This window comes from Megalobrama amblycephala, linkage group LG4 (genome assembly GCF_018812025.1).
Source record: "Megalobrama amblycephala isolate DHTTF-2021 linkage group LG4, ASM1881202v1, whole genome shotgun sequence".
Classification (NCBI taxonomy): Eukaryota; Metazoa; Chordata; class Actinopteri; order Cypriniformes; family Xenocyprididae; genus Megalobrama; species Megalobrama amblycephala.
This window is the reverse complement of record NC_063047.1, coordinates 19680080-20256795: the sequence shown is the minus strand read 5'-3', so window position 1 is coordinate 20256795 and position 576716 is coordinate 19680080. Positions and strand designations below refer to the sequence as shown.

At 37.3% G+C, this 576716-nt stretch overlaps 11 protein-coding genes, 7 long non-coding RNA genes and 1 pseudogene across 46 annotated transcripts; 7 read left to right on the top strand and 12 right to left on the bottom strand.

Annotated features, from left to right (window-relative positions):
* Positions 1–6942: 6942 nt before the first annotated feature.
* On the top strand, positions 6943–57881 carry antxr2a (ANTXR cell adhesion molecule 2a). The gene is made up of 17 exons (XM_048188179.1): positions 6943–7583; positions 9502–9573; positions 11528–11599; positions 11781–11862; positions 12328–12432; positions 12526–12594; positions 12829–12909; positions 16377–16437; positions 16585–16680; positions 18489–18558; positions 22578–22656; positions 22951–23046; positions 25822–25869; positions 26331–26426; positions 27887–28054; positions 28737–28817; positions 55648–57881. Exons 1-17 carry the CDS (start codon positions 7456–7458, stop codon positions 55684–55686), a joined length of 1443 nt encoding a protein of 480 aa, XP_048044136.1. The 5' UTR covers positions 6943–7455; the 3' UTR covers positions 55687–57881.
* Positions 57882–185790: 127909 nt separating this feature from the next.
* LOC125266092 lies at positions 185791–187346 on the bottom strand. The gene is made up of 2 exons (XR_007184432.1): positions 186428–187346; positions 185791–186334 (listed from the first exon to the last, which is right to left on the bottom strand). It is a non-coding gene; the product is annotated as an uncharacterized LOC125266092 (long non-coding RNA).
* Positions 187347–189914: 2568 nt separating this feature from the next.
* Positions 189915–198075, top strand: paqr3a (progestin and adipoQ receptor family member IIIa). 4 transcript variants are annotated; one of them, XM_048188176.1, is made up of 8 exons: positions 190584–190817; positions 190942–191086; positions 192070–192291; positions 192442–192604; positions 194194–194349; positions 196178–196375; positions 196551–196641; positions 196847–198075. In XM_048188176.1, the coding sequence occupies exons 3-8, from the start codon at positions 192104–192106 to the stop codon at positions 196987–196989; spliced, it is 939 nt and encodes a 312-aa protein (XP_048044133.1). In that variant the 5' UTR covers positions 190584–190817; positions 190942–191086; positions 192070–192103; the 3' UTR covers positions 196990–198075. The 4 variants fall into 4 exon arrangements, with proteins under 4 accessions (XP_048044135.1, XP_048044134.1, XP_048044133.1 ...); XM_048188178.1 differs by lacking the exons at positions 190584–190817; positions 190942–191086 and adding an exon at positions 189915–189934; XM_048188177.1 differs by lacking the exons at positions 190584–190817; positions 190942–191086 and adding an exon at positions 190345–190482.
* A 66-nt stretch (positions 198076–198141) lies between these two features.
* Positions 198142–239631, bottom strand: bmp2k (BMP2 inducible kinase). Of its 5 annotated transcripts, none has more exons than XM_048188173.1 (16): positions 238708–239631; positions 224161–224279; positions 223981–224086; positions 219525–219667; positions 218068–218189; positions 217013–217094; positions 215909–216041; positions 215264–215367; positions 213159–213238; positions 212916–213064; positions 212620–212810; positions 210949–211077; positions 209696–209853; positions 206789–206943; positions 206446–206565; positions 198142–200764 (listed from the first exon to the last, which is right to left on the bottom strand). In XM_048188173.1, exons 1-16 carry the CDS (start codon positions 238850–238852, stop codon positions 199380–199382), a joined length of 3321 nt encoding a protein of 1106 aa, XP_048044130.1. In that variant the 5' UTR covers positions 238853–239631; the 3' UTR covers positions 198142–199379. The 5 variants fall into 5 exon arrangements, with proteins under 5 accessions (XP_048044130.1, XP_048044131.1, XP_048044126.1 ...); XM_048188174.1 differs by having other exon boundaries at positions 198142–200767; positions 206789–206946; positions 212940–213064; XM_048188169.1 differs by having other exon boundaries at positions 198142–200767; positions 206789–206946; positions 238708–239630.
* A 129-nt stretch (positions 239632–239760) lies between these two features.
* LOC125266989 lies at positions 239761–242417 on the top strand. The gene is made up of 3 exons (XR_007184597.1): positions 239761–239930; positions 240874–240982; positions 241432–242417. It is a non-coding gene; the product is annotated as an uncharacterized LOC125266989 (long non-coding RNA).
* Positions 242418–244223: 1806 nt separating this feature from the next.
* Positions 244224–249194, bottom strand: LOC125266986 (annexin A3-like). The gene is made up of 15 exons (XM_048188168.1): positions 249136–249194; positions 248760–248903; positions 248363–248394; positions 248228–248278; positions 247991–248078; positions 247734–247828; positions 246752–246865; positions 246374–246464; positions 246210–246289; positions 246063–246119; positions 245593–245686; positions 245411–245506; positions 245244–245302; positions 245023–245145; positions 244224–244611 (listed from the first exon to the last, which is right to left on the bottom strand). Exons 3-15 carry the CDS (start codon positions 248375–248377, stop codon positions 244552–244554), a joined length of 1023 nt encoding a protein of 340 aa, XP_048044125.1. The 5' UTR covers positions 248378–248394; positions 248760–248903; positions 249136–249194; the 3' UTR covers positions 244224–244551.
* Positions 249195–251065: 1871 nt separating this feature from the next.
* LOC125266985 (annexin A3-like) lies at positions 251066–255181 on the bottom strand. Its single transcript, XM_048188167.1, has 14 exons — positions 255054–255181; positions 254627–254658; positions 254498–254545; positions 254121–254208; positions 253730–253824; positions 253518–253631; positions 253281–253371; positions 253117–253196; positions 252970–253026; positions 252747–252840; positions 252565–252660; positions 252398–252456; positions 252177–252299; positions 251066–251794 (listed from the first exon to the last, which is right to left on the bottom strand). The coding sequence occupies exons 2-14, from the start codon at positions 254639–254641 to the stop codon at positions 251735–251737; spliced, it is 1020 nt and encodes a 339-aa protein (XP_048044124.1). The 5' UTR covers positions 254642–254658; positions 255054–255181; the 3' UTR covers positions 251066–251734.
* Positions 255182–255465: 284 nt separating this feature from the next.
* Positions 255466–387038, bottom strand: fras1 (Fraser extracellular matrix complex subunit 1). 2 transcript variants are annotated; one of them, XM_048188165.1, is made up of 74 exons: positions 386537–387038; positions 385603–385634; positions 350874–350981; positions 350265–350357; positions 349702–349861; positions 347727–347860; positions 347421–347504; positions 344679–344780; positions 343730–343921; positions 340782–340871; positions 338689–338727; positions 338421–338568; positions 335074–335220; positions 334380–334514; positions 323751–323894; positions 322675–322815; positions 321980–322120; positions 319518–319685; positions 315249–315389; positions 314979–315122; positions 313605–313760; positions 311949–312095; positions 309251–309397; positions 306514–306654; positions 305249–305389; positions 304943–305083; positions 302406–302676; positions 301136–301220; positions 295973–296293; positions 291737–291896; positions 291423–291598; positions 289495–289611; positions 288568–288682; positions 287012–287149; positions 286271–286303; positions 284611–284742; positions 283034–283162; positions 282685–282932; positions 282439–282590; positions 281448–281610; positions 281239–281371; positions 280452–280636; positions 278980–279136; positions 278243–278506; positions 276926–277114; positions 276707–276826; positions 276430–276609; positions 274115–274239; positions 271314–271454; positions 270660–270887; positions 268853–268966; positions 268521–268671; positions 267903–268062; positions 267624–267792; positions 267268–267514; positions 265864–266208; positions 265598–265758; positions 265338–265485; positions 265055–265260; positions 264715–264871; positions 264370–264570; positions 264097–264284; positions 262885–263160; positions 262456–262688; positions 261967–262127; positions 261241–261455; positions 260960–261110; positions 260709–260816; positions 259694–259853; positions 259490–259606; positions 259088–259254; positions 258802–259007; positions 257531–257677; positions 255466–257279 (listed from the first exon to the last, which is right to left on the bottom strand). In XM_048188165.1, exons 1-74 carry the CDS (start codon positions 386601–386603, stop codon positions 256704–256706), a joined length of 12009 nt encoding a protein of 4002 aa, XP_048044122.1. In that variant the 5' UTR covers positions 386604–387038; the 3' UTR covers positions 255466–256703. The 2 variants fall into 2 exon arrangements, with proteins under 2 accessions (XP_048044122.1, XP_048044123.1); XM_048188166.1 differs by lacking the exon at positions 286271–286303.
* LOC125266984 lies at positions 318175–319748 on the top strand. Its single transcript, XR_007184596.1, has 3 exons — positions 318175–318642; positions 319211–319459; positions 319543–319748. It is a non-coding gene; the product is annotated as an uncharacterized LOC125266984 (long non-coding RNA).
* A 1119-nt stretch (positions 387039–388157) lies between the features above and the next one.
* On the bottom strand, positions 388158–394723 carry mrpl1 (mitochondrial ribosomal protein L1). Its single transcript, XM_048188162.1, has 9 exons — positions 394567–394723; positions 393963–394059; positions 393566–393830; positions 391387–391470; positions 391175–391246; positions 390866–390977; positions 390677–390774; positions 388542–388623; positions 388158–388322 (listed from the first exon to the last, which is right to left on the bottom strand). The coding sequence occupies exons 1-9, from the start codon at positions 394595–394597 to the stop codon at positions 388225–388227; spliced, it is 939 nt and encodes a 312-aa protein (XP_048044119.1). The 5' UTR covers positions 394598–394723; the 3' UTR covers positions 388158–388224.
* Positions 394724–395513: 790 nt separating this feature from the next.
* Positions 395514–419846, top strand: cnot6l (CCR4-NOT transcription complex, subunit 6-like). 2 transcript variants are annotated; one of them, XM_048188161.1, is made up of 13 exons: positions 395514–395665; positions 398046–398167; positions 398816–399002; positions 399346–399431; positions 402867–402956; positions 403060–403128; positions 403211–403368; positions 404167–404321; positions 404403–404554; positions 408388–408615; positions 409640–409842; positions 410702–410907; positions 419058–419846. In XM_048188161.1, the coding sequence occupies exons 2-13, from the start codon at positions 398056–398058 to the stop codon at positions 419089–419091; spliced, it is 1680 nt and encodes a 559-aa protein (XP_048044118.1). In that variant the 5' UTR covers positions 395514–395665; positions 398046–398055; the 3' UTR covers positions 419092–419846. The 2 variants fall into 2 exon arrangements, with proteins under 2 accessions (XP_048044118.1, XP_048044117.1); XM_048188160.1 differs by having other exon boundaries at positions 419055–419846.
* On the bottom strand, positions 419837–421051 carry LOC125266982 (interleukin-8). Its single transcript, XM_048188164.1, has 4 exons — positions 420919–421051; positions 420482–420617; positions 420157–420240; positions 419837–420061 (listed from the first exon to the last, which is right to left on the bottom strand). The coding sequence occupies exons 1-4, from the start codon at positions 420980–420982 to the stop codon at positions 420019–420021; spliced, it is 327 nt and encodes a 108-aa protein (XP_048044121.1). The 5' UTR covers positions 420983–421051; the 3' UTR covers positions 419837–420018.
* Positions 421052–439680: 18629 nt separating this feature from the next.
* Positions 439681–441008, bottom strand: LOC125266978 (C-X-C motif chemokine 11). The gene is made up of 3 exons (XM_048188159.1): positions 440887–441008; positions 440505–440628; positions 439681–440328 (listed from the first exon to the last, which is right to left on the bottom strand). The coding sequence occupies exons 1-3, from the start codon at positions 440945–440947 to the stop codon at positions 440250–440252; spliced, it is 264 nt and encodes an 87-aa protein (XP_048044116.1). The 5' UTR covers positions 440948–441008; the 3' UTR covers positions 439681–440249.
* Positions 441009–445292: 4284 nt separating this feature from the next.
* LOC125266972 lies at positions 445293–550885 on the bottom strand. Of its 20 annotated transcripts, none has more exons than XM_048188140.1 (27): positions 550760–550885; positions 550549–550667; positions 537821–537931; positions 537299–537388; positions 536962–537162; positions 536666–536856; positions 536073–536100; positions 531005–531088; positions 530665–530865; positions 530368–530558; positions 529963–530098; positions 527777–527848; positions 527437–527637; positions 527140–527330; positions 526652–526687; positions 526547–526574; positions 523309–523419; positions 457832–458032; positions 457542–457732; positions 457137–457272; positions 450126–450236; positions 449789–449989; positions 449494–449684; positions 449151–449186; positions 449034–449073; positions 447447–447476; positions 445293–445622 (listed from the first exon to the last, which is right to left on the bottom strand). In XM_048188140.1, the coding sequence occupies exons 2-27, from the start codon at positions 550589–550591 to the stop codon at positions 445555–445557; spliced, it is 3120 nt and encodes a 1039-aa protein (XP_048044097.1). In that variant the 5' UTR covers positions 550592–550667; positions 550760–550885; the 3' UTR covers positions 445293–445554. The 20 variants fall into 20 exon arrangements, with proteins under 20 accessions (XP_048044097.1, XP_048044096.1, XP_048044104.1 ...); XM_048188139.1 differs by having other exon boundaries at positions 550549–550670; positions 550760–550884; XM_048188147.1 differs by lacking the exon at positions 537821–537931 and having other exon boundaries at positions 550549–550670; positions 550760–550884.
* LOC125266976 lies at positions 449193–530292 on the top strand. Its single transcript, XR_007184594.1, has 3 exons — positions 449193–449420; positions 469337–469343; positions 530145–530292. It is a non-coding gene; the product is annotated as an uncharacterized LOC125266976 (long non-coding RNA).
* LOC125266977 lies at positions 458161–459349 on the bottom strand. Its single transcript, XR_007184595.1, has 2 exons — positions 459114–459349; positions 458161–458272 (listed from the first exon to the last, which is right to left on the bottom strand). It is a non-coding gene; the product is annotated as an uncharacterized LOC125266977 (long non-coding RNA).
* LOC125268044 lies at positions 509134–509250 on the top strand (annotated as a pseudogene).
* A 300-nt stretch (positions 550886–551185) lies between the features above and the next one.
* On the bottom strand, positions 551186–554147 carry LOC125266975. Its single transcript, XR_007184593.1, has 2 exons — positions 552070–554147; positions 551186–551284 (listed from the first exon to the last, which is right to left on the bottom strand). It is a non-coding gene; the product is annotated as an uncharacterized LOC125266975 (long non-coding RNA).
* Positions 554148–566541: 12394 nt separating this feature from the next.
* Positions 566542–569222, bottom strand: LOC125266971. Its single transcript, XR_007184589.1, has 2 exons — positions 569151–569222; positions 566542–567141 (listed from the first exon to the last, which is right to left on the bottom strand). It is a non-coding gene; the product is annotated as an uncharacterized LOC125266971 (long non-coding RNA).
* Positions 569223–576716: the final 7494 nt, after the last annotated feature.

The window sequence follows — 576716 nt, the reverse complement described above, 5'->3', positions numbered from 1 at the left end:
CCTTCATGTCGTTCCACACCCATAAGACATTTGTTCATCTTTGGAACACAAATTAAGACGTTTTTTGATAATATCCGATGGCTCAGTGAGGCCTCCATTGACAGCAATTTAATTTGCACTTTTAGATGCCCAGAAAGCTAAAAGACGTATTTAAAACTGTTCATGTGACTACAGTGGTTCAACCTTAATGTTATGAAGCGAAGAGAATACTTTTTATGTGCCAAAAAAAACAAAATAACGACTTTATTCAACAATTGCTTGTGATGGGCGATTTCAAAACACTGCTTCATGAAGCTTTGAAGCTTTACAAATCTTTTCGAATCAGTGGTTCGGAGCATGTATCAAACTGCTAAAGTCACGTGATTTCAGTAAACGAGGCTTTGTTACTTCTTAAAGGTGCCCTAGAATTAAAAATTGAATTTACCTTGGCATAGTTAAATAACAAGAGTTCAGTACAAGGAAATGACATACAGTGAGTCTCAAACTCCATTGTTTCCTCCTTCTTATATAAATCTCATTTGTTTAAAAGACCTCCGAAGAACAGGCGAATCTCAACATAACACCGACTGTTACGTAACAGTCGGGATCATTAATATGTACGCCCCCAATATTTGCATATGCCAGCTCATGTTCAAGGCATTACACAAGGGCAGGCAGTATTAACGTCTGGATCTGTGCACAGCTGAATCAACAGACTAGAGGCATCTTTACACAGCCGATTTATGGCTGTTCTGAAGCGGGTCTGTACCTGCTCAGAATTCAGTGTAAAGACGCAATGCCGTGTTAAAGAAGACCTAAAATACACCGGGTCTGACCCACCTCAGCCCCTAGTATCAAAGGCGAGTCTGATACTGTTCTGGTTCAGTGTAAATGAACGTGAAATATAGCCGCTCTAAACTACGTCATTGTCATGACAACCAAAAGCATTCCAGTCAGCTCAGGCAGCGCGAGATTCAAGAAGCAGGAGACGAAACATATAACCTAGGGCAAATAATAAAAATAATGTCTTCCAACAAGGGGCATTGAAGTAAAAGAGTCCTGTACTCACATCGTGAAGCAAAACCACCAAAATAACAGCAGAGAATCGTCGTGGGTCATCAATTGGCTTTCGCCGTTTGTAATCTTCCCATGAAGAGACTGTCAGATCAATGCGCTGCTACATTTTTCTCAGATAAGGTAAATGCTTAACACAATCGGCGTCACTGTGATTGTGTACTGTTATATTATATTCCAAAAATCATCTCCTTTAGGGACGATATTTCACCCACACACGACGGTCTATCTGGTGATCTGCTGCTGCCTGATACGCGCAAATGCTAGCATCATTTGTTGTTTCTGTCTCTTTGAAAAAAAATAATAATAAAATGTTCGACCTCTTTTAATCCTGTTGTGAACTACCCGGTGTAACAATGTATAATTTTTTGTTGCATCGTTCAATTTTTATTATGACAAACATCAAAGCGTGAGATATAGCACGCAGTTTACTACTTTACATTTTCGTATTTTTTTATTTCGAGTTATATTTCATTGTTTATTATTTAATTATTTTTAAATTAATTTGGTCAAAACTGTTAGTTTTGAAATACTTATGTTCAAAGCATTGTTTCCCGCGATTTTAATTCCTGTGTAAATGCATTTATGCCGCTTCAGAGGAGCATTAAACAATCTGTGTAAATGCACATTTTTGTGAATTTATGCCGCTTCAGAGTTGGTTTCTGTGCCGCTTTTTCTGTGTAAAGATGCCTTATGTAAGCAAGCAAGAACAACAGCGAAAAATGGCAGATGGAGCAATAATAACTGACATGATCCATGATATCATGATATTTTTTGTGATATTTGTAAACTGTCTTTCTAAATGTTTCGTTAGCATGTTGCTAATGGACTGTTAAATGTGGTTAAAGTTACCATCGTTTCTTACTGTATTCACGGAGACAAGAGAGCCGTCATTATTTTCATTATTAAACACTTGCAGTCTGTATAATTCATAAACACAACTTCATTCTTTATAAATCTCTCCAACAGTGTAGCATTAGCCGTTAGCCACGGAGCATAGCTTCAAACTCATTCAGAATCAAATGTAAACATCCAAATAAATACAATACTCACATAATCTGATGTATGCATCCAGCATGCATGACGAACACTTTGTAAAGATCCATTTTGAGGGTTATGTTAGCTGTGTGAACTTTATTTATGCAATGATAGAGTCGAGAGCTCGGGAGGGGGCGCAGAGTGCAAGCATTTAAAGGGGCCGCAGCCTGAATTGGCGCATTTCTAATTATGCCCCAAAATAGGCAGTTAAAAAAATTAATTTAAAAAAATCTATGGGGTATTTTGAGCTGAAACTTCACAGACACATTCAGGGGACAGACTTATATTACATCTTGTAAAAAAACATTCGATGGCACCTTTAAGTGTTTCGAAACATTTTGAAATTTCAATGGTTCACCACTGGGGGCCGATGATCTCTTTGAACTAGTGATGGGCAGAGCGAGGCTTTGTGAAACACTGAAACAGTTGAAGCAAATGTTTTGATTGCTTCGAAACAATCCGACATCCGTCTCCATGGTGACACTTATTGGTCACTTGCACGTGTTGCACTTGCACAGACAAGCCTTGACGAATTTTAACGTAGGCTGCATGTTGTTTGTGCTAAACAAGGAAGTGTGTGGGGGAGTGAAGTGTTCTCGATTGGGTTCGAATCCTGGTCAGAACAGTGTTTTGCTATAAAAACTCATGCAAATAAACACATTTTACAAACCCATTGCAAATGTTTTATTGAAAGTAAAATCTATAAATCATATAATAACATTGAATATCGAGTGTCTTCTTTTATAAATTTTTTGTTTGTTCCATGGATGGCTCAGCTAAACAGGGTATTAACTACTATTATTCTTTTTAATTATAGGCTGTCTAATTAAAATGTCTACAAATGTATAAAACTGATCAGAGATCAGGTAAAACCTAATTGATTTATGGGTTCACAGAGATCATAGCCCCCCAGTGGTGAACCATTGAAAAAAAGTTTTCTTTTTTTTTTTTTTTTTTGGGTGCACAAAAAGTATTCTCGCCGCTTCATAACATTAAGGTTGAAGCACTGTAGTCACATGAACTGTTTTAAATATGCCTAGCTTTCTGGGCATTGAAAGTGCAAATTAACTTGCTGTCAATTGAGGCCTCACTGAGCCATCGGATTTTATCAAAAATATCTTAATTTGTGTTTCGAAGATGAACGAAGGTCTTGTGAGTGTGGAACGACATGAGGGTGAGTAATTAATGACAGAATTTTCATTTTTGAGTGAACTAACCCATTAATTACTTACCCTCATGTCATACCAAACCCATAAGACCTTCGTTCATCTTCGGAACACTAAAAATAAGATATTTTTGATGAAATCCAAGATGTATCTGAACCACACATAGGCAGTAATGTCACTGCACATTTCAAGGCACAGAAAGATACTAAAGACATTGTTAAAATAGTCCACGTGACTGCAGTGGTTCAACCTTAATTTTCGGAAGCGACGCGAATATTTTTTGTGCACTAAAACAAAACAAAAATAATGACTTTATTCAACAATTTCTTCTATTCCCTGTCATTCTCCTACACTGTTTAAATTGTAGGCACACTGCAGCGCTGCCAGGTTCTACGTCAGAACGCTGGTTTAGAACAACCGACGCTGTTCACGTGAGCAGCACAACAAATGTGTGTGATGCTGACACAGGAGCAGGCCAATACTGAGCCGGAGTTTTTTTTTCCAGAAACAACTGAAAACCATATTATATAAATAATTTCTTTTTACACTGCAATTTATCTAGCCATTTAACAGAGAAAATGCAATAGCCAGATCAGGATGTGTTGTAGTATCTCACTCTTGCCACGCACGTCCAAGCGCTCTCCTATTCCGACATCTTTTACCTGCTCTGATTGAGTCCTTTTTACAGGTCAATCCTCATGAACCCAGCCCTGTCTGCTTTGATTTTCCCCTGTTCAGTCCTACTTGGGCACGTTCACGGACGCCTGCTCCACGTAGAAGAGGAAGGACGAGCAGGCACTCTGCAGAATCCTCTCATTAAGATGACAGGCCCAACCATGGCAACAATTAACTCCATTCAGCCACAATTCATCCCCCTTTTCAGGGTGCTGTGAATAGATGAGAGGAGACATGCAGGTCAGACTTAACTGAGTGTTAGCCTCACAGATAATCTGAGGTACTGACGGGACGAATGACACTGATGGAGGTCTGTCTGCAGCATACCCAACAGGATATCCCATTTCTGGGATGATCTGGCCATGGGGTGCACTGGGACTTCCTGGTGATCCGTTCAACTTATGTGCTGTCAAAACAAATTTGATATGAAGTAATTATAGATTTAAAGATTTGTCCCATGCAGTACGGGCCAAGTTTATCAAATAAAATGAAAACTCCTAATTATGAATTATTTGAACTTATGATCATATTGCAATACACTGCACTATACACTTAACTGTGTAAACATTTAAAATTACATTAACATTATTAATAAATATTAATATGTTCACAGATCCATCCTGCACATAGCAAAGAATCAGGGGGTTTGATACCAAAAAGATGTTTCTTTGCATGCATGTGTGAATCTACAGTATATACCTTTGTTTTTGGCTGTTGTTTACTGTTTCACAGGAGAAGAAATGTTGCCTGAAATTATGGATACCTTTGTTTTTTTTTGTTATGGACTCCTCTGATAATGAGTTTCAACACCTCAGTGCATTTCACAATTAGTTGAATTGTTTTCCCTGTCATTTCCAATTATTCTTACCACTAAAATGTCCATGACAAACCAACGGAATAGAACTTCCAACATTCCGATGAAATTTTCAGTACATCACCATAATCAAGCATGTAAAACACAAAGAGTGTTTACACTACCATACCACTTCAGATCCATCATCTGGATATATAACAATTATTGATATAATTCAAGTTAATTAGGAAGATTTGACTGTGTTTGATTCACGGCCTTATTAAAAATTCATGGTAGTTTATGATGGTTTCTGCAACTCAAAGCATGATATTATATATTTTTGCATAACTTTGCATAACTCCATCATTTAATTACATTTGTTTTCAAAAGTTGTAATCAAAGTAAATGCAAAAAAAAAATGGTATGTTGGTAATTATGGCAAAAGTGAATGAAACTTAAATAGTTGTGTCTTGTCATGGTGGTGCAGTAGAAAAGCAGACTTTTCTCTACCCTGCTAACAGACCTCCAAATAAATATTCCCAGAGGCTTATTATTTTTAATAATATTATTATTATTATAATAACATTTATTGACTTAGCTGACACTTTCATTCAAAGCAATTTGCAAATGAGGAATACATAAACAGATAATCTAAAGAATTATTATTATTACTATTATTATTATAACAAGAAGAAGAAGAAGAAGAAACACCTCTCCTTGCTAAAAAAGCTTTTCTGACCTGGAGACTTTCTGAATCAAACACCATAGCAAAGTCAGTAGCGTGTTTACCCACCACGCAAAACACGCAGTTGTTTGGGGCCCCGCGGGCCTGGTGGGCCCCCACGACTTCTCTTCTCGCTGTAGCACCTAATTTCAAAAGAAGCGGCAGCCTGAAGTGCACGTGAACTGATCCTCTCCTCCGTTTTAATACCAGTTACAGCGCGAAATAAACAAGAATGAATATACAGAGATACAGTACAATTTACCGAAATCTGTATCGTGTCTCGTGTAATCACTCAATCTGTGTTTTAAGCGCGGAAAGATGTTAATAAAACAGCTTGTAATAAGCAAACAAACATAACGTCACATTTACCTCAGAACAAACATATTCAGTGACCTTAAACTCATTAGTCAGCTAAAAAAATTAACTCTAGAGAAGAGCATTTAGCTAAATATATGCACAATATTACATATTAATAATAATTTTTTATGTTCTTTAATAATGCATGTTTGAATAAATCCATCAAGTTGACAGCCACCATTTAAATGTTTATATTTCAAAAAACTAATTGGAAAAGAAATCATTTTAAAGTTAGTAGGCTTATTATAACTTTATTATTATAAAAATGTTTGTATACAAATCAGTTCATTTTAACCTTCAATATTAATGTAGTACCAACTGATCCCTATGTATATTTTACAGAATTAGTTGAGTTTTTTTTTTCTTGAGAAAATTTGCCATCTACTGAACCTGATATACAGTGTATCCAAAATAACTGATATCAAATCTTGTGAATCGAAATGCATAACTATGATGACAGCCTGGCAGGAAATGATGCAAAACAGAAAACAAAGTCCAAACAGGATGATATTGTGACATACCGATAATAAGCCTCATTACATGTAGCCTAGATCAGATGCATACTATATGCATTAGTGAGTGTGGTGTGGACGGGTGAGTATGAGGCTGGGAGGGAAAAATCAATGAATACTCTCTACAAAAAACTAGACCTCCTCTCCTGAACGTGGAGGAGATTTGCTTAGGGCCCCCAATACCTAAACATTCCCCTGAGCGAAGTTATATTAATAATAGTTAATACCAAGTTAATAACAGAAATACAGTTATAGAGAAACAAAGACATTTTTTTTTTTACACAAGGAAACATATATTTATATATATAGATATAAAGCCACAGATCATGTTGTGAAGCAAAATCATATAGATTGTCATAAAACAGGAAGTGACATATGGTTTATATAAATTAGCTTATCTCTGCTTGGTGTCTTCAAGCTCAATCTCTCTTGATAATTTAACAAATTTGGAGTGAATGTATTGCCATCAGGGCTCATTTAACACACATAAAAATTTCCTCACGCAGATCACACAAAACATGACTCAAGGCCATATCTTGCCACATACAGGAGTTACACAGGGCTTGTCTGTTTACTGTCTGCAATCAAAATGCAATCACTGTAAAACAGAGCGTCGTTACTACTAAATGCAATCAGTATCCCACAGAAAAGAAAGCCGTCTAGCTTTTATAGTTCTGTTCAAATATACATCCTGTTTGAGGATCATTTGGGTGTGTGCGCTCGAGCCAAACGGCATTTTGACCTCAAAACGCTGTTGAACATCTGGGCGGACGCACATGCGCACCATAAACTAGGTGAACTAACGTTACCCGAACTCTCAAGCAACTTTTCAAACAATCCTACTCTGCCTTTTTCCTGCCATTAGTCGCAAACAGTGACACCGGCCAGTTTGTTTTAGGGGTGGCGTAAAACGGATAAGTGAAGAAATCAGATGTAGTGACGTTGCTATGTTTCACAGGAAGAAGTTGAACTTTTCTGCAACGCTATAAAGTGGAGTATGTTGCACCAGACCGGAGGATACAGCGCTGTTGTTTTGAAATTGACATCGATTTTATGTCACTTCATATAAGAAAACGCCATTCAAGTCGGTTATAGGACCATTCTTATGATTTTTATCCCGCGGATGCATAACTCATCATGACAAAGGAAACTCTCTGGACCGTGGCAACCACGGCGACGCTTTTCTTCTGTTTATGTTTTTCATCTTTCAAAGCTGAAAGCCCTTCTTGTCACGGCGCCTACGACCTTTACTTTGTTTTAGACCGGTAAGTACTTGGAAATTTAAATGTTGTTCTGAAAGTCCTCAAGACAAAATATATCATCTATGTATAACGCATAGAGTTATTGTTAATTGGGTTGTGTATTGTTTACACAATACAGTATAGCCTCGTTTGTAGTTAAAGGTGTGAATAAGGTCCAAAAACTGTCGGTGTCAGCCATTCCACAGTTTGACCTGATTTTACATGTGTGTCAGGCAGACAATACTGGCGACCAGCATCATCCAGGGGCCACACAGCAAGACACTTGGCAGGAATAAAGACTTTTTTGTGTATTACACTATTTACATGTCTTTTTGTATATGTAATAGATGCACACGAGTTCAAGAAGACTATCTAATGTCTTTCTGTATTTCTAATAGATGGATGCAAGTTCAAGATGACTATCTCTCTCTCTGTCTGCCTGTCATCTGTACTGTATCTGTAATGTTTCATATTAAATTACACCCCTTTGAGAATAGCACCATCATCCTGTGCAGTCCACAGGATGATGGTGCAGATATGCTCTTTTCAAAGCACTGAGAGCAGCACAGAACTAGCCAGGCATAATGTCCGGTCAAGACCAGCAGATCCGGCCTTCCTTGAGTGTCTGTGGCCGGAATGAAACTTCCCATCACGCCTCCAGATCGTTCCTTATATTAGTTGTGGTTTGATGTTCTCCGATGGTCCCACTAAAGCTTATCTAGAGTCTTTGACCTTGGCTTGAGACAAGGAAGAAGACAATGCATAAAAAATGATTTTCTAATTACCTATCGCTTGTGTTTTATGTTCTCAGCACATGCAGTGCACTATAATTATTAGTTCAATTACCTTGTAGCTATTACATCAAGGGCACATTTTACACACTTTTCTCATTAAAGACACTGCATTGCATTGAGGTTAATGTCGCAGAAGTCCACTTCCACTGGAACTGATTCATGGATTTTATGTTGTGAGATGTACAGATTTCTCAATAATAATCAATATCATTATGAAATCGTCTCAGTTTCAGTATATCTACAGTTGCATACTGGCTATGCATTTATTGATAGCTCCGTTTGATTTTATGTTTATTTGTGTGTGTGGTGTTCACTGTATTTGCTATAACAACTGACTTCTCTCTGGCTTTTGAGTCCTAGCTTGGCAAAAGTTGTGTGTTCATTGTTACCCATGCATCCCTTTGCTTGGGAGTTAACGTAATATAGTAACCTCCAGCTAAATGTCTTAAAATGCAAAAATTGTTTGTTGTACTCATCAGCCAGGCTGTTATTTGACCCTTTTTGAGGCTATCAGCAATGGTTAATAACCAAGTTCTCTTGGCCAGTTAACATGTGCTAGTTCCATTATCTACCAACATCCTTGTCAATAGACACTTAACAATTTCTATTTTGAAATTACACTACCATTCAAAAGCTTGGGGGTCAGTAAGATTTTTTTTGTTTTTGCTTCTATTTAGCAAGGATGAATTACATTGATTATTTTGTACTTTCTATTCATCCAAATGTTGCACAAATATTAAGCAGCACAACCGTTTTCAACAATGCTAATAATAAGAAATGTTTCTTAAGCACCTATATCAGCATGGACATTAGCCATTGACCAGTAGTTTTATGTTTGGCGTTGGAATGATGCAATGTTTTCAGGACTGAGTGCTGCTGGGAATTGAAGTGGTCAGCAGTTATAATGAAGTGTCTTGACTCAGTTTGTTGTGTGTTGTATATGACTCCATCATTTATCTGAGATAGTGTTAACACTGAAGTGTAGCTGACTCAGCCTCTTTGCCACAGTGTAATCAAGAGCACAACTCTTACAATAACCACATGAAGGCATTGAGTTAAAGATTTATGTATAATTGTCTCAAGCTGTTTTTTTTTTGGAGTTTGGTTCTTTTTAGTGCTGACATTGTTTTTCATGTGCTTTGTTACAGATCTGGAAGTGTTTCAACCGACTGGGGTCAGATCTATGACTTCGTCAAAAATCTTACAGAGAGATTTGTGAGGTAAATATCCTTGGGTTTTTTTCTATTATTGTTTAATGTTGAGTTTGTGTGGTTCATGCTACCAAACAAGTCAGCTGTACAATAATGGTTCTAATTGTAACTCCCAATCCACCACATCAAAGGCAGTTATCCATAACAACTTGAATCAAAGCTAACTTGGCTACTCAGCAGCTACACATCCGGTTCCTAGATGGCCCTACATTTGGGGGAAAAAACGAAACGTATAAAAAAAAAAAATCGCCAGATGAATGTGAACTTATGTAACGTTGACTCAATGTATGTGCCAGTACAGACGGTAGCGACCTAGCCAGAAGAAAGCAGTCTGCTTGAGAAAATAGCAAAGGGAGCAGGTGGGAGTGGGTGGCAAAGAGGCTCAGTCTTCTGGGCTGTGAGAATGGCCATTTGCACTGCAACCATCCAACAGCACACTTATCCCTCACACATGAAAGGAGAAGACGCAGCCAATGTACTTTAAGTCATGAGTGCAGGAAGACCAGTGCAGTCTGCCATAGACTTTGATGGTCTTCTGTTGTGCCATGTGGTCTGCACTGGCTCTTTTAAGGTCCTTTTTTATGCATTGAATGGACCTGCTGTATGAATATATATTTTAGGAATTATCTTGAAGAGCTGTGTGAAGGGTTCCTGTGTTGTTTTATGGTGTAATAAGGGACCAGACCAAAAGATGACACAAGTAGTTTACAACACGTCTTTATATCTTCAGGAACATTCAAGGTCATTTCCTTTTCAGGACAATTATTCATTCACGCAGGGTATTGTAATACACCATTTGGCAATTCATTGGCATATTTATCACTCTTTTAGCTTGTGAAATATTCAGTCCCCCTGCCTGTTCTACATTTGATTTTTGTTACCAAAATTTGGCTGCTTGAACACATTTGGATGTTCTCCCTGAGTATCTCATGTGGGGGATGGTTGTGGATTGGATGTCATTCTGAGTGAGAAAAAGCAGCACCTCTCCTTATGCTTAGTCCTGAGACCTGACTCCAAATGTGTAGAGGAACCCAACATGTTCCTCTGCTGTATCAGCTTTCGTGACAGAAGGTTGTGAAAAAGACCAACTGCTTCACTGAAATGTACTTGTCATAATCAGCTATATATTTGTTGTCAAATTATGTGTCAGTTCTCTCTGAGAAAAAGAAAATGCTGTTCCAATATCACTAAGACATAAATTCCCTGGTTTTTGTAAACCAGCAGTTTTGTAAATGCATGACAGAATTAGTGTCGTTATTGTTAAAACTAAAAGCATTGAGATAATTGAAGTAAAACTGCAATAAAATAAATGTTATATGAAAAACTTCTTTAGTGGTACTATAAGTAATACTGGATAGCATGAACAAAGAAACATACAGTACCAGTAATGTCATTGTTGCACTATTTGAACTTGACATAGGTCCAAATGCACATCTTTATTGCATCAGTGTTTTCCAGAAAAGTTGTGTTGTTGCATGTTTGTCCTATTCATATTGCGAAAGGTAGGAGGAATAAATATAGGAAGTGACAGGTATAAATATAATCACCAACAGGATGTCTGCATGAATCACTCATGGCAACCTGTTTCCTGTCTGTATATCAATTAATCACTTCCTTGGTCCAAGCAGAAGGGTTTTTTTCCAAGTCACAAGCTTTTATTAGCTAATCACATTGGCTATCTTACTCATAAACCAACTCTGATGATTGCGTGAGGAACATGAGGATGGCAAGACTTTCAACATCACAGGATTTCTCTGACAGCATCATTTGCACCAATGCTTGTATTTAGTATTATTATTAAAGTATAATGTAAGAAGTATTAGTCACTTCTGAAGAGCTTTTTTTTTTTTGCTGTGGTAAAAAAAAGAGATGTGTATAACTAGAATTTGCAGCTGTACTCGATTTTCCATTTGTCACTCATCCACAACGTTTTTCCATTTTTCCCATATTTTTTTAATTCCAGTCCAAATATGCGAGTGTCCTTCATAGTGTTTTCATCAAGAGCAGAGATTGTGTTACCGCTCACTGGAGACAGGTATGAATTCATGTTCGCATGAAGTATTTACAGTCCCTATAGTGTAATACACCATGTGTTTGTGTTGTATAGTACATTAAAAATGAGTAAAGGTTTATGGTGTAAAGGTTTCCATCATATGTAGATTGGGTTCAATGACTCACTTACACTGATCAGAATATTCCTTGCTTTTCACTATCAGGGGAAAAATTAATAATGGCTTGAAGATTTTAAGTGAGGTCAGACCAGCAGGAGAAACCTACATGCATGAAGGAATCAAACTGGTAATATTTATTTATTTATTTATTTATTTATTTATTTTACTTTACATGAACAGTGGAATTGAATGTGCATTTTTAAAATTAATTTATAAAAAACACAAAAGGATTTTTTATGTTGTGAGGAGGACACAGAAGTGTATGAAACACTCAACACTAAAGTCTGCTTGACTGACTGTATTTCCTGTACTTTAGTCTTGTACTAGAATAAACAAAATAAAATGGTAAACTTTTTGGTTCCCCTCATGACCATGATAAGGCATAATTACATCTTTCTAAATAAACACACCACATTCGGTGTCCTGAATCTGGGCTCAAGATGAGTTCTGTGTAAGTCTTTATTACAATGATCATCAAATTATATATATATTTATATATACTGTGCATTTTTATCAATGTAGTTTTTGAGAAAATAGATACGTTTCTATTGACACATCATTCAACAACATTATAACACTTCCTTCTTTCCAGGCTTCTGAACAAATGAAAGAACAGATAAAAAAGTCCTCTAGTATTATTGTGGCCTTGACTGATGGAAAGCTTGAAAAATATATCCATCAACTCACTAAGGATGAGGTGAGCTGGTAGCTACATGTAAGACTTTACATATTTTTATACTTTCATGGTAACAAAGGATTACATTTTTATGACTGTATGTTGTGTATATAGGCTGATATTGCAAGGAAGTATGGGGCTCGTGTGTACTGTGTTGGCGTAAAGGACTTTGATGAAGATCAGGTAATATTGGCATTCGTAGTGTGTATACTACATGTATGCACAGAATCCATGTGCAATTAACACTTAAAATGCTAGGGGTTTTGCAGAGTGGCCTGTAATTGCAGGACTGCTGCTCTTTTCCTGTTTCTGTAGCGATGACAAACTGAGTTAAAGGAGAGGAAATGTCAGCACATTTTTTTTTCTTGCTTGGCTATCAGCCCTGTTATTATTATCTTTCTATTTGCCTGCCAACAGCTCGCCGATGTGGCTGATACCAAGGAGCAAGTGTTCCCAGTCAAAGGAGGCTTTCAAGCTCTCAAAGGCATCGTTAACTCGGTAAGTTCTCCATGCCAGGGGTACCCATCCCAAAAGGTGTGATACATGCCTCTGTGGTTTAGTCCAGGGGTTCTCAAAGTGAGCTAAATAAATGTAGGTCCCTATGATTTCCACAATGTGGAAAATGTGTACGGAATCACGGAATCCAGTCATATAAATGGATTTTATAGTATAACGCGGAATGTCACAGAATTTGACCAATTTTGGATTAATAAATCAGAAGTAGGACTGAACACTTAATGAAATTGCAATATTCACTAGCATCTAAGAATATTAAAGGTGCTACAGAGGATGTTTTGTTTTATACATTTTTGCAATATTACTTGAAACTGTCTTTACTAACTGATAAAAGACTATTTATAGGTGCACTGAAAGGAATAATATTAATATACATCATCTGTGCACGAGGTAGGGCCTTAATAACATCAGCCAATCGTTTACGCGATCATCGTGTAAACGATTGGCCCTCTGGCCTGTCAATCACTGCCATGACGTTCCTTGTGAGAGACGTGCGTGCTCCAGTAACTTTCCACAGGCGCCGCATGCAATGTTTTTGTCAGGAGTAACAACTGCAGATTATGAGTTACCTGCGGTGAGTCCGACATGATGAATCCACTAACACGACACAGCGAATGCCGGTGGTAAACAAACACTCGTGTTACAATACTCGTGCATGAGTTTTGGGAGGCGTTCCCTCGAAAGGAGGGGGGGTTGTTCTTACGCATGCGCTCATTTCAAAAACTCACTAACAGTCTTTTGTTTCTCAGTCGTCGAAAACATCCTCTATAGCACCTTTAAAGCTCAAAAAGACTGCTATTTCAATATGAAATCTGCATGTTCTGGGCATCTCTGTATGAATGAGTGCCACAGGTGAGCAGTTTCACGTACTCAAGCACACAAGATGCTCTTTGTGTTTTCAGCGTGTGCTGTCTCACTATATAAGAACATTAAAACATTGAACTAGAGTATACCAATTTATGGGTATCTTGTGTTCTTTTAAAATTGACATATTTTTGCAATTTAAAATTGGCTTCAGACAGATGCTTGATGCTAAAACAATCCAGATCTGTTATTTGACTAAAGTAAAGTTTTTAAAAATGCTGTTTTGTAAAGCAACTTTATAAAATATAGCTTTTGAAATCAAACATAACTTGGTTGTAAATTGTTCATAAAGGACTCTGTGAAACATTTTTTTTATGAACATGCCAAAGTGTTTTTTTTTTTTTTTTATCTTTCACAAGTCTGTTGACAATTCATTTGTGATACTTTCCAATTGCTTCATGATGCTCCTTGTCAAGTATTTTTCATTGCATGTTTGCCCCTTTATGTGCATAGAATTTACCGATGATGCGGTTTAAGATTGTAAACATGTTACGAATACTGGACATCTTCTGCCATCAGTAAACCATCAACAGCTGAGTCCAGTGTTGTTGTACATGGGTGTGTTGTTTTGTGACCACAGGAATCAGTTTCTGGGATATTTTTCAGGTTTAGTCATGCAAGACAAAAGACAGGACCTCCTTGAAATTGATTTTGTCCAGAAAAGAGGTATAAAAAAACCCCCCAAAAAACTCTCATCATCTCTTTACTTAGTTAGCTTGTTTGGCCAAATAGAGTTTCAGGCCCAGCAAAACACAAGCATTCTCTAGTGATTAGTAATCTTGGAGGCTGGGCTAGTTGGCCTCATGTTGCTCTCTGCTCAGATTTCCAGGATTTGAGATCATCTGTGCAGCTTTGCAGTCCGGGGCTAAAGTAGACTTAACAGAGATTTTGCAAAAAGCAAAAGCCCAAAGAATAGATTTAGCCAGGCCTATTTTAATATTCCAAGAATGTTTTGATTGATGGCACAGAAAGTTTTTTTTTATATTTTGTGGACATATCATAATATTGCATGATATGGTTTACTGGTGCATATCTACAGTACTGTTCAAATGTTTGGGATCAGTAAGATTTTTTTTTTTTTTTTTTTTTTTAAACCTGAAAACTATCAAAAGTGACAGTAAAGACCTTTTATAATGTTACAAAAAATCTCTATTTCAAACAAAAGCTGTTCAATTGAACTTTATATTCATCAAAAAGGATAATATTGTCCACAAAATTTTAAGCAGCACAACTGTTTTCAACATTGATAATAATAAATGTTTCTTGAGCACCAAATCAGCATATTAGAATGATCATGTGCTACTGTATATTATAATAAAATAGAAAACAGTTATTTTAAATTGTAATATTATTTCACAGTATTACTGTTTTTCCTGTATTTTTTTTATCAAATAAATGCAGCCTTGTTGAGCAAAAGAGATAAAAAATCATACCGACCCCACACTTTTGAATGGTGGAGCATATAATGAACAGTAGTGTATATAACTCACATAACATTGACCTGTCCTGTACTGTAGGCAATTGCTATTGCTCAAACAGACAGAAAGAACTAAGCATGGTTTTCTGATTAAAAGCATAATATTGACCTAGTTGTGACGTGAAAGGGAACCATTTTGCAGTCAGATGAGGTCAAGAACATTTTCAGCCAAATTTGGAAGCAGTATTTGTAGTGCTAATTCTCACACCACTGACACCTCGTATACATCATACAGTGAAGTCATGGCAGTATCATGCTGTGGAGCTGTTAGAGAAGAATGTCAGAGCAAAATACTGGAGAATACTGAAGCTTTAAAAAACTCTTTCAGCAGGATGGTGATCCAAACACAAGTCCAAGGGAAAAAGGGTCAGTCCATTTGAGAATTTGTGGCACTTCAAGAATGTCATGATTAATCAGTCAGAATCAAGTTTTCTAGAGAGCTGTCTGATAATAATAGATGGATGGATGGATAATCTAAAGCTTTAAGTCTATTCCCGTGTATAGACAACTGTCAGAGAAAATACGTTGAAACGTCTTGCGATGAACCTCCCTTGTATCGTGCCAACTCATTAAAGAGCCATAAAGACCATCCTGAGTATTTTTCAGCCCTGACATTTAGTCAGTGTTCCTTCTCCTCTTTAATGATAGCAGAGTTTATCAGGTGTCATATTCAATCAGCCCATTTTATGCGTGTCCTCCACTTCAGTCTGAAGCCTCATCTCCGCTGCAGGTGATTCGGAGGACCATATCTTTTTGTTAATGTTGTCTTTTTGCCCATTGTGTACAGAGATTTGCATAGTTTGTCCTCAGTTGATTTATGTGGATGATGGGAGAGGCGATGGTGGCCTCTCACAGGCCTGTTTATATGATAATGTCAGCCTGCGGTCTCTAATAGAGCTGAAGAGGAAAAATGGCACCGCATAATTTCCCCATAACGGCTGACACGGGTCTATCCCACACCGCACTGTATGTGATGCTCGTCTCATTGAGCTTGATTTGGCATAGCAAACATCCCCGGCGTGAATGCTAAAGACCCGGACACTGTGATAGCTGATATAGTGATTCAGCAGTGACAAATACTGATTTGAATACATTTTTTATCATACAGATCCTCAAGCAATCATGCACTGAGATCCTAACAGTGGAGCCGTCCAGCGTCTGCGTGAACCGTAAGCATTTCAAGGGCTTTTACAGTTATCAGGGTGGATGAAATTGCCTTTTTGTGTGTGTGTGTGTGCGCGTGTACGTGGTCGTTGATTTGGGTGAACGCCCAGGAGTGCTTCTCATTATGTCCTCATCTGGTTTACATACCACAGAGTCCTTTGACATTGTTTTAAGAGGGAACGGGTTCACGCTGGGGAAACAAACAGAAGGAGTTATCTGCAGTTTCATAGTGGATGGAGTTACTTACAGTAAGTATGATTATTCCACATATATTGACCTCAGTCTCCCCCTAAGCTTGATTTGATGTTGCATAGATAAAGCCAAATGATGAAAGACAGATTTTGTGTCTGTGAAAGTCAGTTGTATCATACAGGAAGTGACAAGCTGGTCACACCTAGGATGCAGTGCACCTAAGTTGCAAGACGTTTTGTGGCTAAACTGTCACTTTAGGTTACTAAAGACAGAAAAAGATACTCAACTAGACCAACGAATATCTAAAGCAGTGGTTCTTATTAACCAGGGGTCCACTGGGGACCTCAGCAAACTTCCAAAAAAAGCTGCAGGATGACATGAAATTATTTAAAGGTGCTCTGTGTAAGTTTTTGACTGTACTAAAGCGTAAAATACCATAATATGCTTACAGATATTTATTAAACATGCTGAGTTCACGTATTTGTTTCTCTGAAAACCATTGCTACAGCCAGTAATTTAAATTTGAAATTTGCATTCCGTGTCGGAACTTATGTTTTTGTTTTGGTCTGTGCCAATTTACCCAATAGTATTTCGCCACCCCGGGTTGCCAGTTGGCGGAAAACGCATGCAGCGAATTGCAGCCGTGGAAGCCAGCGAACAAACTGGGTCAGATATCGCAGATTGTACCCGACCTAAAAAACCTCAGCATCTATCTAAAAATCTCTATGGACGGGAGCGTATTAAAATGCGATATCAACTCATCATAAATCAATAAATCAACTAATTATCTTACAGTGTGTAAGTCTCCTCACCTTGCAATGTCAATTGATCTCGTTCCTGTTGCGTGTCTTCAAACTGGCAACCCGTGAGAGCATTGAGTCTGAGGAGGAGGGGGCGGGGCAAACAATATTTTGAATTTGGCCTGCAGTACCCATTTCAACCACTAGCTGTCATTCTTACAAAGAGCACCTTTAAATTAATATATTAATATAATTGCTATTATTAATACATTAAAACAATCTAACTTAACTAAAATACTCTGTTTATCCATTGCTTAACTTATGGAAAGACAAAATCATCGACACTCCCAGTTTCTGTTAATATATTATAGTTTTATATTATAAATCAAAAACATTGAGAACCTCTCATCTAAAGCAACAATATTTTTGTGCTAAATTTTCTTAAAGGGATAGTTTCAAAAATTCTGTCATTGACTCATCCTCATGTTGCTCCAAAGCTTATTCTATGAAACACAAATGAAGATGTTTTGAAAAATGTTTCTTTGCTTCATTTTTTTGTCCATACAGTGAAAGCCAAGGGGGTCCAAAACTATATTTGACACCACTGACTTTCATTGTGTGAAGACATTTTTCAAAATCTTCATTTGTGTTTCACAGAATAAAGAAACAACATGAGGGTAAGTAAATTGTCTTCATTTTTTGTGTGAACTATTCCTTTTACTGTGTATAACAATTATATATGTATGGATTTTCATGAGCAGTCACATGCTGTATAGTGCTGTCCCTATCAGACACTGAATGGTGTTTCCTTTATGAGTGCAAAATCATTAGAAGACAGATCCACATATGGGATCCACATGTCACTGCTTTTGTAACCAGACAGGAAATACATGAATGTTGAATTCTGGGTGCCTTCGGCAGTGATGCGGCAAAGAAATCATTTTCAAATGGGATGAAAAAAATGGCACTCTTCCCTAAACTTGACTGCACACGTCAGCAGTTCTAGTAAGCCTCTACGCCATAACGAATGGCCTGGCGGTACACATCTTGGGGGGAGTTTGTTCTCCAGCTAGTTTGGCAGCGGATCATAACACAATCAACTTTCTATTCATTTTTCTTTTCAGAGCAAAAGCCTAGCAAGGTGATGGATAACTATGTCCTGTGTCCTGCTCCAGTGCTGTATTCAGTGGGACAGTGAGTATTTATGTTTCATAAAGCAGCAAGTGTCATTACGATCTCCAGATGTACAGAAATCATGCACTGAAATCAATTCAGTTTCAACCTCACTTGAACATACTTTGAGCTGCAACATTGTGACCTATTAAATTATCATGTGATATGCCAGCCTAAAATGTCATATTACAGCATTATGTTATTGAATTGACTGAGAGATGCAGCGCCCTGTGTGGATCTGGGATTAGCTTTGAGCAGCTTGTGTGAAATTACGGTCCGACTTACCCGGGACGTTTGATCCCCTATACGTGGTCGCCATTCAAAAGGCTTGCTTAATTAACTCTTGGCTGGCAACTGTGACCCATTAAGTAGTTTGCTGCTATGAACGGCTAGTAAACACATCTGGTGGAGGGCTTTAAAAGGATGTGCGACAGATGCACCGATTCCCTTTTCCACGCTCCCATTTAAATAATTCACGATGCATTGACAATAGGCAACCACATAACACCTGCATCATGTCTGAGCGCTAGAAATTTCTCTCACTGTCTTTTTCTTGCACTCTCTGTCCGTTTCTACCTATCTGCCCAGCTTGCATTCAGAAAACTGCCAATTTTTAGGTATTACACCTAGAAAACCAGTAGTTCATGTCATTTCATATTTGCAGACCTACTGTATGTGAGTTATCCTGAACAATCCTTGCTGGAACAGACCACTAGGAAATATCAAATAGTGTCTTTTTGGAGGCTTTTTGTAATTCAAAGGGTCTTTGTGGTTCAGTGACGTATCACCAGATATCAGGGTCTCATCTGCAACGACAGCTGTTGGTTCGTCAGACCAGGATCTAGGGCATCTGTCAGCCTGCCCATTAGCGCTGGCCGGCCCCGTCCCTTTGAGTGTTTGGCTGGAGGGGGTGAGGAACTTTTGTCTGGCAGCAGCATGTCCTCACCTGCGTTTTCACAACAACAGCGGAGTGAGAAAAATAACTGAGGGACAGACCTGACACCTGCCTGCAGTGCGAGTGGTGGAACGTGCCTCATCAATAATCAATCTGATCTGTCAGGCCGCCATTTTAGTTCCATCTGCGTAGGGGGTGGGAAATATACCCAGTTAACATGGCAGCGCTGCCTCCACAAGAACTCCTCCTCTCACTCTGCTAGATGATTAAAAGATGGTTACTCTTTCCAAAATGAAAGGCAACGATGTACTGAATGGCTTATTTATTTTTGAATCAAAGTGTGATGTTTTTCATATTTGGATATGTCACATTGGATGTTTTTACCAGTGCTGGAAAGCTACTTGCCAAGCTTCAAGCCAATCATAATTTGAATTAGCTAATCTACAGTCAGTTTATTCTTGTGGAAAAGTAATTATACTACCGTTCAAAGTTTGGGGTCAGTAAGATTTTGTAATGTTTTTCAAAGAAGTCTGACAAGGCTGAATTTATTTGATAAAAAAAATACTGTAAAACAGTAATATTATGAAAAATCACTGTTTAAAATGTTCTATTTGTATATAGTTTAAAATTTAATTTATTCTGGTGATGGCAAAGCTGAATTTTCAGCATCATTACTCCAGTCTTCAGTGTAAATGATCCTTCAGCAATTCAGAAATGTTGATTTAGTGCTCAAATAACATTTATTTTTATTATCAATTTTCAAAACATTTGTGCAGCTTAATATTTTTTGTGGAAACTGTGATACTGCAGGATCCTTTGATGAATATAAAGTTCAAAAGAGCAACTTTTGTTTGCAATAGAAATTATTTGTAACATTATACATGTCTTTACTGTCGCTTTTGATCAATTTACTGCATTCTTGCTGAATAAAAATATGAAATAATATGAAATAATATATGAAATATATTAATATTAATAATATATGAATAATATATAAAATATGCAAGTCTTACTGACCCCAAACTTTGGATTGGTATTGCATGCTACAAGCTACTAACAAATGGCTTACCAAATTGAAGCTATTTAAGGTGGCAATATGTTTTTAATTAATGTAACTGATATCAGATTGTATAATGTGTATTTTGTAATCAGAGTAGTTTTAATCTGGCACAAAAACAATTAGAAAATGAAATGAAAATTAGTAGTAGAAAATGTAGTACAGTAACCGCACACAGCCTGATTTCATTAAGAAAACTATATGTGAATAAGATTTACAGATTTAACTTCTGAAAGTTACGTCAGACATGCATGCCATTGTGCAACAGTCTGTCGGGGCTGATGCATATGTTAGGCCTTCAATAATGCAGGGTGTTCACTTTTATTTGAAAGGGAAGTTAGAAAGCCCTTAGTGACACCCGTGTCATCCCATTCAGCTAGCTACGTCACTTTCAGTCTCCATCAGCATGTGCTTTGTGACAAGGAATCAACCTCACACACCACTCTCAGTCTCTTGTGGTGCTATGAGGGGCCTTCTGTGATGGCAAGAGCAATTGTGTCCATGTGCTTGAGTTATTCTGCTGAACTTCTGTCACATTTTCTTCTACTCTGCATTTCTAGTCAAAAGAAAACCATACAATGAGGCAATCAGTTTCAGGAACAGCTTTGTATGTTTAGCACGGGATTCACCTGTTTTTCAGTATAAATGTAATCGGGAGGCTTTTGGGAATGCCTTTTAGAGTTTACCACTAAGTTTCCTCCTTTGATATGGGTTTTTTTTTGCCACTCATTCTGGTTTCAGAGTACCTCTGAAGATAAATAATTCAGCCTTCATTGTTTGTGATGTTTGTTGCTGATTGCAATGTCCAAGAATACCAATTGAATGTCTCACAGAGCATCACATAATCCGCTTTTTGTCCAACTAAAAACTGAATCAGGTGATCCAAGGAATTTTAGACCTTCCAGTCAAGTGCAAGAAAATACAATCATTTGTTGGATCACTTTTCATCCCTTCACCAAACATACATATATCCAGCTTGATTATCAACCTGCCTCCCATTTGCATGTATTGAGTATGTCAGCTGAATTAGCCTCTCCTCTCATCCATTCAGCACACGGACCTAGTTAACATGCAAAAAACCCTTTACAAGCTTCCTGCAGCCTCAGGACTAGATTTTTTTAAAGGCAATGACAGTTCAAGCTAATATAATCTAAAAGTCTTCAAGAGTCAAAAAACAAAAAAAAAACAAAAAACTAGAGTGCAGTACTGTAAGAGATTATGGTTTATGCTGTAATGAGAAAAACCCTTTAGAAAGTTAGTTCTTCAGTTGGTGTTGTTTGAGAAGCAACCTTGCCGGTCTCATTAGGAAAGCTTTACGCAAGACCCAAACGTTAGCGGAATCGTCGTTGTTTTCTGTAGGCAACTTTTTCTCTCCTATGTCTCTACTGCATTATTATTGGCTTCTCAGACAGTGGCCTGTCTTTTACATATTCTCTCATTTTGGGAGGGATCTCAGGCGTTCAGTCAGTCGATTTCCTGCTTGAGGATTCTCATTAGCCCCATGGTAATTGTCTCCTGCATAATAGACATATGGAAATTACAATGCCGTTCATCATTAGCGCCTTAATTGCGAGCCACCTTCAACTCCCTCCACAGTAAATAAGAGAGAATTTCCAACAAATTCTGTAGGAATTAAACTTCAAATAATTCTCATGACACCAGTGAGCATTACTGGTATGATTTTGTTTTTAATTTTCAATTCAGTTTAGCTTCTCATTTAGCTTTTGGTAGTTTTAATTTTGCTTTAATTAAATTTCATTTCATTTCTGTTTTTGGAAAAGAACTATTCTAGTTACTAGTTTCGTTCCCTTTTTTCATTAATTTTCTTCCCTTTTTTGCATAAAAATGATTCAACACTGCCTATTTTGACACTTGTTTTTATCAGAAATCATACTGTAAATCATCCCCAACTAGACTCTTCCCTATGTTTGCTTCCCCATTGCTGCTGCAACTACCATCACGTTTCTGTATTCTCTTCAAATAAAGCTAATTTTGATGTTGTTGGGGTTTTTTCACCATTTATACAAAAGCCGGTGTGTAATGACTCTAAACACACCGTCCCATTGTGTTTTTGTTCTCTTCCTACAGACAAATGGAGGTCCTGATCAGTTTGAACAGTGGCACATCATACATCACCAGTGCTTTCATCATAACTGCCTCCTCATGTGTAAGTCAAACATGAGATCAGAAAGAAAACAGCCATAAATGTCTCTTCATCCTATAAAAGAATGTAGTACTAAAAAATTGAATAAAATAACTGGATTTGGAATAGGATTTATATTACATTCAGTATTTTCTTTCTTTCTTTCTTTCTTTCTTTCTTTCTTTCTTTCTTTCTTTCTTTCTTTCTTTCTTTCTTTCTTTCTTTCTTTCTTTCTTTCTTTCTTTCTTTCTTTCTGTTTTCATAACATTTTGTTATTATGCTATTTTTAAGCTAATTGTAAATATTCCCTCTCATTAGTCGGACGGCACAGTGGTGGCCATTGTGTTCTTGGTGCTCTTTCTCCTGTTGGCTTTGGCTCTGATGTGGTGGTTCTGGCCTCTCTGCTGCACTGTCGTAAGTGTCACAGGTCTTCCTGCTCTCAGTTTTCAAGTTTTTGTCTCACACAGAATCTTGATTGAGATAAACATGTTTGTCTTCCATATTTTTATTTTCCTATTACATTTTCTCTGTAAATTCTCTTGTGGTTTACATCATCCGGTTACAGTAAAATAAGGAATCAACAGTAGGAGCTATATTGCTGTAATATCCTTGTCTAAGCTGTATTTTTTAAAGACGCCTTCTAAGGAAGCACAGTTTACGGAAACAGACTTTACCACATCCTGATTATTCATCTGATATGTGCAACCAGAACAGCTGCCACAGATATAGACTTATTTGAGCTCTTCTCCTATTGGTTCTGTGATTTTTATTTTTATTTTATTATTTATTTTTTTTTTTTTGGTTTTTTAAGTTTCTCTGCAGACTAATAATCAAACAAAGTGAAAAGTTCACTCTCCTCAACTTAAAAAACAATAATTTAAATAAAAAAGCAGCAACACTTCTCAGGCTCTGATGCGCTTGTATATACAGATGGTGCACTTACAAAATATCTAGAATTTGTGAAGCTGGCGAGTATTGCTATGGCAATCAGCGTTACTGCACAACCAAATGATATGCGCCACCTCTCTTTGAGAACCTGGTGGGAGCCATTCCAGGATGAGATGGAAGCATATTTTGGAAAACCAACAAAGGCATTAAAATGTAAACCCCCCGCAGCATGTCTGGACTCGGCCCTGTTTGTCTTGGTGGAGGAGCTGCTGTTCCTCTCCATCAGGGACCCCGGCACAAGAGAAGGGCCATGTGTGCTTTGTTAATATTTAAACTCAGCCTTGCCAGTTTTCAGCAATCAGAGAAATACAGAAGCACCTCATCCCCCCCGAAACACACACATTAGTATCCATAGCCACACCAAGATGTCCTCTGCAAATATACCAAATATGAGTCGAATTAAATGCGGATGTTTGGAATTCATTTGTAGGGTCAAGTATGAAAGTATGTGTTTTTTGCGCCTTCAAACCGGTCAGTCCAAGACTGAACTGACTACAGTGGACAATCGAAAAACGTATATCACACAACACTTAAATGTTATATATTTTATATAGAATTTGAGTGTCATAAATATATATCATTACCTTTGGATAAAGGCATCTGTTTAATTATGTTTTGATAACATTCTTAGGTCGTTAATTTGTTGTGTTACTGCAAACAGGTTAATTTTATGTTAATGGAAATGCACCATTTTAATTTGCAAATATGCTACCTGCTACTTGTCCATGATCATGTTAAGCCTGGAAAACAGCTTGACACAACAGTGTGTTCAGAGGGGTGAAATGGACAGATTATAAACTCCAATTGGACAATTATCCCGAAAGCCATATGGGGACGTTGCACCGCTGGACTGTGATTGGTTGATTCCACAGCTGTGCCACTAGTTCTTAGCCCCTCGTGCGAGTGTCAGATGGCTAAGTACACTGACATTTTGGATTTAATTATCAGCTCTTCATTGCCTGAACCACATTTAAAGGGTTGTCCCGGCTTCACATCTGTCCGTCAGGTAGTTTGAGAACCTAACAGCCCAGCATGTCATTTGTGTAATGCCTTATTTATCCCACAATATGTCTGGCAAATATAAATCTGCTCTTTAATTACTCTGTAAAAAAAAAAGCTAATCCTTTAGCACAAGGTTCTGTCCAAAGTTATGTTAATCATCACACACTGGGGCACCACGGACAGATAGGACTAGATTTTCCAACAGTCAGTTATGAGTCAAAGAGCAATTAATTAACTCTAATTGATCATTTTCCATCATTATAATGATAACAATGGCGAAATGGTATCAGTACGCTTTAATGTGAATAAAACAGCTGTTCTGCTCATGATATGTGATGATTAAAAGGCATTTTTTCCTGAAAACTAATTTAGTAAATGCTTAACCTGCAATGGCACTGTATGCATCTTTCATGTTTAATGAGACAAGGCTTGCTTCCATTTTGGAAAGCATCTGCAATGGAAGAGTTACATGGTTGACAGGTGAAACATGGTCACATCCAAGGCGTTTTATCTAGATTGTTGGAGCCTATTCTGTGTGTTACAGAGGTTCAAGGCTCAGGCTTTTCAAATTACATATGTAGCCATTACATTGAAGTATTTTGCCCTTTTAACATGACCCAGACTCACTTTTGTCTATGAACACATTTACCCATCACATCCAAGAGTGGTTAGACGTGTCAGTTCAGTTGATAAGTAGTTTGCTGAGCAATCGCTAATCTGACAACACCAAAGCCAGAGGATGCCACTAATATTTCCAGTGAGGAAGACATCTTGTCTATGAGGGAAGTCACCTGCTGAATCCAGCGTAGTGTTTCTCATGACAGATAAGCTGTCACAGAAAGTGCTACAGGAAGACATCTCATCCTGTTAACGCTCCTCTCCTTTGCACTGGGGATCGACCTGGAGTGAAGCCCAAGTTTCCCTTCTGCATTTCATTGCAGCTAATTAATTCCTCAGGACTTTATGATTGGGGGATTGCAGGGGAGCGTTGAACCTCATCCAATTAATTAAGAGATAAACGGACCACCATGCTCACCCCAAAGACTTCCCTGTCAACAAGTTGATTTTTGGGCTTTCTTTATTTTGCACCAGGGGCCTACAGCGTTAGTTTACATGCAGACCCCTGTAATCAGTTGTGTTGGTGCCAGGCTCCAGTTGTTCAATTGTGAATCACATCCTTAGACGGCGATAACTAACTTTGCGTAATTTAATTTACATTTTTTTTCTCTCTCATCTCAGGTTATTAAAGACCCACCCCCTCAAAGACCTCCTCCACCACCACCTCCAGTAAGATTCTTTTTTGTGTAAAATATAAATATAATTTTTAATCAGTGTTTTTGAATATATATATAAAATATGTGTTTTAAATTTGGAAAATATACACGAAAGTTCAAAAGTTTTGGGTCAGTACTTTTTTTTAATTCATCAAGGAATCCTGAAAAAAATGTATCATGGTTTCCACAAAAATATTAAACAGCACAACCGTTTTTAACATTGATAATAATGAGAAATGTTTCTAGAACAGCAATGATTTAAAATCATGTGACACTGAAGACTGGAGTAATGACTCCTGAAGATTCAGTATAAGAGACTTCTTTTAATAACATTAAAAATCTTACAGACCCCAAACTTTTGAACAGCAGTGTACATAAAATTCACAATTCTGCTTTTGTATTTGCAATGCACATATATTTTATTGAGGCTTGAAGTCTCGATTTTATTTATTTTCTGTCCATTTATTTCTTCAGATACCAGAGCCAGACCCACTACCCAAGAAGAAGTGGCCAACCGTGGATGCATCTTACTATGGGGGAAGAGGAGCTGGTGGAATCAAACGCATGGAGGTGAACTTTACATTTTAATGACGCCTATAATGATGTGCAGCCCCCTGATGACAAAAAAGGTTTTGATGTCTTTGGGCATTTTCCAGTTGTCTGCCACCACCACTCTCTATCTCAGGAGTGTTCATGACCTGCCTGACATTATTAACACTTTGTTTGTTTATAAAGTCATGTATTGATACATCAACATGTTTCTTTTTTTGGACAGTTTGCATAATACTAGTACTTACATTATATAATTCTATTTTATACAACAGTTAGTGGAGTCCGGTTTGAACTGGAGCAAGTGGGTTTTAGGAAACTTGGACCATTCTTGTTTTCTTTTGGCTTTCTCTTACCAGTGACTGTGGAGAGAGTAGAAAATGGAAAATCTGGAGTTAACATGATGCAGAGTGATTTTAAAGGGCTTTGATTGGGGTCACATGCACATTATATTGATACCGTATCAGTTATCGACTGACATTAGAGATTTCTGTCATTTATTCACGGGTTATTGGATATAACACGACGCATCCCTAGTCACGTTTCAGTCTTTGCATCGCTTGGATTCATAGGTGTAGAAAGAAATATTGAACTAACAGGCAAAATTTAGTCTGAAATGTTTAAAAGAAAGCATATTGTTTTCTTTTGATCCACACAAGAGCATTTGCTCTTCTTTTCTGTATGAAAGCCATTGTGTCTGTGATGTCAAGCTCAGCACACCTCAAAGTTTCTGATAGAAATCTCCTTAAATGTAGCATAGCCCCTGACTGATGGTTTTGACGTGACAGGGCCCTGCCAGTTCGGCCTCCATGATGTCTCACTGTCTTAAGTCATGTTGACGCTAAAGGATTGAGAAAGAGTTGTGACGAGATGAATTCCTCTTGCTGACTTCCATTCTGTCATTCGGCTTTTGTTCAGCTGAAATGTGCTACTTAGCACTGTATCCATCTCAAAGCTGGTTTTAAAAAAGGGATATTTGTTTCATGCTCTGCCACCCCTCCTCCAGTCTCCCATGTAAAAAAGACATCACTGAATTTCCTTCTGAAATCTTTGTAAACCTTTTCTACTAACTTTTCCCATGAGTAGGCAAGGGAATGATAGGGCTCAGGGCTTACCGAGGCACAAGTACCTTTAATGTTTTCGAAAGCTTTCATTCATCCAGACAACCTATCTCCATTTCTGAAGCTATCTCTGGACCTGGGGAGGAGGTTTACCTAAGTATGCCTACTTCCTCTTTACTTTAAACACATGCTGACATGTGTAGAGGGGAACATGGGATGCAAAGAATGTTTTATTAATTGAGAGTTGTTGCAGATTGGAATGTCCAGGGACGCTATAGAAAAGCTGTTCTATATTGATGTGACTTAACCTACAGCTTGAGGAGTTCAGATTTAATTAAGCCTTTTTCAGTGAGGGACAGACTATATATACATATATAATATAATATAATATGACCTTTTCTTGTTCTAATATCTGTGTAGGTCCGTTGGGGAGAGAAAGGATCCACAGAGGAGGGCGCACGACTTGAGAAAGCCAAGAATGCAGTGATATCAATTGAAGAGGAGGCCGAAGAACCCATGATCAAAAAGCCAACTGCACCCCCACCTACTTACCATCAAACTGAATCCAAGTGGTACACTCCAATCAGGGTGAGTAACTTCCTTTTGCAATTGACCCTTCGCAAAGGTCCGCCCCCTTAGTTACTGTTGCTTTGTCCGACAAGCCGTGGCGCAGTCACGCCACACGCAATGAAAAATGCATCGCGGAGCAAAGAGGATACTGACAACACGTCGACAGACAAGACAGAGCAGGTTACTTATGATATTAAACAAAGTCCCAGCTTTCTAACTGTGCAGTTTTTTAAGAACTTCAAACAATAAAAGCAATTTTGTGGCTCTTTAATGTGTCGTGACAGATTGCTGTAGCACCTCAGCTCAAGAGGCTCGTAAACCGAACATCTCTTCCTACTAGTTCATTTATAGCATCCAATTTACATGAATGAACATGAGAAGGAATGTTGTTTCAAACGCGGAAAGACGTCAATACACACCATTTTTAAGTCTACCGAGGTTAATCTTCTAACTCTTGACTGCTTTGTCGGACAAAATGGCAGATTCGGCATTCTGATTGTTTAGATCGCTTGTCAATCAAACTCCCTGCGAAGGGTCAATTGGCCATAACCATTTCTCCTTCGCCTCCCTTTCCTTATATTGAGTTTCATTCTAAGTCCATCTGAACGTGCCACTTTATAATGTCAGATGCCTTTACTTGAGATGAGTGAAAAAGAAACCAAGCTAAGACCACATCTTGATATTACTTGTTTCATCTTAGGGTCGACTTGAGGCACTGTGGGCTCTTCTGCGGCGGCAATATGATCGAGTTTCGCTCATGCGCCCAACTTCCGCAGAGAAGGTAAGCCACAGATGGTTTGGTTTACACCAATACAAAATGCATATATGATTTATCACCCTTAATACCACAGTAGAGCCAGTCCTTGTACATAAAACTTGGGGTGTCAGTGTGTTGTGTAATAGTTCAGGGGCTATTTCCTTTATTGTGTGAGTGAGTGTGTGTTTGTGTGTGTATTAAAAACATGCATGTTTCACAAACCTCAGCTTCAGAGGCTCATAACAGGATGTGACTGTCATGAGCTTGTATTGCAGAGACTTCCTCTTTTGTAACTTTTGCAACTTTTGTAAAGCAATAATATATGTGCACAAAAAGTCATATAAATGTGCAAAAACAACATTCAGAGGCAATCAATTTAAGAACAGAATGTGCCGTTTTGTTTACATTGTTGAATAGAATACACCACCATTGAAAATTTTGGGGTCTGTAAGATGTTTTTTTAATGTTTTTTAAAGAAGTCTCTTTAGCTCACCAAGGCTGCATTTATATATATATATATATATATATATATATATATATATATATATATATATATATATATATATATATATATATATATATATAATTATTCCTGTGATGGCAAAGCTGAATTTTCAGCTTTTTTCAGCTGCATTTTTATTGTGGAAAACAGTAGTACAGCTTAATATTTCTGAGTAATATTTTTCTGAATATTTTGATGAATACAAAGTTCAAAAGTCTTGCGTTTATTTGAAATAGAAATCTTATACAGCATATTATAAATGTCTTTATTGTCGTCCTTGCTGAATAAAAGTATGAATTAACCCCAATATTTTGAACGGTGGTGCATATTAAAAATGAAGTGAACTTGTGGATCATCCTCTTATGAGACAAAATTTGCACGGAAGTAAACAGGGTTCACAAGTCTGTGCTGACTACGTGCGCGCTGCAGTTGAACAATTTTCCAAAGTAGGGCACAGTTTGAAGCATTTGTTTGGGTTTGTTTCATCTTGAAGAAGTCCTCACCGCATCCATGGAGATAATGCTCTCATTAGCTGAAATATCCCAGTCACGCTTGAGCCACTTGTTCTGTTTTACTTTCTTCAAAAGAACTGTTAAAACCTTTGTAACTCTCAATACATCCGAGATGAGGGTCTGGAGCCTCCAAGCGGGACCCTGGCACACTTCAGTCAGGCCACAGCTCGATCGTGCAGACTTTCAAGCCCTTGATCAAGTGCACTGGGTGCAGGCATGAGCTATCAAAGCCCGAGGAGTCCCTCGCCAGAGCCAAGGTGGGCCGCGTACGCTCGGCTAGAGATAGGGGGGCTTTGATGCCCGACAGGAACCCTCCGGGGTCATGAATTTTTCAGCTTTGGATCCGTGGGGTTACGAGGACTCATACAGGTGTAAGGAAGCAGGTTGTCCCAGACATCTGTTCAGCTTGGAGACCCCTCCCGGTCCCTCCCCCCACTCCGCCCACAGACAGACTGCTGGATTGTCAGCAGATGTAGTTTTTTCAAGACAGCCTGAACACTTTCTGCTCTCCCATTTACCGCCTGAGGGGCTCCAACACCAAAGGTAGAGCGGAGGGTGGACACAGCTGCACTGCCGAACTTGCCTGGGGCACAAATAAAGAGATCTAATGTGGTTTGACTGTGTTGTTAGGGAGACCGGGGAGCCAGAGAGGCACTTCAGAGCCAGCTTAGCGCTGCAACATCTGCCGTCAAGTTTCCGGAAAGAGCGGCAGGGGACAGCAGGTAGAGAAGGTGGCAGCGCGTCAAGGGCTGGCCTATTACTGGCGGGGGCTCTTTTGAACGCACACCCGCCCGCCTCTGTGTTTCGCTCTCTTTCTCGCTCCCACCTCTAACTAACGGTCTCGCCAGGGCTCGGCATTGTTTTACAAAGCAGCAGTCTGCAAAACACACTAATAAGCACCTTTATAAATGATACATTAACATACATTAACCCCAGAGAGCTGCCACACAAAGGCAAAATCAAGATGGGACCCGCAGAAAAGGCTTTTGATTCTCCTGCTGCTGTGGGTCTTAAAGGGATAGTTCATCCAAAAATTCTCTACAACTCTACAATTCAAACATTTGGGGTAGGTAAAAATTGTAATGTCTTTGAAAGCAGTCTCTTGTGCCCACCATAATAGAAAACATTTCTATTTGAAAATGTAATGTATAAATGTGATGGCAAAACTCATTTTCAGCAGTCATTTATTCAGTTTTTAGTTTCACATGATTCATCAGAAATCATTCTAATATGCTGATTTGGTGCTCAAGAAACATTTCTTATTATCAATGTAGAATTTTACATAGATAACATTGAATTTTACAACATTAATAATTTTTTTTCAGGATTCTTTGATGAATAGAAAGTTCAAAAAACAGAATTTATTTGAAATAAAATGTTATATTTATCATTATAAATGCCACTTTGGTAAATTTAATTTTAATTTTCTTAAAAAATAAAAAATAAAAAAACCTTATTGACCCCAAACTTTTGAACTGTAGTGCATATTAAATGGGTAAATATGAAGTGAACTTTAGTCAGGTGCATCATCCTACGATTCACATGTCCATGCTGACAATGTACGCACTATTATTTAACATTTTTTCCAAAGTAGGGCACCATTTGAAGCATTTGTATGGGGTTGTTTTAATTTTGGTGATAGTTCACCCAAAAATGACAGTTCTATCATCATTTGCTTATGCCTTTCCAAACACAAAAGTAGGTAGCTTAAAAAATGTCTCTGTGCAATGAAAGTTGTAGTTGATTTGTACTTCATTGACTTATACTTCATTATATGGCAAACAAAAATAAATAAATAAAGTTAAAATATCATCTTTTGTGTTTCACAAAAGAAAGAAAATCATACAGATACTCACCGTGAAGGTGAGTAAACCATGACAGAATTTCTTTTTTATTGCATTTGTTTCCTCACTAGAGGCTTCGGGGGTGGTATGGGAGTAATGACGATAACTGATGGTGATTATAGATAGGGTGGTTTTACAATATTTATTTTTAAGACGTCGTTCAGCAGGATATTTTGAATTTTTTTTTTTGAGGAAATCAATCCTCATCCTCCCACACTCTCTTACTCTCTGAGCAGATACTGTCAGATGTTTTGGAGCCAAGGAAAGCTCAATGTGTAATACAGGCATGGTGCACACACAAGATTTGCAGATTGCAGCCCCCACACCCCCAGAAAGCATTGTTCAAGACGTATAATGTCACTTTAGCGTAGCCTCTGCATACATTAAACCCTATTAAAATCATTCTCTGTATAACACATACCTTATTAGCCCATGCCGACTGCTTGCCTCCTTAGGGCAGTGCTGTAATGAGGTGGAGTGTATTTTTAAATGGTGTAAATTCCGACCTCAGACAAAGAAAACATGTCAGCTCACAGTCTCGAGGCCTGGTGCTCGTGGCAGAACTTTCCCCAGCAAAAATAAATAAATAAAAATGTACTGTTGCGGCCCAGTGTGACAGCATCTTAATTTAACAGTCATCGGTCACATAAACAGAGCGGTGGGAGCATTTTAATTAAGAGACTGCAAGCGGGCGGCACGGCGGGGCCAGCTCTTGAAGAATGCCATTATAGAGGCAGGAGAGAGGAAGAGAGGGAGGCAACGCTGGCATGGAGAAATAGCGATGGGGTAGCGGACGAAGGAGAGAGTGAGAACGAGGGAGAGAGCGGGGGAAAATTAAGGCTCTAGGCTGGCGGGCCGGGTCCCTCAGGTCGGAGGCACACATGGCTAGGCTTAGCCGCAATAGTGTTTAAGAGCCCAGTCTCATGACTGGATTAGGGCACAGAGCGGCAGACCGCGAACTGTTTGTGTTTTACCCCGGGAGCCAAGAGAGTGAACAGTGTCCTAATGAACTAGCAAGGCCAGTATGAAGTGGGTCTGGCTGCTGTAGTGAGGGACAACTGCCTAATGAGCAGAAGTGAGCTGCGCTGAACAACAACCGTCAGAAAATGTGGTTTGCTTGGCACAAGGTAGAAGCAGCATCATTTAGATATGCACTATCTGTGTTGCCTTTCAAGCTCCTTTATGAGATTTCGTGCAGTGTTGAAATACTTTCGCTTATTGTAGAGACTAAGCCGTTTGTAGGCTGGTGTCCCTAAAATGAGTAAATACTGTTGCTCTTCTTTGGTAATCAAAATATCATTGCAAAAAAAAAAAGAAGCATTTTGTTAGTCAGATTTATTTTGCTATCTTTTAAAAGATTATTTTTTAATAAGCAAGTCTGTGTATGATATTAAGACTTGTTTTCTGAGAATATATCTTGAATTAACAACAAATTGTTGTTTTTGTGTTTTAAGCATATAAATCTAACAACGTTCAGCAAGGTTTATGTTTAAAACAAGAAAAGCAAGAATGAAGGGAGAAAAACATTTTTACATCTCAGAAACAGATTTTTACATCTTTTTATTTTGTATTTTTGCAGTGATTGCACTTATTTTTTTCAGCGATTACTATGATTTTTTTAAGCATCCCAACCAGCTCAACACAACAATATCGTCTCAACCAGTGGTGTGAGTTTGGGTCAGGAGAATCTGTTTAATATGATTTAACGCTTATTGCAATTCCAGTTAGTGATGCTGTGTGCAGAAATTATGCGCTTCGGCTTTAAGGCAAAATTGTTTTTTGGTTGCATTTAAATGACTTAATTTTTCACCCCCCCCCCCCCCCCAAAAAAAATCCTTTTGTGTTGTATCCCATTGATATGCAGATTTCGTATAATCAATGTGCTGATTGAACAAGAACACAAATTGTGCACTGACATCTCAAGAAAAATGACAGGAGATAAGAGTGCTTAATAGTATTTAATGATTTAATCTATCTCTGATTGTGTTATCACATGATGTTATGTGACAAATACACCGCAAATACAGATTTTTTATTTTTTTTGGCTCTAGGGAAAAAAAACACTTTCTGTTCTGTGAACAGATACAAGCAAGCGCAGGTTTCCGTGGACAAATAAAACCTGGCAAATGTTATTAAGTTGAAACATACCCTAGATCAGAGGGCACAAGATTTCTAATTAATGGTGTAATTGGAATTAAATCAGAGCGTCACAAATAATAAAGCAGAGGAAAGCACTTGTTTATGCAAGCGGAGAGCTGACCGTGTAACAAAGCATTAACATATTTATAGAAGTATGAGTCTTTCACCATCTGCTGTAAATCTTCACATCTTTAAAATTTCACTGAGTGGCTGATTTTTGTAGCCATTACGGCACCATTGTGTTTGTTATGACAATCGGTGTGCATCCTTTAAACATGCTTGTGTCTTTTTTTCTGGTCCTCATTAGTGCTATCAGCAGACTGGCCTGTTACCCTTAACAAGCATTAAGTAGAAGGCTGACAGTTCAGTTAAAGCGCACCGGCCCCAGAGGAGAAATGACAGCTTTAACAATGACTTGCTTGGCGATTTCATGAAATGGCCCCTTGCTCTTTGAACCAGGTCTCTCTCTCTCTTTTTTTTTTTTTTTTTTTTGTGTTGGGGGGTGGTCTGTAACGTAGGGGTTATGTGTAACGCAGAAAGTAGGGCAGATGTCCATGTGGCTGGTTGTAAATTCGACAATGTCTGCCGTGTTAATCTATGAGCCTCCTCAAACAGCCAGACCTCCTGGTAACAGGATTAGGTTGGGGACCCCAATGAGCTGGTTTGGAGGGTGGCACTGGGAACTAGAAAGTGGGGGGTGGGGGGGGAATGCCAAAAAGGATGACAGAGCTATTGGGTCGGAGTAGTGTACACACTAGATGGGTTTGGAAAGGAACTAACATGTCCACAAATGTAGATAGATAGCGTTTTCCTTATTTGATGGGGCTCTAGCCATTGTCTCCAGTACATTAAGCACTATTAAATTGCCATTAGCGTCATCTTTTAATCCTCAACAGTGCAAATAAATTTCCATTTACTTCAAAATATTTGAATTAAATAAAAAAACACATGGTTTAAACTAGAAAATTTAAATTGATTTAATATTAAACATTAAACATTTTTTTTTTTTTGTCATTGTTATTATTTCTCTTTATGCTTTCAATCCTTTTTATAAGCTTTCAGCATGGCTTAATTTGACTTAAAACTTTCTTTCTGGATTGAAGGCTTGATCTGAGTATAACAAAATGCAATCCATTAACAATCATATTTTTTCCCCTCCTTTTTGTTTGCATTGTAATTTATTTCCATATTGAGGTCAAGCGTTTTAGCCTACAGAGGTTTTTATATTAGTGATGTATGTGACAGAGGCATGTGCTCAGAAATCCCTTTCCTCCTGTATCGGAGCACATTCTGCTGATTAGCTGGGTGGGCTGGTACCTGCCCCCTTTAGCAGACTGTTTAACACAGGCGCAAGCTTCTGTGTACTTCCCCTTAACCCCCTGATTCAATCCGAGTTGATGTCCTGCCGCGCTTGTGTGTGTGTGTGTGTGTGTGTGTGTGTGTGTGTGTGTGTGTTCTTTTTCCCTTGGCCAGACTGGCTACAAATGTGCTCGCGTCAATGTGCTGGCCATTTCTTCATCGTCTATTAAAATCAAAGCCCCGTTGCAATGAGAGCTGGAATCTTGGCTTTAATTAAGCAGCATTACTGTTAGTGTCAGACATTCCCTAGGCTGCTTTGTCGCATTGATTTTTTTCCTTAAGTGTGACAGACCTATGGAAATCATACAGGGAATCGGTAATGTATTGTAATTCACTCCTTCCCTCGTCTGATCAATTTGAATATTTAAAGTGATGAATACAGCGCATGACTGTTTGAAAGGCAATTTGTTTTAGTGGTTTGTTTTTAAAATATTTAAATATGCACATTTTGCAACAATGGTAGAAGAGTAATTGAGAATGGTCGCATTCAAATGTATAATTCAATAAATCCACTTATTAAAATGAAAAAAGACACTTAGAACATTTTTACACAAATGTAAATTAAATTAATTGAATTAAATATTAAAATTAAATTAAATATTTTGATTTTGTAGGTATACCAGTAGTACAAATCCTGTATATTTTATAAACTGTATATTTAAGGTGTATAATACATAATGGATCATTTAAGCTTGTGCTGCACATTTTCAGCTCTCTGAATACCGTGCATAGGATTTCAGCGGCTTGATTATGCTAATTAGTTTTAATATGCAAATTTGGGAGGCCTCCTTATTTTAAACCGATGGCCCAAGCAATATTAAATGCAATCTTTATTAGACAGTAATTAATTGTGCTCATAAAAGCACGACTTTAATAGTGTTGAAACGCAAGACTTTAAACGGTATGGCTCGATTTTTGTCACCACTGAAACTCAGTGTTTGGCTAGATGCTGTGAAACGGCAGCCCGGGATCTCCCCCTAGATCTTGTATCACATCGTATTTTAGATAAGACTCACGCTCCCTCAATTTGGGCAGAAAGTCACTTTCTTACAGGTCTGATGCAATGCAGCATGTAATTTTGAGCAGATGTATTTTTTAAGATGGCAAGTTTGGCATCCCTATATCACTTTGCATTTGGAGTGTCTTTAACATTTCATCACTAGAGCCTGAATTGGCCATAAATAAATTACAACTTGTGGTACATAATTGATTGGAAGAAAGGACACAGATGTGACAATTATCGTGCAGCTGTTGAAAAAATTGGTTTATTCATTTATGTATTTGTTCCGTCCTGTCAGTCAAACATTCTCCCAGAGGAGGAAAGCTAGTGCCCTCAAAAAACTAAATCAAAAAGTCATGCTTATGTTTTCTAGTGTAACTCCAAAACTTCTGTTCGCAGATCTCACGCTTTATCAAAATTAAAGAGATGTGAATCACAATCCATATGACATTCATCATCATAATACATCATCATAACAGTTTATAATCTAACATAGTAAGTTTAATGATGATGTCAACCTTAATGAGTTATAGGTCATTCTGTCCCAAACATCATATCATATATCATCAAATCAAGTAGAAACTAAGGACTCTGGGATTGTTGCGGCAGAGAGATTTTGACATAAAGACATCAGATCTATGGGAAATGGCATTGTTTACTTTCCTTTGTTTTGATCACAGTAATCTGGATATGTATCTGCGGGTCTCAAAACAAATGCATTTAAGTAGTTCTGAATCCCGATTTTTGTGTGCACAGATGCAGAACTGCTCTTGTGGTCTTAATAGTTTTAACCCATCAGATGGCCCAAACCCTTCCGAAGTGGCAGCCGCATAAATTTCCTACCCCAAGAAGTTTTGGATATTTTACCCATCTATCTGTCTAACACGAATGCTTTACACAGTAGAAATCTCAGTACACTGCTCATTTTGTTCCCGTGCATACAATTTTATCTGATTACATTTAAAAATATGCTATAGAATCGCTACAAAGAAGGAATTCACAAGCTGTCTTATTTATTTTTTAGTAGCAACAGTGTCACTAATTAAGACATAAACTGTGGTCAGCAGGATGGTTGGGGAAGTGATGAACTATCAAGCCACTGATGACATGTGATGATCTCTTGAGGCCTGATGTGAAGATCAAATGAAAGGCAGGGACTCAGAAAAGGAACTGCGTGTATGTGTGTGTTTGGCAATACTTGTGAGGGCCAAATGTCCTCACTTTTATGAAGTGAAATATTATGACAACCGACTAGTGTGTGATGTTTTTTGAAAATGTAAAAATGTAGAAAGTTTGTGATGGGTAGGTTTAGGGTTAGGGGATAGACAACACACGATCATTGGAAAAACTTACATGTGTCAACATTTTTGCAAAACGCAAAATATGTAGCAATACATGCATATCACTGCAGTTTCTACCAGAAATGAACACTAAAGGCAGTAAAACAGCAAGCACTTTTAAACGTTTTCACACACAATTATGATTAATAAAGACTTGTTTTCACACAGCTACTTGCACAATTATGTTATGACCTCAAAACACTTTTTACCATAGTGCATGATTTGTAAATGATTATATTTTGGAGTTTGCATTACTTACCCAGCTCCAGTTGTTCAGTTTTACTGATGTAACAAGCTTGCTCGGTAGCTCAGCTGGTACAGAGTTGTACTTGTGATGCACAAAGCTCGGGTAAGAATCCCGTGTCACAGTAAAAGAGATGAGTCACGGTTAAAGTGCTCAAAGACAAGCTAAAATACCATGGTTTCAATTGTGTTTTCATGTCACATTTGCTTTTGTTAACACGGGTAGGTTTAGGGTTTAGTGTAGATGTACGTTATTAAACGTGATGGAGCATTAAGCTTTATCGCCACTCACCGGACATTTCAATTCAGAACTGCGGTGATGTACAAACTCCAACGTAATAAAACGTTGCCATATTCATGTTCATCTGTTCCGGGAAAAAAAACACACGCTTTTAGCGCCACTCACTGGACATTTCGCTCTGAAACTGTCGCGAAACGTGCACGACGCAACTTATTTAGCGTTTCGCAAAAATTTTGACACAGGTACATTTTTCTAATGAGCCTGGGCTGGGGATAGAGTATACAGTTTGTACAGTATGAAAATCATTATGTCTCCATAAAACATGAAAACCCAACATGTGTGTGTTTGCGTGTGTGTTTGACCTCCACTGGTTGTCCTGATGAGAAGCAGAAGGCCTTGTGAGTTTCTGGTTTTGGGCCCAGTGGAATGATGTGGCACAATTTGTGTGGTATAATGGATGTTCACTTTGGTCTTCATGTGAGTAATAACTTCATTGTGTCATATTGACACTTTTGTCTTAGGACATTTAAAGACTGAGGGATTTTCCCAAGATGTTTAATAATACATTGTGCAACAACCCTGACTCATATACAGGAAGTCTGACTATTAGTTTATTAGGTTTGTACTTGTTATTTGTTGGTGAATTTATGTGAAGTGGTTCTCAACTGGTTTTGCTTCAGTATTTAGTTTTTACATTGGACAAAACAAGTGGTGACAATGAAGCAGAATTATTTAATGTATAAAAGTAAACAAAAATATCCTTAAAATTAAGCATTCGTATTTCGTGTAATCTGTTCTTGTTGGGATCTATAGAGTTTGACTGGACTGACAACAACAAAAACAGAGAGGCCTATGACCCATTTTTTTGGGTCACGACTGACCAGCTGAGAAGCCCTGCATCTGACTCTGAAAACTGAAAACAGAACGGGAATTTTCTTGAATGGTTTTTGTGGATTTTTCTAACACAAAATGGTTTAAAAATAAAAAAATACTGTGCAGAAGATCCTTCTTTCAAAACATTTGACTTAACATTGATAAGTTCAAAATAAAAAAATATGGAGAAGAGCAGAAGCATTAACATTTCCTGTGAACATTTCAGCTTCTGTTTTCGTCTCTGTCCGTGGGATGTTGCGATCTCATTTTGGTTAGGTTAACACTGTTTTGTCTTCGTAGGTCTTTTATGTGAACTTTGCTCTGAGGTACATATGCACAGACTCATGACTTTTCATAAGTAAGGCCATCGGGTATGGGTTGATATGATCCTCTGTAACGTAACGATATGGAAAGTTCTGCTTTTTGTTATGGTTGCATATATTAGCAGTAATTCTGCCTTTGCTGTCCAAGGCTTGGCTCGGGGGCACCGATTCTCCAGAATCAGAACAGATGCAAATAAAATATATATAAATATTATATATGTAGCATAGCATCTTACACCACAGGAAGTCAATTTTCCAGTCTGTGACAACCAACAAAACAGCAAGAAAAATTATATATATACTATATATCACAGACTGGAAAACTGACTTCCTGTGGTATGAGATGCTATGCTACATCTAAAACCATTTTAAACAGCATTTTGATTGTTTTAAATGATTATGCTGGCAGCTTTTATTACTTCATTTACAGTAGTAGCTGAGAAAAAGCATTTTGTTTCCTTTTTTCCATGAATATGCAAATTAGTTCCCGCTTCCACTCAATTACACCTGCTCAGACTACCGGATCCACTCGGTTAACTGTAGTAAAGGCGACACAATAGCAAGTGGAAATATTGGATTAATTCAGCCATATATGTTTGAACCAGAAACTGTTTCAGAAGAAGAGGAAGAGTGAATTATTCAGATTCATCTACAAGTGGATGTATCAGAATAGTAGCCTAAATTCGTTTTATGTATCACTCTCTATGTCGGACACGTAATGGTAATTGATATGATTTGCCTTTTTTTTTTTTTTTTTTTGGCTATGTTATCAAACAGCTAATAATATGTTGCTAATGTTACACCATCTCAGAGTCAGACAGCTGCCTTCTAACAATCAGTACCTGATTCTTCATATCAACAGAAAAATATACCAGGTTAAATTGGCTTTTCTTGAGACTCCCCTGCTTTGCAGAAGCCCACCCCGCACATCGACAGGATTGGTTACAACATGTTTGTGATGTAGAGAACAGGGGAGATTTCAAAAATTTTTTAGTTTGTCTTTGGTACACTGCAGTTTTAAAGAGAAAATACTCAGCAATTGTTTTGACTGATGAATATGCACATGGTTTGTCTTAAAGGTGCCCTAGATTCAAAAATTGAATTTACCTCGGCATAGTTAAATAACAAGAGTTCAGTACATGGAAAAAACATACAGTGAGTCTCAAACCCCATTGTTTCCTCCTTCTTATATAAATCTCATTTGTTTAAAAGACCTCCGAAGAACAGGCGAATCTCAACATAACATCGACTGTTACGTAACAGTCGGGGTGTACGCCCCCAATATTTGCATATGCCAGCCCATGTTCCCAACATTATGAAAGGCATTAGACAAGAGCAGAACGTCTGGATGTGCACAGCCGAATCAACAGACTAGGTAAGCAAGCAAGGACAATAGCAAAAAATGGCAGATGGAGCAATAATAACTGACATGATCCATGAAAACATGATATTTTTAGTGATATTTGTAAACTGTCTTTCTAAATGTTTTGTTAGCATGTTGCTAATGTACTGTTAAATGTGGTTAAAGTTTCCATCGTTTCTTACTGTATTCACGGAGACAAGAGCCGTCGCTATTTTCATTTTTTAAACACTTGCAGTCTGTATAATTCATAAACACAACTTCATTCTTTATAAATCTCTCCAACAGTGTAGCATTAGCCGTTAACCACGGAGCACAGCCTCAAATTCATTCAGAATCAAATGTAAACATCCAAATAAATACTATACTTACGCGATTAGACATGCTGCATGACGAACACTTTGTAAAGATCCATTTTGAGGGTTATAGTAGCTGTTTGAACTTTTTTTATGTTGTTTAAGGCAAGCGCGAGCTCCGTGGGCGTGGAGCACGAGATTTAAAGGGCCACACACCCTGAATCGGCTCATTTGTAATTATGCCCCAAAATAGGCAGTTAAAAAAATGAATTAAAAAAAATCTATGGGGTATTTTGAGCTGAAACTTCACAGACACATTCAGGGGACACCTTAGACTTATATTACATCTTTTAAAAAAAGTTCTAGGGCACCTTTAAAGCATACTAGAAACACCACATAGACAGATAAACAACATTAAAAACTTGATTTTCACCACACAGGGTCTTTAAACAGCACTTTAAATAGCACTGCATTTGAAGTATTTATATTAAGTCAAAATAACCTACATTAATTAGGCTTATTATAGGCTGCACCTTATTTATAAAACACAGTGCTATTTGCCTGAGGCAGTTGTTTCCTTATTACTGACTGCAAAATGTAGGTGGTAAATTGAAGAAAATTATATGTTTGTGTGCATTTTCTAGCAATCATGATGGCAGTGATTTATCATATGATCAAATTACAAAGAATAGTGTTATAATCAGACTTATATCCAGACATGCGGTGGAGTCCTTACTCCTTAACCTAGCACTTGGTCTTCAAACTGGGGAACTGCACTGTGCAAATTGCTTTTTTTTTTTTTTTTTTTCACTGAAAATTTACTGAAACAGACACAAAAGACAGCATGTGCAAATGAATGCTGCTATCATCCTTGATGAATTCCCTCATTAATTTGACTTACATTTTGGGGGTTTTGTTCTGCTGTCTTCTTCTCTGGGATATGGGATGACTTATTCCATGTCCGTTTGGCAAAACAACAAAAATTAATAATTCATTTTTTGAATTATTTTTTGTCTTGTTGACCTGCTAGGAATTGAAATTCTTTCTGCTAATGTTTTTCCTCTCTGGAAAAACAGAAAGTTAGAGACAGAAAGTTAAGAGACAGAAAGTTAACGAGTGTTAGGGCAGTAAAATTAAAGAGGTTGTGTTCATTAGCCAGGATACAACATAGCTGCTACCAGGACTGGGCTAACCGGTTCTAGAGGCACCCTGATGGTGGCCGGTTAGCACGGTGGCAGCGGTGTGGGTCAGCCCACCTGGGAGGGAGACAGCTGTCTCGTCGCTATCCAGCGCATGTCAGGCCTAATGACTCGCAGCTGACACCTTAACCCAGCCACACTGCAAAGTAGCGCATTAGAATAATTACTCCCTGTCATCCTCCATTTAATAGCCATTCCCACCCCCCTCCAAATATACTCACACTCATCCACAGGGCCTGTCCTTTGCTAACACACATAGTCAGCCTTAAATGCTGTCACTGGTTGGACCATCAAAGTTAAGAGCGCACACACTCCCCCAAACCCCTTGTCATTTGCTTTTAGCCGATTCAATAGAATTTGCAAACCTCATTTAAGAGAATGACTGAGAAACAGGCCGACGCCACTGCCCAAAGACAGTGTTTGGTTTTAATGGGAGAAAAACATGCTCTCACACACAAATAGAGACGTGCAGTCACAATACCTCCAGCCTGAGCGTGCAGCTCATTATCGTGACATCCGCATAGCTGAAAAGACACACCTCCTGATACAGTGGGAATAGAGCTGTGCTACAGCCTCTTTGGGTGCGTTCACACTTGTCATGTTTGGTTCGATTAAAACGAACCCTGGTGCGATTGCTCGGTTAGTGCGGTTCATTTGAACATATGTGAACGCTGCCATCCGAACCCTGGTGCGCACCAAACAAGTGGCCCGAGACCGCTGAAAAGTTTTTCTCGTCATAGTCGCGAGTTTGCCCATCACAGGCATCAGACGCGCTTCTCCACGCAGCAGATCATTTGTGTGTGTGACGGATGGATTCCCGACACTGTTTTGACTACTTTACACATTTTATAAGCTCTTCCCAGCTGGCCAAAATACCATCACATGCAGGCTACGCACCGCTATGCACACACAACGAGCGCATTTACCTCAGCACACAGCATTTTGGATGTTCGGTAAGTTCCGTCTCAAAATAGGCAATACGTCATAAAATCCGACCAATCACGTTGTGAATGTGTCCCTATGCCTTAAGGTTCGGTGATCAAATTGCCAATCTGAACGCTAATCGGACCAGGACTAAATGTTTTTTTTTTCTTCTTTGGTCCGGACCAAATGAACCAAACAAACCGAACTAGTGTGAACGCACCCTTTCTCTCAGGGCACAAGACCCAAGACATCTCACTTGTTGGTTATGATTTGTTATGATGCATGGTCCATTTTGCTGCAGAAAACAATCTTGCAGTTGTTTCTGAAATTATACATAATTTATACTGTTATATATTGATTTTAGCAGAAAATTAAGGCAATTCACATCCTTGAGTTAGTGTTTATTTTGAAGCTTATCTTAACTTCTGCACTTAAAGTTTATACAATACCATTCAAACATGTGGGGTAAGTACAGCACAAGAAAACTCGGCCAGATAAAGGCTTATGAAAGAAAGGTTTTAATTGTATTAAAAGGACAGCTATAAAAAGTCACGGTTGAGCAGAAAACAGGTATTTGAAGCTGCTGGAGTCTTAAGAACCTCTCCATGCAGGCCGGCAGTTGTGTATAAAGTTGCATTTCAGCCACCTCTAACCAAAGCTCACAAAGAGAAATGTTTACAGCTCTGTAAATATATCAAGATTTCCTGCAATAGAAATGCAGCTGTGAGTTAATGGAACCTGATGAGGAGATGTCAAAAAATGTCTGCAGAGAAGTAGATGTAAGGTGTGACATGGTCGTCTCCATGGGTGGCTGGGGCAAACGCTAGAGGAAAGGTCATGGGTTGTCTCGTGTGGAGTACTGAACAATAGTGATCAAGAGGCTGACGCAATGGGATTATTTCTAGCTATTCGTTGTGATAATTGGCTTGAATCATTTTGTTACACATGTACTGCAATTGTCTTGTCTTTGAGTAAGTGCTTGCACTGTGGAATCTGCAGTGTTTCAAAATTTTAAATGGGTGTATGTGTATCTGAAGAATGATCTTCTGTTAAAGTATAGTGTTAAGCTTTAATGTGTGTGTGTGCGTGCATTTTTGTGATTTATGAGGACACAAATTTGTATAATGACATGGGTATTACACTGGTATTATTACGTAAACATGAAATATGAGGACATTTCATGAGCCCTCATGTTTAAAATAGCTTTAAAATCATACTAAACAATGTTTTATTAAAAATGTAAATATGCAGAATGTTTTCTGTGATGGGTAGATTTATGGGTAGTTTGGGGGATAGAATGTACAAACCTGTGTGTGTGTGTGTGTGTGTGTGTGTGTGTGTGTGTGTGTGTGTGTGTGTGTGTGTTCTCCTCCTGACCAGTTGTTGTCTGACCAACTCAGGTCACATTAACCCAGTTCTCACAGTTGTGGTCTAGGAAGAAAAAAAAAAACACGAACACACAGCTCTCCTTAGTAATGTAGTGTGGCCTGAAGCTGCTTCATGCTGTTAGATTTCCACTGTTGCTGTGCAATGATCAAGTTATTTACTGCTTACATTACCATGCGGCTTGATAAGCATATTTTCCCCAGTAGACATAACAAGATGGTTTATCACCAGGGTTACTACTGAATATAGCAGGGTGTGCAACCAGTGTGTATTTACACTCCTGTGCTTTATAGCACCACATAAATAAACCTTTTCTCTACTGTAATTTAAAGCTGAATTTTTTGCATTAAATAATGAGGGGAACTTGCTCGTAAAAGCATCATGAGGTTTTAAATCAAAATAAAAGAGAATATGTGCAGACTCAACTCTTTGGAAACTTTTTTTTTAGTAAATGATTAAGTGTATACAAACTTTTTTATTTTAATATTATTATTTTTTATTTTATTTTAATTTCTTAACACCCAGGATGTAGAAATTTCATGAAGACTATGCTGTATTTAAAAAAAACACTTACCAGTATATCAGTTTAGTTATTTTTTCTCCTTATTCAAAAGAATAGTATATACAGATATGTGATTATTATAAACATATAAATAGTCATTGATCATATTTTTTTATCACTGGCAAGAAAAAAAAATAATATGTGCTACATTAATGGAGTTAGTTAGATTGTAACAGTCCCAGACACCTTAAAATTTAGTATTTTAAATAGTTGAATACGTTCCTTTACATTACAGTTTCTCTAACAGGTCACCCATTGACCCCTTTGTGGGCTGGGTGCCAGAAGCGATTCCACACACATTAGCCTCATCACTAGCTTTAATGCATGCCACCCCACGGGATGGTAGGCGCCCTGGCACGTGTGTGTGGTCCTATCCAAATGGCAGGAATCTCACATGGACGCAACACTGCTCCATCCTGACAGCTCCCTCCAATTACCGGCACTCCTGTCGCATACCTCCCATCTCTCTTTGGCCCAGATCGCATGTGACCCAGCCCGCCTCTACGCTGGTGGAAGCAAAAGGGGAGACAGAGGAGTCCAAGGGGAAAGGGAGGTTCACACAAACATGCATTCAGATACTTATTCTGCTTTTTGCACATTCTTCTTCTCAGCAACTCTGTAGATTTTTTTTTTCCTTTGGTAGGGTTGTTAATCCATTAAAATATTTAATCACGATTAATTTCTTTTGAAGTTAATGTGTCGTTAACACATTTAGTTTTTAAAGGCTTAATGTCAAGTAAGAAGGTTTTTAAATAAATAAATAAAAAAATTTCTTTCATATTTGCCAAAATTGATAATATTACCTTTTCATATACATATACTGTATACATCTTGGAATTATAAGGTTCTGTATGACATTTTTGTCAAAATTGAGTTATTTACATATTTTTATTCTGTGACAACTTATTTACATTTATTATTTAAATTTTTTTTTTAGAAAACAAAAAGGTTCTATCTACAAAGGAGTATGGAATGAAAAAACTTTGAAGCTCAATATCTCAAAACTGCTCAGAATGCAGATAGAACCTTATAATTCCAAGGTGGCAATGAAAGCGTTTGCTCTGCTGGGGGCACGTAATTTGCGGCATGTAAATTAACTGGCACTTTGCAGCTTGTGCTGCACAGAGCATAGCAGACGCTTTCAGTATATAGTTGTAGCGTCCGTTGTCCACCTAAATGAAATGGTTTTTATATCTATAAAGCAAAACGACAGTGGGGGCTGTGCAATGGCAATAGTGTATATAATTTATATCTAGGGGTGAATTGGGATTATTGCTATTGAGGTGACTTGGAATGTACCAAGTATCCTGAATTAACCCTATATATAAGTATATATAGTGTTTATGGTTAACAAAAAACAACAGTTATAGTGTCAGACTGAAGATATGAATTAACAGTTGTTGTTTTTTTTTAAATTAGTAGTGTTAAACGTGTCAACATGCTAATTTTGACAGCCCTACTTTTAAATTGTAGTTAGTATGTTTTCTCTTGGAGTGTGAGCCTGTATGCAAGCTTATGGTTTTTGTGCAGCTGAATGTTTATCATGTCTAGGGGCCTGACTGCAGGCCAGCTGAAGCTCCACAGAAAGGCCAGAAATGAAAAAGTACAGATGAGCCCAACAGCTTTGTTTGGATGCTCATTTGCAGTGTCGTGAGATTTCTCTGAGGAGGGGAAGAAGGGAAATAGTCACATACAAGCATAGAAGTGAGGAAGTGGAGTTTTCAGTGGCTTGAGGGGTTTCGGTGATTAAACACAAGAACTACAAGCACATTACAGCACTCATAATTTGCATCTGTCTCTTGTGTAAAGTGCAGTTTAAAAAAAACAAACAAACGTTCATTTACTTTGCTGCATACATTTCCAAAACAACTGTTAGAGGAAAGAGAGCTTTCACAATGAGGACGTGTTTTATTTTCTAATATATAACCAATTTTTATTTTATTTTATCACTATTTTTACTGGCGAAAACATGAAGGGTTTTTTTACATCATATAAACAATATCATATTTTGCAGACTTTCATTTTTTAGGTTGCCTAAAAATGATCATGAACAGTATGTTAATCACTAAAATGAACATAATTTTAAGCATGCGACCTCAAGAGCATAAAACATTTATTGATTTACAACATTCACAAAAAACAATTTCTGCTCCTCAACTGGCAAGCTGAAGCAGGTACCTGCTGTTTTGCTATACTGAAACATGTATTTAACTAAGAACAGTCTCCTCCCATCTGATCCGCTGGCATCCGGCCAAACTGATTTCTCCACCCTTATGATTATTTTATCACTTTAAATTCTTTATGATGAAACGCTGCAGTGGTAACCTTGCTAAAGCTGAGCAGGGCCTGGCTTTCACTGCTGCTATTTGGAATAGCTCTCCTCGGTGGCTCGTTCCTGCTCCCTCTGTTGGATTCTGCTTGTCCATTAGTGCCATCTGTGCCCGCCTGTGCCGTCTGTGAGCGCCTGCGCTCCGCCAAAATGACTGGCATTTTCTCTCAAACAACCAGGGGATGGTGCCCAGAGCTGTTAGCTGGCAATGATGTGCACTTTTTCTGACAAACCCGGGGAAAGAAAGACAGGATGGGGAGCAGAAAACATCTGCACATGTAGTGCAGCTTTGCTTAAGCTACTTTCACAGGAAAAGACATTTCTGGTGACCATGCAGCTAAGCTGAGCTTTGTAAACTTGATCTCTTCCAACACATTGGTTCCTCAGAGAAAGTCCTCTCCAAATATGATCAGCAACCTTTGCAAGTCTTCATTGGTACTGAATTGACATTGAATTCAGGTAGTTTTGGGAATCGAGAACAAGTGAAAGATACACATTTGAAAAATAGTTTGAAAAACAGAAATTAGTTCTTAATTAGAAAAGTTCTGTCATCATTTACTTACCCTCATGCTGTTTAAAATGTAAATATCTTCTTTGGAGGTCTACAGAAGAAATAAAGGCATACAGGTTTGGAACGAAATTAGGGTGAGCATACAACATAAGGAGTGGTGGGACACAATTTCATTTTTTGGTGAACTATCATCAGTATTCAATAACAAATAAAAAGCGATAGCTACGTCTTAAGTCATGATAGCATTTTATTATGTTCTTCTGTTTTGCGACCGGCAACGGAGGCAAACAATCTACTAGCATTTGTCTTTAAAATGTTATTGTATAGAACCAGCCCTGTAAATAGACCTACAGTAAACATAAGTAAACATAACTAGATTCAGCTACATGTAATATACAGTAATATATAGTATACACTGATGAGCCAAACAATTATGATCAGTCACAGGTGAAGCAACTATTGTCGATTATCTGCTAACAAGGCCACATATTAAGGTCTGGGTAGATTAGACGGTAAGCAAACAATCACATCTCGCAATCAACATGTTGGATTCAGAAGAAATGGGCAGGAATTAAGATCTGAGCAACTTTGACAAGGGCCGAATTGTTACAGCAAGACGACTGGGTCAGAGTATCTCTGAAAAGGCAAGGCTTGTGAGTTGCTCTTGTTTAGCAGTGGTGAGAATTTACCAACAAACCACAAACTGGCAACAAGGTGTTGGGCATCCAAGGCTCATTGATGCATGAAGGCAATGAAGGATATCCTATCTAGTCCAAGGCAACAGAAGGTCTACTGTGGCACAAGTCACACAACATTTTAATGATGGTTATGGGAGGAATGTGTCACAACACACAGTGCATCTCACTCTGCTGCGTATTGGGCTCCATATCTGCAGAGCAATCAGAGTGCCTATGATGACCCTTGTCCAACATAAATAGTGCCTAAAATAGGTACACGAGCATCAGAACTAGACCTTGGATCAGTGGATGAAGGTTGCCTGGTCCGATGAGTCTCATTTTCTTTTACATCGGCTATGGACGGCTATGTATGTGTGCGCCGTTTACCTGGGGAAGTGATGGCACTAGGATGCTTGTTGAAGACCAGGTACACCCCTTCATGACAGGTATTTCCTAATGCCAGTGACCTCTTTCAGCACGATAAGGCACCCTGCCACACTGCACACATTTTTTAGGAATGGTTTGAGGAACATGATGAAAAGTTCAAGGTGTTACCCTGGCCTCCAAGTTCTCAAACTGGTTGAGCATCTGTTGGATGAGCTGAAACAACAAGTCCGATCCGCTGCAGTTCTACCTCACAACCTACAGGACTTGAAGGATCTGTTGCTAACGTCTTGGTGCTAGATACCACATGACACCTTTAGGGGTCTTGAAGGCACGTCCTGATTTTGCTGAGTTAGACGCGTTCCTGGGTCAACATATTTTTTGATCCTGGAACAACGTTCCTGTCTGAAAATTTCAATACGGGCTCATTGGAAAAATGTACCTTTGTCAACATTTTTGCAAAATGCAAAATACGTACCAATACGTACATATCACTGCAGTTTCTAACAGAAATGAACACTAGAGGCAGTAAATCAGCAAGCACTTTTAATCGTTTTCACACACAATTATGATTACAGGGCCAGATTCTGGATTAATAAAGACTTGTTTTCACGCGGCTCCTTGCAAAATTATGTTATGACCTCAAAACACTTTTTTACCATAGTGCATGATTTGTAAACGAATTTTGGAGTTTGCATCACTTACCCATTTCCATATGTTCAGTTTCACTGACTAGGGCTGGGCGATATATCGCATGAGATTGTCACGCGCATTTCGTCAGTAAAGCCGGTTCCCTGATTACCGCTAAATCGCCATCACCTGCTTTCAAATGGAGTGGCATTTAATAGACAGAGCCGTAGATCACTGAAAAGCCACGCAATATCGCGTTCATTATCGAAGGCGATTCATCTGCGATATGAACGCGATATTGCGTGGCTTTTCAGTGATCTACGGTTCTGTCTATTAAATGCTGCTGTTCAACTAAACATGTTTTAGCACCACTCACTGGACATTTTACTTTGAAACTTTTGCACATTTTTCTAATGAGCCTGGGCTGGAAAATTTAATCATACCCATATCCATACCCCTAAACCTAACCCTCCTCCAAATTAATCCCTAAAATCAGAGGGAAATGATAGGTGAATAACACTGACGTAGAAACACCTAACCCTGGTTGTAAACCTAAATGACATAAACTGTAAACTTGTCTCTCAAATCTGATTGGTTGATTGGAAAGTTGTTCCAGGATCAACAAAGATGTTGTACTTTGTGAAATCAGGTTCTACTTCTTGAAGAGTCCATGCCTTGGTGGTGCGGAGGTGCGCACTGTATATCACTTCTATATATAAAGAGCAAAACTGATTATGAGCGCACTTCTCAACTTCGTAGTCACGTTGTCAATTAATAAGTCCAATATATACTGTATATACAGTTGAGAACCACTCATATACTGTATAGTTTATATGGAATGCACTGCATTTTCTGGAACTGTAAATGTAAAGACTGACCTGAGGCAGATAGCCCCACATGGAAAGAACCTATATGTGGATATATGCGCATATATGAAACCTATATGCAGTGTATATGTACATATATGCTGCATATATGCACATATATGATAATATATATGCTGCATATATGCGCATATATACTGCATATATGCTATATATATGCTGCATATATGCGTATATATACTGCATATATGTGTATATATGCCACATATAGGCAAAATTGAGGTGCATATATGTGCATATACAGGAAATATAGGTCTCCTGTATTGCTTCTTCATATCCATATATATGCCCTATACATACAAGATATGTCTTCTATATAGCTAATGGCAGGATCTGGTCATTTTGTAGCTCATATCTCATTTTTGACTGTCATACATGATGCCTAGCTCATATTTTCTATTATCAAGGCAAAAACTAAGAATTAACGAAAAAAATTATGCAAGAACTTATGTATGTGTGAATGTAGCAGTTATGTATTTAGACAATTATTTTGTGATTCCACTTGCCATGACCATATTTGGGGTTTCCTGCCGCCATGCTGACTTGGGGTGTTGACGCACTTTGCTGCTTCCCAGTCTGCATGAGACATCACAGCGGTAGGTCGCACAAAGTTTTTGCGGTGATTCAATTAAGGCCATGTTTCATGTAACAGCTGAATTCACATGATATATTTGTATGATTGTAATCCAAAACCCCTCTGTGATGTACATTCAGATGTTTCGTTGATTATTTTTCTTTACTTAAGTTACTTTTAATATCTCTCTTTCTCAGCGTTGTGCGTTGCTGCCGCATGCTGTTTGTATGCTGCACAAGTCCTCATATATTGCCATTTGTGTTATACAGAATAAAGTGAGGACCTGATGGCAAGATTTTTCGCAGTCTGTCTTTGATTATGACACAACGCAGAAAACACACCGCTACACGAACACGTGAAATTGGTCCCACATGGAAAAAACCTATATAAACATATATGTTTCAATATAGGTTTGATATAGGTTTTTAATATATGTGACATATATAAAATTGGCCGTTTTCCTATATTATGTGTACATATATGTACATATATGTGTATATATATATATATATATATGTGTACATATATGTGTGCATATATGTGTACATATATGTGTGCATATATGTGTACATATATGTGTGCATATATGTACATATATGTACATATAATATAGGAAAACGGCCAATTTTATATATGTCACATATATGTAAAACCTATATCAAAACCTATATTGAAACATATATGTTTATATAGGTTTTTTCCATGTGGGAGTAGAGGTTAATGACTTAGAGGGTCTTTTTTCGTTTACTGTCAACTTTGCATTTAATGTTATGCTAAAAATGTGAGCGAGTAATGACCAATTTGTAAACATCATGACACCTAATGTCAGCGTTGGATTTTTTACCGGCGTCTCGAGATTAAAAACCATCATTCTCCCTCTGTCTCGTGGGTCAATCCGGTAGTCATCAGCTCTTGATTGCTGATCATATGCCACTTTATTTACCCAGAAGACTTGATTTGAGCTAGCAGGACTTGCTGTAAATATTGTGTCAGCGGGCGAGGATATTTTATACCCTTGTAATTTATGATGTCTATGCGCCTCCAAAAGACATTGTGGCTCATTGTGGCTGTGGACTTAAATTACAGGGATCACCACCATGCTGTCAACTCTCACTTTCAAAGCAAGCTGCGGGTAGAGCATTATTAGGTCCTCCAGAGCCTGTGAGACTCATACTGACATGCTTTTTTTTTTTTTCAAAATGTAATGCTTGTCAGAGGATCCGTTTTGATTCACCCGTGGCAGCTACAGTTTCAGAACCGTAAAACTGAGAGCTTCTTCACTGTTTCTGATGGCTCAAACTGTCCTTTTCTTGAGGCTTTTAATGTATTCACTGTTTCAGTGCCTATATCACTTTTTAATGACTGTAAAATTTATCCAAGTTGTCAGCAGGCGTTAGATTTTAGGCTCTCTTGGCTTAGTTCTGAATCTCCACCAGACCAGATGGCGGTGCTATGTGGGCCGTATGTGGACCATGGGTGTGGAGATAGTGGGGGCCAGCTCTAGAGTGCAGGATTGCTCACATTCTGGCATTTTCCCTAGGCCTGTTTGCAGCTGCACTTCCTGTCCCATTTTGATCTTCTAAAATGTTCAATATGTGGAAAGGGTTTAGAAGACAGTCCTTATTCTGTGTAATGCCACAGTAGTTTTTACAAGTAAGGCATAGACGAAAGAAAGGTTGTTTGAAAGAAAAAAAATGTGGTTAAGAAATGTTTTTGAAAGAACTCTCTTATGCAAAGTCTCTAAATGTCTCTAAATGAGATAAATTGAATATATTTGAAAATGTAATTTATTCTTGTAATAGCAAAGCTGAATTTTCAGCATCCAGTCTTCAGTGTCACATACTTCAGAAATCATTCTAATATGCTGATTGCATGAAGTGTTAATGTATGTATGTATATTATTTAAATTTTACCATTTAAATTATACATATTTCTTTATTTATTTGTAATATAATTTTGCTTTTATTTTTAATGGAATCAGCTATATGAACAAGTAATGTGAAGGCCATTTTGAAAAATAGCCATTGATCAATGTCTGTACATAGTATTATATATATATATATATATATATATATATATATATATATATATATATATATATATATATATATATATATATATATATCTTTGGGAGGAATATGGGATGAAATGGGATGGTCCTGAGAAGTACATGGGCTACTTTCCAAGTTCCACCTTTCTCAATTCCTGGATCTCACTCCTTTTAAAGAACAGAAAGTGCAAGACGACTCCTCTGGGAGTTCCAGGGTTGGGGGAATCAAGCTGTTCCAGATAGTGGCTAGCAGAAGATGAAATGCAAAAACACATGCAGACTCTTTTGGACAGGTGCCCAAGCACACGGCTAATCAGAGCAGCAGACATCTTTCTGTAAAGTCTGGTGGCCGTCAGAATGGTGCGGCTCGAAGAGCGCTCCAAAGAGCAGAGATGGAGGGGTAATGATGACCCCCCCAACAGGCTGCCTCTGTTTGACTGATCTGTATAGGTGTAGCATATGTGTGGGGTCACAGAGGTGAAGCTCTTGATGAACTGAGCCTTGTGTGATCTCGTAAAGATGGCATGAAACCATGAGAAATCTCTGATCAGTCCAATCAAGTGCCTTTCCAATTTTTAATAAACACTGTGTGGTGTAATTATTCATGCTTTTATGCATTCAAGAACTTTCAACTGATGTCGTTTGATATTTGTCTCTTCATGGAACCATACGTGATAATTGAGCTGCATATTGACCAATTTAGCACAAAGACTACACACCGAGACTCTGATATTTGGTTTATCTTTACAAAATGATCCTGACTGCAAGTATTAAAGTGGTTTGTATAAAATACAATATTATTTATACAATATACAAGTTTAAAACACAAGGGGAATGTTACATTTTGCATGTAACACTTAAAAATGTCTCTTTAGCATACTCTTTTACCCACAACACTCTATCCAGTAATATCACCTTGATATCTAGCCCATGGTCCGTCTATTCTCATGGCACAGGTGGGCTCTGTCTGTCTCAGTGTAACATTGCTTAGATATAGTATCCAACGCCAAGTGCTCTTGCCCGGGAGCGATAGAGTTAAAATGGGTCTGACCGTGGGTTTGGATATGACCGTATTGCTCTGCACCTGGTCGAATCTTACGGCAGAGCCCCATCTCGGCTATAGTAGTGGAGGCGGACAGCTTTTCAGAGTTTCTGCTTCAAAGCCTGCAAAATCCAGTAAACTTAGCCACACAATCAGTGGTGGCCAAAACAGCATCTGATGTGCCTTATTTGTTGACGGAGTGAGATCTATCGCAGAGGGTGCGCCTCACTTGGCTTACAATGCAGGGACAACATAAAGCCCTTTATTCGTGGTTAGTCTATGAAGACGCTGGGTTTCTTCCAATATCTAATGCCAATTGCGACTTGAAACTAGGGCAGGCGACTGTGATGTTAGTTTTTCATTGTTGGTTGTTACACACTAGTTATCAATCATACATGTTTGGGAAAATATATTAACTCTCAATGATAAAAGTGCTTGGGTTCAGTAGAGCATTAATGAATCCTGCACCACAGATAATTGTGTGTGTGTTTGTGTGTGTGGGAGTGTGGGAGTGAGTGTGTATGGTGGTTATACGCTAGACGAGAGCTCCCTCTTGGTGCCATTGCACCCAGTTTCTGCAGCTGATGAAACACAAACTATAGAGCAGTGGGTGATACACTGACACTTTGTGCTAGAATGAAAGCAGGAGCAACAACCACATTTTTATGATTAATTTAATCATAGATATATATACTTATATCAAGATATATACTTTTGGGAAGTTTTATTCTGAAGTTTGTTGTTTTTATGTTTGTTTGTATCAGGGTACAGGGTATGATACACTGGAAAATTTGATCAGTAATTTCATTAAGAAAATTCTCTTCATATTTTTGTTATTTATGTAATTTAATATGATATACATTTCAATTTTATTATTATTTCAAACAAGGCTTAAGTCTAGTCCCAGACTAAAGTGCATGTTTGAGCTGTTTTAACTGAAAGTAACTTGCTCTGACATTCCTTAAAAGAAATATATTGTTTTGTCTCAAGATGCACACCAGTAATATATATATATTTTTTTTTTTAGGCATGCTTAAATGTCCTAATTGATCTAAGGCCTTGTCCTGGCTTAGTCTAATCCCTGTCTGTGAAACAGGGCCCATATGTATTATAATATTTCACTTTTTAAGAGAATCAGATATGAACAAGTAATATAAGGGCCATTGTGACAAAAAGCCACGATGATTCATGTCTGTACATACAGTTTTACATCTTTTGGGAGTAAGAAAGATTTTCACTCCATGGTGTAAGATGGACCTGAGAAGGAACTAGAATACTTTCCAAGTTACACCTTTTTTAAATTCCTTGGTCTATATATATATATATATATATATATATATATATATATATATATATATATATATATATATATATATATATATATATATAATATTTTTATTTCCATATTTTATTAAATATATATATTTTTTTATATTTTATTTTATTATATTTTACCACCCAGACATCATGTCTTAAATAGGCACAAAACATGTTAATAATAATAATAATAATTATTATTATTATTATTTATATTATTATTATTATTAGTGTTGTTGTTACCAATCATTTAATAAATGTAATAATACTAAAACATGAATTACTAAAAATAAATGAATTAATCATTCAGTTAATTAATTAAATCTTCTCCTGACCTTTTCTTTTTCTTCTAGGGACGCTGTATAAATTTCAATCGGGTGCAGCACCAATAGACGGCAGTCTCCAGGCTCCGAAAATCTTTGACTTCCAAGTATATCAGATGGGACAACAGAAAAAAGCATAATTTCCTCGAGATGACATAGCTTGTCTTTGGCCACTTTAGAGTATCTTGATTCAACGCTTGCGTATTGCCTTTCCAAAACTTATAATTCTGGTATCTTTCAAGCTACTGAATGGCAAGCAGATGACTAAATAGATTAACCAAAAAAAAAAAAAAAAAGTGTCTGATTTTGCTGCCGATCTGGTTAGCTTTAATGCACAGCAAAGGCTTTTTCATGTTCTGACCATATTGTGCCTTCTGAGGGAAAAAACTAATCTTATGGACACAGACGGAGGCTATTTCAAAAAAAAAAAAAAAAAAAACGAAAAAAAAAAAGCAGAATGAGATGAGGCTCTTTGCCGTTGGCTGGGAAGTAGAACTAATCCCAGTAGGCTCATGGAGTGCAGAAGTACTTTGCCTCTTGGCAATGTCTCTTCACAAAAATCTCTCCAAGCCCACTATCGTCGGATGCCTAGCGGGGCTTCTTTGACTGGAGATCTTGTCATTTTAACACTGAGAAGTGCACACGCATGACAAATTGTAGACAGAATGCCCTAAGGTATTGGACGCAGTAAGACTTTGCCCTTTAGTTTGTGAAGACACCTTTCTATCAATGCGAGGACAGCGCAGAGAAATTAATAGAGCGTTATTGCACCGCAAGACACCCTGTGACCAAAGCTCTCCGGCAAGGTTTTGAGGGACAGATTTATCTTTGGTGGTTGGTGCTTCCTCCCCACTTATTTGGCAGTCTGTTCTGTGCTCACTAACGCATAGACCGTCACAATTCAGAAACATGCCCTTCAGTTAAAGGTTCTAGTGCATCAATACAACTGTCCACTCAACTGATCTCCAAAAATGTTGTGCTCAAGTTCACTTGGGACAGGAATATCAAACTTTAATTGATCTAAAGGCAACTTTAGAGATTTTGTATTTTATATTATTTTTTTGTATAGATTTTGGTCTGACCACTTTTTGTAAAATTAAGGAGTTCCTCAGCTGTGCTAAAGTGACGCCCTCATCCAATAAACTCGGAAGATCAAACCGAAAGGGGCGACGAACGGATGAGTATTGTTCATTTCCAGAAATTATCCACGTCGCACTCCCCCCTCCACTTGCGCACAGAAAAGCGAGCAATATAAATTTATTTTAGATTTCTTTAACGCGCTGTCATGACGACGATCGTGAATGATGTCAGTGTCAGTGGAAACACTGTGGGGGAGGAAGGGGGCGGCAGCTGAAGAAAAAGGCTCGAACGATCCAGTCACTTTCGATACGCTACTTCAGATGCAAAATGGATATTCGAGTCGAAATCTGACAAAGCGTGCCGGCTTTGACGGGAAGTGGTATAGACAATGACCAGTGGCTGGGTCAGTGGGATGTCTCAGTGCAAGCAGGGAAGCTTATCAAATGACACTAAAAATAAGTTCAACAACCATCAAGTTTGAGGGGGGAACAGAATGGGGTGCAGTGGCTCACATTCGGTGGGCATGCAAGTGTGCAAGATGGCAGGACCATTGGGGGAAAAAAGCCCTCGTTTAATTATTTCTTTGTTTCTGTCGTCATAGTTGTAGGGACATTAATTACTGTTCCCCTCCACCCCCTCCCCAAAAAAAGAAACAACAGAATACATACGTACAGAAGTTAAAACATTCATTCTCAGACTGGCACTTACAAGTTAAGCTTATGCACTTCATGGATAGATAGGTGAGTGTATTTTTCAGACTTATTTTACATATATATTTCCTTTTATATGTCACAGATCACAGAATTTCAATTAAGTGTTAATTAGGTATGCAACATGGCTTAATATCTTTACCAGCTGCTTACATGCTATTTATCCACTTCGACCACACCAGAGCACATCTGCTTTGCTTTCTCTTTATTATTGTTTTTGCTTGTTTTATTTACCTTTTATTTTGATGTTTTATTTTAAAGATGCATTTTACATTCCTATATTTATATTTTCATATTGATTGTGGTTCCTGTGTGTTTTTATATGTCTTAGGGCCCATAAATGCGTGTGGAGAGAAACTGATTGTAAACTTTTCGTATTTGTGTCGCAAATTGGAATTATTCTTTGTAATATTGAATTAAGCGCACCAGCTATTAAAAAATAATATTAGTAATTTTTGTAAAAAAAAAAAGAAAGAAAAAAAAAAAAAAGAATAATATAAAATAGGATAACTACACCTGTTTTAGGTGCAAAAAAAATCACAAAGTTTTGATTTTTAGAATTTGGATATAAAAAAAGATTTTGTTTTTAAGCAACTCAGTGATGATGACTGTGCACTATTAAAAGGTAAAGAAACAATGTATTAGTCATGATAATTTGTTAATTTAATTAAAAAACAAGGTCAGGTTTAGTCTTTTTTTTTTTTTTTTTTACATTAGCACTTGCAGCCCTTATGATTTTAGTGCGTCATGTCTCGCTGCAGTCCGGCCAATGAATGTAATTTCAATAGTAACTTATTTTTTTCTTATTATACACAAGGCTAATTATAATTATGTTTTTGTATGAGATCCTTTTTTTTTTTTTGACAATATAATATAATTTCATGATATTTTCCCCCCCTGAAAATAATGGGTCTGCAGATGTAAACTTCATTAGTGCACTGGTTAAAATGTAAACAGTAGTAGCGCACAGAAATCATTTGAAAAAATGCACAAAAAAAAAAAAAGAACAGACAATGAAAAGGAGTTGGCAATAAATTTGCCCTCACAGTAAGCAGAACTCTCTACACACACTGCATTTTACATTCTTTTTTAAAAATTCACATTGACTTGCTGATTTATATCAATACTTTGATCTGTTGCAGAAAGCTGGAGACACTCAGATCCACCTTAAGCAATTAGACTATGGTCACCATGTTAGTCATCTGTTTTTCTGCAGTTGTTGTCTTACGCTGAAGTAATGACACCATACACACAAAAGTATTTAGCACTTCTCATGATCTCACATGACACATTTCAGAAGATTTTCATTTAATCTCATCTTCACATTTTCCTTATTCAGCCATTATTGAAGTTTCAAACATTTTTGTATCTTTTGTATTTTCATTTTGTATCAAATAAATGGCACTTTTTTTAAATGAACCTGTGTCCATTCTAAGCACTTGTCAGTGTCACTGAACTTTAATGATTTATTTAAGCAGATTACTCACTGTAAATGATTCTGCACAGCTTACACTCAGCAACAGTGAATTATAAACAGCCATATTTTCATATGATAAACTGCTTTGAACCAAAACATCTGCTTATCTGACTATTAGCGGACTGACTTGATGTGTTAAACTCTTTTAAATACACCTCTTCTGTAGCTAACAGTATTTTGAATGCATATTTTACTTTTATTTATTTATTGCTTGCTTGCTGACCATTTGTTTTAGATAAAACACATTTCTCTTTTTAGGACATATCCATGTACATTCATGTAGATTATTTAGAAATGCATACCATAATATAACATATTATAATGTAAATATTTTTTTTATTTATTACACCTGCTCTCATGTAGGTATATCTCCCAATTCCAATCTCTAGTAGGTTATACATACACATAAGTCATTGTTCTCCATCCAGCCAGCCACACTCAACCGTCATTAAACCTACAGCATTCCCACCTAACCCTGCTCTCAAGCTGTGCCTCGCACCCCAGCAATGCGTGACCAAAAGCTACATAGTGTTCGGTGCTGCTCATAATTTCCCCTTGAAATGAGGCGTAAGAGACGTTTCATGCACCTGGTTATGACCATAAAACCACTTCTTTTAGAGTCAAAACTTGTGCCTTTAACACAAAATTAGGTCTCAAAAGGAGATTTTCCACTTAATCTGAGAAAACGCTTTGAGTTGAGTGGCATGGCTCATTATCACAGGTTCACACTGTCTGAAAGATGTTTTATGGGCTGTAAATGGTGAATTATAACATTTTTAATTCTTCTTCCAAGTTTGATGAAGTGGAACTTCAAACTTCCTTCAAAGACTTGTTCGGAATTATGATTCATTTTTTTCTTATTTATTCCCCCAGCAGAGGTTTACTGGGTTTTTTTTTTTCCCTTCCTTTTTTTGACAAATAATTTGTTTTTTGTTTTTTATTAAACATTTTTATTGTATTACATTAATGTATTTATTTCTGAAAAATGTCAAATATAGAAATATAAAGTTTATATTGTTCTAAAAAAGCAGGATGTGCTTTGTGAACAAAATCAGACAGGATTTCCTCACCTAATGTTGGCCATAAAACAGAATCCTCACTTCCTCAATTTTTTCTTTCTTCCTCTCTTCCATGGAAAAGGCAGATTAATGCAGCTGTTCTCTGTTTAAGCTGCTCTGGGTTTACAGGTTAAACCAGTTTTCACAGTTATCCAAGAATCGTGGGTTACGGTGATTAAACTCTGCAGAAATACTAACCTTTCCACAAGAGGCGGCTGGAATCAGCTGGTTTCTTTAAAGACAGTCTTGTTAGACTTGACACTTGATTTTATGCAGTGCATTTCAAAGTGAATAAAACCTAATCCTGCTCAAGCAAGATGTGGAAAGTGCAGGTGGGGGATTACAGTATTATGGTGTGTTTTTTTAGTACTTAGAACTATTACATGGAGTTTTAGTGATTTCCCCCCTTATAAATGATGTTATGCAGCATGAGGCAAACCAACCATGAGGCATTTGCTGACACTGACGCCTGCACACTCACCTCACTGCTGGGAGGGTTAGGGGTGGGCGAATCGCTCCGTCTGTTAATGCTAAAAACCAACATACGAGTGTCACTTCACTTTTGACTCCAGCATGAGAGCGAAAATATTGCTCTCTGCACAGCTTGCTACAAGAAATGAATGACGTGTCTCTCAGCCAATCCAAAAGGAGAAACGACAAGCCACCACAAATGAGGGCGGAGCCTGCAGCAGCTAACAGAAGTCACCTTGCCACTGGTCAGAAAAGTTCAGTTAATAGACATGGAAAGAAACAATGACCGGAGGTGATTTTTCCGCTGTTTTCAGAACCTTTGTGTCATCTAAAGCCCAGAACAGATTTTAGAATTTTACAGCAGATGTTTGCGCAATTTGCACTAATATTTCAGGCTGCAACAGAAAAATGCTAGAGTATAGGTAAAGATTTCCTTTTATTTCTCATTGCAGAATATTTCTAAACATTAACAGAGTGTGAGTGATCAAAAGGTGATTCGCTTTCAAATCAGCTGTAAAGCGGTCAGCGACACATGTCGGGCAATGCTCTAATTGTCATTTATGAGGGCCGTTGGAAGAACGCAGACTATTCCAGTTGGGCCCAGCTCAGCCAACACCGCCCATAATCCAGCCTGCCCACCGCAGAGATGCACTGAGAGGAGGCGCTTTACTACCTCAGATGCTCCAAGTTCTCTAAGCACAAACACGGGCCGCCCACGCTCCCAGCAGCACCTCTCCCAGTCGCTGGCATCATTTAACATTACGATATTTTCCCTGTGTTTTTTGACGGATGATGGGGCCTCATTGCTATGCAAGTGCCAGATGAATCATAAACCTATACCATATGCCATCGCAATTTGCTGATGGGACCAAGCTGTTTTGGTGGATATAAAATCCAGGGATTATAAATGCCTGATCCTCAGTGAATGGTAGAGGCACAAGGTGGGGTGAACGCAAGCCGTCTTATCTAATGAATTGGGTCAGTGAGCAGCGGAAAAATGCAAAGATCTAGCAGTATCAACCTGCTACCTTTACTTTGGTTAATCCTCAAAACAGCAATGTTGTGGAGACTCACATTGTTTAGAAAAAAATGAAAGCGAACAAACAGTTCAGTGATAACATGTTTATCACCTTCAGTCAATGTCAAAGCTTTAGGATAAACAAACAAAATAAAAGGATAATCTGAATTATATGAATTCATTTTAGGATTGTTATTTCTGTGTGGATATATGCTATAGCCTAGGTGTGCTGTATACATACAGTGTGTGCATCATTTTGTTTTTGCATAATTTTAATTTTAGTCCATCTCCTATCCTGAAAAGTCTGTCTTGCAGATATGGACTAAAAATGATCTTCCAAAACTTACTGCCAAGTTCTGGAAGTTAAATTCTTCAAATAGTGGTACAAGAGGATGTGGTGCTGGTACTTCAAGAGTCCTTCTCAATCTGTCTGTCTATAAAGCCTATATATAAAAAAATCAATTTTCATGTTTTTTGTTTGCTTGTTTGTTTGTTTTTATTACACTTCAGCTTGTGATTCTTATTAAGTGATTTTTTTAGGATTCTTTAGCTAAGTCTCTGAGATCCTGACACCTTGCACTTCTGGAGACTCCAGGTAGGTTGCAGTTCTGGAAAATGGTGGCGCTGGAGACTGAAGGGTTCCTGATGGTTTCACACTTAATTCTTCACCTTAATTCTTAATTCTTTTGCAGTTAAAATGTGTCTTTTCTTCTCCACCTGTTTTTGTTTGACCCTGCTGACCCAATGAGCATTTTTCCTGTCCAATGGTCATGCTTTAACTTTGCAATTTCTAGTATTGCATTAATATTGCATCCTTCTCTTGGGCATTTAATAATTTTGTCAGTCTGAGTTAAATCTCTTTTTTGGCTCATTTTATCTGTAAAAGAAAACCTGCTTAATAATTATGCATACCTGAATATAAGGCGTTTTTCACTTCCAGCCTTTATGAACAATTATATATCACTTATGAATGATTAAATACAAAATCAATATTAGTTAATAAGATTGATGTGATTTGGAATTAGTAAAATGTGCTTGGAAAAAAATATGTTCAGAAAATCAACCTGCATAATAATTATGCACACACTGTATAGCACACCTATAGTGTGTGTCCACAGAAGTAATAATACTGCTTAAGTGAGATTATACAATTATACATGTAAGAAATTACTTATTCAGCAAGGATACATTGAATTGTCAAAACTGTCAAAAAAAAAAATCAAAACACATGCCAAAAATGCTGACAAAAATGTATGATGGTTTCCAGAAAAAGCTGCACAAATGTTTTCAACTTTGATAATAAAATGTTTCTTGAGCAGCAAATCAGCAAACTGTATTAGAATGATTTCTGAAGAATCATGTGACACTGAAGACTGGAGTAATGATGCTGAAAATTCAACTTTGCCATCACAATAAAATTAATTTAAGACACCAGGTGAATAGGGTAAAACTAATTGATATCACCATACTTCCCCAGCTGATTGATTACATTAAAAATTGCAAACATTTTTTGTATTACATGTTTTCTAAAATGTTATGTTTAAATATGCAAATGAGGCATTATCTAATTAAATATGCACTAATTTGCATACATTTCTAGATCTGAATTTTGGATGACGTCAGGTGGACATATTAAATTCAAAGGTTTTTACAGAAGGAATTTTGGATATCTCTTTTTATCACTCCATAAATCAGAAAATACTATCAACAGCCAGAAAAAATAAATATTGACACCTTTTTTTAGGAATAAAATGTTGTATAAAATTATATATCAATAAATCCCTCTGTAAAAACCAGAATATAGATAGGAATAAAACTGTAAAGTTCTGCTGAAGTGGAGATTTCTGACTCAGAGCAGGAGAAAAACTTATTTTGAGAAAACGGCCTTTATAAAGATACAAACCCGATTCCAAAAAAGTTGGGACACTGTACAAATTGTGAATAAAAAAAGGAATGCAATAATTTACAAAACTCATAAACTTATATTTTATTCACAATAGAATATAGATAACATATCAAATGTTGAAAGTGAGACATTTTGAAATGACATGCCAAATATTGGCTCATTTTGGATTTCATGAGAGCTACACATTCCAAAAAAGTTGGGACAGGTAGCAATAAGAGGCCGGAAAGGTTAAATGTACATATAAAGAACAGCTGGAGGACCAATCTGCAACTTATTAGGTCAATTGGCAACATGACTGGGTATAAAAAGAGCCTCTCAGAGTGGCAGTGTCTCTCAGAAGTCAAGATGGGCAGAAGATCACCAATTCCCCCAATGCTGCAGCGAAAAATAGTGGAGCAATATCAGAAAGGAGTTTCTCAGAGAAAAACTGCAAAGAGTTTGAAGTTATCATCATCTACAGTGCATAATATCATCCAAAGATTCAGAGAATCTGGAACAATCTCTGTGCGTAAGGGTCAAGGCCGGAAAACCATACTGGATGCCCGTGATCTTCGGGTCCTTAGACGGCACTACATCACATACAGGAATGCTACTGTAATGGAAATCACAACATGGGCTCAGGAATACTTCCAGAAAACATTGTCGGTGAACACAATCCGCCGTGCCATTCGCCGTTGCCGGCTAAAACTCTATAGGTCAAAAAAGAAGCCATATCTAAACATGATCCAGAAGCACAGGCGTTTTCTCTGGGCCAAGGCTCATTTAAAATGTACTGTGGCAAAGTGGAAAACTGTTCTGTGGTCAGACGAATCAAAATTTGAAGTTCTATTTGGAAAACTGGGACGCCATGTCATCCGGACTAAAGAGGACAAGGACAACCCAAGTTGTTATCAGCGCTCAGTTCAGAAGCCTGCATCTCTGATGGCATGGGGTTGCATGAGTGCGTGTGGCATGGGCAGCTTACACATCTGGAAAGGCACCATCAATGCTGAAAGGTATATCCAAGTTCTAGAACAACATATGCTCCCATCCAGATGTCGTCTCTTTCAGGGAAGACCTTTCATTTTCCAACATGACAATGCCAGACAACATACTGCATCAATTACAACATCATGGCTGCGTAGAAGAAGGATCCGGGTACTGAAATGGCTAGCCTGCAGTCCAGATCTTTCACCCATAGAAAACATTTGGTGCATCATAAAGAGGAAGAAGCAACAAAGAAGACCTAAGACAGTTGAGCAACTAGAAGCCTGTATTAGACAAGAATGGGACAACATTCCTATTGCTAAACTTGAGCAACTTGTCTCCTCAGTCCCCAGATGTTTGCAGACTGTTATAAAAAGAAGAGGGGATGCCACACAGTGGTAAACATGGCCTTGTCCCAACTTTTTTGAGATGTGTTGATGCCATGAAATTTAAAATCAACTTATTTTTCCCTTAAAATGCTACATTTTCTCAGTTTAAACATTTGATATGTCATCAATGTTGTATTCTGAATAAAATATTGAAATTTGAAACTTCCACATCATTGCATTCTGTTTTTATTCACAATTTGTACAGTGTCCCAACTTTTTTGGAATCTGGTTTGTATTTACTGTAATTGAAATCTATAGATGCAAATAGATAAAGTGCAATAAAAGATACACTTAAAAGTGTATTTTGTATGTTTTCTTTCCACCAGTCTGAAAAAAAAAAAAACACTTTATGAAAAGCCAAAAAGTGCAAAATCTGATAATCTGACATCAGATGCCTGAAAAAACAGTGTTTTTGCCTGTAGTGTCCCCCCTTAAAATATTAATGATATGATTGTTGTTTTTACTGATTTTTATCAAATGGGTGAGCCTAAGAGAAGGGAAAACCTTATAATCAAATGTTGAGTATAAGTGACTATTTTCACAAACATTTAAAAATCTCTTGAATGTGAATCTCCAAAAAAGGGAAAGGACACTACTGTAACAGTAATCTATATGACACTTGCTCTGTATACCAAGTCTTCTGACACCATACAATAGTTTTTTTCTCACACAAAGCTGTCAAATTGCTCTAGAAGACTGAGTCATATGGACAAATTTTATGGTGCTTTTGTCTCTTTCGGGGCTTTTGACAGCCTATTGTCACCATTCACCTTTATTGTAGGCTGAGCAATATGAAATATGTAAAAGAGCAATATGAAGAAATGACCAATTACTGTAGGAATATTTTCAAAATGGTGCCTTAACCAATCCATTAATCTGTTATTTAGTCACAAGCATTACTGAAGAAATCCTAAACCACTGTATAAACCTAACAATGATTTATTTACCCTACAAAATCGCTTCATTTATTATGACACAAACGCTAATCCCCCGGCTAACGTCACCTTCGCCATAATCCTTAACAGCCAACAGCTGCAATGTGTTATGTGATTATGATGTTCACAAAAACAGCCTTTGAAGCAGCCGCACCAGCAAACTGTTTGTTTGTGTGTGTGGATTAGTCATACCCCAGGTGGTCAGTGTTTCTCCAAACTAGGCGAGATAAGCTTGCTACATAACATATTCAGTATAGCCACAGCATCATAGCATCTCCCTTTTCGCTATGTGTTTCTTTATCTAACTTGAATCTGTTAAAGCAGCACTCCACTAGATTAAACATCTTTCACCGTAACATTTAGGTAGGTAATAACTAAGTATACATACATATACAAGTTTGAGCGTAAAGAACTTGTTGCCTTCATTGATCTGGTTTCCTGAACTCCTACAAAGCTGCACTGGCATCCATAACTCACGTCCTGAGCAGCAGAAGGCTGACCACCACCCTCCCAGTTTTAATTGAGCAGGTCTGAAGCAGACTTTATGTCTTACCTTTTACGAGCCAAAGATCCATTAAAGGCTGAACTGCTGTAATTCAATCATTTTCATTGTGGAAAATGTTCACAATCAATGTGATAGATTTCTTCATCAATCAGTATTACATACTGTAGGTTCACAGACTCCAAGCACTGAATAGAAGTGATCAAGCCATGAATTTCAGTTTTATGAACCACATCTCTTCTAAAAGTTCATTAGTAAAGCCAGCTATGCGCTGATCTATGGCCGCATCAGGAAAATTAAATTAAAAACTGGACAGACAGCTTTTAACATCTCTATTTGTCACTATATCATTTTAAACCACTACATTTATTTTTACTAAACCTGTTTTTAATGTGTCAGCTTTTCAACAATAAAGCACACCTGTCATTTTCAGTGTCACCTTCATCTCATGTGATAATACATTTAATAAATCCTTTTGTTATTTGCAATTAGATTCTTTTTTTCAGAATCAAATAATCTGTTGTTTTTAAATCTAGTCTAAGCCTATCCATATTATCTTCAATAATTCAATATTAATCAAAAGCTGTAAACACCTGCAGTATATATTATTATTAAACCACAATCATACTTCCCTTGAATATGATTATTAAATAATCAAACAAACAGAGCGAAGACGGACGGACGGACGGACGGACAGACGGACGGACGGACAGATAGATAGATAGATAGATAGATAGATAGATAGATAGATAGATAGATAGATACTGTAAAATAATACTAAGTTTTCTGATTATTCTGAGATTGCACTCATAACATAAGACAAGATTAGAAAACATGTATTTTTTAAATCCTCAGATATATAAAATGAGATTATATCAACGATAATATCCTACAGACTTTATGTGAAGCAGAGAGAATCCCTTGATACCTGTAGTTTCAAGCTGTTGTATGTTCTTATAGTACAGAGTCCAGTATGTTGTGTTTTTTAGTCACTCTGTTGTTTGCTGTTGAAGATAGACAGGGGCTGGAGGTTGGGGGTAGAGATCACTGACGGTCGCTCTCACCCCCTACCCCAGGGCACACCAGGTGAGAGGTGGAGAGAAACAGAGAGTGAAAAGAGAGAAAGAGAGACACACAGCTGTGGAGTTCTTTACAGGCAGGCGAGAGGGCCCTGCAGGCACATCTCATTATTTGAAGGTCATCCTTTTTCATACGACGAAAACCCAGTGACATGTTAAAGTCTGTCCCAACCAATCTGCTGGACCCCATTTGATGGTCAAGAGGAGTAAACAGCGGTCAGGAAACTGAAAGAGAATTACATGATGGCATTATTATTGTGTTGATCAACATTTCCATGTATATTTAAACAATGGGTCTAAAAACAGAAGAAAAGGCACACAATGTGTTTATGGAAAGGAATGAAATGTAAACTTTTCCCCATTTTTTCAACTGAATGACACAATAAACAGAATATATAAATATTATAAATTAAATAAATAAATTATATGTGTATATATATATTTATAATATTAGCCAGTTCATTGTCTGTAATATTTTTTTACATAAATAAATATATATATATATATATATATATATATATATATATATATATATATATATATATATATATATATATAATTTATAAATTATTTTTTTAAATAAAAAAGTATATTTTTATTATTTTTATTTTATATTAAATAAATACATTTTATATTATATATATTATATATTATTATTATTTAGTTAATAATTTGTTATTTATTTAATAATTTAATTATACATATATTTATAATATTAGCCAGTTTATTGTCTGTAATATTTTGTCACATAAATTTTCACATAAATAAATTATATATATATATATATATATATATATATATATATATATATATATATATATATATATATATATATATATATATAATTTATACATAAATTATTTTTTAAAATAAAAAATATATATTTTTATTATTTTTATTTTATATTAAATAAATACATTTTATATTATATATATTATATATTATTATTATTTAGCCAGTTCCTTGTCTGTTATATTGGTAAAGTATTCTGGATATGCATATCAATTGTCATTACTTTTTCAATGATGTTCAAACATCCAATGTAAACTATAACTGATGGCAACATGCAGCATCTGTACATCATAAACACAAATAAACTAAAGCAGAGGACACTGGTATCTTTATTCTTCAATGGCTGCTCCTCGGGGTCTAGGCATGTAACCTAATTACCTTATAATTGATGCACTTTGAAAATTAATTAACTTTAAAACCAAGGGCTGCTTATAATTAACTGTCTACATACTGCATTTAGAACAAGAGCACTGTTATTGATTGTGACTGAAGCACTATCACTGTTCACTACTGCCAGCAGTGAATGTCAGCATTGTACACTGCTAATTTACATCTGTGTTTTTACCAGGTCATTATATGCTGCATAATTTGCACATGATGACCAAAAATATCAGAAACTCCCCAGATTGTGCAATTCACTTCAAGTATTTATCCTGCTTTTAAGAAGACAGAACTGCACAAGTAACAAGTTCATGTTTTAGAAAAATCAACAGCTGTATTTTACATTATCCACTTTTACAAGTTCCAGAATAACAAGGTGTATATTGACTTTTCTATTATAACTCAGACTGCCCAATACTGGCAATGATTGTTTTATTGGCAGCCACTATGTGATGCATAATTTAAAGTCATAATTTTGAATATGCTGTTTTCTGCCTCAGCATGTATATTTCATCCTCGTGTCTCTCAGGCCATAAAACGCATCCACCAGATCTGCGTTGGGTCAGCGTGGATCTCTGCAAACAGATGCTCAGAATTAGCAATGAAACAAATGTAGGCCTTACATTTACTGCAAAAGACTTCAAAAGATATATTCATACTTGTGAAATGTGTAGAATCAAGAGGCTGATATTACAAATCTCCATGCCATATACATTTCTACTATGTACAAATCTGAAGATATTTTAGATAGATTGATATACAGTAGTTGTATATACAGTACAGTTAGCTCAAACAATCTGAACTAAGATTTTTTTTCTATATTTTTTCTAATTATTATTTTTATCATTACAAATAGGCCTATGATTGCATTAACTAAATCTTAAATAGTCAACATATAATTAGATGCCTAATGAGCATCTACTGTAGAAACACATGAAGAGTACATGAAGAATTAGTTAGCTGTCTAACATCAGCCAATGTTTTTTTTGTTTGTTTGTTTTTTAAAAAACTCTTTTTAGTGTTCAAATACAGTCAAACCAAAAATTATTCAGACATTTTTTATATTTTTGATATATTTTTACTAGAGGGTGCAGGACACTATAGTTCATTTATGTAAGTGAGGATAGCAAAATAAAGTAAACTGTGACATATTATACCCAAAAATTCTTCATACAGTGGACTACTAGTAAAATTGATAAAAATTTGGAACCAAAAATTATTCAGACACTTTGACCTGACCATGTTTTGCTTAAGTGTTATCTGACATAATTTTAAGATTTTTTTCTGACAAAGTTTAACTCTGATTTATTGTCATATTTTATTACCATTTTTTTAACTATAGTTAATAAACTGTAATAATGAATGAAATGTTCAAGGTGTCTGAATACATTTTGGTTTGACTGTATATACACAACAATTTACCATGCTAAGAAATATTTTTCTCTGATTTCTCATATTTTGCTTTATGTGTTTTTTTCTACTGTCCTAATATTTTCACACAAGCTTTTTCATTTGTTATATAAGCAAAACATGATACAGGCAATGGAGAAAGATTTTAGGGATTATGTTTTTAGATTTTTAGGAATTGTTCTTACTAAATTATACTTAAACTGTACTTACTAAAATGCTTCTATGGTATTATTTTACATTGCTGAACTGAATCGGCAAAATTGGAAACAGTAAAAAAAATTACAATATTTAGAGTAAACCTGTATAATAAAAAGCATTCATATTTTGCTGCTTTCAAATTAAAAAATGCTGTTAAATGACAAGTATTTAAAAAAGTCATTAATGATGTCTTAATTAATAAATCTCTAATATATTAACATAATGAATCATGCTGACGTATACATTGCTTCACTTTACATTATTATATATATAATACCTGATGACATTTATTTTAGGTTATAAAAATGCATTCATTCGTAGATGATAAATCTTTTGACACTTTTGATATGCTGCTAATAGTGCGGAGAGAGGAATAAATGAGTGCTTGACGTTGCCGGACAGGAAACTAGCAGTGAAAGAAGTGTTTCTCCTTGAGAATGGCCATATGGGGCATGCAGCGGGAAGACATTCCCACACAAGACAAATTGTTCTCTGAAACACAACGACCGTCTGGCTTTGCAAAAAATGAGAGAAAAGCAATAATTTATGCACGGTGAAACCACAGAGCCTATTGTACAAGCTGCTTGAAGTCATCTTTAATAGAAATTCATTGTGTTAGTGGAGAAAAAACATTGCTGACTTACTTTTGGTTTGGACTCTTAGAGACTGAGATGATATACATTGATTTGTGAGTTTGGCAGTGTTTTGGGTGTTCATATTTGAATTTATATGACTTGTAAAGTACGAAAGGTAAGTATTATTTGTAACAATACTGTCAAGATTCCCTATAAAAAATGTTGTCCCTTATTTAGTCAGTTTGTATTTTTTTTATCATAACACATCTGTAGAAATACAAAGCAATATTTATCCTGACAAACAAACATCCTGTATTTCTCATCACAACATCTGAATGACAAACACAACAGCTTCTGATGCCTGGCAACGGCCATAGCACAGTGTGTGTGTGTGTGTGTGTGTGTGTGTGTATGCGGTGGCGTTGTGTGTCCGTGCCATCTTACAGATGTCTTTGTCAAAGCGTCGCTGTGGTGACTCTACAGGCTGAGATGGCTACTCTCTTTCCCCCTGATAGATAGCATGAGACACACAGGGTGTTTGGGAGAGTTCAGCATCTGTTTTTCTTATGCAGCTGCACCAACGTGGATGGAACACTTCCAGATACACACACCCACCCACTGTGTGTATGTTTGTGTGTATACACATGCTTGAAGTGGTAGGACAAAACATTATTAAATACATCAAACAGAAAAATAAGAAATATAAATATAAAATTGAACCATTTAATATATACTACCGTTCAAGTTAGTAATATATATATATACAGTCAAACCAAAATTTATTCAGACACCTTGAACATTTCATTCATTAATACAGTTTATTCACTATAGTTAAAAAAAATGGTAATAAAATATGACAAGATCTCAGAGTCAAACTGTGTCCGAAAATCTTTTCTTGTGTTTCTCTTTCCTTGATTCTGCTTGTTAACAGCAGGTGTTCATCACTAATGCTCAATCATCACTTAATTAATCACTTATTATTATCTAATTAACTTCAGCACTGATTCAGTGTTACCTTTTCACACTCTGAGTGTGGACTCATATAAACCCCAGCAGTGTTCATTTAACACTGAGGATTTTGCTGTGAGCACTGCATTACAACAAAATAGAGCAAGTTTAGAATGTTAGATTTCATCATGTAACATATTTAAATGGTATGTTTTTCATATCGATGAGCATGTGCAACCATAACTGGTTTAATTGTCCAACAGACCAGCAATGTTCACTGCATGCAAACATATTGCAGATCACAGTAGAAATGATCTTCTATTCACATAGTACTGCCTCTAATAGTGCCTACTCCATACTTTTACCAAGTGCCATTGTGGCACAGCTGTTTGTTGTGTGGCGCATCAAGCCAGAAGGCACATTTCACTTCACACAAACACTGAATCTGACCAGTAGATGCAAAGAAGCCTATGTCAGCAGTCTGCATATTTTCAGGGCCTATTCTTTTTCTTCTTCTGGAGGACAACATTCACACTCACTCTGTCTCCCAGACCAGATCGGAGAGGACAGACGGACTCCTTGACTGTCTCCCAGAGATGGAGGGAGAGAGAGAGAGGGAGAGAAGTGTCCTCTCAGCCAGTGTCATAGGGAGAGGGGCTGACACTCAGTGTATGTGACAAGGCCAGTCCGGAGTGGAAGGGCCCCCCTGCAATATTAACTCTCATTTGGAGCAGCTGTGGCTGAGAGCATGAAACATTGAACAAAACAGCTGCCATGGATCCACTGCCGTCCTGCCAGCTTGCACTGTCTGTTAGTGCAGAGCGAAAACACACACATACACAAACAGACACACACACACACACACCACTGACCTTTTCCAATTCAGCTTTCTAAGTGAACTTGGTCCAGTGTCACAGTCTAGAATACTGAAAGGTCTAGAAGGTTCCAATAATGCCTTCTGACTCTGCAGAAAGGTCTACGATGGCATGGCTTTTAAATCTGAGAGATGACATACAATAAAAGTGCATTCAGTGGAGATATGGTTTATGGAATATCTCCACTTTGTTACAGTATATACTATGATATTTTAGTATCATTAATATACTGTTATAGTTTTGTTAATACTTTGAATGTGCTTTTATTTTTATATTTTCTGGGGTTTTTTATATTTTATTTTTTTCAGTTAATATTTATTTTATTTTAAACAATGGAAATATTTTTTATGGTTTTAGTTTTAGTGAATGATAATAACTCAGTATGGCACAAAAATAAATAAACCTGCAGAAAGCAAGAAACACTACTGGAGCACTTTGACCAATGATCAAATCTGTTTCTAAGCTTGAAACTTAGATTAAATTAATTTGGTGATTAAATCAGGGCTTTTCTTTTTGATGCTAATGACCCTAAATATGATGATCCCCTTCCTGATCTATACAGGCAGCTACTGTATATAATCTATACAGAACCATTTATACTGTGAAAAAAGTTTTAAGATAATGTGTTGTTAGCTTTTTTAATTCTATTTGATTGTATTGAAGCCACTATAATAAATGTAGAAACCTGTAGAAAAATGTAGAAATTAAGAAATTCTTTCTTTATTTTTCCCCTCCTCCTCATCATAGGACAAGTTGTGAGTTGTTTTGACTTGGGCTAGTAAGTAACCATCTTCCAACCACCAAGAACACCAAGAACAGCAAACACAGCAAAAACTAAAAACTACTCAGATCACCTTTCTAACTGGATACAAACAACATCCCATCTGAACTGAAATAATAATATGTATATATATATATATATATATATATATATATATTTACAGTATCTCACAAAAGTGAGTACACCCCTCACATTTCAGCAACCATTTTAGTATATCTTCTCAAGCGACAATACTATACATGGGTTTCATGTGACGTCACTGTATTCTATCGCCGCCATATTTGGGACCGGTCACAGCTGCGCGCCCTGTTAAAGTCTATGGTGACAGCAGCTACAATTACCAGAGGAAGGCCAACGAAACACTCTCAGAAGGTTCACAACAAGTTTATAATATATCTTGGATATGTGGTGCTGTTAGCCGTTTCAACAGTCGTCAGAACTACAAATTTATTTGATCCCAAAGTAGTTAGATCGGCAGAATTATTGGCTTCATTTAGAAGGGACCACACCACTGGCAGCCAAACAGCAATGCACAACATTAATAACTGCTGGGACTGTCATTTACATAACATTATAACGAGAACACTATTGTAATAAAATGTTGTGAATTCTCTGTGTTGTTGTTTCAGCGTGTTGTTGTGGTAAGAGCGCGTCGACTGAGTTTGATTACATTGATTACATAACTTGTTCAAACTTCACTTGTGCATTCGCGTCATTTTGTACAGATAAAACTTATTAATTTTATTAAGTATAAATATCTGATTATTCTCATAAAGGATGTGTTTCGTTGAGGTAAATAACCCACAGAGCTGATGATCATCTATAGCTTCAGCGCGAGCGCTCAAAAAGTAAGACAAAACATTAATATGATTGGGACTGTCTTCTTCTTATACATGATATTATAATCGTATATATTTGTAAAATAACGTTGTGAATTATTTGGGCTTATTTGCTGTGTTTCGGGGTTTCAATGACGTTACTTCAAGTTCATCTGTGCGTGATTTTGTGCAAATGCTAGTTGTAATATTTTTATTTTGTATTAATATCTGGATTATTTTATATAGGATGTGTTCCGATGAGTTAATTAACTTTCAGTTTATGGGTTTTTTATTATCTTCAGCTTCAGCGTGCGCAGCTCAAACAGCAATGATTAAGTCATTAAAATGTTTAACGTTACTACACAGTAATATTAAAACTTTAATATTTCTTTTAGAAAATGAATGCATTATTTTTAATAACTAGCTCTTATATTGTTCTAGTATTATTTTCATCAACACATAGTTTGATTAATAATAAGGATCATGAACAATAACAGATTTTTTTTCTCAAATCATCTCATTTTGATAACAGTATTATTTGAGCTGCGCGCACTGAATGAACACCCGTAAACTGAAGCGCTTTGCTAGAAGGTTAAATAACTCAACGGGACACATCCTATATATGGTAATTCATATATATTTATACAAGATATACATAAAATTACAACTTATATTTGCACAAAATCATGCACGCATACTTGAACTAAGTAATGTAGTCAGCTGGTGTCGTGAATTTGTTCATCCTGTAACAACACGCCGAAACACAGCAACTAGAATTCACAATATTTTCAAATAAATCAAATAAATTTGTAGTTCTGACGACTGTTGAAACGGCTAACAGCACCACATATCCCAGATATATTGTAAACTTGTTGTGAACCTTCTGAGAGCGTTTTGTTGGCCTTCCTCTGGTATTTGTAGCTGCTGTCACCATAGACTTAAACAGGACGCGCAGCTGTGACTGGTCCCAAATATGGCGGCGGGCATAGCGGAAGTGACGTCTTTGAAACCCATGTATAGACATGAAAATTGTATATACTTTCAATATGTAATCAATGTGCAGATTGTATAGTAGTACAGATTTACTGTCCTCTAAAGATAACTCAACATACAGCCATTATTGTCTAAATAACTGGCAACAAAAATGAGTACACCCTAAGTGAACATGTCAAAACTGTGTCCAAAGTGTCAATATTTTGTGCAAGCACCATTGTTATCTAGCACTGCCTAAATCCTCCTGGGCATGGAATTCACCAGAGCTGCACAGGTTGTTGCTGGGATCCTCTTCCACTCCTCTATAATTACATCATGGAGCTGCTGGATGTTAGACACATGGCGTTTCTCCACCTTCCGCTTGAGGATGCTCCACAGGTGCTCAATAGGGTTCAGGTCTGGAGAAATACTTGGCCACTTCACCTTCAGCTTCCTCAGCAAGGCAGTTGTCATCTTGGCGGTGTGTTTGGGGTCATTATCATGACTTTCAGCCCAGTCTCTGAAGGGAGGGCATCATGTTCTGCTTCATAATGTCACTGTCCATGTTGGAATCCATGTTTCCCTCAATGAAGCGCAGCTCGCCAGTACCAGCAGCACTCATGCAGCCCCAGACCATGATGCTACCAACACCATGCTTGACTGTAGGCAAGACACAAGTTTCTTGGTACTGCTCACCAGGGCATCACCACACTTGCTGGACACCATCTGAGTCAAACAAGTTTATCTTTGTCTCATCAGACCACAGGACATGGTTCCAGTAATTCATGCTCTTGGACATGTTGTCTTCAGCAAACCGTTTGTGGGCTTTATTGTGAGCCAGCTTCAGAAGAGGTTTCTTTCTGGGATGATAGCCATGCAAACTGACTTTTTGCAGTGTGCGGTGTATGGTCTGAGCACTGACAAGCTGACCTTCTGCTTCTGCAATCTCTAAAGCAATGCTGGCAGCACTCATGCGTCTGTTTTTTGAAGCCAGCTTCTGCACCTGACGCACAGCACAAGGACTCAACTTCTTTGATCGACCCTTGTGAGGGCTGTTCCGAGTGGAACCTGTCTTGGAAAACCTCTGTATGACCCTGGCCACTGTACTGTAACTCAGTTTCAGGGTGTTACCGATCATCTTATAGCCGAGGCCATCTTTGTGGAGAGCAACAATTCTAATTCTCAAATCCTCAGAGAGTTCTTTGCCATGAGGTGCCATGTTGAACATTCAGTGGTCAGTATGAGAGAACTGTACTCAAAGCACCAAATTTTAAGATAAACTGCTCTAAAACAAGATACGCAAATTTGAAGCAGACAAATCAAGCAGACAAAAACATGAACTTGATGAATAGGACATGTGGCTTTGCATGGTTAAAAGATGTAGAGCTGTTATCACTTAGTGTGTACTCACCTTTGTTGCCAGCTATTTAGACAATAATGGCTGTATGTTACATTATTTTCAGTGACAAAAATTCTGAACCTTTACAGAACATTCGGGACGTTCCTAAAACATCCTCTTTTGGTAGTGAAAGTGCTGCAGTTCATGTTTCCTTATTTGATTTTAGGGGGACATTCCATTTTGGTTATTTTATGGTAAAAAAAAAAAACGTTACAAAGAGGACATTTGGGAAGTTAACAGAACGTCCTATAGTAATAGTCCCCTAAACATTCCCAGAACATCCTGAATGCTTCCTGAAGGTCCACCAAATAACGTTCCCCAAACCTTCCCCAAACCCGAACTCCACATCGTGACCGTCTCTGAACGTTCAGGGAACGTTACTAGGTGACAGGTTACCAGGCTAGAAATTTTACGTTCCCAGAACATTCTCAGAATGTCCACTGGTATTAAGGATGCACAAGTTGCACAAGGTCATAAGAATGTCGCCTTCTACGTGGGTGTTTTATAGAAAATAATAAAGTTTGAAGTCATTGTTATGGAGGTGAGCGTTTGCTTTAGATGACATTAGATTTTCTCTGCTGCTTTAACTGTGTTTTCAAGACATGTTTGTTATAGCACAAAACATAAGAGAGATTTTGATCAGATGAATTGGGTTGTTTAGTGCTGATAATTCAACCATCATGGAGTGTCCTGATCATGAGTGTATTATGTTATTTTTGCATTAATTAATGCTTAGTTTTTGTTTTCTTTTTGTTTTTTAAATTCATTATACAGACAAAGTTTTGAGCAGTGTCTAATAAACTCACACTGACATCATGAATCAGCGTATGATCCTCAACAATGGTGACAATAAACAAAAATCTTTTTTGTGACTTTAGTAGCTTATTTTGTGATGTTCAGATTTGATCTGTTTATCAGAAAATTTTGTTACCATTGTTGAGGATCATATGCTGAATCTTGATGTCTGTGTGAGTTTACCTGCTGCTGCCTGAATACTTTTTGCACGATAAAAACTTTGAAAACATCAAAGCAGGACAGAATTTTATGCATTATCATAGGACTATAGCAACATGAAATAAAATACAATATTCAGAGATCAGTGAATAAGACCACTGTGTGATGATAAAATCATCAACAATTTTTTTTTTTTTTTTTTTTTTTTTTTTGTAACAAATGCTTTAGAAATACACAGTTACAACAATTGGAGAAAAAATAGTCAAAATGTCAAGGGTCATGAGCCCAACTAAAGCAAATGCTTACCTCAGTAACGGTGACACTTATAAATTTTGATAAAACATCAACACCTCATTAAGAAGATTTGTATGAAAGAAACAGTCAGATAAGTGTAAAGTAATAAATGAAGATGCTGAGATCTAGAGAGATCTGTTAGTGTTTAATGTTGTTTCTGTTATCTGAGTTTTGTGAGGTCACCATTGTGCTGAAGAGTAGCGCCTGTGCTTCAGTCAGTGATGATCCAGAAACACTGATGTTCTGCTGCATGTTGCTTTCTTTAAAGGCTGCAGTAACTGTGTAGTTGCTGATGCAGTGATACAGCAGTTACATTAGCTCATGCATGTGCTGTTATCAGCTAATGACTTACTGCAATAGATTTGCATTTTAAAGAAAAGGTTTTGTAATATTAATCCAGGAATTACCTGTAAAAAGCTTTTTTTGTAAGACATTTAAGACAAATTAGTTTTTGTTTGAACAGCTACTTTTGTTAGTCAATTCAGCTCTAATTTTCAATTCAATTTTTTGACAAGGGCAGCAGGGACGTTCTGAGAACATTTCCAAATAAAGTATGGTTCCATAAATATTCCCAGAACGTCCTGAATGTTCCCTGAAGGTCCACCAAATAACCTTCCCCAAACCTTAAAAGAACTCCACATCGTGACCATCTCTGAACGTACTGGGAACGTTACTAGGCAACGTCCTTAACACCAGTGGGGACGTTCTGAGAATGTTCTGGGAATGTAAAATTTCTAGTGGGGATAGCACATTGACTACTCTAAAATATATACAAGTTTCATTTCTATATTATGGTCCCTTGAGAAGATATACTAAAATAGTTACTGAAATGTGAATATGTGTATATATATATATATATATATATATATATATATATATATATATATATATGATTTATCTTATTGATACGATACTTCAACTCAGTTGAAACTCCTGGATTCAATTGTCATTTATGCTTGTGTTTTAAATAATTAATTTTGATACGAGAAGGACAGTTAAAAAGAGGATTGTAAAGCACTTGCTCAAAGGCACAATGGCGACAGCTCAGGACTGGTAAATGGTTGCTGGATCAAACCAGTCCTGAGCTTTAACCAGTATGCCACACACCACCCTCAAAAGAGCTGTAAAATGTTCTATATTCAGAGCTGGTCAGAAAAGGTCAACAAAAAAACAAAAACAAAACTTGACTGGCACCTACAGATCAAATATTTGCCAGGATTCTCTCCTAACTCATGACATTTTTCTGTTTATGAGATTTTTATGCAAAGTTAATTATTTAGTTGCTAAATAGCACTGTCGGAGGTGCGGCAGGCAGAAATGCCTTGCAGGTATTCCTACCTGTGCTTACAACTACTGGTAAAAGTTACTTGACATCCATATATATCATAGAATAGAGTATATACTAAATTTTGTGTGGTTATCAGTGTTTCTCAATTAGATAGTTCACCCCAAAATAAAATTCTATCATCATTTACTAACCTTAATGTCATTCCAAAACCTGTATGTCTTTCTTTCTTCTGCAGAACACAAAAGAAGTTTGAAGAATGTTAGTAAAGTTTTGCTGATCATGCATTCTATTGAAAAAAATCACACTGACACATTTCTCAAAATATCTTCTTCTATGTTCCACAGAGGAAAGAAAGACATACAGGTTTGGAATGACATTAGGCTGAGTAAATGTGTAACAGAATTGTCATTTTTGGATGATCTAACCATTTAATACTTTATATTAACTTGGTCTGCATTTCTTAAAAGCATTGTAAGCATAAGTAGATCCAGGGCCGTAAGCACCCTAGACATTGAGAGGGCCAAGTCAAGATATTCTTGATGCTACACTGCTGCACTCCATTGCGCACCACTCTGTTTGTTGATAAAAACAGTTAAAAGTTACATTTTAGGCTGGTTTGCATTAGCAGTCTAACAGCGCTCGTCAATGTCCTAATGCAGGGGTAGGCAAGTTCGGTCCTAGAGAGCCGCTGTCCTGCAGAGTTTAGCTCCAACCCTGAAAAAAACTTTCAGCTGCCTATAGCCTTAGTAATCCTGAAGAGCTTGATTAGCTTGTTCAGGTGTGTTTGATTACTGTAAGGTTGGAGCTAAACTCTGCAGGACAGCGGCTCTCTAGGACCGAACTTGCCTACCCCTGCTCTAGTTTAATTTGATGCTTTGCATTCATGCTAACTTCAAACCCACATCCTAAAACAGTTAGCTATGTTATGGCTTTTTGGGGAGGGGACAGTTGTAACAGTTTATTAAAAATGTTACAACCAACCCCTATGATGATTCCAGTCCAGTTATCAACCACACTCTTTTTTAAGCCAAAGTCATGTGAGTTATTTGTTCCGTATTGAGGGATTTATTCAGTAAATGTGTCTTACCAGATAAAAAAATGATCTGCCTCAATTGAACATACAAGTTTTATGTGCACATTATTAAAATTCATGTGCATCTTGATGTTTCTATACAGTGATTTTTATACCTCAAAATTACCATAAAAATAGGTGGATCTTGGAAACATAGCTTGTGACTGAACCCTTATGTAACAGTACACTCAAACATGAGCAGACAAATGTGGCTAGTACCATGTATCAAAATTTGAGACATCTAGCAAACACTCACAAGTTACTGATGCTCAAACAAAAAGTGTTACAACCACCCCTGGGGCCCGTTTTAGAAAGGAGGTCAAGTGAAAACTCGGAGTATGTTAACCCTGAAATGAGGGAAACTCTGGGTTTTCCGTTTCAGAATGGGAGGTATGTCAAACCCGAGAAAACAGGTTAAGTCAAGCCCGTTTCTGAAAGAGAGGTAGCGTATACTCAGTTACCATGGTAACTTACTCTGTGAACCTAACCTGGTCGAGAGCAGGGGCATGTACCATGAAGCTGGATTAGCTGGCTAGCCAGGTAAATTTCAGATTAGTTTGCGCCAATCCTGGGTTTTAGGTCTCATGAAAGTAACTTGACTTTTAGCGGTGTTCATCGCCATAGTAATTTACGCTCCACGGCTAACCTGCTCCGGGGCAGGTTATGTTCTGTGTTAGAGATTTCAAACTGAAATTGGACCAGTCAGATGTAAACTAAGTGACACTGACACACTCAACACAATAAAGTCACTCCCCCAGTTTCTCTTCCTCCAAATTAAAGGTCATTATATAGTAAAAACAAATATTTAACGATGAAATTGTCTGGTTTTAATGATAATATAATTTATATGATTTGTATAATTATATGATCTATATTTTTATTAATCCATTACACACATGCAAGTTTAGTGTAACAGTAGTTATTAAGCACTTAGTTTCAGTGAATATAAATATATATAGATCATATGTAATATAGGCCTAAACTTCACAACTTTCACTTGCACTGATAGAGAAAGATCATTTTGTTTTATATGCCCTCTTTCACAGACAAGTATTTTCCATGAGTGTAAATGCATTTAAATTCTTCATTTTCAGCGAAAGAGTTTCGAATCACACTGGCTCTCTCGCGAGAAGTGAATCAGTTTATTTCTGTTGCAAGGCATGTGATTGGCTGTTTGCCACTGATGTCACAGATTCATGTGCACGCGCTCCACAAGCTCAGGATCAAAGCCTGGGTTGACAGAGAAAGTTGATGATCAGCATCATGGTACCAACAAAGCTGGGGTGAGTTTCCCGAAAGCATCGTTGGTGAACCATGGTCGTAAGTCCCATTGAACTCTATTGGTAACGACGGAACTTGCGACCATAGTTCGCTTTGGGAAACGCACCCCTGGATTGGAGTGGTTTGGTTTTGTCAACTCGAAAATGAAGCTCTAGCGCAAGTTCTGCCGGGAAGACTCAAATGTCACGTCACTATTAATTCAGATCTAACCAATCATTATCTAACACTTGGAGTATAAAAGATTGGTACTTACACTTGTCTGAGTTCGCAGATGCTGACGCGAACTTTCACGTCGGTGCGGGATATAGCTCGTTTAAAATTCAGCCTGTCTCGTCGTTATCCATTAAATCACTGATATTTCAATCTAAAACCCAAGCTTCAGTGAACCACTGTAAAACAATATTCCTCTCTCGATGCATGCACAGACTATTATAGTGATTATCTAAATAATCAAACAGCTTACAAAATGTTTGCGTATATTGATTTACTACTCCATGTAAAAATGTTAATTTTAGACGGGGTAGCTGCAGTGTCATTTGAGTTCATGTCAGCCTATCATTTCGAATGTTTGAGCTGTTACGGCAATAGGAGAAAGATTCCCGTTTAATTTCAGAAGCATGCAGGTTCTCCCTAAACGGATTTCTTTTGTTTTCGAATTTCGTCTCGGCAATATCATCAAAGGGTTAGTCACGGCTGCAATCTTCACCATCCTCGCCTCTTCACTACGGATTAGCCATTTCATCTCAGTGATAAGTATTTTCATCGTGTTATGCACCTTGGTGTTTATCGGGTGAAGAATCGTCTTCTGCTCTCTTTTCACATTCATAATCAATATTATGCAAGCGCACGCATTTGTTAGTCAGAGCGCTCGTTAAACGTTGCTTGTAGTGCTTGTTCGTATTGTATAGCCTTTAGCACGTTGTAATGATCATCCACATATTTCAAGTACCATTCGTTTAGGACAAAACAAAGAATGGCATACCATATCCGGATATCGTTGCAAGGCTTGGAAAACCCCATTGCGGTTTAAACCTTAAAGCAACACACCCACATCATTACATTGTAACGTAGTCTAGATCTTTCTAATGAGACATTGTATTATATATCGAGACATTGTATTATCGAATATTGCAGTTCGTCATAAAATCATCAGTTTACTCAAATAATTCTTTGGAATTTAATAGTAATTCTAGAACGATTGGGCTGATCTGATGTATGGCATGTAAGAATCTTGGGACATGTGGTCTCCACCTTAACGGTCGGTGCATAAGAATAGGGATAGGACTCAGGAAGAATTATGTTCATGGATGTGAATATTAACGTCATTGTAGTATGAAGCAGAGCAGGACCGAATGTTGTGGGAACTGAACGAGGCCGCTGGGGCGATTGCGCAACACACGCCTCACGAGCAGCGGGACTTTTATTATGACAGAGTCGCCGGCGCTGCTTCCGCTTTTCCGGTCATGAGTATGAGGTAACATAGCTGTTTATTATAATTTTAGTGTGTTGAAAACAGTGCCCAAGGAAGTCGACCGGAAGTTGAAGTCGGCCGCGTGCCGCCATCTTGTAGCAGAACTTCACTTGCGTTAGCCATCCCATTGACTCCCATTCATTTTGGCGTCACTTTGACAGCAAATAACTTTACATCTGAGGCGTTTAAAGACTCAATTTGTCCATTATTTATTTCTAAAGATACACGACAATGTATAAAGGGCTCCATTACCTTCTATGTTACATTATGGCCCCGTAGAAACAGTTTTTGTAAAAATAGGCTAACGATTGCGTCATAACCACTCGACTCTCTGTCGCACAGTAGAGAAATTACCGTACAGACAGGAGGAGAAGCTCGCAGGCAATAGTATGCATTAACTTAATATGGCGTACTGGCGTTACATTTTAAAATACTATACAAAATAATTAATCAGAATAATTACTCCTGCTCACTCACGCCAAAGAACTCCCCGCTCAAGCTCGCCGTCTCTGCAAGATTAACGATGGCAGTTTGCACGCACAGCTACTAAGATTTACATCTGTCAGACAGGTTGCTGACGTCATCAAGCTTAGTTTGAGTCTGCGCGTCAGAAACGGAAGTGCTAAAAATCGCTAAAAATGGGCTTCACTTGTCTCAATTGAGTTCCAATGGGGTCGCTGTGTCCATTTCTTTTACTGTCTATGGTTGAAAATGATGTTATAACATTACTGTGTGCGTTCACTCGGCGGCTGCTATGAGACACTTGTTACACACTGCAGTAAGATAGATCGATTTTATTGAATATCATTTCTGGATGTTTCGTGTTGATAAATGATAAATTTATGCATGATAAATTCATTTTAAAACGTATTGTATGATGGAGAAAATGCTGTATTACTGTTAATAAAAATAAAGCTGCATTTGATTATGCTATGTTAGCTACTTGACAAAAGTGTTTTTCTCTGAGGCATAGTACTCACCAAAATCAAGGATATTAGATTTAAACAATGACTAATCATGTTGAGCTATTTATCATCAATTGTTTTTTGTCTATAGATATATCAAAACAGTTGTTCCCTTGTCTATTAAAATGTGTAATATTTTAAAGCGTCTCGGTGTTTCCATGGTTACTACAAATCAAAACCGGAAACCGAAGTTAATGCAGGTATGACGCCATTGACAGGCGACTCCTCACACGTCCCGGAGCCTTGGTTAAAATTGTAATTTTTTCGCAATTTAAATATAGTTGGAAACATTGGGATATTGTAAGTACTCAAGTAAACAAAAAATATAACACTGGACTCGTGGTTTTCCGATATTTACAGCAAAAAATATTACTTATTGCACCTTTAAATGTAATAATAGTGTTTATATTTTCAGGTAAGTATTTAAGTTAAGGAAATGGATAAATTAAATGTAAATAACACTGCATTGTCTAAACCGCATAAAACTAAAATCTATTTCAGTGTGAAATTGTGGGTGTGATCGTAATGAGAGACGGATATCAGTGCCAAGCGAATCCCAGGGTATAGCTATAAAGGATAAGATGATTCATTCTACCAAATACTTCCAGTGCTGAAATATTACTCATACTAAATTAATCGTCAAATTAAAATCGTGAGATAAAGCAGATATGTTTTACTTGTCTCAGCATCATACTAATCTGCATTTGAGCGTGTTTAAAGTTTATGCAGTTCTGTGTATTAGTCTGTCGACTGTAAGCTAGATCAAATTATAATATCCTGACGATATTCGAACATTTCATCAATTAGATTTTCTGTGTTCGTTACCTAAGCAATAAGCGCTGTATGCACAAGGACTTTTGATATAACCCACGCGTGCCCATCCAAACACAAATAGATGGTACACACATTTTGGTGTTCACAGAAAATAGTGTGCTCATCTTCAGGACCTGAACGCATGCAACTTGGTCTAATCACTGCAATTTCTGTGACGTGACTATTGTGGATGTGTTCATCGCGATCGTGCTGCCTACCACATTTCAAACATCTGGATTTATTGCGTTCAGTACTCTGCCTCTGCTGGTTATAGGCATTTTGCTTGTGCTTATCGCGCCCCATCTCCTGTGCAGGGAAGTTTTTCTCTTCACCGAGGTACTGAACAACAATTATCGCATTATCCTTTTGCCAAGGTTTGCTAGCTTTTGCAGAGTTCAATAGCTAGCTAAGGTTAGCTAATATAGCATTACCAAGTATGCGTTTTCCTTTCTTCAATAGCATTATGACAAGGTTTTCTCAGTCTTCATCTGTATCTATGTAATTTAGTATTCTCATACCTATCTGTTATGCTATCTAGTTAACTTTCTTTTGGGGGTTCTCTCGGCAGGTTCTGACTGCTAGATGGAGTCCTGTTGGCTAAGTTCCATCAAGCCACTAGCATGGTTTAGAAATTTTCCTAACAGCAGATGAAGAGGACTGCTGTGTGCTCAATGCTCAACTCAAATGCTCATTACAATCAGTAATTTTCTGCAAATACTGGTGGGGGTGGTATGTTTCTCGTTTTCATCATTGCTTCCGTATTTTTAGCTTCTATAGACCTTATGTAGCCCCGCCCCTTTTCAGCGTTGCGCTCGTTGTCTTTTGACTTCCGGTTTGTATTTCCACAGCGATATTACATTTATGAATGAACTGCTCGTTTTAAAATCTTCCCGATCTACTGACATTTGTTAAGACATCTGCTTTAAACATAACAATGCTCATGATAACTTTCATTAACTCTACAACAAGTAAATCCACTTAACCAACTAATTATTCTTTGACAGCGATGCCATAGAAATGTACAGAGCTACCGCAAAACGGAAGTTCAAAGACAATTTTATAAAGATGGCGGCGCGCTTGTTTCTCTGGTAAATAAGGTCTATAGCTTTAACGTATTTCTAACGCGGCCTTGTCTTTATGTGGCCTATCGTGGCCTTGTCTCCGTGTGGCCTATCGTGGCCTTGTCTCCATGTGGCCTATTGTGGCCTTGTCTCTGTCGCTTTTTATCTCCCTTTCTTGTTCTTTATCCTTCTCTCATCACGTGTTAAGTAATTTCATGCAAATACTGGTGGTGGTATGTTTTCGTATTTTCATCATGCCATTTTCAGCTTCTATAGCCTTATGATTTTCTGAGGCTCATCACAGCCTTGTCTCCATGTTATCTCCTTTTCTTGTTCTTTCTCCTTCTCTTAGTAATTTCATGCAAATACTTGTGGTGGTGTATGTTGGCTGCATTTCTTCATACTATTTTCAGCTTCTATAACCTTATGAATTTTCTGTGGCCTATCGTGGCTTTGTCTCTATGTGGCCTATCGTGGCCTTGTCTCTATGTGGCCTATCGTGGCTTTGTCTTCATGTGGCCTATCGTGGCTTTGTCTTCATGTGGCCTATCGTGGCTTTGTCTTCATGTGGCCTATCGTGGCCTCGTCTCTATGTGGCCTATCGTGGTTGTGTGGCCGGTCGCGGCCTTGTCTCTGTGTGGCCTATCGTGGTCGTGTGGCCGATCGCGGCCTTGTCTCTGTGTGGCCTATCGTGGTCGTGTGGCCGATCGCGGCCTTGTCTCTGTGTGACCTATCGTGGTCGTGTGGCCGATCGCGGCCTTGTCTCTGTGTGGCCTATCGTGGTCGTGTGGCCGATCGCGGCCTTGTCTCTGTGTGGCCTATCGTGGTTGTGTGGCCGATCGCGGCCTTGTCTCTGTGTGACCTATCGTGGTCGTGTGGCCGATCGCGGCCTTGTCTCTGTGTGACCTATCGTGGTCGTGTGGCCGATCGCGGCCTTGTCTCTGTGTGGCCTATCGTGGTCGTGTGGCCGATCGCGGCCTTGTCTCTGTGTGGCCTATCGTGGTCGTGTGGCCGATCGCGGCCTTGTCTCTGTGTGGCCTATCGTGGTCGTGTGGCCGATTGCGGCCTTGTCTCTGTGTGGCCTATCATGGTCGTGTGGCCGATCGCGGCCTTGTCTCTGTGTGGCCTATCGTGGTCGTGTGGCCGATCGCGGCCTTGTCTCTGTGTGGCCTATCGTGGTCGTGTGGCCGATTGCGGCCTTGTCTCTATGTTGCTTTTTTTTCCCCCTGTTCTTTCTCCTTCTCTTATTATGTTTTAATTTGTTTTTTCTCTGTTTCAGGAATTGCAAGATTCTTCTCTGGTGGGTATACATTCCCTCTCACAGTTTTTGGGGGGAGAGTGGGCTCCGTCCTGACGGTCACGTCTCGTCACCATTTTTGGGGGTTGGCTACGCCCCTGCCTTCAGCTTCAGGCAGGAAATGCAAAGTCTGCAACCCTCAGGACGTGAGCTACGGACGGGGCCTACGCCAAAGATCATTAACTTTTTATATATATATATATATAATATCATATTCTGCTTGCTGTTTGGTAATAAATATCAGTGTTTCATTATCTTGCCTCCCGAGTCTTTCTGGTAAAACTAATCCTATAACCCTGAGTTTGTTCATCCACCATCATGGTACAGGCCCCAGGTTTTCTTCAGTAAACCCAGAGTTTCGTTCGGTCTCCTCCTCCCCCTTTTTAAAGCGCAAGGGATGTTTAAATACTTCATTCATTCATTCACGCTGCAAAAATGCTTTTCTTACTAATAATTTTTTGTATTATTTCTATTTTAATTTTCAGTGGTGTAGGTAGTAGCGTGTGACGACGTAACTGGTACCACTAACTTGTGACGCGATTAACCGGGTTCGAATCCGCCTTTTGCCAAGCTCACACTTCTCCCTTTCCCATCACATATCACATCAGAAAGGCATTTATCTTCAATAAAAATGAAGAAAATGTTCTAAAGGTGGAAGTAAATTGCATAACGAGTGTTTAATAATGATAAAATCATTTACACTCTGTTATCATTGCATCCTGTCAATGTACAACAATACTGAGGTGCAAATAGTATCTGCCAGTATAAAATATAAATAGCATCTAATTACTATTTACACTTATTGCAAAGAACTGCTACTTTTAGCCTACATGGTTAATAGAACATAATTTGCAAAATAAAAATTATTTAAAAATTATTTTTCTTTTCTTTTTAGCATGTGGGATAGCATGAAAATGAATATTAGTTCAATAACTTACTGTTCTGCCAGTTTTTCACCTGTGATATTATAACAGTGATAAGAATTAAACTTGCATTGACTTGGAAATATGTGGACGTCTTTTTGTTGGGTGATGTTGCAATGGTGAATCGTAATATCGGAGCTCCATTGATCAAGGCTTTCCATAGTTGATTGAACTAACACAATTCAGCTTTTCTGAAACATAAAACCTAGAGTTTTCCATCTCAGATTAAGTCAACTCAGAGTTCAAGTTTTAACTCAGAGTTGGTTGAACCTCCTTATTGAAACAGACCCCTGGTCTCCCCCTTCATAACTATATATATAAAGCAAACAAAAAACAACAACTTTGGTCCCCCCCAATGTTAAAGACATGGTTACGGCATTGAGTAGATTGTAGAGCCGTCTCTCTCTACGATCACCTTAGCTCATGATGCTTTTCAGAAACACAGCCCAGGCCAATTATGGGTACACAATATTTAAAATGTGCTTGTTTATGCTAGAAAACATCTCAAGTGATAAACAGATGAAAAATGGTTTCCCTGGTTTTCCCTGAAAAAAAAAAAAAAAAGATGTAACCTGCTCAAATTTAGTTAAAAAACACAGACCTTTCTGTTTCTTAGGATTGATTCACAGGCAGCTATAGTGTGTCACTAATCCCTCTCTGAACTGCTTTTGTATTTCACATGCCTGCTGCATTCAGAAAAAAATGTATTTTAAAAGACCTGTGGGTGTAATATGGTTTCAACAGATATGTCTTTATTTATTTAAGACAAGGGAACATGGACTCGCAGAAGAGGTTCCTCCTGATTTTAAGTGACATGTCAAAAGTAGCGCTGTACAGGAAATAGGCTTCTTGAAAGTAGCTCTCTCAGGGGGGCCGCCCCTGTCTACCATGTATCCAAGTGCTGCTACAAGCTAGCGCTCACAACGTAAAGTGTCAGTGACAGATTCAAAGGCAAATGGGCCTGAATAATTGATCGGGTGGGGGCTAGCGTTATAGCGGTAGTGCAGCGACTTGCTAATGATGGTGAGTGCATCAATTTTACAAGAACAATTAGCAACAGGAGTAATTACACTTATCACCATTTTATAAAATCACCTCCCCTGCACACCCCCACACACTCATCATGTAAAGGAGTTTAATCAGAGGAGTCAGGCTTAAAATGGATATAGAGGGTTTCATCAGAATGGGATTCATTGAAGGGGATCGCCAGCAAATGACGGTCACACCACATACAATAGCTTTTATTTTCGTGGCTATGAGCTGGATTTATCAAAGCCTTCAGAACATATTAACAAGTCTTGGCATATTATGATTGACAATTACCTCAATTAGCCTTTGACCTGCTAGTTCATTTAGCTTCTTTTGTTCCAGGAGTTTTGTTGTTAAAAATCAGTACATTGAGTTTATAAGGACCCTCAAATAATTGAGCATCAGCTATGATAATGTATACGGCATTTAAAATAAATCAACCTCAATTTAGATGTCCACGATAGGAACAGTCATCTTGAAATTTGAATCTTTTCACTAAATGTTGAATAAGTATCCCACAAACAACAACTTCATCACCAGAAGGGTCAATCACGTTCATGTGACTTAATAGATCTCTTGAAAAGTTTCAACGTTGTTGCATTCTGTGTGTATGAGCCCTTCCGATGCTAAGAGAGGAAATCAAGACCTCTCTCGCAGTCAGATTGGACACTGGAAAGTGGTCAAAGGCAGCAATTTGCATCTATCATCAGCAATTTGAAACCAGTCCATCACATCTGCTGTTTGCCCAGCCTATGGCCACCACTAAAAGACTCCAGAAATGAACTATTAGTTCACTCCTTCTCTCCAGCTCGCTCGAATGACTGGATATTTAAACGATTCAGAAATAGTGTCGCAAACAAAGAATTGAACTTGGCATCACCTAAATTGTGTTAATTTGTAAACACTGACTGTGGTTTACCAGTGGAGACACTTGTTAGGTGAAGGTTAAAAAGCTTTAGGTCTCATGCTGCCTTCACAATTTTGATATATATTGAAGTTACATTTTCAAAGAAAATTATGCATTTATGATTATTTGATTTAACAACATTCCATTAATGTCTAATGTTTTGTTGTGTTTTTTAAACACCTGACTTCCCAAACACCTCTATTATAAGAATATTAGCCAAGAAGACACTGGAACCCGAGTGGCTTCTGTGAGGGCCGAGTGAATACAAGTTTACTATATTAGCTATTCGTGAGCTTAGACAGCATTTACAATTACAATCAATAGATTGTCAGATGAGCAGTGTTGGTGGTAACGCATTACAAGTAACTTGAGTTACGTAATCAGATTACTTTTTTTTAAGTAACTAGTAAAGTAACGTATTATTTTGAAATTTATAACAAAATATCTTACTTTTTCAAATAAAGTTAAAGGTGCCCTAGAACACTTTTTCACAAGATGTAATATAAGTCTAAGGTGTCCCCTGAATGTGTCTGTGAAGTTTCAGCTCAAAATACCCCATAGATTTTTTTAATTCATTTTTTTAACTGCCTATTTTGGGGCATCATTAAATATGCGCCAATTCAGCACGCTTCCCCTTTAAATGCTCGCGCTCCCCGCCCCCAAGCTCACAACTCTATAATACATTGCATAAACAAAGTTCACACAGCTAATATAACCCTCAAAATGGATCTTTACAAAGTGTTCGTCATGCAGCATGTCTAATCGTGCAAGTATTGTATTTATTTGGATGTTTACATTTGATTCTGAATGAGTTTGATAGTATGCTCTGTGGCTAATGCTAACATTACACACTGTTGGAGAGATTTATAAAGAATGAAGTTGTGTTTATGAATTATACAGACTGCAAGTGTTTAATAATGAAAATAACGACATGACTCTGATCTCCGTGAATACAGTAAGAAACGATGGTAACTTTAACCACATTTAACAGTACATTAGCAACATGCTTATGAAACATTTAGAAAGACAATTTACAAATATCACTAAAAATATCATGATATCATGGATCATGTAAGTTATTATTGCCCCATCTGCCATATTTCACTATTGTCCTTTGCTTGCTTACCTGCATAAAGTCTGATGATTCAGCTGTGCACAGATCCAGACGTTAATATTGCCTTGTGTAATGCCTTGAACATGGGCTGGCATATGCAAATATTGGGGGCGTAAATATTAATGATCCCGACTGTTACGTAATAGTCGGTGTTATGTTGAGATTTGCCTGTTCTTCGGAGGTCTTTTAAACAAATGAGATTTACATAAGAAGGAGGAAACAATGGTGTTTGAGACTCATTGTATGTCATTTCCATGTACTGAACTCTTGTTATTCAACTATGCCAAGGTAAATTCAATTTTCAATTCTATGGCACCTTTAAGTTACTTTGTTTTCCCATTTATTGACTTGTGTTGTCCCCATGTTGAGAGAAATCATGAGTAAGTGCAGAGGCGCTGTGTGCATTGCGTGTAAACATGACGGTTATTGTAGTAAGTATCGCAAATTAGTTTTTTATTTTCAGAATTGCACACCTGCTGTTTCAGTTTTGAGCATGTATAGCTACAGTTTTATACATGTGTCAGTCACTTTAAAATGTGAACACAAACACAAACATTCCCCCAAGAAACGCAAATATTTTGTGAGTGAATGCAAAGTTTCATGAAGAAACGCAAAACATTTGCCAGAGAACCCAAAACCATTGACTTATGTGACCCTGGACCACAAAACCAGTCGTAAGTCACACGGGTGTATTTGTAGCAATAGCCAATACATTGTATGGGTCACAATTATCAATTTTTCTTTTATGCTAAAAAATTGTTAGGATATTATGTAAATATCATGTTCTATGAAGATATTTTGTAAATGTATAAATCAATTAAAAAATGTATCCTTATGACTGGTTTTGTGGTCCAGGGTCACTTATTATTTTTCCTCCCAACTGCTATTTTTTTCCCACCACCATGGCCCTTTAGGGGCTCCGTAATATTGAAAGCATTCCACTTAAGTTAAGAATATTTTAATAAGACCATAAATATGATTTTAAATAATAAATGCTTGTAGTGTGCCCTGGCCTTCTGATTAACATTCATTTTTTTTTCATCACTTTTTCTTTCCACTGTCACCTTTTGCTTCCTTGCTGTGGATTTTGAAGCACTACAGTCAGAAAAAAAGGTACGGTGCTGTCACTGGGGCTGTACCCTAAGGTATAAAGGTAAAAAAAAAAAAAAAAAAGGTACTAAAAATTTACCTTTAAGGTACAAATATGCAGTTTTAAAGTACTAATATGTACCTTTAAGGTACTAATATGCATTTAGGGGTAAGTAAGGTACAAAGATGTACCTTTTCACTTTTGTACAGCCCCAGTGACAGCACCATACCTTTTTTTCTGACAGTGTAGCTCAAAATGAAGCTCGTTTGGAATGATTTGTACTGTTAAAAATGTATAAAAACCTGAATTGAATGACCTGATGGCTCAAAACCCTAGGGGAAATGTATACTTCTTTGTCAGACTCTATGTAAATCACTTAAATAAGCATCTTAGCAGTCATGTTTGGACTGGTCAGGTGCTGTGTGTGATGCCTGTTATCAGCGATTTTGCAATTCGTGCCAGAATAAGGCAACCCGGCCTGTGTTTCATACTCAACTGGGCAGCTTGCTGACATCCTGATGCAATTCTTTGTAAGGCCTAAAGGTATGATAATGCTAGGTATTATCTAATAACTCAGTTAAAATCATCTTATTATTAATATTAAATAATTATTGGGATTGTGGCCTAATATAATTAGCTAAATCTTCTTATTCGACTCATTTGACAACAAATGGTGCCTAAGATGGCTTTTGTAATTCCATTCTATACCAATGTCACAGTAAAAACTACTTGCTGCTAACCAGTTAAGCTACTTCACTAATCCATTGTTGTTCAGACTGTGGGGAAACATGGAGCTCAGGGAAATGTACCAGTGCTCTTCTTTCTTACTTTGTTTCAAAGTTCTAGCCTATCCTTCCTCGTGTTCACGACTAGGATCTTCCCTTCCGACAATTAGCATGATGTTTCACAGAACAATGACTTGTTCCCCCTCATCCCATCCAAGCCCAGCATTTCTAGGCCACATCTTTAACCCCATTGTCATAGGCTGACAGCATAACATTTAGCTTGCCTGACATGTCCAGTTAGCTACAAGCAGGGAGTTTACCTGACACAGGGTGGCATTACTAATCACTCTCCACTTCAGCCCGTTCTCCGCTTCTCCCTGCCCTTTATCGTTCTTCTCATCCCCACACATCTTATTTGAGAGAATTAGGAAGGAATCAATCATTTGTCACGTCTATGTGTTGTTGCGGGACTCTCCGCCCGGATTTTTGTCTCCAGGCTAGCGGGGAATGGGGAGGATCATGTAGCGTGTGGAGGAATCCAAAGTGACGCAGGTTGAGGCTCTGGTACTTTCTCTGACAAACAGACTCCCGTTTCCCCTCAAGGCTTTTTTCTTCCAGCCTTCACTACTCTGATGAACAGCAATATTTCTTGAGCAGACTCAAAGGAGTACTGAGGTCCTGTTAAGAGCATGCAAAGAGAGTTTCAACTCTGATTGCACAATACAGGAGAAAGTATAAGACATCCATTCAACTCTAAGTTAAGTGAGCTAGAATCTTCATGGGTACAAGGATGATGGATAAGATTCACAAGTTGCTGTGGCATTTGTTTGAAAAGTCATTGTTTATGCTATTAAGTCATGATTTATTAAAGTCCCTGTATTTTATGATTTTCAATTCGTATTACATAAAAATGTTTCATATAAAATATGGAAATATTTCTTTAGCATGAATACGTGATAAACTGATATGTGCATGTATGAAAATTGTATGGCAGTGAATACTGAACAAGTAGACAACTAAACAATCTGCTTAGAATTGTATTATGCATCATATTTGCAGACAACCCTACCTTTAAAACTAAATTTCATACCAGGTTTACATAAAACGTGTTGGTTTAGAATTAGCTTTACTTTCATTCTGAAATTCTGTGAAGGAAATTGTCACGTTCAGAAAAGAATCAGTTTGCTTGTGATTGCTGTGTTTGTTAAACTTTTATTTGATTAAAAATACTTTAATTACTTTGTTTCAGGGGAGGAATATTTCACCAGAATTGGCCTAAAAATCAAACGATGTGAGAGAATGATTAAACTGACACAATAAATAAATAATTGATAGAATAAAATGCATTTATTAATATGAAAGAAAAAGCACAAGTTACCTGTGTTACTCTTATGTGAATATCGTAACTTTATATTGTTTTATGTAATGTAAGAGAACATTTTCAAATATTTTCAATTATATATATATATATATATATTGTTTTATATATATTCAGTAGTAGCAGTTCTTGAAACATATACATGTGCTAAATGTATTATAATGCCACTGCCTTCACATCTTCTAAACACAAATATTTAAGACCGGCAACGGTTTTCAGTCTTTTTTATAATCATTCAAAACATTAAGTCCACAATATTCCTGTGTCCCTCTGCATAAAGATGGGCCTCTCAAAGGAATATGATCCACTTCTTACCATCATGACCTCAATATAGTAATTGCTCCATTTTCATTCATCTGCCTGTATGAAAGCAGCTTAAAGAAGAGGTTCATATTCATCCTCTTTAGGTGTTTTTTTTTAGATTATGAAGGGAATATGTTGCAGATTATAATGCATGTTATTCCAAGAGCTCTTGTTAATACAAGTGGGAACTATACAGGGTAGAGAACAACAGTCAAATGAAAAAAAAAAAAAAAAAAAAAAAAAAAATATATATATATATATATACTGGTGTAATACCAACTCCAAACAGTAGATGGCTTCATAAACTACAGCAGTCTGAGGGAGGCACAAACAACTGGGAGTCATTCAGTGGAAGGGTGGCACGGATACATTCACAGTTGGCACACAGTGAAATATGATGAATGTAGTGCCTTTGTTGTCAGTGTAAACTCTTTGACTTGCTGATTATTTCCCTTGCAGACATAACATCAATTTAGGATAAGACTGACTACAAGATCTCAAGATCAATTCAAATTACTCAAAAGAGCAACATTTAACATGCTTTTTTACTGCTCATTAATATTTAGTAAGGTAGTTGTTAAATTTAGGTATTGGGTAGGATTAAGGATGTAGAATATTGTCATGTAGAATAAGGCATTAATATGTGCTTAAGTACTAATAAACAGCCAATATTATAGTAATATGCAAGCTAATAAGCAACTAGTTAAAATACCCTAAAATAAAGTGTTACCGTTAAATCTGGATTTAACCCTCTTGCAGATTAGCATTGTTAAGATAATGGTGGCCATTTATTCCTCGTAAAAAAACAACTAAAAACTAATAAAACAACTTTAAAAAAACCCTTTACTAACTAGCATGCCACATTGATAGTGTTATTCAGCATTTTCTCAGCCCACAGTTCTCAGGTTTTCTGCTTGTTAAAATGTTTACATGCACATTTAGGTTCATCAGGGGATGGCTAATGCATTTTATGAGGAGTTATTTTTCGTTTTCTGGGTGTTTCATCCAAAACAATGTACTCAAGTTACTCCTCACAACATGCACTCAAGAGATGTTTCATTTTGTGCATATAATCCTTATTTTTCATATAAACACATTAAACTTACATCTAAATCCATATTTTACATATAAATGTGTTTTAGCAAAGAAAAACACAACATTTGCATATAAATATAAACTTATGAATACTGGAAGACTTGCATATAACACTATGGGCTTTCTTTCTTTTGGTATCTCAATTTGATTATTGTCATTTTGCTGATATTTAGTATTATTCTCATTTTGTGCACTCTGTGTAGTTAAAGCTGTTGCCCAATAACATGAGTCTTCTTCAATTTCAGTTATTCATTTATTTTCTCTGGAGCAAGGACCAAATTTCAGTAAATCATACTCAGATTTCCACACATTCAAATGTCTACAACCTCAACAAATTTACAAATGCTACAAATATTAGTGGAAAGATCTTAACTTACATTACTTTACTTTAGCAGAGAAAATGTATTTGCTAAATACACAGCTGTGGTCATGCTATTCATGGAGTGAAATTTAAATGTCTGCTATATGAGCTGTTTTTGATGTAACTTGAATATTTCATTAAAAAAAAACATCAATATAAGCATAAGATTGTCATTTAATTAACTGGAACAGACATATAGCCTACTGATACAAGTTTTCCTCCAACAGATTTACAGAGGCTGCTTTTGCCGTTTCCTAAAACATTTTCTAAATGTTTTTGATTATTATTATTTAAACGAATAACCTTCAGTATCAGGTTGTTTGACCCAGCACTATGTCAAAACAACCCAGCAAATGGGTTAATGTACAGTATAAAACCCAACAAGCTCAGTCAAAAATAACCCAGCATGTGTTCTGTCCAATATTTACCCAGCACTGGATTGCCAAATAACCCTGCAATGGTTGTTTTTAACCCAGAAATTTTTAGAGTGTAATATTACAAATTGTACTGATCCACTTAATGGATATAGCTCTTTTATAATCTACATGCACCTCTAAGTAGAGATCTAGCTGTCTAACAATAATGTGAATTAAAACTACAGGCTTAGGGTTCACTTTTGTAATCTCCATAATAGCAAATGTTAGCGTTTGCTCTGTTAGTCAATGAGAGGATATTGGGGCTGTTTCCATTATCAGAGTGGGAAGCTTGGACACGGCTCATGCTAGAGCGCCGCTGAAAGCATGCAAGGCTTCAAAGCGTATCGGCCACAGTGCGATATCAGAGCTGTGTGGCAATCTGTGACACCAAAGCTTCTTTGCCAGATCTGAACGCTACATAAGTCCATTGTCACTCAGCATGCTAAGAAGTGTAAGCCTCAGCCCGGCACAATAGACTAGCATTACAGTGAGATATCGGGTTAAAAAGGATCCTTAAGGCCCTACACATTTCAGGCAGGATTAAAAGGGGAAATATAGGTTATCCCTCAATTTATGTGACAAATGCTTTTCATTGTCACCTCTTATAAGTCTTACACGTTTGCTCTGCATGTAGCTGGTTAAATACAAAACACTTTTGTTTCTGTTTGTTTGTTTGGGGACAAATTTGCATATGCCCTTGTTCTCACAAATATCTTGTAATGGGACCAATTAAAATTGTCATGTGCATCATCCATTACATTATAAAATATACCTGTTATTTTTAGAAGATATAGTAAAATACATACTTTGTAAAATGTGTTTATTCATTTTTGTACAAAACAGATGAATTCCTCCTGTTCTGTATCAAAATGAAGAAAACAAAATCCTGCAAATAGATAAAACTGAAGTCTGAAAAATATTCAGATTTGCAACTGTGATGAGATAATTAAGATATTCATCATTCAAATGGGAAGTCATAAACGCCTAACAAGCATTTGTTTTGATGACAGTTAAACGTAAGCAGCACCTATTTATATTTGTTAGCGCTTATGGGTCATTATGCTGCTGTCATTTGTCAGCACGGGGTGTTTACTCCTCAGCATCTCCAGAGAGGCAATGCTCACTACAACAGGGCACAGATCTGTGTCTCCATTATGAACAACCATCTATTCTGCTTAAGCACTTGTCTTTGGCCTCCTTATGAATTGCCAAGTCTAAAAAAAAAAAAAAACTACAAAAATGCCCCCAAAAGTCTGGAAATTAAAAGTTTGATCCTTAACACCTTAATATCAGAGTTGAAAAAATAAATGGTAACAAATGGTAAGGAAATATGACACTTTATACTTGTTTTAATGAAGATTTTGTCTTACATGATGTCAGATCCTAATGCAAGACACCACAGGTAAATATTAAACAATTCTTCCCCAGTTGATTACTTTAACACTGTTTTGTTTTGTAAGTTTTCTGAACAGTTATTTAACTATGCGAAGAGGCACTATCTAAATATTAAATGTCCACTTATTTGCATATTTATCAAAATCAAGTTAAAGGTTGATTTAACATAATACAGTTAAAGGTTTTCATTGTGATTGCTTGTAAGAAGTGACAAGATTCAACCGACAGTATTCATTTCATTTACAGTATATGTTTGAATTCTGTTGGCTGTAAAGGGAGTAAGAAATTTATCTTATCACAGTTGAATTACTTTCATACCTGAGAATTTCCCCTCTCTGCAACAGACGTCTTATCAAACGTGACTGATTACCGTAATCTGTACTCTGGGCAGCCATTAAGCAAATTACCTGAATCATTGCAAGGATTAGTCTCATTAACACATGATTAGCATCAAATTAAAATAATGAGTGTTTAACTTGTGATGTCTTCCAGTTGTTAGAACGGCTTGATCAGCCACACTGGGCTTCACTGAGAGACGATTTGAGAAGCAATAGAGCAGCAGTGATGGAACACACACCGAATGATACTTCAAGCAATGTGGATGACTTTTTGTAATGTAAAGTACTGTCATCACAACTCTCAGGGTGTTTGGCATGGTAATGGGTATTATGATGATATGTTTGGTCTTGGTGGAATAGATCTACTACGCTGCTGCTGTAGGTTATTGCTGCTGCTGCAGAGCAAGTACGAGACTTGCTACTGCCAATACATACACAACACACTGCTGTGAGCAAGTAAGACATGCTGCTGCTGTACAATATAGCATACATGAATTACCCGTAGCAGATCTATACAGGTGGAACTGGGGAAGGTGGAGGGTTTCTGAAAGCGCGCTGCACTGCTAAGACAAATGCGACCCAAGTATTTTGAAGGTTGAGCATGCAAGCTCATTAGCTACTGATATCAACTGTGCCCTATAGATAATAAGGGCTTTCACACCGAATAGTACTAGAAACGTAGTTCTAGGAACTAGCCACTAGGATAGTTCCCTGAGAACTAATTTCTCCCCCGGGCCATGTTCCTGGTTGCATTCGCACCTGGAATAGGAACTGTGAAGCAGCTGACAGCGACGTCTTTAAGCGCTGCATTTACAAACGCTAAAACCCAGTGGATGGAAGCCGCCGTGATTGGAGCTGTGTTTGTTGTGTGTAGTGGGTTTTGTTATAATGGAGATGGAATGTAAACACAAAATTTACGCGACTGAAAGAGCAAAAAGTGGGTCTAAGAGACGAAATCTCCTATGACAATTTTCAGTAATACATATCATTGAGGCGGAGAAAAGAACACAAACCTGCAGACAACAGGTATAAACCGGTATCTCTGTTTTCCATGTTCGTGAAGTAAATATGTTTACACAGCTTTTTAAAAATGCCGGGTGCCGGTGTTTGACATGTGTTTGACCAATCAACGTACATTCACGTCACTGATACTGGTTTAGACCCTACTCTGAAGTAGGAGCTAATTTAGTTCCCCCAAAAGGAGTTCCTAGAACTAAAACCGTTACTAGTTCCTGCAGTGCAAACACGGCAAAGGACCTATTAGCCTGCGCCATCTAGAGTTTCATGACAGAAATGTTATGCTGTTCAACCCTTGTGCTAGCTACTTCCAGGGTTGCATTTAGATGTTTTTTTTTTCTTTCATTTAGAAGTTCTTGAAACTTTAATTTCAGAATATCACTTTTTGCAGGTTTTACAGGTCATTACATTACATTATATGATATAAACTATGGAGCGAGTAAGGTCATGTTCTGAATTAATACATTTATTAAATAAAACATAACCAAAAGCTAAATTTTATCTTAGTAGTTGGAGACATAATCTTGATAATCTTGAAATTCTAATGAGAACTATTGTCTTCCTCTTTTAACATTGTTTTAATTTCACAAAATGCATTTTTTGACAGCTGCAAACATCACTCAGTGGCATTACTTTTAAATAAAAGCAACTGCAATTTAACAGAAGAGTCTTAGTCAAAGTAATAAATAAAAGTTATTCCATTATCATAGTTAGAGCTGACAAATTGCGGTTATGTGTTATGAGTGTTATGTGTAATGCTCCTTCTGCTTTTAGATTAATGTAACAGAAGCTTTATTTTAATACCAAAAATGCATATTTTTCCACCATTAAGTGAAGTGTAGTTAAAAATCATAATACTAACATGTTGTTGAGAGATTAAAGCTGGAATAAAATTGCATTTCAGCGAGAGGCTGTGGATGACAACAGTCTCGTTCGGTATTATGAGGCGGGGAACAATATCTTTAGTGCTGTTGAAAACAATAGCTTGAGATAAATACTCAGAGCTTACATTTAATTTAATCTACAAGGGATTATGGGTCTCCTAATGTCAGTGAGTAGGATCCCCACTGAATATTAAATACATTTCTCTGCAGATGGTTCTACAACATTATCGGGTAATGTTCACAGATTTTTTTCCCCATTCCTAATACTGCCATGTGGTTCGAGCATCTTGGTATCAGCATTAGTGGGGAAGGTTTTCTTGCTGAGTGATGCACTTGTGTGCAGAGCCATGACAGAAAACATATAGGGTTTTCCCGTGCAAGCTGTGTCAGTGGATGAAACACAGTATGCTGGGGACAAAGCCTTATTTAATACGTTACTTTATGAGGATTTGACACAGAAGCACAGTTGCGATATTATTCAGTTGGTCACTAAAGACTTAAATATGGGTTACTTGGAGGATTATGATGGTTATTCACACTAACGCCCATATTGTACATTCAACCTTTATTATAATAAACAATAAATTGACTGGTCCAAAAAGTAAATAAATAAAATAACTGATGAGTCCCGCATTTAGCTGTACTGTTCTTTATCCTGTAGTAAGGAATGTAATCTTCAGGAGCAGAATTCCAGAAGAGACCGTTGTCCCGGAATTAAAATTGTTCAGGTTTGATGAGTTAATGAACTTTAGATAGGAGGACGAAAAAGGTCCCTCTCCTACTACAGCAAATAGCCAAGGGCAATAGCCGATAACTAATGTGAATAATATTGCAATTAGCATAGCAAAGTACTTACAGGGAGCAAATTAAAAAATTCATTAACGCACGTACTTAATTAAGAAACAGTTTTCGGTTTACGTGATAAATTATGACACCTATTAAATCTTCCACTACATGCTGTAATGGCTTCTTTGCTCCTGGGCAAAGTACTGTTTCCTTTTGGTTTCCAAGACGCCCCAGAGGACCTGCGGTATATGTCACAGCATTGTTAGGAAAGATGTCCCTGCTGTTTTCTGCACCAAACTCAACCATTCTGTCTTGAACTACAGCAAAACACAGAAATGGATTGTCATTTGAGTGAATGGAGGATTTCAAATGGATGCTGACTTCAAAATTAGGTCTAATTATGTGGGCTGAATGAATTACTTGTCACAAGGAATTTTTTTAATGTCTGACAATCTAGTTGCATTTCATTAATGGAAATGGAAAGTCAGCATTTCATGCTGTGTGCAACACTATTCTGTATGTGTGCAAGTACTGTTTGACAAACATAGCTATGTGTCAGAAATGACAACCCACCACCACCAAAAAAAAAAAAATGGTCCAGCTAATGCAATAACCAGGGATGCATCAATCAAAAAAGCCATATTGACTGTTGCATTGTCATGTGGAATGAGAAAGTTTTCAGTTGCAAGCAAACAAATAAGGACATGGTTCGCAATCCAGATGCAACTTCACAGGTGATAGAAATTGACCCCAGGTTGCATCATGTGACATGACTTAAGTCACTTCCATTGCCTGAACTACTACTAACTTAGCTGCAGCTTGAGACCTACTCCATTTCAGTGCTGCTGCTATCAGATCTGCTGTTTGCATCATAATATTTACCAGACATGACCTCCTAGATCTGTTTAACTAAGTAATAAAATAGCCGGAAGAGCCAATAACACTGAACATTGAGGTTAATTCAGGCATCAAGATGGGCACCTTCACTCATTTCATATTCTTTAAACAAGTGGCCAGAGTCGGAAGCATGACTGAATTATTAACTGTGTATTTCATAACGTTAGTGACAATATGTTAACGTGTTTTTTTCTCCCTGTACCCCTGCTGGGAACAGATGGCTCCTTTTACTTTATTTTCCACATCAAGTATGATTATTTCTTTGTGCCAAAAGCCACCTGCCGTTCCTTGGTCTCTGCACTAATTATTTATGTTGGTAACACGCAGCAGGACTTGTTATCAGTTGGATGGTGTCTTAATAAAGGCAGGCACATCAACATATTGACATCATGTTCAAGGGGAAAATTTATCATGGGCCGGAGCGATGGCCGCTGTAACGGTGCTCGGGTGTGGGCTGCTTGCCAACACTGCCAAAGATGACCTCCTTTTGTGTCTCCTCTCTCTACCCCTGCTCTGGACCATGTGATGATAATTAGGTAAAAGCCTATTAAAAAGTCAAATAAGGGGGAATACATTAACATTGAGACCAAAACCGGATGATTCTCCCGGTTGCGGCGTGACAGAGAAGGACGGAGAGTCCAACTGCTCAGTGCGACATGCAATACCAAACGTGAATGCAGCTGAAAAGGGGTCCTTCTGTCAAAAGCAGGCTAAATGTTACATCATTCCTCTCCGACTCTCCGCATTCGTACGGACATGCGCGCGCAGCCGAGCGACAAGGGCCAGAAAACACAAGTACCAATTAACTTAAGTATTCACTGAATTTCAAAGCAATTTGTCTGAGGGATAGGTCAGTTTTAATCACAGATACAGCCCTGCTCAAAATGTAGAGCACTTAATAATTACATATCCTCAGTACTTTAATCCTCCAGGGGTGCAAAGCGACTATCCAGTAATTAAAGCCTCATATACACATATTCTACATTTTGACTTTCTATAACTGGAGACAGGTTCACAGATATGTCATTTGCTATAGATGCTAAGTATTGTGAATAATTACACTCTTCAGTATGGAGCGATAAGCTCTATCCTCTCTGGACCGAATACAAAACCGAAGGCCGACACCTAAGCTCTCATCTATTTAAAACTCTTTATCCACCCATTTAACTGCAAAAAGAGGTTTGTCGTGAGCATGGAGAGAATAAAAAAAAATGCTATTGTAGGGTCAGACAATGTCCCAGCCTAAGTAAATCTATAATAGCCTTTAGGATTAGAAATATGCTGCCTGAGTTTAATTACATATTGCTGTAGAGAGGTTTAACGTTATGCTACTGAGAAACATGCAGTTGCAGATATTCTGTCGCAGGAAGGAGCAGGAGGCTTGAACCATGAACAGATGTATTCCTCATATTAAACAAGAAGATTGCTGGTTCACTTAAGACGGTGCATCTGCTACAATCAAAGGACATTTTTGTCTTGCTTTTTTTTTTTTTCCTTGGTTGTTTCCACATCATCCTGACAGTCTTATCAGATAAATACTCCAGATAACATAAGCTACACTGACCATCTGAAGTGGCTTGCACAAGATTCAGGACTCGAAGTCTTGGTGGTGACACTTTACTGTACTTTACATCATTATTGGGCAGGTTTTGAGTTTTATTTAGTGGCATGTCATGGCAATATTATTTTCATTATCATTAAGTCAAGAAAAAGATGAAGAATGCACAACGTCTTACGCAAGCTCTGATTAAAAGTTAATGCATCGTTCCACAAAATTAGTGCAGAATGAAGTGCCTGAGCTCCACATTAAAGTGAGTTATGAAGCACAATTCAGCACAACTTTAAAAGTCAAAAAGTACTTTGCTGAAAACATGTGAAAATGTGTGCATGTTAACATCAAACTGCACAGTCCTGGCTAAATCATTCTTCAATAAATTAACACAATGCCTTTTCTTAGACATGTTTAAAGAATATTGGCAAGTGTATTACACTGGGTTAATTAGTATGCAAATGTCTCCTTTTATGATCACCTTCTTCATTATATTTAATCTCTCTATTTATCTGATAGATTGAATCCATGTACAAGTGTGATGTAATTTATCGCCAGTCAATTAATTTCATATGCATTTCTGGTTAATTGTACAGTTCTGTACAGTTGTATATGACTCTACTTTTTAATCAAGTGCCACATAATCACAAATACATTGGTTTTAATGTACTAATGCGTGCACCTCTCACAATGTATTTTTATATAATGGCATAAAAATTAATCAGGAACTTCTTTAACCTTGAAATCGACGATTCAGAAAAAGATTGCAGCCTATCTGTGTCAGATGGCCACCAGTGAATGTAGGCCACCGCCTCTCTTAGGCTCCATGACACCTTGATATGCCGTGGACCGCTGCCTGTGGAGCTGGGGGGTTTCCCTCTCGTCCAAAAGAGTCATTATTGAGAGGGATCAGTAGACTCTTAATCCTGGACTATCTGTCTATGCATGGCCTCTGCTATCACTATTATCATCTAGATACTGTCTAATGCTCATAATCCTGTATGGAAGCCCTCCTCTGAATTAATGTAAGCCCCTAACTCTTACTGAAGGCCTAACCAGCTAACAAAACCCACCTGGGTTGTTGTCGGAGAAAATTTATGCCAGCACATTACATATAAAACAATGATCGAAATTCCAGACACCGCTTCCCACCACGTCAGACACCAAAGCTTCATCTTTAATCACACCCCGTCTAATAAGACCCCAGAGAGTAATCTTGCCGCAATTTCCGCCTATAAACAAGATCATATTGTGGCGGGTCACCTGCGCTAACCTTCTGTCGAATTACGGCCCAGCGATCCACTCTGATTGCTTCAATCACGGCAGCAGATTTGAATAGCCACAAGAACTTTCCAGTAAAACCCTTAGCCTCCTGATTTATCCCCACATTGAGGAAATTACATTCACTCGCTGTCCTCTCTGTTTGGAATCCATTATAGTTTATTATTATCCCTGCCACACACGCACACACACAGCCAGCCACACAAAAATAAAGGCAAAGAAAAGCAGAAGTTCCAGCCGAGATTGAGGCATAAATTATGGCCACCATGCTGTTGCAAAACAGTGATCTGAATTTGATTAGGCTTGCCTTTACTCTGAGCATGTGTGTACGGTCTCTCATATTTAATCATGATCCACTTGATGATTATCAGTTGTCTTGTTAAAACAATAGTATTTTAGTATTATTTTTGCACCATTGTAGTTTTTATTCATACTTTGAATTATTAGCTTTTATTTTTCTTTTACTTTTTTTTTTGTTGCTATTTTTTAATGTGATTTTAACATTTTTTTGTTATTTTTTATTTTATTTTATTTTTTAAATATTGCTATTTAGGTGTAATTTATTTTTGCAGTTTTCATTTTAGTTCAGTTTTAGTTAGTTATTTCATAACATAATATTAGTGCTTCCACTTCAGAAACAAATTTAATTTTTGTTTAAAGTTTTTATGTAATATTTTATAAATGTTCAAGTAAAAAGTATTTTTAATTGTTCATCAATTTTCAATATAACATAAAAATCAAAACTATAAAGATAAACTACATTTAAATGTATCAGAGAAAATATACACCTATGAAAACATATGTGACCCTGGACCTCAAAACCAGTCATAAGTCGCATGGGTATTTGTAGCAATAGCCAACAATAAATTGTATAGGTCAAAATTATTGATTTTTCTTTTATGCCAAAAATCATTAGGATATTAAGTAAAGATCATGTTTCATGAAGATATTTTGTAAATTTCCTACCGTAAATATATCAAAAATTTATATTTGTGAGTGGAAATGCATTGCTAAGGACTTCATTTGGACAATTTTTTTTTTTTTGTACCTTCAGATTCCAGATTTTCAAATAGTTGTATCTCAGCCAAATATTGTCCTAACAAACCATTCATCAAAAGCTTATTTATTCAGCTTTCAGATGATGTGTAAATCTCAATTTTAAAAAAAAATGACCCTTATGACTGGTTTTGTGGTCCAGGGTCACATATACATCATAAGATCCAGTTTATATAATAACAAATTAAAATTAAAATAACAGTACATAGGTGGTCAGTGTGATAACAGATTATAATGATTTCATGACATGTCTCCAGAATCCAGATCTCTAAAAAAGACATGAGTTTTATTTTTTAAGCTGTATGTTAAATGTTTTTAATAGTTTTAGTTAACGATAATAACCATGCTAAACAACTGAAGTTGCATAAAGTCACCCAGTCAGATTAGAGCTTGCCAGATCGAGAAAGTGCTGTATATATTATTGGTGGTTCTGAGGCTGGAACTACCGATTCATTCGACCGTCTTCAGTACTTTCTGCACTCGATTCACACCTCTATTCATTCATCACAGACACACACACACACACACACACACACACATACAACAAGGCTCCCTTCAACATCTGTCCCATATTTCTCTGAAACCTTAAGCCACTCTGTTCCCAGTAATCAGGTGGTCCTCCAGATCAAATAAAAGCAGAGGTAGTGCCATTGTAATATGAATTAAACCCTTTAAGCCCTATGTAATGCCTGTGGTTAGACAGAAGTGCAATCCTTGCACAGTCCTCTCTCTCTCTCCGTGCTGCCGCATGGCCATTCCCTTAAGGGACAGATACTAAACGTGTGTTTGGGGTCATCTGCCTCAGACAAACATCTGTGTCTCAGGGAGCAGGTGAAGACAGGAGGCCGTGAAGGAGAGGTGACACTCCCCCAGCCACCAGGGGGAGAGGGAGGTCTTCATAAATAATCTTCAAACAATCTGCCTCTCTTGACTCCCCTTATTAATTACTTTTACAGCCAAAATCAAACATCTGTCACTGCGGAATATACAAATTAATTATGCAGCTTCTTCCCTCTAGAATGATAGCGCTCAGTCTGTGAGTTTTTGGCTAGTGGGACAAAAGTGGCATGAGACAGCCTGATAAAGATTGTGGATTTTATACTGAGAGAATAATATGATATTCTCATTCAGGCAAACAAAATTTTAAAGCTTTGAAATGTACAGTAATTTATGTACCTGCTTTGCTTTGATGTCTAGCTATTACAGAATAGTTTCATAATTTTATTCAACCCAGAAACCTGTACAAATGTAACAAGTCTTAACCTCCCACAAGATCGAGAAAGGAGAAACACAATCACTAATGGATTAAAAAAGGATGAGGGGAACCTTTCAACATGTTCATAAAAGTTTGTCTGGGTCTTGAACAAAGTCAAAACCCCCCTTTTTCCTGAAAGTTTCCTCACTGTTGGCAGGGTGGTGGGGGATCTTCAGCTGGAGCAGGCTGACAGAAGACAGCTGTCTGCCTGTCCTCCAGCTCTGCAGTGAGGTGCCCTGGGACTTTGCCTGCTCAAGGGTCAACACCTTTGTTAGAAGGCAACATTTGGTACCAGTTATTGAGCGGCAGGGGTTCGCCTCGCCCTCTCCCACCATCTTTCAAGGCAGAGAGGCCAGGCTGAGGCAGACTCTGGGCTTACCCATCATCCTTCAAAGCTGAAGGAGGAAGTGACCTTGAGATGGTGTGGGGTGGTGCTGCGTGCTGGGTGTAGCTGTGCTCTGCTTCAAGAATGATGGTGAGCCGAATTGACTGAGTATAGAGGGCTACACTTTGTCTTATGAGAAAAAAGGGGTGTACAAGCTGTCTGAACTGGACAGTTCAGTCATGTGAGCTGCTTGGATTGCTATTTAAAAGGACTACCATGAATCTACATTTAATACAGCTCAAATGACCGAATTACATTGCTGAAGCTCAAACAGTAGAGCATTGCATTGGATCATGAGTTTGATTCCCAAGGAATGAATGAACTAACAATGGATAGCCTACCTTAAACACAATGTAACATTTCTGGCAAGTACAAAATTCATGCAAAAGGGTTACAGAACTCGAATCTCATACAGCACTAGACGTGGCACAAAATCTGACTCATTCAGAGATTGCTGAGAAATTCAAATTCACGGTTCTGAAGTTCTTCTGAAAGTTGCTAATGTAAACAGCCAATAACTGCTAAGCATGGCATGGCATATTATGACAAACAACACATGCTCCATTATGCCAGCTGGTGTAATGATGTGATAATGTCAGACTCATTAACTTCAGCACACAGTTTACGGTGGCCTTTTACGACACAATTAATTGACTCACAGATACATTAAAACAAAAATAACTTGACTGAAATGCAGTTGCAGGCTCACATCTGATCTGTCATAAACACTTCTGATGGTACGTTGAAGTTGAGATCATTCACCCTATGTAAGCAGGGGGACAAAGCATAAACTATTCCAAAACAAGCATGCAACTGTTAACTTCTCATCTTCAGCAAATTAGTTTTCACATGTGGTAGTAGGCCTACATCTGGAATGTATTCTTTTACACAACTCAGATGTTTAGGCTACTCTGCAGGCTTGAACTTTTTTTTTGTTCTTTATGGATATTTTAAGTCTCGTACTATATGAGCTCTTAAACATAAATAATGTTAAGAGTAAAATTTAAGGCAATATGATTGTATCTGCTGTTTAAATTGGTATTTCAAATATTCTTTGTTTTAATGGGTATTTGTATTACTGGTGCCTTCTGTTTTAGTGATATTTGTTTGCAAAAAAAAAAAAAAGTGGCAGTAAAGTCAACATGACGTCTTTTACGGATGATGGTTTTCGCTTTCAGATCAACTGTCATGGTGGAGAGTCTTAAGAAGCAGGTTAGTTTAAGTCGATGGCAGAGTCCGAAAACTGGAAAATGCTGCCTTCTGAGGACACATTTCAAGGTAGGAAGGCATCAAGGCACGTCCGAATCCAATGTTAGCTTCACTTCCTGTTTCGTGAAATAACTTCATCTTCTGAAGGCAGCATAGATGTATCCTTCACTGCCTTTGATATCCCACAATCCCGTGCTTTCCATTCTGTGACTGTTGAGCTAGAAAATTAAAGATGGCGTCCGAAGTTTGCTGGTCAGTTTGTGTGTAAATGTATGATTTTGAGCAACATTTTTTCCACTTTTGATGTCATTTCTAGAGAGAAATTACTACTGTAGTAATTAAATATTTGTTTAGTTCTCACCAAAGCTCACTCTATTTTGCGGTAGATCATTAAACTGTTACGCTGCCTCAGAAGTCCAAAATGGTTTCGTGAGATACCTTCATGCACAAATGCTGCCTTACAAGTCATTGCCTGATAGGGCAGCGAGGCAACAAGTCAGCTGTCTAGGTTTTCGGATGCAGCCAGTATGTTTCCTGGGGGGACTTTAAAATATACATTTATATAAAATAGCATCATTTTATGTAAAATCTACTTTAAAGAAGATCTAAATTTCTCAATGTCATTCATGGTGAAAACAACAAAAGTTTTATGATTTAGTGGAAGATTGCTGCATCTACTGAAAAAAAAAAAAACACTTTTTAAATTAAAATAATGTGAAATTTCAACTATAGCCACTAGATGGCTGCAGAGGACTACTCAATGGCTCAATTGCCATTTCCATATAGCTACAGTATACATCTTTTCAAAAGTCTTTCATTTAGATGTATGCTTAGACATTATAAAATCATTGTTGCAACAATAAATAAAATGATATGATATGATACTGATATTTCACTTTGTCAAATTTTAGCTTTTTTATATACTGAAGTATCATTTTTTGCAATTACTTCACAATATTACAGTCAAACCTGAACATATTGTCGTGTGTATATGTGTGTTTTTGCATTTATTCTCCATCCTTATAAGTATTGTGCCTTATTTTAAAAAAAAATTTTTTTGACAAATTATGTAACACAGAGAAACTGTAGTCTGTAGAAATATGCGTAATCTCACCTATTCATTTTTGTGTGTGATTTTGGGGGTTTGTGCTCAAGCACGAGCATTCCACATTGTGAATGGGCTATAGTATTGCCACTTCATTGATGTTCTTAAAAATTGAACATAAATATGCCTCCCCTCCCCCCATTCATTTCCTATGCAGGGTCTACAGAGACCCCGAACATACTGAAAGGAATTTATTTTTTTTATTTTTTTGGTCACACTAACATACAACCAGATATCATTCCAATTTATTTTTTGTTTGTAGAGATGGAAAGTGTCCACAAAGTCTCCAAGTCTCATGCCATTTAGATGAAGGGATTTTTTAATTTTTACTTAAAGGATTAGTTCACTTTTAAATAAACTTTTGCTGATAATTTACTCACCCCCATGTCATCCAAGATGTCCATGTCTTTCTTTCTTCAGTCGAAAAGAAATGAAGGTTTTTGATGTAAACATTCTAGGATTTTTCTCCATATCATTCATTTCAATGGGCACCAAACGGTTGAAGGTCCAAATGGCAGCTTCAATGCTGCTTCAAAGGGCTTTAAACGACACCAGACGATGAATAAGGGTCTTATCTAGCGAAACGATTGGTCATTTAAAAAAAAAAAATTAAAAATTAAAAAGTTTAAGTTTTATAAGCACAAATGCTGGCTTTGCTCTTTTCTCCGATGCGCGTTCGTGACGTCACGTAATACGCAATTACGTTGAAAAGGTCACGGTTGACGTAGGCGTAGCAACCACAGTTTCATTCGCGCAGGATTGTGTATAGGAAATCTCTGAAAAGTCACAAATTTCTGTCCTGACAAAAATTTTCTTTTAGGCTTTCTAATATTAAAACACCCAGGATACCCACACCTTTCAAGCGTGAGTTTAAAATATTCTAACTGACCGCCAGAGTGAGTTTTTTTTAAGGCGACCCTTATTTTAGAACGTTTGCCCTTATTGTTTCCATGGCGACGCGTGCGTGTCACGAGCGCTGAACGTAGCCACAATAACACTGTATGAGAGATGGATCACTATTATTTTGTTTTTCCTTTTTTATTTAAAATATTCGCAAACTTGCTTACATGTCTTCAACTATATGATATTCCGATTCTCAAATATGTGTGAGTGAGTGTGTTTTGTCTTTAAAAACCTTTATAAATGATCTTTATCTTGATCTATAATAATGCGAGATGGGCGCCGCCATCTTAGTTTGCACTGCAGTTCACAGAGTTCTGTCAGTCTGATTTACACAGGATTTACAGCAGGTGAATACATCAGTTTCTCCTGAAATATATGCAAGTAAGTGGCTGGTGAACTGGAAGAATAAGAGAGTAAACTTTATAGTTACTTAGACCCATTATGTGTGTCTGATATGAATAAATGTCGGCAAATTATATTTGAATTCACTGTTTATTGATGCTTCCACTGACGTCTGACATCAGTGTGTATTTTATGAACTCCAAATGTATTGTTTAATGGTGCTTATGCGTATTTAAATGTCTGAAACCTTAAAAGAAACATTATGTGGCTGAAAACACTGCATAGCTGTGATGACAAGAGAGCGCGTCCGTCTCGCAGCCAGAGCGCGAAAGCACAGTTTGAATCTAGCAGTTATGTGACGTCGCTGAACATTCTAAATCCCATATGTGGAACCGTACGCCCAGGGGCACAGAAATAAACATCCCATATGTGGGAACGTACCGCTCAAAGGGTTAAACAATAAACTGACACAAAGACATTTGAATATGTGTATACGATCCTCCTTCCGCACATTTGTAATGTAAACACTGACTCGATACTTCCGCCTACGTCAACCGTGACCTTTTCAACGTAATTGCGTATTACGTGACGTCACGAATGCGCATCGGAGAAAAGAGCAAGGCCAGCATTTGTGCTTATAAAACTTAAACTTTTTTATTTATTTTTTAAATGACCAATCGTTTCGCTAGATAAGACCCTTATTCATCGTCTGGTATCGTCTGGTGTCGTTTAAAGCCCTTTGAAGCTGCACTGAAACTGCCATTTGGACCTTCAACCGTTTGGTGCCCGTTGAAATGAATGATATGGAGAAAAATCCTAGAATGTTTACATCAAAAACCTTTATTTCTTTTCGACTGAAGAAAGAAAGACATGGACATCTTGGATGACATAGGGGTGAGTAAATTATAAGCAAAAGTTTATTTAAAAGTGGAGTAATCCTTTAAGCAAACTTCATTTGGGGTCAGGGTCACTCATGACCACAACAGCGCATAAGGGTTAACCTTAAACATTGAACATCAAATGTACCACTGTACTGTATGTTCAGAATTAAATACCATTATTGTGTGCATATTTATATCATGTATCATGTTTATATTTATATCATGTTCTACTATTACGATGCAATATGACACATTTAACAATAAAGAATGCAGTTTATCATGTGATTGTGTTATAATCTTCAATCTAAATGAAAGGAATACATTATGTAGTCTCAAAGGGGCAGATTTGTATTATTTTCATAAGTTTGAGCTTCATTAAAAGAAATTCCCAAGGGGCTCTGTTCTTTCCTCAAACACAGGATTGTAAAAATCTGACATTTAATCATGTATGAAGACAGCTTGAAAAGAAAAGGAAAAAAAGAAAAGAAAAATGATGCAAGCTGGTGTGTTAATCTGAATGACTTATGTTACCAGGTTATTGCCAGTAATTTATGGCCATATGTTTAAGCATTTTGTTCAGATCTCTAAGATGAAATGAAGAAAGGATTTAGCTAAGAGATAATACTGTATCTGAGCCTCTCAGATGAAGGTTGAATCAAAGTATTCCAGCGTTTCATATTTCTTTCTTTTTTTTTCTTTCTTTCTTTCTTTTTTTTTTTTTTTACCTCCTAGCCTGATTGATCCGTAATTGTATACAATCTGTCCACTGCTGCAAAGCTGTAATGAATTTTCTTAATCCCAAACTGGCTGTTATGAGCTATGTAGTTATATCCTGAAATAAATAATCCATCTTGTGAGACCTCATTGATAATGGCTTTAGTAAAGGATAACATGTACAAACAAACAGCTTATGACAGTTCATGCTAGAAAAAGGTCTTATTGACAACTGCATCAGATTAGCTCTATTACATTTATCATCATGACAGGTCAACCGCATAATCAAACTTAATTGTCTTTTACAGAAAATAATAAAGAATGGATACTGTTCACAATGCCATTTCTACAGTATGCTTGGAATGAAGCTGAGACTTTGTAGAAAACATAAATGCAGATTTATAAATAAAATAAATCTGTTTTGTGATTCAAGCCTTGGTCATCATGTGTTTGCAGGCCACAGACAGATGTCAGCAAAATCAGTGACAGACGATCATGCTGATCCTTCTGTAATTATGTCCAATGATCCTGCCGTGACAGTGCATGGAATAAATTCGTCAGTGTTCATATGAGCCCTCTTAAGTCCCGTCTCCATTTCCACCTGTCTTTTGTTGGCACATTCTCCTGCTTAAGGGGCGATCACACTACACGTTTTGTACCTTTGACTTTCATTCAAACACAAGCATATATGGCAGCTGTTGTGAAGAAGTTTTCACTGCGTTCCAAAGTTCAGGTTTAGTGAACTTTGACCTATACAAATTTGCACCATGTGAAGATGTGTGACCAATAGAAAACTGATATGTCATAATGTGACCTCTTAGCTGAATTAAAGGAACTCTTTAGGTTTGCAGCATTGCAGGAAAGTGGTGTAGATTGTATATTTTTAAATGTTGGATTTATTATTTTTAAAAAAAGGTGTTGCAGAGCATGACGTCATATCTCATCCTTTGCAAGAAATTTTGTGTGCTCCAAGTCTAGTGTGACCGCGGCCTTTTGGGTAACACATAAGGGTAACACTTTATTTTAGGATTTTATTAACTAGTTGCTTATTAGCATGCATATTATATATACAATATTGGCTATTTATTAGTACTTTATAAGCACATATTAAAGGTGCCATCGAATTGAAAATTGAATTTACCTCGGCATAGTTGAATAACAAGAGTTCAGTACATGGAAATGACATACAGTGAGTCTCAAACTCCATTGTTTCCTCCTTCTTATATAAATCTCATTTGTTTAAAAGACCTCCAAAGAACAGGCGAATCTCAACATAACACCGACTGTTACGTAACAGTCGGGATCATTAATATGTACGCTCCCAATATTTGCATATACCAGCCCATGATCGAGGCATTACACAAGGGCAGCCAGTATTAACGTCTGGATCTGTGCACAGCTGAATCATCAGACTAGGTAAGCAAGCAAGGACAATAGTGAAAAATGGCAGATGGGGCAATAATAACTGACATGATCCATGATAACATGATATTTTTAGTGATATTTGTAAATTGTCTTTCTAAATGTTTCGTTAGCATGTTGCTAATGTACTGTTAAATGTGGTTAAAGTTACCATCGTTTCTTACTGTATTCACAGAGACAAGAGCCGTCGCTATTTTCATTTTTAAACACTTGCAGTCTGTATAATGCATAAACACAACTTCATTTTTTATAAATCTCTCCAACAGTGTGTAATTAGCCCGTTATCCACGGAACACTATCAAACTCATTCAGAATCGAATGTAAACATCCAAATAAACACTGTACTTATGCGATTAGACATGCTGCATGACAAACACTTTGTAAAGATCCATTTTGAGGGTTATATTAGCTGTGTGAACTTTGTTTATGCAGTGATAGAGTCGAGAGCTCGGGGGGCGGAGAGCGCAAGCATTTAAAGGGGCCGCAGCCTGAAATCGGCGCATTTCTAATTATGCCCCAAAATAGGCAGTTAAAAAAATCAATAAAAAAAAATCTATGGGGTATTTTGAGCTGAAACTTCACAGACACATTCAGGGGACACCTTAGACTTATATTACATCTTGTGAAAAAACGTTCGATGGCACCTTTAATGCCTTATTCTGACCTTATTCTACATTCTTAATCTTACCAAATACCTACTTACTTATTAACTATTAATAAGCAGTAAATTAGGAGTTTACTGAGGGAAAAGTCATAGTTAATATAGTTTATATGTGTTACCTCTATAAGTTTCACATTTTGTTTTGAGGCAAAATCAGTACTAATATGTCTTGCAATAGTTACAGTACATTTTACATATAGTTACAAGAATTATGTCATTGATACAATGCTGGCAATAAAAAAGAGAGAAAAAAAATTTCATCGATTTTTTTTTCGGTGTATCCATCCAATTGGCATTGTTGTAATATCTTTTAGTATCAGGCAATATCAAAGGCATGTGGACTATGAGTCACAGATGATTCTGTTTTGCACTGCTGTTCGTTTTTCTTTGTCCTCAATGACATCACTATAAAAGGACACTATAAACAATACTGTTCTGCATATTTTGCATATTTTGGCATATGCTCCACTAAAACAGAGGCATCAAACATTTTTGCAAAGCTAAGCAGTCTGCGACACTGCCCAGCGATGCCCCTAAGAGGCGAAAGGTTTTCAAACAATTTCCTGTTTTTGTTTTGAAAGCCTGCATGAAGAACAAGAGAGCTTTGCATATTCACAGCTCAGTGCTGGCGGGCGAAACACTGTTTGCAGTTTGCTGCTAGTTTTTTCCTCACTGCCAGCAAAGCCCTTGACTAAGGTCACAAACTCTTTGTCCAATTCTATTATTCAAATATAGATGGGAAGTCATGATGATCACTGTGCCCAGCAGCTACCTCCATCATCTGTAGCTATTTCAGCATATGCTCACAAGATAATAAAAAATGTAGCATTAAATATGGTGGCGAACTGAATTTTGTTCCAGGGTACATGCAGCAAACTAACCCGTTTTTCACAGAACCTGTTAAGCGAAGACTGTTAATGCCATCCCTGATGATGATGTTTTTTGCATAATATAATTTATAGTGGATGGAGGTCCATAAAGGGGAAGCATTGTAAAATATTTCCATTATGCCAGAATGTCAGTAGGTAGTAAATGCTTTATACTGCTTTTATGAGTCTCAATCTGTTGTTGTTCACGGCAATTTTGGAATCTGTTAAAATTTCACCGATTACTTTAATGCCTCTCTTCAGAATGCCGGTAGCTTCTTCTTTTTTTTCTGAGGATGTGCGCTTATACCTTTGACCCAACATAAAAGTAGTGGCAAGCCAGCCAAAGAAAAGTTACGCGATTTATGTTATCATAGAAGGTCTTTCTTTTATAGAAGTTATATATCTTTCTTTAACAGGGCTGTAAAGGTTACACAGTCGTTTAAGCAGCAGTTGAGACAGATTGATGTTTATGTCATTATAGTTACAAATGAAATGTGCCTGACTTGCTGGCCCCCACATAAAGCAGAAATGAGCTTCATCTATCATTAATGCTGCTGATAAACTTACTGTTTGCTTTGCCCTTTGTTTATAGTTTACTGCTATGGGATTTCAGAAAGAATGAACTTATTTTAGCAATGTTAAACCCCCGTCAGCCAGCAGTTTGTTCATTAATATTCATCAATATTCACTTTTGAAGATGAGTGATCACAGCTGCTGAGATTTGGTCTTCTGACTTTCTGTTGTTGTTCACATACAAATTACTGTGTAAGTTAAGCTCGGTCCACAACATTGGTGGCATAATGTTGAATATTGGGGGAGGTATAATAATATAATAATAAAGTGTATACTTCTAATAATAAAGGAGTTAAATAATTAAATGATTAACAAATTTATTAGAAAGTAATTTTGTAATTTGCAAATAATATTTATTTTAAAAATATGCACACATTCACTCTTAATCATATGCCAAATAGGCGGAAAATAGCTCTGTTCATGTTTCCTTCAATCAGGCTTCCTAATATTGTGTTGGTCCCCCAAAACAGCCCTGACCCGTCGAGGCATGGACTCCACTAGACCCCTGAAGATATCTGTGGTATCTGGCACCAAGATGTTAGCACCAGATCCTTTAATCAGATCGGACTTGTTTGTTCAACACATCCCACAGATGCTCGATTGGATTGAGATCTGGGGAATTTGGAGGCCAAGTCAACAACTCAAACTCATCGTTGTGCTCCTCAAACCATTCCTGGATCATTTTTGCTTTGTGGCAGGGTGCATTATCCTGCTGAAAAACATCCATGTCAAAGTAACATCCAAATGTATGGCAGGACCCAATGTTTCCCAGTAGAACATTGCCTAAAGCATCACACTGCCTCCGCCGGCTTGCTGCTTTCCCATATCCTGGTGCCATGTGTTCCTCAGGTAAGTGACGCACATGCACTGGGCCATCCAAGAAAATGTGATTCATCAGACCAGGCCACCTTCTTTCATTGCTCAGTGGTCCAGTTCTGATGCTCACATGCCCACTGTTGGCGCTTTCTGCGGTGGTCAGCATGGGCACCCTGACTGGTCTGCAGCTATGCAGCCCCATACGCAACAAACTGTGATTCTCTGTGTATTCTGACACCTTTCTATCAGAATCAGTATTAACTTCTTGAGCAATTTGAGCTACAGTAGCTCGTCTGTTGGATCGGACCACACGGGCCAACCTTCGCTCCCCACGTGCATCAGTGAGCCTTGGCTGCCCATGACCCTGTCGCTGGTTCACCACTGTTCCTTCCTTGGACCACTTTTGATAGATACTGACCACTGCAGACCAGGAACACAAGAAATGCAGTTTTGGAGATGCTCTGACCCAGTCGTCTAGCCATCACAATCTGGCCCTTGTTAAACTCACTCAAATCCTTACGCTTGCCTGTTTTTCCTGCTTCTAACACATCAACTTTGAGGACAAAATGTTCACTTGCTGCCTAATATATCCCACTTACTAACAGGTGCCGTGATGAAGAGAAAATCAGTGTTATTCACTTCACCTGTCAGTGGTCATAATGTTATGCCTGATCGGTGTACATGAATCACTTTAAAAAGTCACTTTTTTATTCAAAACAACATATTTGACAAAAAGTTAAGTAGTTTGCATCACTGAATATTACCGTTGGTCATTTAATGTTTCTATCGTGAAACATTTGTCCAATATTACATGTTTAGCTATTTACATATTTCCTCACACTCTTTCAATGTTAAAGGCTAAGCATCACAGCTTCTGAGAACAGTAAAGCCCACCTTCTTTGATTTGATTGATCATCTTTAACATTTGACACTGACGAGTGCTAAAAACCATCCTAATAATGTTACTTTTGAAAATGTGCCCATAAGTGACTATTGGTAGGTGGGGAAGCTTGACCCTCTGAATATTTATGGTGGTTACGGCCCTGACAAAGATGTAAAATTGGATATAACATTACTTGTTGATTGAGCTTCACTTGCACTGAACCAGGAATATTCCTTTAATGTAATATGACTTGAACTATACATATATTATGCCGCCAAAATAGGGCCATTATAACACCATATTGCAACAGGCTTTAAAGTAGATATACATACTCAATCCTTGTTTGAATTTGCTGACATCTGCCAGAGCAGAATATTCCACACCCCTGTATTTAAAAGCCCATTCTGTGAATAGGGGAAAGTTAACCCAAATAAATATTTTTACATAAGGAAAAGATGAGAGCTTAAACAGTAGTGGTTAAATGAAGCACCACACATTGTGCTTAATACCAAGCTTCCGCAGGGAATATCCTAAAGCGCCCTGCACCATATGCTGCAGAAATAATGCTGCCCCAAGATGCACCTTATCTGATTATGCATAATTCAGAAAGTCTATCTCATATATTTTCACTCGATTATCATACACGTAAACTTGCTGATGAGGCCTCTCCTCTCCTGCGATCTAATCTCCCTTTCAGCGACAGCCTCAGGGCCCTTCAGGAAAATCCCCCATTACCACACACCATGTGTCGGTCTGTTTATTTATATATTTTCTAAATATTATGAAGCCCTGTAAACATCTGTCTACTCTGTGTATAATCTGTCCAATGAAAATGTTCGTGTTTTCTTGAGCCCCTTTTCAATATGTCGCACTCTTATGAGCTTAATGTCGGAACAGTGGAGAGTCAAAGCCCGTGAGGACGTCCTCTCCGAATCATATTGTTCTCAGTTAGTCTTCACTGACCTCCTCATCATGCTCCCGATGTGGGAGAGAACAGACATGACAGATTGGGAGACTAGGAGAGCTGTTGTGGTTCTTTACTCTGGTCAGATCAGGGAACAGATGATTGAACAAAATGGTATCCACATTTGTGATCACTTCAGGTTCATGTATGACCTAGTCCTAGACATGTGGATTACCAGTTACGGTCTGTCGGTTTATGGTTTTATTAAAACAAAATCATTGTTGACTGTCATCTAAATTTGCAAGCAATAAACAATGGAGATTGATATTCATTTGTAACCGAATTTAACTGTAAATTGGAAAGTAGATTATAACAGGTGTGGTTTTCGTCACTCTATTTTGTGCTGATAATTAAAAAATATATTGGGTAATTAACGCAATCATCCATACTAAATAATTGTACTGTATGTTTCTCTGTAGGTACTGTAAGCTGTGCTAGTGCATTTTCACAGATTATTCCTAATTATGAAAATATAAGATAAAAATAAATACAAAACTGCTGATTTATATATGGTATCATGTGCTTTTAGAATTTATTTTAGTGTCACTGTGAGTCAAATTAATTTAGATATCTTAAAGATCAAGACATTAGTTTTGACTCACAAAATTGATGAAAGGAGTAGCATAAAATAATACTTCATGCCAACCTTCTTAATGTATTTTTATTTTTGTGTGAGATGTAAAGAAAAACTAAAATATTTTTGGCCTGTTATGATCAGCATTTTTGTTTTGCACCAGAATCAGAACAAAAATATGTTATTGAACAAACCAGCCAGATATAAGATCAGCAGAAGTCCTGTAGATTGACATGATTGAAGCAAGGAACATGATTTAATCCAATCTAAACGCCACTTCAGATCAGGACTAGATTGAAACAGAATTGAACTGAAAGAAGATTGAAGAAATCTGGGGGGAATTATGACGTGCTTACTTAAACACCAGCATGAACATATTTCTAAAATACATGATAGGGATTATTATGCTGTGATTCCTCAGAACTGTAAATACATTTAGAAGAAGGATTTTGTGAGGTCAATTCCACAGGCTTAAAGTCAGTGTCCTGAAACTATTGTATATGGATTTAATTCCAGCTAAATGGATATGGAATGTCTTAAGTTTGACAGAGGCATAAAGAATCTTGAAGCCCGTCAACAACAAAGACCTGCCAAACAAAACCCATATACAGTTTTGTAACGTGGCAAAATTGGACATCTGGGACGTGTTTGAATCCAAAAGAGGCTCATTTTAGCTTTGCAGTCAGCACTGTCCTTTTCACTTTGCTATTAGCGATAACTTAGCAGGCTATTTCTCCATTTGGGACTGCGGTTTCTGCCAGGCTATTTTCAGACTCAGCTTTTTGCCATTGGTCCACAGATCAGCATGGACCACAGCCAGAGCACATGCTACTGTTTCAGGCCTCCCAACTTTAGTCTATAAAGGGAAATCAGGTACAGCAAGAAATGTGGTATTTTACTCCAACTACTTTTGCTGTTGTAATTATACACCAATTTATTTACTGTAAAACTAAAAGGCAATCACACAATGGGTTCAGAAAATGTCTTCTCTCCACGTAAAGTTCCAAAGGCTTGGAGCAATTTTAATACATTCTGTATGATAAGAATCCAGTTGGGTAATTAAAATATCTGTAAGATTTATATCAGCAGACAGTGAAGGTCTAAAGCTCAGAGTGCCTTGTGATCCGTCTTTCCATCAAAGAGTGAGAGAATGACTGTGCGTAAAGCTATTGAAATGAAAGAGAAGGCCATGTTATCTTTTCTAAGGATGATTTAATGCCCTGCTTCCTTGACTTTGCCCTAAGCTACACAAGGTTTTCATTTACCTGCTTAGTATATATTTTATTATATATTTGGTTTCTTGGATAATTGAAAGCCATGATTCTGATCTGTCTGTCTGTTGTCTTTTCCTCTATCTATCTATCTATCTATCTATCTATCTATCTATCTATCTATCTATCTAGGTAGCTAGCTAGCTATCCATCTATCTATCTTATCCTCTGTCCATTTATTGATCAGTCTATCTGACTATCTTATCCTCTCCCGTCTGTCTGTTTGTCCATATCTCCATCAGCCTGTCTGTCTATCTGTCTGTCCATCTGTATCTATTAAGCTTCAAATTTTGACATTGACATACTTTGACTTTTTTTTTTAATGTAACAATAACGGTTATACATTTTAAAAAATTCTATTCAATTCTGCTTCCTTGTTACATTTGAATTTTTATTGAAGTTCTACATTCTATATCTTCAATTCAAATTCAGGTATTAAATGTATAAAAGGTATTACAGTTTTTCTCATTTGCTTTGGTACATTTCTCAAATCCTTACAATTTGCAAAACTGTATGTTCATTTCTCGAAATAATTTGTATAAACAGCACAACATATTGGATTACCTGCAAAAGCCTGGAACTTGCTCAGATCATTAGTTCATCTCTCAAAAGCAAGTATTTATGTCAATAAACATATCAGTGCCATCAGAATGACAAGTCCTTGTGTCATTGTCAAAATGCTTCACCATGTTGTCAATATAACAGTGATGAATATTTCAGATGTAGCCTAAACTATGGCTATGGTTTTTATGACAGTGCACAAATTACTGTAAAATGTCCTTGTGATAAATAAAAAAGACAAGACTATATATATATAGACTGTATATATGTATTCATGTGTATGTGTGTGATATAGTATGTATCTGTATAAAGTTAATTTTGCCTACTATACTGTAAGTGTAAAAATGCCACTGTAATATTAAGATTATAGCATGCATACCATATTAGATTACAGTGCACATTGCTGAAATACATACCTGTTATGTCTACGAAATGCTTGAATGATTGAGGAAAAGGTTTTTCTCCAAACGTTCAGCTGCACATTTAGACCCGCACAAGCCATTGTAAGGTCATGATTGAGAACATAGCTCACAACAGTGGTCCTTAATTCACCAGAAATGTGTCTGCTCCCTTTGCCTTATCCACCTCTTCCTCTGTTTTGCCTCCCTACCCTTCTACCCCACATCCTTGCTCCTCTTCTTCTTCCCAGCTGTTGACCCTGTTCTTCCATTATCAGAAATTGAAACTCTTGTGGTGTGCTCTGTCTATATATGCTTTCTAGTTGAAGATTCATGACATGCATCTTTTAGCTGCTTTAGAGAACTGGTTGTGTCATTGGTTGATCTAATGCTTTACATTCCCCTGAATACATTAGTGAAATTCAGGATTCACCTGCAAAATTCATCAATTCAGGACACATTTACAAAAGTCTAATAGAAATGTATAGATAATATACTTGACATTATGATAACTAGGTCAACCATTACTATGACTATGAACTAATGACTAGATGTTTTGAGGGGTAAGATTATTCAACAGAGAACCATATAACACATTTTGAGCAACATGACATTAGCAATTGATAATATAGGAAATAGTAGACAATTGTACATAATCAATTGCCTGAATGTACTAAAGCATTTGCAGTTTGTTCAAAAGAATGAGAAACCGCTTTTACGATGTGCAAAAGTGACTTGATGATGTGGTGGTTGAACAAGTAGTTTTGAGAATTTCAAAAACTGTAAGTCAGTGTATGTAAAATCTATTTGTCACCTCTTTGTTCTTTATTATATACAGTGGTTTGTGGTAAACGTGCACACCAAACTTAAACCCTGGAGACTAGCCTACTTCTTCAGCCTTTGTTTCTTTTTAGTAGAGATTGCACTTTGTCATAATATTTCATTTAGTCAAGCAGAGAACATCACATTAAACTGCATTAAGACAAACTGGATATTGTTTAGACTGCTCATTTTGACAGCGAAGAAATGTGCAGTGAACTTTTCCCTCACAGCAGGCAAATCTTTTTAGGGACATGCAAGATGTCACTGATATAGACATGTTGTACATGAGCTATTAGTTTATCCATTAATGTCCCTCGTAGTGTTCAAAAGACAAGAGCATTAATTAAATCAGCGCTAAGCGAGGCTACAGTCGCCATAAGGACCTCTGTGTTGTGTGTTTCGCTAGTAGTCATGCCACTAAATTACACATAGCAAAAGAGTTGCAGGGCATATTTTCACATTAGTCTTGGGGAGAGAAACATCTCTTGCTCTTCACAAGGGATCTGGCTCTTATGCGTGTGATTTGCTTTGAGAGGTCAAGCCCGGAGATGCCTGTTTTTTTGTTGCTCTGTTGAGGCTGTGCTAGTTGGGCATTGCATGGCAGTATTCCCTGTAGACTCAGGTGCCAGATACTGGGTAATGGGAGGCCGGTGGGTGAGGGTGAGGGGGAGACAGGGAGGACCATCTGCCAAGTTTGAGGAAATCACAACATGCAGGTGCTGCAATATTTTGCACAGCACGCAAGGTAAAAGGAGATTTGCTAGTTGGCTAAACCTAGTAGACAATAGGCTTACATATTTATAAAGCACGCACACACACACACACACACACACACACACACACACACACAAACGCACACACACCCACTACCAGTCTACCATTCAAAAGTTTGGATTCAGTATTTTTTAAACTAATACTTTTATTCAGCAGGAAGATTTAAATTGATCAAAAGTGACAGTAAAGACTTGTGCATTGTTACAAAAAATATCTAATTCAAAGAAATGCTGTTCATTTTGTAGCCTTAAATTTGTTAGTTCATTTTTTTTCACTATTTGTTAATTGATTGTTTTATTTGGGGAAAAAAGAATACAGATGTTAAACATTAATAATCTATTTAGAAGTGTTCTTCATACATTTTCAATTTACTTGTGCAAAGTTTAATATATATTAATGAGAAGGTTATTTTATGTCCCTGCCCCTTTAAGGAAGTAAGTTGTGAGTGAGACGGCTGTTCATGCTGTTATGCAGATGCTTCCGATTAAAGAAAGAAATGTGAATTATCACCATTGTAACCCATATTCTATTTATGTTCACGGTGAAGAAACTGGAGAGTTTGCTGATACAGCATAAAGAAATAAGGGTTATAATTTGAACTTTCTATTTATTAAAGAACCCTGAAATGATCCTGAATCATGGTTTCTACAAAACAAATTAAGCACAACTGTTTTCAACATTGATAATAATAAGATAATAATAAGAATCTATCTATCTATCTATCTATTGTCTGTCTGTCTGTCTGTGATGCTGGTCAGTTTGTGAAAAGTACAAAATGGATATGTTGGACACAGCATGTATCCTTGGATTAAATTTTCATTCCGATGGACATGCAGGCCTGATTTTGTAACATATTACATCTACCTGACTCACATATGGACTAAACAGTGTGTGCTCACAAAAATAAATGTATGATGTTCAAACATAATATTACATCTAATGCAGATGTTTGGCTGTATGTCTGCTTTGTCAATCAACTGTTTCTGAGTAATCCTGTGATCAAAGAGAATGAAATTAAACAGATATGCTTATCTAACGTATTTATGAGAAAGACGGAGGCCAGAACTATAAAATCTAAGCTGTAATCCTAATATGTTATCAAGGGGTAGGGATTGTGATGCAGTTGTTCAGGTGTACCAGACCCAAAGTCAGGGGATTAGTGGAAAGGTTATTGTAATTTTTTAAATAACACAGAAGCAGATTTTATTATTAAAAGGCTGAATGTACCATCTGTGCTAGAATACTTTTTTTTGCTTGTAATGCATTACATCCCAACAACTCGCAATTCTGCTTTTCATCAAGTCAGATGTTCTGCTACAGGGGAATTGCGAAGTGGTCAAATGAGTTATGTCTGATACACTCTGAACATGTGTATGAAAAGATAAACGGGAGCCTCAAGTAATTACATCAGGCCATTGAAATTAAAGTCATTTTATTTGTGTGTAACTCTGAGAAAAAACTGAACGTGCACTTACTTTCTGCCTTTTTCCGCCTCCTGCTTTCCACAATGAAAAACAGTACAGGATGTTCTGAATCTATAGATAGATATATACACTTTAATCTACATGACCTGATGCCCCCACTTTACATCTACTATGTCACAAACAAAGAGATGAAAAGCTGACCTAGACCTAGACATTCAAAACTATCCTCCTCCTGTGTGTGTGTGTGTGTGTGTGTGTGTGTGTGTGTGTGTGTGTGTGCGCTCCTCGCCATGTCACCATATGGCCTCATGTGGCACTAGCCTCCTCATTTTTGAACTGCAGTTGCAACTTTCCATGACAGGTATGCCAGCCAAAATCAACACATCTAGCTCGGGTGTCTCATCAGGCTTCCTCTGGACTCATCTATCCTGACAGACATTTTCTGCTTGTTGCCTGAGGGATTACAGTGTGGATAGAACAAATAACAAGCATAATGTTTAGTGCTACAACAGTTTGTATCTCCTGTCCAAAGGTATAGAGAGGTAGAATATATAATGATGTTTCTACTTTCATAGAGACAATGGACTTGCCATTGCACTACAGTAAAGCATTTTTGGGTTGAATCTTTGCTAATTCTTTGTTAGATGTCACAGGATAGTCAGCATTTACTTATTCTTCACATAAAAGTTCATAAAACTTTTTTTTGTGCTTGTCAACAGTACATACACTAGATACTGTTCAAAAGTTTGGGGTCATTAAGGTTTCTGAATGTTTTTGAAAGTTTAGAATAACTGTTTTCTAATATATTTTAAATTGCAATATGTTCTTGTGATGGCAAAGCTGAATTTTCAGCATCATTTCTCAAGTCTTCAGTGTCACATGATCCTTCAGAAATCATTCTAATATGCTGATTTGGTGCTCAAGAAAAATTCCTTATTATTATCGATGTTGAAAACAGTTGTGCTGCTTAATATTTTTGTGGAAACCATGATACATTTTTTTTTCAGGATTCTATGATGACTGGAAAGTTCAAAAGAACCACCTAAATTAAATACATTTATAATATTACAAAATTTTTTTAAATTTAACGTGTCCTTGCTGAATAAAAAGTATTAATTTCTTGAAAAAAAAAACTTACAGTACAGTGTATGTATAAGGAAATGTGGCAGCCTGCACAAAATTCATTTCAAAACATGTATAACCAGGCAAACTCTCTCACCCTCCCTGTTCAAATACCCAGATCATGAAAAGCAAGCAGACGTTTCCCTGTTACCAAAACAGCCGTGTCTGTGTCTGCTGAACTGTGACCCTCCAGAACGCCGTCTTCTGGCTCTCTCCAGGGTGGCAGAGACTGATGGTATTTACAGCTGAGGAGAGCTCTCACCGGGGGGCTGCTGAAATATCCTGGGGAAGCCACAAGCATGCATCGGTAAGAGTAATTCAACAGACTTCACGCAGTGGGGTCCTCCTATCACTGAGGTGAGGGGGCTGTGTGTAAAGGTCAAAAACACAGCCCTCCCTTACCTGAGCTTAAAGAACAGAAAAGGTATTTATTAAAGTGGAGGCTGAGACAAGAAAGACACAAAGAAAGATTTGAGATTCCTTTAAAATTCCATAATATCTCAAAGGAGAATTTCATCCAAAAAACAACAAAAAAAAAGGCTGTGACCATTTATCCACCCTGATATTATTTCAACCAGATCTTTGATTCATTGAGAGTGAGTCTGATTAATTAAAGAATCAATTTGATTTTTAGAACCAGAGCAACCAATTCATTCAAAAAATCTGACTCAAATAAATGATTCATTTCAAAATTTCTTTATTTCTCACAAATGTGCCAAAGAAGTGCAAGGGCAAGATTTTAAGTGAATAATCTGGACATTATATTATATGGACTACTTTTATGATACATTTATGGTGTTTTTGCCTTATTTCTTTAAAAGCCTTAGTCCCCAATCACTAAAACGAATTTCTCATTTTGTGCTCCAAAGAAGAAAGTCATTATGTACAGCGTCCTTGGGTTCTTGAAAGGCGCTATATAAATATTATTATATAAACGTATTATTATTATTAATATTATTATAAGGTTTGGGGTGACATGAGTGAGATTAAATAATGCCAGTCACAGAATTTTAAGTTTGTATTAAGTACTAAGAAAAATATTATTAAATTGCATTACTGTAAAATATATGAACAATTGCAATTGTAAACACAGTTATATTAAATAAATGTTTGACTGAAGTGCACTGCTAATATCAGTGAAGGAAGGGGAGCTGAATTTGTGACTGTCCTCTTCTCTGCCTTTCTTCTGTACTCTTTTAGCAGGGGAGGGGCTGCATTCGTGTTCTTCACAGATCAGTACCAGTCCTAGAGGCCCGGTGCTGTTCTGATGATGTAATTATTTCCCAGTGGCACCTGGGAACAGGGCAGCTTAGGAAGGCATCGCTCACCGCCAAGTGTGCAGATGTTTCTAATTGCTTTCCATTACCAAGAATAACAGCTGTTTATATCTATCAGCAAATAATTCAGCGGAGTTCCAGACTGTTAGGATAACATATCCCACCTGGTGACCATCACCAGTTGTCAGCTTTAGGAGAAGGACACTTTGCCATGCCTTTGTTAGAAAGTGCTCCTGATGAGCTATTGGTAATGTCACCTTCAGCCATTTTATTCCAGTTATTTCGAAATGTTTTTATGTTGTAGCAGCTCTTAAAGGGACATTTCATTCAAAACTGAAAATTCTGTCATCATTTACACACCCTTGTGTAGTTATAAAGCTTTATGGCTGATTTCTTAAGTGAAACACAAATTAAGGTATTTGGAAGAATGTATTAGTTTCCATCCAACTATATAACGAAAGGTGACTGGAGATTTAAAGGTGCAGTAAGCGATTTTTGAAAAACGTTGTTGAAAGTGGATTGGACCGAGAACCACAAACTTGTAGCCAATCAGCAGTAGGGGGCGGAGATTTGAAGAAACACTTTAGAAAGAGAACTTTAAATTAATGTTAGAATAATGTTATACAAACCAAAAACTAACGTTCTGGGAATGTTAGATTAACGTTAGAATAACGTTATGAGAACGTTATATTAACTTTAGAATATTGTTATACAAACCAAAAACTTACGTTTTGGGAACATTAGATTAACGTTAGAATAATGTTCTGGAAATGTTAGATTAATGTTAGAATAATGTTATACAAACCAAAAACTAACGTTCTGGGAACGTTAGATTAAAGTTAGAATAACGTTCTGGGAAAGTTAGATTAATGTTAGAATAACGTTATACAAACCAAAAAATAACGTTAGAATAATGTTCTGGAAACCAAAAACTAATGTTCTGGAAATGTTAGAATAACATTCTGGGAACATTAGATTAATGTTAGAATAACGTTATACAAACCAAAAACTAACATTTTGGGAACGTTAGAATAACGTTCTGTGAGCCAAACACTAACATTTTGGTAACATTAAAGCTGCAATTCCTAACTTTTTTTGGTTAAAAATGATCCAAAATCAATTTTTGAGCAAGTACATAACCAGACAGTGTTCAAAACTATCTCCTTATAAAATTCCTACTTTGGTCATACTACAAGACTACAATCTGTGATTCTGAAGTACAGTATCCACCGATGTGTTGACTGACAGCAAACATTAGATTCATCTGCGCTGAGGAGCTATGCCGAAACACAACCCACGTAAAGATAATAATTCCGCATATAACTGCAATTGCAAGTTTCAAACAGAGATGGCGACAAAGAGGCAAAACTTACAGACAGCAGCTTTAAGAAAACTTTCCTGGCTAATGAAAAAAACAAACCATAAATTAAAGCTGCAAGCAGCGATGAAAGGGCCCTTGCACCTGGGCTTACCGCCACCCGCTGTCCTTAGGAAAAATAAACAGTGGGCGATATTCATTTAAGAGGATAAATAGAGGATAAATATGACAAAGACATTTTGATGCACCAGCAGGTGGCGCTTTGATTATTGCTGAATATTGCCATGTAGATGTCTTCAGGCCAGGACTATTATCAAACATGTGAAGTCTGGAACAGATCGGACATTGTATGAGTTACAACAACTTCCTGTTTCGTGGCATCCCCGCTAGAAATTTTATGTTCCCAGAACATTCTCAGAACGTCCCCACTGGTGTTAAGGACGTTGCCTAGTAACGTTCCCAGTACGTTCAGAGACAGTCACGACGTGTTCTTTTAAGGTTTGGGGGAAGTTATTTGGCAGACCTTCACAGAACATTCAGGACGTTCTGGGAATGTTTAGGAAACCATACTTTATTTGGAAATGTTCTCAGAACATCCCTGCTGCCCTTATAAAAAAAAAATGAATTGAAAATTAGAGCTGAACTGACTAACAAAAGTAGCTGTTCAAACAAAAACTAATTTTTCTTAAATGTCTTACAAAAAAAGCAGATAATTCCTGGAGTAATATTATGAAACCTTTTCTTTAAAATGCAAATCTATTGCAGTAAGTCATTAGCTGATAACAGCACATGCATGAGCTAATGTAACTGCTGCATTACTGCATCAGCAGCTACACAGTTACTGCAGCCTTTAAAGAAAGCAACATGCAGCAGAACATCAGTGTTTCTGGATCATCACTGACTGAAGCACAGGCTCTACTCTCCAGCACAATGGTGACCTCACAAAACTCAAATAACAGAAACAGAACATTAAACACTAACAGATCTCTCTAGATCTCAGCATCTTCATTTATTACTTTACACTTATCTGACTGTTTCTTTCATACAAATCTTCTTAATGAGGTGTTGATGTTTTATCAAAATTTATAAATGTCACCGTTACTGAGGTAAGCACTTCCTTTAGTTGGGCTCCTGATCCTTGACGTTTAGACTTTTTTTCAGTTATTATAACCGTGTGTTTCTAAAGAATTTGTTGTAAAAAAAAATCTGATCAAATGTATTTGGTTGCTCATTGTTGGTGAAAATATCATCATACAGTGATCACTGATCCCTGGGTATTGTAGTTTCTTTCATGTTGTTGTAATCCTATGATAATGCATAAAATCTTGTCCTGCTTTAACATTTTGAAAGTTTTTATCATTTTTCAGACAACATTGTGTAGACTCACACAGACATCAAGATTCTGCATATGAACCTCAACAATGGTGACAAAATATTCAGATAAACAGATTCTGAACTCTGAACATCACAAAACAAGCTACTAAAGTCACAACAAAGATTTTTGTTTATTGTCACCATTGTTGAGGATCATACGCTGATTCATGATGTCAGTGTGAGCCTAAAAGACACTGTTCAAAACTTTGTCTGTATAATGAACTTAAAAAAAAAAAAAAAAAAAAAAAAAAAAAAACACTAACCATTAATAAATGGAAAGCTAACATATAGTACACTCATAGTTTAGACTCTGGGGATGGTCAGTGAATCAGGACACTGCATGATGGTTGAATCACCAGCACTAAACAACCCAATTCATCTGATCAGAATTTCTCTAATGATTCTTGCTATAACAAACTTGTATTGAAAACAAAGTTAAATCTGCCAAAGAAACAATATTGCTAAAAGGGCAAGAATCCAGAGCCAAAGCAAACGCTCACCTCCATAACGGTGACTTCAAACTTTATTATTTTCTATAAAACACCCACGTAGAAGGCGACGTTCTCGTGACCTTGTGCAACTTTGCCTAAAAGTTCTCTAAAAGTGACGAAAATTCTGACATTTTACAGAACATTTGGGACATAAAACATCCTCTTTTGGTAATGAAAGTGCTGCAGTTCAAGGTTCCTGATATGAGTTTAGGGGGACATTCCAATTTGGTTATTTTATGGTCACGCGAGAACGTTACAAAGAAGACATTTGGGAAGTTAACAGAACGTCCTATAGTAATAGTCCCCAAATTGGAATGTCCCCCTAGACTCATATCAGGAACGTTATTAAATGACCAACAGAGGACCAATTGGGAACGTTCAGTTAATGTCCCAAATATCCTCTTTGTAACATTCTTATGTGACCATAAAATAACCAAATTGGAATATCCCCCTAAAATCATATAAGGAACCTTAAACTGCAGCACATTCACTAACAAAAGAGGACATTTTAGAAACATCCCGAATGTTCTGTAAAGGTTCAGAATTTTCGTCACTTTTAGGCAAAGTTGTGCAAGGTCACGAGAACGTCGCCTTCTGCGTGGGTGTTTTATAGGAAATAATAACTTTTGAAGTCACCGTTATAGAGGTGAGCGTTTGCTTTAGATGGTCTCTGATTCTTCACATTAGATTTTTTTTCTGGCTGCTTTAACTGTGATTCCAAAGCATGAATGTTAAAGCAAAAAATGCAAGGGAAAGTCTGATCAGATGAAAATCCTTTTAAATAGGTGAATTCTATATATAATAATCATGATTATTAATGCTTTTGTTTTGTCCTTTACATAGCAACAAACTAAATGTAACTATTTATAAAAGTGATAATTGGTGTAGGCAATCCTGAAATGATAATGGTATGATCCAAAGCTCTATCATAGAGATTGCTTCATTATACAAAAAAAAAAAAACAATTCTGTTTAGCAGGTCCTCAACCCAAGCACAAGCTCTACCCTTCACCACAACGGTAATCTCCAAAAAACATTATCATAACAAAAACTTTTACATAATAGAACATTAAACAGTAAGAAGTCTCTCCATATTCTCATCTTTCTAAAAAATGCATAAAATAATTCAACATTTACTCTCCCAATTCAGCCTGGTGCAAAGCATGATGGGAAGTGAAAGTCTTGTTTGATTGGGTTACTTGACTAAAACATGTTATTTCAAAATGAAAACATCAAGTGAGTTCTAGTAACTATTTCAAGTCAATTTAACATGAAGCAATCACATTTGAACCAAAAACAATGGTGTTAAATCAAAATAAATTGTTTAAATAAAATGAACAGCACCAAATATATATATATATATATATATATATATATATATATATATATATATACATACACACACACACATACAGTGTATATCAATAATGTCGATATATATCCAAGTAATGCATGTGTCTTCTTTGAAACACAATGTTAATCTGAAGTTAAACCTGCCTCTTGGTAGGTTTAATTTAAACCTCAATTTAGTCCTGGAGTAGCTCTAGTCTTTCTACAGAAAATCAGCTTATTAAACTCTGGACTAAACTAAGTCTAGAACTATTTTAAACCATGACAGAGAAAGCAAATTTCTGTTATTCTATGATTAGATTTAATCTCTGTCTGGGAAACCACCCCTGCTAGTTTTTTTTTTTTTTGACTCGCACAGACATCATGAATCAGCGTATGAAACTCAGCAATGGTGACAATAAACAAAAATCTTAGTGGCTTGTTTTGTGCTCAGAGGTAGTCTGTTTATCTGAAAATTTTGTCACCATTGTTGAGGATCATACACAGAATCTTGATGTCTGTGTGAGAGATGCTTCTGTTATATGATGCTAATAAAAAAGTCAGAACATCAAGGGTCAGGAGCCCAACTAAAGCAAGCACTTATCTCTGTAATGGTGACATTTATAAATTTTAATAAAACATCAACACCTTATTTATGAAAATTTGAATAAAACAAAGTCAGAGTGGTTTGTAATAAGTGAAGATGCTGAGATCTAGAGAGATCTGTTAGTGTTTAATGTTGTTTCTGTTATCTGAGATTTGTGAGGTCACCATTGTGCTGAAGAGTAGAGCCTGTGCTTCAGTCAGTGATGATCCAGAAACACTGATGTTCTACTGCATGTTGCTTTCTTTAAAGGCTGCAGTAACTGTGTAGTTGCTGATGCAGTGATACAGCAGTTACATTAGTTCATGCATGTGCTGTTGTCAGAGAGATTTGCATTTTAAAGAAAAGGTTTCATAATATTAATCCAGGAATTGTTTTTCTTTTGTAAGACAATTCAATTTTTTGATAAGGGCAGCGGGGACGTTCTGAGAACATTTTCAAATAATATATGGTTTCCTAAACATTCAGAGAATGTCTTGAATGTTCTGTGAAGGTCAGTCAAATAATGTCCCCCAAACCTTAAAATAACACATCATGACCGTCTCTGAACGTACTGGGAACGTTACTAGGCAATGTCCTTAATACCAGTGGGGATGTTCTGAGAATGTTCTGGGAACATAAAATTTCATACTTTAGCAATTAGCCAAGTGTTGCATGATTTAACGTGTTTCTAGTATGTTTGGTTCTTTGTGGCATATACAAATGTGTTTCTGGGAGTGAATTACAGTGCAAAGCATCCCATTTCCTGTTGTCAGCAGGTGGCACTATGACTGAATATTGGCATATAGATGTCTTCAGGCCAGGACTCTTATGACACATGTGAAGTTTGGGGCAGGTCAGACACTGAATGCCTGAGTTACAAAACCTTCCTTCTTCGTGGCGAAACATCAGACTTTGTCAGGCCGCCACAGACACACCCTTCATTGAAAACTCAAGATCTTTGCAATGTAACATTTCTAAGGCCTTAATATTAGACTGACCAAATATGATTTTGATCTGGTTAAATCTCTATGAGGAGTTAATCACAGTGTAAAACATGTCATTTCCTGTTGCCCGCAGGTGCCGCTATGACTGTAACTGAATATTGGCAAGTAGACGTCTTCAAGCCAGAACTGTAATGAATCATGTGAAGTTTGGGGCAGATTGGACACTGCATGCCTGAGTTATAACAACATCTTGTTTCATGGCGAAACATTGAACTTTGTCAGGCCGCCACGGACACAAGCTTCAGCAAAAACTCTAGATCTTCGCAATTTAACGCCTCAAAGGCCTTTAGATTAGACCAGTGTTTCCCAACCCTGTACCCTGCACACCAACAATGCACATTTTGGATGTCTCCCTTATCTGGCCCATATATTTCTGGTCTTGGAGTCTCTAATAATGAGCTGATGAGTTGAATCAGGTGTGTTTGATTAGGAAGAGTTGGAAAATGTGTAGTGTTGGTGTGCCTCCAGGAACAGGGTTGGGAAACACTGGATTAGACTGACCAGATATGATGTTGATCTGATTAAAGCTGTAGGAGTTTATTAAAGTACAACATCTGGAGAAGGCAAAAATAGCAAAAATTTTGCAGAGAAAATTCAAAATATCTCACTTCCTGTTGGGTTTACAGATTTTGCATCAAGGGACTTTTTTGTAGGTATTAGGATGTTACACGTGTCTACCGAATTTCATACTTGTACGTGAAACGTAGCGTGGAAGGCTCTTAATTGAAATTTTGTAGGTGGTGCTATCGAGCCATTTTGCCACACCTAATTCAGAAACCCATATCAGATGTCAATTTTCACCACTTTTGACGAGTGTGCAAAGTTTCATGAGTTTTCGAGCATTTTTAGGCCCTCAAAAATGTGTTTCATTTCAGAGAAGAAGAAGAATTGACTGAGCAATCACTATAGGGTCCTCACACCACCGGTGCTCGGGTCCTAATAACCGTTCAGATGGCTGGTGGACCATGCATAACTGTTTTTTTTATTATTGTTCAAATCATCCCCCGGGCCGGATTGGACACCTTTGTGCGGGGCCATATGTTTGACACCTGTGCTCTAGCTCTTCTTGTTGTGTGCATGAAAATGCCTATATATAAAACTTTTCAGTCAAGATATTTATTATCACGCCCATTCTTTATCATTTCTTGATTAAGACCAACTACTGTAAATCTGAAAATCTTAACATACTGTATTAGATAATACTTTTAAAGGCATGAAACCTCCTTCAGAGGATAAAGCCCTGATAGCAGGCAGCTGGTCAAGTTCCTTGCAAGTAAGGACCATGTTCTGCTGAGCTAGGCAGGAGTGGACAGGACAGACTTACAGTGTCCACAGACTGTTTTATTTCACAGTGAATGACTCTGTCCTACAGCCTTTTGGAAGTTATTGGCTTCGCTCTTCCTCATACATTCCTTTTCATGGGGCATCAACCTTAATTTCTTCCATCGCTGACAGCCTGATGCTTATGAAGCTGTTTTTCCTCACTATCGCTTTTTTCTTCCACAGAGATGAAGTCAGTTCTCCTACTTCATGTTCACAATACTGCAGTGAGATGTCTTCTTCCATTACTGTAACTGTGCAGCCGAGGCCTTAGGCTTAATGCTGAGCGTGCTGCAATGCCACCGACTGATCCACAGTGGGTGCGAACACATCTGTGCTGTGTGGTGCTAACAATGCATTGTGGGCGCATAACATAATATTTAAAAATTCGTACCTAAAACTAAGTTCCCATATTAAAACAAATTCTTCAATAATAATAATAATAATAATAGAAATATTAATAATAAAATTATCCATTTTCCCCTCAATAAAAAGTTCCCAAATTAAAGTATTATTGTTGTTGTTAAGTAAATATTTTAATTTTGGCACTTTTATTGAAAGGTAAATTAATCCGATAGGAAGGGAAGAGTGGTGCAGGTTCTACCATTGCCCATACGAGCACCACGGTGTACAAATCACTTAGGACACAGCTGTGACTACAATATTATTATTTTCCCTCTAATAACAGTAATACATGGGTAGCATTGCAGCACTAGAAAAATGTTAATAACTTACTCTTTCCCGTTTTACAGACAAATAAGCTCTTCACTGTATTCAGTGGTGCATTGTCTGTCACTCAGATGGTTTAGAGTGAGCTATCTGCACAGGAGTCCTGCCAGAGAGAGCAGAATGTCATTATGTGTGCAGGCTGCAGCGAACTGTGCCACCATCACGGGGAATTCATCACCAGAAGTGATGATGATAATGGACTTTGCTGCAAATGACTTTGGATGAGCTGCGCTTCTGGCAAGCTCTGCAGAATCGGCAGCAATATTTATGAATAAAAAAAGATGGAGGGAGGGATTTTTTTTTTTTTGTCTCTTTTTCTTTTGGCTGGATCAGAGATGAACCACTTATTGGACCTGAAGTGGGTAGAGAAGTGATGAAGGCCTAGAATTTTTTGAGATGAAGATGACAAACAGCTTTAAAGGTGCCCTCGAATGAAAAATTGAATTTACCTCGGCATAGTTAAATAACAAGAGTTCAGTACATGGAAATGACATACAGTGAGTCTCAAACTCCATTGTTTCCTCCTTCTTATATAAATCTCATTTGTTTAATAGACCTCTGAAGAACAGGCAAATCTCAACATAACACCAACTGTTACGTAACAGTCGGGGTGTACGCCCCCAATATTTGCATATGCCAGCCCATGTTCCCAACATTATGAAAGGCATTAGACAAGGGCAGCCAGTATTTACGTCTGGATGTGCACAACCAAATCATCAGACTAGGTAAGCAAGCAAGAACAATAGCGAAAAATGGCAGATGGAACAATAATAACTGACATGATCCATGATAACATGATATTTTTAGTGATATTTGTAAATTGTCTTTCTAAATGTTTCGTTAGCATGTTGCTAATGTACTGTTAAATGTGGTTAAAGTTACCATCGGTTATTACTGTATTCATGGAGACAAGAGAGCCGTCGCTATTTTCATTTTTAAACACTTGCAGTCTGTATAATGCATAAACACAACTTCATTCTTTATAAATCTCTCCAACAGAGTAGCATTACCCGTTAGCCACGGATCACTATCAAACTCATTCAAAATTAGAAGTAAACAATGTAACAGTATACAATACTCACATAATCCGACACATGCATGCCGCATGCATGACGAACACTTTGTAAAGATCCATTTTGAGGGTTATATTAGTTGTGTAAACTTTGTTTATGCACTGTTCAAGGCAAGCGCGAGCTCTGTGGGCGGATAGCACGGGATTTAAAGGGGCCGCAGCATAAAATCGGCGCGTTTATAATGATGCCCCAAAATAGGCAGTTAAAAAAATTAATTTAAAAAAATCTATGGGGTATTTTGAGCTGAAACTTCACAGACACATTCAGGGGACACCTTAGACTTATATTACATCTTTTAAAAACATAATCTAGGGCACCTTTAACAACATTTGTGATTCTGTTTATATTAGAAAAGTGTTTTTACACAGTGATTTTTTTTTTTTTTTTTTTTTTTGCGGGGGTGATTTATGTATTTATGGTCTATATATGTCCTATAAGCAGGTGAAGTCAAGTAAAATGTGGGTAAATTGCAACCATTTTACTTTCACAATTGAGTCTAATTCCAGTCAACAAGTAAAAAGGCTATTTTGTCTTGAGTGAATTGAATTGGTTTGTAATAAGAGGCTGTTACGTAGCAGAATAGACCCAGGTTGAATTGCTAAAACAAGGCCTAAAGAGCTATTTGGCTGTTGGTAAGCATTAGCACGCTTGGCCTAAGTGATGTCAACAGAAAAGAAAAGTTGTTTCAATGGAAGATATTAGATTTAATTTTTGGTATTTTACACTTCAGCAGATAAACTCCTGCATTTAAATGTTTTTCAGTGTTCACTCATTTGAAATAATTGGTAAAAAAAAAAAAAAAAAAAAATCAGAAGCATGCTAGAAGCCATATCATTATATAATAAAAAATTAAAATAGGAATTGCACATAAGATAACATGGCTATGGGGTGATAGCAAAACAATAATGACCTACTCAATTAATAGAAATATAGAAATAAAGGCATGTTAGTTTGCTCATTATTAAAGAATGACAAATAATGCTGAAAAAATGGTGCTGTGTAAATTCCCCAATGTGCGTCTAGCCCAGAGAACAACTCCAAATGTTCTGTGCCTCATTAAAACAATGCACTTGAAAGCCTTAGGTTTTCACTGCGAGATCAAAAACGCATGTTGCCATCATAAAGGCGAGGTTTTATGTGCAAATTAAACGGAAGGTACAATGGCATTATGGCAGACTGTTGACCACATAATTAGCCGTAGTATTTTCCCCCTCCTAATCTGCCATTCTGTCATGCATATTAAAATATGCACTCTGCTCTGCCATTTTAATTGGTTAAAGAGTTCAAACAGACAACAGAATGCCGATTTGTCCCCCCACCCCCCCACCACCTCTCAGTCCTGGCCTCGCCTGAAAGCGTTAGCGATTTTCTGTCATGCAAAACATCTTTCGGCTTGCTAGATATTTTCTTCCTTTTATTTCCTCCAATTTGTGTTTACAGCTCAGAGCTGTGGAACACATTTCCTTGGCTTGTAATGTGACAGTTGCACTCTGGCGCTCATTTGAGTGGAGATGTTGTTTTGGAAAGATAGCAGGAGGATGCTGCCCAACTTATCCGATTACCACCGATGTACATCACACGTCCCGGAGTGCAACTTTCAAAGAGACACATATCAGTGGGATCAGAAAGAGGGGAGAGCGCAGGAAGGTCGTAGAGAAGGGAAGATCCGCGTTTTGGAGTAAACAAGACTGTTGGTGAATGACAGCAGACCATACGATGCGTGAGGCCTAGCTGAAGATCCGTGCCAAACACATCCCACTGTCCATGCAAGGAAATCAGAGAGGACGTGAACATGCAGTGAGCAAACCTTCTTGGACAATCATCACTTGGGTAACACTCTCTGTTTTTGTGCCTCTAAACTACAAGCAACTGTGCCCCAAATCCCACACTTGGCATTGCTTCCTTTCTCTTTTTGTCTTAATATAATATAACTAATACACATTAATTATATGTTAATTAAATTAATTAATTAGTTAATTAAATGGAGTTTATTTGCAAAAAACGATAAACGCCAATTTTTTTTAAAAATGAACTGACTGCTGTGCGTTATTATCCACAAACAGCATGTTCTGAACCCTAAATACGTTTTGTCAAAAAAGCTGGTATTGTCCACTGTCAAGGCATTGCGAGTTCAAGTTTTACAGCAGAAACCGACAAGCACCCTAGTTGTTTGCAGAAACTGATAAGTCCTTTTTTTGAATCAGCGCAAACTAAAATATTTGGTTTGGTTTAACATGAAATGTGGAGGTATCTGCTTTTGTCAAAAAATGATTGTTGGAGTTATCTGCTTTTGCTAAAAAACAAACGCTTAATATATAAAAAACATACTTTAAATGAATTTTAATTTTGTAAGTTACGTTTTTGGAGTTATTATTACTTAATCAAAACAACCCAACTGCAGTTCCATCGATATTACTTGGAATGCACAATAAAAAAAATAAAAAAAAAACAGTTATCTGTTTTTGCAAATGAACTCTTCAAATATACATTAATAATTAATATAGTGCAAATAGCCTGCCTTTTTGGCAGAGGCTATTTACACTAGCTCCGCCCACCGTTGTCTGATTGTGGCATGGAGACTAAGGCAGGTGGCTTTAGTTTTTGACATGATCGACCCAAGTTTGAATCCACCTTTTACCAAACTCACTCTTCTGCCTTTTCTCATTGCATATTAACTCGGATTTGGGTTTATTTAAAAAATTACAAAAATATTCAAAATAAAGTGGAAATAAAGTGCCTAGGCCATAGCAATGCCACATGTCAGCCAAGAGAAAAGGAAATAAACCAGAACTGGACCTTATCTGAGCCACAAAATCTTTAAATATTATTTATAGAATCATCTTAGCATTAGCAACCCTATTAACAAACAAAATCACTGAAGGAAAGAAGAGAACAGAGAAAAGAGACAAACAGAAACACAAGAGCTACAACTGACTTCAGCCATAGCCTTAGATGAAATCAACTGAAGATAAAAGACATTAAGGGCCTCATTTATAAAACGTGCATATGCACAGATTTGGTCTTAGAGTGTGCGTATGCTTAAAGGGTTAGTTCACCCAAAAATGAAAATAATGTAATTTATTACTTACCCTCATGCCGTTCCACAATGTTTTGAAATCAGCCATCACTAAAGTCATTATTTAGTTTTTTTTTTTAGTGCACCAAAAATATTCTCGTCACTTTATAATGGTAATATTGAACCACTGTACTCACATGAACCGATTTAAATATGTTTTTAGTACCTTTATGGATCTTGAGAGAGGAAATGTCATTGCTCCCTATGGAGGCCTCACTGAGCCATCGGATTTCAACTAAAATATCTTAATTTGTGTTCCATAGATTAACGAAGGTCTTACGGGTGTGGAACGGCGTGAGGGTGAGTAATAAATGACAGAATTTTCAGTTTTGGGTGAACTAACCCTTTAAATCCACGGCAACACTCATATTTATAAAAACGGTCTTTGACGTGGAAAAGTGCTTAGCGCCACGTCAGGGTCTGAGCAGACATACACACTTTTCCTTGTCAGTACTGCAGGTTTTTGGAAATCTAAGCTATTCTTGCAGCTCGCCACTCTAAATTAAAGGATTTGGATGATGACTGGTGATCTTTTATATGTAAATGACATTAATTAGGTTTCGTTTACAATGCAGAGAACTGAAACCATTCAGCTGCGCACAAGTTCAAGATCATTTGCGATTTATTGATTTCACACCTGAAAGAGAGGCGTAAGCTCATTTTCGGTGTGTACGTTCATTCTATGAATCACAAGTACGCACATCTAAAAATTGATCGCAAGATCAAATTTAGGATGGTTTCTGCACAACATTTTATAAATGAGGCCCCAGATCTCTCCAGATCTCAGCAGAGGAGGATTAAACAACTCCACAAACAGCATTCCAGTTTCACATATTACTAACAAGACTGACTTTATTTCTTATAATATATCTTATAATAGTCATCCAGCTACAGAACTTCTTATTGAGAATTAACAAAAGTTTAATGTTCATGTTTGTTTCATTTGTAGTCACCATAATGGTGATTGGTATTTCCATTTCTCTTATAATAATTATTGTAAGATAGCATGAATTACTGATGTCATTTGAAACATCATAATTGTGTTTTGCCCTTAATACATTTAAATTACAAATCCTGTTTTACTGAAACATGAGATCACACTATATTGCAGGAATCAGGAACAACCATCATTGAAAGGAATCTGATCGATGGATAAACCGTGTGCTCTTATATGTTGTGGATATTTCAGCAAAAAGTTTACTTCATTTAATAATCAAGTATACAATAAATAAATAAATATAGGATAATCAATCACTGTTCAATTAATCTACGCTAAACATTAAAATTATCAACAGAGCATTCAACACATTCAACACCTCAAGCGCAGACAGAGTGCCCTCAGAAGGATGCCAGATTATTCTAGAACTATTCTAAAAACTTTTAGAGCTGCTTGTATTCAACCCGCTTTATTTTCCTAATAAGAAACAACATTTATGGGACAGTTCATTGTAGATTTTGTTGCTGATTTGAAATATGTTATTTAATTGTGAGTTCGCCAAGCAGTTCTTGAGATTTCGGGATTCCCCCATTCAGATAGATAGGACTTGGTCTTGGATGCCCGCAATAGCTGCCCGGAGGCGTTGCAAATATGGCCGCCGAGTGAACAGACTTTCCTTGAAAGGGACTTTGGCTTGAATCAGAGCTCTGGCGAGACTGTGTGCAGGGCATTACAAAACTGAGTTCTAATTGGTCAATCGCTGTTATGGTTTATCATACAGGGAATTTTAACATTTCATTTACATGGTAAGATTTACATAATACATAACGCTGTTAATCTAAAGGGGATGGTAAGGGGGGATGGTGGCTTTACAGAGGGGATGCTTTTTGTCAGGTTTTTTTTTTCAACAAAGGGGATGTCATCTCCCCACATCACCTTGTGGTTTTCAAATATGTGGAATCATATACACAAGCATCCACTAAAAATTACTGAAGAAACCAAATGGTTAAAAGACATTACAAAAATTGCACTGAAAAAGTGAGTCAGGTGGAGTGTGGGGCCAGTTTTTCCAAAATGATCATCAAACAAATGCTTCCCTCTTCACACCTATGTAATTCATTAATTCATGGTTATTTCTTTACTATTCAACCATCTGGACCTATATTTAGGCACTAGCCTAGGAATGCTACAGGTACCTAGCACTAATCTCAATTTACAATGCATATGTTTTTAGAGCCAGTCCACAGTTAATTCATTCCAAGCCTCTAGGGCCATAATTCAGGGGATAGCCTCCTGTGATGGTGTGTGCAAGAGAGGAAAAGGCCCATTAATATGCATGGCTTTGCTAAAAGCTTCAAACTGACCTACATGACAAGGTTCGGTATACACTCATACTGTGTGCCAGCTCTTGAGGGACTCTGTCATCCATGTTCCCCACCCTAATTAGTGCCTTCTTTCAACCGGCCAGCTTTTCGGAGTGGCTGTTGAACTTAGCTGAGCACTCATGTGTTGGGGTAGATGTAGGCCACAGAGGTCACTCCATGAGTCCCAGCCCTTCACAGCCCGGGCGGCTCTCAAGCGCTTTGTGATAGATGCATTAAGTGGCTGAAGAAGACTGTGGATTGGCTATGCACAGCACTTTCGACTCTCAGAAGGTGTCCCGGTGCCTGTCGATGACTCTCCAGGCCCTTTCAGATAATCCTCCCAGCCCTTTTTAGCCAGGATGTATAAATTAACAGATTTATTTTCTTTTCTCTCCTCCTGCCTCATCTGCATCGTTTCCCACTCTCAAGATCAAGAGGAATATTGATGCAGATGAAAAAAATCTCTATTAGCATACATATGAGTGCACCGTGGCTTTTGTTGATTTAAAGTATCAGCCTGAAGTGGTCGGGGATATGAAAAGTTAGAAGATGTTAGCCATGGCTGTTGGTAAATCGTTGTTGACACTGATGATCCTGTTTTGTTTTTGTCAAAAGGGAAGTTAGCATCTATGATGCTAAAGGACAGCTGTTGCTAGAGGGATTAGCCTGATGGCTCAGACTAAACAGTAAGAGGGAATGTAAGCTGTCAGTGCTGGCTAGCCTAGCCTCAATCTGAGTCTTTGGGTGACTGGGGAATGTGTAGCTCTGGGCACTACGCATAGTAATGAGACTAAACAGATGTAGAGCTCCAGAGTGTGCCGGTCACTGGCTAGCTCATAGCGTTTGTCAGAAAATATATGCTGGGTGCAGGATTACACAGGGAAAATATATATATACAATATGAATCGGTCTCTTTTGACATTAAAAATACATAAGCAACATTGGAGGAGGAGCTCACTGTACCTGTGGTTTGTCACGGTATGAAAATACTGTATAGATTTGAGAGAAAGAATCTGGTGAACAATGCATTTATTTCAATAACAAAATATCATAGACCTCCATAGATAAATAACATGTTGATTCTTAATACATTTATCTTTTGTCTCAAAATTATTTGGCTGAAAATATTTTCTGACATAACTGACAGCATTTGTGTTGTGTAAGTAGAGTAATAGAATAGTTTGACGCTGGACCTGTGTAGACAGACTTGACTATACGTAAAGGAGCATATTGCGTTTTATTATGGCCAAGAACCGCCCACTTAGGAAGAGACCATCTGCTTAACATGTGAAATGACCAGCCAGAGTCCGGTTTGTTTTTCGACGGTCAATGAATGGTTTGTGGGTATGTTGTCTGAGACTGAGACCAGGAATTGGCATGTTAGCACGCCCTTAGCCCCTGATGGTTGATATTGGAACTACACCATTTTGACAGCAAAAAGTGTTAACTATAAGTAGCCATGAATTCATTTTTTTTCCCCCCAAGCAAATTATTTTATCCTATTGTAGATGTTTTACCTGTGACAGTTTTTATAGAGCTCTTAAAAGCAAGAAAATAATTTTGTATCATCTGCTGCAGCTTTTAGATGAGATCAGTCACATTATAAAAATAACTGACAACACGAGCAAAGAATTCTTACACTTCTTATACTTCTAAACAAGAATAAGCTTGCTAGCTTTAACAGGTTTCGTTGTGAAAACATGGTGCCATTTTGAAATGTTTTAAACAAAATCTACATCCTTGATTCACAGGCACTCTTTTGATGATCAGTTCTTTTAAGATAATAATAGCCATGCTTTTTAATTTAATGTGCTCACTTTTTTTTTGCTGAAAGCTTTTTGTTTTTCCTCACATTGTCACTTACCATATAAGAGAGAGTGAAAGCAAAATGATTTGCTTTAAGCTAAACAAGAATTATTTTCATGGCAAAAGAAAAACTGACATCAATGTGGCAAAAACACAGAAGACATGCAACATAAATGTGATGTAAATAGTACTATAATCAAAATATTTTATGAGTATAATTTTTATGACATTTATCAGCATGAGTGCTCCAAACTAAATTGCTCAAAAAGGGCTTTCGAGTAGTTCTGTTGTTGATATGCTTCATTACTATAGTAAGCAAAAATGTTACTTTAAATAAAAAACAATGGTGCCTTCAAGCCATGTGCTGTTGCATGAAAATTGCTAAAACAGCAAGTTTTCTAACACCCCCTTTAAAGTGGTGAGATGTCAGTTTAGATTATTACTATATTGTCCACATTTTATAGTTTCAGAAATGTAGTGCAGCATTGTTTATTTATTTATATTTTAATTCTATCTTTTGACATCTACACTGTTGTTTAATTTTCTAGGAGTATAATTTTCAATACTAAACATTCAAAAAGTGAACAAACACTATAGTTTCTGAACTTCACACCAACGACCTTCTCCATGTTCAGTCTTCCTCAGTTTCCTTAGACCATCCATCTCAAACAAAGACAGAGCGCATTGGCAGAGCCGCCAGTCGCACAAAGCCCACTCATTCTCCACTGAACTCATCTCCATCTGCTGATGTGTGACCATGTCCACACATCCGTATTGCCTCTACTCGAGCTTATAACGAGCACATGAGCTGTGACTTATGAACCAGAAGCCTGTAGGTTGAAGAACATTTATAACATGCGTAACGCTAACAGGAGCCTCTTTGACAGTCCCATGTGTTTAGCATGTTGACATTGCCCTAGTAATTGATGAAAAATGTAAGGCCAGAACAACTAAAGTACTGCTTTAGTTTGATTTTTCTTTTGAGTATAATCATACAGTGCGTGATCAATAGTATGAACTGTGGTTTGGAATGTGTGAATGTCACAAAATGGTCTCTTCCATTGCTGTTATGTCTTGTTTTGAACCATACTATCTATCTATCTATATTAGAATAATAATGCTCTATAAGAATAATTACAATTATTATTATAGGCATAGTCCTTCAAATATTAAGTGTTTGAAAAAAAAAAAAACTGTACACTGTTAATTTGACGCACTTTAATTCAACTGGACTTTTATCCTATTAAAGCGTTTCCTATTGTTGTAGTATATCAAAACGGTAGCAGACAAACAATGATGTACCTTTAAATGTTGGCCGCCTTTTTTCCTTAATATGATTCCCTCTAAACCTAATGAGCCAGCAGAATGAAGTGGTTTGTTGTCTCAACAATGTAGGCAATGATTAGGAGCAATTTCTTCGCCTCTAGAACTAAATAACTCTCTGTCATTAATGTACATATTTTACACCTCATTAGAACTAACATGATTGGATGGGGAGGGGAAACACATTTGCATTTCAAATGAACAATATGTTTCCTACAAAAAAAAAAGAATTAAATGGAAAAGAAATGCAGCAAGTGAGTTTTCCACAGACAGAGAAAGAAGACAGAAATCTAGAGAGTGGGTTAAATAATTCTGGACCACATCTGTGCTTACTGAATTAGCTTTAGGAGGCAACACATGATTTCTCCTAATTAACGATACACATTCTCGCGCTACGTTTTTGTAATGTAAATGGCAGCTGCAATCAGTTCTTGCACACTGAAATGTGCATCGCAGGGTGAAACGGGCAAGATGTTAACTAATTTTATTTTTAATCTTCCTCTTTTTGCCGCCGAGCGTGTCGTTCGGGTAAGCGTTGTGTCTTCTGAAAATTCCTCGCCTCTTTCATAGAAACATATTGGGGCAGCATTTGCCAGATGTCCGCTTCCTCTGCCTTCTGCTGCCATTATCCTCAGGCACCACCCCACCTTATGGCTGGCCAGCCTGCCAGGAGAATGGGAGAAAGGGAGGGCAAGAGAACAAGAGAGAAAGAGAGAGAAAAAGAGTGAAGGAGGATGAGCAAGAGAGATAAAGGGTCCTTCCAAAATAAGAGGGTGTCTCTTCAAACGAGGCCATCCTGGAGGAGTACATTTCATCTCGGTTGTATTGCGATTGGAAAGAGTGCTCATAGTTGTCACATCTGTGTAATGTCAACTTTAGTGCCTGGAAAACTAACGTCACTGCCAGGTTTATGCCTTGGTTTTTGCTAAATATTTAAAATTGATTTTATGAACATGTATTCACACCTACACTGGATGCTGAATCCTTTGCAAAAGCCCATTTTAAATCCCAGTTTAATATACATAAGCTTTGCTTAGGATTGTCATTTCTGGTATTTTTCTGCAGCTTCCTGTTGATCTTATTGGCTTCCAAAACTGCCTATTAAATTTATTACCTTATGTACCAGCCATTTAATATGATAGTTCTCCCAAAAATGAAAATTCTGTCATCATAATTCCTAACCTGTATGACTTTGTTCTATGGAACCTGAAAGAAACAATTTAGAAAAATGTCTCTTCGGTTTTTGTCCATACAATAGCCTCTTTCACACATACAGTCTTTACTGGTAAATTAAACCAGTAAGAGATCATGTGTGAACAGGACCTTTTCAAAAATACCGGAAAATTGGTTCTGGCAATTTACCAGTAAGAGAAGTTGTAACATTACTAGTAAATTACCGGTAATGTGCTCTGTGTGAACACAGAATGAAGATTACCAGTATGAGCATGTACAAATTCAGAAGGCGCTGACGTAAGAAGTCTGCTTTGGGCCAATCATAAAGTTACTATGGAGATGACGTGATTACTCCACACTGTTTAGAGTAAGCTTTTTAATAGTTTTTCTATGTAAGTATGCCCTAGTTGATCATTTTTGACCATTGCGCCACAATTTTTCAAAGTGTCGCACTCAAGACCCAGCCTTCTTTTCCATTCATCAGCCCTGCAGCTGGTTTCCTGTTTTTTACTGTTTTTTTCCTGTCACTCACATGTCAAAAAATATTGTCAAATTGAACAGATAGTGAAACTATAACGCTTCTCCTCATGCGAGCAGATGAAGACAACGGCGCAGCGTTTAAAGATCATTTCATGATGACTGGCATCACAAAAATTACCGGTATTTTGTTAATGGTCTCTTACCGGTAAAAGGCCAGAACACTATTGCTTGTGTGAACAGCATATATGTGTATTTACCGGTAAATTCATTCTGGTAATTTTATGAGAATTTAGGGGGACTGCTGTGTAAAAGGGGCTAATGAAAGTCAGTGGGGTTCCAGTGTTATTTTGGACCCCACTGACATTCATTGTATGGACAAAAACAACTAAAATATACTTTACAATATCATTTGTGTTCCAGAAGAAAGTCATACAAGCTTGGAATGACATGAGGCTGAGTAAATTTCCTTGTTCCTACACTCTAAAAATGCTGGGTTAAAAACAACCCAAGTTGGGTTGAAAATGGACAAACCCAGCAATTGGGTTGTTTTAACCCAGCAGTAGGGTTAAATGTTTGCCCAACCTGCTGGGTAGTTTTATTTAACTCAACTATTGTTTAAAAATTACTGTATTGCTTAATTAAAATTAACCCAAAGTATGTTGGAAATGAACATTTATTAATGTTCAATGAATAATTATTAAACAATAAACATTTATTAAATTGCTTATTAATAAATTTATATTAATAAACTATTAAACCATTACATTTATATTAATAAAATATTAAAGCTTATTAATAAACATTCACCTTTTGTCTATTATTGTTGCCTCTAATTGCATCTGGTTTTTAATTTCCCAACTATTTTGGGTTCATTTTAAGCTAGCCATATAGCAATTTTTAAACAATAGTTGGTTTAAATAAAACTACCCAGCAGGTTGGGCAAACATTTAACCCAACCGCTGGGTTAAAACAACCCAATCGCTGGATTTGTCCATTTTCAACCCAACTTGGGTTGTTTTTAACCCAGCATTTTTGAGAGTGTATGTACTGTCGGAAAATTCTGTCATCATTTACTCACCCTCTCCAGCATCCCTATGACCCTGGGTCATAGAGATGCTGGAGAGGGTGAGTAAATGATGACAGAATTTTTCATTTTGGGTCACTTTCACTTTCATTTTTGGGTTTGTTGGATTATTCACAACCTCACACCCTTCTGTGATGAAAACCGACTGAACAGCTCTGTGTACAGAGTCCCATTAAATGGATTATTGCAGATGGGAGGGCACATGTACCCTCTCAGCACACACATGCACAAATGGAGGTGTGTTGCTGGCACATCCTCATTAGACTGTTTGTTAGCCTCATTTCGCCACTGTCACAGGCAATCTCGGCTCTTCTACTCCATAAACAAACACAGATAGAGTCACGTCAGAGCATCTGGGGGGAGAGGTCCCAGCTGCTTTACCCCTGAAACGTGACCAAGCTCAGGGGACCAGTTAAAGGAGCACAACACACATTTTTCAGAGTTTTTTGTCAGTATATGGATTGCACTGAACTGTGTATACTGAAAAGAATATGTGTAGTAACATTTTTTTACTCGGAAATTGCTAGAAAAAGTAACACATTGAAGTAAACATGAAATTTTTAAGCAAAAAAAAAAAAAACTGAAATAGTATTTTCTAAAACATACTCCAATAATCTTAATTACAATAGTTTTGATTACAAAATTTTGTAAAAAAAAAAGAAAATGTCAAAGTGAAACAACGTTGCATGTTACTACTGTAACCACGGTTCCCTGAGAAGGGTCGTTCTAAGGTGCTGCATCTGATGTAGATGCTATGGGAACACCTCTGCATGACTGCATCTTGAAACACATGTGAAATCAGTCCAATGGGATGGCAAGACGTCATCCCGTAGCATGTGACATCATGACCAAGCTATAAATCGCACCCGGACCAAACAATGTCAGCTTCTGATTGGCTTCAAATGTGTATGCGCGCTTTGGCTGGCGCTAAACCAGAGACGGCCGCGCACAGCGCTTTTCATATATCACAAATATGCAGTGTTTTCAACAAAATAATGTTTATTTTAGGTTTCAGACATTTAAATATACATAAGTACTAACAAAACAATATATTTCAAGGTTGTACAACACAGACTGATATCTATAGAAGCTGCATAAACAATCCTTTTCATAATAATTATACAACACCTTTTATTCATGTAAGATACACATTGTGTAAGTAACTTTAAGGTTTACTCTTTTCTTCTCCCAGTTCACCGGCTCACTTTCTTTCATGTATTTCGGGAGAAGTGGATGAATTTGTGTGTTTTAAATCCAACAGATCCGATTCTCTGTGTGGCGCAAACTAACATGGCAGTGCCCATCGCGCATATTGCTCAACTAGCTTGATCGTTATAAAGGTGTTTAAACAGCAAAACACATCCACTTGCACATATGTGACAATCGGAATATCAGATAGTTCATGCTATAGTTAACAAATTTGTGAATATTTTGAATAAAAAATGAAAAATGAAATAAAGGCAGATCATCAGTCATACAGCGCTGTTGTGGCTGCGGTGCATCACGTGACAAGCAATGACGCGTCAACATGGAAACAATAAAGTGATATATGTTCTAAATAACGGTCGCCTTGAAAAACTCACGCTGGGGGCTCAGCCAGAATATTTTAAACTTACGTGTGAAAGGATTAACCTGAGGCGTTCCCTTTCGAGGGAACTCCATGCTGCATATGACGTAGACGCTATGGCAAAAAGGATAGACTCGGCACACTACACTCAAAAAAATGATTTTTTGATGTTGTTCAGCTTATTTAAACAATTTATTTTGATTCAACACCATTGTATCAGGTTTCTGGTTTAAATGTAATTGATTCATGTTAAATTGACTTGAAACGATTACTCTTTGACTTAACTTGATGTTTTCATATTGGAATAACATGTTTCAATCAAGTAAACCCAACCAGGACTCAATCAAACAGGATTTTCACTTCCCATCATGCATTGCAAAGGGGCTGAACTAGGAGTGTAAATGTTGAAATAAAGTGTTATTTTAAGCAGTTTTTAGGAAGATGAGAAAATGGAAAGACTTTTTAATGTTTACTGTTCTATTATGTTGGTATTTAAAATAGAGCTGCACGATTAATCATATCGCAATCGCAATCGCGATGTCAAGCTTGTGCGATTATATGACGCAAAATGCTGCGATTTTATGAAATAAAATAATAATAAGTTAATAAATAAATAAATAAAATAAATAAAAAAATACATGTGTGGACACAACAACCCATTATCTGAGAGCTGTTTGCCCATTTTATACACCGCTAATAAAAAGAAGACCAGTCAGTTTCAGTTTAGGCAGTGGCATGTGTGGCGCGCGCGGTCATGACTTTTCCGGTGTGCAGCGCAGAGAACGGGTAAAGATGGATGCGGAGCAAACGGTCACTGAACTGGTGGCAAGAAAAAACGCTACCTCTGTTATATGGCGATATTTTGGCTATAAGATTATAAACCCAGATTAGTAGTGGTTGAAGAGGAAAGAGGATTTAATTCGGTATCGCACACAGCGCTGTTATAGGTGCGTACATGACGCACATACATACAAGGCTCGCGCGCGCACAGAGAGAGAGAGAGGCGCGTTATAGCTCGCGAACTCCAAATTGATTTCTCTTTCGCGTCCTCAATGCACTTGGATGGTCACATACACGCATTATGTCAGTCAAAATACCTCTCTCAGCAAGTATTCATTTAACACATTCAGTTATGTCTTAATTGCACGGGGTGAGAATTCGGATGTGTATCTATCTGATGTGTGCGTGCATGTCTTACTCTTAAAGTGACAGCAACCTATAAATACCTGCTGTAGTCTGTCATGTAAATCAAACAACAAAACACAGCTTTAACAAAGATTAATCTATATTAAATTTATACAATGAAGTGTCATTTTACATTTAATTATTACATTTCTGTGCATGAAAATTAATACTACAGTTAGACCTTATACTTTATTTGTAACTTTATGTAGTATTTATCTATGCTTATTGTAATTGGTGTACAGTATTTGTTCTTTTTACAGTCTGTTCACTTGCCTTTAATAATGTATTATTTAGGCTAGCAGTTTATGCTATGGTATCAGAATAGTTTAAGTGGGCTAAGTAATAAATGCAAAGTTAAGTTACCCCCATCCAATTTAAAAAAATTTTTTTTGTGCTAATCCGAAAAATGATCCTATCTGTGACGTCATAACCTTGATGTGATCCGAACCATGAGTTTTGTGATCCGTTGAACCACTACAGATTAGTAAAGAAACAAATATCTTAAATGGGATTATAACAAGTTTGCAGTAATGCAAAGATGTTATTTAATTTCATAAAAATATTTTAATTTGAAAACGCTGTGCATTTGTTTGCTGTTGTTGCTAGTTTGAGTTGAGAAATACACATTTCAGCATTATCAGTAATCTGTGTGTGTATTTTCATTGAGAACCAAGCAAGATGACTCATGATACTATTTGTTTATTATATCGCTATCGCAAATCGCAATCGCAATATTGACCTCAATAATCGCAATATGACATTTTCCCCAAATCGTGCAGCCCTAATTTAAAAGTTTCTGTTAATTAATAGTTTTAGGATTACCATTGTGGTGAATTGTTGCACTTGTGCTTGGGTTGAGGACCTGCTAACAAACTTTCAAATTACTTTAATAAGAAAGTAATCACTGTGGTAGTGCTTTGGGTTGCATTTCCCAAAAGCGTTGTAAGCCTATGTTGATTGTAAAACCATTGCCACCAATGGACTTATGATAAATTTAGGCTTTACAATGTTTTTGGTCAAGGCAATTTAGGATGAATCTAGTATCACATCTAGATTTCTAACACAGAACATCACAAAAGTTATACAAATCACAAAATTAAACAAGAAGAATTAATTGTAAAAATCAATGTATATGAAAATAATTTATTATTTATTTATTGCTTTTTATTTATTTTCCAAAACATTGCAAATTAGTTGGGCTGACACTATTAAATTAATCTGTAAATTGGAATAACAGAATTGCATAATGCTGAAATAAAGCAACTTAATCATTTTTATGTTCGTTCAAAAAGTTATTTTTTTGAGTGTGCCCTTAAAAAAGTGGTTTTCTGTAATGGAGAAAGCACACTCTTCCAGGACGACATCTCTATGCTGAATCGCAATTTGCTCTGAGCTAAAATCACCTAATCATCAATGTAATGGAGTATGTGAATGCCCTGGAGCCGCAGAGAAGCCAGAGCTGCATCTACGCACTTTGTGAAGGTGTGGGGCGACAAGACTATGCTGAAAGAAAGAACCCGATACTGATAAGCTTCGCCCCCAAAAGCAAACCTGAGGAACTTTCTGTTGAAGAAGGATGGATATGTGGAAATATGCATCTTTGAGATCTATTATGCCAAACCAGTCCTCAGATCTGATTTGAGTCACAATTAACTTCAGAGTTCACATTTTATATCTGTACCTACTCAGAATGATTCAACTGGAGTAAATCTGATATTGGACGCAACCCCCTGTCCTTTTTTGGAAAAAATATAAAATATAAAAATGCTGTCATAATTTTCCTACCCTCATGTCATTTTAAAACGGTATGCATTTCTTTATTCTGCAGAACAAAAAAAAAAAATATTTCAAAGAAGGCTGGTAAGCAAACAGTTATACAGGTTTAGAATGATATGAGAGTGAATAAATGATGATAGCACTTTTGGCATTTTGGCCTTTAAGACAGTAATTCAGAAAAAAGCAGTTTAAATTAGTTTAGCAGGATATTTCAGTTATTCAGTTTTTTTACTTTTACTTTTGTAGATTTCAAAAAGGAAGATTTACAGTTTACAGAATTAGACACATTATATGATTATATTACTATAATGTGAACAGCGTTTCACATTATATTTATGAAATAGATGGAACAAAACTTCCTTTTCTTCCTAGATAATAAATGGTGTGGGTGCTGTATTGACTTGGGGGGTGTGGGTCTTTGTGTAATGCAGCTAATTTTGACTAAAGCAAAGGGCTCGTTAGTCGTAATCAGTCGTCTAACTGTGCCCCGTTCTGTCAGAGCTTGACCTTTCCTCGTGCACTGCCTGTAAAATCTCCTGCTAGGGTTTCACCGTTTCATGCCTCGCTTAATTGGATATGATTTGCGTTTTGTGCTTCTGCTTTTGTTCGTTTGTCCAATTCAGCATGGAGCTAATGGCTAAATGTCACTGCGAATCGCGAGCTACGTTAGCCTGGAGAGAGCTTAATTTTCCTGACAATGTACACAACTAACAAGACCCAACGTCAACATCTCCTCATTACCGATGTTGTCGCAAGCAACAGCAACAGTTGTGAACATGCAGCAGGAAAAAAAGCAAAGGAGAAGACAAACAATATTATTCAGGCCTCGGTGGTTGCTGTCATTAACCTATGGCCCCAACATCTTAAACTTGGCTAATGAACAGCAGTGATGGTGTGCGCGATTGGCACGCAAAGATGAGATGCCGGCAAAACTGTGGCGTTTAATTATGCTTGTACACCTCAAACTGCGTGGCATTTGATGGAAAGGTCAAGAGAACTCCCTCGACTTAATCTGTGGAACCTGTGTCTTCAAGCCCTCTGGTGACGGCTGAGAAGATACATGGACACAACAAAGCTACATACAACAACAATTTTAAACCAAAATTAGGGTTTTAGATTAATATGTTATAGAATTATTATTTTAAAACAGTAAACTGTCTTTTGAATTATTTTCTAGCTACTTTATTTTTTATACTCAAGCTTTAAAGTTTAATTTGTAATGCTAAATTTATATCAAATAAATCAGTTTGCAGCCAAAAGGCAAGGAAACTAGCAATGAGGTGTTCTTTTTGTATTCCAACCAATTCCTCTAAAAACTAATTCAGGGGACCTTTAGTCATTACTTAAATATATATATATTGTTGTGAAATAAAAAAAATCAAGTTCTGAAATGCTGTTAGACTTTTTACTTGTAATTGTTATTTTATTGAACTTGGATGACACACAAATTATGCCTATTGATTCGATATACTATCATGACTTGTCATAGTTTAACATTTTCAGTTAATCAAAAATGTATTTAATTTTAAGTTATGTTAATGTAAAATACAATCTGATGACATGTAAACGTGTTTCATTGTTTTGAGTTGTATGAACACTTCTTTTAGACAAACTTAAGTTAAGTGAAACTGGGCTGGGATTTATATTTCCCATCATGCTTTGCCCATGGCACTTGAAAGGGAGAGTAAATGCTAAAATTAAGTGTTATATAATGTTTTTTGCACAAGATTAATGGTAAGGGAGATTTAGCAGTAATTAGTGTTTTGTTATGCTAATTTAGAAGAGTTTCTGTTAATGTGGGTTTTTGGAGATTTACCATCATGGTGACAAGTGGTGCTTGGTAAGTTCATGTTACAAATGTGTTTTATTGTGTCCTAAAAGTGTCTTCACCTTACTTAAAACATTATGTTGGATCAACTTAAATAGTTGCATTCATGTTGACAATTATTAGGTTCATGTTATTTAGAAATGTGTTTTTATTGTGGCAAAAAACGTCTTCACCTTACTTAAAACATTATGTTGGATCAACTCAAAATATTGCTTTGAATTAATGTAATTCTCCCAATTGGCTTAAGTTAAAAATTCTAGAGGAAAACGTTAACATTTTTTTTGTTGTTGTTGTTGAACCAATGTTTTATTTTTGTAGATTTGTTGAACCAATGTTAGATTTTTATAGAGTGTAGATTTTTGGCTGCATCCCTTAGCAGTCACAATAATTGTTTCCCTTAATATCCTGTGGCCTGAATCTGAGAACTTTAATTGGGTCAGTTAAAAAACACATATTCTTTATTTGATTTGTAAGCTATGCTCATTTGTACACAAAACACAATGTAGCCAAGCATATGATGTTACCAAAAATTCACTGAGCTGGAGCCTTTTGCTGGAGAAAAAATTCATATCACTCGATTTACTGCTCAAGCAGCACTCTCAATAAAGACATAGAGTATGCGTATTACGCTCAGAGAGCAGAAATCTTGCATTAAACGATTCCTTGGTTTCCCCTCATGAGAGCATCTTACTGTTTTAACACATATTGAAAACCTCTCACTAAGAGCTTTTTACACGGTCTATTGAGTTTTGCTTTGAATGCTCAATTTTTCAAATATCTACCTAACCCATCACCCATAAAGTATATAATCTGTCAGAAAACTGATTATATTTCTGCAGTTAATTTGAGTTGTAGGGAAAAACAGAGCGAGCGTTGCTGAGATGAGGAGGATGGGGTGGGAGAATGGAAAGGACGTTCTTGATTAAAGTAAGATGCATGTGCCTCTGTGAGTGGGAGAGTGCTCACTAAATCAAAAGTCAGTGTGGTGCTGTGAACATCTGTAAGACAAGAGTAAACAGATCATTAAATTTCCTCATTCATATCATCATGCTTTGAGCTTTTTTCAAAATGTGCTTTTAAATTTATAATTGCTTTACAGACTTTGTTGCATTGTACATGCAATCTACTTAAATTTGTAAACTGAAACTGGGCAGGGGAATTATAGTTCCCAGCATGCTTTGCATGGGACTTGATGGAAAAGGTAAATGTTAAAAATTGTTATTTATGAGTTTTTGAGCAAGCTGAGAAAAGGGAGAGACTTGATGTTTAATATCCAGTTATCTTGTGATTTTGAACAGTTTTTATTTTGCTTACAGATTTTGCTTAGGTTGAGGTTGCTATAATCAGTAAGCTATTGCTGTTTAGCAAGTAATTGTGTGTGTCATTCTTATGTAGTAGTTACACTGCAAAAAATGCTGTTCTTACTTAGAATTTTTGTCTTGTTTTTAGTCAAAATATCTTAAAGTTCTTAAATCAAGAAGCATTTTCTTGACAAGTACAAATTATTTTCTTGTTTTCAGGAAAAATAAATCAAAATTAAGCACGTTTTTCCTTAAAACAAGCAAAATAATCTGCCAATGGGGTAAGCAAAATAATCTTAGTCCAAACTGAAAACAAGATTATATATCTTATTCTTGGTTTGAAATAAGATTATTTTGCTTACCCCATTGGCAGATTATTTTGCTTGTTTTAAGGAAAAACTTATTTAATTTTGACTTATTTTTCCTGAAAACAAGAAAATAATTTTTACTTATTTTACTTAAATGCTTCTTGATTTAAGAACTTTAAGATATTTTGACTAGAAACAAGACAAAAACTCTAAGAACAGCATTTTTTGCAGTATACAGTGTAGAGGCATACAACGTAGTTGCATAATGAAATTCAAAAAGGTTATGTAAATATGAAGAAATGAATCATGTTGTGTATATATATTACTGTATGTATATATATATATATATATATATATATATATATATATATATATATATATATAAATACACACACACAGAGGTTTGTTTTTGTGAATTGTGGGGACATTCCATAGGCGTAATGGTTTTTACTGTACAAACCGTATTTTCTATCCCCCTACACTACCCCTACCCCTAAACCTAACTATCACAGGAAACTGTGCACACTTTTACTTTCTCACAAAAACTCATTCTGTATGATTTATAAGCTTTTTGAAAAGTGGGGACATGGGGTAATGTCCTCATAAGTCACCCTCTCCTTGTAATACCTATGCCATACACATGTCATTATACACATTTGTGTCCTGATATGTCACAAAAACGTGCACATATATATATATATATATATACATATATATATATATATATATATACATATATATATATATATATATATATATATATATATATATATACATATATATATATATATATACATATATATATATATACACATATATATATATATATATATATATATATATATATATATATATATATATATATATATATATATATATATATATATATATATATATATACAGGGTTTCCCCTACCATTATATAAGGGGGGCGCCCCGCCCTCCTAACGGCTCGCCCCGCCCCCCTTGAAGGTCAAGTAAATTTGATTTGATTTTCTTTATAGCGCCAGATTACAATTTCTTATTTTATTAAACATAATTATTATTTTATTAAACATAAACTAATTAGCCCTTAAGTAATATGTTATTTATCTTATTTCCACGATGGCATGTCTTTTCTGTCTGTGTTTGCGCGTTTACAATTATCCCAATGAGTGCGCACCCGCGCACACTCACACACAAACAAACACTTGCGTCACATACAGATAAGCACTAGCGGACAGAGAGCGCGCGGCGGGAAATATGTCGTGGCCGGGTTCACACCGCACGCGTCAGCAGAGTAAGCAGCGCGTATTTTTTTTGGCGCACATGTCAACAGATGAGAGCATTCACACCGCACGCAGAGGCTGCGCAGCTGCGCGTTGCAGAGCAGAAGCAGCAGTGCCGCGATCGTTTCGGCGCTGGGTCTATTTTTTGCTGTGCTGCTGACGCTCAATTAAAGTGAAAGTACACCTTTGATGGACAAAATAAATATGATTTCACACAAAAAGTGCTCAAAATGCACAGAATAAGCATATCTAGTGTGTTTTAACAAGAAGTGGAGTATGTCAGGAAAGAAATTAATATTAAAAAATATTTATAGAATATTTACTCATTTAAACTAATTATTCCGTTTGGTTATAACGTATGGTATATTATAAAAAACTAAACTAAACTAGCCAGAAAATATGATATATAAAAATTATTTTAGTTATTACACAGCAATAGGCTCTTGCATACCCAAATCAAACCCGAGTTTGCTGTCTTTTCTCACCGAGTTTGCTGTGTTGTAAACATGTTCACGCGTCAGATAATGTAAAACACAAAGGCCTACCTCATTCGTGTGCAGTAATGGATGAAACGAGGCTTTTATTTATTTATTTTTATTTATTTATGTATTTACGTTTATATTTAGTCTGCGATTTTATCATAATTATTGTTTTAACGATGCACAATTGATCTGACATTCCTGTATGTGGTGTCTTGCAATAGTGTCGGTGCGCATAAAGTGCACGCTTTCACTCTGTGACTTTAATATAGTTAATAAATATCACATGAAGAGTGCCGTTTTATCAGCATGATAACAATTGTTATATACATTTTATTCATGTTTACATTTAAGACACCATTGCCTGTTTTTGCTCAATTTCGCCAACGAATATAGTTCAAATCAAATCCACAGCACTGTAATTGCGTCCCTGAGCAACAAATGGCGCTGTTTCTTTACTGAATGAATCAGCTTTTAATTTGAACGAATAAGTTGAATCTTATTGTTGAATCTTAAGTTGAAATGAAAATTGGAAAAGATAGGCTACAAGTGATGACGAGGGAGCTTCAGTTGAACAACAGTGAACTGCGGTCAGATGAGATGTTGTCAGACTATGCCAGTAAAATTCAGAAAAATTAACATGACTGTCCAATCAGCCGTTATACTGTGCTCGCGGCGCGCACTCAAGAATTGCATGCGCAAATGCGCCGGCGCGCGCTGCATAATTACTTTATTATAGCTTAAATAAAGCGCAAAAGAAACTACGAGCAATGACCGTCGTTGTTCTGTTGTAAGTTAAGTCATGAAATTACCACACATGCGATTACAGCTGCCTCAAAACTGTGCATGCATATATTTGTTGACATTGTTTTAAAGCTATTGTTATCCAATTTGTTGGCCTTAAAACGTCTTAAAAATGCACATATGTACACCGGGGAAATATAAATTTTCTCGGGGGAGCATGCCCCCGTACCCCCCTAGGAAACTTCTGACCTCGGTAATTAATGTGTGTGCAAATAAATGGGACCAAACACGACTGAATGTAAAGGTTTGTGTCTCATTATTCTATTAATAACTACCGATTGATTTTGCATGCATGTGTGTGTATATACAGCTATGGAAAAAATTAAGAGACCACTCCAAGTTCAGAAATCAATGTTAAGTGGTCTCTTATTTTTTTTTCCATAGCTGTATATATAGGCCTGTGTGTGTGTGTGTGTGTGTGTGTGTGTGTGTGTGTGTGTGTGTGTGTGTATATATATATATATATATATATATATATATATATATATATATATATATATATATATAGTTATATAAAATATTGCCACCCCAAGATTACCCCCCCCCCCAAAGCTGTTAACCTAGGGAAAACACTGTATATATATATATATATATATATATATATATATATATATAATTTTATATTAATTATATTTCATTATGTTGGTTATGTTGACATTATCTATGTGGATAAATTATGGTTTCTCACAAAGAATTATTAAACAAACTAAGAAGGACAAAAATGATTCATGTTGAATTTAAAACTCTTTTTTCAGTGTGGATAATGTAACCAAATTACCGTATATGACAACTAAATCCGGTTCCTCATAACAAAGAGAAAATTAGCTCCTACACATAACAGAATGAGTAATAAGGGAAAGAAAGCAGGAAAGTGTTCAATACCTCAACTTCAGTCTTCTGATTGTCTCTGCTACGGTGGCCAAAGATCTTACATTGAGAGTTTGCCTCAGCAAGACACAGTTCTCTAGCTTCAGGTCTGACATCACCAGAGGACTCAAGTCACTCAGGATCTCGTTACTGCGCTGACAAGACAGATCCCAGTCTGAGACAGATCTTGTAGGCTGAGCCAAGCCCTGAGGATCAAAGCTACAGTTTCTCGCTAGCTATCTTCATCATCATCATGGCAAGAGGTGCCATGATCCCTAGGTGTTTCCAGGAGGCTGAAGTGTCAATCACAGCTGGTCAGAACAGTCAGGTGTGAGACCTACGCAAGGCCGATGGATGGGAAGAAAATCATCTTGACAGCTTTACAGTGTCAGCAGTCACATTTTGCCAAAAGCAACATTCATAGAGCATGTTCTTGTGTGGCGTTTAGAAATGGTTTGTGGTGGTGGGTAGTGTAGTGTAGGACTAGTTCTGATGACAGATGTTTAATAGAACTATTAAAACTCATAAAACATGCAGATCAAGCTTATTCAGGGCTAAATCCCCACTCTTCTCTATCTTCGCATAAGTAGTATTTCTGCAGCTTTCTATCTGCAAATAAACAGAACTGACCAGGGGTAGCACCTAATGCACTCATTATATTTTAGAGGTTTATTTCACTGAAGGAAAAAATAATGTAGTTGGCCATGTATGACGTCAACCGCCATCAAAAGTTTCTGCTAACCAGTTGCGTTGCCAGTGTGCAAAATGAACACTTAAGCAGTGAGCAACCTACCAATGTCTGCCTATCAGCAGATCATTTAGGACGAATGCCATATAGTATATTTAATTATATTCATAACCCAAACCACAAATGGCACAATAGTTGTGACTGCCTAGTCAGTCAATAATTCAATAGTGTTTTTGGTCCAGACAGGCTTTAAGGCATCAACATCATGTTATTCTAATGAGTAATTGCACCTGTTTACCTTTTATTTATGTTTTCATACCTGATACATTTATCTGCCTTTTAACATTTAAAGAACTGATAAAATGTGTACTTTGAAGCAATGTAACTCACTTGGGATAAGAGCATCTTCCAAATGCATAAATGCAAATCATAAGAAAAGGAAGGTCTTCTGATATGATTCTCCTCAAATCAATCTTTTGGAAAAGAGGCCTGAATTCCTATTAACTCTAACTGTAACATGTTCTGCAAGACTGACAGCAGTACATGTGGTGCTGACTACTAATTAAAGAGGGCGCCAGACAAATGGACAGAAATAGAGAAGGGAGGAAAAAAGTGATGAGAACTGTAGATGGAAAAAGAGAGAAGGTTATAGAGATGTCAACAGATCCAGAGTCAAGAAAGAAAAAAAAAAAACTGTGAAAGAGAGATAATACACTGTAACCAGCTGTGTGCTCAGACCAACAGCATGACTGAGTGTGATACTACTATATGTTTTTTATGTTTGTTTTTTTGCATGTAGCCTACTTAATAATAATATGAATAATAATACATACAGCATTTTATTTATTAAAAACAAAGAGAGTCTTGTATAGCCAAAAGGCCTACAATTATCTTTTATAACAAGATTATGTCTAAATGTAAACCTATTAAACAAAAGAAAAAACTAGGCTATCATCGGTTTATAAATTTAAGTATTTTTTCAAGATATATTAAAATGTTTGCTGCATGGTTAAAAATACCGATGCTATTCCTGAGAGGAAAAAAGATAGCCCAAGTCGCCTATACTTTGCATTTTATTATTACATTCAGAAATCATGTAAATTGCTGGTAAATAAAGTAAAATGTTTACAATAGCCTAGTCTAGCTTTGTTTATAATGTTTGTAAACATAAATTATGAACAAAACTGCCCTATTTTACTTCCCCTTATGCACTCCACAACAAATCCTCTAAAGTTACATAGGCCTATTCAGGCTATATAGGCTACATCAAGCCAAAACGAATAAAAAAAAATTATCTTTTCTTTTTTAAAGGCATTAGCTTCTATTGCTATATTCAAAGCGAGAAAAATGTTTATTTATTAGAAATAAAACTAAATAAGATGCAAAACGAATTTATTTAAAGTGAATCTGAGGCATACCTTTCTCATTCTCAACGGTTGGATCTCTCACTAATCCATCTTTTTCGCGACGTATGTTAAACTCTAAGTTTGTACTTCACTCGCATTTTCGACGTAAAACACCATGGGTGGTACACCGCAGATTGTGTTAGGTTTACTGTATTTTATTTTAATATTTAACAGGCTGCGAGCGATATCAAGTAAGCAATGCAAGAATTTGTGTGCGCGCGAGGCGCCGGCGCAACCACTGAAACTTTTTTTTTCCTTCGACAGTAAACTGTGGGCTACTTCGTAATTTATGGTCATACAGGTAAAAGCAAGACATCAGTCATACAAAAGACACTCAAATTCCGAAAACAAGAAGAATGTCTGTTTCCTCTATTTGGAGTACGACGAACATGCACGTTTCTTTCATTTTGTAGACCAAATTATTTAAGTGAAATATATTTCATGTAGCCTATAGGCCTAAATATTCCCTTTTATTTTATATATGTTATGTAGCCTATAGATTTATTCTGTTTTCTCCGTTCACAGCACTGCAGAAGCACTGCAGATGATCGACACCGTGACGTGGCGTGAACTAATTTTCTACTATCCTGCAATTTTCGCTGGTTTCAAAACACATAACAAGCATTCATTTTCACTTAAAGCCTGTTGCTTGACAGTTGGTCAACAAAAACTAATGCCAGGGCATTGCCATTGTGACTTACCTCACTTATGATGATTTGACAGCTGAGCCTAAGCACCCCAGCACGGATATTTCATTTTAGAACCTGAGCGCGGGCATTTCACTCACGTGGTTCAGCGTCACAATTACATAGGCTGTACTATTTGAATTTGTGAATGGTTGACTGCCAAATCAAAATATTAAACAGAACGATAAAATAACGTTATTAACCGGTTAATTGCCATTTCAAATTAGCGTTTCTGTTTAGAACGATTAAATTTGATTTAGTTTCTGTTTCTGGTTATCTTCTGGTCAAATTTCGTTCGTTTCCGGTTCAGACAAAGAATATACACTAACAAGAAGCGACACTTACCCTGCGTTCCATTCGGAAGGGCTCATCCCTATGCCCTAATCCCTTCAAAGGGTTTACCCTCCGGAGTGAGAGCTTCGAAGGGATGAAGGGTGTAGGGGTCAAAAAAACTCTTTTTTTTGGAACGCACTTCTGCGTCATCTTAACGAGACAATCAAGGAGGAGTAGATTGTGCAAGCTGCGCCCTTTATTTAACGTTAGTTTATTTATTTATTTATTTTAGGTTTATCGCATGTAGGCTATATTGTATATATGTATTTTAAACATTTGAATGGACTGATAAAGGGAGCTGTAAAGTTTTTTTGTTGAAGTACAATGTCGTTTTGACCATATTAATGTACCAAATCTAACTCGTATAAATATTACAGTAGTACATAAAAATATTATACATACCTTTATAGTTAAAATCGAACTCCTAGCCTCCTTTACCCATTCTGTGACGTCAAACTTCCCTGTGCAAAGGATCATGGGGGCCCGAAGTGTCCATCAGTTGTTCCCTTCGTAATCCTTCATTCCAAAGGGCCCTTTGAAGTGGCCAGTTTTGAGCACTTCGGTTTGGAACGACCCTTCAATATGGCGGCCATGATTATTTTCACTCCGAAGTGCCCTTCGGAGGGCGATATATCCCGTTTGGAACGCACCGACAATAGAACGTTCCATTGCAACACCGGCACTCAGCAGCAGCCCTGCGTTTCCGCCATTTTGGGGTGAAAGCGAGTCGGCAGCCCACCAGTTTCTATGGCAATATCAGCTGCTTTGTTAAAAAAAAAAAATTACATTAAAGCTGAAATCCAACCTGAATGATGACAACACAGAATAAAATACTATCACTAGTGATCATCAAATCCTTTTAACAGTTTATTTTACACACTTTGTGTTTAAGTCTTCCACTTTTTTCACAAAACTTTTGCTCTCTAGAAACCCAGTCAGTTTGGGTTAAAATTCTTTAAAAGGCTTATAAACACTGAATTATTACCAACATAATGAAATTAAATTAAGGACATGCATCAGAAAAATTGGGAATGTTGGACAATAAATATATGAATATAACAGCTTGATTTTGCAGTGTTGTCTAATGTCCGTTAAAGCAAAAGTGTCCAAAAGTGGGAATTATGTGATAACGGACACAGCAATGCATCATGTTTTATAAGATCATTATGTTTGTAGCGTGATCCTGTCTAAAACGTACAATAGTCTATTTCAGTTCAGACCTAGATATTATTACTATTACTCCACTAGGTCTAAAATATACTGATCACTGTAAACATGATGATCTTAAATTTATTCATTATTAATTTACTATTAATACATGTGTAAAGTTGCATAAAATGGAAATACTCAATAAAGTAGGCTAAGTAGGCTATGTTACACTCTAAAAAAATGCTGGGTTACATATGGACAAACCCAGGGATTGGGTTGTTTTCACCCAGCCATTTATTTTCATCCAAATATAGTAATATAGTAAAAGGCATGTTTTTGCTCACCCCCAAATAGGGGCAAATTTGTGGGGTATTTTAAGCTGAAACTTGACCATACCAGAGACTTGAGACACATCTTGTAAAAGAGGGCATAATAGGTGCCCTTTAACCCAACCTGCTGGGTTTGTCCATATTTGACTCAACTTAGGATGTTTTTAACCCAGCATTTTTTTAGAGTACCTCAGATGGATGAATGGTTGGATTCCACAACTGGTAAAATAAAACATATATAAGACAATACAACATTTACTGTAGGAGCCATACAATTTCATGGTGACATAATTTTAAAAAACTGTTCTATTGCGCTTCTGATTTGGCAGTGAAATTTGCCGATTTTGGGTGCGTAAGATGTGAAGGATTCTATGGTCCAGTTAGTATTTTCACCCCATAATGGCGGCCGGGCTACCGGAGCGCCATCTAGTGGCTGTTACCCAAAAAGTATCAAAGTGTCGCCTCTTGGGTTCTGATCTCTTTGGTTCAGAGCCCTGCACCTGTGTCTATTAAACCTTTTACAAAATCACACCAGAGCATTCAAACCTGTGTTTACCCAGAGATAGCAGTTGTCATGTATAATTAAGAAACAGCTTTACAAAATCTTTTTAACCACACAGTTATTTCTGTGTTACAAATAGCCTATTTATATTATCACAGAAGTACAAGGATAAAAGTTTATAGTTCAGATATAAACACTGATTTCTATGGTAGAGATTAAAATAAGATTAAAATTACATCGTTACGCCACAAGGTGGCAACAAGTGACTTAAACTGTATATCATTGAATCATTCATTCAAGAGATTGGTTCAAAAATGCTGATTCATCAACTAATGACACAACAAGTGAAGTGTTTATGAGTGAGTCATTGAATCATTAATTAAAGCAGGTTGTTTTTAAACAATTAATTCAGATTAATTAAACATCTTAAATATAGTGCAGCAATTAACAGTTTGGCAGAACCTCTAGTAAATTTCATGTTATTTTTTTTTTGTTGCTATTCAGAATCATGGGAGAATCGTGATCGCTGTTTGAAAAAAAAAAAAAATGTGATTCTCAATTTAACCAGAATCATGCAGCTCTCTAGTGCTTACGATGGACAGGAACAATCCCATGATGCCACAGGAGAGGATCTGTGAATGGCAGTGAAGCGATGTAACTTACTAATAAGTAATTACTCATTCAAAATAAGTATCTACTCAAGAGCGTATGCAATTTCGGACACAGCCAATGTCACTTGTTTCATTCCTCAATGCATCACTGTTTTTGAACAAATCAGTAGAGTGAATGAATTAATGCCTCATTTATAAAGACATTTGTTGCCACCTACTGGCTAATCGATGTAACCTGAAGAAAGAGTTACTGAAGAGTCCTCACCACTAATGCACAGACTAACAATCTGTCTGGATTGCACAAACACAGACAAATGGAGTGATACAAACAGTCCCAGTGCTACCTGATTAAATAGCAGCTCTCTTGGAACACTGCTCAGCCAATCAAATTACAGAAACTGAACTTTTGTATGACATTAAGCACATGTCAAGTGAGTGAAGTTTACCACCAAGCCTTTATCAAGTGACTAGTCTTTGTGTTTCAGAGCTATAGCTTTATGTGGATGCTTATCCCTTGGGTGGGTTTCCGAGTAGCTGGGTCCCATCACTTCTCAATGTGGGCCTCGGAGAGACGGAGCTGACAGAGTGATGCAGAGAGCCTGTCCCTGCTAATGGCTGCTCCATTCTCCATCATTATCCCCGTCATTAGGAAATTAGGGGGACAGAAGGTATTTACTGTAAACCTGCCACCTCCCCAGAAGAGATAAATAGAAACTGATAAATGTGACTCTACTGACGTCGCCCGTCGATTAACCTTCCAATTACCCAACTCCAACATATGCACATTTAAAAATCATTAATACTCGATTATTGGTACTGATCTCTGAATGTCGCTGGTGGGTGTACGTGTACAGTTTTGCTTTAAGGCATGATACAATTCATCTTTTTGTGTTGCTCTCTGTTTTTTCATCTGGAAGATTCGGTGAGGCTGGTGTGTGATGGTTTACGAAAAGTGGCGATTCAGTACAAGGGCAAAGATCTTCCCTGCACCCAGAGACCTTGTCAGTTTTAGTGGGAGCATTACACCGATGTGCAGTCTCAGCATTTGTTTTACCTTAGTACTTTATATTTGACCTCTTAATGAGACAGAGCTGTGGGCAATGAGAAACACTGGCCACACACACATATGCATACAGAAATCACACTGACGTGTCCTTGAATGAATGGATTTATGTATAGCGCTAGATATTCAATCATACCCACGTCGTTTAACATATCGCAACGATGCTAAAATAATTAGAAGTTTCATTGCACGTGAGAATTTGATGATTACGCCTCTTGAGTCTGCAATCGAATAATCAGTAAACAGATAAAGATGCTCTCAATGGATCCATTTGATTGATGCAAATTTGCAAACAAACACTTTAAGATGCATAATCACTGCACCTGTTTAATGAAATAAATGCTTAGCGGTGATTTTGTTCATATTATGGCTATGATTCAGAAAGCGGTCCCTGTCTGGATTTATACAAGGAAGGCCAAATCCGAATTCTAATTCGTTCCTGTATCAAAGGAAGGGAAGATCTGCCCAAACAAATTAGATAACAGAAGAGTCATTTTATAATAACAAACAAAAACATGCTTTGCATGGGATGCCGCAATTAGGAGAACCCTAATGATGGTAATTTAAGTTTTCGTTCTGATCCCTCTAGTGACAGACAGAGTCTATCAATTACTGCATTAAACCACAGAGCAGCTGCAGCTGCAGTCACACAAATTGTTGTCTAAACTGCTGTCGTCTCCTTCCCTTCCGTCTGCCTTAATTGCAGTTCAAGCAGTTCATCATAATCTATTTGCACACAGCCAGTTATTCCTCTTTCTAGCAAGGGGAGGTTGGAGGTTTCAGTCATTAGCGTGCTAGCCGTCAGGTAGCAATGCTGCAAATGAGGTAGTAGAGGGATGAGTCAAAGTAAGCATGACACTTCCTGGGACAGTTAATGTGCGCATCTCTACACAAAGAAGCTGAAATAAAAGTCAAAAAGATTTGCTTTGCTGTTTAGCATTAGCCTGCGTACTGCGGTTTGTTTACAGTTGCATTAACATCTTGCCGTGGCCACGGTCACCATGCCGACTGGGGCTAAATTGCGTGCTATCTCCAACCTCGGTCTGACTGCGACAGACAAAAAAAAAAAAAACAGGCGCTAACTGCCAAACACTGCTTAAACGTGGCCTTTTCCCTCATTTCAAGCCACAGCTTCTGCCTTTTGTACAAGCACTGATCTGTTGTAGCAGGGTTATCAAGTAACAGATTTCTGAAGCCTGTATTTGACTCAAGGGCTTTCTCCCCACGACTTCCTTCCCGAAATGCTCCGGCCCAGTAGACCATGAAGCTCTCAAAATTCATGCATGTCCAAAAGTTTCCAAAGGAGCAGATGAAGGTAGCCGGGGAGAGGATCAGCTGGCCTGCGGTTTTCTTCGGCGTGCCAGACCGTGGGATTGGCTGCAGGGCTAGGGGGCCATCTTGACTGGCTGGCAGGCAAGAGGCTCGAACAGTTTGCTTGTGAAGAGCTGTGGAAAAAGAGGGAGAAGTGTGTGGGTGTTTATATGTGCAGATCGGCTGGACTGGCGAGCCGCAAAACGAGACAAAGCAAATGTTTGCATGTGTGTTTGACAGTGCTTATGATACTTTGAATATAGCTGAATTCATTTTGAAATGAACGATGTTCTGTGCAGTATGGAGTATCTTATAATGCTATGAGAATGTCTGATCTGATTCTAATCTCATTTCTTGTTTTGTCTCCATTTATTGTAATATTAAAGCTGAACAATTATGTTAACAAATATCAGTTAATTCACCACAACACAACAACTATCAATTAAAGCATGAATGAATATAATCCCCTGTGAGAACGTGTATGTGTGTGTACGTGTTTTTGTGATTTATGAGGACGCAAATTTGTAGAATGACAAATAGCTTTAAAACATACTAAACAATGTTTTATTAAAAATGTAAAAATGCAGAATGTTTTCTGTGATGGGTAGGTTTAGGGGTAGTGTGGGGGATAGAGTGTACAGTTTGTACCGTATAAAAATCATTACGCCTATGGAATGTCCTCACTTTGATAGCAAAACAAACCTGTGTGTGTGTGTGTGTGTGTGTGTGAGCGTGTGCGTGTGTGTGTGTGTGTGTGCGCGCTAGTGAGCTTGAGTCTCAGATGGTCAAGCACTGCCGGAGGAGAGATTGTCAGTCTGTGGACTGAAGCAGCTTGCCAGAATAGCAAGTGCAAGCTTTAGGCTGTAAGTGGGGACATGGCTTGGGCGAAATGTTAAACCAAGGTCCTTTGTGTTATTGCTGACACTGAATTTCATCCCTCCCCCTGGAGGCGCAGGCTATGATTGGTAAAACATGGTCCAAACATCCCAGCAATATGTAACACAGACACTCAAGAAAGAGTCATTTTGTTCAGCTTTATAAAACAGCTATATATCTTCACATAGCACATCTTGTGTTAAAATTGTCTTTGAATACTTTTTTTGCATTTCACTTCTGAAGAGTTTTGTTTCATTTCTTTAAAGTGCATAAGACATGTCCTTACTTGACCTCTAGTAACCCCCGAAGTCATAACTCCTATCAAAACAGGAAATGTTTAGATGAAGGCAAGGTATTTCTTACAAGCAGTAACTTGAAATAGTTTCCTTATTTCATATTCAACTCTATCTGATCTGACATCTTTTGTTTAGGTACAAATAATATGTTTCAGGAGCCACCATGTTCACGACACCACCTAAACTATGTAAATCTTAACATTTGCTTGTAGAAGAACTCATTAAATAACAGTGGTTTATGCATTTTGGACTAGGTCCTTTGTCTAAAGGCTATTTATGCAGTGAAAACTCTGTTATGTGTGATTGTTCTTCTTGCCCTTGTGGAAGCTCTGCAGACTGAGAACCTACTAGCTGCTGGGGCCCAAGATGTTTTCAAATCTCCTCTGTTCATGTCTTGCTGAGGGTGGCCATCTGTTTTTTCATCTCCTGGTGAAACTGAATCTGTACGCTCTCTCACAGTGTTTGTGTCTCTCTTTTTAATTTCTCACTGTCTTTCAGGTTACGAGGACATTGTTAGCACACAGCTTCTCATTTTCATTAGCTATTGTTTTTATTTTTTGGTCTTTCTTGCCTTTTTACATGGGACAGTTTAGAAATACATACATAAAACACATGAATGCTTGAACTACAACACTGACAAAATGCTACATATGTCACTACTATATTTTCAATAGTTTAAATGCATTTCCTTTTTAATCAGGATCGTCTCAAATATTTACTTACAAGAAAATATTGTTTCAAATGTTCGGATGTGTTATTAGTTTTAATCATTTTTAAATAATATTATAATCCGATTCTGTATTCTCTGGCCTAATAAATCAGCATATATTAGATTTCTGATGAACCTGAAAACATTATGAGCATGTCATCCCTCACAAAACACCTTTTTCCACATGAGAAGATTAAGCGTCAGGGGTTGTCCACTTGAAATGTCCGACCTGGAAAGTCAATTAATTACTATTCAAATTAATCAGGACATTAAAAAGCAAAAAGCAGGGTCACAGTCAGGTGCTTCTTTCAGTAAATGTGCTGATTCCAATACTAATACATGAAAGGGTGACTTCAGCCATAGATCAAGGTAATTGCTGTATTAGGCAGCAAATTGGAGCTAGAATAACCAGATGCAAAGGAGATGGCCATATCCCACTTGTGTGATGGTTATTCCAAGTTCAAGGAGAGTTCAAGCATAGAGGAGATAATCACAGAGGGTCAAGTGCATTGAGACACAGAAGAAATTATCTTCTGCAAATACATGATTTTCCAAAGGGAATAATTTTCTTTGTGCTTATGGCAGTTCATACCTCATTTGATTTTCCATAAGTCTTTATTTTCCCTTCCCTATTACAGGCGACTTTCTATAGCGTGGGTTAATGTGTTTCCATTTCAGCATGTGGAATTCATCGCATATGTGAGCTGTAATATAAATATATATGCATTGAGAGCATGCTTGTGTCTGCAATAAAGGCTGGTGTCACTTTACTAGAAACACATTAAACAAAATATCGTCCGTTATATCGTCAACAGTCATGATCTTCAGTGCAAGTGTCTGAATATTATCTCATCTAATAAATAAGATACATAAGGTATTACAATCCAAAAATATTTGACACCATATGTATTACTATAGGAAAAGTTATATGGATTATCTGCAGAAATCAATGAATTGGGTGGAAAAGGGTATTTGAGCTTTGACTAATACACATTATATCTACATATATCTACATGTGTGTGTGTGTGTGTGTGTGTGTGTGTGTGTGTGTGTCGCAATGAAAAATAATCAGAAAACTGACATTTTGACAAACACAGACACACTAGATCTTATTTCATATCACTTCATCTTATATCCAGAGAGTATGAAGTCAAGCTTGACAAAAGCCACTTGGAGGAGAATTCCTGCTGTGAGGTGCAACTAAACACAATCAACCTCTCCGCATCCTCCCACATCAGCATGCCCTTCAGTCTCCTACTAATTAAAGTGATACAACATCTCACAGGCCACTGCACACATCTAATGGTCTGTGTGACACACTGAAGTCCCTCTTCCTCACATTTTGAATTTTCTCTGTTTAGATTTCTGTTACTCTTTCATCTCTATTGGTGATGGTTCAGGGTATCTGCATGAAGTTTTCTAGTTTAGAACAAATTATATAAATGACACTTGACCATGATTTGAGTACACTTTTGTCTCTCATCACTTTATATTTTTTTAAACAACATTTTATGTGTTTTGGTGTGAGATTATTAAATACAATGTTTGTTAAAATTTTTTAGTAAATTTAATATAATTTTCTCAATTGTGTACACAAATTCTAATGTTGAAAACATTTGTAAAGTTCTACTAACTATTTAACCCTGTTATCCAAGTTATGGCATATATGTAAGGAATAATTGACGACGGGCTGTTGAATTATTAGAAAAATAATGCACACTAGGCTAAGTTGTAATTTACACACAACTGGTGCAACCGGCCTCCTGGTGTGCTTTATTTTTCAATATTTCAATGGCCTGCGGAGTCAATTATTCCTCTTATACTATGGTTACCACACATCAAAACATCGTTTAGATGTTGTATTTCAAGACATTTGTCAGGTTTTTGTCCTTAAAATGCTCTTGTGTGTAGGACTAATTTCTTACACATCTAATCCCAAAATTTGCATGAGTTTCATTATTATTGGTTCCTGATTTGTGGAAACTGCCAAATATGAAATTACAGCATAAAAGCTGTATATAGTGAAATGGTTGAAATTTGTTAAGTTAATTCTTATATTCCCAAGGTACATATCAGTTAACCAGGTGTTGCTCTTACCTGGGCATCCAGTCAAATCTACCTGCTCAGATTTGAAAGATTTAAAAAAGTACCAGCTCAGCTACAGTGTAAGCTACACTGAACAGAGTGACCTACTGTATATGTAATGTGTCCCTGACTCACCATTAACTTTGCTGAGATAACAGTTTTGATTGTATGACTAAATTGGGCCTCAGATTAGAGCAAGTACCGGCTACAATGTTTTATACCCTCCGTCAGTGAGGTTCCACCACATCAGCCTCAAACAAAGGGACGGTGATTTATCCACCATTTAAAAAAGCCAACTAGGAATTATCTGGAAAGGTCATCCTCAATTTCAGTATAGAAATGATCTTTTCCCACAATGTAATAAACATTTATCTGATCTTTTTATTAGCTTGATTAGAGCTGACAGCTTAGTTAAGCGGTTTTGCCTGGCCGTGCAGGGTCATGACAGTTAACGTTGCGAAAAGTTTCACTGGCCAGGTTTGGTATTCATTGAGATTGGAGAGAGAGTGAAAAAGGCAAGGACAGAAGCCCGACTCTATATTATTACTGATCTGGGCTGAAGGCGCTGCCTGACCTGGTCATATTCATTTAGATCCCAATAAATATAGCCTTTCATCTTCACCTGATGCTTGCTCTCGTCTACAGCTGTGTGTGTCTGTGTTCTTGTATATATGGTTTATGAGGACACAAATGTGTATAATGACATGGGTATTACAATGTAAAGACATCTTCTGTGTCCTCGTAAACCAAATGGCTTAAAAAAACACACTAAATTGTGTTTTTTTGGAATTCAAAAAGTTTCCTGCAATAGGTAGGTTTAGGGGTAGGGTAAGTGTAGGGGGATAGAATATACAGTATGTACAGTATAAAAATCATTACGCCTATGGAGAGTCCCCTGTGCATGTGTGTGTTAACAGGATGTCGCCATTTACTTGTATTAGTTCAAGGTTTTATTACATGAAAAACTCTAATAAGCATCTTGAATAGCAAACAATGTTCAATGTAAAATCAATAATAGGATTCTGCTATGTAGTTAGATTCAGTCTTAAGCATGTTATTTCTGTGGCATTAGCATTACGAAACAGAGCTGCCAAAAAATAGGTGTCCCGGACACGGTCTCTATCTTCCATTGGTCGGACGAAGAGATGATCCCACCCATAAATCACAATCACACACATTGATGGTGCCGGTGTTTCTTTGTCAGGCTATTGTCTGTTTTGCTTGATTCAACAGAGCAAACTTGAAAAAGATATGCAAAGTTACTAAGCACAAAGTCTACTCCAAAGGCAATTATTCTCCATATGAACATAAAAAAGACAAGACTTTGTAAACAAGCCTATATGGCCTCTCTAAGCAAGAGAAAGGTTTGTAACATCAGAAAGAAATTACACACTTCAGCTTTAAATTAATGAATTGCATTTTATGCTGTGGTAAAGTAGCTTTATGCAATTAGGTAAACTCGGAATACAGCAATGCTAACAAATAAAGTTTTGGAAAAACTTTAAAAAATAGATTGAAACAAACTAAAAATAATTACACCTATTATGTACTTCCGAGATAGCCCCCTTAACATTACTGTTATCGTTTGAGAAGATGTAATGGCACGGCACAGCTTTCAGTCAAAATCAGTGGCTCACAGGGGAGAGGAGCAGTGACGCGGGATCATTTACCTTGGAAATAGATTAAATAAACCTTTCATCTCTTTTCATGGCTCTATCCTCAAGGACGTCTCCCTCGCCTCTCAGATTAAATGCATTCTGTCTCCTTTTCTATCATTTGCACAGATGAATGTCAAGAAGCCTTTGAGAAGAGCCATTATTTGTCTGTTTTAATGTTGCAGTATATTTATTCAGCTGTCAGGCACGGAGTCAAATGATGAGCCCGTTTTCACGGATGTGCTGATAATCAGAGTGCATATTTTAAAAACCTATAGCACAAATAACATAAAAGCACAAGTGAATCTGCGTCTGGCCTCGGTGTTCGTATTTGAAAAAGAGCCACTTAATGAGATTTATTGCAGACCTTGCCACGGTTGTAGTGGGTGAGGTGTCAGAATTAGTCATTGCCCTACAAGGTTAATTAGGTGATCATGTCTTTAAATAGCAAGATCACATTGCTCTTCATCATAGCTCCTTTCTCCCTCTCTCACTCTTCTCCTTCTCTCTCCTCCATTCTTATTCCTTCCCTTGGCCAATGCCAGAGCTCGGGGAGCCCCCACTCAGAGAACCTGTCAGCCACTTTAAGAATGCTTGGCGCCCAACGCGGGGCAAACGGGTAAGTTAGTGCGAAAGTGAAGTTGTCACTCAGCGACAGCAGAGGTGCAGTGTGGGACGAAGGAGCTAACGGCTCCTGTGCTGCTCTGAATCCAGACCATCTGTGGCCCCAGCTGGAGCTCCGGCAATGGTCTGGCACTTGTTCCGTGCCATATTTACAGATCTAAACACAAATGGCTACTGCCTGATTGTTTCACGATTCATTAGTCAGACAAGCTCCAGTCTCTCGCCAGCCCAGCTGTTACAGAGTGAACCTTTGTCACTTAATAGGGCTGATTATAACTTTCCATCAAAAGTATTGATCTGTGGCTCCGGACCTTGATAATAGCTCACAGGAATTGTCAAAAGGTGAAAACAGGTGAAATTATATATATATATATATATATATTACTTATAAACTTGTATTTTACCAAAATGCCTGTGGCTTATGATGCTCCTCCACCTAAAATAGCGAAGGGAGCAAGAAAGCATATCTTCAGGTCAAGCGTTTTATTCCACAGGGGCCTATTGATTTCACATTAAGGAACAATAATGGCCCACGGTAAAATAACTCACCGATCTGGGACTCCAGACATGAGTTTGTATTGGCTTTCTGCCATTCTTGATCCTGCTCAACACTTTGTGTTTAGATCTCTATGTCAAAAAGGAGCAGGAAGCATATGGTGGTTTAAATGCCCATCTGCAGGACTGATCACATCTTCATTTATTACCACTTTGCTTTGCTAACACATTGTGATTGATCAGAGCTGGGGAAATCAGGCAACACACTTCAAAGGAAGGAAGGCCGTGTTTAAAATTACGGGAATGAGAGGAAGAGTATACTTCAAAAAAATCTCCTCCTCTCTCGTACTATACTTAGACAACAGCAAGAATGCCTTTACACTGCCTGAAGACTGAGGCTTGCATGCTAGACTAAGCATTTCATGCCTCAGAACCTTAAATAAGAGATTTAATTAACATGTTATCAGCTAATTAGTTCATATTGATTAATGCACTATTAATTTTCTCCAGACTCAAATGAGTCTTTAATGACTACTGGACATCAAAGTACCGGTTGTATAATTAGTGACACAAGACTTTTTCAGTCGTTCGAAATGTTGGACATAAAATAGCATTAAAAATTCAATTATATTTTATACACAAGGGAAAAGAAAGCAAAAAAGACAGATATTAATCTAAACTAAAGTTTCTTAAAGTAGAAAATAAATTACCAATAAATTGTTTTGTTTTTTGAAATGGAGGTCATTTTAGTCGTATCTGAAAAGCACAATTAGTTTTCAATCTGTCTTCATTCAGTAATCATTAAATCATTTATTTGTCCACATATACCTTCACAGTTAAAGAACAGGGCTATCAGTCATCCGGTTCTAGATTTGCTCTTCAGGGACAGATGCATGTGACAAAGTTAATCCAGTTCTGTCCACTGCCTTTCCACACTTGAACTTGGCTCTTGTCCCCCATGTGACCCCAGAGATGCTGGACTTAATGGACGCTCTCTGTGTGCATATACACAGCTGCGGGAATCAAAAATACAGACGTGCAAAATTACCACTCTGACCTCTTTTTCTCTTATGCTGAGATCAAAAATGCATATATTTGAAGACATTCTGCATCTGTCCAGAGTTTTGCACTGTCAAGCTTGAAGGGGCATCACTTCAGGATGACATCCTCATCCTTTTCTTTTCTCATCCTGCATAAGTGCCATGTCTCAAATGGTCCAAAGTGCATTCTACAGGGACCCTTCTGCCTCCAGTGCATCTGTCATGATAGTGACAGTTCCGGCCCCTCACACTGTTCTAAGTGATGTCTTCAGTATGGCTGCTTAGGAAATAATTGATGGGGTGCTTGGGATTTTAAGGCGAGGAGCCGTTAAGCATCCACTGAAGGAGCAGTTCTAATGTGACGCGTGATTCACTCTTTAGTGAGTCATAAAGGCCATGACAGAATAACAGAGATCCCTCGCTAATCAGCCACTGATGCATTCCCTCAAATTTAGCCTAAAAAAGGAATGATGTTGTGAGCGTCTGTACATGATAATGAGTTTGTTTCAATGTGTTGCTCCGTGCCACATGAAGAGAATAATAACGATAATTATTCATATCTGGAGCTCAGTTAGACCTTTTTAAATTGACTGATACACTTTTTGACGTCAGGTTATATATTAATGTGAAGTATATAAAGCTGTTTCATAAATAACTTCTGGATATCATTCGAAAATTTTACAGTGCTACTAATGAAAAATTTGATGTAAGAATAAAGCGTAACCCACAATACACAATGCAGCTTATATTAATACACATATAAATATAAACACTGAAATTCATAATATTGCAGTAAAATATGAGACATGCAAGACATGCAATTAGCACAAAATAATATGACTGACTGAAAAAAAAAATAACACAAATGAACGGATGAACAAATGAATGAATGAACGAATGGGGCAGAAATAGGCAAATAAAAGAACATTTTGCTCTATCACACCAATCAGCCCCCACAGCACCCGCAACACTACATCCTGGCCCAGTGAAAACATGTTCCAGTGCAGAGGTGTAGCCTACTGGCACTGAATCTCATTGCCTTCCATTGGTGTTATTGTCCATCAGGCCGAATGGAAAGGAGGAAAGGCTGCAGTACCTTCCCAGCAGATGGACACCAAATATGTGCATGATTTATCTGCCCAGTGATTAACTGTGAGAAACAACACCCCACCACATGGGTGAGATATATTCATGAAAATGCATTTATTAAAAAAAGAGCAGAAGATGAAAAAAAAAGAGAACGATTATTGTGTTTGAAGCCGAACTCAACAGATGAGTCAATAAAACAGCTTAAATTGACAAGCGCTTGTTATATGGACAGCATTAACGCTAGCAGATGGAGCTACAACAACTCTGCATCATGCTGATGGACTGTGGAAAGAAGAGTGGGAGTCCCTGAAATGTGTTGTATTGCATTTGAAATATCACAAATGCATCTTAATCAAGTCAGTCAACTCAGAAAGTATTTCATTCTAATTATTATTTCTTATTCTACTACTTGAGTTATTTTTAAGTTTTATTTATGCAACCAGTTGACATTGAGTGGGACAGAAAGAAACATTTCACCACCTGAGGCGTTTTTAAGCCACTGACAGGTTGTAACTGGGATTTGGCTACTGCTGAAACACAGATAAATATCCACCATTATTTCCACCAGTGTGTCTGGCTTTTGGACGTGAGATGCTTTGGTCTTTGGCAAAGTATTGGGGAACATCAGCTCAAAATGCAAATTAATTATTCACTAACAATATCCAACTAAAAATGAGAGGATTAGGGTTTTTTTCGCTGTTGCTATTTGGAGAAGTTTTGCAGGGTTTAAATTAATGAGATGGAAAACAAAAGGCACTGTCTGAGGAAGTGATGTCATTGAGGCCCTGCATGATTTTTAACCTGGTGTGATCAGTGCTGGGTAGTAACTGATTATAAGCAATCTAGATAACGTAATATAGATTACAAAAATTAAATACTTGTATAGATTAAATTACTTTTTAAAATACTCATAATCAGAATACAGTTGTTTTTATTGATTACATGATTACTTAATGTTCATAAAATGGCAGTAAATGATCCAGAATTCATTGATTCTCCCTAATGCTTCTTTTTTATTCTTTAAATGTTTGAAAATTGATAGGTCGCACAGCAAAAAAAAAAAAAAAAAAAAAAAAAGTTAGTGCCTTATTTTTAATGTTTTTATTTTAAAATGATTCATTAATTAATCAATTCATAATTTTTAACTTTTCATAAATCATTTCCTTCCCAAACCCTAAACCCTGACGTAATGTCATGTTTAATGCACTTCATGTTGTTGATAACAAAAAATGTAATGTAATCATTTTTTTTCTTTTTGTATTTTTTATCAATGTGGTAGAAAATTATACTAGACTGTAACAAAATATGGACGACGCACCTTCACTCTCTTGCATTGTAGTAACTGAAGCCGCCAGTGTGTCCATAGACATATAATAATTTTATAATGTTTATTATATGTCTGTGAGTGTGTCTATATGGCGCTGACATCTTGAGTCTCGAGTCTGCGCAGTAGAGCACGAAGTGGAGCCGCGATATCAAGGTCCCGTCCAAACTCAGAACAACTCATTATTTAATTGTGAAATAAACAGTTATGAAAATTAAAGTTAAAGCTCCAGTCACCTCGCGAAGATGGAGGAAAAAGTCAGTTGGCGCCTAAGTGACTACTTCACTTTGAGAAGCTGTCAATCTCAGCTGTAAATCATGACGTCTCACCCCCGTTTTTATAGCATAACTAACTAAAAACAAACTTATTTAAAGAAGGAACACTTGAACTAACACCAGCGTGATAAAAACTGCATAAAAAAGTGTAAAATGATTGTTTAGTTTGTCTCACGTCCAATTACATTTCGTGGAGGGGGCGGGGTTTATGACCAATAGAGGGTATGCACGTGACGTCACCGTCGACCGTTACGACTGCGGTCACGCCCACTGAGTGGCACAAAGACTGAGCAGCAGCATTGGTTTTCAGCGTGAATGCCGCGAAAAACACACAAACACATCCAAAACGGGAAAGAGCTTTGCGACTGACTGTACAAATAGTGCTGACACAAAACCTGAGGTATATATTTAAAGACTGCTGAAACCAACAGAAAAAAAAGCAAATGGATCACTGCAATTCACAGAAACAGCTGGACTCCAGCAGAGAAACATGGATTTGCAGTTATCATTTTGTGTCAAATTGTTGGATTTTGAGGTAAAATCATACCGTATATTTTGTATTGTTATATATTATGTTGACAACTCATCAATTAAATATTATCCATCTTATATTCGGCATAATTGGGTGTTTTTCAATAAACAACACTGACAAAAACATACTATAAAACTATATATGTTTTAAGGCTTAACAATATGACGATATAACATTGATATAAGTGATTACGCTGATTTAAACCTACCTATATTGTAGTTATATAAAGCATTCACAGGCAGATTTGCTTTATGTATTTCCCTGGCGTCAAATCAGACACATATAAATGTCAGGAAACACGACTCCTGGCTGCATGTCAATATCCATGGATTAGGTTTATTTGACAAGTTGTAAGGAACACTTTCCAGTCCAACCTTCAGTGTAATCATTTGTTTTACCTGCGTTTTCGCAGTTTCCTTAAATCCAGTCACACAGCAGGTTCTTTTGCCACTCAGTCCAGCTGAGGGAGCTTCGGCTTTCGGCGGGAAAGTGACGTCGATGCATACCCTCTATACTGCTTCCAGCCATCTGGGGGCGATCGAGGCGCTTTAGCTTCACTTTTCAGGACTCGTGTGGCACGCTAGAGTAATCTAAAAGTAATCAAAAAGTAGTCCGATTATATTACCTCAAATGTAATAGATTGCGTTACTAACTACAATTTTTATCATGTAATTTGTATTCAGTAATTACTGCAATTTGTAAGTAATCTACCCAGTACGGAGTATGATATTTTCTCTATATGCCCTACCCATCATGCGAGCCCTTACCTGGACACAGCAGCAAAATCCAGAGTGTCTTTTGTGTATGTGTGTTAGTATGTTTATTATTTTTCTCAAAACCTAATCTCATCACTGTTTGATAATTTACTTTTTTTAAATTACTAATTAATTGAAATAGTTTGTTAAATTAATTAAATTAAATTAAATTAAATTGATTAATTAGTTTGTTTATATATATATATATATATATATATATATATATATATATATATATATATATATTCATAAGTAGGCTATATATATATATATATATATATATATATATATATATATATATAGCCTATATAGCCTACTTATGAAAGTATTCATACCCTTTCAATTTTTCACATTTGCATGTTGCAATCTTATGCCAAACTCAATTATGACAAAGCAAAACCCAGATTTGTGATAACTTGTACAATATATATTTCCTCTCCTTTTTTCTCAGTTATTACAACAGGAAACCGATTTATTTTTCCCCTGCCACCACCACCATCGTGCTCCTCTCAAAATATCCATTGGATATTGGCTGCTAAAATGAGGGCGAGAGAGAAAGCATTATACCTAATGGTGCTTCCCTCAGAGTTGCTGAGTGTGAGACCTGGCGTGAAACAGAGATATATGACCAGCGTGTCTGTGTTACTGAGACGATGCATGAACTCAAGTGTGAAGATGGACCACCGCATGAAGGTCAGTGCTCAACCCTGGAGGTCCTGTAGTACTGCAGACATGCCACCCTCCTGCCCGGTCCAAAAGTCATTTGGAAGGAGACACCTGCTATTCGCAATCATATTACAAGCACGCGGTGAGAATATGAATATTTCATATCTTAGAGTTGGTGTCAATTATTCAGATAACCCCCACTTTCAGGCTAAATTAATTATGTTGATAGAACGAGAATAGATTTTTGGAGGTTAATATGATAATGTTTATATTGAGTGTGGCATGATAGATACAAGTCATTACTATTAATTGAATTAATGACAGAACAGAGACATGAGGGTCATTTATACATTGTCTTTGTATGTTATAATGTAGCTTACTATGTTGTACTGTATGTCAGTATTGTATTACACAGCAAACCAAATAAATAAATAAATATGTGGACTTTATTTGAGCTGAAATTATTTTTCTATTATCTTAAATCTTAAAATCTGCATAAAATGACACTATTTAGTTTATAAACTCATATTACTAGTCAATCAATGAGCAAATAATCTGTAATTAATCCACATTTGTCTTCATAATATTTCATCAAAATCAGAAAATGTGCTTCCCCTTTTCTGATGACGTCAGTTTAACAGCTTTGGAAGAATATCCTTAACCATTCACCTCTCTCACTGCTGTGAGTTAAAGATGGTGAAGAGGTGCGCGAAAATCAAATCTACAGATTTACTTAGAAATTCATAAGAACTTCCATGCACCTTAAGTCCTGAGGTAACTGGGCAAAAAGTCATTGAGTCCTGGGCAAAAGTCAGTGACCAGTGTATTCCAGACATTAGATCAATGTTTTTCTGCTGTAGTTGTGGACCCACCTACCAGAATGTTTTAGATGTCTCACAAATTAAAACACCTGATTCAACTTATCAGCTTCTTAGTGTGTAAAATGGGGAGATATTTGAGGGGCCATTTATTTTCAATTAAAAACAGAAAACTTTTTATGCATTTTGGCAGTTCATTTACCCAACAGCATTTTGTAGTCCTGAAAACGCAAACTTTTGACAATGGGTTTCAAAGTTTTTTGAAAACGATAGTGCCAGGGTTGCCAGGTTTTCACAACAAAACCTGCCCAATAGCTACTTAAAACTAGCCCAATCGTGTTCCGGGGGGTAAAATCCACTTTTTTGGTGGGGATCCCTTGGTAAAATTTGCATTCCGGCTAAATATCATGTTATTTGGGGTCGTTATAAGCCGCAGACATAAAAAAAAAACAACCCGCGGCAACAGTGTATATTTTTGATAACGTTGTCACCTGTACAAAGAAAAAACCTTTCCTGTATTTAGTACATTGTTGTCATGTAAACGTACCCTAAAACATTCTGGAAAGAGGGCCCCAAGAACTGAAGTTGAGAAAGAATGTCTAAAGCACTGCCATGGACAATGGACCATTTTCAGAAAATTTGACATCTTTCTCTCTTCTGACTGCTGATCTCTCTACATTGTTCCCCCTTTCTTGCAAAGTTGTGGAAACACAATAGTGATCTTTTCTTTTGCTGTTGGAGCAAAGGGGAACACAAATTATGTTTGCTATAATCTCCAATTTCTTTGTAGAAGTTTATCCTGTTTCATTTCACATTCCAAACACGTAAATGTGAAAAGGATGCCTCTATATAATATCTGAGCTCAGAATGCCATGATTGGGCAATCAGAATCCAGTATTCCAGAGAGACCTGAAAAAATAGAATAACTGCAGTTTGATCAATGGCCTGGCTCAACTATTGTGATAGCAACACTAAGAACAATCACTGCACTAAGAGCTGAGCAAGGCCATTTATCAAATACTTGTAGAGAAGAACTAAATTCAGCCTTATACTATGCAGTAGGACTGAATGTTTAACCTGCTGGGTGGGAGTTTCTGTCCCAGAAAAGCTTAATTAGCTAATTAAAGCTCTTCTTCATTAAACAAAATGAGAAAGGAATAGAGATAGAGTGGTTGGTGTTACACAGATGTCCGCCGACCTTATTAACTGCAGTAATCCCTCATGTAGATGCTGAACAAGGAACTATCTGGGGCGCAGGAGCATCCGGCCACTTGTAAAGGCTTATACTTTAAGGGTCTATGTAGTGCATGGAGGGAAGATTTTTGTACGACCCCTAAGCCAACATGTCAGATCTTTAAAATCCTATTCACCAGCCAGGTCCTGCATATGAATTTCCTCTCTGTCTCATCACAGCGCTATGCGGTACAGCCTCCTCTGACTCATATTAGCTCATCATACTTAATCTTGAGTAAAATTTCCTAGTCTGTGCTAAATGACTTGCAGCCTTCATAGAGAAGAGATATTTATTTTTCTCAGGGCTAATGACCTGTCCCTTGGACCCACCCTCTGATGGTTATTTACTAGGGCCCAGATGCTTGGGCTCAAAATGAGTGGTTATGTCAGCAGGGGCCATCCGTCATGGCTGCTTCCTGATTGAATCTGAGAGATCCCATTGACATTGACTCTGTGACTTTTAAGGCCATTACCTACCGCCACTGCAAAATGATCGCCTCATCATCACTTGTGAGCTGACAGCTGATTAGCAACAAATTACCATCAGGACAGCGCTCTGACATCCAGGGGGGAACAAAGCAGAAGAGAACTAAACAGTCTGAAGTAATAGGCCGCGTCTGGGTTGCAGTGGTGGGTGTTGTATGCGTCATGAATCTTTCGATAATATTGTTTGTTTACAAAAAAAGAGCTTGCAAGCAATGTTGCTGCTGTTAAAGTGTATGTATTACAGGTTGCTGGTGAAAGACAATTTACAAAAAGTATAAAATGAAGACAATCAAGAAAAGGTAAAAAATCGTCAGTGTTCTGTCTCACTCTGTTGAAAGGTTCATCAGGGGACAGGTTCAATAAATCGTTATCCATCTAGTATGTTTGGGTCTTTGTTGAAATACATAAAAATTCTACATGAAGTAAAGACAGACTTCTGCATTCATATGCTTATGTCTGTATTTATACTCAAGTGTATTAGTGAAGTCTTTTCTTAACAGCTGTCACAGTTTTCCTTTAGGAGCCGTATGATCTCTGATGAGTGGAGATAGTCCATTTAGTGGCTGGGATTCATTTTTAATGCCTCTGGTGATCTGAAACTCTTTTAATTGCACAAAGCTCCCATTGCACCTAGAGTGGAGAAGCGCATTTCACTTTTCATCTTGATTTCAGAATCTGAGCTGAAGTGCTGGAAGCACCTTGATGTTGATTTTCTGTCCTATTTGAAGCCCATGAAGACACTTGTATACCCACCAAGCAACTGCTTTATCCGTAAAAGCAAAATCCCTTGATTTGAGCTCCCTGTTATCAATAACTTGTATATGAAGATATGTAGCTCAAATAAAGACAAATATAGACTAATATGAACTCTATGTTAACTTAGAACTACACTATATTGCCAAAAGTTTTGGGATGCCTGCCTTTACGTGCACATGAACTTTAATGACATCCCATTCTTAATCCGTAGGGTTTAATATGGAGTTGCCCCACCCTTTGCAGCTATAACAGCTTCAGCTCTTCTGGGAAGGCTTTCCACAAGGTTTAGGAGTGTGTTTATGGGAATTTTTGACCATTCTTCTAGAAGCGCATTTGTGAGGTCAGGCAGTGATGTTGGCGATAAGGCCTGGCTCACAGTCTCCGCTCTAATTCATCCCAAAGGTGTTCTGTCAGGTTGAGGTCAGGACTCTGTGCAGGCCAAGTTCTTCCACACCAAACTCGCTCATCCGTGTCTTTACGGACCTTGCTTTGTGCACTGGTGCGCAGTCATGTTGGAACAGGAAGGGGCCATCTCCAAACTGTTCCCACGAAGTTGGGAGCATGAAATTGTACAAAATGTCTTGGTATGCTGAAGCATTGAGACTTCCTTTCACTGGAACTAAGGGGCCCAACCCAACCCCTGAAAAACAATCCCACACCATAATCCCTCTCCACCAAACTTTACACTTGGCACAATGCAGTCAGGCAAGTACCGTTCTCCTGGCAACCGCCAAACCCAGACTCGTCCATCAGATTGCCAGACAGAGAAGCGTGATTCGTCACTCCAGAGAACACGTCTCCACTGCTCTAGAGTCCAGTGGCGGCGCGCTTTACACCACTGCATCCGACACTTTGCATTGCACTTGGTGATGTAAGGCTTGTATGCAGCTGCTCGGCCACGGAAACCCAAGCTCTCTACGCACTGTTCTGGAGCTAATCTGAAGGCCACATGAAGTTTGGAGGTCTGTAGCTATTGACTCTGCAGAAAGTTGGCAACTTCTGTGTACTGTGCGCCACAGCATGCGCTGACCCCGCTCTGTGATTTTACGTGGCTTACTTTGTGGTTGAGTTGCTGTTGTTCCCAATTGTTTCCACTTTGTTATGATACCACTAACAGTTGACCCTAGAATATTTAGCAGTGAGGAAATTTCACGAATGGACTTATTGCACAGATGGCAACCTATCATGGTACCACACTTGAATTCACTGAGCTCCTGAGAGGGACCCATTCTTTCACAAATGTTTGTAGAAGCAGTCTGCATGCCTCGGTGCTTGATTTTATACACCTTTTGTCCATGGAAGTGATTGGAACATCTGAATTCAATGATTTGGAGGGGTGTCCCAATGCCTTTGGCAATATAGTGTATATGAACTTGAATATTTTTTATTCTTTCTCACCATCATTTAAACAACTTAACTTTATTAGGTCTTGTTCTTGCAGAAAAATTGTTTATTTATTATTTTTATGTTAAGATTTTTTTTCTGAATAGAGAGAAAAATTAGTTTTTACACCTTTGTACAGTTTGTGCTTTAAAATTCTCTAACTGTAGCCCAAACAGTAGAGTATATCACTAACAATGCCAAAGGTCATAGGTTCAATTCCCATGCCATGGATGCATTGAAAAAACTTTTTGAATGCAATGTAAGCCACTTTGTATAAAAAAGTAATCTTCAACCTTCATAAAATGAAGGTTGAACCACTGCAGTCACGTCGATTTTTTTAACAATGTCTTTAGTACCTTTCTGGACCTTGAAAGCGTTGATTATATTGCTGTCTATGGACGAGTCATATACCCTCAGATTTCATTAAAAATATCTTAATTTGTGTTCCAAAGATACACAGGATGCATTTCAGATCATTTCCTATTCACTGTGGCTCCTCAAGCACTGCTCTGCATCTGCTGCCTGTTCAATAATTGTTGGCCCTTCGTGGATGGGCTTAGAGAGGCTTAGGGACGAGGGTCTGTCTCAGGGCCCCTTGACACCAGTCAGTAGTTGGAACAGTGATGGAGTTCCCCATAGCGTACAGTACACTGGCATGTCTGACACTCCATCAGGGCTATGCTTGCCTTAGTAAAGCTGACAATGTGGCCGCCCTGGGACTAGCCGTGCACATGCTAAATTTCCATTTGTTTCTCTCAGTGGAGATCCTGGGCTGTATTTCAAAACATAGCATCGCTGTCACACCGAGATGCTACCAACAACACGAGGCCCCTCATAAAACATCATATCCGAAGGAGCGCCGTAGATACGGCCGAGGAGGCCTTGTCAATCCAAACGGCCTTCTTTTAAGTGACTACTCTGTCAGAGACTGGACAGCCACCACATAAACACATTTCAGGGTGAAATGATAGGTTGCCCTCTTGAAAACACAACATGGACCTTTATACAAGCTGCACAGAGGGTAATAGAGCTGTAAATGCAGTCTTACATTATGGTTCATTTCAAGTTGTCCTTGTGGCCAAAGGCCATTACTAAACATTTAAAATGTGTCTAAAGATATGTGTGGCCTAAGCTCATGTTGTAAGGTAAAAAGAAGTCGGCATGAACTAAATTGCAATCGTCTTTTTTTCCTTTTTTCTGGGTACACGTCATCAGAGAAGAGATGTCGCTGCGAGAAGTGGATATCAGTGTTTTTGATTAAAGATTACGAGGGTACATGATTTTGTGCATGCACTGTAAAAATATAGAAGATCAATAAGTCGTGACAACATGTTTTTACATATTTTAACTCATCAAAATAATTAAGTAATTTTCAATATTCAACTCATTATTTTTAAGTCAGTTTAATATAATTTAAGTTGAAATTACTTAAACAGCCATGTTGATTGTAGCTACTTAAAAATCTAAGGCAGCAAGTTCATTTTAATTTCATGTGATTTTAACAAAAAATGCTGGGTTGTTTCAACCCAATTTTGGGTCAAATATGGACAAACCCAACTGTTGGGTTAAAAAATTAATTTAGAGATTTAACCCAATGGTTGGGTTTGTCCATAATTGACCCAAAATTGGGTTGAAACAACCCAGCATTTTTTAGAGTGATATTGAGGCTTTCATGTTTCACATCTATTTGATCCATTAATCTGTTAATTTTGCACCCCAAAAATGATATAGCCTATACTGAATATTAAAAGCATATATGCATGTTCTATATTTAACATTTATTTAGACAGTCTGATATATTTAGATACATCTACATAGATTTATACATAATATAATCTATATAGAACAATCCACAAACATTTTGAATTTTGATGTTTAATGTTATGATAAAACCCTAATTAGATTTCAGTTGCATTTTATTTTTTTTCAATGATGCATCAGCTAGCGTTCCTAGATATTATCTCAATCCTTGTGCGTAGCCATTGTGTTTTTGTTAATATGGAAATGAAGGTCCCAATTCGAATGCCTGGTGAGGTCTGGGACAGGATCCTTCCCATCATTTCAACCCCAACAGAGAGAGAGAGAGAGAGAGAGAGAGAGAGAGAGAGAGAGAGAGTACTCTGTATGCGTTATGTCCACATTGACGTGTCAAGTGTTAGATTAACTGCCCTCTCAAGCTCCTTTTATTTCCCTGTTCCAGGGCAACGCTCATTTACATAAACAGATAATCCCTGATAAAAATTTCCATTAGACAAAGGTGAAATGGATCAATTTTGTCTGCCAAGATAAATCTTACATTTTACACCGACAGGGTCATTACCCAGGCCACATTTCAGAAATAATGTATTTAAAAATCAGCCGATAGCAGCCATTTCCAGGTTTCCAATTACCTTTAAGAAAAGCTTATTCTGTGGACAATAAAGCACATTACGGCACAATATGATACAGTCCATAAAGATCACACTGTTTGATGAGAGGTGAGAGAAAGCTCAGCATATTTAGGGGGAATGTCACAACCCTGCGTTCCCGCAGACGGCTCTCTGCAGGTGCCAGGCAAATGTTCTATTACCCCAGTCCAAATAGATTAACAGTCCTGTTAAAAAATAAACAGTACTTTTCCTCCGTTTTTTTCCGCCTACACCCCTCTGTCCTTCTCAGCTGATGAAAGGTGGTAGATTGACAGGGGGTTGCAAGGTGATGCCACCAGCGCTGGAGAGAAAGAGAAAATGAAAATCTCATTAGTCTCTCCTTCCACCCCAATTCCCAGACCCCCCTAACTGACCTTGAGACACCCCCACCTACCCAGCCGTCCCTCCCCTCCCCAGTTGAGGTGAATCCCTCGAATCGCCTTGGGTCTTCTCGGAGCTCGGAGCGCCGCTGCCGCTGAGGTCAGACGCTGGCGCTGCTGAATTAGTGCCAATCCCGCAAACAAGCCTGGGCGTGAGGTAGTCCTGTGGCGGGAGGAGATACAGGGCCGTGGAGGGCAGACGGCCCTCCCTCCTCTGCACCGTACTCTCTTGCTCTCCCGACCATATCAGGGAAAAGCAGCAGGTCCTAGACAATCTACCTCAATCACGGCCGTCGACGTGCAAGGATGCATCAAAACATCAGCGTAGTTCAGTCGCTCAAGAGAAGGCTGTAATTTTCATTGGCATCTGTGCTAGATGGAGTTATCGTCCACAAATGAAAAAAGAATCATCATTTATGCCCCGTGATGGGAGAAATCCATTACTGTGGGTTTGTCGGCTAATGCTAATCTGTGCAATGAACTGACCCCTAGAATAAAAACAATAATTCAGTCGTGGTGTTGGAGGCCAGAATGACAAAACGCATCTCTGTGATAAGGGTCAAAGCTCTCAAATAAGAAATGTATTTCTATTCATAAGTATTAAATGCCATAAAATGTGTTTGACAATTGACTCTCAATTGCATTGAGCTTGTCTGAGCTTGTTCTTACTCGCATTTGTTTTATCTCATTTACAAACTAATTAATACGTTTAGTTTCTGATTCCCCATGCTGTTTGATAATGCTTCAACAGGACTGTGATAGAATGAAATATTCTGTTCAAAAGTGAAGGGAAGATTTTAGGCCATTTCGAAGCGCTGACTGTAAATAGAAACAAAATGAGTTACCACAGTACCATCTAGTGGATATTCCTAGAACAACAGATCCCAATTATCACTAGACTTCAGCTCGGACACACGAGAACCGTCATTCTTTTGAAGACACCTTTTTTAAATCACTGTTTTACGTTTTTTTTTTTTTTTTTTTTTTTTTTTTTTCTCTCGCGCAGAAATGTGTTAATTAATTGTATAAAATTGTATTGAATAATAATTTAAAGTGATTCAAATATTAAATGTCAAAAATTCATTCAGATTTGTATGCTTTATTAGCTTTATATCTTGGGATTAATGCATGCTTAAATGCATTTTATGTTCAACGTGATTTTCTTTTTTTTTTAGAAATACAAAATGCATTGTACATTGAATAGCAATTTTAGAGGATGAGTTCTGGTAAAAACTGTTGTGTAACAGAAAATAGATACAGGGTGACATCTACAGGAGGAAATATAATTTCACTCAGTGTATTCTCTTTGAATTCTAGCATTTTGCGGTACAATAGGCCTAACAGTTTTTATTAAATTAAAAATGTACATTAAACAAAGAAATGTAGCATTTGTCAAGCATTTTTAGTGAAAAAAAAATTATTGATAATCATATTGTATAAGGTGATGTTTTTATTTTTATTTTGTTTTTCCTTTTTTTTCAGTATAATATCATGGTTCATGTCAAAATACATTTCTAATAATAAATGTAAATAAAAAACACAGAACTTTATAGCGAACAAATTTCCCCTAAAACAGCTGGTCTTTAAATCCCTGAGTATTCGATTTATTTTACATCATCAAAAAAAAAAAAAAAAGGGCTTTGTAAAGGCAATATGCAATAATAATCATTTTTATAACAAAGTGCGTATTTGGCATTGTTAGAGGGGTTAAAAAAAAAACTAATAATAAGTACCCAGTGCCAAAAAGCTTAGCATGTCTGCTTGGGTCCCATAGCCAGGCTTAAGATTTTCCCCATAAATGAGGATTTAGAGTATTTTATGCTGACAGAAAAAGTGACACACGGCAAACAGTCATTAATATCACAAGATATTAATCTCGTTCCAGCAAATGCTAAATGCGGAAGAACAATTGCATTGTCTGACCTAATCTCTTGCTTATTTTGGAAATTGTTTTCCCTTTCTTTTGGCCTCTAAGGAATTATAGTCTTGGGGCCAGATGTACATCTTATTGAAGAGATAATTGTCAGTGAAAAAAGAGGATGTCTTTATATTAAAGCTCAATTCCTCCCAATATTGTTATGCAGATGGAACTTTCACTAAGCTTAAATCTCCAATCATTGCCTCAACTGAACTTCTGTGAAGCAGAAAAAAAAAAAGATTTAACACAATAAAAGGCCGTTAAAATGTATTTCATATGGTAACATCCAAATTAACTGGTTTTGTTAAAGTCGGAATTATTATTTAATATGACTGACTGAGTACATAAATCAAATTTTAAATTCAATTTTAAATTGTAAATAATTCAGGTAGAAATTGTTGCAATGTCCTTGTTACACGTTACATGTAGTTATAGTAATAACTATAAATTATGCATAATTACATTCAACTAACCCTAAACCAACAGCTATTCCTAACCCTACATTAATTATTATTATTCAGTACTTAATGTATAGCTGTAAGCAAACTGTTTCTTAGGTAACAACGCACATATTAACTTACAATGAAAGTCAGTTCACTAATAATATTAGTCATTTAGCTGCATTGTTATAAAGATTTATGTTCATGTGAAATCTAGATCTGGATAAGGGCCTTTTTTTATTTTATTTAATGAAATTATGACAATATTTCTCTTCCACTACATGCACACATATAGCTAAGTGAATAGCATATGTAATCTTAGGATAGGTAAAAAAAAAATTAGTCTAGTTATTCCTTTGAGGAAAAGCATGGCAAGTGGCATTTGAAACTGCATGTGGTCTTCTTTTTGCTCAAAAACACAAAACTGCCTGTGCCATTTTGCATCAAGGCCGGTGCAGTGGCCTGCTTGACTTCCCACTGTTCAGGAACTGGCGGCAAACTAGGCCTCGTCAGATGGCTCCAGAGCTCTCTCAAAGTGTCAGCTCCCCAAAATAGTCTTGTGACCAGACTACAGACACCAAACAAACAAAGGCACTCTGATCGTGTAAGTATCAGTCTGAGTGCTCCCGAAGCCTCCCTCCGTTCCCCGTATCGTGTTAATCAGTCTCCAGGGAGCGGAATCGGACACGACACACATCCTATTGGAGCAAAGTGTGGTGTCTCCCGCCTGCGAGCTGGACTTCGGTGCAGGTTGCGGTGGAAACGTTGATGTGCACCCTCTGTGTGGACGGCAAGGACAGAGGCACGGCGGCAGCAGATGTCTCGTGGCGGAGATTATAAATAAAAGCGACCAGAGCAGGGGAGCACTGACGGGCTTTAGCGAGGCCGCTGTCAGGGTGGCAATGTCTTTTACTCGCTGGATAGTTTCTCAGCAAGACACTTGGCCAACCTCTTCTAACAATGAATGTGTCCTTGTTATTGGACTTGATGCCTGCTCTTGGTTGGGGGCCATATCATGGGCACCAGTGGAGAACCGTGTGTGGCGTTTGGCTTGCTAAAAGAAACATGAGGTTGAGAGGGCGAGTCGTAATGGAAAAATGATTGAGTGGAGAGAGGCTGAAGAAGGTCCAGCTGTATGCAGAGTGGTGTCTCCTCAGTGACAGGTAAAGTTAATTATAAATCCAGTCAGTAAGGTCGAGATGGATATGGAACCTGTTTTTAAGATCAAATCAGACTATTTCTGTCACATAAGAAAAACAAATCATGTTTTTGTAAATCTTAATTATGACATAATAAGATTATAAATCATAAGATTTGAGATGTGAGATTAAAAATTTAAATTATGCCTTAAAAAATCATAATGACATAGGCATAGGCATAGGCATAGTCAAATTTTGACCTAACTTGATTAATTATGACAAAACTAAATTGAAATTATGGCATTTATATCATAATTTTGACATGATTTTTCTGAAACGTGCCCCCATACAAATGGATTGAGGAGCAAACCCAGAACTAGTTATCATTTAATACAAATATTTTAGATAAAAGACACCAGATCCACAAACGTGATGGCACTCTTTTCCTGACATGGTGCATTTGCTGCAGTCAGGCAAATTGTCTTGGCAATGCTGTTGACAGCCTGTTTGAAACTGAAGTGCTGAAAGGTGAATTAGGAGTGCTAATGAAGAACACACTCCCACTTGAGAAGGTAATTATCTTGGGTGTAATAGCTGAGGGAAGATTAAGTGTGATTCTAGCCCCAGAGGAGTATCACACAAGATTACACCTGAGATGTTTATGAAAAGAGAAAGTCTTCTTCAAAACGTGTTGACAGCAGTCTGCCACCTACAGGTCTCAGTTCAGTCGACGAAATGAATGCTATGAAAAAAGGGTGGCTATTGTGGCTGGTATTTTCAGTGGATAAACACTTCCAGTGATTAAACGTTCAGCAGGAAGGAATCGTCTCGGAAGATAAACAGAGAACAAAGAACAAGAGTGTGACAAACCTTTCTTAGATTGTATTTTAAGGTCAAAATTTAAAATGTAATTACAATTTAAAACGTTATTTATTTAAATGTGATAGAATTGATAAAAAATACTCACTGGATAGAAGACAGGGATTAATGCCTGAGGTTACATGTGACATGAAATAATCTCTCTGTATTAGCCTGTTAGCAGCAGCTAGTAAGTACAACTTCCTGCTGCTGCCCTCACCGGGCTAACATGAGTCTGAACATGGGATATTAATATTACTCATGAGCCTTATAAACACAAACGCGGATTCTTCAATGCAGACATTTATCTGATCAATGGTAAGTAGGATTAAGCGAACACTTTAATCCGTTTCTGAAATAAACTCACTAGATACAGTAGGTGTGATTAGCATTTAGCCGTTTACCCATTTTAGAAACCGTGCTGTGAGTTTGACAGCTAATTTAGTCATAAAGGTAATTGTTTGGCCAGTTAAGGTATTGATTTTATGTAAATAAATAGTTTGATAGCTCAGCAGATTTAGACGCTGTTTGTAACTGAGTATTTTGCCATAAGCTTTGGCAACTTGTTGGACAGGGGCGTCTGTTTCTGTAGCTCAATTTAAAGCTTCGTTTCATGTTATTTCACAACAGTTTTCCTTCTAAATAAATTGTGACATTTGTATTATATTCAGTCCCGATGCTTTGTTTTTCAAAGCGGGCTAACAGTGTAACGTTAGCCATGAACACGATCAATACTTCCACAGGACAAAACATAGCCCACAATTTTTCCTTACCATTGCTTTTTAATATATTTACTTTGAAATGAATCAGAAATAAATCACTACAATGGTCTTTCTTTACACAAATGTACTCTGACCTTTTATTTTACCAGTGCTATTTTAGTATTCTTTATTATAGTATTTATTTTATATATTTAAAAAAATATATATATTTTGAATTGTTTAATTTTTTTTATATTTTCGGTTTTAGTTCTAATATTTTAGTTTAAATTTTAGCCATTTTGTTATGTGCATTTGTCATTTATTATTTATTTTTTTTAAATTCTATTTATTTTTTGTTAATGTTAATACTTCAGCTTATTTTATTTCATTTAGTTGCCAAGACAGCATTTCAAAGTTTAAGTTTTTCATCTAATTTTTATATTTATTTTGGCTTTATTTCAATTATTGAAAACATTTTTTAATAGTTTTAGTTAACAATAACAACACATTATTTCATTGCATTATCATATTTTATAAAATTTCACAGTTGTGTCCATTTTTTGTGAAAACATATATCCATTAAACTTTGTGTGTCTGTAGGACTCTGAGTGTGAGACTGGGTGACATTATCATCATGCCGTCAGCGAAGGTGCTGAAGAATACCCAGTACATTGAATTGGGCAGTTACCAGTACTGGCCTGTTCTGGTGCCCAGAGGAATCCGCCTGTACACTTACGAGCAGGTTCCGGGATTCCTAAGGGAAAATCCTTATATCACTGATGGATACAGAGCCTATCTGACCTCTAGACTGTGCATTAAAAGGTAAGAGCAGATCCACCTTCTAACTGTGTATTTATGCAAGATTTTTATGTAATTTTAAGCATTGCTCAGCCTGTTGAGAGAATAACAGGACCTTAGCTATTGGAAGAAATGGTGATATAGACGCCTTATATAATCTCACCTGTTTTATAGCCTTTTCATTTTGTCCAATGAGACGGTAAACATCTGGAGTCATCTGTTGGGGTTCTTCCTGTTCTTCATGCTGGGAGTTTATGACTTGGTGGTGGTGTTGCCGATGTTAGGAGCTTCCAGAGAAGACTATGTCATCTATTCCATAGTCCTCTTTTGCTTCCAGGTATGTCTATGCTGCTTGCATCATGCCCTCACAATATCAATTTTAGGTAGAAAGCTCAAAATGAGGAAAAATATAAGCAGTTCAGAGGTGCATTTAAAGGGATAGTTCACCCAAAAATGAAAATTGCCCCATGATTTACTCACCCTCAAGCCATCCAAGGTTTATATGACTTTCTTCTTTCAGATGAATACAATCGGAGATATATTTAAAAATATCCTGGCTCTTCCAAGCTATATAATGGCAGTGAATGGAGGGCCTGAGTTTGAAGCCAAAAAAAGTACATCCATCCATCATAAAAGTACTCCACACTGCCCGGAGGGTTAATAAAGGCCTTCTGAAGGGAAGCGATGGTTTTTTTGTAAGAAAAATATCCATATTTAAAACTTCATAATCTGAAATAACTAGCTTCCGGCAGACGACCGTATGCATACTGCGCATTAGGGCTGGGCGATATATTGCATGCAATTGTCACGCGCATTTCGTCAGTAAAGCCGGTTCCCTGATTACCGCTAAAGCACCATCACCTGCTTTCAAATGGAGCGGCATTTAATAGGCAGAGCCGTAGTTCACTGATAAGCCACGCAATATCGCGTTCATATCGCAGATGAATCGCCTTCGATAATGAACGCGATATTGCGTAGCTTATCAGTGAACTACGGCTCTGTTTATTAAATGCCGCTCCATTTGAAAGCAGGTGATGGTGATTTAGCGGTAATCAGGGAACCGGCTTTACTGACGAAATGTGCGTGACAATCGCATGCGATGTATCGCCCAGCCCTACTGCGCATGTCAACTTGCGCCACAAGAGTAACCCGTGACGCGCTGTATGACTTGGATGTAGGAATAGCGTAAGCTTAGACGCCGCTCAGGATTTAAACAAATAGGGCTGGGCAACAAACTCAAGCTCCTCTTCTCTTATATCAAAATCTTATGACATTTCTCTTTAAAATTTCTCAGTTTAGACTTCTAATTTGTGACCAGTGTTTTGTTTTTCCATTTTTGGGTGAACTAACCCTTTATTAGTCTCTGTTTGAACTTGAATAGTTAACAGTAGTTAGCAGTGAATAAAGTGTTTCTCTTTTTTTGGCACGACAAACAAATCATCTCTAACCATGGCTGCTTTTTTGGATCAGCTCCATCCTTTTTAATAAAAACTGATCTCAGATCCGCACTCTCAATCAAAAAGTCTTCATATGATCTTTGGACTGTTGAAGGCCTTTGATAGCAGGCTTTTTGCATTCACTGTTGCCAGGGATTAGAGTTAAAACTTATGATTTTATCACCTAAACTCAGGCCCGTCTAATTCTAGATCTGTTATCGGTTGCTCTCGTGCCATCGGTAATAGACAGAAATGGCAGCTTCGCTCCTTGGCAGCTATTCTCTAAAGCATCAGGATTAGGCAAAGTGCCTCTACACCACCCTTGCATATTCTCTCATGAAGACATAATTATAGCATCTTTGTTTGGCTGTATAGGTTCATCATGTGAGTTTGAGCTTTTGTATTGTGTTGTGAAAACTTTGCATATGTCTCTCTGCAAATATGGCCTACAAAATCATCTGTATCTGAACACTTCATGTCTTCTGCTTAGGTGTGCATGCTGTGTTCTGTGGGCTATCACCTGTTCTGCTGCCACCGATCCGAAAAAAATAGCCGCCGATGGATGGCGCTGGACTACGCTGGGATCTCCATCGGAATCATAGGCTGCTACGTTCCAGGAGTGTTCTACGCATTCTACTGCAATAACGTACGCTGCTTCGGTCGAATGCTATCTGATCCTTCATATAATTGTACCTGCACACATGTAACCTATATTGTTTTCCAGAGGGCAATCAGTTTAAGAAATCATTTATACCTACCTCAGTCAGAATACAAATTTTTTTGGATGTCTAACTTTTTTGGATGTATTTTTATGAGGTTGCATTGTCTAATAATGCAATAGGCTTGAGTTTTTTACCATCTGTTGTCTGCTTGCTTACTGATGAAAAAGTCATTGTGTACTAGCCATTGTGTATGTATTGTGGAATGGAAATGAATGGTCACTGGTCAGTGTGTATGTGAGTGCCATTGGTCAAGACAAATTTCCCTTTGGGCACAATGAAGCGTACTGAACTGAACGAAACCATTCTGGCTCGGGGAGGTAGAGGCAATACTGGAGGTAAGCTTCCCATAACTTCATAAATGAAGTAATAAGCGTTTATTGGTGGAGTCTGATCCAAGTAGGACACATAGGGTTCCATAAGAATGACATGGAGAGTCTCTACACTGCGTGCGATAGGTGGTCATGGCCAATGTGGACAGGGGTAGATTAATTAGGTGGCTTGAGGTGCATCGTCCCACAGTGGTCTCTAGCAGCAGATGGTTGGCCTGCTTTTGTTGTGGGCATATGTTACCTGTGCAACAGATACAGAGCAAGAGTTCACCTATTCCTGGGGAAAACAGTCTGGTGTGTGTGTGCTATGAATACGGCATGGAGTGACTGCTTATATGCGTTTAGTAAAGAAAAATCACCATTATTTTATTGGAGTACACATTAACATTTATTCTTTTAGCAGATGCTTTTATATAAAGTGACTGAAAGGAATCATTCAACCTAAAATGACACTTGTCATCATCATTTACTCACCTTCATGTCCTTTCTAAACATGTATGACTTTCTCTTTTCTTCAAAAGAGGATATTTTGAAGAACATTGGAAATTAAACAACATCAGATCCCACTGACTTTCATTATACAAAAAAAAAAAAAAAAATTCACAGAAGAATGAAAGTCAGGTAAATGACTCATTTTGGGGTGAACTATTCCTTTAAAAACAAGGAATAGTATGAACGATTTAATAGAAAAGTTGGAAGTGCACACTCTGAGAGCTGTCGCATGTTGACATTTCCCGTGAGATTACTGTAGCACTGTGGTAGAGTATCTTTGATTATATTGTACCATAGTTTATTTCTCCCTTCCTGTTAGTTTGCACAATGGACCCCCTGTGGAGCGGCTTTGTACTGCCTGTATAAAAACGATGAGGTGCCGCTTGGCGTGAAATCTTCTTTGTTTCAAGATTTTGGTGCAGTTTTCTGAAAGCTTGGATCTTGGATATCCTGAGTAAGCTGCTTGCTCTCGTCCCCTCTACTCCCACTTGCTATTTGCCGAGCACCAGCGCTTTTGGCCACGCTGCTCCACATGGTTCTCCCCACATATTGGAAGTGCTGGCTTATTGTGCCCCAGAATGCGGCAGAAATCTGCTCCAGCCCAAAGCAGATGGCCGTGTTCGTGGACCCACTCCGTCACTCCTGTTCCCCACCATATGACATTCACACGTGGGTGAGCCATCTCCACTCTCCCCCTGCCAAGTGTTTAGCTTTGCTTTTTGGATGACTACTCAATCAGCCAAGCGCCCCAAGAGAAAGAGAGACTGATTTCTCCACTCCTTTTTTTTTTTTTTTTTCACTGGCTTTTTTTCCTACAGAACAAGTGATTTTTGTGTGTGTGTGTGTGTGTGTGCCTGTGTTGTGCACATTAAGATGGCTTCTTGTGTTTGTGGTTCAAATTGTTTTGTCTGGTTTGTGTAACTGTCTGCAGTACTGGCGGCAGGTGTACCTGGTAACCGTTCTGGCCATGATGCTGGCAGTGTTCTTTGCCCAGATACACCCTCATTACTTGACCAAGAAGTGGCAGAAGCTTCGCTCTGTTATATTCTGTGCTGTAGCGGGATACGGCCTAATCCCCACCTTTCATTGGATCTGGCTCAGTGGGGGTTTCAGCTCAGACATAGTCCAGGTAAGAGTCCTCACAATAGAGGGTTTTCCTGTGCTGCTTCTTGCTTTGAGTATTTATAAGCCAGTAATATATGGTGATAATAATATATACAAATGCTAATATTACATTTCCCCCTTTTAAATAAATATATTATACATTCATGAATAACATTTTTTTTTTTTTTTTTTTTTTTTAGGAATTTGTTCCCAGAGTGCTGATAATGTATGTACTTGCTGTAGCTGCTATCATCTTCTACATGTCCAAAGTTCCAGAGCGTTATTTTCCAGGTACTGGAAAATTTAATATTTCTTAGTGAGCTCAGTGTGGCATCCTGACATGAAAGCAGGACTGCATTTCACTTGTCAAATTTGATCAAAGAAAGAAGTTGTTCAAAGTGAAGGACTAAACCAAAGACCACACCTGCCTTAATTAAATGAGGACCAACCTCAGACAAGATAATTAATGATTTAATGCTCTTTGTGTAATCTTTAGGTCAGCTGAACTACTTGGGCTCCAGCCATCAGGTCTGGCACATATTGGTGGTGCTCATGTTCTACTGGTGGCATCAGTCTGCACTTTTCATAACCAACTACCGCCACTCTCACCCTTGCCCAGACTACCATCTTCATTCCTAGAGGAATGTGGGATCGGAGGAGCGCCACTGAAGACTGTTGTATTTTAAATGATCTTCAAGCTTGAACACATTCAGTGTTTATGAAATATGATTGCGAGGTGTTTTTTTTTTTTTTTTTCTTCATTGTAAGCTATTTTGACACACTTTTTTTTTTATATACATTTTGTATAAGTGCCTAGATGTCAGTCTAAATACAAATTATAGGCACTTGATAAGGTAAGCAGTGTTAGGCTTTTAAAAGCACTTTTAAAAATCAAGGTGAAGCACTATTTTACATCATCTGCATGCGTGGGTTTCTACATCTCTAAAAATGTAGTACATGGGTCACATGCAAGCTGTGGGGTAAAGCATATTCACTGAAGCAGTCAGTGTTATATCTGTTCAATAGTATGTTGTTTACGGTTTGTATTTTAACCTAAAATTCAACGATTCACAAGCTTAATAGTACCATGTTTCGATTTGTTTTGTGTTTGTGTGAACATGAATTTTTAAAAAATGAATACAACATTCAGTCTAAATGAGACTTTTAGTTAGTCTTATTTTCAACATTGAATAAACCAAAGAGATTTGTTCAGAATTAGTGAAATAAGCAAATTTCTTAAAATGGTGAAAATCATATTTTGCAGGTTGCCGCACAAGCATCTCCATGTTGTAAACGCATCAGGATTATTTGTATCGATGTAGGCTGGTGACTTTTTATTTACCTTTTGTTTAGTTTATCACTACTAATGGCAATTTAAAAATTCTCCCATGCTATTAATGCATTTAATACTACTCTGTATATTGCATTTCAGAAGTTTGTAATCTCAGTTTAACTATCACGTCACTAAGTTAGGACTGTAATGTGAAATACAGCTACATGTTTTCAGTACATTTTCTGCCTTACATCCGTGAATTGTACAGCCATGCAATTTTTTCAGTGCTTTTTATGGTAGAGTGACGTGCTGTTGTCATTTTTGTTAGCTGTTGTTGATTCATGAGGCTTCATAATGTAACACTTTTAACTTATTTTTTTACCATGTTGGTAATTTTTTGGGATATGCGTTTCTATAGTACAGCTGAATAAACTTTCACTTGTCCTTTTCAACTGAAGTTGTAATGACAATTCTTTTAATGACATTGAGCAAAAAAACAAACACATGGACTCAAGACCTCCAAAAGAAGCTTTTATTGCATTGTTAGAGTGTAGTACTATGTAAGAAAAAATAACAAATCTTGCAATGAGTAAAAAAAAAATGCTTTTTTGGTCTTGAATGTTCTAACTGCAGATATTCAATGACAATGTAAATGTTTCTAAATGGCCCTTTTCATCAGTTAAACTGTGATACCCTTCATGCGTCATACCTTTTCTGTCTAAAAATGAATTTAAAAATTTGCTTCAAAGGACTGGTATATAAATACACAAAACTGCATTTAGCACATTCTTTCATTCTTTTTCCTTTCTACCAGAGCTCTAATTGTTCATGATTGTAGGTTACCAGTAAGTACATACAGACAATAGTGGAACATCTGATTATTGAAAACATCAAAGATGTTAAGTTCAGCTTGGGGAATTATTTCTACAAAATCATGTTTAATACAAACGACAACAGTTATAACAATATTGTTCAATAAACTCCAACTTCTCTAGTGTGGTCAATTTACTAATGGGAAAATAATATTAAATCCCTTTTAATGCATGTAGAAAGGACATTGTCACAATATAAGCACATTGGATGCACTTAAAAATGTAAAAATATGCATTAAATTGTCTATATGAATGACTTTTTAAATGGAGAATGCCTACACTCAGATGATTCCATTGACACAAACAGGCTACAGCCATTGTGTATTCGAGGTACTGTTAAGCAGGGCGGGGAATACCCAGATAAGGCTTCATGGTGTTCATGTTGGTAGATTGGAGTTTTACCAACACAGTGGTCAACAATGGAGTACAAACTTAATCAAAATGCAGTACTAAATTGGCATTTTTCCTCTTAATCCTATTCAAATGAAGGATCATACACACATCTCTGATGTTTTTTCTTTCTGTTTTTTTTTACTGAGCACAGCGCTTATTGTAATGCAGCATAGAAGGCTTTCAAGCGCGTAAAGGCTAAAGAATATGCTTCAAAAGCCTATTCAAAAGCATCCATAAACCACAGGTTTAAGTCGCCAAAAGTAAAAGAGGTGTTATAGCTGTCCAGTTAGGTATTAAAATACTTGAAAAACTACAAAAGTTGAATGTTATCTAATTTAAAGGCCTGCGTCCCAATGGGCTGCACATACACAGAGATCACAGCACAAAGCTGCCGTCCATTAAAGACATTTCAAAAGGCTGCTAGGACTTTGCATAATGTGGCGCTGTGTGTGCGTGTAGCATTTCTGTGTGTGTGCCGGAAGACAAGACATTCACTGCTTTGAGGGGAAAGGTGCTGCTCCGAAAGGGTCGAGATCCATTTGTGGGGTTTGAGGAGCTCCGCTTTGGACCACCAGTTCTGTGAAAGGTACAGCTCCAAAGTCATCAATTTTATTTCCGTCAAACACGCTGTGCAGGGAGCTGGCCCTCTGCCTGCCATTGGTTGAGTTGATCTCACTTTTGTTGTCTCCCAAGCTCTGGTGCTGACCGTGTCGACTGCCATCTTGAGGGTGGAAAGGCTTGGCTCCGAACGGATCCAACAATACCTCCTCTGGGGGCAGCGCAGCTCCTTTTTCCATCACCTCGCCCAGGGAAATACTGATGTTCTCTTTGGAGTCGGACGTGCTGAGGAACTCGTTGCTGCTCTGCGAGTCCCGTCTGCCTACCTTTTTGTGCCTTCGCACCCGTTCGGGGGTACGGAAACTGGGCTTGTTGCTCTTCCTACCGCTTGTGGGTGTGCTATGGTGTCGCTTTCCGTTGCTGCCACTGGCCTCTTGCTTGGTGCGCCTCTGCCGCAAGGAGAGTTTTTGAAGGCTGCGCAGCTTCTGCCTCTGCTGGGGACTAGCTGCTTCATCAAAAGGTGTTTGGCCAAAAAAGTCCTCCTGGTTCCCGGAGGTGGGTATTACGTGGCTGGGCTGGAAAGGCGAGAATCCGAATACATCCACGCTGTCGGGGGAAACGGGTGGCGTCTGGCCGCTGGGTCCATCACCACTCCTGCTTGACCTGGATAGGTTTCTGTTGAAAGGAGCTTTGGTGAATACGTCAGTGTCCTCCGCATCGTTCTCCTGGCTCGCCTGCCTAAAAGGGGCTTTGGCAAAAATATCTGAACTCTCTGGTGACCCTCTGGGCTGACCACTGCCAACAAAAGGAACAGCACCAAACACGTCCACAATGCTCGCGGCAGGCATTGCGACACTTGGCGAATTGGGAGGAGTGGTCTCACTGGTTCCAGATTCAGCTTTCACAGTTCCCGGAGGAAAAACTACAGCCTTCTCCTCCGACAACCCAAGTTTTGCTTTCCTAGACTCACAATCTGAGTCTGAGCTGTGTTTGTCTTCCTCTTCCTCTATCTCTTCCTCAGAGTCCATGAGTAACGGCCTCTGACCCAGGTTCTCAGGTTCGGTGTCTTCATGTTCGCTGTTGAGACCTTCCTCCTCTTCCACCTCCTCGTCTTCACTACTTTTGGGAGAGGGTGGGTCAGACTCAAAATCACTGTCTGATTCCTCGCCTGCTTTCTGAGGCAGCGAACTAGTAGAGCTACTTTTTTTTGTCGTTTTGTGTTCCTTGACAGATGGCAGGGTTGTGTCTTGCAAGGCTAGAACAGCCACACCAACACTGGGCTTCTCAACTGGATGCTCCGCTGTCAGCACACCAGCTCCTGCTAAATGAACACACAAGTTGACAGTGAATGTCTGATGTACACAACATGTGAATTTAATATGCTCTCATCGGGAATAGTGCCTATACTGTAGTTCTCCTAAAGAAACTGCATATACTTTATTCCACCCTTAAAGAAAAGTGACACATAAAATCACTGAGAGCTTTTCAAAGAAAGACCTACAAACCTACAATATAACAGTTTAAATATAACAGTAAATGAAATGTGTTTTTGTTAAAAGCTGAATCTAAGTGAAACGTTTTCATTGAAAACTGAAAAATAACTGGGAAAACTGAAATAAAACAAATACCTTTTTGTGACTACCAAAATGGTAATGTATATAACAAAATTTGAAATCTTTACAACTTGAAAATATATTAAACGTGCCACTAGATAGCAATAACACCATTAACACAATAATAAGTGCATTAAATTTGGCAGCCCTAAAATACAAAAACTAAAAAAAAAAAGTAAATAAAGAGAAACTTAGTCTGTTTCAGTTGCTTTTAGTTCTCTTTATTTTTCCTTCTATCATTGTCAAAAAAAAAAAAAAAAAAAAAAAAAAAAAAAAAAAATCTAACCTAATACCCTGTCCTAAAAGACAAGAGGCATCCTTATATGATACATTTAAAGCTATAATTATATTCTGATTTTGTTTGTGTAATGATGTTTCACATCCTTTACATATCAAGTAATTTTACAATTACAAATTTTAGGATAAAGCACATTTCAGCTAATTTGATTTAAGAAAAACTTTATTTAAATCACAAATCTGTCCTTCACCTGCAAAGTCTCACCTGACTCGGTGTTCAGTGCTCCAAAGATGTATTCTTACCCTCAGGAAAGATTTTTGAAATTGCACAAAAAATGTATTTGTTTCTTATTTGGTTAAAAAAAAATGTCAAGAGACATTGGAACTGAAATAGACTAGCTATTTGTTCCTTATTAAATTAGTTTAAGCTAGTATATCTTGCTACAGCGCATCACAATATTTGTCAACATGTATAATTATTGAGATATTTGTCTAATTTCAAAAGACTGAAATTCTCAACATGGTTAGGCATTGCCATCCTCCCCCTGCTGAGCAGGCAGAGCTGCGGATCTGTTATCATCAAATCCATCCAAACTGGCAGAGCAAGACGCAGGATTAGCCAAACCCAGTTCTACGTATAAGTTTAAAAATATATAAATAAAACTAAGTTAAATAACTAATTAAATAACTACTTCTACTACAATTATAATAGTTAATAGTAGCTGGGGGAAGGGGTAAAGAGAAGCGCAAGAACAGCACAGGAGGAAAGAAACTGTGGTGCTTTTCGAAGAAATCTGAAGCTTAGAGAAAAGAAAAAAAAAAAAATATGCGAGCAGACTGTTTAGGCTGTCCGGATTACAACACAACACATCTAATCACGCCTACCTCCTGGAATACAACAATCCATAGTGCAGCATAATGGAACATCCTTAATCATATAAGAAGATCGTAAGCAGAAGAAGAATATTGAGTGTTCTTTTCCAGGCCCATCCGATTACACGCTGATGACAGCTCTAGTAAAAACGGCCAGTAATGTCTAAGCATGTGGACATCCAGATCTCTCCCTGCTTTGCTTGAATAAGGAACATCATGGAAATATCCTATTGCTCTGAAAGCCACATAGCCATCCAGTGGATTACCCAGACCTCCCTTCAGACAGCTCAGCAGATGCTAAGCTGATTGTCTTCACAATATATGCAAATGATTTACGGACACCGTCAGATATGCTTCAATGGTTCATTGTCTCTTACCTCATTATGTCCAAATGCATCTGTTCTACATGTAACTTTACCAGGCAAACACAATATATGAATTGAGCTCATAAAGAGAGATTGTTTGTTCTATTGTTTAAAGGTGCTAAAGAGGATGTTTTGTTTTATACATTTTTGCAATATTACTTGAAACTGTCTTTACTAACTGATAAAAGACTATTTATTAGGTGCACTGAAAGTAATAATATTAATATACATAATCTGTGCACGAGGTAGGGCCTTAAAAACATCAGCCAATCGTTTACGCGATCATCGCGTAAACGATTGGCCCTCTGGCTTGTTGATCACTGCCGTGACGTTCCTTGTGAGAGACGAGCGCGGCTGCGCTCTCCAGTAACTTTCCACACTCCACAGGCGCCACATGCAATGTTTTTGTCAGGAGACAGGAGTAACAACAGCAGATTATGAGTTACCTGCGGTGAGTCTGACATAATGAATCCAAAAAACACGACACAGCGAATGCCGGTGGTAAACACTCGTGTTCCAATACTTTGGGAGGCGTTCCTTGTTCTTACACATGCGCTCATTTCAAAAACTCACTAACAGTCTTTGGTTTCTCAGTCAATGAAAAAATCCTCTCTATCACCTTTAAGAGCCATTTTAATGTTTCCCCCTCCGAAGACCAGTTACCTGCTTAATCAAGGTTTAAGGGATAAAGCTTACAAATGAACAAGACAGCCATAGCACATAATTGGTCCTCATACATAATCGTATACTTAGCATATATTAGACTTGAGGGTGTTTTGCAAAATCAAATTTAAAACAAGAGGTACTCCAATAGGGTCCCATTCAACTAACGTTCCAGAAAGACTTCAGTGCATGTAAGCTTTGTTTTACCGTTAAAAGGGGGTTGTGAAGTCTTGCAAAAGATTTATTATTCAGACCAGCAACCTTATGCTGCTGTCCAAGAGAGCATTTTACATATTCTGAACACATTTTATATTAAATTATATATCATTTATATTAATGTATATTTGACATTAGCATTAAAGTTTAAATTAAAACCTGTGATTGGCTGGAGATACTGTTGACCCCCCCAAAAAGGGAAGGCATGTTGAAGTCACTTAATTTATTGAGTAGCACAGTCTTTATCCCATATATATATATATATATATATATATATATATATATATAAATAATTTTAGAATGAAGAAGGTTAACATTATGCTTTTCCTAAATAAATGAAATATATCAATGTTATTCAGTTTAGAATAAAACTGTTAGACAAAGACAGCCATGCTTTTATATAACAGGAGGAACATCTTGCTCTTGTGGTATAAAGGTGGAAACTTCTTATACTCAAAGCATTAGTCAAATGTTCCTGATACGAGCTTCTATAACAAAAAACAAATATAACATTGCTTTTAAATAAGCTTTATTTATAATTAGCATTGTATAAAGAAACATACATTATGATACATGATATGATAGTATGATAGTATTTACATCAGTTTGTCAACTGGAGACTGAACATTAACAGCTTATGCAACTGATGCTGTACGTATGCAAGTATGTACAGATGAGAAGTCACTGAGGAATGGTGGGGCTATGAACTTTTGTCATCTACAGGAACATATTCAACAAAACAAACAATGTGTTACACAGCTCTGACACCTGTACCATGATCTCTGGGGCAACATAAGGCATGGATTAAAAGCTGTTATAGGAGAAACTTTGTGTATTAGCGTCAACAAAACTAATAAGAAATACTAAAAACAAAAGTAACCTACAACTCCAATATGCAAGAGGATTTAGTCATTTTCAACAGATGTTCTGCTTACACTCGCTCATTAGTTTACAATATGGCTCAATAGACTTTTAATACAAGTTATGTGTTCACAAGTCTGTCAGTTTTAACTGTCCACCAATATCCCACTCCATCAAGATGCCTCTGAAAATGGCTGTCTTTATCTAATACAAAATGGTAAAACACATTAAACTTTAAAAATAAACATTTAAAAATGAACAAAAAAAAACAATGTTACCAAACATGTTCGGAAAAAGCAAAGTAACTTGAGTGGGTGATGAGATGAGTGAGTACATAAAATTAGGAATCCAGAACATGGATTCGCTAAACATTATGGTCAACTTACCGTTGGGAAAATAAAGGTTCAGTAAACAATATGGTAAGCCCTTATGTAAACTATTACTAAATGCAGTGAATAAGTACCTCTAAATGCATGTGCTGACAAGGAATACATGTGACATTCGCCATTAATTAAGGCTCAATGCTGCCAATATGAGTGAGACAGCAACAAATGGCATGTGATATGTCTGTACTGTGGTTACCAGTGCTAACAAGTAAAAAGGCTCGTACATTATTAGACATGCCGTTTTCTAAGGAAAACATCATCTGTGACCAGAAAAGAGTTCTAGCATAGGCTACATAATAATAAGACATCACATTATGCAAAAGAATGAAAAAAAAGGGCTGCCAACTCTTAGTTGCTTCTGTAGATGCAACAGTTTCTGATTATTCGGCTAACCTCCCTCAAGTTAACCTGCCAATGTTCCCTAAATTGGCAACTTAAAGTATCTTCACAGTAAATTACAGAAAGGAAAAACAAGTCTCAATGAGGAATTTAAAGCCAACTCTAACACTGGAAGAGAGAGACTTGTGTTCAAATCCATGAAAAACTGGCATGTTTACAAGTAAACAAAGTGAATATGAGGATCGCTGGAAATTTTCTACGGTCTGAGGTCCATAGAAATTGTACCTGAGAACTTTTGGCATTCACTGCTGCTAATAACAACTTGTTATCAAGCACATAATGTAGCTAACTGGTCGAAAAAAAAAAAAAAAAAAAAAAAGTAAGTGGAAAATTAGGTTGCTCAAGAATCAGAAAATCTATTCCATCATGCCAACCTGATGCCTAAATGCCAATATTAGAAAAAATAAAGAAAATTCCCTTAAACTTGTACATTTTCTTTTCCCAACTAAAGGAAAACCATTTGTTCTGCTCTGTTCAATATAAAAATATTAACATAAAAATGTGGGTCCTGAGAGAGAAAAAAAATCTAAAACTGACAAAGCAAATAAAGTCGACACACTGAACACACTGATAATGAGATTAGACTTGTACATACATACCACAGTGGTATGCATGTACATACATACATACATACATACATACTTGTACATACATACCACTATATAAGAGTTAGCCCAAACTATTAAAAGTAAATCTATTATAATGTAAAAAAAAAGATGCAGATGTGAAAAGAAAGAGCATAGCACAAATTTACAACTATAATATTGCAAGTGCATAGACAAACAAAAGTTAAAGCTTAAAAAAAAAAAAATACAAGGCATCAGCAACAAGCATTGAGGTGCTATAAAGCTATGGTTTTGTGTATATAAATAATTCCCTAGATGAAAAGTCTATTTTTCTTATCTCTTATAGTTCTTATAGTGTATTATTTGCATTATTTTATAATCTGCAAATTCTCTCTATTTCTATGCTTGCATTTTACTATGCACTACTTCCAGCCTGACTTATCTATATATAATATCTAAATCTATGTATGTACCAGATATATAGTGTTTAATTGAATTCTTATCTTATGAACAGTGAGAAATAGAATCGAAAACAGACATATAGGGTTTGCTGAAATGACAATATTGTAACTGTCTAAATGTATATTTTTAAAGTGGTTAAAGGAATAAATGGTAACATTGATTCTGTTTGTCTCCCGGCTCCAGATGTGACAGTGATATGTGGTGTAGAGGCGCCACATCCAGTGAGCAGAGAGACAGAAAGGGGTTCGGGAAGAGTAGGAATAGGGGAGCACATATAGGAGGAGAGAGGAGGAGGAGGAGGACGGTAAAACAGGGAACTTTGGTGAGGGTCCTTTGAGAGCCGGCTGCTAGAACTTGCCTGCGTTGGCCAGGAAGGGCACAGAGCCAAATGGATCCTCAGGGAGTGAGGGCTGCAGTACCGGCTGCTGTCTGTCTATGCTGCTGGCCTCCATGCTGACAGATCGCTCTACTGGCTTTTCTGTGGGGAAGAAGGGTAGCAGACACATAGAAAGTGTTAATGTAGCAATAATGCAGGATGCGTATGCCCTCTGCTGGAGAGGGTGTAGAATACTAGAAGAGGATAGATGTATGGATGCAATTCTAAAACAGACTCAAAGAAAGAGACGGAGAGAACTGCACTGAAAGCCACTGTGATATTTACAATGGTCAGGATCTACAAAAAGACACACAGAGACACTTGCTTGCTCTTAGAAGGTCAAACTCTCGATCAAGAAGCTCCTCTTCTGTGAGTTTGGAGAAATTGTCTTCTCCAAATGGGTTCCATCCAGACATATCAGGAGGGTTATTGACAGTCTGAGGAGAAGGACTCATGACCTCCACAGTGGACACTGGGTTTCTACTACAACAGAAAAAGGAAAAATGCCAAACATTTAAATACTTAAACAGTACTATAATGGGTCTCTCTCTCTCTCTATATATTATATATATATAGTCCAAAAGTTTGGAACCACTAAGATTTTTAATGTTTTTAAAAGAACTTTCGTCTGCTCACCAAGGCTACATTTATTTAATTAAAAATACAGTAAAAAACAGTAATATTGTGAAATATTATTACAATTTAAAATAACTGTTTTCTATTTGAATATATTTCACAAAGTAATTTATTCCTGTGATGCAAAGCTGAATTTTCAGCATCATTACTCCAGTCTTCAGTGTCACATGATCCTTCAGAAATCATTCTAATATAATGATCTGCTGCTCAATAAACATTTAATGTGTACAATTGTACAAAATATTTGTGTACAATATTTTTTTTCAGGATTATTTGATGAATAGACAGTTCAAAAGAACAGTGTTTATCTGAAATCTAATCTTTTGTAACATTATAAATGTCTTTACTGCCACTTTTGATTGATTTAATGCATCCTTGCTGAATAAAAGTATTCATTTCTTTAATTTCTTTTCAAAAAAAATAAAAATAAAAATTCTTACTGACCCCAAACTTTTGAACGGTACTGTATAATGCTACAGAAGCTTTGTATTTCAGATAAATGCTGTTCTTTTGAACTTTCTATTCATCAAGGATGTTTTCAACATTGAAAATAATCATAAATGTTTATTGAGCAGCAAATCAGCATATTAGAATGATTTCTGAAGGATCATGTGACACTGAAGACTGGAGTAACGATGCTGAAAATTCAGCTTTGCAGCACAGGAATAAATTACTTTGTCAAATATATTTAAATGGTACACAGTTATTTTAAATTGTAATAATATTTCACAATATTACTGTTTTTTACTGTTTTTTGTAATTAAATAAATGTAGCCTTGGTGAGCAGACGAAACTTCTTTTAAAAACATTAAAAATCTTAGTGGTTCCAAACTTTTGGACTGGACTGGACTGGACTGTGTGTGTGTGTGTGTGTGTGTGTGTGTGTGTGTGTATATATATATATATATATATATATATATATATATATATATATATACATACATACATACATACATACATACATACATACATACATACATACATGCATGCATACATGCATGCATACATACACACACACACACACACACACACACATATCTATCTATATCTATATCTATCTATATTTATATCTATATCTATATATATATTTATATTTTAGTGCTGATTAATTTTTTTTCCAGTTTAACGCATTAAAAATATTAACGCAGCATCCTTTTTTTGTCATCCTTTGGCTAGCATTACGATATATGATCACGCTCTTATTCATGCAAATGCTTTTAAACCATTTAAGCATGCCAAAAGAGAAAAAGAGAATGCGCTGTCTGTGAATGTCTTGTCACACACGATGCACAGACAGACAAGTGCCATTGTGCATGGACGGCGCGCCAGAATCGAGTCCTCTGTCACGCTTGAACAATAACACGCACAATAATGCCAAAAATATCCGTTTTGTCGAGTATCCTCATAAGAGCAGCCTTGAATTAGTTAAATAAAGTCTTAAAAGGAAAGTAAAGAGCTGTGAGAAAGTGGGACGCGTGTGAGATCTGCGTCATGTGCAGCAGCGGCAGCTCTTAAAGAGACAGCAACCAATAATGCTGTCTGTCATTGAAGATAATGAAAGAACAAAGGTAACAGAGAAAATCAATCACTGATGTTGACTAAAGAATTTTTGTAGCTTTAATAATGATTATCCATATTTAATTTAGACTATAAATTATGCAGTGCAGACTGTTTGGTAACTTTATTCAATTTCTGTATTTTTCCTATCTGTTAGACAGGTAGGAAAGACACGTAAATATGATATTTATTATGAGTTTATGTGAGGATTGTTCCAAGTTCACTTAAATTAAAAGTTGTTATATTTTTCAAGCCTAATAAATGTAAAAAAATGATATAGCTTTCAATTACACTGTAATGTTGAATGGCTATAATTCATGTTTAAAATTGGGGGAAGATTTTATGGAGACATCAGTAGCTGTAGGCTATTAGTATCACTAATACTTCATTCATAAAATGATGCCATTATATTTAAAGTGTAAATTTAAAATATACTGTCTCCATGTTGTTTTAATTTGGAGATTAACTGTGAAATTATTACATTATAAAATATATTAAAAGCATATAAAAACGTAAGTGTTTTTAATTGCGATTAATCACAGAAAAAAAATTGTGATTAATCAAGTTAATTTTTTTAATCGATTGACAGCACTAATTTATATTTATATTTTTATACATACATATATATATATATATATATATATATATATATATATATATATATATACATACTTACATACATACATACATATATATATATATATATATATATATATATATATATATATATATATATATATATATATATATATATATATATATATATATATATATATATATATAGAGAGAGAGAGAGAGAGAGAGAGAGAGAGAGAGAGAGAGAGAGAGAGAGAGATTCCCCCAACATTAATGTTGTGAGAAAATAAAAATAAAAAAAACTTTCCCACTCCAAAACATTTGAATGGTAGTGTAATATATATTAATTCTGCTGTGAAATTCTATGACAGCAAACTGGCAAAATGGCAAACAAAGACTCATTCATTCAGTAGTGTGACCGTTAAACTGACTCTACATCAGTAATAACGTCCAAGGTTCTTGCCTGATGTTAGTGAAGGGGGTCTCAACTGGAGAAGCTCCGGCAGGGTTATAGGAGCCCAGCGGGGCCTGGAACTCCAGCGGGGAGATATAGGGCACCTGCTGGACCGGAGCACATTGCTGCTGCTGCTGCTGAACAAAGGCTTGCTGGTACTGATGCATCTATAAGTGACAAGCAAAAGAACTTAGTCAAATTAGTAATCTAGTAATCCCAATTTTTATAGGCCTGCTGTTGTGTGCTAGTGCTCAGAACCTCACTTTGACAATTCACAAGAGACATGAAAGTAGCCCCAGTATCACATCGCAGTTTTAATATTATTGCAGCATTTGTTGTGTTGCTAGGATAATTGTTGCAATGAACTATACTAGAAGAAGCTTTAAGATAAACTGCAACAAGTAACTCAAATCGATTCCACGTTTATTGGTTTATTTGGCAAGTAGTTGTGTAATAAATAGGACATAATATGCATAATCGCAAAATAAAACTCTTAGGGGAATTCAAGACCTGGTCATCCTGGATATTTTGAGATAATGACTAGAAAGATAACTGTCCATTATCCCTTACTTAACTTTCCACTTAATATAAAAGTGTGCTTTCTCCATACAAAATGACCATGAGAACACAGGGAGATAGAAAGAGACACAGACAGAAAGAGCGCCACAGAGGCCTCTGAATTTCCCTACAGTGTAATTGCCTCATATGTTACAATTTAACACAGAGAATCGGTCGATTTCACCACCCCATTCAATCCCCTGATGGTTTTGCATGGAGCAGATTGCATCTGAAATTAAACAGATGGTAACCATTCGGTGGAAAATGAGCTAAAAATTGCTCCGCCTTAACATTATGTATTTAGCGAAAGTCAGTTAGCAACATTTCCTCTTTTAGCGTAAACACAATTCAAAGGAATTATTGACGGTTATGACTGGGCGACATTCACTTGGAAGGAGAAACAGTTTGGCATTGCTTCAGTGAGTGAATGGGGCCAAATGAGTATTTAAAGGAAAGACAGTCTAATTTCAGACTTCTAGGAAAATATACAACATAACCTACAGACATATGCATAGTAGATAAATTTACATTCTAAAAAGCACCACCATTCTTCTCAATGCATTTTACATTCCTTCACAACATTCATTTATAAATATATCTATCCTGTATTAAAACTGCATCTACTTAAAATCTGGCAAAATTCCTTTTTAAAACGTGAACAAATGGCCCTGCCACTAATGTTCAGGGTGTATGAGGCATCTCACCAGGGCAGTGTAGTGAGCCTGCTGTTGCTGCTGGGAGTGATATATGGGCTGCTGCTGCATCATCATCTGCTGCTGGAGCATATGCTGCTGCTGCTGCATCTGAAGACTCTGTTGCATGGCCTGATGATACTGCGAAAGAGAGAGAGAGAGATGTCAGTGGACAGTCGTGATGAGCGTGGGAGTTTAATTTATGCTTCTCAATATGTTCAGTAACACGGTGCTGTCATAGGGTTTATACCATCACATGGTATAATCCTACAACATCATACATTTAAAATTCAGAGCAGCAGGCTTGAACTCGAGACAACAGGACTTTTAACAGTGATCACAACACTGCAGTGTATAACAACACTGCCAATTTCATTGCAATTTGAATGAGCACTGGACTAACAGAAAGTGACTCAAAATGCAATTTTGTGTGTGTGTGTGAAGCACAAAAAAACAAGAGCATTCTGCAGTGAATAATGCATTGTTTAATTTAATAACTAAAGGTGAAATTCACTGGTGGCAAGATGGAATTTTAATAAACTTGTTTGTCTATGCAGTGGAAATGTGAAAAAATAAAATAAATTAATCCATGCTACATGACTAGGAAAAAAAAAAAAAATCTATGGCCAAAACACCCATAATGCACTTGATTCTGCAGCCATCATCCTGTCTATCTGAAATTAGGAAGCTCGACCTGTAGTAACAAAAGACCTAAAACTATCAAAAGTCCACCGAATGACACAAAACGACGCACTTTGCTGACAAATAAACCTTTACATATATTACCGACATTGTAACAATGCTGGTTGAGAATTGGCTACCTTATCTTTTAAGATTGCTTGTAGTTTCAGAATAGGCCAATGTCCATCTGACCCATTAAAGTCAGCATGAAATAAATTCAAAATTTTCTAAATACATTTTATTGATCTTTTTTTCAATTCCTTTTTTTCAATTCTTAATCAAAATTGAGTAACTTGAAACAGTGAAATGATAGACTTCCATCTGGTAACATGCTGGACTTCTCCAATAATTTAACCCACTTAAACACTGCCCATTTCCTACAATCGACTGTAAGATCTCATTCAACCAACAACCGATGGACAGAACCAATCGACATGGGCTTTCTTGATAATATTTTTCTCGAATGTATGTTATAATAGGAAAGAAAAGATTTGTCGCTACTTGTAACATTGTGACTTAGAAAGATGCATGATTAACCAGAGAACCAGCAACTGTGCATAGATAGTCAAATTAAAAACAAACAGCGCCACCAGTGTGTGTAGCACTGCAATACCAAGAAACAATACTTATTGTGGATTTTGTGTATATTATAGATAACAGATTTGAGCAGTTTCTGAATGTAGTACCAATCAAATTCATGTTCTCAAACTAGGAAGTCATTCCTTAAAAAAAAAATCAAAAAAATCAAAACATGATAATGTGTATCAGAACTGTCGAATGTAAACAGTTCCACCATATTCTTGGTTGTTTATTATGTGTAAACAAAGTAGTCATCATGTGATCATCTGATGCAGATATGAACCCTTGAAATTGCAGTTGTGCCTAAATAGAGTCATTTTAGATAAGGATATGCAGGAAAATGGTTTAATCATAAGATCCAAAATCTACAGAGAATCTTCAGTAAGCCCCAAAACCTGCAGCACATCCTGAGCCACTCATTACCTGTTGCATGTACTGTAGCTGCTGTGCAGTGACTTGCTGTTGGTGGTGGATATTGTGCTGTTGCTGCTGTTGTTGTTGTTGATGATGTAGCTGTTGTAGTCGAAGGTCTCCAGGCTGCAGTTGCTGTAACACTCTGTTCTGCTGACTGTTGCTCGGCATCTGCGCAGCCGACTGCTGCCCATTCCCAGGAGCTGAAACAGGAACACACACTGTATAGTCAAAGCTAATTTCTCCAGAGGAAAAATAAAATACAGAACATAAACCATATTTAAGAAAATATTAATTATATTGTTCACCTTTCTGGCCGTTGCTAACCGTACCTGAGGATACAGTCATTTTCACAGGAGTTACAGAGCTGGACAAGGGCAAAACATTACTATTTGCAGCTTTGGGTCTTTGCCTGGGTGCGATTGATGTTTCTGTTGGTCCAACTGAATCTGTTATTCTAATGAAAAAAGAAATAAGGTGAAAACAGGCTCAACTTAAATGGTTTGTTGAATTTAAACAATCTGAAAGTAACACAAACTCTAATATGTTACCTGGCTTTTGTCAGGCTCTTCTTAGCAGCAATATCACTAGCAGTAAGGGGCTCTGGCAATGAAGTGGGAAGGGGAGAGTTCTGTGTGGCCAAAAAAAAAAAAAAAAAAAAAAAATCATTAAATAGTAATAATTCTGAATCATACTAGGAGATTAGCAAAAAATAACTATCAATTCAATTAACTCCCCATAATCTATGACTACATTCATGCTGTCTGTCCAAATCCGACTATTTGTGTATTAATTTAGAATCTGATCTGTATGATTGATTATCCTTGTTGTGATTATCCAATTCATGTGTTTCTCATGGTGCTCTTTGTTTTTTTGAATATCTGTTGGTCTCTATGGCAATGATGATGTGTAGGTATGCCTATGCCAAAAAAAAAACAACAGCAATGCAGTTTGCAATGCAGATGTTGTCTTATGTCACCATGCTATCTCTTGTTTTAAGTCTTATGAGGCAGTGGCATAAATGTAGGAGGCTTGAATGTGCAGCTTTATTCACTGCTACCATCTCCAGCTGTCTTTTCAAAGTGTCACGTAGACCAGGCTGACTAGCAATATATTGTAATTTTCCACTCAACCTGCATTTCGCACACAACCTTGTTTCTGCAACAACTTTCAGCATGTTTCCCACAACAACATCTGACATATTTACATGTGGCATGAGAAAGTGACAGGCAGAAAAGCCTGTAAAATCTGATCGGAGCAGTCAGAATAGGAATAGGATTTCAAAACACATATGATTGTACTCGTTTCCACTGCCTCATCAACGCTCATGTCAAAGGGCATCTCGGGAACCGCACTCCAGTGGTTCAAGTCTTACCTCTCAGGTAGGTCCTTCAGGGTATCTTGGAGAGGTGAGGTGTCCAAGTCACATCACCTCAGGGCTCCGTGCTTGGACCACTTCTCTTCTCCATCTACTAGGATCTGTCATTCAGGATCATGGTTTCTCCTATCACTGTTATGCTGATGACACACAACTCTACCTCTCATTCCAACCAGATGATCTGACGGTTGCTGGTCGCATCGCAGCCTGCCTGACAGCCATTTCTGCCTGGATGAAGGACCACCACCTTCAACTCAACCTTGCAAAGACGGAACTGCTTGTGGTCGGTGCCAACCCAACACTGCATCATAACCTTTAAATTCACTTGGGTCGTCAACCATTACTCCTTCCAGGACAGCCAGGAACCTTGGAGTGGTGATGGATGATTGTTTAAGCTTCACAGATCATGTTGCTACAACGGCCCGGTCCTGCAGATTTGCCTTGTACAACATCGGGAAGATTAGACCCTTCCTATTGGAGCATTCCACACAAATTCTTGTCCAACCTCTTGTTCTATCCAGACTGGACTATTGTAATGATCTCTTGGCTGGCCTTCCAGCATGCACTGTCAAGCCTCTACAACTGATCCAGAATGCTGCAGCAAGACTGGTCTTTAACGAACCGAAGAGAGCGCATGTCACTCCTCTCTTCATCAGTCTTCATTGGCTGCCAGTAGCTGCTCGCATCCAATTCAAGGCTCTGATGTTTGCCTACAGAACGACCACTGGCTCTGCACCGCTATACCTTAACTCACTACCTCAGACTAATGCGCTCTCCAGAAACCTGCGTTCTGCAAGTGAATGGCGCCTTGTGGTGCCATCACAAAGGGGCACAAAATCACTCTCACTGACCTTCTCCGGGTCTGTTCCTGGCTGGTGGAATGACCTGCCACGCTCTATCCGAGCAGCTGAGTCTCTAGCCATTTTCAAAAAAATGCTAAAGACGCATCTTTTTCGTCAGCATTTGACCCAGTAATAGTAGCACTTACCTTGATTTCTATTCTTCCATCTATTTGTGTATTTATTAAAAAAAAAAAAAAAATCCTTGCTACGAGCACGTTACTGTCAAAACTGTGACTTCTCACTGCACTTACGTACTGTTGTTCTCATGTTGTTTTGATTGATTCTACAGTTCTCATTTGTAAGTCGCTTTGGATAAAAGCATCTGCTAAATGACTAAATGTAAATGTAATGTAAATGTAAAACTTAAAAATTGTGTTTCATGTCATTTTTAACTTAATTTTGGGCTGACAGTCTGTACTATGTGTGAGCAACTCACAAAAAGATTTGGCACTGGACACTCCTTTCCAGTTAACCGAAAGGCAAAGTAAGAAACTTGATAGATGTCAGGTCTCCTTTCTTGATCAGGCTCCAACATGTATCCTGAGAGAATGAAAGAAAAATGGCAGTTATCAGTTAACAGAGGCTTATATTCAATCTAAATGAACGTTCAAGAAAAGATCACCCAAAAAAAAGAAAATTCAGTCATTCATATCGAATGGAAAACAGCACACACGTAATATGAACCACTTACAATACTTACATGGTGCCTGGAAAATGATGACAGAATTGTTATTTTTGGATGAACTACCCCTTAATTTAGAAATATATAAACAATCATAGACATTCAGATTCTAACCAGCCCAATCATATTTCAAGTAATGGGAACATTTCTCAAAATATCTTCTTTTATGTTTCAAGAAAGTCATACAACTTTGGAATGACCTAAGAATGACATTTTGGGGTGAATTCTCTCATTAAGGGGAGCTGGGACACAAGTGTGCAGTACCTCTATACTACCAGAGGGTGGAGCTATTGCTTAGCTTAATTTCAAAATCCCACCACAGCCTGTGTACCCACCCACATTAAACCATCTTACCCAAAATCATTTCAAATCTCTTGGGAATATTTGAAAGCTGCTTACTTATTAAACAGTGCAACTTAGAGGAGAATTTTGAACCGTCCGGAACAGCAAAGGTTCCGTCACATATGGCAACTTGACTCTCCCCAAATGGAAGTGTGAAGAAACACAGCTTGTACAACAAGCATCCAAGCGCCTGGGAAAGAGAGAGAAAACAAGAAACTGTAATTCCACACAAAGACATTCAATACATCAGGTTTCACTGCTCTAATAAGTAAATACTGCACTGTGACAACACTTAAAATGGCTGACAGCTGCTCTGTGTCGTACGAGATGAATTCTGAGAATTTTTTCTATTTTCAGACGGAGCAAACGGGCAGGAAGTATTGTCATACATTTCCTCTTCCTACCCAGGCAAGTTCTGACACGATGACCATGAACTGCTACCATCTGCACTGGTGAAATTTATCACAATGTGAGCTTTCCACTGAAGGACCTTCATGGAACTAAGGGCAGACCATTTATTTTCTATTCAGTCCTGCATTTGTTTAGTAGGAAGAGCTGTGAAATGAGGTTAGGCTACCTACCTTTTACAGCATGTCAAGTTAAAGAGGAAGTTTGCCTTCATGAGGCCCTCATTCCTGTCTTTACAACACTGCCAGAAATCAGGAAACTCTTTTCTTTACTGCTTTCCATCAGGCCTACATGCACATTACACCACTCCTCAGCTCTAGTAAACATGTCTGAAATTTCTGATTGCATCTCGTTACAGTATAACTTAAACATTTCTACACCATTGCACCTTGATACATGCCTCAATTTTTTATGACGCAACAGAACAAAAAAAACTAAAACAAAAAAAAGGATAAACTTTGAAACAAAGCCAGGATTTCAAGGATAGCTGGTAAGCACACCCCTGAGAGCCCTCATTTACAGAGGAAACCGGTTTCTCATCTGTGTCTGCTTTGTCAGTCTGACCAAACCAGTTCTCCAGCTTGTTTATGTGTTGGAGATTGACATGGGAGGGAATGAAAGAGAAGAGAGTGGGTGGAGGAGAGAGAGAGCGAGAATGAATATGTGTGTGTTCTTGTATACATGGTTTATGAGGACACAAGTGTGTGTGTGTGTGTGTGTGTGTGTGTCTGTCAGTTTGAGTTTAGTGCCTACCCAAATATCAGCCTTTGTGGTGATGGCTTTCCCTTGGTACAAGTTAATCATCTCTGGGGCGCGGTATGACAGAGTTGTGTACCTAAGCAGAGAAGAATGAAAACAATGGAAGGTTTAAAAGCACTAACTTCCTTGCATCAGAACTAGTGACAAGAAATTACATCATCTAAACAAGTTTAACACATTTTGTAAATTCCTTTATATTACATGGACAAAATGTAAATTTGCCGCACATACAAGCTTCGAGACAGAGCAAATCAACTAATGCTCTGAGTCAACACCCATATTCTGTTATTCTGTCCACTACAATATGCACAAGTGTGACACTCTCTAGAACTACAATGCTCATTATTCACACACACATACTGCCGTTGAAAAGTTTTGGGGTCAATTTTTTTTAAAGAACATGTTTTAAAGACATTTATAATGTTGCAGATGATTTTTATTTCAAATGAATGCTGTGTTTTAACTTCCTATTCATCAAAGAATCCTGAAAAAAATGTTATCACAGTTCACACAAAAATATTAGGCAAAACCACCGTTTTCAACATTGATAATAGTTAGAAATGTTTCTTGAGTAGCTAATCAACATACTAGAATCATTTCTGAAAGATCATGTGACAACAAAGACTGGAGTAATGATGCTGGAAATTCAGCTTTGCCACCACGGGAATAAAGTACATTTTAAAATAATTTAAATTGTAACATTTCACAATATTACTGTTTTACTGTATTTCTGTTCTAATAAACGCAGCCTTGGTGAGCTTAAGAGGCTTCTTACAGAACCTTCTTAACATCCCCAAACTTTTGAATGGTAGCGTAAAATCACTTGCACAATACCCCATTTCTGGACAGGGAAGGAAAGGGTTTCAATTTATTTGTCATTAAATGAACTATAAAGTAATGTTACTTAATTGTTACATTTACACCCTAATATCAGAGTTACTGTTTAACACATTACTTTAATAGATACTAGTTGAATAGTACTAGTGAAAGTACTAGTTGTAAATGCCACAGTAATTCAGAACTCCTCACTGTACTGCAGAAAGTCTTACTTCTTGATCTCATCCTCCACGGCAGTTATACCATCTTTATGTGGAAGCAGAACTTTGTGTGTGGCACTTCCAAAATCACACAAGACGTAGTTTCCCTGGTCATTCAAGAGGAGGTTTTCTACCTGTGAACATACACAATTGTTAGTGATTTTTTTTTAAAAGGTCCAAACACTGTAAATTCCAACAGTCAAGAGACAAAGGCAGGAGAGGAAGGAGGAAGTACTAAATAGTGTTAATATTGGTAATGATGTTTTTCCAAGCACAATAATATTCTCTGCATATTGAATATGCATACCAATATTCAACAGATGTCAATGACTTTTTGCCAGCTGTGACAGACATTATTTTTAAAGGAGCAATCTTTAATTAAACCGCTCTAATCACGTGGCTACTTGCACCACCGCAATGTTCACATTAAATTATGACAGTCTGCACTTTTTATAATTGACAACTCTGTGTAAAATACATCAATTCCTGTCAGACCCTTGAAACTAAATTAGTCACAAATGTAACACATGAGATTAAATGGGTTAATACTTAAAATACACAAAAAGAGGAAGTAAACCAGTTTCATCTTGAGAATGTATTCAGTAATCAAAAAAACATAAATGCAGCTTGGAGTGGACAATCATGAGATCCTGCTTTATAGTTGTATTTTTTAACGTGGTTATACTACAGAAGAAAATTATATTAACCAAAACATCAACCTAAGTGTATCACACAAATCATATGTCTTGAATGGACTATTCTTATAGTACTTTAATGTCTTTTTTTGGAGCTTGGCCACCAGTGTTTCTCATCCCCTTATGTTACATAAAAAACAACAGCCCCGCATGAGGAAGCCCCTCTAATACAAATGAGTACACAAACAAATTTCTTCCGCTTGAGTGTTCAATAATTTCCCAATTATTTTAGACTGTGATTGGTTTTGACTGGTGGGAAAAAGTGTTCGTTTGAATGGCACCATTGGCCTGTTCCCACACTTGTCTGCCAAAAGGGTGGCCTTGTTTCTTTCGAGGACTGGTGTTTTTCACAGAGACAGCATAGCATGCCCATCTTTTCCTGGGTTTTACTAATGCTTGCCACTAATAATGTTTGTGAGCAGAGTAATTGCTTTGGGAGACCATGTCTGGTATCAATGTGTTGAACTGGTATGGTCAGAACATGGTTCTCTAAATTGACAAGGAGTGTCCTAAATTAAATCTTCCAGCTAGTCAAACAGAGTCAGACAAAAGAGAACCAGTGATCAGCCAGAGTGTCTTATACTTGCTTTCCAACATTTATGAAATCACATAGATGAAAGTTCAGACACGCCAGTGCTCGTGTCTACAGCTTCACACCTGCAGTGAACTAATTTAAACGGCTGCAAATAAACTGTATGCAAATAATTTATATCCACCTGGAATTGCTTAGAAATATCCTGTAGTTGTCTTACTAAAGTGGTTTCTGTACTGTACCTTCAGGTCTCTGTGGATGATTGGAGTTTTACACTGGTGGAGTCTGGCAACAGCTTCACAGGCATCACAGAATATGTTGAGCACCTCCTCTTCAGTGAATCCTACGTGCAGCCGTTGATTCATCTGCTTCACCACCTGACCAGCTAGATGACACACATTAATTCAGTCAACAAATTAGGATCAGATTAGGAATATCATGGGGGGTTAAGGAAAAACAAGGCCTTGCTATCCATTAAATCCAGATTTGTTCAGTGTTATTTTAGTTTTATTTATATACTATTATGGTATTTATCAATATTTGAATAATAAATGCTTTTATTTTTCATAATTTTCATTTTTATTTTAGGTTAAGTTTATGTAATTTTGTTATGTGCTTTTGTCATTTTTATTTTTTTTATATATTTCTATTTAGCTTTATTTTTTAGTTTTAGTCATTTTAATTTAACTTATTTTATTTGTTAGTTGCCAAGGCAACATTTCTAATTTTCAGGTTTTTTTAGTTTAAGTTTCTCATCAAACATTTATATTTTATTTTTAAGTTTTATTTCAAATCAACAAAAAAACAATTTCATAGTTTTAGTTTTTACTAACAAAAACAACAATGGATTTGTTGTCCAACTTCAGTTGCCTGCAGAAACCAGTTGTAGTCTTCTAGATTAGAACAACTTTGTGTTACTAAAATTGGGAACCAAGAACGGTCTCTTATTAAGAAAAAAAGGAAATTTCAGAACGTTTAGTTCTGTTAACAGTTCTCTAAAATAGGTGCCTCTAAAACAGTATGTGAAAATCAGAAAAAGTAAACAAATTTAAACTAGTGGCCAAACTAACTGACAGACCATTTAGGCCAAAGTAGGTGTGGGTGAAGTTGCAATTACAATATAATACACAGATGAAATAAACAGTGCCTTATTTTTTTCACACTAGGTGTATTTAACATTAACCTAGTATTCATGTAAAAAAAAAAAAAACACTACATAGACTTCACTGTATAAATTATATATACACTGACACTTGTTAAAGACACTGAAGTTATTCAGACGAGCAGTAAGTGATTTTCTCTTTGTCTTTTGTTGTTTGATTAACATTTATGACCAGCAGCAGCAGGTTTATTATTAGGCTGCTGTCATTTTAAGGCCTCATGCACAGATCTAATGTACAGACATGCATCCAGTTTTCTCCCAACTGTTTACGTTCACTTATATGTGCCCTAGAACTTTTTTTTAAAAGATGTAATATAAGTCTAAGGTGTCCCCTGAATATGTCTGTGAAGTTTCAGCTCAAAATACCCCATAGATTTTTTTTAATTCATTTTTTTAACTGCCTATTTTGGGGCATAATTAGAAATGAGCCGCTTCAGGGTGTGTGGCCCTTTAAATCTTGTGCTCCACGCCCTAAGAGCTCGCGCTTGCCTTAACATAAAAAAAGTTCAAACAGCTAATATAACCCTCAAAATGGATCTTTACAAAGTGTTCGTCATGCAGCATGTCTAATCGCGTAAGTACAGTGTTTATTTTGATGTTTACATTTGATTCTGAATGAGTTTGAGGCTGTGCTCCATGGCTAACGGCTAATGCTACGCTGTTGAGAGATTTATAAAGAATGAAGTTGTGTTTATGAATTATACAGACTGCAAGTGTTTAAAATTGAAAATAGCGACGGCTCTTGTCTCCGTGAATACAGTAAGAAACGATGGTAACTTTAACCACATTTAACAGTACATTAGCAACATGCTAACGAAACATTTAGAAAGACAATGTACAAATATCACTAAAAATATCATGTTATCATGAATCATGTCAGTTATTATTGCTCCATCTGCCATTTTTTGCTATTGTCCTTGCTTGCTTACCTAGTCTGTTGATTCAGCTGTGCACAGATCCAGACGTTACTGGCTGCCCTTGTCTAATGCCTTTCATAATGTTGGGAACATGGGCTGGCATATGCAAATATTGGGGGCGTACACCCCGACTGTTACGTAACAGTTGGTGTTATGTTGAGATTTGCCTGTTCTTCGGAGGTCTTTTAAACAAATGAGATTTATATAAGAAGGAGGAAACAATGGAGTTTGAAACTCAGTGTATGTCTTTTCAATTTACTGAACTCTTGTTATTTAACTATGCCGAGGTAAATTCAATTTTTGAATCTAGGGCACCTTTAAGGCATAACTGACTATGGTTATGTAAACCTTGTGTGTATTTGAGCGTTTAAGTGCAATAAGATGCGAAAGATAACTCACTTTAGTACTTGCGCATTGAATGACAGGCTTTTAGGATGCACACGCTTCGGCTGTGCGTGCACAGAAAAGCGCATGTCAGAACAGCTTGCAAATAAAATGTTTAACCAACAAGGCTTTAAAACACATGCAAATAATAAACTTTCATGACTGTGAATAGCTGCAGTGTCACGTGAGTGTAACCCTATCTCACAGTATGTTGAGACAGAGACGCCAGAACAGCAACTGATAGAATGCACTGTAGCTACGATATTTCTTCAAAAGCAGATCTTGGAGAAAATGCATTCGTTCACGATCAAAATTTGTGATATTGCACAACCCTAATTTAAACATTTATTTATTTGTTCATATTACAGTTGCACTGTTTAAGTCAGTGGTTCTCAACCTTTTTTCCCAGTGAGCCACACAATGGTCCAACTGCATGTGTCACGGGCCGCATATAATTTACATATGACATCACCAATGTAAACCAATCAGATTTAATGTTATGGTATTAGCAGATAATATTATTATTATTATACCTAGATATTGCAAACAATGTATTCCACCAAATAAAGACTAACTTACTGACATTAGCTTTACAGTAATCAGATAATAATTCTCCATGAACATACACAAACTGTATAGTCACTATTTAAGTCATTATTTAAGTAGCTATTTAACTCTGTATGACTGTAAACTCTCTTCAGCAGCATTTGTAATGGTCACCAAACAATCCCACAAACACCTTAATAAGTAAATGTTACTCAGCTCTTTTTATAAACAACACTGAGTGCATTGTAATTACAATCTCTGACGATATCAAGCATTCTGTCACGTCGCATTCCCTCGTTGGATCCGCAAGTGCGTGGCCGAGTTGGCCTCATTTCAGCCGCGGTGCGCTGATGCGGTTATTTTTATTGATTTAAAATACAAGTACATCAAACAAACGCATCGAATTCACAATTCACATGTCTTTTGAAATTGTAGGTTTTGCAAATGTCAAGTAGGCTACTTAACTACAGAGCAAACAGGAAGGCTGCCCATCTCGCTCATTGACAGCAAACTGATTCTTCCATTCTTCTTACCTTCACTGCTGATGCTACGACTCTTCTTGTTTGCATGTGTTCCTTCATTGTATGTTCATTTCGTTTTTCTCTTCTAATAACAAATTTGACCATTTTGAGCCCTAAATTTATAAAAAATAATGGCTACTGTTGGAATTCTGCCAAAGCGCGCTTGTAAGTGTTTGTTAACTGCGTAATTGCGTCAGTACATATAGAGACAGAGCGACACGCGCCATAATCTGAAAACCACGCCCACCGGGGGGGGGAAACAATCCAACAGTCCCCATTGACTTTATATAGCATGAGGCTGCCTCTTTGTCATTTCTGACTAGTAACAAAAAACAGAACAATGTCTAAAAGCTGCCAAGTGACATTGTGTACAGCAAACAAGCTAAAAAACCTAGAACTAAGTTTTTATAAGCTGTCGACCCCCAAAAAACGAATATTTAAGGACACAAAAGTAGATACAGGCAGTGAGACGGAGCACAACGGGTCATATTACTATAAGAACTACACTGGAGGGGAACGTAATCGCAGACAGGTGAAATAATTCTTTGACATGGTTAAAAATAATGAATGGTTTGTTTTTGTTTGTTTGTTTAGCATATGTTGTCGCCGAATATGTTCCCCTCCAGTGTATTTCTTAGAGTAATATGACCCGTTGTGCTCTGTCTCACTGCCTGTATCCACTTTTGTGTCCTTAAACATTCGTTTTTTGGGGTCGACAGCTTATAAAACTTGTGGTCTAAATGCGCTCTGTCTCTATTGGTCGGCGCGTCTAAAAACAATAAATGCCCACCAAAATTATTTTATATGACAATTAAATGAAACATTATAGCTCAAATTTATATTTGTTTAATCCATTTTAATTTAAATTTAAAAACAAAAATAAATTGTAAAACTATAATTTATTTTTTAAAATTGTGGTCGGCATATCGCGGGCTGCATTTGCATTCGTGACGGGCCGCAGGTTGAGAACCACTGGTTTAAGTTATTTTACTTTGTAAAGGTATTTCACTTTAAGATTATAATGAAAGTCAAACAACAGTCAGAGGGACGTACTGTTATGCAAGTATGAGCTTGTATTTCAGGATCTTTAAATCACACAAGGACACACAGAGATAACTTTAGCTTGCATATTTATACCATAGTTTTGTTTGCATCAAAGCTGTATTACCCTTGCAATACTCCATCAGAATCAGAACCTCCCATACACTGTCTCCCACGGCATTAGTGGTTGAGTCCAGATACCGAACAATGTTCTTGTGGCCCGACAACTCTTTCTATGGGGACATAAAAAAGATTTTATATATACGTCTGATGTACTCGTGCAAAAACACATCTTAGCATGACTCACCATGATTGTGATCTCCCGCTTGAAGATGTTCAGATCGTGGATATTGTTCACGTACATCCTTTTCAGGGCACATCTTACTCCACTGTGCGTACGTGCCAAAAACACCATGGAGAAACCTCCTGGATACACAAACACACATACACAGAAGGTTAGATGTTGTTTATCTGGTCAGCGATCTCGACACATCTTAATAAGCAGTTTGACCAGTGATAGACATTAAGCAGAACTGTTTACATTCACTTAACAATAGACAGTTGTACACAAATAAATGTGGGGGTTTCCCAACAAAAGGAATTCAAAGAGGAATTTCAGGGGAATTCTGACATTAAATAACTTACAAAGTAAACAATCAAAATATAAAGCTTCATGCTGATATAATGATGAGAAAAAAATATTTTTTTTAAAACGTTTCATCATTACTTCATTAATCTCAAGTGAAACAAGACACTGCATGAAAATTCTCTCATTTAATTTAATAAAAATTAAATTATTAAACATAATAATTAACTAAAGAACTAAATATTAAATAAAAATAAATACAATTATTAATTAAATAAATAATTAATGAAACCTCTTGATGTCGCCAATAGCTGATGCTTCTGACCATATCTCTTGCTATCATCAATACGCGTTATCATTGTCTATCAGCACAACCCTATTATTTATGCTTTTCTATTTAAAAAAAATTATAATTAAAATAAAACTATAAACTGCTGAAATGTGTTTGGAAATGACTGAATGCTGAAATGTCTTTGGTTTGAAGGGTGAGGGTTTGGAGAGATGGTGTGTGGCGGAAATAAGCAAAATGGCTGACATCATGGCAGCAACTACAATGCCATTTAAACAGAGGCAGTTGTGGGTAGCACACTGTGCACCAGAAATGAGAGTCGGAACTGAACAATTTAAAACCCATTACAACAGCCCATGTCTCATTTTTGAAGAACATGGCAGAATTGTAATGGAGATCTTTCATTCTGCTTTAGTTTTTTTCTCTCATCTAAAACTGGATGACCTGTGCTTCCTGCTGAATGAGTGGACAGAAGGACAGAAAAGCTGAACTTTTTATATCAACCCAAGATGAGTTCAGACAGAGATCATTGTGACCTTCTGCGACTCTGGTTCATGTTTAATGCAGGTATGAGACAGAGAGCTCAAGATGTTCTCCCAGTGCAAGTCCTCTAATATTGCTACTTAGTTGCTCAAATAAAATGTATTTTCAGGAGGAAAATATAATGGAGAGAAAGGCAGTCTTAAGCCAAGTTAGGGATGGGCTCACTGTTGGCAGTAGCTTGTGAACAAAGTTAGCCTTAGGAGAAAGACAACCTTATAAGGTTGGTTCACCTGAAATTGAAATGTCACATTTATTCAGCTTCATATTGTTCCACACTCGTATGACTGGATTTCTTCTGTGAAACAAAAAAGATGACAGTGCTTTTTTTCCATAACAGGGCTGTCAAGCCTCAAAAATAAAGTGAAAAAAGCACCTTACAACTTCCATAAAAGTAATTCATACAACTTGTGTGCTAAATTCCAACTCTTCTGAAGCAAAACAGTATCTTTGTATGGGGAAAACACAGTCAAGTTCTAGTAAAGGTCACAGAGATACTAAAACTGCAGTAAACTGTAAAAAGCAATGAAGGTTAATAAACTGATCCCATATGGAACGACGACAAAAGTGTGAATTTAAAATGTTCATTAAAAATCAAAACGGCAATAAGTTAAAAAAATGCAATATCTAGCAACCTTGCTTAAGCCTCTGTGCTTCAGTGAAACTCGTTGAATATGCGTATTGATCGCCTACACAGTGGCGAAGGCAGGGGCTCTGAAACAACATGCAGCAAAGAGGGGCGCCATGCCTCCGCAACACTTCTCCCATCAGTTCCAGGGTGAATGAATCCTGGCAACGTATGACTGGTGAGCATTTTCTCATTAACAGCATGCTGAGTCACGGAGCGGTCCACAGAAAGAGAGTGCCCTGACACAAAGGAGGACCCACAATGCCGCACTTGTTGCCTAACAAACTCATGCTTGTTTAGCCGCCCTGAACTGAAAAAGTATTGGTATGGAGAACCACTAATCAGGACCTTTAAAAAAAAAGGTAAAGAAAAACAGTTTGCAGAGAACTCTCAACACAAAAACTTGGAATATGTTTAAAGACTACAAAATAATTAAATTTGACAAAATTGAAATTCAAAACTGAAATTTATTTATTACGTAAATGCACCTTGAATGACTTACAGTGAAATATTCATCCATGCAAACATTTTATTTTATTTGACCTTGTAATTTAACACCATAACTCTTCTGGTGAAAAGACAGACTTCAGTTATTTAGTCTGCTTAAACCCTGCCCTTTTCTTACAACCACCCACAGAGCTCACCTTCAGATCCGCCTCCATTAAATCAACAACCAATGGATAGAACAGGGTCTCCGCCCTACATTTTTTTTTACTCTGATATACATCACAATTAGGAAGAAATGCCCTGAAGCTATTCCCGTTACATTGCTAATTTAAACATGTTGCACAGGTGTACAACAGTGATTTTTACGGTTGGGATTACTGAAGGATTTTTAAAATTCTTTTTGATCATAGTGACTGCAATCACAAAGAGCAATCTCTCCTTGAAAAGCATTTTAGAGCTGAGCGTAACTGGAACGATAGCTATATATATATATATATATATATATATATATATATATATATATATATATATATATATATATATATATATATATATATATATATATATATATATATATATATATATATATATATATATATATTATATTATATTATATTATATTATATATATATAAAGTCAGAAAAAATTCTTTGTTGAATAGTGTCACACTTGTAAAAATAACAATTTTAAAACCATCCAGGTTTTCCATAACCTTAGAACCCAAGTTGTAGTAATGCCCTTTTGGCACTTAAAGAAAACTAACTTTCAGGAAGTATTTTACAGTGCTCAAGCCTGTAACACTGGAGGGGCAAGTGCAATGCTATATAGCCCCATCGCCTAGCACAATCACTGACCACGTTCGGAGACGTGTCCCAATTTGCATACTTATGTACTATTCTAAGCCATTTTGTAGCATAAAGTGCAAGTAGTGTGTTCACACTAAAAACTCCAACAAGAAAAAGTGCATTTTAAATACCCGAAAAAAGGAAGTGTGGCATGTTGGAAACTTCATGCACTCAACTGTCACAGCTTTCCTGTTGCAGGGGCTATATATAAATAACCTAACCCCCATACACTAGATGGATGAGTACATACTATAGAGCAGAGTATAAGTGCACAGTGTATAGTACGTTATTTGGAACACAAAAAAGGTTTATGACAGTGTGGGTAGCAAAGAGGAGGGGCATAACAAAACCTTCTTGGCAACACATGATAAGCATCTAATCTGTATTGTACTCCACATCTAGATACAAAAACACTCAGCCAGGCTGCTACTAAAAAGATAACTGCCTGGCGTTCTCTGCCAAATATCTCCTTTGCACAGGCCCACCTTCACTTCCGCTACAGAGCTTTGAGTGAAATCTCTCATTCTTCAATTTAAAAAAGGGCTGAGGTCATCTCAGGCAGCTACATGAATGTAAAGAAACAGCTTAAACTAATCGCTGCCTGTTCACAATAAATTGCAGATACAGCATGACATCCCACGACAGTTCCAGTAACCATGTGGAAGCACAAAGAATGAACAAAGTGCACAGAATAGAGATCTCAGAAAGTGTGTCAGGGTTCACCCTGTCATTGAGCAAGGAAAGCAGTTGCATGCTGCTGATGACTAATACAGACAAAGAGCAGTTCAGTCTAACAATAACATCACTAAACCTAAGTACTTCCAGAGGTGCAGAAATGCACACACAAACATCGTTTAATTGAGTCTTCACCCAAAAAATGACAATTCTGTCATCTTTCACTCACCCCATGTCGATCAAAACCTATATGACTTTCTTCTGTAGAACAACACACATGTAAAACTAATGTTTTGAAACATGTTTTTAGTATATAATGAAAGTCAGTGGGGTCAATGTTGTTTTGGACACAACTGATTTTCAATGTATTGACAAAAACAGTTATCCAAAATATCTTCTTTTGTGTCGTTCAGAACGACATGAGGTTGAGTAAACAATTACATTACAACTACAGACCCATACACAGCTATCTTATGTGTAAGCTGTACAATTAGGTAAAAAAAAAAAAAAAATCACTGGCACTGACAGAAAGTGTCTTGAATCACAAGACATGTTGTGTAAGCAGTTTTTTTTTTTTTTTTATGAGAAACAGGAAGTGTAGTCAGGCCATAAAATCATATTCATAACACTGAACACTGGCCTAAATTACACTGGATTATTACTGATATAGGTCAGGTGCTATTCTGACATACTTGTCATTTATTTCTTCCTGTGATCTAGAACAGTAGCAAGAGTCTGATTACACATCATTCTGTAAACCTAAGGGACATCAGACAAACACACACTCACATCGCAGCTGTCACCTGCATGAATGAAGGTGATCTCTGATTCCTCACACAAGGGCTCATAGTAAGGCAACTGATTTAAGAAATCCAAAATGTTGGAGGTGTCAGTGGTGTTGATGTCTGCTGATGGTGCCCATATGGTGCAGTCTCAAGTTCTTAAATCAGGCCAGAGGTTTAGCTTCCTCTCTTTTAGTGGGATGTCAGCATTAGCTTCACATCAAGGCTAAAAATCTGTCAGAGAAGGTCAAGATTCTGGGCTTGATGGGTTATTGCTTTGTGCAAATGTTCTTGTGCTATTTTCACCCAAAAATGAAAATTGTAAAAACTTAAGCAGTTTTGGTGACAACTGTATAGTTTTCAAACACTGAGACATTTCTCAAAATAACTTATTTTATGTTCCACAGAAGAAAAAAAAATATATATAATAATAATAAATAATAGTAATAATTTTATATATATATATATATATATATATATATGAGGGTGAGTAAATTATGCCAAGCTTCATTTTATCCCTTTGAGTAACAATATCCCTGAAGTAATAATATCTGATGGCAATAGCAGGTGAAATCACTTAGGAAGTTTGTATATTGTAGTTCCTTTTGAGCACTGTAACTTTTGAACACTGTAATACTGTAAAAAAAACAAAAAAACAAAAAACAGGCATATTTAAGCATTTCCATACAAAGGTATACCAGACTTTGAGAAATATGCTCTGGTGAAGCTCAGGCACTTTAATTATATGGTTGGCAAGAAAATGAACAGGATGAAACTTAACAGAATGGAAATGAAGAAAAGAACAGGATGCTGAACAGGATGAAACCCAACAGGATGCAAATAAAAAGCTAAACTTTCCATGGCTCTGTGAGGGTTTGAGAGTTAGTGTAAGTGTGAGGGTGTCAACTTAAACACTATCTTTTGAAATGTTGACAATATTATATTGTGTAGATCTGTTATTTTATGCATGAAACATTTTAGAGCAAGACAAAACACATGACAATGAAATGTCTCACTTCACTACATTAACGGCATGCTGAATCTCCAAGAAACATTACTTTTACTATTTCTTACTTCTCTGCATGCCATCCTCTTAGAATAATTTAGGCCTAGATGATTTACAAATCTGGAGGAATGACAAGTACCCTAGCAAATGGCATTGTCCACAGGGATGTTCATGCAGATCTAGCCCAAGTTTAGACCTTCTCCTCTGCAGTAATGGAGCCAGAAATGGAATCCCTCCGCCAGCGGCCTGATGTGCTGACGATCACAAATGTTGATTCTGCTGTGTATAAGAGGGCAAACAGAGGACATTTGCCTGACTGTTCTGGGTCATTCCTACAGCTCTGAAAATACTGATGATTCCAAATTAGAGCTGGACAATAAAGCTTTAAAAAAAAAAAAAAAAAAAAAAAAAAAAAATTATATTTTCAGGCCACGTTCACACTGTCAGTTTTTGGGATTGACAACCGCATTTACTTACAGGTGTGAGTCTTGAAATGTCTTGTTCACACAACAACTTACAGTAGCGTTTGGAACACTGTCTGTATGGACGTGCAACGAGAGTCAAGCCCCTATTCTCTTACTAGTAACCATAACGACAGTGACCAACGTAATATTAAAGATGGCGACGTCCATAAAACTGAAAAGTATTATCACTTTCGACATGACAAGAGAGACTAATTAAACCGCGAGTTCATCCATCAAAACTTCATTAACCAAGAGCAGCATGTAAACATGCGCTAGCCTGAGTCTTTAACCGGCACACAATCGTGTCACGTCCTTTGCGACGTCCCGCGCATGAAACAGCATTTGAATTTGGAAAAGAAACAAAACTGACGGGAACCGCTCCGGTAGAGAACAGTGACTGGATCTAACACCTTAAAATGATGCACAGCTCATATCTCTGTCGCTGTAAGTTACCAAAAGCGAAACCACATGCAAAACACCGGCTCTCTCGCTCTGTATGATGTTACAGACAACTAACGTTAGTTGCCCAGTGCGGTTCCGTTCACACAGCGCAAATATTCAGAGAATGCGGTTGTGAGTCCTGAAAATGTACGGGTGTGAGTTCGGTTATAAAATGCGGTTGTCACTCCCATAAATAACCGTACTGTGTGTGAACGTAACCGTATTAAGGACTCCAATACAGGACTGACAACCGCATTCTGCTGCTGTGTGAACGTGGCCTCAGTTTGACAAAATGTGATAAAGATCTTGATCTGGTCTGAAATCTGTCTTTTCCATTAGATGAGCCATCATTTATATCAAACAGCCACTGAAAAAAAGAAGATTCTAATTGCTCAGAGCAAATAAATATGCATTTATTTTAGAATATTAATTTAAGCTACTGAAATGCAGCAATTCTCACAATCAACCTTGCATGTCTCAGTTAACTTTTTTTCCCTTTTCACATCTGCCTGGCATCCCACAGGTCTGGAAGTTGCATCTTATTTTAACAGAGGAATCTTTCATAAACATTAATGACCCACATGCAGCTCACAAATATCTAAGGATGCACCAAAATTTCAGCTACTGAAAGTTTTCAGCCAAAATCAGTGACCAAAACAGAGGTTATATTAGCAGTTCTTTGACTGCACTGTATTTTGTGGGGTTTTTTTAGTCTGTGCTGTTTTAGTCTGTGCAGTGCTCTGCTCTGTTGATACGTGAACAAAATTTATTACAGTTTATTGTCATTTAAACTTTTATATTTCACCAACAAACTGGAGTAGAAGCAATTCTGTTATTAAAAATTTGACATAAACTGCCTTATGCACAATTTAAATGTTTGTACAACTCAGTTCTAGTTAGTGTTGATTATTAAATAAGTTTGATTAATTAATTTATTATTTATTTTCGGTTTTCAGCCAAGTGCATCCTGAATTTTTGGTTTCGGCCCAGAATTTTAATTTCGGTGCATCCCTAACATATATCTGTTAAAGAACACCGCCTTATCAGTTTCCCTTGAGTTCTGCAAGTTAAACCACAATGATGCTCACAAATTTATCTCTGGTACAGGCTGACCCTCTAAAAATAGAGACACGTCTGCTTTGGAGAGGAGCTTAGAGATTCTGCACTTTGCGACAACCTCCTTGATGGCAACATGAGGTTGACTTCTCATTCTTTTTTTGGAACTTTACAGATGGTCTTCATTTTCTTTCTCACAGACTTGATAAATACAACAAAACATTCACTTTCTGCATATTTTTAGCAAAAGCTTACCTCCAGAGAAATGTCATTCAGCTAAATTTATCCATTACAACCATTAAACCAGTATGACGCTGAGCATTTTATGAGACTCTTAACTTAACCTTGTACTTTAACAAAAATATATTTGGGTCTAATGTGGAGAAACTAAATCTAAAATACTAATTAAACAGAATAATTATTCACTGTCAATAAAAACATGAACATAACAACTGTAAAAGACCTCTTTTTACAAATTAGCATTTATTAAACAAAAAATTTTGTAGCCCTAATCATAGCCTTGGCCTCTAGTCTGAGCTCAACTATTTCTTATTCGTGTGATTTACTTAAAGCTGCAGTCCGTAACTTGTTTTGGTTAAAAATTATCCAAAATCAATTTGAGCAAGTACATAACCAGCCAGTGTTCAAAACTATCTCCTTACCTTAGCCCGATTCACAACAGTAAGCTTGTAATAATGTTTTATAATAAATTGATACTGGTGGATTTCCGCAGGAAATTCGAGCATGCAGCCATTCGTCTTTGCGTCATTACGTCACGTCTGTAAACAGAAAGAAATGCGTCCCTGCATATAGGATGCTGCTGGTAGCGGATCATTTATAACCTTTTCTCACAGCAGCTGAAATAATGAAACTTATTTTGATGGCGGATTGTAATCCAGAAAGGTCCAAATGACAATCTTCAGTGGCAACTGGAGATTCAGCCGTGGTCAAAAAGCAAAAGACTTCAGACTGCTGAGTGGCTACAGAAATCTACAGGTAAGGCTAACACACACTAAATACACAGTCATGCAACGCTTATGTGGTTAACATTAACAATTTGAGAAAGTATAACAACAATAATAATTTGCACGGTTTGATACGATATGAGCCAAGCGATCGTTAGATTTAAATCGCCATTGGCAGCGTGATTTATTGTAGGCTAAATGCTTTTTCCCCTCAGTTAGTCAGAACAAAAGTGGCAGACATGTTACTTGTTCAGATGACATTTTCCAGTGAAAATTCCCACTTTGGTCATACTACAAGACTACTATCTGTGATTCCGAAGTACAGTATCCACACCGGTGTGGTGACTGACAGTAAACATTAGATTCATCCGCGCTGAGGAGCTGTGCCAATGCACAATGCATGTAAAGATAATAATTCCGCATATAACTGCAAATGCAGGTTTCAAACAGAGATGGCGACTAAGAGGCAAATCTTAAGGACAGCAGCTTTAAAGCAGAACTAAGTAACTTTTTACCTTCATAAATAGTCCTTACGATGGTTAATTGAATTGTAGTGGTGTGTTTGAGGCGTGCACTAACCCCCTCTGGCACGTCTACGCCAGAAAACAGCACTTGCAAGTTGAGCTGCGCCAACCTGACACAATCTCACCTCATGTTCACGCGAGAGTGACAAAATGCTTTACGGTAATTCAAAAACAATGTATATATTATGACTTTATAAGACAATTTCAAAAATTACCCACCTCCATCGAGATTTCTTGTACTGTATTTGCAAAACTAATGCGCTGGTGAGCGTTGTAGTCGTTGAGTATTTACGACGGTGTGATTCACTGAAGGAACCTGTAGGGGGAGTTTCGCAAATCTTACTGAGTTCCGCTTTAAGTCATCGTAAGTACATTTTTTTAAATTTTATAAAATCGGTCTGTCACTCTTTCTTCCTTTAGGAATGTGTAATCATTTGCCTCTGCATTCTAGAGCAGAGCTTCACAATCATGACATTAACAAGTACACACACACACACACACACACACACACACACAGCAATGCACAACACGAGCATGCATCCACTACTTTTAAAACCACTTGTCCATCTGTGGAAATTTTGCAATAAACATACCAGAAAAAAAGAATAACTGTCTGATGTTTAATAAAATTTGAAGTGCATGGTATTAATTTCTTTACTTGAAGGTAGGACACTTGTCTGCTACAACTCCCCGTCAATTTTTAAAATGTAAAAGACATCTAATATATTAAGTCTTATTCTGCCATCTAAACAATCTGCATTGTTCAGGATGGCAAGTGGATCTGGTCAGATGCCAGACAAAACACAAAACAGTTGCCAAAGACCATTCACCACATGCAACCAGCAACATACTGATTTAGACAAAGGGATTAGAGCTAAATCACAGTTAGATAATCTTAGAGTACTAGTGTTTTGACAGAGAATTGCTTAAGGAACTCTTTTGAGCCAACACACTGTGTGAGATGCCAACCCCACTCTGGCTCACAAAGCTTGAGTGACCCATTTTCTCAGAGCAGCGTAAGAAATGTGTGTGTGAGGTACAGCTGAAATGTTAAAGGCAGAAATGGGTCCTCACAGAAGAGTGAGGAAAACCTGACTAGCATGTCTTTGCCATTTCTCACAAGTGCCACTGACAGAATGTTGGCTTAGGTCAATGCAGCCAGACCACAAAGAAGTTTCAACCATTTCAACTTAAGTGAACATAAACAGTTGTGAAATAAGTTGCATGTGTAACAGTATATTGGATCCGTGCTTAATTTACCTGCTGCCACCTTGTGTTCAATGTAAATCAAAAAACAAAAGAGAAAAAAAAAAAAGAAAAAAAAAAAACCTCACTGCTCTTTAGTAAATTTAGTAGGATTAATCCATTTAATTTATAGAGTGAAGTCTGTCTATCTAATGCTGTTTTACATTTGATTACTCTGTTGATACTGTTCTGTTTTTGTTGTCGTTATTATTATTTATTTCAGAGGAATGCTATATTTGTTAAGCTCTAAGTTGTTCCTTATCACCTTTAAGAGAGCAAAATATGTTGCACGTGTTGCTTGCAAATAAAAAAAAAGTTGTAAATTCATGATACGTTCTCATCTTTTAATTTTTTTATTCTTAAAATACACATTGTTAAGAATAGCTACATGGTGAATAGGAGGCTTCAAACAGACCCACGGTATATTTGAAGCCTTCTATTTATCATGTTGCATTATTTATTTCGATAAATGGTATCGGCAAATATTGCTTCCAGTGTTTGGCAATCAGGCCCAAAAATCTTGATCAGAGCACCCTTATTTCCAGTAGATTAGTAAAATTAATCAAAGGTTGGTTTAATAGGTAAAGAGGCCACACTACTGGTTCAAACTGTTACCTTGGCAGGTTCCTCTGAATGACTGTGATGGCATACCGCCACTTGAATACTGTGCTAATTGTTATGTCATCTGAAGATGACACAGATATAACAAATGGGAGGTGACACACCAAAGAGAAACCATAACATAACATTCAGCTGTTGAAAGAGACCAGTAATAATGACAAACAGCACAGGGATGAGGCCTGGAAAGAGGTGATTGTACAATCAAGTGCTGATTAAACTTAATTAAGGCATTTTTCTAGGAGTAAATAATTTGTTTGTTACTATAAAGACTTTTACACAAGACTAGGCTTGCATGGAAGTCAGTGATACTGATGTTACACGGACGTGCATAACTACATTACATATAATTTGGTTATCTATAGAAAAGATTCTTAGATTCAGCCTTGCATGTCTGCCTGTGCCCCAAACTGAGATGTACTAGTAGCAGCCAAAAAAAACAATTTCTTTTTTATATATATATATATATATATATATATATATATATATATATACACACACATTTTAAATAATGTAATTTTTTTCTACAACTGGAATACCTCATTTTAGTTGTTTCCTATAATTTGCACTAGATTTTACACATTGCACATTTTAGCACAGAAGCCTATAAGACTTTGACTGTTGTCATGTTATAAGCTGTCATCAGATTACTGATCTCATGTGTGATTGATTCTGGCTCGATATCAGATAGCATGGTGCTGAACCATCCGATTTATACCTCTAGTCACAATATGTAATAAGATCGCTACTTCTGTTTTATCACAACTTTACCTTATTCAAGGAAATCAATTTCATAGTGGGCCGGAACACTGTCAGAACAGGGTGGACATTGGTTAAAATGCACAAATATTATCCTATTTGACCATTAACAAGTTTTTTTGGCCTACTGTTTAATTGGAAAAACTGACTTTGACACAAGCTGTAAAATTAATTCACATTTAAAGGCATTCGGTTTTATTTAATCTCATCTCAATCTGTAGCTGTGACGTCTTTTGTGCAAAGAATGAAACCCCAAGGGCTTCGTTCCTCATGCAGTATGGCAATAAGATCAAAACAAGTTACCATTTTTTGCAGTTCTATCAAACCAATGAGAAAGAGATAAGGTCATATTGCCAGTGCACATGTGACAAGTGAAACAAGGCCAGAAAAGTAAAACTGCCAGGGACTGTTAAGACCTGTATTGATACTGAAAGATACCTTTCCATGTGACAAAACAGGCATTTGACGCTGGGAAACTAAAAGGACACTTTCCAATAACTAAATATAATAGAGGCCATAACTTCAACAAATGTCAAGGGACCAAAGCTGAAGTAACTGGTTGACAAAATGACTGAACTCTCCTTCACACATACACGTACGCACGCCTTCAACTGTCAATAGGACACACAGGCCATATAGCAGAGTAGCAAAGGAGATAAGGAAATCAGAGTGGCTCTTAGAACAGCAATTCTGCCAGCACATGCTCAGTGAGTGGGGCAACACCTCTGTACACGACTCATTCAAGGTCAGTCCAGTAACGTTCCTATCGAAAGTGCAGTAGAATGTTACTGCACCTTACATTAGGAACCACTCTGAACCGGTTTGGTGTCGAATGACAGTTATTGTTTTAGTAAAAGATCAAAGACCAAAGCGGATTCTGCCAGTCACATATTGAAGAAGTGAAACAGGGGAAAACACTGAAGTCATGAGAGGTCTGTTGACAAAAGAAAGCAGTCCTAACAGGGCTTGTTGACAGAAAGGTGAGCAGGTGGCCAGCCATTAAGTGACCACACAAATCTTGTTGACGAATTTTTCAATTTAATAAAAATGAAAACCACGAAGTTTTACAAATTACTCTGACAATTTTCAGACACAAAAGATTTGTTATTCTAGTCCCAACAGGTAAAAATCAGCTGTTTTACTGCATTACGGTCTTCATTTCAGCTGAAGCCTCATAAATCATCTCATTACACTACAATCACATGAACAGGCTCTTTGAGAGCTACTGTAAAGGGAGCAAATGACAGAATTAAGCACCCATCCAGAATCGTAGTCCCTTGCCCAAATGCCAACCCATCCTTTGCCAACTCCCCAGCTGTCTCTAATGAGTTGCTTGAAATAATTTATTGGAATAATAAAGACGGAGCATAGTGGTCATTCAAGAGGGACAAACAGTCAGGCTCAATAGGCAAACACAAAAGAAGCAACTTCCATCACAGGATGGTGTTCTGCATTGTGCCAACACACTTTTAACAGGTGGTCAAACACAAAACAAAAGGGCCACAAACCACCTGTCCATCACTCGAACAGCATGCAGATAATGTGGATGCGATTTTCCAAAAAATACAAATTCTGTCATTTCCAGAAGCACATGATTTGCGCAGAATGTCTCAGTTCTCAATCATTTTCCATGTAATAAAAGTGAAAAGTGACTCAGACCATCATCATCTCCTGTAGTGTTCCATAGAAGAAAGTCATATAGGCTTAAGCTTGAGTAAATAAGAGAATTTTCATTTTTGGGTAAACTATGCCTTAAAGACAGTCTAATTAACAGTATGCATTCAAAAGCTGAACAAATTCTCATGACTGTCTTTTCTCAGGTTTATAGAAAAAAAATTTACTGATGGGATATTGAGAAGACACTTCTAGAGGGGGGGTGGTAGTTATTTTTTATTTATTTATTTTTTTACAAATGGACAAATTCAATTTCAAGGGGCACCTTAAAATAACAAGAGTATTTAGGGGGGAAAAAAAAAGAGGATAAAACGCAAGTTTACAAAAAAAAATGCTACATTAAATAAAACAATCGAGCGAGAAAGCAAGAATAAAAGCACTTCAAACTCAACAGTTGTTCAAAACTAACTGCCAGTTGTTTGTGAGGCTGAACTTTTGCACTAATGGCAAATTATATAATTGTGTCCAGTCAGCAAGTTCAGGGCTGCCAAGTTGCTGTTCAGTGAAACTCACAGAACTGACAACATCTACATGGGAAACAAACACCCTAGCACTTGTATTAGTCACATTACATTACATGAGACAGAACTGTGTGAACAAAGTATTTTAGATGACGCAGAGCAAAAATACTGAACTTAACAGCTGAACATGCTATTAAATAACATGCAACAACTGAGAAAGATAAGAGTGCCACTCTACAATGTTTCTAACTGTCCAGGAGGAGATTATCATCAAACTACTTAACTCTTACTCTTAAGAACTCTAAAAAGGTGTGCCCTGTAGAGGGAGGGTAAAATGACACACAGTATATGATAAACTTTGTTTTACTATCTTACTATCTTTTTGTGCCATGGCAAAGTGTAGTAATTGTGTGGCAATAAACTGAATGTTTGGTCCTGAGCTTTCACTAAACTCTTGTGCTTAAAGTTTAACAAAGACCAGATGAAAGACACCGACCATTTCTTTTTGTTTGCTTTGCAGTGACAAACATTAGGTCACGATTTGGGTCAGCCCAGACCTCCTGATCAAAAGCCATGTGATCAGTAACTGTGGTTATATGGAAGCATCCTCTCTATCAATTTATGGGAAGGACAAGCATCAAGCTAGTTCCTCTTTTCATGGCAAGGAGCTACATTACTGTTAAAATTAAACCGTTGATATGGCGAGGTACAACCTGCAGTAAACAGCCAGTTTATCCTTCCTGAACTGCTTATTGATCTATAAAACAGATGTATGTGGGGTTTGGGGGGCTCTTATACACTTCACCGGTAGGTTTTGCCATTTCTTTTTTATTGGCCTAAACAAATTACCTTCAGCGATCAGCTCCTCCACCGTCACTTGGTATCGACCGACAGCAAACACCTTCCCGATGTAGTTGCTGCTTCCAGTACCAGATCCAGACCCACCCCCGAGACTTCCGCTCTCTGACTTCGGCATACGCGAAAACTTCTTCATTCTTGCCTCTTGTGTTCCCGCCTTCCCCAAACAAACAGTTCCAAACAAGCCAAAGACGATTAAAACGCCAATCTGCTCATCTCCGCTCTTTTGTCCAGCATGCTGAGAGATCTGCTCTCCCGAGATGCGCCAGGCACTTCAGTGCTCGAGGGACGCAGAGAGGCGTAGCTGAATGCTTCCTTATTTCCCGCAAAGCCCGATGAAGCAACTGCATAGAAGTCAACCGTCAGGGCAAGCGTTTTGTCGTTAATGAGTGACAACAGCACGAGTGATAACCTCCACGCTGCTGTATTTTCAGGCCGACTCCAGTTTTGGCTGGCTAGCGAGCCTGTGCTGGTGCTGGAGCTGGAGAGACCATTCGCCTCGCTAGCTGGCTAACAACGGCGAAGCGCTCTGTTTAGCCAAAGCATGCTTTTGTGTTCAGCCGAAAGCTTAAGTTGGTTGAAGTCCAGGTTATTTGAAACCAATGTGAACAACAAACAGACAGAAAGTGGGTGTGTTAGGCGGAAGCTACGCTAGCGAAACTCTTAAACGATGACTGCTGCCACTTCCCCTTTGGATAGTTTAGTTAGCCAGCTCGCTAGCTGATTGGCTTCCTCTATCTGCTTGAAGAGGACACCGTGTATCATGATAAAAAAGTATTAGCCTACTACAAAATAATCCTTGAAATCCTCCGAGCGGCCGACCGTTTGTTTGTGTTGAGAGCAGCGTCTGTTGATTTTTTTTTTTTAAAGGCAGAGCGGGTCCTCGTGCTCTGGAAGTCCCCCGTCACACTGATAAAGTTCGAACTCTCGTGACTCGCCGGAGAATTAGTGGGAGGTTTGTTATTGCCCAATCCGACTGTCTGACAACCTAACTTTGTTTTGTCCGATTTCTTCCTATTGTCATGATTGGTGTGAGCGTGACGCGTCCTGTAGATGCTCTTCTCTGATGGGATGGCACGGATGACTGTCTCTGCCTGCGTTTTATTTATCAGTTTGCTTGATAAAGATAGTCGTTCGTCGAAAGATGTGAATGGAGGATTTTTTGGGAGTGTGTGAGGTGCTGAAGCAGTGCATATTCCACGAACACTGTGCACGTATGTGTCCTACGGTTTTTATTAAGCATCAGAAGCACAGATCCAGCGTTGTGTTGTTGTGAGAATTATTGGATAAACAATAACCTGAATTTAAAAGTAGCTTGCCCATAAAATGGGGATTAAATGAGAAAATAATTGTAATTAGCTATGTTACACTTTACAATAAGGTTCATTAGTTAACTAACCATGAGCAATACATTTACTGTATTTACTAATCTTCATTAACATTAGTATATATAACAAAAAATATCACGTTCCTTTTTTTTTTTAATTTGTTACTTTTCTATGATGTTCAATGGATCCATTATGTGGACTTTTGTACAGCATGGTGGGATGACAAACAAATAATCTCATTACATTTTCTCGGTTATTGAACAAATTGTAGTGTCGACTATATAAGTTCAATCATTCAGATTATTGTAAGAAAAAAAATGGCCAAACAAACATTTTTCTTTAATTTATGGGAAATATGGCATTATAACTACAATCCATCATTTGGTCCCAAAATATCTAGTCTCTATTGAGTGACATCTTAGTTTAGGTTAAATTGTCAACATTACCAATTCTTATTTAGCCTATTACTTATTTAATACCTGTCTCATTTTGAATTTGGATGCTTATTTAATGTCTATCGTTGAAAATAACAAAATCACATAGAGCAGGGACCTCCTGATGATGAAAATTAACATTTAATAATCCTTAACTGTCTATATTCAAGAAAAGTACATCAGATGTTTTGCATAGTAAGTTGCATACAGATTATACTATTTTTTTCTCTTAAGTGCAAAATATATCTATCAATATTTTTAAAATAAATTTGAAAGAAGTTTAAAGTTAAGTTATTTTTTGTTGTTATATAATACACAATACGTGTATCTCCCACCTATAACTTTCAAAAATGACACTTATAATTAAATGTATAATTTAATTTTTGTTTAAACAGGGCACTGATTCATCTCATATAATGTTGACAAAGATTAGGTCAGATTGAGACAGTCACGTGATGTTAACCAGTCTGGACTGACAACACAAAACCCTTTGAGGTACCTCAGGTACATCTTTTAGTCAGTTCATGAAAATGTCCTGCCCTCTAATGGTCAAACACTGAAAAATGAGCAGGTGCTTCCGCATCCCATAAAATAAGTGTAGATGTTAGATGTTAAGATTTGTACCTTTTACAATGTACCACTCATATTTTGTGGATCAACTTTTTTATATTATGTTGTACTTTTGTATATTGTTATTTTTTTAATTTTTAAAATAAGCTACAAAGTGCTCTGTTAACTGCAGATCATCTACACAAGAAAATCAAGAGCTATTTAAATTGGGATATTAAGAAAAGAATAATTTCAAGGGCTGTAAAACCAAATGCATATAATGCTTGTACAAATGTGACAGCTATCTGGTAATAGCTACAGATGTAGGTCGATGGAGAGGTAGAAGACCGAATTGGAGTCTGGGATTATTACATGGGATTAATGAGGATCTGCTGTTCCCTCAGGCACTTCTCCACCTCAATACAGATCAACTCCCCTGACTGTGCGAAGTTTCATCAGCAGCAGCTCCCTGAACAGATGACTCAACGATGTGCACATCATAAGAACGCCCAGATATCTTGGTTATCTTTATAATGTGTGCAGTGATGATTTGTATTGCTTTTGTTGTTGTTTTTCAAATATGGCACTATGCTTTGTTGACTGTTCAGTTCTCAACGCTAAGGTATTTTTCTAGTGGGCTGGTTGGTTCAAATTTCAAAGTTTGAATTTTTACTTGCCCTACCAAAAAAAAAAAAAAAAAAGGTAATAAATAAATTAAAATAGTTGTTGTGTTTGACCCATGCAACCTTAAATAAGATTACAATTCTTGATTCTAATGTTGATAGCACAGCAAAAACTACTAGCCTAATATAAATTTCAAATATTACTGAAGACACGTCAGTAAAAAATAAGAACATATAATCAAATTATAAGCAATATTACAAATAAATACAAACATACAAATGAAATAAACATTGTTTTTCAGGTAGGTCTAACAGTAGTTTTCAGGTACACAAATTGAATAAAGTAATGAAATGTAAAATAGCTCTGCATATTCTGCACTGTATAAATTAAGTATAGATTACTCCTTATTAAAGTAACAAAAGTTATTCAATCAACAGCAATGAGTGATTTGTTCTTTGCCCTTTCGTAGTTTAACATTAAAAACAGACAGCAGCAGGAATATTAGGCTTGTAAGTCCTAATGCCCAGCTCAAATATAGTTACGTGAGTTTTATATCTCAACTGTTTATGTTAATTTAAGACATAACTATGTTTAGGACATTAGCCTAGATGGGTATTTTGACATCATTTTGTGTGAATTTGTCCATTTAAGTGCAATTAATAGTATTAGCACACAACGTCTCACAGTGTGCGAGTACTGAATTGAGCTCTTTCGTGTCCTCTTGCGCTTAAACATTTAAATTGGCAATGATTAAAACAAATGCTAAACTTTGGTGATGATGAAGCACTGGCCCGATCATGTCCATTACTGCCCCGAGCGTCGTTCATGTCCATATTGTCGAGTCCTGCAGTGTTGTATGAAACTTTTGGGAGCTGTGATTTTTGCTTAATTATTATTATCATGAGTAGAATCTACTGTCATATTTATAACTAAGGTACAATTTTTCTTTTACCAAAAATAGGGTAACTATAGGTCTATACCAGGGCTGGGCAAACTCGGTCCTGGAGGGCCATTGTCCTGCAGAGTTTAGCTGCAACCCTGATAAAACTCACCTGTGTGTAATCCTGAAGACCTTGATTAGCTGGTTCAGGTGTGTTTGATTAGGGTTGGAGCAAAACTCTGCAGGGACAGCGGCCCTCCAGGACCGAGTTTGCCCAGCCCTGGTCTATACTATCTACAAGAAATTCTGGCTACAGTTTGGTCTAAATGTCCAATGATAGAGGGAAGTTCAGAAAAACAGCTCAAACAGGAACCATGCGGGCAGAGGAAGGCCATTTAGAAGGTAAAATTTGAAGCCAAAAGGTTACCTTGAAATTCTAACAGACACTCAAAGTTTTCTTAAAGGTGCCCTAGAACCAGTTTTCACAAGATGTAATATAAGTCTAAGGTGTCCCCTGAATGTGTCTGTGAAGTTTCAGCTCAAAATACCCCATAGATTTTTTTTAATACATTTTTTTAACTGCCTATTTTGGGGCATCATTAACTATGCACCGATTCAGGCTGCGCGGCCCCTTTAAATCGCGCGTTCCCTGCCCCCCGAGCTCTCGACTATAATACAGTGCATTTACAAAGTTCACACCGCTAATATAACCCTCAAATGGATCTTTACAAGATGTTCGTCATGCATACTGCATGCATGCGTCAGATCATGTGAGTATAGTATTTATTTGGATGTTTACATTTGATTCTGAATGAGTTTGATAGTGCTCCGTGGATAACGGGCTAAAGCTAACATTACACACTGTTGGAGAGATTTATAAAGAATGAAGTTGTGTTTATGAATTATACAGACTGCAAGTGTTTAAAAATGAAAATAACGACGGCTCGTCTCCGTGAATATAGTAATAAACGATGGTAACTTTAACCACATTTAACAGTACATTAACAACATGCTAACAAAACATTTAGAAAGACAATTCACAAATATCACTAAAACATCATGTAATCATGGATCATGTCAGTTATTATCGCTCCATGTGCCATTTTTCGCTATTGTTCTTGCTTGCTTACCTAGTCTGACGATTCAGCTGTGCACAGATCCAGACGTTTATACTGCCTTGTCTAATGCCTTGAACATGGGCTGGCATATGCAAAAATTGGGAGCGTACATATTAATGATCCCCACTGTTACGTAACAGTCGGTGTTATGTTGAGATTCGCCTGTTCTTCTGAGGTCTTTTAAACAAATGAGATTTACACAAGAAGGAGGAAACAATGGTGTTTGAGACTCACTGTATGTCATTTCCATGTACTGAACTCTTGTTATTCAACTGCCAAGGTAAATTCAATTTTTAATTCTAGGGCACCTTTAATGACATTTACGTCTGGCAAACTGTGCCATCAATACTGAGAAATTAAAGTGCAGAAGGTAAATTGAATTAAATAATAGAGACAGAAACAGACATGGAAAGAACATCAGAGTGACATTTAGGCCAATAATTAAGAAATCAATAAGTGGAATAAATCATCTTACTATGACAGTGTGTAAAAACACTCTGCTGTAGTGTATGAAAAACAAAATGGCAAAAAGGTCATATGTAAAAATGTTTTATTTTATTTTTTTTACAAAAACACTGAAATGCAGAAATATGCATAGTATTTTTTTTTTTATTTGAATATTCATGATTTATCAGAGTTGCAATGGGGTTTAAGCAATTTTTTTCATGCTATTCACTACCATTAAATATGAATCATAAATCAATTTAAATCTTACACTGTACCTTTTCCTGCAGTAAACCAGACATATAAATGATATATTTCCTGAGAAAAAAAATGTTATTAAATAAAACTATTTTATAAAAGATTTAAAATTTAACATCCGAAGGGCTTGCCATACAGGACACGATGGATCAACCTATTGTAAGAGAACTAAATAGGACATCTTCAGTGGTATTTCTGGTTTAGTCTTCTCCTCCACAAATCATCTTCAGGCATTCACCGTAGCTGCCAGACACATCAGACTGAAATGAAGGAGAGCAAAGTCATCCACAGTCATAATCACTAAGACAATCAGGACAGACTGTACCAAAACATCAGATACAAGAACAAGTGAAACTCTCAGTCATCACCAATGACTTTCATTTTTCATGAAATATAGAATCACAGAAAAGAGGACATCAGTGGAGTGAAGAATCTTATGGTCATTGTCAGACATGACGAACAGATCAAATCCTGCACTTGTGTTCTCATGTGCTTGTGAACATTTCTAGTTACAATATCTCATTAATGAATTTTAGGATCTCTTGAGAGCAAGATTAAACAAATAAACCTGAGGATCAGAAAGTCAGGTTATACTGGGCTCAAGCATAATTCAAAGAAAGATGGCAGATGACCTGAACCTGTGCTGTGCTGAAGTATTTATATCATCTTACATTTATTTCCTTGTAGAGTGAAGACTGATAGAGCTTCTTGTATTCAGCTCTGATGTCCAGCATGTCGATCTCTCCACGGCTGACCATTACTCTGGTCAAAGTGGTTTCATCTGTACCTGCTCCCTGCAGATTCACAAATAGTATAAAACATTGTCCTATTTTTAATACAAATATCAGTGTTGAACAAACACAGTGAGAATTTTTTATTTTTTTTGCAGTACCTTCATGCTTTTGTAGAGTTTTTCAGCAAAGTATGCAGGAGCACTCACTGCACACTTTACTATAAGAAATAAGTGTATTTGATTAAAAATATGTAGATGTAAAAACATGTATCAAATATTATAATATATTATTGTGTATGTGCATTCAGAATACATTAAAAATATACCAATAGCAACCAGCAGCTCCTCCAGGTTTCCAGACATTTCCTTCTCGATGCTCTTCTGCAAAGTCTTGCCACTGATGTTTTTATATTCCAGTATTGCTGCAACAGGATATGTCAAGTTATATTTAAAACACACCTGCAATTTATGAAACGCTTGTGTTTATACAGATGATTATGTTGATTACTTTGTCTCAGGTGAGGGATGCTCCTTTTACAGAGGATCTCAATGAACTTGGACTCATCAGTTCCCAGTTTTTTCTCGCCCGCATAATAGAGGGCCTATGGAGGAAACAGAGAACATGTAGATACATCTAATCATATAGAAAACATAATCTTCAACGCTGCTATAGGTGAACCAGTTTTGGCTTGCTGTGCATCATGGTGGGCCTAATTATAGAAACAAGGACAAAATTGTGAGAAATTGAGGTATGTAGTTGTTTATATTTCTTATTATTGTGACTAGCAAATTAAATGAAGACTTTTCAATATACAAAGCCTGCCTTGAGAAAAGATTCAGCACAGAATATATTATATTTTTATGCCACAGACTTTTATAGTCAATGATATTCTAATGAAAAGTATTCTGAAAGAATGAATTCAGTTCAGGGTGATCTGTTATTTTATAAAAAGAGAACTTTTTCTGAGATTTCTGTACCTTTGCGTCCTCTTTAGCCTGGTTTGCATTCACATTGGTGCTCTCGTCCCTCGCTCCCTTACAAGTAACAGACAAATGAAATATCTTTAATTTCCAGAGTATCAACTGCATTCATTAGAATAAACTGCTACATGTGTATTTAATCACCTCGGCAAGCAAAAGGATGGCTTTGCCATAATCTCTCGAAACTTCAGTCTTTAGGGTCTGTATCAGCGTTTTCTTTGTTTCTATAGGGCAACGGGAAGAGAAGCAATTATATCAACTTTTTGTAACTTACATATTTTGCTACTACAATAGATTCCTCATCTCACCCTCAGAATATGCTGCAGACAGCTCCTTGATTTGTTTATTTGTCCGTGAGGAAAGAATTTCTATCAGGATACTGTTGTCCGTTCCAGCCCCCTGGAAAACAATTCATGAATGTATTAGGAAAACAATGAAAAATATCCACAAACATTACATTCACGTAAACAGCTGAAGTTTGCCATAAAACACTGTACAGGGAGAAAATAAATAATAAATATTCACAAGGAAAATTAGTAAATATGAATGTATTAGGAAAACAATGAAAAATATCCACAAACACTGGTAAACAACATGCAAAATATGTTCACATAGATATAACTAGAACTTGTCTCAGATTATTGTTAAAATATATATTAAAAAAAACTAGGAAATATAGTTCTTACTTTCATTGCTTTGTTTATCCATTTAGCATCATTAACCGCAGGAGGTCTTGCGAGCGCAACAAGCACCTTTTCAAAGTTCCCCTGAGTGTCGCCTTTTAAGTCATTAACAAGAATCTAGACAAACAAATTAAAAAGATTTTCATCATATAACATGCACACACCTACAATTAAAAGACTAGTTCACTTTCAAATTAAACTTTCCAGATAATTTACTCACCCCCATGTCATCCAAGATGTTCATGTCTTTCTTTCTTTGTCGAAAAGAAATTAAGGTTTTTGATGAAAACATTCCAGAATTTTTCTCGTTATAGTGGACTTCAATGGCCTCCAGATGGTTGTTGAAGGTCAAAATTACAGTTTCATTGCAGCTTCAAAGCATTCTACACGATCCCAGATGAGAAATAAGGGTTAGAGAAACCATCGCTCATTTTCTAAAAAAACAAAAAAACAAAAAAAACAAATTTGATATGTTTTAACCATAAATGCTGATCTTAAACTAGCTCTCTTCTTCTTCTCTATTAGAATTCTGGCAGTGTAGATGCTGCTAAGTGTATTAATCCCCTTATATACTTGCAGAAATACACTTAGCAGTGTCTACAATGCTGGAATTCTAATAGAGAAGAAGAAGAAGAAATAGTTCAAGATGAGCATTTATGGTTAAAACGTATATAATTTTTAAAAAAATTTTTAGAAAATGAGCGATGGTTTCTCTAGATAAGACCATTATTCCTTGTCTGGTATCGTTTAAAGCCCTTTGAAGCTGCACTGAAACTGTAATTTTGACCTTCAACCATTTGGAGGCCATTGAAGTCCACTATAAAGAGAAAAATCCTGGAATGTTTTCATCAAAAACCTTAGTTTCTTTTCGACGAAGAAAGAAGGACTTGGACATCTTGGATGACGGGGGTGAGTAAATTATCAGGAAATTTTAATTTGAAAGTGAACTAATCCTTTAAGTATGAGCAAAAGGACACAGATTTACCCTCTTTGTGGTTTCTTGGTATGCCTTTGAAATAGCCTGCTTTTGACTGCTGCTCCTGTGGGTCAGTATCTCTATCAACGTCTTCTCAGTTGTACCTGGTATGTGATAACTCGCATAACTTATTCATTCTCAAAAATATAAATATTCAAAGAGATTGCAACAACAAGACTACAAGACCCTAAATATATCATGTACACATAATGAATGAACATATTACGTACAGTATATAATGCACTTCAGGTATGTATAATATGTACCTATGCCTTCAATCGCTTTGCGGAGAGCTGCAACATCTTCATTGACATTAAAGTTAGCTTTGGCTTTAATGGTGCCCCTCTCCCCTGGCTGAAGGAGGAGTAATCAATCAATCAATCAGTCCATCCATCCATGAATAGATTAATTATAAATAAATAATTACAACAATGTTTAAAAGTGTGACAACTAGCCCCAGTGACAAAAAGAACTAAATTAAAGTTATTATTTGTTTGTTTTACCGCTGCTGTGAATGAAGCGGGAGCATCATTCGCAACACTTTGCAACTCTTCCTGCAACATAAGAAATTAAATTCAAAATCATACTTAAACATCACTTTCAGATATGAGTGAATCTAGCTTTAAGATTTTACTTACCCACAAGTCTGCCATTTTTGTATTCTGGGATTCTAGTGTGATAAACAATTTACAGTTCAGAATCCATTAGACTACATTATTTTATTTATTTATTCACATTTTTTAAATAGGCCACATAAAAAGCAAAGGTAAACGCCTTCCCTTCAGAAATAGGCCTTTAAGACTTCACAGAAAACTAAGTTTTGATAAAAACTCGTAGCTTATTATCATGATTTCTGAGTCAGCAATTCTGACTGACTGAAACAACCACATGAACGCACTTCTCTATCTTGATCTGCTCGCTTGACATCGATTGTATATCGAATGCTGAGGTTATGTTAATCAAAATCAAATCAAGATTTAGCTTTGGAAATGTTTCCTGCGTTTTTTGACCTCTTTTTATTCAGTTTGCACTTACCTTTGCGGTACAAATCTACTCAACGTGGCCCTCTTGTCTGGTTTAACTTCTTTTCACCTGCTTCCTCAGGGCGTGAGTGACATGATGTCATCGTTCACAAAAGACATTACTGAGCCTCTCCCTTCGTGAATATCCAACGAGCTACTATGAATTTATCAATCAAAAGATTTTTTTTTAATCAGAAGAAAAATTGCACTTTATTTCCATGTTATTTTGTAGTGATTTAGCACCCATCAAGGCCATATTAGCATTTAACACACAATATAGGTGCTGGTCATATAATTAGAATATCATCAAAAAGTTGATTTATTTCACTAATTCCATTCAAAAAGTGAAACTTGTATATTATGCTGCGTTCACGCCACCTCGTATTTACCGTAATCTTGAGATGACATCACGTGACGTTATATTCGGAGCTGTTCATGTACTTGGACTGGGAATTATCAGGGAATTATGCGTTTCCATGGCACCACTATCAACTCCTAAAATGAATCTACAGTGGTCAGGTGGTACAGCGGCCACGTGGTACATGTGGGAGCTTTCAGAAAACTCCCAGCTTACAAGCTGTAATTACGAGCTCTAAGAGGACGTGAACGCTTTTTACAAGCTAGAATCTCGTAACTACAGGAATTACGAGGCCGCGTGAACGCACCTATATATTCATTCATTACACACAGACTGATATATTTCAAATGTTTATTTCTTTTAATTTTGATGATTATAACTGACAACTAAGGAAAATCCCAAATTCAGTATCTCAGAAAATTAGAATATTACTTAAGACCAATACAAAGAAAGGATTTTTAGAAATCTTGGCCAACTGAAAAGTATGAACATGAAAAGTATGAGCATGTACAGCACTCAATACTTAGTTGGGGCTCCTTTTGCATGAATTACTGCAGCAATGCGGCGTGGCATGGAGTCGATCAGTCTGTGGCACTGCTCAGGTGTTATGAGATCCCAGGTTGCTCTGACAGTGGCCTTCAGCTCTTCTGCATTGTTGGGTCTGGCATATCGCATCTTCCTCTTCACAATACCCCATAGATTTTCTATGGTGTTAAGGTCAGGCGAGTTTGCTGGCCAATTAAGAACAGGGATACCATGGTCCTTAAACCAGGTACTGGTAGCTTTGGCACTGTGTGCAGGTGCCAAGTCCTGTTGGAAAATTAAATCTGCATCTCCATAAAGTTGGTCAGCAGCAGGAAGCATGAAGTGCTCTAAAACTTCCTGGTATACGGCTGCGTTGACCTTGGACCTCAGAAAACACAGTGGACCAACACCAGCAGATGACATGGCACCCCAAACCATCACTGACTGTGGAAACTTTACACTGGACCTGAAGCAACATGGCTTGTGTGCCTCTCCTCTCTTTCTCCAGACTCTGGGACCCTGATTTCCAAAGGAAATGCAAAATTTACTTTCATCAGAGAACATAACTTTGGACCACTCAGCAGCAGTCCAGTCCTTTTTGTCTTTAGCCCAGGCGAGATGCTTCTGACGCTGTCTGTTGTTTAAGAGTGGCTTGACACAAGGAATGCGACAGCTGAAACCCATATCTTGCATACGTCTGTGCGTAGTGGTTCTTGAAGCACTGACTCCAGCTGCAGTCCACTCTTTGTGAATCTCCCCCACATTTTTGAATGGGTTTTGTTTCACAATCCTCTCCAGGGTGCGGTTATCCCTATTGCTTGTACACTTTTTTCTACCACATCTTTTCCTTCCCTTCGCCTCTCTATTAATGTGCTTGGACACAGAGCTCTGTGAACAGCCAGCCTCTTTTGCAATGACCTTTTGTGTCTTGCCATCCTTGTGCAAGGTGTCAATGGTCGTCTTTTGAACAACTGTCAAGTCAGCAGTCTTCCCCATGATTGTGTAGCCTACAGAACTAGACTGAGAGACCATTTAAAGGCCTTTGCAGGTGTTTTAAGTTAATTAGCTGATTAGAGTGTGGCACCAGGTGTCTTCAATATTGAACCTTTTCACAATATTCTAATTTTCTGAGATACTGAATTTGGGATTTTCCTTAGTTGTCAGTTATAATCATCAAAATTAAAAGAAATAAACATTTGAAATATATCAGTCTGTGTGTAATGAATGAATATAATATACAAGTTTAACTTTTTGAATGGAATTAGTGAAATAAATCAACTTTTTGATGATATTCTAATTATATGACCAACACCTGTACATCCAAAACCTACGAAAATGATTGCTTTTAGTGTTACTATCATGTGGGGCCAAGATTTCTGACACTGCACAAACTCAGGTCTCCTTTTTAATAATAATAATAAAACAAAATGCATTAGGAATGGGTTTATTCATTTATTTTTTTGCCAAAAAGGCACAAACAGGCATCATGTTGATTATTTCACTCATATGATAGCACCAAAAATGGACGTCTGATAAACTTTCTCTGGTTTTATAGGCACTCACTTAGACACAGTATATATATATATATATATATATATATATATATATATATATATATATATATAAAACAAATAATATATTCTTCAGCATTTCAATCTTATAATCCAGTCTGTTAATTCACTCTGCTGATTCACATAATGAATGAAGGACATATCATGTAATATTACTTTATGTAGAACAAAAGAAATAAAAAATGCATACAATAAACATAACATTTTAATTTCTAATTCTAATATTCATGATTTATCAGCAACATTTTAATTGGTGTTTATTCTAAATCATAATTTCTAGTAAGTATTAAAGTCATGCCTGATGTTGCGAGGGGCCATTCACCACCAAAAAGTCTTAACAGTTTTGACCGAGACAAAAACCAAAGGTATGTTTTAAATATGAATCATAAATCAATATGAATGTCACTCTGTAACTTTTAGCTGCACTAAACTATACATGGTGAAATGATATATTATGATATAAATGATATATTTCCCTCATTAAACTATTTTATAAAGCATCCTGAGAACTTGTAATCAGGTTTTGTAAACAGGTTAGTCTTCTCCTCCACAAATCATCTTCAGGCATTCACCGTAGCTGCCAGACACATCAGACTGAAATGAAGGAGAGCAAAGTCACCCATGATCACTAAGACAATCAGGACAGACTGTACCAAAACATCAGATACAATAACAAGTGAAACTCTCAGTCATCACCAATGACTTTCATTTGCATGAAATATAGTATCACGGAAAAGAGGACATCAGTGACACAGATGAGTAAAGAGTCTTTTGGTCATTGTCAGATTGTTCAAATCCTGCACTTGTGAGCATTTCTAGTTACAATATATCATTGATGAATTTTAGGATCTCTTGAGAGCAAGATTAAACAAATAAACCTGAGGATCAGGAAGTCAGGTTATACTGGGCTCAAGCATAATTCAAAGAAAGATGGCAGATGACCTGAACTTGTGCTGAAGTATTTATATCATCTTACATTTATTTCCTTGTAGAGTGAAGACTGATAGAGCTTCTTGTATTCAGCTCTGATGTCCAGCATGTCGATCTCTCCACGGCTGACCATTACTCTGGTCAAAGTGGTTTCATCTGTACCTGCTCCCTGCAGGTTCACAAATAGTATAAAACATTGTCCTATTTTTAATACAAATATCAGTGTTGAACAAACACAGTGAGAATTTTTTATTTTTTTTGCAGTACCTTCATGCTTTTGTAGAGTTTTTCAGCAAAGTATGCAGGAGTACTCACTGCACACTTTACTATAAGAAATAAGTGTATTTGATTAAAAATATGTAGATGTAAAAACATGTATCAAATATTCTAATATATTATTGTGTATGTGCATTCAGAATACATTAAAAATATACCAATAGCAACCAGCAGCTCCTCCAGGTTTCCAGACATTTCCTTCTCGATGCTCTTCTGCAAAGTCTTGCCACTGATGTTTTTATATTCCAGTATTGCTGCAACAGGATATGTCAAGTTATATTTAAAACACACCTGCAATTTATGAAACGCTTGTGTTTATACAGATGATTATGTTGATTACTTTGTCTCAGGTGAGGGATGCTTCTTTTACAGAGGATCTCAATGAACTTGGACTCATCAGTTCCCATTTTTTTCTCGCCCGCATTATAGAGGGCCTATGGAGGAAACGGAGAACATGTAGATACATCTAATCATAGAAAACATAATTTTCAACATCTTCAACAGCTGTCCATCATGGTGGGAATAATTATATAAAAGTGGAACTTTTTCTGAGATTTCTGTACCTTTGCGTCCTCTTTAGCCTGGTTTGCATTCACATTGGTGCTCTCGTCCCTCGCTCCCTTACAAGTAACAGACAAATGAAATATCTTTAATTTCCAGAGTATCAACTGCATTCATTAGAATAAACTGCTACATGTGTATTTAATCACCTCGGCAAGCAAAAGGATGGCTTTGCCATAATCTCCCGAAACTTCAGTCTTCAGGGTCTGTATCAGCGTTTTCTTTGTTTCTATAGGGCAACGGGAAGAGAAGCAATTATAACAACTTTTTATAACTTACATATTTTGTTACTACAATAGATTCCTCATCTCACCCTCAGAATATGTTGCAGACAGCTCCTTGATTTGTTTATTTGTCCGTGAGGAAAGAATTTCTATCAGGATACTGTTGTCCGTTCCAGCCCCCTGGAAAACAATTCATGAATGTATTAGGAAAACAATATCCACAAACATTACATTCACGTAAACAGCTGAAGTTTGCCATAAAACACTGTACAGGGAGAAAATAAATAATAAATATTCACAAAGGAAAATTAGGAAATATCATTTACTTTGATTCCTTCGATTATCCATTTAGCATCATTGACTGCAGGAGGTCTTGCGAGCGCAACAAGCACGTCTTCTAACTTGCCCTGAGTGTCGCCTTTCAAGTCATTAACAAGAATCTAGACAAACAAATTTTTTCAAGATTTACAAGACTTGCAAGACTTTCATGTGCACACAAAAACACACACATACATATGAGCAAGAAGACAGATTTTACCCTCTTTGTGGTTTCTTGGTATGCCTTTGAAATAGCCTGCTTTTGACTGCTGCTCCTGTGGGTCAGTATCTCTATCAACGTCTTCTCAGTTGTACCTGGTAAGTAAAATTGGTGGTGTTTATACATACATACATCTGTTACCAAGGTAGAGTAACCATGTTGACAGTATGTAACAGAAGTGACAGTAACAGAGTTGACAAAGAATACTATAAAGAAATCTTTTTTTTATTACATTAAAAGTTTAAAAAAAAGGGGGGGAAATATTAACTTGTGTTTGGCAAGCAATTAAATATTAAAATAGAATATGTTTTTAAAAATATACTGAAAAGAATTTCTGTTAGTGAACAGTTTTTTATTATGTAGAATATACTGTACTATGTAGATTATGTACCTAAGCCTTCAATTGCTTTACGAAGAGCTGCAACATCTTCACTGACGTTGAAGTTAGCTTTGGCTTTAATGGTACCCCTCTCCCCTGGCTGAAGGAGGAGAAAACAAAAATCTAAATGCTTCTGGGTACTGGAGGCTATAGTTGTCATATCTGTAAGTTGTAACAAATTCTACATCTTAGTAACTGTTTTGGCTCAAAAGTCCTCTTATAGGTACATTTTTAATTGTTTGTATTAATAAATTGCCTTTAAAATACAAACCTGCCCTGATAAATATTTTGTGGAACCCAAAGTGTGACAACTAGCACTGGTAAAACATAAATGAATTTCATCTGAAATGATACACACAACCAAGAAGCTCTAAAATAAGTTTATTTACCACTGCGGTGAAAGAAGAGGAAGCATTCGCAAAACTCTCCAAGTCATCCTGCAATACAAGAAATTAAATCTCAACAAATTTGGATTCAGCAAAATTCTATGCTGAAAACGTATAGGCTACTGTACTTACCCACAAGTCTGCCATTTTTGATTGGGAAGATTCTATAAAAAAAAAAACATTTTCATAATTCAAATTTGATTCTTTTCATGGATTAGCTTGCTTAACGCATGCTCTTTGCAGATACACAGAGTCATGCAATACGCATTTAGAAGTATTCACATTTGCTTTTCTCTCTTTCGCTTTCATTTTAACTAAAAAAAAAGAGGGACGACTGAATTAGATTTTAAAAACTCAGCAATAAACAAGTTTTGACAAAGGCTGTCATATTACGACTGAATCCTGACTGACAGCAGCGATTAGTTTAAAGAACTTTTCTTTTGAAATCGTGTGGCAAATGGGTTGCATATCCAAAGAACGTGTTGTCTTAATTAAACCAACATTTAGTATTAGTGCAACCTACAGTTTTTGTATACTTAGAAATCGTCTTTGCTCTTACCTTCGTAATAAAAAGTAATAAACAACGTGTCCCTCTGTCTGGTTTAACTTCTCCTGATCTCCTCACCTGTTTTCTAAGGGCGTGAGAGACATGATGTCACGATCTCCAAAGATATGCATTCTTACTGAGCCTCTCCCTTCGTGAGTAACATGCTGCTATGAATTTTACACATAAAAAAAAGTTGTTCTCAAGAAGCCAATAACATTTAAAATTACCACTAAAATGACTATCACTATAATGCATCAAAATCACAATTGAGGTGAAGCTGTCTCATACTGGATACATTTTTTGTTTTTTTTATATATATATATATATATATATATATATATATATATATATATATATATATATATATTATAATACAATAATATGTGATAAATGATATGATGAAAAGTGTGACACACTTTAGGAATAGGTTTATTCATTTATTTTATTGCTAAAAAGGCACAAGTACAGGCATCATGTTTTCACCATAAATGATAGCACCAAAAAACTGATATCACCAAAAATTTCCTTTGTCTGATAGGCACTCACTTAGACACTTAGTAATGGACAAAACTTAACAAAACCACAAATGCAGGGGAAGAAACAGAGAGAGAAAGAGAGAGACAAAACTCACCATGAAATAAAAATCATAGCATTTCCCACACTACACCCAGTGCTTTAAAGATTCTGGATATTCTTGATCAAATTAGCACCATGTGATGTCAGATGACTTAATACAAAATTAAAATTTTTTTGTACAAACTATACAGTAAATAAAATCAAATACATGTGCCTTACTTAATACATGATGTGACATTAATACAAGACTAAATAATCCAAGATAACATGAGGTGAATAATCTTAAAAAAGAAAGTGAAGATTTTTGGTAGTGTTTGGTTATATCAGTACAGACAGCAGTCATATAAAACAAAAATACATTTTGTTGTCCAGTGTTGTAAAATAATAGATGCTACAGCATTTTAATGGAGTCAGCAAATCAATAGTGGTTATCAAATCTATGATTTATATAATCATACAGATAATCGAAACACTTGGTTTCTTGTCTGCAAGTACCGAAGGTTTACACAAAACTAACAAAGCATCACTTTGGGCAGTCTATTCAGATTTGGAATTAAATAAATCGCACTTGACAAATATCAGCATGGCACACCGGTGATCAGGCCAAAAGTAAATTACACAATGAGGCAGAGCATCAAAACCAGATCAAAATACAGGGACGACCATGTCATCCAATAATTGCACTTAATAAACGTATTTACATCACTCACCCGGTCCAAAGCATTGGCACTCATCCTTCCTTTAATACTTTCATGTGTTTTTACAGATATGATAAAATAGCAGGTGCAGCGATATAAAACTCTCCTTTCATTTAAACAAAGTGGCTGAGCTACCACCGAGCCACTGTATGAGCCTCATACAGAGCAATGATTTGAAACTGAGATTGGAAACATAAGATGACACCATTATGCGTTGTTCAATTATGTTTGAGGTAGCTCAGTTGTGAAATGATTTACACTGCATAGCTGGCAAGCATACTTTCCCTTTTCTCCTCATGGTCATACAAAAATACATTAACATCATATGTCATTATTACAAATATTCATAGAAAATTTTTCTTTTTTTCTCATTAAATACTTTAGAAGGTCAGACTTCAGTGCCGTCATTCAGGTTGTTGTGGAGTTTGACCTCCAAATTGACCTGTTTGACCTTGACCCCATTGAGCTTGTAGGTCTCGGGGTTCTTGTTGAGGACGTTGACGTTTCTCACAGAGCAGTGCTTGCTGTTGAGGTTTTTCTCCAGACGTTCTATGCACACCTCCACCTTCGTGTTCAGAGGATAATCCTCCACCACCTTCTCAGGCCTCTTTTTTACAACCCTGCGGCACTTCCTGACCATGAGACAGAAGGCTAGAAGGACCAAGAAAAGTAGGACGAAGGCTGCCACGCCACCCCCAATGGATCCCCCCATTTGTGGATTGAAGGTGCCTGATGGTTCCACCTCAAGCTTCAAGGTCTTCATGTTGGTGCCATTCTTTACCTGGTCACCTTCATTGTCGTAGATCAGGGATTCATCCAGCATTAGGCGACCTGAACGGTCCACCAGGTCTCGCCGACTCCGCTTGAGCTCATAGGTGACTGAGCGTTGGATTCTGGGAGCAGATATGGACTCGGGTCCAATGACGTAGATGACCTGGAGGTACCATTGGTGCCCAGCCTCAACCTAAAGAAGAGCAAATGCACCAAATAGGATTTTTTATAAATGCAATAAAAAAAGCTCTTGTCCTTTAGTCAAATTTCCTATAGTCATGGCAGACTGTTAGCCTGGCATCTTTTCCTAAACAAACAGATTAAGGCATTTCCCTGAAGGGTACAAATGAATAGCTTTGGCTCTGACATTTGCCAAGATTTCCAGTATGTTTCAAATGTCTGTTTAACATCTTGACTTTTTGGGAGAATCTTGCAGCCACTGACCTTATAAAGGGCATCAACCTTCATTGTGAAGCCGTCTACACCTGGCATCGCAGACAAGGCCTGGAGATCAGGAATGTCAGATGCAAAGTTGGCCTCAAAGGGAACATCGTGGAAGTAGCGGTCGCAAACATCAGGCTGCTTCCGGTCCTGTGTGATACATTATTTACAATTATTACATGGCTCTCTGGAATACTTCATTCTGATATTCACTTATCACCTATGGCAACGCTATATATCTGAGTGTTAATATGTTGTTGCCATGTTTGTCTTGGCCAATTGTTTTTCTGAGTGGAATCTTTAAGATAAAATAATGTACTTCACTGCTCAAAAGTTTGGGGTCAGTACAATTTTAAGAAATTTTTATTTTTATTCAACAAGGATGCATTAAATTGATCAAAAATGTCAGTAAAGACATTGTTACAAAAGATTTTTGTTTCATATAAATGCTGTTCTTATGCTTTCCATTCATCAAACTTTCTATTCATCAAAGAATCTTGAAAAAAAATGCATCACTGAAATATTAAATATTAAAATATTAAGCAGCACGACTGTTTTCAACATTGATAATGATAGGACATGTAGGAAATGTTTCTTAAGCAGCAAATCAGCATATTAGAATGATTTCTGAAGGATCATGTGACCTTTAAAAAAAAAAAAAAAACTTCTTTCTTATTCCTATCCTTTCACTTCCTTTAATTCCTCTCTATTGTAGCGTATGATACTCTGAGCACTGCCTAAAACTTGTATTGTGAGCACTTCTTGTGTCTATTTGCCTCGTCTTGACGACTCGCTTGTTGTATTCCTCACTTGTAAGTCGCTTTGGATAAAAGCATCTGCCATTTGAATAAATGTATGTAAAATGGGCTAATGATGCTGAAAATTTAGCTTTGCCATCACAGGAATAAATTACATTTTCAAATATATTAAATAGAAAACAGTTATTTTAAATTGTAATAATATTTCACCATATTACAGATTTTTCTGTATTTAAAATAAAAGCAGCCATAGAGAGCATCTTCTCCACTGTAACATATAACACACAGTATAATATATAATATACAGTAATTTAAATTATACATGTTATGTATATGGTTGGCATCTGGGTTAGTTGGGTTTGGGTTAGTTCCAAGTTATACAAAAAGAGTTTGATCTTTAAAATACCATTTGAACATTTCCATCTAAAAAAAGTATTTCAGTTAAAACATAACCACACCAAGTGAATCTTGTTAGACTGGTGAAACTGGTCTGGGCTTGTTACAATAGACACCTACCAGAAGCAGGAACCTGTGTTTGAGGTGCTTGTTCGGTTGAATGCAGCCATACTGAGGGCCTTCATTATACAGGGTGCCTGTGGGGTCGAAGAAGGGCACGTAGCCATCCCGCCCAGTACACAAATATACTTTCTCCAGCTGCAGCTTGTAGGCTGAATTAAGGTTCTGGTCAGGATTCCACAGTACTCTACCATAAAGCGTTTGACCTGTGTAATATCAAACAATGAATGAAGGAAAGCATAAAGGTGGCAGAAACCCTCTGTTTTCATTCATTTGCAAATTTTACCCATCGAAAAGGCTCCTTTGTAGTCCATCTCAGCCACGGACATGTCCGCGAGAGCAGGATCCATTAGAAAGACTTTCTCGTTATTACAAAGCTGGAACTCAGTATTCAGTGAGTATACTACAGGAACAGGGCGGTTGGTCTGCTGGAAGGCGATGGGCAGCAGGAATCTATCGATTGAAAGAGAGAGTTACAAGCCCTTGCATGTTGTTGAATACTCTTGTTGACTCACACAAACAGTCTGCGTCTGATGAAACCAGTAAAACAGGACCACTAAAAGTGGATGACAACTACAATATCTTTCAACCCTGCTGGTTCTTCTCAGAAAAAAAAACATCTCCAACACAAAAAGGCATTTAAGAGTCCTAAAGGAGTTATCAATGGAAAAGCTCCATGGTAACATACTTCTCTGGAGCATGGGCCGTGCAGGAAAGAGGCTTATCCCCAGAGTCAACCCATGCCTGTGTTGGCTGTACTGTGCAGGGGATGAGGAAAACTGTGTACTCCCCAGAGTAGTCTTTCCTACAGCACAAAAGCAAGCACACGGTCAGTGTAATTAAGATAGATACGCTTTGCTGATGTAACAGCATTAGACTTCACGCCGCTCACCTGCTGTAGGAGCTTGTGGCTCTCCAGAGCTGGTAGGGTGAATCAAAGGACTGTGCGCTCCACACCAGCTGCAGGTCAAATTCAATGCCTCCCAAGTGATCTGGAGCCATCAGATGAGACTTCTGTCCAGGGAGGGTGTGATGTTCAGGGACAAATTGACCTAGAGGGAGATGAAAGTTTTATTACTCACTCAAGATTCCAGTAAGGAAGGATTAAAGTGGCCCCAAAACGTATTTGTACACTTATGTTGCACTTCAAAGCGCCATGTGGTATATTTTATTACAAGGGTAACTTTGCAATAAAATATACTTTTTTGTCAGTTGAACCTCTTAGGGCCGGTTTACATAGAGACACACACACAAAAAGTCATGCTCTTGTGATACATTTTTTAAAAGCTGAACTAGTTTTAACTTTTTGGAATGGTGCACCATGCACGAGACACTGCAAAAGACGTGAGCGCAATGGTAAAACACATCCGTCTAGAAAAACAATGGAAAAGTAATGCAGTGGAATGGAAAACACTGTGTGTTCTGTGTGAATGGCCTCTTAGACATAACATATTTACTTGAAGTACCCCCTGAGACTTTATGGGGAAAAAAAATCCAAAATATACATTTAAGTGTTTATTTTATCACAGTTTATCTATCTACATCTGTTTCCATCGGCTCAGTTACAATACACATTTTTAAAGGCAGGTTTCTTCTCTTTCTTCTTACTCTTTGACACAAACACACAGCCCAACAGTCTATATACTTATTTATATAAATCGCAGCATTTGATTTGATAGTCACACTAAGCTATTTCATGATTTTAATTGTATTTTAAAGCCCCATTTATTTATTTATTTCAATTTTACATTCGACAAACCCCCCGCAGTTCCCTCATTTGGTAAACCCTGCTCAAATGCAATGACATTCATTCATTTTTAAATATCCAATTGTGTCCAAATACAATTTGGGGTCAGATTATGTTCACAAATACAATGAAATGAGAACAAATAGCTAAAAACACAGACCTCTGAACTTGGCATGGGTTTTGAACTCAATCACCAGTCGTCCGTCATCTCTAATGAAGATCCGAATGATTTGTAATCTAGCTGACAGCACGCTGTCTGTCTGAATGCCTGGAGTAAAGAAACGTTCATAAGCAATCAGTCAAAATCAGCTGCAACATGAACACAGTTAGGTGATGGCGGCAGGTTATACAACACAGACTGTGCCTGAGTTTGTCCATTGGCTTTGGGTCTGGTGATGAAACTAACTGTACCTGTTCTCCATAAGACTGTGTCATAGAAGAAGGAGAACTCCATCTCTGTGTGGTGCTCCAGAGAGGCCCATCCACGAGGAGCCGTCACATAGATGTAGGACACATAGAGCGGCACCTGCACCGTCAGGAACGACTGAGCCGAGTCTCTGACCTGCAAAAATGCAAGCGCACCCTCATTTGAATTGCTGTATGGACCAAATCTACCACATTAGATTTTGAATAGACAGGATTATATTTATACATAATTTGTGATGGGATGCAAATCATGTGTTCAAACGAACCTGAAAGTCAGCAGTTACTGATCCTCCACATACATCGATAAGCTCTGTCATGTCATAATACGCATCAAATGTCCATATGCAGCTCTTCAGATTGAGATGCTTGTATAGCTGGATGGTTCTGGGTTCTCGAACACTGGGGCTGAATTGGTATGGACGGTCATATCCAGGGCCCAGGGATATGCTGTCATACGACACGTCATCTAAGAAACCGGTTTCTGGGGAAGAATTATGTGTTTTCAGAGTTGAAAAATATGATTGCATTCCCAAAATGTCTGATCAGCAATGTTCTAAAGTCCTTATATTTAACATTTAATTCCATATTAAAGAATTCTTCTGTTAAGATTATTCCAATAATTCCACATAAAAAGAGAAGGCAATTTTGCCAACTAATTCATGTAGAATATTAACATTATTTTCAACACAGAGGTAAACTACTTCCTGTGAATGTGCAAGATTTTGGATTCATTAGTAAATAACTAGAATACCAAAGTGCAATAAATGGTAAAACTAATTGCACTACAAACCAGGGTATTTATGGGCTACCAGTTTGCAACATCAAGCAGCATAACATAATTGGAAGCAGCAGATACTGGAAGCCTTGCACATTCAAGTTAAAGATGTCTGCATCCGTTCTTACATTAAAAAAAGGTGGATATAAGACTGGTTTGTATCTGATGAGCCTGCTTTGTTCTGATATGATCTGCTGTAGTATGTAGCTACTCTCACCAGAGATGCCATGTAGGTCTTTAAGTGTGACCAGGTTTGAGCAGACGTGCTGCTGGCGGTAAATAGACTCGGACAGCAGGAAGTGTAGGTTATGCAGAGGCATGGTGGACACCAATGGAAGCATTCCATCCTGATGAGGGATCTGCACTGAGATATGAATCCTGTTCGGAGAAAAAGAAACACACTGTATAAAGTGCTATTTTCTTCTTTAAAATACTGAACATAGGTTGGGAAATGTATTGTTTTGGATCTGCAGTTGTCTAACAGATTTATTTTTTCCTGTTTCTTCAAACATATAAATTTAATTTTGATCTTGCTTTGCCCAGAGGCAAAAACGATGTAGTGCTCTACAAACCTAACAGCTGCGGTTTCAATCGAAAACTGTTTTTAATTTCTGTTCCTCAAATTCTACTGGGATCTGTCTGTTAACCCGTTAAAAGACTCCTACGTCTGTACTCAATCATTCGCTTACAAAAAGTCTCTCCTGACCTGTTTGGATGCTCTTTGTGTTTGACATCCAGATATTTTAGAGTGGCTATAAAGGACTGAGCCTGGAAGCCTCGAGCGGTTCCTGTGGTGACAGGGGTGTGGCATATCGACCCCTCAGTGCCAATAGTAACAATGTTGCTCCTCAGTGGAGTTCCCAGATGCCCGGATTTATCTCTGGCCTGAGCTACACAACGCACATGGAAGCGTCTGCTGAAATAGATACTGTCCAGGACCTGTGTAGCAAAAACATTTATTTAACCCCAGGAACTTAAAAGTTGTAAAAAGTGAAAATCTTCCAGATCATATTACATATGAACATACGCATATTAAATATGGCAAACCACATGGCTGATTGTGGTAATTAAATTATAGTAGATTTAAAACAATTGTAATATTCTATCTATGACAAACGATTGTAAACAGACTAACCATGTGATTGACTGTGGTGTAAGGTGTGTTATCTGTCACTGTCTCAAAGGGTGACCGTGCTCCGCTGGTGTCTGTGGGAGTTGCGACCTCCCAGCTGAAGTGGACAGAGGTCTGGTTGATGCCTGCCTCCTCACAGCGCTCTCTCATGACTGAGTATTTGGGGTAATGGGGGTCGCAGGGAGTCACACAGACCAGAGGATATCCAGGAGATGGAGACTTCTTACTGCCCTCTTTAGTGACCTCTTGGACATAGTCATAGTCTGACAGAGACACCACCTGTGAGGAAAACAAATGAACTTTAACAAGACTTCTGAGATCTCAGCTGTAATATTAGATTTATGGATCAAGACAAATAAAAATAAATAAATTAGTACAATTAAATAGAATAAAAATTAATATTCAATGATATTGAAATAATGATTTCTAAAGTGACTTTTGTGACATCTATAGTATGCAGTGATTTACTTATCTTTCACAATATTGTAGGCAAATGTCTTACATTTCCAGACTTTTCTCAAAAAACTTGAGGGAAAAAAATTATTGAACGTTTAGGTTCAATCTTTTTTTTTTTTAATTACAAGGAAGGATGCATTAAAGAGAATGCATTACCAGAAGATGTATTAAAGATTAATGCATTAAAGAGATGTATTACCAGAAGAAGTAACAGTAAATGTGTTTACAATGTTACAAAATATTTCTATTTCAAGTAAATGCTTTTCTTTTACATTTAATCAAAAATAATAAAAAAAATAAAATAAAAAAATTGAATAATAGTTTCCACAAAAATTTTAAGCAGCACATCCATTTTCAACAACGATAATAATAAGAAATGTTTCTTGGGCATCAAATCAGCATATTAGTCTGATTTCTAAAGGATCATGTGACGCTGAAGACTGGAGTAATGATGCTGAAAATTCAGCTTTACCATCACAGGAATAAATTGCATTTTAAAATATATTTAATTGGGGAAAAAATTAATTACATTTAGCAATATTACTTTTTTTTTTACTGTATTTTTTGATTAAATAAATGCAGCCTTGGTGAAAGTAAGAGACTTCTTAAAAATAATAAAAAAATCGAATTGGAAGTGTGTAATTAATTTGACTAATTAATATGATGCAATTCAATTAAGCATTTTAATTGAACTGACAAGTATTCAGAATTTGATATACTAAATATCAGCACCACAAGCATCTACTGTACATCTCTTACAATGGGTGGAGCTGGAAGGATGAGACTTCCTGCAGCTTCCTGATCTAGGATTGTGACTGTTGCCATGGTAATCTCTCCAAGCACAGCTTCAACAGGATCGTCTGGACCCAGGACCAAAGAGAAAGACTCATGCCACTCTCTGTCCTCATTGGACAGAATCTCTACCTTAAACAGGAAGTGGTCCACACCTGAGGACATAACAGAATTAAGGTATAGCCTTAAAATAAAAAAAAGGATGAAAATTGCTAAATAAATAAATAAATAATGACTTACCAGGGCTGAACTTAAGGACTCGACTCTTGGGGTTGTAGTCTACACCTGACTGGGCCGATCCATCCCTTGTGCTGCATCGGATCTTGGAGGTGCGGTCAAGGTCTCCTTTACGAATAACCTTGATATTCAAAACCTCAATTCCATCTGGACCAGGGGGCTCACGAACTTGGTATGAGGCTTGTTCAAACTCAATTGTAGGTGCTGAAAAGCATGACGTGAACTTTTTTACATTTATGCATCTGGCAGACACATTTATGCAAAGCAACTTACAGTGCAATCAAGCTATTCATTGTAAATACACCCTGAGAATGGAACCCTGTTGCTAGCAACACATTAACTACTCACCATCTTCATCATTTGTGATTTTCACAGTCACAATATCATCGACTCCTATCATGGCTCCAATCCAGTGGTCACCCTGTGGGCTTCCAAGGTGGACCTGAAACTCCTCTTCAGGCTCAAACACAGAGTCATCTTGAATCAATACGGTACAGTTCTTCACCTGCCAATCAGAAGCAAGAGAGAAAAAAATTTGTCTACTATTGTCCCTAAACTTCAATACAGGGGTCATATGAAAACAAGAGCATATAATAAAACAACTTTGTTCCACCTGTGTTGACCAGCTGAAGTCAAGCTTGCTGAAGTGATTATACGTGAATTAATGACAAAACACATTTTATCGTACCTTCTCCCCTTTTTGGAAAGTGATCCTAGAATCATCTGCATTTCTCCTCTCCTCAAAGTCGTCCATTACCATGGCGGACATTGTACGTGTGAAACACCGGACGGAAGACTTATAGGACAGATCTCCTGTCCTAAAAATGGGGATGTGCAAGACACCGTCTTTTTCCTTTACGGTATATGCCAGCTTCTCAAACTGCATGCTAGGTACTGTAAGAAGAAAGCATGTGATGTTACATGGTTGCTAAATCACAGTGATAACCATTGTAATGGACAAGTAAACACACTGTCTTGGGTGGTGTCCGTGATGTAGACAGAGGCTTCATATGGTTCAGTCAGGACTGCTCCATTAGGAGAGCTAAGAAACACAATGAAGGACTCTTTCCCTTCAATTGTAGGGTTCTGGATGTCATCCATTATGGTCAAACTGCATGTCTACGCAAGAAAAAAAAAATGTTCTTACTTGATTTTATTGAAGTAAGGCCAGTAAATACCAATCGTCTTACAGTATGTCAGAATACACGTGAAAACAGTATAGTTTTATTACCTCCTCAGTCTTGCCTGGTTTAAACTCCACCTTTTTGGAACTCGGGATGTAGTCAATGCCAGGGGTTGCTGAATCTTGTTCTGCGGGACGTGTGGCACACCACACAGAGGTTACTGAGGAAAGGTCACTGCCCTGCCGCAGAACAGGGATTTCAATGGTGCCTGTGGGAAGATATTTCAGACTATGAATATTACATAGGTATTGTATTGGACATTTTACAAAACTGACTCCCATGATACTGCCTACGACAGATGATCTCAACCAACCTGCATCTTCACTGAAGGTGAAGGTCCCGTTGCCCAGGAAGACAGTGGAGGCATCATTTGGCCCGTCTATGATGACCTTAGCCACGGTGACATCGCCCATCCGAGCATTATCTGAGGCATCCGACAGCACCAGCTGAAACTCCTCAGAGAGTTCATACTCGCTGTCATCAATCAGCTTTACGTCACAGGTGGACATGCTCACACCTGGGCCAAAGATGACTCTGTTGTCGCTGCTCATGCCACGGGTCTTATAGTCAGAGCCGGACTCGAGAGCGTGAAGGCTGCTGCCCCGTGCTGACTTAGGCACAGTGTAGCAGAGGGCTGAAACTGTACTGCTGGTGTCACCTGATCGAAGACAAGAGATAACCCATGATGATGAAGATGACCACTTTAAAAAGATGGTGATAATTTCTTATTTTTAGTCTTCCATCAATACACTATTATTTACAGTAGTGTTTACAATAGGGTTGGAATTGAAAATCGATTCCAATTCTGGAATCTGATACTCAAGGTCAGGAATTGGATACTTGTTAAAATATTTAAATTTCGATTCTTCTTATTGATTCCTTTGTGTGCATTTTAAATAGATTTTAAAACATTCAAGTGCAAGTGCACACAGAAAGCCACCTCTCATATAGTGTGCAATACGGAATTGAGATCTCTTTCACGTCTTACTGCACTTGAGTGGACAAATACATACAAAATTGTCAAAATATCCAATAGATACAATATTATAAATATTATATTTGAGCAGAATTTGATGCAAGCGTATTTATTATGTAATGGCAGCCGGCAGGGGCACACTACTAGTTCAGTTGAGCCATTTGTACATTGATAAAGGAATGCTCCAGGTTAAATATTAAAAAAAAGAATGAACAATATAAAAATTCTGGCCGATAAACCAATAATTATTAATCATTAATAATTAATATTAAAGCTGATAACAAACAAATGGCCAATACTAAATAAATAAATAAACTCTGGTTGATAAGCCATTTATTTTCATGTTAAGGTCAATAAATGGTCGACAAATGCCAAATATAATATTTATAATTTATAATAATATTTATAATATTGGATTTAGGGAATAATAATATTAAAATGTACATTATTAAAATGCATATTTATTTTGAGATTTGCTAAAAATGACATTTAACAGTGTATAATCAATAATTCGTTATTTTAAAGATTTACATTAATTTATTAATTTATTTAATGAAGTGAAATCTAAATATAAATATGAAAATTGGGGAAAATGTAAAAAAAAAAAAAAATCACAAATTGTCAAATATGTATAATATATGCAATACTGACTGATACAGATAAACAAAAAAACAAAAAAAAACTAAGATAAGCCATTTAACAATATGGCACCGATATATCATGGGAATTGGTTCCACTGACCCTTTCTCTCAATAGGAGCAAAGATAAAGCCTGTGCTCTCATTGACGTGGTAGGTCTTCTTATCAAACTGCAGGGTGGGTTCATCCTCCGTGTCATTGATATTGACTTTAGCTCGGGTCACTGACCCCAGAAGGGAGTATACTGGCATACTCAGCTCCACATTAAAGCTCTCAATGTTCTCAAAGACCTGGTCATCGTTGATAACAATGGTGCACACCTTGGTGTCTTCTCTCTCATCAAACTGAACCTGAAGAACATTAAACAGCTTCTGAATGTTCTAGACTAATAATCCATCTATCAAATCAAAGGGAATTTGATTATTATTTAGTAATACTTTGAAATAATAAAGAACATACCTGTCCAGCATACTCAACATAGTCCTGCTGTCCGGCCCGAGAGCCCATGCTGGAGGTGGAGGTGGCAGTGCCTTGCTCAGTACGACACAGCACAATGGCATACTGGTTCAGATTACCAGTCCTCTTTACTGTGACCGCCACGGTTCCATCTTTTTCACTCACATTGTAGCTGTAAGACAGAAGACAACACATTACTGACAATTAATTTCATTAATTCATGAAATAAACAGGTTGGTTGGATGAAGACTTGATCTAGAACAAAATTCGAGGCAAACGCACCTCTTGTGCTCAAAGCTGATAAGAGACCACTGGATGTGGAACACATTATCACTGACAATGTTGGGTTTGCTGTCCTTCACAAGGAACTTAAAGTTGTCCATGGTCTCTTGAACACTGTTCTCACTCAGAACGTATCGGATAAGGCCTAGGTTTATGTCAGCTGCAAGACAAAATAAATTAAGGTAACATTTTACCACTTCAATTGCTCTGAAAACTGAATTTGATGCAGGCGTATTTAGTATGTAACAGCAAGTGCACACTACAAGACTGAGGCTTGTCAGCCTGTACACTTTTTTGTACAAAATGAATCAGTCTTGGTGTGTCAATTACAAGATCATTCTCCTCCCCAACTATGGTTTCTATCTAGTATCTTGAAAACAAGTCATTGAACAATATGGTTGAAGGCTTCAACTTGATTTTGCACAAAACAGGAAAAACAAACATAAAGACAGTGGTTAGGGAGACGTGGGCAGCAGTGTGATGTTTTGTTGGTTCTAAGTGGAATTTAGTCAGGGTAAATTGCATATTTAATTTGTTGAGGATTAGAACGAGGCTGTCTATGTGTTAGCTATTTTTTTTTTGTAGTGTGCTCTTGGCTTTGGGAGGTGTCAATGATACCTTGCGTGAAAGAGGTGATAGGTTTGCCAGGATTGAGTTTACTCTCCAGGTAGCCATGTTTAGCTTCAGTAGTGACTTCATAAGTCAGCTGTCCATCATCTGTGTCAGGATCAATAGTGAGAAGCTCTTTCTTGGAAATCAGATTGGTGGCCTAAAATAGAATTTTACATCAAAATGTTATCCAATACTTCGATAGAGCACTAATGGAATATAAAACCAGTAGGAGGCAGAAGTGTACTGTTAGTTGAGACATCAACATCTCATTGAGTGATCACATGAATTAATTGAGCTCTTATGTGATTATATATACAAAACTGTGTTAATAAAGTGACCTTATTTTCCATGTACTCCAGCCAGTGCAAGCCCAGGTTGGTGACAATGCGAGGGGTCCCGTCATCAACAGGTGAAATATCAATTTTAAACTTTTGTGGAGCAGCTGTGACAACCTGAAACAAAGGATATTATTTTAACCCTCTGGTGCTCTTCTTTTTTCTTTTTTTTTATTTCATTGGAATGGTATGAAACTTGGTAAAGGTTTTGGTATGTGAACATAAAAGAAAATCATGGACATATAAAAAAATGAAGAAGAAAAATAAATAGTCACACTTGTGTTCCTTGCGGTCAAAAAATAAATGCAAATGAATGGGAGATGAATTTCATCTAGTGAAAACGGGTCATTGGGGCCAAACAAAATCTTACTGAAAGCTAATTTTTTGAGATATAAAGCTCAAATCTGGAAAACTGGAACTTTTTTTTAGATTTATGGCTTTGATTTTCTTGCAGTTTTAGAGTAAAATGTGTTTTTGAAAAGTATATATTTCATAAAAAATTGAAAATAGTTATTTTTCGTAACGTTTTTTTTGTGTGCATTTTTCGTAACAATATACATAAAATTCTAACATTTTTAAGTAAATTTTTTAAAACTTTTTTTCACTTCAGCAATAATTGCCAAATGTTGTCTCTGAAAAAAGATCAAATTTAAGTATGTGCTCTAAATCATTCAAAATTTATTACAGTTTAAGTTGGAATTTCATTTTCAGGTCTATGCTGAAAAAGTGAATAAATGGATTATAATAACTAAAGCATAAATATAATTTAGTACCATAAAATCCCCTAAAAATACAAAAATATTAAATAAAAAACATTATCAAACTAAAATACATTACATTAATTTCATTGAAATATTAAAATAATAAAACAGACAGACACGCGAAAAGCTCCTGAGGGTTAAATTTACACACAATGTAAATCCTTCCGGTAGATACAAACCCTGTTTTATGTATTACCATTAAGAGTAATTGCTTCTCATTTACCAACAATGCTCACTTTAACATCCATTCAATCCCAGATCAAACTTATTTAAACTGTAACTTGAAGTCGAGCTTTCTTAAGTGCTGAGTAATGGTGTTCTAGGCAATCCTGATTAAACAATGTCATAGGGCTGCTATTTTGTCATCTTATGACAAGACGAGGTGCCCCTTTTTCAGTGTCCACGAGAAACCATTTACCTCCCAGAACAGCTGACAGCCAGCTGACGCAGTTAGAAGAGGAAAAAGCCACTGCTGATGGATGGAGTTATTATGATGGAGGGAGAGAGAGTGAGAGCTGACATGTTCTCTTAATGGCTACGTTAAACAAATGGACTCGATACCTTTAGGTGATTCATATGGTAATTCATATTCATGTCTTTATAAATAAAGAAATGAGCAATACACAAAAAAAAAAAAAAAAAGTTTATGTGCATACACTACTGTTCAGTGTTTGGAGTTAGTAAGATTTATTTTATGTTTTTGAAAGAAGTCTCTTATGCTCACCAAGGGTGCATTTGTTTGATCAAAAATACAGTAAAAATGTTAACATTTTGAAATATTATTGCAATTTAAAATAACTGTTTCTACTTGAATATATTTTAAAATGTAATTTATTCCTGTGATGGTAAAGCTGAATTTTTAGCATCATTGCTCCAGTCTTCAGTGTCACATGATCCTTCAGAAAGCATTCTGATATGCTAATTTGGTGCTCAAGAAACAGTTCTTGATGAAATGAAAACAGTTGACTTTCTGTGGTCATAACAGAAATATAACACTGATGACAACTGGCAACACTGACAAACACTAATAACACCGAAAGTCTACCGACCTCTTTTCCACCCTCTTCGATGATGAAGAACATATTGGTGCCATCACCGACAGTGAAGGTGAATCGATCTTTGAGGGAATTACTGCCGTCGTGGTTGTAACTGATGCGGTTCTGATAGATGTCGTCCATAGTGAAGGTGTTGGTTTGACGGTAATGTTGACCATTACTTGTACGCTCGATGGTCCCGTGACGAGGAGCCTGAACGATAGTGAACGTAACAGAGTCCTCCTAACAGAGAATCGGATAGAGAGATTGTCAAACAGGTGCAAATTTAAATTAAATTGCCACTAAGAAGTACATGAGCACTAGAGTTAATTGTGACGGATAAGTTGAGCAGGGCCACAGTAATTTCTTTCTCGCTCAATTGATCAGTAATCACTCAGGGTTTTCCATTTCCTTCTCCTCATCTGCTCCTGGCTCACTCTCCGCATTGGTATGACATAATTGGTCATGATTTTGTCTATATTTACTAAATAACTGAAAGGAGAGAGTTCAACTGTTCAAATGTTTGGGGTTAGCAAGGATTCATTAAAATGATCAAAATCTTATTTTAAAGTTTTACCCTTGTTTTTTACACTTTATAAGGAATAAATAAAGAACAACCACAGCATAATTGAAAGCAGAGTCAGGGTAAACTTCTATAAACATTGATACCTCTGTGTCAGCATCTGTAGCCTTCAACTCAAACTCAGTGATGGTCTTCCTCACTCCCTCCTGCACCTTCATCCCTGGCACCTGCAGCACGGGCAGAGAGTCGTCCACCGGCCGGATGGTGATGTAGAATGTCTGTGAAATCTGGAGGACAACAGTAATGAAATAATTAAATGCACACACTGCTCAGTAATTGAATCTAGATATGAGCTCAATTGTTCTGCAGCACACAATCTAATCTCCCACTAATTAGATTTATGTAATTATCAAATCAGAGTGGAAAGAGAGAAAGCATAAAGACGAGCAGTTTTAGACCACTGACAGCTAAAATGAAATAGATAAATAATGCAAAAACTCATCCTTCATAAAAGCGTGGAAAGAAAATTAGTAGTTTGCTTATGAGGTATATTTTTTAAAAGCATTATTAAAATAATTTTACATGAAATACATGAGATGAAGACTTCAGTCATCAGTAGCCTAACAAATGTTGTATTGTGGGCGGCCATATTGAAATCACACGACCAGCTGAATATTACTAACTTTATTTCTGTAACCTTACGATTACTGGACACTTTTGCTTACAGGATAAATTAATCATGGCTGACTGTATCTAAAAGATTTCAATAATGGCATCATATCGCTTTTGCATCCACACCACTAGGTGTCAGTATAAGTCTAAGATGATTACCATATGGATTAGTACACCAATAAAAAAAAATAAAAAAAAAAAATGCATCTTTAATTGAGCAGCACAGCACCAACACAGTGTGTATTTGCCAATCATTTTCAATTCAAAATAGCAGAAGAGTAGTGTTTCCTACTGAGAAAAGACCCTATTGTGGGATAACCTGAATACTCCACTATGTTAATCTCTTTCAGACACTCACTAGGCACCCTGTGTTTATTCAAGCTCTTTTGGCCCTAATTAGTGTGTGTGGGGGAGTGTATGTGTTTATAATGGAAAGAAAAGAGGTGAAAGGAAGAGAGTATGAAAAGGAGCGAGGGAGGGTTGAGATTACTGTGGGAGGAAGTGTGCTCAGCATGTGTGCAATCATTAATAGAAAGAGAAAGGTGGGCATGAACATGTTTATATCCATGTAAGTTACCGTGAAAGATGAGTATGTATACATTTTTTATGCCAAATTATATTAACAAAACAATTTGCTGATATAATTTGAGTGAATAGATGAATAGATGAATAGAAAAATCACAGGAAGTTCAAAATGTCTTCTATGCCATCCATATATATTTATATATATACTTTAGTAACAAACTTATTTAAATATTGAATTTATATATTATTTCATTTTATCTTATTTAACAACATATTTCAAATTAGTTTAAATCAACAAAAACAATAGTTTTAAAGGTGCCCTAGAATTAAAAATTGAATTTATCTTGGCATAGTTAAATAACAAGAGTTCAGTACATGGAAAAGACATACAATGAGTCTCAAACTCCATTGTTTCCTCCTCCTTATATAAATCTCATTTGTTTAAAAGACCTCCGAAGAACAGGCGAATCTCAACATAACACCGACTGTTACGTAACAGTCAGGGTGTACGCCCCCAATATTTGCATATGCCAGCTCATGTTCAAGGCATTACACAAGGGCAGGCAGTATTAACGTCTGGATCTGTGCACAGCTGAATCAACAGACTAGGTAAGCAAGCAAGGACAACAGCGAAAAATGGCAGATGGGGCAATAATAACTGACATGATCCATGATATCATGTTATTTTTAGTGATATTTGTGAATTGTCTTTCTAAATGTTTTGTTATCATGTTGCTAATGTACTGTTAAATGAGGTTAAAGTTACCATTGTTTCTTATTGTATTCACGGAGACAAGAGCCGTAGTTAATTTCATTATTAAACACTTGCTTCATTCTTCATAAAACTTCATTCTTTATAAATCTCTCCAACAGTGTAGCATTAGCCGTTAGCCACGGATCACAGCCTCAAATTCATTCAGAATCAAATGTAAACATCCAAATAAATACAATACTCACATTATCCGATGCATGCATGCAGTATGCATGACGAACACTTTGTAAAGATACAGTTTGAGGGTTATATTAGCTGTGTGAACTTTATGCTGTTTAAGGCAAGCGCGAGCTCCGTGGGCATGGAGCGTGAGCATTTAAAGGGGCCACAACCTGAATCGGCGCATTTCTAATGATGCCCCAAAATAGGCAGTTAAAAAAATGAATTAAAAAATATCTATGGGGTATTTTGAGCTGAAACTTCACAGACACATTCAGGGGACACCTTAGACTTAACAACACTGACCAGCACTCGAACTGCAGGTATTCAACAGTTTTGTATAAAACCTGATTTTTATGTTCTCCAGCATAATTTGAGATGATACAAAGAGCATCTTGTGCTTTAATGGAAGAACAACATCTGACCATCTGTACAAAGTCATATGATCATTGTCACAAATTTACTTTATTTTGTTTTACATTTTTCAGAATCAGATTTTAATCCCACATTTTTTTCCAATATGGCTTCAGACGTTTAGACCCCACTACATGTGTGTGTGTGGTCCAGGTATTCCCTATATTTTGAGGACCAAATGTCCCCACAAGGATAATAAAATCAGATTTTTGTCATTGTAGGGACAAAATTGTATCCCCACAACTTAAGTTTTTTTTTTAATGTAAAAACAAAATGTTTTCAGTAAGGTTAGGTTTAGGGGAAAAACCATTACGCCTATGGAATGTCCCCACAATTCACAAAAACAAATGTGTGTGTGTGTGTGTGTGTGTGTGTGTGTGTGTGTGTGTGTGTGTGCGCGCGCACCTCATTTCCTCCGTCAGACACAGTGAAGGTGAAATCATCGGAGTGTGTCTCCTCTTCACTGGTATGGACATACTGAATGTTGCGGGAGGCCAGGTCAGCCTGGGTAAACGTGCTGATCCGTGTTCCTGCAACAGGATCAAACAGTGCGAAACTCTCCAGTGACTAGCTGTCCAACACTTTATATACCACACTTGGTATCAAATAATAATGTAAACTCACTTGCCACCATTAAAAATATCCCACAGGTCAACTGAAATTGATGAATAAAACATGCACTACTGCAGAAATACCATTGAGTGCAGTCCAGGCAAGACAGAGAAGAACAGAGATGAAAATGAAAACTGATCTTCACCCATGACACACTGATAGAGATCTATAGGCTCGATCTCATCTAATAAATTCTCAGTCTTCATTTGAACATGATGTTTAGATATGAAACATATTATATATCTTCCATGCAATTTCTAAGCATTTCCTGGCAGTTGTGGCCAGCTTTTTATAAATGTACTGCTCTGGAGAAGAGCCATTACAGCTCCAGGACCGCAGACTATAAATATATATTATGATCTCTCAGGCTGTTCAGATTAAGTCTTTGATAGAGACAGGAATAACAATGACACTGTAATATGTGTATTTGTGGATGAGCAGAGGTATGTATGTGTATGTGGTCTAGTATGTGACAGATTTATGATACAGACTACATGTAATAGTGAAACTTCCCCAGAAGCCCACCACTTCATATACTGCACTTGCAATTAAATAATAATGTAAACTCATCCAACACCATTATAAAACAGATCAACTAAATGGTTCTTTATAGGCATAAAAAAATAAATAAGAAATAGTTTTGGGAAGCTACTTTGAAACTGTAGACTGCCAAGCTACAAGCTATCCATAATTCAATTAAACTACTCTTCTGAAAAGCAGCAAGCTACACCACAAGCTATAATAAATAAAAGGACACAACTGCATTGAAGCTTTAAGTTACTAAAGGTTTTATTATGTAGAACCAAGGGCGTCACTAGACCTTTTTACTGAGACAAAAGCCCCAGTAAAATATAAAAATAAATAAATATATATATAAAAAACAACCTCAAAAATCCTTGTCTGATGAGGGAGATTACAAGCAATTACAGCAAACATGTCATGAGGGTTTTCTATTAGCTGTTTCAAATGAACTGCACAAACTGTCTGACCAACATTTACTAATGAACGACACAAACATTACACGTTTCGCTATACTATATACAGTACGTTTACACTATATATCTATTCAGCACAACAAATGAGATAGTGGACACTTTTTGGCAAGCATGATTTTTTCCTAATTTTGCTCGGAGGTAATTCTTCTAATTTCACATTTAAAGGTACGGTAAGTAGATTTTGAAAAACACTGTTTGGAAGTTAGTCGGGCTGACACCAAAAACAAAAGTGTAACCAATCAGCATTAGGGGGCGTATGACGGTCAAGGAGAGAGAAGAAAGAAAGAAAGAAAGAAAGAAAGAAAGAAAGAAAGAAAGAAAGAAAGAAAGATGCAGACCGAGAGATGGGACACTACAAAAGAGCTCAAAAGAATATCACTGGAATGAAGGCTTATGACTGGGCAAGCGCTTTAGGACCCGGTTTATATTAGAAAAGCTTGAAAACAGATGCCTGAAAACAGGCCTGAAAACAGACGCAGAGACTGCTTTCATTCCACTTCACATGTAAGTAACACAACAACGAATACTTTGTATTTACTCTTGTGTACTGTACGTTCATTTTTGTGCTTTCTTGTCTTTTGTTCATCAACTGCACTTTATTTTTCGTGAAGCATTTTATTGCGCATCAGAGCTGTGATAAACAGACATCCACTCGCATTGCGTGTGTAACAGTGGCCAGATAGTAAGAGTTGTGCAGGTAAACTACTGCACTGCACACTGTCATTGTTAGTGCACTCGCCTCGCATGCCAGCAGCGATCAGGCCGGGGTTCGAGACCGACTCGGAGCAGGGTGGCTAGGATTGGAGTGCCGTTTTGGAGGCGGAGCAATGAAGAGAGGGGTGGGTTTGTTTGGGTTGATTTCAAATATCAACAATGTCCAACAGCGTTTTTCAAAATCTACCGATCCCACCTTTAATAGCGATGTACAACTTTGTCATGCTACACTGCTACTTGTTAGAAAAAGTAGCTTGTTACTGGAAAATCAACATTATTTAGAAAGCTGAGCTACTGTTTTGAAACTGAATAATAGTTCAGTTAACAGTTTCACCACTTTTGGTTTGTCACTGCACACACTGTGTTAAGCATGGAATATATTTGTCAGTTTTTGTGTACCTGGTTTGCCGGAATGTTCTAGATGGCCGAGGTGGGGCTGTTTGGTGATTCGATAAACGAGTTCATCTGGTTCACTGTCCTGATCTGTAGAGGAGAGCTGCAGTGTTGTGATCTTCTTCAGGGTGTTCTCATCCAAAACCAAACCCTTGTTAACCACCACTGCGGGAGGAAGTCTGTCCTCTGAGAGAGAGAAAAAGAGATTGCAACGTACCAAAATAACTTTCTTCTATTCGTGAACATGCATCTTTAAGTGTCCCAAAATAAATTCTTGGCTCACCCAGAACACTAATGAAGAAAGATTGGTCAATGACTCTGTTTCCCTCAGGATCTTCCAAGTTGAACTTGAAAGAGAAGCTGCCTCCACTTTCTCCCTTTTCATGAATGTATTCCACATGTCCTGAAACATGAGGTGCAAAACCACATGAGACAATTCCTCTCTGCATAGAAATTCCCTATGGATGATTATGTATGAGAGAGAGAGCAATGAAGGAAAAACCTTTGTTGATGTCATCCTGGGTGAAGCTGGTGACAGGTCCTTTGACAGATATCTGAGCCTTGTTTCTGCCTGTATTCAGCAGCAGGGAGCCCACGCTCAGGTCTTTAGTCAGGGTGAACCGCAGCCTAAGGTTATCTGAATCTATGTCCGTCCCTTTCAGATGCTGCTCTGTGATTTTAGATGAGGAACCTGCCGGATGAATTGAGCAACGGTAAGAGAAATGACACAGGTATTTAAGTTACTTATTAACATCAACTCAGTCTCACTAGATAGGAACCTCAATTATTCATATCAAGTGTTTAAATTGGTGCATCATAATGAATGAAACTGCAGTGAAGAATGTGGGACGCTTTTCTAGTTCACTAATAAGTCTGGCAGAGGGAGATTAAAAGTGCATAATGCCATAATTTCGGTCTGGTCTTCACACAAAGCTGTATGGCTTTAGAAGCTTTTTATGTGCTTATTTTATGTGAATTTTATGTGCTTCTCATCCATCTCCTTTTGTGTTCCACAGATGAAAAAATACAGGTTTGAAATTATATGAGAGTGAGTGAATAATGAATTTTCATTTTTAGGTGAACTATTTCCCCAAATATTACTTCTGGAAAGTGGTACCCTCATTATATAATGTAAGAGTTATTTTCTATAATTAAAATGTTTTTTTGTAACAAAATCATAAAGAAAATGAAAAGAACATTGTGGGCTTACTGACAAAAAGTTCTTTTTTAATAAAGAGTATAACTTTTTATTATTCAACAAGGCAGTGAAAACTGAAAGAACATGCAATTTTCATTGTGTTTTTATTCTTTAATAAAACTATTTTCAATCCATTCAATAAAAAGTGGCATGAAGTCAAAAGAAAAAAATGTTTTTCAACAAAACTAATATCACTGGCACCTTCTTAAATTGCTTTATTTTTTTTAAGATGCTCTGGACAAAAGCAATGAATAAATGTAAAGGATTGAAATATACTGTATATATATATATATATATATATATATATATATATTCATTATTCACCATTTAAGTACAGAGAATTGAGAAATAAGAAGTTGGGGTTGGGGGTTGGGCAATATAGGGGACTGCAATTTTTGTTTTGTTTTATTTTTTACAGATTACTATATTCTAGGAAGAAGTGAAGACAGCACTTTCTCTCCTTGTGATGAGTCTGTTTTACACTTATTTCAGAAGATTGACAAATTATTCCGTTATAAACTATGTTTGCTATTATGAGGGCTACTGAAAATAAGCATCCTAAATAATCAGTAACCTGCTTGGGATGTGTGCAATGACACTGTAATGTAGGTGTATCTTGACCTGCTGCAATCTGAAGTCCTCTGTTGATTGTGACTCTAGGGCCTTCTTTCTTCCTAATATCCATGCTGAACTCAAGACGGCCCATCTCTGTGTATATGCCATCTGTTACTGAAAACTGGATCTCATCGGTCCCAGAACCACGTCCGTCTGGGGTGTAAACCAGCAGCTCATCTAGAACATCCTGGTACGTGAAGGTGGATCCCTGCTGAAGAATCCTGCCATTCTCTAAAGGTTGAGAGTAGAACTGCCTTCTGCGAAGCTTCCCTATGAAGACATGAACACACATAGAAATATTGCAAAGAAATGGACATTAAATGGACCCCCCCATCAAACACAGAATAAACACACATTTTCAGGTGCATTTGACCTCTAATATTCGCTCTATGTCATTTTTTGTATAGCTGCACTGCTGTCATAACACTCTGACAAGGTGCCTGTATTTCAGTTCTGTCAGCTCCATTCCTCGCTTGCGACTCCTAATAAAACTGCTGTGAACACCTTGACATGCATCAATAAAAGTTTAACCAATAAAGCCCTCTGGGTTGTGGCCTTTCCACCGGTTCTAGTCAACAGCAGAGGCACAATGGCTAGAACATAAATCAGCCACACAGGAGCCAGACTGAGAGGTGATGTGGCAAATAATGGATGTTTGCTGAAGGATGGCCATGAATGAGCGACAGACTAGGAAATGGAGTGAGCATATGAAGAGAAATGGAGAGAAAAAGAGAGGCACTGACCATATGAAGGCTTCTTGATGATGGTGAGGAGAAGCTCATTCTCAGGTGTGTCCTGGTCCAGCACATTCAGGGAGGAGTTAGTGATGACAACACCAGAGTTCTCCTCCACTTGGATGCTGTTTACTGAGATAATTGGGACTCTGTCCTCCTTGGTGTGCTATAAACAACATCAAATAATATAAACAACATATACAAACCTGACAAGTCAGGAAAGAGAGACGGGAAAGAAAGGGGAATTGGGATATGTTGCAGTCTAGCTTTGAAAATGCGTCCCAGTGAATCAGCAGCTCCAACCACTAAACGCTTATAAGAGGCTGCGAAATGAAGACAAACCAAAGTACATATGAAGAGTTCAGATGCAAAAACTTCCAAGTCCGTTTGATATGTTTTCTTTTAAACGAGCAGTTTTTACCAGGCTCCTATATTTAGGGTCAGTAATTTCACTTTAATGGCAATAAAAAGGTTACTGGTCAGTTATTGAAATACCTTATTTTCAAAAATGTCACTTTAGTCAATTCATTGGTATTTAACAAATTTGACTGTCTTTTGCTGCAAAACTAGCTAGTCCACCTCTTTGGAAGTCCACCTCTTTGGAAAACAAAACATAGTAAACAGTTGCAAAATCACAGATGCAACTGGAAACATTGCAAATGATGAAAGCAGAATTCAAAATGTAACAATGAAGAAACTGATCCACACAGTAGGGGGAGCTGTGATTCAAGTGACTTCCAAGTCTGTTTCTGTCAAGAGTTTTACAGCAGCACAAGGAACACTGCTGTGTTTACTTGCTACTCGCAAAATCCTGTCATTGCCACTGTAACCATGGACAAAACATGATAAAAACTTGCAGAGCGACGGCTCAAACGCATGCCATCATTCATCTTGAAATCAAATTATTTGAATCGGATCTTCCGATTGGTTCTTCTGTGGACGCTTGCTGACAAAAGGAAGTGGCGTTTAGCGGTTTCTGCATTTTTGAATGGGCTGATGCTGAGATTTAGTATACTATGTGTATTTGATGAACATATACTATGTGCGGAGAGCATTCGCTCAATATCATTATCTCGTTTTTGATAGAGGTGGCGTTTAGCAGTTTGCATCTTCATATGTCTTTTAAAGTAACAGCAAAATGGATTCTGAAAGTATATTCTGGAAAATATTCATCAAAGAAACACCATGCAGCCTTAAGCCCAAATTATTATTCATTTTTTTATGCATACACTAAGTAACAAAATCATAAAGACAGAGCCCAATTACAATTTAAAAGAGAACCAAGACATTTATATTTGTCATAACTTCTGGGGAGAAATAGTGCAGACACTGGACAAGGATGAAACTTTCTAAAGCACGTGTCAACCGCCTGTGTTGGTGCGCACTATCAAATGGAGTAAACTTTGAAAAGACTGTAGCCATATGCTAAGTCTACATGTAAAAACTGAAGTATATTTTGGGCTTTTGTGTTTCAGTTATACCTGGATGTCTATGGTGACATCAAAAGCCTCAGTTTGACTTGATCCATCACTGATGTAAAAGCTGAAGACATCCTGACGGATGCTGGCTTGGCGGATGTTTTGGACGTAGAAGATATGGTCTGAAGTGAGGTCTTCTATAGTGAAGGGGACGTCAGGGCTGATCACGCGAGATCCACCGATCAAAGCTGCACACAAAAGACACACCTCAATGTGTTGAACAAATGCAACACTTTGAGCTTGAGTTTAGTCAGTTCTGAAGACTGCATTTTACTCAACATTTCTAGGCCTAATATCCAAACAAGTAATTGATCTTGGAACAAAAACAAGAACCAAGCGACTTTCTAGACAAAACACATGAGAGTGACTGTCAGCTTCCAGATAAGAAATCGCTAATATTTATGAATAAATGGCTGAGGAACAAAAACAAACCTAAAATCATGAAAATAAGTATTTGTTCTTAAAGTAGATACATTAAAGCAGACATCAGGGTTTGCATCTGTGTTTTGAGTGAAAAACAGCATTTTCTATCATTGGGTGTTTATGTTCCACCATGATCTGCACCTCCTTTCATCTTCCCCTCTCAAACAGGAAGCCTGAATAAAGATAACTGCTTTAATCTGAATTTTACACATCTAAAAGGCGCTCTGCTCATGAATAAAATTACACCATCAGCAACTGAAGAAAAGAAAAAAAACAACAACACCTGCCCCCAAGTGATTTACAAAAGGAAGCTAAGATATAATGCTAGGTGATGTATGACACATGGAGAGAGCGCTGAGTGACTCACCTTGCTTTGTGTTCTCAATGAAGCCATACTTGGGTGGGCTGATCAGCCACACCAGCAGGTCTTTTCTGGGTGTGTCTGGGTCTGATGCAATGATGTGATTGGCTGAGAGCTGGACTCTCCCTCCTTCCTGGACCTGTCCATAGAAAACACCATAAGGAGTTTAGAAATGCTGAAAGAACCAGATCTACAACTGTGAGGACTGTGCTTACCTTAATGCCGCTGCGGACAGTGACGACAGGTGGCTGCCTCTGGGTGGAGGTGATAGTGATAGTGAACATCTGGTTTTCCAGACGATTGTTCTCATCATCATAGACAACGAAGTGAAAAATGTCAGTGACAGGCTGGTCACCCGTTTCAAAGGAAGTAACATACCTATTTGAAAAAAAACAAACAAACATTATTTTCAACCTTCTTCAAATTCTATAAGAACGAGAGCTGGAACACAATAAACTTTTCTGCGGTTTTGAAAAACTGCAGAAAACAGAAGTTAAATGTTCCATCTGTTTAAAAAGAAAACCACCAGAGATAACAGTCAAATATGGGCAAAGAAGTAATCGCCTGAGAGAATTGTTTTATATTTCATCATTTCTCAGCAGGGCTCAACAATTTAAAGCAATTAAAGCAGCCTGTGTTGTAATGCATGTTGAGCCTCCCCAAGCACTTCAGCTCGCCAAACCTTTTACATGCCTCATTTATGGAGTCTAATATTAACATAGTAGAACTAGGAATGACACATTAATACTGGTAATGATCTGAAAAAAACATTAACAAAGATCAGACCACATATTCAAAACAACATGAATATGCAGCAAAATTGTGGAAAAAAATGAAAGCAAATACTATTTCAATTCAATTATTGGAAAATACATGAGAGTAACAGAGCTGCAAAGAATATAAAATACATATGAAATAGGCAGGGTTATTATAGTTAACTAAAACCATAAAAAATTGTTACCTGAAATAAAGTAAACTCATTTAAAAATATAATTTTATTTCAGCATTTTCATTTTCACTTAGTTTAACTTCTACTAAACTAACAAACAAATACAAATTTAAAAAGAAAACAAAAACTAATAACAATAACAAATACAACAAACTTGATAAAACTTTAAAATGAATCAGAAAATATAAAAAATAAAAACTGATTTAAAATATTAATGAAACTATAATCCCAATGAAACAACAATGCCGGGCATTTACCGAATTTTGTGTTTGTTGATGTCCTCCATTGTAAAGGATGAATATTCACTAAGTTCCTCATGATCTGTTTCAACCTTATTTTTGGTGAGGATCCCATACATTGGCACAGACACTAACTGCACAAAAATTTTCTCGTCTGGAGATTCATCATCCTAAAATACATTGACAAAACACTTTTTATGCATACTGGAAACTACCAATTTTAACTTTTATTTTCAGTCATTCTAAGAACATGTCATTCCTTACCATATAAGCTAAATGTGAACGCCTAATGATGGTGCTGCTCTTCTCCGCCACCTCCATAGATAGCAATGCCTTCGGGTCACGTTTGGGTGCATCACCTTTGACCTCAGACACCAAGACCTGCACTGTAATGGAGGTCATTGAGATTCCATCCGTCACAGAGAAGGTCATGGAGTCCTCTTCGGTGGTGAGACCGGCATGCACATACTGCAGAACGTTCCTGGTGATGTCACTGGATGTGAAAGTGTCCCCTGGGGTGGAGGAGAAGTTTGAAGAATAAACTAAAGAAACTGAAGCCATAAAGTACAATAAAGAAGCACACACTTGGGAGAACCAAAAATGCTGCACCTACCATTGACCAACTGGACCTGCGAGCCAAGGTCCACTCTCAGGAGGGTCCCATGTAGCGGCCCCTCCACCAGCTCGAACTCCAGTTCTTCAGCAGCTGTGTCAGCATCTGTCACCGCTAACTGTCGCCCACCTACACGACATGGAAACAAGCCCATGGGAGATTAAAGGGTTAGTTCACCCAAAAATGAAAATGATGTCATTAATAACTCACCCTCATGTCGTTGCAAACCCGTAAGACCTCCGTTCATCTTCCACAGTTTAAGATATTTTAGATTTAGTCCGAGAGCTTTCTGTCCCTCCATTGAAAATGTCTGTATGGTAGACTGTCCATGTCCAGAAAGGTAATAAAAACATAATCAAAGTAGTCCATGTGACATCAGTGGGTTAGTTAGAATTTTTTGAAGCATCGAAAATACATTTTGGTCCAAAAATAACAAAAACTACGACTTTATTCAGCATTGTCTTCTCTTCTGGATCTGTTGTGTATCCGCTTTCCCTCCACAGTGACGCTGCTGCTTCTTCTTCTTTCCTGTTTTACGGCAGTTGTCATCCAGCTTATTGGTGCATTACCGCCCCCTTCTGCTCCGGACAGTGACGCTGATGACATGTTATCCGGTGCGCCCGAGCTTCGTTTACAGCCTGAGGGAGACGCACGCTGTATTCAAGCTATTCTACATTGTTTGTATTTTGGTATTGCTATATTTTTTAAAATGGTGCGTAGGTGTGCATGTCACGCATGTCCTAATCGCGTCACTGTCTGGAGCAGAAGGGGGCGGTAATGCACAAATAAGCTGGATGACAACTGCCGTAAAACAGGAAAGAAGAAGAAGAAGCAGCGTCACTGTGGAGTGAAAGCGGATATACAATAGACCCAGAAGATAAGACAATGCTGAATAAAGTCGTAGTTTTTGTTATTTTTGGACCAAAATGTATTTTAGATGCTTCAAAAAATTCTAACTAAACCACTGATGTCACATGGACTACTTTGATGATGTTTTTATTACCGGACAGTCTACTGTACATACACTTACAATGGAGGGACAGAAAGCTCTCGGACTAAATCTAAAATATCTTAAACTGTATTCTGAAGGTGAACAGAGGTCTTACGGGTTTGGAACGACATGAGGGTGAGTCATTAATGACATAATTTTCATTTTTGGGTGAACTAACCCTTTAAACGGGGCAAATTTTATGTTTATATTGTGCTGACTGACATTTTACTGGCACCTAGTGGTGTGGATGTAGCATCATGCGAAAGGAAATGTTTTATTAATGTAGAAATGTGCTATTCACAGTAAATTTTTTATTTCTTCAATGCGTAAAAAGTGTCCAACAACAGGGGGTTAACTGAGAAAAAGGTGAGTAGTTTTTGACTAGTCATGTGATCTCAAATTGGTTGCCCCCATGATGCGACCAGCTCTATGTAAAATATCTTTCATTACATTATTGTGTTCAAAACTTTTTTAATGAGGTGTAAAACTTTTTAATGAGGAAAAAACATACTGACTGGACCTTTAAAAGACTTATTCATTCACTTTAATTACTTTGTAGCACTTAAGTCAATACTCGTGTCCTTACCCACTGGTGCCCTGCCACCGAGGCTGACCTCCAGCACCGGATCCAGAATCTGAAAGACCGGCGGCTGCTGATGATTGGCCAACAGCAGGACAGCAAAGTCCATCTCTGGAGTGGTGTGCTCTCCGTCAGACACTGACATAAGAGAGCGACTTAGAATAAGTCAATCATGCACAAGAACACTAGTTGTTGACCTTCAGGCAGTTCTGTCTTCTGCACTTCAGCTCAATGTAGCACAGATGAATGAATGCAACTAAGAGACAGGGAGGATGAATTAGACAGAAAAGAGGAAAATACATCCTACATCATCTAAACCTCATCCTCCAGACACTTAACGTAAGATGTGAGCTACAGGGAGAACTTGGGACACACAACTATTCAACATGCCTGACAATACATGCCTTCTTTCTCTATAAATGTCAGCACTGAAGTGTTTATTTAATACAATCTGCCCCTTTTAGCCGCTGTAACCGTGAAAGCTAAAACAGTTGTGTTACGTGTGTAAATATGAGCGTAAACATGAGGCTCGCATTCATGTGCCTCCTCTTTTGAATCCAACTTGTGAAATTTCCGTAGCTAAATCTTTCACCCTCACACGAAATTCCCAATCACAAAAATTCAGTCAACTATGGTAAATGTTATTATACATTTAGTTACGTTTTTGTATACATTATAGTTAAAATTAGAAATACAAGAATTTTAAGAGTTTGTAAGTCTCCCATTAACCTACACTGCATTAACTTGCAAACCAAAAGACGGTATGGGTGTCAAAACAGCTGCACATCGAATTTACATTTCCCAAAAGAGAAAATGGAAGTCTTTTTGTTGTTAATGTAATACAGTTACTACAATAGAACACCACTACCTACACTGTTATCCACTACTGTCATCAAAAAAAGATTATTTATATACATTTATTATGATTTTACAGTAAACAAAAAATAGTATTTACTATGGTATGTTGGTGGAAATATAATGTTTTGTAAGGGAAGAAGCAATGAAGCAGTTTCCCAAACTACAGTCACAATTTACATACAATGCAAATGAGACAAAACAAAGACCTTGATTCTGTCAGAACAATGAAGAAAAAAATGCAAACAGAATATTTGAATTTAAACTGTGAATGCAAACAGAAATCAGCAGCTGAGCCGAGAGTCTCTCTATGTTTTATGGCAGTGTTTGATGTTTTCCTTCAGTTAAGAATACATATGAGGAATAAAAATTTATTTTAGCATCAATTCCTGACACTGCGGTTCTCCGGTCTATTGTTACTCGCCATCCATTTCACACTATTACTAACAGCACTAAAAGGAGTTTGTCTGTCCTACAGTGCCCTGCTTCTATCCAGACATAGAAGGGCATATGAGCAGTCACAGCTCTGATTCATGGGCACTGCAAGAAGAAGATGGATGCACTATCGTATCCTGCTGTCAGGCGGAATAAAGCGTATGGATGGACATCAGAAAGAAAGAGGGAATTATATTCCCTCTTAGGGGAGAGAAGGTCCCATAAATAAATAACAGCAACACACCAGGGAATGTAGGATCAGAGGCACAGAGGGATCTGTATATGGCATTTGAGAGAAAGCAGTGAATTCTGGTAAGGAAAGGGAGAATAAGGCAGATTCGCAAGGGGGTTCCAGAGGCCAAAAGTGATTATATACCTGTGAAATGGAGGCTCACTGACTCTGGTAGACCTGTAGGAATGAAAGAGTGTTAGTGGTTACTTTCACAAACAACTGCTAACAAATCACAGTAATTAGCAACCAGGGTGAGAGATTATTTCATATTTAAATGCTGAAGAGGTGAGTTTTACAGACAAACGCATCACTAACAATGCCTCAGCCGTTGGGTTTGACTGCTCAGAAGCACCAATTAGCATCAGATTTGAAATAAATCAACAGTGCACTGACATAATTGCTAATTAACTTTCCACAAAAACTGTTCACATTTCAAATTAATGAACGTGTCATTATAGTATTGCATGGTACTATTGTTACATTCATAGCAGAGCAATATAAAAAACCCTCTCTAATTAAAAATGTTTTGGGACTAAAATTTCTAGTTGGATTAATAAAAGATCTGTAAATTCATGAATTTGAGTTGTATCAAAAGCTATTTACACTTCACCTACACTATTGTTCAAAAGTTTTTGGTCAGTAAAATGTTTACTCTCTTATGCTCATCAAAGCTGCATTTATTTGATCAAAAAATATAGTAAAAAAAAAGTTAAAATAATTCATTTCTATTTTATTTTATTTTTCAATGTAATTTATTCCTGTGATGGTAAAGCTGAATTTTGAGCATCATTACTCCAGTCTTCGTTGTCACATGATCATTCAGAAATCATCCTAATATACTGATTTGGTTAAAAAAAAAAAAAATGTAGTAAAGTAATAACTAACCTGTAAATGAGTACTGATAAAGTTCCTGAAGGTGGGATGGTGCTTGTGGAGGTCTGTAGATAATTTTGCCACTGTCTACATCAGCCTGGGTGAAGAGGCGCACATGATGATAAGGTCTGTCACTGTGCTCCAGCGCACCTGAAAAAGGAGTGTGACATCATCATGTTCATATTAATATAATAATCAATCCAATATTAGAAGCTCAGAAATAATGAAAGAGAGATTGTGGGGAAAAATTAGGTTTATTATGCTTCCTGCTCGTTCATAAGGGTAAATTACAGCTCTCACTGGAGATGTAACAGTTAAAGGTTCCGTTCTTCGTGATCCCATGTTTCAAACTTTAGTTAGTGTGTAATGTTGTTGTTAGAGTATAAATAAAATCTGTAAAATTTTAAAGCTCAAAGTTCAATGCCAAGCGAGATATTTTATTTAACAGAAGTCGCCTACATCGAACGGCCAGTTTGGACTACATCCCTCTACTTCCTTCTTTAATGACGTCACTAAAACAGTTTTTTGACTAACCTCCGCCCACAGGAATACACAAGAGTTGCGTTTGTAGAGTGTGTTTGTCGCCATGTTGTCGAAACGCTGTTATTTTCATCCCGCAGTCCAATCACCGGGTCTGATTCTGGCTCAAATTGATAGGGTAAAATTAAAGTCATGTTTACAATAACACTGAGCGCGTGCATCTCCACGTTATGGTAAGAGGCGTGACGGGCGTGACCTTTCCGGGCAAGGTTCGCTAAGCTGCTGTCGAATCACAACACAGGAAGCGCTGCCACAATCAGAACTCGTTACGTACTTCATAGAACAAGGAAGTCATCAGCCCGTTTTTATGACAGTGGAAACAGCGGTATACAGATAAGTAAATTATGTGAAAAATACTGTTTTTTTTACACGCGAAACATGAACACATGTTATATTGCACACTATAAACACAATCAAAGCTTCAAAAAACCACGAAAAAAAGGGACCTTTAAAGATTTCTTGTGTTTGTATTCATTCCTATGGTTTCTCTTTGATTTGATTATTATGTGCACTTGTTGTTTATTTCATTGATTAGTTTGCCTTGTGTATTTAAATCCTGTGTTTGTTCAATTCATTGACCATTCTTCTTCTAGTTGGTTGTTCCATTCCTGTGTCCTATCGAGTATTTTGCTGAGTGTTTTGTTTCATTAAGTTTTGTAACAAAAAACAAACTGCCGCAACTAAATCCAGCTCTTTATTTTTGTCTTGCTGCCACCACACGCTGACACACATCATTTTTTTTTTAACTTGAGAGAAGGTTCATGACCATTCTATGATTGTTATTTAATCCAGATAAAACATCCAATCCACAAAAGGATTTGACACATATTATAGAACCACATATGAAGCTTTTCACAATTATCTTCAAATGCACCCCTCCATTACCATCTCAGCAAGTTCCACTTTTGAAATTCCACACTCTCTATTTAATGGTACAAAAAGAAGAACAAAACAAAACTATCAGGCTTCCATTATGCCTATGAGTGTCCTTCCCCTCACCCCTATGACAATAATGGAGGTTTAGTTACCGTGGCCTGAGGTGAGCGCTTTGGTGATGTTGTAGACAAGCTTGTTGCTGGGCGTCTCAGAGTCAGTGAAGGAGAGAGCAGAGGGAGATATCACAGTCACGCGATCTTCCAGTGCCTGCACACATACACACAACCAAAAACATTAACATTGATGAAGACAATGATGTCTGCAGATCACAAGTTCAAAGTCTGGATACACTGAATATTAAAGGTGCCCTAGAACTTTTTTTAAAAAGATGTAATATAAGTCTAAGGTGTCCCCTGAATGTGTCTGTGAAGTTTCAGCTCAAAATACCCCATAGATTTTTTTTAATTCATTTTTTTAACTGCCTATTTTGGGGCAGCATTATAAATGAGCCGATTCAAGGCTACTGGCCCTTTAATTCTCGTGCTCCACGCCCACAGAGCTCGCGCTTGCCTTGAACAGTGCATAAACAAAGTTCACACAGCTAACATAACCCTCAAATGGATCTTTACAAAGTGTTCTTCATGCATGCGGCATGCATGCGTCGGATTATGTGAGTATTGTATACTGTTATATTGTTTACATTGATTCTGAATGAATTTGAGGCTGTGCTCTGTGGCTAACGGCTAATGCTACACTGTTGGAGAGATTTATAAAGAATGAAGTTGTGTTTATGCATTATACAGACGGCAAGTGTTTAAAAACCCCTGACTGTTACGTAACAGTCGGTGTTATGTTGAGATTCGCCTGTTCTTCGGAGGTCTTTTAAACAAATGAGATTTATATAAGGAGGAGGAAACAATGGAGTTTGAGACTCACTGGATGTCATTTCCATGTACTGAACTCTTGTTATTTGACTATGCCAAGATAAATTCAATTTTTCATTCGAGGGCACCTTTAACTAAAATTTAAGTAGACAGAGACTCATTTAGTCTTTTCATGTCCTGCTGTTTGAATCTTACAGTAATCTGCAGGTCGGCTCCAGGTGAGAGCTGAGGCATGCCGGGGCTTTGAGGCATCACTCCTATAGTGAAGGTCTGTGTATCACTCAGAGTCTCTGGATAAACCTCACTTGAAACCTGCCAACAAAATGACATGTATCCATGCATAAGCAAACAATGAACTACAGTAAACAAATACCACAGTGCACATGTGTTTCTAATAGATTTTTTTTTTAATTACCATAAAAATATGAGGACCTAAATAAATGTTGCCAAACTGGAAAAAAAAAAGAAAAAAGAAAAATTAAAAAAAAAGAAAGAAAGAAAGAAGAAAAGCTCCTGCTGCAGCTTTTTAGACTCAGCGGTCTCAAACATCTCAAAATCTAACATTTCTCAGACATTAATCGGTAATCATTAACTTTGTAACTACAAAATCACTTTCAACATCAATACACAACTTAATTTTTGAACTATTTAATTCATTCTATTGTCAATTCTAATACAAATTCTTGAACAGAATCCACACAAATAGGTTGAAAAAACACATGCTTACAAATACAGCCCTGAGGACATAAATTAAACTGTGTCGAACCATTAAAACTCAAATCTTATTTAATGAAGTCTGTGGCACAGGGTGCAGCCTCAGGCAAGAAGAGAAGAGAAAAGAACAAACAAGAAGGGAAAGCAATTTTCTGCAGGAGGACAAAAAACTGTTGTGTCAAGAGTCATTAGGGGTTTAAGTTGATAAATTAAATGTGATTGAATGTCCTTTAATGCTGCTTACACTGATTTGAAACTGGATTTGAAGACAAATTAGCTCATTTACACCAAAGTAATGCAGTGAGGCTGGTGAAGGAGAAGTAGGACAGATGGACAAATTGGCCTAAGAGTGTGAAGCAAAGCTGAAGTAAAATGGAGAAAATAGTCAAATAGTGTGAGAGACGGGAACAGTGCGTTTATCTTCCTAAGAGGTTTGTGTTTGCTTTGTTCATCACTTGTAACAGGAGAAACGCTGATCTAAAAGTCTGATGTTATGTGTGTGAGAGAGAGAGAAAAAAAATTTACACTACCATTCAAGTCAGTAGGACTTTTTTTTTAATGTTTTTGATCTTAATTTCTTATGCTTAACCAGGCTAAATTTATATATATATATTTTCAAAAATACAGTAAAAACTGTAATATTGTGAAATATTATAACAATTTAAACATGTTATTCCTGTGATGGCAAAGCTGAATTTCTAATATAAAGTTTAACAGAACAGCATTTATTTGAATATAATATAATTTTTTGTAACAATGTAAAAGACTTCTGATCAAGCTAATAAATCCTTGCTAAATGAAAGAATTAATTTCTTTCTTTTTCTTTCAAAAAAAAAGAAGTACCAAAGAAAAAGAGAGAATTCATTTCTTTTTCTTTCTTTCTCTTTCTTTCTTTTTCTTTCTTTCTCTTTCTTTCTCTTTCTTTCTTTCTTTCTTTCAAAAAAAAGAAAAGAAAAAAAAAGAGTCCAAACCTTTGAATGGCAGTGTATAAATGTGCATAAAAAGTAACATCTCCTGAGCAATCATAACTCATATCAACACAAGATGCCCATATTATTGTGTAAGATGCCCCTTATAGTGTCTGTATAGTGACTCGATCCAAATTTTACTTACATAAAATTTATTATTTTCACTATCCTGATTTATTTTAAATATGTGTAAAATATGTGAAACAGAGCAGTACTTCCACAGATTAAAACATGAACCCCAGCATTTATGAGAAATGTCAAATCAATATATAATACACCTTTCTTCTGAAAAAAAACTATAATAGTAAACTAAAATATAATAGTAGACACTTTTTAACCAGCTAGACGTTAACCTTTGATTCTACATACTGAGCCGCAGGGCTCTTGCTGAAGTGACAGTATTTGCCTTGGGTTAAATTTATTGTGCTGTGTGTGTCTCACCTGAAACTGAAAAGTGTCTCTCTGTGTTCCGGAACCATAGTGTCTGTACCAGACAGTTCCTTCATTAACGTCTTGCTGTGTAAATGAGCTGGTGGGTGTGGTGTCCTGACCATCTGGGAAAGCCTGCCATGCTTCCACAGGACCATCGGCGGGCATAGACACCAGCACAATCTCTCCTAGACACACACAAGATACCTTTAGAAAGAAGCATTTCACTGTAGTTCATAGCACTGAATTGAGTTCAGAAAGAAAGACAGGCATAGAGGATATGGGATACTAGAGACAGATGATGCTGCTGCTGCTGCTGATGATACCGTATTTAGGCTGTCCACTCTCAGAATGAATGGTGTACAAGATTTCAGAGTCACTGGATCCTTGGAACTGAGCATTGAGACACTTCTTAGACAGCTGCACCATTCCTCCCTCTCTCACCCAGGTCTTAGGCACTGAACGCAGATGAGGAGTCAATCCAACCTACAGGGAAGCCATAATGCACCATTATGATTGATGGTATGTTTATTTCAGCTTATAACAGCATGTACAGCCTCATAATAAAGTTATAGATTATACACTACTGTTCAAAAGTTTGGGTTCGGTAAGATTTTTAAAATGTTTTTGAAAGAAATGTCACAAACGCTGCATTTATTTGATCAAAAAAATACAATAAACATTTGTGAAATATTTCTGTTTTCTATTTTTATATGTTTTAAAATGTATTTTATTCCTGTTTTGGCAAAGCTGAAATTTCAGCAGCCATTACTCCAGTTTTTATTGCTACGTGATAGCTTGATAACTTCAGAAAGATCCTTGCATTTTACATTGAGAAATCAATTCCTATGCCAGGAATCTTTAGATCTTAACGGGACTCTGAACATCCCAACTCTAGCTGAGGAGCTCATTGTGGTGAATAAGATCATCTGCTTCACATAATCAAAGACTTTCAAGGACGCGGGAAGATGAAAGCTCCGATTCACAGAGGAAACACCTTGGCACCCTTCCAACACCTTCCTGCTGATCCTGATCACCTCTCTGAAAGCGGGATGGATTTACAAGGCAAGGTGTTTCACGGAAGAGTTCACTCATGGGTCAAAAATGATAGATTCTCCCTTAATTGAGAGTTTTGCTAAATTTAATGTAGTGCATTTCTACCTGATCTGACCCTTAAAAATGACTTTTGCTGGTGTAAACTACTGTCAGTTCATTCATATTACATAAAACTTGAATTCAACCAATTCATTTTGATGTTATTAAACATTTTTTCCCCGATAAAACATCTTCTACAATGACGGTGATACCTGCAAAGATTCTGTTTCTTTATTTCTCTATCTTTCTCTTGATTTAGAGATCGAAGTGGTAGAAAAAGCAGGTATTTGAGGTCTCCAGACCACATTAAACCAAGGATCATTCACCAGTACTGACCAATTACATGGATCACGGACTACAAATGCCAAAGGACTTCTCTTCAAAAGGCTAATTAAAAGTCAGCTTCCTCTTTCATCCCTTTTTGTCTTCATTGCAGAAATCCACATGTTACGGATCTTTTGAGATCAGGGACTTTGGCTCTCAGTGCCTTGTGTTGTGGATGTAATTTGACCTTTCCACTCAATGCCACTTATGTGATTGAAACAGACCTTGATGAAGCCTTGCGATCCTGCCCAATATAACTCACTGTGATCCGACCAAAAAAAAACAACAATGTGCTATTGATCTGAAAATAGAGTGTTTACTCTGAAACAGGGCTTCCATTAGTCAAAAGCTGCTTAGGATAGGAGATAACAGGTTGAAGCAGGAAACAAGGCAGGTGTAATCGGATGACACTACTGAGAGATGTGTGGATAACGGTGTATGGAAGGGGGGACAGAGCTTGAAAAGAGCAAATAAAGTGCTCCTATCTGTCTAGACATCAGCAGGCTGAAGGCATGTCAGAAACGAGCAATTTCAAGTTTAAAAGGGGTGGTTATGATTATATATGTACCAATAGTGGGAGAGAGGTATGAGATAGTGGTGTTTACCCTGTCATAAAAAACACTTTACACACTGTATGACAGAAATTATTCACTGTGTCTCACTGTGCGTGCACTGTCAGAATTTTTTTTGCTAAATTGTACCTTTTAGTGGTATATCATATCTGTACCATATCTAATGCTACAGGGTATTAGTACCTTAAGGTGTAAATATGATTCTGTGAGGCAACAAGCACGGTAGTTGTACCCTATGTGATCACAGACACCAACTGTAGACTATAAAAACATCATCTTGCAAGTGATCCTCATCTTTTAAGTACAAAGACCCATCTATCTCTCTATCCATTCTATAAACCACTCACACTATGTAGGGTCGCTGCCTTGCAGGGATGATGGGGCCTTTCTATGGCGTTATTTTACTGTCAAATGTCGAGAGCGCATTATTGTGACGCGAGAGCACATCAATGTAATGCTCGAGCACAAATCTCTCCGCTCACGCGCGGATTTCCTTTGCTCTCGCACAAAACTGGACGTGCGCTCTCAAATATACAGTGCTCTCTTATAAACTGCCTCTCTTCTGCCTGTAGACGCGCGGATTTCCTTTGCTCTCGCGTGGATTTCCTTTGCTCTCGCACAAAACTGGACGCGCGCTCTCAAATATTCAGTGCTCTCTTATAAACTGCCTCTCAAATATACAGTGCTCTCTTATTTGAGAGCACGCGTCCAGTTTTGTGCGAGATCAAAGGAAATCCACACGCGAGCAGAGATATTTGCACTCGCGCATTACATTGATGTGCTCTCGCGTCACAATAATGTGCTCTCGACATTTGACAGTAAAATAACGCCTTATCTTTCCCAGCATCAATCATGTTTAAAGACCCATTTATACATTTAATATTTAATCCACCTTCCACCTGTGTCTCATTACCTTGTTAACTCTGCCTGTGTAAGTTCTGTGTATTCAGTCTTTCATTGCGAAGTCTTGTATGTTGTTACACTGCATTTCCAAATGTTAACCTGGTTTCCTGTGTCTTGTTTTTTGAGTCTCTGCCCACATTCTGGATTGCCCTTTTTACCTGTGGTTTCTGGCTACACAAAATATCGCACGATATGAAAACTAACATTGAAATTGCACTTAAACGTGATTCTTAGTGCGATTATGAAATTGCAAAGGCTGCGGGGTTTTTTTTATGCGCAGCTTGTCAATGAAGTATGGCTCCAAATGCTAATCCATCTGAAAGCACTGCGAGTTTAAGTCACTTATAACATACATTTGAAAAAGCAACATGCGTCAAACATCTTTCCACACATGAGAAGCATTTATTAACATCTTATCCAATAAAAGACAACATTTAATAACATGTTTTTACTCCAAACACTTCATAGCGACAGTTGAGCATCCTTCTGTGAGATGATGTGGCTTCTTACACAGAAAAAGGCAGTTGTGTAGTCACGTTTAATTAATCAATGTTTCAATCTTCTGTTAATTCAGCTATAGCGATAGGAATTTCCTGGAATGACGCGTGTTATCTACTTCTGTGGCAGGGCATATTTGGAGTTTCTGCGCAAGAGCGCCCTCTGGCTTTCAGATGGAGAAGCATTTACTACTGATCACAGAGCCGTACAGCTCTGACAAGCTGCGCATAAATAATCACAGCCTTTGCCAGATCGCATGCAATGATATTTGCAAAAAATCGCGATATTGTGCGGCCCTAATTTTTATTTTTTGCTGTTTGAACCTTTGCATTTTATATGGATTATGATTCTGGATTGTCCCAATAAAGTCACATTTAGATCTTCAGTTCAAGTTTTGGAGAAGTTTCTTAACATTGTGTTTCAACAGATGTGTTGAAAATAGTGTTCATGTTATTCATTTTAACAATATTTAATGAATATCTTAATTAATATCTTAAATGAAAATAAGTCACACACACTACCTCCTTGTAGTCCTTTGGAATTCCCCAGACGCCAGTTAAAAAGCCCCTAAAAAAATGTATTTAGGTCTTTCCAGTAATTTCTTTTCCATTTTTTTAGTGAACTCTTTTTAAGTGAACAGTGTGTGTTCATACTTGAGTCTTGATGACAGTGGACATAAACACATAAATCAAGACATAACGCAGTGGTAGCCTGAGGTTCAACCATCAAGATGTTTCAGCATTATGTATGGTGCAGGAATCTATAATTAGCCAAAAAAAAAAAAAACCTTGATCTATGTCCAAAATGCAGAAGATCTGATGGCCTGCTGGTTTTTCACACTTATTATTTTTTACACTGACGTGAAATAACATGACACATTGATAGGCCTATAAATAATAAGGTATCTAGTATTTAGTTATTAGTTAAAAATGGCACATTTATGATGTTACAAAAACTTCCAATTACAGAAAAAATATAAATTAAACATTTAGCTAAACATTAAAAAAACCAGAGCACACACCATTTCAAAGAATATAAAACCCTATGATAAGCAGACCAGCACTTCACAAAAGTCTGATAAAATAAAAAAGTTTTATGAAGAATACTTTTTGATCAGGTGAACTGTCACTTAGCAAATCATTTAAAAAGTAAAAACTGTCTCGTCTGTACCTTTTGTGCAATGCTGATGTGAAACAGGATGTTCTGGTAGCTGTGTCCATCATTGACCTGCAGCAGAAGTCTGTCCTGGTCTCCTTCTGAACCATCATGTACATACTGCAGCTGCTCACGATCCAGGTCTTCCAGTTTAAAATGGGTTACTTGAACATCACCATGCACATGTGTCAGGTGACCATGTTGAGGTGGATCCAGAACCGTGATGAAAACGTCTTGTGGATTATCAAGGTCACTGATGTGAAGAATGGACCTGCTGATGACAGTCGTCTCACCAGAGTTAATGTACAGGATTTGGTTGGTGATCAGAGTGGGTGGCTGTGGAAAGGGTAAAAAAACACATTAATATTATATTCAAACTCAGTTTCAGTGAAACACAAAGGAAATAGTTAATATTATCTGTAAAATATTACAGTTTCATATATTGGAGCCCTAATGTCCTTATTTTGTATTCTTTTAATCTACATATTTTTCCAATTTAATTTTGTGGAAAAAAATACTGATTTAAAGTGAGTATTTGTGTTCAAGGTCCCTGCCAACATCACTTTATCTATCATGACTTCATTCTGACATGTCTTTCTGCATCAACGCTATTTTCCAATTTTATTTTTAGCCACTTTTACTGATAGGCAAAGAAGAGAGATGAATTAGGCAAGATTTAAATTAGTGTTGTCCATATAAGCATCAAAGCATTTTATTACCAATATACTTTTTGTGTAAAGCAATTCAAACTAATGAAGATTCATTAGGTTGCCGTTACACAGAGATGTGAAGAAAATCAGGCCACTTTTGTTTACCACCACACAGCACAGGGAACACATGAGCAAATGGTTTATTTGCAAAAGACAATCTTTTCCCCCCAGGGAGGCATTATTGCATTTTTTACTCTCTTCCTCTCTAAGGAATAGATTCACTGTCCTCCCTCCCTCTCCACTTCGAGATACTGCTCACTCAACAGAAAGAAGTGCTCTGACTTCTTGAGCTGCTGTTATCAATCCATGATGGGCAAGAATGTATTTTGGGTGTTATTTGTTGCAATGACATCCATTAGACTTCTGTTGGGGAGCTCAGGTTTCTCTCTCTCTCTCTCTCTGTCCGCGTGTGTGCGCACATGCTTGTTTTTGTGATTTATGAATTTGTGTAAATTTGTACAATGACATGGGTATCATGCCATAAACATGAAATATGAGGACATTTCATGAGTTTTATTAAAAATGTAAAAATGCAGAATGTTTTCTGTGATGGGTAGGTTTAGGAGTAGGGGTAGTGTAGGGGGATAGATTGTACAGTTTGTACAGTATAAAAACCATTACGCCTATAGAATGTCCTCACTAAGATAGCAAAACAAACCTGTGTGTGTGTGTGTGTGTGTGTGTGTGTGTGTGTGTGTGTGTGTGTGAGGCTGGTGGAGGTCTGACAGCGAGTTGCAGGCAGTTCTCTGGAGGCTGTATCTATGAAGTGTAACAAAATGCTGCAGAGAAATGAAAGAGAGAAGGAGAGAGGGGGGTGGGGGTGGGAGATGCTGCCTCAATGTAAGCTATAATGCCCTCCTCAGAGTGAGGATAATGGGCAGTCAATCTATGTTAAGGATGTGGACTCTGGGTGTAAGCAGAAAATGTAAAACAGAGGTGGTTGATCATGCAATATGGCGACAGTAGGAATAGAATGGTGTGATAAACATATTGAGAAAAATGATATTCCCTTAAGATATTTTGTCCTTTATAGGCACCAGGTATCAGTATAAATTTGGACACTTTTGATATAATTTAGATTTTTTCATGATCTTAAAAACCTTTAGATCTTAAGGTGTGTTTAAGTATAATAAGTATGGTTTTGTGGAGACAGTGTACCTAAGTGTGAACCACTGTACAAAGCTTATTTTTATTTATTTTTTAAAAATTATTTTATTTATTTATTTTCTAGCAGACAGTGAAGGACAAGCGGCCAACTCAAGTGCCCAGCATAAGTGGTAAGTCTTGTACATTGGAACATTATTGTTTAAAAGCATTCCAACTGAACACTTCATGAAGTTGAGAATGTGCATCTAAAGGCTGGCCACTTTAAATAGGCTAAAATATAAAATTATAAGATATAATTTGTGCACCATTTTATTGCAACACATGGTTGTTTTCAATGAGTTTATTATTATTCTAAAATGTGTGAAATAATAAAACAAATATATGTTAGTATATAAAAGTATATTTTACACAAAAATTCTGAAATGCTATGCAGTAAAATGAAATAGATATTTTACTTAGTAGTTGGAAAAAAAACTTTAACTCCATATTTAACTCATGTTTTTTGTTAATCATTTAAAATGCTAAATATCAGCAGATTAATAGGCCTGACAGATAAGCTGTATATTGGAAAAGGGCTGTACAGGTGCTGGTGATATAATTAGAATATCATCAAAAAGTTGATTTATTTCACTAATTCCATTCAAAAAGTGAAACTTGTATATTATATTCATTCATTACACACAGACTGATATATTTCAAATGTTTATTTCTTTTCATTTTGATGGTTATAACTGACAACTAAGGAAAATCCCAAATTCAGTATCTCAGAAAATTAGAATATTACTTAAGACCAATACAAAAAAAGGATTTTTAGAAATCTTGGCCAACTGAAAAGTATGAACATGAAAAGTATGAGCATGTACAGCACTCAATACTGTATTTTTGCCTGAATTACTGCAGCAATGCGGCGTGGCATGGAGTCGATCAGTCTGTGGCACTGCTTAGGTGTTATGAGAGCCCAGGTTGCTCTGACAGTGGCCTTCAGCTCTTCTGCATTGCTGGGTCTGGCATATCGCACCTTCCTCTTCACAATACCCCATAGATTTTCTATGGGGTTACGGTCAGGCGAGTTTGCTGGCCAATTAAGAACAGGGATACCATGGTCCTTAAACCAGGTACTGGTAGCTTTGGCACTGTGTGCAGGTGCCAAGTCCTGTTGGAAAATGAAATCTGCATCTCCATAAAGTTGGTCAGCAGCGGGAAGCATGAAGTGCTCTAAAACTTCCTGGTATACGGCTGCGTTGACCTTGGACCTCAGAAAACACAGTGGACCAACACCAGCAGATGACATGGCACCCCAAACCATCACTGACTGTGGAAACTTTACACTGGACCTCAAGCGATGTGGATTGTGTGCCTCTCCTCTCTTCCTCGAGACTCTGGGACCCTGATTTCCAAAGGAAATGCAAAATTTACTTTCATCAGAGAACATAACTTTGGACCACACAGCAGCAGTCCAGTCCTTTTTGTCTTTAGCCCAGGCGAGACGCTTCTGACGCTGTCTGTTGTTCAAGAGTGGCTTGACACAAGGAATGCGACAGCTGAAACCCATGTCTTGCATACGTCTGTGCGTAGTGGTTCTTGAAGCACTGACTCCAGCTGCAATCCACTCTTTGTGAATCTCCCCCACATTTTTGAATGGGTTTTGTTTCACAATCCTCTCCAGGGTGCGGTTATCCCTATTGCTTGTACACTTTTTTCTACCACATCTTTTCCTTCCCTTCACCTCTCTATTAATGTGCTTGGACACAGAGCTCTGTGAACAGCCAGCCTCTTTTGCAATGACCTTTTGCAAATGCCCTCCTTGTACAAGGTGACAAGACTGAGCCCTAGACTGAGAGACCATTTAAAGGCCTTTGCAGGTGTTTTGAGTTAATTAGCTGATTAGAGTGTGGCACCAGGTGTCTTCAATATTGAACCTTCTCACAATATTCTAATTTTCTGAGATACTGAATTTGGGATTTTCCTTAGTTGTCAGTTATAATCATCAAAATGAAAATAAATAAACATTTGAAATATATCAGTCTGTGTGTAATGAATGAATATAATATACAAGTTTCACTTTTTGAATGGAATTAGTGAAATAAATCAAATTTTTGATGATATTCTAATTATATGACCAGCACCTGTATATAGGAAAAGGAGTGGACAAAATATATAACTGAACAATTCCTCACAGTAGGTCTTATTCTCTAAGCGTGCATACAAATGTTGAAATCTGCATATGAACATTTTCACAAACAAATCATGATTTACCAATAACTTGACTAAAATATATTCTAAATTTATGAAAAAATTTAAGAACTAAAACTACAGGTACACAAAAATCACATACTCTTGTCACATCTTTAGAGAGCATCAAATATCCTTTATGTGAGTATCAAGAATAGCTATGTTTCCTTCCAAAGTTGCGAATTTAACTTATGTGCAAAATTGGAATATTGCAAAAACACATTTGCAAATAAAGCACCGTTTCCATCAGTGAGCCAAAGAGAAGTCCTGATTAATGGGCGCTAAGTATCACTAAGAAAAATTGAAGTTGCTGCAGTGGGAGAAGCCACTGTATATAATAATTTTGTATATAATAAATTACTTGCACCTCAGAGCGCACAGACGATCTTATTTTCGGAGGCGAAAGCCTGTTGTTTGGGAACACAGTCATGTAAAACAGTTCTGGGACGTAATTATACTGAAACACTTTGATGACAGACTTTGCTCAGGCATTTCAGAACAACCAAAACAGCATTTCAGATGCTGAGCAAAGAGTCATCCAATCACAAAGCCAAAAAGTCTTTTTTAATGTGCATAAAATAAATTTATTCGGTAAATGTGTTTCCATCGTAGTTTATGCGCATATTTTCTTATCGGATAAAAAGTTTATCCGACTCAATTTTGATACGTTTTGTTATTAACTATTTTTTTTTTTTTTTTTTTAGAATTTATGCACATTTTGGTGTTTCCATCCAGCATTTTTTTAATGTGATATCCCAAAATGTATATAAAAATAGGTGGATGGAAACATTGCTAATGATAAAAGGCTGTAAAGAAAGGGATGAGCAAAAAACCCTAATATGGAGATGGTTTGGCCGTGTTTTATGCAAATGGTTAACCTCAGACTCGAAATTTATAGAGATAAGAACAAGGTTAAGAACTAATTAATGTGTTGTGAATTTTTTCACAAGTTCTCATGTGTGTATAAACAATCCATGCGGTTATTAGTGAATAAGACGTACTGTCCTCACGGACTCCTGTCCCCTTTTTGTTTTATTTGGCTTGTAAGAACAGAGTGAAGCTCCATTATTCAGCATTCACAAGATGTGCGTGCGTGTGTGTGTGTGTGTGTGTGTGTGTGTGTGTGTACCTGCTGGGACAGCGCCTGCACAGAAACAGTCTGAGGCTGCGAGAACAGCTGAGGATCTGCTGCCCTTAACATGAACTGCCCAGTTCTGAAAAACAAGTCAAAATTACACTGCTGTGAAGAGATTCAAAGATATAAATAATATGGATGAGTGAGTGTTTGCCTACATTTTGCTACAAAACCTAAAATCATCTATATTGGTTGGGACAGTCCACACAAAGAAAACAGCTTGGTAAACATATTAAACAATGTCATACTGTTGGCATAACCATACTGTACCAAAATAATGTCTTAATGAAAATTCTTAGCTCAGTATCAAGTCAATGGAAGTAATAGTTTCAATTTCACACTGTGACAGAAAAACAAACATGGGTTTGTGTATAAAGTGGACAAAAGCAACAGAAAAAGACACAATGACTAAAAGACCCAGAAAAGCAAAAGGCAGAGACCAAAATGAGAAAAAGATTGAGTAGCTTTTAAAGAGAAATGATAAAGACTGAAAAAGTGATGCATTGGGAAAAGAGGGATGAGGAATAAAATAAAAGTGAAAGTTTGAGGGCACACAGATCACTTGTTAATTAAACCGGGGAGTGAGAGGAGCCATTAAAGATATAAACTGTGAGAAAGGTGAGAGAAAATTGAAGGTCAGCAGTCAGACTAACTTAGTGACTGGCACACGTGATCAACACAAATGCTGCGGATTATGGTCACTGTGGGGTGTGTGTGTGTGTGTCCTGTCAAATGCCTCAGCAAATTCACCGAGGTAATTAAAGCTAATGAGTGCATACACTACTCCATCCCCCAAAACACACAAACTCGACACATGCTCGCCTTAATACAAAGCTGTTTTACTTCTGCGCAGCATCTCTCTGGATATTTTGGTGTATAAGATCAACAAATATTTAAAATCTGTATGTCTAAGCAGAAATGGGCCACTTCCCACAGGAGTCGTCACCTAATGTGATATTTCAGGAGATGAGAAATGAAATCTTTTACATGAACTATAACCAGTGAGAAAACAATATGAAATGAATGGTTTTAGAATTCCATAGATCCTCTAGTTGATAAATACTGAAGACACGCATGTTACACACATACGTTCACTCCCTCATAAATCTATACAATGCTGAGACAGCATGATGCACTGTAATGCTGTTAATGATTATGTGATCTCTTGTACTGCTTCAGAATTATATGTTTCTAATGACTTCTCAATGAAAAATAAATATCCTGGGGAAATGACCCTGGATTTCTTCCACACACACACACTCACTTGGTTTGCTCTTTGTGGTGAATGAAGCGCACAAATCTATGTTTGAGCTGAGTAAAGGTGAAAATGTCATCTGTGCCCAGTGCTCTTTCTCTGTCATTCTCCAGGACCACGAGGTGGCCGTTACTGGGTGGTTGAAGGAGCTGGAGCAGCATGCTTTCTGATTGGCTATCTGCATCCTTAATTGACAGGAGAGCCGGATCCAGAGGCTTAACTCCACCAATAGGAACCAGCAGAGAGCCATTGATATAAAGAGATGGAGCGCGGCTGTTTGCTGTAGAAACAAAAGCGGATGAGATGGCCAAATACTCTTACAGTCATAGAAGCATAAGAAACTACAGAATTTCTTTGAATTTTAACCTCAAATCTCATAAAAACACAAAATCAAAATATATTTTAAATATTAAAATAGACAAATACAAAATATAATATAATAAAATATAATATTTACTCTTACTCTCAGAAAAAAAAGGTTCAATTGGGCTCTATATAGAACCCTAAGGCTCTAAAGAACCATGCCAAAACGGTTCTATAAAAGGAGAAATGTCTTAAAAGATTGCATAATACTTTTATGTTTAATGGGTTATTTATTTATTTTTGTAGTGATAAAGTATGTTTACAAGCTGTTGAAGGATGTAAAAGTTTTAAATAGGGATAGTGTAATAATACCATGTTCTATGGAAGGTGTTTCTGGTGCAGAAAACATAGTTGAATTGTGGAGACAACATTATTCTGCCTTGTTTAATTGTGTAATGAATGAACCGTATGAAGTGGCAAAAGTTTCTTGTTCTGAAATGGTGGGTATTACAAGTAATGAAGTCCATAAAGCAATAATGCAGCTTAAAGATAGGAAAGCTAGTGGCTTGGATCAAACTACTGCTGAACATTTAAAGTTTGCGAGCCCTAGGATGGCGGTTCTCCTTGCTATTTGCTTTAATGGCTTGATAGTACATGGCCTGTTGCCAGAGTCTATGTTGACGGTAGCCCTGTTGCCTGTTATTAAGGATAAAGCTTGCAAGGTGGGTAGTTTGGATAACTATAGACCAATTGCGCTAGCTAGTGTGTTATCCAAAGTTTTAGAAAGAATTATATTAGATCGCTTAGGGGGATATCTTGGTACCACGGACAATCAATTTGGTTTCAAGGCGCAGCATAGTACTGATTTGTGTATATATGCCCTGAAAGAAATAGTAGACATGTATAAAAGACAAAGTTCCTCTATTATAATTGGTTTTATTGATGCTTCCAAAGCGTTTGATAGAGTTAATCATCAAAAGCTGTTTAGTAAACTAAGACAAAGGGGTGTGCCTAATAGCATACTAAGAATCTTGGTATATTGGTATGCTAATCAGAGTATGGTACAGTAGTAAAGTGGGGTAACAGTGTCTCAGCTCCTTTTGGAGTAAGTAATGGAGTACGACTGGGAGGTCTACTCTCACCAGCCCTCTTTAATGTATATATGAATGAACTGTCAGAACAATTAAGTGAATATAGGACTGGATGTATGCTTGGTAATACTTTAATTAACCATCTTATGTACGCTGATGATTTGGTTATTTTTTCTCCAAGCAGTGCTGGTTTTCAACAGCTGTTAAATATATGTTCTGATTATGGGATCAAATATGATGTGAAATATAATACAAAAAAGAGTGCTGGAAGAAGGAGAAATGGATCTTAATTTTCCAGATTTTTATCTGGCAGAGCAAGTACTAAATATATGCAATAAAATAAAATATTTGGGACATATCATTAATGATGAAATGGGTGATGATGAGGATATGTATAGGCAGCGCTGTATGTTATCATCGAATCATGATCCGGATCGCGTGTCAAACTGCCAACAGCTGAAATCTTGTGACTTTGACGCTCTGAAAAGCAGATTCGATACATTGATTCATTTGTGCTCCGATGCTTCCTGAAGCAGTGTTTTGAAATCGGCCATCACTAAATAAGTCGTTATTTTGTTTTTTTGGTGCACCAAAAATATTCTCGTCGCTTTATAAGATTAATATTGAACCACTGTAGTCACATGAACTGATTTAAATATGTTTTTAGTACCTTTATGGATCTTGAGAGAGGAAATGTCATTGCTCCCTATGGAGGCCTCACGGAGCCATCGGATTTCAACTAAAATATCTTAATTTGTGTTCCGAAGATTAACGAAGGTGTTACGGGTGTGGAACGGCATGAGGGTGAGTAATTAATGACAGAATTTTCATTTTTGGGTGAACTAACCCTTTAACATCTAAGGGGACCTGCGGTGTATGTAGAAAATGGCACATTCTAAGGTAATAAAAACATAACAGTTCATTATGTAAGGTCTTACATAGTTATGTATAATATATTGCATTTTTGTCAATAGATCCTCCTAAAATTTACACATTGCACCTTTAAGGCTCTCTATATAACCTTTTCTCCTAAGAGTGTACATACTAAAAGCATGAGTCGACAATGCTGGTCAAGTATAAAGATTTCTTTTGGTCTGTAGAAATCTTATTTTGTATTTGATTTGTAAAACTTTTTTAGAAATTCCAGGTTACCGTGGCAGGCTCTTGTTTTTCGGTCAGAGTAGTATCCATGACCACAGTCCGGGATGCATCGACCACCCTTCAGGAAGAAGCTCTCAGCACAGACGTGACACTCACCTGCACTCATGCACTCCAAGCAACCAGCTGAGCATGCTGGTAAATAACAGTAAACAATCTGTCATTAGACTCAGGCAGGACACGAGAGAGAACTGCGTCACGCTATACTGAGCTTCTCTAAAATTAGCAGGTTGGTAAGCAAACCAAATTGGACAATCTAGGCAGTCACGATCACTCTCAGACCAAATTTACAGCACTCACCGGTGCACTGACGGGTCGAGTCGTCTAAAAAGTAGCGCTTGCCACATTCCAGTACACACTGCCCGTTTAACACGGCATATGGCAGCTGGCACCGCTGGCACCGGCCATGGGTCTGGCACTGATCGCAGTGCTCATCACAGCCTGTTCATAGAAAGAAAAAAGAAGAGAAAGACTGAATACATGAAATTTGATTTATATTTTATATGAGATCCAAGTTGTCTATCATTTTACATACTAAATTATTAAAATTATACCTTTCAAAAGTTGGTAACATTGTTTTTGAAAGACGTCTCTTATGCTTACCAAGGCTTGCATTTTTTTTTTGGGGGGGGGGGGGGTTGAAAATACAGTAAAAATAGTAATGTTGTGAAATACTACTACAACTTAAAATAACTTCTTGTCAATACATTTTAAAATGCTATTTATTATTGTGATGGCAAAGGTGAATTTTCTCAATTACTGTGTCACATGATACTTCAGAAATCATTCTAATGTAATAATTTTGTATTGATATTCTATTATTCTGCTTTCAAATGCTGATCAATGAAATTGAAAATTGAAAACACTTGAAACTGAAAACGGTTGTGTTGAATAATATTTACATATAAACCATAAAAGATTTTTTCCAGGATTCTATGAAGACTAGAAGTTAAGCAGAACAGAACAGCGTTTATTTGGAATACTTTTGTAACATTACTGTCACATTTTGATCAATTTAATATATCCTTCCTAAATGAAAGTATTAATTTATTTAAAAAAAATCTTACTGACCCTAAACCTCAAAATGTATATTTATAATTAAAAAATATAATAATATTATACTGTTATTAAAATTATTCATAATAAATGTAAAATACATTTTTAAAAGATTAAATTATAATAAATGTGAAATAAATTCCAGTTCCTCTGATGAACTGTTTCAGTATCAGTGAATAATGTGGATAATGCTGGATAACATCAATCTAAGACCAAAGAAAGTTTAAATTCAAAGTGAGAGTCATGAGCTTCTTCAATCTGGTCCATAACTACAGCATCGCTGACTGACTTGTCTTTCAGTCTAATTTGAAATCAATCCATTAAAGTGCCATTAAACCTTGGCTCTAGCACAGCGGCTGATGTTGGCACTATACAGCTGAAATTAGTGGCCCTTCCTCCCTCCCCAACCGTGACAACTGACTGAAAGATTGAAATGTCAAAGTTTATTGAGCTGGAAAATTGATTGGTTGGACTCATAATGAAGGTTGTTATTTTTGTTAATGACTGACTCAGACATCTCTCAGCATCCTGGTAGAATCCTGGAGAGCAACCCGGCACACAAATGCCATCCTGCAGGACGTATCCCTCCATGCACTGCAGACAGTCACTACGCAGGGGTCCGCGGCACGAGTTACAGCTCCAGTCGCACTCTGAGAGAAACAGAGCGAAAAAGAGAGTGAGTGGGAGGGAAAGGAGAAGAAAATATGATAAATTGGAATGTGATTGAAGAAGAGCAAATTAGAAAGAAAAAGGCTAAGAGACAGTGATGAGGGAGCGTGAAAGATTTGCATTAGATTTGCATTCATTGAAGGAGAAAAAAACAGCATATGATAAAGACCAATCACTTTCAATTCAGTATGCAAATTTTGACAACATTATTGCCTATAGGAATGGAGAACTTTCTAGAAATGTTAATTAATAAAGCAATACGCCAAGAGAGACATTACAGTGAGTGTACTATAAGTAAAGAGTACACAAAGTGGAGTGATTAAACATCCCTTGTAGTTGTGATGTAGCGGAAACAGTGACAGATCTTTTCTGTCATTTATTATGTACAATGAATAAACAATTTGTCTGCCAAGTTCATTAGTCTATCAGCAAGATGGTTAGCGTTGGCACGGTAACAACTTAATACTTCACAGGTGTACATCAAATGCCATTAAACAACTGCTTTAACACAGCTCATCCAATAAGAATCAACCTTCTTTTTATAAGCATTTTATAAGGTAGATTTTAAAGTTCAATTATCTGCAAAACCAAGCCTGAATAGTACAAAAAAGAAATATGAAGTATTTCAATACACCATTCATCTTACAATAAGAAAGACAGACACAATGTTTCAGTTCTCAAATCATCTATTAAAGAGAGCACTAGCCGACCATTTGATAAGTCACCACCAGACCTCCGCTTTCTAAATCAGCGAAGCTCATTAAAAATCCCCATCACGCTCTTTCAGCCATCGCTCTATCTATATAACCTCATCATCTCTCCGCTTATTCAATGAAACCACCCTCCCAGCCAAAACCTTTCAAACATTCATCTGAAAAGAACAGTGGCTAACTTCATTTAACACTACATCCAATTCAAATGTCAGTGATGTCCATATTCACTGCTTCAACTCAAAAGCAGCTCATTTGTCTGACATTTAGACTGTATTCTTCTTTCACGTATCCATCCATAAAGACACAAACAACAACGATGTATAGATGTGCTCCCTATATTGTCAAGGTAAACTTCATTCACTATACTGCAGGAGTAAACAGCTTTACGTACCCGTAACACATTTATTCTCCCTCTTTCTGCTTCACTCTGAGTTATTCACACACACACACACACACACACACAAAACACTCAAGGGACAAAAACTAATCTGTCTCCTTTTGATCTCCCCTGTAAATCCCATCAAAACTAAATAAAGGTCTCACTGTATGGGGTCTATGTTCCACACCCACATCCCAAACCACATCATATTAAGATCTGAACACTCTCACAAATATCTTCTCTGCAATTATTCTTCTAATGGGCTTTTTACACGACACTATTTTCAACTAAAACAGAAAACTTTTTTATGGCATTTTGGTAGCCTAAAAATGCAAACTTTTGAATGGTTTTCAAAGTGGAACATTTTCAAAACGATACTGTTATCATCTCCGTGTAAACTACAAAAACGCGAATCTGTAAAAACGATGACGGCATGCACACGCGCATTACGTGTTTAGTCTATCCACCTTACTTTTTGACGTGGAAAGGTGGATAGGCACGCGCGAGGCGAGTGCTCTGTAAAAGAATGCGTATATGCGCACGCACGTAGTCTTTCTTTACAAAGTGACATTGCCAACTACTTGTCTGGCAAGCATAATACATTTAGTCGTTTGCGCGGATCTGTGTGAATGGGAATAGTTTTGTTAACGTTGTCATCTGTACAAAGAGGTTTTTTTCCGTTTTTAGTACATCGTTGCCGTGTAATCGTACCCTTAGAATCTTTAAGATGAACCTCTGTGAAATGTATTTGACCTTAATTTTTAGATAAAGGATACTCTTTTCCTGAACTGTTCTGTGTGTTTTGAGGATGCATGTTTGATATAAAAGACTGATAGAATATTTAGGATGTTTCTTTAAGGCTGGAATAAACTACACAACTTTCAACATCTGAACAGATTTTAAAACAGTAGGCATCATACACTTGCCGACTTTAAAAATGGTTACAGAGAAAAAAGGGCATCGTACACTAAATGACTGGGGATCACACACTACCAGACTTTCATGTTGTTCTGAACACAACAAACTCTCACAGAAACATGGGCCTCGTTAGTAGGAGACGCATGAAAAATTAAAACTATATTTGCTCTGAAATCGGCTCAAAATATCAAACGTTTGACTTCCTCCAGCTGGATGAAATCCAATAGTCTATAAACCCAAACAACTTTCTGAGAAAACATTGTGTAGTGTATTCCAGCCTTTATATAATGAATGTTCAATGCCTACAAGAGAAGAAAAAGGAACTTAACTGTTTTAGAGCAGCAAGGCAAAAATAATGGTCAATACAACACACACAAATCAAAGATTTAAAACTTGATTCTCATCTCATGGACAAGTAAAACTAATAGTTTAGTTTAATACTACAGGATCAGTCATTTAAAATAACTCAGTTTTAAAATGGCTGAATATATCAAGAAGGAAGTAGTTTGTAGTCTAAATGAATATTTCTCTGTGATTATTTCATGTATGGCAGATGCAGTGACTCACCTCTGCAAGTGCGTGTGGTGGTGTTCAGGTAGTACTGATGAGCACAGCTCTCATACTGACACTCCCCAAACAGAAGCACTTTCGCAGGATCTCTACAGGACGTACACACACCTGCCATCTCACAGCTCAGACACTGAGTGTCACAAACTGAAACACACACACAATAGTCATTTAAATCAATACTTAATCCTGTATCATATGCAATACCTCTCTAATTTATCAACATAAAACTTTTCTGAAAAACCTGTTGTACACAATCTCCTACATACCTTATATTAATATATTACATTAATATCTCAGTGCCCTCCACTTGTGTATGTTCATATTTACTTTTTGATTATTTATGTATGGTTTATATATGGTCCTGTTATTGTCACTATATGTCTGAGCCTCGTCACAAGCATTTCAATGCACAGTTTTCCCCAGTGTTAACTATGCAAATGATAAATAAATGCCTCTTGACTCTTGACTTTTGCTTTACTGTCTTTTATAAATTAAATGCAAGAATAAATTTTAGATTTTTTGTAATATTACTGGACAAAAACAACTTGGTTGAACTTGATTATCCATGCATCATTTTTTTTTTTTTTTTTATAGAAAAATCATGTTAAAATGTATGTATCAAATATGATACATTAGGCTTTTGAGGAATATTTATTTGTACATTTCTCAATCATCATTGTATTGCATGATATGTTTTGCCCCCCACAATAAAAACTACAGAGCTTTGATCATAAAACTAAGCATTTACAAACCCAATTCCAAAAAAGTTGGGTCACTGTACAAATTGTGAATAAAAACAGAATGCAATGATGTGGAAGTTTTAAATTTCAATATTTTATTCAGAATACAACAGATGACATATCAAATGTTTAAACTGAGAAAATGTATCATTTTAAGGGAAAAATAAGTTGATTTTAAATTTCATGGCATCAACACATCTCAAAAAAGTTGGGACAAGGCCATGTTTACCACTGTGTGGCATCCCCTCTTCTTTTTATAACAGTCTGCAAACGTCTGGGGACTGAGGAGACAAGTTGCTCAAGTTTAGGAATAGGAATGTTGTCCCATTCTTGTCTAATACAGGCTTCTAGTTGCTCAACTGTCTTAGGTCTTCTTTGTCACATCATCTTACTCTTTATGATGTGCCAAATGTTTTCTATGGGTGAAAGATCTGGACTGCAGACTGGCCATTTCAGTACCCGGATCCTTCTTCTACGCAGCCATGATGTTGTAATTGATGCAGTATGTGGTCTGGCATTGTCATGTTGGAAAATGCAAAGTCTTCCCTGAAAGAGACGACGTCTGGATGGGAGCATATGTTGTTCTAGAACTTGGATATACCTTTCAGCATTGATGGTGCCTTTCCAGATGTGTAAGCTGCCCATGCCACACGCACTCATGCAACCCCATACCATCAGAGCGCTGAACTGAGCGCTGATAACAACTTGGATTGTCTTTGTCCTCTTTAGTCCGGATGACATGTCATCCCAGTTTTCCAAAAATAACAAATTTAGATTTTTTTTTTGTTTTAGCAGGCAACGGCGAATGGCACGGTGGATTGTGTTCATCGACAATGTTTTCTGGAAGTATTCCTGAGCCCATGTTGTGATTTCCATTACAGTAGCATGTATGTGATGCAGTGCCGACTAAGGGCCCGAAGATCACGGGCATCCAGTATGGTTTTCCGGCCTTGACCCTTACGCACAGAGAATCTTCCAGATTCTTTGAATCTTTGGATGATATTATACACTGTAGATGATGATAACTTCAAATTCTTTGCAATTTTTCTCTGAGAAACTCCTTTCTGATATTGCTCCACTATTTTTCGCTGCAGCATTGGGGAAATTGGTGATCCTCTGCCCATCTTGACTTCTGAGAGACACTGCCACTCTGAGAGGCTCTTTTTATACCCAATCATGTTGCCAATTGAACTAATAAGTTGCAAATTGGTCCTCCAGCTGTTCCTTATATGTACATTTAACTTTTCCGGCCTCTTATTGCTACCTGTCCCAACTTTTTTGGAATGTGTAGCTCTCATGAAATCCAAAATGAGACAATATTTGGCATGACATTTCAAAATGTCTCACTTTCAACATTTGATATTTTATTTATATTCTATTGTGAATAAAATATAAGTTTATGAGATTTGTAAATGATTGAATTCCTTTTTTATTCAAAATTTGTACAGTGTCCCAACTTTTTTGGAATCGGGTTTGTATATATCATCTTGCTAAGACAAATTATTGGGAGATATAGAGTGACAACTGATATTTATTTGCATTTTATCTAAGTAGTCTGCTGTTATGAAGTGATTTATATTACAAGCTATTAGAATTTCATCTTCCCTTTTTGGCCATATAAATATCAGCAACTGCACCAAATTGCATATTTTCAGTTTAAGCCTCTGAATAAAATGAAGGCGTTTTTTTCTCCGCGATTATGAGCTCCATACTCTCCTATATCATATTATATGAGCCATGAAGCCTGATGTATCCAATCTAGATACTTGGATATAATCAAATAAAAAGTGTGCATGTGTGTTTTTTGTTGATAATAATTGTCTAAAGACTCAATAAACTGTTCAATTGAAAATAAAAGACAAACAGACATACAGACAGACAAGAGACAGATTGATAGATCGATAGATAGATGCACTATAAAAAAAAAACAATTGTAAGTACTTAGATGAACTTACTTTGGCACACCCTGTTTTCATCAGCATAATATCCTGTTGGACAGCGAGGGCTGCAGAGACCTGATGGGGCCAAAACATCAGGCGCTAAACAGGAAGTACAGGAGAGAGGACCATCCCCACTGCACTCCTCACAGGAAGAGTGACATTCTGGAGAACAGAGGCACAGGACAATAAGAACGATGACCATATAATTAGGACAGTAAGTATGAAGAAGACAAGATAATTATATCAAATATCTTTCAATTTTGGAAAAAAATGGGAAATAAGGGTCTCTAGAGATGAATGGGGCGTTATTTACAGCTTTCATTGTGTAAATTACTTATAACTTATTGTTAATATTACATAATACTATATATACACTGTAAATTGTTGTTGTGTAGATGCATGTGATTAAGGAAAGACCCAGTTTTAGCAGATAATGATTGCTAAAATCTTAGAATCCTAGAAAATAGCACATGTATCAGATAATCTTGATATTTTAATGAGCGCTGTTGCCAAGGATATTCACATTCCACAACAGTATTATAAAGTAGACACTCAAAAGCAATACTATTGACATCTACCAGAAATTTCCATTCAAATATGACATTCAATCTGCTGTCAACTTAACATATCACCTTCAAACCAGACACAGACACTTGCTCATGCTAAGTGCAAGTAAATTCCAGTAATGGTCTTTTGCCTTTAATGCACATACAGCCAATTCAGACATACACACACGCACTCACATACAAACACATTTGTGCACACACACACTCCCTTGATATCACGCAAAAGCCAGGCAATTAAAGAAGGTCATAATAGTTTATAGATCACATCAGCATCTTAAAAGATTTTGCATTAAAGCCGAACACTACATCACACTCCCTAATAAAAACAAATGCACCGTCTCATCTACTCTGTCAGCAGAGGAGCCACTTTCAAAGCATCATAGGTAATTGCATCAGGGTTATGAAAACAGAGGCTCTGGCTATATTACATTGAGAGATCATGTAGAATGACAAACCTGTGCATAAAGAGGATGCTGGCATTGAGATTAGACACTGTGTGACTGATGATGCTCAATCTACATAATGAAACTCATGCTGAAAATAAAGCAGCAAACTGTTTTCTCAGAGGAAGACAGTTAGATGATGTTGATGTGATGAATTATCGTTGTGTGATGCAGATTAGGGTTCCACATAAGCATATTGTGACAATCTTATTGCCATTATAATCATAGTTTTGTAAAAAAAAAAAAAAAAAAAAAAAAAAAAAAAAAAAAAAAAAAAACAGGAAAATATGTGTATGATCAGTTAATAAAGGACAGTGAAGCTCCATTTTCCCCATTATTTATTCATATAGATGTTGTAGATGTCATTTCACACAGTAATTTGCTAATTGTTACTTAAAAATTATTTGATACATTAATCTTAGCTTTTTGGCATCACATATCACATATTTGGCATCACAAATTCATTGCAAATAATTTTTCCTATACATTATTATTAGAATTATGGAACAAAAATGTTAGTGTTATTGCTCGATCTGCTATTGTTCTGCATAAAAATGCAGTGGATCATCATGTGTAGCCTCCATGTGGGCCTGTACGCATCCGGTTGTGGGAATGTACATTATTTTTTGCTCTGAATTCCCTTTTTTCTCATTTTAACTTACTTTTGCAAGCTCCGTGCCATCGATAATATTTGGGTGGGCACTGTGGTACACAGCGATCTCCCAGAAGCAGCATCCTGGGAACCTTACACCACAAACACACAGTGCCAGAGCCTGACTGCAGGTCTGCCACACACCGCTGGCATCCCTCCTCACACTCTGACAGAGAGACAAAGAGACAGATGGCGTATATTATTATGATGCATATCCATAAGAACATCTCGAACTGAGGAGAGGAAATGGAGGGGAAAAAAAGATCTTATCAGATTCTTATCTTAACAAAGTTGTAAAGGTGTAAAAGTAAACACTCTTTTATCTGTATATCCTCTCTCACTCCTTATCAGCTGTGGGAGTTGACTGGCTTCAATGCCATGTGGGCACTGATAATAAAGAGATGCATATCAGCCAATGAAATCCTCTGTTGGCTTATTTCTCAGGCTGACTGATAATATGCAGGGCTACGAGGCATGGGTACAGATTCTTTAAATTATAAATATGGAGTTCATGATTTACTGATTCATGTAACAAGATCTAGATAGAAATGGAAGTTTGTGAGGAAAAGCAATTACTTAATCATTAAAAGCACAGCTGTAACCTTCACCACAACAAAAATATGAGCTATGACAGACTGAAACAAAAAAAAGGTAATATAAACAATATATTAGGAGTTTATTATTATTATTATTATTAAAGTCTACTGTCCTTGTTTGAGCTTAAGAGAATTAGCAATTACTTGTGTTCAAGCCTGAACAAAAATATTTACTTCAACTCTATGAAAGTCAGTTTTTATAGCCACAAAATCCAGTACACAGTGTAAGAAGTAACTGCTCTCAGCCCTAACGTCAAATGTAATCCAATTAAATAATTTCTAATTGATTGGTAAATCTTCTATATCACAATCTGCTCTTTCTACAGTATTATACAACAGCATTTGTGCTTATTTTGACTGAGAGTAACATTTATCTTCTACCGAAGAAGTACTTTCTAAAGCACTTTCACTGCTTAATGCTTTTTATTTGTTTTCTGATGTTTATTGCACAAAACCTCTTCTGTTTATGAGACAAAGACTGGTACTTTAACCACATTTCATTAAGACCCAAATAACAGGGTAAAAGCTTTACTAGTTTCATGAATAAAACTGGCTCAGCACACATTCAACAAAAGAATTAACATATTTCCCAATTTCCATGCTCTTGGCATTGGCTTTACAACAATGCCTGACGTGCCCTTTGAACACCAAATCCTCCCTTGAAGGCAAAATGTGCCCATTTGACACCTTAAACCCAGGCAGGTGCAATGACTTGAGATCAAAGGTGTCACTTGGAAGCATTTTAACAATGTTTTGGAGATGGTCTGGGAAGATTAATTTTCACTCACCAATGCAGTAGCCCACAGCATTCAGGTACTGGCCCTCAGGGCAACTGGTTCGGCAGTAGCCGTTATGGAGACTGGCGTGGACCGGACAGGCAGAACAGTCAGCCTGAGATGGACCCGTACACTCCTTACATGATGGATGACAGACTGAAGGGAGAGAAAATAATGAGCACAACATTAGATTCATAAAAGAATCTATTGAACTTTATTAATCCACAGGGAAATGGGTTTCTTTTGTTTGAAGGAACAGAACAGAATAACATCCAAAAATACCTTGGCAAGTACGGTCCTGAACATGGAAACCATGAGGACATTTATCGACACACTGCCCTTGGTGAAGGATACTGGGTTGTACACAGGAAGTACAATTCTGGAAACTTCCACCAGTGCAGCCTGAACATGAGGTGTGACATTCTGAAAGAGAAAAAGGAGGGAGAAAGTGATTGTTTAAGGTGGGATATTATTGTTATAGATTTGTGAACATATTGAAACTATGGCTCGGAAACCACAGAGACCTGCTTCATTAGGTAGTCAAATTACCCTTAAATCATAATAATAATAATAACATTGGGCAGTCGTCTGTGAGGGGCTGTCGCTTTAATTTTGTTTTGTTATTTGTTTATTTTTGTTTGACGAAGGTTTGCCGGTTCCCGCCTCCTTCTTCCCTGAACTACGAGCTTTGTTACAATCAGCTTTGCCATCACAGCAATAAATTACATTTTAAAATGTATTAAAACAGAAATAGTTATTTTAATTGTAATAATACTTCATAATATTGCTGTTTTTACTGTTTTTATTAAAATAAATGCAGCCTTGGTGAGCATAAGAGTCTTCTTTTTTGAAGTTTAAAAGTTTAAAAAAACATTATATGTAAATGTAAAATATTGACAGACATAAACCTTTTACAGCTGTGCACTTTCACACACTTATTGACTTAAGTTATCACTAAATTAGTGACCCAACCTCATCACAGGGCTCAGGACCACTGTTTTGTAGACATGATGCTCAATCTGCCTTCAAGCTATGTATGCAGACAAAAGGCATTTCCTCTAAAAAGGCTGTCAGTCAGAGAGCTGAGCCGTGTGCACACGGCTGAATGAAAGCAGTGGGCTCCAAAAAGAACCTGTCACGGGTGTGAAGTCTGGACTCGTCTCCACTACACTACCAGATTAAATGTGAGAGACATTTGGTAGACACATGCAGACAACACACACACACAAACATTAATAATTCCTGGAAAATACAAACACGCAGAGGCCCTTGACAATCTTCTTGATTTGGAGTAAAGCCCTTAGGACACAAGTGTCAACAGCCATGCTCCAATGTGACCAAAGTTGTCTGCTTGTCTTCAAATTATTTGTCTGTTCAGCCAGGTTTCATTGTCAATCAGAACAAAAGGGGTTTATCTACCTCCGTAATTCAGTACGTTCCCCAAAGAAGAATAGTAGGCGTGCTAAATACTAACCCAGGCAATTTGTATTCTATTGAGTGAATTGGAGACAGGGCTAAGCTTTCTCTTAATGCAATTCAGACACACAATAAACATACCTAAAGGCCTTACATATCGATCATTTTTCTTTTAAAAGACATTTCAGCCCATGGGGTGTGTTTTGAAATTAAGCCAGAAAGATGGGAATGGTGCATGAGTTTTAGAGGTTAGTGTTCACATCGTCTGAATTCTTTAATGCACTCTTAATCGATTTTTAAACACACATCATAGTTTAAAGGTCTGAGACAGGATACTGCTGAATTTGTGCTTGAATGGTGACTTCCTTTACTTACACTTCCAGACAATTGCATGAACTATTTCTACTTTCATTAACGTGACATTAACAAACTATGGTATGAATAGACAGTGACCCCAACAAATGTGACAAAAAAAAGTCATATGACAGCAATATATCAATTGGTTATACTTAGAATCAAAATACTTCTTGGATATTTTGAATAGTGTGTTTGTATTTCTTATTAAATGAATGCCACTTGATTTCATATATTAATGCAAAAACATTTACACATTATTAATTGTAACTTAAGCGTCCAAATACTTCTTGAGGTTGCAGGATATGAAAATGTATGAATCAACATTTCATGATAGTTCTAACTATTTAAATGCATGGATCTGTAAAGCACCATATTCACTCAATAAAATTAATTGTTGGATTTACTTAAAAAAGCAGAGTGATTCCACGCAACTATATTGAGTAATTTGTACAACTAACAATTTAGTTGAATGAGCAAAAGAAATTCAAGTAAAGCTGACAAAATTTCTTTGAGTAAATTCAAATCATTTGAATTTGTCACTGTTACATAATATTTATATGTGCAGTTTACTTAATAATGTTATGTTTATTACATAAGGTGAACACATTTATCAACTTAATTTACCTTTTTAAATTAACCATTTGCTCTACAAAATGCACTCAAAAAATAACTAATTGAGCACACTCAATTGAACTGAGAGCAGGAATTCCATCCTAAACATGCGTATATGAGGCTCACAGCCTAAACACAGACACCACTCTTCTGCATGGTAGCCACAAAATTCAAAAACATTACAGAAACTCCTCTAAATGTCCAACATAACCGAACATTAAACACTTATATAAACTAACAACATCTTTCCCTTTACTGAAAAACACATAAAATAACACTTTAATCCCTAAATTTACTCTCATAATGCATTCCCTTGCAAAGCATGCTGGAAACTACAGATCCACTGCCCAGTTAGTTATGTCAACATTAATTTGTGCGTTTCACTCAGCAATGTTAAGTTGCCTGAACAAACACTTATTACGTAAAGTTGACAATACTCATTTTTAGTCGAAAAAACTCATTTAAATTAAGTTAATGTAGTTACATGAGTTTTTAAATAATGTGAACAAGGATGGTTTGAGTGAAACTAAGTTGAGTATTAATAAAGGTATTAATGGTTGCCCACAACTTAATTAAAACTGAATTTAAGATAAATTAAATTTGCGTTTGCTTTCAGATCAAACAACAGTAATTATTGTTCTCATCACCCTTTTGAGTTAGACTAACAAAAACACACACACACACACACACACACACACACACACACACAAACACACACACACACACACAGAAGGTCTGCAGAGAAACTGACTTTAGAGGGATTTACAGATTGGAATTTCCTCTGCATGATATCTGATCCATCAGCACATCCACACACACACACACACACACCCATTCACACACACTCCAGTCAAGTAGCCCTGAGGAAGCTCTACATTTGTCTGAGCATGCTGGCTCAACACAAAGGTCTTCATTGAAGAAAGAGGCACTTGTCATTATTATAGTGAGCTTCATGACAGTGGACCCATTGAAGGAACACCCCGCTGGCCACTTTCTCACTACCTTCAGTAACAATACTTTTACAGCATTTATTAATCTTGGCTAATGTTAATTTCTACAGTTTCTATTAAAATATTATTAACATTTAAAGTTTTTTTTTTTTTTTTTTTTTGGTGTCATGAAGCATAAGCATTTATTAATCGAGATCAGGGGTGCCCAATCCTGTTCCTGGAGATCTACCTACCTGCAGAGTTCAGATCAAACACACCTGTCTTTAATTATCAAGTGCTCCTGCAGATCTTAATTAGAAGGTTCAGGTGTGTTTGATCACGGTTGGAGCTGAACTTTGCAGGTAGGTACATCTCCAGGAACAGAACTGGGCACCCCTGACCTAGATTAAAAAAATGCTTAAATTATATGCTTCATGACACCAAATTCATTAAACAATTGAACCTCATTGTAAAGTGTTAACAATTAATTTAATTTAATATTTCATTATAAGTAATTTCAGATACAATTGCAAAAGTTATTTGATCATATGCAGACAAATAAAAACTGCACAACATTTCACAGTGAGTTTTATGCACCGTATTTGACACGTACTGGAGCCAGAACTCCATCTCTGTGAAGCTCTCAGCATGTGAGAACATCATAAATACAGAAATGATTCACTGTGCAAAATTCGCACACCATTCAACGTGACTGTAAAGCAACTGTGAATGTTATTCAGTGTTATGGAAGTGAGGAATTGGTGGTCGTATAGAAATAGAAAACCTGCAGTTCTTGATGAACATACTACAAACAGATGTCAACATTCTGTTTAAGTGTAATTAATTTTTGTGTTCCTGTATGATGACTCACAACAGATCAGCTTATTATTTTAATTTTCAAAAAATGTCATTCTTAATCCTTTTTGGCAGGATTTGGTCAGGATTTGAATTTTAAATGAACATCGTTCTCCAGAGGGTGTTTAACATCCTGTACAGCAGCCCTGGTGTATCTGGAGTGAACTGCAGATCTTCAGTCATCAAGGATAAAGACGCTGGGAATATCTAGTGCAAACAACCTGCGGTGTGTCACTCAACACAACAGTGTGCGGATTATTTTTTCAGCATTTATCTTGCCATCACTTCATAATCAGAGAGCTACTGAGAATCAAAAATCACAGCGTATGTGTCTTCATCTTTAGAGAAAAATATAAGAAAATATTCTCTTTTCTTTGCTCACCTCTGCAAATTTGATCTGTGTCAAGGTAATGCTGTGGCCTGCAGGCAGATGTACAGGAGCCGTGAGAGACATCTCCATTCTGAGGCTGTAGAACCTCTTCCTGTTTGACACACTGCATGCAGTCTGAGGAGTCCGGACCCACACAGACCCTACAGGACGCATGACACCCTGCATAGAGAAGGAAATGTGTTGAAAAGAGTTAAAAATAAAGTTCATACACACATGCACACAGGTTTGTATCAAGTTGGATATTGTATGTCTCATTGACCTTAATTTATGCTAATTATATTTACTTTAGACTAAACATTAGTCATTTAATTTTATACCTCATGAATATAATTAGACAATTTACACTTTTTATAGCTGCTTTTTTAGGGGACCATGAGGTACACCCACTCAATTTTTGATATTCAGATTTCATGCATGCATCCACACACATTTGTTTTTCTACCATGTTGGGGACTTTGTACATTGACTTCTATTGTTTTTATACTGAGCTAATGATATTATCTATTTTTCAGTTTTTATTAGAGGTGCCCTAGAATCAAAAATTGAATTTACCTCAGCATAGTTGAATAACAAGAGTTCAGTACATGGAAAAGACATACGTTGAGTTTCAAACTCCATTGTTTCCTCCTTCTTATATAAATCTCATTTGTTTAAAAGACCTCCGGAAAACAGGCGAATCTCAACATATTACGTAACGTAACAGTCGGGATCATTAATATGTACGCCCCCAATATTTGCATATGCCAGCTTATGTTCAAGGCATTAGACAAGGGCAGCCAGTATTAACGTCTGGATCTGTGCACAGCTGAATCATCAGACTAGGTAAGCAAGTAAGGACAATAGCGAAAAATGGTAGATGGAGCGATAATAACTGACATGATCCATGATTACATGATATTTTTAGTGATATTTGTAAATTGTCTTTTTAAATGTTTCATTAGCATGTTGCTAATGTACTGTTAAATGTGGTTAAAGTTACCATCGCTTATTACTGTATTCACGGAGACAAGAGCCGTCACTATTTTCATTTTTAAACACTTGCAGTCTGTATAATGAATAAACACAACTTCATTCTTTATAAATCTCTCCAACAGTGTGTAATGTTAGCCCGTTAGCCACAGAGCATATAACCTCAAACTCATTCAGAATCAAATGTAAACATCCAAATAAATACTATACTCACAGGAATCGATGCATGCATGCAGCATGCATGACGAACATTTTGTAAAGATCAGTTTGAGGGTTATATTAGCTGTGTGAACTTTGTTTAGGCACTGTATAACTGCACTTATAGTCGTGAGCTCGGGAGGGCAGGGAGCAAGAGATTTAAAGGAGCCGTGCAGCCTGAATCGGTGCATAGTTAATGATGCCCCAAAATAGGCAGTTAAAAAAATTAATTAAAAAAAATCTATGGGGTAATTTGAGCTGAAACTTCACAGACATGTTCAGGGGACACCTTAGACTTATATTACATCTTTTGAAAAAAGAAATTATTCTAATAAGCTGATTTGCTGATTTGCAAGAACCATTTCTAATTATTATCACATTTGAGAAAAACTGTGGAATCTGCGATACAGTGATTTTTTTTCTATTTCTTTTCAAAGATTCTTTGTTAAACAAAGTTTGAAGAACAGCCTTTGTTTGAAATAGAAATCTTTTGCAACATTATAAATGACTTTTCAATTTTAATCAATTCAATGCATCCTTGCTGAATAAAAATATCAATTTCTTTAAAAAAATCTTACGGACCCCAAACTTTTGAAAAGTAGTTGTATTTTTCATATTCTCTACAGCCTCACTAGCCTTTACAGCTTAGATATATTTATATGTACATATATCCAGTCTATACCACATAAACTTATAAGAACAAACAGTCTGAATCTTCACACAGAGCCAGAGTAGGCTATCTGTATTCAGGACACATACACACACACACTTACCCGCAATGCAGTACTGATTGACATACCAGGGCAGGGGACAACTACACCTAAACGGCTACAGGTAACAGAAATCCCCTACAGAACTAAAATACTCACTTTTCTTTCCTCACTACCTTACAATGCAACAATGTGATCGATTGATCAATCAATCAATCAATCAATCAATCAATTGATCAACCAATCAATCGATCAATCAATCAATCAATCAATCAATCATTAAATCAACCAATCAATCATTAAATCTATCTATCCATCTATCTACCACTACATGAAACTTGTCCCACCATTTAGTTGTGTGTCTTTTTAAAATTCTGACCAAATTTAAAATTCAAATTTAATGATGCATTGCATCACTTAGTGAGTGGTCGAATCAAATCATTGTTTAGTAATAACCTCAAACTCTTTAGGACAGCACATCTATGATCTATTCTCTTTTATCATGACCCAGTTTCCACAACATCATGATGTAACAGTGGGAGTGGGAATATCAGAGTTGTATAAATGCAGTCGTACTGTGACATTGTCCCCCTCTGGAGAACAGACCCTCTCCACAGGACTCCACACACTGGCCTTGGTTCAGAATGAGAGACTTTGAGCAGGAGGTGCAGTGAGACACAGCTGGCCCTGAGCAGGATGCACACAAACTGTGGCAGGCTGGAAGAACAACAGAGGCATAGTTCAGGACGGGGGATTTAGTAAACATCTCATGAGATGAGAGCAATAATAACCAAACTGGACCTCTTCTAACCTATAACCTTTCAGGGGCAATTTCATCAAGTCTGTAATAAAAATGTAACTTTAAATACGTTATCGTATCTGTGGTCGTTTTGCTACTTCAGAATGTCCTTTCAGCACTCAAATGCAATCATTAGCTACCACAATGTATGCACTTCTTTATGAGCTGGTTAGGAAGAAAAGCGCCTGCCAAAAAGATAAATGCAAATGGATTGTACACCACAGAATTAGGGTTGACTGGTATTAATATATCATTTTAAAACTCATCATGCATCAAACTAACATCAAAATATGACAATTTTCTAACCCATGTGGTTTTGCTGAGAAAATTTAGGTAAGACATTTCAACGGACTGACAGGTAAACTTTCCAAAGCAGCATCTCTGGAAATGAAAATGGGTTTGAATGAAAGATTTATGAGTTTTTGGTTGCCAGTATCAAGGTGTTGAACAAAATATAAAAACAGATTTTTACCTTGGCAACGGCCACGGTCATCCTTGTAATACTGTGGTGGACATTGTGGTACACATTTCCCATGATGCAGTGCATGTTCAGGGGGACAGCTCATGCAGCTGGGGTTGTCAGGTTGACAGGTTGCACAGGAAGGGTCACAAGCTACAACAGAATAAAAATATATATAAAATATCAGATATATAGATATATAACAATGACAACTACACTGTAAAAACGACTGAAATAAAACAAAGATCATGAAGTTTTGTTTTGCAAGAAATTTCAGGTTTAATTCAGTGTGTTACTTGCTGTTTCTTTGTAAGTATTTCTGAGTGAAAATTAATTTCAAAGGTAATTTTACACCAATTTTTTTCAGTGTAACATTTTATTTAAAGATCTAGTGCAAATTCATATGACTAAAATATCCCAATCAAAATGAGAAACAATAACATTCGTAACAGAATAAATGAAAGCAGAAAAGCCTTGGGATTTTCAAAGTCAGCATGCCATTACAAGACATAAAGTGCTCAAACCACAAGCTATTTTTACCCATAGTCAGAAACCCAATAAACACAATTCCTCCCATCAAAACAATTCTTTCTGATAATAAAACAGACACGCTGAACCTGTGGCAGATTAAGTTCTCACACTGCAAAACAGACATTTAGAGTGTCATTCTGCATTTGCATGTTGTCAGGGTGAAGCTTAAATGTATTTGAGGTGACATTTGTGAAGCAGGCTTTTGTCTCTATGTAGCAGGATATTATCATTAGCAGTGATATGGCAACAAATTAGGCCATTAAAGACAACAATCTGACTAGTAAATGCTACATCAACCAAATGCAAAATCAAGATACTTCATTTTTATATTCAAATAAAATGGAATTAAAATATATAAAAATACTTTTAATTAGTGCACTGTACGGCTGGAATACACTCCACAACTTTTAAAATCTAAACAGGCTTTTAAAACACTAGGCATGATATTTTACTCAAACGTTAGTTTAATTAAAACATCTATTAAAATGTTTCATTACTGACCAACACACAAACAAACCCACTCAGAGTTACTAAGATATGAATTGTGCCTATCATACCATAACAGTTGCCTTGACTAGCATAAAATCCTAAACCGCAGTCTGAAACACAGAATCCATCCTTCAGTAAGCGGGAGGGGTCTGAGCAGGTCAAACAATCCTGAGGCCCCGCCCCTTGGCACGATGAACAGGAGTCATGGCAACCTAAAGGAGAAGTCAATAACATGTTCAAATCAAAGTGAGTGAAGAAAACTAAAGACACACACACACAAACAAAAAACAAACAAAAAAAACCCAGCATAAGCCGGCTTTACAAGGTTACTTTATGTTCTGATCTTGTGTTGGCTTTTCTGCGAGGAATAAACGTGACTTTACTTTATCTGTGAGAGAAAACACGTCAGTCAGACAAGAACAAAAGCTGACCTTTCTGAGGGAGCTTGTAAAGGCTACAAAAAAGACAAGAACACACTTGAATATATAAATGAAGTCTCATGATTTGAAGGACAAACAGAAGCATGCAGAAGATGTAGCATATGTGCATTCAAACACATATAAACCAATAACACAAGTGTAATTTCATTAACAGTAGCCTTCTTTTATAATCATCCTCACAGAAGTGTGTCCCACAAGCATGCAATCTACTCCTTATACTTAAACGGTCAAACACTAAATACAACGCTCACCCAAAAATGAAAATTCTGTCATTAATTACTCACCCTCATGTTGTTCCAAACCCGTCAGACCTTCACGTTAAGACGTTCATCTTTGGAACACAAATTAAGATATTTTTGATGAAATCTGAGAGCTGTCCCTCCTGTCCTTTTCTGAGATTGGAAAAGTAATATTTTTTTCTGCTCGTTTCTGTTCATTCATAGTTCATTTTTCATGATCACTTGATGAACAGATTGAATTTAGGCTTGTATTCACATGTAAACATTCATCAACTCACACATTAGTTGTAGTAAATGGGAACTCGAGTATTTTCCCTTGACGTACAAGAACCAATGAGGTTCATTCTCGTGTGTTACGCAGCACGTTTGAGTCTCGACAAGAGGTTTGTTCTTGCGTATGAAGCAGGTTCGGTTGAGCTTTTGTTTATGTTCACTGATCAATGTTTATATGTTAATAAAAGACTAAATTAAATCTTTTCATCATATAAAGTGATTGAGTCTCTTCAGAAAATTTGGACTAAACCGCTCAGTTCATAAGGATTAGTTTTACAATCTCAAAATTTTTAAAACATGAAAGTGGTAGTTGCGTAACTCTCTATGGAGGGACAGAAAGCTCTCAGATTTCATCAAAAATATCTTCATTTGTGTTCTGAAGATGAACGAAGGTCTTACGGGTTTGGAATGATATGAGGTTGAGTAATTAATGACAGACTTTTCATTTTTGGGTGAGTAAAACCCTTTAATAAATATATCTGATTTATTTTTTATACCAGCTGGCCAGGAATTTCAAAACTCAATTTGGAAAGGTTTGATTAGGCTTTGGGTAAATATGGAAGGAGGGTATTCTTCTATTTTATCTGGTAATTTATAAGACAAGATATTTGCTTGGTAAAATAAGTAACCAGAATTTGAATTGCCAGGGCACTCAATCTCTCTAGCAAATTTACCGAACTGCTCCACATAAATATATCACACAAGTCTCGAAATCTCATCAATCTCCCCTTCAGATAGAGAGAGAGATGTGGTAAAAAAAAATCTAGCAACTTGCAAAATGTCCTACTATGTAAAAAAGTAGCTTGAACGAAGACTATTTAGTAGGATGAGTCTATTATCTTGAGTGAACTACACAAGAATACTCTAGGCTAAACATGCTGCTAACAAAAGTTGTTTTGTTGACCTTGCTTAGATTCTCAAGTATATGGTCATTATTTTGCATTTACTGGCTTAATGTATGCTGCTGCTGCCGTTGTCACTGTTATTTAGCTGTCATATGGTTCAGAGTTCATATTAACATTAGTTGATCATCACCATGTTTGAGATTTGTGTGTTGAGGTATATGTGCATCTCATTGCAACTTTTGTATGCAATATATTTGCCTATCAGGGTGAAATGTTTCCCTTTAGATTTAAGAGGCAAATAAGAGGTTCACATCACAGAGTTAGCTTTGAAAATCAAACATGGAGATGAAAGAACAAGGATTGCAGCCCCTTACATTGCTTAGTTGCCTTAACCAGATAGTACAAAAGACTATGTGTTACTTATTAGATGAACAAAAGTATTTAAGTTGACTTTAATTGGAGCAAATTAGTTGAGTTAGTAGATTGCCTTATTTTTTCAAGTTAGGTCAATTTTTATTTATTTTTTTACAGTGCAGCTGAGCACTCTTTCAAAATCACCTAATTTTCCAGAGAGAGAGAGAGAGAGAGAGAGAGAGAGAGAGAGAGAGAGAGAGAGAGATTTTTCATTGGTCCTGTATGGTTCTACATTATAACAGAAAAAAATAAGAGGTCTGTTATTCTTTAATACTTTTATTCAACAAGGATGTATTAATTTGATGTACTTTGACTGTACATCAAATTAATACATCCAGACATTTAAATGTTACAAAAGATTTATAATTCAAATAAATGCTGTTCTTTTAAACTTTCTATTGATCAAAAAAAAAAAAAAAAATGCATCAGTTTCCACAAAAAATATTAAGCAGCACAACTGTTTTCATCATTGATAATAATAGGAAATGTTTCTTGAGCAGCAAATCAGCATGTTACTATGATTTCTGAAAGATAATGTGACACTGAAGACTGAATGATGCTGAAAATTCAGCTTTTACTTAAAACATTTCAAAGTATCATTCATGTTATTAGCCCAAATGTTGAGGGAAGAGTTACATATACAAATGTATTATTGTGCTTTTCTTTGTAAGAACCACTTATTTCATACATCTAATAGAGTGCCTCAGGGATGACACGTTTTTGTAGGCCAACCCGGAAGTTAGCGGCGCACGGGTTCCCTCGGTTGAAAGCCTATGTATTTTTCCCATAGACTTTTGGAAAATCGCAGAAAATAAGCTCTGTATTTAACAAAGGGTTATGACACTTACACGTTTTGTCTATCAAGATAATCTTTACAAGTTAAAGGATTAGTTCACTTTTAAATAAACTTTTGCTGATAATTTACTCACCCCCATGTCATCCAAGATGTCCATGTCTTTCTTTCTTCAGTCGAAAAGAAATGAAGGTTTTTGATGTAAACATTCTAGGATTTTTCTCCATATCATTCATTTCAATGGGCACCAAACGGTTGAAGGTCCAAATAGCAGTTTCAGTGCAGCTTCAAAGTGCTTTAAACGACACCAGACGATGAATAAGGGTCTTATCTAGCGAAACGATTGGTCATTTAAAAAAAAAAAAAAAAAAAAAAAAAAAAAAAAGTTTTATAAGTTTTATAAGCACAAATGCTGGCTTTGCTCTTTTATCCGATGCGCGTTCGTGACGTCACGTAATACGCAATTACGTTGAAAAGGTCACGGTTGACGTAGGCGTAGCAACCACAGTTTCATTCGCTCAGGATTGTTTATAGGAAATCTATGAAAAGTCACAAATTTCTGCCCTGACAAAAAAATTTCTTTTAGGCTTTCTAATAATAAAACACCCAGGATATGCACACCTTTCAAGCGTGAGTTTAAAATATTCTAACTGACCGCCAGAGTGACCCTTATTTTAGAACGTTTGCCCTTATTGTTTCCATGGCGACGCGTGCGTGTCACGAGTGCTGAACGTAGCCACAATAACACTGTATGAGAGATGGATCACTATTATTTTGTTTTTCCTTTTTTATTTAAAATATTCGCAAACTTGCTTACATGTCTTCAACTATATGATATTCCGATTCTGATGTGTTTTGTCGTTTAAAAACCTTTATAAATGATATTTATCTTGATCTATAATGCGAGATGGGCGCCGCCATCTTAGTTTGCAATGCAGTTCACAAAGTTCTGTCAGTCTGATTTACGGCAGGTGAATACATCAGTTTCTCCTGAAATATATGCAAGTAAGTGGCTGGTGAACTGGAAGAATAAGAGAGTAAACTTTATAGTTACTTAGACCCACAGTGTGTTTGATATGAATAAATGTCGGCAAATTATATTTGAATTCACTGTTTATTGATGCTTCCACTGACGTCTGACATCAGTGTGTATTTTATAAACTCCAAATGTATTGTTTAATGGTGCTTATGCGTATTTAAATGTCTGAAACCTTAAAAGAAACATTATGTGGCTGAAAACACTGCATAGCTGTGATGACAAGAGAGCGCGCGTCCGTCTCGCAGCCAGAGCGCGAAAGCACAGTTTGAATCTAGCAGTTATGTGACGTCGCTGAACATTCTAAATCCCATATGTGGAACCGTACGCCCAGGGGCACAAAAAAAAAAAAACATCCCATATGTGGGAACGTACCGCTCAAAGGGTTAAACAATAAACTGACACAAAGACATTTGAATATGTGTATACGATCCTCCTTCCGCACATTTGTAATGTAAACACTGACTCGATAATTCCGCCTACGTCAACCGTGACCTTTTCAACGTAATTGCGTATTACGTGACGTCACGAACGCGCATCGGAGAAAAGAGCAAGGCCCTTTTGTGCTTATAAAACTTAAACTTTTTTTTTTTTTTTTTTTTTATGACCGATCGTTTCGCTAGATAAGACCCTTATTCATCGTCTGGTGTCGTTTAAAGCCCTTTGAAGCTGCACTGAAACTGCCATTTGGACCTTCAACCGTTTGGTGCCCATTGAAATGAATGATATGGAGAAAAATCCTAGAATGTTTACATCAAAAACCTTAATTTCTTTTCGACTGAAGAAAGAAAGACATGGACATCTTGGATGACATAGGGGTGAGTAAATTATCAGCAAAAGTTTATTTAAAAGTGGAGTAATCCTTAAAACAACATAAATACATTTTGAAGCCTAAATAAAGTGGTCAGATATAAAAAGCTAACAGTAGGCTATAAACGGACTACAGCACACCATGGTCGCGGATCAACGTCGTCACCACCAATAATCCTCAAACTGTATTTAAAAAACAACGTTATTTAAAAACATGCTCGCTGATTATGATCTGTGCTGTGTATGAATACTTATCCACTTTTTCATGAGAAATGCTGTCCAAATGTCCTGTTTGTTATGATGATGTCTAAAGTCCCCACCAAAGGAAGTAGTCCCTTTTAGCAATTTGTTAGCAACCGCCATTTTTAAGACACAGTAAAGGTTTAAAAATCACAAGCGGGTTATAACTGGTGTGATTTATGTCATAGATCAAAATGTGAAAATATTTAGAGGCTTTGTTAACCACAGACCTTATTTCAGGCGATTTAGCAAAAACCCATTCAAAAAACCCATAGACTTGACGGCGTTGGAACCGGAAGCCCTACAATGCTAACTCGCTTCTGGGTTTTGCATACAAAAATGCGTCATCCCTGAGGTACTCTATACTGTATTTTACATGTTGCCTTGTGTCATAATTTGTCTCCGAAGATTTTATGTACAAATGCTGTTAAAGGTGGGGTAAGTCTTTTTCAAAAACACTGTTTGGAAGTTAGTCGGGCTGACACCAACAACAAACGTGTAACCAATCAGCATTAGGGGTGCATGACGGTCGAGGAGAGAGAACGAGCAAGAGGGAGATTTGAAGAAAAACAGAAATAGAGATGCAGAAAGAGAGATGAGACAATACAAAAGAGCTCAAAAGAATATCACTGAAATGAAGGCTTATGACTGGGCAAGCGCTTTAGGACACACGTTAATATTAGAAAAGCTTTCCAGTGCTGGAGAGAGCTGAGTGGGAAGGCCTGAAAACAGACACGGAGGCTGCTTTGATTCTGCTCCACACATGAGTAACACTGGGTTTGAGTGTTATTGATTGTCTGGAGCTGCTGTGCTGTTGGCGACTAACAACAAACTCTTGTTTGTATTAACTCTTGTGTACTGTACGTTCTTTCCTTTTTTTGTGCTTCCTTGACGTTCGTTCTTCACCTGTGCTATATTTTTTTGCGAAGCATTATTTTATTGCGTGTCAGCTGTGATAAACAGACATCCACTCGCATTGCGTGTGTAACAGTGGCCAGATAGTGAAAACCACTGCACACTGACAACCGCTAGAGAATGAGGTGTTTAGCGTCATTGTCAGTGCACTCGGCTCTCCTTCCAGCAGCGAGCGGGCCGGCTTACCCCACCTTTAAAATACTTGTACTTAATTGTTATTTATGAATTATTAATTATTAGAAATTGTTATGAACACCACAGAATCTGTGAAAACAGTCTCTAATTATTTTGTACAGCAATAAGGTCACAAGACACCTTCTCTTATTCTTTGTGCGAATCTAGTGCTCAGGATTAAACTACGGGTCTGGGCATGGCGCCCAGTGTGAAACATTCATGGCTCAACATGGCACCTCTCCACAGACTCACACACTGGCACCAAACTGGCCCAGAATCCTGAGAAGCTGGAATGGGACCAAAATATTTTGACAGCCAACAACAGTGTGTGAACAAGAGATGTAGCTAACCATGTTTAGTAGGTTTGGAAAAGCTTGGCATGCTAGAAAAATTAGTGACAGCACACTTGGGCATGTCTGTCAGCACAACTCTTTAAGGTTTTACATGACTTCTTGAAACACTGCAGATGTGAAAGGATAAATTTGAATATATCCAAGTAGTGGCACCATGTAAAACGTGTTTGGTATTGTCTGTTTTTCATTAGTTTCATAATAACAATGTGATACATGAGATATAATAAACAAAAAATGTAACCTACATTATAGCATTATTTAAAATGAGAAAGAGAAAGTGAGAAAGGCACAGACAGAGAGAGAGAGAAAAGGGAAATAAAGATGAAGGAACATCTGAGGGCTTCCTCGAGATTCCCTCTATTTTTTTGGCATAACTAATTAACTTCTTACACATTTGCATTTGCACTCAGTGAGAGAGTAAAATAAGAGAATGAATCCTTAAATACTTGACCAAAAAGAAAATCTTCCTCATTCAATCCCTCAGTAAGACTCATTCTTGCTACATCCACCATAATAGGCTCAACCTAAGCTGGATATTTCTTCTCCATCTTGTCCCTTGTAGAACAATACGGTCCAATCTTAAAGAAAGGCTTATTAAAGTGTGAAATTGAATGAGAGTGGGGACTGGGGTAATTGCTGTACAGTCTAGTGCTCCCAGTCACAGACCAGACTAATGCACGATTCCCTCCAGATTGGATTGCTATAGACAGGTATCTTGACAATACCAGGTACCTACATCTTGAGGTTGATTCATATGCAAGGAGTGAATGCACTGCAGGTGCAGTAATGCTCCATCTGGCTTTAATAGCAAAGAAGAAATTGACCTTTTAAAGCTAACATGATGCAAAATGTTGTACAACAATAATTCCAAATCAAAATGTAATCTGGGGGCACTTTTGATGATCAAGGAAGTAAATGAAACTTCATTTCCCATTTATAATTTTTTAGCAATAAAAAAAAAAATGTATTTAATAATGAAATTCTGTAAGAAGCAGAAGAAAATCTTCTAAAGGAAATGGCAGATGATACTTGAACACTAACTGTAATATAATTTTATTTTAACATATATAAAATGTAATTTATTTCTGTGATGGCCAAGCTGAATTTGTCACATGATCAGTGTCACATGATCCTTTCACAATCAGAAATCATTGTAATATGCTGCTTTATATAACATTATAAATGTCTTTACTGAATATTTATTTTGATCAATTTAATGCACCCTTGCTGAAAAAAAAAGTATCAAATATCAAGAATCACCTTTCGAAAAGTAGTGTATATTTACATAAATTATCTAAATTTTAAATATTAATAATGGAAGTAACATTCTTTAATATATACAGACATGTGAAAAAGTTAGGACACCCTATTGAATTCCATGGTTTTCCATATCAGGACATAATAAAAAATCATCTAGTGCTTGGCAGGTTTTAAAATTTGGAAAATAAAACGTAACATATCACACCATGTCATTATTTATTGAACAAAAATAAAGCCAATATGGAAAAAACATGGGTGATAAATTTAGGACATATTATGATTCGAATGCCTGTAGATCCACTTTTAGCAGCAATAACTTTAAGTAATCATTTTCTATATGACTTTATCAGTCTCTCACATCATTCTGGAGGAATTTTGGCCCATTCTTCTTTACAATGTTGCTCCAGTTTATTGCGATTTGTGGACCTTTGTCTATGCACAGCTCTTGCCACAGCTTTTCAGTCGGGTTGAGGTCTGGACTTCGACTGGGTCATTGCTAGTCTGGCTATCACCAGATCAAGCTCAATTTAAAATTGAACATTGGTCTGGGGAGTTTGCTATGTATTTCCTACTGCACAAGAGGCGTGATCAACCAGCATTAGTTACGCAATTGGATAGTCCTTCAACCAATCAGATCAACGATCCGGGTGACGTACTTTTCAGAGCGATGCGAAAACTCCAGACAGGTTTACCGTGTGTCTCAATCAGCCCTATTTCAGTAGTCAGGGCACTGATCAGGGAATCAGCCACATTCACTTGCATGAAATACTGATTCACGACCTAGGGAACTAGGGAGCTGATTGAGACGCAGGGTTAGTTTGTAATGTTATTGGTTTGTAGCATTGATCCGCGGTTTGCAGAAGCAGCAATGGCATTGAGCGATTTTTGCAGGTTGTGCAAAAAAACATGAAAGTGGTCGGTATCTACACCCACTCGAGCAATTTGTTTGCTAACTAAAGAAGTCATTCAGCATCGTCGAGAGGTTAAAAGGCGACTCTGATACTGTTCTGGTTCAGTGTAAATGAACGCGGAATATAGCCGCCCTAAACTACGTCATTGTCATGACAACCAAAAAAGAATTCCAGTCAGCTCAGGCGGCGCGAGATTCAAGAAGCAGGGAGACGAAACATATAGAGCAAATAATAAAAAATATTGTCTACCATCAAGGGGCATTGAAGTAAAAGAGTCCTGTACTCACATCGTGAAGCAAACCACCAAAATAACAGCAGAGAATCATTGTGTGTCATTAATCGCTTTTTGTAATCTTCCTAAGAAGAGACTGTCGGATCAGCGCTCTGCTACATTTCTCTCAGATAAGGTAAATGCTTAACACAATCGGCGTCACTGTGATTGTGCATTGTTATTTTGGAGTGACGGTCGTGCAAGAGACAGGTAGATCAGAGTTTGAAAGCTGCTTGCCGTCGCTTCTCTATCGTCATCGTGTTATACCCACCAATAGCGAGCAAGGTGGATAAGCCAGTCTGTGATTGGTTCCCGCAAAAGTGTAACAGCGCAGCAGAAATGAATGCACGGGTTTCCAGACTGAGTTGCCGAGCGAAATCAAATCGCCGGCAGATAAGGCTGGGTTTACCCAGACTAGGTAATTGCAACACCTTGATTCTTTTCTTTTTCATCCATTCTGCAATCTTCAGATCATTGTCCAGTTACATGACCCAAGCTTTAGCTGTAAGATGGATGATCTCACATTTGACTCTAGAATAATCTGGTATACAGAGAAGTTCATGGTCGATGCAATGATTGTGAGATGCCCATGCCTAAAAAACAGGCCTAAAATCATCAGCCCTATACCCACATGCTTGACTTTTGGTATGAGGTGTTTGTGCTGATATGCTCTTTTGGTTTCCACCAAACTTGGTGCTGTGCATTATGGCCAAACATCTCCAGTTTGGTCTCATCTGTCCTCATCTGTCCAAAGGACATTGTTCCAGAAGTCTTGTGGTTTGTTCAGAAGCAACTTTGCAAACCTAAGCCGTGCTGCCATGTTTTTTAAGAGAGAATTGGCTTTCACCTGGAAACCCTTCCAAACATTTTCTAATTGTACTGGCATGAACTTTAACATTTAACATTTTAACTGAGGCCTGTAGATTCTGAGGTGTAGCTCTTGGCTGTCTGCAATTTCTCTGAGCATTACACAGTCTGATCTTAGGGTGAATTTGCTGGGAAATCCACTCCTGGGAAGACTGGTGTCTGTTTTGAATGTTTTCCACTTGTGAATAATCTTCCTCAATGTAAATGATGGACTTCAAACTGTTTTGATATGGCCCTGTAACCCTTCCCAAATTGATGGCAGCAACAATTGCTTCTCTAAGATCATTGCTGATGTCTTTCCTCCTTGGCATTGTGTTAACACACATCTGAAGTCTCCAGACACTCAAACTGCCAGAACTTAAGCTTTTATAGAGGTGATCACACTTGCTGGTGATCAGTTCATCAAAGGCATTTGATTAGCAGTGCCTGACTGTTACTTACCCTCTAAAATTCCTATGTTAACAGTAAGGGTGTCCTAACTTTGTTACCCATGGCTTTTCCATTTTGGCTTTATTTTTGCTAAACAAATAATGACACTGTGTGATATGTCATGTGTTGTTGTGTATCTGAGGTTTTATTTTACAATTTTTTAAGATCTGCCAAGGACCATATGATTTTTTTTTTATTATTATGATACAGAAAACTTTTTTTTCTGATACAGAAAACCATGGAATTCAATAGGGTGTCTTAACTTTTTCACATAACTGTATTAAAGCTGCTGAAGTTTTCACAATACAATACATGCACTTTCTTTAACATTAATAAGAAAGCATTATAAAAATACAACAAAAGTAAACAGTATCACAGAAAGTCAAGACAATAAAAGTGAATGAAATGTAAACTGCAGCTGACTTACTGAGACAGCGTGTGTGGTCCTGGAACAGACCTCTTTCACAGGTGGTCACACATTGCCTGCCACTGAGGAGAAAGGACCCACCACACGCTGTGCATTCAAAGTCATTCTCACAGGTGGCACATGATGGCTGGCAGGCTGGCAGAAAGAGAATAAGACGGGTGATAGGGGTTGGGGGATACAGTTTGCGGTAAAACACTACGCAAAAGCAGGGCACAAAAGCAATGAGACTGTAATTGAAAATAGTGCGTGTGAGAGTTTGTACATCAGCTTTTAAAGAGTGACTGTAGGATTTTGTCAAAGATGCTATAAAGTGAGGGGAAATTCCAGTGTTGGATCCGGTCTGTGTTTTGACTTGTTGAAATGACTGTGACAAACATGACTCATGTGCATGTACATGCACATCCACATACAGTACACACACACACACACACACACACACACACACCAACAAAGCTATAGGATTAGCTATTTATGGAAGTTACAAAAAAACACAGGGCGTTTTGAGGATTTAAAATACCATGGTGTAAAAATATTTTAAGGCCAGAAGTGTATGAATGTTGGTGGTAAAATAGAAGGAGGAGGATAAAAGTGAGAAAGGAAGTCAGGTGAAGAACAGCAATTCAAGAAACAAATCAAGCGCAGGCTGCAGAAATACAGTGGTAAAACTGAATTAAAAAAAAAAGTTTGTTTATACCTGCACAAACTTTGCCCTGAGCGAAAAAGCCTTCAGGACATGACTGCAGACAGCGTCCATTCATTAACAGGGCGGTAGGGTCCTGACAGCTGCTACAGTGATCTGGTGTGCCAGAGCATGTCAAACAGTCCTCGTGACACTGCACTCCTGCAGACACACACAAAAAGCATAGCCAAACACCTCAGAGGACAGATGAAGTTACCATTTACAAGCACTCATTTCAACAAATTACGATCATTCACAGACTTTGGTCATCATTATCATCACCTCTGCTCTTATAAGAAAGACCCGATTAAAGGATTAGTCCACTTTCAAATAAACTTTTCCTGATAATTTACTCACCCCCATGTCATCCAAGATGTTCATGTATTTCTTTCTTCAGTCGAAAAGAAATTAAGGTTTTTGATGAAAACATTCCAGGATTTTTCTCCTTATAGTGGACTTCAATGGCCTCCAGACGGTTGAAGGTCAAAATGACAGTTTCAGTGCAGCTTCAAATGGCTTTAAACGATACCAGACGAGGAATAAGGGTCTTATCTAGCGAAATGATCAGTCATTTTCGAAAAAAAATGTAAATGGCTTTTTGGAGAATACGGAAACGCAGTTTTGACAGAGGCACTTAGAAGGCCAATTTGTTTATATAAAGCATAGACATTTAAAAAATTTTTCGAAAATGACTGATCGTTTCGCTAGATAAGACCCTTATTCCTCATCTGGTATCATTTAAAGCCCTTTGAAGCCGCACTGAAACTGTAATTTTGACCTTCAACCGTCTGGAGGCCATTGAAGTCCACTATAAGGAGAAAAATCCTGGAATGTTTTCATCAAAAACCTTAATTTCTTTTCGACTGAAGAAAGAAAGACATGAACATCTTGGATGACATGGGGGTGAGTAAATTATCAGGAAAATTTTATTTGAAAGTGGACTAATCCTTTAACCTGCAGCTAAAGTATCACAATAAATTTGTGTTTCACTAAGACATTGCACAAACCACGAAATGCCACTTTTTGCCAAGGTCGATATTGTCCCCACCACTTTTTTGATCTCACTGCACGGATATACCTAATGCAAATGAAACACATGAAGTTGAAGTTCATTTGTGTTAAATAAGAGGCGATCTGGCGCTTAAATGTGTTGATTTTTAAATCATACTGAGTGTTCGTTGCCAATGTTATCAGTTGGGGAACATTATGTTTTGGCTTGTGCACGGACTTCACTCAGACGAGCGATTCAGTCTATTGCTTAATGCCTTAGCAGAGACTCTCTATTCTTTCAAGTGATGTCGATACATCTCACTTATTTCTCCAGTCTTCAGTGTAACATGATCCTTCAGAAATCATTCTAATATGCTGATTTCTTACTATTTTCAATGTTGAAAAAAAGTTGTGCTTCTTAATATTTTTGTGGAAACGGGATATATTTTTTGCAGGATTCTGTGATGAATAGAAAGCTTACAAAATGTATTTACTGTCAGTTTTGATCAATTTAATGTGTGCTTGCTGAATAAACATCAATTTCTTTCAGAAAAAAAAAAAAAAATCTTACCAATCCCAAATTTTTGAATGGTAGTGTATGTTTTTCTTCACTCTAAACCATTTATATAATTTTAACATTAACAAATATTATTACATTATACAATGCATAACAAACCATTACAACTGCTGCTTGCGTGAAGCACCTGAAATCGTGGTTGCTTGTTGTGTGACGTCATGATAATTTCATCTATATTTATGCAAATGAACCCCCAAATCTCCCACCCAGTCTTTGGTGTTCAAATAAAGCACTCATAACTTCTCCACATGGTCCAAATGAAACTCGAGTCTCCAACTATAGTTCCCTTTGGCACCATTACATGGCACAAGAATTAATTACACAGTCTCTAATGAGCTGGTAAATCCCTTGCTAAGGACTTTGGGTTGCAGGTTTCTGGCTCTGCCCATGAGGGCAGAAATAGGGCAATTAAAGGTGCAGTGGTGATTATTTGATGGTCATTCAAAATTTTTGGTGCGGACGGCAAGCACAAGGCCAGACTCATATCCAGAGGAAGAAAATGAAAGCATTAAGTCTATATTATTTTCTGACATTCCCCCATAAATCACTTTTAATTAAATACTTTGGTGTGTGTGAATCGATAACTCTTGGTGAAAAACTATCCTACTCTCCATTTTCCAGTTGAAGTAAACATTTTTTACCAGAATGACCTTTGAGACTTTCCATCGATTTGAAAAATCTACTTGTTTTGAGTGCAAATGTATTATAATACGGTCACTACCAAGTAAATCCTTCGGAATCACAGTGTTTCTCAGAGTAACACTGCAAGTCATTATGTCTCAGACAATCTATCTGATAAAACACTGATGCTGGGCTCCTTCTGTTCCTCACAACAGGCAGTCAAGTTAACAAATGGTTATGTGGCTGTGAATGCATACACATTGCCTTTGCCGTGTTGATAAAATCTGGGCATTAACCAGCTAACAAACGCTATCACCATGCAGCTGCTACTTACCATATGTGATTAATAATATAGTGCTGTTAAATATAGAAGGGAAAAGAGTGTTCTTTTTCTTCTAAAAAACAGAACAACTGAATTCCTGTCCAAAGTGTAAGAGAAGATATACTATTTGACTGCTGTGTTAGAGGCTACATTAGCATAATCTCATCTTATAAGCATAAACACAGAGATGCCAAACGGTCAACCCACGCACATATAAATCTCCAAACAATTTGCACCGTCTCTTCAGATAAACATACAGTATACGTATATATATATATATATATATATATATATATATATATATATATATATATATATATATATATATATATATATATATAAGCAAAATGTAAACACAGACATATTCTGTTTTTCTCTCTGTGGTCTTTTCCAAGAGAAAGAGAAGGAGAAAGATGTATGTTCCTTCCCACAGCCTCTCTTGAAGTCACCAGGGAAATTTAGTATATAGAGCAGACTCGAGTCTCATGGGTGCTGCAGAGCTGAATAACCACGTTATCAAACCAGAATATAATCTAATACTATAGCTCTCATCTCTCTCCCACTGAGATCAACTATATTTTATTTTATGGCTAAGGAATTGTTCCTTGGAGGACTGATAAAGAAAGATTTTTAGAATGCAATTCAAAAATGCTTTTTAATTATATAAAGAAACGCTGTTAAACCGCGAACAGATAATGTAATGTTCTTTAGATGTAAATAAATTACATTTCCTTTCTCTAATTCATAGTATAACCCCAATTTCACTGATTTGATTAGAACATATTCATAAGAGAGCATTGTAATTAACGACAGTAGCTTGTAATTCAACAGAAACATATATGCAGGTCTCACCTGGATTGCAATCCGGACAGCATTGCTCACGGTGCGGTAGAGTTAGAGTTCCCAATGGACAGGTGGGACAGGAGTGCTGATAACAGGTCACGTGACCCTCCTGACACTGGCACTCACGACACGGCCCCTCTCTAACACTCTCCAGATTCTGAGACCAGACACACAAAAGATTCAAACAAGACAAAATACAAGTACAGTGGACAAAAAATCTGTTATAATAGTATAGTATTTATTAATCTGGCAAAGCCAAGTTTTCATGTTTACTTACAGTGAGGCGTCTAAAACTCTTAACGTTGGCTTTCTGCCCCTAAATCGACAAAGACAGTCAGATTGATTGATTGTGGTATTGATTTACTTGCTATCAACAGCTCATTGTAAACTATTGTTCAAAAAGTTGGGTTCAGTTTAAAGAAATTTAAACTTTTATTCAGCAAGGAAACATTAAATTGATCAAAAGTGACAGTAAAGACAATTTATAATGTTACAAAAAATTCTATTTGAAACAAATGCTCTTCTTTTGAACTTTCGATTCAGCAAAGAATCGGATTTCACAAATACAGGTGCTGGTCATATAATTAGAATATCATCAAAAAGTTGATTTATTTCACTAATTCCATTCAAAAAGTGAAACTTGTATATTATATTCATTCATTACACACAGACTGATATATTTCAAATGTTTATTTCTTTTCATTTTGATGATTATAACTGACAACTAAGGAAAATCCCAAATTCAGTATCTCAGAAAATTAGAATATTACTTAAGACCAATACAAAGAAAGGATTTTTAGAAATCTTGGCCAACTGAAAAGTATGAACATGAAAAGTATGAGCATGTACAGCACTCAATACTTAGTTGGGGCTCCTTTTGCCTGAATTACTGCAGCAATGCAGCGTGGCATTGAGTCGATCAGTCTGTGGCACTGCTCAGGTGTTATGAGAGCCCAGGCTGCTCTGATAGTGGCCTTCAGCTCTTCTGCATTGCTGGGTCTGGCATATTGCATCTTCCTCTTCACAATACCCCATAGATTTTCTATGGGGTTACGGTCAGGCGAGTTTGCTGGCCAATTAAGAACAGGGATACCATGGTCCTTAAACCAGGTACTGGTAGCTTTGGCACTGTGTGCAGGTGCCAAGTCCTGTTGGAAAATGAAATCTGCATCTCCATAAAGTTGGTCAGCAGCAGGAAGTATGAAGTGCTCTAAAACTTCCTGGTATACGGCTGCGTTGACCTTGGACCTCAGAAAACACAGTGGACCAACACCAGCAGATGACATGGCACCCCAAACCATCACTGACTGTGGAAACTTTACACTGGACCTCAAGCAACGTGGATTGTGTGCCTCTCCTCTCTTCCTCCAGACTCTGGGACCCTGATTTCCAAAGGAAATGCAAAATTTAATTCCATCAGAGAACATAACTTTGGACCACACAGCAGCAGTCCAATCCTTTTTGTCTTCAGAGGCTTCTGATGCTGTCTGTTGTTCAAGGGTGGCTTGACACAAAGAATGCGACAGCTGAAACCCATGTCTTGCATACGTCTGTGCGTAGTGGTTCTTGAAGCACTGACTCCAGCTGCAGTCCACTCTTTGTGAATCTCCCCCACATTTTTGAATGGGTTTTGTTTCACAATCCTCTCCAGGGTGCGGTTATCCCTGTTGCTTGTACACTTTTTTCTACCACATCTTTTCCTTCCCTTCGCCTCTCTATTAATGTGCTTGGACACAGAGCTCTGTGAACAGCCAGCCTCTTTTGCAATGACCTTTTGTGTCTTGCCCTCCTTGTGCAAGGTGTCAATGGTCGTCTTTTGGACAACTGTCAAGTCAGCAGTCTTCCCCATGATTGTGTAGCCTACAGAACTAGACTGAGAGACCATTTAAAGGCCTTTGCAGGTGTTTTGAGTTAATTAGCTGATTAGAGTGTGGCACCAGGTGTCTTCAATATTGAACCTTTTCACTGAATTTGGGATTTTCCTTAGTTGTCAGTTATAATCATCAAAATTAAAAGAAATAAACATTTGAAATATATCAGTCTGTGTGTAATGAATGAATATAATATACAAGTTTCACTTTTTGAATGGAATTAGTGAAATAAATCAACTTTTTGATGATATTCTAATTATATGACCAGCACCTGTATATCAAGCAGCACAACTGTTTTCAGCAATGGTTACAATAATTTTATAATATATTAAAACAGATTTTTTTTATTTTTAATTATTTAATATTTTTTTATATTGTAATAATATTCCACAATATTACAGTTTTACTATATTTTTGAACGATAGTGCATGTATTTTACATGTGAAAATATAAAAGCACTGAATGTGATTTAAAGAAGGTGGCAGATAAAGCTTCATACCTTTTGGTCTGGCTGTGAATATGTACAGGAACTGGTTGTTGTCTTACACTCTGAGCAGCACTTCCCAGGCAAATGGACCAGTTTTTCTCCCTGGCACAAGGTGTAAAATATTATCTCATTTAATTTCAGGATGAAACACCCCCAGGGGAATGATTAGCTGTCTCACACAGAGCCACAAATCTCTAATTACATCACATTTTCAAGTCTACCTCTGAGGTTCTTTATAGGGGGCTGTTATCAATAGTCATTTACATTCATGAGAGAATCTTTAGTTGTTTCTGTGTAACACAGTTTGATCGCCAAAGACGTGGTGGTCTTACGGGCAGATCAGCAGATGTCAGTGAAACATGGAGCTACAGAAGGGAAAGACAGTTTGATCAATGTTTTCAAAATGACAGAGAAGCATCTGTTGTGTTTCTGAGTTGTTTAATCAGATGCTCTGTTACTATGACTTCACAGTACTGCACTGAAAAAACACCTAATAATGTGATTCATGTGAGAATACTAAATTTTCAGCAACAAAACTATATTTAAAGCTATAATTCAGCCCAAAAATGTCATTATTTACTCACTCACATTGTTCATCTTCACAACACAAATCAAGATATTTGTAATATTCTTTCATCATTTTTGTCCATCCATTGAATGTCCATGCAACCAAAACTTTCACACAAAAAGACATGATTCGAGCAGTTTAATCCAAGTCTTTTAAAGAGATATGGGCCAGATTTACTAACAGCTTGCGCCAGCGCAAACCTACTGTTGGGAATTACTAAAGACACGCAGTGCAAAATTTTTGTTTTGCAGTTGTTTTTGCAGCTGACCTTATTGCATATGCATTTGAAGGAGTTTCCCTTTCAGAGGCAAAATTTATGGGAGGAGAGTATTTAAATGAATCACGCAACATGATTTACTAATCTTTGCGCTCGTCAATTTACTGGTATTTGCGGCATTATTTAACGCCAAAAAAAGCATGTCTTTATCCATTTTGCAACATGGCTGCATGGCACAGAGAGTGCGTGGCAGAAGGGAGAAAATATTTTCCACTCATATTAATTTCTTTGGAATGCCAGAGGAAGACGTTATCCGAACATATATATTGGCTAACATGGCTTGGCAAATGATATCAGTGGTGTACGGTGGTGTTTTAAAATGAGGAGGCAAAGTCCACATTTATGTCCCTGTTATACAATTTTAAGTTAACATTACGTAAAAAGAGAGACCAAATACAATTCTATTTTGTTATTTTTACACTATGTAATGTTCTATTATTAAAAACAAGTATAAATTTCATCAGGTTCGTGTTTTTACTCATTTTTACATTTATTCCAAAATAATAACTAAAGGCAGTAACAATTTAAACTATTATTTATATTATTATTAACTAATATTCAGCTTTTCTTTTTAATAGTCAATTTATTTTCAGCAGTCATCAAGCTTGTACACACTGGTCAGTAGTCACAGACATGAAAATGTATCTTTAATTTCACCACGCTGATTGCTCACTAAAAACCCCCTCCGAGTCATTATGTTTTCAGGCCATTTCGAGTTTGGTTTTGACATGACACAAAGCGGTGATATGTAAGTGACAATTGTTTACTTACTTTTTAATTAGTCTTCCCATTAACGCCATCACTGTCTTCATTCAGGCTGATTCGATGAGAACACGCACGAAAACAAGAGGCAGGATTTATCGCATGAACCAATCATGTCCAATCATAAACGATCATATCCAATCATAGCGCAATGGAGCCACTGCCTCCTCTCACGTGACTTTCCCCCATTCATTCTCAATTACCCCCCACTAAACCCACTAAACTTTTCTCATTCAGTTTTTTTGAGGAGGCACTGCCTCCCTTGCCTCCTCGGAGGAAACGCCCCTGATTATTTATTTATTTATATATTATATATATATATATATATATATATATATATATATAATATATATAACAGGACAACATGGCTTGGCAAACGATATTAGGCCTATATATGTGTACATGTTTGTCAGATTACATTTAACAAGTTGCGCCTGTGTCGACCCGCACCTGATGAGAGCATCAGCTCTGCTTATTTGCGTCCCAATGCTAATTTGCGCTGCTCTTGTTAGATTGCATTGGTCATATGTAAATGATTGTGTCTGTGTTCTTTAATTTGCGCGTCAGCAGTAGATCGCACACAAATCTTGCCACTCCCATCGACGCATTTGTGGAATTGCGCTCCCCGTTTAGTAAATCTGGCCCCTGGTCACTTCATATTAATAACATATTCAGTTTAAGCTTTTATTCACAATAAAAATATCTTATTTTGTGTTACAAAGATGAACAAAAGTCTTAGAGGATTGGAACGACATGAGGGTGAGTAAATGATGAATGATGAATTTTCATTTTTTTAGGGGTATTCATCCCTATAATAGTAAAAATAGCTCCAAATAATTGCATGTTACCACTTTTTACAGTGTGTATAATAGTTGCATATGTCACATTTTAAATCTATAGGAGTAATTTCTGTGTAATACTCCAATAAACGTCTATTATGAACTCTACCATGAACCCAAGAGAAGTTCACAGGGCTTCAAAAATCTTTTAAGTCAGAGTTTCCTCTCTAAAGAATAACCTTTACAGTGACTGTCCTGGATTTGGGCCAAAAGTACAATTAATAAGTGATGAATCTTCACAGTGCTCAACCTTTCAAAGCTCCTTATGATTAATGGAGAAGCGGAAAATATATTGATTGAATACAGTTATAATTCATAACCGGGACAAATGACCACAAAGATAATGTGCCCCGAGATTTAAACTCTCCTAGTATATTTTGCCCTAATAATTCTCAGCATTTTTAATGACGGTATATAGGGCATCCCCCAGCTGAGCTTGTTAATTGTATCTTTTAATGAATAGGGCAAGCATGCATCACTGCTGATGGCTTTGCATCGAAATTTGGACACATACCCGTGGGCACTCTGATCTGGCGCACTCGACTCGTTGGCATAGCACCTGACCCCGTTCACACATGCAGAACTCACAACCCGTGCCGTTCCACATATCGCCATGGTAACGGATGATGCCCTCATAGAGGCAGCTGCCTTTAGACGTGACACAATCTTCACAGCACTGGCCGGCTCGCTTGACCTTTGTCTGACCCTGAGAAGAACACATGTTAGCAAGCATTATAAAATACCACACATTTGTTAATACACATCAAACAGTTTTGACTTGTGCCTCAGTTTGTAAAAACAAAAGAAAATCTATTGTTAAAAATATCCTTTAAATAGAGATTACTTTTTATTTAACTCAGAATATAAGTGTGATGACGCTTTTGGAAGTTTTGGTGAGAGCTACTGAAGGAGCCATCCCTATTTTGAAAGAAAATACCAGTAGCTTGGATAACAAGAAAAACAATAAGTTATAAATCTGTATAACTTCTAAAATGAATTTTGCCAACTTTTAGCATATAGATGGACTCTAAATTATAGATATGAATGAAAAAGACATAAAATTCTCATTCTGATCTCATGGGGTGATTTCACGCTCTTTAAGGTTTTACACTTATTAAGGTAAGACATAAAAATGAAATGTCTGTTCCTGCTGAGTATTCTTCTAAAGCACAATTACATAAGATCATAAATTTTGCATGAAAGCAAAAGACTGAGATTGAAAACACCCTGAAGCAACAGACAAATGCGAAATATATGGCGCAAACAATCCTGGATGACGAAAAATCGGTCATTTTCAGGCTAAAGAAGAATAAATCGCAAGAATCAAAGTGTGATTCTACTAAATTGTAAAAGATACTAGTCAGTTAGCCAACAACTTCTCTTATGTGGTGTTCTCGGTAAGTTTGCTAGTTAATTAACTGTCTTTGACATGAAGTGTTGTGGTGTAATGGATTTCTGCTGACCTTATCACAGTGGAGAGGAGGGCACTTCTCCGTTTGACAGCGGGACTGACCGCGATCACACAAGCAGGTGGTACAGCTGCCCCTCTGCCACTGCTCACCATGCTAAAAGCACACACATACACAATAAAAGAATTCAGTGACAATGGAACATATACACTGCGGAGCCAGAACATTTTAACCACTCACAAGTGGAGTGCAAAATGATCATCTCCTGACAACCAAGACATGTCAAGGTCTGTGTTGATTAGATGGTAAGCGTACAATCAGTTCTCGTAGTCATCATGTTGGATGCAGGAGAAATGGGCGGGAGTAAAGACCTGAGAGACTTTGACAAGGGCCAAATTGTTATGGCCAGATGAATGGGTCGGAGCATCTCTGAAACGGCAAGGCTTGTGGGTTTCTCCCGGTCAGCAGTGGTGAGAATTTACCAACAGTCATCTGAGGAGGGGAAAAACCACAAACGGGCAACAGGGTGTTGGGCATCCAAGACTCATTGATGCGTGAGGGCAAATAAGGTTATCCCATCTGGTCTGAACCGACTGAAGGTCTACTGTGGCACACGTCACAGAAAAGATGATGGTGTGGGAGGAATGACAGCTGGTGGAAGGAGTGTGATGCTACGGGCAATGTCCAGCTGGGAAACCCTGGATCCGGCCATTCATGTACGTACATTTTCATGTCATGTATATTGAAGACCAGGTACACACCTTCATGACAATGACATTCCCTGATGCCAGTGAACTCTTTAAGAAGGATAATGCGCCCTGCCACACTGCACATGTTTTTCAGGAATGGTTTGAGGAAAATATCGAAGAGTTCAAGGTGTTGCCATGGCCTTCAAGTTCTCAACCTGATTGAGCATCTGTAGAATGAGGTGAAAAAACAAGTCCGATCCACTGCAACTCCAACTCGCAAATTACAGGACTTGAAGGATCTGCTGCTAACGTCTTGATGCCAGATACCACAGGACACCTTCAGGGGTCTTATAGAGTCCATTAGACTCATAGAGTGGGCGGTTCTGCTCTGTTTTGGCAGCACACAGAGGGCCAACAGCATATTAGGCAGGTGGTTATAATGTTTTGGCTCATTGGTGTATGTCATCAATAGCTTCAGTGTTTTTAAATCTATGTAATACACAAATCCCACAGGAAAACAACAAAGCCCATGTGAGCTATACCATCAACGTCTCTATTCAATTTCAAAATTCAGATGACATCTCAAAGCTAAAGCTAAAACTTGTATCCCTTCACACTGTTGCGGGAGATCATTAACATGATTAATAAGGGACCTAACACTGATCCTTGGGGTACACCCATTGTATAATGCAAGTTACAGGACTTAACCCCTTTAATTTTTACCCATTGTTCTCTATTTGATAAATATGAGGATATCCACGCTAGAGCGTCAGACGAGAACTGAAAGTTAAACAGTTTAGAAAGGAGAACTTCATAGTTAACTGTATCAAAGGCTTTACGCAGATCTAAAAATACAGCACCAACTAATCCTCCTTTGTCAACTTTAGATTTTATTTGCTCTATTAAAAGTAAAGTAGCTGTTTCAGTAGAATAATTTACTCTGAAATCGAAATGCATACAGTGTAAACCAGACTTAACTGTGTTAAGATAGGATGTCAGTTGTTTGTGAGTATTAAACTAACTTCTCTTTCATGTCTTATTGTGTTTAAACTGTCAAATACACACAAGGTTGTCAAAAACACACAAAGTTCGCAAACGCAGTTGGTTGTGTCTGAACGTCAACAGCAGGGACAGAAATCACATTTGTATATTAGTTCTATGCCGTATTCCCTTAAAAAATAAAACTAATCCACTGCGTCTTCAGCAGCTCAGATGTCAGGAGTAAATGAAGACTGTTATGACTCTAATATCAAAAAACAAAACACCTCAATCGCTTATGAGACATTTGTTTCGTTACAGCTGCTCCGGCGTCGAGATAATGGCGGACTGTGTACAACTCGCTCAGGGCGGGGTCTATGCTAATACGGCAGTGTCCGTCAATAGTCGCCGTGGGCGGGGCCTGTACAAAGTGACATCACATTGTACAGAAAATGAAAACGACTTGTTCTATGAGACTGCTGAAATGTTATGAGAATTTAAAAAAAAGGAGTGGGTGGATTTTTATCATTATAGAGTGATTATGTACACACATTGCCGACACATTTATGTTCAAACACCATGTAAAAGCGAATTTTGCATAATAGATCCCCTTTAATTTATCTATCTTAAATATACAGTCAATTAATATAAATGTATAAGTTATGTATGAATATAAACTTGATTAGCTTTTAACTGTGCTATTATTCTTTTTTATTTTTACTGCTAATGATTTATTTAATTTACTGCTATTTTTGTTTATTCACAGTTTTATTATGTTAATACAGCAGACTAAAAGTGCAGATTTAAAGAGAGCTAGCAGATGAAAAGTTATTTGAGGGAATAATGTATTATGTGTGATCAATGAAGGTAGGAACAAAAGATAACATAAGGTAAAGAGAGAAATGTGGATAAATGAGTGAAACAGGCACATCACACACACCAGCTCTACCCTCAACCCATCTGCCACAATATGAATGATGAATACACTTTAACCCACACTTACCATCCCCTCCCTCAAAATGTCTTCCATAATACAGACATGCATTATCACATCTGTCACTCTCAATATATCTCTGTCCTCAGATCTCTGTGTATATTTTACCTTTCTCTAATTTGTTTTCCGGCTTACCTTGTACTCATTCCCGGCCTCCATGCAGGGATTTGGCTCACATTGAGGACAGCACTGTCCTGGCTGGACCACCAGATTCTCATTCTGCATATTAAACAAGTACATCAACATGCGGTTTTTAATAGCTAGAACAACTCTTTCAGTACATGATAATATTTGAACAGGGTTAATTAAACTAGTTTTAAAGCTAAAATAGAAGTTAACAGTAGTTTACACATCTAGACATGCATCGCTGTGTTTTGCCTTGACTATTACCATCAGATCAAAAACACAAAGTACATCTGACAGTTCAGGGTTATTACTGACCGCTTTGCATGTAACAGGCTGACACTCTGCAACCAGGCATTCAGTGCGGCCATTTCTGCATCTACACTTTGTACAGGGGCTGGAAGTCCATTCCACCCCATCTTTGTACTCACGGCCTTCCCAGGAGCATGAAGCTATGGAGTAGGAGAGAGATTTTAATAATTGCAAAATTATACTAGAATCTCTGAAGGAAAAAACACATCATTGGTCTAAGACAGCAGAATAAATCCTCTTGGGACCCATATAGCTAAGAAAAGAAAGCCTTTTAAAAGCAATCAGCAAAACATTCAACAAAGAAAACAGCATCTGAGGCAAACAGATGATTGCTAGTAACTTCACGAGTCACTACTTGCATGTAAAAACTGAAGTGTGCAATATGTGTGCCACTAGTGACACCAAACAGAAATAAAAAAAAATAATGGCTGTTTTCAAACATGTTTTAAACAATACAACATGTCAGTCATTGTTTGGGCAAATTCATGCCCCGAATTTACACTATGTATGATTGAGTCAATGCTGTTATATCCACTCAAATAGATCACAAATGCATTTAAGACCCCTACACACATCATCTTTAAAGTTGCAATGTAACAGAAGTAATATCAGATCAGTTTGTATCGTATTGTGACATACATTTTAGTGATACAGATTATCAAAAAAGAAAAAATGTAAGACGGTGACTTGATTCTTACTGACTTTACCATACATTTATCAATGAGCAGATTTAAAGGTGCCGTAGAACGGAAAATTGAATTTACCTTGGCATAGTTGAATAACAAGAGTTCAGTACATGGAAAAGACATATATTGAGTTTCAAACTCAATTGTTTCCTCCTTCTTATATAAATCTCATTTGTTTAAAAGACCTCCGAGGAACAGGCGAATCTCAACATAACACCGACTGTTACGTAACAGTCTGGATCATTAATATGTACGCCCACAATATTTGCATATGCCAGCTCATGTTCAAGGCATTAGACAAGCCAGTATTAACGTCTGGATCTGTGCACAGCTGAATAGTCAGACTAGGTAAGCAAGCAAAGAAAAGTGGCAGATGGAGCAATAATAACTGACATGATCCATGATTACATGATATTTTTTAGTGATATTTGTAAATTGTCTGTCTAAATGTTTCGTTAGCATGTTGCTGTTAAATGTGGTTAAAGTTTCTTACTGTATTCACGGAGACAAGACTGTCCTTATTTTCACTTTTTAAACACTTGCACTCTGTATAATTCATAAACACAACTTCATTCTTTATAAATCTCTCCAACAGTGTGTAATGTTAGCTTTAGCAACGGAGCACTATCAAACTCATTCAGAATCAAATGTAAACATCCAAATAAATACCATACTTGCGCGATTAGACATGCTGCATGACGAACACTTTGTAACGATCCATTTTGAGGGTTATATTAGCTGTGTGAACTTTGTTTATGCTGTTTAAGGCAGTCGCGAGCTCGGGGGCGGGGCCCACGACAATTTAAAGGGGCCACACACTGAATCGGCGCATATTTAATGATGCCTCAAAATAGGCAGTTAAAAAAATTAATTTAAAAAAATCTATGGGGTATTTTGAGCTGAAACTTCACAGACACATTCAGGGGACACCTTAGACTTATATTACATCTTTTGAAAACGCGTTCTACGGCACCTTTAAATAAATAAACAAATGAATAAATACAGATATAAATAAGCGTAGAGACACTAAAATAAAATTTAAAATTAACTATAAAAATTAAATAAAAGGAAACAAGAAAATATTCATTTTTTTTAATAAATAGTAAAATGAATTGGTAAAGATATGTGATGTCATGAGTTCTACAGGAAAGTAAATTCTTAAATACAATAGCACCATTTTTCATATTGTGAACGAACTGATTGACTGTAACTAGAAACATTGGGAAAGAAAAGCAGTCACTTTCTCAAGCAACATAGCATCCCATGAAAAAAAAAAAAGTTGCTGCTTACTGTACCTCCATTATGAGCACATACAGGACAGCAATCTCCATCTGGGATGAAAGGACTCTGGTCTTTCCCACAACTAAGAGGAGGGCAATCACGTGGCCCACAGGTCACCTTCCCATGAGAACATGTGCACACCGAACATTTGGAATTACTCCATTGACTGTCATGCTGAGAGAGTGGGTAAGAGAGAGAGCGGTGGATCAGGACATGGTTGAAGAGACATGTTGATATCATTTCATAAAAACATAAAATAGACTTAAACTGTTAATAACTGTTTTGAGCCCCTCTGCCAACACAGCTTGCTCCCCAAAGTAGATGCTACTTGACTTGGAAGCTACACTGCCAGAATCTTAAACAGAGCACCAAGTGGCTCTTTAGCAGGGGTGACTGGGACAAAAAAAGAAGCTTGCTCTGTCAGGGAAGAGTGGAACGCAAACAAGAAAGCTTTTGTGCATAAAACGAAGCAATCAACGAGCCGGGTGCTCGACCAGAAGTGGGAAGATTGGCTAAGGGACAGGATGAGGCTTACAGCATCTTTCATTGGAGTTGTGTCATAAGAAGTGTCACTTACCCCATAAACCATTCCTTCATGGTGACAGATGCCGGGCAACTGTGCAAAACATTCTGGACAGCACTTGTTGGGTGGGATTCTCAAGCGTTCACCCTTGGAAAACATCCAGAGAAACATTTCAAGAGATGCATTAGCACCCCAGAGATAGCTTTCAAGAATGAAAATACACTTCAGTGAAACTTTTATCAGGAGCAATGAGACATAATAAGGTATCAATATTATTGGCTTTAGCGTGTTATTTTAGTTTTATTTTTTTTTAAGTACTACTGATTGTAAGTTGTGAATAATTCAATGAGTAACTCATAAACTAGCATACTGATGTAACCAGCAGCAACACCACTTAGTTCATTCAATTCGAGGACCAGTACTAACAGTTGTAAAAATCCTTTAAAAACCAGGTTACATGAATTATCTTCTAAATATTTCTTGGTAGAACCCTCATTGTTCGAACCATTTATAACAGGGTTGTTAGTAATGGTTGCTTTTAATTGGACCAAAAGCATTAATGTTTAATTGGCCACTTTCATTTCTAGCTAACAATGCATTCATCTACCCAGGTACTTTTATTGCCCTTTTTTAATGGCCTATGAGAAATGACTTCATTCTTACCCTCTGAAAGTCACACTGGGGATTTCGGCAGTGAGTGGGTTTGCAGATGACAATATCATTGTAGCAGATGCAGTCTTGACAGGTGTCAGGTTTCCATGATGTATTGTTCTATAACAGGAAAAAAGGTGCAAAGACATAAATCCATGCACACCAAATGCTGTCAACTCTCGGTTTATGGAGCTTGCATTGGGAATGACACAACACTAAAATGTAAAGCCTTGACAGTGTTACAGCTGGAGATGAAAACTTACAGTCAAAGAGATCAAAGTTCAAGCTCTAATAATGATTTCAAGAACACTCTCTCTACCCACTAAACATTCCCAATCAATTCCCATCAATTTTCAAATCAGCTTCAGAATATTTTAGTTATATTTGTTAGAAAGTCCAAACTGAAACCATCCAAACAAGGTCATTAGAAATAGTAAAGCTATCTTGCATTTAACCCCAGACATCCCCATTCCCTACAATAAAAGTTAAAGCATCAACAGACAAGACTAAAAGAGGTTGCTTTGGTATATTAAGATGTATTAACAGTCTTGCCTGAGGGACCTACTGTTTTAAAAGGGTATCAGATGAACAGATAGGTAAAACAGAGGAGCCTCCTTTATGTCAGTGTAGCCTTTTCCCTGGGCTAATCCAAGAGAACCATGCTGGAGTCCGGAATGGTCCTCAAACATGTTTTCTTTTCTTTTCTTTTTTTTTTAAACTTCAAGAAAGGTGAGGGTGAATGAAACATTGAAGTATTCTTTTATTCAAGATGCTAACTTGACACCAAAAGCAACAATAATAACCATTTATAAAATAAAGTAAAGACCACTGGTGACAGTTAGGAAATATCTGCGTGCATTTATAAATGATTTCATTAGATGTAACCTAACTGGAGTGCACATCAGTTTTTTCCTTCATACAACAGACACAGTGTGAGCAATGATCGGTTCTTTTTCCACACGAATTACTCTTGTGAACAAGTTCTTTTTGATAAATCAGTCAAAACAATTCCCACCACAACTACGCATTCACTCGTAAGTTGTTTGAATCAGATTCATTCGTCGTTCAGAGGAGTTTACAATAGAATCCCTCTCTGAATCACGATCCAATTTTCGGTTGTGCTCAATTCAAACTGAACCGAGAATCTTTTCTGTAATGTAGTCTATTTACTCACTGGTTGATCACATGACAATGTGTAAATAAAGATACATATTCACAGTTTTGTTGGATAAGTTAATGGCATTCTTAATAAATTAATCATGATATTTAAAAAAAAAAAAAAAAAACTAAGGGTTTAAATACACAGGGAGAAAGGGAGAAAGGAAGAAAGGGAAAAGGAAGTATGAACAGGTGAAAGAACTAATTAAAAGGGGTCGTATAATGCCACTTTTACAAGATGTAAAATAAGTCTCTGAAGTCCCCAGAGTGTGTATGTGAAGCTTTAGCTCAAAATACACCACAGATCATTTTATAGCATGTTAAATTTGTCAGTTTTTGAGGGTGAGCAAAAAACGCCCCTTTAAAATGCAAATGAGCTGCTGCTCCCAAGATGAGGGCGGAGTTTCAAGAGCTCTTGTTAGCACATAGTACTGTTAGCAGTGCCGATTACCTCACGCAGAATCACTGAAAATGTCAGAAACTGTTCAGCCTTTTATGTTCAAAATGAAGTCAGACAATGATGGAGAGACTCAAAAAGAAGTGACAACATGTAGAATGCAACAGGACGTTTCTGAATGGTTAGTTGATGAATTTATGTAGCTGAAGTCGAGTTAACTATCTTAAAGTGTAGCATATTCTGTCATGATAATCTATGGCCCTGTCCACACGGAGATGCGTTTAGGTGTATACGCAAAAATTTTGTATCGGATAGGCGTTTCGTCCAGACGAATCCGGCGTTTTTAGAATGTGAATCCAATATTTTTTTAAACCGGGTCCCGGAGTGGATAAATCTGAAAACGCCGCCCTTGCGTTTTCGTGTGTACAGCCAATCCGTACATTTTGTGAAACAAATGATGATGATGTCATCACCCCACATGTCAACCCAAGTCAGACACCTCTAACAGCACAAAAACAGCAACAACAACAATAGCAGACTCTAGATGCTTGTGTTCATGCTGCAGAAGCTACTGAGCCAAAATAAAGCATTATTTCTAAGCTTTACTATAGTTTGTATACAGAGCGCAAAGTTTATGCGCATGCTCCAAGTCTTATTCGCTGTTTTAAGTGTATCTCTGTGGCAGAATTACAGCACCACATACTGGTCTGGCATGTATACTACATTGTTTTCAGCTGGTTTCTGCTGTTTCGTGTGTATGCAGATATTTCTTGAGACGAGGAAAAAAAAGATTGTAACTTTGCACATGTTGTTTATGCTCTAACAGCAACATTACACACTAACTAAAGTTAAAAAGTGAAATCATAATCAACCACCCCTTTAACAACAAGGGAAACTAAGGCTGCATTTAACCTGGCAAAAAAAAAAACATCTGACACAAAAAATCCACACAAGATCCAATTTTTCCGCATCTGTTCTGAGCCACTTTGAAATGTGGTTTTAAATCAGATACACATCCGATATCCGGACATCTGACATATGTCTAAACACATATATCCGATTCTCGAGCCAGAATGTGGAAACTTTATAGCTAAGAAAATGCGCACACAGAAACATTCAGGAGCATAAAAACTGTTTCAACCTCTGTCCTGTGAATTTTTAAAATAAAACAGCTTCGCTACTGAAAGCTACATTATAGGCTATTTCTCAGCAATGAGGTGATAACTTTGCTGTTTTTTTGTTAATAAACTAGCAAACTTCACTATTACATACAGACACAAGCAGGCAATTCACATTCACAATCTCTCTCTCTCTAATTCCTTCAAATTCATTCAAATAAATGAAATCTTACAGCGCTACTAAAATAATTCTAATCTGTATCCGTTCAGTCAGATTTTTGTGCTGCAAACATCCATGACAGCTTTTAACTTATCCATGCTGGCAAATAATCATGGCCACTCAACGTGAATTATAAAATAATTTTAGAACGGCCATTCAAAACCCGAGGGTCAACAATGTTGCATGATAAAGCGATAATGTAAACACAAATATTGGATACCAGTCAGGTCTAAAGTGAATGTAAACAGGCGGGGAAAAAAATCTGATATGGTCAAAAGATCAGATCTGTGCATAAAGACTTGCAGTATAAACACAGCCTAACAATGACCGGGAACGCAGGCAAAACAGATCATACACGTGACCATATATACACAAAACTTTGATTTGCTCTTACTGATCATAAATTCTGTACAGTTGTATTATAAATCACACACAGTGACAGCTATCCTGAGGAGCCATCTTGTCAAACTGACATTTTGAGCAAGTGTTGATGGGTTGCACATTTCAGCACAGCACCTAGCCTCTGAAGTGACACTTTGCACAGATGTCTTAATGGGGAATGGCTCCAGCTTGGAAAGATCTGAGGACAGTCAATATCTCAGCAAACTGTCCACAGTATTCAGAGGCCCAGAGTGGTGATAGAAGCTCAGTTGTTAAGCGTTCTAAAAACACATCTCATCTAATGTATGGCATGCAACACATTCAGCTAAAACCGTGAAAATGTAACATTGCTCCAACATGGACCAATTTAGCCATGTCACGGGGAAAATAAGCGTTGAATACGTTATATAATATGTTAAAGGGATAGTTCATCCAAAAATTAAAATATGTATTGTTCCATGCACACAACATTCAAAAATTAACAAAAGTTAGTTTTTGAAGAATATTATGGTCACTCCTTTCCATTAAAGTAAAGTAAATGAGGATTGAGGCTGTCACACTTCAATTTAAAGACAGAATTTGATAGAAATTGTGTTTTTGATCAGATATAAAAGAACCTCTAAAGAATTATTATTATCATTTCTAATTTAATCATAATTTGATAAACCTCTCTGTGGGACTTTACTCACAAAACGGCAGCTATTTCCTGACATCCTATCAAACCGATCAAAACAAAATAAACTTTAATTAGTCTGAGCTAGTCTGAATGAACAGTCTGCACCTGAGGTGGAACTAAGAATCAAAACTCCTGCTTCTTGTTCACTGAGATTATGTTCCTATTGCATAATGGGTTACATGAGTAAGCAAGGCCCTGAAGTTTTGAATATTCATTTTGGTAATGACAGAGAGATTGTTTCTCCAGCAGATTTTAGGAGCATTTTAAGCAAGCAACACAATTAAGATAATGACATTTTTGTCAACTGAACAATTTAGGCCACAAAAATGTGTGCTCCAAGCACAACAGTAATAAAAATGAAATGACAACAGTCTATGACTGTCTAATGAAATTAAATATGGAAGATATTTGTGAAGGGAAAGCTCTGACATTTCAGCTATCACAAAACATTTCCATGAAGAGCAACACTGTTCCTTAAATTTCTAATCAGCTGTATAGTGCATTTCAAATGTTATGATGCATTTATACAGTTGTAATAGTTAACGAAAACCCAAACTATTAACTATTTTTGGTCATTGAAATAAAGCTGAAATAAAATAAAATATAATATAATTAAAATATATGAACAACTTAAGACTTAAAAAATATAAACGAAATTTATGTTATTGTTAGCAAGATATTTTTAAAATCTATGCAGGTTAACCTTTAAATGTTCTTTACAAACTTGCCTTTATTATGCTTTTAACTGGCAATAATAACTGGGAACTATATACGTTATAGCTATGTAATGCCATGACAGCTATAAATTCTACACTTTTTTTCTGGAATGTAATAATAATAATATTTTATTTGTAGTGTGCCATTCTCAAACTCAAAGTGCTAATGTGATGACATATGTTAGTTTTTTTTACAATTTTCAACTCATTACAACTAAGTTTTTCAAGACTGACACTGAATTTAATTGCATTATGTTACAAAACATCAAACCATTTAAATTTTTTTCTCAGGTTTGGCTTTTCTGAGCTATATTTGCAATGACAAGGTAATTACTCGCTGATGTATAGTAAGTCCTAGCAGAGCAAGCTCAGTGCAGCAGTTCAGTGTAGTTACAATGAACATTTTCCAAGTTTTGCATTCAAATAATACTTTGTCTTAAATGTAAAACCTTATAAACATTAAAGTTGAGGTGGCTTTGCAGGCACATACACATCAGAGAATGGGTATCCCTGTCAAAAAGCTATTTGGTTGATGTATTGGATTGACTAAAACACAAAGTAAGCTTGAATGAACACCGGCCCCGCTTCGAACAACGTATGAGAAGAATCGACAAATAAGGACACTTGTTGGTGAAGCTAAAGATAGGTCTGGATCTGGTCCAACAGAAATATTTAAGCTAAGCTAAGCTAAGCATACTGTGGGTAAGGTATACCTGCACAATCTCCAGGGCGCACAAGAGTTTGTGTGACAGAACATATTTGATAAATCAGCTGAGGAAGTAATGAGACATATTTGGTGGACCACTCAGGTGCAATTCAGATACACACCATTAGCCACAGACAAATGGTCTCTTGTGTGCACTAGATGATTCGAGACTGTCTATAGCGAAGAAAACAATTTATCTTCTTTTTCTGTGTCATTCTAAAGTATCATGTGCCTTTCTACCCAAAGAAAGTAATAACAGCAGTGGATATTTAAATGGAGTTTAAAAATTATCTGGGTGAAAGCATCACATTAAAAGCTTAAAACCCTCAAGGTCACGTGTAAATGTTCCCATTCTATATGCTAGTAGCCAAGCAAGCAGAAGGTAATTGAGTCCAAATTGAGCTGGCCTTGATTTAGGCAGTGAGAGATCAGTCAGAACCAAACCATTGCAAAGACTAATTCAATTAGAGAATGTGTTAAATCGTGTCCCCAGCCAATTGAGTCCAGTAAAGCAGTGGCTGACGGCCATAGTTACAACCAGTGAAACTTAACCTACAGTATGAGGGATCTTAAGATAAGTAAACACATCCTACATCGATTACATGGAGGATATTAGTCATGAAGGATGACAAAGCAGCTAGAGAAACTGTTCCAAAGATTTTTATGCCTTGCAAACTTAAACGTTTGGTTTTCTGTGATGTATTCCACATTGTTGCTGCACATTCTTCTGATTTGTCACCACCAAGATAATCTAGCTGGATAACAAACTGTAGATGAGGTTTTGTCGAATTACTCTCTTGAAAAAATGTGTTGCAATGTTTTGCATTGTTTTCATTGCAGATGTATGCTACCATTCAAAGCTGCCAAGGTACCATTTATTTAATAAGTGAAAATACAGTAAAAACAGTAATATTGTGAAATATTATTACAATTTAAAATAATTAAAATACCATTACTCCAGTCTTCAGTGTCACATAATCCTTCAGAAATCATTCTAATATGCTGATTTGGTGCACAAGAAACTGCTGCTTAATATTGTTGTGAAAACTGTGGTACCGAAAGTTCAAAAGAACAGAATTTATTTGCAGTAGAAACCTTTAACATTATAAATGTCTTCACCTTTGATCAATTTAATGTGGCTTTTCAGAAAAAGAAACCTAACCACAAACTTTTGAATGATAGTTTATAATGTCCAGCTTGCTGCCTATTTTATTGTTGTTAAATAAATAAATAAATTCCTCTCATGAAATATGGTGCTAATAAAACAAAACATCAAGGATCACCATGACCAAAAAACCCAGTTGTTCACAAGTGCAGTAAAAATAAACATAGATTCATTACTGTTCTGTTACAAAACCTCGTCTCTGACATTCCTGGGCAGAGTGGGCATATGTGAAAAAGAGCCCTGGGTGACCCTCTCTTTACTAACAACATGATGCAAAATGCATGAAGGACATCTGGCAGCATGTTTCAGGAAAGTATGGCATGTTAAAGACACAGCGCTATGTCTGCTGTTCCTTTGCATAAATCTGGGCTCGAATACATTCAAATGTATTCCGTTTCTGCACTTCAGTTGCCTTCTACACAACTTCTTTCTTATGCCAGCCAAGCATTATTATATGCAAATTTCTTGCAAGGCAAGCGGTGAGACTAAAAGGTTGCCAAAAAAAAAAAGGACGTCTGAATCTATTTGTCACTGCACAAATATGCTCAAATGGTCACATCTTGTTTAGGGAAATTAAAGCAGGATGAAACATCTTAAAAACATTGAGGGGAGAAGTTATACAACTATATAGCATGTTCTAATTATGCTTGCTTTGTGAATTAAAACTAATCTAAATGCCCCAGTGGATTTTTTTTCTCACATTGTTATTTTTAATAAGTCTGTACTGTTCGTCTATTCAAAAGCAAATGTGATAATTACTGCAATGAAGAGAGGTGTATCTCATATGGAAAGCTCAACATTAATCTTCCCTCATCTCCACTACCCAATGTGAATACAATTTTCCATGTGCAGTTTAAAATCCTCTGCTCTCCCTTGTAAACACTGAAATTATGACTATAAAACGGAGGCTGTCAAGACATGTACGTAGTTTAGCTCCAACATAAAAAAGAAACCAATAAATGATAGCTTCACCTTTATGTCGTGCTGCTCTATTCCCACTCACATCTATAACTGCAATTGGAAATTTCCGATAGTAAATGACTTTGAAACCTCTTGAGCACAATAATCATCACTGATAACAGCCCTGATGTCTATGAAGGAAAATGACAACTTAAATGACAACATTTCATCATTAGTGTCATTCTTTTTAGAAAAAAAAAAAAAAAAATGGATAAATGTGGCTGTAAGTTTCTTGGAACTAAGCCATTCAGAATTTGACTCAACACTTTTAACAGAGCCAGATGTCTCATGGACATTTTAGTTGATTGCATTCAAATAATATGATACATTATTGCAGAAAGCAGCTTTCAGTTTGACTGGAGGGAAGCTGAATAATGGAGCCATTGAAATACTTGGTGTGTGTTAGGATTTAAGTGGAGACAATAAGGCCATAAGTAGTAGTAGCTTTTTATAAATAAGTAGCTTTTTATAAATATGCCTTAGAAAAAAATATTACTGGTGTGCATCTTGAGACGAAAGAATTGCACTGACATATTTTAAGACATGTTTGAGTTAAAGCAGTTCAAACATGCACCGGGGGTAAGTGTTAGAAGATAAGTGATGTAATGAAAGTGAAGAGGAAATTAAGGAAAAGGAACACGATCAAACATTTTGAGATGAACTCCTCTAGATGTGGTCAAACACCATGACCAGTGCAGACAGATTTTTCAATAATTCACCATTTCTGTCTTACAGCTCTTTTTTTTATGAAAAAAAGATGAAAAATATGAGCTTAAACTTATGGTGAAAACATTAAAATATTAAAGGTAGGGTATGGTGATTTGGTTCAAAAACATTTTTTTCTTATGCTGGTTGCAAGTCTCTTCACATGATAGCAATCACTAAGTTAAGTGATCTAAATGTATTTATATGTATATATATCAACTGTGGAAGGCGTAGGACCATAAAATGTTTGTCCGTGGGCAAAGATACAATGTTCTACCTGCCTGTCAATGCATGTATTTCCAGCGTGTTTCATGCTATACAGACAGGCATCAGTCTCCTAAAATGAACTACGCTACCTTTAACTATATCCATGCCCCTAATGAAGTGCAATATGGCTTTATTCTGTCAGCAATGCTTTATTTACATTACCAGATGATTTCTTCATGATTTTCACATTATTTGTACAACCTTAATACAAACTACAAAAAGTCTGTGCCACTTCAGTCATCCAGGGTACAACAATGACATTTCTCAAAAAATCAAAGTTCACTTCACCTCAATGAGTACTTCTGTCCTACACACCTATTGAATTATTAATGCTAAAAACCTTTAAAGACAACAGGGAAAACAACACCACTGCACTCTAGACAGGTAAATCTGTTCACCGGCACACAACAAAATGCTCTCTGGAAAGCTCAGGTACTGAAAGAGTGATGGTAAATTATTTACAAAAACTGGATTTGTGGAAAACCTGTTCTTAGGGCGGGATCAGTCAAACAATGTGGGAGATTTGCCATGAAAAAGGAACCTCTTTGCTGTTTCTGACACTGAAGAATGCGGGCAGTGTGTTAATGGTTAACATTTATGTGCTGGATGGTTGATCAAACAGATTTATACCAACAGGGGAGTCCATTCACTCTTATCTTGGTCAATTATTTTGCTTGCAAATATAAATTTAGTAACAGATATAAATTTTGCCTACATACACAATTCAAATGTTTGTGGTATAAGATTTTTAAAATGTTTTTCAAACATGCACTGTAAAAAATGACCGTGATTTTAACAGTAAAAGACTGTAAAAATGCTGCGGTGAAAAACTGTCAATTGGTTTACAGAAAGTTCCCGTACTATATACGGTGAATAACTGTAATAGATCTAACGGTACATTTAATGTAATTTTACGGTAAATTCACAGTTTTTGGAAGTGAAAATAACAATTCATTGTAAAAATTTACAGTGAAAAAACGTAAATTGACATTCCCACAATTCCCTGCGTGACACTTCACATTTGATATATTTTCGTCAAAATAACTCTGTTTCTTCTTAGTTTTTCTCATTTTTTTCTAATCAGTTATGTACATTAGGGTTTTATGTTACACCTAATGTTGTTAAATTAATGTTTATTGCATTTTTAAAATGTCATGTGTGTTACCATGATGGTGTTTAGTGTGTGTGTGAATGACACTGTGTGCACCTTTTATATGTTAGTGCTGTCCTTCTCACCACTGTGTTTGGTGATTGTCAGTGTATTATAAAGTTGCAAAACAGATATTAGTACTTCATTAGGTTGGTAAATTAACATTAATATCAGTTAATGAAATATGTTATTTTACCCGTAAATTTAACAGATTTTTTTTTTTACGTTGCTACCGTATTTTTTACAATAAAGTTCTGGCAACCACAGCTGCCGTTTTTTTACCGTAAATTTTACTGGGATTTTTTTTACAGTGTGTTTTACTATTTTAAATAACTGTTTTCTATTTTACTATATATTTTAGGCAAAGCTGAATTTTCAGCATCATTACTCCAGTCTTCAGTGTCACATGATCCTTCAGAAATCATTTTAATATGCTGATTTGCTGCTCAAGAAGTAGTTCTTATTATTATTATCATTGTTGAAAACAGTTGTGCTGCTCAATATTTTTGTAGAAGCCATGATACATTTATTTTCAGGATTCTTTGATCAATTTATATGATATAGAAATCTTTTGTAACATTATAAATGCTGTCAGTGACTTACTGTCCCCAAACGTTTGAATTGTTTTGGATGAATAAAATAAAACTAATTGTATTTAAAAAAAAAAAAAAGGACATGATGGAGACTTATCAATGCTGTTTAAAAAGAGGATTTGCAGAGATGTGCAATTGCAATAGAAATGCCAATGGCAGATTCAATTAAAGAAGAAAAAAAATCTATTTTTAAAAGTAAATGCCTGACAAAGATCTTAAAATGTAAAAAAAAAAAAAAATGTTTTAAAAGTTTTGCAAGCTATGACAGTGCGCAGCATATTCTGTGGGGTGTTTATGTATTATTTATTAAAATAAAAATTCTAAAATAAACAAATAAAACCCTTAGCAAACACTCTGTTGGGGTCCTCTGCTGCCCCAGACTATTGACTAAAATGCAGCTTTAGACTATGGTCTGTGTAAACAGTGCTCTGTCGAGGAACATTGTGCGTGGGTATCGATTTACTTCTCATCTGGTATACTGCCATTTTTGTGAATCAAAAGATTTCATATTTGTACTTAATCAATATTTTCTGGAACAGGTTGTTGTCCTTAAATGTTTTATAGAGCTGCAGCCACATATAAAACTCTCAAGTGTTATTTGTTTTTGCTGTTTGTGTATCAATGCCACTATAATAACATTTGAGACTTTCACCTTTGCCAAACTAGACTCAAGTTGAAAATAATAATGTTGATACCGCAACCTGTACGCATTATCACTGGAACAGTATACCTGAGGGGTGGACTGTGGGCCAGGACTGGGCCATGGGTGGAAATGAGGATGTATGGATTACAAATTGCTCAAAGCTTTGACAGCTTTAGAGGCCAGCAGGAACCCATCAGAGCAAGCAGGTCATAAGCAGGCTGACTGTGAGGAAAAAACTGCAGTCAATCACAAAAACCTTTTGAGCGACACTCAAGAGGTCTGCGGCTGAGCCAAACCCCACTGAGGGCTGGAGAGCTGGAGACAGATGGATGTCAAATTTGGAGGACAACTGCAATGAGCCTATCTCTGCTCCATTCAGATTCAACAGAAGGACTGGAAGGGGAGCTAGACATTTTGCAAAAAAGGCCTGTACTAAGAGGATTATAAGCATATGTTTGGGATTAAAAAGGGTACTCCAGGTCATTGGTACAATTCACTTTTTCACTGCTGAAATACAGGTTGTTCCAGAGAAAACTAACAAGAATAGATTGTTAATCAGTATTGCTCCTAGAAGCTAAGCCCTCATGCAAAAAAAGTTTGCATACAACAGCAGAATCCGTGTAACAAAAAGATGTTACAGGCTGTCAGTCTGCAACACATTTATGGAGTTTGTTCAAAAACAAAACAAAAGCAAAACAAAAAACCAAATGAAATCAAAAACAGCTAAATAAAATAAAAAAAAGTAAAACGAAGCAAAACAAAAATGAAATGAGAAATGAAACAAAACAAGAAACGAAACAAGAAACAAAATTAAATTAAATAAAAAAAATCCTCACCAATCCCTTTTTGGGTGATCCTTTGCAGATCTGCATCCAGTATTACAGTATTACAAGACAAACCTTTGTAGGACTGCACAATACTGTAACGATCAACGAGTCCAAACATTGTCATTGAGCTTCATTATACCATTGGCCTGGTTCTATCACCATATGTGGCAAGCAATTTCTTCTCTCTCGCTCTTTCTGGATGTGAGGAGCTGGAATTTGAGAGTTCAATGAATAAAAGATGATACGCACAGCTTGAGTTTGAAGTCAGTTACCAATACTACCATCTGATAAATTGTAAGAATCATATCCCAGCATGACTCAGAGCCATGTTGGTCAAAGCTGTTTGCGCATTGTATATTAACTGTACACAGATGAAATTAAAGTGATATCTATTGACAAAAGTAAACATTTAGTTCATTCTTTAGTGCTTTAGTTGCAACATGAGTCCAGTGAATTTTGCTGACCACATTTATCATTGTGATTGCTTTTTGATCATGACCTGCACATTACAGAGGCATTCGATTATTTCATTACTATCCACGGCAAGCTAAAATACTGACAGTGAATGTGTGCATGGTCAAATGTTTGTGAAGATATGCACATTTCCAAGAAAAGTTTGATATTTAAACTTCAAAATATGTGCAAAAGAAATAGGATACATTCCTTTTGAAGGCCGTTTTGTACATATAAAACATTTATACAAAAGGCCCCTGAACTTGTGTCTCAGAAGGTCCATGTACACTTGGAATTACTGCTATTTGCCCTGAAAAGCGAGCGTATAACAAATTTCATAAATAACTGAGTAGGTAGAGCTGGTGATTTTTCTGCTATAGTATTCCACAGTAATCAGTTTTTTTTTCCTCTAACTACACTTCTCCCTGGAGGTTTAAAATGATTGTGGAACCTTTTCTTTTAACTTTCCGTGGCATTTGTAGATGCTGAACATAGACCAACCTGATTGTACAAGGATGGCAGTCTTAATGGGGCAAATGCATTTACAGTGACAGGAGTATGTGTGCATGTAACACAACAGCTGTGCACTCAGGTCCTGAAGAATTCAGGTACACAACTACAATTAAAGATTTCCGTAGGCTATTCTTTAGTGAGCCCTCGTAAATCTGTCCCAACATTGATAGGTAGATGGATTAAGGAATGTAAAATGAAGAAAACGGAACAGGGTTGCCATTAACCCTTAAAGGATTAGTTCACTTTCAAATAAACTGATGAGTCGCATCAGTTACACTTTTTCCGTAAGTTGAATAGGGAAGGCGTAGGATGTAGCTAAGCTTTTTGAACTGCAAGAGTTTTACACTTTCTTCGTACGTTGAATATGGAAGATATTTCACTTCATAACTTGTTAAATATGGATATTGTTTTACACAAACGCATCACTTCGCTTCAGAAGGGCTTCGTTAACCCCCCCGGAGCCGTTATAAACCTCGGATGCGTCAGGATATTTATTAAAATATCTCCGATTGTGTTCATCAGAAAGAAGAAAGTCATATACACCTAGGATGGCTTGAGGGTGAGTAAAGCTTGGGGTAAATTTCATTTGAAAGTGAACTAATCCTTTAACAACTAATTTCATATTTTATTTTCAATACCATTACAAAAACATCAATTCACCAGTTGCAATGTGTGCCATCTTTAAAACCGCTTTCTGCAAAAAAATATTATAGAACATAATTAAAAGAGAGTGAACAAAATTAGTATATATGATAAATCAGTTGTACGTTCTTAAATATGAAACTCAAGCATTAAAAGTTAACATTAAAGGGTTAGTTCACCCAAAATTGAAAATTCTGTCATTTATTACTCACCCTCATGCCGTTCCACACCCGTAAAACCTTCGTTAATCTTCAGAACACAAATTGAGATATTTTAGTTGAAATCCGATGGCTCCGTGAGGTCTCCATAGGGAGCAATGGACACTTCCTCTCTCAAGATCCATAAAGGTACTAAAACGTATTTAAATCAGTTCATGTGAGTACAGTGGTTAAATATTAATATTATAAAGCGACAAGAATATTTTTGGAGCGCCAAAAAAACAAAATAACGACTTATTTAGTGATGACCGATTTCAAAACACTGCTTCATGAAGCATCGGAGCACAAATGAATCATTGTGTCGAATCATGATTCGGATCGCGTGTCAAACTGCCAACGGCTGAAATCACGTGACTTTGACGCTACGAACAGCAGATTCGACACACTGATTCATCTGTGATCCGATGCTTCCTTTGAAATCGGGCATCACTAAATAAGTCGTTATTTTGTTTTTTTGGCACACCAAAAATATTCTCGTCACTTTATAATATTAATATTGAACCACTGTACTCACATGAACCGATTTTAATATGTTTTTAGTACCTTTATGGATCTTGAGAGAGGAATGTCATTGCTCCCTATGGAGGCCTCACTGAGCCATCGGATTTCAACTAAAATATCTTAATTTGTGTTCTGAAGATTAACGAAGGTCTTACGGGTGTGGAACGGCATGAGGGTAAGTAATAAATGACAGAATTTTCATTTTTGGGTGAACTAACCCTTTAAGTATATGCTATTATCAAAAAAAAAAAAAAAAAAATATTTTCTTCCATTCTCGGAAATAATAATAATAATATGCAATTTAATTTAACCTGAGAATGGTAAAAGGCAGGTAAGTAAAGCAAGTTTTCCCACACTCTAAATCTTAGATGGGTAATGATGGCCCAAGAACATGCCTGACTGGCACTGAATGGCACACTCATTTCCTTCCCATTACAGTGCATTATCCTGCAGGAACAGAGCCTCATGGACAGAGAAGAGTTTGGTTTCAATCAATTTGTCAGTCTGGAAATATAAGAATGGACTGACTAAGGTATCTCCTGAATGGTTTATAGCTTGCTGCCCAGTTTCTCTCAAAGTTTACAAGTCTGAGGGGTAGGTTTAACAATTTAAGATGATGTTTTCAAAGATGGCTTTGAGTCTCAACAGTCTGAGCCGAACGCAGCTATTTCAATCAGTCCTCTCCCCTCCCAGTCTTTAAAAGGTCAGGCCAAAATCAATACCGCCTAACACCCTATCCAAGCAAGCAATAAGAAAAAAGAAAATAAAAAAAGATGTAGCTGTCATATATTAATGTATTTGCAATTTCCATTTGGTAATATTGACATTAAAGCACAAGCTGAGCACATGCACTTTTGCAGGAATGATGCTTTACCTACACCGTCCAGATTGCTAAAGCAGGTGTTCTGTTATATTTAATTCAGTCCCATCCGAATTTAGTAAACCCTATGATACTCCTATTACTATCCGGAGATTATTTTAGCATACTGGCTTTGAATGCATCAGAAAAACAGCTGACCCTGGCGCCACGGCAGGAAATATGCTTCTATTTTAACTGTGTTGAAACTGTATATTGGGTGAAAATAATACAGCATTAATCCTAAATCCCCATTCCTACGCTATATACATAAGTAATAGAGTACATTTAGTTAGACTATGTTTTATTGTTATATGTGCATACTGTATATACTGCATTCCAGAAACACACGTGCCCTTTGAATAACAGCAGCACATGTATAGCATTCCACTCATTGATTGCTGGGTGCCAGCAGACTAATGACTGTAGTGAGGTCGCCATGGATTGGCCTATATTTGAAAGGTAAATATGATACTACCGGCCAGCTATTTGTGACTCCATAAAGAAAACAGCTAACACTTATATGCCTCAGATGCCTTGTGCTGTATTCAGGGTCCAGTGCAACAGTAATACTGCATGCTTGCTTCAAACAGCATTTCTAAATAAGAGATTGCGTACATGGAAGAGCTATAAAAAGAGCATATACCAAAATATCAGCATACATTAGGACTTATCAAATATAAAAATCCTTCTAGGGTGTATGTGGTTTTATAATCAATAACCCAACAGAGAGATTCGTTTAAAAAAAGAAACTCATCTTAAATATGCTAAAAGCATTTTTTTCAGGGCGGAAAACTCTGAACTCAAGGAGAAAACAGAGCTGGAGGAGATGTCATTCTGGTGTAACACTGAAACACAAGTTCCTGTCTACTTTGCCCTGAGCGAAAACCTCAGAGATAGTCAGGTACTTAAGGGAATAGGAACTAGGAGCATTAGCAATGCTAAAGATGTAAATAATGGGAATGTGTTGGTGGAGCTGAGCCAAAGGCTACAGTGCACTAACATCCAGTCTGAGCAATACTCACTATCATACTTCTAGCATTAATATCAAACAAACTATTCAAGCAATACCATACAAATTTTCTCTTGCAAATGTCACGCCATGCCCTCACACAGTGTAGCTCAGTGGGTGAAGGTGAAAATCCATACAGGAGACATTATAGCTTAACTATAAGTAAACTTGCATAACTTGAAGGAACAACAGCCCACACAAACAATACAAACTCGGGTTGTCTTTAAATCATTTCTCATAATTGAGACTATACAAATGACTCCGACCTCTATTTTCTCTAACCCTCTGGGACATGAAATTTCATCTCACTATAAACATAAAAGGGAAAGATCCCCCTCACCCGTATGTTGTTTCAAACCTTTACGACTTGTGAAACAGAAGAGACGAAAAGCCATTTAAACAGGAAAAGTCATCTGGTTGACATGTACAACAAGTCCACATGTCATACTAACAAGAAACTGAGCTTCCAACCACAGGTCAAAAGTGGTAGCTCCAACAACATAGCTTTGTGATGCTGTTTGCGGATGTTCGGGTTCAGAAAACACTGAATCATTAAACTCTTGGTAATGACGGAACTTTCAATTATAGTTTGCTAACATTGAATGTTTTTTGGGAAGTGCTTTCCAATCTTGTGTATGATTTTATTAAAGGGTTAGTTCACCCAAAAATGAAAATAATGTCATTAATTACTCACCGTCATGTCGTTCTACACCCGCGTAAGGCCTTCGTTCATCTTCGGAAGACAAATTAAGATATTCTGATTAAATCTGATGGCTCAGTGCAGGCCTGCATTCACAGCAATGGTACTTCCTCTCTAGAGGTCCATAAAGGTACTAAAAAGTTCAGTAATTCTACCTTAATATTATAAACTGATGAGAATACTTTTGTGTGCCAAAAAAACTAAATAACGACTTTTCAACAATATAGTGCCGATTTCAAAACACTGCTTCGGAGCTTTATGAATCGAATCAGTGATTCAGATTCCCTATCAAATGGCTAAACTGGTGAAATCACATCACGTTGGTGCTCCGAATCACAGATTCGATTCGTAAAGCTCCGAAGCAGTGTTTTGAAATTGCACATCACTATATTGTTGAAAAGTCGTTATTTTGTTTTTCTCGTCGCTTTATAATATTAAGGTAGAACTACTGAACTTGCATGAAATGTTTTAAATATGTTTTTAATACCTTTATGGATCTCTAGAGTGGACGTACCATTGCTGTGAATGCAGGCCTGCACTGAGCCATCGGATTTAATCAAAATATCTTAATTTGTGTTCCAAAGATGAACGAAGGCCTTACGGGTGTAGAACGATATGACGGTGAGTAATTAATGACATTATTTTCATTTTTGGGTGAACTAACCCTTTAAAAGAGACTGAGACAATCCAACCCGATCTCACAGCAATCCGTAAGTATTTTACGAGGTGGTTACGACGTTTTTTGCTAAAATCATACGTATTCGTATGAATTCGTACGACTGACCTACTCCTAACCCCGCCCCTAAACCTACCCGTCTCTGGGGTTTAGACAAATCATATGAATTCATACAAGTGAGGTAGAACGAATTCGTATGAATTAGCTACCTCACAAAATACGTATGAATTGGTCGTGAGATATCATTGGACAATCATAAACTACAACAGTGACAACTTCACTAAGACTAATTTGATTTCCAAAGATTTAGCAATAAGTGTGATATTCTCATAAAAATAATTAATAATCAATAAATTAGGAATTCATTTATTCATTCACTGAAGTGCTGAGGCTGAATAGCTTCATACATCAAACCCTGAATTGCATCAAATATTATTAAAAATTGCAGGAGAAAGAACGCACAATAAACACTGATTTGCACTCTTTATGGAAATGATCTGCAGTTCACCTTGGTCAAGTCAAGGTTTGACGCCTGGTAAACAAACATCGGTAAGGGACGGAAGCTGACAATGAGGTTTTTGGTTTAATATGCCAAACTTTTCAATCTAGTCAGGCCTCAAGGGGAAGCTTTGAAGTTTTGTTTGAGATTAAAACATAAGACGGGCGTTCTTGTTCCTAACAGCTCTATCTAAGTCGAGGTTGTTTTCAAAGGCACTTGTACCCAGGACGTGAAATTGTTCCTATAGATAGATGTACTTTCAAAACGCAGCCCATCTGAGCCGACCTCCCCAAGCATGGTTTATCAAAGTGCACCTTAATTACTTTGTGTGTGCAGTAATTCATGCTGCAAGACAGAGAACATCTGACCTTCCCATGGATGCACTTCTTCCGACTGAGTCCCTAGAGCTAAAAGTGTGCTTTTTACAACTAGGAGGTCCAAACAAATAGAAAGAGAAAAAACCCAAGAGTAGAGAACCTCAGGAAGTGAAAAGAGTAACTGACAGTCTCCAGGAAATGTCTTTGCTTTAGTGCTTACTCAGTCTGAGAAGCAAACATTCACACAAAGCAGGTCTATCAGCTTCCTGTGAGAGAGACAACACTGAACGTAACACATGCTAGTACATATCTCTCTGACCTGATGTTCTACAAATAGTTCTGAACAGTTACTATAGCTGCTGTTTGGCACAAAGATAAAGACTGAAAGCAGCTATGAATCTCATCTTTCATAAAAAGAGGGAAAGGATAACTGAAGTGGCGGCTGATGCCATGTTATGTACAGTAGATTAGAACTATAAACAATTAACAGAAATAAAGGACTATTCGTCATTCTTCTATAGTCTCGCATAAGCTATATTTCCATTCAAGCTGTTAAAAAGCCAACATAGGCTCACTGGAAAACCGTGCCTCTACCTACATTTTTGCAAATCTCCTAAAATCTACCTATACATACAATTCACTTTAGTTTCCAGGTGAAATGAACATTAGTAGTGGCACAACTTTTGTTCCTTTTCCCATAAATTATGATTACAGGGGCAGATTACCAATTAATAAAGACTTATTTCCATGTGGTTCCTTGCACAAGAGCCTGATTTGTAAACAAATACATTTTGACATTTGCATAACATAATCACCTCCATATGTATGGCTTTTCTGACGTAGTAAACGTTCAGGTACGAGTCCTATAAAAAAAGTCACAAGAAATCAAACTTGTAGGAGCAAGCTAAAATGGTATGGTTGCTTCAGCAAACATGTTTACTTTTATTAACACTGGGTAGTACGTTTTTTTCAAATGTGATCCGCAATCCGTACAACAATCAAAGTAACAAACGTTGACAGATTCGCATTCATCTGTTTCGAAATATTAAAACTGAACACGCTTTTAGCGTCACTCACTGGACATTTCACTATGATAGTGTCGTGAAATACTCAAGAAACAATATAACATAATTTTGCAAAAGTGTCATCACAGGCATGTTTCATGATGAGCATGGGTTGTAAAAATCACAATATCATCAAAATAATTTGCAAATAAAATAGCATTTCCATCCTGTGAGGACAAAATAACAATTTCTGGGGAAAATGTCCCAGAATAGAAAATGAAATGGAAGATGCAACCAAGCTACTGTGTTTCTTACCAAATAAAACTTTTATCCACCTCAAGCAAGCAGGCATATTTTTATGTGCATTTTTCAGAGAGTTCAAGTGAAAGAAGAAAAACAACCAGAGAAATGCAGTGAAGCGTGGCACCAAGTGTCAGCACTAGCACTGCTGATACCAAGCATGTGTCGCAAGTTGGGCAAGTCCCTGGATACACATAGGATAAGTGGCTGCCCTCCAGAGAACTCCAGGCATCTTACCCAGACAAGGCACACAAAAGAGCACAGCAATCCACTGGTAACACATCAAAGCACAGCCCTAGTTAGAAAAAAAAAAACCCTGCTAGCGTTTTTGTATATGATTTGGAGAGTTTTAGGACTGTGACCATAACTGCATTCTACTTGAGAAACGGGTCTCACAACGAAAAGCATTGTGCCCAAAACTGAAACTTGTGACCCCTTGAGCCAAGTAGATTTTAAATGCAACTTTCAAAAACTCACTCAATGAAAATACACGGCGATCACTAGCTTGTGAAAAAATGTGTATTTAAGATTGAGTCCCATCTAAACCCAAGTAGTTTTTTCTATCTCACTAAGACAACCAGCAATACCACCAGAGCCCCCTAAAAATCTATTATATTTAAAAATAAAATGAAATGAAAAGATGATACTACTGCTCTTTATTACTTTGTGATAAAATTATAGTCTTTACGTGTTTTCACTAACACTTGCATTAAAGGGGTCATATAATGCCACTTTTACAAGATGTAAAATAACTCTCTGATGTCCCCAGAGTGTGTATGTAAAGTTTTAGCTCAAAATACCACACAGATAATTTTTTATAGCATGTTAAATGTGTCACTTTTTGAGGGTGAGAAAAAAAACGCTCAGTTTTTGTGTGTCCCTTTAAATCCAAATGAGCTGCTGCTCCCAAGATGAGGGCGGAGTTTCAAGAGCTCTTGTTAGCACATAGTGTTAGCAGCTCCAATTACCTCACACAGAGTCACTGAAAATGTCAGAAACTGTTCAGTCTTTTATGTTCAAACCAAAGTTGGACAATGATGGAGAGAAACTCTGGAATAGCCTTCCTGATAATGTTCGGGGCTCAGACTTGCTCACCCAGTTTAAATCTAGATTAAAGACGCATCTCTTTAGCCAAGCATTCACATAATGCATCTCATATCAGATCAATTGCACATGACCATCTTTGCTTAATGTTATGAAAAGCAGCTACGCTAATTATTCTCCATTTGCTTTTCTGTTTTGCCTCGGGACACCCGTCCCGAGGTGACTAGAGAGGACTTCAGCTTCAGTTTGGATCCAGCCTCTTAAGAAGACCTCAGATGACCAACACCTATGAAGGGACGGCGCCAACTCCTGCGAGGACTTCAGAAGACGCAATCATCTGGATCAACATGCACACTGCACAATTTCTATATCCTAATTATTGTTAATGTAATTCATTTTTCAGGAGCTCATTGCTTCTACGTTCAGTTAAACTGCTAACAGTGATTGTAAATTAATTGCCTAAATTATTACATTATTTGCTAACTGCATTCTTTAAATTGTAATGTTGACATGCATTCTCTGTAAAGCTGCTTTGAAATGATATGTATCGTGAAAAGCGCTATACAAATAAATGTGAATTGAATTGAATTGAATTGATGTCACTAACCTGGGATGAAGCTAGTTGTAGTCCCTACCAACCGTTTGTTGTAGTCCTTAAAAAGCGATTTCTGTAAAATAAAATATCTCCCTTTGCATTGAACTTTGAGTGTCATAACTTTGCACGTTGTTTATGCTCTAACAGCAACATTACACACTAAATAAAGTTAAAAAAGTGAAATAATAATCAACCACCCCTTTAAATATTACTGTTGCTATCTAAATATTAAAGTAAAAAAGCCACAAATGGCATTTTGTAGCATGTTTGGAGTTCTACCAGAGCCAAATATTGTGAAAGCCTGTGTCACACTGAGAATGTGTCTTTTGTGATGAACAACAGAATATATTGTTTTGAGGAATGAGCAAGAGAAGCATGTGCAATTGCTAAAAATCAATCTTCATAGTAAGACAAACTGCTCGACCCTATATAAGACAAGCATCATGCAATTGAGTGAAATAGCACTTGGAAACACTATTCATCAGGGAGCCATTCAGAGAAAGCATGGTGCCTTCTCACTGCAACTTATGAATTCAAAGCCAAGTCAAAAATATGGACAGAGCCAATGGTAGACCAAAACCTTGAAGTTTTTCGTTACAGGAAAATCATCCTGGAAATCAAGACTTGGCTTTTATGGACAGACCTTGAGGACACAAGTAATGGGTCTCTGGCATACGTGCCTGGCTAACACATCTGAGAATGCCCTAACTCTTTGAACCTCGGCGAAAGGGAAGAAAGCACAAATACTTGGAAGACAAGCAGGGTGAATCATGAGGATGGAGGCACAGGTTTTGATTCAAGGTCAGCTCCTTTAGTACACAGTGAGGGGTTTCTAACAATGGACGCATTCATGGTGACCAGTCGACTCGCAGTAGTGGGATTTCGCACATAACTCTGCCTTGCCATCTCTTTGTGGGGCACATAGTAAGTTTACGGTGACAAAAGCCTTTCCCTCTTTCTGCCCCTTGGGACCCCCATCTCTGGCACTCACATCCCTATTTAAATAATCTGAATGGAGGCAACAAAAAGTTCCCTGGTCCACCACATTTGGCTAATTTGGAGGATGCGCTCTTGTTGTTTTGGTTCTTTGAAAGATAAGAACATGGCACTTGTAGCAAGAATGTTATTTGATATGCCACGGCAATTCATAGGCACTGCAGGGTCTTATTTAAAAAGCCAATGCGAACCACAAGGTCACAGTTTAGGTCATTTTAAATATGTTCCTCTATCAGAATGAATATTTAACTTTACCATTTATTGTGATTCCAATAGGTACAAATAATGAATCCATATAAATAACGAATATACTGTACCTAATATGTGTGTGTGTGTAGATGTTTACACATTTTTCATGCTGTGATTCACTGTTTTGCTCTCTCTGATCCATGTGGGAGTTTATCACTTTCTTTTTTTTTGGAGAACAATATACTTCTTGTTCAAGTTACAACACACCTCATCGGAATAAAAAAACTGGTACAAGACAATGTGCTGACCTAGACCTGACCCTTGAAAAGCTAAGGATGTAAAAAGATACTGTTGTGTTTGAGTCTTACAACCTCTTTCACCTCCTCTGCCCAGAGGCACCAGCCTAGTATTGCACACATTTAAAGTGCCATCTCGTGTTCATCACCAAACAAACAAAACAAAAACAAAAAAATGGGTTGGTAAAGTAATACACAGTGATATGCTACACTTTCTTCACTTGGGATGCTCAGCAGGTGTTTTTCAGTGATCCTTGCATACAGGCTGAAGTAGAAGGCTGGTGAAAGCACTCTACCCCCCTTTCCCATTGTTCAGTTGGGAAAAAAACACTGGTTACCAAACATTTAGTCTTGTCTTTCTTCTGGGGGGTCCAAAAGACAAGGCTTTTGTATATGGCTTAGCTTGAATGCCTCTGGTGCTTGTTAATATGGCTTTGTCATGGAATGACTCTAGGGCAGGGAGTGGAATTGTTAAACCCTGACTGAGCTCCTGATTGACCATGACTTCCATCATGCCATGGTGGTATTTCTGATGTCAAAGTGGATATTCAAAAAGAAATAACACATAGAAAAGAGATACAATATACAATATCCCATGAAATGCCAATGCTTTGAATGCAAAAATTCCTTAGTTGCCAATACTTGAATCCTAAAATGAAGAGAAAAACAAAATTCACTTTTAGTTTACAGTTTTTTTTTTAAATCTATTTTCACAAGTAGGTGGTCACTTTCAAAACTCATGTTACAAAACATCAGGCTACAACATTTGTGACACAGCTAGTTAAAACCTGTTATTGTGTTTTCATTAGGGCTGTACAGTACATGTTTAATGTGATTATTGTGACCTGTTATGAGAACATTTGGTCTCATCACTAAAACTAAAATGATCTTCTTTCAATTTTAGCATTATTTCATCCCCAAACAATGAAAGATACATATATTTTAAAGTTACCACTGAGGTTCTGAATTAAATTTCTTACAGTAGTGTAGACTATTACATGAATTGAAAGTTATTCCTAAATGAAACAACTGAAACATGCTTAAACATTCAAAAACTGTTTTTGATCATCTGTTTGGAAATGTGTTGAAAATGTACAATAACTTATTTGTCAGAACAATACCAACGATGCTGAAAGAACTAGCTTTTCTAATAAAAATCAAATTGAAGTGAACTTGTTGCAGGGACAGTCCTCCTGGAACAACTTATATGCCTTTATCAAAGATGCAATACTGATGTTAGGAGATGTAACTTTCTGATTCATAAGTCACTCCAGATCCGTATCCACTGCTTCTATCAATGTTATTGCATTAGTGTTAAGAGTACAGAACCACTTATCCCTGTGACTCTAAGATCCTATAATATAACAATCCAAACCATAAACAGGGCAGGAAAACAAGTGAACGCTACATGATTTGTGTATTTATGTTGAGTACATATTTAGCACTACAGTGGATATCTTATTTGTCTGTTAAAGTATTATGCTCTCTTTAAACAAGTGTCAGTCAATGCAGTAAAACATTTATATTCCAGAGGGAGTGTGCTCAATAAAATGTGCCCCTTGACTGTCTGCTTATACCTGTCAACCTCCTGACCCATTCCTGAATGACTGGCAACAGCAACGTGACCTCTTAAAGGTCAATCTTCTATTATCTGGGTAAGGTAATGTTTTGCTTCACAGATCTCAAGATCACATTATTCATTTTTCAATGATAAAATCTTCTCATATCCCAGCTTAATGTGCAGAGACAACTATATAAGTGATTTATTGATCGATTCCCCCCAAAATACTGAGCTAAACCAGTCAGGATCATCTGTTTAATGCAATTAACCCTAGAATGCATATGCATTTTTTTCATTCATTCTATGGACATCTGGGTTTTTTTTACTCACATATGCATTTTAGGGTTAAAAAAAATATTTTCACTTTCGACATTAATAACCAACACCAGGGAAGAACCTCTATTGCAAACCTCCAACGTGATCAGTGCTGTAATGTACAAGCATGCTTTACAGCAGAGACTCTCTGTGATCCTCACAAATAAACATAGGATGAAGAAGGGATGGGTGAAAGCTCTGCTCTCTCATTATCACTCCTTTTCCATGGAACAGGAGTAAAGAAACATTAGGGAACCAAAAGCTAAATCTTACCTCTGGGGGAACAAAAAGAGGCTTTTGTATATGGCTTATCTTGAGTGCCTCTAGTGCTCATTAATATGGCTTTGTTATGGTATGACTTAAGGGCAGGGAGTGGAACGTCCGTCAGGTTGTTAAAACTAATTTAAGCTCTGAACTACGGCTTGACCATGAATGGAGAGTATTTCTTATGTGGACACCCAAAAAGGGACATTACATAAGACATCTCTACAATATTAAGGTAAAGTTCAACAAATTCACATTTAAATGAAGCACGTCAGTTCTTTCACCACTGCTTTTGAATCTACAGCACCACAGAAATACAAAGCATCAGAATTAACTGAGTTGTGAATGAAACTGCAAGTTATAATGTCCATCTCAAAAAGTAGTTTTGCATATCTACCATTACCAAAAGTTAGAGGTTGGTAAGTTTTTTTTTTATGTTTTTAACTTTCTCCGAGAGCGCCAGCATTTTTGACCGTTTTCACAAAATTTCCATGGCCCCCAGAATATTTGGTTGTGCTCTGCTTATATTTAAAAAAAAAAAAAAAAAAAAATTATATTATATATATATATATATATATATATATATATATATATATATATATATATATATATATATATATATATATATATATATATTTTTTTTTTTTTTTTTTTTTTTTTAATCAACATTTGAATGTGGGTACGTTTCATAAAAAGCATATTGCATATTTGTCAAAGAATTCATCTGGATAAGATCAGAATGGTAATCAAAACATGGATCGAGTAAATTGAGCTTGCACAGTTGTTACCTCTTCATGGGTTTGACATTTCATTTGGTAACGTTAGGCAGTTTTGATTTATATATGTTTAATTATGATCACATTAGCTTACATGCATGCAAGCAATGCTTCTTTCGCTTGTTTCTGCTTCTTCTTCACTTGATTTTGAATCTGGAATTTCTGTACTCTTTCAGAAGATGCATAATACTGCCCCTACCGCTTAACACTGAAAACATGGATTGCTGGAAAATTCCATCAATGGTGGGGAAAGAGTTACAAGAAGTCTCTTAACAAGGCTGCATTTATTTGACCCAAAATACAGTAAAAAAACAGTAATATTGTGAAATATTATTACAATTTAAAATACCTCTTTCTATTTTAAAATATTTTAAAAGGTAATTTATTCCTGGGATAGCAAAGCTGAATGTGTACTGACCCCAAAATTATATGTATGACATGACTCACTAAGCTGCTCCCTGAAAAGTATTTGAAAGGAATGACACACCTGGATCACACCTGGATCGAGCTTATCAAAGTGAATGTGTTGTCAAACTCTTACCCAGGAGAAAAGAGCTCAGAGTAGTTATTCACGGCTCTGTCAAGTGCCCCTCATGCTGAAGTCTTGTTCTTCAGCACTCACCACAGAGAGAGAAAGCTTGAACGCTTTCACTATATTGATCATTTCAGCAACATTTTACTTCAAACACCTCTTCAGCACAGTATATCAAAGTGAAAATCTAGCAAGGTTTTGAATCTTTGGTCCCCAACCATTATCCCTAAGATAAGATTTGAACTACTCTATGAAGCCCTAAAGCATGTGAAGGAACTGAATTACAAATCTTCTATAAATGAATTACATTTCCCATAAACATTACCAGCTTCCTTTTACTGCGTTGATCATACAAAACTGTAATTTTCACCCATATGCCTGTGAAATGACAAAACAGTCGAAGCTAATGACAGATCAGCACTCAAAAAATACCTTGAAGCGTTGCCCTCCCCTTCCGTACCTCTCTTTTTTTCACAATCTTTCCGCTGCAAATTATAGTTTTCCCCATTAAGTGGCAAAGCAGACTCTATCCAGGTGTTTTGCACAGCTAACAATAACTGTCCTGACACCTGAACAGAGAGAGGCTAAGTGTAGAATTCGTTTGATGTTAAAACGGATGACAGAAGAGGAGAAGAGGAAAAGACAGGTGGTGAGGCAAAGACAGCCGTGGGATAACCACGGGGAACGCGAAGAAATTGAGCCCAGCAGTCTCACAGTGCTGTCTACCTGTAAATCATCCCGTAGCACAGTGACTGGCCATTAGCCAACCCTCAACCGGAGAGTAAAGACAGGCGGCACAAAGAACAAGAGCATTCCTTTCAACACAAGAGACATGATGAGAGAACTGTGCCAAAGACAAAAAGAATATCAAAGAAAAGAGAATGACTAGTCAGTGGGTTGCTTGAACTACTAGACAACTCATCAGCCTTAAAGAAATCTTTAATGATTGCATTACAGACCTTGATGTTCACCTTGATGGAAAACAGTCAATTTGCTAAAGGAGACATGTTAAAGATGCACGTTAACACTAAACTGTAATAAATAAATAAATAAAAATCAGAATTTAGAAAACTCAAAACCCGAGGCAACCAGCTTGAGAAAATCATCTGGAAAAAATTGTTCTATCAACTTAAAAATTAATGTTGCTATGTGCTTTTTTAAAACAATGTTCTATAAACTATACATTTTTGGATCCAAGTTCAATAAGCTTGTTTTAAGTTAAGCGGAGTATAAAAATTACATAACACTGATGCAGAACTTTCTTAGTTTGTTTAATTTGTGTGTCAGTTTGTTGAGAAAGGTTGGAGTTACTTCTCTATACCAAAATAGGTTGTAAATACTTAGAAATCACTCTAATGCTGACTTGAAACATAACTTCAACAACAAAATATAATCAAAAACAAAACAGAATGAGAAATGTTTGTCATCATAAATTCACATGCTTTGACCAAAAATACAAATTATTCGAGTGCAACATCGGTGGTCAAACTGAGCATGTTTAGTGGTCTGTTAGTTGGACTCTTACCACCAAAACTTGACATTATAAATTCGTGCTGTTTTATGTTTTAAGTTGCTCAATAAATGGTTTAAAATGTACTTTATTTGTTTCATAATGTCAACTTTTTCTATAATCGGATACAGTTAACCAATGATTATTCATTTTTGGATAGCAGATAAGCAATATATCGGTCGATATCAATCTACATTGATAGATTGTTGATCATAAACAGTGAAAAACTGCTTTTTCTTTACTGTTCAACAGTCATGTGACCATTGAAATAAAGACAAATGTAGGAAATATGACAATAAATTCCTGTGTTCCATGGATTAAAAATGTAATTTTTATTCAGAGAACTTTAATATGTGTTTGACAAAAAATTAGGCCAGCTACAAATAAATCTCACATTTAACAACCAATACCAATGTGACTGCTGATATACTGCTGTTTATGCCAGGTATTAGCGCAGTTTGTCTTGGCTGGCCACTGATACATAAATACCAGGTGTAAACAATTCCAACCTGTCTAACTTTATCTATCCAATTAGAAGTGTGAAAACTATGGGGAAAAATACAGCCCCAGTGGGTTTGGATGTTGAATTGAGCTTGCAGGTGATGGCAGCTTTGAACTGATGAGATTAATGATGTCTGTGGATCCCTGTGTGTGGAGGGCAGTGAACAATAGGAGGGGCTTGTTTACCTTGCCTGACTGCTACAAATGTAACCACACTTTGCTGACTCGGTTCCGCATTAGAAAGAGGGTGGAGGCCGCCTGCTATTTGCAGCAGACAAGATAAAGAATGCCTGTGTCCGAAGGGAAGGCATGAGAAGCATGACCCCGAGCAGATGTAATGACCTTCTATTAATATACCCGCAGGTTTGTTTGAGGCATCTAGACACCACTGAGAAGCAGAGGCTTCAGGGATTAATGGGAAACACGCTGCTAAAAAGACCCTCTAACTTCAACCCTAGCAAGGCACAACTAGTTCAGCTGAGGACAAGCTTTGATCTTAGTTCATTTTTTTCAAGACAGATTGTGTAGCGGAGCATATAATTTCCTAAACTTTGAAAAGTTTAAAGATAAAAGAAACTGGAGGAATCTTCATATAAAAATATGGATATTAATACTTCCATACAATTAACTAGTAAGTGAGCCAAAGGCAGTTTACAAAACCACAATGATACTGGTCACTTCCCAAATGAGTTCAACTCGTTCTTCTGCTACAGTCAGTCGCACATTAAACACTTCCTGTCGAGGTCTGACCCCCACACTATAGTGTTGCATACAAGAAGGTCCATGGTGTAAAGGTCACTAAACTTTAGAGCTGACGCTTAACCCGCCTACTCCATTGTGTTGTGGTGAACCCCCCACGTCTCTTTAATTCTCATCCAACTGTTAAAATAACACCCTGGGGGGTTTTTTGATGGAGGAGGTGGTCTAACGGTTCCTCATGAAATAAAAGGTGGAAATTAAAATGTATTAATATAGATTTAAAAACAAACTGTTAATTTCTCGTGATACACACAATCGTTTAAAAGTTTGGAGTATGCTTTTTTTTTTTAAAGAAATGTATACTTTTATTCAGCAATATCATGGTTTCAACAAAAATATTAAGCAGCACAACTGTTGTCAACACTGCTAATAATATATTATATGTAATACTGTTTCTTAAGCACCAAATCAGCATATTTCAGAATGATTTCTGAAGGAGAAATGGCTGCTAAAAATGCAGCTTTGCCATCACAGGAATAAATTATGCTTTAAAATATATTAAAATGGAAAACAGCTACTTTAAGTTGTAAAAAACCAATTCATAATATTACAGTTTTACTGTATTGTTGAACTAATAAATGCCTGGATGAGCATAAGAGAACTTGTGAATGGTAGTATAAATTAATAATAGCGAATGCAGGACAACTCAGTTTCTTATATCCAATTTCATAAAAGTCTTCTTACAAAATGACCAAAATGCCCACACTCCATTATATAACAGAGAAGACAAACTAACAAGTAAACACTGACAATGAACACTTTTAACACTTTTTAAATGCTTCAGATGTCACAAGAACAGTAGGTTCCACCAATTCAAAAGCTAAAAAGAACTTAACACATTTCTCATTTTCAAGTATCAGCTGTACTTCGTAAAAGCCATTAAACGACCTTATAAGACCAGCAAACAAATATATTATTACACGGTTATACACACAATACAACTCATAATATATATACACAATTATGCATCCGCTCAATGTTTTTACCACAACACACTGCAAAGTCAATGTGAATGAAACTATGTAAATAATTGGCTCTGAGATGTTTTATCTTTTGATTGCAGTGCATCTGTTAGCTGTGATTTTGGGGCGTCTAATATTTAAAGACCAGTCCTGCTATTAAAGGAGTTCAAGTTTAACTACGAAGCATTGAGGAGTCTGCCGTGTGTTTGCTTTCTAATTCCACACCATTCAAAATGGGCACTTGATGATAAGGAGCCATTCATGAAGTGGATTAATATTTCCACAACCAACACCAGCATTCCCTTTAAACCCACAAAACATCTCAGGAGTTTTCATTCAACACTCTGAAAAGAAGCTTTGTAATAAAATTCCAAGACACAATCAAGATAAGAATCACGCACCTTAATTTTATCGCAAATCACACCTAAATTACTCTCATAAATGCCAGCCCGGACTGAAATTATGCTGATTACAAAAGCTATTCATTATGTTGCATGAACCAGCCAGGGGCTTGCCTCAAGTTAAGTTCATTATCAAATGCTGCTAAAGAATGTGGAATTGGAAGATCGTTTCTTTGGCTGAGGCTTGATGTTAGATCCCTTGTTATCAGTTGGGACTTTAGCCAAGACCTGTAGAATTGCTGTGTGAAGATCTCTTTGTACTAGGAAAACAAGTGCAAACTCAGTCCCGACGTCTTGTGCGGCAGGCCACACGGTGGAGAGGCTTTGTTTTGCCACTGAACAGGAGAACATGAGCGAAAACCAAAATTAGGCACTTAAGGGTAGAGAAGGCTGGAGCCAGAGACAGGCCCCGTCTGGCTGTCTTTCCCCAGGCTACCATCTTTCCGCACCTCAGTCGTTTCACCTCCGCTGTCTCCAGGGAATTCAAAAACACAACAGAAACAATAGCAAGCAATGATGTCACAGATGTGCAGATAACCACACGGAGATGCTGAATCTCTCCAAAATGTTTCTCATCTAGACTTTATGAACCTTTCAACCTCAAACTGACCTTTGAAATAAGGACTGTCAGTTCAACTCGCACTACAGTAGTCCTCCATTCCTGAAACCTCCAGATTTTGGTGGATCAGCATGGGATGAAATTTTAGTGCATAAAGTGTTGAATCCTAAATGTCAAACTGAATCGCGTCTGAACATGAATTATTCTGACTGCCAGAGGCTGCACTTAAGGGAGAGGGACAGGTAGCCAAACTCAAGAGTTATCTCATGGAGTTGCAAGAGATTTCTCACAACATCTCACAGTATGCTGAACCCCCAGCTAGAGTAAAATTTTAATCTGAGTAAAACCAACACTCAAACCACATAGACCACAATTCTGAATAGCATTCAGCCTACAACCTTCATCTTTCCTATCTGACAAATCTTAAAGGGATAATTCCCGCAACACGTATGAAATTCTTTCTTCTGTGGAACATGAAAAAGATGGTATTTTATATCTCTGTATTTATCCATACAATGGAAGTCAATGGTCACCAAATCAAAACTGTTTGGTTACTAACATTCTTCAAAATATCTTCATTTGTGTTCCAAAGAAGAAAGCAAGTCATACTTTTTTCTTTTTTTGGGTGGGGGGAAATATCCCTATTAACACACCTGTTTGACTACCATAGTCAGGTGGCAAGAGAGAGATTGCTTGGAGAAAATGTTCTTGACCACATTTGTAACATAAACATTAGACAAAAGTTAGTTGTTCCTGTGAGGTCATGTTTAAGAATGCACACCATTTAAAACTTCCAATCTGTCCACAGCAATAGACAAGATGCAAACACGCTTCAACTTAGAGCTGTAAGATAATCACTTGGAATGAACTGAGGAACAAAAGGCGATGACTTGCAGACAAACAACTCAGAAAAGCCACTGTCAAGCAAGAACTAGCTTTTTGCGGAGGTTTTAGATAATTTAGGCTGTTTGGAGTGCTTGTCTGCTAGTCAAGCAGGGTGTTTGTTTTAAGCAAGTATCTATGTACATGCTTGAAGAAAAATTCAAAATCTGTGCTCTGTTGAGCATCCCATAAATCCTAGATTCAGGAATTTAAAGACTGCTAAGCCACTTTTTAAAACATCCCTCTGTGCTCTGTACTCAATTGGTTTGTCGTATTGCTGTTTACCTCGATCAGTGGGACAAAATTGTATGTGTTCAGTGGGCCAGAAGGGGGTTAAAGCCAGTTTGTTCCCTAAAGAACTGGTGGATTACCCACTAAAGCCACTTGAAGTTTTCCAAAACAAGAAACCTGTGGAACTACCTCACCCATTATCATAACGTGAATAAAATCAGGCCAAAAATGATACCTCCCTTTCTGTGACTAAATAAAATCCAACAATGAATAAAAAGGTTTGTGACTGCTACCAACAGAGAAGATCAGTTCTCTGAAGTAGAACATGTGTCATATTCATGTTTTGATGCATGTTTCACAATCCCATGTAAAGTCTGCACGATTAGGATTCAACTTTAGATTTAGTTGCATTGAGACATAATACAACAGGTCAAGAATTAAATGACCCGTCTCGTTAAAAAAGATGGTTTGTGAACATCAGAAAACCACTATAATGAGGCTTAAAATGAGGAGAACCTTCATGTGCCTTGAGATCATGAAGCCCAGAGCTTCATCCTTTGAAAAATCCTGAAAAACATCATGGGTGGCATGGGTGAAGGCACCAGGATGAACATCAGTTACTGGTGATGCTCCCTCTATTTAATAACCCAGCACAATTAATTTGCACATTTATTCTTGCATGTGCACTTGCTCTCCAAGTAAATTATGGATACATTAAAATGAACTAAATACTTTATTTTAAAGTTAAATCCAATCAAACAACCAAAATCTGTGTCATTTTAGGGGTATGTTTATACAGTTCTATTCTTGAGTTGCCCTACATTTCGATTGCTTGGAGGCGGACTACTTGCAATGCAAGGAATTTGTGCTCCAGGGCACGAGTGATATGTTTAGATGTGGTGATGTACCTTATTTCAGAATGTGCTGCTGAATGGAAAGGGTGAGCATTATTGCACTGGGTATCATTAATCTTTATACTGTATTCATTGCAAGGACTCTTTAAAACTGCTACAAAACTGCTGTTTTCTGCCATTGTCTGCTAAGGCAAAATTAACACTCCCGAGAAGTCATATCACCTACTGTTTTAGTTGCAGTTGTATTTAACTCTCTCTGTTTTCGAAGGCTGTAGAAGTAGCACAGTTATAAATATTCAAAGAAAAACTTTAGACCAACTGCCAAATAACTCTCAACAGGCTCTTCAAATACATGTTCACATTCATGGCAATGTTACACACAACAACAAGTGGTTCGTTTCTGACACCATAAAAAAGTAGAAAAAAAATTAATATACTGTACCATTCAAAAGTCTGGACACAATTTTTCACACAATTCAAAGTCTCTAATGCTCCAAAGTTGCATTTATTTGATCAAAAAATACTGTACAAAAAAACTAATAATGTGAAATATCATTATAATTTAAAATAATTTTCTATTTTAATATATATTAAAAAAGTAATTTATTCCTGTGTTGGCAAAGCTGAATTTTCAGCTATCATTACTCCAGTCTTCATAGTCACATGATCGTTCAGAAATCATTCTAATATGATGATTTGGTGCTCAAGAAACATTATTATTATTACTATTATTATTATTATCAATGTTGAAAATAGTTGTGCTGCTTAAACCATCATGCCTTTAGCATTCTATGATGAATAGAAAGTTCAGGGAGAGCATTTATTTGAAGTATCGATTTCATTTTATAAATGTCTTTACATTGACTTTTGATCAACTTAAAGTAACCTTGCAGAATAAAAGTATTTGCCTTCAAACAAAACTTTTACTGACCCCAGTCCTTTAAAAGGTAGAGTTTACCTTCACTTTCCATCACTATCATCAAACAAAGGGTTAAAAAACTAACACAAAACACATAATTAGCTGAATTGAAGTAAGCTATACAAGTACTACAGAATTAAATATCTTAATATTTCAAGAAACTAAATAAATGCATACATTTTGACTGGGTTTAACCATTCACTGATTATCTTAACTAGTGCTTTGATTTGCTAAAACGACTTCTGAAAAGAGCTTGGAGCCATAATTGCTACTTAAATCCTGCCTTTTTTCTATATCAGGACACTTTGGCTCCTTGTCCAGGTGTTTTGGCTGACTTTGCTTTTGAACTTCAAAGAGCCTCTTGACTCCCTTCAGCATGTCTCCACCTGCCCATGACCGTCTTTCCAACCCGCTCCCCATTTTTCCCACAAAGCCTCTTGAATCCCAGGAGGAGCAGAGTTTTAGGGAATAATGCGCACATACCATTCACTTCCATTCCCAGTTCTCAGGGAATTGAAGGAAGGAATCCCGCTGCTTTGTTTACACTACTTTTAATTACTGTCATTACACAAAAGCAGAGACCAAGATGTGTCATTATTCTCCATTAAACCATGAAGAAAACCTGTTATGCACCACAGTTCCATGTATGAAGCTTGTGTGAAGCATTTCTAACAGGTATTTTCTCTTGTAATGGCACAAGAAAGTGTTTCTGTACACTTAAAATGTTACAATTCCTGCAAGCAATCATGGATGAAGTTTAAAATTACACACGTATGTTAACAAAAAAACCATTAGTTCTGCAAAGGGAACAACAAAAGGGCAATCTCATCATTCACAGTCACAAAATGCATGGAAATCTTAGAGGTGTCTTACAATTTGCACTGAGCTGTAAAAGAGACAACTGAATATAAGGTTTCTCAAGGTACACAATCTAGACCATCTCCTCCTCATTTCCATTCATAAAGTCAGCACGTTCATTATTTATGAGGCACTTCTCCTCAAATACATCTGTAATGACTGTGAGACCTATTCTTACTGATACTTTACCAGGCGACTCATTTCAATGCCAGTGCTGTGATAATGGGCCTCTAAATAATTAAAGACAATGTCCGACTTACATAACTGGACCAGGATTATTGCTTAAAGCCCCAGATCTCAACACAAGAACATTAATGCTCCAAATAAAAGGAAGCGAAAACAAGAAAAGGGAATGGATACGTACCGCAAACAATGCGCCTTGATGGACACATGCTCCTGTGGATGGAGAAAATGAGGTGAACAGGGGTTGAAAAGGATCAATACATTAGCTTTTACCAATTGACAAGTTCATTATTACTTGTGGACAAATGTCACAGTCATGGCAATCATGTGTCTGACAATGTCTCTTGACATTCATAAATGCCCTTGTTGTCACCCAATGTAAGAGAACGCAAAAGATTGTCACACAGTTAATTAATGAAATTTAACGGTTTACTCTCAAAGGTTGTAAAGAGAAAAGGATGTCAGTCAACATGTTATAAAAAACGGATAAAGAAAGATTATAAGTTTGACATTTATTTGCCATGTTAACAGATACAGCTGGGAACTGAAAGACACTTAAATACTAGTTAAATGCATAACACTGTAGCTCAACAGTATTGATTTATAGGCATCAGGCAAGAGAACAAATGCATTTGAGATGATAGAAACTGCATTAAATTGCTTTTGAAGATGATGTTAACTGTTATGATGTCTAAAATCCAAGATTTACTTCTTAAAGAAAGCCTACTTCCCTCAGGAAACACTTCAATCTTGAGAAAGAAAAAAAAAAATCGGAATAATGTTGACTTTCAAACAACTTGTCAATAATAACAACAACAAACTAGAGTGTTATAATGAATTCATGCAAACGTATCACAAGTTGATGTGGGAAGATACAGAGATACATGATGCGGACGCGGTTTCATAAACAGCATCACTCTAAGACATCACAGTCATTCAGTTATTTAATATTATAGGACTCTCTGTATTGCGCATTGCTATTTTATCGCATATTTCCATGCGCACCTTCAGAAGAACTGATTTATCCGTTCAAAACCTCTTATTTGCAAGTTTTACCTATAGTAGGCAACACATTTAACTGAATTCAGTGAAATCACGATAACAGAAACACCAACCTTCAGCTCCTGGCGAGATGGTGATATATCCAAATAAAACGGTTAGAAGGATCCAAATAGGACCCATATTCACTTTAGAAACTGTGTTAATCCAAAATGCACAAAAAATACAATCGCTTTAACTTGAATGTGAATTAGAACGTATCATCGTTGCATTCCCGAGGACTCAAATCAATCACCAGCGCCTGAGCTTGAAGTCTTGCAGACGGTCGGTCTCGTTACTGGGAAGCATCCAGTCCGTAGTAGATCCAGTCCAGTGCGCTCTCCAGCGAAACTTCCTCACGGAGCGCAGTTCCAACACGAAAATCCTTCCTCTTAAAAGTACGGGGCCATAGCAAAGACAACTTGAACGCGAATGATTACAGGGGAACACGCGCTAACAACCACCACTGAGCTTACGAGCTGCTCTTTAAAGTGAGTTATTGGAGACACGACCAGCTGCATTCACGAGTTGAGAAGCCCCCTCCTCCACCTCTACCTACCACTGTGGGAACAAAAATAAAAAAACTTTTGACGATTTGGTTTTGTGGTAGTCTTCTGTTAATGCTATGTGCAAAAGTTTTTTTTTTTTAATTATTATTTTTAGGCCAATTAATGTATGTGTAAACATGCATTCTAGACCTAGAACGTTCTCTATGTAGAATATTTCTACAATTCTACGTTGTGCGTGAATTCAAATTAAACTTTTGAAAATATTTGAATTTTAAAAATAGTAGAACGCTTTACGGCCAGAGATTTCTGAGAGTCACGTGCAGCAGCGAAATCTGATCCTTGGTTGAGCTCATTCACGGACAAAAACAGAAAAATCTTGGACATTTGAAGACAAAGAAATTCAGACCTTTCTAACCATGCTATATTTTCAAATGTCGTTTTAAAATCTCTTAACATACAGTTAGATTGGCTATAAAAATAGCAATATTAGTAAAAGGCCAGCGCTTTGTTCTAAGTAAATATTTATGGTTAAAATACATATACTGCCACAAAACCTGCCTTTGTCCATCTTAGCCCTTAACAAGGATATTTTGAAAATTCCGAAGATGAAGACATAAAAAGTACTGCATTGCCATTGAATCCGAGCTTAATTAGTTTAGAAATGTGAGCGACAGTTTCTACTGCCACCTGCTGTTAGAGGCAGGGGATGCCAGAGCCAGTGGGTGGGGGGAGGAAAAGCACCAAAAAAAAAAAAAAAAAAAAAGTAAAAAGATTTTTTTTTTCCAGGTCCCAAAGTGTACTAAGGTTTAAACATATTTTTAAACTATATGAATATACAAAGTGACTTTTTACCCAACAGAAGGGGGACTTAGTGATATAGACAAGCCAATGGAGTTGAGGCAAAAATTGCCACTATGCAAATAGTTGTGAAAATGTAAGACTGATAATAATTTTTAAATAAAAACTAAAAATTAACCCCTACATTAAAATGTGAACAATTTTCTGTTAAATTCACTAACTTGAAGCATTCCATACTATTACAAATTAATCTCCATTATGATTGGGAAGTCAATGTGGGCCGAAATCCTGGGCAACAGGGCATCCTTACTGACCACTCTGCCGTATCCCTACCTAAAATATGCTTCTGCTGTAAAAACTGGCTGCAGAATAATCACACCATTAAACATGATCACATTTACCATTTTATTGCAGTCTAATGTTTTGTACAATGCAAATATATACACAAAGCATAAAGCTCATGCTTTTTTCTCTTCCTGTGGTAACAATTCCTCGATTTTGATGTTCAAGCCTTCACTCGACCTACTGCAGATAATTGCTCGGTCAATAAGTGGACCTGGAAGAAAAGACATTTTATTCATGACAAAGAATAGCAGAAGAATTTCCAACAATGTCAAATCGACTTATAGAGAGCATGGACATGCTAACAAACATGCAGTCATCATATTTCTGTAGATTTTTTTAATGTTCAAAGGAATTCAGCCTTAGCATATGCTCTCAGTTTGTGAGGTGGTTAGAATAAATTATACTTATACTTAGTACATAAATTACTTACCAAATTCTGCTGGTTTATGGCTTGCCACATCTTTTACAATAGCATGAATGTTTTCCAAAATACACTCCTTTGGCATGTCCAGCTGTTTAACAAACAAAACCAAGTTTAAAACGAAAAAAAAAAAAAAAAGTAACTAATGGATGTGAAAATAAGCAGATATCACCCTGCTCGCTCTTACTTTATCATATTACAGTATCTCACAGAAGTGAGTACACCCCTCACATTTTTGTAAATATTTTATTATATCTTTTCATGTGACAGCACTGAAGAAATGACACTTTGCTACAATGTAAAGTAGTGAGTGTACAGTAGGGCTGGGCGATATATCGAATGCTTTTGTCACGCGCATTTCGTCAGTAAAGCCGGTTCCCTGATTACCGCTAAATCGCCATCACCTGCTTTCAAATGGAGAGGCATTTAATAGACAGAGCCGTAGATCACTGATTAGCCACGCAATATCGCGTTCAATATCGACGGCGATTCATATCGATATTGAACGTGATATTTGCGTGGCTTGAGGGTGAACTACGGCTCTGTCTATTAAATGCCGCTCCATTTGAAAGCAGGTGATGGCGATTTAGCGGTAATCAGGGAACCGGCTTTACTGACGAAATGCGCGTGACAAAAGCATTCGATATCTCGCCCAGCCCTAGTGTACAGCTTGTATAACAGTGTAAATTTGCTGTCCCCTCAAAATAACTCAACACACAGCCATTAATATCTAAACCGCTGGCCACAAAAGTGAGTACACCCCTAAGTGAAAATGTCCAAATTGGGTCCAAAGTGTCAATATTTTGTGTGGCCACCATTATTTTCCATTATTTTCCAGCATTGCCTTAACCCTCTTGGGCATGGAGTTCACCACTGGAGTCCTCTTCCACTCCTCATGACAACATCACGGAGCTGGTGGATGTTAGAGACTTTGCGCTCCTCCACCTTCCTTTTGAGGATGCCCCACAGATGCTCAATAGGGTTTAGGTCTGGAGACATGCTTGGCCAGTCCATCACTTTTACCCTCAGCTTCTTTAGCAAGGCAGTGGTCGTCTTGGAGGTGTGTTTGGGGTCGTTATCATGTTGGAATACCAGTCTCTGAAGGGAGGGGATCATGCTCTGCTCATTCATGGTTCCCTCAATGAACTGTAGCTCCCCAGTGCCGACAGCCCCAGACCATGACACTCCCACCACCATGCTTGACTGTAGGCAAGACACTCTTTTTGTACTCCTCACCTGGTTGCCGCCACACACACTTGACACCAACTGAACCAAATAAGTTTATCTTGGTCTCATCAGACCACAGGACATGTTTCCTGTAACCCATGTCCTTAGTTTGCTTGTCTTCAGCAAACTGTTTGCGGGCTTTCTTGTGCATCATCTTTAGAAGAGGCTTCCTTCTGGGATGACAGCCATGCAGACCAATTTGATGCAGTGTGTGGCGTATGGTCTGAGCACTGACAGGCTGACCCCCCACCCCTTCAACCTCTGCATCAATGCTGGTAGCACTCATACGTCTATTTCCAAAACACAACCTCTGGATATGACGCCGAGCATGTGCACTCAACTTCTTTGGTCGACCATAGCGAGGTCTGTTCTGAGTGGAACCTGTCCTGTTAAACTGCTGTATGGTCTTGGCCACCGTGCTGCAGCTCAGTTTCAGGGTCTTGGCAATCTTCTTATAGCCTACGCCATCTTTATGTAGAGCAACAATTCTTTTTTTCAGATCCTCAGAGAGTTCTTTGCCATTAGGTGCCATGTTGAACTTCCAGCGACCAGTATGAGAGAGTGAGAGCGATAACACCAAATTTAACACACCTGCTCCCCATTCACATGACACCGGGAAGAAAAAATAACTAATTGGGCCCAATTTAGAAATTTTCACTTGAGGTGTACTCACTTTTGTGGCCAGTGGTTTAGACATTAATGGCTGTGTGTTGAGTTATTTTGAGGGGACAGCAAATTTACACTGTTATACAAGATGTGCACTCACTACTTTACTTTGTATCAAAGTGTCATTTCTTCAGTGTTGTCACAGGAAAAGATATAATAAAATATTTACAAAAATGTGAGGGGTGTACTCACTTCTGTGAGATACTGTATATATAGAAATGTCTGTCTCAAAGCAGTTCAATGTGACTTACTGTTGCAACTTGTGTGTTAACATAGATGTCCTCCACCATATATTCATGACCGGTCTTGAACAATGCAAGCATTTTGGGTATATTTATTCCAACTGATCCTGATGCAAAGAACACAATAATCCAATTTAACCACTATTTAGTTGTCCATTAATAGAACATGCCTGATACATGACATGGAAAATCACTGACCTCTCTTGCTCTTGGGAAACTTCTTCCTCAGCTTGTTCTTCAGAGGAAGCAACTTTTGTAAAATGTCTGGCTCAGCCAAGTAGAAATCTGCTGTGATCTCATCAGCTAAAATCTGTAATTACCACAATGTAAATGGACAACAAAAAAACAATACTCTTTTTAATAAATGATTACTATGTGTTAGCCAAAACATAGGTTGAATTCAGGGTAACTGGGCCCTTTTTTGTTTGAACACACACACAAAAGAGACACTTAAACATCATATGTAGGAGTTAACTTTCTCCACCAACAAGTTCTCATGAGCTTTACCTTGTCAATCAGTTCTGGTCCACCTGCAACTGTTGCTCCATTCTCCATTGCTATTCTGGCTTGATCGGGATTCTGTAAAGCCATAATTCTAGAATTAATGTATGTTAACTGAACAGCCTCCTGAAATGGAGCTGTAAATTCTTATCAGATCGGTTCAGTCAATGACACCTGTAATGTTTAACGTAATAAGTGATGCAGAGTGAAGCTCCCACCTCAGTGAAAACCACTATTCTGTTGTTGTCCGATCTGAAGGGATGTGGTAAATGCATCGTGCTAACAAATGGATCCACTTTTTTCTGAAACAAAACAAATGGAATTTAATTAAGGTTTAATGTTCTGTTCAAACATAATTGTTTGTTGCAGTTACAGTACTGAAATGTTTTTATAACCATGCCAGGGAAAAAATGTACTCAACCGGCAAGAGTATTGTTCATCCAGTTAACTCAAAATAACATTGTTTCTAGTTCATTAAACATATTTAATTTAAAGTGAACCAGCACAAGAAAAGAGAGACTTTTGCATTAGCCACATATGAGACGGTTTTCAATACCACAATTCATTATGTATTTAAGCAATATTTCAGCAGCAATTTTTTTTTTTACAAGATCAAGGAACTTCAAGAATTATTGTGCTATGGTGTAGAACTTGATGCATTTAAGCTTTCTTGAAGCAAGAACAGCTCCATTACAGCTTTAATTTGTCTCTGACAACTGCAACTTAAGCATGGGAAAGCTCTTGTGGATTCCTGGAACACGTTTCCAGCAAACTAACAAATCTCTTTTATTAATTCAGTGTTAGTCACTCCAGTTTTGCAAATGTAATACTGGTTTTAGTGATTAAATGAATACACTACCATTAAAAGTTTTAGGGTCAGTGTTTTTTTTTTTTTTTTTTTTTTTTTTAAAAGGTGCCCTAGATTCAAAAATTGAATTTACCTTGGCATAGTTAAATAACAAGAGTTCAGTACATGGAAAAGACATACAGTGAGTCTCAAACCCCATTGTTTCCTCCTCCTTATATAAATCTCATTTGTTTAAACGACCTCTGGAAAACAGGCGAATCTCAACATAACACCGACTGTTACGTAACAGTCGGGATCATTAATATGTACGCCCCCAATATTTGCATATGTCAGCCCATGTTCCCAACATTATGAAAGGGATTACACAAGGGCAGCCAGTTAACGTCTGGAGCTGCACACAGCCGAATCATCAGACTAGGTAAGCAAGAACAACAGCGAAAAATGGCAGATGGAGCAATAATAACTGACATGTTCCATGATAGCATGATATTTTTACTGATATTTGTAAATTGTCTTTCTAAATGTTTCGTTAGCATGTTGCTAATGTACTGTTAAATGAGGTTAAAGTTACCATCGTTTCTTACTGTATTCACGGAGACAAGAGCCGTCGCTATTTTCATTTTTTAAACACTTGCAGTCTGTATAATGCATAAACACAACTTCATTCTTTATAAATCTCTCCAACAGTGTAGCATTAGCTGTTAGCCACGGAGGACAGCCTCAAATTCATTCAGAATAAAACTTTAACATCCAAATAAATACTTTACTCACATAATTCGAAGCATGGATACAGCATGCATGACGAACATCTTGTAAAGATCCATTTGAGGGTTATGTTAGCTGTGTGAACTTTGTAAATGCGCTGTAATATAGTCGACAGCTCATGTGGCAGGGAGCATGCGATTTAAGGGGGCGGCGCCGAGTGTAAATCAGTGCATTGTTAATGATGCCCCAAAATAGGCAGTTAAAAAAATTAATAAAAAAAAAAATCTATGGGGTATTTTGAGCTGAAACTTCACAGACACATTCAGGGGACACCTTAGACTTATATTACATCTTGTGAAAAAGCATTCTTGGGCACCTTTAAGAAATTAATTTTATTCAGCAAGAATGCATTATATTGATCAAAAGTGACAGGGAAGATTTTAACATTACTATAAAGATATTACTATTTTTACTGCATTTTGATTAAATAAATTCAACATTGGCAAGCACAGGTCTTCTTTCAAACACAATTTATCCACAAAAATTTGAACAGTAGTGTAGTGTAATAGTTTTTGCAACTACTCAGATTCATTCATTTACATTTTATTAATCCTACTAGAACTTAAAAAAGATTAGAAATACAAACTAGAAATACAAATTGTAATAATATTTCACAATTCTACATTTTACCTAATTTTTGATTTAATAATTGCATCCTTGGTGAGCATAAGTGAATAATTTCAAAATCATTCCAAAAATCTTACCACCAACACCAAACTTTTGAACGGTAGTCTAAAAAATGTATCTTAATTTAAAAGTAAAAGTAAATGTATTATTATAAGCAAATATTACTTGGCTTCAGAAAACAACCACATAAAAAGTACCTTTTTCTCCAGCTTCATGTCCAGACGTAGATTAATGTACACAGGCTGGTTTTCAGGACTGAAGTCCAGCTTCTGAAAGCTCTTCAGCATTTCAATGGCCACGGGTGTCTCATAGACAGGTTTGGGATAGTACCTCACCATGTACACATCGTCTACTGGAGCCCAGGCTGTGAGTCCATACGGTTTATGCCTATCTTTGTCATCAACCTTTTTCTTCTCTTTCACCACCTTTTCTTGAACCTTCTCCTCCTTCTTCTCTTTCGGCCTACAAAGTTTTGATCATGAAGAACATGATTCCTCTTTGCATATATTATTTTTGCATGGTTTCTTAAAAAAATAACTTTATTAGACAACCTTTTTACCAAGGTAAAGACTAAATAGTGTAAACAAGACGTACTTGGTAGCAGCGTAGGATCTTACAGGCTGCTGTCTGTGTGCAGTCAGTGAGACAGAATGAGCTCTGCATGTGAGCAGACTCTGACATCTGGGTAATACTGTGCATGAAACAAGACACATGAGCATAATAGAATTAAAATGATTTGTTCAAATGATAATGGTTACATTACAACTTTCTACTTAGTAGTAAAGAGACTGAAGGTAGTGGATCTAAAGGGTGACCAATAGACACTTTCTTGCAAAAATGTACAATGTTAGCCAAATCCATCAAAATACCATAGTTATCACAGTAGTTGTCACTGTGAGACACTGAATAGCCATTGCTATCATCAATTATGGGTTACCATGTAACAATTTAAATATACAGAGGCACTGTTCTGCTTACTCAATCCAAAATAATGCATCTAACATATTATAATATATATAACTAACTAACTATAAGAAATCGTGGTGAAAGCTGTCAGCTTGTGTAGATGCACAACGCAATGTCCTTTAGATATCAACTCGAGTATTCTGTACATGGCAGCTTGCATGTTATTAATCTCTGAAAATACACTGGAATAAACAGAATTTAAGTAAAATAATGTGTAATGATAAAAACTGACCTCTTAAAACACTCCTCGAGGGGGCAGCCATGTTGACAGAATTTTGTGTTACACTTAAATTACCCGTCTAAATCATCAACCACCGTTTAAGCGTTCCCACTCATACATATCGTTATGATTGTGTCGTGCGCATCTAGCTTTGGTAAAAATATTGTACATAATATAAATTAATTTCTATACATACGCTATTTTTTTATATACGACAACAAACGACTAATGTGCCTGTTACAATTTGCATTCTTGTCCACCATCAAGATCATGCGTGTTATTTGCCCCATTTATATAAAATAATCCAACAACCCTGCATGAAATATACAAAAGTTGCACGTTAAAGGTAAAAAAACGCGGTAGCAGTTCTTCTGTAATAAGTTCAATTTAGCAGGTTTATTATAAACTCTTTCCTGTATGAACCTTAAAGGCATACTATAATAAAACAGAGCTGTATACAGCGTCTTACTGCAAGAGCACAATGCTCTCCACTCCAGGTAAGATGAGTTTTTAGAGAGGTTGTGAGTAAAATTGCACGAATCGTTCTTTTAAATCGGATCTTTTCAATGAATCTATTGATCCGAACTATTCGTTTACGAATCGTTAAACATTAGTAGCAAATATCCTATACGACTTGATTACGACATCAACACATACGAAATAAATTATAACATTGTAGTACAAAATTGATGTAAACGAATGAAACTTTTTTTATTTACGCTGAATCATGCCTGCAACAAACTGAACTGGGATACACGAAACTTCAAACACTAAATGCACTTCATAGAAAATAAAAAAAACAACCATATATGCCCTCGTTATGACTTTATGGAATGTTTTTAATATGGAATGTGTGAAGTTGGAACCATGACGCAATGACGTAATAGCTGTTGTTTGAACCGGTTCTTTTAAAATAAACTGTTCGAAAGAACCGATTCGAAGAAATGAGTCGGACTTCCTATCTAGTTGAAAGAGGACCGTGGACTGGAGCGGAAGCTCAGAGTGTTGTCCTTCCTTCTGCCCGACTCTCAGGATGAGGATCGGTCACAGTTTGTCTGTATGTCTCTGATCATATCACACCAGCAGCTCCTCTCCCACCTCCCGAATGCAGGTAAGAATATGCGTACTGCATTTGTGTTGTTTATTGTTGGGTGTCATATAACGCACGCCTGACGTCTCCGGCACTACCTCAAGAAGATCAGACAAGGAGAGGGTGTGTTCTGTAACTTAATAAACACGAGAGAACAGAGTTACAACCTATTACACGCCTCACAGTTTCTCCTGATTTATAGATGACCGTATTTGGTGATGACGAGGAACGTCTGACCTGGTGGCACGGCCAGATCTGCTCCTGCTTTTTATGTTGTGGTTGTCAGCTCTCCAACAAAACTTAATTTATGTAAATCACCCAGGCCACAACTTTTTTGACATAGCAAGAATAGCGAATAATAATATCCTTACATAACACAAACTCCGCCGTTTGAGTTGTTGACATCTACACGAATCTTTTTAAACACTAACTGCATGTAAGATTCAGTTCAGAACTTGTGTTTTTGTATTCATAGGAGTTACTTAGTAACTTCAAAGAGCGGGTTACGTAACGCCTCAGCTGTCATTATCGTGACCCAGCGTTTGTTTGCATATTGTACGCCATAGTGTTCAGTCAAATAACTTTTCATGTGCATGTGACTATAAACACACAGCGACAGAACACACAATACACACTGAACAGTATGCACCATGTACACATAATACACAATTTATGGAATGATATATATCCACTATATGAAATATACACCACTATATGTGCATATGCAGAGTACTGACAGTAGCAATGCACAGTGTTGATGAGAAGTGAGACATAAGGTTGCTGTCCAGAGTCTAGTAGAATTAATAAAGTGCCTGGAGTTCTGCATGTAAAACTTTCAGAAGCTATAATTCAGATATGATATACCCAAACAGATCTTAGAGTTTGGCTCTTGGCAGTGTGCTTTTGTGTGTATAACAGCTGCGACTGAACGATTACAGTGCGGCGTGTGTTCTTTACAAGACAAATAAGGGCAGTCATCTGTTCAAAAGCTCTTGCTGGTGGCTTTTCCTATTAATAGTGTCTTATGTGAAAGTGCTCTTTTGCTTTCATCTTTTTACAGCTGAAAAGGATTGATAAGAAAGTTCTGCGACGTCTCCAAAGTTCAACTAAGTTAAACTCTGTCAGTGTCCTAGATTGCCATAATGTTTTGGCTCAGCAGGAGAGATATCAACTACTCAAACAGTTCAGTGTAAACATCAGCTGTCTGTCTCTCAGTAAGCGCTCAGGCTCTCTCATGCTGGCTTTTAGAATATATCGTTCAAAAGTTTGGGGTCATTAAGTAATTAATTTTTCGAAAGAAATGAATACTTTAAAGGACACAAATGATCAAAAGTGACATTTATAATGTTACAAAAGATTTCTATTTCAAATAAATGCTGTTCTTGTGAACTTTCTATTCATCAAAGAATCCTGAAAAAATTTACCCCGATTTAGCAACACAATTATTTTCAACACTTATAATAAAATGTTTCTTGAGCACCAGATCAGCATATTAGAATGATTTCTGAAGGATCATGTGACACTGACGACTGGAGTAATGATGCTAAAAATTCAGCTTTGCCATCACAGGAATAAATTACATTTTAAAATATATTAACATAGAATATTGGGTTATTCCATGTCAAATCAACTAAGTTTCGGAAGCTTCCCCGGCTCACATTTTTGATTTTGTTAATAGTTTTTTCTGAAGAATATCAAAGATAAGTGGTTATGAAAGCCAAATATTAAATGTCATGAATGTAGATTTATTGAGTAATCCACTATAGAGGGGGGTCAAAATGACAATTTTCAGCTGAGATTTGGAGCCAAATTATAGCAAATTATATCTGTTTACTTTAGCAATCTTAATTGCTAAAGTGAACAGACAGCACGGCATATTGCTAAAGTAAACATGGAATTGACCCTGTTTTAATTTGTAATAGTATTTCTCAATATTGTGTTTTACCTTTGGTGAGAATAAGAAAAATATTAAATAAAAATAATATTTAAAAAATCTTACCGATGTTTAACTGTAGTGTAGATGATATGTTGATATTTTACAACCTTGCTTGTGTTTTTCTTAAGCTTTATTTTAAATTCAGCTTAAGTAATTCTTAACCATTGTCAGAAAAAGTACAAGGGCTTGTTTATTGTCTGATTTACATCATGTTTACATAATGTTAGTGTGCCTAAGAGTGGTCCGGCTTGGTATGAGGCCTTAGAGGCAGTCACTCTCACGGCATTCCTGAACTGATCATTACAATTACAGTTACGCTGCCAGCTGACTCAAAGATCAGGCTTTCAACTTTCTCAGTTTGTTATGATTCATACAAATATTTGTCTTTTGAGAAAATGACCTGAGTGACATACTGTAATTAAGAGAAATGGTGATAAATCATATATTTTCTGCATGAATTTTCAGAATTACAGGCATGCCAAAGGAAAAATATGATCCTCCAGATCCACGCAGATTATACACCATCATGTCAGCTGAGGAAGCGGCCAGTGGGAAGAAATCACACTGGACAGAGTTGGAGATTTCTGGTTAGTTATTAATATTCCTCAATTCTTCAGCCTTATTCCTCAACTGATAAAATCAACTTATTGAAAAAAATGTGCGACTGAAGGAACATTGACATGAGAGAAATTAATGAATAAATCACTTTAGTGAAATATGAAAGCCTACATATACTAAACTACTAAAATGTTTTTTTTTTTCTTTTCCCAAAGTCACTTCTAGTGCTGAAGCTATACATCAGGGGTGCCCAGTCCTGTTCCTGGAGGGTCACTGTCCTGCAAAGTTTAGCTCCAACCCCAATTAAACACACCTGAACCAGCTAATCATGGTGTTATGCTGCCTTCACGTGCTATCGGAATTATCTTAAAAAAAAGGTTTCCTAGGTAAAAAATTGCACATGAACGCCCTCCCATTTCGAAACTTGAATGCAATGAGTTCTTAATCACAACTTCAGAAGTGGGAATTATCAAATTTGTGATAGCCTGTGAAGGCAGCATTAATAGGCATACTAGAAACTTCCAGGCAGGTGTGTTGAGGCAAGTTGGAGCTAAACTCTGCAGGACAGTGGCCCTCCAGGAGTGAGTTTGGACACCCCTGCTATACATTTATCCTTATGTGTTTTCTGTAATATTTGGCAAAAAAAAAATTACTCTGAATGTGCTTCTGTGGTACAGGGCGGGTCAGAAGCCTGAGCAGTTCACTATGGACGCTGACCCATCTGACTGCTCTCCACATCAACAACAACAACCTGAGCCGGATTCCTCCTGAAATTGCAAAGCTGCCCCATCTTGTCTACCTGAATCTGTCCTCCAACAAACTGCGCAGCCTGCCAGCAGAACTTGGCAACATGGTGACTCTCAGGTACATTTTAACAAATCGGTCCATCTTTCCTGTCAGAACGAAGTTAAGTAAAATTGTTTTATTGACCTTTCAGCACAGGTTCTTAAAGACTATAGTCATTAATAACACTAAATAGTTTGCTGTTTCAACAAAACATCAATACTAAATAGATCAACAGTTTAAAGTAGACAGTGTATTAAATTAGTCAGGATGTGACTCGGAGGGCTTATTGCTCTATTTAAAGGGATCGTTCAGATAGAAAATGTAGTCATTATCACTTCGAACGATTTTATTCAGTTATGCTGAAAAGACTCCTTGTTACATGGTAACATATGTATTGTATTATATGTTTTTTTTTTTTCAGGGAATTGCTTTTGAACAACAATTGTTTACGAGTTTTGCCTTATGAGCTTGGTCGGCTGTTCCAGTTGCAAACCCTCGGCCTCAAAGGTAAAACGCCTTTTTTTTTTTTTATATATATAAATGTTTATACACTACCGCTCAAAAGTTTGGGATCGGTAAGATTTCTAAAGGTGCCATCGAACGTTTTTTTACAAGATGTAATATAAGTCTAAGGTGTCCCCTGAATGTGTCTTTGAAGTTTCAGCTCAAAATACCCCATAGATTTTTTTAAATTAATTTTTTAACTGCCTGTTTTGAGGCATAATTAGAAATGCGCCGATTCATGCTGCGGCCCCTTTAAATCGCGTGCTCTCCGCCCCCCCGAGCTCTCGACTCTATCACTGCATAAACAAAGTTCACACAGCTAATATAACCCTCAAAAATGGATCTTTACAAAGTGTTCGTCATGCAGCATGTCTAATCGCATAAGTACAGTGTTTATTTGGATGTTTACATTTGATTCTGAATGAGTTTGATAGTGCTCCGTGGCTAACGGCTAATGCTACACTGTTGGAGAGATTTATAAAGAATGAAGTTGTGTTTATGCATTATACAGACTGCAAGTGTTTAAAAATGAAAATAGCGATGGCTCTTGTCTCTGTGAATACAGTAAGAAACGATGGTAACTTTAACCACATTTAACAGTACATTAGCAACATGCTAACAAAACATTTAGAAAGACAATTTACAAATATCACTAAAAATATCATGTAATCATGGATCATGTCAGTTATTATGGCTCCATCTGCCATTTTTCGCTGTTGTCCTTGCTTGCTTACCTAGTCTGATGATTCAGCTGTGCACAGATCCAGACGTTAATACTGGCTGCCCTTGTCTAATGCCTCGAACATAGGCTGGCATATGCATATAATGGGGGGCGTACACCCCCACGTTACGTAACAGTCGGTGTTATGTTGAGATTCGTCTGTTCTTCGGAGGTCTTTTAAACAAATGAGATTTATATAAGAAGGAGGAAACAATGAAGTTTGAGACTCACTGGATGTCATTTCCATGTACTGAACTCTTGTTATTCAACTATGCCGAGGTAAATTCAATTTTCAATTCGATGGCACCTTTAATGTTTTTAAAAGAAGTTTCGTCTGCTCACCAAGCATTTCGTCTGCATTTACTTTTACTTTTAATTAAAAATACAGTAAATATTAATAATACAGTAATATTGTGAAATATTATTACAATTTAAAATGACTGTTTTCTATTTGAAAATATTTTAAAATGTAATTTATTCCTGTGATGCAAAGCTGAATTTTCAGCATCATTACTCCAGTCTTCAGTGTCACATGATCCTTCAGAAATCATTCTAATATGTCAATTTGCTGCTCAAGAAACATTTATTGTTTACAATTGTAAAAAATATTTGTGTACAATATTTTTTTTTCAGGATTATTTGATGAATAGAAAGTTCAAAAGAACAGTGTTTATCTGAAATCTAATCTTTTGTAACATTATAAATGTCTTTACTGCCACTTTTGATTTATTTAATGTAGTGTTGTCAAAAGTACCGGTACTTCGGTACCAAGTCGGTACTGAAATTTTGAAAATGTGACGATACCAGCATTTCTGTAGTACCGAGATTCCGGGTATATTCGGTACCTACTGATAAGGCTGTTGGCAGTATTTACTTGAATATGACACGAGTGAAGCACAAAGCTTTGTTTACAGAAGAAATAATAGGTTAGCAATTAAATGTGACATCGTAGCCATGGAAACATTTTGGTTAATGCCGAATAAGAGAGGTGCGTGAGTCCATACATTTAAGCTTCGTATTCTGTTTTCCGAATCGCGATCTGGTAACCTGATTAGCAGAGAATTTAACAATATTCCATTAGTTATTCCACTGAACATGGAATCTGTTTCTTTTCCCAAATCTTCACTCACGCAGGGGATTATAACGTTTCTTTCGTTCGCATTTAGGCCTATTATAGGCTATTCGCATTCTTTACTGTGGTAAAGTAGAAAAAAACACCATAGGACAGAAACCTTTTTGCTTGCACGTCAGTTTCTATTTAACAGAGTTTGTGCTTGTTATTAGACTTTATAAGGCGCGTCAAGTTTATTTGTATATATCGCGTTTCATACGCCGGTGATTTTTACTTTCGTTTTCTCTGGCAGCGCTAAATCAAACATAGCCTGAATGTCTTGCCCCTGCGGAGCATAAAACACGCTCTTCAGACATTTTACAACAAGTGTCAGTTGTTTGTAACATCAGGAGATAACGAAGATATTATTAAAGAGAAATGGTCTCATTCCTGCTCGTGTCCCACATCCCTCTCAAAGCGCAAAGCGGCTATATCAAAGTAATAACGGGACTTTGGCTATATATGACGCGTCTTTGTGTGGAAATAAAAAACGAATGCTTTTTAAAAAAATATTTCACTATCTTATTATTTAGGTTACCATTATTTACCGATATTTATTTCATAGTTTTACAGGCTGTGTAGTGTGTTGTTTCTCTGACGGAATAGCTCAAATAAACACGCACGTCTGTTACCCCTGTTGAAAAAACGAGCATATGCTGGTAAAGTAGGTTTTGAAGCTGGTATGCTGGTTTGAGCTGGTTTATGCTGGTCCAGGACCAGCTTAGGACTAGTATGGACCAGCAGCACCTACCTTACCAGCATATGCTGGTTTTTTCAACAGTACACAATGGATGTTTGAGCATTTAATTATTTATTTATTTTTTTTATATTTCAAAATGTATTTCATTGAGGTAGCCTATATATACACACACAAACACACACACACACTCCAAATCATATTTAATGTTTTTAAAATAGGCTATATAAAATAGTAAAATAGTTCCAATAGATTTTACTGTGGTACCGAAATTGGTACCGAGAACCGTAAAATTTTCATGGTATCGGTACCGACTACTGGAATTTTGACAACACTAATTTAATGCATCCTTGCTGAATAAAAGTATTAATTTCTTTAATTTCTTTTCAAAAAAATAAAAATACAAATTCTTACTGACCCCAAACTTTTGAACGGTAGTGTAAAATGTTACAAAAGCTTTGTATTTTAGATAAATACTGTTCTTTTGAACTTTCTATTCATCAAGGAATCCTGAAAAAAAAAGTAACTGAAAAAAACTGTTTTCAACATTGATAATAATAACAAATATTTCTTGAGCAGCAAATCATCATATTAGAATGATTTCTGAAGGATCATGTGACACTGAAGACGGGAGTAATGATGCTGAAAATTCAGCTTTGCCATCACAGGAATAAATTACTTTGTCAAATATATTTAAATAGTACACAGTTATTTTAAATTGTAATAATTTTTCACAATATTACTGTTTTACTGTATTTTTATTTAAATAAATTAAGCCTTGGTGAGCAGACAAAACTTCTTTTAAAAACATTAAAAATCTTACCGATCCCAAACTTTTGAGCGGTAGTGTATTTGCAAAACAAACATGCACTTTTTTCATGAGGCCTGAGAACAGTATATATTTTTCAGGTAATCCATTGTCCCAGGATATACTCAACCTGTATCAGGAGCCTGACGGAACAAGGAAGTTATTGAATTACATGCTTGACAATCTTGCAGGTAATAACAGACTCGGGCACATAGCAGCTTAGATTACATAAGTTAATCATTTAATTAAGGTATTCATTTGATTTACTTCCACTATTTCTCCTCCCAAAATTAGTCCACCCAGAGCAACTCCCCCAAAGACCTTGGATCACTTTGAGGGAGCGAGACCAGATGATGCCCACAGGTACCTAGTAGCATCCCATCACAGGCTTTTGATTTCTGATTTAGCAACTGCAAAGCTAATGTTAAATGTCTGTGTTCTCAAGCTGTGTTCACAGTAATGTGCTACAATGTACTCTGTGACAAGTATGCAACAAGGCAGTTGTATGGCTACTGTCCATCGTGGGCTCTTAACTGGGAGTACAGGAAGAAGGGCATCATGGAGGAGATCACTAACTGTGACGCTGACATCATCAGCCTGCAGGTATGAAGTGCCACAATATGAAGCTCACAAAGTCTCAATTAAAATTAGCAATATATACCCCAACGTCCAAAAGTTTGGGGTCACTGATTTTTTTATGCTTTGCATAAAGTCTCTTATGCTGCATTTATCAGTCACCAAAATACTGTAGGAACTGAGATATATTGTATTTTAATATATTTTAAAATGCAATGCATTCATGTGATGGCAAAGCTGAATTTTCAGCATCATTACTGCAGTCTTCAGTGTCACATGATTCTTTGGAAATCATTCTAATATGCTGATTTGGTGCTCAGGTAACATTTATTATTATCAATGTTGAAAACAATTTTTATGGAAACTGTGGCTCTTTTTTTTTTTTCAGAATTCCTTGAATATAAAGTTCAAAAGAACAGTGTTTATTTGAAATAGAAATCTTTTATAACATTGTAAAAGTACTTTACTATCACTTTTGATCTTTTTAGCATCTTTGCTGAATAAAAGTACCCAAAATCTTTGAATAGTAGTGTACCACTCATGTATGTAATTTCTAATATGAAATTATTCGAAATTTTTCAATGGTTTTTCATTAATACATTGATTAATGAAAAACCACATTTTCATTAACCAATAAAGCTAAATTATTAAATATGCATTGATACACACACACACACACACACACACATATATATATATATATATATATATATATATATATAAATTTTTTTTTTTTTTTTTTTTCCTTAAAGTTTGTATGGTGCTTTTGATATCTGTAGTGGTTTACACTTTGCTCCAATGCTAATTCTCCAACTGCATGTGCAGGAGGTGGAAACAGAGCAGTACTACTCTTTCTTTCTGGAAACACTGAAAGAGCGTGGATATGATGGCTTTTTCTGTCCAAAGTCTCGTGCCAAACTTGTGTCAGAACAGGAGCGGAAACATGTGGATGGCTGTGCTGTTTTCTTCAAGACTGAGAAGTGAGTATCTCCTTCCATCTATTACAGGGTTTAAAGTGAAATGACGTCCAGCTCATCCTGTACCCCTTTTTTACTTTCCAGATTCGCTCTGGTGCAGAAACACACAGTGGAGTTCAATCAGGTTGCCATGGCAAATTCAGAGGGCTCGGAGGTTATGCTAAATAGAGTCATGACCAAAGATAACATCGGAGTAGCTGTCCTGTTGGAGGTGAAGAAAGACCTGTTTGCTAGTGGTAAGGACCTTGAATGATAACTATGTAATTGACTTTAATTAGCTCCTGGTTTCCGCTTCCTCACATGCTGCTGTTTAGTCTTGTCCTGTAGATGGCAGTAGATCTCAAAGTTAAAAATGTGTATGTTATGACAATAAGAACTAATGTCTTTTGAAAATGAATTTTTAAGTTCACAAACAAAACATGATTAGATTATATGACAGTAGAATTCATTTTTAGGCCAAAAATCATTCAACACATATTATGTCTGTCTGTCTGAGTCTATCTATCTGTCTGTCTGAGTGCAGTGTTGGGCAAGCTACTTAGAAAATGTAGTGAGCTAAGCTAACAGCTACTCTTCATTAAATGAAGCTTCACTACACTAAAGCTACCCCCCTGGGAAATGTAGCAAGCTAAGCTACAACAACATGGCAAAAGTAGCTTACTACATCTAAGTTATTTTTCACAATTTCATTTTTATATTGAACCAACTACATACCAAGTCAATTCTCTCTCAGTGATCAATAAAACTGTTGGTCAAAAAGATAAGCAGGCATAATAGTTTGGTTTAATTATTTATTCATAAGAACTGTTCCAAACCAATTTGGCAACAAAAATCATTATCACGTACAGGGTAAGATTTACCTCATATAGTGACATAGGCAAAAGGAATGTTTGCTGTTGGCTGGGAACCTCCTATGACCTAAACTGCTACTTTTTAGGAATTAAAACAAAAAAACAAACAAACACTGTATTTAATTAATAATAACTGTGTTTTTGAAAGTTAATATTGTGGCTTTATATATTACCGTATACAGATACATTTATATAGCCTAAATGGTAACACTTTACAATAAGGTTCATTGGTTAACATTAGTTCACTACTTTAGTTAACATGAACTAAGAATGAACAATACTTCTATAGCATTTATTCATCTTAGTTAATGTTAATTTCAATATTTACTAATGCATTATTAAAATCAAAAGTTGTCCTTGTTAACAGTTAATGCACTGTGAATTAACATGAACTACCAATGAACGACTGTTTTCATTAATATTAACAAGGATTAATAAATACTGTATTAAATGTAGTTAATTGTTAATTCATAATTAGTTAATACTGTACATTAACTAACTTAAACTAATGGAATGTTATTGTATAATGTTACAATAAATGTAAAGGCCTACAGATTCCCTACATTTATTTAACTCGTTGCTTGTGCTATTATATTATTAGCTAACATTTCACCAAAATCAAGTTAAAATACAAAGTTTTTGACCAGCGAATGTTTTTTCAGTCATTACCACCGCACCAAAGGCAGTAAGTGCATTGCATTACATTTTCATTAATTTGCAGGTTATATAGTTTTCTATCGCTATGTGGGCGCTCGTCACTTTACTGATCCTGGATCAGTGATCCTTAGCAGTTATATTTCCGATTTGAGCTTGAGCTTCAGAAATGCTTTGGAAAATTTAGCTTTTGTTGACGCTTCCACACTAATTGATTGGAAAAAGAGCTTCGCTACTGAAAAGCTATTAGATTCAGAAAACACCACGCTACTGAGAAATGTAGTTAAGCTTGTAGCATCACTACTTGTAGCGACGCTACTGCCCAACACTGTCTGAGTGTATCTGTCTGTCTGTCTGAGTGTAGCCTATCTGTCTATCTGTCTGTCTGTGTATATCTGTCTGTCTGAGTTTGTCTGAAGTTTGTCTGTCTGAGTCTGTCTGAGTCTGTCTGAGTCTGTCTGTCTGTCTGTCTGTCTGTCTGTCTGTCTGAGTCTGTCTGTCTGTCTGTCTGTCTGTCTGTCTGTCTGTCTATCTATCTGTCTGTCTGTCTGTCTGTCTGAGTCTGTCTGTCTGTCTGTCTGTGTCTATCTGTCTGTCTGTCTGTCTGTCTGTCTGAGTCTATCTATCTGTCTGTCTGAGTCTATCTGTCTATCTGTCTGTCTGTGTGTCTGTCTGTCTGTCTGAGTCTGTCTGTCTGTCTGTCTGAGTCTATCTGTCTGTCTGTCTGTGTCTATCTGTCTGTCTGTCTGTCTGAGTCTATCTATCTGTCTGTCTGAGTCTATCTGTCTATCTGTCTGTCTGTGTGTATCTGTCTGTCTGAGTTTGTCTGAAGTTTGTCTGTCTGTCTGTCTGAGTCTGTCTGTCTGTCTGTCTGTCTGTCTGAGTCTATCTGTCTGTCTGTCTGTCTGTCTGTCTGAGTCTATCTGTCTGTCTGTCTGTCTGTCTGTCTGTCTGAGTCTATCTGTCTGTCTGTCTGTCTGTCTGAGTCTATCTGTCTATCTGTCTGTCTGTCTGTCTGTCTGAGTCTATCTGTCTATCTGTCTGTCTGTCTGTCTGTCTGTCTGAGTCTATCTGTCTATCTGTCTGTCTGTCTGTCTGTCTGTCTATCTGTCTGTCTGAGTCTGTCTGTCTGTCTGTCTGTCTGTCTGTCTGTCTGAGTCTATCTGTCTGTCTGTCTGAGTCTGTCTGTCTGTCTGTCTGTCTGTCTGTCTGAGTCTATCTGTCTGTCTGTCTGTCTGTCTGTCTGTCTGTCTGTCTGTCTGAGTCTATCTGTCTGTCTGTCTGTCTGTCTGTCTGAGTCTATCTGTCTGTCTGAGTCTATCTGTCTGTCTGTCTGTCTGTCTGAGTCTATCTGTCTGTCTGAGTCTGTCTGTCTGTCTGTCTGTCTGTCTGAGTCTATCTGTCTGTCTGTCTGTCTGTCTGTCTGAGTCTATCTGTCTGTCTGTCTGTCTGTCTGTCTGTCTGAGTCTATCTGTCTGTCTGTCTGTCTGTCTGCCTGTCTGTGTCTGTCTGAGTCTGAGTCTATCTGTCTATATGTCTGTCTGTCTGTCTGTCTGTCTGTCTGTCTATCTGTCTGTCTGTCTGTCTATCTGTCTGTCTGTCTGTCTGTCTGTCTGTCTGCCTGTCTGTGTCTGTCTGAGTCTGAGTCTATCTGTCTATATGTCTGTCTGTCTGTCTGTCTGTCTGAGTCTGTCTGTCTGAATCTGTCTGAGTCTGTCTGCCTGAATCTGTCTGTGTCTATCTGTGTCTATGTGTCTGTCTGAGTCTATCTGTCTATGTGTGTCTGTGTGTCTGTCTGTGTGTCTGTCTGTGTGTCTGTCTGTGTGTCTGTCTTTCTGTCTGTCTGTCTATCTGTCTATCTGTGTCTGTCTGTCTGTACATACATTTTTTTCTATGTGTGACAAACTAAGACATTGATTGATACCTAGATGCTAAACACCTTAAAAAGAACATCAACAATCACATTTGTCCTCAATGTGTTAGAAGAAAAAACAATTAAATTAAATAAAACAATAAAAAAAAATTGTAACCCAAAATTTTGGGTTATGATACGATCTGATACATAGAATTACATTCTATGTTTGAATTTATACTAGGTTGGATTTCAGTGATAACATTTTACATGACCATGAAGATGCCTGGATACAGCTGAATATAATTTCTTCAGCTTTCGCAGTTTTGAAATGATATGGCGAATTTTACCGTCTCTTGGTCAGTCTTAAGGTTTTCAGTTATTCATCAAAATACATTTGTCAGCAGTGATTCAGATAAGACCCTGGTTCTGCTTTATTTCTTCTTTCTCAGCATATATCTTTTTCAGTGGAATCAATTTACAATATTTTGTGTAAAAGATTGCGATATAGATTGCCCTTTCAAAACAGTTTCCTGTTTTCACAGAGTTTATTCTGTTTCAATGACCTTGATAATAAAAGATCTTATTTACATAGTGAATCTAATATTACATAGTTAATTGTAGTATCTCAGAAATAAAAGGAGGCAGCTCGGTTTCCTCCTCTTTATTGAAATAATTTCGTCCCATTTGCTTTAGTGGTGTTATATTGCAGGTTTAAAGCAGCCTCCAGAGAAACCGCTCCTGCTGGTAGCTAATGCCCACATGCACTGGGATCCAGAGTACTCAGACGTGAAGCTCATCCAGACTATGATGTTCCTGTCTGAGCTAAAAAGCATCGCTGAGAGGGCCTCGGGATCCATCAACTCTGCCTCGCCCACGCCAGACACCAGCTCCATCCCTATCGTCCTGTGTGCTGACCTCAACTCCCTTCCTGACTCTGGTGAGTGATATTTGGAACTGCTTATTAAAGATAAAACATTTGAAAGAATGGGGAACCCACATGGGAGTCTGTATTGTGTAACTTCTTACTAAGGGTGTGTTCATGTTTGGTTTGATGAACTCTGGTGCTATTCATAGTTTTCAGTCATGTGACTGGCATGGAGCCCGAGCAGGCAAAACATCCGTCATGTGAAAGCTATGAATTGCTCTGTTAGTGCTAATAAGTGATAAGTGTGAACTGTTAAAAAGGTGGGTCTTCCAAAGAAACTCTGGTGCGGCTCGACTGAAATATGAATGCAACATGGACCAAAGACATCTAAATGAACCAAAACAGGATGTGATGTCACAAGATGCGACCCTAAAAAGTTCTCAAGCATACAGTACCTGGGTTTTCTAGTCATAGACAGTTACAGTTCATTACAGACATCGGAAACACCATCTCTGACAGAGGAATTCCTGGTGCTGTTTTGACCCTATTTCACACTTTATAAGCTCTTCACAAGTTGCTATCATTTGATAAAAATACCATCATATGTACCAGCATACAACAAGCGCATTTAGCCCAGCACACAACTACAACCACAGAAGCCATAAAATGGCGCCCATGGAGTGGATGGGGGAAAATTGACTTTTCCTTTCCTTACATTAGGTTAAAACTACATCCACCTGCTACAATAATAAAGGAATAGTTTACCCAAAATGTGAATTCTGTCATCATTTACTTCAACTTTATGTCCTTGCAAATCTGTGTGATATACAGATATTTTGAAGAATGTTAGTCACTATTGACTTCCATTGTACTGAAGAAGAAAAAAACACAGATATTGAGCAAAATACCATCTTTTAAGTTCCACAGACAAACGTCATACAGGTTTGGAATGACATTAAGGTGAGTAAATGATGACAGAATTTAAATTTTTGAGTGAACTGTCCCTTTAATGTCAGTCCTAAAATTTTTGCTTCAGTTAGATTTGGCATGAAACCCTTGTCTCAGCATCACTAGGTTTCCTCGTTTTTTCTCACAGGTGTGGTAGAATATCTTAGTAATGGTGGAGTTGCAGAAAATCACAAAGACTTTAAGGAACTGCGTTACAGCGATTGTTTAACCAACTTCAGCTGCAACGGAAAAAATGGCAAGCCTGATGGCAGTATTACACACAGTTTCCAGCTGAAGAGTGCCTACGAGGGGAATCTCATGCCCTACACCAACTACACTTATGATTTCAAGGTGAGAAGACGCATAATTCAGATTTATTTTTTTTTACTCAGAATCAGAATAGAGATCATATGGGGTCTTGGGAATTTTCTAAATCAGGGCTCCAGACAGGACAAAAAAAAAATATTAATTGGGTTCCATCTGCTCCAAAAATGAAACATTTTAGGGAAACAACTTTTTATGGACAAATTACAGAATTAGGTCAATGAGTTTGTTCAGAAGTGCTTCAGTTCATTGAGTTCATATCTTCTTGCTTGTTTTTTTTAGAATGCCATTATTTATTATAGCACACTGTTTTTAATTTATTACAACGAAACTCTATAAATATGTATCTTTAATAGTTATATGAACATCAAGTCGGTAAATAGGCTGATGTAAGTCTCACAAACCTAAGGAACACATCACAATAAATGTTGCTGGTTCGCGTTGAGAGAGTCAGTAATGATTCAAGCAAGTCTGATTCAAGCTCTAACTCATGAGCAAATATGAGATATTTTGACAGGCTCATTAAAAAGACTTGTTCATTAGTGAATCATGACTTGCTTTGTTACTGTATTGCATGGAAACCAGGGCGAAACCATTTATGTCACAGTCTAGATCAGAGGTGTCAAACTCAGTTCCAGCCCTGCAGAGTTTAGTTCCAACCCTGCTCCAAACACACACACACCTGTAGTTTTCAAATAGGCCTGAAGGACTTGATTAGCTGAATCAGTTGCGTTTAATTAGGGTTGAAGCTAAACTCTGCAGGGCTGTGGCCCTCCAGGAACTGAGTTTGACACATGGTCTAGATGCATGCTGCATATTGAGATTTGTACCCCTTTTTAAAACCTGCTTCCTCTTTTTTATTTCTTTTTTTTTTTTTTTTTTGAAGGGTGTGATTGACTACATCTTCTTCTCTAAGACACATATGAGTGTTTTGGGTGTTCTGGGTCCACTGGAGACTCAGTGGCTGAAGGACAACAACATAACCGGCTGCCCACACCCGCACATCCCCTCTGATCACTTTTCCCTCCTGGCTCAGCTGGAGTACCACCCGCCTTTACCCCCCCTCAACGGGCTGCATCTGCCTGTCCACAGGTAGTGCAGCCCCCTTCCCCTACTCTCCTAAACCCCAAATCATGGACAAACTCCTATCATGAGCCCCTAAAAACATAGGCACACACATTAAGGAGTGAAGTACTCACCTACTTTGTTCCTTTTTTAACCTTTGCACACGATTGTATGATCTTATTATTATTACGTTTTCCAACTTGAAAACAAAAGCTTAATACCAAATTAGGGTTGGGATTCTCTGTTTGGTACTAAACAAATGCTGCTTTCAGGGAAATTGATCCATTTGTCTGAATCTAAATGTGAGATTGTATAAGCCATGTGTCAGTATATGGATGGTAGAAATGTGTAACAAATATATTCGTAGACCGATCGTGTAGCATAACAATGTCAGCATGAGTATTAAGACTGTTTCGATCAGCATCCTCTTTTAAATTCCCGTTCAAAACCTCATAAATTTGACAAAGAAAGCATAATGAAATCAAATTAAATTTTGCAACATCAGATATTACAGTCACTGCATCCTGTCCAATACAAAATCAAGTTCCCCTATTCGACGTTACCAGAAGATGTATTTGCATTAAGTTTATGAAGTGGAAAACTAGAATGAGCTTGGAATTCTCAGCAATCTATTTTTAATTGAAAATTCTTCATAGTGCAATGTGAAGTATTATGCAAAACATTTCTTTAAGTCCAAAATGTACACTATTAAAGAGGATCCCAGCCCTACTGATTGTAACCCAGCTGTGTATGTTTGCTGTTTTCTTTTGCTGCTTGCAACAACATTTAAATCACAAATCACCATACTGATGTATATTTACACAATACAAAGTTCTCCCAGCCTCATTGATGTCAACGAGCATCTCATCTGATTGGCAGGGTTGGTGTTATCGGTACAATTTATTGCTTTACTCACTCTTACGTTCTTTCAAATCTGTATTACAATTTCTTCTGTGGAACAAAAAAGAGACATGTTGGTAAGCGAACAGTTTGGTTACCGTTGACTTCCGTTTTTGACCATTGTATGAACAAAAACACTGAGACATTTTTTGTGATGATATGATGACAGAATCAGCTTTGTTGTGTTGTTTCACACTTTTTTCAGAGCTAATGGCTAGTCAGCTGCATCAGTACAATTTGAACGTCAATTCATGTTTATTAGTTTATTTGTGATTTGTTGGAAATTAGAAAAATGACAAGACGCTCTCATTTTATTTGTTTGGCAAAAGTATATGATTTAAAGGGGTCCTGACATGAGAAATTAAATTCGCCTTGATCTTTTGACATATAAGAGGTCTTTATACCATTAAAACATCCTGTAAGTTTCAGAGCTTAAAACATCCTCATTATTGTTACGGGTCTGGTGTTGTTAAAGATGAGGCTTTCACGGACGTCCACAACAAAAGGGTATTTATTCATTAAGCGGAGAGAAACAACATCAAACACACAGTATAACATATATATAGGGAGTGCAAACGAGGAAGTCCAGGTGATGATGATGGGTGATGATGAGGAGCTGACGAGGGAAGTGAGTGCAGGTGTGGAGACAAGAGGATCATGGGAAATGGAGTTCTAGAGACAAGGGATACGTAACAGTACCTCCCCCTCCCGGTAGGCGCGTCCTCGGGGGGTGGGCACCCTGGAGACCTCATGCCGGTGCAGGGAGAGGCATGGGTAGGAGTGGAGGTCTCCAGGGCGGGTCCATGAGCCATGGCGGGTCAGGTGCAGCGGGAAGCCATGGCGGGTCAGGTGCAGTGGGCAGCCATGGCGGGTCAGGTGCAGCGGGCAGCCACGGCGGGACAGGAGACGTGGGCAGTCACGGCGGGTCAGGTGCGGTGGGCAGCCACGGCGGGACAGGAGACGTGGGCAGCCACGGCAGTGTTCAGAGCCCACCCCCATGTGTATTCCCCACATGTCCCCCACCCACGGGTACTTGGCCCCCCCCCAAAAAATACTTGGGGAGGTTTAGGATAGCAACAAGGAGTCCCAGAGACATCATGGAAATGTGGGTGGAGGAGCATGGAGCGGGCTTGGCGGCGCGTGGAGCAGCTGATTCGGCGGCTGAGACTGGAGCGGAGGGCTATATAACTGGAGCAATAATAACTGACATGATCCATGATAGCATGATATTTTTAGTGATATTTGTGAATTGTCTTTCTAAATGTTTCATTAGCATGTTTCTAATGTACTGTTAAATGTGGTTAAAGTTACCATCGTTTCTTACTGTATTCACGGAGACAAGAGCCGTCGCTATTTTCATTTTTAAACGTGCAGTCTGTATAATTCATAAACACAACTTCATTCTTTATAAATCTCTCCAACAGAGTAGCATTAGCCATTAGCCACAGAGCATAGCCTCAAACTCATTCAGAATCAAACGTAAACATCAAAATAAACACTTTACTCACATAATTCGAAGCATGCATACAGCATGCATGACGAACATCTTGTAAAGATCCATTTGAGGGTTATATTAGCTGTGTGAACTTTGTAAATGCACTGTATTATAGTCAAGAGCTCGTGTGGCAGGGAGCAGGCGAATTAAAGGGGCGGTGCGCTGCCAAAATCAGGGTATAGTTAATGATGCCCCAAAATAGGCAGTTAAAAAAATTAATTAAAAAAAATCTATGGGGTATTTTGAGCTGAAACTTCACAGACACATTCAGGAGACAACTTAGACTTATATTACATCTTGTGAAAAAGCATTCTCGGGCACCTTTAAGAGAAATATGTTATTTATGTAAAAAATATTTGTATTTATATATAATATAAATTATATTAAGATATAAATAAATACATATACTTGTAAATATTTCTCAAATATATACATGAATGTGTTTGTATTTATATATACATAATAATTACACACAGTACACCCACATATATTATGCAAACTCAAACTTTTATTTTGTATACGATTAATCGCGATTAATTGTTTGACAGCCCTAATTCGCTTTGACTCATTCAGTTTAAACAGCTCGTTTGCATCTCTGTAGAGACTTCAGAAGGATCCCAGCATCAGAAACGAGTGGTTTGTTATTTTTAATGGCGTCCCGGATAACATCGTAGAATTAAATGTTTGTTCAGAGAATTTGACTGCAAATTGTTTTGTAAATGAGGCATAGTGTAAAGAAGAATTCACATAGAAACATTGACAGATGAAGCAGTCAGTATTGGATCTGACAGCAGCAAATTGCAAATTGTAAACAATTTTATAATGTTCTGTCTGTAAATGATGATGTTTTATAGATAATGTTTTCAAAACACTTGCGTGCAATAGCGAGTGGGCGTTGATACTGTTTCCTATGCATTGATGTTAGCCAATCATAACAATGGCTGATTACAGAAAAGCCTTAAAGGAGCCACCTCTTAAAAACAGTTTTTTCAACATATAATTTTTTTTTTTTTTTTTTTTTTTTTTGTGCAAAACACTTTATTATTAACATTATAACTGGACCTCAAGGAACATATTAAAATAATTTTTAAAAATCCATGTCATGACCCCTTTAAGAGAATTTCTATAGTAAGAGGTCATTTTTATCACCATTATATCTAAATCTTTATGATTCTGGAGGATTTATGTTTCAGAGTTTACTAAATTTCTCTAAAAGCTGGAATGATTTGAATGAACGCTACATGACTTTTTAACTGTGAACAGATTTTAAAACAGTTGGCATCATACACTTTGCAATTTTGTAAATGGTTACAGAAAAACCTGGGCATGATACACTAAACTAGTGTTTCACAAACTTTTTTCAGTCATGGCACTCTTTGAAAATTTTCAAAAAATGTTGGCACCCCACTACTGTTGTGATGATACTACATTGATACGATACCTTGAAAATTATCGATTTTCAATACCACAGGGAAGAACAGCCGAATATAGGCCTACTGTCATATATATTTTTAATATTATCCATTATTTTATCCATCCATTGAAAGTCTAGGAAATCATTAATTTCTTCTGAAGAGATCATTTTGATTACAGATTTTCAGGCTTTTATTCATATATAAATATTGCTCAGTTACCATTACAAGTATCTCACCTAGCCTAAATGTTTGCTCACTCAGTGTATTTGTGTTTTTATATTGGGATAGTTTTGATAGCTTGTTTTTAATTTAAGTTAATATATTTTATAATGTAATAATTTTACAGTTAATCTCCAAATTAATGTAGAAACAACATAAAGTCAGTATATTTTAAATGCTTGTTTAATGGCATCTTTTTATGAATGAAGGCCAGTATCACTGATAGTAATACTTCTACTGATGTCTCAATGAAATAGATTTTTTTATTTTTTTTATTTTAAACATTAATTATTGCCATTCAACACTACAGTGCAATTGAAAGCTATAAATGTTAATTGAATTGATTAGGCTCCAAAAATAAAACAACTTTTAATTTAATTGAACTTAAAACAATCTTCACATAAACCAATAATAAATGTCATATTTAGGCCTACCTGTGGCAGGAAATATACAGAAATTGAATAAAGTTAGCAAACGGTCTACACTAGATAAATTATAACTTAAATATATATTAATCCTTATTAAAGCTACAAAAGTTCATTAGTCAAGAGCAGTGAGTAATTTTCTCTGTTACCTTTGTTCTTTGATTAACATCGAAGATAGCAGCATTAGTGGCTGCTGTCACTTTAAGATCTGCTGCTGCTGCACATGATGCATATTTGGCACGTGTCCCATTTTCTCACAACTTTTTACATTCGTTTACTTATTTAACTGCTCTTGTGGATATTAGACAAAACGGACATTTTGGCATAATTTTGCGTGTTGTTATTCGTTCAAGCGTGAAAGAGAACTCGATTCTGGCGCGCTGTCTGTGCGCACAATACTGGCGCTCGTATTTCGGTGCATCGTGTGTCTGTCAGAACATTCACAGACAGCGCGTTCTCGTTTCTCTTGTCACGCTTGAATGGTAAAATGGTATCATTATATAATGGTATAATGGTGTAATGGTATCATTAGCATGAAGAAGAAAGTGATCATATAATGTAACGGTAGCCAAAGGATGAAAAAAAGATGCTGCGTTAAATGCGTTAAATATTTTTTATGCGTTAAACAGATAAAATCAATTGCATACGTTATCGTTGACAGAACTACTTATAGGATATAACCAATGTGTTTGTGAATATGAGGCAAGACATAACCCCCGCCGAAATTCAGACCAGCCTTTCTTACGATTCGCATTTTTATTATAAATGTGTGTGTGTGTTATTTGTTATTTGGGACATCACAGATTGGTGGTACATAATAAATGATTTTTTACACATTTTAGCAATTTAAAAATGTTTGAAGGAGTTTTTACACAGCACCCCTGCTCTCGCCAGACGGCACCCAGTTTGGGTAACGCTGCACTAAATGACTGAGGATTACATTCTACCAGACTTTAAAGTCATTCCAAACACATTAACACATGCAGTAACCATAGCCTTGCTATCAAATAAATTAAATAAGAACAATGTATTCTAATTTTGGCTCAAATAATCAAACATGTTTGATATGTTCTGACTGGATGGATCATAGACTGACTGACGCTAAAAAAAGTTCATGCCCGTCATCAGAGCTGGGTAGATTACTTATGAATTGTAATCAGTTACTGGTTACAAATTACATGGACCCACTTTATATTAAGTGGCCTTAACTACTATGTACTTACATTTAAATTAATCATTTGATACAATGCACTTATTGTGTACATACATGTTTTTACATTGTACTTATATTTTAAAACACCTGCATGTAATTACATCTGTAATTAATTTCTGTAATTACATTTATAATTACACTGTTGACCCATTCCTTAACCCTTACCCCTACCCTTAAACCTACCCTTACCACCAAAGCTTTCCCTAACCTTACCCATACCCCACCTCAGCTGAAAATGTGTTTTGCAATTCAATATGAACCCAATAAGTACATTGTACTTATTTTTTGATGTAAGTACATAGTAGTTAAGGTCACTTAATATAAAGTGGGACCAATTACATGACAAAATTTGTAATCAGAATGTAATATCTTAGATTACACATTTTTGGTAACGTAATCTGACTACTTTTGGATTACATTTAGATTACTTTTGTGCTAACCCTTATTTGATGTCACATATATTGTAGGATAATCTTGTACTATTTTGACAGATACAAAGAAAAAATATATTCCAAAAAAAATATATTCCTTTTCACCAACAAGAGCCTCAACAGATTCTTTTTAAAGAGCAATGTATGGACAGTTAATACTTCAAAATACTAACACTAATGTACCTGTTAGTGTTTGCTGATAGTAACACTGAATAAAACAAAATCACATCTTATGATTTTAAAACATATTTACTTAAAATTAAGTAAATTTAGTAAACAGCAACATTACAAAAAACAAATATTGAAAAACATGACATTCACAACAGTATCACTGCTACATCAAATATTTAATCTATATTTCATATATTATTACTATTATTATCATTATTTCATATATATTAATCTATATTTCTCACCGCCGGAAAAACTTGAAGAATCACGAACGTATATAAGCGGCAAGTTTATTATGAAAAAAATATAAACGTTAAAAAAATGAAAAATGAGGAGAATCATTGAATTGTGAACAATTTACTGCCATTGTGTAAATAATATGTAATCATGTAATCCATAAAAAAGTAACTGTAGTCTGATTACGAGTATTTTAAAAAGTAGTTTACTCTAAGTACTTGATTTTTGGAATCTGATTACGTAATCCAGATTACATGTAATCTGTTACTACCCAGCTCTGCCCATCATACATTATGCAGTTTTCTGTGAAATCAAATGTTCACATTGGCCCTGACTTTAGATAACTTGTGTTGAATTGTCCAGACTGTAAATTGAGGAAAAAATCTGAAGAAATGTTGTGAAGTGGATTCCGGCATTAAGTTGAATTTGGGCAAACTAATAACTTCTAAAGCATTTTATTTGATATCAGTGTTGTTGTTTGTTACATGACTATTGTACTGTGGGAACATTTCTCTGCATGATTGCTTGTGAATTGTTTTTTGTTCAAACAAGCAATCATATATTTTTTTTTTAAAGCGAGGTATTCAGTTAAGATGTGAGGAGTATAAATTGTTGGTAGTACTCAATGTTGGGGGTAACGCATTACAAGTAACAGGAGTTACGTAATCAGATTACTTTTTCAAGTAACTAGTAAAATAATGCATTACTTTTAAAATTTACAACAAAATATCTGAGTTACTTTTTTCAAATAAGTAACGCAAGTTACATTGATTTCCCATTTATTGACCGACAGTTCTCTTGTCAAAAAGTGCAGAGGTGTCGGGTGTGAACATGATGGTTTTTGTATTTCTGGACTAAAAAAAAAAAATCAGTGTTCCTCAAAATGAATAAAATCAGTAAAATGCAAAATCAGAATACTATGCAAACCTTCAATAATTCAATAAAACAAATATTTTTATGCATTTAATCTCTATTGACCAAAAATATAACTTTTTTGTTATAAAAAAAAAACAAGCCCAACCCAGGTGAAAAAAGTAATGCAAAAGTAATGTAACACATTACTTTTCTTAAAAAGTAACTAAGTAACACAATTAGTCACTTTTTATGGGAGTAACGCAATATTGTAATGCATTACGTTTTAAAGTAACTTTCCCCACCACTGGTAGTATTTGTCTAATCGACACATCCAGGCTCACACAATGAATATTTGGACAAAGCTATAGCTTTCCTAACAAGCATTAGCAGACTGTGCCTTGTTCTGTGTTGAGCTGGTATGATCAGAAAGCTTTAACAGCTCAGAGGTGTTGAAGTTGACTATGAGGAGTTGGACTATGTATGTTGCATGTTATTTACTGCCATTGTCTTTGGGGTGGGGAAAAAAATCAACAACCACGCTGATTAACTCCCATCCCTATAAAGTTTAATTACATATTTGGTTTTGATACAGACAACACATTAAAATGTTTAATATCTGATGGTCATCAGAAACTTACTTTATTTAATAAGGAAATAAGTAATATTTGACATTGCATCATTTCTAAAAGCAGAACATCCAACACGACAAGAACAAAAATAGGAGTCTTATTAGCATCTATGAAGTCACTTGCAGAAAATGATTTCATTCCACTTTGTTCAAACTGTGCCTAGTCTGAATCATCTTTTCTACAGCAGCACTGCCTGTGAAAGCAAGACGCTTACAGAGTGAGCCAGCACCAGCATCCATCCCTGCACCGTTCCATCCACTCATCCATTCATCAACCCATCCATGTCTATTCTTCACCAGAGAGACATGATGACTAAAGTGACCGTGACCCAGTTATAATGTTGTAAGCTTGCTTTGCATTGTTTCCCTGGTTTAGTGGTAGCAGTAGTTTTGTTTTCTAAGGCTTATATTATGTTTGAAACATATCCAGTAGTCCTTACAGAAATTCCCACTGAACCAACTGAATATATTTCCAAATACAATTGGTAATATTTTAAGTTGCTTTTAGTTAAAACAGCTCAAACATTCATTTTAATCTAGGACTATCTTAAGCCTTGTCTGTGAAACCGGGGGACAGTGTTTTAAAACTATTAATAAATGCATTAATAAATGCATGTGAAAATGGTGTCAGTCTTTCACTGAATGTGGACTGAGGCACCAGGGATTGAGGTCAGTCACATGATTGTGATGTAATGTAAAGCATAATTTTCCTAATAAACTTAAGAGAATTATTAGAATTGGCAGGGGGAAAAAAAGCAGTTTCCCAACATAATTATGGCTTTATCAATGTCTTTTCCCAATTCCCAAAATCTTGTTTGGTCTATGAACGCATATGGTTATGATATGGAAAACAAAACTCATCTTTATTGTTGTTTTGCAACTGAAAATGGTGCTGCATGTGGCCCATTTGTAAAACAAACTGAAATTCCTGTCCTAGTGTCCTACCTTAAAGGCAATAAAGATGTCATTTTAAAGTAGAAGGTTGTGAGATTTTTATTTCAAAGAAATAATTACAGGTTTTGTAGGCAGCCTACGATAACATTTTTTTAAAAAATGTGGCTGTAGTAGCTTGATTTGGCTGTTTGAACGAAAGGAAAAGATGAGAAAATGGAAAATAACTTTCTTGCGGTTGTTCTTGTCCACATTGATTTATGCCACAGTGGGCACAGCAGTTTCCTTTACAGCTCGTTTGCTAAAGGAAAAGGAAACAAAAGGAGAAGATAGTTAGACAATGCAAAGAAAGAAAAAACAAAAGGTCAAATCTAGAGTCAAAACTTAGTATCCTACCTTCTCATTACTTTTGAGATGAAATTGTTGATCCATCGTGCATCAGGGTTTATGCAAACTGTTTTGTTGTCCTTTTTGGTAATCCTGAAGAATTTAAAGAGATATGATGAATATATGTAACAATATTTGTCTGGCTTGCACATATACAATTAATTTGTAGGAGCTAAAAGTGACATTTTGTCTGAGAGCTGCGTAGGCAAATGTGCAAATAATGTAACGTATTTTCGAGAGCTCTGAGGTTTGTTAGAACAGAGGAAATGTGCACCCCTTGCACATTTCCCCCATGTCTGTGATTGAAGTGTAAAAGCAAAACATCATGACTCACAAGATCTCGGTTTTGCGACAGTGTGCTCCTGGAGGCAGGATCTCAATCCTCTGGAATAGTCGAGGTGGGATTACGGATGAGCTGGTGGTCAGACACTGACACATGTTATTGGTAGCAAAGCCATCCATTGGGATTGCTGAAAGGCAAACGGTTAGAATTATGTTTCTCAAAAGTACAATATTTATCAGAATCAAAAGCAGAATGAATAGCTAATTTGTACAAAAAAATAAATAAATAAAATAAAAAATAAATGCAACAAAAAACTGAGAGAATAATGAACAGATCAGCCTTTTAAACTTTAAAAGCACATGGTTTATACATATATCTTTGATCAAATTAAATTAAATTATTAATGAAATGAAATTATATAAAAATGATATAATATGATTTAAAATATAATAATTAAATAAGACAATATTTATTTTCTGTACTCTTACCGTTGAGGGTTGTGAAGCAGCAGACGGCAGCAGCTGCCAGCAGTAAATAAGAGTGCAGTGCCATGTTGAGGATGAGATCAGATGTGCAGTGAAGCAAGTTATGTGACGAAAGGCATCTTCGGCCCAGTTTATATTGATGCTCAAAAGAGGAAGTGATAAAGGGGAAAAAAAAACATATGCATATGAGTTGGAATTTTGGCTGTCAGGGGAAAATATTTTTCTAGCTTTACTCTAAATGAGATGGAAATAATACCGTAAACTCACATTATAGTATTGCATATTTATTTACAGCTCTACTGTACATCCCATTTTATTTTTTGGGACTTTATGTTTCAATTTACGGTATTGTAGCAATTTATGGTTACACTTAATTTTAGTGTTCTAGTTACACGTACTTACGTTAGATTTAATCACCATTGGCTGTGTGATTTATTGTAATGCTTTTTTTCTCAGTTGGTCAGAACAAAAATTCTTATTTTGGTCATACTTCCAAGACGTAGAATCTGTGATTCCGAAGTACAGTATCCACACCGATATGGTGACTGACAGCAAACATTAGATTCATCAGGGCACAGAAGCCGTGCCGATGCACAACCCATGTAAAGATGATAATTCCGCAAATATCTGCAATTGACCCTTTGCAGGGAGTTTGATTGACAAGCAATCTAACCAGTCATGATGCCAAATCCGCCATTTTGTCCAACAAAGCAGTCAGGAGTTAGAAGATTAACCTCAGTGGACTTGAATTTGAAAAATGTGTATTTACGTTTTATCGCGTTTGAAACAACATTCCTTCTCATGTTCATTCATGTTTATTTGATGATATTAATTAACTAGTAGGAAGAGATGATCAGTTCACGAGCCACTTGAGCTGAGGCGCTACAGCGATCTGTCACAACCATGGTCACGACACATTAAAGAGCCACAAAAGGGTTTCGAATTTCTCAAAAAATTACACAATCTGAAAGCTAGGACTTTGTTTGTTATCATAAGTAACTGCTCTGTCTTGTCTGTCGACGTGTTGTCAGTGTCCTCTTTGCTCCGCGATGTATTTTTCACTCTGTGTGGCGTGACAGTGCCATGGCTTGTCGGACAAAGCAACAGTAACTAAGGGGGGGGCGGGTCTTTGCTAAGGGTCAATTGCAGGTTTCAAACAGAGATGGCAAAAAAGAGGCAAAACATACGGACTGCAGCTTTACATGGGTGATAATTAACACATGGCAATGAATTTTGTATTTGTTTTTTGTAAAATCATTTGCATTTTTTTTATTTTCTATTGTATTAGTTATTAGAATTAATCAGGAATAAAAACTCAAAGTGTCATTAGAAGAATGTATAGCCTAAAATTAGCTTTCATCCTACTGAATGCAATAAGATGAAAACAGTTCAATAATAAAATATAAATAATTAGGCATGATACCCATACATTCTTCAGGGAGAAATGCATGCATACATGCTTTAATAATTTTTAAAAAGCTGGTTCCTTTCATATTGTATTTTTCTTATCACAATTGTACAGTCTTGCAGTTCTCTTATTCGCAAACTAGGACTTTCACTGTTTCACTTTGGTAAATGGTTTCCATTCTCTTGAAAGGATTTGAAATGTAACTTTCAGTTTCGTGTTTTCGTCCTTGAGGGAGGCTAAAAGGTGATGTTGCCTTATCACCATAAAAACAAACTGGCTTGACTGATAGATTTTGAGCTTCTGATTGCTTTCTCCCCCAGATATGATGTACACAAAAATACAGTCATCTGACATTTGTGTTGTGAGATCTGAGGACTGATTTCACTGTTATGGGAAAATTAAGCTTTTATAGGATGATTCATAATAATACTGCCATGTAAAATGTCAACGTTCAAGCATAATCTTAAAGGTTTAGTTCACCCAAAAAATTAAAATTCCGTCATTTATTACTCACCCTCATGTCGTTCCACACCCGTAAGACCTTCTTTCATGTTCGGAACACAAATTAAGATATTTTAGTTGAAAGCCGATGGCTCTGTGAGGCCTGCATAGCCAGCAATGACACTTCCTCTCTCAAGATCCATAAAGGTACTAAAAACATATTTAAATCAGTTCATGTGAGTTCAGTGGTTCAATATTAATATTATAAAGAGACGAGAATATTTTTGGAGCGCCAAAAAAACAAAATAACGACTTATTTAGTGATGGCCGATTTCAAAACACTGCTTCATGAAGCTTCGGAGCACAGATGAATCAGTGTGTCGAATCATGATTCAGATCACGTGTCAAACTGCCAACGGCTGAAATCACGTGACTTTGGTGCTCCGAACAGCAGATTCGACACACTTATTCATTTGTGCTCCGAAGCTTCCTGAAGCAGTGTTTTGAAATCGGCCATCACTAAATAAGTCGTTATTTTGTTTTTTTGGCGCTCCAAAAATATTCTCGTCGCTTTATAATATTAATATTGAACCACTGTAATCACATGATCCGATTTAAATATGTTTTTAGTACCTTTATGGATCTTGAGAGAGGAAATGTCATTACTCCCTATGGAGGCCTCACAGAGCCATCGGATTTCAACTAAAGTATCTTAATTTGTGTTCCGAAGATTAACGAAGGTCTTACGGGTGTGGAACAGCATGAGGGTGAGTAATTAATGACAGAATTTTCATTTTTGGGTGAACTAACCCTTTAATCTCTTTCTATATATTTTTAAACCGCACATAAGTCAGGAGCAGTAAAATATTTGATACAAGGAATATAAATTGTATTTATATTAAAGTTAAATGGTTAGTATAAATGGTTATATGGTGTCCGTGTTACAGTGTAATTATACATTTAAGTAATTAACAACATACTATAAGGTTAGAATTGGGAGTTGGTTTAGGGTTAGCTGCATGTATTATGCATAATTTATAGTTATTACTTACTGCAGTAACTACATGTAACGTGTGTAGCAAGGACACTGTAAAATAGTGTTACTAAATACTGAAGACAAAAAAGCAAGCTTAGACTCAAATTCTTGTTTTGTTTAAGATGGGGAATTTTAGTGTACAGAATGAATAATCAATGTCTGATCATTTTGCTGAAACTTGTTTACCAAAATAGTTTGATGTTTAACACAAATGCCTTGTTGGACAGACAGAAATTGCAAAATAAGGGAACAGAAAATGCTGCCTTTGTCGAGCTGAAGATTTTGTCTATTTTCAGACTGCAGAGCTCTGAGCAACTGCTGGCTTGGGCATTTTGCTACGTGTCTTACCATAAATGAAGAGGCACCATGACCAGCATCAGATAGCTCTGCCTGCATCGAAGGTCATGGGTCAGCAAGACAAATGTCCATAAACACCTGCAAAAAAAAATCCTGGAATGGTTGAAAACAAAATGGTTCTGAAGTGGCAAGCAATATAAATCCAATTGAACATCAATGGAGGGATCTGAAGCAGCAGTTGGAAGAAGGCAGTTTTGATATTAAAATTGGAGCAGTTTGCAAAAGAAAAGTAGGCCAAACCGCCAGAAGAGAGCTTTAAGAACATCACTGGTTTCTATATGAAGCACATAATTACAGTAATATTGTTTAAAGCTCTGTTATTTTATTAAATTTACAGTGCAAAAAATACTGTCCAAGGCATTTTAGGATTTCAGTTTGTAGTTTTTTTTAAAATGGTAAACCAAAGAAATAAGTATGTGAATATGAAAAGATGTTTTCATTTCAAGATTCTGTGATTAGTGAATGAATGAATGAATGAATGAATGAATGAATTATGCAAAAGTTCTATTTAATTTGGCCGTATTTGTATGGGTTTTGTTTAATTATCAAAACTATATTGACCTTTGTCTCTGAATCCAAAGAGATCTTTTGACTATAAATTGCTTTTGACCTTTACAATAACCTTTTTGCCTACATGTTCATAAGCCTACATAAACCAGTATAATAAATATCTTCTCACGTATATATTTTAGAATGTAAGTCCCAAAGAGAGCAACTCAAGCTTTGATCTGGTTTCGTTTACTTCAAAAGGATCCTTTGTTTTTCAGTTGCAAAATGTTCTTATAAACCGTGTCATTTCTGTGTATACTAATACATATTTTTGTAAAAAAAAAATAATAATAATACTCTATGACAAAATGACTTGAAAATGTATGGGTGTTTATTTTTTAACTCTCTTTTCCCCCACAGTCTCATTGTGTATGGATTACAGGTGAATTCTCACATTGTTGACGTTTTTCTGAAAGTCATGAACATTTACATCTCAAATTATGTACCTACTTTATTTAGTTTAACAGCATTTTGTGGTGAAATTACATTTGAACTAATTTTCACCTATAATTTTATAGCTAGAATTTTTACATAAAAAATAAAAGGCAATACACAAAAGGCATCTGCAAAGTATATAAAAGTAAAATAATCAACATCCTGGAAACAGAATTGGCCAAAGTTGAAGAAACTTTTTTTCCATAGGGTTAAACCATGATGAAACTTATTTTTGTTACTTCTTCACTGATTCTGAGTATTGTTTAAAGTGTCTGCCAGCTCCATCTTCACTGCTCTGTTCCTCTTCAGTTGGTTTTATCATATTAAGCAGAGTCCTATTAACCTTCTTTATGGATACTGGGTTAAATATTTCTTTTTGCATTATTTAAACAGGGGTTCTCTCAGCTGGGGGACCGAAGCACACTTTCAAAGGGCTGCATAACTTAATAAAGGTTATAGGCCATCAAAAATGAACATTTCTAATGTTTTTAGAATTTTTTATTTTTTTATTTATTTATTTTTTTGCTATTTCGTAGGCCTAACTATAACCTATGTCATTTTTCCTAATAGAGTACGATTGGAAACTTAAAATCAGGCTGTGGAATCGACCGAACATATAGGCTAGTTAATAATCGCAAAACAGGGTTTTTTTTTCTTTCTTTTTTTCCATCTCTTCAGAATGGTAAACAGCAATTTGACATTCAGTCACTTGATCAAAACATTATCCACAAAATCCACAGCACCAAGTGAGTGGTTTAATAAGTTCATTAATAGACTATATATGTGGGTAGTAGTAGGCCTATAGACGTAGCCTATGTCATCTACACAATGCGTTGAGGCTTTGTTCCACTTTCCGATCACGAAATAGATGTAGCAGGCTTCAAGGACCCGCGCTGATATTTAGCATGTGGGGGCGCGTCTGTGGGTTCTGACCACACGAGGCTCCACTCATTGCTACAATAGAGGTATGACTCATAATTCACAGATTACTCATAGGGAGCCCTAATAAATGAAAAGACTTTTATGAGTTTATGAGATTAAATCCCATAGTTATTTCCCTACTCCCCCATGGCTGATGTCACAGCCCTCATCCTAAATTGTTTTATAATGATTGTTCACAGGAGAAAAGTATGACAGAAGAGGCATTAAACTTTATTTAGTGTCCTTAACTACATGTTTATTTAAATAGCAAGTTTATTCATGACAAAAGTTATTCTGCCCTCACAATGGCGTCCCTCTTCCCAAAGTTAGACAGATACAGTAGGTAAACTCTTTCCAACACGTAGGCTTGTGGGAGAATGCTGCTTTATTCCACACCACGATGAATATGTTGAAACAAAGTGAAACTACAGAAAGGAGATGTAAATATAATAGAACTACTTAGTTATCTCCAACAAAATAACACTAATCTGAATTCATTGTATATAGTTCTTAAAATGGCTGAAATTCCATATTACACAGCTTTATACATAGTAAATTTAACAAATTTAATACAAATTAATCAAAACTTACAGAGAATGCTTTCTACAGAGGATCACAAAATGAATGGCTTCATCCAGTTTCTTCTGTGTTGTACTAACTTTAACCAGTGCCCAAGGAAGTCGACCGGAAGTTGAAGTCGGCCGCGTGTCGCCATCTTGTAGCAGAACTTCACTTGCGTTAGCATCCCATTGACTCCCATTCATTTTGGCGTCACTTTGACAGCGAATAACTTTACATCTGAGGCGTTTAAAGACTCCATTTGTCCATTATTTATTTCTAAAGATACACGACAATGTATAAAGGGCTACTGTCTATGACTTTAACTGATGCAATGGACCCTTCGCTAAGCCACGCCCGAAAACCGCCACAGGCCAATCGTGGTTTAGCAACCGTTACTAGGCGCGGGAGGTCTGTCAAGCTTTCGAGCGAGGGAACATGCCGAAGCGTTGTGCTTATGGATTGTGTTAATCTGATACCCGAGTTTAGACGGGGTGGTGGAATTTTTTCCCTTCTCGAAACCTAAAACCCAAGGGGAGAAGTGCCGGTGTTCTGACAATTTGTGCTACCCTGTCAGATTTGACTACCTCCCATTGAAACAGTGGGTAACGTTAGCAAAATCTGAAAAATGCTAACGTTACCTATCAGATTGTGCTTCCAGCGTGATATTAACGTGGTTTATGGCTTTATTAACATCTACACTTTCCCCAACCCTAAACCTACCCTTAACAATAATGCAAGTACAGTAATTGTGTGTTATTTATCATGACGACAATGATGTAATATTGATGTATGCATATGCAGTAAGTCCGGGTAGGTTAGCTAGCTAGCTAACTCAGCACATCGTTGCTTGGAAATAATGACGGTTCTTTGTTCATAATGCATATAACGTATTTTAATGTGAAATAATATGATTAAAGCAGACTTCCCAACCTGCAAAAAGTCATTTCAGGGAGGTCCCCCCCCATAGTTACTATGGCAACTATTTTTTAAAGAAAGCTACTATGTATTTGAAATGGAATCAATTAAAAACAAAACATTAAATGAATGATCCAGAACACTCCCTGCCTGGCATTCGTAGGATGTCATCACTAAACATGACACCTCTTATTCCATCTTTGAAGGCAGGAGAAGGACTGTGTCTGAGATGGGACGTAAGTAGACCTTTGGTGTTCCGTCTTTTATTGTCTTAACTTCAATCTTCCTGACTCTTCATTGTTTCCTGGGAAACTCTTTTGTATAATGCCAATGGGCCAGTAATTTCTTTTAACTTGACTTTCCTTGAGCAGGACTACGTTCCTCTCTTTGCCACTTTCTGCGATTTTGAAGAGTTTAGTTACTCCCTTCTCCATTGATGCCAAAAGGTGTTGGCTAAACTTTGAACTTGTCTCCACTGGCGGATGTAGAGGTCCCTTTCATTAAAGTTGCCATTTGGAAGTGCACAAGCACAAGCGTGCTAGTCTTTTGTGTGAGAAGTGTTGCTGGGGTTAGGATGAGTGGATTGTTCGGATCTGTTGATACTGGTATTAATGGACAAGCATTTACAATATCTGAAACCTCTGCCATGAATGTGATAAGGACTTCATGGATGAGATTGACATGGTGATGCCTATCATTCCCAGCTGCCTCCCATGTGTGATGAGTGTAATGGGTTGAAACTACAAGTGCACCCGTTGGGACTTAGGAAATTCTGTATTTCTTTGTTACTTGTGTCTGTACTGAATTTTAGTTCTTTGCATGCCCCAACAAAGTTTGTACCACAATCAGATCTTATCTGTTTAGCTGGTCCGTGAATGGAGAAGAATCTTCATAGAGCATTTATGAAGCTTGAAGTGTCCAGTGATTCAATCCCTTCAATGTGTATAGCTAGTGTGCTCATGCATGTGAAGAGTACTGCCCAGCGTTTGTTGCTAGCGAGACCTCCTCTGGTTCATCGTGATGTGATTTTCCATGGTCCAAATACATCCAGTCCGACATAAGAGAATGGGGAATCAGTGCTCAGGCAGTCCACAGGTAAGTCAATCATTTTTTGTGTTCTATCTTCCCTCTCAGTTTGCGGCAGGTGACACAATGATGGATAATGCTACTAATTCTTCATTTTCCACCAAAAATCCACAGACCTGCAGCTCTTAAGGCATCTTCTGTGAAATGGCGTCCTTGATGTTGAACCTGGGAGGTTGTGACATGACTACGACCAGGTAAGATTAATGGGTTGACTTCATCTTTCTCAAAGGCTGGGAGAAGCGGCCTCCAATCCTGAGTAGGCCTGACTCATCTATGTATGGGAACAGATTGAAGAGAGGACTGTTCTTAGAAATATCTATTTTTCTCTCAAGGCACTTTAGTTCATCCTGAAAGGTCTCCTGTTGCAGGCTGCGTATTATGATTTCCTTAGCAATTTGCAGATCTCCTGCTGAATGTGGTTTATTACATATGTGCCATCCTCTGCATTCCTTTGATTTATTGTCTTTGCTGAAGGAGCAAGTGATGTGTTTTAGTCGTGAAATAGTATTTAGAAAATGTTACAAGTCTGAGAACTTCTCAAAGTATGCAGTGTTAAGTTTATGGCAGACAACTTCAGTGGCACAAACACTGACCTTGGGGCGAATCTCAGCATCAGATTCAGGATCAACTAAGTCTATGGGAGTTGAAGATGTTGCTTCTTGTTCAAGTGACTTGTACAAGAATGCTGCTCCTGTCAACCATGTGCTGTTCATTAGGTTTTCTGCTGAGATTGATCTTGAAGCATGATCAGCAGGGTTGTGGTTAGTAGGGACATACTTCCACTGCTCAGGAGAGGTGGATCTCTTTATACGCTGTACCAAATTGTTCACATACACGTAAATTCTTCTAGATTGTGAATGTATCCCCAAGGACAACTTTACTATCTGAGTAAAAGGTGACAGCATCAAATTTGACATAAGTCTCATCTGTGACGGTTTCAGCTATCTCCACTTCAAGTACTGCTGCACATTGCTCAAGCCTTGGAATTGTAATTGCAGGATGAGGAGCGAGCTCGGCTTTTCAACAAATGAAACCAAAATTTATTTTGCCATTTGAATCAGTGGTCTTTAAATAAGCAACAGCAGCGATGGCAGTGATAGAGGCATCACTGAAAACACACATTTCGTTTCTCTGCGCATTACTGAGAGTGGTGGGCATGTATGCTTTGGAGATTGTAATTTTATTCAGTTCTTTCAATGAATCTTTCGATGTTTTCCATTCATTGAACATTTTCTCTGACAGAGGAGCATCCCAGTCACATGTCTCCATGGTGAGCTCCCTCATCTTGTGTATGGTTTCCATTATCTGACACCTGAAAGCTGAATTTGTCTTTTGAAACAACCCAGCTAACCCCTAAACTTCTCTGCATATGGGGAAAGTCAACAGCAAGGTCTAAGTCCTTCAGGTTCTTTGCTAAATCTTCTTGAGGGAATGCACTCATTACTTCAATTTAGTTTGAGGCTATCTTGTGTAGGCAAAGATTTGAAGCTGCCAGCATGAGTTGGGCATTTTTAAGTAGTGTGTTGGCTTCTTGTTCTGTAGATAGGGATACCAGGGCATCATCAACATAAAAATTCCTCTCAACGAACTGTCTTGCCTCTAAACCATGTTCCTTCTCTCCTTCTAGGGCAGCTTTCTTGAGCCCGTACATGGCCACAGCTGGTGAGGGACTGTTGCTGAAGACATGCCCTGCAAACAAGCCATGCTGGCTTTTTGCGGGCACAGTGGGATAGGGCCAGCCCACGGCAAATCTAAACAGGCCTGGTGCAGGCTTGCCCAGGTGAGGCCCACAGCTTTGGGCTCACTGCAGGCTCTCTGTGAGCAGCCCACACTAGCGAACTTCCCACATTGGGCCGGTTGCACCAACTGGATGTAAAAAGGTTGGGTGTAAGCTCTACGCTGGACTTAGTTATGTCCAGCTTTCCGATGAATATTTACACCTGTTGCACCATCTAAAACTACGACTAGGCACAGGTACGCTTAGCATAGACGATGCGCATACACGATGGCATGTTCATATTTATCTTTATTTTCACCGTGGAAACAAGTCAAGACTTCTAACTTTACACCTTCCTTTGACTAGGTGTAAGATTTAGTCTCAGACTTGCGCTACGCCCAGATGGTGCAACAGGTATTAATTCTACGCAGGACTTAAAACACATTTTACGTCTTACGACCGGGTGTACGTCTAGCTGGTGCAACCAGGCCATTAAGCCCATGATGGCCCAGTGTGGGCCAGCCTGTTCGAGCCCAGAGCAACTTTTGTACCTCTGGGCCCATGCAGGTTTTGTGTAAGCAGCCCACTTTTATTTCCCATGCTCAGTTTGGCTGTGTTTTTAAACAGCATTTTATGTTTTCTTAAATGACATACAAATGTATGTAAAATTACAAAAATAATTGTACATACATGTGTGGGCCCAGTGAGGGATTCCTGGGGGCTAAGTGAGGGCTGCCCGTGCAGGGCCAGCATTAAGAGCCTGTGTGGGCCCAGTAATGGCTTCCTGGGGGCTAAGTTAGGGTAGCTTATTATGAGCTATTGATTTGAGGTGAGTATGGCTCCAAGCAGCATCAGGAGTAGGGATCTCAGCTCTGTTGTCGGGTAGTTCATTACAATAAGTGTGGGAAGTGTGAAACTGGCACTGTCATTGATTGATTCTACAATGAAACCCTTTGCTCTGCGTCCTAAGATTTCTGATGTACCTGCACATATCTTCAGTGTGTAAAGAGATGCATGGTCAGTGACATCAAATTTGCCAAAGAGGGTAGAGGGTAGTTTCTTGTGAATTGGACACTGTTTGCTGAAGCCTTCTCCTACCAGCTTAGATTTTACTGTAGAAATTCCATGCTCTACTTCAGTCTTGTGCACAGAAACAGGTAGTCTTTTTGCTCTGGAGGAAAACCTCTGTCCTGTAGGTAGCATTGTGTTTGATAGATTCAATTTAAAACTGAGGTCATTTCTTATATGATCCTCCTGATGAAGGTGGGGAAAAATGAGAAGGCAGGAAAGCTAACATTGTGTTCTTGCTTATACCTAGACCCTTGTTGCATCCACGTCTCCTGGAGGGCAAATGGCAACTTCTCAAGAATAGGGGCAATGCCTCGTGCAGTGTTCAGGTAAGATAAATCAGGTAAGTATCCTACCATTTTGGCAGATTCAATCTCTGGCAATAAATCTGCTAGTTCCCTGAGACATTGTGGGTCTCTGTTAGAGGTTCTATGAAAGCAGTCAACTTTATTTAGGAGTGCTGACTCTATAGAGTCCAACGGCAGGATATGAACTGACCTTATTGAGCTCTTAACAAGGTTTTAAGTCAAGGTCATCTATTGCATTTGAGAATGTTGATTTCCATGCCAAGTAATTCTCACGCTTGTCATCAAACTTAATGAGACCAGCAGTGAGCAGGTCTCTGCATGCTATGAACATGGCTAAATTTAATATCTCAGAGTTTTCAGGTTTTGGAGCATTTCCTACATTAGGAGGTATTGTATCTTGACTATTTGCTTCTTTTTTCAGGAACTCTGATCGGTCATGTGGGACCTGTGACTGAAAGAGTGGCTTACTGTATGAACTGACATGCTGATGTGTTTCTTGGGAATATTGAATAGACTGCCTATGAGATGGAAGAGCATTTTGTTGCTTTCTGTCAGCTGACTGAAGTAATGGTATGACTATGTTTTGAAACTTGATGATGCCTGTTTTTGTGTGCATTTTGACCCTGAATATATTCATCAGTTTGCTTAAGTGAGTAGAAAGTTGAGCTCTTATGTTTACATTCATTTTCAGATGACTCTTCTAAGTCAGCTCCATCAACTATGGCTTCAAAGGCTGTAGCTTCAGCTAAGGCAGCTTCTGCCTCTTTTTCTTGTTTGAGTGCTTCTAATGTAGCCTGCAGCTAGTTAGGTATGTGACAGTGAGGAAATGGCTAGCATCAATTACTCTGGAAGCCTAGGTAGCGCAGACTCCGCCGATTATATTAAGAAATTAACTCTCAGTAATGGAGACATTGCTTTCTGCCCCCTAGTAGCGCGTCCATCTCTGTGATGACGTTGCACAGAAACCCGTCTATAACAAACATTACATCTGAGGAATGCTAAAGAATTACATCTCGGTTGCTTAATTTCCTTAACTCTTATCATAACTTGTGCGACTGTGCTGTAATACTGGAGTTGCCCTCATACATCATACTCCAGGATTCCCCAATAACACTTAAAGTGAAAACATACATCTTATTGCTGTACAATTTACACAACACTATATATATACTATTTACAACAAGCAGATGAGCCCATAACGTGCTTTGCCATAAAAAAATCATGCAACATGTTACAATGCACGCTAAGCAATTTCTTTATAATATGGGAGAAAACCGCTTTTGCATGTTACGTTAAAGTGCCCCGATTATGCCTCTTTTAAGGTTCCTAATATTGTTTTGGGAGTCTCCTACAACAGGTTTATATGCATGCAAGGTAAAAAAAAAACACTTTGGTTTTCTCATAATATACATTTAATTTCACCTCAGTTCTCAATGATTAATAAGCAGTTTGAAGAATCAGTCTCTCTAAACCAGTGTTTCTCAACCCTGGTCCTGGAGGACCCCCAACACATTTTGAAAGTGTCCTCTGTCTGACACACGCATTTCAGGGAATGGAGTTTCTTCCCTGCTAAAAAATCCAGCTAAAACCAGCCTAAGCTGGTTGGCTGTCTTAGCTGGTTTAAGCTGGAAGTAGCTGGTTTTAGCTGGTCTCCCAGTCTGGGTTAGCTGCATGGTGTTCACCTAGTTTAAGCTGGTCTCCCTGCCTCCCAGTCTCCTAGCTAACCAAAACCCCTCTAAAACCAGCTATAACCAGGCTGGGAGACCAGCTAAAACCAGCCTGACCAGTTTAGGCTGGTTTTAGCTGGATTTTTCAGCAGGGTTGGCTGATGAGTTGAATCAGGTGTGTTTAATAAGGGAGAAAGACAAAACCTGCAGTGTTGGGGGTCCTCCAGTGAGCCTACACTGCTTTGATACCATCCTTCTGCGTACCCCCTCTCTTATACTTCGACTGCAGTCACACCTTTTACATCAAGAGACAATATTTGCCCCTAAATTGATTTTCCAGTGTGTATTTTTACCTTTATGAATAACTTTATAAAATAAATAATGTTTTAAATAAAAAATGTTCAATAGAGAAATATGCAATAATGGTAAAACGAAGTGATACTTTTAAATATTAAACTAAAACCGCCAGTAGGTAGCAGCAAGTCACTGTTTTTATGAGTGAGTCATCGAGTCATTCATTCAGTAATGAAGCAAGTGGCTGTGAATGAATCATTGAATCATTGACTCTCACGATTCGTTCAAAGCCGCAGAATTGTTCGCGAAACACAGACGTGTGTTGTAGTTCTGCTGTGTTCTCATTTTTGCTGTGGTTAGAAATACATGCTCTGTTTTAATATTACTTTAAGGTTAAATGAACTACTCAGCATTTTGTTCGCGTACCCCCTTTTGTCAACTCACGTACCCCAGTTTGAGAACCACTGGAATAGAGGGCAGAGTTTAGGTCAGTGGTTCTCAACCTTTTTTGGGCCAGCGCCCCCTATCCATTATCCAGGTCCTTTAGCGCCCCCCAAACACACACACAAACACAAAAAGGATAAATGTCTTTATTGAAAGTATAATGATAATTATTCTGTATTAATAATAATAATGTGTATAATTCACATCTGTGTTTTCTTCTTCTTATTATTATTATTAGTAATATTAAATCCGTAACTTTTTTGTATTTAAAATGTAGGCTACCAAATTTATATAATCGGTGAGTAGCCAACATCATGAATCCATTTTCCAAACTGTGTTTTTGTCTTATCCTGAATCACTACTACACACCTAATAAGAGTTTATATTGGGACTATTAGACTGGTTCGAGTCGGCACCGCTGTGGAGTACAGTACCTGCAGTACCAAGACGCCTGCAGTTTAGTTTATTTACCGCTAGAGCTCCAAAAGTTACGGACTGCAGCTTTCATAATTAAAAAGCATGTCACTGAAAGCCAAATAACAGATTTGATTTGACTGAACAGTGGCAGGCAGACCTTAAGTTGTGCCGGGACAAGCCGAAACCTCCGAAATCTGATCCGGCACCTCATTTGGGGGATCCCCCTCTCATAAGACCAAAAGTGGTCCATGCCGTGTTTTGTGTTTTCCGACACATACGCAACATATAAAGCAGTGGCTGTCGATTTTTTTTAAAGAACGACATTTTTTAATTGACGCGACCAAACCAAGTCAAACCAAGCATAAGAATACTAAAATATATAATATACATAAAATATATAATATACTTATACAGAACAAGAATAAAAACTTATAAGTAGCTATAAACAAGCCCAAACGAATTAATTTGAGGCGAAACTGAAAGTAAAAACCGGTGTTCTCAAGCAGCCTCTCGTTCGGCGCGAATTCAAGTGTTTCCATATTAGCAATGTATTTGGATGCTGTACTTTTATTTATTATGTCAAATAGGATTTGTACTTCACTCCCGTTTCAATATCAACGAAAAAAATCATCCTCTTCACATGAGCAAAAATGTGTTTGTCAGGACCAGTTTCAGCGGTGGTCACGCTCAACGGCACAGATAGGATACTATGGAGTAGGCTATGTAAAATGAGCAGTGTAATTTTTATATGTTTTTGGCTGACGGTATTTTATTTTGATAATGAACAGTCTGCGATGTCAAGTTTGCAATGAATAAGTTGAGTGCGCACGCGAGGCGCCGGCGCGATCACTTCGACTGTTTCCTTATACCAGCAGAAACAACTTAAATACTCCGTAATTTACAGATATGAGTAAGACATTATTCGATACTGCGAAGTTTACTTTTATACACTCACACTAAAAACAGAACATTGTGCTTTTGCAAAATAAAGAAAACAGGATGCGCTTTTTGCCATCTCAGTTTCCTTTCCTTGAACTTGTTTGTGGAGCGCCGCGCCTCACAAAAATGAATCAAACTCAGCAGTATGGGCACAGTTTTTTCTTTCGCTTTGTTAATCAATTAAGTCAAATATATTTTGTTTATTTATTTTTTATTTATTTTTTAAGTCTAGTGACACAGGGTTTGAAAATCTGTGATATAAAGAATACTTATAAATTATATAATTACATAAATTATAGACATATAAACTTCAATGACGATGTTTCCTGAAACTTAAGCGTGCACGTCGCATGCTTTGCATTATGAAGGGAATTTGTGACTAAAGAGAGAGCTATTTGTGTTGTTGGATATCGTTTTATTAAAATGCTGCGAGGAGACGCAGAAGAACTGATGAAATACTGGTTAAACAAGTATATGCCCATACTGGCAGTTTCCACATGAACGCGCTCGCGCACAAAATAACTACGAGTTTAAACATCTGATTTCTATGTCGAGGGCTGTTTGTCAGACTTTGTTGGGCCTAATACATAATGACATGGTGTTTTACGCACAAATGGTCACTACACACCATGAGTATGCCAATGGTTTCCATCACCTTAACTCGCAGTTGAACTAACGCAAAACTCAAGATAATCTGCGTCTGCCTATTGAATTTCTTTGATAATTCTCTACAGTAAAAACGACCATAGGCTGCTATACGGTCATTTCAGCGCTAATGTGTGCACTTAGGATTTATTACGCATTTAGGAGAGTATTGCAAGAAGCTGCTTACATTAATCTTACTTTTTTAAAAAAATAAATAAATACAATCATGATTTTTCATGAAAAATTATGTTATAATTATAGGCTTAAATACCTTGGTATCAGCTTGTTATCATCAATGGTAGGCCTATAATTAATTCAATTCAAATTTATTTGGTTTGTCATGATTAATTTGTGTCCATAATCAGTAAAATAAAAAAATAAAAAAAATCTTCTAACAAGAATAAACGCATATGAACAATTAGATTAAATTATTATTGTATTATTAATTATTTTTAACTAAATTATCCAAGCAGCGTTTTGCGCTCAGATGTGACGGCGAAATTAGCCTACAGAATATATTTAAATTAATTATCCATCAAATTGTCATTTTCTCCTTACAGTCTTGAGTTAACAGTAATGCCCAGTAAATTACTTTGTGAACAAAGAAAACATTTTGGCATTAGGCATTAAAATGTAAAAGTTTTACCATTATAAATAGAATTTAGTTTCATTCATTTTAAAATTCGTCACTGGAGTGAATGGGAACATGATTTATTGAAAATATTTGAAAATATAAGTGGTTCTTAAGTCAATACTTTTTTAATGGCTTGTCAACTTTCCATTCCTCCGCTGGTTCAGCGCTGGATTCAAGCCACCACCGGATTGTTGTCAGCGCGAAACACATTTTTGTGCACGTGAATTCTTGTCAGCGCTTGAGCGATGGTCTATGACTGGAAAAAATAATCGTTGCAAAAGAAACCATACATAGCCTAGCTTACATGTTGCGTTAAACTGGCAGATTTTAGAATGTTGTAGGCAATTCTTTTGCAAGTAATTACAAGTTTAATCTTGTCTTGCCTGGATCTTTGGTGTAAACTCGTGAACGCCCCCCTTTTAAAAATCTTGCTTCCAACGCCCCCCGTTGTTCTCTCAACGCCCCCGGGGGAGCGGTACCGCCCCCGTTGAGAAACACTAGTTTAGGTGCTCCTCCTCTCCATAGCAGACTCAGAGGGGAGTGGTTTAAGCGTTTTCAACCCAAGCCGTCAAACTGACGTTATCAGAGAAGGGGCACCGTTGCAGAGGGGAGAAGCATTTTCAGATTTTGATTAAATATTACGAAGCCAAACATTGACGTGTGGATTGACTTGCACGGATGAAATGTTCACCACAAAACTAGCAATTTGAGCTAACAAAATAATTAAGGTCAATTTTGATTTCATGTGTACTTTAAGTGAATGCATTTTTTAAAGTGAAACTAATAAATCCGTTTTTGTGAACGAATGATTCTCTAGCTGTTGTTTGGGTCTTCGTTAATAGCCGTTTGCGGCACCTGCTGGTGAGGCGACTAACAGCAGATGGAGATCATGCTATTCCTGCAGTTCCTGGATGTCCAATGTTGAATTTTCTGTCGAATTTGAACCACTAAATTTGTGGAAGCGAATTTATAAAGCGAAATAAAATGGACCAAAAATTGCCTCTTGAATATTTTAGGTTGTATTTTTAAACAGACTGAATATGTTGGAAGTTAAATCTGAAAGGTCAATATGAATCTTTGAATTTTTAATAATGAAAATGAGGGTGAAATGTTTTTTGAATTGAAATATTCACAGCATAAATGTATGACCATGTTGAATTTCAGCCCACAAAAATGCAAGCCCTAAAAATACAATGCATTAAAATGCAAACACGGTTAATGCAGTGCACATTTTTTCCGTTTAGTGCAATTCAACAGGTTTTTCTTTTTTTTTCTTTTTTTTTACTTTTGGCATTAATAAACTCCAATAAAACACCATTTTCTAATGTAACAAAATCATTTTCATTCTACATAATTTCATTTAATAAGAAATCCAAAGATTTCCACAGGATCAAATGTAAGTTTCAGGAAGTAGCTTGCCCAGGTGAAAAAAAGTACATTTCTATAATATACTTAAAGTGCTCTATTTCCGTGCTCTAATTTTGTACTTGATATACTAAATATTCTTCTTTAGTACTTCTTAAGATAATCTTAAGAACATCTAAGTGTACTCAACTGTGCTATTTTGAGACAGCATGAAATATGAACTAAAATGTGCTTTTAATATACTACCTCTGTATTTAAAAAATGTATTTAGTAATCACTTATACATTTGAACCCATAGTGTACTACAAGTGGTAGCTAAATATATATTTTTAAATACAGAGATAGTATATTAAAAGCACATTTTAGTTCATATTTCATGCTGTCTCAAAATAGCACAGTTGAGTTCACTTAGATGTTCTTAAGATTATCCTAGATTATCCTAGTACTAACGAAGAATTTTAGTACATTAAGTACAAAATTAGTGCGCAAAAATAGAGTACTTTAAGTACATTATAGAAGTGTACTTTTTTTCACATGGGTGACTGTGGTGTTCAACACCTTTTTGGCTTTGGTTTCATTTTAAGCTTTTCTGAGACATGTTATCTTTGTTACCAGAAGTGCCTCCTTCTGGACCTTGCCACATATATTGCATATATCTTGTAGGCTATACCTGAAATTAAAAACTCAAGCAAGAACTTCTGTCTATCTTCCACCCTGAATCACTACTGCAAAATAAAACTCTGAATGGTCTTTAGTGCTATCTACTGGTCTAATATGGCAGTGAAACATAATCATATTATGGCAGTTGTGGTGGCCTTCAAAAAATGTATTGTTCTTTCTTAGAGAAACTGTCTTAATTAACATAAAGAATAGTAAAGCATAATGAACAATTTAGGGTTAGGAGCACAGGCCATTGGCTAATTTATGGTCACTCTTACTCCTTATAGACTTTTTTTGTTTACTTTTCTATTTCCACAAACTTATCACAGACTTACAGTCTTGTTTAACACCCTGGATCTATCATTATTAAATCCTCTTTGAAGACAATATGGTTTATTTATTGAAATACTGTAGGATGCAGTTTGTGCTGGTATTGCGCCACACAGCCTTTACAAATTATGACCAGTAGGGGGCATAATCCAACAAGGGAAAAAATTATAAGAACAACACAATAAATATTTCAGATTCTGCAATACTTCTAGTTCAATAAAAAAAAAGGGAAAAAAAAGAAGATGTTCTTCCATTAAAGATCAAGATGCGCTATGAATCATCTAAAATCTGGAGAACATGATCATCAGGATTTACACAAACTTTTGGAGTTCATTCAGTCTGAGAACTGTTCTCATTAAAGCAAAAGCAGCCAAACTAAATAATAAGACATTCTGACATAAATTCATGTTTATTTTTTAAATTCCATTTGTTTAAGATTGTTTTTAAAATAAAGTATTAAAATGTAATGTAACATTTTGCACAATATACATAAAACAAAACTTTTTGTTGTTTAAAATAAATAACCATTCAATATCAAACACTGACTAAATATTATGTCAACATATTCTTTGACAAACAATATTTTTTTCTCCAATTTTTCTAGGCTTCTTTACTGAAAACCATGCAAGGCAGTTCTAATGGCAGTTACAGATATATATAGGTTGACCAGATTCCAAGATTTGTGGGTTTCCCCACTGAATGAACAAGAACATCATAAAAAAAATAAAAAAATAATGACAAATACATTCAGACTCAAACATAATTTCATTCATTTGCTCTAATGTTCAAGAAGTCTACAAACTTCAAAAAAATTTTTTTTAAGTACACAATAGTAACATTACATAAAAATGACCAATGACAGCATTCAGACTGGCACTGCATGTGAAACAGCAGAATGTGCTGGCAGTCTAATTCCTTTCATGCCTCTCCTTCTTATAATACAGTACGTCAAAGTATAATTTAAACTGAATTGAAGCGTTTTCATCTTCTGAATTGAAGGATCTTTTTTAATAAATCAATTTTATTGAGAGACACCATTTCCAAAATTACAATAACAAAAGGAACCCTGAACATCTCTAGTCATCTGATGGATGATCTGGTGTGTACTTGGAGCTCAGCTGTCCAGGTGTGAGTGTCTTAATTCAATTGTAGTCGTTGTCCTTGTGGCGATTTAGGATTCAGACAGACTTTAATATGAGGTTTCTTCAAAATCACACTGTTGGCAAAATATGGAGGATTTAGTTTACACTGACATATTTGTTGATTACGCATTGTTCCACACACACACACTCACAAACACACACACACACACACACACACACACACACACACACACACACACACACACACACACAAAACAAAAAAACATTCTGAATAATAAATTTGCCTTACACAATCTCAGTGTTGTCACAGAATGCACTAGGTTTGTGCACTTTCCACTCCTTGATGTTTCCAGGCCGCAGACTGTCATATGTTCTGGAGCACAGACATCGCTTGCTTATGAACATCCGTTGGCCTAAACCAGAGATATTAATAAAAAACTAGACAATAAAACTAGATGCTACCCTATATGGATGTTGTTACTCGAATGTAAAATATCTAACTTATTCTTTAGGTGACCTGTTAGACTTGTGATGTTTGTCTGCTCACTATTATGCAAAAAATGCAAAAAGATGTTGGATTTAAACAAGTACTCAAACTTGTACTCATAAAGCATATAGTACATGTACAATTGTAGGCTCAATGTCATGATAAGATGTGAAAAAGCTCTTACCCTCAGTAAAATCCATGCAGATCAATAAGACCAAGGACAGGAGAAAGATGGTCCGGCTCATGCTTGACCAAGATGTGAATGTGAATGTGAATGTAAAACTGAATGTAAGGTTTAAATGTACTTTCTTGGGAAATCCCTTTCATTTCCAATGTCATCATAAAATGACATCATAAGTCATAACAACCCTAAAATGAAGAACTTAAAAAGATCTTTAAAAAATGTAGTTAATAATATTTGGATGTTTAATGCAATAATGCATGCACAAAACCTTTTTTTCTTTAAAAAGGACATTTTATCTTAAAATGTGTGCATGCTTTTCATGTTAATCTGAATCTGTGTTATTTTATAATTTTCCTGTATCGTAAAGCTTTTGCATCATGATTTTGCATGTTCCTGGGTCAACTTATTTTGTTGATTCCAGAACAACATTCCTGTCTGAAAATGTATTCCTAACCATGTCCCTATCCCTAACCCTACCCATAACTTTTATCTAAAATCAGAGGGAAATGATCAGTGAATAAAACTGCTGTAGAAGCACCTAACCATTGTTGTAAGCCTAAACTTGATATAAACTGTAAATTTGTCCCTCAAATCTGACTGGTTGATTGGAATGTTGTTTCAGGATTAACAACCATAGTGATCCAAGAGCATGTTGTATTTGGTGAAATCACATTCACCAGTCCATGACAATTACAAAACAATTGGCCTGAGTCAAGTCACCTTCATTTATATAGTGCTTTTTACAATAAAAGATCGTTTCAAAGCAGTTTTACAGTGATTACATGAAAATAATGCAACAAAATTTGTTTTGGCTGTACAGCAGCTCTAGAAGAAAATAGTGTCATTGTCCCGCTTAAGTTCTGTGTTGATTCATTTCAGTTGTAAAAATGTTATTAAAACTTATTTATCTATACAGCAGCTCTGGAGAAAACAGTGATGTCGTCGTCCAGCTCAGTTCAGTTCTCATACAATGGTATCATTACAGGCAGTTCAATAATATTGTTGAATTAGTGTTCCCATCTAAGCAAGCCAGAGGTGACAGTGCAAGAAACCCAAACTCCATCAGGTGACAGAATGGAAAAAAACCAGGCACAGTCGGTGGTCAGTTCTTCTCTGGCCCAACAACAAGACTAACTGTAACTATATTTCAGTAAGTTTTCAGTAAATGAGATGCAAGATGGCATAAGATGCATTTATGTGAAACAAGAGATAGCGAGTCCGTGGTGTGAACATTGCCGATTTCTGTTACCCCGATGAGTGGGCAGATATACAGCACTGGAAACGGGCCTTGGACAACAGCAAATTTTAGGAAATGTCTGACCACCGAATATCAGTGATGTCAGAATAGACATCAAGACACTGATTCAACAGAAGAAGAATTTGTATTTGATTTCACCATCCAAAAATCATTAATAGCATGTGATGTCACGGTAAGGAAGTTTCAGCAGGTATTACTCAGCAAAGTCTTCTACCTTTCCTGTCTTGGGTCATGGAATTCCCCTTATTTCCCCATAGTCTAAGCAGCTGAAAAAGGAAAGTTAAGGGGTTTTACTCCTTTTTTGTGTGTGTTGCATTCCAACACTTACTGAGTTGCAAGCCATTGCATTTGACTTGATAAAATCCAGACTTTCTGACTGTTTTTTCTCTTCCTTATTTTGTATATACCTTCATTATTAACGTGTTTTTCTTTTCTTTTCTTTCTTTTTTTTTTTAAATAACTAATCAAAGCTAATTACCCTAAATCTGTTGTCTACTCTAAATAGTGTTCATGAGATATGTTACAAATGAATGTAAAGCACACAGACCTTTTGTGCAGCATTCAAATAGAGGACATAATGCCACAAGATCAAGAACCCAGCAATGCATCAGAGTTGTAACTGTAACCACGTTGATATTTTTTAGAGCAATGATCAGTATGGCAGGACATTTAATGTGAGGTGTTTCTGTGTTTACTGTAGCATTTTGATGACATGACTGTCACATGTGACCTGAGACTTCCTCTAGAATGAAGTATTTCTGAGAAATGCTCTGCTTTAAACTAAACAAGCAGAATGAGCTTTTTCAGAGAAAGTATACTGTTCAGCTAATGTATAATGTTCAAGACAGAAGTTTGCCTCCCATCAAAGTACTGTGCTGTTAAAATATTTTTACTCTAGTATTTGTTCCATGCATGTGCTTTAATAAAATGCAATGCAGACAGACGAGTGAAACTGATATTGTAATTCATATTTGATTCTCAGATGGGAAAGTACATGACATGTGATTAGCTTTATCTCATTATTCCTTTTTCAGAGCATATCTGTCATTGTGAGAGTAGGGTAAAAGAAGAACTCATCAGATGAGATCTTGTGTTCAGAAGAACACAAGATCTCATACCACAAGAAAACAACAAATGGTGCTAATATACATACACGATGTGGTGTAATACTACAAAAAAAATTATAATCATAACCTTTAACTCCATAACAAAATTCCAGATGGCCAGACAATGATTCATCTTTTATAAATCAATAAAATATTAATATCTGTGAGGCTGTGAGCACGGAGACTGTTGTGTAGACTGTAAGTATTTAAAATGTTTAACTTTTTAAAATGATTGATGTTTAAAATGAATAAATAGCGCTCATAAATGGCCGTCGATGGCATTCTCAAGTGAAACACGTCGAGGCTTGGACCCGGAAACGGCATTCCTTACGTCACGATTTAACAAGCGGATATTTGTTTAATACTGTGGGCTGCTGTGTGTTTCTGCTCAGAGAAGACACATATTATATTACTTGTTTCTAGTGTCCATTTCATTCATTTCCTGAGGTTTATGTTTTTAAACAAAATATAAAGGAAATAAATACATTTGCATCCTTAACTTTTTTTGAATGGCTTTCAGTAGGCTATACTTCTTGGTAAATTGGTAAATTATGACCCTGGATTCAAGCATTTCTTCCCTGCACCTCTTCAGAGTGACACTTCACAAACATGCAAAGACACAGAGAAAATGGCAATGTTTTCTGAAAGCATTTATGCAAAAAATAAATAAACAAATAATACAAAGTTCTTACACAATCTCCAGTCTTTTACAAGGACTTGGAGGGATGATTTCAACCTTCTCATACCTTTCGAGAGATTTTATTCATTCCTTTATCAGCACAAAAGCATCTGCCCTTTACACCCCCTGTTTGGCCTGAAACAATCCAGTGTTGATTCAGATCAGTTTTAGAATTCATATTTCAAAGTATTACTATGCTAAGACCATTTTAATGTGGAAAACAAACATAAAACATTATTTGCACGAGAGCGAGCTCACCTTTCAGCTTCACTACAAGGAGACAGCAAATAACAATGAAAGTTTTCATTTTGTTTTTGATCTTGTGTGATCATCTAATATTATGACTTCAGCAGCTCTATTTTTATACTGCCAAGGTCTGGCCACTGAGGTGACTGTCACTTTTTGTTTCATTCTAGCTTCCTTCATCTGTACCGAGAAATTGAAGCTTTTATTTGTAAAGCGAAGCTTTGTCACAGACAGGGCAATAGTTTTTAAATGCATTTGAGTTTTTTTCTTCGTTTTTTCTGTTTATAGCTTCAGAATAGGCCTATCCAGTAACCTTTTATTAGGACATTAATGTTCAAGCAGGAATGATCCCTAATAACACTGATTATGTACACTTCATTTAAAATCTATTTTATTCACATATTGCTCACAATATGATATTTTCTCAAAGATGCTTTGAAGCGAATGTGGGCCTTAAACTTCAAAGAGAAAGCTTATAGCAAAAGTGATCAGGCAAAGTATTGACCCCCCATAACATAACAGAAAAACTCACATGAAGCTTTAACAAGACACTTCAGACTCCACTCTAGCTATAACATTTTTAACACCATGCTTATTGATTTCATTTCACTGCATACATCTTACAGGTTCATCAACATAGTAAAATATTGGTAACACTTAGGTATGGGGAACACTGTTAACTACGACTTTTGCCTCATTAAACTCTTACTGCTTATTAATAGTTAGTAAAGTAGTTGTTGTAGCGTTTAAGTTTAGGTATGGGGTAGGATTTAGGGATGTAGAATATCATCATGCAGAATAAGGTATTAATATGTGCTTTATAAGTACTAATAAGCAGCCAATATTCAAGCTAATAAGCAACTTGTTAAAAGTGAGAATTTTTCCCCTTACTAAGGTGTTACCAAAATATTTACTTAATTAGTGTCATGTATAGCCAGAGGTGAACTAACCCCCTGGTATTGACTGGTTTCTCCTAATTGTTTTTTGTTTTTGTTTTTTCCCCTCTATAATCCATTAATAATTATTATGCCATGACTTATAATGAACTCCTCAGGTAAACTGTGTAGGGAAGGGGTGGGTGATAATCGAAAATTTAACCCTGTCATTTATACGCTTCATAAGTATCATGGCATGATACTTATCACCAAATAGTAATTACTGTGTGCTTGTCATTACACCAGATTGTTGTAAATAGAACAAAACCTGATTAAATGATGTAAATGAATAATATGAATAAATGATCAATTATGTATATCAAATAATAACAATAATAATATGAACAAATGAATGATAACTATGTAAATGACTAATGATTATAAATTATTATAAAATTAAACAAAAAACAAAGAAAATAAAACAACAACAATAAGGTTGCTTTCTTAAAGTAAATTACATTTGGACGAAAACTTTGATTTTTCAGTTGATGTCGATTGACGATCCGTCTCACCTGGAAAAAGAATGAATGATTAAGAGTTCAAGCCAAAGTCATTATGAAATCAATGAAGTCATTTTGACCCTCATATATAAGAACAATAACAAAAAATATAGCAGTGGGCAGAAACTGCAACAAAAAGTAATTCAATTATTTTAGTCAAAATGTCTGAAAAATCATTTGAAAAAAATCACATGTAATATGATTAAATTGCTTATCACATTTGACCAACACTTTTACCAAATTGATGTTGTGTGGTCAGTGTGAGAAGACAAATGTTGGTGTCAATATGGCAACAGCCTCAGAATAAGCTAGGCAGATGCCATCAAATTTGTTGATGCGTTATTCAAGAACGGTGTTATCAGTTGAAAAGCTTTTAATAACTTTCAGCCGGCATGCATGGTCTGAAGATGACCTGAACCAATTTTGGTGAAAATCAGACAAACGGTCTAGGAGTTTGAAAATCTAGGTTTTGGCACACAAGTTTGACCAAATATGGCATAATTGCTATCATTGTCCTCTGTATGACTCAAGGAATCTATCAAGTTGATTGGCCTGCGTGTTCCTCTCTGTGTATTGTTGTCGCCGGTCTAATTTATTGTCAGATAATCAGACAATAATGTGAGGTAATCAGAGCAGCTGCACCTGCAGTGCATTACCGGTCCTATTTCTGCCTCTCGTTTTGCTGTGTCTGCTGTCAGACCATTGTTTACTCATGCTCTGCGCTCTCACCAGAGTTTTCTAGTCCTCTCTTCCTGCGTTTGCATTCTGGATTACTTATTCACTGACGTATCGGATCAGCCTGTTGTTTAATAAACCTTTTTGCACTCACAATTGGACCTTGAGTTTCATTACTGAAGGTTTAATTAGAATAGGCTAAATTAAACAAAAGCTATTAGCTTCTCTTTTTTTTTCATTATAAATTTTGATCAGAAGGTGGCACTATTTAGGGCTTGGTCCTGATGACACATAGCTACAGAAGAGTTTCATAATGATACTGTGATGTTTTGCACTTTCCCCAAGAGAAACAGATATGAGACGAAAATCCAGTTTGAAAGCACCCAACGGGCTGTGGTTTATTTCTTGAACGTTTACAAACTAAAAGGAGTGTTTACAAACACTCAGAAGGTGTCTTAACTTCCCCAAAAATAACAAAACGAAGAAAAGAGCTTGACTAACGTTTCTTCTGCTTGACTAACGTTCAACTCAATTCTTCTTTACTCTCCATTCGCTGCGTTTGCCCCACCCTGCCCGCACCCACAACTTCATTCCCTACTTTCGTTACTTTATACCCACAGTTCAATTTTAAGTGTACATTCGATGTACACTCACTGAAGCTCTATTTCCACACCCCCACAGCAAGTGAATAGCGAAACACGATATATCAATATTCCTATTAATTATTAGATAGGCCTATTATTATGAAAATGTTGCCAATTTTTACTCCCATTATTACACTTTTTTCATTAAAGTTGCTCCAAGAACACATTAATATGCAAATTAGGTACAGTGTAAAGATGTTAGTATATCGATTAATTCCATTCTATCTTTCATAACATAGTTGAGAATCATCTTTAAACAAAATTGTTAAAAAAAAAAAAAATCCTAAAACCTAAACAATGATTGGTGAATAAAAAGAAATTCCATTTTTTTGCCTATACATGTAATTTAATGTCATTTTATTTTTTAAACAACTTAGTCCTGGTGTCCACTAGAGGACATAGCACAAAATAATTGTATATAATTTTATATAAATATAATTTTTCAAAAATATTTTTAAAATTCTTCCTTATGCTCTAAACAATGTAATGATGTGAACAAAAATACTAAATTGAAAACCTTTTTTTTTTCTGGGTCCCAGGAGGATATCTGTCACGGAACGCACAGACACGAGATGATAAGATCCATGTGCAGTTTAATGAGGTAAATCCAAGGCATAAACAGTCCACAAAAACAGAAACCAGAAACCAGAAACAAAGTGCATGAAACAGAAAACAACAAACCACAAACAAAGGCAAAAAACACTGAGACTAAATAGACAGAACTAATGAGCAAACACAAAACACCTGAGTGCAATGACATGAGGCTAATAAGTCCAAGAGGTGAATTATGGGAAATGAAGTGAAAACTGGTGAGAAGTAGTCCGTGCTGGAGTGCCCTCTGGTGGCCAACCAGGGTACTCCAACTGGAGATCATGACAGATATCGTCTGTAAGCGTGAGTAACGAACTAAAAATAAACTTGACTAAACATATATAGCCTACATCAAATGCATACACTTGTTAATGTGTGCTTATTTTTGTTTGCAGTTTTCAAATAGTATTATGAACACAAATTAAGCATGACAAACCAATTAATTTATATAACTATGATGAAACCACAAAGCTGGCACGGAGGTAGTATAATTACAAAATAAAATCATTATGAATGCTATTGTTATTAATATTATTTTATATAGTAGCCTATGTTATATGTAAGATAAAAGTTGTTTTATCACTACGTGTGACAAAGCCTTTTCTGCGACAGCTCCAGCTCTCTGACGCACAGAGTATACGTCCGAATTCACTCACTTCATTTCGTTCACTCCTTGCAGATATAGTGCACTCAAATGCCATACACTATAGGGATTAGTGAATGAGTGAACGAGTAAACGGTTTCAGACACAGCTTTAGGGTTGCGTAGTTATAGCAATTTTTAAGTATTTTCCATGTTATAGCGCCACCAAGTGGCCAGTCGCCACATCCTTTTTTTCACGTGACCACAGAATAAGCTCTTAAATATGTGTGTCGAGTTTGGTGAAAATATCTCATTCCGTTCACAAGTTATGGCCATTTTAGTGGCTCCGCCCACTTTAAACGTTTTGGCGGCCCTTAGTGACGGTGATGTCAACATTTTTTTGATAATTGACAATCAAACTGCAGAGAATCTTGCTGCACTGTTTGGTTCCGATCGGGCAAAAAACTTAGGACTAGTTTTGAATTCTGCATTTGTTCTGCATTTGAATCCCTGAGACAAGGATTCCATTGATATAAGACACTTGAGCGTACAACTAATGGTTTAGCAGTTCAGAGAGATTTAATAATTTTCACCAAGTCAGGCTGATCTTAAAAAAAAAAAAAAATTCTGAAAATCAATGATGCTGTATAAAGCTAATTTACTATATTACAAAAAAAATCTGTATAGTATAAGATGTCTTATATACAGTCAAACCAAAATTTATTCAGACACCTTCAACATTTCACACATTATCACAGTATATTCGCTATAGTTTTAAAAAATGATAATTAAATATGACAATAACTCAGCGTGAACTGTCAGAAAAAAATAATCTTGATAATGTTAGATAACACTTCAGCAAAACGTGGTCAGGTCAAAATGTCTGAATAATTTTTGGTTTGACTGTACATTTAAAAATAATCATACTCACCGGGAGATTCTTTAGTTTTTCTTTTCTTTGTTCGTGTATCCTGTTGTATCAGAAAAGAGATATTTGTTAACAGAACATGACTGCTGGATCAATTATTAAAGTTGCAGCATAATTTACCTTAAACATAGATTTTGTAAATGAATCCATCCAGTGCTGAAAAAAAAAAAAAAAACACACAACATAAATCAGTTTACTATGCTTTGTTTTTTTGGTGTTTTTTTTTTTGCAGCATTTTGTGTTTTGCACGTTTAATAATCACTTTAAGAAACACTTGTATTTAAAGGTTCTTTTATCTGTTTTGCCATATGTTAAGTTATTGTAAACCCCAGAAAGTCAAATATCGATTCATGCCACACAAGCTACTGTTGTCTTGAGAGGTTACAAACCGTACATTTAAAAAACAGATTTCAGATTTTATATATTGTTTAATATGTATCATTTATCCTGAAGAACTGGATACCTGTCGAGGAAAACATTGTTTAATTCTGTCCAGAGCTTCACGATTCCTAACACAGTCCAGGAATTTGTCCTCGTAGAACAGACAGTCCACTGTGAGTGTCTTCATCCTGGTCACATGACTGCTGCTGTCTGGTACCATCTTCTCGGTGTCAAATGTGTGATGAAGCACCATGAAGACAGCTGGTTTAGTCTCTGTTGGAGTGGTCATATAGTTGTTATGTATTCATTATTAAAATGAGTTAGAATAAGAAACAATTACAAAACACATCATGCACATTACATTAAGAGTACATCACCTGAGACGGCATTAAGTTCATTCACTGCAGCATCAATGTCAGGTTGTGGCCTTGAAACAATAATGCAGAAAACCAGAATGAAATCACACTCTGCTACAGTGAACACCTCCTCTAGATCTGGTGTTTGTTGAAGAACATTTCTTATGATGTCCTCTTGAGGTTTGGATGTCTTCCCAGGTAAAAGGATGAAATATTTTCTTCCTTCCAGAGGAATAAAAGTATTGGTTAATGTAAATTAATTCAGACAAGGCAAAGTCATCTCATCTCAAACAAGTCATTCAGTTTTATCTAATATTTTATCCCAATCTAATTAGAAATGCGTTCTAGTTATTATTACCACTAATCATAGGACGTTCATCTCTGTGTTCTTCTGTCATGTTCACATCAGTGTGCTGCTGGTCATTTATGTGAAGCCAACCATCATCAGTTTTCTGCTCCATGTTTAGTTCTGAAATTGACAGTATAAAGTAATATGCGTATCATCATTTTTATTGTGTAGCCTATATCTTTGTTTATATCATTATTCTAAACTAATTAATATTTTAATATATATTTTAATATTTTATATTTTCATTGTCGGTCTTGGACAAGTTTAAAACATTCAAATCTACACATAAAAATAATTTCTGTAATTCAATCATGTGACATCAGTGAAGATGACTAAGAGTCTGGTGAAGAAATGTAGAAATGTAAAACAATCGAATCAGCTTGCACCAAGAAATCAGGGGAAAAATAATTTTGTTTCTTGGCCTTACAGTTCCAAAGTTTTTAGCACAAACGCAAATTAAACTTTGGACAGTTGGTGGCGCTACAGGGATTAAGTTAGAGACATGGTGTGCCATATTTCACAACTTTTTACCATATGGTTCTATGGCCTGCTGTCACGAATGGGGCTCCCTCAGTCCTTCCTCCGGACCGCCGGAGGGAGCCATCATCGGAATACTAAGCATTGGTTATTCGGACTACGTTTCCCATGGGCCCTCATTCCTGGGAATGATTGCACACACACCTGCACTGCATCACACTCACACTATTTAAGACAGACAGACAGACAGACAGACAGACAGACAGACAGACAGACAGACAGACAGACAGACAGACAGACAGACAGACAGACAGACAGACAGACAGACAGACAGACAGACAGACAGACAGACAGACAGACAGACAGACAGACAGACAGACAGACAGACAGACAGACAGACAGACAGACAGACAGACAGACAGACAGACAGACAGACAGACAGACAGACAGACAGACAGACACACAGACACACAGACACACAGACACACAGACACACAGACACAGACACACACACACACACAGACAGTTTGCCTGCCGCCTGTCTCGACCACTGCCTGTCCCTGTTTATGCCTCTGCTTATGCCCTGTCTGCTTGTGTGTTTACTTTAATAAAAGCTGCAAATGGATCTTCATTCTGCCGACCCATCATTACACCTGCATAGACTTCAAGAGCAAAAGAAGAAGAAACAGATTATTAGGGTTCAAACGCTTCAAGGCCTTTAAATATACACATAAAAAGGTATTATGTTTTATTTAGGAAGAATGTAATCACTTAGATTAGTGGTTCCCAAAATTGTCCTGGAGGACCCCCAGCCCTGCACATTTTGTATGTCTCCCTCATCTATCACACCTGATTCAACTCATGTGCTCATTAGTAGAAACAGCAAGATATGAAATGTGTGTGTCAGACATAGGGAGACATCAAAATGTGCAGGCCTGGGGTCCTCCAGGACAGGTTTGGGAACCACTGGCTTAGATCATAGATGGTGTAGGAACCGTGGACGAACCAGACAAATGAATCATTCTGATGATTCTTTCAAAACATAATTCCAGAAACCCAAACTCAGAGAATCTTATTTTTGGCTCCAGTCTGTCTACAGGAAAACCCTTGCTAATTACTTTTTATGACCCCTCTATGCTTCCTGACATAAGGAGAAGTGAAAAGCTCAAGCTATTTGTGACAAACCAAATGGTCACCAAGAAGGTAAAGACAATGCAGGCCTCTTTTGTTTCTCTGAGTGACCTAACTTTACAGAAAAACCAACAAAGACTGTTTTTTACAACTAAAACTGCTCCAAACAATTTGAAATGGACTTATCAAACATCTTTTAACTGCATACATTTTATATCATGTCCACACATTACTATCTGTAACCTGTTTTGCTTTAGAACACCCACAATTCATGTAAATTGATAACCTTTGAATGACTGATTGAAATATGCCTTATTTGGAATGAATGTAAATCTCTAATGTATGTCTAAATCAGGACTTGAATGAAATATGTGTAAAATGTATCATATTCTATTTAATAGAAATCGTCTAAACTCTCTGCCGAAGCCGGCAATTCCAGAGACACTTATTTTATGACTGGGGCGGAGAAAAGCCACCTTTTGAAACAGGACAATATCTGATTGGCCAAAACTCCTCTCAGAGGTGGGACAAACACCTAAGTTTAAATGGTCATATCACAAGACAAAAATGAAAGTGAACTAGTCAGCAGTGACCGTAAGCAGAACAAAAAGTAACCATGGAGTAAGACAAGACCAAGCTGACAAAGGACAGACCTCATTCAAGCCATCCAACTTTCACTCACTTTTCTTTTCTTTTACTTAATTTTCTTTTCCGTTGAGTCTCGTGTTCTAAGTTTTTCCGCAAAGTTCAACCACCGACTTTTGCTGCTTCAACTTTAACTCCAACCACGACAAAGAGACTTCCTTTCATTTTTCCAGCAAGCTAAAACGTGATTGGTTTTTACCTAACCACCATCTGGACCCGAAAAGACAAATCTTCCACTTGGAAAACGCTTCTCTCCACGCCGACGAGGAGATTCACATTTAAAGTCGACTCAAGCAAATACCTCCAGATTCTAAAAACTGAACTGGTGGAGTTAAATTAATGATTCATGGTTCGTTCAGGTCTTTGAAGAGCATATTTTGCTAGGAATCCTGTTCATCATATCACTCTCTTTCTTAAAACTCTTTCTCTCTCATTTCCTTTCTTACTGCAACGCGTATGAATGTGTGTGTGTGTGTGTATTTGTGTTAGATTAGCTTGTGTTAGAATAAATAAGTCTCTTGTAGATTTTAAAAGAAAGTGTCTTGTATTATGTGCTTGTAAAATTGAATGTCTTAAACTGTCGATCTTAAAAGTTACCGCGCTCTAATCAGTGTTTTCACTATAGTGGATATTCATATCCACTACAGAGCTTATTACGGCTTGAGCAGATGAACGCTGGACGATTCTGTTGCTCCGTCGTAAACCAAATGACTCTTTATAATTCCCTATAAATTATTTCATTTGAGTTAATTTTACTTCCCGTTTTCCTTACAATGGAATAGATGGAAAAGACCATTTAGACCAGTGGTCGCCAACCCGTCGATCGCAATCGACTGGTCGATCTTTATCACTGTTCCAGTAGCTCGCGAAAATAACAGAAATATGAGTACAAAAATACATTACATTTCTCCAGTCTTTGTACTGTATTTTTGTATTTATTTTTATGTTATTTTCTGGGGCTACTGGGACAGACAGATAAAGGTAAATAGCCCACATTATGTCTGAGTCTGTAAACGGCCGTTAACAAGAGGCCAGAGACGCTGAAGATGGACGCGAAGAGGAGAAAATTCTGTAACTTAGCAGGCAGAGCAGCTCACTGTTCATGATGCTCGAAATATAGGAAGAAAATATAAATATTGAATTGGGGGTGAGGGATTATGAATTCATCTCTAAAATGAGATCAGTCTTCAGGAAGATTTCGATGGCAATGGCATTTTATTTTCCTCTTACCTCCGAATAAAGTAGCTAATTATTAGCGCATTTCAGCTTTGTTTACAGTGGTAACCAAGGAAACGCTGTATCACTGCTGCTCCATAAGCGCCACCTGCTGTCAGAGAGTGAATCTGCGTCTCATTCAGCCTGCTGTTTTTGTTTCATGCTTTTTTGTGTGTGTAGCATTTATAATTTCACAAAGATAAAGTCAGACCGTTCTGTTTTTGCTTTAAATCTTGAAATTAAATCTAATTCAAATAAAAAACAACTGCTCATGCAACGTGCACAGCATCTTTGTTTGGATTGTGATTAAAAAGCAGTGGTTTATTATAATAATATTAATAATAAATATCTGCAACCAGTATCAGAATCGGCCAATTTGCTTGTAAAAATAAATAAATAAATCAGAATCTACATTGACCACGAAAAAAATACTAAATACAATCTTGGGCTGTCTTTTTATATCAAGTAGATCTTGTCTTTCAAAAAGGTTGAGGTCAGGGATCTTGGGCTTAAAAAGGTTGGTGACCACTGATTTAGACAAATACATGCAGTTTACTAAGGGAAATATTTGTTTTTTTTTTGATAATTCTTGACCTAGAGAATCCTGAGAATTGTGCCTCAGTGGTTTTATCAAGGTTGAGCAAAAACCTAGGACTAGTTTGCCAAAGTTGGTTTTATGAAATAATACTATTTAACAAACGATCTGATTGACAGCGGCAGTCCTAGAGGCAAAGTTGCTCAGAATAAGGAGTTCTATCATGTGGTACGAGTGTTGTGGCCATGTGTGAAAAACATCACGTGATATCAAATCCTTTAAGCACGTGAAAAAAGTGAAGGCACCCCACATTGGCCGATTTCTTTGAATTTCTCACAGGCCTCTAGGGCCTGGAGTCAAACAGGCCGAGCGAGTTTCGTTCCCACAGGCCTCCATTAACCTTGTCTGATAGTGTTTTTCAAGATATGCCAATGTCCTCAAAGGCAGTCTTGGCACCTTGGACAAAGACACCACATGCCATTTTTCATGTCAGTCAGACTTAAGCTGTGTCCGAAACTGATTCCTATGCATTACATAGTGCACTATATTGGGTGTCGGCTATTTTGTAGTGGTGTCTAATTTCTGAGCTACTTTTGTTCACTACTTTATACCCACAATTCTCTGATTTTGAGTGTACATTCGATGTACACTCGCTGAAGCACTATTTCCCAAAATCCAATGCATAGAGGACTGAGAGAGCAAAAGATTGGGAGCGAGCGAGTTCAAACAAGAGATTACTTTATAGATTTCTTATTTCTGCTTCAACATTTATTTCAAGCTAGTTCTAGCTGTTTTATCATTACTTGAATAAAACATTGATATATAGAGAGACAATTATATAGATGCATTTTCAAATTAAATGAAATTATATTAATAGGCAACATTTTGTTTTATATGATTTTATTAAGCTATTAAAATATTATTTAGGCCTAGTTATTAATTCAATGTAATGTGTTTTACTAACAACCAGGGGCCGTATTCACAAAACATTTTATCTTACCACTAAGAGTTCTCCTAAACAACAGTAAAAGTTCTTAGCTAAGAGTTTTCTCTTAAAACCTATTCACAAAGCTGCTGAGACTAACTTTAACTAAGGAATAGACTGATGTCTTAAGCTCAGGGCGGGGTTGACCTCGTTGCTATGGAGTAAACACACAGTGATTGGCTGATGGGGGAGGAGTCAGCGATTTAATCATAGAAATATTGTAGAATGAGGTGACATGTTTCCACATTAAAATAAAGGTTTTAAAATACAAATGTTGCCATAATCAAAATAAAATGTTGCCATATTGTTGCCATAAAGGTTTTAAAATTGTCACTAATTAAACTAGTATATACAGTTAATATAAATACATACATATATATATATATATATATATATATATATATATATATATATATATATATATATATATATATATATATATATATATATACTCTATTCAATCATTTGTAAGTGTGAACTCTGCCACAGGTAATCATACAATATTGATTTATTTGTTACATTTTTTTGGCGTCTCATCGTAGATTCAAATCTATAAATCAAAATGTATTGCATTTATGAAGAAAAGGTTCAGCACCAAAGGCTCTATCGCTATTGCCTCAATGGTGTTCAGTGTCTTCGGGTGGATTAGGACTGTTTGTGATTTGGTCTTAGTGACTTAGGAGTCCTCTTGACTACTCCTAACGTTTCACCGATTTAGGAGCTAGTTTTAGCGCTAAAATGCTTTTTGAAATACTCTTAGAGCAAAAATTTAGGACTCCTAAAATTAGGACTGACACACCCATTATTTTTAAGAGTTTCTCCTAAATCGGCAAGTTAGGAGCTACTTTTAGCCTTAAGATGTTTTGTGAATACGGCCACAGGTGTTTTAATAATTTGTGGCATTGTTAACTCACAAAACTTTAAGGAAGAGATAATAATTTGGTGGATGTTTTAAAAAATATATGTTAATCATCTGTAGGTAGCATATATCCATTCTAATGTAATCATAACGGTCGCCTGAGGGCGCCCTATGGCTATATCATCTGTGAGCATGAGTAACGAACTAAAAATAAACTTGAATAAAAATATATACAAATGCTTACACTTGTTAATGTGTGCTTATTTTTGTTTGCAGTTTTTAAATAGTATTATGAACACAAATTAAGACTGACAAACCAATAAATTTATATAGCCTAACTACAATCGATGAAACCACAAAGCTGGCACGGAGGTAGTATAATTACAAAATAAAATCATTATGAATGCTATTGTTATTAATATTATTTTATATAGTACGTTATATATGTAAGATAAAAGTTGTTTTATCACTACGTGTGACAAAGCCTTTTCTGCGACAGCTCCAGCTCTCTGACGCACAGAGTATACGTCAGCGTCCGAATTCACTCACTTCATTTCATTCACTCCTTGCAGATATAGTGCACTCAAATGCCATACACTATATAGGGATTAGTGAATGAGTGAACGAGTAAACGGTTTCAGACACAGCTTTACAACTCACAACTTTTTTTTTCATGTTTTTTCACGTGACCACAGAATGAGCTCTTAAATATGTGTACCGAGTTTGGTGAAAATATCTCATTCCGTTCACAAGTTATAGCCATTTTTGTGGCTCCGCCCACTTAAAACGTTTTGGTGGCCCTTAGAGATGGTAAATCGAAATTGTAACTTTTTTTTTTGGTAATTGTTGACAATCAAACTCCAGAGAATCTTGCTGCACTGGTTTGGTTCTGATCAGCCCAAAAATCTAGGACTAGGATTTTTTTCTAAAAATCCAAAATAGAATCCATATAGGCATTTGTAAGTCTTGAGTAAAGGATTACAATGATGTAAGACACTTGACTGGTTTAGAAGTTATGAGCCATTACTTTTCACCACTGTAGCACCCCTGTTAGGCTGATCTAAAAAAAAAAAATCTGAAAATCAAGGATACTACATACAGCTAATGTACTATATTACAAAAATCTGTATAGTATAAGATATCTTATATACATTTTTAAAAAATCATACTCACTGGTAGATATTTGAGAAATTACTCCCAGAAAAGAGTGATACGCCTGGACTGCTGGATCAAGTAGAGTTGCAGCATAATTTAGGTATTGTGAAGGTATTTGTGAAGAAAATCTGCTGAACAACGACGACTCCCAGTACTGAAAAAAACATTTAAAAAAAAATAAATCAGTTTACTATGCTAAAGCAGATTTATCTTCAATTTGGAAAATTGATTGGGGGAGAGATCAGAAAGTATGACTGGATTATTATTTATTATATTTAACTATGTGTTTAAGGCACAGTAGGTCATCTCTAAATAATATGACATTTTATATTGTCTATTTACCCTAAACTGTACATTTAAAAAACATATTTCAGATTTTATATATTGTTTAATATGTATCATTTATCCTGAAGAACTGGATACCTGTAGAGGAAAACATTGTTTAATTCTGTCCAGAGCTTCACGATTCCTAACACAGTCCAGGAATTTGTCCTTGTAGAACAGACAGTCCACTGTGAGTGTGTTCATCCTGGTCACATGACTGCTGCTGTCTGGTACCATCTTCTCGGTGTCAAATGTGTGATGAAGCACCATGAAGACAGCTGGTTTAGTCTCTGATGGAGTGGTCATATAGTTGTTATATGTATTCATTATTAAAATGAGTTGAAACAATTTCAAAACACATCATGCACATTACATTAAGAGTACATCACCTGAGATGGCATTAAGTTCATTCACTGCAGCATCAACGTCAGGTTGTGGCCTTGAAACAATAATGCAGAAAACCAGAATGAAATCACACTCTGCTACAGTGAACACCTCCTCTAGATCTGGTGTTTGTTGAAGAACATTTCTTATGATGTCCTCTTGAGGTTTGGATGTCTTCCCAGGTAAAAGGATGAAATATTTTTTTCCTTCCAGAGGAATAAAAGTATTAATGTAAATTAATTCAGACAAGGCAAAGTCATCTCATCTCAAACAAGTCATTCAGATTTATCTATTATTTTATCCCAATCTAATTAGAAATTAGTTCTAGTTATTACCAGTAATCATAAGATGTTCATCTCCATGTTCTTCTGTCATGTTCACATCAGTGTGCTGCAGGTCATCTGTGTGAAGCCAACCATCATCAGTTTTCTGCTCCATCTTTAGTTCTGAAATTGACAGTATAAAGTAACATGCATCTCATCATTTTTATTGTGTAGCCTATATCTTTGTTTATATCATTATTCTAAACTAATTAATATTTTTATATATATTTTTTATATTTTATATTTTCAAAGTCGGTCTTGGACAAGTTTAAAACATTCAAATCTACACATAAAAATCATTCATGTAATTCAATCATGTGACGTCAGTGAAGATGACTATAGGTGCGTTCACGCGGCCTCGTAATTCCTGTAGTTACGAGATTCTAACTTGTAAAAAGTGTTCACGTCCTCATAGAGCTCGTAATTACAGCTTGTAAGCTGGGACTTTTTTGAAAGCTCCCAGATGTAACACGTGGCCGCTGCACCACCTGACCGCTGTAGATTCATAGGCGTTGATAGTGGTGCCATGGAAACGCATAATTCCCAGTCCAAGGACATGAACAGCTCCGAATATAACGTCACGTGATGTCATCTCAAGATTACGGTAAATACGAGGTGGCGTGCACGCAGCATAAGAGTCTGGTGAAGAAAATGTCCACTTGATATCGCTAAACTATAATGAAATATTTTGCCTTTTTACAGAGTCCAAATATCAACAAAATCACAGTAAGCAAACAAAATACAAGTGTTTAGAGCAGAAATGCATGGCTGCGTTTGTATTAAGCTATAAGTCCTTCAGAAATACTAAAATGTGTCGACATATATAGGCCTATTTATATATAGCCTACATTCATGCATAAATTGCCCTCACAACGGTTTATCAAACATGTAGCCTATAATTTGTTCGAATAATAAGTCTAATACGACACGGTTTATGAGAAGTGTGGTTTATGCTGCTACTCACCCGAACAGCTCTCCTCTCTATGTTCGAACACAACAATCTTTCAGTTTCGTTCTGATTTTCAGCCCTGTCATCATGTTCTTCTCTTTCACTTTCTGTTCCGGGACTGTAAGTTTCTGTGATATTTTTTTTCTTGGTTAGTGGTTTTACTTTTTCAGTTTTCCCTAACATATACTGTCTGTTTACATGTGTATAGAGAGAGAGAGAGAGAGAGAGAGAGAGAGAGAGAGAGAGAGAGAGTCCTTTAGTCCAGTAGTCCTTTGACTTTTAATAACTTGCTGTCCTGTTCACCTTCACCCTCTTTGAAAATTATGGCCGATAGGAAAAGTAGACCAGAGTCAGTGATTTTGTCTGAGCTATAATAAAATATATAATAAATCAATCATATTTTATTATTTTATTTGTCCTATCTTATGATTTTCGTGTAGAGTGAGTAAAGTTGTTTGTTGTTTTAAGTTTTATACTTAAGATTTTTTAGGCTGATTACAATGTAACTGTCTTGCGTAACTTGACTCTGATTGGACTATAGCATAGGCTGTATCCAGAGGCAGATGTAAGACCCGTCCAATCGGCCCAATGGCGGTTTCCCACAGGACGGGGAAGGTTTCTTGCACGTTCCGTCTTTTCAGCGTGGCAAAGTAGTTTAATTCCAAATAATCTTTTATCTGACTCCATGTTATTATGACCTCGAATTTAGTTTAGAATGTCAATTGATTATTGGTCATTTGTATAATAATTCGGCTTTACATTTGAATATTCTATTTAACTCTTTACTCTTATTGTACTCGTTCATTTGGATCTCAGTTACCCCCTTTCCACCAGCACGAACCGGGTGCTAGTTCAGAGCTAGTGCTAGGGCCAGTTCGGAGTTGGTTCAACTGACGAGCCTTCTAAGAACCTGTTTGTCTTTCCACGGGCTAGAGAGCCAGCACAGAGCCAGGTCTTACGTCACTGTATGTCTCGTATTTCACAGCAAAGCTAGCGCCACAGCGCCAAACACAAACACACCAGGCTTGTTCGAGGTGCGTCAGCTTCTCGCAGATCGATCGGCACATAACATCAAAGCACCGCGAGAACAATCCAAAAGCAAGAGTCGTATGCTCTTCAAACACTCCGCGGCACCCGCCGAATCGGTCTGTGCTGCTCCGATGCATCTCGAACAAGCCTTCTATCAACAATCGCGGATGTTTCACTACTGATGATGCTCATGGCTTTGCGAACCTACATCGGCATCCAAACATGGCTCACCGTAATTTGTATATAGACGGCGATTACAATCGAGCTGCTATTTCAAAAATGGCGGTCACAAGTTTCTTGTTGGTCACGGTAACCCCGCCCCCAGCCCCTAGCCCCTGACGCAAGCGGTTCTTACTTCTAGCCCAGCAATGTTTTGGTGCTACTTACGAACCACTTTTCCTGGTTCGGAGCTGGTGCTTTGGGTGTCGAAAGACAAAGAACTGATTTGAAACTAGGCTCTGGCTCCGAACCAGCACTCAAACTGCCTTGGTGGAAAAGGGGTAAGTGTCGCACAGGGTCCTCGCACTGGCCATTCATTAATTATGCGGCCCACAATCACAAACTCGCCAGTCTTGGTCACTAGACAGAGGTAACTGACTATACTGTTTAGAAGGCCGCTTTCATGCTTGCTCTATCTAAAAGTATTTGTGTAGTCCCCATAGATCTGTATACACTTGAATTAAAGTAACACTAACTCTAGTCAGAGGTCATTTCTCTAGTCAGTGTTCATTTCATCTGGGCTAACCCATGTGGGGCCTCCATGGAAACCGTGGACAAAATCGGCTGGGCCCCAGTTAGGCAGCCCAGGTGACACCCATCTGGGCCCCACACATCCGTGCTTGCTGGGACGGTCACCGTGATTTTGCCAAGTAAGACATGTTCCTGGATCAACATCTTTTCATGTTTTCGTTGTAATACCAGTGTAATACTCATGTCACTATACAAATTTGTGTCCTCATAAATCACAAAAACACAGGCATGCTCACACACACACACACGCACACACACTGATGCCTTGATGCTATATGCACACAATCATATATTTATCAAAACCAGCAAGTACACACAAAACATACCCACAAACACACACAGACATATACACACATACTCCCATTCACTCACTGCAACCAACAAAAATAATCAAACAAGTTTTTTGAGACTTCATCCTTCATCATCTTACATTTTTTCTACATTCTTATTGCATTACTCATTGTTACAGTATGTGTTCTTTTCAGAATCTTCATTGCTAGTTCATGTACTGTGTTTGAACTCCAGCACATAAGAACTGTATGATTATAATTGATGAATTTTGTTGCTTCAGTCCTGGTGTCCATTGTAGTGTACATGAGAGTTTGCACAAATCTTGTTTTTAGACTTATTTATACATTACAGTTTTTCTCAATCGCTAACACACAATTCATGAAACACTTCACTATACACACCAACTTGTACAAATATCAAACTTCCATGTGAAAATCTTAATATTTCGGTCAAAAATTTCACTTCTGTCAGAATCAAACTTTGGGCTCAGATGACACTCAAAACTTGCAAATACACATACTATTTTCCTGCCCAGTGAACACCATCCTCTGCACCTTCAGCCAAATGTCATTACAGTATACAGTACTATAACAGTTTCTTCTGACAAAATACTTTCTCTACCTTCCTTAGGCAGTCATCAGCAAAACTACAGCACATGAAAAAAAAAAAAAAAAAAACGGCAACAAATAAATTTGACAATTACAAATTTGAGGGTGTACATGTGCTAAAGTTTACTGGACACAGAATAGAGAAATTTCTCTCATATAAAGTCCTCTTACTGTGTACTGTAATTATACTGTATGTGTAAGCATAAAACCCTGATTGGACACAAAATTGGAATGTGTGTGAAAACAAGTGAAACGTGTTTATAGTTTAGAGACGTTTCTTTATTTTGAGAATTGAATCAATTATAGTGCGTTAGCAATTGAGAAAAACTGTAAAGAAGAGCAAATATTAAGTAGATAAAAATGTTTTGCTCAGTGGAAAAAATTCAGGTCTGAAGGGGTTAAGACCTCCTGAAATGATAAATAAGACTTTCTTGTACCATTTAAGACTTTTTATAGTCTTAAATATGATACAACTAAATTTAAGACTTTTTTAAGACCTGCGGAAACCCTGTAGGGTACAAAAAAAAAAGCCCCGGGTATACTTTGGCCATCCGTGTTCATGCACCGTCCGCTTGCAGCCCAAATTTCGAGACCGCGCAGACGGTGCGCATACAACAGCGCATGCGCAAGCAGGACAGGAGAGTCCACTACGTGGCAATATGCACAGTACTGAGCACAGTGTGCAGCCAACGAAGAAGAATGTGGAAAGAGCGATTTAAAAACAACACGCTTGAAACAAAGAGAAACTTCTTCCAAGACGAGTAGACTTAGAAGCATATCCTTCTCCATCGTTTTAGATTCTTGTTTAGTGTATCTTCCAAACTATGTTGCAATGGTGGATGCACATATACATTTAGTCATTTAGCAGACGCTTTTCTCCAAAGCGACTTACAAATAAGAATAGTAGAATCAATCAAACCAACATGAGAACAACAGTATGTAAGTGTTGTGTGAAGTCACAGTTACGTCAGTAAAGTGCTCGTAGCAAGGAATTTTTTATTTTTATTTTTAATAAATACACAAATAGATGGAAGAAGAATATAAATCAAGGTAAGTGCTACTATGGGTTAAGTGCTGACGAAAAAGATACGTCTTTAGTATTTTTTTGAAAATGGCTAAAGACTCAGCTGCTCGGATAGAGCGTGGTAGGTCATTCCACCAGCCAGGAACAGACCTGGAGAAGGTCAGTGAGTGATTTTGTGCCCCTTTGTGATAGCACCACAAGGTGCCGTTCACTTGCAGAACGCAAGTTTCTGGAGGGCGCATAAGTCTGAAGTAGTGAGTTAAGGTATAGCGGTGCAGAGCCAGCGGTTGTTCTGTAGGCAAACATCAGAGCCTTGAATTGGATGCGAGCAGCTATTGGCAGCCAATGAAGACTGATGAAGAGAGGAGTGACGTGCGCTCTCTTCAGTTCGTTAAAGACCAGTCTTGCTGCAGCATTCTAGATCAGTTATAGAGGCTTGACAGAGCTTGGACAAGAATTTGTGTGGAATGCTCCGATAGGAAGGGTCTAATCTTCCTGATGTTGAACAAGGCAAATCTGCAGGATCACAGGATCATTAATACTAACTCAGAGTATTACAGCCTCACCCCGAGGGCGACTCTATAGTCTTCCAACACTATCACTGTCTCTGCTGTGGTCTTTTGACTGTAGAATCTTTAGTACTTCTATTCCTTAGCTGCGCAGCATATACCTGACACGACTTCCAAGTTGCTCTTTGTAGAAATGAAGTTTTATTTATGGCCGGGAAGTCAGTCGTCACAACAACAGAGTGAGTCTCAATGAATAGAAAGATACATGCACAAATCTTACAGTTGAGTAAAAATCAATGTCTTCTTCATTGTGATTTGTTCTGGTGATTGGTTTGTAATGATCTAAGCTAATCATATGACTGGTCTTTGAGCTGAGCATCCTTAGTCTGCATTTTTTGTACATTTCATGTTGACCCCCTCTGATCGTTTTTACATGATCACATTCTCAAATCCAGTTGCATTATCTTAAAATGACTTGCTTTTGACCTTCATCTTCCCATACAGTTTCTTTCTAAAATCCTCTGACTTCATCTTCAGCTCTCTCTGTTCTCCAAGTATCAAAAAAAAATTTCCTCCAACTTAACCATTTGTACATACTGTCCTTCCTGCTCTCCTAATACTTCTTGAATTAACTTTTTAATTAACACATGAATACATTTAGCAGTACATAAAATCACAAGTGCTATGATAAGCAGAATAAGTAATAAAATCATAAAGCAAACTTTATAATTGATCCTAAAAATTGAGATAACATTATTACTGGAATTGTTATAGCACAAAATCAGAACCATTTGCTGGCCCAAAGTTGATCCCAGACTCCATGCTTGTCTGGCTGGCCCCGCAGATGTCTCAATATTTTCATTGTCAGACATGTTGCGAGATCTTTTCAGCAGGTGTAGTTCCTCAGCTCTGTTTACGCGTCGTCAGGTTGGTGAGGTTCACGTGAATCCAGGTATCATCCTCGTCAACCTTGATGGCAGTGTTGATTGTCAGGATTATTTCATATGGCCCCAACCACCTCTTACAGTGCCACGCCTTCCTTCAAAAGTCTCTGACCCAGATCCACTGTCTGGACTCCTGGCTCATAGGAATTTTGGGGTTCGTCACCTGGAACTGGCAAAACAGCTTTCACCTGCAAGTAGATAGATTTGATAGCTTTAGTTAAAAACATCATACTTTCTCAATTGTTCATCGATCGCCGCAAGTCCCTCCTGGGGAGGAGGCTCGATTCCCACTCACATAGGCCAACCTGTAAGAATTTCATGTGGGCTGAGGGCTGTCCTGGTCCCTTTTCAGGCTCTCATGACCATCAAGACTTTTGGAAAGGCTTGAACCCATGTCATACATGTTTCTGCTGTAATTTTACACAATTTTGTTTTTTACAGTCTGATTTGTCACCATTTTGTGGGTGAGTTTTCAAATTTATTCTCAATTCGTTTGCCAATTCTATGATCTCAATATCACTGGACAATCTTTCTGGTACTCCCCACCTTGGGATACCTTCTCTTATTTAGAGCTTTTGCTACAGTCGTAGCATCAGCTTTTCTACTTGGAAAACACTAAACCCACTTTGAAAACATATCAACAATGTCAACCAGAAATCCATCGTGATGTGCTGAAAAGGAAGTTCTGGTGTGGGGTGGGTGGAGTAAGTTTGTGGCTTACTTCGTCTTCCCACGTTATTCGATGCGCAGATATAACAGTTCTGACAGAATTTCTCTACTACAACTGTAAATCCTGGGGCCTCCTAGGAAGTACCAATTAGAATATTAATTGCCAATTTTGATGTGTGGTCTGCCCCATGAAACCACTTTGCAAAATTTAGATACAGTTGTTTTGGCAGGAAAAGTTTTTTTTTTTTTTGCATCTTTCCATACCCCATCTTCACATTTCGCACCCTCCTCCGACCAACGTTTTCTCTCCTTGTTGCTATATTTTTAATTTCAATCAATGTAAGTGGGAACTGAACATTATTATTAAATGAGTCATTTGTGACTGCATCAGCAGAGTGTGCATTGCATGTGAAATAAACACAGTTAAGGGTTGAATGCCATCATATCCGAGCACGCTAAAAAAACAACTTCAATAGCGGCGGCTACCAAACGAAGGCACTGTGGTATTCCACGTACGACAGTGTCTAAACGTTTGAGATAATATGCAATATGCAATCGGTCGACAGCGATCACCATGGGGTTGTGTTAAAACCCCATGGTGATCGCCATGGGTAGTTTTTTTTTTTTTTGAATAGTCAGACATGGTGCATTCATTTTTTTTTTTAATGCAATCTGTCGTTCCTCTGTTCATACAGATTTGTCAGTTAGAACTTTCTGCTCATGAGCTGTTGTTAGTAGAGGATTTGACATTTCTGCTTTATCTTGGATCCATGGCCTACAATATCCCATAACTCCCAGAAATTACATCATTTTTTATTTTGTGAAGGGTTCCGGAATTTTCTGAACTGTTTCAATTTGTTCAAATCCTAGCGCGCAACCTTTGCTAAAATGAGGTGACCAAGGTACCTGTCACGATTCCTGTCAGTTCCTGGACTACACTTTCCATAATCCTCCCTGCCTGTCAAATGCACACTCCACAACAATCATCATTTGCCACATACACCTGTAGCCTATTATCTGGACTATTTAAGACTCACTCACACACCACCTCGGGGCGAAGTCTCGTTTCACATTATGTACATTACTGAGGGCCCTATTTTAACGATCTAAACACAAAGTGTAAAGCACACGGCGCAGGTGCACTCAGGGCGTGTCCAAATCCACTTTTGCTATTTTAACGACGGAAAAACGGTCCGTGCGCCGGGGCGCATTTTTGAAATGGGTTGTCCCTATTCTCTTAATGAGTAATGGGCATAACATTCAATAAACCAATCAGAGTGTCATCTCCCATTCCCTTTAAGAGCGAGATGCGCTCGCGCCATGGCGGATTGCTATTTACATGGCGGAATTTGTTGGCGGAAAAGCTGAACGCTTTTATATTTATGTAGCCTACACAATAATATTCTTTTACACTGTAATCCTTTTGTTTTTAATATTTGGCATGTTTGTGTGATGCGCATCCCTGTGTGTAATAAGCAAAGTCAACGCGCACTGTGGACGCGCCCAGAGGCGCAGTTTCTACCAATGCGCTCTAACAAAAAAATATTGCGCCATTGACTTTAGACTTTAGGCCAGGTTTGAGTTGGTCTATGGCGCAGTGTATTTTCAGCTCCTTAAAATAGCAATGCGCCGGCAATGCGCCTGAACACACCTCTTTTTTAGACCAGCACGCCTGTACTAACTGTAGTTTTGATTGTGACACTTTGAAACTTCAGTAATGCGCGCATATCGATCTCACAGGTGTCTTTGTTGGGAAAACACAGCTGTAGGAGCCATTTTTGAGTTTAGGTTAATCTATTGCATAATCTATATGCTTTTGGAGCATGGATACATTTTGTTAGATTAGGGCCCTTTATTTTGTAGGGACCTTTATTTTGACAGTCGGTGAGAATGTTTAAGATAAAGATGGCCGCCTCTCACCTTTCTCAAACAAAGGAACATAGGAAGCTGTTGGAACGTATTTAGCATACAGTTCTTTACATCGCTATTTCACTAAAGAATCTATATTGAATTAATTGAACCGCTGCTGAACACTATTTGGACATTATTTTTGATATTAAGTTGTGCCTTCTTTAACCATCACCCTTTTCAACCACTTACCAATCGTTTGTTGGATTACTGGAGTCCATGCTTTGTCTGTTACTACCAACCTACTTACCTGTCTGCTGCCTGTCTTGCTCTGATCACCTGCCCTGTTCATCCATCGACTGGAACTCATCTCATCCACCTCAAAAAAGGTACAATTTAAGTTTCTATAAGTTGGATAGCTTGTCAAAGAAGCTAAACAATACGTCCCAACTAAGAGTGGTCCGCCACTACAATTAGTAAAGAACTTTGCAACCGTTTACACTGCTTTACAATCAAATTGTTTGGAACCCATGGAAGCATTTGTTTAACTTCTAATGAAGATGTTTTTTTTTGATACTATGGAGTTGACGAAGTTTTGGATCTTTTGAGAACTTACCTTTTCAAGTTCACTATTGGAGTGCATTATCGTTTGTTACTGGATTTGCTATTGGAGCGGACCATGATTTTGTTTTTCATGCATATACAGCTTAAATGAAGCCATGAGAATCAACTGAGTTGAAGATAACTGTGCTGTGTTTAATTTTTTGAAAAGAAAAAGGAGAATAAGTTTTTTTTTGTTGTTGTTGTTGTTGTTCTCAAAAAAAAATGGCTGATGACAAACTTAAAGAGCTTTGCGCAACACGCAGAGGAAAACTTGGCGTGTGTACACGCAAAATGAATGAATTAAAGGAATTATTAAAAAGTGGAGATATTGAAGCCGTTGATACAGGCATTGAACAGCTCCATGTGGCATTGGATGAATTTAAAGATGTGCATCAATCTGTGCAAGTGTTGTATGAGGAAGAGGAAAAGAAAAGTGACAATGATGATTGGTATCAACCAAAGATGCAAACTTTTGAAGCATTTTTGAATGAGGTAGAAGTGTGGAAGAGTGCTCAAAGCTATGAATCCCAAACTGTGGTTTCTCCTTTTGACAGTATATCCATTGTGGCAGCACATGCCAGTAAAGTAGAACGTTCACGTTCTGGTGCCAGTGTTGCCTCAAAATCTTCGTCAGTGTCTTCCGCACGTTTAAAAGCTGAAGCTGAAAAGGCAGCTCTATTGCAACGTACTGAAGGACTGAAGAAGAAACATGCCTTGGAAATGGAAAAAATTAAAGTGCAAAATGCAATGGAAAGAGTTGAACTTGAAACAGAGTTGGCTGCAGCTAATGCCAAGGTGCGATTGTTACAGAGCATTGATGCTGAATCTACGAACTCTAAAATCATATCGACAGAAGTTTCAGAATTGCCAGGAAATGGCATGAATGCGTATCTGGAGAGCAATTATGACAGAACCAAGGAACATGTTCATCCAGAACCCTCACCAGTGGAATACGCAAGAATTTCTACTGTTCCCAAAACACCATTGCAAAAGGTTTTAACTCAGGATACAAGACCGCGGAGGTCGCAAAGGCTTGCTCAGACCTTACAATTGAATTCCACATGCGCCTTTAAGCTCAGATACCAGTAACCTGGGTACTGTTGCTGATCTTATTGCACAGCAACAGAAAATGACATTACTTCCAACTAGGTATCTACCCATGTTTAATGGTGAACCTCTGAACTTCAAACCATTTATGCAGGCATTTGAACACTCTATTGAGAAAAACACCAGCAATAGCCAAGACAGACTGTATTACCTTGAGCAATACACCTCTGGCCAACCTAAGGAACTGGTCAGAAGTTGCCTTCATATGGATGCAGATAGAGGATATGCAGAGGCAAAAAGGTTATTGGAACTTCATTTTGGAGATGAATTTAAAGTTACCAATGCTTATATGGATAAAGCCTTAAATTGGAATAACATCCCATCAGACAATGGAGAAGCTCTGTACAGTTATGCTCTTTTCCTCCGTGGATGCTGCAATGTAATGCATACCTTAAGGTACATGGACGAGCTGAACCTTCCATTAAACCTGAGGCTCTTAATCTCCAAGGTGCCTTACAAAGTGAAAGAAAAATGGAGATCACATGCCTTTGACATCATGGAACGAACAGGAGCAAGAGCCACGTTTTCTGATCTTGTCCTCTTCCTGGAAAGGCAGGCCAGGATTCTACAAGACCCAGTCTTTGGTAACCTCCAAGATGGCTCCTCAAACAGAAGGTCACCAAAAGCAGCCGCTAACAGTAGCAAGTCAATGAGTTCCATGCAGAAGAGCAGAGGGAGCAGTTTCGCCACAACAGTATCAGTTGCACCAAAGAACAACAAAGAGAGCACAATGCAAGTATCCAATATGCCATCAAGTTCATCAAAACTCTGTCCTGTCTGTGGTGGTGAGCATGAGATCGTGTCATGTCAAGAGCTGATGAAGAAGTCTCACAACGCACGAGTTGAGCTGCTAAAGACTAAAGGTGTCTGCTTTGGTTGTGTCGCTAAAGGACACATGAGTTTGACTTGCAAAAATAGACAAACCTGTTCAATTTGTTCAAAATTACATCCCACTATCTTGCATATACCTCAAAACATATTGAAAGAGCAGAGTAATGCAGGTCCTTCAGGAAGGGCAGTGAGCAGTGGGTTGGTTTCACTGAAAACAGAAGCACCTGATTGTAGTGATGAACACTGTGCACTTGCAATAATACCAGTTCAAGTCAAAATGAGTAATTCAAATCATGTAGTTCAGACATACGCTTTCCTTGACCCAGGGAGTTCCGCAACATTCTGCACAGAACAACTTAGGAGGAACTTGAATGCTAATGGGAAACATCAACAAATACTTCTGCGCACTATGGGGCAAAAGAAATTTGTTAACAGCCTGGTAGTCAAGGGACTGGAAGTGTGTAGCTTGGATGGAAAGGAATTCATAAAGTTACCCGAAGTTTACACTCAGCAAGAAATTCCAGTCAACAGGGAATATATCCCTAGACAAGAAGATATTCGAAAATGGCCTTATCTTCAAGACGTTGATATTCCCAACATTAATGCTGGGATTGACCTTCTGATTGGGATTAATGCACCCAAAGTGATGGAACCTTGGAGAATTATCAATAGCCAGGGTAATGGACCCTTTGCTATTAAAACACTGCTAGGTTGGGTGGTGAATGGACTTCTCCATAATGAGGATGCATGCATCAACAAGCAAGGTCAGAAATATGTTCATGCACATCGGATTTCTGTTGATAACCTGAGTGAACTTTTGATTCAGCAATACAACCATGATTTCCCAGAAAAGACTTTTGAGGAGAAGAAACAAATGTCGGTAGAAGACCACAAATTCATGCAGATAATGGACAGCTCTGTTGAAATTTTGGATGGACATTATCAATTGCCTTTGCCATTCAAGAAGGATAATCCTATGATGCCAGACAACCGTCACATGGCGGAGCAACGAGCATCGTCTTTAAAAAGAAAGTTGCAAAGGAGTAGTGACTTTCATAATGAGTATAGGGCATTCATGGAAATGGTCCTATCATGCGGATATGCTGAACCTGTACCCCAAGATCAGTTGATTCAGGAAAATGGAAAAGTGTGGTACATTCCACACCATGGTGTGTTTCACCCAAAGAAGGGGAGCTTGCGTGTGGTATTTGACTGCTCTGCAGCTTATCAGGGTACCTCACTGAACACAGAACTCATTCAAGGTCCTAATCTTACAAACAGCTTAATTGGGGTCTTAGTCCGTTTCCGTCTTGACAACATCGCTATCATGGCTGATGTGGAGAAAATGTACTATCAAGTAAAGGTCCCATCTCATCATGTGGACTTCTTGCGCTTTCTTTGGTGGCCAAATGGGGACGTCAGTCAGCCACTGAAAGAGTACAGGATGATCGTACATCTTTTTGGCGCAACATCATCGGCTAGCTGTGCAAATTATGCTTTAAAGAGGACAGCTGAGGATAACAAAGGGTGCTTCTCAGCTGATGCAACTAGCACAGTCAAGAACAACTTCTATGTGGATGATTTGTTAAAGGCAGTGGACACAGAGGACCATGCCATTAGACTTTGTAAAGAGCTGAAATCACTCTGTGCAACTGGAGGCTTTAAGTTGACCAAATGGATTAGTAACAACAGAGCTGTATTGGCCTCTATTCCAGAGCATGAAAGGGCCAAGGACATAAAGAATCTTGATCTTGACATAGAGAATTTGCCAGTTGAAAGAGCTCTCGGTGTGCAGTGGTGTGTTAAGGAAGACACTTTCACATTCCAGGTGACAATAAAGGAGCATCCATGCACCAGACGTGGGATTTTGTCCATGGTGAGTTCTATATATGACCCACTTGGATTCATTGCACCTCTCACCTTTCCGTCAAAACACATCTTGCAAGAGTTATGCAAGCAGAACATTGGATGGGATGAAGAATTGCCAGAGGTCCATGCTCAAGCCTGGAAACAATGGTGGCAAGATCTTCCAAGAGTGAGGGAGTTCAAGGTCAATCGATGTCTTGTACCAAACAACTTTGGAGATGTCAAAACAGCACAGATGCACCACTTCTGTGATGTGAGTGACCTTGGGTATGGAATAGTTACGTATCTTAGGTTGACCAGTAGCAACAAGGTCCACGTCACTTTTATAATGGGAAAGGCCCGAGTTGCTCCCTTAAAACTGATGACCACACCAAGAATGGAACTTACTGCTGCAGTTTTGGCCGTACGAATAGACAAGATGCTATCTGAGGAGTTGCATATGGAATTGGAAAGGTCTCTGTTTTGGACAGATAGCATGACTGTTCTAAGGTACATCCGGAATGAAAGCAGAAGATTTCTAACTTTTGTGGCAAATCGTGTAAATGTCATCAGAAGTGCGTCAGATGTCTCCCAATGGAAGTATATAGGCACCAAACTCAATCCTGCTGATTACGCCTCTCGGGGACTACATGTCAACACATTCCTGAAAAGAACAACATGGATCAGTGGCCCAGACTTTCTAAAGGAACCATCTCATCGCTGGCCAGAGCTTCCATCTGAACCCATTCTCTCTCAAGATGACCCTGAATTAAGAAAAGGAGTGGTCAATGTCAATGCTGCTGTGAAGGAAAACTGTGATGCCACTACTTACCTCATGAATTACTTCTCAACTTGGATGAGGCTAAAGAAAGCTGTGGCATGGTTCCTGAGGTTCAAGTCTGTTCTATTGAAGTTACTTAAGAATGGCAAGAAAGATCTAAGCAGACATATCATGACCACAAGAAAAGGAAGAGCATGTGGACCTGTCTTTTCATGTTTATCAATCAGTGATCTAGAGGATGCTGAGGTCGCAATCTTACAGTTTTGCCAAAGGCAGGGATTCCCACAAGAAATAGCCTGTTTGCAGAAAGGCATGCAAAATGTAAACAGAAACAGCTCCATCTACAGGTTAGATCCTCTGATGGACAATGGAATCTTAAGAGTTGGTGGGCGTCTGAGTAAAATGTCAATGCCCACTGAGCAGAAACACCCTGCTATTCTCCCTAAGGACCATCACGTTTCCAAACTCTTACTTCAGCACATCCATCAAGAAGTTGGACATGGTGGAAGAAATTTCACGCTCTCCAAACTTAGACAAAGATATTGGATTCCTTGCGCCAACACTCTGTCTAGAAAGGTAGTCTATGAATGCACCAAATGCAGAAGAGTCAAGTTGAGTACAGGTGAACAAAAGATGGCAGACTTGCCAGTTGACAGGTTGACCCCTGACCTTCCGCCCTTCACGCATGTAGGAGTTGATTATTTTGGGCCATTAGAGGTAAAACGAGGCCGCAGCATTGTAAAACGATATGGCGTGATTTTCACATGTCTTGCCAGCCGTGCAATACACTTGGAGGTTGCACATTCCCTTGATACCAACTCTTGCATTCATGCATTCAGACGTTTCATTGCCAGAAGAGGTCCAGTGTCTGAGTTGCGGTCAGACAATGGAACAAACTTTGTTGCCACTGAAAAGGAACTAAAAGAGTCTTTGAAATCTTGGAACATGCAACAAATTGAAAAAAGCCTGCTCCAAAAGGGAGTGAAATGGACATTTAACCCTCCCCATGGTGCCCATTATGGAGGGATATGGGAGAGGTTGATTCGCATGATCAAAACGACATTACGATCAGTCACCAGCCAGCAGTATCTGGATGATGAAGGCCTTCAGACAGTGATGTGTGAGGTTGAGGCCATTCTCAATAGCCGTCCACTCACAACTGTTTCTGATAACCCAAATGACTTGGAGCCGTTAACGCCTAACCATATACTGCAGCTTAAGGTGCAGCCTGTTCTACCTCCAGGTTTGTTCGTGAAGGAAGATCTTTACACCAGAAATCGTTGGAGACAGATCCAGTACATTGCCGACTTATTTTGGAAACGCTGGGTCCGAGAGTATCTCCGTCTTCTGCAAACACGGAAAAAATGGTCTCGTGTCAGACGCAACTTCTGTCCAGGAGACATCGTGCTAGTAGCCGATAGCACGGCGCCAAGAGGATCATGGATGCTGGCTAGAGTTACTCAAACCTTCCCTGACTCCAAAGGCTTGGTCCGGAGTGTACGGCTTCAAACCAAAACAAGCCAGCTTGAAAGACCTATCAGTAAGATCTGCTTGCTAGTGGAAGGCCAGCAATCTAAAGCTGAGTGAAATCTGAATGAACTTGCGCACGTGCACACATTGTCATACAGATGCATGCACTGAATCTTTGCACTCATTTATCCTTGTGAATAATGCATAATGAGCTTAAGGGAATAATATGGCTCCTTGAAAAATTACTTTTAGTTAGTTATAGCTTGCTTCCTGCAATAGCTATAAGGGGCCGGCTATGTAGGAGCCATTTTTGAGTTTAGGTTAATCTATTGCATAATCTATATGCTTTTGGAGCATGGATACATTTTGTTAGATTAGGGCCCTTTATTTTGTAGGGACCTTTATTTTGACAGTCGGTGAGAATGTTTAAGATAAAGATGGCCGCCTGTCACCTTTCTCAAACAAAGGAACATAGGAAGCTGTTGGAACGTATTTAGCATACAGTTCTTTACATCGCTATTTCACTAAAGAATCTATATTGAATTAATTGAACCGCTGCTGAACACTATTTGGACATTATTTTTGATATTAAGTTGTGCCTTCTTTAACCATCACCCTTTTCAACCACTTACCAATCGTTTGTTGGATTACTGGAGTCCATGCTTTGTCTGTTACTACCAACCTACTTACCTGTCTGCTGCCTGTCTTGCTCTGATCACCTGCCCTGTTCATCCATCGACTGGAACTCATCTCATCCACCTCAAAAAAGGTACAATTTAAGTTTCTATAAGTTGGATAGCTTGTCAAAGAAGCTAAACAATACGTCCCAACTAAGAGTGGTCCGCCACTACAACAGCATCAAATCATTTATATTCTGAATTATTGTACTTCCCCTCGGGTGGAAGAATATTTCTGAAAAGTTTTCCAGAAAACACACTTGGTGATTCTTTTGGGATCAAATTTGGGTTTGTTCTCCTTACTACACAGCCTGTGAACCTCGATTGCCTGCATTACGGGATATGCTTTTACCCCTTTTTGGTTGATGTAGTGTTTCTACTACTATCCCAAGTCCAGTTCCCAGTTTTTAACTGCGTAGTGAGCCAAAACTATCATGAATGCCCTCAAACCTTCTTTCTTTTCCCACAGAGATGTGGGGCTGGACTGGTGTCTGATAGAAAAAGAGCAGATTGAGCAGGTGTTCGTATAACAGAGAATGCAGAGTATTGCTGGGATACCAATAAAAAGCAAGATATTTTTTTTTTTTTCCCTTGGTGGTCCATTAAAGCATTCCTCCTCATATACATTGTTCCTATCTTGGCCTATAATCCATGAGGTACAATGTAGATGAGGTGTTTTTTGCTAATTCTGGCAACATTTGTTGATAAGCAGAGTATGGATTATAGTAAGGCGTTAAAGCCCAATTATAATACCAGTTTGGTGTAATTTTGCATAAAAGTACCCCTGGAATTGACCACTTCCATAGCATCGTTTGAAATGAAAATGATCAATTCCAATTTGGACAATAAATCTCTAGCCAATTAATTTACATGGCATGTAGCAGAAACCAGGAAAGAATGGGTCACCTGTTTCAGCTTGTTTGTTACCCTCAAAGTCAACTTATCAACCAATGGTATGCCAGATAACCATATGTCCCCATATTTGAGTTTTGCCAGAAAGCTATATTTGGAAGTTTTAGAGTGGTCTCTGCAGTGTTAGAAAATGTGGCACCTATGTCCACCAAAAAAGGTAATGTCCTTCAACTTGTATAGTCATTATTGGATTTGGTCTTGGATTGTCAGTTATTTGCAGTAGTTGTTTTAGTTGAGTGTCTCCCACCTTATCCTCTTCATGGTCTCTCACATTTGATGATGGAAACCAAATGGGGGGAGGAGATGGTTCATGTGTGAGATGTTGTTTGCTCTTTGTCAATCTTTGGCAATCCTTGGCCCAATGTCCTCTTTCACCACAGACTTAGCAGCAGCATTTTTCCACTGATATGATGGACCTTGACGGTTTCTTGGAGATGGCATATTCTGGTGGTCTTCTTGACTCCCTTCAGCTGCTTTGTGATTGCACCCCAGTCAAGACGTGTAGGGTATGCCAACCTCATTCTGGCAGTCATCCTGTTCCAAGCAGTCTGCTACCTCTGCACCTGCACCAGCATTCATTCTTACGGTACATACATTCTTAAAAGCATCTTCACCAGTTCCACATACCTCAGTCCATTTCAAAGTCAACTTGTTGCTGAAGATAGTTGCCCAGTCTCAGCCTGTGGGTCTGTATGTGGCATCGATGATATCCTCTGCTCTGATAAACTGCTCCACCCCTTTTTCTAGTTCAGAAGTGCAGCAGCCACATTTGAGAGTTCCTCTAAGTTCCAAGAGTTCCAAGTTCACTCCACCCATATGGGCTCTCCTTCTCCAGGAAAACTGAAGCACTGGCAGGTTTAGGGCTTCTTGACTCCCCAGTCTGGCCTTGGATCTTGTTGTTATATTTCTCATGACTTTTTTTTTTTTGAAAGGAAGTGATGAAGCAAAAGTTTCTTTGAATATTCTCCCTCTCTTTTTTTTTTTTACCTCCTCCCGTAGCAGTGCCAGTGGCTCATCAGTCTCTGCGTCACTGTCATCAGGTTTTATCTTTTCCTTATTATTGATTGGGGCAGAAGGGACCTTTGCTTCCTCAGTTACAGCTGCCTGGACACTTTGATCAGTCAAGAGTCTGTAGGGAGGGGGACAATGGCTTACGCATACCATATCCATATCTTCCTCTTCCAGATTTTGCTTTGTGGTTTGCACTGCGTTAAGGGCTGCAGGTTCTGTAGGAGATTTTCTTTGCTGTTTCTGTTGCTCTGCCTCTCTCTCCCACTTGTTGAACAGCATCCAGTCTACCTGCTTCTGCTTCTTCAAAGGCAACTGCTTTCTGGTTTCTTCTAGAATTGAAACACTCAGAGTCAAAATACCCTTTTGTCAATTTTTGCCACCATTGTATCTGTTCAATTTGTCCATTACTTAAATTAATTTTTTAAGGGTCCCTTCAATTCAGGTACCACATCTGGTTTACCACAGCAATTCCCCATTCTATTTAAGCGATTCTTCTTTGCAGAAAGGAAAAATAGAGAAAGATCACTTTTTTAAAAAAATGTGAAAGCAAGTAAATTCTGTTTTTGCAAAATGTAGAAAAACAGTAGCAATAGTGATATTACTACTTTTGCATGAAAACAAGCAAGCTATGCTTTGCAAAATGCAGAAAAGATAGTAATGATAGTGATATGAAAAGCAAGCAAGTTCTTTGCAAGATGCAGAAAATCAGTAGTGATATTATTATTTTTGTTTTTCAAGTGCCTCAATGTATTTCTACAATTCTCCTGATTTCGGTTTGAGTAGGAATAGAGTTTTTGAGTAGGAATAGAGAAATGTTCTTTTTTTTTTATCTTGGTCACCCAACTTCAGACATTCAATGCAGTATCATACTCAGTGATACATCAATATATATCAAACTACAATTTGTCTCTTATATTTTCTTAGGATATGGGATATTTCTTAATCTATTCAATTCATATAATTCTATACTTGAGATCTCAGTTCAGATATTTTAGAATTGTTATTATTATTATTATTATTATTATTATTATTATTATAAATATTTCATTCAAACAAAGAGCAAGAGGTAATCTGTCTTACCTAACAAGTTCTTAGAGGCCGTGAAAGGATTTGTCCCCCTCCTCCGACGGGTTTTGGTCAATTTGAAATATGAGGAAAATGTCTCCTCTTGTGATTTAAATCAGTGATAAAAGAGGAAGAAAAAAAGCTACCCTTTCACGCCGGTGAAGGGAGAAGATCCTCAGGCCTCCTGTCTAGGCTCGACAAAACTGTTGTGGAAATTTCCAATACTAATCCGACTTCACCACTGACAATTCAAACAACCTCCAGTTGTCAATATAATATATATAATACTCAGTACCAATACAGTACTACAGTACCTTCGAGGTAATTCCCATCCTGAATATAGTACAATATAATACTACAGTATCTTGAGGTAATTCCCTTCTCGAATACTTCTATTACATTTCCAATACTTCGAGGTAATTCCCTTCCCGAAGTATAGGTGACGGCGTCCCGTCAAGAAGCTACTATCACTACCTCAATCACACATGAGCACACAGGTCTTTAGCATCTATACACTCTCACCGTCCTTCTCAGGTGTACGCCGGTCCGACACAGGATCATTAATACTAAATCAGAGTATTAGGCTACAGCCTCACCCCGAGGGCGACTCTATAGTCTTCCAACACTATCACTGTCTCTGCTGTGGTCTTTGACCTGAGCATCCTTAGTCTGCATTTTCTGTACATTTCATGTTGACATAAAATATTTGTATCACAATCCCCATCTCTAAAACAGTGTGTTAGTTTGTCATTTTCTAAGATGTTGCAACATGCTCTTTTAAAACTTCTATCATTATTTTATTTTATTTTTTTTATATTTTAGGAACACCATTAGCTTGCACAAAGTGGACTTATTAGGTCATAGCTAGCCATGCTGTAGATGTGTGTAGGTAATTCTGACCGACCTGCTCTGACCGACTGGCGAACATGGCTGTGATTTTGCAGCACCTTGCTGCATCTGGCCAGGGCTTTTTATGCTCCTTTTTTTTTTTTTTTTTGCACGATTGTTGCTGACGTTGGGCCATGTGGTGGTGTCATTTTCACACCATGATTGCTTGATTCATAGATTCTGAGAGGTCCATCAATTCATTCCTAGCTACATATCAGCCTATCACACATCAAGCTGACTGCATAGCAGGCCAGAATGACCGTCAGGCCACCAGGAAATGTTATTCATTTTATTTCATCATGTCATGTGCAGTGTAGGATATAGTTAGCGCATGATCACAAAGGATAACAAAGGCATTTTTAAAGGTAAATTCCATTAGGAACACGTAGGAGAATCACATGGAAGAAGCTCAGGACATAACCACACTTAACATAAACAATACTGGACAATGAAACAAAGGAAAAAGATGGCTTAAATACATAGGAGAGTAATCAACTGAACAGAAACAGGTACATAGAACTAATTAAAGGATCAGTTCACCTTCAAATGAAAATTACCCCAAGCTTTACTCACCCTCAAGCCACCCTAGGTGTATATGACTTTCTTCTTTCTGATGAACATAATCAGAGATATTTTAATAAATATCCTGATGCATCCGAGCTTTATAATCCCAGGTGAAAAAAAGTACATGTGCATAAAGGGCCCTATTTTAACGATCTAAACGCAAAGTGTAAAGCGCACGGCGCAGGTGCACTCAGGGCGTGTCCAAATCCACTTTTGCTATTTTAACGATGGAAAAACGGTCCGTGCGCCGGGGCGCATTTTTGAAATGGGTTGTCCCTATTCTCTTAATGAGTAATGGGCGCAACGTTCAATAAACCAATCAGAGTGTCATCTCCCATTCCCTTTAAGAGCGAGATGCGCTCGCGCCATGGAGGATTGCTATTTACATGGCGGAATTTGTTGGCGGAAAAGCTGAACGCTTTTCAAGCGAAGAAACCGATCTGCTCGTGCGCGAAGTTAAACGTTTAGTTAGAAGTTAAACGAAGTTACATTTTTATATTTATGTAGCCTACACAATAATATTCTTTTACACTGTAATCCTTTTGTTTTTAATATTTGGCATGTTTGTGTGATGCGCATCCCTGTGTGTAATAAGCAAAGTCAATGCGCACCGTGGACGCGCCCAGAGGCGCAGTTTCTACCAACGCGCTCTAACAAAAAAATATTGCGCCATTGACTTTAGACTTTAGACCAGGTTTGAGTTGGTCTATGGCGCAGTCTATTTTCAGCTCCTTAAAATAGCAATGCGCCGGCAATGCGCCTGAACACACCTCTTTTTTAGACCAGCACGCCCATGGGCGCACTAACTGGCGCAAATGCATTTACTAATTTAAGGACGTGGCGCTGAACGGGAAAACGCGAACGGCGCCGGACAAACTAGCCAACACACTTGCGCTGCGCCTTGCGTCGGATTGCGCCGGGTGTATTATAGGGCCCAAAGTGTTCTATTTTTGTGCACTAATTTAGTAGCCTACTAAATATACTAAAAATCCTTATTTAATACTTCTTAAAATTATCTTAAAACCATCTAAGTGAACTCAACTGTGCTATTTTGAGACACCATGAAATATGAACTAAATGTCCTTTAGACAATATACTATCTCTGTATTTAAAAAAATATATACTTAGTTACCACTTGTAGTACACTGGGTTCAAGTGTACTAGTGTAAAACATTCCTAAGATTATCAAACAGGCTGTCAATTAATTAAATGATTAGCTATTTCCCCACAAAAACTGTTTAATCAACATAAAGAAGCCTCTCATCCATTGACTTCCATTCAAAAAACAGCCTCTGTTCTCGTTCCCTGCGTACCGCGGGGGGCGGAGCGTTAGCTTTAGCCGTTACGCTTTTTTGGCTAAAGGTTGCAGGCTTGCCTTCCAGTGGCTTTGTTGAAACTACAAATGCAGGTGTGCTGAAGCAGGTTGGAAATAAACTTTCCAGGACAGTGGGTCCCCAGGAGCAGGGTTGAAGACCTCTGCCATAAGGTACACACGTCATGTACATATCTGCTGCACACCGTCAAAATTAGTCCTCAACCACACCCTATTACATTTAACATAATTCAAATTATACACACATTCAAACATACAAAAATAATACAAATAATGATAAAATAACTAATTCCGTAGACCACAAATAATAAAACAACATAAACATAATACATCTCGTTGCATGAAAAATTAAGCCCCTACAAAAACAATTATATTATAGTTTGATATCCCAAGTAAAGTAATCCAATTCGATCTTAACACTGAACTTCTCAAGCTTAATGTTCATGTTCATGCTAAATGATAACAATTATCTATTTGCATGCATGTAATCAAAGAAGCTTAACACATTTTAGAGTTTATTATAATTTAATGTTGTTAACTACTGTCACAGACATGTCAGGTTCCACCTCACTCCCTTACCCACGCACTCAATCACCAGCATACTAATCACCGCCACCTGAAGATCATCAGCACCGTCATTACCACCAGCACTTAAGCTCCACAGTCACACACACTCACTGTCCGGTCTCGTTTGCACTACAGCCTGTTGTATGCTTACCTCAAGGACTCCAAATGCTATACTTACTCGTCTCCATCGTCTCCATTGTCTCCATCGTCTCCATCGTCTCCATACCTGCCTGTGTGTGTGAGTGTCCCAGTCATCCGTCTCCAGCGTCTCCTTCCATCTTCACCTGCAACACAACAAAAAGGACAGTATTACCTCTCATTCCTCTCCAAGACCAGCATACTCATCATTCACTTACCTGTTGCTCTGCTGATTACGACAATAAACCATCATTACTGCTTTTATCTCTGCCTCCGGTGTCTCTGTTATAACAACTATGATAATGAGTAACAATTGCTTCTGTCATTTCAAAAATCCACGGTTACTGATTAAATGGATCTTTCTCTTCATTTGTTTTTGTTCCATGCCATCTTATTTGTGGAAAAAAATGCAGAACTTGAATTCAGTTAATTGTTAATTAAAATGAAAAGATGACCAGTTTATCCAAATCTCATCTGATACTCACCACCCCTCAAATTTAATTCTGACTTATTAAGCATCTCTTTCTTCATCTTTCAATTTGTCATTCTATTTTAAGAGAAATAGTTTTAAAGAAATACATAGACAATAATATGAACCAAACAGGTCTATATTAAATAGTTGTATTGGGATAGTGCATCCCAATACATTGTTTCTAAAGGGAAAACAGCATATATTATTATTAGATAAAATGTTATGAGCATTCAGAACAATACAATACAATAATATTCAATAAATTTCTTCACAATTTTGTAATCCAAAAATGTCAGTTCAATCTCTGCCATCAGACAACTTTGCTGAATTATCAATTAATAATGTTGCAGAAAAGTGCTGGCTTATTTGGATTACATCATAATATTAGTTTGCATGGTCCCTTTTCAATGCAAGGCCATCAAAAATTAAGGGTTTATCCTGATATTGTCTGTAACGTTCAATCTTCCATTGGGTACTGTACACTGTAAAAAGAAAAAAGAAAAAAAGAAATCTGTAAAAAAAAAACAGATAATGTACTGGCAGAAAATTACCAGGACATTATACAGTAATTTTACGGACATTTCTGTTAACAAAACACAACACAAAGAAGTTCAAAATACAGGCAAAACACCTAAAAAATTAAATACGGAAAATTACGTCAAATTAATACAGTATATTGTGCCCTATTTTTACGTTGTTGTATTTTTTGTACAGTATTCAGAGTGTACAGTATTCATTGCTCAAGCAAGTCTGGGGAAAAAAGTGTTCTCTGAACTCTGTATTTTACTGTGACAGTTGTGCCCACATTTCTCCTATATTATAATTCATTATTATTGTTGTTGGTAGTAATTAATGTCTGCATAATTAGTTTTCACACACAAATTAATTAAAAATAAACTCAAAGAGGTAAACCTGAAGCTTAAAAGGTTGAACAATTTTGGCCAGCGCCTCATCATTCCTGTAGCATTTCAACAAACCCTCATCTTCATTGAACAGACAGTCCACAGTGAGTGTATTCATCCTGGTCACATATCTGCTGCTGTCTGGTATGATCTTCTCTGGCTCAAATGTGTGATGAAGCACCATGAAAATAGCTGGTTTGGATGCTGTTTCAAATAAAGATACAATAAGATAAATGTGTATTTCTACTAATAGGGTCTATACATTAATATCTTAAATCTTGAAGATACCTGAACAGTAATTAAGTTCATTCATTGCAGCATCAATGTCAGTTCCTGCCCGTGAAAAAATGGTGCAGAAGACCAAAATCACATCACACTCTTTCACACTGTGCACCTCCTTCAAATGAGGTCTTTGTTGAAGGAGATGATGTAAAATCTGGTTCCGTAAATTGCATGACTTTCCCGTCTCAATTATAAAGTATTTTCCTTTAAGATGAAGAACAGAGTGTGTTATTATATATATTTGGAATAGGAACTTCAGGTTTCAATACAAGGTTATAGTATTTTGTGACAAGTAGGCTAAGATAAGACCAAAAAAATATGAAGAACCAGCATGGGTAACTTAAGTCACAACAACTATCTTATAAAATCTTGTTATGAATAATGTTTTCTCTATAATGCTTACTTTACTAATTTAATAATCCGAAATTTGCTTTTCTTTCTTTCTCTTAAAAAAAGTCCTTTGTACTGGTTATCCGAGTGTTGTTTAGTCACCCTGAAACAAATTTAAATACACTTGATTATTACTTTATTACTTGATTACTATTACAAAAAAGTCAGAATGTGATCATCTGCTTCTATCATCAGCGTATCCATGACCATGATATCAACTTCATCAGTGAGACTGTTGTATTGTGCTACTCTTTACTGCCCTCTGTATGTCAGACTAAAAATAACCAAATATCTTTATCGCTTTCACTTTCATTTTTTTAATTTTCACCGAATATGTTTGCTGCACATGTGATATGAAGTCATATATTTTACAAAGGAATAACATTCTCAAAATTCAATTTTTGACTGTGTAAATGAAAGTGTCTGTGTTTTTTGAAAGTGTCTGTGTTTTCAAAAACGATGGACTTGTGACAAGGCCCCTGAAATAATCAGGTCTTCATTTTAAGCTTTCATTTAGTGATGAGGGATTTTTTTTTTTTTTTTTTTTTTTTTGCTAGACAGAGCAGGAGAAATACCAAGCAAGTGTATCAGAGCCAGCAAATGCTATGGAAAGAGTGACTGTTTATCTCACAGAGTAAGATGCAGCCTGCAGAAATGACATGCATGATTGTTGTTCTCACTGGAACTACCTACTGTAGCCAAAGCACAATTAAGTCTGTTAGCCATTTCCAAAGTCCATATTTACACAATAAAGGTTCTGGGAATCAATACTCTGGTCTCATGAAAACAAATCAATCATTTTGGATCTAACAGCATCCAAAATGTTATGGTGTTGCTAGAGGAGTACACTGAGAAGTGCCTGGTTCCCACAGTAAAGTTCAGTTGTAGTAAAGCTCTTATATAAAGATGTATGAGTGCTGAAGGTGTGAGGGAGTTGTGCTTTGTCAATGCTGTCATGAATTCACACACCACTGTGTAATTTAATACACAAACTTGAAACAGAAGATGTTACTCTTTCCTCATTCCCTGCATTGTTGGGCATTTTTTCAACATGACAATGAGGATATGCATTCTCCCAAGGTGAAAAACCTTCATGTATTGCATTCAATCTTAACACTCTTGAGCGCCTGTGGAGGATTCTGTAGAGACGAGTTGAGCAACACTCCCCAATAAAGATCAAGGCATATAAGGAGCTCATCATCCAGGAGTTAAACACGACAGATGTTACAATTTGTCATGAACTTGTACACTCTGTGCCAAGAAGGGTCGGAGCAGTATATTCAAAATTATTTTGAATATACTGCCACTTCAGTGTTGAGCCAGATCTGGGCCACAGTAATTTTGCTATCTGGGTTTCTACACTCTAATTTAATGTTCATAGCCCAAAATTTATGGTAACAAGAAGGAATTTGAGAGTGTGTATGAGTACATTACATATAGAGAGTAAAAATGCTTAGTTCTTGTCTGTGTACAGATGACAGATTTATGGAGATGGTCGGTGAACTGAAAGCTGATCTGGAGAGCAGAATAACAAATTTGACTCGGCGTAAGCAGTATCATTGCTCTTCCACCCATCTTTTAAACCCTCCTCACTCTTAATTCTTGTAAAGATGGACAATTATTAACTGTAGTTTCTTTCTCTTAGATAAACCTGTTCTGAGCTGTAAAGCCGGATGGCAAAGTTTTCTTTCCAACTGCTATAAATTTTCCAGAAATAAAGTGAACTGGCAAATGGCACGTTTATACTGCAGTGGACAGGACACCCTGCTGTTCATCCTGGGGAATGACACAGGGAGTGGGTTTGTGATAATAAAGACTCACAAATCCAAAAAACAAAACAAAAATAAACAGGATATGATAAATTGTATATAATCTGATGTAATGTCTGTTTTGCTTCATTGAGGATTTTATTGTGCAACATGCTGTCTCTTCATCTGAATTCTACTGGATTGGTCTTACAGATGCAATAACTGGCCACTGGAGATGGGTTGATGGAACACCCTACATCATGGACAGCAGGCACGTAAAAGTTTGTAACTCATCCATAGCCTCAGATTACATGGTTTTATCATAGTTTTTACTGTTATTGACAGTGTGCTTTTTAGAGTGTATATTTGCAGTTCAATAGTTTCATGGTGAAACAATTTTGACAGTTAATTTGACATTGGAATTGGTAAAAGTTACAAACTCTAAAAATGCTGGGTTAAAAACAACCAAAGTTAGGTTGAAAATGGACAAACCCAGAAATTGGGTAGTTTTAACCCAGCAGTTGGGTTAAATGTTTGCCCAACGTGCTGGGCAGTTATTTAACCCAATATTGTTTAAAAATTACTATTTGGCTGGCTTAAAATGAAACCAAAATGGGTTGGAAAAAAAAAATCAGACACATAATTACTAGAGGCAACAATAATAGTCAAAAGGTAAACATTTAATAATAAGCAATTTAATAAATGTTTATTGTTTAATTATTATTCATTAAACTTATTAATAAATGTTAATTTCCAACATACTTTGGGTTCATTTTAACAGTTGAAGTAAAAAAAAAAAATTAAACAACAGTTGAGTTAAATAAAGCTACCCAGCAGGTTGGACAAACATTTAACCCAACCAAATTGCTGGGTTTGTCCATTTTTAACCCAGCATTTTTTTTAGAGTGCAAGGTGAAGGTGATAAGTTCTTCTTACACATATAATTTTAAACTGAGTACAGAGATCTCTGACTACATTCCTAAATCAGCTGAAAAATAGACTTGTTGGAATGGAATGACATGTTAAGGACCTGTTTTTTGTTTGTTTGTTTGTTTGTTTTATTTTCATTTTTAATTAAATGATTTTGGGCACTATGACTATGGTTATGGTTATTATACTATAACTATAGCAGTGGTTAGGCCTGACACTGTGTTATTTATTTATTTATTTTTTTATTTATTTGTTATTTTTGTGATTACATTTTATTTCCAGTCTGTGGGAACCAGGAGAACCAAATAATTGGTTGGGTGAAGAGGACTGTGGGGAACTAACTAAATCTGGGAAACTGAATGATTCCCGCTGCTCGATGTATTTCCAATTTATCTGTAAAGCACCAGCCACTGAAAACTAACAAATTAATGTGGCACTGTAGATTGCCGTGACATTAATATATATATATTGTCTGCAATGGAAGGAATTAAACACAAACTTACAGAAATAAATGAGGAGTCAAAGAGACAAATCCTGTAAAAATGGTCAGAAGTGGGGTACACAGCTGTTTATAAATGTTTTGTGAACAATTACATTTTAACTAACATGCATCATTAGCAAATCTGAAAATGAGAGTTGAGTGTTTGTGCCTCAACTAATCACAAAACGCTTATTGAAAAAGGGAAGCTAATAGAATTACATTTCACATACACACTTTTAAGCATCATCATAGAAACAGATGCCTGATAATATATTCAAAGTTTAATTCTCTTCATGCTGTGTACTATACGTGTAGTTTTGGTGATATTATGTATATTGTTGTCATTATAGAATAATTTGAGCAGCTGACAACTAAAAATCACAAAATGCTAATTTCATTCTTCATTATTACAAATAAGAAGCAGACAGTCCTAATTAGTTAAGAACAGCTACAGTTATAACGAGAGACTTCTTGTGTTGAGTTCGGCGAAGGAACTGAGCCTCCTTCATTGCTTGAGGGGGAATTTTCTGCATTCTGGTCTGTGGATAGATTTGGATTTCCATGATCCTCTGCAAGAATATAAAACACAGCTTATATAAAATATAATACCATAGGTTTTTTTCAATTCTTTCACATTCCTTCATTTATTTTTCATAATTATAATTAATTATGATATAACATTTCTAAGAGTTAAAAAATTATACTGAATAATGTAATGAACAATGTAAAGCTTGGAATACTTACTCTTCAAGCAATAATATGAAGTCAGTTTCTGGAAGGGAAATTAATATATGAATATATTTGTATTAACTAAAATAAAACACACATTCAGCTAATCATTTCACTTTGGACCCTTTTCACATTTCCAGGTTTCTCTGAAGGAGAAGTTGTCATGAATGGGTAAACCTCTGTAAAGACTACAGTAAATATGATTATTGCTCTCCTGATTGCTGCAATAAAAAAAAAAATCCATGATAGCTTTTCCACGAGTTTCCAAATAAGAAAAAAATATATATAAAGAGATTGATTACAGCAGTCGGAAGAGGAAAAAGGTGTCAAATGTAGCCTACCTTCAACAAAGTATGGTGTTATGAATACATTAAAAAATGAAAATATAAAAACTTTGATAGATTTTTATGTTAATAACTGTGAAAACACATCACCACAGATTGTGAAAAGGGTCCATGATGATCAACAGGCCTACCTTTGATTTGAAGTACTTTGCAGTTTTATCAATTGCATCATAATTCTTCTGACATTTCAGTAACTCATTATCATAAAACAGACAGTCCACTGCAAATGTGTTCTCTCTCTTTATAGCATTGTTGCTGTCTGATAAAATTTTCTCAGAGTCAAACGTAGGATGGAGCATCACCATGATGACTGGCATGGAATCTGCAAGGCAGTCAAAAGTGGATTGTTAATTGAATCATAAAAAAAAAAAAAAAAAAAAAAAAAAAAAAAAAATGGGTAAGTTTAATTAATTATGTTTATCATTAATCTAGCTTCAGACTTGTGACCTTTCAATTGATTAAGGTTTGACAATGCAGCATCAATGTCAGTTCCAGCACGAGAAACAATGGGGCAGAAAAGCAGTATGACTTGACATTGCTCAGGGGAAGAGACCTCCTTCAGACCAGATACTTTTTTATGAAGAATGTTCTTGAAATTTTCTCTGGCAAAATCCATTGTTTTGTCCTGAGTTCAAAATAAGGGGGGAAAGATAAAACAGTTAGAGAACAGATACATTGCCTTGCCTTGCCTAAAGACAGTGTTTGTACATTTTAGCCTATTAAGAACACAAACTTTCATTAAAACATTATTTTATTATATTAAACAATTCATTAAGTAGTATTTAGGGATAACAAATTACATTATTTGCAGTTTATTGTATGGCTCTATATTTTCAAATGGATGAATATTTTTTTTAAGACTATTGCCCACCTATACAGGGAGTGCAGAATTATTAGGCAAGTTGATTTTTTGATTATATTTTTTTTCCAAGTACATTTTACCAATTCCAATCCACATCAATCTTAATAACTACCATTAATATTGTTTTTAATCATTTATAAGTGATACATAATAGTTCATGAAGGCTGGAAATGAAAAACGCCTATTATTCAGGTGTGCAGAATTATTAGGCAGGTTTTCTTTTACAGGCCAAATGAGCCAAAAAAGAGATTTAACTCAGACTGAAAAGTCAAAAATGATTAAATACTCATGAGAAGGACGCAATACTAATGCAATACTAGAAATTGCAAAGTTAAAGCATGACCAATGGACAGCAAAACGCTCATTGGGTCAGCGGGGTCATACAAAAACAGGTGGAAAAGAAAAGACGCATGTTAACTGCAAAAGAATTAAGAATTAAGGTGAAGAATTAAGTGTGAAACCATCAGGAACCCTTTAGTCTCCAGCGCCACCATTTTCCAGAACTGCAACCTACCTGGAGTCTCCAGAAGTGTGAGGTGTCAGGATCTCAGAGACTTAGGCTAGCTAAAGAATCCTAAAAAATGACCCGCTCTTAATAAAAATCACAAGCTGAAGTGTTATAAAATACATGAAGACTGGGTTTTTATAGGCCTTATAGACAGACGGCTTGAGAGTGACTCTTGAAGGACCAGCACCACATCCTCTTGTACCACCGTTTGAAGAATTCATCTTCCAAAATCTGACAGTAAGTTTTAGAAGATCATTTTTAGTCCATATCTGCAAGACGGACATTTCAGGATAAGAGATGGACTAAAAGTGAACTCCCACATCTTACTGCCAGATTCTGGAAGATGAATTCTTCAAACGGTGGTACAAGAGGATGTGGTGCTGGTCCTTCAAGAGTCACTCTCAAGCCGTCTGTCTATAAGGCCTATAAAAACCCAGTCTTCATGTATTTTATAACACTTCAGCTTGTGATTTTTATTAAGAGCGGGTCATTTTTTAGGATTCTTTAGCTAGCCTAAGTCTCTGAGATCCTGACACCTCACACTTCTGGAGACTCCAGGTAGGTTGCAGTTCTGGAAAATGGTGGCGCTGGAGACTAAAGGGTTCCTGATGGTTTCACACTTAATTCTTCACCTTAATTCTTAATTCTTTTGCAGTTAACATGCGTCTTTTCTTTTCCACCTGTTTTTGTATGACCCCGCTGACCCAATGAGCGTTTTGCTGTCCATTGGTCATGCTTTAACTTTGCAATTTCTAGTATTGCATTAGTATTGCGTCCTTCTCATGAGTATTTAATCATTTTTGACTTTTCAGTCTGAGTTAAATCTCTTTTTTGGCTCATTTGGCCTGTAAAAGAAAACCTGCCTAATAATTCTGCACACCTGAATAATAGGCGTTTTTCATTTCCAGCCTTCATGAACTATTATGTATCACTTATAAATGATTAAAAACAATATTAATGGTAGTTATTAAGATTGATGTGGATTGGAATTGGTAAAATGTACTTGGAAAAAAAATATGATCAGAAAATCAACTTGCCTAATAATTCTGCACTCCCTGTATATACACAAGCCATATGTCTACCATTTCCATATTTACTAAAAAGGTATAGTATTAATTAGTATAATAAATAATGTAAATAATGTTTTTCACTCTTTGGACATGTGTTCCAGTTAACTATTAACTATTAAAAAAAAATACTAAAAGGACAAATAAATACAATAAATCAAATATACAAATTAAATAAACAGTCCTTTAATTTTTCAGGCAGGTGTAGGCTACTAATGTGATACTAGACATTTAATAAGCAAATGTAAAAATAAACAAGACGTGAAAGACGCGTGCGCTATTGTCACATTCTGTTTTTTTTATTATTTGTCACGTGCCTTTGTTCTGATTCTACTCGTTTGACTCCTTGGTTACCGTGATTATTAGTTCATTCAGTTCAGCTGTGTTCACCCCATTACCATCAGTATTTATGTCACTCTGTTTTAGTTTAGTTAAAATGTATAAAACAAAACATCCTCTGTAGCACCTTTAAATCTTACCCTCTGACAGAGATGTCTTACTGTATATTCAAATTGGTCACAATGCAAATGATTAAGGTATAAGAAAAAAGGTAGCGAGCATAATTGACGCCAAACCTGTCATATTATTAACGTGAATGAGATTTGAGAGCTGCAGCATGGGAAAAAAATTTCAGAGAATAACAGATTCAGTTTTGTCTGTTCGTCACACAGCTATTGTAGCTATAGGGATTAAAGAATCTGTGAACAAGTGAGCATTTTCAGACAACAGAGTCCACAATGAGAATCCATTCCTGTGCTGGACTCGACCCTGACTCTGGGGCTATTCGATGAATCAACTCTTTTGGAGTCAACTCCCCATCACTAACTTTGAGGTCTCTGATATTATGAAAAGGTGACTCCAGAACCTCAGAACTCAATACAAAGTGCTTCAAGGATCCCATAAGTTCCTGAAAGAACTGCAAAGACTGTCAGTGGTTCCACCAGTAACCTTATTGTTGGAGAAAGAGTTTTGAGGCACTTAATATACATTTTAAAGTTCCTTGAGTACCCGACAGGATATTTGAAAACGCATGGAAATGATAGACATGACAATGCTGTATTGCATTGCAGTGACAATTACGTCAATGTATTTCACCGCGAACATTTTTTGAGTATCAAAGGCTCAAGTCAGAGTCAGGCCTGGCTCCAGCTTTGAGAAATGTAAGGTGGGCCAAGTAACATTCCTGGTGTTTCAACACTTTATTCTATTTTACAACAAAAGGGGTAAACTGTAAATTTTACAGTATAAAACTGTAATTTACAAACAAGAAATTCTGAATGTAAATTCAACAATGCCCACTACTACTAAAATCTGTTTTGTACCTTTAACATATACTGACAACCAACAAAATAATGCAGGTGGTAAAAGAGAAAGCCACATGAAGAAGCTGAGCTGAAGTATATACTAATATAAAGAAGGTGCAAAGATTCATTCACGCAAACGCAAAACACCATCATGGTAACCCACAACACTTAAATAATGCAATAAACATTCATTAAACAACAGAAGATGTAACATAAAACCCTAATGTAGATAACCGATAACAAAAACTATTAAAAACATGATTTTTTAAAATAAAATACTTTTTAAATGTGGCATGTCACACAGGGAATTGTGGGAATATCAGTTTACAGTTTTTGACTGTAAATTATACATTGATTTTGTTCTTTTTTACTTCTAAAATTAATTTACTTGTGAAAATTACATAAAATGTCTGGTAAGAGCTTTTACAGTTTTTCTCTGTATATAGTACAGGAACTTACTGTTAACCTATCTACATTTTTACAATATTTTACCGTTAAAATCACATTCATTTTTTACAGTGTAGGCCTTATTTAAAAGGTGCCTCAAATATCCTGTCGGGTACTCAAGGAACTTTAAAATGTATATTAAGTGCCTCAAAACTCTTTCTCCGACAATAGGGTTACTGGTGGAACCACTGACAGTCTTTGCAGTTCTTTCAGGAACTTATGGGATCCTTGAAGCACTTTGTATTGAGTTCTGAGGTTCTGGAGTCACCTTTTCATAATATCAGAGACCTCAAAGTTAGTGATGGGGAGTTGACTCCAAAAGAGTTGATTCACCAACTCTGAATAGCCCCAGAGTCAGGGTCGAGTCCAGCACAGGAATGGACTCTCATTGTGGACTCTGTTGTCTGAAAATGCTCACTTGTTCACAGATTCTTTAATCCCTATAGCTACAATAGCTGTGTGACGAACTGTGTGAAGACAAAACTGAATCTGTTATTCTCTGAAAATCTTTCCCCATGCGGCAGCTCTCAAATCTCATTCACGTTAATAATATGACAGGTTTGGCATCAATTATGCTCGCTACCTTTTTTCTTATACCTTAATCATTTGCATTGTGACCAATTTGAATATACCAGTAAGACATCTCTGTCAGAGGGTAAGATTTAAAGGTGCTACAGAGGATGTTTTGTCTTATACATTTTTGCAATAATACTTGAAACTGTCTTTACTAACTGATAAAAGACTATTTATTAGGTGCATTGAAAGGAATATACATCATCTGTGCACGAGGTAGGGCCTTAAAAACATCAGCCAATCGTTTACGCGATCATCGTGTAAACGATTGGCCCTCTGGCTTGTCAATCACTGCCATGGCATTCCTTGTGAGAGACGTGCGCGGCTGCGCGCTCCAGTAACTTTCCACACTCTACAGGCGCCGCATGCAATGTTTTTGTCAGGAGACAGGAGTAACAACTGCAGATTATGAGTTACCTGCGGTGAGTCCGACATAATGAATCCACTAAAGCTGAGTTCAGACTGCACGATTCTCAAAGTAGTCAGGTCACTGTTCTTTTCACACTGCATGACTATCTTGGCCAGCATTCAGTCGCTGCTGTGTTCATACTGCACGATGGATCGGCGACAGAAGCTTTCACACTGCATGACTTTACAATAGGAAGAATCGCCGACAACTCTGTCTGGCACGCAAACTACGTTTCACAACCAAACCCACTCGAGACATGACAAGGAAACAACGCGATATCACGCTTGCAAGACCGGAGTTATTATTATTAAAAACGGTAGCCCGCAAGATGCTTGCAATACGAGCTGCCTGTGCGCCGATTTGCAGCGAAAACAAGAAAAAGAAAAGAAAAATATGGAGGAGGAAATGGTTGGGGAGACTGTGGATTGTGTGTTCTGCAACAAGAGTTGGAGGTAAATACATAACTTTTCAATGTGCTGCTGTTGCAGATGGTCAAGCAAATGTTTGTATTTTGTTTCCGTTTGATAGAATTGTAATGTTTATGTGAATGAAGCCATGCTTGCAGATGTTGTGGTCTATAACTCCTCCCCGAACTCCCCGCTGCTCTGTATCTTGCTCTCTCATTGGCTGTCGGTCATCGCCGATGTAGTTTTCAGTCAGAACACTTTTCACACAGCAGGATTTTGAATCGCCAACAGGTCCATATATTTAGCATGCCAAATATCTCACGGGCGTCGGCGACTCGTTGGCGATTCTCTCAGATCGCGTCTTTGCTCATTCACACTGCGTGATTGTCACTCGCGTGAACGAGCACCAATTTGCCTGTGATTTCGGGCATTTGTCGGCGATTTCTCAAAACCTGTCGGCGTGCCAAAATCGGGGCTAAAATCGTGCAGTCTGAACTCGGCATAACACGACACAGCGAATGCCGGTGGTAAACACTCGTGTTCCAATACTCGTGCACGAGTTTTGGGAGGCGTTCCCTCGAAATGAGCTGTGAAGGAGAGGGCTGTTCTTATGCATGCGCTCATTTAAAAAAAACTGACTAACAGTCTTTAGTTTCTCAGTCAACGAAAAGATCCTCTGTAGCACCTTTAATGACTTATAACTTAAATAAATGTTAGTCTTTTGTTATTAAAAAAGGCTATACGGCTTCAGAAAACTCATAACACATGAGGTGACTAATATGATACTTTTTTATCTTTTCTTGAATGAGGCAATTTTACACAAGAATGGATTCATGAATTATTTTTTTCTGCTTGTTTCCTGCAGTTGACATGAATGGTGACTGAGGTATGCCTGTAATCTGCTTTTGGGCTCCACAGAAAAAAAGTCCAACAGGTTTGAAATGTCACAAGAATGAGGAAATTACTTTTACTCTGACTTTAATAACTTTACTAACAGTAAGTATGCATATTATGCTGAAATACAAGTTTGAAGAGGAATGAAAACCTCTTGTAGACCTGAAAATGTGCACTCGAACAGTGCCACGATTCAGGAAGTGAAGTAACCTGCGCATGTGTTTTAGCCGATTGCGATATATTTAGTTAAATATAAGACATATAAGGGGTGATAGTCTTGATTATTTACCTTAGATACGAGCGAGAGTGAGCTGGCAGTTGTGGCCTAATGGTTAGAGAGTCAAAGGTCGTGGGTTCAAGTCTCAGTACTGGCAGAAAATATAGGTGGGGGTAGTGAATTAACAGTGCTCTCTTCCACTCTCACCCACAACTGAGATGCCCGTGAGCAAGGCACCTAACCCCCAATCACTCCCGGGCAATGTTCCCTCTAATTTTTTTTTTTCCTCGCTGAGCAAAACTTTTCTCTGTTGAGCGCACATTTTGGCCACCTGAGCAAAAACATACTTTATATCAGACCTGTACAATGAACTTAAACACATGCAAAAAAAAATGGTTTTATCATGCAACTGTAACATTTAACTTTAATGTGCCGTTTCTATTTTATTTGACCCTTGATGTAACTTAGTGATATATTAAATAATATGTTTGAAAACAAGCAGTTCAGTCGCTAAATTAAGCACATTTTAGGTTACCAAGAAATAGGTCTTTACCAAGAAATTCTATTAAAAAATAATTTCTGTCCTCATGCAGGACAGTTCAATTCTTTATAATAATATAATATGAGCAGCCAGTTACAATGATGGTTTGGAACAACCATAATGTGTTTTTGTACAGTCAATTATTAGCAACAGACAGTGTTAAACCATCAATATTACATGTTTATTGCTTATGAATTTCCCAGAAATAATATACCAGGAGGTTTCAAGATTTTTCATGGCAAGGAGCCCTAAACAATCCCCTTGTGAGATCAATTTTTTATTACTCTTACATTATAATATAATAAAATATAATATAATATTTAAGTATTTAAACTGATATACAGTATAATATCACTTTAAATGCTTCCATTTGTTTTAATATATTATAAAGTGAAAACAAACTGAAGCATTTAAACAGATCTGATAGCTAAATATTTTTAAGAAAAGTGAACGTTAACTCTTTTATAGTTATATAAACATCCTTGAAACCCACACCACCACCACACACAAAAATCTATTTAAACTGAGGTATATCACTGATGTATTTTGAGTTTGCAAGCTACACCTGTGGTGGGTGTGTGATTGTAAATGTCTCAGAGTTTTGTTAGCATTCTGTGCCCATCATCCGTTATTTCCACCACTTTTCATTAAAACATGACGTTTTATTTCACATTTCTTTTCGTTTCGCGTTGCCTCTCGTATTGAGGCATTTAGTCCACAAACATTACAGTATTACCGCGACTGATTTGGCTCAAGGCCAGCACACGCGCTCAATCGTTCTCTTTCTATGAAACCTGTAAACCGCATTCACCGGTTCTAACTCTATAGCGACAATAACTCTATAGCGGTTGTCCAGAGCACTGCAATTATTTCTCATTTAAATTACTACAATCAAATGGATTTCCCCACACATGATTTTAATGTCTGTTCTCTCCGCGGCAATTATTTTTTCTGCGCGGCCCCGCACGCGCGCAGCTTAGAGGGAACATTGCTCCCGGGTGCCACAGCAAAAACAGCTGCCCAATGGGTGTTCATGGTGTGTGTGTTTGTGTTCAATACTTACTGTGTGTGTGCACATGAATGGGTTAAGAGAGGAGAACAAATTCTGAGTATGGAACACCATACTTGGTTACATGTTCACTTTTATTTTTTATTCGCGCATAGCAAGTGCAAATAGGGCAGCAAATTTATGGCAATCCACTGTCTCCTCTTAAAGATTCTGCTTGCAGGCACACAGTAAAAATCTGCCTTCATGCTACACAGGCTACAGTAAACCCAAGTGTCATTTATTCAGCTGCGCATAATAGCACCAAATTAAAAAAAATAAAAATAAAAATAAAAGATGAACGCAGATGCACCAGGGTTCGAGAGAATCAAGGTGTTTTCACACCTGAACGTTTGTTTCGGAACCTAGTGCGTTTTCTCCCTTGGCTCGGGTCGTTTAGGTAGGCTAATGTTTTACGTTTTAATGGTCGTTTAGGTTTTGTACTGTGAACACGGCAATCGCGTTCGGACCCGCACCAAAACAATCGCTCCGAGATCGCCTGAATGAGACGGTATCGGCCCTATTAAAAACAAACTCTGGGGCGGTTCGCTTGTTTTGTGAACGCAATCCAACCCAACGAACCAAAATATGTCATATTTAATGGCTTAACGGGAAATGTGTTTGGCCTATATAAAATTCAGCAGTACTTGACTCTTTGAGTCATTAGTTAGGCTACTGCAGTTAAAAACCAAAGAGCGCCTCTCCATCAAAACGTTGTGTAATCGAGCTTCTCCGTGCAAGAACGCTTTCCTGACGAAGCCTTGATTCCCGCTCTAGCTGAATTATAACATTCATATAGGATAAGTGTTTGCATGTGTCTCGACACAGTTAATCTATTAGAGAGCGCTGGGAGATACAGAGAGAGCGCGCTTGAATTAGTACGGATGAAGTACATAATATAACAGCGGGAATGACGGTCTCGACAGTATAGGTATTAAACAAGCCACAATATGCTCATGAAGCGAACTTGTCAATCATTTTAATGGATGACGCAGAGAAAACTCTGACCAATATAAGAGGACAGTTGTACTTGCATAAACACATTTTGGTACACTTTGAAATATTGCCTTGTGAAAGCAAACCGAACCAAGATATATATATATATATATATATTTTTTTTTGTTCCGAAACAGGGACTTAATTTGGTTCAATGTTGTAGTTTCTTCTTGGTTCGGTTTGCTTTCACAAGGCAATATTTCAAAGTGTACCAAAATGTGTTTATGCAAGTACAACTGTCCTCTTATATTGGTCAGAGTTTTCTCTGCGTCATCCATTAAAATGATTGACAATTAAATTGATCTTGCAGTAGATGAAAAGCTTGGTTGTTACCTCTCTCTGTTAATCATGTCCAAATATTTAGGTGAAACAAGCAAGCAGCACTGGGATTTGGTCACAATAAATACATGAAAGGGCAGTAGCCTATTTCATTTCGGCTAAAACGCAAATGATTGAAGATTTCCATCCATTTATATTTTACAGTTTTGTGATAACGCACTTTGAAATCTCATTCACAAATCATAAGCTTACACAGTTAAAGTTCCAGCGGGATATTTAACATAGGCTACATAAAAATTAACATAGCCTACAAAACTCTACTCACTGTTTCTTGTTCAGAGGCTGAGAGTGCTGCTTGAGGTTTGAGCGCCGAGTCACTGAGCACTTTCTTTTTTTAAGTTGATTTACTTAACGTTCTTTCCAGTGCCGGCCCTAGCCTCTTTGGCGCCCTAGGCAAGATTTTTTTGCCGCCCCCTTATATTGCGATTTATCCAAAGGGGCGAATCTAGAAAATTATTTATAGGGTGGCATGAGGTCTATGAGGGGTGGCAACACCAAAGCAAGCGCTCATGCATAGTTTTTGGAGATTTATATTCTTACATACACAATTGTGTTCACAAACATTGCATTACCAGAAAGTATCTATATACTGTTTAAAATTAATAAATAACAAAATTTCAATATCCATCAATATCCTAAATGAGTCTGAGTTTGTATCACTAAAGGATATGAGCAGTTTTATTAATATAACAAAGGCTACTTCAATGGTATAAATCACATTTTAGTGCAAGTTAAAGAGCAACAAAACAATTTTTGAGTTTCTGTTATGCGTTCGCCCAGAACACCCTATCAACCACATACTCTAGCAACACATCAGCAACTGCATAGCAAGAGCCTAGCAACCACCCAGAATCTCCTAGCAACCACCTAGCAACACTTTAGCGATCACCCAGAACATCTATATTCTGGACTAACTGACCAAAGTTTTTACGTTTTTTTAAACAAGACTTTAAGTTGGCTTTATGACAAGCCAACATAAATTTGTCTTTCAAACTTTTCAGTCATATTGTTTTTCTTGATTCCTAATGCACAATTCATGAAACAATTCAACATTTTCTCACAACTAAACACAATATGAAAACTATATACCAACTTGCACAAACCTCAAATGTCCAGGTCAAAATAAAATGTTATAGTCAAAAACTTATTCTTGTCTGACAAAATCAAACTTTGGTATCAGATGACACACAAAACATAATACACAGACTACTGCACTGCCCAGTGAACACTAGTGAAAACAATTCATATAACATGGTAACAAAAATACCTCTTTTTCATTTTACTATTATAAATTGATCTTGCAGTAGATGAAAAGCATGAGAAAAATAAGTATGAACTTGGTATGCACCACAATACAGTATACAATTGCAATAAAAGTAAATTCAGCATCCTCTGTACATTTGGCTAAATTTCATTACAGTATATACAGTACTATAGCAGTGTATTGGTCTTCTGACACAAGACTATATCCCTAGGCAATCATTTCTCAGCGCTGCAAAAAAATAAAGTATACATATAACAAATGGCTACAAAGAAAGTTGACAATCACAACATTGAGGGAGTACAACGTGAAATTTCCCTCATCTAAAGTAGCCTACTACTGTGTAAGTTTAAAACCCCTGTAAATTATTCATTCAGCTCTCTCTCAGATTTTGACTGGTGTGTGTCATCAGTTTTGCTACCTAATGTTGTCAGTGTTAAATGTTTTGAGAAATGTGTCTTTGTTTTGATAACTGAACGAATGGTTTGGGAAACTGGGCCAACTGAATCACTTATAATGTGTTAGCAATCGAGAAAAGCTAAAATACGTTTAGATTCTTACCCCAACTCTGCTATTAGTTTCTGTTATCGGGATCTCCGTATTGATTTCTTGTTATTGGTTCGTCGGATGGCAAAAATACCTTTATCCATGATGAAAGTGGAGCGAGCGGTCGCTGAATCAGCTCGCCAAAAAAATAACGAAAATGAATCTCAGACACATTCGGACTACATTTCTCTCAGGACTTCTGAGTTAACCGGGAAGCAGTAATTTTCCGATTCACGTACAAATATGGGAAAAAATCGTAAGTGATCTTGGCTGCGCTGTGTTTTTGACTATCAAAGAACCGGTTCATAAGAGTCATTTGTTAATGAAGCACACTGGGCGCGCTGCTTGCGCGTGAAACCATCATGCACAGTTTATTGAAAGACGTGTTTTCTTGCTATTACTTTTCGTTACGCAGTTTTATTTAGGTCATCACATTGAAGTGCCGCTCTTGAAAAGCATGCACTTGAAACACTGCTTAGATATTTTATTCTGTGATTTTGGGGTGGCAAAGCTTTTTCTTACCCCGTGCCACCCATAGACAGTAAAAGAAATGGACACAGCGACCCCATTGGAACTCAATTGAGACAAGTGAAGCCCATTTTTAGCGATTTTTAGCACTTCCGTTTCTGACGCGCAGACTCAAACTAAGCTTGATGACGTCCGCAACCTGCCTGACAGATGTAAATCTTCTAGTAGCTGTGCGTGCAAACTGCCATCGTTAATCTTGCAGAGACGGCGAGCTTGAGCGGGGAGTTCTTTGGCGTGAGTAAGCAGGAGTAAGTATTCTGATTAATTATTTTGTATAGTATTTTAAAATGTAACGCCAGTACGCCATCTCTCTTGACATCTCCCCGATTGCCTGCGAGCTTCTCCTCCTGTCTGTACGGTAATTTCTCTACTGTGCGACAGAGAGTCGAGTGGTTATGACGCAATCGTTAGCCTATTTTTACAAAAACTGTATCTACGGGGCCATAATGTAACATAGAAGGTAATGGAGCCCTTTATACATTGTCGTGTATCTTTAGAAATAAATAATGGACAAATGGAGTCTTTAAACGCCTCAGATGTAAAGTTATTCACTGTCAAAGTGACGCCAAAATGAATGGGAGTCAATGGGGATGCTAACGCAAGTGAAGTTCTGCTACAAGATGGCGGCACCCGGCCGACTTCAACTTCCGGTCGACTTCCTTGGGCACTGGTGCCACCCCGGTAGAACCGCCCCTGTCCACGCATCCGGCCTCTTTGGCGCCCCCTAGCGAGATTGCGCCCTTAGCATTTGCCTATACTGCCTATATAATGGGCCGGCTCTGGTTGTTTCGATTCCTCTTTCGATATAACGCTAATAAAGCTCTAGAATCACAGTTCTGTCGACATATAATCCTATTTATAAATAGCCTACATTCATGCATAAATTGCCCTCACAACTGTTTATCAAACATGTAGCCTATAATTTGTTCGAATAATAAGTCTATGGCACGGTTTATGAGAAGTGTGGTTTATGCTGCTACTCACCCGAACAGCTATCCTCTCTATGTTCGAACACAACAATCTTTCAGTTTCGTTCAGATTTTTAGCCCTGTTATGTTCTTGTTTCTCTTTTACTTTGTAAAGTAGGCTAGTTCTCTGTGATATTTTTCTTTGTTAGTGGTTTTACTTTTCCAGTTTTCCACATATACTGTGAGAAGTGCACATGCAAAACCAAAATGGGCGTTTACCAATCAGTGGCCAATTTCAAACTACAATGGATTTTTTTCAACCATTTTCAACAGACATGCTAAAATCTTGAAGGCCTACCTCTAAACCAAGCCCCCAATGGATTAGAGCGAATCAGGTAAAAGCTCATTGTGGTTTGAAAACACCCCACTGATTGGGAAACACCCACTAGTGTTCTGCAGAAACACATGCTAGCATGATCTTGTGGTCATCAACTACAAATCACCGTTTGTTCAATGTCACTGTCTCCACCCATGTGTGCTGTCAGCTTTCATCAATAGTTCAATGTTGATCCAACATACATTAAACATTGAAATGTCAATCTCAAGCAAAATGATGGTTTGGATCAAAACTCAACATCAATGTCACCATGCTCTGGGTATGGCACGTCTGGCCATGCAATAATTTATCGCCTGCCCTACACTACATCAGACAGCTCTGTACAGTACATTGAGCGGTTCTTACATTGGACTTGGACTTAAGTAGCCTGTAAAGAATAATATCCGTGCTTAACTCAAGGAGTTCGGTAAGTTGGCAGTGTATTCACAGATGTGAGGCTTCTGTCTTCTTTCCTTTGTGAATTATTCTTAAAAATGAAAAATGAAAGTTTAAGGTCAACTTTTCATTTGGTTCATTTTTGATGGTGCGAACTGAACAAAGAACGGCAAAGCATTACACGGACTGGGCCGTACAGGCTACTAACCAAAATATTAAAATTAAATTGAAAACCTCACAACTAAAATAAAAAATGCTTAACATTGAATCTTCATTACCGTTTCGAAATAATCAATTAAAACGAGTTCGATTTGAGCAGTACTATTTTCAGTTCCATTCATTTGCGCGTTGTCTAGATATACAGGTGCTGGTCATATAATTAGAATGTCATCAAAAAGTGTATTTATTTCACTAATTCCATTCAAAAAGTGAAACTTGCATATTATATTCATTCATTACACACAGACTGATATATTTCAAATGTTTATTTATTTGAATTTTGATGATTATAACTGACAACTAAGGAAAATCCCAAATTCAGTATCTCAGAAAATTAGAATATTGTGAAAAGGTTCAATATTGAAGACACCTGGTGCCACACTCTAATCAGCTAATTAATTCAAAACACCTGCAAAGGCCTTTAAATGGTCTCTCAGTCTAGTTCTGTAGGCTACACAATCATGGGGAAGACTGCTGACTTGACAGTTGTCGAAAAGACGACTATTGACACCTTGCACAAGGAGGGCACAAAAGGTCATTGCAAAAGAGGCTGGCTGTTCACAGAGCTCTGTGTCCAAGCACATTAATAGAGAGGTGAAGGGAAGGAAAAGATGTTGTAGAAAAAAAGTGTACAAGCAATAACCGCACCCTGGAGAGGATTGTGAAACAAAACCCATTCAAAAATGTGGGGGAGATTCACAAAGAGTGGACTGCAGCTGGAGTCAGTGCTTCAAGAACCACTACGCACAGACGTATGCAAGACATGGGTTTCAGCTGTCGCATTTCTTGTGTCAAGCCACTCTTGAACAATAGACAGCGTCAGAAGCGTCTCGCCTGGGCTAAAGACAAAAAGGACTGGACTGCTGCTGAGTGGTCCAAAGTTATGTTCTCTGATGAAAGTAAATTTTGCATTTCCTTTGGAAATCAGGGTCCCAGAGTCTGGAGGAAGAGAGGAGAGGCGCACAATCCATGTTGCTTGAGGTCCAGTGTAAAGTTTCCACAGTCAGTGATGGTTTGGGGTGACATGTCATCTGCTGGTGTTGGTCCACTGTGTTTTCTGAGGTCCAATGTCAACGCAGCCGTATACCAGGAAGTTTTAGAGCACTTCATGCTTCCTGCTGCTGACCAACTTTATGGAGATGCAGATTTCATTTTCCAACAGGACTTGGCACCTGCACACAGTGCCAAAGCTACCAGTACCTGGTTTAAGGACCATGGTATCCCTGTTCTTAATTGGCCAGCAAACTCGCCTGACTGTAACCCCATAGAAAATCTATGGGGTATTGTGAAGAGGAAGATGCGATATGCCAGACCCAGCAATGCAGAAGAGCTGAAGGCCACTATCAGAACAACCTGGGCTCTCATAACACCTGGGCCAGTGCCACAGTAATTGCTGCAGTAATTCAGGCAAAAGGAGCCCCAACTAAGTATTGAGTGCTGTACATACTCATACTTTTCATGTTCATACTTTTCAGTTGGCCAAGATTTCTAAAAATCCTTTCTTTGTATTGGTCTTAAGTAATCTAATTTTCTGAGATACTGAATTTGGGATTTTCCTTAGTTGTCAGTTATAATCATCAAAATTAAAAGAAATAAACATTTGAAATATATCAGTCTGTGTGTAATGAATGAATATAATATACAAGTTTCACTTGACGTTTTAGAATTAGTAACGGAGGCTTGGTCCTACTGTCAACTTGAGATTTGAATCCATGGCGGAAGGACATAGTGCTGCACAAAAGAGGGTTTTAAAGACACCCCGTTGTTGTTCTTATTTGTTTACACACTCATGCCGTTGAACTGTTGTATAAACGCAATATCACACTCGTAGCCGTGCAATATGGCTATATATCAGTATATTCAACAATATTACCATTGATTGTTTTTGTAAATTTCAATGTTGCCTCAACATCAGTGATGCAGAATTAATCATAGTGTAATCTTGATTTTCATTTTTTGGTCACCATTGTTTCAACATTAAATGCGGGTGCAAACGTTATTAAACCAACATCACCTCATGTTAATTCAGTGATATTACCGTTGATTTGTAGTTGAAATCTCAACATTGCTTCAATATTAACTGAGGGTGCAAAAGTGATAGTAAAGCAACATCACTTTGTAATGTTAATTCAATGCAGTCAAGCGCAGTTGCTCTCCAGAGATCGTATTATTATAGGGAGATAAGAGGGTCTGTATCTCTTACCAGGGAAAGCATAACGGCTAACTTAATCACGTGCGGCACCTCTTAGCCTATTGTGTAATGGCAGTGACATCAGTAGCAACATTCCCTAGTCTGCCTTCTCTTAAAAAAATACATTTTTATCAAGCTAAAATCTACATATAGTTTACATATTTAAAAAAAACAAAAAAAAAAAAACAACCTACATATAGTAGTTCCCAATGAAAGTGTTGTTTAGAGTAAAACATGCTGAAACAGACTGTCAATTAATTAAATGATTAGCTATTTCCCCACAAAAGCTGTCCCACATTTCAACCAATCGACAATATGAAGTTATGTCTGTGAGTCAGGAGCAGAATAATTCAAACTTACCTCCCAATAATTGTGAAAGTTTATCAGTTAATTCTCAAATATTCCTTACAAAATCTACATTCATTCCACCAAAAATCGAAATCATTCATTAGAAACATATTGTCGATTGGTTGAAAGAGATGTGGGAGAAGTTCTTAATAAAAAACAAGAACATGTTTCTTTTAATAATTTATCTAAAGTCCAAAGGAATGCTCTACAAGAGCTAAAAATTGATAAATCTGTAGTTGTTAAAACAGCTGACCAGGGAGGTTTGATTGTTATTATGGATGCTCAGTATTATGATCAAGAAATTTATAGAGAACTTGAAAATCCATCTTTTTATACAAAATTAAAAGGTGATCCAACTTTAATTTTTAAAGATGAAATACATGAGACATTAAGATTTTCTTAAAAGAGGTGATATAACGAAAAATGAATTTGATTTTTTTAAAAGTTGAATATCCAATTACACCTGTAATTTACATTTTTACTGAAAATTCATAGAGATCTTGCTAATCCACCAGGGAGACCCATTATTGCTGGTATGGGTTCATTAACAGAAAAAAAATATTGGTGTTTATTGGTTCTTCTTTAAAACCCTATGTTCAAAGTCTTCCTTCTTTTGTACAGGATTCTATGGATATGATTAAAACATTACAGTCCATTACATTGCCTCACAATCAAATAGGCTTATTACTTGTTACATTAGACGTGGAATCATATACTATATACTATATATATATATATATATATATATATATATATATATATATATATATATATTCTAATATTCCACATGATAGCAGCATACAAGCTATTGAATTTTTTCTATGTGATCGTTTTAGTAATGAGTCCGAGCATTGAGTTTTTAAAGGTTTAGTTCACCCAAAAATGAAAATTCTGTCATTTATTACTCACCCTCATGTCGTTCCACACCCGTAAGACCTTCGTTAATCTTCAGAACACAAATTAAGATATTTTAGTTGAAATCCGATGGCTCTGTGAGGCCTCCATAGGGAACAATGACCTTTCCTCTCTCAAGATCCAATAATGTACTAAAACCATATTTAAATCAGTTCATGTGAGTACAGTGGTTCAATATTAATATTATTTATTTTTTATTATTATATTAATATTTTTGGTGCACCAAAAAAAAAAAAAAAAAAAAAAAAACGACTTATATAGTGATGGCCGATTTCAAAACACTGCTTCATGAAGATTCGGAGCATTATGAATCAGCGTATTGAATCATGATTCGGACTGTGTGTCAACTGCTGAAATCACGTGACTTTGGCGCTCGGAACAGCTGATTCGACACACTGATTCATTATGCTCCGATGCTTCCTGAAGCAGTGGTTTGAAATCGGCCATCACTAAATAAGTCATTATTTTGGGGGTTTTTTGTGCACCAAAAATATTTGTACAAATCTCAAACTTCCAGGTCAAAATAAAATGTTCTAGTCAAAAACTTATTCTTGTCTGACAAAATCAAACTTTGGCATCAGATGACACACAAAACGTAACAAATACACAGACTACTGCACTACCCAGTGAACACTAGTGAGATCATATAACACTGTAACAAAAAAAACCTCAGGAATTATTTTGAAGCTCAGTGTCTACAACAGAAAAATAAATGTACAGAGGCAGATACAGTAAAATACAGCAATGACCTTTTGGAGGGATTTTTTTTATTATTTTTTTTATTTTACTATTATAAATACTTGTGACTTGTGATGTTTGTCTGCTCACTAAAAAATGCAAAAATGCAAAAAGATGTTGGATTTAAACAAGTACTCAAACTTGCACTCATAAAGCATGTAGTACATGTACAATTGTAGGCTCAATGTCATGATAAAATGTGAAAAAGCTCTTACCCTCAGTGAAGCCATGTGTCAGGATGCGTGAAGAGAACTCAAAAGCAGAGGATAGTGAAACAGTTAAATTGACACTTCTGGGTATAACAAACATCCAAAGTGTAGTAACACACAAACAGGCAACAAAGGGAGTTGAGAGAGTTCCAGAGCCATCCGTACAGACACCTGCGGACACAGGCTGTGGAGACCACCTCATGTGCGACACCCAACAGGACAGGAAACGAGACAGAACAGCAAGCGCACGGCCAGATGTATACTCCTCGTCTAGACGTCCTGGGCACAGCAGTAGAACAGGTAAGAAAACAAAGACACACAAAACAGGTCCAAACACAAGAGACAAGGCACACAAAACAATCTACTAACAACAAAAATAAGCGACAGGTGAGAGAAATCAGCTCATGATCTGTGCGCACCCGTGCCGAATAATCAGCGCTGATTGCCCAGGTCACGAGCTGCAGAAAATAGACAGGACACACAGAGACAGTGGGTAAAAGTCGATGATGCACCTTGAACCGTGACACCATGCAGATCAGGAAGACCAAGGAAAGGAGAAAGATAGTCCGGCTCATGCTTGACCAAGATGAGAATTTCACGAGTTCACACTTACAAATAATCAGATAGAAAAATGTATGCGTAGTAGTATGCGTATTTGGCGTGCTGTCCGAGGAGAGGGCTCCGAGCTCGGTATTTTGGCCCGAACCCAGATTACTCCCCCCATTCTGGTTAGTATTCTGGAAAGTAACTAGTGCAGGTGTGAGGAGACGGGGTGGTGGAGGGATGCTGTCAAACTGTCGAGGAATATGGGTGAGTCGACCGTGTCTTATATATATGCTTTCACTTGTGCTGATTGGGTAGATATTGATTACTGATTGCTGACAGCTGGCCGAGATGACGTGATGATTAGTCAGATTATTTGAACGTTGCTCCTCCCGAATTTTGTTAATAAAACATCATGTGAATGTAAAACTGAATGATTCCAGAACAACATTCCTGTCTGAAAATGTATTCCTAACCATATCCCTATCCTTAACCCTACCCATAACTTATCTCTAAAATCAGAGGGAAATGATCAATGAATAAAACTGATGTAGAAGCACCTAACCATTGTTGTAAGCCTAAACCTGATATAAACTGTAAATTTGTCCCTCAAATCTGACTGGTTGATTGGAATGTTGTTTCAGGATTAACAACCATAGTGATCCATGAGCATGATGTATTTGGTGAAATCACATTCACCAGTCCATGACAATGTACAAAACAATTGGCCTGAGTCAAGTCACCTTCATTTATATAGTGCTTTTTACAATAACGATCGTTTCAAAGCATCTTTACAGTGATAACTTGAAAATAATGCAACAAAGTTTGTTTTGGCTGTAGGGGAGAGTGGGGTAAAGTGAGACACTTTTTACATTTGCTCCCCTCTAAGCGAGCTAAAATGATATATCAGTAAAATTTACACATTTCCCATTAATTCAGGATGTTTCCTAGCCATAGAAATTATCAGAATGTATTCAGGACGAAGGTCAGTGAAAATATGATTGTTTTAAAAAAAGTCATCTTGTGTCTCACTTTACCCCAGCTTAGGGGTAAACTGAGACAGACCAGAGAAATCAAGGGGGTAAACTGATCCACTTACTTTTTCCACTCTGAAACTACCATAACAACACATGTTGTAACAGTTAGAATCCTGACAGCTAGCTTGACAACCACACATTCCAGAACTAATGTCAGACTAGTAACAGAATCATGGGGACTGGTCAATTAAGCAATTTTTTTTTCTAAACACTTGAAAGTAACTCTGAACAAAATCAAATACAACATAATATAATTCAAAATATTTTAATTAACATTCAAATGACAGATAGAACCAGTTAGATTAGAACACAATCTGGGGGTCAGAACACAGGACCCTTAGGGTGCGTTCACACTTGTCATGTTTTGTTCGATTAAAACAAACCCTGGTGCGATTGCTCAGTTAGTGCGGTTTATTTGAACATATGTGAACGCTGTCCTAAAAAGAGACCCTAAAAAGGACAGAATCCTCACGCATGTCGTTTTGTCTTGTCATAGTTGCGAGTTTGCCCATCACAGGCATCAGACGCATGTCTCGTTTGTGTGTGTGACGGATGGATTCCTGCCGCTGTTTTGACAACTTTACACATGTTATAAGCTCTTCACGAGTTCCCAGCTGGCCAAAATACCATCACACGCAGGCTATGCGCTGCTATGCACACACAACGAGCGCATTTACCTCAGCACACAGCATTGTTTGGGATTTTTGTTAAGTTCCGTCTCAAAATAGGCAATACGTCATAAAATCTGACCAATCACATTGTGAATGTATCCCTATGCCTCAAGGTTCGGTATCTTTTGGTTCGGTGATAAAATTGCCAATCTGAACGCTAATTGGACCAGGACTAAATGTTTTTTCTTCCTCTTTGGTCCGGACCAAATACAACCAAACGAACCAAACTACAAGTGTGAACGCACCCTTAGAGCCAGCTAGTGTCTGGAGGTCAGAGCAAAGCACAATCAGAACCAGCTAGAACAGCCTGGGACTCAGAACACAGGACTAGATCCATCTGTATTAGAACATCACTAGGCCTACTCTACATTCCAGCCCTGAAGGTTACAGGGAAAGATGAGGAGTTGCTCTCTCCATCTCTCCAGGCCTTTTAGGTTGAGGCAGCTTCTTTACCACAACATGTGCCACATGATTCTCCTCGAGGGTTTTTTTGCCCCAGGTTGTCTTTCCTGGTGTTTTGCCTTGGCATGATGGCTTTTCTACAATGTTTATGACATTAAAAATAAAACACATGTAATGTAATATTACATTAAAATATTTTTAAGACTAAATTTAACTTGTGCCTCATGTCTCACTTTACCCCAAAGCATTTGTCTCACTTTACCCCACCACTACATTTTAGAAAAAAATTATCTCTCTTAGCAATTCAGGCTAATCTTCAGCTAGCATCATCACATGGTTTTATATGTTGATAGTTCATTAACATGTATGATATAAGTTTTTCTACCTGAATCATTTTGCTTTGGCACAACAGTTGATTAAGTTGACCGCAAGAAAATTTACTTTTACATGCAAAAAAAATATTTTTGTGAAAAAAACATGCTTAGCACAGCACCATGAGGTCCTCTCCTTCATGGCCAAGGGGAAATGTGAGGGGCTTGAAAACATAATTGTCACATAACCACAAATGTGTTCCGTTGCCGAGATACAGGGGGTGTCTCACATTACCCGATGTCTCACATTACCCCACTCTCCTACAGCACACTGTAAAACCGAACAGTGAAAGTTTGTTGTAGCGTCTGGATCAATCAGCCACACAATTATTCATTGTATTTAATGGATTACCCATAAACTCACTCTCACTATCAAAGTTCTGTGAACCCATCCCCTAAAACTGCAACTAGCATCCCAAACGTAGCTAAACCACAGGCAGAACTAGGTGTCCTGTTACAGATACTTGGACCTTTTACGATCAGGAAGAATTTTGCAGAGACTAGTGACTCTGACTTCATTCTTTCTGAGAAGGACAAATAAACTCTCTTATCCTTGGTATTCTCTATATAACCTGTCAGAAAGGCCATCCCGGAACGGAAAATACACAACGGTTTCTGACGGACTGATATGAGCGTGCTACTTCCATCAGACTGATGCGAGAGCCAGCTCCAGCCGCGCTCTTCCCGATATTGTTCAGTGTTGTGCGTTCATGCAAAATTGTGAGTAATCATGTGAATATTGTTTATTCAACAAGTTGTTATTGTAAATGTCAGATGTTTGGCGAGTGTTTGAGATATGCAAATGACGATCGTGGCGCGATCGTGGATAGACGCTAATCTTGTCAGCCGCATCAGTATGATCACGTTGAGTTAACACGTGCCTTGTTATTATATGCTGCGTCATGCCGTGTATTGATGTTTATCATCTTATATAAGGTTCATATATTATCTGAAAGTTGATTATTCATTTGTAATGACTGTTTTAATCAGTTATTGATACTTTGAGACATTTGTACAGAAATATTGCCAGCAGCCATATCACCCTGTAGCCCAAGACCGGTTGCCCACTGAAGCTAAGCAGGGCTGAGCCTGGTTAGTACCTGGATGGGAGACCTCCTGGGAAAACCAGGTAGCTGCTGAAAGAGGTGTTAGTGAGGCCAGCAGGGGGTGCTCACCCTGTGGTCTGTGTGGGTCCTAACGCCCCAGTATAGTGACGGGGACACTGTACTGTAACAAGCACCGTCCTTCGGATGAGACGTTAAACCGAGGTCCTGACTCTCTGTGGTCATTAAAAATCCCATGGCACTTCTCGTAAAGAGTAGGGGTGTAACCCCGGTGTCCTGGCCAAATTCCCTCCATAGGCCCTTACTAATCACGGCCTCCTAATAATCCCCATCCATTGAATTGGCTCTTTCACTCTCTCTCCTCTCCACCTACAGCTGGTGTGTGGTGAGCGCACTGGCGCCGTTGTACTGTGGCCGCCGTCGCATCATCCAAGTGGATGCTGCACACTGGTGGTGGATGAGGAGAGACCCCTGATATGATTGTAAAGCGCTTTGGGTGTACAGTAGTACATATGAAAGCGCTATATAAATGCCTCATTCATTCATTCATTCATTCATTCATTGTATTCATATTATATTCATTTATTGTTTTACAGACCACAACACAACTTTCCATAACTCCACACAATTATATTGTAAATGGATATTACTGACTGCCTGACAAGTGCTATTAAAGAGAAGTTTGAAGAGGATATACTTCTCCTGTGCATGATTCTCTTATCGGAATCATTGTCCATATTTGTCCGCCATCAGATCCATGATTTAAAATAGATGTTGGGAAGTGCTTCCCCACATAACCACTTGGGAAATGTATAAACATGTATCCAATTTTCCCATCTCATGACTTTACTTTTATAGGCTTTATTCTATGTATTAATTCTCTCTTTTGAACTATTTTGGTATTAATGTTCCATAGTTGCAAATATATAGTTAACTGAAATCACACTGGTAGCATGTTTGGTATCTACGGACTCCAACTTTCAATTTATGTTACATGTTACTAACTCTGTGACACATTAGTATTATAAGAATCTAGAAGGTTCTTTTCTCATTCATCCAATCCAGTGTCTTATGCTAATATCTTGCTACAGAACAAAGACTCGTAAAACTTCCCTCCGAGGGGGCAACTCCTTATTGGCTCAGACGCCTCAAGAGGGTGTGCCATCTTCACCCCTTATATTCACTGATCACAAGATCAAACCCTCTCTTCTTCTCTTTTACTGACAAATGCTGACGTCAAGATGACGCTTTAAGAAGCTAGAAGCTTCTAAGGAACCCCAAGCTTGTGCCAGGCCTCGGCCTAGACCTTCCATTCACCAAAGATCCTCTGAATCCAACTGGTTCTCTTTCGTCAAGACAATATCAGCAAAGGTTCAATGGAAGCCTCCACAAATTGCATCAGGACAGTTTTAATTCAACTTGGAGAGACATGCAAGTATCAAACTTAGTCTCATTATTGGATACATTGAGTATCCTTACCCCTTTTAAAGAAGGGCCTGTTAAAACTAAACTGATGGTTTGCTCAAGGCTGTTGATCTGCTGAATGTCAAACAATGCTGTAACTTCTTGCTTCCTGTACTCTGCTTTAGCTCTCTCTCTCTTGGTAAACTGTATGCATGTATGTGTGTGAATGTTAGTAGTTTAAGTGTTTAGTCTAGTTAATAAAGTCTCGTTCATGTCACATGTAAAGTTGTCTGTGTTTTGCGCTCATATGCTGGAGTCCCTATTCATGTCGATCCTGACTTACAGGCTCTTAGTAGTACTGTACAATAAGATTGTTATTTCCCATAACCTGGAAATGAATATTTCTTAGAATTAATAAACAATTAACACTGTGTGTTCATTGGACAACGGGTTAATTGATTGTAATATTAATTTTATTACATTAAGTTAATTTTATTAACTGAATCCAAATATTAATAATTAATTATGACTAGTTCTGATTAATTATTCATATTTATTTTGAGCTAATTTGCTACATTGTTTCACTCAAATAATAATGAAAGTTCATTGTACTTAATAGAAAAAAGTAGCATGAACTCAAAATTTCATTGTAGTAAGCTGAACTTAATATGATTGAGTTGAGCTGCAGCAGATTTCTAATGCCCAGCATGCTTTGCGTCAGACCATATAAATAACTGTTGAAATTAAGTGTTATTTTGTGTGTTTTTGCACAAGATTAACATATGGAGATGTAAGTTAATGTTTAATGTGTTATGTTGGGATTCAGGGGGGTTCTGTTATGTTAGTTAGGGTTACCACTGTGGTGAAGAGTAGAGCCTGTGGTTAGGTTGAGCATGAGCTGCAAAACATTTAAGACCACTTATGTTGTTTGTTGACTCTCTGATAATGTCTCTCTGATAGTTATAATAGCATGTGTTATTTGCTATGTAACATTTAACCAAGATCTGAATGTGATGTTTGTGTAAATTAACTGTATGTAATTAACATTATGATGAGTTGGGAAAGGGATGCTGGTGACGGGATTGTTAGTGAGAGACACCTGTGCACCACACTGGCCTTGATCCGTTTCCATGGCTCTCAGCCCCGCCCCACTTGTCACAAAAATTTTAAGTTCTACCAACTTCAAAAAAATGATTTAGTTTACTTAAATGTTTTGAAGTAATAAGTTTCCTCAAATGTTTTGAGTATTCTGAACTTATTGGGTTTTACAGTGCAGCTCTAGAAGAAAATAGTGTCATTGTCCTGCTTAAGTTCTGTGTTGATTCATTTCAGTTGTAAAAATGTTATTAAAACTTATTTATCTATACAGCAGCTCTGGAGAAAACAGTGATGTCGTCGTCCAGCTCAGTTCAGTTCTCATACAATGGTATCATTACAGGCAGTTCAATAATATTGTTGAATTAGTGTTCCCATCTAAGCAAGCCAGAGGTGACAGTGCAAGAAACCCAAAATCCATCAGGTGACAGAATGGAAAAAAACCAGGCACAGTCGGTGGTCAGTTCTTCTCTGGCCCAACAACAAGACTAACTGTAACTATTTCAGTAAGTTTTCACTAAATGAGATGCAAGATGGCATAAGATGCATTTATGTGAAACAAGAGATAGCGAGTCCGTGGTGTGAACAGTGCCGATTTCTGTTACCCCGATGAGTGGGCAGATATACAGCACTGGAAACGGGCCATGGACAACAGCAAATTTTAGGAAATGTCTGACCACCGAATATCAGTGATGTCAGAATAGACATCAAGACACTGATTCAACAGAAGAAGAATTTGTATTTGATTTCACCATCCAGAAATCATTAATAGCCTGTGATGTCACGGTAAGGAAGTTTCAGCAGGTATTACTCAGCAAAGTCTTCTACCTTTCCTGTCTTGGGTCATGGAATTCCCCTTATTTCCCCATAGTCTAAGCAGCTGAAAATGGAAAGTTAAGGGGTTTTACTCCTTTTTTGTGTGTGTTGCATTCCAACACTTACTGAGTTGTAAGTCATTGCATTTGACTTGATAAAATCCAGACTTTCTGACTGTTTTTTCTCTTCATTATTTTGTATATAACTTCATTATTAACGTCTGTTTTTCTTTTCTTTTCTTTCTTTTTTTTTTTTTAAATAACTAATCAAAGCTAATTACCCTAAATCTGTTGTCTACTCTAAATAGTGTTCATGAGATATGTTACAAATGAATGTAAAGCACACAGACCTTTTGTGCAGCATTCAAATAGAGGACATAATGCCACAAGATCAAGAACCCAGCAATGCATCAGAGTTGTAACTGTAACCACGTTGATATTTTTTAGAGCAATGATCAGTATGGCAGGACATTTAATGTGAGGTGTTTCTGTGTTTACTGTAGCATTTTGATGACATGACTGTCACATGTGACCTGAGACTTCCTCTAGAACAGGGGTTCTTAACCTTTTTGATGTCGGGGCCCAAATTTTACAGTACAAAGTGGCCCAGGGCCCATTCAAATATTAGCACTGTATTGGTTTATTGATCTCACCCTTGATTTGATTTGTATTCAATAACTAAATGAAATCCACTTGCAGTTTAACAGTTTATTATCCATGTGTATGTAAACCTGCACATATAACAAGATGCCAAACACACAACAATTCATGGAACAAATCAATCTGCATCAAGAACAAATGTAAAGGCTCAAGTCAGGCATATTAACACAAAAATCAGTTAGATTTGACAAATTTTACTTACAAAAATAGAAAATGTATATAAATAAAAATAAATAAAAGAAAAACAATAAAATGTTTTGCTTAAGTAAACAGATTCAAAATAATATTTTTAAAATTAAATAAAGTTGTAAATGAAAATTGAAATAAAGTGCAAATGAAAAAATATAGCTTTATAATCTGCAAAATAATTTGATAATTGTTTCAGCAGTCTACATTTTTGCATGGCAGAACCTGAAGTTGCTCTTCATATCTGTTATAAATGAACAATAACAGTCACAACAGTCCAATTTGAACAAGCTACAACTCCCTATTTATGTTCCCCTCTTAATGAGACACTTGGGCCTGCTTCACAGACATTATCAGATCCAGCCTGGGTGGAATGGGGGAAAGGCTCACTCTCAGAGTAGCCTCCAGTGTTGCTTTGAGTCTGTTTCGGGCCTTGGTCTTAGTTGTGGCCACAATGGAGAATCCTGATTCACACAGGTATGTAGTTGTGAATGCGAGGAGTAGTTTCACAGCCCTCAGTGCTAGACATGGGTACTCTTTTGAGACAGCAATCCAGAAGGAGCCCAGATCCAGTTTGCCCCACTGCAACTTTAAAGTACTGTCATTGGCTACTTCCAGAAGCTGGGATTCCAGATGTGAGGGCAAAGCAACATCATTTTTAGTGGGATCCACAGAAAATGGGTCCGCAATCCACATGTGTCCCTCTCTGGGATCCTCAGGAAAGTAGTCATCAAATTTCACTGCCAGTTGTGAGAGGTGCTGTGAGACTAAGTCACTAATCTTCACCTGGGGGGAGTTTTCCAAAATGTCAGACAAAAGGGGAAACATGTCCATCCTTTTTTCCTGAGCCCTCTTAATCCACAAAGCAAGTTTCCTTTTAAAAGCTTGAACTTTATCTGCAACAACAAATATGTTGCTATTTCTCCCTTGAAGTGAGATATTCAGCTGGTTCAGCAGTGAAAAAATGTCACAGAGGTAGGCAAGTTTAGCTGTGAACTGTGCATTGGCGTAATAATGTGCAAAAGGAGAATTTCTCTCAGTGAGAAAAGATAGGACCTCATTCCTCAGTTCAAATAAACGCTTGAGGACCAGTCCTCTTGAGAGCCATCTCACCTCACTGTGATAGAGCAGCTGGACATGATCTGCTTCCAAGCCTTCACAAAGTTTGGCAAAACATCTGGAGTTCACAGCATTATTTTTAATGAAGTTTATGGTTTTCACACTTACATCCATCACCTCATGTAACTCTGGTGACATTTTTTTTGCCGCAAGGCTTTCGCGGTGAAGAAAACAGTGGGTCCATTTAGCTTCTGGGGCACGATCAAGTATCTGCCTGACGACACCGTGATGCCTGCCTGTCATTGACGCTGCACCATCGCTGCACACCCCAACACAGTTCTGCCAGTCTAGGCCGTTCTCTTTGAAGTAGTTATCCATGCAGCGGAAACATTCCTGAGCCGTAGTCCGTGTCGGTAGCTCTCCACAAAACAGTATGTCTTCGTGCAAACTACTGTCCCAGCGATAGCGAACAAAAACCAGTAGCAGTGCATCATTTGTGACGTCGGTAGACTCGTCTAGTTGTAAAGAGAAAAATGGGCTGCTTTTTATTCTTTCTAGCAACTGATGCTGTATGTCTGTGGCCATGTCCGCGATACGGTGACTAACAGTGTCGTTTGAGAGTGGGATGGTTAGCAGCTTTTTTGCAGCAGCCTCTCCGATCATCTCACGGCACATATCTACAGCGGCAGGTAAAACCAACTCCTCCGCTATCGTGAATGCTTTTTTAGTCTGCGCCACTCGTCTGGCTACGAGGTAGCTGGCTTTCAAAGCGCATTTAGAATTTCCAGTCAGTGCCACAACAGACCTTTTCTGCATCTGAAGCCCATTTTCTTTTCTCTTGAAAAATTCCACCGACTTTCCCACAAGCGATGGATGTTTGGTTTCTAGATGCCGCTTTAGTTTTGAAGGCTTCAGTGCTTCGTTGGACAGCATTAGCCCACACTCCACACACTGGGCTCTCGGCTCTGCCTCGTCACCTCCATTCACAAATCCGTACTTAATGAAGTCAGGATTGTATTTGCGGCAAAATCTTGACTTTTGGGGCGGGTTGGCGCAACTTTTGTCTCCACTTTTCCGCTTTAAAAATTTCTCCATAACTTTTACTACAGGCTACGGTTGATTGAGTGTCTTCTGCTTATTAGCGCTTGTTTAACAACTAACTGAGGCATTACTGCCACTAGTGGTGGGATGGGGTATTGTAACTGTCTCATGGATAACAGTGGTCATTCTGGTGTCTTCAATTGATAATTTGTTTGGTCCCGCGGCCCTCACGGCCCACAGGTGAAAAACGTAAAGTTTTTTGCGGCCCTCCAGGTGGCGCTCGCGGCCCAAGTGTGGGCCGCGGCCCTATGGTTAAGAATAGGTGCTCTAGAATGAAGTATTTCTGAGAAATGCTCTGCTTTAAACTAAACAAGCAGAATGAGCTTTTTCAGAGAAAGTATACTGTTCAGCTAATGTATAATGTTCAAGACAGAAGTTTGCCTCCCATCAAAGTACTGTGCTGTTAAAGTATTTTTACTCTAGTATTTGTTCCATGCATGTGCTTTAATAAAATGCAATGCAGACAGACGAGTGAAACTGATATTGTAATTCATATTTGATTCTCAGATGGGAAAGTACATGACGTGATTAGCTTTATCTCATTATTCCTTTTTCAGAGCATATCTGTCATTGTGAGAGTAGGGTAAAAGAAGAAACTGGAAGAAAAAATGTATGTTTGCTTAAACTAGATGTTATTTTAGCAAAGAAATCGCATCAGCTGAACAGATTTTTTAGCATTGATTACATTGTACATATATCACAGCACTTCAATTAAATGAATGTATAAATTGTGTCTCCAGATTTTCAGACATAATGTAGATAAAAGCAGATGATTTTTAGAGATTTAATTACTGCAAGATTAATCATCACAGGCGGCTCCTCCGTGGATCAGGATTTTGGCTAATACTGTGGGCTGTTGTGTGTTTCTGCTCAGAGAAGACTCATTATATTACTTGTTTCTAGTGTCCATTTCATTCATTTCCTGAGGTTTATGTTTGTAAACAAAATATAAAGGAAATAAATACATTTGCATCCTTAACTTTTTTTGAATGGCTTTCAGTATATACTTCTTGGTAAATTATGACCCTCACTGTAAAAAATGACCGTGATTTTAACAGTAAAAGACTGTAAAAATGCTGCGGTGAAAAACTGTCAATTGGTTTACAGAAAGTTTCTGTACTATATACAGTGAATAACTGTAATAGATCTAACGGTACATTTAATGTAATTTTACGGTAAAATACCGTTAAATTCACAGTTTTTGGAAGTGAAAAATAACAATTCATTGTAAAATTTACAGTGAAAAACAGTAAATTGACATTCCCACAATTCCCTGCGTGACACTTCACATTTTATATATTTTCGTTGAAATAACTCTGTTTCTTCTTAGTTTTTCTCATTTTTTTCTAATCAGTTATGTACATTAGGGTTTTATGTTACATCTAATGTTGTTAAATTAATGTTTATTGCATTTTTAAAATTTCATGCATGTTACCATGATGGTGTTTAGTGTGTGTGTGAATGACACTGTGTGCACCTTCTATATATTAGTATTGTGCTTCTCAGCTTGTGGAAAAGCTACTTGTGATGAACTTTGATTCATCATGTGACTCTCATCACCACTGTGTTTGGTGACTGTCAGTGTATTATAAAGGTACAAAACAGATATTAGTACTTCATTAGGTTGGTAAATTAACATTATATCAGTTAATACGTTATTTTACCGTAAATTTTACTGGGATTTTTTTTTTACAGTGTGTAACAATGATGTTAATGTTACTGAAATCCAGTGTTAAATATACATATTTAAAATGTAAAATTCACATGTAACTCCGTAAGTATGTTTACGGTTTGATGTCATTTTTACAGTATTGTTCTGGTAACCACAGCTGCCGGTATTTTTCCGTAGAAACAACGGGATTTTTTTTACAGTGCTGGATTCAAGTATTTCTTCCCTGCACCTCTTATCAGAGTGACACTTCACAAACATGCAAAGACACAGAGAAAATGGCAATGTTTTCTGACAGCATTTATGCAAAAAAAATAAAATAAATAAATAATACAACGTTCTTACACAATCTCAAGTCTTTTACAAAAAGGACTTGGAGGGATGATTTCAACCTTCTCATGCTTTTCGAGAGATTTTATTCATTCCTTTATCAGCACAAAAGCATCTGCCCTTTACACCCCCTGTTTGGCCTGAAACAATCCAGTGTTGATTCAGATCAGTTTTAGAATTCATATTTCAAAGTATTACTATGCTAAGACCATTTCAATGTGTGAAAAACAAACATAAAACATTATTTGCACGAGAGCGAGCTCACCTTTCAGCTTCACTACAAGGAGACAGCAAATAACAATGAAAGTTTTCATTTTGTTTTTGATCTTGTGTGATCATCTAATATTATGACTTCAGCAGCTCTATTTTTATACTGCCAAGGTCTGGCCACTGAGGTGACTGTCACTTTTTGTTTCATTCTAGCTTCCTTCATCTGTACCGAGAAATTGAAGCTTTTATTTGTAAAGCGAAGCTTTGTCACAAGGCAATTGTTTTTAAATGCATTTGGGTTTTTTTTTCTTCTTCTTCTTTTTGTCTGTTTATAGCTTCAGAATAGGCCTATCCAGCAGCCTAACCTTTTATTAGGACAGTGGTACCAAACTGGGGGTACGTGAGGTGACAAAAGGGGGTACGCGAACAAAATGCTGAGTAGTTCATTTAATTCTACCTTAAAATAATATTAAAATTGATCATGTATTTCTAACTGCCAAACTGTCATAAATCCAGTACATTTAATCAAATTACCTCATCATTTGCTGTCAAAAATGATTGTATCCACACAAGCAGCATGCATATGATAGATTGCGTGTAGTCTACTGCCTTTAAAGGTGCAATATGTAATACTTTTGCAGTAAAATATCCAAAAACCACTAGGCCAGTGTTATATACAGTATTTTGTTCACTTGAGTACTTAGAATATCCCAAATGTTTCCAACTATTTGTTTTGAATAGGCATCTAGCGACCTCTAGCAGACAAAATTATTACATATTGTACCTTTAAATCGCGCTAAATTAGGCTACTGTCGTTCTCGACAATGCACCTTTGTAAAATTGGGGATTTGGCACTTACTCGCATGAAGAACAAATATAGACACAGATAGTGGATTAATTTCGATTTAAGACTCAATCTTTCTCCAATACAAAAACATACATTGTGTGATACCGTCATGATAACGAGCAAGAATGCAATGGTTCCCAAATATCCACATGACTGCAAACGTGACATTATTATACAACAGGTCAAAAAACAAAACCTACATTTTAAACACAGTTCTGTCAGCATTTACTCTACCTTGCAATGAAATAATAGTTCTAACGAAAACCACAGCAGAACTACAACACACGTCTGTGTTTTGTGAACAATTCTGCGGCTTTGAACGAATCATGAGTCAATGATTCAATGATTCATTCACAGCCACTTGCTTTGTCACTGAATGAATGACTCGATGACTCACTCATAAAAACAGTGACTTGCTGCCACCTATTGGTGGTTTTAGTTTAATATTTAAAAGTTTTACTTTTTTTTACCATCATTGCATATTTCTCTATTGACCATTTTTTATTTAAAACATTATTTATTTTATAAAGTTATTCATAAAGGTAAAAAAATGCACTGGAAAATCAATTTAGGGGGCAAATATAAGTGGAACGCAGAAGGATGGTAATCCCTTCAGGGGGTACTCAGAGTTAAAGTTTGGGAACCACTGTATTAGGACATTAATGCTCAAGCAGGAATGATCCCTAATAATCCACTGATTATATACATTTCAATTCAAATCTATTTTATTCACATATTGCTCACAATATATTTTCTCAAAGACTTTGAAGCGAATGGGGGTGTGACGAGCAGGGCGGGCGAGAGCCGTGAGGGAACGGCGCGAGGCCGGTGGCGCGAGTGATAATGAGCATCACCTGCGAGGCGCGCCGGCCTCGAGTCTCTCACGGAGGAGCTCCGGAGGCATAAAAGGAGGAGCGATGCTTAACAGTATATAGAAATATATGGATTGAGAGGACAATGCATTCTGTGATATACACAAACATTTCATACTCAGATCACAAAGAGGAAAACACAGTGCTCCTGAACAAATCACTATACTGTAGCATTCCCAGATAAATGCCAATTTCACACAAAAAGCATCAGCCTAATAGTACATTGAAACTGAATCACTACATAACAGAAAAACTCACTTGAAGCTTTAACAAGCCACTTCAGACTCCACTCTAGCTATAACATTTTTAACACCATACTTATTGATTTCATTTCACTGCATACATCTTACAGGTTCATCAACATAGTAAAATATTGGTAACACTTAGGTATGGGGAACACTGTTAACTACGACTTTTGCCTCATTAAACTCTTACTGCTTATTAATGGTTAGTAAAGTAGTTGTTGTAGCGTTTAAGTTTAGGTATGGGGTAGGATTTAGGGATGTAGAATATCATCATGCAGAATAAGGTATTAATATGTGCTTTATAAGTACTAATAAGCAGCCTATATTTAAGCTAATAAGCAACTTGTTAAAAGTGAGAATTTTTCCCCTTAAAAGTGTTACCAAAATATTTACTTAATTAGTGTCATGTATAGCCAGAGGTGAACTAACCCCCTGGTATTGACTGGTTTCTCCTAATTGTTTTTTGTTTTTGTTTTTTCCCCTCCATAATACATTAATGATTATTTTGCCATGACTTATAATGAACTCCTCAGGTAAACTGTGTAGGGAAGGGGTGGGTGATAATCGAAAATTTAACCCTGTCATACGCTTCATAAGTATATCATGGCATGATACTTATCACCAAATAGTAATTACTGTGTGCTTGTCATTACACCAGATTGTTGCAAATAGAACAAAACCTGATTAAATTATGTAAATGAATAATATGAATAAATGATCAATTATGTATATCAAATAATAACAATAATAATATGAACAAATGAATGATAACTATGTAAATGACTAATGATTATAAATTATTATAAAATTAAACATAAAAAACAACAAGAAAATAAAACAACAACAATAAGGTTGCTTTCTTAAAGTAAATTACATTTGAACAAAAACTTTGATTTTTCAGTTGATGTCGATGGACGATCCGTCTTACCTGGAAAAAGAATGAATGATTAAGAGTTCAAGCCAAAGTCATTATGAAACAATGAAGTCAATTTGACCCTCATATATAAGAAAAATAACAACAAAAAATATAGCAGTGGGCAGAAACTGCAACAGAAAGTAATTCAATTATTTTAGTCAAAATGTCTGAAAAATCATTTAAAAAAAAAAAAAAAAAAAAAAAATCACAAAATGATTAAATTGCTTATCACATTTGACCAACATGTAAACAAAATGTTGTTAAAAAAAAAAATCCTGAAACCTAAAAATTGATTGGTGAATAAAAAGAAATTCCTTCTTTTTTTTTTTTTTTTGCCTATACATGTAATTTAATGTCATTTTATTTTTTAAACAACTTAGTCCTGGTGTCCACTAGAAGACATAGCACAAAATAAGAATAAAATATAATTGTTCAAAAATGTTATTTTAATTTTTTTTCCTTATGCTCTAAACAATGTAATGATGTGAACAAAAATACTAAATTCAAAAACGTTTTTTTTCTGGGTCCCAGGATGATATGATCTGTGAGCGTGAGTAACGAACTAAAAATAAACTTGACTAAACATATATCTTCTACAGCCTACATCAAATGCATACACTTGTTAATGTGTGCTTATTTTTATTTGCAGTTTTCAAATAGTATTATGAACACAAATTAAGCATGACAAACCAATTAATTTATATAACTACGATGAAACCAGAAAGCTGGCACGGAGGTAGTATAATTACAAAATAAAGTCATTATTATTATTGATATTGTTATTAATATTATTTTATAAAGTAAGTTATATGTAAGATAAAAGTTGTTTTATCACTACGTGTGACAAAGCCTTTTCTGCGACAGCTCCAGCTCTATGACGCACACTGTATACGTCAGCGTCCGAATTCACTCACTTCATTTCGTTCACTCCTTGCAGATATAGTGCACTCAAATGCCATACACTATATAGGGATTAGTGAATGAGTGAACGAGTAAACGGTTTCAGACACAGCTTTAGGGTTGCGTAGTTATAGCAATTTATCCAAGTTTTTTTCCAATTTTTTGTTATAGCGCCATCAAGTGGCCAGTTGCCGCATCCTTTTTTTCATGTGACCACAGAATGAGATCTTAAATATGTGTGCCGCGTTTGGTGAAAATATCTCATTCCGTTCACAAGTTATAGCCATTTTAGTGGCTCCGCCCACTTCAAACAAATCAAAATGTCAACATATTTTTGATAATTGACATTCAAACTCCAGAGAATCTTGCTGCACTGTTTGGTTCCGATCGGGCAAAAAACTTAGTACTAGTTCACAAAAGTAGGTTTTCTTGAAATCCAAAATAGAATCCATATAGGCATGTATTTGAAACCTTGAGACAAGGATTCCATTGATATAAGACACTTGAGCATACGACTAATGGTTTAGAGTTCAGAGAGATTTTATAATTTTCACCAGTCAGGCTGATCTTTAAAAAAAAAAATCATACTCACCGGTTTTTCCTTTCTTTGTTTGTGTATCCTGTTGTATCAGAAAATAGATATTTGTTAACAGAACATGACTGCTGGATCAATTATTAAAGTTGCAGCATAATTTACCTTAGACATAGATTTTGTAAATGAATCCATCCAGTACTGAAAAAACATTTAAAACAAAACAAAACAAAACAACATAAATCAGATTACTATGCTTTGTTTTTTATGCAGCATTTTGCACCTGTTTAATAATCACTTTAAGAAACACATTTGTACTTAAAGGTTCTTTTATCTGTTTTGCCGTATGTTAAGTTATTGTAAACCCCAGAAAGTCAAATATCGATTCATGCCACACAAGCTACTGTTGTCTTGAGAGGTTACAAACCACTAAAGCAGATTCATCTTCAATTTGGAAAAGTGATTGGGGGAGAGATCAGAAAGTATTACTGGATTATTATTTATTACATTTAACTATGTGTTTAAGGCACAGTAGGTCATCTCTAAATAATATGACATTTTTATATTGTCTATTTACCCTAAACCGTACATTTAAATAACATACTTCAGATTTTATCTATTGTTTAATACGTATCATTTATCCTGAAGAACTGGATACCTGTAGAGGAAAACATTGTTTAATTCTGTCCAGAGCTTCACGATTCCTAACACAGTCCAGGAATTTGTCCTCGTAGAACAGACAGTCCACTGTGAGTGTCTTCATCCTGGTCACATGACTGCTGCTGTCTGGTACCATCTTCTCTGTGTCAAATGTGTGATGAAGCACCATGAAGACAGCTGGTTTAGTCTCTGTTGGAGTGGTCATATAGTTGTTATATGTATTCATTATTAAAATGAGTTAAATAAGAAACAATTTCAAAACACATCATGCACATTACATTAAGAGTACATCACCTGAGACGGCATTAAGTTCATTCACTGCAGCATCAATGTCAGTTCCTGCCCTTGAAACAATAATGCAGAAAACCAGAATGAAATCACACTCTGCTACAGTGAACACCTCCTCTAGATCTGGTGTTTGTTGAAGAACATTTCTTATGATGTCCTCTTGAGGTTTGGATGTCTTCCCAGAAAAAAGGATGAAATATTTTTTTCCTTCCAGAGGAATAAAAGTATTGGTTAATGTAAATTAATTCAGACAAGGCAAAGTCATCTCATCTCAAACAAACAAGTCATTCAGATTTATCTATTATTTTATCCCAATCTAATTAGAAATGCGTTCTAGTTATTATTACCAGTAATCATAGGATGTTCATCTCTGTGTTCTTCTGTCATGTTCACATCAGTGTGCTGCTGGTCATCTGCGTTGCACCTACCATTGTCAGTTTTCTGCTCCATGTTTAGTTCTGAAATTGACAGTTAAGTAATATTATCATAATTTTTATTGTGTAGCCTATATCTTTGTTCATATCATTATTCTAAACTAATTAATATTTTAATATATATTTTAATATTTTATATTTTCATTGTCGGTCTTGGACAAGTTTAAAACATTAAAATCTACACATAAAAATTATTCCTGTAATTCAATCATGTGACATCAGTGAAGATGACTAAGAGTCTGGTGAAGAAATGTAGAAATGTAGTACAATCGAATCAGCTTGCACCAAGAAATCAGGGGAAAATAATTTTATTTCTTGGCCTTACAGTTCCAAAGTTATTAGCACAAATGCAAATGAAACTTTGGACAGTTGGTGGCACTACAGGGATTAAGTTAGAGACCGAAAATCACTGTGATTAAAGGGGTTATGAACTGAGAAATCAAATTTTCCTTGAGCTTTTGACATACAAAAGGTCATCATACTATAAGAATATACTGTAAGTTTCAGAGCTGAAAACTTCCTTGTTAGTCCAATAAAAGTTTAATTGACATCAGACCCAGCAAACGACAGGATTTTTAAAGTGGGGATCTATGACGTCAAAGGACAGCAAGCACCGCCTCCGCAGAAGAAGATCAACGCCTACTTCATCCCTGCCTCCACTTTCGCCACTGATAAGCATTGTAAATGCAGTAGGCTATTACAGTTTACACATACTAATTAAACGCGCAGGTCTCCTCTCGTGCTTCCTCCCTACTGCGTCGCTGGTCGAGGCAATAACTTTCATTTCGCTTTCAGATATCTCTATTATAGATGACATCAATGCTTTTAACTTTCTAGATGTAATTACCGAAATCAAAACAGTCCATAAAATATAAATCCTCACGAAAACTTCAGTCAAGCCAGCTCGTGCGTCAACCTGAGAGATCAGCCTCTTACCTTAAAGTGTCAAATTTCTCGGTTTCTGAATGAACGGTTTGGCTTGATTGACAAATGCTAATGTTCAGGCATGATTTTTATACCATCGACCTGTCCTAAAACGTTAGCACGCGTTTGATTGATTGTTTGGAGATCGTGTGTTTCTCAGTTCAGAGCGCTTTTCCTGTTCACATCCGTGACAAAACAGTTGATTATTTACGAACGAAAGCTCACAGAAATGTGAAAATGGTCTCATTTGAAAGAAAATATCCCAAGCTAAAAGATGATAGCCTATATTGTGACTGATTGAAGCAGCCCTTATCAAAAGTGCGGGAGTCGATTTCTGTCTTTTCAAAACTGCGGGGGTCCCGACCCCCCTGTCCCCCGTGTCAACGGCGCGCCTGGTAGGATGCAAATAATCTCTTATTTAACAGTGATTAAATTATATAAAGAAATCGATCAAAGAAAGCTCCCTTTGCTTAGTTGGAGAAGCGCGCGCTGAAACTGTCAATCAAACAGCGCAAGTTTATCTTGACTAAAACTCCCATTTTATTCAACAAATCTCTTAGTTATATTGCGTTTGCACTGTTAGTGAAGATGAAAGCATTTGTTGGTGTACCGAAATTGAGTTGCAGTGACGAGATCACTGCTTTCATGCGCTCAACATGTCTGTGATCAGCTACAATCTTCATCACTGCAACCACAATCTAAATATAATGCCATATATCTAAATGTAATGTAACACTTTTCACGATTAGTTAACCTTGAGAGCTGTAATAGTAAAAACGTGCTAAAAGAGAGAGTAATACTTGGCTATTTCATATGTACAGATGTTGGCCAATCACAGCAGTGGGCGTTTACCCTTAAGTCTCACAGCAGACACGCCCCTTAAACAACCAGATGATTTAATAATTTGTGTCATTTTTGTTAACTCACAAAACTGCAAGGAAGAGATAATAATTTAGTGGATGTTTTATTGTTAATCATCTGTAGGTAGCATATATCCATTCTGATGTAATAACGGTCGTCCGAGGGCACATGGCTATATCACCTGTGAGCGTGAGTAACGAACTAAAAATAAACTTGACTAAGATAAAAGTCGTTTTATCACTACGTGTGACAAAGCCTTTTCTGCGACAGCTCCAGCTCTATGACGCACACTGTATACGTCAGCGTCCGAATTCAATCACTTCATTTCGTTCACTCCTTGCAGATATAGTGCACTCAAATGCCATACACTATATAGGGATTAGTGAATGAGTGAACGAGTAAATGGTTTCAGACACAGCTTTAGGGTTGCGTAGTTATAGCAATTTTTTATCCATGTTTTTTTCCAATTTTTTGTTATAGCGCCATCAAGTGGCCAGTTGCAGCATCCTTTTTTTCATGTGACCACAGAATGAGATCTTAAATATGTGTGCCGCGTTTGGTGAAAATATCTCATTCCGTTCACAAGTTATAGCCATTTTAGTGGCTCCGCCCACTTCAAACAAATCAAAATGTCAACATATTTTTGATAATTGACATTCAAACTCCAGAGAATCTTGCTGCACTGTTTGGTTCCGATCGGGCAAAAAACTTAGTACTAGTTCACAAAAGTAGGTTTTCTTGAAATCCAAAATAGAATCCATATAGGCATGCATTTGAAACCTTGAGACAAGGATTCAAATAATATAAGACACTTGAGCATACGACTAATGGTTTAGAGTTCAGAGAGATTTCATAATTTTCACCAGTCAGGCTGATCTTAAAAAAAAAATTGAAAAATTGAAAAATCAATGATGCTGTATAAAGCTAATTTACTATATTACAAAAATCTGTATAGTATAAGATGTCTTATATACAGTCAAACCAAAATTTATTCAGACACCTTCAACATTTCACACATTATCACAGTATATTCGCTATAGTTAAAAAAAAAAAGGTAATTAAATATGACAATAACTCAGCGTGAACTGTCAGAAAAAAATAATCTACACTTAAGCAAAACATGGTCAGGTCAAAATGTCTGAATAATTTTTGGTCCCAAAATGATCAATTTTACTGGTAGTCAGTATGAAGAATTTTTGGGTATAATGTGTCACAGTTTACTTTATTTTGCTATCCGCACTTACATAAATGAACTATAGTGTCCTGCACCCACTAGTAAAAAATATATATATACATCTAGTGTCTGAATAATTTTTGGTTTGACTGTACATTTAAAAAAAAAAAAAAAAAAAAAAATCATACTCACCGGTTTTTCTTTTCTTTGTTTGTGTATCCTGTTGTATCAGAAAATAGATATTTGTTAACAGAACATGACTGCTGGATCAATTATTAAAGTTGCAGCATAATTTACCTTAGACATAGATTTTGTAAATGAATCCATCCAGTACTGAAAAAACATTTAAAACAAAACAAAACAACATAAATCAGTTTACTATGCTTTGTTTTTTATGCAGCATTTTGCACCTGTTTAATAATCACTTTAAGAAACACATTTGTACTTAAAGGTTCTTTTATCTGTTTTGCCGTATGTTAAGTTATTGTAAACCCCAGAAAGTCAAATATCGATTCATGCCACACAAGCTACTGTTGTCTTGAGAGGTTACAAACCACTAAAGCAGATTCATCTTCAATTTGGAAAAGTGATTGGGGGAAAGATCAGAAAGTATTACTGGATTATTATTTATTACATTTAACTATGTGTTTAAGGCACAGTAGGTCATCTCTAAATAATATGACATTTTTATATTGTCTATTTACCCTAAACTGTACATTTAAAAAACATACTTCAGATTTAATCTATTGTTTAATATGTATCATTTATCCTGAAGAACTGGATACCTGTCGAGGAAAACATTGTTTAATTCTGTCCAGAGCTTCACGATTCCTAACACAGTCCAGGAATTTGTCCTCGTAGAACAGACAGTCCACTGTGAGTGTCTTCATCCTGGTCACATGACTGCTGCTGTCTGGTACCATCTTCTCTGTGTCAAATGTGTGATGAAGCACCATGAAGACAGCTGGTTTAGTCTCTGTTGGAGTGGTCATATAGTTGTTATATGTATTCATTATTAAAATGAGTTAGAATAAGAAACAATTTCAAAACACAACATGCACATTACATTAAGAGTACATCACCTGAGACGGCATTAAGTTCATTCACTGCAGCATCAATGTCAGTTCCTGCCCTTGAAACAATAATGCAGAAAACCAGAATGAAATCACACTCTGCTACAGTGAACACCTCCTCTAGATCTGGTGTATGTTGAAGAACATTTCTTATGATGTCCTCTTGAGGTTTGGATGTCTTCCCAGGTAAAAGGATGAAATATTTTTTTCCTTCCAGAGGAATAAAAGTATTGGTTAATGTAAATTAATTCAGACAAGGCAAAGTCATCTCATCTCAAACAAAAAAGGCATTCAGTTTTATCTATTATTTTTTCTCAATCTAATAAGAATGAGTTCTAGTTATTATTACCAGTAATCATAGGATGTTCATCTCTGTGTTCATCTGTCATCTTCACATCAGTGTTCTGTTCAGAGTTTAGTTCTGAAATTGACAGTAAAGTAATATTATCATCATTTTTATTGTGTAGCCTATATCTTTGTTTATATCATTATTCTAAACTAATTCATATTTTAATATATATTTTAATATTTCATATTTTCATTGTCGGTTTTGGACAAGTTTAAAACATTAAAATCTACACATAAAAATTATTCCTGTAATTAAATCATGTGACGTCAGTGAAGATGACTAAGAGTCTGGTGAAGAAATGTAGAAATGTAGTACAATCGAATCAGCTTGCACCAAGAAATCAGGGGGAAAATAATTTTGTTTCTAGGCCTTACGGTTCCAAAGTTATTAGCACAAATGCAAATGAAACAGTTGGTGGCACTACAGGGATTAAGTTAGACTCGAAAATCACTGTGATTAAAGGGGTTATGAACTGAGAAATCAAATTTTCCTTGAGCTTTTGACATATAAGAGGTCATCATAGTAGATTATACAGTTATATATACAGATCATACAGATCATACAGTAGATCATATAGTAGAATATACTGTAAGTTTCAGTGCTGAAAACTTCCTTGTTAGTCCAATAAAAGCTTTAATTGACGCTAGACCCAGAAAACGACAGGATTTACAAAGTGGGGATCTATGACGTAAAAGGGCAGCAAGCACCTCCTCTGCAGAAGAAGATCAACGCCTACTTCATCACTGCCTGTTTAGTCCCGCCCACCGATTCACGCATGACATGCAATAGAATAGGTGGCCTAAGTAATATACTGTAGGCCTACATGGTGCTAAACCAGATCGAGCTACCAAGCAATAAACATGCCGTTGAGGATTACAAAATATTGTGCAGTGCCTGGAATCGACAGTAATGCAACATGCAAGTAACTGTGTTAAATCTAATGCCTGATCTGAAATGTAATGATTCACGTACAGTCAGATGTTCTTTGTCTGTGTGTCAGTAAGTTAAACCCATGTCTAAACGTCAACTTGCGTTGTTTCTCTTATAAAGATGCAAATAATCTGTTATTTAACGGTGATTAAATTATATAAAGAAAGCGATCAAAGAAAGCTCCCTTTGCCTAGTTGGAGAAGCGCGCGCTGAAACTGTCAATCAAACAGCGCAAGTTTATCTTGACTAAAACTCCCATTTTATTCAACAAATCTCTTAGTTATATTGCGTTTGCACTGTTAGTGAAGATGAAAGCATTTGTTGGTGTACAGAAATTGAGTTGCAGTGACGAGATCACTGCTTTCATGCGCTCAACATGTCTGTGATCGGCTACAATCTTCATCACTGCAACTACAATCTAAATATAATGCCATAGATCTAAATGTAATGTAACACTTTTCACGATTAGTTAACCTTGAGAGCTGTAATAGTAAAAACGCGCTAAAAGAGAAAGTAATACTTGGCTATTTCATATGTACAGATGTTGGCCAATCACAGCAGTGGGCGTTTACCCTTAAGTCTCACAGCAGACACGCCCCTTAAACAACCAGGTGATTTAATAATTTGTGTCATTTTTGTTAACTCACAAAACTGCAAGGAAGAGATAATAATTTAGTGGATGTTTTATGGTTAATCATCTGTAGGTAGCATATATCCATTCTGATGTAATAACAGTCGTCCGAGGGCACGTGGCTATATCACCTGTGAGCGTGAGTAACGAACTAAAAATAAACTTGACTAAGATAAAAGTCATTTTATCACTACGTGTGACAAAGCCTTTTCTGCGACAGCTCCAGCTCTCCGACGCACAGAGTATACGTCAGCATCCGAATTCACTCACTTCATTTCATTCACTCCTTGCAGATATAGTGCACTCAAATGCCATACACTATATAGGGATTAGTGAATGAGTGAACGAGTAAATGGTTTCAGAGACAGCTTTAGGGTTGTGTAGTTATAGCAATTTTTTTATCCAAGTTTTTTTCCATTTCATAGCGCCACCAAGTGGCCAGTCGCCATGTCCTTTTTTTCATGTGACCACAGAATGAGCTCTTAAATATGTGTGCCGAGTTTGGTGAAAATATTCTGTTCACAAGTTATCAAAACAAGGATACTACATACAGCTAATTTACTATAATACAAAAATCTGTATAGTATAAGATATCTTATATACATTTTTAAAAAATCATACTCACTGGTAGATATTTGAGACATTACTCCCAGAAAAGAGTGACACATCTGGACTGCTGGATCAAGTAGATTTACAGCATAATTTAGGTATTGTGAAGTTATTGGTGAAGAAAATCTGCTGAACAACGACGACTCCCAGTACTGAAAAAAACATTAAAAATAAATAAATCAGTTTACTATGCTAAAGCAGATTTATCTTCAATTTGGAAAAGTGATTGGGGGAGAGATCAGAAAGTATAACTGGATTATTATTTATTACATTTAACTATGTGTTTAAGGCACAGTAGGTCATCTCTAAATAATATGACATTTTTATATTGTCTATTTACCCTAAACTGTACATTTAAAAAACATACTTCAGATTTAATCTATTGTTTAATATGTATCATTTATCCTGAAGAACTGGATACCTGTCGAGGAAAACATTGTTTAATTCTGTCCAGAGCTTCACGATTCCTAACACAGTCCAGGAATTTGTCCTCGTAGAACAGACAGTCCACTGTGAGTGTGTTCATCCTGGTCACATGACTGCTGCTGTCTGGTACCATCTTCTCTGGCTCAAATGTGTGATGAAGCACCATGAAGACAGCTGGTTTAGTCTCTGTTGGAGTGGTCATATAGTTGTTATATGTATTCATTATTAAAATGAGTTAGAATAAGAAACAATTTCAAAACACATCATGCACATTACATTAAGAGTACATCACCTGAGACGGCATTAAGTTCATTCACTGCAGCATCAATGTCAGTTCCTGCCCTTGAAACAATAATGCAGAAAACCAGAATGAAATCACACTCTGCTACAGTGAACACCTCCTCTAGATCTGGTGTTTGTTGAAGAACATTTCTTATGATGTCCTCTTGAGGTTTGGATGTCTTCCCAGGTAAAAGGATGAAATATTTTTTTCCTTCCAGAGGAATAAAAGTATTGATTAATGTAAATTAATTCAGACAAGGCAAAGTCATCTCATCTCAAAAAAAAAGTCATTCAGTTTTATCTAATGTTTTATCCCAATCTAATTAGAAATGCCTTCTAGTTATTATTACCAGTAATCATAGGACGTTCATCTCCATGTTCTTCTGTCATGTTCACATCAGTGTGCTGCTGGTCATTTATGTGAAGCCAACCATCTGAAATTGACAGTAAAGTAATATCATCATTTTTATTGTGTAGCCTAAATCTTTGTTTATATCATTATTCTAAACTTATTCATATTTTTATATACATTTTCATATTTTATATTTTCATTGACGGTCTTGGACAAGTTTAAAACATTAAAATCTACATATAAAAATCATTCCTGTAATTAAATCATGTGACATCAGTGAAGATGACTAAGAGTCTGGTGAAGAAATGTAGAAATGTAGAACAATCGAATCAGCTTGCACCAAGAAATCAGGGGAAAATAGTTTTGTTTCTTGGCCTTACAGTTCCAAAGTTTTCAGCACAAATGCAAATGAAACTTTGGACAGTTGGTGGCACTACAGGGATTAAGTTAGAGACATGAAAATCACTGTGATTAATGTTCGGACTCTCCTCTATCGGTGTGCCATATTTCACAACTTTTTACCATATGGTTCTATGGCCTGGATAGACTTCCAGAGCAGAAGAAGAAGCAGATTATTGGGGTTCAAACGCTTTGAGGCCTTTAAGTATACGCATTAAAAAGGTATTATGTTTTATTTAGGGAGAATGTAATCACTTAGTTTAGTGGTTCCCAAACCTGTCCTGGAGGACCCCTAGCCCTGCATATTTTCCCTGCGTTCCATTCGGAAGGGCTCATCCCTATGCCCTAATCCCTTCAAAGGGTTTACCCTCCGGAGTGAAAGTTTCAAAGGGATGAATGGTGTAGGAGTCAAAAAAACTCTTTTTTGGAACGCACTTCTGCGTCATCTTAACGAGACAATCAAGTGCAAACTGCGCCCTTTGTTTAACGTTAGTTTATTTATTTATTTTTGATTTATCACACCATATTGTATATTGTGTCAATGTATTTGAAACATTTGAATGGACTGATAAAGGGAGCTGTAAAGTATTTTTTTTTTAAGTACAATGTTGTTTTGACCACAATAATGCGCAAAATTTGACAGTAGTATAGAAAAATACTATACATACATTTATAGGTAAAATCAAACTTTATATATATATATATATATATATATATATATATATATATATATTTTACATATATATATTATATAATATCTTTTTATATATATATAAAAAGAGGCAGAACGAGTTTCGTTCCCATAGGCCTCCATTAACCTTGTCTGATAGTGTTTTTCGAGATATGCCAATGTCCTCAAAGGCAGTCTTGGCACCTTGGACAAAGACACCACATGCCATTTTTCATGTCAGTCAGACTTAAGCTGTGTCCAAAACTGATCCCTATGCATTACATAGTGCACTATATTGGGTGTCGACCATTTTGTAGTTGTGTCCAAATTCTGAGTTACTTTTGTTCACTACTTTATACCCACAATTCTCTGATTTTGAGTGTACATTCGATGTACACTCGCTGAAGCACTATTTCCCAAAATTCAATGCATAGAGGACTGAGAGAGCAAAAGATTGGGAGCGAACGAGTTCAAGAGATTACTTTATAGATTTCTTATTTCTGCTTTAACATTTATTTCATGCTAGTTCTAGTTGTTTTATCATTACTTAAATAAAACATTGTTTTAGATATAGAGAGACAATATTATATAGATGAATTTTCAAATTAATGAAGTTATATTAATAAGGTAAAATGTTGTTTTATATGATTTTATTAGGCTATTAAAATATTGCCTAGTTATTAATTCAATTTAATGTGTTTTACTAACAACCAGGAGATTTAATAATTTGTGGCATTGTTGTTAACTCACAAAACTTTAAGGAAGAGATAATAATTTGGTGGATGTTTTAAAAAATATATGTTAATCATCTGTAGGTAGCATATATCCATTCTAATGTAATCATAACGGTCGCCTGAGGGCGCCCTATGGCTATATCATCTGTGAGCATGAGTAACGAACTAAAAATAAACTTGAATAAAAATATATACAAATGCTTACACTTGTTAATGTGTGCTTATTTTTGTTTGCAGTTTTTAAATAGTATTATGAACACAAATTAAGACTGACAAACCAATAAATTTATATAGCCTAACTACAATCGATGAAACCACAAAGCTGGCACGGAGGTAGTATAATTAAAATAAAATCATTATGAATGCTATAGTTATTAATATTATTTTATATAGTACGTTATATGTAAGATAAAAGTTGTTTTATCACTACGTGTGACAAAGCCTTTTCTGCGACAGCTCCAGCTTTCCGACGCACAGAGTATACGTCAGCGTCCGAATTCACTCACTTCATTTCGTTCACTCCTTGCAGATATAGTGCACTCAAATGCCATACACTATATAGGGATTAGTGAATGAGTGAACGAGTAAATGGTTTCAGAGACAGCTTTAGGGTTGTGTAGTTATAGCAATTTTTACGTTTTTTCCAAATTTTAGCGCCACCAAGTGGCCAGTTGCCGCATCCTTTTTTTCACATGACCACAGAATGAGCTCTTAAATATGTGTGTCGAGTTTGGTGAAAATATTTCATTCCGTTCACAAGTTATAGCCATTTTAGTGGCTCCGCCCACTTCAAACATTAATTTTGGCGCCCCTTAGTGACGGTGATGTCAACATTTTTTTGATAATTGACAATCAAACTGCAGAGAATCTTGCTGCACTGTTTGGTTCCGATCAGGCAAAAAAAACTTAGGACTAGTTTTGAATTCTGCATTTGTTCTGCATTTGAATCCCTGAGACAAGGATTCCATTGATATAAGACACTTGAGCGTACAACTAATAGTTTAGCAGTTCAGGGGTGAGTTTCCCGAAAGCATCGTTAGCCAACAATGGTCATAAGTCCCATTGAACTCTATTGGTAACGACGGAACTTGCGACCATAGTTCGCTTTGGGAAACGCACCCCAGAGCGATTTCATAATGATCACCAGTCAGGCTGATCTTAAAAAAAAAAAAAAAAAATTGAAAAATCAATGATGCTGTATAAAGCTAATTTACTATATTACAAAAATCTGTATAGTATAAGATGTCTTATATACAGTCAAACCAAAATTTATTCAGACACCTTCAACATTTCACACATTATCACAGTATATTTGCTATGGTTAAAAAAAAAAAAGGTAATTAAATATGACAATAATTCAGCGTAAACTGTCAGAAAAAAATAATCTTGATAATGTTAGTTAACACTTAAGCAAAACATGGTCAGGTCAAAATGTCTGAAGAATTTTTGGTCCCAAATTTGTATCAATTTTACTGGTAGTCAGTATGAAGAATTTTTGGGTATAATATGTCACAGTTTACTTTATTTTGCTATCCTCACTTACATAAATGAACTATAGTGTCCTGCACCCACTAGTAATATATATATATATATATATATATATATATATATATATATATATATATATATATATATATATATATATATATACAGGGAGTGCAGAATTATTAGGCAAGTTGATTTTCTGATCATATTTTTTTCCCAAGCACATTTTACCAATTCCAATCCACATCAATCTTAATAACTACTATTAATATTGTTTTTAATCATTTATAAGTGATATATAATTGTTCATGAAGGCTGGAAATGAAAAATGCCTTATATTCAGGTGTGCAGAATTATTAGGCAAGTTTTCTTTTACAGGCAAAATGAGCCAAAAAAGAGATTTAACTCAGACTGAAAAGTCAAAAATTATTAAATACTCATGAGAAGGACGCAATACTAATGCAATACTAGAAATTGCAAAGTTAAAGCATGACCAAGGGACAGCAAAATGCTCATTGGGTCAGCGGGGTCAGACAAAAACAGGTGGAAAAGAAAAGACACATGTTAACTGCAAAATAATTAAGAATTATGTGTGAAACCATCAGGAACCCTTTAGTCTCCAGCGCCACCATTTTCCAGAACTGCAACCTACCTGGAGTCTCCAGAAGTGCAAGGTCTCAGGATCTCAGAGACTTAGGTTAGCTAAAGAATCCTAAAAAATGACCCGCACTTGATAAGAATCACAAGCTGAAGTGTTATAAAATACATGAAGACTGGGTTTTTATAGGCCTTATAAACCGACAGCTTGAGAGTGACTCCTGAAGGACCAGCACCACATCCTCTTGTACCACTGTTTGAAGAATTTATCTTCCAGAATCTGGCAGTAAGTTTTGGAAGATCATTTTTAGTCCATCTCTGCAAGACAGACATTTCAGGATAAGAGATGGACTAAAAGTGAACTCAAACACCTTACTGCCAGATTCTGGATAAATTCTTCAAACAGTGGTACAAGAGGATGTGGTGCTGGTCCATCAGGAGTCATTCTCAAGCTGTCTGTCTATAAGCCCTATTAAAACCCAGTCTTCATGTATTTTATAACACTTCAGCTTGTGATTCTTATCAAGTGCAGGTCATTTTTTAGGATTCTTTAGCTAACCTAAGTCTCTGAGATCCTAACACCTTGCACTTCTGGAGACTCCAGGTAGGTTGCAGCTCTGGAAAATGGTGGCGCTGGAGACTAAAGGGTTCCTGATGGTTTCACACTTAATTCTTCACCTTAATTCTTAATTATTTTGCAGTTAACATGTGTCTTTTCTTTTCCACCTGTTTTTGTCTGACCCCGCTGACCCAATGAGCATTTTGCTGTCCCTTGGTCATGCTTTAACTTTGCAATTTCTAGTATTGCATTAGTATTGCGTCCTTCTCATGAGTATTTAATAATTTTTGACTTTTCAGTCTGAGTTAAATCTCTTTTTTGGCTCATTTTGCCTGTAAAAGAAAACTTGCCTAATAATTCTGCACACCTGGATATAAGGCATTTTTCATTTCCAGCCTTCATGAACAATTATATATCACTTATAAATGATTAAAAACAATATTAATAGTAGTTATTAAGATTGATGTGGATTGGAATTGGTAAAATGTGCTTGGGAAAAAAAATATGATCAGAAAATCAACTTGCCTAATAATTCTGCACTCCCTGTATATATATATATAAAAGTGTCTGAATAATTTTTGGTTTGACTGTACATTTAAAAAAAAAAAAAAATCATACTCACCGGTTTTTCCTTTCTTTGTTTGTGTATCCTGTTGTATCAGAAAAGAGATATTTGTTAACAGAACATGACTGCTGGATCAGTTATTAAAGTTAAACAGCTAATCAACGACATATATTTTGTAAATTAATTTTAATGAATAGTTTTTAAATAAAACAAAAAAAACAACATAAATCAGATTACTATGCTTTGTTTTTTATGCAGCATTTTGCACCTGTTTAATAATCACTTTAAGAAACACATTTGTATTTAAAGGTTCTTTTATCTGTTTTGTCGTATGTTAAGTTATTGTAAACCCCAGAAAGTCAAATATCAATTCATGCCACACAAGCTACTGTTGTCTTGAGAGGTTACAAACCACTAAAGCAGATTCATCTTCAATTTGGAAAAGTGATTGGGGGAGAGATCAGAAAGTATAACTGGATTATTATTTATTACATTTAACTATGTGTTTAAGGCACAGTAGGTCATCTCTAAATAATATGACATTTTTATATTGTCTATTTACCCTAAACCGTACATTTAAATAACATATTTCAGATTTTATATATTGTTTAATATGTAATATGTATCATTTATCCTGAAGAACTGGATACCTGTCGAGGAAAACATTGTTTAATTCTGTCCAGAGCTTCACGATTCCTAACACAGTCCAGGAATTTGTCCTCGTAGAACAGACAGTCCACTGTGAGTGTGTTCATCCTGGTCACATGACTGCTGCTGTCTGGTGCCATCTTCTCTGGCTCAAATGTGTGATGAAGCACCATGAAGACAGCTGGTTTAGTCTCTGTTGGAGTGGTCAATATAGTTGTTATGTATTCATTATTAAAATGAGTTAGAATAAGAAACAATTTCAAAACACAACATGCACATTACATTAAGAGTACATCACCTGAGACGGCATTAAGTTCATTCACTGCAGCATCAATGTCAGTTCCTGCCCTTGAAACAATAATGCAGAAAGCCAGAATGAAATCACACTCCGCTACAGTGAACACCTCCTCTAGATCTGGTGTTTGTTGAAGAACATTTCTTATGATGTCCTCTTGAAGTTTGGATGTCTTCCCAGAAAGAAGGATGAAATATTTTTTTCCTGCCAGAGGAATAAAAGTATTGGTTAATGTAAATGAATTCAGACAAGGCAAAGTCATCTCATCTCAAACAAGTCATTCAGATTTATCTATTATTTTATCCCAATCTAATTAGAAATGAGTTCTAGTTATTATTACCAGTAATCATAGGATGTTTATCTTGGTGTTCTTCTTTTGTCTGCAGGTCATCTGCATTGTGCCTATCAGTTTTCTGCTTCATCTTTTGTTCTGAAATTGACAGTATAAAGTAATTGTTACAGTTCACGTCTCCCCTGGACTCCATCTCCCATCATCCTCCCTGTTCCACACCTGCACTCACTTCCTAATCAACCTCCCATCATCACAGATTACCTGCACCTGCTCCTGATCATCTGCACACCCTTTACATGGACTCACTTCCCTGCACTCCATTGTCTGTTCTATTGTTTGCTTTGTGTGTTTGGTTGGTGTTCTGATCCTTTGTTTAATAAATACCCTAGTTTTGTAGAAGTCTGATATTGCTTCATTTTGATTCAACCGAACTGTAACAGAAGAACTTCTTGGTTAATGTAAATTAATTCAGACAAGGCATAGTCATCTCATCTCAAACAAAAAGTCATTCAGTTTTATCTATTATTTTATCCCAATCTAATTAGAAATTAGTTCTATAGATATTATTACCAGTAATCATAAGATGTTCATCTCCATGTTCTTCTGTCATGTTCACATCAGTGTGCTGCAGGTCATATGTGTGAAGCTGACCATCATCAGTTTTCTGCTCCATCTTTAGTTCTGAAATTAACAGTATAAAGTAATATGCTTATCATTTTTATTGTGTAGCCTATATATTTGTTTATATCATTATTCTAAACTAATTAATATTTTTTGTATATTTTTAAATATTTTATATTTTCATAGTCAGTCTTGGACTTGGACAGTCAGTTTAAAACATTAAAATCTACACATAAAAAATCATTCCTGTATTCAATCATGTGACGTCAGTGAAGATGACTAATGCTGCAATCCAGTTAGTTTTTTTATGACCTTTCCTCGATAACTTCCCTCAGTCTCGTTGACTCGGATGTACGTCATTGCTTACGTTGCATGAGCGCCCACTACTGGCGGAACCTTTGCAATGGGCTGAACTGGAACGCCCTTGATCACTTGGAATCCGCAATGGAGCTGATTTATTATTTATTTTTCCCCTTACAAAATTGTTTAATACAGCATTCTATATATATATATATATATATATATATATATATATGTGTGTGTGTTTGTGTGTATGTGTTTTAAATGTTTAAAAAAATTATATATCACAGAGTTGTTTGTGGTGGGGTAAATTAAATCCGATATGCGGTGACGTCATAATCATGTTGCATTGTGGGTTATGGAGCTGCCTGAAGTGTACGGCTGCGTTCCACTCCAGTTTTAGACACGCACTCGCGAACTTCCCTAAACACTTCCCCTCGGGGGGAATCCCTGCCGCCATTTTGAAGTGCGTTCCACTTCGTGAAGTGGACGAGGGAAGTTTATATGGACAGACCCTCGCTCCCTCGATTTTGACTGAGGGAGCGAGTCTACTTCACATATACACTTCAGGCAGCTCCATAACCCACAATGCAACACGATTATGACGTCACCGAATATCGTGTTTATTTTACCCCACCACAAACAACTCTATATATTAATTATTTTTTAAAACATTTAAAACACACATATATACATATAGAATGTTGCATTAAACAATTTTGTAAGGGGAAAAAATAAATAATAAATCAGCTCCATTGCGGATTCCAAGTGATCAAGGGCTTAGGATGTTCCAGTTCAGCCCATTGCAAAGGTTCCGCCAGTAGTGAGTACTCGTGAAACGTAAGCAATGACGTACATCCGAGTCAACGAGACCGAGGGAAGTTAGCGAGTGAAGGGCATTTAAAAAACGAACTGGAACGCAGCCTACATGTGAAGTAGGCCCTGTCCCAAATGGCGCGCTTCATGTGGACTTTCGGTCTCGTGGACTTAAATTGTGCGTGCTCGCCGAGTCTACGAGTCCGTAGGCCGTCCCATTCAGCTTTTTAACGCTCTGAAGTGTGCTCAGCAGCGCCCCCTTTGTACCCTTGAAGCGGTCTTCCGCGAAGCCCGCATCGATGCAGGCTCCGCACACTTTAACTACCCAGGAATCCTTGCGAAATGCCAATCAGACAACGGATGGGAGGAGATTTCGCTCAAGAGCAATTGATGACATGGCTGAGAAGAAAATATTTAAGTGTAGGTATCATTACGGTTTTTATTACCTAGGTGTACATTTTACCAGTTGTTACCTACAGTTTATACAAACATTATGGTCATCGACCAGTGGTTGATATCTCAAACATAATAATAGCGCGTTGAATAATACAATCACATTATGATTCATTAAATAAATAGAACCGAATGACTTTACTGAGTCATATGCAGGGCTTGACATTAACACCCGCCAACCCGCCAAATGCGGGTAGATTTCAGCTGTGGCGGGTAAGACAGCCACTATGGCGTTATTTTAGACCTCAAAAGAAATTGACTATTGTGGTATGTGATCTCCACATTAAGTATTAAGGGAATGATGATTTGACCTGATCTTGTTCAGTCTTAAATCAGAAGATATTTGTTGGTAATACTTTACAATAAGGTTGCGTTAACATTATTTAACTGCATTAGTTAACATTAACTAATAATGAATTGCTCTTCTTCAGCATTTATTAATATTTGTTAATGTTAATTTCAACATTTACTAATACGTTATTAAAATCAAATGTTGTATTTGTTAACATTATTAAATGCACTGTGAAGTAAACAACCAACAAACAGCTGTATTTTTAACGTTAACAAAGATTAATAATTACAGTAATGTATTGCACATTGTTAGTTCATGTTAGATAATACATTAACTAATGTTAACAAATAAAAACCTTATTGTAAAATGTTACCTATTTTTTTAATAAATTTCAACACAAAACGTATGACCACAATAAATTTAAGAAACATTTTTTGTTTGTTTGTTTAGATAAATCAGGGTTTGACCTGTAATGTGATGCAGTTAGACTAGGTTACATTTGATAAATATTATTAAATTGTGAAGAAATAAAATACATATCTTTGTCGAAAGAATTCCAGGCGCAGTTCACTCTCAGCCAATAAGATTCCATGTAGCATTTTCATGGATCAGTCGTCTCTTCTGATTGGTTTATAACTTTTGACAGCATTTAATCCAAAAGCAAATTAATTTCTGCAAGAGCACGGAGAAATTCGTGAGCGCACATATGCAGTTTGAGCGCGCAGGACACGTTTGAGCAAGCAGGAAACAGTTTGAGCGTGCACACGCAATATCTGAGCGAGAGGAGAGGCAGTTCATAAGAGAGCACTGTATATTTGAGCGCGCACGTCCAGGTTTGCGCGAGACCAAAGGAAATCTGCGCGCGAGCGGACAGATTTGCGCTCGCGCATTACATTGATATGCTCTCGCGTCACAATAATGTGCTCTCGACATTTGACAGTAAAATAACGCCATAGCCAATGGCACTAGCCACTTTGGTATGGCGTTATTTTACTGTCAATTGTCGAGAGCACATTATTGTGACGCGAGAGCATATCAATGTAATGCGCGAGCGTAAATCTGTCCGCTCGCGCGCGGATTTCCTCTGCTCTCGCGCAAATCTGTCCGCTCGCGCGCGGATTTCCTCTGCTCTCGCGCAAATCTGGACGCGCGCTCAAATATACAGTGCTCTCTTATGAACTGCCTCTCCTCTCGCTCAGATATTGCGTGTGCACGCTCAAACGTGTCCTGCGCGCTCAAACTGCACATGTGCGCTCACGAATCTCTCCGTGCTCTTGCAGAAATTAATTTGCTTTTGGATTAAACACTGTCAAAAGTTATGAAAATGCTACATGGAATCTTATTGGCTGAGAGTGAACTGCGCCTGGAATTCTTTCGACAAAGATATGTATTTTATTTATTCACAATTTAATAATATTTATCAAATGTAACCTAGTCTAACTGCATCACATTACAGGTCAAACCCCTATTTATCTAAACAAACAAACAAAAAATGTTTCTTAAAGTTATTGTGGTCATACGTTTTGTGTTGAAATTTAAAAAAAAAAAAAAAAAATAGGTAACATTTTACAATAAGGTTTTTATTTGTTAACATTAGTTAATGTATTATCTAACATGAACTAACAATGTGCAATACATTACTGTAATTATTAATCTTTGTTAACGTTAAAAATACAGCTGTTTGTTGGTTGTTTACTTCACAGTGCATTTAATAATGTTAACAAATACAACATTTGATTTTAATAACGTATTAGTAAATGTTGAAATTAACATTAACAAATATTAATAAATGCTGAAGAAGAGCAATTCATTATTAGTTAATGTTAACTAATGCAGTTAAATAATGTTAACGCAACCTTATTGTAAAGTATTACCAACAAATATCTTCTGATTTAAGACCGAACAAGATCAGGGTCAAATCGTCATTCCCTTAATACTTAATGTGGAGATCACATACCACCATAGTCAATTTCTTTTGAGGTCTGGAATTAATGATTCTGATACATCAAATACATTCTGATACATCAAATACATTTTAACAGTCACTGGTCACCACCTACTGGCAGAACAGTGTAACAACATTAGTTTCAACATTCATTTAGCTACTTATTTTAATTGCTGAAATCAGTGTATATTCAGACTATAAATTGTTATTGCAATACTTGCATTATTATTTAATGTTTGCAACACAGATGTAGCAATAGTATGTTGTTGAAAACACTTTGTGAAGCTGTTTAAAACATATAGCTTACATGACCACTGCTTTCAGCAGCAATGCAAAAGCAGGTTTAAATATTCTGGTATGATTGTAATTTCAAAAGGTTTAATAGACATAACCGAATCGTTGTCACTTAGGAATAAGATCGCGTTCTTTTGCTTAATCGTGCATACACAAGAGCTTAGGTATTTTTGTATGTCATGTTTTATACCAGACCTCAAAAGAAATTGACTATGGTGGTATATGATCTCCACATTAAGTATTAAGGGAATGACGATTTGACCCTGATCTTGTTCGGTCTTAAATCAGAAGATATTTGTTGGTAATACTTTACAATAAGGTTGCGTTAACATTATTTAACTGCATTAGTTAACATTAACTAATAATGAATTGCTCTTCTTCAGCATTTATTAATATTTGTTAATGTTAATTTCAACATTTACTAATACGTTATTAAAATCAAATGTTGTATTTGTTAACATTATTAAATGCACTGTGAAGTAAACAACCAACAAACAGCTGTATTTTTAACGTTAACAAAGATTAATAATTACAGTAATGTATTGCACATTGTTAGTTCATGTTAGATAATACATTAACTAATGTTAACAAATAAAAACCTTATTGTAAAATGTTACCTATTTTTAAAAAAAAAATTTCAACACAAAACGTATGACCACAATAACTTTAAGAAACATTTTTTGTTTGTTTGTTTAGATAAATAGGGGTTTGACCTGTAATGTGATGCAGTTAGACTAGGTTAAATTTGATAAATATTATTAAATTGTAAAGAAATAAAATATATATTTTTGTCGAAAGAATTCCAGGCGCAGTTCACTCTCAGCCAATAAGATTCCATGTAGCATTTTCATGGATCAGTCGTCTCTTCTGATTGGTTTATAACTTTTGACAGCATTTAATCCAAAAGCAAATTAATTTCTGCAAGAGCACGGAGAGATTCGTGAGCGCACATGTGCAGTTTGAGCGCGCAGGACACGTTTGAGCGTGCACACGCAATATCTGAGCCAGAGGAGAGGCAGTTCATAAGAGAGCACTGTATATTTGAGCGCGCGCGTCCAGATTTGCGCGAGAGCAAAGGAAATCCGCGCGCGAGCGGACAGATTTGCGCTCGCGCATTACATTGATATGCTCTCGCGTCACAATAATGTGCTCTCGACAATTGACACTAAAATAACGCCATACTTTGGCGGGTTGAATATAATTTCAGTTTACAGCCAAATGATCGTCGAAGATCGTCGTAGCACAAAATTACAATCCAATCACACAATTCGTTATTTACGTGCAGTTAGTGAAGGAGGGATAGGCGGAATTGCGCTAAATGACACACAACAAAAGCGCTCTCTCGCGTGCACTCTCTCTCTGTCGCGCTCGCGATCAGTTCTCCTCGCGCCTGAATAGTCAAATACACGTGCATACAGATGTCTAAATGTCCATCGTGTGGAGTATCTCGCGTGAATACAGTCGGTTATGGCTTAAGTGGACGTAAACAGGTGGGTAATAACTGGATATGCGTCAGTTACGTCCATGCATTCAGCAGCCCAATTAAATACCTGTCTGTCATTAATGTTAATCAAACAACAAAAGATGTTAAATAAATGTAGGCTATATGTTAAATAAACCTACTGTATCTGAAAAAAGATTTTTAATGTACTATTGTTTTTGTAATTTGCTTCTTTGTTCTTTTATATAGCCTAACACAAATAACTTATACAATTTCTCATATTAGCCCATGCTCATATTGTCTATCTCTTGCCCACCTGTACATACCAGCTGATATACAATGTAGTCTTGATTTGGGTGGTCAATCTGCATTTAAAAGTTTGAAAGGGTTTTAAATCTTCTAAATCAAGTAAAATGACTCAAAATAAAGTAATTTAAGCATAACAAAGTCAACTTTAATCATATAAAATGTAATTTACCAACATCAAAATTGTGGCCAGTGAAAATGCTGAGTGGCTAGTAACTTTGGAAAACCACTAGCCACAGTGGCTGGTGAGCAAAAAAGTTAATGTCAAGCCCTGGTCATATGTAAACCTAATATTTATATTTAAACCTGTAAATTCATCTGAAACTCACGCACATGTTTATTATGTGTTAAAATTGTAATCTTAGTTCAAATGGAACATTATGTATTATTACAACTGTATACATTATTTAAATAAGCATTGTCTAATGCCCAGGTGGCATAAGCAAAAGCAGGCTGTGTATTTGACATGGGCATAATATTTTGCAAAAGAAAAGAAACCTGTTCTTGATGCTAAATGTTATCCCCGAACCTGCAGCTCCTGTCAAAAAACAACCAGACCGTTATTTCCGCCATGACGATCCGAGTCTGTCCCAAAAATACCTCTCATTGCGCCCTCGTGGACTCGCGCCAAGGGCCCTATAGATCTGCACTACATGAGTCATGACGTCACCAAAGTGTGGACTCTGAGGAAGTCCACAAGTCCGGAGTGTGCCATTTGGGACAGGGCCATAAACTTCCCTCGTCCACTTCGCAAAGTGGAACGCAGTTCAAAATGGCGGCAGGGATTCAGTGTTTAGGGAAGTTTGCGAGTGCGTGTCTAAAACTGGAACGCAGCCTAAGAGTCTGGAGAAGAAAATGTCCACTTGATGTCGCTAAACTATAATGAAATATTTTGCCTTTTTACAAAGTCCAAATATCAGCAAAATCACAGTAAGCAAACAAAATACAAGCGTTTAGAGCAGAAATGCATGGTTGTGTTTACTAAGCTATAATTCCTTCAGAAATACTAAAACGTGTCGACATATATAGGCCTATTTATAGATAGCCTACATTCATGCATAAATTGCCCTCACAACGGTTTATCAAACATGTAGCCTATAATTTGTTCGAATAATAAGTCTAATACGACACGGTTTATGAGAAGTGTGGTTTATGCTGCTACTCACCCGAACAGCTCTCCTCTCTATGTTCGAACACAACAATCTTTCAGTTTCGTTCTGATTTTCAGCCCTGTCATCATGTTCTTCTCTTTCACTTTCTGTTCCGGGACTGTAAGTTTCTGTGATATTTTTTTTTCTTTGTTAGTGGTTTTACTTTGACAGTTTTCCCTAACATACACTATGTTTTCTGTCTGTTATTATATATATATATATATATATATATATATATATATATATATATATATATATATATATATATATATATATATATATATATATATATATATATATATTCCTTTAGTCCAGTAGTCCTTTGACTTTAATAATTTGCTGTCCTGTTCACCTTCACCCTCTTTGAAAATTATGGCCGATAGGCAAAGTAGACCAGAGTCAGTGATTTTGTCTGAGCTATATTAAAATGTAAAATAAATCAATCATATTTTCTTATTTTATTTGTCCTATCTTATGATTTTCGTGTAGAGTGAGTAAAGTTGTTTGTTGTTTTAAGTTTTATACTTAAGATTTTTTAGGCTGATTAGATTGTAACCGTCTTGCGTAACTTGACGCTGATTGGACTATATCATAGGCTGTATCCAGAGGCAGAACAGTTTAGCAGTGACAGCTAGCATAACTGTAGTTGAATGTGATTGAAAAAAATTGTCCCTTTCGCACTTTGGTGGTGCGGCGCCCTATTGCCCTGATGAAGAAACTGCTCCTGATTCCACAACTGGTAAAATAAAACATATATGAGACAATACAACATTTACTGTAGGTGCCATAAAATTTACTGATTATTTCATTTCTATTGCGCTTCTGATTTGGCAGTGAAATTCTCCGATTTGGGGTGCGTATAAGATGTGAAGGATTCTATGGTCTAGTTAGTATTTTCACCCCATAATGGCGGCCGCGCTACCGGAGCGCCAACTAGTGGCTTTTGCCCAAAAAGTATCAAAGTTTCGCCTCTTGGGTTCTAATCTCTTGTTATTACTCCACCATCTGCGTGACGCCATTAACCAACGTAGTTGAACGACAGGTCAAAAAAACAGTCGTGAGAGCTAGTTTCCTGCTAGGCCTGTAGCACCCTAAATCAAATGTATAACACTGTTTGGAGCTAATGGTCTCGCCTCTAGCCTCAAGCCAGAAAAACAAACAAACAAGAACATGTTAATTAATTACTATTAAAAAACCAAAATAAATAATAAGCAAGGCAATATTTTAGCTCTTCCTCAAAAAAACTGCCTTGAATTAATGAACATACTTTTACAATCTCACTTGGTGAATGAGTCAAACTGTTTTTCATGCTGCTCTTTACTTGATTTTTTTGTCATATGCCTATAAAAATAAACAACCTGTTTTAAATACTTTTATCGATTTCACTTTAATTCCCCTCAAAAAAAAAAAAAAAAAAAAAAAAAAAAGTACAACCAAATAGGCTTGCAGCACCTGCAATATGAAATCATGTATTTTACAATAAAAATAACATTCTCAAAATCTTGTAATAAGAACAATATTACTCATTAGTTGTCAAAGCTTTCAGCTCTCAATAGTTTTAATATGACGTCGACGAGTTAACACGGTAATCAATCATTAAACCACTATGTTTATGCTTCTCGGAACCCAATGATAAACACACACATACACGCATATAAAATACAAGCAATGTTTGGCATATTTGTGTATAGGTTGCAGATTGCATCGGTCTACTTACTGTCCCTGCTCGCTGTGTAAGTAGCCTACTTTCAATTTCATTGTTGCTCTATATATAGAGTGGTGCAGGTATGTGTGACATCATTTTGTAGGACAAAATGCAGAAATGATTCCTGTTTCATCGTTCCGAAGTCAATAGTTTTGTTCGACAGGCATCGGCGCTGCGCAGACCGATTGTCGTATGACATCAAAGTACCGCGAGAGCGATTGGGCTATGCTTTCGAATCGCTCCTTTTTTACCTTTTATTTGCAGGTAGCGTCATCAACTTGCACCTATTATTATCGTAATAGTATCAAGTTATAATATTCAAAGTTAATTTGAAGATCTTTCAGAGCTGTGCAACAGTTTTTTTTTATAAAAAATAATTATTAATAGGCTATGTTTTATCTGATTTATGTCTGATTTACGTCTGAAAAACAGAAACAGTGATTAGTGCTTGCTTACACGGCACAAACACACACAGACATATACACACATACTATTCACTCACTGCAACCAACAAAAATAATCAAACAAGTTTTCTGAGACTTCATCCTATCATCTTACATTTGCATTGCTCATTGTTACAGTATATGTGTTCTTTTCAAAATCTTCACTGCTAGTTCATGTACTGTGTTTGAACCCCAGCACATAAGAACTGTATGATTAAAAAAGGCCTATGATAAATTTTGTTGCTTCAGTCCTGGTGTCCATTGTAGTGGACATGAAAAAAAAAGTCTAATAAAAAAAAGAGTTAGCACAAATCTAGTTTTTTAGACTTATTTATACATTACAGTTTTTCTCAATTGCTAACACAATTCATGAAACAATTCACCATTTTCTCACAACTATAAACACAATCTCGTAACTACACACCAACTTGTAAACATCAAACTTCCATGTGAAAATCTAATATTTCAGTCAAAAACTAAACTTCTGTCAGAATCAAACTTTGGGCTCAGATGGTCTGTGTAACGCTTTGCAGTTCTTTTTAAATTTGCACCATCAAAATGAACCAAATGAAAAGTTGGCTTCAAACTTTCATTTTTTCATTTTTTAGAATACTTCACAAACGGATAACAGAACATACAATAATATTCAATAAATTTCTTCACAATTTTGTAATCCAAAAATGTCAGTTCAATCTCTGCCATCAGACAATTTTGCTGAATTATCAATTAATAATGTTGCAGAAAAGTGCTGGCTTATTTGGACTACATAATAATATTAGTTTGAGTGGTCCCTTTTCAATGCAAGGCTTTCAGAAATTAAGGGTTTATCCTGATATTGTCTGTAACATTCAATCTTTCAATGGGTACTGTACACTGTAAAAAGGAAAAAAAGAAAAGAAAAAAGAAATCTGTAAAAAAAAAAAAAAAAAAAAAAAAAAAGTACTGGAAGAAAATTACCAGGACATTATACAGTAATTTTACGGACATTTTAATTTTTATGAAAATTAAATACGGAAAATTACGTCAAATTAATACTGTCACGTTCCCAGTCATTCCCTGTTACATGTACACTCTGTTTTGGACTCATTTTGGACTTCTTGTTGTTCTATTTCCCGCCATTAGTCATTCACCATGGTAACTGATCACCTCATCACCACATCCAGCTGTGTCTAATCACCCACCTTGTTATCCCATGTATATAAGCCCTGTGTTTCCAGTCATGTGTTGTCTGGTATTGTTCATGTATACTTTGGTGTGTGTTCCTGATCTCTCCATTTGGATTTCCTAGTAAAAGACTTGTTTTGATTATATCTCCTCGTCGTGTGCTTTATAAACCAGGGAATTGTAACAGAATACTGGACCAAACAGTTAAGACAGATTGCGGCGTGTTTTTTGTTTGTTGTTTTCCGTGTCAGTGTTTTTCGTGTTTCACTTTTCGTTCCCGTCACGATGTACACACCCACACCCACCCACTGCCTTTGCAACTTTTTTTGTATGCCGGCCTCAACACCGCCACCAAGTCGCAGATGTCTGGGGAAGAACCTCGAAGGAGCTTCCCCGAATACGTGGAGTGGGTACTGGCGTCATGTGGATTGTTGTTGACCGTGGATTTCTGCGACAACACCAGTCCCACTCCCACTCCCACTCCAGTGCCCAGCCAGGAACCCTCAGACGGCGTGGAAAGTCAGTGCGACCCCAGCGAAGACAGAGAGGATTCTCTACCTCTAAATCCTGAGACTGTCTGCTCTATTTTAGATGAACTGGTCCCACCCAGCCTCCTTCTCCCACCTCCTCTCCAAACCCCTGATAATGACTTTGTTTGTTCTAGTCCCTCTGCTATTCAGCCTGTTCTCCAGCCCACAACCTTGCCTGCTACCCAGCCCTTGCTGTCTCACATCATGCCCTCAGCTCTACACCAGCCTCCTCTCAGTGGCGTGGCTACACCTGGGGCCTGCTGTGATCCAGCTTCAGGCGATGAGGATCCTGCGGCTCCGCCTCCAGCCTCAGGTCACGTCGTAACACCTCGACTCATCGTCTTGACTCCTACGCCGCTGCTCCTTCCACCCTCATCTACAGCAGTGACCATTGAGCATTTGGCTCCACTGGACTCCCTCGGTCCTGCAACTCCGCCTGGGTCAGACATCGCCATCACATCGCCACGGACCTACAGGTCGTTCGAGTTTCTCCGGCCCTCCACCCCTATGGCTCCGCCTTCTCTCAGACTCCGCCTCGGCCCTCAGTCGTTCCAGCTCCACCTCAGCCCTCCGGTACCCTGCTGCTGCCTTGGGGGGCCATCACTACGACTTCATCGCGGACTCCGAGGCCATCGGCACCACTCCGCTTCTTAGGCTCTCTGTCTTCGCTCAAGGATCCCTCTTCATCTGCTGCGCTGCTTCCACGCATACCCAAAGTTGTTTGAAGCGTTTCACCACCTCGGCTCCTCCCTCCAGCAACACCGCCGTGGATCGCTGTCCTGGCTGTGGCCTGGAGCAACACCTGGACTTCTCCTCCACCACCTGCACCTCCCTGGACTTCACTACCATCTGTACCTCCCTGGATTTCTGCACCTCCCTGGACTTCACCATACTACAACCTTCTACCAGAATTTCGCCCACATTAGTCTCATTCCTTTCATCTCACGGCGCGAGGGGGCGATTATGTTACATGCACACTGCAGCCCTAATGCACTCTGTTTTGGACTCATTTTGGACTTGTTGTTGTTCTATTTCCCACCACTAGTCATTCACCATGGTAACTGATCACCTCATCACATCCAGCTGTGTCTAATCACCCACCTTGTTATCCCATGTATATAAGCCCTGTGTTTCCAGTCATGTGTTGTCCAGTATTGTTCTTGTATACTTTGGTGTGTTTTCCTGTATGTTCCTGATCTCTCCATCCTAGTAAAAGACTTGTTTTGATTAGATCTCCTCATCGTGTGCTCTATACAGCAGGGTATTGCAACATTCCCGGATTACATTTCCTGCAATCACCTGCACTCACTTCACCAATCAGTAATCACCTCACCTAGCTGCAGCACATTATCGGCACTATTTAAGACACTCACATCCTGTCATACTTTGCGAGGTCTTGTTTCACCCTTGTGTACAATCCTGCCTGCACGCCTGCCTGCCAGCACGTACTGTGACTACGACTCTACCTGTCCCTTGCTGTTCCTGTTTGCCCCTGTTTTGACCTGGCCTGTACGACTGTACTCTCATTCAATAAAGCTTGCATTTGGATTCGAACCTATTTCCCGCTTCGTTACAAATACAGTACATTGTGCCCTATTTTTACTTTGTTTTTAGTACAGTATTCATTGCTCAAGCAAGTCTGGGGAAAAAGTGTTCTCTGAACTCTGTATTTTACTGTGACAGTTGTGCCCACATTTCTCCTACATTGTAAATTATTATTAGTAATGTCTGCATGATTAGTTTTCATACACAAATTAAACTCAGAGGTAAACCTGAAGCTTAAAAAGTTGAACAATTTTGGCCAGCACCTCATCATTCCTGTTGCATTTCAACAAACCTTCATCTTCATTGAACAGACAGTCCACAGTGAGTGTATTCATCCTGGTCACACATCTGCTGCTGTCTGGTATATGATCTTCTCTGGCTCAAATGTGTGATGAAGCACCATGAAAATAGCTGCTTTGGATGCAGTTTCAAATAAAGATACAATAAGATGTGTATTTCTGCTAATAGGGTCTATACATTAATATCTTAAATCTTGAAGTTACCTGAACAGTAATTAAGTTCATTCAATGCAGCATCAATGTCAGTTCCTGCCCGTGAAAAAATGGTGCAGAAGACCAAAATCCCATCGCACACTTTCACACTGTGCACCTCCTTCAAACCAGGTCTTTGTCGAAGGAGATGATGTAAAATCTGGTTCCGTAAATTGCATGACTTTCCCGTCTCAATTATAAAGTATTTTCCTTTAAAATGAAGAACAGAGTGTGTTATTATATATATTTGGAATAGGAACTTCAGGTTTCAATACAAAGTTATAGTATTTTGTGACAAGTAGGCTAAGATAAGACCAAAAAAATATGAACAAACCAGCATGGGTAACTTAAGTCACAACAACTATCTTATAAAGTCTTGTTATGAATAATGTTTTCTCTATTATGCTTACTTTACTAATTTAATAATCCGAAATCTTACCTTCAATCATTTTATTTTCCAGCATCATTTTTTGCTTGTCTTTCTTTCTCTTAAAAAACTGTCCTTTGTACTGGTTATCCGAGTGTTGTTTAGTCACCCTGAAACAAATTTAAATACACTTAATTATTACTTTATTAGTTGATCACTATTATTAGAAATAAGTCAGAATGTGATCATCTGCTTCTATCATCAGCGTATCCATGACCATGATATCAACTTCATCAGTGAGACTGTTGTATTGTGCTACTCTTTACTGCCCTCTGTATGTCAGACTAAAAATAACCAAATATCTTTATCGCTTTCACTTTAATTTTTTAAATTTTCATTAAGAGAAAAAACACCGAATATGTTTGCTGCATGTGTGATATGAAATCATGTATTTTACAAAGGAATAACATTCTCAAAATCTTGTAATAAAACTAATATTACTCTTTAACAGTTCAGTCAAAGCTTTAGGACGTCTGCGTTAACACGGTATTCAATCATTACATCTAGCATATTTATGCTTCTCGAAGCCCAATGATAACACACTCTCACAGTCCACGCATATAAAAGACAAACACATACAAATATTGTCACAGTTATGTTTGGTTGCAGAGTGCATCGGGTCTACTGTTCCTGCTCGCTGTCTCTAAAAGTCCATTCACTTTTATTGTTGCTCTATTTGTGAAAAGGATCAGATGGTAGACCGATGGTAAAAAAAAAAAAAAAAAAAAAAAAAAAAAAAGCAAGCTGGCTGCATGTATTTTTACATTTAAGGTATGTTACCCTTTCCTCATTCCCTGCATTGTTGGGCATTTTTTCAACATGACAATGAGGATACGCATTCTCCCAAGGTGAAAAACCTTCATGTATTGCATTCAATCTTAACACTCTTGAGCACCTGGGGGGGATTCTGTAGAGACGAGTTGAGCAACACTCCCCAATAAAGATCAGGGCATATGTTGCACACACAGAAGAGGCGGGGACTTCTGGTGGCACATATATTGTTTTATTGCTTAAACACGCTGTAAACACACATAAACAGAGATAAGAATTAGTTATCTTCAACTGTATATTAGTGACTGCCAGAGTGGCTTCTTCATATATAAAATAAGCTTTCTCTCAATAAACACACTTTGCACAATCTTATGACAATACATCAAAAGAGAATGAGAATACATTGCTATATACTATCTGTAACGCATTAACATTACATCAAACAGACAATACTCAATAAACATACACAAATGGTGTATAAGCACTTTGTTTCCTTTTTAGTAGACTATATTTCTCTCTGTGTGCTCTGTTGTAAACGATCTCTATCAGCAATTTAGTTGTCCCTAACCAATGACAGATTTATAGAACACAAACATAACAATAAACAAATATCAACTCTTTTATAACAACGAGTGATTGCAATTATATTGTCTAACGACATTAAGCACTAGTAATATTATGTCGTGATGTCTCGCGCGGCCTCCACCAGCGCAGCGGGGTCGGCCGCCTCTCAGCCGCGATTGCGCAATCCATCGCGCGGGCGCCGCCGGCCGCATATCTATCGCTTTAATATACAAATTCATCAAACTAACACATATAACTAACGTATAAACATTTTATGAACACAAACTGTGATGCCACATCACTCATCTTACCTGTAAACACACATAAACAGAGATAAGAATTAGTTATCTTCAACTGTATATTAGTGACTGCCAGAGTGGCTTCTTCATATATAAATGAAGCTCTATATCCTGCGGCTCACGATCACCCTCTAGCGTCATCCGCCAGCGTTTACAGGTCTAAGTGATGTTCAAGTTGGCATCCTTGCACAGTACTACATACAAATATATTTTCATATACATTTAACGTAAGAACTATATTTAACAAATGATAACTAATAATATTAATGATAACAATACATACATGACTACTTGAGTTCATATCACTACACATATGTAACCCTTTTCACCATATGCTCGTGATGAGATGTACGTTATACAGCAACGTATAAAGTATTGAACCCTCTTAACCCTAATGCTTGGTAAAATGGTGAAAGAGACATTCCATTGTATAATAACCCTGTCTAAGAACACTATAATTTTCACTATATCTTTGCTCATCAATGGGTACCTGAAAGAATATTATTGGTTTTAAAATATAGAATAGTACCACAGAAAACACTGAGCTACACAAATACAATGGCTGGTGAAAGAATAAACAACAAGATCGCCATAGCTCAATGATTTGTATTATACAAAACTCACATAACAGTTGAACAGCAAAAAGCAAATATGAAAATAAAATCCAAATTAGAAAACACCCCCGAAGTCATAAGTCTGTGATAACCTGAGTGCACTCTTATTTTTCAGTTCTTTTAGCAGGCCTAGTTAGTTCGTTGGCGCGCTTAATGTTGGAGCTCATAAAATGAAGAAAGCAACAATACCTCCTGGTGTAGAGTGAAGAAAAAAACACGGATCCTACCGCGATTGTAACTCTCTCTCTCCTCAGGCGAACTCCGTTTGCAAGCGGCACAGCAAGGGTTAATCAGCGTCGTCCGTCCAGCATCGACAGCCAACCGGTCCCCAATGAAGAAAACATCTGCGTCAGCCAGCGAATCTCGTCCCGATATTGTCTTCCCTCGTCCAGCATGCAAACGATGTGTATGCGGTCACTCCCGCGACCGTATGAAAAAATGTTACTGCAAAACCACGAGCTAATTTAGTCAGAGAGGCTAACAGGCATAAGCTCGCATCACAGTCCAAAACCACACAACTCCGGTGGCATTTCACTTTCCCTCAGTCACAAACTCCCACGCAGAAAGCGCGGTTTCTGACAAAACAATTATAGTCCAACTTAAAGCGTTAAACCCACATTAATAGGCCTTTTCACAAGAATCGGAAATCACGTGACGCAGGGTAAAGTTAGTTCCGCTATGCGTCTACGGCTATTAGATTGATATGCTCTTTTCTCAAATATCGCTTCTTACCTTTTCTGTTTTGTCTGTTTTCCAAGTCGCTTTTGTATAATCTACAAAGAAATTATTTTCTACTGGTTTGTAGCTTGTACGGCCGCTATAAGACCGTTGCTCGAATTTACCGGCAGGTGGATTTATTACGAGCTGTCATACAGTAAAGGCTACGCAGCTCATTCAGCAATTCCCCCGACCGTATTACGTACGACGAACATTATTTATATAATTTATTCATAAAAAAAACCTCCCAGTATATACTTTAATGGGGAATATAAAATCGAGATACATAATATTGTCGTGAGTTTAATATGTTTTAAAAATATAGCATGTGATCTCATATGGCATCACATCCCACATTCAAGCATATGTTATAACTAATCCTGATCGATTAAAATGATTAAACTAAGACATAATTAATTTCCAACATCACACTGTACAACTATCAGTCTTTGCATTATTGTTGCAACAGCACAATAATACTGCGCATACACACTTTAAGATGATGACGACAGGAAAATGAGTGAGAGACTTAAGTGTTTATATCATAGACTGTAAGGTTTATATCCAGAAATATCAGGGTGCGAGCAGTCCTGTTTCATGAATCGGAGGATCAGGCTTGCGTGATAAGGGAGCTTCCAGCTGATCATTTCCCCAGCACGTCGCTATTTATCCACCCTAAATAGCACTGAATATTACACATAGACTACTATTTAGGATGGATAGTATGCACTTTGAGACGCAGGCACTGTCTTTACAGCACATGGAACACGATATGCACAGCCGCGCCAAACAGGCACGAAGAATATAACCAGTTTAACCGCCATCACTTCAAATTATTTATTAAATTTAGCTCTTAATGAGAGCTCTGTAGTCTCACCAATAATATACCAAGAACGTTCAAACATTTTCATGACATTTAATTCGTAAAACGACTTTGATTCCCAAGCTGGTTCTGATCGAGGCTATCACTGTAACCGGAAAAAACTTTTACACTAGTGATGTGTCGTTCTTGAACGATTCGTTCATTTTGAACGAATCTTTAATGTGACTCGGGAAGAACGAGTCGTCTCGGGGGGTGATTCGTTCAGTCGCGCATGTGCAATATCCTACAGGTTCTGTACTGCTAGAAGTAGTTCACCTGATGATTCAATTGATTAGTTCATTTCATGAGTCTTTCGGGTTTTGAGTCGTTCCTTAATCACGTGACAGACCCATACGCTATGCATTCTGAGCCGGAAAGAGAATTGATTAGTTCTTTTTATGAGTCTGTCGGGTTTTTGAGTCGTTCCTTAATCACGTGACATACCCATACACTATGCTGTGTGACCCAAGCACATTATATTTATTAGTAAATAACGTTAACTCTCCAGTTTTGTTTGAGTTTGTGTTACAACTGTTAAAGCTGAAGTTATCATAACCTTGATGTTTTAAACTAACATTAATAATTCAAATTCAAAATGTTATTTGCTTTTAATTTATGTCATTATGTCCTTTTTGAGCAATCTTCTTATATTAGACCAATATGTCAAGTCTGCCTAGGAAAAGCAATTATTATAACAGCAAACTCAAAATTGGAGTAAAAATGAACAAACTAGGCTATAAATACTTTGTATTGTAGGCTTGGATTATTATATTATTATATAGCCTAGTGTTTATTTACAGATAGACAGTCAAAAAGATAAATTAATCAATATTTTATTTATAACAGGGCTTTATTTATTTATAATAACACACCACAGATCCTCAAGAAACAGTAACAAAAACAGTGACAGAAATGTCAGAAATAGCGTATAGGTATGTCACGTGATTAAGGAACGACTCAAAACCCGAAAGACTCATGAAGAGAACTAATCAATTCTCTTTCCGGCTCAGACTGCATTGGTTTAGCATGGGACTGCCTGTCACGTCATTAAGGAATGACTTAAACCCGAAGACTTGTCAGACAAGAGGTGAGGTGAGCTTAATCAGCTTGTCATAAACTGAAGACCCAGGTAATGAATTAATCATTTCTGAATCTTATAGCATTGTAGTTTTGTATTGTTTGTAGTGGGATCAACGTTTGCATAAGTAGTAGATGTGTTGGGGAAGTAACACGTAACATTTTAATTACATTTTGCTAAAATGAACTAAATGAACTAAATGACTCGAAAAAAGATTCGTTCATTTTGTTGAACGAGACTCAAAAGTCCGAGTCAGTAAAATGATCCGAACTTCCCATCACTATTTTACACTGCGTGGATCGTTCCCCAATAGGGTCTAGCTGCAGCCTGAGGGGGCGAGTGGAGCTCCACTCTCGAACAGGAAATACGTCACCTCCACTAGTTTAATTACTGTATTTGCATTATTGTAAGGGTAGGTTTAGGGTTGGTGTAGGTGTAGACGTTAGTAAAACAAGTATTTGCATTACAGTAAAGGGTAGGTTTAGGGTTGGGGTAGGTGTAGACGTTAGTAAAACACAAGTGGAGGTGACGTATTTCCTGTTTGAGAGTGGAGCTCCACTCGTCCATGGTCTGCAGCCAGACCCTTCTCCTCGTTCCGGAAGCCAGAAACCCGGAAGTGTGAAATTGGCCTATAGCAGACTAGCCCTCGTGCTCACTCTCATGCTCAGTTCTCGTTTTTTTCTTTTTTTCCCTTTTTTCCCGTTTTCGTTCTCGCCTCTCGCGGGATTTCACATAGTTCAACAAGATACTTCATTAAATCACTAAATCTCTAACATTAACAGACTGATTAATGAGCTTCTCTTATGTAATGAACCATCCTTAAACATTTTTAAAGAGAACACAAAACTTAACTGTTAAATTACCAGGCACATCTGAACAGCACAAAAATAATTAAATGATAAATCTTCTTGCATATGCATTAAACACTTTATCAAACAAAATACAATAACCCATATATTTCAGAAATAAACAAAATAACAAAAAGACTGATATTGATCAGGTCATTACACATATAAGGAGCTCATCATCCAGGAGTTAAACACGACAGATGTGACAATTTGTCATGAACTTGTACACTCAGTGCCAAGGAGGGTCAGAGCAGTATATTCAAAATTATGGAGGGCATACTAAGTGCTAGAGTATTATACATTTGTTGAATTAAATTCAGGGTATACTCATTTCTGCAATCCATAATTTAAACAAAATTGGCTAATTTACTTATTTTATGGCTGGAACCTGCAGAGTTGGTTCCAGCCCCTGAGGCCTCTCCAGTCCTCGAGTCAGTTCCAGTCTCTCCCCCGAGCCCAGAGGGTGCTCCAGACCCTGCTCCAGCCCAGAGACCCGTAGCTCCTCCCAATAATGATGTCAGGACAGAATGATGTCAGGGTTCTGTGTCTGTTTCCTGTTTACATTTTTGAGTTTTGATCCGTTTCCCTGCTCTGTTCATGTATTATTTGGTTGGTCTTTATTTCTTTTGTTCAGTTTTCCTGCCACTTGTTTTTTTTTTTTTTTCCCTTAGTTATCCTGATTTGAGTTTTAGTCCCAGCTGTCCCTTGTTAATTAGCCTCATTTGCCCCTCTGTTTTCCCGATATATATTTCCTGTGTTCTCTCTCAGTGTTTGTTGGTCCTCGTCTTTGTACCACGTCTGTTATGTTTTATGCTTGGTGTCTGTAGTGTTTTCCCAGTTTCTGGAATTAAAGCTGCTTCATTGGATTCTCCCTCATTGAGGTTTTTTTTTTTTTTTTTTTGATAGGATAATTAAACAATATACAAATATTGTAAATACAGTTGGCCACTCTTGTGCAGGGTCTACAACAAGGGTACAAATCTTTGCATTAAAGTTGTATTCTTTAAAATGTATTCTGATTTGTAAATTTGAGGGGAAAAAATAACTGAACCAAAAATGACAGAGTAAGGAACTTGAATTTTAACTTGTAGACATTTTATTCTGTAATTTGATGTAAAACCGTTTCAGTTTTGATTTCTTGGAAATGCTCTGCTGTGATCAACCCAATACATTGCATAACTGTCTTGGAGTTGTAAGGTAATGCAAAACAAGGTAGATAAACAAAGCAGATTTGATATTAGTAACAAGTTTCTTCTATGAAGCTCAGGTGCATTTGCACAGTACAGTTTTGTTTCCATGTTTCAATGACAATGAGGATATGCATTCTCCTTCATGTATTGCACTCAGTCTTAACACTCTTGAGCACCTGTGGGGGATTCTGTAGAGACGAGTTGAGCAACACTCCCCAATAAAGATCAGGGCATATAAGGAGCTCATCATCCAGGAGTTAAACACGACAGATGTGACAATTTGTCATGAACTTGAACACTCCGTGCCAAGGAGGGTCAGAGCAGTATATTCAAAATGAAGGAGGGCATACTAAGTGCTAGAGTATTATACATTTGTTGAATTAAATTTAGGGTATACTCATTTCTGCAATCCATAATTTAAACAAAACTGGCTAATTTACTTATTTTATGGCTATTAATGACATATATTTCTCAGTTTTTATTATGTATATGTTTAATACGTTTTAGTTTTGCCATCATTTCCATTAATTGGGGACTTAAGCTATCTGTCAGAGCTACTCCACCCCTACAGTTTTTTGAAGAGTTGAAGATGCTTCATTGAGCCCCTCCTCAGTGGACAGCAAGCCAAATTAGCTAACCTAATACCCTAAAGATTATATGAGCAAATGAACTCGTTAACTATTTTTAAATCTTCTCTTAAAACGTACCTTTTTTTCTTTAGCTTTTAATTCAGTATGAGTATATGATGTGAATGTATGTTGCACTTTGTACTTTTTTTTTTCCTTCGCTTTATTGTTCAGCACTTTGGTCAGCCATGCTTGCTTTTTTTAAATGTGCTATATAAATAAAACAACCTTGAACCTTGAACCTAATTGTATTAGTGATCATAAAGAAAATACATATTTTGTATTTGTTCAGAGGGGTGTACTCATTTATGCTGTGCACTGCATGTGCTTTGTCTAGCTCATGTGTAGGTTTTATAATAAGGCAATGCTACCGTGTACTATTTTAATGAATGTGTCCTTTATCAGGTATTCTGAAAGCTTAGGCAGCTGACTTGTTGCCTTGCTGCTCTAAGCCAATGACCTCATTCAGAGTTACCTTCCATATATTAATTAAAGGTGCCTAGAATCTATATTTCACAAGACGTAATACAAGTCTAAGGTGTCCCCAGAATGTGTCTGTGTAGTTTCAGCTCAAGATTTTTTTTATTATAGCATATTTTAACTGCCTATTTTGGGGTGGGATTAAAAATGCTCTGATTCAGTGTGTGTACACCAAGCGGCAGCCTCCCCCAGTTTCTCATGAAGCCAATACGGAAGTGACTTAAAGTGTCATGAAACCCCAAAACACTTTTTTTGAGATGTAAACAGATATGTATAGGCTGCACATCATTGAAAACACTAAAGGTACTCATTAATATTATTCATAAGTGAAAAATAGTTATTTTTGCATTTTTCAGAGCGATTTCTGTCTTCTGGTTTAAAAGCTGAGTCGGAGCAACATCACAAAATCTGACGTAATCGTGTACTTTCGGCCCAAGTATGGGCATGGTCGAATATGCTGACGTAGACCGTTTCGAGTGATTCTCGACATATATTCATGACATAAAGCTCATTTAAGCCAATCACTGCGCTGTAGTATGCATAAGATTATAATTGCGGTATTATGCATGAGTAAGTAGCCTATCACTTCTCTCGCCTTGGTCTCTTGTCATTCAGAGACATATCGTTGATGTTCATTTCCTCAGTGCTACAACACAATGTGTTGTCTTGAGATGCGACCAGAGCAGAGGTTTGTGTGCATGTGGATTGTTTTGCTGTAATCTACCAGCACAAATGGAAAATATGTTCGCGTGAGATCGCATTACAGATTGAGAATTCAAATGTCACAAAAGTACTGTTCATTCACCTCTGCCTGCTCTAGCTGCGTTCAGACACACGAGCCGTAGGCTATGTTTCCCTCAGCACAGCAGCATATGTGTTGTTTGTATTTTGCTCGCGATGCGGTCAGAGCTGGAGCTTGAATACGAACACATGAAAAATACGATTGTTATGATATAGCCTACAGGCGGAGCGCATATGATCGGTTTCAGCACGGAGCTTTTATATCCACTAGCCACATGGATTATAGCTCATATACAGAATAAAGTATCCGTGTTTAAAGTTTTTATTTCACACATTCTCCTGCACCAAACATTAACCAGCACGGTGTTGTTATGCACACATATTTCATCAAGTCTTCTTCAAATTAATTATATGTGCAAACTGGACACTGATACAGTGGTGTAGCCTATCTGAACGCGACGACACGATTATTCTAATAGACAAAAGACTGATTTTGAGACTGCAGTGCTCGTAAACGTAATCAAAGTAGCCTATTATTAGCCCTATTAAATATTCTTTCGCATTTCTCCCTTGTGCTTGGGAGTTTGTTGTCATTTTCTCCGTGCTCATATATTAATATTCATTATTCTGTATAATGAGTGTGTTGTATATCTGTGCTTCATTGGTTGTTCTCTCCCCTCTTCTCCCCCTCGACACTCCCACTTTTCCAGAGCTTTACACACCCATTTTAACAGACTTTTTTGAGCTTTGAGGTGTGAACGACCAGGGTAAAACAGGGGGGTTTCATGACCCTTTAAACTGCAATTCATCGACTTGCCGCTAGGGACAGGCTGAAGACAGGCAAAAGAGAACAAAATCTCATTGAGTCCCATGTTAAAATGGCCAAGTTTACAGCAGAAAAAAAACATGTTTACAGCCTGGATCAAATTATGGTTTTGGTCTATACTGCTAATTTTGCCCTTCACAATGGTATATAATATACGATCATATAGAGTTTTACATCATAAACATTGCACAGGTTGCATAATTTCTTGAAGAACAATGATGGAGAGCAGATCATTCAGAATGAATGCCTGTAGTTTCTTTCTCTTAGATAAACCTGTTCTGAGCTGTAAAGCCAGGTGGCAACGTTTTCTTTCCAACTGCTATCAATTTTCCAGAAATAAAGTGAACTGGCAAATGGCACGTTCATACTGCAGTGGACAGGACACCCTGCTGTTCATCCTGGGGAATGACACAGGGAGTGGGTTTGTGATGATAAAGACTCACACATCAAAAAAACAAAACAAACATAAACAGGATATGATCAATTGTATATAATCTGATGTAATGTCTGTTTTGCTTCATTGAGGATTTTATTGTCTCTTCATCTGAATACTGGATTGGTCTTACAAATGCGATAACGTCTCGGTTACAAAGGTAACCCTCGTTCCCTGAAGGAGGGAACGGAGACGCACGTCGGACAGACTGACAAATAGGAATCTCGCTAGAGAGGCCAATCTACTTCGAGTGTAACTAAAACGAGCCAATGCACATTGGCATGCAATCATATGCATCAGCTGCTCACCTCGCAGTGCGGGTATTTAATGAGCAACAGGTGCATTGTATCTTCAGGTTTTCGCTGAGGAGCCGAACAGGTTAGGTGGCAGCATCAGCGGGGTACAGCGACTGTGGCGACGGGACGTACGTCTCCATTCCCTCCTTCAGGGAACGAGGGTTACCTTTGTAACCGAGACGTTCCCATTCAGTCGGTCACGTTCGAAGTACGTCGGACAGACCGATGAATAGGAATCCCTACCAAAGCGTCACAGGAGCTGCCTCCTTCCAGCGCTCTGAAGTAAGCCACCTGACACACCTGACTCCAACTCGATGAGAGGTGGGTTCTCCCAGAGGGAAAGACACAAGCTTTGTTTAGGAGCAACCGTGGAACCAACCATATGGGATCCCCGTAGGGTCACACATATGGAACCCAGCCTAAATCCGGTTCTCAAGGATGCAACGGAGTATAGGCCTGGCGCCAGATGCTCCACCACGTCGGCTGCCGAAGGGAGATCAGAGGACTCAACAGGTTCTGCCTTTTAGGGACTCTCTGGAGAAAAAAGCGCATGTAGCGCAGCAAGCCGACACTAAGCCGGGGCCTCTCCGTGCCTCTGACCTGAGGCGAGAACACGGGAGGAGACCGGCTCGACATGTAGGCTATAGTATCTAGCGAACGTGTTAGCTCTACAAATGTCTGTCAGCGAGGCACCACGAGCCAGCGTCCAGGAGGATGCGACACCTCTCGTGGAGTGAGCATGCAACCTGAGCGGGCAGGGCACGCCCTGGCTTACCAAGCTCATCCACTATCCAGTGGGCCATCCTCAGCTTGGAGACAGCCTTTCCCTTCTGCTGGCCTCCATAACAGACAAAGAGCTGGTCTGAGGTCCTGAAGCTTTGAGTTCTGTCTATGTACAGTCGCAGAGCACGAACTGGACAGAGCAAAGCCAGGGCTGGGTCTGCCTCCTCCGAGGGCAGCGCTTGCAGGCTCACTACCTGGTCCCTGAAGGAGGGAGTGGTGGGAACCTTGGGCACATAGCCAGGCCGGGGTCTCAGTACCACGTGGCTGTCACCCGGCCCGAACTCTAGGCATGATTCGTCGACCAAAAATGACTGCAGGTCCCCTACTCTCTTGATGGAGGTCAATGCAACCAGCAGCAAAGTCTTCAAAGATAGAATCTTTAAGTCTGCTGATTGCAAGGGCTCAAAGGGAGCAATCTGGAGTGCTCATAGCACCAGAGCAAGGTCCCAAGAGGGTATGGAGGGGGGTCGAGGAGGATTTAACCGTCTCACCCCCCTAAAGAACCTGACGACCAGGTCGTGCTGACCAACAGATTTGCCATCTATGTGGTCGTGGTAAGCGGAGATCGCAGCAGTATGGACTTTGAGGGTGGAGGGGGACAGCCTACGCTCCAACCCTTGCTGCAAGAAGGAAAGCACGACTCTGATTGAGTATCTTCGGGGGTCTTCTCGGCGAGAAGAGCGCCACTCGACGAACAGGTTCCACTTCGAGGCGTAAGCACATCTCGTAGACGGTGCACGTGCCGAAGTGATGGTGTTAAGTACCTCGGGGGGTAAGTCACCTAGAACCTCCGCGTCCCGTCCAGGGATCAGACATGGAGTTTCCAGAGGTCTGGACACGGGTGCCAAAGAAGGTCCTTCCTCAGAGGAATGGGCCAGGGAGGGGCTGTCGCGAGGAGTGAGAGTTCTGGGAACCAGGTCCGGTTGGGCCAATAGGGCGTAACTAACAAAGACTCCTCGTCCTCCCTGACTTTGCACAGGGTCTGTGCAAGTAGGCTCACTGGGGGAAACGCATATTTGCGAAGGCCCCGGGGCCAGCTGAGTGCCAGTGCATCTGTCCCGAGTGTTCCCTCGGACAGGGAGTAAAACAACTGGCAGTGGGAGGTTTCTGGTGAGGCAAACAGGTCTACCTGAGCCTCTCCGAACTCTCTCCAGATCAGCTGGACCACCTGGGGGTGGAGTCGCCACTCTCCTGGCAGCGCAGCTCATGATAGCTCGTCGGCCACACGGTTGAGCACACCGGGGACATGAATGGCATGAAGCGACCTCAGATGCTTCTGACTCCAAAGGAGGAGATGGCGGGCGAGTTGCGACATGCGACGGGAGCGCAGATCACCTTGACGGTTGATGTACGCAACGGCCGCAGTGTTGTCCGTACGGACCAGTACATGCTTGCCCCGTAGCAACTCGAGGCAGTTGATATTCCAATGCAGATGGGGTCCCGTCCAAACCCCTGACACTGCATGCCCGTTGTACGTGGCACCCCAGCCGGTGGCAGAAGCATCTGTGAATACCACAGCATGCCGGGACACTTGTTCTAGGGGCACTCCTGCCCAGAGAAACAAAGGGTCCAACCACAGACTGAAGGCTTGGCGGCACTCCTGAGTGATTGGCACCCGGAACGTGCCGAGTTGCCACGCCCATCTCGGGACTCGGCCATGAAGCCAGTGTTGAAGCGGTCTCATATGAAGCAGACCGAACGGGGTTACTGCTGCTGCAGCCACCATATGCCCCAGGAGTCTCTGAAAGAATTTCAGTGGGACCGCTCTCCTGCCGTTGAACATATTCAGGCAGTTCAACACCGACTGAGCACGTTCCTCTGTGAGGTGTGGTATCTGTTTGACCAAATCCAACTCCATACCGAGAAAAGAGATCCTCTGCACAGGGGAGAGTTTGCTCTTTTCCCAGTTGACCTGAAGACCCAACTGGCTGAGGTGTCTGAGCACCAAATCCCTGTGTTCGCACAACTGCTCCTGAGACTGTGCTAGAATGAGCCAGTCGTCGAGATAGTTGAGAATGCGAACACCCTGTTCTCTCATGGGAACAAGGGCTCCCTCCACGACTTTCGTGAAGACGTGGGGAGACAGGGCCAGCCCGAAGGGTAGGACTGATATGCTCAACCTTCGTTTCTGCATGAGCATTTTGAACGGTAGCTTGTGAAGGCTCCGATTCAAAACTTGCAGATCCAGGATAGGTTGTAACCCACCGCTCTTCTTGGGTACAATGAAGTAGGGACTGTAGAACCCTGACCTCATATCGGCTGGAGGGACCAGCTCTATCGCGTCCTTCGTCAGTAGGACCGCGATCTCTGCACACAAGACAGGGGCATCGACATCTTTCACTGTAGTGAAGTGAATGCCCCTGAACTTGGGGGGATGCCGGGCGAACTGAATCGCATAGCCGAGCCTGATGGTTCGAATGAGCCAGCGAGACAGACTGGGGAGCGCTAACCAGGCTCGCAGAGACCGTACAAGCGGGATCAAAGGGACCGCAGGCATACCCGTGAGGTGAAACACAGGGGCGCGGCTCGGGAGGCTATCTTAACGAGGCGGCTCATAGCAGGGTCTGAGTGTGCTGTGCACACTTACCTGGTTCCACAGTCGGGCAGGGGGCTAAGGAGAGGCTTTGGCTGCCTTCTCAAACTGCACACTGCTGCCCTCTGGCGAAAGAAGAGGGGGATGAGAGTGGTGAGGTTTTTCTCCTCCTACTGCTCTCCAAGCCCTCTTCAGACCTGGAGATGGAGGAACTGCTCTTTTTTTTTTTTTTTTTTTTTTGGAAATTTGGGAACAGAAACAAACCCAATAAAAGGATTTACCACCCGGCCCTCCTCCGGGGTGTGGAAAGAGCAGCCCCACCCATCTCTGGGTCGCCCGTCTCAGGGGTGATTTTCTCACCAACCATTAAACAGCAGCAGAGACAGGAGCTGTCATCTCCCCGCAACGGACACAGTAGAGCAGGATGGGCCGGAGTTTTTTGCAGGTGACGACACCCTTGGCGACGAGCACACTGAGGGGCGGCCCAAGAGGAACTCAATAGTTTGTCAATTTGTGTGTTGAAAGCTTTTATAATGCTACTCTGTGCGTTCGCTTGGCAGCTGCTATGAGACACTTGTTGCACTCTGCAGTAAGATAGATCGATATTAGTCATGGTAAAACATGGTACTCACTGTAAATCAAGAGAACGAGATAAATAAGACTTACTGTGTTGAGCTATATAACATGATTAATTTTCTGTTAATGAATGTATCCAAACAGTTGCCCATCTGTCTAATAAAACACATAATATACTAAAGTGTCTTTGATGTTTCCATGGTTTCCAAAAAATTAAACCGGAAATCGACGGTAATGATGTCATTTATAGGCGACGCACGGACACGGTCTGTGTCCTGGTTAAAATTGCTTATTTCTCTGGATTTAGACAATTTTGGAATTTTTTGGGGGATAATGTAAGTACACAAGTTAACAAAATATATAACATTGTTCTAGTGTTTTTTGGATATTTTAATCTAAAAATCCTACATATTTGTGCCTTTAACTGGTTGCATATGTCAGATATATTGATTGACTCGGGCAGAGAAAAGCTGTTGCTATCAAACATTAATCAAGTCAGTGTAATGGTGAAGGGATAGATCAAATAGGCCGATTGATGGAAGATTTGCGAGGAAATTTCATGCTCCCTTGTAAAAGTATTTTGTAGTATTTTTATAATACAAATATACAGTAGTTTATTTTGATACATGGTGTGGCTGCTGTATATTGTAGTTTATTTTGAAACACTTAAAATTAAGGTATTTGGTATTTTATTTTAAAATACATTTTGATGTATTTTTGCCCAACCCTGCAGCAGGCACGTAAAAGTTTGTAACTCATCCATAGCCTCAGATTACATGGTTTTATCATAGTTTTTACTGTTATTGACAGTGTGCTTTTTAGAGTGTATATTTGCAGTTCAATAGTTTCATGGTGAAACAATTTTGACAGTTAATTTGACATTGGAATTGGTAAAAGTTACAAACTCTAAAAATGCTGGGTTAAAAACAACCAAAGTTAGGTTGAAAATGGACAAACCCAGAAATTGGGTAGTTTTAACCCAGTGGTTGGGTTAAATGTTTGCCCAACATGCTGGGAAGTTTTATTTAACCCAATATTGTTTAAAAATTACTATTTGGCTGGCTTAAAATGAAACCAATATAGGTTGAAAAAAAAAAAATCAGACACATAATTACTAGAGGCAACAGTAATAGTCAAAAGGTAAACATTTAATAATAAGCAATTTAATAAATGTTTATTGTGTCACGGGAAATAGGACCCAGAGGCGAGAGAGTGGAATGAACACAGTTTTAATAGTCCTTCCGAGAAAATAACTCAGGCAGTCTGCCAAGTGCGGAATCACACACGCACTGCAACTGGAATGGGAAATAGAGAAAAAACAACAGTCAAGGGGTGCCGCAGAGCCGTTACTGGTCAGGGCTTCTTCGGGCTGGTGATGGTAATACCCACGGCCGACAGATGGAGAACCAGGCAGAGGGAACCAGAAGTCGGATGAGAAATCCAGAGATGACGTCTGTGACAGGGACTGGGACTTAAGACAGTAGCACACACAATAATAGAGATCAGCAAAAAGTCTCCTTAAGGAAGCGGGGAACAAACGCCAGCGAGAGAAAACAATAATCCGACACTGAAGCGCGGCTAGCAGCAGAGCAAAGAAGGGGAAGCAATCAGAGAAGAAGCACAACAGGTGCGTGATCAATCAGTGCGAGCGCTGAGGAGAAAAGAGCTGCAGGTGAAAACTCCTAAGGAAACGATAGGAAGAAAGAGGAAAATTTAAGGAGCAATTAAACCTGATTCATGACAGTACCCCTCCCTCGAAGAGCGCCCCCTGGCGCTCCAAAGGCAGAGGACTGGCGAGAGCGGAGGAAGTCCTCGATGAGCGAGCGGTCCAGGACGTCCCGGGCAGGGATCCAGCTTCTCTCCTCCGGACCATAACCCTCCCAATCGACCAAGTACTGATGTCCGCGCCCTCGGCGACGCACGTCCAGCAACTTCCTGACCCTATAAACGGGGGAAACCCTCAACAAGGACAGGACAACGGGAGGGCTGGGCGGGAGCGCGAATAACCGGTTTAATACATGACACATGAAAGACGGGGTGTACGCGTCGTAAGTTGGGCGGCAGCTTGAGTTTGACAGCAACGGGACTAAGAACCTTGGAAATGCAAAAAGGACCAATGAAACGCGGGGCCAGTTTACGAGAGGAGTGTTGTAATGGTAAGTCACGTGTGGAAAGCCACACTTTCTGCCCACAGACATACTTCGGAGCTTTGGCGCGACGACGATTGGCAGAGCGGCGAGTAAGTTCTCTATTACGACACAAAGCGACTCTGACTGTTCTCCAAGTACGCTGGCAGCGACGAACAAAAGCTTGGACCGAGGGCACCGACGCCTCTGACTCTTGGGAAGAGAAAAGAGGCGGTTGGTACCCCAGGCAAGACTGAAAAGGGGAGAACCCGGTGGCAGAAGTAGGAAGAGAGTTGTGTGCATATTCTACCCATGGCAATTGTTCACACCACGATGCGGGATTACGGAAGGCCAGGGTACGGAGCATACGTCCTAAAATCTGATTGGTGCGCTCTGCCTGCCCATTAGTCTGGGGGTGAAAACCAGATGACAAACTGGCCGTGGCCCCAATCTGACGACAAAACTCCTTCCAGAACATAGATGCAAATTGGGGACCCCTATCAGAAACAATATCAGTAGGGAGACCATGCAAACGGAAAACATGTTCGATCATCAATTGGGCCGTTTCCTTCGCGGAGGGTAATTTGGGTAGCGGAACAAAGTGAGCGGCCTTAGAAAATCGATCGACAATAGTCAAAATGACAGTATTCTCGGCCGAAGGAGGAAGGCCCATCACAAAATCGATAGCAATGTGAGACCACGGTCTGGACGGAACAAAGGCGACCCTGGCGCTGTCAGAAGCGTATGTGGCGGGCTGAAGAGAGAAGACAACCTCACACTGAGTGAGAAAAGCCTTACATTCAGATGGCTCACCCGCGTATCTTGGGGGATTGTTAACTCTAGGCTCCGGAGCTGAGCTGGGAGACGGAGGATCGGACAGCTCGGAGCGGAGATACTGCAAACGGTGATTAAGATCAGCAACCTGGCCAGCGAGACTCTCTACCGCCTGTCTTGCAGCGGAGAGCTCCTCCTCATGTCTCCCTAGCATGACTCCCTGCATCTCCACCGCCGAACGAATCGGCCCTTCCCCCACCGGGTCCATAGCTGGTCGGATTATTCTGTCACGGGAAATAGGACCCAGAGGCGAGAGAGTGGAATGAACACAGTTTTAATAGTCCTTCCGAGAAAATAACTCAGGCAGTCTGCCAAGTGCGGAATCACACACGCACTGCAGCTGGAATGGGAAATAAATAGAGAAAAAACAACAGTCAAGGGGTGCCGCAGAGCCGTTACTGGTCAGGGCTTCTTCGGGCTGGTGATGGTAATACCCACGGCCGACAGATGGAGAACCAGGCAGAGGGAACCAGAAGTCGGATGAGAAATCCAGAGATGACGTCTGTGACAGGGACTGGGACTTAAGACAGTAGCACACACAATAATAGAGATCAGCAAAAAGTCTCCTTAAGGAAGCGGGGAGCAAACGCCAGCGAGAGAAAACAATAATCCGGCACTAAAGCGCGGCTAGCAGCAGAGCAAAGAAGGGGAAGCAATCAGAGAAGAAGCGCAACAGGTGCGTGATCAATCAGTGCGAGCGCTGAGGAGAAAAGAGCTGCAGGTGAAAACTCCTAAGGAAACGATAGGAAGAAAGAGGAAAATTTAAGGAGCAATTAAACCTGATTCATGACATATTGTTTAATTATTATTCATTAAACTTATTAATAAATGTTAATTTCAAACATACTTTGGGTTCATTTTAAGCAAGCAATACAGTATTTTTTAAACAACAGTTGAGTTAAATAAAACTACCCAGCAGGTTGGACAAACATTTAACCCAACCAAATTGCTGGGTTTGTCCATTTTTAACCCAGCATTTTTTTTTTAGAGTGCAAGGTGAAGGTGATAAGTTCTTCTTACACATATAGCCTATATAAATTTGAACCTAAACTGAGTACAGAGATCTCTGACTACATTCCTAAATCAGCTGAAAAATATACTTGTTGGAATGGAATGACATGTTAAGGACCTGTTTTTTTGTTTTAATTTTTAATTAAATGATTTTGGCCACAATGACTATGGTTATGGTTATTATACTATAACTATAGCAGTGGTTAGGCCTGACACTGTGTTATTTATTTATTTTTTATTTATTTATTTGTTATTTTTGTGATTACATTTTATTTCCAGTCTGTGGGAACCAGGAGAACCAAATAATTGGTTGGGTGAAGAGGACTGTGGGGAACTAACTAAATCTGGGAAACTGAATGATTCCCGCTGCTCAATGTATTTCCAATTTCCAATTTCCCAGCCACTGAAAACTAACAAATTAATGTGGCACTGTAGATTGCTGTGCCATTAAAACAGATATATTGTCTGCAGTGGAAGGAATTAAACACAAAATTACAGAAATAAATGAGGAGTCAAAGAGACAAATCCTGTAAAAATGGTCAGAAGTGGGGTACACAGCTGTTTATAAATGTTTTGTGAACAATTACATTTTAACTAACATGCATCATTAGCAAATCTGAAAATGAGAGTTGAGTGTTTGTGCCTCAACTAATCACAAAACGCTTATTGAAAAAGTGAAGCTAATCGAATTACATTTCACATACACACTTTTAGTGAAGTTCACAACGTAATTTCGGGAGGAGTGAACCCATCTAATCTTTAAATTAGTGAAACTCAAACATAATCTCAAGAGGAGGGAACCCTAATCTTTCAATTACATCCAGAGCATATAAGCAGCTACTCACCCTGCTCTGGCATCAGTTGTTTCGATATCCCTCCACCTCCCCAACTCCACCACATAAATTAAGCATCTCATCTATCGTACTCCTCTTTCATGCAATAGTAGTCCCTGGGGGGTATATCCAAGCTCGAGTTGAAGCTGCTTCCTCGAGCCCCTCCACAGCGGACAGCAAGCCAAATACGCTTAACCTTATTAGCTTAAAGATTTTATGAGGAAACGAACTCGTGAAAGCATCATCATAGAAACAGATGCCTGATAATATATTCAAAGTTTAATTCTCTTCATGCTGTGTACTATACGTGTAGTTTTGGTGATATTATGTATATTGTTGTCATTATAGAATAATTTGAGCAGCTGACAACTAAAAATCACAAAATGCTAATTTAGTTCTTCATTATTACAAATAAGAAGCAGACAGTCCTAATTAGTTAAGAACAGCTACAGTTATTCCTTGCCATTAAAACAGCAACAACAAATCAAACCGCAAAAACGAGAGCAACAAGAGCAACAAGAGTCTTCTTGTGTTGAGTTCGGCGGAGGAACTGAGCCTCCTTCATTGATTAAGAAGGAATTTTCTGCATTCTGGTCTGTGGATAGATTTGGATTTCCACAATCCTCTGCAAGAATATAAAACACAGCTTATATAAAATATAAAACCACAGGTTTTTTTCAATTCTTTCACATTCCTTCATATACTTTTCATAATTATAATTAATTATGATATTAAATTTCTAAGAGTTAAAAAATTATACTGAATAATGAAGTAATAATGTAATGAACAATGTAAAGCTTGGAATACTTACTCTTCAAGCAATAATATGAAGTCAGTTTCTGGAAGGGAAATTAATATATGAATATATTTGATTCTCTGAAGGAGAAGTTGACATGAATGGGTAAACCTCTGTAAAGACTACAGTAAATATGATTATTGCTCTCCTGATTGCTGCAATAAAAAAAAACGAGTTTCCAAATAAGAAAAAATATATATAAAGAGATTGATTACAGCAGTCAGAAGAGGAAAAAAAGTGTCAAATGTAGCCTATACCTTCAACAAAGCATAGTGTTATGAATACATTAATAAAAAATGAAAATATAAAAACTTTGATAGATTTTTATGTTAATAACTGTGAAAACACATCACCACAGTTTGTGAAAAGGGTCCATGGTGATCAACAGGCCTACCTTTGATTTTAAGTACTTTGCAGTTTTATCAATTGCATCATCATTCTTCTGACATTTCAGTAACTCATCATTAAACAGACAGTCCACTGCAAATGTGTTCTCTCTCTTTATAGCATTGTTGCTGTCTGATAAAATTTTCTCAGAGTCAAACGTAGGATGGAGCATCACCATGATGACTGGCATGGAATCTGCAAGGCAGTTAAAAGTGGATTGTTAATTGAATCATAAAAAAACCAAAACAAAATTGGGTAATTTTAATTAATTATGTTCTATCATCAATCTAGCTTCAGACTTGTGACCTTTCACTTGATTAAGGTTTGACAATGCAGCATCAATGTCAGTTCCAGCACGAGAAACAATGGGGCAGAAAAGCAGTATGACTTGACATTGCTCAGGGGAAGAGACCTCCTTCAGACCAGATACTTTTTTATGAAGAATGTTCTTGAAATTGTCTCTGGCAAAATCCATTGTTTTGTCCTGAGTTCAAAATAAGGGGGGAAAGATAAAACAGTTAGAGAACAGATACATTGCCTTGCCTTGCCTAAAGACAGTGTTTGTACATCTTAGCCTATTAAGAACACAAACTTTCATTAAAATGTTATTTTATTACATTAAACAATTCATTTAGTATCCTTCTTATTTTCATTCCTGTTAAAAATAGTCTAAATATGATGTCAACATTTTGAATGCCTTTAGGGATAACAAATTACATCATTTGCAGTTTATTGTATGGCTCTACAGTATGTTTTCAAATGGATGAATATTTTTTAAGACTATTGCCCGCCTATATATACACAAGCCATATGTCTACCATTTCCATATTTACTAAAAAGGTATAGTATTAATTAGTATAATAAATAATGTAAATAATGTTTTTCACTCTTTGGACATGTGTTCCAGTTAACTATTAACTATTAAAAAAAACACTAAAAGGACAAATAAATACAATAAATCAAATATACAAATTAAATGAACAGTCCTTTAATTTTTCAGGCAGGTGTAGGCTACTAATGTGATACTAGACATTTAATAAGCAAATGTAAAAATAAACAAGACGTGAAAGACGCGTGCGCTATTGTCACATTCTGTTTTTTTTATTATTTGTCACGTGCCTTTGTTCTGATTCTACTCGTTTGACTCCTTGGTTACCGTGATTATTAGTTCATTCAGTTCAGCTGTGTTCACCCCATTACCATCAGTATTTATGTCACTCTGTTTTAGTTCTCAGTGGTCTGGTCTCGTTTCATGTTATGTGTGTGAACCCCACTGTCTCTTCTGATCTGTACCTGCTTGAATAAAGTGTGTTGGAACTTTATTCGTCCTTGTCCTCATCTGCCTGCCTATGCACACACTGTTACAGCTATGACTAAACGTTTAAATTGGCAAACTTGAAAACACATGGAAATAAAAGACATGACAATGCTGTATTGCATTGCAATGTCAATTCCGTCAATGTATTTCACTGTGAAAATTTTTTGAGTATCAGAGGCACAAGTCAGAGTCAGGCCTGGCTTCAGCTTTGAGAAATGTAAAGTGGGGCAAGTAACATTCCTGGTCTTTTAACATTTTATTTTATTTTATAACAAAAGGGGTATTAAAGGTGCTTCAAATATCCTGTCGGGTACTCAAGGAACTTTAAAATGCCTCAAAACTCTTTCTCCGACAATAAGGTTACTGGAGGAACCACTGACAGTCTTTGCAGTTCTTGCAGGAACTTATGGGATCCTTGAAGCACTTTGTATTGACTTCTGAGGTTCTGGAGTCACCTTTTCATAATATCAGAGACCTCAAAGTTAGTGATGGGGAGTTGACTCCAAAAGAGTTGATTCATCGACTCTGAATAGCCCCAGAGTCAGGGTCGAGTCCAGCACAGGAGTGGACTCTCATTGTGGACTCTGTTGTCTGAAAATGCTCACTTGTTCACAGATTCTTTAATCCCTATAGCTACAATAGCTGTGTGACGAACAGACAAAACTGAATCTGTTATTCTCTGAAAATCTTTCCCCATGCGGCAGCTCTCAAATCTCATTCACGTTACTCAGATTAAAGGTGCCCTAGAAGCAAAAATTGAATTTACCTTGGCATAGTTGAATAACAAGAGTTCAGTATATGGAAATGACATACAGTGAGTCTCAAACACCATTGTTTCCTCCTCCTTATGTAAATCTCCTTCGTTTAAAAGACCTCCGAAAAACAGGCGAATCTCAACATAACACCGACTGTTACGTAACAGTCAGGATAATTAATATGTACGCCCCCAATATTTGCATATGCCAGCTCATGTTCAAGGCATTACACAAGGGCAGGCAGTATTAACGTCTGGATCTGTGCACAGCTGAATCATCAGGTAAGCAAACAAGGACAATAGAGAAAAATGGCAGATGGAGCGATAATAACTGACATGATCCATGATTACATGATATTTTTAGTGATATTTGTAAATTGTCTTTCTAAATGTTTCGTTAGCATGTTGCTAATGTACTGTTAAATGTGGTTAAAGTTACCATCGTTTCTTACTGTATTCATGGAGACAAGAGAGCCGTCGCTATTTTCACTTTTAAACACTTGCAGTGTGTATAATTCATGAGGTGACTAATATGATACTTTTTCTTTTCTAGAATGAGGCGATTTTACGCAAGAATGGATTCATGAATGATTTTTTTCTGCTTGTTTCCTGCAGTGGAAGTGAATGGTGACTGAGGTATGCCTGTAATCTGCTTTTGGGCTCCACAGAAAAAAAGTCAAACAGATTTGAAATGTCACAAGAATGAGGAAATTACTTTTACTCAGACTTTAATAATTTTACTAACAGTAAGTATGCATATTATGCTGAAATGCAAGTTTGAAGAGGAATGAAAACCTCTTGTAGACCGGAAAATTTGTGTCACAACAGTGCCACGATTCAGGAAGTAACTAGCAATGCCAAGGTCATGGGTTCGATCCCAGGGATTGCACATACTCAGATACAAATGTATAGTATAATGCAATGTAAGTCGCTTTGGATAAAAGCATCTCAAATGCGTAAATGTAAATATACATATAAGGGATGATAGTGATGATAGTGTTGATTATTTACCTTAGATACGAGCGAGAGCGAGCTGGCAGTTGTGGCCTAATGGTTAGAGAGTCAAAGGTCGCGGGTTCAAGTCTCAGTACTGGCAGAAAATATAGGTGGGGGCAGGGGCGGAGCCAGACATTGTAAACATTCGGGGCTTAGCCCAAATCTATGTTTGTCCAAAGACATTTTGATTTTGAATAAAATGTTAATAAAATGTACATTATTTGACACTGTAATTTGTAAAACTTTATTGAAGGTACCAGCTCTAGGGGGGTCCGGGGGCATGCTCCCCCGTAAGAAAATTTAGTACATTTTAAGGTTAAATGCATCAATCTGGTGCACTCTGGAAACTCAAAATTAAGAGCTTCAACACATGTACAGTGTGCAAATTGAACAAAGAAACAGCATTGACTTGTACCTGGACATTAAAAAGGGTTCAAACATCTTTTTTTACAATACTTTTGTACTCATTTCTTTTTAAAAGATAAATCCTTGAGCTTTTATTTTGATCATCACCAGCTGATCGCGTGCGCAAATGTGAGAGAGAGAAAGCGCGGCCGGTGGATACTGTAGAAAAGCGGTATTGAACTGCTTATTGAACTCCCCTACCTGCTGCATATTCAACAGAGAGGAAGAAACGGAGTAGCCCATAGGCTACCGACAGCAAAGAAATGTATTCTATAGGCTAGATTATTTTTAAGGTCTATTTTTACAGGCTGTATGCAGTATATGCAAAGCCAAAGCGCGATGAAATAAAGCAACTTATGATTTCGGGGGTTTACATAGGCTATTGTCCAGTTTCATATTTTCTCAGTGACAGTCATTACATTCGGGGCTTGACTCAAAACATTCGGGGCTGAAGCCCCGGCAAAATCGGCTGGCGCCGCCCCTGGGTGGGGGTAGTGAATTAACAGTGATCTCTTCCACTCTCTCCCACAACTCCCAGCAAGCAATAGCCGTCATTTCACCGTCTCGGTTAACTATAGACCCGATATAGTCTGGCTATGTGTAACCCACTTTTAGCCAAAATAATCTTTTATTTGGTTACATGTCGTTTTTGCCAAAATAACTTGCGACGTGTATGATATTGCATCATGTAAGTGAAGTCAACAGTGATTACAAGGTGTTTGGTTTCACATCTTTGACATGTTATATTGTGTAGGCTGTGCGTAGCCACGATTTAGCTCGTAGTAAGACCGGCTATTTGTAGCCCCCATATAGTCAATCCTGATTTATTGTAGTTTTTGGACAGGAAGTGCATGAGATGGTTGATATCTCATCATGTTCGCAATGTCAATGATTTCTACAAGATTTAAGTGGCATTTCATGACATGGTCTATATGTAGTCACGATTTAGCTCTGAATTGGATAGGCTATGTGTAGTCTGCTTTTAGTCCACCCGGCGAAATCGAGGCAATTTATAGTCTAGTTTTAACGGCTTGGCTATAGCCCTGATTCAGACCAGCAATGAGTGTAACCAAAATAGTGTTTATTTTCGACCACAAAGATTGTGGGATTCTTGATATGCTTGCATTTATACATAAATATGCAAGTATAATATACATTTATATGCAAGTATATATTTGAAACAGCATATTTTTGCTGTCACACAATCCTACATTCTACGATATCATATATATATATATATATATATATATATATATATATATATATATATATATATATATATATATCAGGGTATAGCCAAACCATAATTTAATTATAATTATATACCACACACATATATGACTGTATTTTAATTTTAAGTTAATTAAAAATTTACAATTCTCAACCGCTAGATGGCAACTGTGGCTCTACTGAGACATGACCACTGGCAACGCGAGACTTGAACGTTAGCTCTCGATCACTTTTGCCAGATCTCGCGATAAACATTTCCGCATTTTACAACCGTTGGAGACGGAGAGCAAGCAACAGCAAATGTTAAAGCAAATTCTTTACTGCTTTTGGTCATGTAAGTATCTGTGTTTTTCATTTTGACATGTGTTTATTATTTATGTACATTATGTGTAGGAACCGTGACATTTTAGCGGGTAACAGTGCAGACAGTAAAACGTGGTTAGATTAACATACATGCACATGTACTGTAGTGTTTCCTTGTGCCCTAAAACTCTGTAATTATCTAAATACAAGGGGGTAAACATGAAACCTGTGCACCCTACTATTATTTGTTATGGAAGCCTTGTATATCTTTTAATCTTTTGATCATTATGGCATAAAAATATGAGTTTTTGA

Bases quoted from the DNA above. Each gene is read 5' to 3' on its own strand.
- antxr2a (XM_048188179.1), top strand. From the start codon at position 7,456: ATGACAAAGGAAACTCTCTGGACCGTGGCAACCACGGCGACGCTTTTC. The intron at 16,438-16,584 runs GTAAGCATTTCA...TACATACCACAG, and splicing joins GTCCAGCGTCTGCGTGAACC to AGTCCTTTGACATTGTTTTA. The intron at 23,047-25,821 runs GTAAGTGTCACA...CTCTCATCTCAG, and splicing joins GGCCTCTCTGCTGCACTGTC to GTTATTAAAGACCCACCCCC.
- paqr3a (XM_048188178.1), top strand. From the start codon at position 192,104: ATGCCGTCAGCGAAGGTGCTGAAGAATACCCAGTACATTGAATTGGGC. The intron at 192,292-192,441 runs GTAAGAGCAGAT...CCTGTTTTATAG, and splicing joins TCTAGACTGTGCATTAAAAG to CCTTTTCATTTTGTCCAATG. The intron at 196,642-196,846 runs GTACTGGAAAAT...TGTAATCTTTAG, and splicing joins TCCAGAGCGTTATTTTCCAG to GTCAGCTGAACTACTTGGGC.
- bmp2k (XM_048188169.1), bottom strand. From the start codon at position 238,852: ATGAAGAAGTTTTCGCGTATGCCGAAGTCAGAGAGCGGAAGTCTCGGG. The intron at 212,811-212,915 runs GTGAACAATATA...TTCCTGTTTCAG, and splicing joins GGTTAGCAACGGCCAGAAAG to CTCCTGGGAATGGGCAGCAG. The intron at 200,768-206,445 runs GCAAGTTCTAGC...GTGTTCATTTAG, and splicing joins GCCCTTCCTGGCCAACGCAG to CAGGAGCTGGTGTGCTGACA.
- LOC125266986 (XM_048188168.1), bottom strand. The intron at 246,465-246,751 runs GTAAGAACTATA...ATTGTTTTCCAG, and splicing joins GGATAAACAAAGCAATGAAA to GGGGCTGGAACGGACAACAG. The intron at 246,120-246,209 runs GTGATTAAATAC...GTTACTTGTAAG, and splicing joins CCATCCTTTTGCTTGCCGAG to GGAGCGAGGGACGAGAGCAC.
- LOC125266985 (XM_048188167.1), bottom strand. The intron at 253,197-253,280 runs GTGAGATGAGGA...GTTGCCCTATAG, and splicing joins GTCTGCAACATATTCTGAGG to AAACAAAGAAAACGCTGATA. The intron at 252,300-252,397 runs GTACTGCAAAAA...GTGAACCTGCAG, and splicing joins AACTCTACAAAAGCATGAAG to GGAGCAGGTACAGATGAAAC.
- fras1 (XM_048188165.1), bottom strand. From the start codon at position 386,603: ATGGGTCCTATTTGGATCCTTCTAACCGTTTTATTTGGATATATCACC. The intron at 343,922-344,678 runs GTCAGCAGAAAT...TGTTCTTCTCAG, and splicing joins CTCCTCTCCACTGTGATAAG to GGTCAGACAAAGGTCAAGCG. The intron at 265,261-265,337 runs GTGTGTTTACTT...TTCTTCTTACAG, and splicing joins CACGGACACCACCCAAGACA to TACCTAGCATGCAGTTTGAG.
- mrpl1 (XM_048188162.1), bottom strand. From the start codon at position 394,597: ATGGCTGCCCCCTCGAGGAGTGTTTTAAGAG. The intron at 391,471-393,565 runs GTACTTTTTATG...GTTTTGTTTCAG, and splicing joins ACATGAAGCTGGAGAAAAAG to AAAAAAGTGGATCCATTTGT. The intron at 391,247-391,386 runs GTGGGAGCTTCA...ATGGCTTTACAG, and splicing joins GAATAGTGGTTTTCACTGAG to AATCCCGATCAAGCCAGAAT.
- cnot6l (XM_048188160.1), top strand. From the start codon at position 398,056: ATGCCAAAGGAAAAATATGATCCTCCAGATCCACGCAGATTATACACC. The intron at 398,168-398,815 runs GTTAGTTATTAA...TCTGTGGTACAG, and splicing joins GACAGAGTTGGAGATTTCTG to GGCGGGTCAGAAGCCTGAGC. The intron at 403,369-404,166 runs GTATGAAGTGCC...CTGCATGTGCAG, and splicing joins CTGACATCATCAGCCTGCAG to GAGGTGGAAACAGAGCAGTA.
- LOC125266982 (XM_048188164.1), bottom strand. From the start codon at position 420,982: ATGGCACTGCACTCTTATTTACTGCTGGCAGCTGCTGCCGTCTGCTGC. The intron at 420,618-420,918 runs GTAAGAGTACAG...TTTGCCTTTCAG, and splicing joins CTGCTTCACAACCCTCAACG to CAATCCCAATGGATGGCTTT. The intron at 420,241-420,481 runs GTGAGTCATGAT...TAAATTCTTCAG, and splicing joins TGTCGCAAAACCGAGATCTT to GATTACCAAAAAGGACAACA.
- LOC125266978 (XM_048188159.1), bottom strand. From the start codon at position 440,947: ATGAGCCGGACCATCTTTCTCCTGTCCTTGGTCTTATTGATCTGCATG. The intron at 440,629-440,886 runs GTAAGAGCTTTT...TCTCTGGTTTAG, and splicing joins CTGCATGGATTTTACTGAGG to GCCAACGGATGTTCATAAGC. The intron at 440,329-440,504 runs GTAAGGCAAATT...TTTTGCCAACAG, and splicing joins TGTGACAACACTGAGATTGT to TGTGATTTTGAAGAAACCTC.
- LOC125266972 (XM_048188140.1), bottom strand. From the start codon at position 550,591: ATGAATACACTCACTGTGGACTGTCTGTTCAATGAAGATGAAG. The intron at 527,849-529,962 runs GTGAGTATGATT...TGTCAATTTCAG, and splicing joins AATGTCTCAAATATCTACCA to AACTAAACTCTGAACAGAAC. The intron at 445,623-447,446 runs GTTTTCAATTTA...TTCTTTTTCCAG, and splicing joins GGGACCCAGAAAAAAAAAAG to GTGAGACGGATCGTCAATCG.